This window comes from Cydia splendana, chromosome 20 (assembly GCF_910591565.1).
Source record: "Cydia splendana chromosome 20, ilCydSple1.2, whole genome shotgun sequence".
In the NCBI taxonomy this organism is placed as follows: domain Eukaryota; kingdom Metazoa; phylum Arthropoda; class Insecta; order Lepidoptera; family Tortricidae; genus Cydia; species Cydia splendana.
The window spans coordinates 6,558,383-7,135,098 of record NC_085979.1 but is presented as its reverse complement, the minus strand read 5'-3'; the positions used below and the strand labels follow the sequence as shown (position 1 = coordinate 7,135,098).

Below are 576,716 nucleotides of genomic sequence, written 5' to 3'. Positions count from 1 at the left end.
ATATACAATACTACCCACTTTTGTGTAGTCATTATTTATACTATAGAAGCATTGTTTGAGTAGCCAATTATTTAAACAGTATTTTTTTCAAAGGGCAACGGTGGCAATATTTTAAGGTCTGGATAATAAGATACAGATCTTAATAAGGATATCAATGTAAGTGAATGTTACCATGACTACCAAACAAACAAATGTGATAGAATTTGCCAGCTGGCATTGTAACATTCAGACAGTTACCTATGTACCTAATCTGAAATATGAATAAATTAGTAATATTTTAAACAGGAAAGTAAACCGAATTTTGGCCTTTTGCTGGACACAATCACAATAGTAATTTGTTTTACAAGAGGGCAAAGTTTATCGCCACCGGTTGATGCATTTGTAGCACCAATGGTAGAAAATGCAAGCTCATCATCAACTGCATAATCGACGTTTGATATGACTAGTGAATCCGAGCTTTTTGATCATGAATCATGATAAAACAAAATTTTAGAAGGTCGCAGAATAGTGGATTTAAAATATTTATTTTCTGTGATCTCAAATATCAGGCACGATCATACAAATTGTACATTTGCTGATCTTGCCTTTGTCATTGAAAGACGTAAGGGTTTACACAGAGAATATATATTTAAGTGTAATATGTGCAAAAAAAAGGAAACGATACACTCTGAAGACCCAAAAAGAAAATGTTAGTAAATACTGCTCCTCCCCATGGTTACTTGGTTCCTTATTCAACCTACCTGAAATTAAACGAGTAGGTTAGTAAATTATATCATTTTACATTATAAAGTTAAATGTTTAGGTATCTCAATCACTTACTCACTGGTGGACATGGACGCAAAATTTTTGCCCATCTACTTATACTATCTTATAAAAAATGAAATTTTGAAAGTTAGCACGCTTAAAGTTCGTTTTTTTGCATTAAGGTAACAGATTTTGACATGTCTTATTAAAAATTACCATTGAAAAATAAGTCATAGCAAATATGTTAGAATTATAAATCATATTAATCATATTAATGAGCAAGAGCACCCTAAACCGGCGAGCGTGTATGAGGAATGTTATGAATGTGAAGGAAGCGAAAGTGGTATGTCAGGATCGTAGCAAGTGGAAATCCGTGGTCTCTGCCTACCCCTCCGGGAAATAGGCGTGATTGTATGTATGTATGTATGTATGTATTAATCATATACTTTTTTATATTCTTTTGCTTTCATAAGTAATATAAACTAATTTTTGAAAGCGTTTTTCAATAATTATTAATAAAAAGACACGTCATGATTGTTTACCTTCTTTCTAATGCTAAAAAATAACGAACTATAATAACCGGGCCTTATTTGGTACAGAACCTTGATTTGATAGGTACATCGGATATTCTGGGCCCCTGAGTTTGTTACGTAAAGGACAAAATGGTGACATGTGGTTAGAGCTGATACTGTTAAACTAGTGGTTCTGTGCGCTAAGTATAAAAAATAAGCTTCAGCGAACTCATTAAGCCTAGAAAAAACCCTACACCCTACTGCCACTTAAGTCAGTCTTGAGTCTTTGAATCAATTTCCGTAGTAGTACTACTACTACTAAGGTACTAGGAGGTAATAAGGCCTATAGTAGGTATAATAAGGCCTACCTGAAAAATAATGTTCTTACAACAGTGTAACCGTGTTAGTTATTTGAGTAACATATATGTAAAGTGATACAATTAAAAGCTAACAGCAAACCAGTACATAAATTATATCTTATGTACTTCTTATGAATTACACTCTTATAAAGGTTTCGGCTAATTACGCTTAATTACTTGAATAAAGGTAGATGAATTGCATGCGGTCCAATAGGTAACCACAACTCACGGAGTCCAAAACAATAAGCTGATCAGCAAAGTCAAGTAAACAAAGCCAAGTCACAGTAGTAGAAAGATTATCGAGTTCCGTAAACGTAAGCCGGGTCAAAAAATTCAATCGCAACACAGTAAGTAATAAGTGAACGCCTCGTGGCAGTAACGCACGAAAAATAACATTGCAAATTAGACCAATAGTGGGACCGGATTTTTGCACTAAAAGTTTTGATAATTCTAAAGATGAAAAAGTGATACTTATCTGACATGGGACATATTTTTAAGCATATTTGTAAAATATGACGAAAAGTTAGAACGAGCGTTAGATATAAATTAGGTATTTATATATTTTTAGTAATGATTTTTTAATATTGAATTAAAGTGCAATGTTTAAGTTCCATCGTTTATAATATGTATGACGCTTTATAATGTAAAATTATTAGAAATTTTTTTAACGTGCTTCTTAGTCAAACTACAAATTAGCTTATTATTTTGTCGATATTGAATTAAAGTTTAATAAATCCACAACAACATATATAAATTCTTAAGTTAATAGGCAAGCTAAAAATTTAGAAGAATAAGATATATGCTTTAGAATTAATATGCGTTTTTTGTCCTATAATATCTAATATTGAATTAGAGTCTGTAAAAATAAGTCTATTACTATAAAATAATATACGCAGCCATATTATGGAAAATAAGAAATTTCGGTGTGTAGCTGCATTGTAATAGTAAAATATATTTAAAAAGGCGCGAAATTCATACATACGCCGCGCTGGTCCGTCAGTGTCGCCGGCGCGGCGCCCGAGACCCTATCATAGCCTACCTATACCTCGCCCCTCGCCTCGCCCTACCTGCCGCTCACAGCACTGTCTGTCTTTTCTTATCATTCATTTGTTTGTTTACTGTGGACATATATAAATTAGATGCGGACATTACGTGAAATTAAAGGGGTCCCTTTGTTTCCCATAAAGTTTTAAGTCATAATGTATTGTTTGTCATATAAGAACCTTCGGGCTCTCGAATTAAGGTTTATTTTTGAATGGCCTTAGTAGCAGTGTGATAGCGTTGACTCGGCTCGGAGAGTTGGCGGATTGGCGATTCATTCGCCGAGTTAGCGGATCGGATACCAAGTTATCAGTTAGTTTAGTGGCCGAGTTGATTAGGAAGAACATTTGAATTTCGAAATTGTAATAAAAATGTACATGATATTCACAACTATTTTTTACCATAGTTTGTCAAAGGACTGTCTCATTTCAAACATAGAGAGAATCATCATACTATCTTTGACTTACACTAGTACTAGCACCCAAAAGAAAAGGATGAATATAGTTTTTTGTTTTTATTTACTGACAAATTGGTTTGACCGACTATACCTATTTCTGGTTCCTATTGTCATGTCCTGTCCTATTCAACGTCAATATCATAATTATGTATATTATAAACCAACTGCTCAATATTACACGTATACATATTGAATATACAATAAGGTAAGTGACCTCACCTTATTGTATATTCCGTGTCGGCCGTATATGCCTATATACGGCCCACCTTAAATTAAAATGTTTTTTTTTTTTAATAAACAGGATATTAAGTATGAAAAACTCACTCAAATAGGTATCTTATTTATTGAAGTTTCTTCATTATACCAAAATAGTTATAAAAATATTACGATACTCTTGGAAAATATACCTTTTATAAAAGTCCTATTGTGGGCCTTATTGAACACTAGCAGGGTATTACTTAATCCCGCAAAAAATTATAATTTTGACAGTAGACAATAACAGATTTTATTGTTTTTAACTTAAGAGTTATACATATACAAATAACAATATTTGGTACTTCACAACAAGAGGATATTTATAATAAGTTAAAAATAATTCTTTTGGGCCTTATTAACTAAAGATATAAAAATTGTCTAGTTTACGCGAAAATAGTAGGTAACTAAAGTCACTAAACATAAAGCTTTATTATTATTATGTTTTAACATCTGGGGGCACGGCAGTGCCCCCGCCAAGACGAGCAAAGCGCAAGGGCACTATCTACCTTTTCTCGAAGCGCTTCGTCGTTTTTTGGAACCCTCATAACTTGGGGTTGGATTATACTAGATAAACAAAGTTCTCGGACTTATTAAGCATATCAATTGCATAGCTCTTATACTTTAGATTTTATTCATATCTAAAAACTTCGATTTCGTCACTGACTCACTCACTTGATGATTATCAATACCTTTAGGGTACTTCCTGAAGTCCTCTAAGAAGCTGAAATTTGATATGTAAGATAGTTTTAGTACACAAACAACAAATAAATTCAAAAACTTGAATTTTTTAATCCCCAAGGGGATGATGAGGGGGTTTAATCTTGTATGGGGAATCAATAATCGCTGAACCGATTTAGTTGAAATTTGGTATGTAGATAGGTATTGTTATGGGGAAGGATATAGAATAGATTTCAACCTCAATGTTTACCCTTACGGGCTGAAGGCAGATTTCAACCCCAAAGTTTACCCTTACGGGGTGAAGGGTTTATATGGGGAATCAGTAAGAAGTACATTGTGTAACAGATGCCCCCAGATACTTATTTCAGGATTTTTAATAGTAAATCACCCCCAACCCTTTAAATTAGGGGATGGAAGATTGTCATAAGCAACTTACAAAAAGAAGTGAAATCCCACCAAAAACATTTTGATGTAAAATGTTGCCCAGACGAAACCATAAGGCTCGCACTGTCAAAAAGTTATCAGATCTCTTGCCAAGCTTCTAACTCTACAAGCCCTAACTTCACTAGCTCTACACCTTAGTCAAAGTATGTAGCACGGCCGTTTCGTTTCGACAAGAACTATTGTATGTATAATAAAAAAACCGCCCAAGTGCAAGTCGGACTTGCGTTCCAAGGGTTCCGTACATTACACAATTTTTAACAATATGTTTTTTTAGTGAAAAGTGAGTAAAATGTCTTTTAAAAACCCGTAGGGATCGGATCAAAAACTAAGTACTTAAGTCCGACTCACGCCACAGATTATACAATAGTTCTTACGAACAGATACTTATCTCTCAAACAAAACGCAAGTACCTACCGTTTTGATACCTACACAAAAATACAATGGAGTGACCTTCAACGCGCCGCTCCCCGCACCGCGCGCACCGGCACAACGCTAGGGTTGCTGACGCTTAGAAATGATAAATAAATACCCACTTAAACAGAGGAGTGAAATAAAAGGAAAGCTAAATCTTAAATTATACCTAATATTCCGATTATGCTTTAGTGTTTGCGAAATAGTCATTTTAAAAGGTCATATGTCCCTGCAGTAACCGCAGTGTTTACGCCGTTGTATAAACCGCGCAATAATCCCAGCAAGAATTAGTTTTAAAACTTCGTGTAATTTAAAACCAGATAGAGATTAATGTTACATAGTAAAGAAAAATAATAGAAACCCCATGAATAAAGGTAATTAATTATAAGTTAACCAGAGCAAAAATGAGTAGGCACTTTCCGGTGTAAACTTACTGTCGTTAAAATAAACATTTACCGAAATAAATTAAAAATTTACTACCTATTTCAAATAGATAGATATCTAAATCTATACATTTGTCACACATATTAAACATTACATGTTTAATTAAAGAAATTCAATAGTAAGTAGGTACCTACTACCCGCGCGATTCGAACTTTAAGATATCGCGCCGTTAGACTTCACTAGATATGAAATAGTAAAGATATGTGACGTTCCACGGCAAAAGGTACCTTATGGCGGCTGGCGCTTACGCTTATTATTATCGCCACTCCAATATTCAGTCGGGGCAATGGTACCTTTTGCCGTGGAACGTCACATATCTTTACTATTTCTTATCTAGTGCATCTCTAATTCATTTCCCGAATCCCGCCGTCCGTGTAACTATCGTAAAAATTGACAGTGCGGCGCGCGGTGACATGCGTACGTGAGCGCGTGTGGCAACCAACTGGCTTGCTTTTCTACCGTGAACGGGAGCAGATTCGTAGGTATTAATCCGAGCTCGCGCAGAGAGTTCCATAGGCCTGCTCACGCTTAGCTCCACATTTCTAATAGGTTTTCCTGTCATCTATAGGTAAAGAGCTAATATGTGTATTTTTTTCATAATAAAAAGACCCAGTAGTTTCGGAGATAAGGGTAATGTTAATTTTTTGCCTGTTTTCTTAAATAACTTCTAAACTATTTATTTTAAAATTATGAAAAAAATATATTTGAGATTCTAATTCTAAAATGAGCCCCTTCATTTGATATATAACAAAGATATAGTTTTTTTTCTTCTATTTATCATTCATCTCAAAAGTGACCCCTTTATTTAAATTTATATTACATATTTACTTTACATGTATGTCTTTGGGTTATAGACAAGTTTCAACTTATTAGTCCAGTAGTTTCGGAGCAAATAGGCTGTGATAGACGGACAGCCAGACACACGAGTGATCCTATAAGGGTTCAGTTTTATTCCTTTTGAGGTACGGAACCCTAAAAATAATGATTATAATAAGTTTTTCACCTTATGCCCATGTGGCGGTAGCAAAACAGCCAAGCCACATATTTTGACTAAGGTGTAGAGTTAGTGAAGGGGCTTGTAGAGTTTGAAGCTTGGCTCGACAAGAGATCTGATAACTTTTTAACAGTGCGAGTCTTAGGCTTATGGTTTCGTCTTAGCAACATTTTACATGAAAATGTTTTTGGTGGGATAATTTTTTACAGTATAAATATTTATTCGTAACAGTTAGTATTATCTTTTAACATGATTTTTACTGTACATCTGGGCCCTATTTCACCAACGTGACAGGTGCGACATTTGTCGACATCACTGTTACTGACGTCACAGGCCTTTATAGGCTACGGTAACCGCTTACCATCAGACGAGCGGTGTGGTTGTTTGCCACCAACCAGTGTTGGGCGTAATTAATTACTCGTGTAATTTAATTACATGTAATTAATTACTCGTGAAATTTAATTACATGTAATTAATTACTCGTGTAATTTAATTACATGTAATTAATTACTCGTGTAATTTAATTACATGTAATTAATTACTCGTGTAATTTAATTACATGTAATTAATGTGTTTGTAATTTAATTACATAAAATTTAATTACATGTAATTAATTTTTCTGTGTAATTTGCAATTGTGATTACATTAATTAGTAATTAAATTACTCAATTACTTTTCATTTACCTTTTTAATAATATGCAAATATGAACAAATTTACTTGTAGTAATTATAAAGAAAAACTTTTATGAATTCCATTATACGCTGGATAACGTTGTAACATATTTTTTTATCCCTGGAATCATACCTTAACAGGGTACTATGTGACAAACCACGTTGAATATGGCGGTCGGCGCTTACGTCGCGTAGCACCGCATTAGTTTGCACGATGCACATCCCTGGTGCGCCGGGTGCGGGCCAGCCCCAACCCTATCCTGTGTGTGATAGCGGACAGACTTGACTGCCCGTATATGAGACACTGCTGCGAAATGCATGTTTCCAGCAGTGTATATATATTGTAATAGTTAATTAGGTACTAACATTAGGAACGTAAGTCTACTAACAAATCTGTATGAGTCCATAGTTGCTCGAAATAAATATTTTTCATTTCATTTTAATTTCATTAGTATTAGGGCGCCGGTAATGATGACGTAAGCGCCGAGCTAAGGTGCCTTTCGGGTTGGACTGTAGCAAAGGGGGGGGGCTGGGACTTGGACAATTGTCACAAGAAATACGACAGTTGCCACGAAATTCCGACACAGAACTCATTTACTGTCATGAATTACCGAAAGTTCTTTGAAATCTTGTGTCAATTGTCATCATTATCATCATAAACATCACAAGAAAGATACCTGTTTTTTGCCGATATAATAAAGTTTTTTTTAAATAATACAATGATAGTGACAAACAGGAATAAGGCCCGTCCGATGGTAAGCTATAACCGTAGCCCATGGATGCCTGTGACGTCAGCAACAATGTCACGTTGGTGAAATAGGGCCCTGGTGCTACATTACGACACCGGTGCTATAATAAGCACATTAAATCACTCCCTTTGGCCGTGTTTTAAAATTCGTCATTCGTTGCAAAATTTCAATTTTTCGCACTTCTATCGTAAATAACTACCTATGTATTAATAAAAAAAGTTACCTATATAAGTAAGTAGTTACTGCCTTTAAAAAGTATAAGTGTCTAAATGTTATTAGACTTTTTGATTCTTTAAAACGTCTTTAGGTCAATAAAGCAAGTGAAACATTATTAGAGTTAGACCAAGAAAAGTCTGCAGCGATTTGGACAGCCCACGCAGTGAAGGTGTTATTTATAAGTCATAATTTCATAGAAGTTTCTTCAAATCGGCCTTATTAATGAGAGATTAAAAATATTCAAAATTATCTAAAAATATTTTAATCTATTATTTCATCTCATACGTTCAATAAGGCCCGGGACTGGACCTTTTTACCTGCACTGACAGTGGATCTTCTTAGCAACAAGTACAAATTCAGAATAATAGGGAGCAACTGCTATTTTTGAATGCTGGGCCTTGTTACCCGCCGGGCCTCATATGCCTGCACCTCACCTACCTTATTTATTTGTTTTACAAGGGGAAAAATTGTTGATTAATCATGCTAATATTGATACCCAAACAAGCGAAACATTCTAAAATTGAACCACAAGCGTAGCGAGTGGTTCGTAAAGTTGAACCTCGAGCGTAGTGAAGGTTTCAAGGGACGTTTCAACGGACATAGGTATACTCGTAAAGCTCAGTTGGTTGGTAAAATTGACTTTAAAATGATAAATATTGAATAACGTTAGTTTGAAATTGATTTAAATGATAAGGTAAATATTATCGGAGATATATATATCGGATATCGCTCTTAAACAAAAAATATATGTCGCTGGTCATTTATAACCTAAAAGCGCCAAATTACGCAAAATTATATTGAAATGACACCTGTCTATTGAATTTGAGTAATACTTTAACAAGGGTGGTTATCTGTATGACAATGCACCTAAAATAATTTTCAAATGTATCTATTATTTCTATACTTAACACGATAACGAATTCTACGTAAACCAAACCGCGGGCAATCCCTAGTACATATAGAAATAAATAAGTGTAGGTAAGTTTCCATTAGTGTACCTACTATTAACAATATAACTATTTACCATTGATAATAATTTTATAAACGTTTTGCGTATTTTTTACGGGCACCGCGCTAATCGCTAGCCCGCCACCGTCGATCGCTGCCTCCTGCCACGGCGCACAGCGCGGCGCGCGAAAACGCCGCGCGTTTGAAATGTAACTCATTAAAAGCGCGGAATGTATACTTACGTATCAGTATTTAGTGTCGCCGTGGTTTTATATTTCTAATATTTTGTGTGGGAACTAAGATCTTTATTATGACCGTGTAATATTAACTCTACAAACTTTAATTCAATATTGGCTATACTGCTTAACCAGAAATCAATATCTAGACAAGCACATTGTCTACATTTCTAATTTTTTACAAGTATACTAAGTTGATAGATAATATTGTAATTTTACAATATCAGCTACTTTAATTCTTTATTGACAAAGTAATTCGTGTTTTTACGTTCACCAGAAAGCAGCTGTTCCAGATTTCTAAAAACCTAATATTGTGAATAAATTAAAGTGTTATTGAACATGTTACAGTTTTTTGTAACTTTAATTTTATATTTACATAGTTATTTAGCAAAATTGAAATATTTAAATATGGCCGAACGCTCCACCTATAATTTTCTAATATTTTACATAAATGTTATTTAACATGCATGCAATAACATATCAAAAAAGAAAAAACTTTAATGTTATCAAAACCCATTTTTGTTCCACCGCTGGTCTAAATTGTCGGCAATGAGGCGCGCGCGGGTGCAAGCGTACGCATCTGTGTGCGTGCATTACACACACAAATACAGTCTCTCACGCCCCGTCAGAGCGACGGGTATATTCAGCTTGAAATCTCAAAATTGACTTTTAGCTCAGCTCCCGTTTCGTCTTAACCGTTGAATAGAGTAGAGGTACAGTCACAGTATAATAAAGTAATTTTTTAAAGGTTTCACCGTCTTTCGGTGGGTTTGTTCTATGTTTTCTTGAGATCGGTGGTGCAATTTACTGCGAAAGTTTTAGTGCATTTATCGTTATGCAAGTGATTAAGAAATCCTCGAAAGTGCGTTAATCCATCATTATTACATCTCCTCTGTATCACAATATTGACATCGCTGGTGTTGATTTCCTTGGATTTGGTGGATTTTTTGACCACCGATATCAAAAAAGTGATCACTGAATTCAAATCCTGCTTTGTAAACTAGTTTGTTGTACTAATTTATCACACCTAAAAAGTGCAAGATACGTTGTATAAACGTAAAATTATGTTTGTAAGGAAATTAACTCATAATACATTGGTACAAAAACTCACTAGTTTACTATGAGTAGTTTTTTAAACCAGACGTGTATTTAAACTTGTAGACCCAATGTTTCTTTCTCTGTCTTGATATTCTCTTCAAACCAATGAAGTAAATTATGTTAATTGTCCTCTGTATCACCTGAGGCCCTACACCTCGATACCTTACGTGTCAGCCATCTTAAATGAATGAAGTTAATTAGATCCCACTTCTTTTATTACAATAACTTGTGTATGTAAGTACTATGCATGGTGCACCCAAGGGACAGGATGTTCAGAACAAGGGATTAAAAATAAAGTGGCCTTCTAATGTCGAGATCGCTTCAAAGGCACTGAGCGTACCTTGCTGATCGATATTTCTAAAGGATAGCCATAAACACAAATTGAACATAGCAAATGTTTTAACAATCCTCAATGTCTTATGTCTTTATGTCTAAATATAGGAGTTACAAATTAGCTCAAGTGTTTGAGGGTGCTGGAAATCCCCAGCACCCTCAAATAATTAACAGGTAATTAGATCTTCAAGCATTAGTGGACCACTTCAAATAGTTTTAAATTGATGGAGTTCACGCTTTAAAACTGTTATTCACAAATACTTTTTTTCCGTATTGCATCACATTGCTTTATAAGTGCATTAAATATTTTTTGAGCATTGAACACCACTCAAAAGTTTCTTGTTTATCGGGTGTAGGTATCATAAGTTTCTTTTTGATGCGTGTGCGGTCGGATTGTGTGAAACAAACATCTTCTCCTTTATGGCACTAATGTGCGAATTTGTGGTCGACAAGTCTGAAACTCATTCCAGGACCATACATCGCTCATCACCCTATTATATGAGGACAGTCAAATAGTGTGGGATATCTTCTAGAGATGTTGTTTTACAAGCCGTAATTAGGATATTTTAAAATCTTGGGTCTATATCTATTAAATTTATGTAAGCTTTCGAGATCATGAGCCTTGTTACATCGCTTATAATCAAATAAGAATGAAAAATATGATTAAAATGTAATATGATTGAGATATAAAATTGAAATAAGATTTTTGTGCATGCATTATTGAATTCGGTGACGCCAATTGATTTCAGTGCCTGCACATGATTTCGGTGATTTTTAAATCTCAAATATCTTAAAAACTATAAGGTTCTAATGGAGGCCTCCACTACCAATATTTTTTTATATTATGACTAGATTTTTAGGAAATAAAGTCGCATATCAAATAAGTTAAAAAAAAAAATTGGCACCGAAGTCAGGCACCGAAGGTCATCTCTGAGAAACGCCCGTAAATTCACTAAAATTCCTGACATTTTCGTATTCCGGCCGCAATCCTGACAAACGGCTAAAATTCCTGACATCTGGTAGCTACATATGTGATATTGATGTGAAGTGAAGGTATTACGCATTTCCAGTGATGCCATTTTAGTGCAATCGCAGTTTAGCTAATTTGACTCGATATTAAAGTAGCCTATTATGAGTTATCGGTAGGGCAATTTATGAATTATCGTCTAATAGTCATAAAACAGTGGTATTGCTGTAATAAGCCATAATTGTAATTGGTTGAGCAGCCATGGGGAAGGTAGGACCGGTGGTGGTTGCCGCGGTTTGCTGTCTCGCTGCTATTGACGCTTTGCTGGGTAAATAACGCATACGGCCCAGTGTTGGACACCGTAAGGTGGTGGTACTAGTGCTCGACATGCTAATGCCCAATAGATGACACCCTGCTGTCACCTCTATTGACAATGTCTTAAGTTTCAACTGTTTCAAGATGACATGCAGGTACTGGGACCGCGTCGAGTACCAGTACCGCCACCTTACTGATAATTGTCAATGTTAATGCAGCAATTAACGTATCAAATGGGCTGTTAATTGTCGGTTTATTAGGGTGTCAAACACTGGGACGTATTTAGATTTTTTATCAACTAATTACGTATGTAATACTCACAAAACTATTAATATATGTCATATACTACATGTTTGCCATTATTTTATTTATGACTCACTACTAGAGTTAGACCAAGAAAAGTCTTCAGCGATTTTGATAGCCCAAGCAGTGCAAGTGTTATTTATACGTCATAATTTCATAGAAGTTTGACGTTTAAAATAACACTTGCACTGTGGGGGCTATCAAAATCTCTGCAGACTTTTCTTGATCTAACTTTACTAACACAATCTAGTGAGATAAACTGTAAACATTCCGCCCGCCAAAAACAAAAATGGCGTCACATTAAACATGTGAAAAAACGAGATTGGTATTTGATATTCCAGCGCTCAACGTACAATTACGTTCTAAGAAAATTTCAGCTCAACGCAGGCAAGTCAGCATAAACACTACAAACAGCCAAGTCCTAGAAGAAGTGCAAAACAAATGCACACCGGGAAAGTTTTACAAGAGGGGCTGCAAGAGGTGCTTCTGCGATGGCAACCAGAGGCCCGTTTGTGGAAGGACTGGGGATTGCAAGTTGGCTAATAAGTGTACGTATAGTTTTAATAATTAAAGAGGAAGGACGTTCTTAATACTTCATGCATCACCCTGATAAGCAATATTGTTTGACCACTTTAGATGACTAAAAGAAATGTTTATTGTTAAGTAAATTTTGTGGAATATGTACCGAAATTAAATATACGTATATGTGGTATAAGGGGCAGTTTCTATGAAAAGAGACCATATATTGTCGATGGCGCTTACGCCGCACAGCGTCGCGCGGCATTGTATTTATATCGGAGGATCGTTAATAATGGCGTAAGCGCCATCGACAATAAGGTCCCTTTTCATAGATAGCGTCACATATAAGTATGGAACATGGGTACGTGGAGTGATGTGAATTGCATAGGTTCAGCAAGCACCAAGCAAAATTCTCGGCACTTTTTGCAGTGACTTATTTTTATTTACAGGGATTTGTCGTCCAGCCTATTAAACGTTTGCCACTGCAGCAAAAAATATGCCTTGGCTTTCAAATTACATCAATTTGCGGAATAGAACTGAATAGTTTAAAACAAATAATGTACTTACTTATTGTATATCACGGACCTTTTTAATCTAACAAAACTTTGCATTGAAAGCCAATCAATAATTTGTTTCGCAGACCCAACAAAACCCAGCTTCCTCCACTCGTACTCCTCCTCAGAGCTCCAGCAACTGCCATCACTACCACACCAATCATCAAACTGCACCCCTGGAGTCACTTATCGCGTCGACTGTGACGCATGCATTTGTCTCGCAAATAAGAATCTTATGTGTAACGATCTGCTGTGCCCAAGTTATGAGGATATTAATAGGATCCTGGCTAAAGAAATGACTGGTAAGAATGCAGATTTTATTTACCGAGAAAGCTCAGCCTTCCTCGCTCCAACACCTAAAGTTCTAGCAACTACCACAGCAGTCCTCAAACTGCTCGCCCGGTGTCACTTATCGAGTCGACTGTGACGCATGCATTTGCCTCGCAAATAAGAATCTTAGGTGTAACGATCTGCTGTGCCCACGTTATGAGGATATTAATAGGATCCTGGCTAAAGATATGACTGGTAAGAATGCAAATTTTATTTACCGAGAAAGCCCAGCCTTTCTCGCTCAAACACAGAGTTCTTGCAACTACCACACCAGTCCTAAAACTGCACGCCGTCACTTATCGACTCAACTGTGACGCATGCATTTGCCTAGCAAATAAGAATCTTATGTGTAACGATCTGCTGTGCCATAGTTATGAGGGATATTAATAGGATCCTCGCTAAGGATATGACTGGATGTTGCATTGCTTCTTCAGAACTTACTAGTTGTCACTTTGTATTTTTAAGTGAAGTTGTAATTGTCTGAATGTCCGATGATATGCCATTAATAATCATTAACAAAAACAAACATTTTACGCACATCATCAACAGCTCCGCTTCATCACATAGTGTTTTCAAAACAAGAGTTACTATGAAAACCCAAATCACTAAGTATTTAGGTGTGACTATAATATTTAAAAACTTCCCACGATTTCTCTTACATGGCATGCTTTGAAAACAAAGGATTTTCAAATCGATCTAGTTGAAATTGAGTGACAATTGAAACATAATACTTACGTATATGTATAAAAAATATTTCCCGACGTACAGTCGAAAGTTTCAATTTATGAGTAAATCATAAATCATTTATTTTGCTTAAAACATGGTACAATAGATGGTCAACAATTATAAGTGAAGCACACATTTCACCAGTAGCTGGCATGCAAAATTTATACCTACAATATTTGAAACTAACAAAGACCCATTTTGTAGCTTGTCACAGTGACAATAGTATGAGGTATCTAGCGACTTTCATATTAACTGTCACTGTGACAAGGTACGAAATGGGTCATAAATTAAGAGCCCATCAACGTGCACACTAGCGCCACTGCTAAATAATCGTGATTATTTAAATTTAACTACAGGTATTTCAAAAAGGGGGCCGCTACGTACTGTATTGTGTATTAAAGTACCTTTCGAATACATCAAACTAGTTTTTATGTTGCTGGATTCGTCGATCTATGAACTCAAAACAAAAACGGCCGTTTTAACTTTAGACGCATAACATAAAAACTAGTTTGATGTACCTATTCAAAAGGTACTTTAATACTCAATACTTACAGTAAATAACGGCCCCCTTTTTTAAATACCTGTGGTTAAATTTAAATAATCACGATTATTTAGCAGTGGCGCTAGTGGGCACGTTGATAGGCTCTTAATACTTTCGACCGTATTGAATTTTTCTTTTTGTTTAGGAAATAAATGTGCACTTGGTAGAAACAACACCGGGGAATGCATCTCATGTTCTTGTGTCAAAGGCATACTTAAGTGTGAAGCCCAGTCAAACTGCATTCCAAACGGGAGGAGAGACTTTCAGTATCAACCACCTCTGGACCTGGATGTGAAGGAGAACCGTCAGTGTTCGAAGGGAATGGTTTATAAGTAAGTCCATATGATGATGATACTTCTCCTCATTCTAGCGCAAAATCAGAGCCATCTACGTCCGCTGCACTATACAGTTCCGAGTAATGGCTACTTTTTCTATATACTGAAATCAAAACTATACATACTTATAGTTCCAGAGATATAAGCCATCGCACTTTTCGTTTCATCTGGTTATGGTCCGACCTTCTTCTAAGGGTTTTTAAAAACGTTCACCCAACGTTTCACATAAAAATAATTATTTTTTTGTATATTTTTTAGGGTTCCGTACCCAAAGGGTAAAACGGGACCCTATTACTAAGACTTCGCTGTCCGTCCGTCCGTCTGTCACCAGGCTGTATCTCACGAACCGTGATAGCTAGACAGTTGAAATTTTCACAGATGATGTATTTCTGTTGCCACTATAACAACAAATACTAAAAACAGAATAAAATAAAGATTTAAATGGGGCTCCCATACAACAAACGTGATTTTTGACCAAAGTTAAGCAACGTCGGGAGTGGTCAGTACTTGGATGGGTGACCGTTTTTTTTTGCTTTTTTATTGTTTTTTTTTTTATATGGTACGGAACCCTTCGTGCGCGAGTCCGACTCGCACTTGCCCGATTTTATTTAAATTCGACCGGCCCGGTCTATCATGAGTCTTCCTTTAGTGAGCTTACTGTGGGGCTAGACTACTCTGTGTCATGTAATAGCTTTTTATTAATTTGTCCATGGTAAATATAAAATATATCTATGAACATGGTGCAGACGCGACTGTAACCGCTGCTACTGCCAGAAGGACAACACCCTCCGCTGCACCCTGATGCGGTGCTTGAAGCACACCGAGGTGCAACGGCTGAAGATGCTGCGCATGCAACTCGAGAGGGACGGCCTTTGAACGCAACGAAACAATCTTAACTATAACTTATTCATTATTAAACCGATTAAAATTAATGTAAAAGCCTCAAATTGTATTTTATTGAAAGAAAAAATTTTTTTGATACAAGCTTTTATGGCTGACTGTACTTTTCTTTCAACAAGCAAATAATACTCATCGAGGTATTCTAACAAACCCAAACTAAATTTGGTTGCGTAGTTTTATCACAGAGTTCCTAGGAGGCCACCTCCTGTGTCCATCATCAGATCAGCTCGATGGTACCATAATAGAAAGTCGGTCTAATTTAGCTTGCAAGATTTCGCTGGCCCAATATTCAGGGTTCTAGGTTATATATTTTCATGACTGAATGTCACTATGACAATGTTCAAATTTCAGTTCGATAAAAGTGAAACATAGAACCCTGTAATATTGGGCCAGCGATTTGACCCGACTTGGATACTTACATACATTGCAAAGTTAAATAAAACTTTTAATAAATCATCATACTTGATGATGTTTTTTAAAACAGGGTTCTCCAAATGAAGATAAACGAGCTAGCTTAACGGAGATGGCGCATCCATCGTAAATGTCGTACGATCTGATTATTTGATCCGAAGTCACGGCCTGGCCTCGTTTCGCGGGCGGATTGTATGTAAACATCTGAATTAAAAATAAATAGTATAACTAAGGTCAACGTACGACGGGGTCCCAGTACATATCATCTTGAAACTTAAGTTATTGTTAATAGAGGTGACAGCAAAGTATCATCTATTGGGCATTAGCATGTCGAGCACTAGTACGTTTACCCTATTAAGATTTATTTTCATACCCCACAGCCCACAGTGGTGGTACAAGGCGTATTAGTATTTTTTTTACCTATTTGGTAACTTTGGTAATTAGTTATAGAGGAAAACATTTGGGTCATTTATTCATTGAGCTCGTAGGAGATAACCTCCAGAGTAATCATGTCAACTTTGTCCTAAATATTGCGCTGGACACCTTGACAGACCAACAAATAATTAACTAAACGGCCGACCGGTCATTAAGCCCATCGTAAGAAACGAGAACCTAAAAACAAGGGAATTAGGGGTTAAATTTGTATGCCAAAGAGAATATACCTACCAAACCTTTTGCAATTTTTTGGAAACAGCGGTCGCATGGCTAATTAAATTTCCTTATTCAACTTGTAATTGTCAATTTTGGTTCATAATCAAAAGCCTTAATTAAAAATTCCACAAACTTAATGTAGCGGGTAAGATTGAAAACAAAAATTTTAGTACCTTTTTATTAGCTTACATGGTGCGTGAAATTTCCTAATTAACTTAACATTTAACAGTCTGAAATTTTAGAAGTATTTAGTTAGAAATGTTCAGGGTCGTGACATTTCTAACTTTACTGTGTCTTCTTCGGCTCGCAAGATGCAATTTCCGTAAGTGTCTTTCCTTATTCCATTATTTGATTGTCTATTTTCCGTTAATCCTCCATTTTTCTGAAGGCACGTGCGTTCCGAACACGCAGTTTTTTCTGAATGACCGCATATGCTACTGCGACGGGAAAGGCCAGTGGACTGAAGCCAGCTGCCACAAACTCTGCACGCCTGGCCAAACGGTATGGCACGGCTGCAGCCAATGCGTCTGCCAGGACAACGGCCAACTCCTTTGCAACAATATCAACTGTTCGGAGGACCAAAAAACAGAAACCACGAAAGCCATTCATTCTATAGGACACTGGTGTACTCCGCTAAGAATATACTACGTCGACTGCAATGTCTGCGTCTGTCCAGAGTCAGGCAGAACCGCTAATGTACACTGCGTCAAAGATAGTTCTTGTACAGCCTTGAGAACTCCCTCTATATCTGACCTGTTGGCATCTAACAAAAACACATGCAAACCTAGTGTATTGTACGTTTTCCACTGTCTCCAATGCTTATGTTCTGACGAAGGAGTCTTCAGCCTTAACAATTGTATAGAAACTTGTCCATCCAAACCAAAGCCAAGTCTATCACGAACATGCACGCCTCACTCGTTCTACAGAAATGATTGTAACGTATGTCTGTGTCCAAGTAACGGGATACATAGTGACTCTTCCTGCACTCAAGAAGTGTGTGATGGCACATTTAGATTTAAAGTACTCCAAGCCTTAACATCAGAAACAAAAATGTGTATTCCTCACCAATTCACTTCGCCTCAATGTCTGTACTGCCATTGTAATGCAGACGGAACGATTAACCAACAAACTTGCTTAGAACTTAACTGCCTAAAATCATATTTCTACGAATATAGCGTAAGGAGCACTTGCAGTCCAGGAGAAATGGTACCGTTCTGCACGGAATGCTTCTGCCTTCGCAACGGTTCCACGCATCACGATTACTGCACAAGGGGTTGTTCATATCGAAACAAAATTCTGGCTCTGGAAAAAGTTTTTAGAGACTCTAAAAATCATCAACTACTAGAGTGGCATGCCTTTGATACAACCTCTAATGCATTGACATGCGAACAGAATTCAATATACGTAGAAAACGGTAAACACTGCCTCTGCCCCGATAGCCAAACTAAAGAGAAATCTTGCTTAGTAGCCGTTACGAAATCATTCAATCTTGAAGATCCTGTGTTAAAGTTTGATTTTAAAAAGAGTAAAATTAATATAGACTTCAATAAACCTTGTATGCCAAGCACGTTCGTAGAATTTGACTGTAACACTTGCTTTTGCTCAAAAAATGGAAGTATTGATCCCGATTGGTGCACCTATGACGACTGCGAAGCCATACGGATAATTCAAGAAGCTCAAAAAGCTCATGGTGCCGTGGCTAAAGAACTACCAACATGCACCCCTGGATCTTTAACCGAAATCAGTTGTAATTTCTGCATCTGTCCCGATAATGGTCTGTCGAAGGACAGAGCATGTACAAAAAACCATTGCGGTGACGTGGAACCGGTGACTGCAACAGACAACTTCGACTGCGATCCGTTAGAATATTACGAGGTCGACTGCAACATTTGCTTATGTCCTAGTGACGGCATTAAGAACGTGGCAAAGTGCACCAAGAATATCTGCGAAGACAATTTCCTTCGATCCGGTGCGTGTGTGCCTGGGAAACTGTTCAGCGAAGAATGCAACATCTGCATATGTCCTCCTGATGGCTCGAAAAGTGACAGAGTTTGTACGAAACACGATTGTAAAAAGGCCGATACAACATGGAAGAAGATATACCAGTATTCCAACAGCATTATAGAAGAACTGCCAGATAACGGAGATGTCAGTGAAAAGAAGTTGGACCATTGTTTCCCCGGCGAGCAGTTTACAGTCGACGGGCACTTTTGCGTGTGTCCTGAGATGGGTTTCAGAATGTATGCCACATGTTCGTACTCCGTTCGCGAAGAAGATGAATATAAACTGGATAAAAAGGATCGCATTGTAAGTACTTTTGTAATTTGTAAATGTTTGAGATTTATTTCGGCAAACGCTTACGTTAAGTATGAATCTGTAAAATGTTCGGATATCTTTTTCGGATAAAGTATGTAATAATCAATACAACATTAAGATTTAAAACACAAAAAAGGGAAGCAATGATGCATCACAGATAATTGTCACTGAGTTGACATACCAAACAATTAAATTATCGCAAAATTACAACCTGTACCACGCGACCAAAATGTTGTAAGCGCCGTAAAATTCATGCATTAACGCGTTTAGAACGCAAGCAGTACCGTCTTTACCATAAGGGCACACGGGGCCCGTGCCCAGGGCCCCCATCCTCAGGGGTCCCCGAGATCAGACAGTAACAGTATATTTGATTACCCATAATAAATAGAAGGTCATAGTAGAAAAAAGTTAGTTCAATGTTGCTATTTATTTATTTTCCAAAAGGGCCCCAAATTATGATGTGGCCCTGGTCGCGAGATTCACGCTCCGCTTCTATGGTTTGATGCCAAAACGGTACTTAGTAATTCATAACGCAAAATACCTATACACATACTACATACGTAAATAAATATATCATTTTCAGGATACCCCAACAAACACGAGTTCCGATATCGCTGACTCTTTCCCGAGTACGCAAAAGTCTGAACCTGGAGACAAGTGCTTCGTTTACAACAATATGTCATCACCAGCGAATGCAACGGGTACAATATGTACACCAGGGTCACTGTATATTAAGGGGTACGCTTAATACACAGTTGATATCACTACACCTTATAAAATAAAATAGATGACGTTTTTATTAATATTTAACAATATCAGTGAAAGAATCAGAATTAATGTTCTAACAGTTTTAATCTACTGTCGAAAGATGGCAGTAAATTTACAGTGGCTACATAATTTACTTTGACAGTCTGCCTCTATACACTCTATTCTCTTTGCTACCATCCTACCGACTGCGCCATGTTAAAGTACTTGGGGAGCGACGATCAAACACCAGTTTCAGATCGAGACTAAACCATATTTATTGTACGCTTACCCACAACAATTTATAATCCAATTAAGAAGATGACCACGTTCTTTCATTAACTACGTAAATCTAAGTTGGCTCCGTTCCGTACCAAACTATAGCAGTTTTTAGTTTTAGTTACGACAATAACTTAAATTGTCAGTGCGACCAGTTTTGACCCCATGTGTGTCGATTATTATTTACTGATAGATTTAGATAATTTGGTGAGTTTGATCCCAATTTGGGACAAAAAATGTATATAAATTACTGTTCAGTTAGGAAAATTCCATACGTTTTCTTAACTCACTAGAAAATTTTGTAGGACATTCGGTGAAATTGCACTTATGTTGTCAGAATAGGGAACTCTATCTATCCGCTAAATTTTATCAAAATCTGTCGAAAAAAAAATATCGACAGCATAATAAAAATTAGTCCCAATACAAAATGTAAACGAATTTGTTCGCAACTTTATAGCACGGAATAATATTACCCAATGGGGTTGGCCGGAGAATTTAGCAGATAGCTTGCCTTGTCAATCCCTAGAATCGTGAAAATTCTTGTTTTTTAAATAGAATTTTGCCCTGAATGCCAGCCTTTTAAGCCAAATCTCATAGCACTCAACTAGAGAAAGGGGCAAGCTATGATGGTGCCATGTATGCAACCCTTTGTCACAAAACTTCCGTGAGACACAGACATATTAAATACATTCAAGCGTGTATTTTCTCGAGCGTTTTTCGACTTAAAATACGTGAGAGACCCGTTCTCAGTGGCGTAGCGTGAACTAATCTAGCCGTGGGCGAAGTCGCATCTGCGTGGTCTTTTTCTTTCACTGTGCCCGAAGGGGTCTCGCGCGAGGCCTCCTTTGGGCCGCGAGGCCGTGGGCGACGGCCCACTTCGCCCACGCCTAGCTACGCCACTGCCCGTTTTTAATATATTTAATAAATTGTCAGTTGCCAACCCCATTCGTAACCAGTTACTTACAAAGTTTGAGTTGTGTTTTGTTTTCAGGTGCCAACAATGCCTGTGCCCCGTCGTGGGTGACAACACAGAATACTGCCGCTCTTTGAACACGACGCAATGTAATGCTACTGGGCTCTCATACATGAGAACAGTTAGAAGCAGTGGAGGTGAGCTTACTTTTTAACAACCGGTCTGGCCTAGTGGGTAGTGACCCCGCCTGTGAAGCCGACGGTCCTGGGTTCGAATCCCGGTAAGGGCATTTATTTGTGTGATGAACACAAATATTTGTTCCTGAGTCATGGGTGTTTTCTATGTATATAAGTATGCATTTATCTATACCGGGTGTGGCCTGTAACACGAGCAAATAATTAAAACATAGATTGTACTCATCAAACGGTGACACTTTTGTTCAACAACTTTTAAAAATTATGTACTATTTAGACTCCCTATTTTTCATACAAAATTAATATTATCTTCAATGGACGCCATAGCCACGCCATATCATTGTGATTGACGTTGCTTGTCATGCCTTAAACATAACAAAATTCGCAATACATTGCGTCTTAGAATAAACTTTAAGGTGTAAAAAAAATCAAACCACAAGTTATTTTTAAAAGTCGCTGAACAAATGTTGGTCAGTATGAGGAGTACAGCCTACAGTTTAATTTTTTGCTCATGTTACAGGCCACACCCGGTATAAGTATGTATATCGTCGCTTAGCACCCATAGTACAAGCTTTGCTTAGTTTGGGGCTAGGTTGATCTGTGTAAGATGTCCCCAGATATTTATTTATTATTTCTTCTTAATATGGCCGTTGTCTACATTTGGGGCATTATCTATGAAAAGGGACTTTTTTGTCGATGGCGCTTACGCCGCACAACGTCGCGCGGCATTGTATTTATATCGCAGCATCGTTAATAATGGCGTAAGCGCCATCAGCAATAAGGTCCCTTTTCATAGATAGCGTCACATTTATATTTAATATTTCGTGATTTGTAAATATTTCGTGCACCTCTTACTGCGATCTCTGTTTGGACCGAGGGTTAGATGGTAGAGACTGCCTTCTGGCATTAATTTCGCCTGTACCATTTTTACTGTGCAATAAAGTTAAAACAAAATAAATAAAGGCTTGGCCACATACAGAGCGCGACGCAGCGCCGCGTCCACGCCGCGCGACCGCGGCACATGCTAACAGGTTACCGACGTCAAACAGACTGCGTCCCGCCGGTATCACGCCCCGCTTCTGTCGCGCCCCGCGCCGCGCGGCCCATTGCGTCCGCGCGGCGCGTGCGCAGCGCTGCGCCGAGCGAACGCGGCGGCCCGCCGCGTCGCGCAAGGTCACGTCAGTAGGATCGGACGTAGGCAGCGAGCGGTGCGCCGCGTTCCCGCGCGGCCGCGCCGCGTTCACGCGCGCCTTGAGGGCGTGTTGAGAGCGTGAGGCCGGCGCGATCGGCGCGCGCCCTGTTTGACCAGGCTTCGCGTCGGCATCACGCGGCGCGGACGCGGCGCTGCGTCGCGCTCTGTGTGTGGCCAAGCCTTAAATGCGTCTATCTGCCGAATTCTCTGAAAAGGCACTTCATTCACATTCATAATGAAAGTACGATGTCTGGGAAAATTAGTTCTAAATGTTGCTTACGTATTTTAACAATTTTTAACACTTTATCTCTTAGCCCGCACCACAATCAACAAGACAGTCGAAAAAATAGCCCTCGCGCCGCACCAGCACACTCGCTACAAGTGCGCGAACGGGACAGCGAGGGACGTATGCCACGTCTGCGAGTGCGAGCAGGACATCATGATTCGCGAGCATTGCTTCAGCAGCACCGCAACAGCTTGCGCAGGAGTTGAACCAACGTTTTTGAGAGAAAGAATTTAAAATTACGATTGTTTTTTACTGTATCATACTTATCGTAGTAATTATCACAAAGGCAAATGGTATCTTTATCCAACACAAAATATATATGTGACGTTATCTATGTAAAGGGACCTTACTGTCGATGGCGCTTACACCATTATTAACGATGCTCCGATATAAATATAATGCCGCGCGACGCTGTGCGGCGTATGCGCCATCGATAATAAGGTCCCTTTTCATAGATAATACCCCATATAGTAGGTAGGCCTTTATCATCTGTGTCAGATGTTTAAGTAGCATCCCGGTTACTTGCGTTCGTGGCTGTAAAGCCCTATACGAGAGAGGATCCCTCGGCCAACACAATAGAATATGTATTCATACTTGTCAAATATTATTTATTTATAAGGTAGATACAAACATTAAAAAGAAAAGTAGTAGTTAATAATTTGTTTTGTTCCCTAATGGTTGTAGTAGTAGAAGATCCCCCATATAGCCGACCTTCACCAATCTGTCTGACGGATGAAACTATGAAAATATGAAAGAAAATATGTTCCAGAACATAAATAAATAGGGTTGCCTAAAGAAATATGGTCAAGGCTATTTTTAATAAATTTTTGAAAAAAAAAATTTTTCTGCAAATTTCACCGATTGGTCTGACGATCGAAATGAGTTTCAATGGAAAGTATACAACTTGTACAACATAAATCATCTAGGTTGCCTATCTTTTTCCGGTCACTATTATGTGGTTGCCGTGTTTAAAGAGGTGATTTTATATCGATAATTGCACTCATCTGTCTGACGCTTGAATTATACATCAAAATGATGGTAATTTTATTGCAAATACAATGGTATAGGGTTGCCTGCGAAAATCCGGTCACAAATGAGGGTTGCCAGGCTTTTAATTAAAATAAGAAGCGAAGACTTTTAGCAATAACTCATAAACGGCTAAACTGATCAAATTTGTTTTAATTTTATTTGATTGAGTTTTTTAAGCACTATTTTCATGATCTTTTTTTCATATTTTTCAAAAGTTTGAAGGAAAAACTTGTTTTTTTTCTTTCTAAACGATTATTTCCGAAATGATTCACTTTATCAAGAAATGTTGTTTAAATACCCCTATTCATTTTGAAAGGCCTATCCAACGACACCCCACACTATGAGGTTGAAAACATAAAAAATTGTCACACACATTTTGTTTCTTTCAAAGCGATTATTTCCGAAAATATTCACTTTATCAAAAAATGTTCTTCTAAAACCCGTATTCATTTTGAAAGAGCTTTCCAACAACATCCCACACCATAGGGTTGACACGAAAAAAAAATCCTCACGTACATTTTGTTTCTTTCGAGGCGATTATTTCCTAAAATATTAACTTTATCAAAAAATGTTGTTTAAAGACCCCTATTTATTTTGAAAGACCTATCCAACAACACCCCACACTATAAGGTTGGAACGATAAAAAAATTGTCCCACACATTTTGATTTTTTCGAGGCGATTATTTCCGAAAATATTCACTTGATCAAAAAATATTCTTCTAAAGCCCCTATTTATTTTGAAAGACCTTTCCAACTATATCCCACCCCATAGGGTTGCCACGAAAAAAAAATCCTCACGTACATTTTGTTTCTTTCGAGGTGATTATTTCCGAAAATATTCACTTGATCATAAAATATTCTTCTAAAGCCCCTATTTATTTTGAAAGACCTTTCCAACTATATCCCACACCATAGGGTTGCCACGAAAAAAAAATCCTCACGTACATTTTGTTTCTTTCGAGGCGATTATTTCCTAAAATATTCACTTCACCAAAAAATGATTTTTAAAAAACCGCACTTATTTCAAAAGATCTATCCAACGACATATCACATTATAGGGTTGAAGCGAAAAAAATGGTCACATACATTTATTTCTTTTTTTTTTTCGTTTGATACCTATGTTGTAAGATGTCATTTGATATGAATTTTAAAATAAATAGGGTTCTTTAAAAGAACATTTTTTGATAAAGTGAATATTTTAGGAAATAGTCGCCTCGAAAGAAACAAAATGTATGTGAGAATTTTTTTTTCGTGTCAACCCTATGGTGTGGGATGTTGTTGGAAAGGTCTTTCAAAATGAATAGGGATTTTAGAAGAACATTTTTTTATAAAGTGAAAATTTTCGGAAATAATCGCTTTGAAAGAAACAAAATGTGTGTGACAATTTTTTTATCTTTTCAACCTCATAGTGTGGGGTGACGTATGATAGGCTTTTCAAAATGAATAGGGGTCTTTAAACAACATTTCTTGATAAAGTGAATCATTTCGGAAATAATCGTTTAGAAAAAAAAAAAGGTTTTTCCTTTTGAAATATCTGTCCAAAAAATATAAAAAAAAACATGAAAATAGTGCTTAAAAAACTCAATCAAATAAAATTAAAACAAACTTGATCAGTTCAGCCGTTTATGAGTTATCGCTAAAAGTCTTCGCTTCTTATTTTAATTAAAAGCCTGGCAACCCTCATTTGTGACCGGATTTTCGCAGGCAACCCTATGCCATTGTATTTGCAATAAAATTACCATCATTTTGATGTATAATTCAAGCGTCAGACAGATGGGTACAATTATCGATATAAAATCACCTGCAACCTAGATGATTTATGTTGTACAAGTTGTATACTTTCCATTGAAACTTATTTCGATCGTCAGACAAATCGGTGAAATTTGCCGAAAAAAATTTTTTTTTTAATTTATTTAAAATAGCCTTGACCATATTTCTTTAGGCAACCCTATTTATTTATGTCCTGGAACATATTTTCTTTCATATTTCCATAGTTTCAGCCGTCAGACAGATTGGTGAAGGTCGACCATATATGTGGGATCTTAGACCATAGGTATTTGGTTATTTTTAATTAGCAACTATCGTAGGTGAGTGCACGGAGGCATGAACCGTCTCATTCTCTAATTGGATTTGAATAAAACACGAATTCAAATGTTGGAGTCTTTTGTAAATATGCTTTATTGTATACTCACACTTATATTTGTATTAGAGAATGTGTTTTCAACACATTCACAAAGTTCTGGTAAGACAGCCATTACACAATTCTTAAGTAAGGTAAACGTACTGGTGCTCGACGCGGTCCCAGTACATGTCATCTTGAAACTTAAGTCATTGTCAATAGAGGTGACAGCAAGGTGTCATCTATTGGGCATTAGCATGTCGAGCACTAGTAGGTACGTTTACCTTAAATGCGGTTTTTGAATTTTGATTCTAACCCGCAAAAAATAGTGGTGAAAGCGTTTAATTTATTTAATTATTAATTGAATAAAAACTGAATTGTAAAGTTTATGATTTTCGCAGTTAATTGGCTGAATTTGGAATCATGCGACTATGGAGATACAGTCGAAAATTTATGTAACAAGTGTGTATGTACAGCGAAAGGGGTGTACCATTGCAAGGCCAAAGGATGTGATAGAGGTCTGTAGTTTTACTCAAAACCATTTTTTTTTAATTCTGATCAATCTTTATTTTAATCAACACCGTTTTTCCCCAGTCCCAGTAATCTACTTAAAGAAACCAACAGCATGTCAACCCAACGTAGTATACAATCAGCTCTTCACAAGTTGTATATGCTCAGCAGAAGGTCAATGGCCTCACAAAGTCTGTTACGATGTCTTCGGTCATCTGCCAATGGAGTCAATCAAGAAAAAGACATGTGAACCCCAAGGATACGTCCAAGTTGAGTGCAATATATGCAGATGTAATGACAATGGGGAAGTAGATTCTACGCGTTGCACTATCAATGAATGTGACGTAAAAATGCCTCATTTCAGGAAGAATACCGAAGGTGAAGCAAAAAAAAATTTATTCGGACAGTGCATAGTGAAGAACTGGTATTCTTTGGCGCCATGCCAGTTTTGTTACTGCGTCGACACCAACAAGCTAATGTGCAGCACCAGTGTTACACAATCTAATAGACAAGGTCAAATGAATTTAGGGCCGACTACCTTAGTACACTGCGGACCTGGACTTTTGAAGGAGATTGCTGCCTTGGTCCCAAATCAGAAGAAGTTCAGAAGTCTACTATCATCCAACGAAGATGGAGTTTGGTCGAATGGTGTGGACGTTAAAACTAGTCAAAATAGTCAAATAACGGAGGCAACTACACAATACGACCTAAAGGTTGAGAAGATAAATAAAGGACCAGATGATCAGCTGGCTTTGCTGGCTCAGATGGCTTATTATGAGGTTGCTGATGCAGACGGTAAAGAAAACAAAATGAACGCAGATGATATGACAATAGATTTCAGGGCTCGCTTTGATGCTAACAGTCCGAGAATTAGAAAACAAAACGGAGGACTGCCCATGACCTTTAATTATGATCCTTTGGATGCAGTGAGACGATCGCTGAAATTAGTTAAAGCCGGGGAGTGTGAACCGGGGACTGCTATTAATGTTAAATGTAATTTATGTCATTGCTTGAAGAATGGAAAAATGCTTTGTACTGACAAGAAATGTCATTGATAAGCGCCTTATGTTTTTACTAATATACAATCAGATGACAACCAAAACTCACTAATTACTAAATAGCACAAGTTCAGTAAATTACTAAAGTTTTCGCAATTTATTTAATTAATAAGTAGTTTTGGTTGTCATCTGACGATACATACTCTCTTTATTTTTATTTCCATGGCATATTTCTTGGTCCCACAGAATGATTCTGGTAGACGGTTATGAACCAGTTTCGAAACAGGAATTAAGGGCTTATTTAGACGGCGTGCGAACTCGCATGCGATTTTAGTTACATTGTGGACTATTGGTTACGTCCAATTCAACCGACCGATAAAAAACCGCAATGTAATTAAACTCGTATGCGAGTTCTCGCATCGTCTAAATGAGCCCTGTAATAATTGCCACTCGTAAAGTAACTAGAAATATTCTTTAATAGAAAAAAACCGACTTCTCAAAATAGTTAGAAATGCCATATAAATTATTGGCTATTTAACTGATCACCAGATATAGTAATCCACTTCGTCACCTTTTTCTGGTAGCATATTTCGTTTCTGTAAGGGTCGCAGTTCTAGCCTAACCTAACCTTAGGTACCCACTTTTCTAGTGGCATTTCGTTTCTCTAAGGGTCGCAGTTCTATCCTAACCTAACCCACAAAATCAAAATCGCCAAACTATGTGTCGTTGAAGAGTTCTGTTCTGATCATCATCAGCAGTTCCACTTAATCAAATGCGACAGTTTTTAATGAAAATGCTTAAAATTTTCTGATGAAAATACAAAAATCTCTATACGCATGCCTTTAAGATTTGAGGAGTTCCCTCGATTCCTCATGGATCCCATTATCAGAACTCGAGCTTGACAAAAATTAGGTTAGGTTTGAACTGCGATCCTCACAGAACCGAACAAGGGTTAGGTTAGGTTAGAACTGCGAGCCTTACAGAAACGAAATGCTACTTGAAAAGTGGGTTTGATTAGGTTCGAACTGCGATCCTCACAGAACCGAACTGCTATCAGAGGAGTGGATTGGGTTAGGCTAGAACTACGACCCTTACAGAAGCGAAATCCTAGTAGAAAAGTGGGTGGTTTTACCTCCTTTTCTACATAGTGCACCATCTACAATAATCTTTCACCGGCCCCCATAGAAGTCGGTTTTTTTTTCTTAAAAATTATAGATTTGGAAGTCGGTTAATAAACGATGCACCCTTCTTAAAACGAAAGTAGAGTTACTTGTAAGTAGGTAAATAATGCCCAGCAAGAATCCAAAATAACCTCTAGCCCAGTTAAATTAAGGGTTTCACCTAGGGTTACCAGATGTCAGGAATTTTGGACGTTTGTCAGGAATGCGGCCGGAATACGAAAATGTCAGGAATTTTAGTGAATTAACAGACTTTTCTATTATGTACCTAGAAAGGTACATTATTCAAATTTAAACAATGTATCGAGCATACGGTTATTAGCCCCGTCCCGCCGTCACCGATATGAGCGTCAGGAAAAATATTCGCAAATCAGGAATTTGGTCAGGAAATCCGTAATTTGGATCTGGTAACCCTAGTTTCAGGAATGAGAGATAATAAGGAAACTGGAAACTCGTATACACCTTTGTTACGACGTATTAAAGGTTCTCTTAAAAGTCAACGGATATATCGTGTGCGCGTCGGAAGTTATTCAAGGTCAAAGGTCTTAATAATCGGTTTTTCGAGGATATCAAAATTTCTCTAGCTCCAGTTATGTTTACATGGCCTTAGGTAAGAATTGTAGAGCATAAATAGGCCTCCTTTCGAAATCATGAAGTCGGTTTTAATAAGGCGGCAATGTTAAAGAGTGTATGCACGAGAATTGACTCCTCACAGAAAATTTTAATTTCGCGCCTTTTTAGGGTTTCGTAGTCACCTAGAAACAATTATAGTTTCGCTAAGTTCGTCTTTCTGTCCGTGGCTTTGCTCCTTGATCGTTAGTGCTAGAAATTAAGTTGCAATTTGGCATGGATATGTATGCATTGCGATAGAACGGTAAAATATAAACTATTAAAAAAAATAAGGTAGGTACCTCCCGAACAAAATGTTTTATTTTTATTTTTTGCTTTGACCCAATAGTGTAGGATATCGTTGGATAAGTCTTCTAAAAAAATCGTGAATCATAAGCTTAATAAATACTTTCAATGAAAACTATAGCAAATATGATCGGTCCAGTCGTTTTTGAGTTATTGCAATAAATCTTCTCTTCTTAGTAAAAATACGTACATAGCGCTGCAAACGTACTCCCTCGTGCTTGTAATGTACATGATACTTACTAATAGCCCCCGTTTGGCCTATTTTGACAGAATGGTAACTACGAAACTCTACACTGACCATGGCCCGACATGCTCTTGAAGTTTTGACCGATTTTTCTACTTGACAAATTTGGTGTGTTTTAGTATATTTTATGCTGGATTACATAAAAACTGTGTTGGTATAATGTTTTGACTCACGATAGCAAAATTCAATTCTGTTATCACGGCATATGTATTATCAAAACCAATTAAAATTCTAATTAGTGATTAAATTTCAGGGTATTCAATTTCATCCAATGACATCGAAATTAATTACTATTTTAATGCATGGATGGATGCGTTGCTAACTTGACATTCATGTAAAGAAATTGCCAGTTGATATTTCAAGATGGCGACCACAGTTTTGTGGTTAATTCCTCTGGCTTTTAGAATTGTTATTAGTGTAAATGTTGGTAAGTATAACCACTCTTATTAACTATAATGATCTCTTCATACCCGACACATAATATTCGTCTTATAACAGCAATGAATGCGCAAAAACAACGTATTTAGTTATGTGCGGTTTTATGGTTTTCGTTTTTTATATTGGATATTTTAAATTAATCCTAATAATACTTACTTCAGTTAAAATGAGGCACCAGCGCAGATACTGTAACTTGTAATACTTGTAATACAGAATAAAATATTTTTATTTTATTTAAATGTAGGTATATTTTTTTATTCTCGAATATGACTTACCACGTTTAGTCCATATTTGTCCTCGTCACACAATGTTTTCCGAATTTCATGTCTGAACATGAAATTCAATCACTAATTAGGACTGATCCTACTTACGGACAATTACTTTAATTTATTAGATATTGAACCATTAAACAAATAAATACAAATATTGTATAAAAACTTATAAACTAAAAATATCTAACTATTCTAAATTAATAAAAATAAAACATCCCTAAACCTAAACTACTTACGCAGATTTTAATTTCAATTCACGTCGCGGTTTAAATATTAATAATACCTATTATAGTTTTCGGTTGAATACATCTCGTTTTTTTTTGATCCGGTGACCAGTTCAATTCAGTCTCTTTCAGAATTTTGCGCACCAGTCTCTTTCAGAATTTAGCTCCACCGCATATACCTACGCTAAAATAATAGGTAGTATGTATGAGCAGTACGTATACATTGTCGGTACATCTTTTTCTTCTTTATATTTAAGAGCTGTGCTCTTATCGGTGGAGCAATCTCCAACTCGTCCAGTCCTCTGCCAACTCCTTAACCTTCTGGTATGACACAACCTGAACCTTTTCTTTTATTTGGTTGAAATAATTTATTCTCGGTCTTCCTCTTCTGTCGGTACATAAAATAAAAATAATTTTGTTAATAATCAAGACTTTCTGCAGAGCAAAGTGAGGTGATACATCGCCAGCGCTGCTCCAAGGGAGACAAAATCCTGAACGATTGCAATTGGTGCCGTTGTAAAAACAGCGCGTACAACTGTGAGGCCCGGAGCTGTAATCAAGTCGACGTGTTTGGACATTTCAACGGTAAATTATTTCTTCTTCCTCGCGTTGTCCTGGCAATTTGCCACGGCTCATGGGAGCCTGGGGTTCGCTTGACAACTAATCCCAATCTGACCTTCCAACCCAGAGGGGAAACTAGGCCTTATTAGGATTAGTCCGGTTTCCTCACGATGTTTTCCTTCACCGAAAAGCGACTGGTAAATATTAAATGATATTTCATACATAAGTTCCGAAAAACTCACGAGTACGAGCCGGGGTTTGAACCCGCGACCCCAGGGTTGAAAGTCGCACGCTCTTACCCCTAGGCCACCAGCGCTCTCAACGGTAAATTATTTGTTAATTTTTTTTTACTTGTATTCTTAAGTTTGCTGGTAGAATTGAAATTAAATTTGTTAAAATTGAATTTCTTGATCATATTACTTGACGTCACTTATACTCGCTTATTTTATTATATTACATCTGACCCGCAATCCTCTATTTCCTAACCGTGAATTTGACTCCTACATACAGAGTGTCGATTCGCTTCAACATCCACACAGCAATATATCACTGATTATTTATTACAGTAATATTTTTACGTAATTTAGTTTCTCTTGATAATGACTTAAACCAATTTCTCTGTAGATGCCATACAAGACATCAACGTAGGCATGCAAGGTCACGGCGCTTGGCGCTCAACCCCCACGGCCTGCGAGCCCCACGTGCACTACCGCCGAGGCTCCGTGCTCTGCGTCTGCGGCGAGGACGGCGTCTGGCCAAACCCCGTCTGCCGAGACATCTTCCAAGTACTCCATGCCGTTGAAGTCGCCAGCGGAAAAACCTGCGACCCCATGAAACTGTATCTCCAAGAATGCAACGTCTGTTTCTGTCCCAGCACGGGACAGTTAGATCCCGAGCTATGCACCAAAAAGGAATGCGATGAAAACGACCCAGTAATGAAAGAACGGTCGACAGAATTAAAGGAGCCTGTAGATGTTTACGCGGAGTGTACGGTGGATCAGAAATACCAACTAGACTGCCAAACCTGCACTTGTCTGAGAAATAACAGACTCCTGTGCGGAAATTGTACGGACACGAAAGTAGAAGACCGTTATTACTGCCATTCCGAGCCTCCTAATAAAATATTCAATGTCGATTGCAATTTGTGCTTCTGCGATAGTGAAGGTCGAATGGTATGCTCGGCAAAGCGCTGTCTTGGGAATGTAAGCCCGTCAACAAGAAGGCGTCTATTGGACATAGATGAGCGCTATTTCGAGTTAGTAGAACGCCCAGTAGCTCTCCACACTTGTAAGATCGGGACCAAGTATAGAAAAGGCTGCAACACTTGCGTGTGCTTGAAACATGAATCTGGAAAAACCATGTTCGCGTGCACGGTGAGACCTTGCAAGGAAGAGTCTTTACTGAGAACTATAAGGGAAGGCTGCGTTCTGTCGACATCTTACGAATTGAATTGTTTAAAATGTTCCTGCGTTACGGCTAATGACGAGAAATGGCAATGGTGCGAGACTGAAAGCATATGCTCGAACGTGAAAAGTGAGAGTGTCGAGTTGAGCAGCATGCACGGTTACTGCGAGCCGTTGCATAATTACGTTAATGATTGCAATAATTGCCAATGCCTCTCTGACAGTCAGACAGTAATATGTTCCGACTTGAAATGCGACAAGGCGAGCATATCTGTGGAGGTAATACCGATGCTGCAACACGGTATCGACTGCCCGAAAGGAACCGCTTACAAGGTCGACTGTAATATTTGTTACTGTTTGCTCAACGGGAATTCTTTGTGTACAACGCTTGATTGTAAGAAGCAATAAAAAGGTAAGAAGGAATATTTAAAACTTATTTTTAAGAATAAAGTTTCCAATTATATGTCTTTTTCTTTACCTTACTTTTATACAAATAATGCGAATACCTACTAACGTATAAAATAAATTAATATGATCTTAGGGATATTCTTACACAAATTGACTAAGTCCCACCATAAGATTATTTGTTTAGCAAATCAACGACGTAGGTAAGAGTATATGTATGACCAGTCAGCTAAATTATTAGCTTATACAGTGGAACCTGGATAATTGCAATCTCAAGGGACCGGCCATTTTTTGTCAATTAACCAGGTTTTTCATTTAAGCAGGTCGTGTCAATTAACGAGGTTCAAAAAATCGTTGTGTCAATTATAGAGGTTTTCATTAATAGAGGTTGCGTTCTGACAAATTTCTTTTATGGAGGTGCAAATAACCATTGAAAGTAGATTTACACGCTTACGTTCTGGGTTTCTGGTCTATATATAGCTTCTGTCTATACTTGCACTTTTACACTACATTGTAGAAGAAAGTTTTATTGGAATGTAAAAAGCATACTTTGTTTTTGATTTAATCAAAAATATTTCACCTACTACAGGCTGTGATAGATACCCAATAAATAAATTGAATTCTGGATGAAGATATAAATAAAATGATCATTGCTATTAAAATATTGTTTCTGCTGTCTACAACTACATTATTTCAATTACAGAGGTAATAAGTAAGACTCGTTTCAATAATAGAGGTAAAAAGGAGAGCAAAAATAACGGATTTTTTTAGCAGAGTGTCAATTATAGAGGTCTTAGTTGCGACGTGGTCAATTACAGAGGCAAAATTACGAAAAGCCCTAAAATCTAAATTGCAATTATAGAGGTTCCAAAATTTCAATTATAGAGGCCTTTTGGTCTCAAGGGACCGGGACCGGACTTTTGGTTGCAATTATTGAGGTTTTCCATTTATCCAGGTGCCAATTAACCAGGTTTCACTGTACAAATATGTATGTAGTTTAGCTGACTGTACATAGAATAATAAAACTCGCCTATAAGTGTAACAACTATATTTAAAGAAAACATCGACGTGGTTATGCTAAACGATTATTAGGAATATAAATATTTATAATTATATATCGCTTAAAACAACCACGCCGCATCTTATCCATCTTCTCATTACAATTAACTTTAAAAATAAAACATAAGTCAAAAGTAATATTAGCTTAAAAAAATCTATTGTAACTTGTACTCGGTATATAAATATTTAATTTGTATATTGTGCATTCCTTTTATAAGCAACATAAGTATTAATACAAGTAATACAGCATACACATAAAGATATATATTACTCAAATGTCATTTCAAAAATAAATTCTAGCTTTTTCTGTCATAGGAAATTAAAGATAAAACAACATTTATACTAATTTATGTTACAACCAGTTTGACTTAATTTAAAACTATGAAGGTATCGAGAGATTTTGCCTATGGAAAGGGTAAGTACATTTATATAAATTTGACTATTAAAATTACACTTCCTTACACATATTAACCTGAACATAATGTAGGTATAGTGTAAATAACATTATTTGCGGTATTTGACACATTATGACTGACGTATATAGAGATGTAGCTAACGCAAATCGATTGTCACAGCAAGCGATTACGATTGGATAGCACGTAGACTGTGGTATCGAATTGTGACGTATAATGAATTTTTATTTAAGATTTAAATAAAGCTAGAATTATATGATTTTCCCGCAAGCTAAATGCATTTAATACACCGACCGAGTAGTTCGCACCCATTGTCAAAATTGAAACTAACTGGGGATCTATTTTAAAGTTTATTTATGTTATTTCTGTGTCAAATTTGTTGTCTGTTAAGTGACGATAAATATATCCATATTTACAGTTAATTATTAGTGTCCGACCGAAACATGTTTTTTTGCCGAAACCGAAACCGAATGTTCGGCTTTGGCTGTAGTTTCGGCCGAAACCGAAACCGAACCTTTTGTAGATTTGTTAAAATCGTTGAAAAAATGTCATAAAACCGCTTTTACACACATATTATGGGGCTGTCAACACCCAATGTCCTTGAAATTGATGTTACTTAAGCAGTTTTTTAAGAAAATTACTAGAGTTAGACCAAGATAATTCTGCATCGATTTTGATAACACACGCAGTGCAAGTGTTATTTTAAACGTCAAAACTTTTATGAAATTATGACGTATAAATAACATTTGCACTAGTTGCATTGCTATCAAAATCATTGTAGAATTTTCTTGATCTAACTCTATTCATTCACCAGTCAAGCTAACATGTAGATATAGGGTCAACTAAAAAACCAACCATAAATGCGAGCGCAGCGAGCGCGAAATTTTTTGTTGACAAATATCGCAAAGCCGGGTACCGATCTTCAACTGGGCATAAACGTCCGAAGTTCCCCAGTGAGGTGAACTTTCATGCGAAGTTAAAGCCGTGCTTCAGGCTTCAGGATAAGTAGTTGAGCACAGACTCCAACCAATGTCCATTGTATTAAAAAGCGAGACCGCAGGCCGAGCATGGCGCAGCGAGGCCAAAGGCTAAGCTGATGTAGAGCTAGAGGACATGTGGAACACAAACCAATGGTAAATTGAGGTAAAAAGTGAGGCTAAGGTCGAGCATTCGTATGATAAACTGTACTGGGGACACTTTTAAGAGTTTTTTCTTCGTTTTAATCAATTATCAGCTGTTCAGCCTCGCTAAATATAAACTATTGAGAAAATCAACTTTGCGGCACTAGTTGAGCGTAGCCTTTAGCCTCGCTTAAAATTTGCCATTAGAGGTATGTAGGAAAATAACTGAATAAGTGAATGAATAAGAGCGAAAAAGACATCGTTCCACTCGGGCCGACCTGATACTGGGGGCCCCGACATGCTTAATCCGGCCCTGCTTAAAATCACCATTAAACGGTTCTAATGTCGTGAGGAAGCCGGACTATTCCCGATAAGGCCTAGTTTACTCTCTGGGTTAGAATATCAATCTGATGGCAGTCGCTTTCGTAAAAACTAGTGCTTACGCCAATTCTTGGGATTAGTTGTCAATTGGACCCCAGGCTCCCATTCCCATTGCCACGGCTCGGCAAAAATTCCGGTATCACGCGAGGAAGATGATGAGTTTTCTTATTATTCTCTTGCCCAGGGCCCAGTAACATGCGACAGTGCTATCTCATTCACTCCGATACAATTAGACAGTGTGCGCGTTATAGGTATTGACAGCCTCTTAAGACTGCGTCGACCGTCCAGTGGCGCCCTCATTAGTGGAATTGTATTTTATAATAAACCAATTAATTTCTGTATCTATACATGAATCAGTATCAGTATATGTATGGTATTAATATTGTCATACTTATTCCCCAACTTTTGATCTTTGTCCGAAGTACCATTTCGTAGGTTCGGCCCGGCCGAAAGGTTCGGCCGGTTTTTGGCCGAAACCGAAACTCCAGCCGAAACATGTTTTATTGGCCGAAACTGGCCGAAACCGAAACCGAACCTTCGGTCGGACACTATTAATTATCCACCTTTTCCTTATTTTTATTAAAAGAAAAATGAAAAATTCATATCGATTTACTTAGACGACTACCGATTCATAATGGTGGTGTCCGGCCAACCCTACAATAAAAAAAAAAGACGTAGAACGTAAACGTTCGCAGTGCAGTTGTTTTCCTTTGTGATTTCGATGTGCAAAACATTTTACGTAGTATTGCTGTTGTGAGTAACAGACGTCAAATACCGCAAATAATGTTATTTACACTATAGTAGGTATCTTCACCTCACCCACGCAAACATGTAAACTTTTGACAGTTACTGTTACTGATGACTTCATATCATTAAATTGGAGGTCGTGAGATGCAATGTATCATTGTCGGCAAGTCACATATACGCACTAGAGATGCAACGGATAGTTGTTGGGGCGGATACCGGATACCGGATATTCGGCCTGACCATCGGCCGAATATTCGGTATCCGGCCGCCGAATATACGGCCGGCGGAATTATACCTACATTTCGGTTTTTCAGGTGCGCATTATGCAGGTTTTGACCTGTTTCGTAGTGAATGTTCACGCGAAATAATTTCTAGTTTCGAAATGAGTGCGCGTGCAAGTGAGTGGAATGTTTAAATTGTTTTAAAATAATAAACGAGTACGATTATTAACGTGACTGTTTCTAATTCCAATTTTGTTTACTCCGAAATCAAGCAATGTTACTATCCAGTATCCGGCCGGATAGTAGGCCACTATCCGGTATCCGGCCGGATGTTAGAATAATGGCCGGATAGGCCGGATACTGGATAGTAACCGAATATCCGGTGCATCTCTAATACGCACGCACGCTACGCAGTTTCGTAACTAGCTCGTAACGTGTTACGAAACTGGGAAAACGGGATAAGCTAAGCAAAACCAACTCATCAGTTATGAATCGGAAAATATTGTTCTTAGTAATATTTATAATTATAAAATTGAATTATGTTAAAAGTGCCAGACTAATTGACTTCTTGTTCTGGATATAATACATTAAACATGTAGGATTACACTGACAGTTTATTGTTAATGTAGGATATATTTGAGAATAATAAAGTCTGTAGTGTTAGATTACTTAGTTTAATAAACTAGCAAACGCTTTTGGACTTTTTGCCTCCAGAAATTTTAACCCCACCATATCCTAGGTATCATTATTTTTTCCACACCTGGGGATATTTTCTGCCTGTGCTCGGTAAATGCTACTAAAGTCACAAATTTTGAAACATTTAGAAAAATTTGGAATCGGATCGTACACTATTGGTATTTTTAACCAGAAAACATACATTTTATGGATCAATATGCCACTAATATTTACAGATATTTCATAAATTATGAAATACATAACCTACAAATACAGATTAAAGCAAGTGCACTTCATTTGTTTCTAGGCTATTTGATTTGTTCTAGTTAGCGAAAATGTTTAGCGATCGCAGAAAGAGTATAATAGATTAAGAGATTATAGATTATAGTAAACTAGTGTGAAAATCCACTATGGCGCACATAGCGTACAAATCTCTACGCGTTACGGAATAGGTATTGCCACCATGCTGAATCGGGACCATTTCGTGGTTGTGTTACGTGTTGTTTTCTTCTTTTATTTTGCCACGAACGCTCCCTATTTTCTATTCTATTCTCTAAGTAACACACGAATTTTGCAATTAGTTACTATTATTTTTTGTGTGTGCAATCAACCATTCATCTAAAATCTCCTGCCGACATCTAGGTATAGTAGTAATTAACTAATTAGAAGTATTTCAGATCAAATTTTCCACTGCGTACTTCTATTTAAATCTCCAATCTCTTTGCGCCAATTGTAGATATGTGTCGCTGTTTGGTATATATATTTGTGCAATAAAGTTGAAGAAATAGCCCATGTGTCATAGCGGATTCCCACATTATAGTTATAGTAAGATTACCCTAGCGCAAGTCCCACTGTTGGGCAAGGCCGCTCAAATAAATTCAAGTATTAGCACCAGTGGAACAGTAAAAAAATATTTAACTACGGAACCCTAAAAAACAATCGGAACAGACCTTTTCCAAACACGTACAACACTTAATTTGTATGAGAAATAACTTTAAGCTACACAGCTGTAATCATACAATACTGTAATTATAAATTTTAAATACTGTTAGCATTTATGTATATTAAAACAGATTATAACGAAGTACTTATAACCAGAGATATATTTAATGTACTTACTTTTGTTTGCAATTGTGTGATATAGCAATTAGATTGGTTTTCTATCAGAACCAGCTTTAATATATAAAATCGGCCAAGCTAACCTAAAAGCTTAGCGCAGCTTAGCTTTAATGAAAAACCTTACCACATGTACAAAGAAGTAACATAATTAACTTACTAGGTTTAAAATTAAAATTGTCTATTCCCATGCCAAATTCAGTTAAGTTTCATAGCCTGTTTTTATTATACATAATGCTTGTACCACCGTCCACACTGTTAAGTGTTAATTCGTACCTAACTGTAAATACAAGATCCACCGATGGTCAGATAAGAGTGTTTCGGTTACTACCTATAACACGTAACGTAACGTAGTAACTTTAAGCATATGCGCAGAGAAAATTTCTACTCCCATTTCGTAACCAGTTACGAAATGAGAATGTGTTTTTTATTTTTATCCAAAAACTGAATTTAGCAAAGAACGAGTACCAGGGCTTATGAGTTACGAGAAGGTGTCGTTGACCTGCCGGCTGCATCGTATGAAGGTAGCGCGGCGCGACAGCTCGCGCAGCTTGGCGGCGCCGACGTACGTGCACGCCGAGCGCAGCCCGCCGAGGATGTCCTTCACGGTGACGCCCACGTCGCCCCGGTATGATACTTCTACGGTTTTACCTGGAAAGACGGTGTATATGTTTTAGATAGCTGATGGTATTATATTTAATTAGCTAGCTGGCCAATATTGGCTAACCTCTGCCTGTAATTTTTTTCTGTGAGACCTGGCCGCGGAAAATGGTTAACGATATCTAGAGCAACATAATCTGTCTATTCAGTTACTATCCTTTATTACTGGATCCAGGCATCTGGCAAATGTTTATTAGTGGTTTATATTTTTTATAAAAGTCTAGTAGTTTCTCAGAATGCGACCTATAAAGTCCACTACTTGGTCAGAATAGCGAGTTAAAGCGTGCAGGGTTGACAAAAGCCCAGGATAGATCAATTAATCCTTCAGATGGCCTATAGTCCGCCACGCCTCCTGTATGTTCCGTCATAGCATTTGCAGAACCCATGCCGTGGAACAACTTTATAAACTTTTTGTCCATCAGGCCCAGGGCCCAGTAACTAGGTCCCACATCTATAACGCTAAGATTCTTACCTTCAGAGGACCTATAATCCGCCACGCCCCCCGAATGCTTCTCCATAGCTGTAGCAGAAGCCATGCCGTAGAATAGCTTCACCTTCTTCCCATCAGGTTTGGTAACAACATCCCCCCCACACTGGTCGTGGCCGGCGAACATTCCGCCCGCCATCACGAAGTCGGCGCCCGCGCCGAAAGCTTTAGCCACGTCGCCGGGGCAGGTGCACCCGCCGTCCTGGTAAAAACATAAGCTTTACTGTAAGGTTTCTCCAAACTTTTTAACATTTAGCCATACTTTTACTATGGCAAATGCCACCAATCCCATCATTGTAAAAAAATACGGTCCCACGTGGTTATTACACTTAGTCTGCTAGATATTCGTTAAAAATGGGGGCCGAAAAAGTCTCCCATACGTACAAAGATAGACGGAAAACCCAAAAGTAGGACGTAGACGGAAAACCCATACAATTTATAGAACAGTGTATCATCTTTTATTACACAATCTTTATTAATTGATTCAGGCGCTTGGGAGCTATTTATCCTCAGAGATCAGACCAGCAACGGTTGTAAAATTATTGTTTTGTATGCTAGTTATAGCGCCCTGGGGCTTGGTGCTACAATAGAGGAAAAGTAGCGCGTATTATTTATATGTTAGACTTACTGAAATGATGTGTCCTTTGAGACCATGCGCGGCGTCAGCACATTCTATGACGGCGGAGAGTTGCGGGTAGCCCACGCCAGTTTTGATGCGGGTCGTGCACACTGAACCTGGACCGATGCCGACCTGGACAGAAATTAACTTTTGAAGACTGGGAGCACTGTCGGCGCGGCTGGTTGACACCACAGGGGACACCAGGGCTGGCGGCGCGTACCTCTCTCAACGTATTTCCCTTGCGATACAGAGAGGTAACGCCGCCAGTGTCATGGGGTCCATGCCGTAGTCCGACGCGGTTGCCGGGATAGACGGGGTATTCTTTTTGTAATTGGTTTGGTTTTTGTAGGTAAGTGTATTTTATACTTAGTATTTTTATTTTATTTCTAGTTTAACTTTACTTTTAATATTGTATTAATATGATTATTCTTTTAAAATACAACGATATAGAAAAAAAACTTATGAAGACTAAATCATACCCGCACCAAATAATTAATCCTTTGCATTGGCAGGGTTTTTTTTGGGTTTTCTCGCTCAGAGGTAAAGCAATGGTTGAGAGGTATCATGGTTGACTGCGGTTCAAACAATGATATATTTCTTGTTGGAAATTTTCCTCAACTTTCACATTTGTTAAAAACTACAATTTGGAAAAAAATTGGCAAATATCGGGTCCGTCGTCGTGGAATCGAATATTTGGCTTTCAGGAGAATTAGGACCCTTCTTTGATGGAAAACCACATTTGAACATTATGAGCAGTATTTTATGAAAATAAAAATACCTTAATGATATCTGCTCCAGATAAAATTAATTCTTCTACCATCTCTCCAGTTACTACATTGCCGGCCTGAAATAGAATAAAATACATTGTTACTACCATGCCTTGACCCCTACATAGAAACATGATACTAATTAATATATCGCATGGTACCTAACAAAATATTTAATGCATTGTTACTACCATGCCTATGTAGGGGTCACCTACATAGAAACATGATACTAATTAATATATTCTAAGGTGTACATAGAAGTGTGTAAATGCCATAAACACAATAATGGTATGTTTCGGGTTACACTTTCCTCACATACTCGACGAAATGTTGTGAATTGGCAACGCTGAACGCTCAGACAAATGAATGTTATATCCTTTATTGTGTCCAGGATTTCAGCGAGTTAGTTTAAAAATACTTTTTAGTAAAAATATGTTTTGATACGGCACCCGCTCTTTCGGCTCTTTCCACACATAACTCGACGAAATGATGCGAATACCCGTTGGCGAAGTCCAGACAAAAATAATATTTTGATATCCTTTATTGTGTCCAAGCGGTATCATGGTCGCATTTTTATCACCTGACATGCCATGCATCACTTTCGCACTTACATATTGGTTAGAACGTGACATCAGGCATGGACGAATGATAAAGAGCCGACCAAGAAGCCCTACCGGATTCCAGCGAGTCATTTTTAAAGACAAACAGAAATATGCCTTAAACACTTACAATAATGGTGTGTTTCGGGTACGCCGCTCGCACTTTCCTCACATACTCGACGAAATGTTGCGAATATCCGTTGGCGACGTCCAGACAAATGAATTTGAGGTCTTTGATTGTGTCCAGGATTTCGGTGAGACGGGTGTAGTCCGCCTCGGCAGTGCCCGAGCTGGCGGCTGGACAAGGAAAACAAAATTTTATATTAAAGGAAAATGGGAAGATTCACCGCTTCGGACAAGACTTGCGACCTTTCGGACCGCTGTTCCGGTCCAAAAGCGGTGAATTTTATTTTTTTCTATAATAAAAAGGTATCTCGCTCGCAAATGTATCTGCTTGAGACAAGTTAGTTTGGACAAAAAATCTTTCAGGATTTCGTTAAAAAATGCAAGGTTTCGGCGTCATGTCTAACTATTTAATTGGAGATGACGTAGAATTACGGAAAATTCGCTTCTAATCGTCTCCAATTGCTTTAAATTGGCAATTGAACAGCTATTCAACTCAATATTGAGTAAATTACGAATAGCTGAACTTATAGGTACTAGGCGTTTCTTTTACAAGCTGAGTATGGTGGTACATACACAGAGCAACATTTACACAGGGTGGTTCCTGGACCACAAAGTCGTGATAAAATGATTGGCCATCACATCCCATCCTGGTACAGAGCATATTCTACTACATAAACCAACCCCCCGAAAAAAAATTTGGCCGCCCCATAGCAAACATCGACATTCCACCCTAAAAAATCCATACAATACAATTTTGCCAACGTTTTAACAGTGACAGACGGGTTTAGCCGCCCCTTTTTTTTACGAGGATAGCCAATTAGAATTGGAATTAGCAAAGGCGATGGAAAGAAAAGCGTAATGCCATTAACGTCGCACAAAAAACTTAGAAATTAATATTTCAAAAGCGAAAGTCATTTTAACGGTTAAATCCCCAATTTGGATTCTGATCTTTTTAATTTTGATCGGGCACAAGATAAGGAAGATAACAAAGGGATCTTTTCAGAGTTCAGTACTGGAAGGGTCCCAAAGTTATTAAAATATTACATAAGGGCGAAATTTACGTGTATTTTTTAATTTGTAAGTTTGCTGTCAGCGCGTCCTTAAAAGGCAATTGACAATGTGGTACCTCTTGCTTGAAAAGGACACAGTTACTAATCTTTCGCTGTTCGACTATATCATATCGTCAATCGCAGAGTTGTTATTCAGTTGCACTAGACTAGATATAAGGACTAAATGTCCATCCTAAAAAAATGTATGTAATTTTTTTTGGTATTGTTCTTTAGACTTACAATTAATAAAAATAATCAAAACGCTATAAAAAAAAACGCTACTGAACCCTTCGTGAGCGCCGACTTGAACTTAACCAAATTTTTTACTCCTCGTTTTTGTAAGAATAAAAATACTTATTGAATCGTGAAAGGGAGGATTAAGAATTAAGTTACTAATAACTCACTCTGTAAGAAAAAAAGATAAGTAGATTGTGAGATGGATACAACGCTATTCAACTATTAGTCTATTTTAATTTTACTGTCGTTTTTTTTCGTAAGATTACGATAAAATTTCGATTAGTAGGTATGACAAAGGCAGTAGGACCACGTGGCCAGAGCGGAATAGAATATATATTCTTGTGGGTCTGTAAATTTGTAAGTGTTAATTTCATTCGATAGCGTGACGGCGTTTGCGTTAAGTCTCATTTTATATGGGTTTTTGAACAGTTTGCAAAACAGTTTTGGAAACTCAAAATCCCAGAAATTTAGGGGTTCTGCACCTTAGTTGGGAGTTTTTAGGACTATAGTTGGCTGAATTTATGGTGCCCGTTTTTGGGGCATAAGCTCACCCTGTAAAAGTACTTCAAATATTTACCCATGTGTTCCAAGCATTCTGTGTGTTCCTCTGAGAATTTCTTCCAGTCATCTATCGAGTAATATTTGTGTATACATGTGAAGAGGCCGTGCTGAAAAAAAAATACAGTATACATTGAATTAAACTGATTTATATTGATACGAAACAATTACATCTTGCTTTCCTATTAAAGCAAATGACTCCAAACTAATCATTATTTTTTGGTGTTTAGTATATTTTTTTGTGTTTAGTATATTTTTTTGGTAAAAGAGCTTAGTGTATGAAAGTAGTTTTCGGTGGTTGTTCGTGACAAGTCTGAACATAGCATAAAATATTGTACGTTTAACTTTAGTGTTAATATTTGTTGCTTGCAATATTTTAGGATAAGTTTTGTCTATGGCGCGCTTTCAGCGCTCTCCTCATTCTGTGCCATAACCACAGAATAAATAATAGTACTACCGTAAAGAAAGGAAACTTCCTACAAAACCGAAGTTTGACAGCGGTTCAGGGTCGAATCATGCTGTCCCTTTCTAATATATGGCACTATCCCTTTCGGCTGTTTAGGGTTGTCAAAGTTCAAGCCATTATCTTATCTATGGTCGTGCACATAAAGGGACGTCAAGTTGTGTCAACCCTAATAATTGCTCGCAGCAATGCTGACCCGAACGAAGCCGAGTTTGCCCGAAGGGAGGAGTTTCGCACCCCTGCCATAACCGATTGTAGTAGCCTAATTAATTTAGCTTTCAATAAAATTATTTTTTATATAAATCAAATCGCATTGTGATTCATACATGCGATTGTTGGTCCTTCGAACCGGATAATAATAAAATTATAATTGTTGCCAATACAAAATATATATAGTTAATCAAATAATTTCAATCATAGACAGAGAGAATCATACTATAAAGATAGTATGATTCTCTCTTACACTAGTACTAGCACCCAAAAGATGATATAGTTTTCCTGGTTCTTACTGACTTTGTTTGACCAACTATACTTAACTATCTCACCTTTGACAGTTCCCTTGCCATTTCAAAAGTCCCAACGGTGTCCATGTTGCTGGCCATGACCGGGACTCCCCGGTACGTCTGTCCGGAATTCCGGAACGTGATCTCTCGGTGGAGATCCACCTGGAAAACGGGGTCAACATGTTACTCCACTTATACCCACAAACTATTAAAATGATACTACGTTTATTATACCATTGGCGCTTTCGGTTATTACGGTTCCGTACCAAAAAGGTGCAAAAGGAACTCTTATGGTGCAACTCTGTCCGTCCGTCCGTCTGTCACATCGCTAAATATCTCGAGAACTACTAAAGCTATCGATTTGAAATTTGGAATAGTCATGAAACTTATGAAGAACGCTAAACCAGACATTGAAAGTTTTATTTTTGGTATTTGATTAAATATGAAAAATGCCCCATGTGAAGAGGGGGCAAAATTTCAAAGTACAAATTGTACATTCCAAAACAATTTTTATATTTATTTCATAGTGAAAAATTGAATTGTGAAGGAAAATGTAAAAAAAAACCATTATGCCAACCATCTAAGTCTCTAAGTGAAGTTTTCTTGAAAATAACACCAAGTTTATTTAAACTAAAATCGTCAAAACCTAGGATTTTTTTTGTGGATTTAAATCAGTTGTAGGGATACTTAGTAGGAACTTAACCTATTCCGTTTGTATATACCTACCTACATATTATGTCTAGATATGGAAGGTATCTCCTGTGTCCAACCTGTGTTTACTTTGTACGAGCTTGTTTATAACGATACAGCACATTCTAGGAAGGCTAACACATTTTTGTAGATGAAGGAAGTCTGATAATACTATGCTACGTGGACAAAATGTTACTTTGTAACAAAGCGACAATGTTTCAGATTTAATTAGAGTATGAATAATTCACGCTAGGCTAGAACATTTCAAAACAGGAGTGAATTGAAATGTTCCATTTCCAAAATGAAGGTTTCCTTTGTTTGCTGTAAAATTTTCGGAACCTTCCGAGTTTTTTCGAAACTTGCACATGTGTACCTTAAAGTAGAAAAAAAATCAGAAACCATACACATTCATCTTAAGCCGACCACTGACTAACAGTCCGCCGGATGATATCGGCCGGTCAGTTGTTCGGAACTGTCAAGGCCGATATCGTCCGGCGGCCTGTTAGTTAGTGGTCGGCTTTATACCTTTAAAGGAGCAATTCTTGTTGATTTATTTATATATATATTTCGGGGATCTCGGAAACGGCTCTAACGATATCGATGCTATATGGGGGCTTTCGGGGGCAAAAAATCGATCTAGCTAGGTCTTATCTCTGGGAAACGCGCATTTTTGAGTTTTTATATGTTTTCCGAGCAAAGCTCGGTCTCCCAGATATTATTATTCTTAAAGTTCGTGTCTTTGTGTAATTTTTATCCATTATTTAAAAGAAGATTCCAATAAAGGAATTTATGAGCGATTTAATTTTTTGGTTATTTTATTTTATTTTTACTGTATTTCTTTTTTACCTTTTAAGTTTATTGTATTTGTAATTTTAGAATGATATACTGGGTCTATTGCCTGAATAAAGAAACATCCAATTCAATTCAATCTTTATGTACCTAATGCGATGAAATCAGTATTCTTATCCTGCAAAAACTAAAATCCGTCGCACACTACGTAAAGAAACTTATGAAATATAGCAAGCTCTTTCATTCGAAATTTCCTGTAAATGGGCCGATTCTTGTTTAATTTTGTTCATAGATAGAGTTCCCTATTCTGTACAATTCAATATTTTAAGCGCAATTTCAACCTATGTTCTAAAAAAGATACGAAAACGTACCTAATGGTATTTTCGTAAGGTCACTGTGGGCAAGTCCGTCTACAAGGCAAGTCCGTCAACACGTTATAACTTTTGAATTTATTGAAGGCGTATGCCGCTTTGGAGTCCAGTCGATTAACCAGTTGTTCGCGCTAGTTCCGTCACTGTAAAACAGATGGCGCTGTGACAACCAACTTCAGAGCAATCCGCCTAAACAAGTCATTTCGTGTTTTGAACTCGAAGTAATAGTGCGACAGCCGTTCGAAAAAAAATTGTTAAAAATAGTTTTTGAAAAGATTGTGCATCAGAAAGTAACTACGTAAGTAGCATAAGAACCAGCTGTCTTTATTCTATGTTTAAAATATCAGAAATTGGCTTAGTTTTGTAATTATACGTTCCACCATTTATCACATTAAAATTTGACCAAGTTGGAAAGTCCGACTATTACAAGGCAAGTCCGTCATCGACTTTCGTTAAATCAGAAATTACCAACTGTTTTTGCGACTTTAATATTATAACGATTTGATAAGGTATCAAATGACTTTGCGCATGATGTTACTTTATTAAATTTTGATCTCAGTAAATTAAAAGAAACGATTAAAATACATTTTAAAATTACTATTGATCTTTTATTTCGGAAATCAAAAAAATAATTACGTGTAATTATTTGCCAAAAAAGGTTTACCACCCCATTTCCGTAGTATATCGGCATATACTTACAAGTCCGGCGACTTGCCTTTGTTTTAGAAAAATGCTGTTTATTTCGAATCTGAACCGTATATTAACAAGTTGAAAGTACACTTTTCATTGTCTTGATTCGTTCTTTTTAGGAATTCGACTACGAACATATACGCACCCATAGATTGGCTGATATCATAACTAGACGGACTTCCCTTAAACTGCACGGCAAGTCCGTCTACTCGCCGAATTTAAAAAAATACTATTGTTTTTGCTTAATTTGTGTTTGAAATTATCTGTCACTAAGGCTTAACTATTAATGATTAGATTCTTCATCGTATGCGATTACAAGCAGTAACGTAGGTGAACAATTAACGGAACTAGATCACTCCAAAGTGAAAAAAAAAAGTATGCCGGATTTCGCCACAGTGACCTTAACTAAAATTAAAATTTCGTATTTATTCCCATTTTATTCCGCTCATAATGAGGAGCTTTTCAAACCAGCCAAATTTTATCCTCATCTAACAAAAAAACCGGGCAAGTGTGAGTCGGACTCACGCACGAAGGGTTGCGTACCATAATGCAAAAAACGGCAAAAAAAAAACGGTCACCCATCCAAGTACTGACCCCACCCGACGTTGCTTAACTTTGGTCAAAAATCACGTTTGTTGTATGGGAGCCCCATTTAAATCTTTATTTTATTCTGTTTTTAGTATTTGTTGTTATAGCGGCAACAGAAATACATCATCTGTGAAAATTTCAACTGTCTAGCTATCACGGTTCGTGAGATACAGCCTGGTGACAGACGGACGGACGGACGGACGGACGGACGGACGGACGGACGGATGGACGGACGGACAGCGAAGTCTTAGTAATAGGGTCCCGTTTTACCCTTTGGGTACGGAACCCTAAAAACGACAAAATAAAAATCGTATCGGAATCGTAAATACCAGCTACACACTATCAACAGTATGTGGGAGGCAACAGTCGTTGCACACCTGCCGATCGATGCTAACTGTTCTTCGACGTAAACACCATTACGTCCATTACCTACAGTACCGTATAATGGGGTGAGTAGGGAAAAAAACTGACATTCAAACCTCGATAACATTTTATTTTTACATTTTATGCAAACTTAATTTTATTAATAAATGTTCCGGCCGTTTGTATTTTAGTTTTTTTTTTTATGATTTTAGGTAGTTCATAACTTTAACGATAAACACAAAATCCCTCCTCACCCCGTAGTCCCTCGTAGTTGGGGTGATATGGGATTTCATACGAAAGGTGATTTTGAAACGTTGAATCGATTTTTTTTATTATGAATATTGCTATAGCTCCATTTGTAATAGGAATACGTTATTTAGGTAGCAGTAGCCTTTAAAAACCATCTAACCCCCCAGTCATCCCTTCACTCCCCATTCATAACCCGACTCTCCTCGCAATCCCTACTCACCCCATTTTATGGTATTGCTACTGCTACTCCCTACATCTAGGTACAAGTACGGAGAGTTTCCTCGCAAAATCACTCTCACTGAGCTTAAGCGAGATGGAAGTGCGTGCCCGGGAGCGCGGATATCAAGTTTTTTTTTATTGTACGTTTTAAAAGCGGTGGTGGCCGAGTGGATCTGACGCCCGACTTTCAATCCGGTGTTTTTCGGAACTTATGTACCTACGAAATACCATTTGATACTCGTATTTACCACTAGCTTTTCGGTGAAGGAAAACACCGTAAGGAAACCTGAATAAGTACATCTGCGAAGAAATTCAAAGGTGTATGTGAAGTCCACAATCCGCATTGGGCTAGCGTGGGAACTATAGCCCAAACCCTCTCGTGCTTAAGAGGAGGTCTGTGCCCAGAAGTGGGACGTACATAGGCTAAATTATTATTATTATGTATTATTTTTTATTAAATAAAAAAAAGTTATCAACACGTTCCCTCAAACGTCATATTACCGAATTTAGAAGCAATTTTCATATTTTTAGCTTTTGTGCATAATTTCTTACAATTTTTTCAAGTGCAATATTATTTAGACCTATGTTCGTGATTTTTTTCTATCGAACGAAAGTCAAACACTCAGGATTCCAGTAGATACAGTCCCTCGAGAAAGGTCTCAAGATTGCTAATTAAATTGAAGGCAGCCCTATTGTGATCCAAAAAAGTGCTACTGACTGACTTTAAATATGTAGTAAATTATTTTTTGCTGAAACCTGCCGACATCGAAATCGAAACTTCGTCCAGACATTACCAAAAATACAGTTTCGACGAGGCCGAAAGGTTTGGCCATTTTTGGCCAAAACCAATCCTTCGGCCGAAAAATGATTTTTATGCCGAAATCGAAACTTCGGTTTGACAATTTTTTTACGTACCAACACACACTACGTACAAGTGTTAATAACTAGTTCAGTGTGTCATGAATTCGACAATGTTGACCGAGCGACCGCCAGTCTGGCTCCGTCTAAGGCTGACGTCACACTTGATTGATGTTTAGATGAGATTAAATAGTGGAATAAGTATCTCATTTCCGTTTGTCTACAGGGTGCCTAGCCAAGGTGACAATCGCTTGGGCTACGACAAGAAGACGCTTTGTGTCTCTCTTCCATATTAGTGCGACAGTGACAGTTGCGTTTCGTTCGCTACGGAGCACGTTGGTATGTTGGTTACGCACCCTGATCTAGTTACTTAATGCCCCAATTTCACCACGGTGACAGGTGCGACAATTGTAAAATCACTGTTGCTGACGTCACAGGCATATGGGCTACGGTTACCACTTACCATCGGGCGGGCCGTATTCCTGTTTGCCACCATCGTTGTATTATTTAAAAAAACTTTATTATATCGGAAAAAAACAGATATTTCTTTTGCGAAGTTTCTGACAATTGTCAAGATTTAGAAGAATTGTAGGTAATTCTTGACAGGTAATGAGTTATATGTCGGAATTTCGTGACAATTGTAGTGTTTCTTGTGACAATTGTCATAAACTTAGCAAGAGAAATATCTGTTTTTTTCCGATATAATAAAGTTTTTTTTAATAAAACAATGATGGTGGCAAACAGGCATACGGCCCGCCCGATGGTAAGCGGTAACCGTAGCCCTTGGATGCCTGTGACGTCAGCAACAGTGATGTTTTACAATTGTCGCACCTGTCACCGTGGTGAAATTGGAGCCTAAAACATTCACTTTCTTAAGAATAAACTGTAGTCTGTAGGGCCCAAATACAGTTAATTAATTAATTTGTGTAAATCGAACAAATTTCCATATATCTTTTTGTAAGCTCTACGCTATGACAGAGTCAGAATTATAATGGGGTTGGCCGGTTAAAGTATTTTACAGATGGCGCCAGCATAGGTTTTACCTGTCAATCCTACGGACTACGAATAATGTCAAAATATTGTTTTTTTTTTGGAAACTTATAGCCTGGATCGTTTAAGCTAAATCTCATAGAATAAAACTAGAGACGACCGACCGGATCGGTCTGGCCTAGTGGGTAGTGACCTTATCTATGAAGCCGATGGTCCCGGCCGTACCGGATTCAAATCATGGTAGAGTCGGTTCGGAAAGAGAAGAGTCGTGGACTGTATTGGGCCGCATACATTTCACGACTTTTCTCTTTCCGCACAGACTCTAAGGGCATTCATACGTGTGATGAGCACGTCCTTAGTCGTGGTTGTTTTCTATGCATTTAAAAAGTATTTATATTATTATATACGTCGTTGTCTAAGTACCCTCACCACAAGCCCTCTTGAGCTTACCGTGGGGTTTTGTCAATTTGTGTAAAATGTATCCTATAATATTTATTTATTTACATGTAAAACCAACCGCCACCTATAAAAACCTTTGACAGTTGCCAACCGCGTTGTATATAAAGGATTCCCAATGATTACGGCTGTTACGATATAGGATATAACCGTAGATTCCTAAGGTCCGATGACATTGTCCCAGCGCTGGCAGCGAGCCCGTAGGAAGCGCACAGCGGATAAATAAAGACATCTATTTATATTACGTACGAGGCTAAGATACTTTCTCTGTAATGTTATGTTTTCCAATGTGAAGTCAAATTTTGTTGAGGCCTATTCGACACGGCAGAGTGAACGGTCAGGACATGACCCCTATATCTAAGATATACCATATAGAAAATTGTTGATGTATATTTATTATTTTTGCTTGTATGTAAATTCAATGTTGACGTGTAAAGTGCCCTTGTGGCCTATTTGCTGAATAAATGTTGAAGTTGAAGTATCCACTTTTCTTATAAAGTTATTCAACAAGTATTAGTCATGTATAGATAGATGTATTAGGGTTATTCGGACTAGCCCGTGACACACAAAAATATTGTAATTACCTATTCTTACTACGTACAACCTGTAGAAGAGAAAGCTTAACCCTTTACCAGGCTGATATTTCAAAAATGACAATCGAATGTCAGTCTTACTCATCGAAAATAGAACACATGTTTGAAGTGCCGTATGTGGGAAATATATATCCCTTAGCCTGGTAAAGGGTTAAATGGAAACTGCGTGCTCCAGCATAAGACTCCGGGAAAAAAACAAAATAATAAAATTTGCCGGGGTTTTGGCGATGTTTTTGACTAATTTTTTCACGTGGAAAATTTTCGATGGCACAGCAGTATCAGCACTTAAATATATAATATCCGACATCAACTTTAAGATGGATCATGCCCATACAACCATTTCCAGTCGCCGTTACGACGCGGTGTTGACACATCTTGTGTCGACACCGTCTGTTTCGGTCACAATTCCAGTCGCAGAGTCGTCGCCGTGTCGACACAGTTACCAGAAATGGGGAAGGGTCGACACATGACACAAAGTGACATAACGTGTGGTCGCCGTGTGCACACATTGTTTCGAGTTTGCGACTACTTTATGCCAAAATCATTCGTTCATTCGTTCATTTTGTTCCTGTCAAATGGAAACTGTCAGATGGAAAAATACTTAAATAAAAATAAGTGACATTAATACGCCATCTCTAAAACGGATTACAAGACCTAATTATATATTGTTTGCATTTATATTACAATAGGACTTAAATTATTATGGGGAATTAAACTGCTCGAGTGATTTGATAAACTAAGTGTAATATAATCAACGCGCCACCACATTGTTTTAGTTTAGCCGGAAATGAAATTGTTTACTTCTCAGTGCCTGTGTTCATAACTATATTATTTGAAGCATTTTTAGTACTTCGATGCGTATACTATACTTAAATAACAGAAATAACGCTTTACATACTACGAAACTTGTTAATTATGATGTATAAATATGGTTTAAGGCTGAGAAATATTGCAGTCACAAAGTAGTTGCAATGTTTCGACTTTGTGTCGACTCTGTGTTGACACATGACACGCGCTGTCAAAAGTAATAACAAAGTTACTGGTATGTTACTGGATTTGCAAAATGGCTCCTTGTGTTGATTTGTTTTCAGATATTCTCAAAGTGTAAAAATGCCGTGGTCAGAGATGGGCATTAATCGATTAACTGTTTATTCGACTAATTAATGGAATAAAAAAAGTTAATTCTCAAATTTTAATCGCGATTAGTTTAGTCGACCTAACATAGATTGAAATTGAATTAATCTGAATATTAATCGAATAAATTATCGATTAAATCTCGATTGAAAGTTGACAGGGAGCCATTTTTGTACGTAAAAATAATAGAAATGTCTTGCATGCAGATGGTAGCAAAACACTTTGTTATAAAAGTCGAGATGGGTGTCGATATATAGGTTTTAGGGAGTGCCAATTTCGAAAATAATGACCATTTTGGAATCCGAAATGGCGGCCATGCACTGTGTCATAAAAGTCGTCATGGATGTCGTTTTATAGGTTTTAGGGGGCCCCGATTTAGAAAATGATGACCATTTTGAAATCCAAAATGGCGGCCATGCACTATGTCATAAAAGTCGTCATGGGTGTCGTTTTATAGGTTTTAGGGGGCGCAGATTTCGAAAATGATGACCATTTTGGATTCCAAGATGGCGGCCATGCACTATGTCATAAAAGTCGTCATGTATGTCGTTTTATAGGTTTTAGGGGGCCCCGCTTTCGAAAGTGATGACCATTTTGGAATCCAAAATGGCGGCCAAGCACTATGTCATAAAAGTCGTCATGGGTGTCGTTTTAAAGGTTTTGGGGGGCGCAGATTTCGAAAATGATAACATTTTCAATTTAAAAATGGCGGCAATGCACTATGTCATAAAAGTCGTCATGGATATCGTTTTATAGGTTTTAGGGGGCGCAGATTTCGAAAATGATGACTATTTTGGATTCCAAGATGGCGGCCATGCACTATGTCATAAAAGTCGTCATGGATGTCGTTTTATAGGTTTTAGGGGGCGCAGATTTCGAAAATGATAACATTTTCAATTTCAAAATGGCGGCAATGCACTATGTCATAAAAGTCGTCATGGATATCGTTTTATAGGTTTTAGGGGGCGCAGATTTCGAAAATGATGACTATTTTGGATTCTACTTTTATGACAAAATACGTAGCCGCCATCTTGGATTATAAAATGATCATCGTTTTCGAATTCTGCACTCCCTAAAACCTATAAATCGACATCCGTGACGACGCAAGTTATCTTTATTTTCAGATCTAATAAATTGCTACAGAATACAAAGGACAAAAAAGAAGCGAGGAGGTAATGAAACAAGCAAAAATACAGATGATTCCTCGACGCAATTGGGTGATTCTTAAATTGTGTCCAGATTTTTTTTGTCATAAAAGTTTTAGATTTTTTTTTGTGTTTTGTATCTGTATTTTTTATGTAATTCGACATTAAGAGACCATATACATCTCTTAGTAATTGTAATAAGTTAGATTGAATTGTTAGTTTTATTTTATAAAATTGTTGATGTTATTATTTTTGCTTGTATGTAAATTCAATGATGACGTGTAAAAGTGCCCTTGTGGCTTATTTGCTGAATAAATGTTGATGTTTGATGTTTTATTTTTCACATATTACTCTCATAAGTTCCGTGACATTTCGACCTTGTAATTTTTTAAGTAAATGTTTTTGTTTATCTATGAGGATCTCACTAGAATAGTATAATCAAGGTATGTTTATATTTGATGAATGAAATAGTAACGCAAAAAAAATATATATTTGTGTCTTATATTCCTGCCGAAGACTTTTATTTTACCTTTTCCTTCTACACAAGTTTGGCCAAGTAATAAGAATTTAGGGCTCTCAATTTTATTTTGACTTCTACAACAGTAAAGCTACGAGGCCATGTTTGGTATCGTTTTCGTATAAATTCGCAGTACCAAATTTAGTTAAGGTATCACATTGACACCATTCCGAAGTAAAAACATATAAACTTATTAAAATACTTTCTTTTAAACTCCTCTTCACGCTTAAACTGCTGAACAGTTTTAATTTAAATTTGGAACACATATATTTTGAGTCCCGAGACAGGATATAATAAGTTATCTCAAAAATCATCCTTTAAAGGTGTGAAATGAGGTGTAGGGGGGAATTCAGAATTGACTTCTTGAAGTTAATACTGTTTAAGTTTAGGTTTGAAGTCATGTTTTTTCATCATTTTTAACTAAATCAAAGATGTAGACCATCCCAAATTTCATATAAATCGGTTCAGCGGTTATTGATTTCCCGTACAAATTTCCACGCCACTTTTCACACCTTCAAAAGATGATTTTGGTTATAAGATCTATCCTATGTCCTGTTCCGGGACGCAAACTATTTCTATACCAAATTTCAACGAAATCGGTTCAGCGGTTAAGCGTCAAGAAGAGTTTCAAAAAAACCGGCCATGTGCGAGTCGGACTCGCGTATTAAGGGTTCCGTACATTAAGTCCGACTCGCGCTTGACTGCACATTTCTAATAGGTTTTCCTGTCATCTATAGGTAAAGAACTATTTTGTGTATTCAGACGGACATACATACAGACGCACGAGTGATCCTATAAGGGTTCCGTTTTTTCCTTTTGAGGTACGGAACCCTAAAAAGATTTATTTTTATTTTGTGGAATGGTGTCAATGTGATATCTTAAATGGATTCAGCACCCCAGATTTATACGAAAACGATACCAAACACGGCCTAGCACCTTCACTGATATAGATATATCAAGATAAAATTGAGAGCCCTAAATAAACTTTCAAGAGCGGATATCTCAAAAACTATTCAACATATCGAAAAAAATGACTGAATAAACTTGTAACAAATTAAATTAACTTTCATTTTGTATAAGTGGCCATGTCGCTGAGATGCATAGTTTCCGAGATATAATCGAAAAACGGGAAAATGGGACCTTCAAACCCCCTCTCTCCCCCCCGCTCAAGGGCTACGACCGGGGACTTTTGATATGTTCACCTCCTAACTTGTCAAACCGAGTTACGGAGTCAAAAATTGTGTTCCGAGCATTTCCCTCTACAACTTTTGGAGCATTCGTTGCCTGACCTAAGTAGCTTATTGAATTTCTTTAAAAACTTTTCTGTAAAAGGTTGACGGGTGTTGGGTGTTTATATGGTTTCGGTCGATTATTATCATTTGCATTGCCCATGATGACTTACTAGAATTACGAGCACACGAGACACTAATAGTAGTTTGACAAACCTTGGTTTTCAAGAGGTATTTTATATTGACATTTGCTGTCACAAATTTGCTGTCAGATTTAGTCGCAAACCGCACGCAAAGTGCACACAAATGTGTCGACACCTTGTTACGGAAAAGTGTAGACACGGCGACGACACTTTGTTTCGAAACAATTCTAGACACATTGTGTGGACTCTGTTACGACACATCTGACATTTAGTTACCACTTTGTGATTCTGCGACTGGAATGGTTATATGGGATGGATGAGAAGATTTAATTTTTTTAGGATAGAATAGAACATAGAATTTAAATTTCTTGGTCTAACTCTATGTCTTTAATCACAAGACCGTTTACTTCTTTGTATAGGTACTATTATTACACTGTCCATCACACATCACACATGTTTACAGAACTTTAACCCTGCAACTGGATCTAACCGGCGCGTGCGACGACTCGCCGTCTAATTAATGTTCATATCTAACATTTTTACACAATTGTGGGTGGGGGTGCTGCTGACTCCCGACCCGTAGCAAAGATATACATACATGTTTATATCTGATATACACAGGGCCGGATTAAGCATGTCGGGGCCCCTAGGCAGTGCGAAGCTCGGGGCCCCCTACAGTAAATTCTGCACACAGCACATTCAGTACAGGGAAAAAAAGTTTGCGTTTTTAATTTCAATCTTCAGGCGTCGGCCGAGCCGATCCAAATCGAACGATGTCTGTTTCGCGCTTATTGCGTGGACATAAAGCTTTATTCTATCGGTTTTTGCCGATTCCGCGTCGCGTCAAGTGTGGGGAGAGCCGTTTAGGCTTAAGGCCAATTCCCAGTGGAATACCAAAGATGAGAGCTTCAGCGTCACTTTCTTATCTACCTCTAATAGCCAATTTTAAGCGAGGCTAAAAGCTAAGCTCAGCTAGTGCCGCTAAGTTGATTTTCTCAATAGTTAATATTTTGAGAGGCTGAACAGCCATTGTCCGACCATAAGACCAAACGCCGAGCCACATGATTAGAATCAACCTAATAATAAAGAATTTCCATATATTAAAATTACTTAATTTACTAGAGTTAGACCAAGATAAGCCTGTAACAATATTGATAGCAATCGCAGTGCAAGTGTTATTTTAAACGTCAAAACTTCTACGAAATTATGACGTATAAATAACACTTGCACTGCGTATGCTATCAAAATCATTGTAGACTTTTCATGGTCTAGGTACCTCTATTAATTCACCAGTCAAGCTAACATGTAGATACAGGGTCTATTAAAGAAGCAAAAATAAACGCGAGCGCAGCGAGCGCGAAATTTTTTGACAATATCGCAAATTGTGAAACCGTGTTAAAAGGCTCGATCGGTATCGATCTTCATCTGGTTCTAAAAGTCCGGAGTGCATGAGGCGAGCTTTCATGCAAAGTCAAAGCCGTGCTTCATCAGGCTTCAGAATAAATAGTTCAGCACAGACACGAACCAATGTCCTTTGTATTAAAAAGTGAGACCGCAGACCGAGCTTGGCGCAGCGACGCCAAAGGCTAAGCTGAAGTAGATGAGATGTGGAACACAATAAACCAATGGTAAATTGAGGCTGAAGGTCGAGCATTCCTTTGAAAAACTGGGAACACTTTCGTCTCTTTCTTTTTCTTTGTTTTAATCAATCTAGTCCTCGTGATTCTGAGTCGAAATAACCCAAAAGTTGTTGGTTGTTCGAAATTTTTTTCGAACCATTTTCCCTGAAAACCTCAAATTACAACTTTACAACAGGTACCTACGCAGAATGCGCCTCGTAAACTTTTACGTATTGCTTCAATTTTATTACAGTATTTCATTAATTTAAAGAATGAAAAAAAAAACAATAATTTGTTATTCATTATTATAAGAATAAAAAATTTACTCATGAATTTTGAGCCTATGGAACAAAATTTTATTTGGTGCGCGCTGAGCCACCAGGGCCCCCTAGCCGAGGCGGGGCCCCCAAGCCGAGGCGGGGCCCCTAGGCAGTTGCCTACTTTGACTTAGGGTTAATCCGGCCCTGGATATACACGGTCATTCACGAAGACACGAGCACAACACGCATTATACCTATCTAAAATGTATTAGTAAGGCATAAATAAAAATGACGAATCTGTATTTAAGAAATGAAGTAACGGAATCCTCCATTATGCGTGGTCCGACACACACGGTACGTGACCGATTTTTTAAAGTCCGGATCTATACATATAAAGAGTGACTTTAACCCTATGAAACCAAACTCCAAAATCTTTGGTAGAAGCATTAACGTATATATCTATGGACTGGCCTTAATACGGGCACTAAAATGGTACTAGTTTAGCGGTGTGACTCACGAATTCCAGCCAATCGTGCAGTCTATCGCAACTAGTTGAGACCAATAGCGCGCGTGATGCGAACTCATCAACCAATCGCGCGCGTGATGCGAATTCATCAACCAATCGCGCGCGTGATGCGAACTCATCAACCAATCGCGTTTAGTCCAGTCATTATATCCAAGCGGCTTAGCACGGTCGCGTTTTTATCCCTTGTCACCATGCCTGTCACGTTCTAACAAGTATGTAAGTGCGAAAGGGACGCGCATAGTGATAGTCGATAAAAATGGAACCGTGCTGAGCCCGCAAAAAACCGACCCTACCCGTGAATAATCAGTTCTTGGATTTTTTTTCGTAGGTCCGTCGGGGGGGTCACTGGGAGTGTAAATTCAAAAAGTAGACTGAATCAGGCTCCTGTGTATATTCGAAAAACGGTTTTTCTTGATTAACTCGGCCATTTTTGATTTTACAGTAAAACCGTAAGGACATAAATTTTAGGAAATTTGATTCTCTACAAGTTTGGTCCTTACAATTTTTCTTCTAGGATCAATATTTTGGAAATTAAATTTGAAAATGCGCCAAATTCAAAATTTGATTCTCTACAAGTTTAGTCCTCTTCATTTATGCCGTAAAGTTGAAAATAAACGAGATGATGAAAATATTTTGAATGTGGCGCTTTTTTCAAATTTAATTTCCAAAATATCGATGCTAGAAGAATAATTGTGAGGACCAAACTTGTAGAGAATTAAATTTCCTACAATTTTTGTCCTCACGGTTTTACTGTAAAATCAAAAATGCCCGAGTTATTCAAGAAAAACCGTTTTTCGAATATACACAGGAGCCTGATTCAGTCTACTTTTTGAATTTACACTCCCAGTGACCCCCCCGAGGGACCTACGAAAAAAAATCCAAGAACTGATTATTGACAGGTCAAAATCTATAATGACTGAACTAGTTGTACCGGGGTCACACCGCTGTACTGGCCCCTGTCATGTCTCATTATTATTGTCCGTAAAGCCAGTCCCTAGATATCTATGTCAATGGGTAGAAGCTATCGATATGTCTATGCTTATTTTGACAGCCAGCCATTACACTTAGAGTTAGACCAAGAAAAGTCTGCAACGATTTTAATAGCACACGCAGTGCAAGTATTATTTATACGTCATAATTTCATAGAAGTTTGACGTTTAAAATAACACTTGCACTGCGTGGGCTATCAAAATCGTTGCAGAATTTTCTCGGTCTAACTCTAGCCGTTCTTGGTGCTATGGGCACGACAACTCACGACATTTACGACGCTATTAGGGGTTTTTGTCGTTCAAGCGGCTGCAGGTTCATGGCGTACTTACAAAGGGTCGTAAAATTACTGAGGCGTACCTAACCTTACCTTTACCTACTACCTACTACTGCCTTGAATAAAGGACATCTTGAAGGGTACTGGATAGGGCGGAAAATCTTAAGGTACCTCTATTTCTACACAATACTGATCAATAATTATGCACTAGGTACATCTGTATTATTATTTTTAGCGGCTCTGTAGACATTTGAATTAGTTTTTCTAATGACTGTTATAAAGGTAAATTCATAAAAGCTGGCGCGAGATTTGTACTGAATTGCCAATATTTGCATAGAAAATACGCGCCGGCTTTCGTTAAACGACCTATAAGGTGTATTCGGTTAATTCCGAATGTCGAAAACCGTCGGGTAATTTTGAAAAAGGACTCTTATTGGGTGGTTTATTGAATTTATTCAACATGCGAAATTACCCGAATACACCCTACGGTACGGTTGTATACTCGTGCTAGCTCGTGCCCATGTTTTTATGATCAACCTTTCATCTTGTGTAATGAGATGATTAAGTTCGCATGAATGACATACACGTGCTATTTATCTGATTTATCTTACGTTAATGGCGTTTCAAATCGTAAACGTAGTCATATAGCGTTGTATACCTACCTACCAATGTATAAGGTATATGTGTGTATAAGGTGACCATACTCTGAGGGGAACTTCTAACTTCTGAACAACTTTTATTATGGAGCTAATCCCGAAATCGCGAAAACAAATCTACTGAAAAATGTATATATATGTATATGATTCGCCGAAATGCATAAGCAGATTTCTTTTGCGTTTCGGGGTTGGCCCCATGGTAAAAGTTGTTCAGTATGACCTACTAAGCCATGGCTATAGTTTGTCAAAGGACTGTCTCATTTCAATCATAGACAGAGAGAATCATACTATCTTTGTCTACTACTAGCACCCAAAAGAAAAGGATGAGTATAGTTTTCCTGGTTCTTACTGACTGACAAATTGGCTTTACCAACTATAGTTCGTTTTTTTTAGCATTAGAAATAAGGTAAACAATCTTGATGTGTCTTTTAATTGAAAAACACATTTTAAAAATAAGTTACAGCAAATATGTAACAATTATGAATCTAATACGATCATTTATATTCTTCTGCTTTCATAAGTAATAATTATTGATTTTTAAATTAAAAGACATGTCAAGATCGCTTACCTTCTTTCAAGTTCTTTCTAATGCTAAAAAAAACGAACTATATATATATATATATATGGACTTGGGACAATTGTCCCTAGTCTAGCCGTGGCTTTATAGGTACATATAGGGACACGTATGTCACAGGGATGATAGGAGGTAGAGTCGTGTCCTAGCGTGGAGGTTCAAATATTGCAACTATATCATCATACCCACAAAACATACATGCTTTTGGCAACTGTACATATATTTATAGTTACCAGCTGGCACCCTTATTTTATTATAAAAATAAAGGTCACAGAAAAATATCAATCATGTCAGTGGATATTAGAGATACCCCAAATCTCGAAGAGTTGAGTATTCAATAAAACTCCACAGTGCCCCATAGGCCCATATTCGTCAATTGATGATTTTGACAAATCGTCACCTCAATTGACGACCGCGGAAAACCAGTTATTTTCGGTTCCTTCCGGCCTCGCGGCCTTCCTCAAGGCGAGACGAGATAAATTCGATGTGACGTTATAGATATGACACGTCACTCGAACTGTCTGACTCGTCCAACTGAGTTGAAGATGATGAAGATAAGATTGATTCAAAACCAACGTTCAAAGCCCTTATCTACGGCTCATTTTAACCCCTGACGCAAAAAGGGGTATTATGTGTTTGACGTCAATGTCTGTCTGTCTGTGGCATCGTAGCTCTCCAACGGATAGACATATTAGACATAGACCGATTTCGATGCATTTTTTTTCGTGAATGCGAGTTTCCTTGCGGTGGTTCTTGGCTATGTTTGATAGAAATCGATCCAGCAGTTTGAGGAGTATCAACTCTTTTTCAAAATGATGCAAGGCATTTTAACACTTTAAACTCTCGCGTTTTGTACACATATTTAATTACACAAACGGGTCTACCGCGATATAATTTTATTGTTTTTACCTTTAATTCCGACGTTTCAGCTGAGTTGCACCAGCTGTGGTCACGGAAAGACTGACGTCCCAACAAATGTCAACAGAGATATTAATAAAACACCACTAAACTACCCGAAATTAGTTTATAAAAATGTTTGGGGTAGACAAAGAAATTGCAGCTACCCGTTAAAGTTTAATGTTTATTGTCCACGGCACGACACGCAACACTCACAGTATCCGCACACTGGTCCGAAGATATATCCGCTGGTTTCAACATTTGAATCACTGGTCCCCGTAGTAGACGATAATTTGGACCCGTCCTCTCGGTTGAAATTTTTATGTTGTATTTTTAGGTTGTTGGGACGTCAGTCTTTCCGTGACCACAGCTGGTGCAACTCAGCTGAAACGTCGGAATTAAAGGCAAGGCATTTTGTCATGAAATTGATTTTTTTGACATTTTAACGTAGGTTTTTACAAATTTAATAGTATAGTTTAGCAAATTTGAAAATTAAATTTTTATACCTCTATGTGTGTTGTGGTCAAAAAATGTGGGTTTATATCTCGGTTGTGCTGTACCTATGCTACGTAAAAATTGTTCTTGAAAAAAAAATTTAAAGTATCACTAAAAATTCGCTCAGGATCTGTATCAGATACAGTAAGTATTTCTTTTTATCTTCAGATAAATTGACACTATAACTTGCAACATAAATAAATAAATGCATTTAACCGATCTGCAAGACCGAAGTGATCCCACAAGTTCTCTGAACAAACTTTCTACGGAGCACTAAAAATCTTAGTGCTGACCCAAGTACCTAACTATTTTCGTAGGACATTATTTCAACAGTAATTTCATAACATTTGCACCAGTATCTACTGGAAAATTGTCAAGGCCACAGCAGATCGAAAGTTGGGCAAATGTACGTGACCGTTGCATTGGAAACGATAATCAGATCACGCAATATTTTGATACTCCGGTACTTTGATTTTGCACCCGACTTACGACAAGATATTTTTTAAATGTAGGTAAAAAGTGATTTTGTTATATCTGACAATACTCGGAGGATTGAATATGTAACTTTTACTATAAGTAGGGCCAACCCTTAAGACGCAAAAAATCTGTTGTCTCATACATTTCGGCGAATCACATTATTCACATGTCAATGTTTTCTATGGCACAGCAGATGTTTATCGCGATTTCGGGTTTGGCCTTGTAGTAAATATCGTTCAGTATGATCTATATAATTATTTACCCCTCAGAGTATGGTCAGATATAACAATATATGACTATTCAATTTAAAATTAATAAAAACCTATAACTAGAACGCTATATTCAATAAAATATCAATATTTGCCAAAAATTTGGAAAAGAAAAGAGCTGATACTCTTCAAACTGCTGGATCGATTTCTATCAAACATAATTACGAACCACCGCAAGGAAACTCGTTTTCACGAAAAAAACTGCATGGAAATCGGTCCATCCGTTGGAGAGCTATGATGCCACAGACAGACAGACATTGGTGTCAAACATATAACAGCCCCTTTTTTGCGTCTAGTATTAAAAAAGGGTTGGAAGGCAAGGGAGCAATTTTGTTATTTATCTTTCGTGCTTAAGTATATTGAGAAATGTTTGCCTCTCGTGTTTTGAAGAAACCCTGGCAACGCTCACAATTCTACTTTGTGGCATCTTAACCCTTATCTTGGCAAGTCTCAAAATATATTAAATATAAACATTTTTTTAGTTTTTTGTCACCTTTTGAGCATACTAGACTATTAAAAAATAAGCGAAAAAATCCAGGATTTTCCAGTTTCGGAAAATCATATGTATCATATTTGATACAATGCCAATCCCTCGACAAAATAGTTACCTACTTTTTAGAAGAAACATGTGGATTTTAATAAAAATAAAACATGTAATGCAACAGAAATTATAATTTATTGCTAATTAAACGCAATCTAAAGCATCAGATTACTATTACACCTGTAAAAATTAATTATATCTACGAATACCTGATCACATGGGCGGAAAATTTGATCCCGTAAAGTTTCAAAAAAGTCGTCAGCAAAAAGTTCAGTAAAATATGAAAAGTAAACAAATAAATTAAAAGTTTACGGCGTAGCAATAATGCTACAGCGTACGAATATATAGTTAAATAACATCTAGTACTTAAAAAAAAAACAAAGTTCAATAATTAAATAATACGACAACTAATATTAAATACTTAAAACATGTTTTGTACCCCACAAATATAAAAAAATATAAAAAAAATATGTAAAACTATTTAGACGACAACTTGGTAATGTATTAAATGTAATACAATCCTTTCGATATGTACATTTCTGAGTTCTTGGCAATGTATCAAATATAATACATAACAGTTTTTCGTAAGTTTCTGTGTATTAAATGATTTTAAATTCGAACGCATTGTAAATATTTATGCACTAACAGATTGTAAATGCATCAAAACGTAGATTATGGAAAAATATAGACTAATCTAAGAAATAAATGCAAAACTTCCAGTGCGAACCGAAATCTGTTGTTTCCGTGGCGCCATGTTGATAATTACTAATTAATTTACAATGACACTTGTGTTCATTTTTTTTTCTATAAGAAAGGAGGGTAGCTCGACATATTGATGGCAGAATTATTTTGTTAGGTAATAAAGTGAACCTGCTAGATTTTTTAAAGTTCCATGTATCACGGGTGTTACAATGCCAAGATAAGGGTTAAGGGCACGTTCACCTTAGGTGAAATATTATGAAAATAAAAATAAAAACGTATATAAATATAAGACTGCTGCAGGTAAAACACAAAGATGCACTTTATAGAGCGTATTCTGATTATTAAATACAAAAAATATGAGAATAAAATAAAAAGAATTTCAATAACTGTTTTGAATGAGTCACGGTTAGTTTCATTAGACTTATATCGACCGGGATATGGACCGTGATTACCTTTTGTACTGTTTTCGAGCTCCCGATATTTCGACACAGTTACATATGCATCTTGTTCACGGGTAACTGAAGATAGCGAAGAATTTCAATTTCGTTTTTCTCTCAGAGCATCCCTTTCGCAATGTTATAAAACTTATAAATTATAAAAGTGTAAAAAAATTTGCACCCAATGACATAAGTTTACTGTAGGTACAGTCAACTGTAAATGGGTGTATTGGGTGTAGACAACACTCAAAAATATGTCCCATAGTTCTTAATTCACTGACATAAGAGTTATGGGACATATTTTTGAGATGATTTGAACACCCATATTTATACACTTGACTGTAGGTACAATGCAATAATAGCGGTATAAATAAACAATGAAAATCTTTACATAATTCAATGGGCATGAAAATACATTACGCTCTAATATGACTTGCATGAGCATCAATAAAATCGAAGAAATACAACTGCAAATAACAAATATAAACAATGGTTAAAGATGTAAATCTAGAGGAAAAACTTGGCTAAATGCGGAATTTTCACGCTAAAAAAAGTTACATCACAGAATAGACACTGAAAACTCTAACCTTGATCTTACAGACGCTAATTAGAAAATAAATAAAAAAAAAACAAACTTACATCGTTTCTGCTTCTGAGGGTGCTTCGCTTAGGCCTGAGGAGTACATCCTTAAAGTCTAACTTAACCTCGTTGATAATGTTGGGCATATTGAGTGTTTAACCGATATTTGTGCGATAAGTTATTTTGCCGCGAACGCGCGTCCCCTCTCGCGCGCGGTATCGACTGACGGTTTCATGCGGTGAGGGTTACCAGGGTTCTTAGTGAAATTTCTATAACATTTGCAATGGTTTCTTGTGGTAGAGTTAGACCAAGGTAAGTCTGCAACGATTTTGATAGCATACGCAGTGCAAGTGTTATTTATACGTCACAATTTCATAGAAGTTTCATAGAACTTGCACTGCGTGTGCTATCAAAATCGTTGCAGACTTTTCTTGGTCTAACTCTAGCATCTAGCACATAATTGAAAATCGCCAATAAGTTATTAAATTTATAACTTGTAACATGACAATAAACTCAATAAGGTTATAGGTTTAGTGTTATTACTGTTATTAGGTTCTTTTATATAATGTTACTACATCAAAAGACAGTAGGTAGGTATTAAAATAATATCGTTAATACACGGAAGGAGATAAACACGCAAGCCAACTTTGTCAGTTGGAAAACATGCAAAATTTCAATTTGTATGGGAGGTCGACCGTCGCGTCACCGTTGGTGCCTATATTTTTGAAAAAAAAAGCCGCCCTTTTTGGATTTTTTTTTTTATTTTGACGACGTATCTAATAATGATGTTGAATAACAATATAGTAGCGTTAGACCAAGAAAAGTCTGCAGCGATTTTGATAGCCCACGCACTGCAAGTGGTATTATAAACGTCAAACTTTTATGAAATTATGACGTATAAATAACACTTGCACTGCGTGGGCTATTAAAATCGCTGCAGACTTTTCTTGGTCTAACTCTACCTCATATAGTTAGAAAAAAAAATGTTTCCCATTTTTCCATAACATGGCAACATTACTAAAGCGAACAGCGTGACGTAACAAGGGCGCAGCGCCAGAAATATGCTTTCAGCGCTAGGTGAAGGTTGCCCATCGGCACAGAAAAAACCGGAATCACTTTTCACGTCACTATTAAAAAGTTTAATTTTTTTTGCAGAGATGCAATTTTATTCATGCGGTCAGCTGCAGCGCTGCGTCGGTAAATTTGTATTACTTGATGTTATTCTCGCCGGCAAAGTAAAGTTTGTCAAGCTATTGATATAACAGTCAGCTGTTTTACCAGTGCGCAGGCGTAAATTAGCGGGTGGATCATGGAAAATTTGATCTTAGTGCTACTGTCAATATTGATATTGTGTAAATAGTAGATTGTTAACCAAGGGATGAAATGATGCGTTTCACCCGAGTTAAACACTCTACTTTTCATTTCGAATACGAGGAAAGTAAAATGCATGTGTTTTTGTAAAAACATGACTAAGTATAATTTTTTATAGTATTTTTTTAGGGTACTTTCAATTAACAATTTAGGCAAAAGTATAGTTATTTATGGAATGGGGAGTCAAATATCAGAGTGGAAATTGAATAATAAATCATTTATACCCAAATTTCAACTGCTTAACGTAAAATAAAAATCGTACTTGGAACCTAAAATGCTCTAGTGCAGAAACGTATCATTTTCTGCACACCTTTTAGAACAACAATGAACCTCTTTCGGAGCATGAGAAATGAAAAGATTCATTGAGTTTATTTATCAATAAAAATTTGTAGAATACCCAGAATCTCCACCAAATCTTTTAAAGTACCTGTAAATAGGTAGTATCTCTTGAATATTATCTACAGATATTGTGATTACATATACATGAGTACAGTCTGCATCAAAAATAACGGGTAGACTACTAAGGCTCTTTTGAGCGTTGTTTTATTAGTTACCTACCTACTTTTCTAGGCGTCTCTAGGTGAGATAACGACTCCATAGAGCGACTGGTCGTACAAGGAAGAGTGGAGGGAATCAGATCGCGCGGCAGATCACTTATACGCTGGACTGACGAAATAAAATCCTCAGTGGGAAACCGCGTATCTGACTGTGCCAGACAGTCTGCCAACAGGGAGAGATGGCGGGAGATCGTGCGAGACAGCCTACTCGAGAATTCCAAGAAGGAGATTTAGTTCTAATAAAGGACCAGAGGCTACCTCCTGGTCGTTGGCCTATGGGACGAATTATAAAGAAGTACCCGGGAAAAGACCTACTTACCAGAATATATGACCTGCGAACCTCGTCAGGAGTGTTACAACGTTCAATTTCAAAATTATGTCCTTTATTATGTGATGTAGAAAAATAGTTTGCGTCCGTAATAAGCTATTATTTTATGTTTGATTATGTGCAAGATTGAACTTTAATTTATTTTATTATTTTCTAATGACTTCACGTCATTAAAGGCGGGAGTATGTTAAGTTTGATGTCCTAATTTCCTAAAAGATAGCGCTGTTACAAACGCAAACTAGGTAACGGCAGTTCATCGTACAATATACATATAGAACTGTCAAATATGAGAATAAATGATTGGTATTGGTAACTTAGCAACTTATTCAAACAAAGTGGAAAAACTAACTACCGATGCGAACGCCTCAACGTGACCACGACCGTCAAGAGCGATACGACAAAGAAGAAGACCTACCTTTTATGCCGAATGTGCATAATGGGCATTTTCACTTACCTACCTACTCACCATTTACTTTTTTAGAAAATCCATCAACTTTTGGGTTATTTCTACTCAGAATCACGAGGACTATCGATTTAAAAAGAAAAAAATGTGTCCCAAAAAAAGTCAGTTTGTAACGCATTTTCACAAACATTTTATAAGGACCGTTACAAAACTGACACCCAAAATTTGTATGAAAAACTGGGGACACTTTTTTTCTTTGTCTCATTCAATAGTTCTCGTGATTTTCTGAGTCTAAATAACCCAAAAGTTATTAAATTTACCATTTTTTTGTGAAAATATAAAATAAATAAATTAAATTAACGAAATAAACGCAAATATTAAATGGTTTTAGTATTTAATAAATTTATCAATAAAAATATATCTAAACAACATTTTCAATTTGTATGGTGGCACAATCTAAATAACATGCTCGTCTTCATCACTTACATTTACAAGTTTGATACCAACCGCAGTGTCATTGTCAATCTGCTTTTGCTGAAGTGTCTTCATCTATAACAATAGAGGTAATATTAGTAATTTAATTATTCTTTTTACTTTTAGGGTTCCGTAACTCAAAAGGAAAAATCGGAACCCTTAATAGGATCACTTTGTTGTCCGTCCGTCCGTCCGTCTGTCTGTCTGTCTGTCGGGAACGCGTAAAAGCGTGCGACTTTCAATCCTAAGGTCGCGGGTTCAAACGCCGGCTCGTACCAATTAGTACTTCGGAACTTATATACGAAATATCATTTGATATTTACCAGTCGATTTTCGGTGAAGGGAAAAATCGCGAGGAAACCGAGCTAATCCCAACAAGGTCTAGTTTCCCCTCTGGGTTGGAAGGTCGAATGGCAGTCGCTTTCGTAAAAACTAGTCCTACGTCAATTCTCGCGATTAGTTGCCAAGCGGACCCCAGGCTCCTATGAGCCGTGGCAAAAAGCTGGGATAGCTATAGTGATGGGTAGGACTCGAGTCCTTCGAGTGCCCTGCTTCACGACTCGACTCAGTTTTTCAGACTAAACTTTTGACTAAACTCGAGTTGTTATCAACTTGATAGAGACCCGAGTCTCTTGTAGAGACTCGAGTTCTTTTCAAAGAACTCTCCATTTTTTTACAAACTATTTCGAAATGCATTGTTTTTATGTATATTTTACAGGTACGTACATACATAAATCATACAATAACACCTAATATCTTTACTGTTATTTACGTAAAACCTATAAAATTGTTCACTGAGTCTTTATTCGGAGGCTCGAGTCCTTTTCAGTTGCTCTTAAAAAAGACTCAATAAAGGACTCGACTCGGGTCTTAAAATACTCAGATTTTTTTAAAGCGCAGAGTCTCGTAAAATCGAGCTGATTTCTTCAAACTCAGACTCAAAGGACTCGAGTTCCTACCAACATTAGGGATAACGCGAGGAAGATGACTAAGCGCCACTAGCACCATTCCACTAACCCGGGGTCAACCGGTTAAACCTGGAGTTACAGAATCAGAATCAGAATCAGAAAAATATTTATTGCCACAAAAAATACCTTATCAACTAAGTACAATATATAAAACTTAAATACTAAAATAGGTACAAATTAATTAGAAAGATAGGTAATTACAATATTATACGAATGATTGGGCAATGGGCTCCAATCTCAGCATATGCCAAGGACTCCAAGCAGAGGGCCTAGCGCTGGTTTTCAGACTGGACCCTTGAGATCGGTCGGCCGCAGTTTAACAAATTACCGTGCTTTGCTAGGCTTAACAATTATAATAAAATCAACAAGAGTAGAAACGAATAAAATATATATATATATAAAACTTGTCGTGCGTGTGTCTGTGTGTGTGTTGTGTGTGTCTGTGTCAGTGTGGTTTCGTGTCTTTAGGAGGGAGAAAAAAATTTGCTCTGCATGTCAAGTAAATATATTTTGACTAACCGCCTATATTTTAACAGTCCCATCGGTTCACGTATAGGTGGCGGCAGGTCATTCCAAATCTTTGCAGCAACAAATTTAAAGCTCCCTTTAAAGAATGTCGTCTTGTGTGTAGGTATCGCAAGTTTCGTGCATCTCCTTAGCGATTTGCTGCGTGTATCATTGACCCATTTTAGTTTTTCAAACAGGTATTAGCAAGGTCTCTGAAACTCCAATACTTTCCGAACCGCGCAGGCTAGGTGCAATTTTCTCCTGTTGTCCATATTTAGCTGCTTTCTTTCGTTTAAGAACGGGGTGATATGCGCTCTTTTGGGAACTTCGTAGCAAAATCGAACACACGCATTTTGTACACGCTGTATGGACTTTTTCGTCTGTACCAGGAGTCTCGGCCCATATACTATGTCCGCGTAATTGAATTGGAAAAGTATTAGAGATTCAACCAGAATTTCCCTGACTTTTATTGAAAGATACAACTTACGAATCCCATATAGTATTTTAAGCCGATAGAAAGCATTTCTAATTTTTAAGTTAACGTGCTCTATGTACCGAAGCTGTCCATCCATTACTAAGCCTAAATTCTGTGCTTTCTCCACACGAGGTATTGTTTCGGTTCCGATTGCAATCTTCGGACTTTGTTCCTTGATTTTTAAACATTGCCATTTGTTCCCCACTACTAGAAACTGCGATTTAGTAGGATTTAAAACGAGATTGTTTTTATGCGACCAGTCAGCTACTGTTTCCAAGTCTTCATTTTTTATTAAATCGGCTGTATACAAAATAAAAAGTAATGGGCTTAAAATTGATCCCTGGGGAGTGCCACGGTCGATTACGCGCGTTTTTGATCTCATCACCTCTCCTTGATCTCCCTCTATTTCAATATATTGCTTACGGCCCGTGAGAAATGATTGGAACCATTTGCAGGACGATGGAGATACGCCATAATATGCCATCTTAGATATGAGTAATGTTGGGTTGAGGCAGTCGAAAGCTCGCGAGAAGTCCAATAACACCAGAATAGAACCCATTCCCTTATCAGACGCAGCAATAATGTCATCTGTGGCCTTTGCCATAGCTGTAGCCGTTCCATATTTACTGCGGAAACCTGATTGTATGTGTGGTAGTAGGTTATTTTCCTCCAGGTACTTGGATAGTTGCTCGCATACAATTCTTTCTATAACTTTAGAGAGTACAGGGAGAATACTTATTGGCCGTAGATCCTTATATACTTCAATCCTACTTGATTTAGGGATCGGCTTAACCCTGGCAAGTTTCCAAGGTTACCAGTACTTTTTGAAGCTGGGTTAACGGTTTAACCGGTTGACCCCGGGCAGGCGTGGCTCACTCCGCGATTTCGTCGCTTTGCTACAGGTAGCTAAAAGTACATCCGTTCCGCCCCAATTTTGGGGAAAGCCATAAGCCGCGCGTGGCGCTGTCGCCACCTAGCGGCCATATCTATACTGATCGTAACAGACGCGTTTTGTTAGAGAGTGAGTCTTCTGAACTTAGTACTATTATTTATTCTGTGCCCCGGGTTAGTTGGATGGTGCAATAACGCGAGGAAGATGACTTACTGTCGTCGTCGTTGTCAGCGTCGCTCCACTCGTCGACGTGCGGGGTGAACATGGCCTCCTTGTAGTTGCCGAAGCCGTCGCATTCCACGTTCGTGTCTAGGCGGCACCGTTCTCGAGCACAATCTGCACGATTTTTTTTTTAATAATTAACAATAATTATGCACTAACACGGGACTTAATCGCGTAAAATTTACGTCACATACCATCGGATGAGTGTTGTGTGTAGGCAAAGTGTACAAGTGAATAATCAAGATCAAGTGCGGGTAGTTCGCAAAACCCGCGCACCAAGAAGATGTTGATACGATTCCTCGCCAGTCTGCCTGTTACCACGAACGTGTTAGATAAATGAATAAATTTTTAAAATATTAAATATATTACAAACACAAAATTGATTGTCGATAATTACTTTCAAAGCAAAACTTGTCAGGAAGTTATTTATTTACTTTGATTCATAATTATGTTAAACTGCTTAATCATTAACTGGATACTATTTAAGTTTTAAGTAAGATAAATAAAATAATAAACTGATGTAATTGAAAATAAAACTGTTTTATTCAAGTAAATATTCCAATTTATTAACATTATCATCAACAACTTATAAACACAATCACTATTAGTTTATAATTCAGTAAAAGATGATTTAATTAATTAATCTATCTAATTAATCAAGTAAGTACATAATTATTACAATAATTACCAACATAGTATTTACTTAACTTTCAATATTCCTTTGGCGATGATTAACTCAGTGCTGCAGGGCAAAGCAGAATGCAGAATGCTCAAAGCAGAATGAAGAATGATCAATAATGGATCGGCCGGTCTCTTATACCCATTTCTACCTGGCAACTGGTTGATCATGCCACCTGTCATTCGATAAGTGACGTCACAGAAGTAGTTTCTCATGTACCTCGTCCAATTATCGAATTATGCAGAATAAAACTATTAGAAGATCTTTTCAATAAACTCCGTTATACATAATTATTAATCAGTAATATTAATACGAAATATAATTACTTCAAAGTAGTTTACAAATCTTAGTAGTAGGTTAACGTACTGTTTCTCTTGTCAACCGTGATTTCGTATCGTACCCACATAAATAACAATTTCAGTAAAATTCACGTGATGTTGTGTTAAGTGTTTAAATAGTGTAATATATTATCAACATTGGACGTCAAAGAGTAACAGGTCAGTTTCATACGTAATACAATTTGTACATAGAATAACAATATTCTAACACGGCCATACTGACGTGTACTTCGTTCTCGAAGTACACAATTAATCAATAATCTTAATAATAATAAAAAAAACACCATAGCATAATCATAGGATAGTGATTGATTAAAATAATATTAACTTTGACCACTTGCCAGATATCTAGACATGTTTGTCCCATTCACCCGCTGCTAATGAAATGAACAAACACCAAACAAATGGCCGACCAGCGGAGTGCTTTAACTAACCCAACACTTTGCCAATCATCTCGACATGTCAATCTCATTCACTCGCTGCTAGTGAGACAGAAAAACACCAAATGAAAGGCCGACCAGCGAAAGTGTTCAACTACATCGCTACAAATCCAATAAAAAAATATTCAATCATTGAATAACTTTAATCAATCACTTTCAAGTGATTTTGACCAATAAATATTAATTATACGTATAATCCTTGCATGATCACTATTCGAATATAGAGTAACATATATTATATATTTACCTACATAACATAAAGATCGTTCGGCCAATCTGACGAATCATTGCACATTGTGTTAAACATATTAATTACAGTTGCTACACATCTTTCTACTTGACCATAGCTTCGTGGTACACCAGGACTCTGCTCCACTGTCGCTTGTAGCGGGTTAAAGGTGGGCAAAGCGATGTCCTTGTCTCTTCTGCGAGCACCGGAGACAGCTTTCAGAAGAATCCGCATCCGTGCTGCTGTGAAAAGCCACAGGTTCCATATTCGTCTGAAATTATAAAAGTATATATGTAGTGTAGCTGGATACAATCCCACTTCTGATGTTAGATAAATGAATAAATTTTTAAAATATTAAATATATTACAAACACAAAATTGATAGTCGATAATTACTTTCAAAGCAAAACTTGTCAGGAAGTTATTTATTTACTTTGATTCATAATTATGTTAAACTGCTTAATCAATAACTGGATACTATTTAAGTTTTAAGTAAGATAAATAAAATAATAAACTGATGTAATTGAAAATAAAACTGTTTTATTCAAGTAAATATTCCAATTTATTAACATTATCATCAACAACTTATAAACACAATCACTATTAGTTTATAATTCAGTAAAAGATGATTTAATTAATTAATCTATCTAATTAATCAAGTAAGTACATAATTATTACAATAATTACCAACATAGTATTTACTTAACTTTCAATATTCCTTTGGCGATGATTAACTCAGTGCTGCAGGGCAAAGCAGAATGCAGAATGCTCAAAGCAGAATGAAGAATGATCAATAATGGATCGGCCGGTCTCTTATACCCATTTCTACCTGGCAACTGGTTGATCATGCCACCTGTCATTCGATAAGTGACGTCACAGAAGTAGTTTCTCATGTACCTCGTCCAATTATCGAATTATGCAGAATAAAACTATTAGAAGATCTTTTCAATAAACTCCGTTATACATAATTATTAATCAGTAATATTAATACGAAATATAATTACTTCAAAGTAGTTTACAAATCTTAGTAGTAGGTTAACGTACTGTTTCTCTTGTCAACCGTGATTTCGTATCGTACCCACATAAATAACAATTTCAGTAAAATTCACGTGATGTTGTGTTAAGTGTTTAAATAGTGTAATATATTATCAACATTGGACGTCAAAGAGTAACAGGTCAGTTTCATACGTAATACAATTTGTACATAGAATAACAATATTCTAACAAACGTAACGTCTAGTTCGAAACGGCCATAAATAAACGTAAGGTTTACGCGATTAAGTCCCGGGTTAGTTATAAAAGTATGTGTGAAAATCGTGTTAGTTTAAATCAATATAATAATACACTGCATCTCTAATCTCCAGCAGTTTCTATATTGTTTTGGCAACATTAATACTTGCCACAGTTCATGTTGGAGACCTCGACCCTGGGTACCTTGATGCCTTCGATGGGGGTTCCGTCTTCCATGGCGCAGTAGCACAGGAAACGACGACACTGACAAAACAGGGCAATTAAATATAAAATACATAGTTATTTACGATACAAGTGTGGAAAGTAGGAAATTAGCAACGAGTGTTGATAAATTAAAATACGACCAAAGGGAGTGTTTTAAATCGACACGAATTGCGAATTACCTATTCGCACGTCTAATGTTTTATGGCATGGAAAGTGCTTATTCTCGTACTAGTGCGGGAAAGTAGAGCCATATGTAATTACCTAATGTAAAGAAATAATATAATATATCGCGAAAACGACCGCAGTTTCAGGGATTTCAAGGAGCCACTAATATTGGTTTTATCAGCGAACGTAAAAAATATAGAAGACCAGTGCCCTGTTTATCAAAAGCTTAATTGTAACTTGTATTACAAGTGGAAGTCCCTTTTCGACAGCTTTTGTTAGAAAGGGACTTCCACTTGTATTACAAGTTACAAGCTTTTGATAAACAGGACACAGCTGTTTAGTCTGTAAATTCTGTTATCTTAGAAAGCAAATTATATTTCTATTTCGGATGAAACTGTTAACATCTGAGAGTAATTCAAAGGTAGGTGTGAAGATCCCTAACCGAATTGGCAAAGCCTAAACTCTGTACAATGAGAGGACCAGGGCTATAACCGCGAAAATCGAAGTTTGCAAATTGCGGGCATTTTTCTCTGTCACTCTAATTACGCCTTCATTGGAGTAAAAGAGAAAGATCCCCGCAATTTGCGAATTTCGGTTTTGGCGGTAGCCCCTCTGAACGTAGCAGTAGGACGTTACATGTATAAAGACAAAAAATATTTTAGTCTAGACTTAATATCCTTCTAAGGCCCAGCCATACAAATGATTAATCCAAAATTTGTCACTGAAATTTGAACCTATAGTGTATGAAATGAAATGAAATAAAGTTGATTTTCCGGTGTTGGAAAATTGAAGGAAACAAAGCAAAAGCACCTCTGTTCCAATTCAATAGGATTTAAATGTCATCCAACTGGAGACGTATTATAGGTAGGACCTTGGGCCTTACGAGGATATACCTGGACGGGTGCATAAAGCCACAGTGGCGTGCACTGCGGCGCTTCGTAGTGCAAATGTCCATCTTCGCCATATTTCTTCTTGAATAGCTTCATTTCGCGTTTGCAGGGCTCTGCAACAATATTAGGCTGCATTTCATGTAGGCCCCAACCCAACAGGAAGCATACAAACCCTCTCCTGTTCCCAATAAGATGTAAACAGCCTTATATTTACATCAATGTAGTGCCTCGTAATTGTTTTCCACCGTATTTTCTCGGAAACGTTCGTATTTGTCAAGCTACTTCAGTCAATCTCAGTACCTACTTTTTGTACAGAGACTGACTGAAATGGCAAGACACGTTCGTGCGTTTCCGTGAAAATACGATGGAAAATAATTATGCACTACGTCTGTAAGCGTAAATCGGTAATAAGATTTATCCTTTTCATGACCCTTTCTGAAAAAAGAGGGACAGATGAATGTATCACGCTACTTCCCGGTCGCTTAAAGCAGCTATATTTCCCCCTTTTGTTATAGGAGGCAAACGAGGAGCCGAATCGTTTAATGGTAAGCGATTACCGACGCCCCAGGACACCTACCACACCAGAGGATTTGTAAGTGCGTTGCTGGCATTCAGGATGGGAGTGCGCTCTTTTCTGATCTACGGTATTTCCGGTACCGTAGATAGCAAAGTGTCCGGCGGTCGGATACATCTAATTACTCCTTTCCAAAGGTGCCACTGCCACATACGTATATAGTAGAGCGCAATATGCACTAATGAAAACGCCACCTTTCACCGCTCCTCTACTGCGCTCTTCATCACTATCAGAACCCACACAGCAATAGTCTCCAACTCTCCTACTGTAAGGTTCATCTGTTTCCTGGCTAATTCATCTTACGGATGTTCGCGATGTGTACCGTGTAGATATCCTGGCAGAACCCCGCCTGCAGACCCTGGCTCCAAGAGACCTTCACACACAACACAGTCTTCAACTCTCCTACCGTAGGGCTCATCTGGTTCTTGGCTGCTCCTCTTGCGGCTGCGTGCCGTGTGCACCGTGTGGATATCCTGGCAGAACCCCTGCCTGCAGACCAGCCCATCACACCGTGGCACCAAGAGACCTTTACACACAACACAGTCTTGAACTCTCCTACCGTAGGGCTCATCTGGTTCTTGGCTGCTCCTCTTGCGGCTGTGTGCGGTGTGTACCGTGTAGATATCCTGGCAGAACCCCGCCTGCAGACTAGCCCATCACACCCCGGCTCCAAGAGACATTTTGGTACACACAACACAGTCTTCAACTCTCCTACCGTAGGGCTCATCTGGTTCTTGGCTGCTCCTCTTACGGTTGTGTGCGCTGTGCACCGTGTGGATGTCCTGGCAGAACCCCTGCCGGCAGACCAGCCCGTCGTCACACCCTGGCTCCAAGAGTTCCTCTTCCACCTGTAAAGAGCAACAAAGATGACAAATGATCAGTTGTCTTTGTCGTCGACAAGGCCCGCAGTCTTGTTAAACTGAAAGCGTAATACCTAGTCATCTTTACTACAGTTAGACCAAGATAAGTCTGCAAAGAACCAGCGCTTCGTGAACGTTTCTGTCTCCAATTTCAATACCCAAATGTCAAAATACATGAGATAGAAACCGTGTGCTCTATCTTTTAATAAGTAGGTAGGTAGGTATACTAAATCTATGGTCGACGATGAAGAGTCGTTTCAATCTGGTTTCAACTTTTTGTTAAGTAGTTCTTAACACGTTGGCTGCCATGAGCATCACTGGTGGGATCAACGGCTCACTTAAATGTCTATTAGGCGTGGGAGCAATACTGTAGTTGTAGTATGGTGGGCAGCTAACCTGTTAATCAGCGCCTACGAGAATAGAATACAAGAATATTGTGCCTTAAGGTAAATACTCTATTGGCCAAACGTACTAAACTGCCTAAAGTCTACTATAGTAAGAGAAGACACAACATACATTTCTTATACTTACATGCATTTTGTTTTGTCTTTACTCTGTGGCTTACCCTCTAAATATAAAGGGATATAAAGAGAAATTAGTAAGGAATCCCCAGCATATATATGCATTTCTTACGAAAGCATGTTCTTTCTTACCTCTATTTCACTGCCACCATTTTCAACGGACTCTTTGAATTCAGCACATTTTTGGTTCAATTCTGTAAAAAAAGTCATAGCGTAGGTACATGAACCCAGAAATTGATTTGCTATTTTAGCAACGGAACCCTTGCAGTAATAGTCATTAATATCTTTGGAAGTCCGAGTAAAGGCAAAGGGCTTTTAAAATAATTTGAAGGAGATCATTTATATTTTATATGGTTCGAAAAGTGGAATCTTGAGCGTTGCGAGACTCTCAAGATACGAGGGTTAACAAACTTTGCTCCCGAGGGAAATAAAAAATCAGTCGGAGTCCACAGGCTCGTAACTATGCCCCTATGTTTGTAGCTGGTATATACTGACGGAAGTAGGCGCTGCACTGGCCGCAGCAGTTGCACTGCCCCCTGTCGGGCACGAACGCACCCGGGGGATAGTCTGGCTCGTGTTTCACGGAGGGGGGGCAGGTGTAGCCGCGGCAGGAGGGACAGTCGGAGTCCACAGGCTCGTAGCTATGCCCCTGTGTTTGTAGCTAGTATATACTGACGGAAGTAGGCGCTGCAGTGGCCGCAACAGTTGCACTGTCCCCTGTCGGGCAAAAACGCGCCCGGGGGGCAGTCTGGCTCGTGTTTCATGGAGGGGGGGCAGGTGTAGCCGCGGCAGGAGGGACAGTCGGAGCTCACAGGCTGGTAGCGGTAGCTTCGGTGGCTGGACACACAAATATGAAAGAAACGTGTTTTAGGAACGATTTTAAGCTAAAAGACGGAGATCTAGTTCTGGAAAGTGGTTCATGATAATTGCGGTGGCCTGCGTTCTCTGACCTCCACCGATGAACAGCTGCCAGACGCATTGATCTAGCAATAAGAATAGTACAGCAAACTGTCTGTTTCGTTGCTCTCATTGTCATTAACCATTTTCCGAGGGTAATACAATACAATCCAATACAATACATTACAATACAATACAATACAATACAATACAATACAATACAATACAATACAAATACTCTTTATTGCACACCTCATTACAGAAAACAATACAAATAATACATTCCTGTATTATTTGTACAAGAGGTTAAACAACAGGCGGCGGTCTTATTGCTAATTAGCGATCTCTTCCAGACTACCTTTAGGTAGCGGAAATTAATAAACTTATGTCATGTAGGGTACCTTTTTAAATGAATTCGGTTAATTAATTTTAAAGACATACATGTACGAGTTGTACGCGTAGCTGTATTCATGTAGCAATAAAGAAAAAAAAGGTCAAAAGTAACTTAAGCATACCTGAATTAGTAGCTTTAGATACTCTAGGTACTTACACACCAAATGAGCTTTTCGGTAGAGTTCGAACCGTCATTGGAACACCTAAAATGAAAACAAACATTAGATTTTAAACCAGAGTTCAATATACAATAGGTTAAAAATATATAATAATTATCCAGTACATCTGTAAATGTGCGCTTTAAAGTCAATTAGCTTACATCTGCGAAGGGTCTTCTCACACCGAAGAGCCCGGGACTCCTGCTCCGGATGCCCCAAGTAAGGATTGCAGCCAGCTCTTAAATCTGCACATTATGATTCAAATATAACACTATTATGGTGAATCGAAATAAATGTCAATATCTGGGAGACCGAGCTATGCTCGGACGGAAAACATATATAAACTCAAAAATGCTTCCGCACCACGATTTGATCGGACAATTTAATCAGATTGGCGAAAAATTGTCCCCGTCTGGACAGGCCTTATATCGAATACTATAGTGACAGCAAAATTTGTATGGCATCTATCAAAGTTGTTCACACAGCGTCTATGCGGGAAAGCCGTCTAGCAGTGTGAACGATTTGATACAACTTGGCCGGTTTTTTCGGTTTGTCAGCGCTTAGACTCCTTGTCAAAATAACTCTTCTTCCGTCCAATAGGTGGCGCTGAATATTGGAGGTACCAAGGCCCCAACGCTGTCTGTTCTCTTTGACGGCGCAGCAACTAGTATCATTTCGCTCTCCTTGCTCTTTTAAAAATGCCGTTTGTCAAAAAAGGACAACCATACTGTTGACAAGATGGACTTCAAATCCAGGTGTCCCCTTTTTAGGTAGACCCAGGTTGTGTATGTGTGCGTGAAAACGTATATGTGTGCTCTTTTAGGGATGTGAAAAGTCGATTTTAATCATGTTATATATCGATAAACGCTACACAGCGGAACGAAATAGCGATTAATTGAAGCTTCAATATCTTCGTTAAACATAAACATAATTGAAATGCTAATGAATAATGAATATATTATAATATAATAAAATAATTCAATTATTGCGGAACACCTATTTTAGTAGGTATGTATGTATTTTAATTAAATATCTGAACTTTCCCTTGGTTCCCTGCTGGGGCGTGACTATAAAATTGTGATCTGATAACCACAATAAAGAATAAAAGCGTTTTTGTTCATTTTAGGTATCGTTAAACCTTACCGTAAAATTTAAATTGCAAGAAATGTCGATAGTTTATCGATATGACTTTATCGACATGGCTACAGCAAGGTGGGCCACATTGTTAATCGTACACTAAACAAAAGTGGTCCCACTGACAGCTCGCTTGGAGGGTATCTCTGTTATTATATCTATGGGAGGTACGCACAAACTAAACTAGGGCTATGTCCAGCAGTGGACTAATATAGCCTAATGATGATGATGATGACAAACTACTAAGAAGATACTACGTATGAGGTACGTGACTTTGTATACAAAGATAGAGAACTTACCTATAGTGCTCACTGGGAGAAACTCCTCCGAATCGAAGTCGAACTCGTCACGTACACAGGATTCGTCTAATTCTGTCAAAAATATATTTATTAGAAAAGTTGTTTGATAAGTGAAATTCGGACAGTAAAAATTCGACAAGCGAGGTTCGATGGGAGGAGGGCGGTTCAGGAAAAAATCACGCCAGATCACGTTGGGGGAGGGGGCCATCTTACGAAATGAAACTTCATCAATAGAATTTTCCTATAGGGACCATCCGCGTTGGAGGGTCTGCCATCTTGTGGCCTGAATCGAAAACATAAACATGTAAGTACATTGCCAAACCCATACAACCATTTTCAGTCGCCGTTACGACACGGTGTAGACACATCTTGTGTCGACACCGTCTGTTTCGGTCACAATTCCAGTCGCAGAATCGTCGCCGTGTCGACACAGTTACCAGAAATGGGGAAGGGTCGACACATACATATTTACACACAAAGTGTCGTCGCCGTGTGCACACATTGTTACCAGTTTGCGACTACTTTATCCCAAAATCATTCGTTCGTTCGTTCATTTTGTTCCTGTCAAATGGAAACTGTCAGATGGAAAAATACTTAAATAAAAATAAGTGACATTAATACGCCATCTCTAAAACGGATTACAAGACGTAAGTATTTATTGTTTGCATTTATATTACAATAGGACTTAAATTACTATGGCGATTTAAACTGCTCGAGTGATTTGATAAACTAAGTGTAATATAATCAACGCGCCACCACATTGTTTTAGTTTAGCCGGCAATTAAATTGTTTACTTCTCCGTGCCTGTGTTCATAACTATATTATTTGCTGCGTTTTTAGTACTTCGATGCGTATACTATACTTAAATAACAGAAATAACGCTTTACATACTACTAAACTTGTTAATTATGATGTAAAAATATGGTTTAAGGCTGAGAAATATTCCAGTCACAAAGTAGTCGCAATATTTCGACTTTGTGTAGACTCTGTGTAGACACATGACACTTCTTCTCTTCTTCTTCTTCTTCTTCCTAGCCTTATCCCATTTACTTGGGGTCGGCTCTCCTTATATGGCGTCGCCAGGAGCGTCTGTCCTGGGTCGTCTCTGGTGGTATTCTTTTTTCTTTAAGGTTCTTTTTTACAAGACCTATCCATGTTATCTTGGGCCTCCCGCGACCCCTAGGCTTCTCACTCATCTCTAGCACCTTTCTCGTCATGTGGTCTGGTGGGCGCCTCATGACGTGGCCATACACACATGTAGACACATGACACGCGCTGCCAAAAGTAGTAACAAAGTTACTGGATTTGCAAAATGGCTCCTTGTGTTCATTCGTTTTCAGATATTCTCAAAACCATGTCGTGGTCAGAGATGGGCATTAATCGATTAACTGTTTATTCGACTAATTAATGGAATAAAAAAAGTTAATCCTCAATTTTTTATCACGATTAATTTAGTCGACCTATTCTCAGTCTCTCAGCGGTAAGGTTACGAACCCTCAATATATGGTCTAACACCACAGGAGCTCTTCACACAGCATGCCTGGAAAAAGTATACAGCGAATTTCCAGTGCTCATGGCGGGCACGGATCGAATTCACAAACAAGCCATCTTTGACAAAAGGTACAAAATACAATTATTTGAGGACGACAACTACGAAGGACTCAATCCCCGGGAGCTGAGAATCTTCACTGATGGGTCCAAAACAGACAGCGGATCAGGCTCTGGAACCTTTTCAGAAGACCTGAACATGTCAATCACCACTCCGCTAGGAGCCCATAACTCGGTATTCCAGGCTGAGTGCATGGGCATCATTAACGCGGCGGCTGCCATCACTGCAAGGAAGGTAGTAGGATCCTCCATCCGCATACTCTCCGACAGTAGAGCAGTCTTAATGGCCCTAAAAAGCCATATAGTCACATCCAAACTTATACACGAATGCCACGAACGACTAATGGAGGTATGTCAGAACAATAAGATCACCTTACAATGGATCAAAGGACACAGTGGATCCCGAGGTAACGACGCCGCGGACGAGCTCGCCAGACAAGGATCGGGTGCGGGGGCGATTGGCCCGGAACCGATCCTCCCGATACCGTTTAGTAAGGTACGCTCAATGCTGCTGGCACGTACAGGGAAACTACACACAGAACACTGGCTAAACCAAACTGGATGCAGACAGGCCAAGCAAGCCATGCCGAGCATGAACGGTAAGCTCACAAGGGCGCTCCTTCAACTAGGAAAGGTTCGACTGAGTATGGTAACCAGTGTCATAACAGGTCATGGACTTTTTAACAAACATCTTTTTATAACAGGTGTCACAGACAGTCCCCTATGCCGTGGATGCATGGAGGAAGAAGAAACAGCCTCTCACGTGGTGTTGGAATGCAGCGGATTGGCCCCATACAGGGCAAAACATCTCGGATCCCCGAGTGACCTCCCCGAGGTCCTACTCAACATCAAAGGTCTGATAGGATTCCTCGAGGAGCTGGGCTGGCAAGACTAGTCCACCCCCTATCACGCAAAATAGGCGCAAGACGTCGAGTTGCGGAAAATCGCCCGAACTACAATACAATACAATTAGTCGACCTAACATATATTGAAATTGAATTAATCTGAATATTAATCGAATAAATTATCGATTAAATCTCGATTGAAAGTTGACAGGGGGTCATTTTTGTACGTAAAAATAATAGAAATGTCTTGCGTGCAGATGGTAGCCAAACACATAAAAGTCGAGATGGGTGTCGACGTGTCATGACGACCTTTATGACAAAGTGTACGGTAGACATCTTGGTTTCCAAAATGGTCATCATTTTCGAATTCTGCACACCCTAAAACCTATAAAGCGACATCCATATCGACTTTTGTGAAAAAATGCGTAGCCGCCATCTTGGATTCCAAAATGGTCATCATTTTCGAATTCTGCACTCCTTAAACCCTATAAAGCGACATCCGTGACGACGCAAGTTATCTTTATTTTCAGATCTAACCAATTGCTACAGAATACAAAGTACAAAAAAAGAAGCAATTAGGAGGTAATGAAACAAGCAAAAATACAGATGATTTCTCGACGCAATTGGGTGATTCTTAAATTGTGTCCAAATTTTTTTGTCATAAAAGTTCCGTGAGTCGCTCACTAGAGTAATATAATCAAGGTATGTTTATGTTTGATGATTGAAATAGTAACTCAAAACAATTATATTTGTGTCTTATATTCCTGCCGAAGACTTATATTTTTCCTTTTCCTTCTACACAAGTTAGGCCAAGTAATAAGAATTTAGGGCTCTCAATTTTATTTCTACATCAGTAAAGCTTCGAGGCCATGTTTGGTATCGTTTTCGTATAAATTCGCAGTACCAAATTTAGTTATGGTATCACATTGACACCATTCCGAAGTAAAAACATAAACTTATTAAAATACTTTCTTTTAAACTCCTCTTCACGCTTAACTGCTGAACAGATTTAATTTAAATTTGGTACACAAATATTTTGAGTCCCGAGACAGGACATAATAAGTTATCTCAAAAATCATCCTTTTAAGGTGTGAAATGTGGTGTAGGAGGGAAATCAGAATTGAATTCTTGAAGTTAATACTGTTTAAGTTTAGGTTTGAAGTCATGTTTTTTATAATTTTCAACTAAATCAAAGATGTAGACCATCCCAAATTTCATATAAATCGGTTCAGCGGTTATTGATTTCCCGTACAAATTTCCACGCCACTTTTCACACCTTCAAAAGATGATTTTGGTTATAAGAACTATCCTATGTCCTGTTCCGGGACGCAAACTATGTATTTCTATACCAAATTTCAACAAAATCGGTTCAGCGGTTAAGCGTCAAGAGGAGTTTAAAAAAAACCGGCCAAGTGCGAGTCGGACTCGCGTATTAAGGGTTCCGTACATTAAGTCCGACTCGCGCTTGACTGCACATTTCTAATAGGTTTTCCTGTCATCTATAGGTAAAGAACTATTTTGTGTATTTTTTTCAAAATTTAAGACCTAGTAGTTTCGGAGATAAAGGGGAGGGGGGATGGTCATTTTATGGGTATAAAATTAATTTGTTTACGTTACATGTCCGTCTTTGGGTCCCTAATTTACATATATGTACCAAATTTCAACTTAATTGGTCCAGTAGTGTCCGAGAAAATAGGCTGTGACAGACGGATAGACATACAGACGCACGAGTGATCCTATAAGGGTTCCGTTTTTTCCTTTTGAGGTACGGAACCCTAAAAATATTTTTTTTTTAATTTTGTGGAATGGTGTCAATGTGATACCATAAATGGATTCAGCACCCCAGATTTATACGGAAACGATACCAAACACGGCCTAATAGCACCTTCACTGATGTAGATATTTCATGAAAGGTTGACGGGTGTTGGGGGTTTATATGGTTTTGGTCGATTATTATCATTTGCATCGCCCATGATGACTTACTAGAATTACGAGCACACGAGACACTAATAGTAGTTTGACAAACCTTGGTTTTCAAGAGGTATTTTATATTGACATTTGCTGTCACAAATTTGCTGTCAGATTTGGTCACAAACCGCACGCAAAGTGCACACAATGTGTCGACACCTTGTTACGTAAAAGTGTACACACGGCGACGGCACTTAGTTACGGAACAATTATAGACACATTGTGTGCACTCTGTTACGACACATCTGACATTTAGTTACCACTTTGATGATTCTGCGACCGGAATGGTTATATGGGGGGGTACAAGGAGACCTCACTTGTATTTTTCTACAGTGAGCGAATCTAAGAAATAATACATACCACATGAGTAGATACTTTTTTTCTCGGTTACGTTAACCTTTTGGACGCCAATGACCGATATATCCGCACCGTAGGTCCAACGCCAAAGACCGATTAATCCGTCACAGACCACAGAGCAACACAGACCTACGTCGCATATGCATAAAGTTCAATTTCAGTTTCGACACTTCGGTGACGTGGCGTCCGAGTGACAGCTTTCGTGTTTGACACGGCTTCGAAAAGGTTAAACGTTGCTACCAACCTCTATAGAACACGCACTCGTCGCAACAGCGGCACTGCGAATAGTCCGCCGGTATGAAGATCGACCGCCATTTCCCGTACTTTCGGTCGCAGTATGTAGGGTAATCCGATTTCGGGACTCTTTTCTCCCTGAGAATAATGAGACGTTTCTCCAATATGTTCGGAAATTATAGGCCTTTGTAACAAAAATACTTAGTACCTAAAGGAGATCTTCTTTTAAAACTAACACGCGACTTAATCCCTTGTCCCGTGCCCGAGTGGCGTGTTCGTTTTAAAATTATGAGTGAAAATCGTGTTAGTTTAAATCAAATTATTGAAAATTCAATATCAATTCTTCTTCTTCTTTATCAATAAAGTCAAAAAACAAATGTGCAATTTTAATCAATGATCGATCAAATGCCGTGATGTTATGCGGCGTGCAAACCAGACCAACGAATAGGTTTTGCCGGTCTTTGTTAGTCCTGTCTGGACGGCTCGGCTTAGCGAAAGCTAACAATCGTTCATTGACATTAGGCGATGCCAATGACGATACGGATCGTGGCGGTAGCATAAAGGAAACAAACGTTTCTAACGATTTCAGTGTGGACTGTCGCCAAATACCAATGAAAGGGTGCGGTAATTCCACCTGGTAATTTTGTTTATTTTGTATTCAATATCTACAGTTAATTATTCTGCGTATTACCTGCTTAAAAATGAATGAATTTAGGTATAATATCGTACTTGCAGGATTCCCGGAATAGTTCGCATTCTGAAGTGTTGCTGAAATGGGCGCATTGCGGACACAACTGGAAATCTGCACAAAACAAATGTATTAAATTTTGAACGCACACACACGTACTTTTGAAAATACTGTCTACCATAGCTGTAGGCGAGGGCATGGTATAATAATATACTCCGCCTGGTACTCTATTCCCGTCTTTTCTAGGTCACCTAACTGACACAAGCCTACGTCATCATGCGACAGCGCTATATGACAATATGCGATAGCGCTATATATAGCGGCCATGTTATTGTGACGTAGGCCTGTGTCACTCTGGGAATAGAAGACCATGTTTTATTAGACCATGGGCGAGGGCCTACCGCGAATCACGTTCGTCGTGTTGCCTCCCAAGTACCTACGCACCAATACTGCCCCGGTGCCCCGGCACAGCGCCAGGGGTAGGAAACTCCTGCCTTCGGGCAAACTCGGCTCCATTCGGCTCAGCATTGCACCGAGCAATTATTAGGGTTGACACAACTTGATGTCCCTTGACGTGCACGACCACAGATAAGATAATGGCTTGAATTTTGACAACCCTAAATAGCCGAAAGGGATAGTGCCATATATTAGAAAGGGACAGCATGATTCGACCCTGACCCGATGTCAAACTTCGGTTTTGTAGGAAGTTTCCTCTCTGTACGGTTGTACTATTATTTATTCTGTAACAACGCGCGCACGTTCCGAGCGCTGCTATAGTGTAAATAACATTATTTGCGGTATTTGACACATTATGACTGACGTATATAGAGATGTAACTAACGCAAATCGATTGTCACAGCAAGCGATTACGATTGGATGGCACGTAGACTGAGGTATCGAATTGTGACGTATAATGAATTTTTATTTGAGATTTAAATAAAGCTAGAATTATATGGTTTTCCCGCAAGCTACCGGTCGGTCGGTGTATTTAATACACCGACCAAGTAGGTCGCACCCATTGTCAAAATTGAAACTAACTGGGGATCTATTTTAAAGTTTATTTATGTTATTTCTGTGTCAAATTTGTTGTCTGTTAAGTGACGATAAATATATCCATATTTACAGTTAATTATCCACCTTTTCCTTATTTTTATTAAAAGAAAAATGAAAAATTCATATCGATTTACTTAGACGACTACCGATTCATAACGGTGGTGTCCGGCCAACCCTAAAATTAAAAAAAAAAAGACGTAGAACGTAAACGTTCGCAGTGCAGATGTTTTCCTTTGTGATTTCGATGTGCAAAACATTTTACGTAGTATTGCTGTTGTGAGTGACAGACGTCAAATACCGCAAATAATGTTATTTACACTATAAAGCGCACGGGGTCCGCGGGGGCGAGAAATTTGCATCAATTGCATCGTGAATAGTCCACGTCTGAGAGAGAGAGAGAGAGAGAGATAGATACCCGGTATCTATGTCTACCACCGTTAGAGAGTTTTCACATTGTCCGATGCGATATCGGATGTCGGAAGGAAGTAAAATGTAAGTTATACCTACCTATATGTTTCTCTGTAATTATTTATGCATTTAATAATTCATTATTACTAAGAACTTCTAAATAACGAAAAAAGGCCGACTTAATGTCAATGGCACTGTCCCGCAGCTGTTTTTGTCATAGGCGCCTTCCGACATCCGATATCGGTGCGGCGCTTCCGATAAATTCAGCCATGTCGGAGCCCCCCGTCAGCTGTCGGACCTATAATATTTGTTTGTTTGCGTATGTGTAGGCATAATGCTTGTTGTAGTGTGCGTGGCCGCTAAAGACGGCGCCCGGCCGCGCCCCGCGGCCTGACTACGCTGATGCCGATCCTACATCCGATATCGGATCGGACAATGTGAAAAACGCTCTTATATGTTAGTTTGTACCAGTACTGCCTCGGCACAGCGCATGCACGTTCCGAGCACTGCTAAACCGCACGGTGTCCGTGGGGGCGGGGACCTTGCATCGGGTATAGTCCAAGAGGTCTTCTCGACTCCGTATGAGGGATAGCAGCTCGGTGGCGCGCCAGTACTCGCTGGTGTCGTGCTCTTTGTCTATCAACGCTATGAACGGCAGATACTGGAAGAGATTAGGGATTCTAAGAAAAGGTGGACACAAATCCATACTCCATGCGAGTGTGTGTCTGTCTGTCTGTCTGTCTGTTACTTCTTCACGCTTAAACCGCTGAACCGATTTAGTTGAAATTTGGCATAGAGATATTTTGAGTCACGGGGAAGGACATATGATAGTTTTTATGTCGGTAATCATCCCTAAAGAGGGTGAAAAGGGGGGGTGGAATTGAGAGAGTTAATGATTTGCCTGATCACTGATTGAAACTTATGCTCAAATTGAATGATTGCTATTACACTATATTCAGGCGCTATGCTTACACTAGCTGCTGTTACTGATTCCACGCAGACGAAGTCGCGGGCAAAAACTAGTATATAAGCACACTTTTTATGACGCCAGAAATAATCATACCAAAAGCCCGCTCCACACTCGTACGCGAATCGCGGCGCGAAGCCGCGAACGTGAGTGTGGAGTCGATTTCGCAGATCCGCGAACTCGACTCCACGGCCACACCCGCTCCACACTCGCCGCGATTCACGCACGAGTGTGGAGCGGGTTAAACGGCAACCGCTGCCATTTTCTTTTGATAGCGAATTCATGAAAAAATTTGTGATAACCTAATTCATGACAAGGGGCTATTCATAAATTACGTCATTTCAAATTAGGGGGGGGGGGGGTCTGGACATCGGATGACGGTAGCATGAAGTAGGAGGAAAGGGGGTCATTTGAAGCATGATTTTTGGATGATTATAGGGGGGGGGGTCCAAAATCGTCAAAAATCGATGACGTAATTTATGGACAGCCCCCAAGGCGTAAACTTATCGCACGTCATGACGTCATCGTGAACACTGTCGGAATGCATGAAGGTTGATATTAGGCTGTAGCCGCGCGCGTCTGTTGACGATTTTGGCAGTCAAAAGGTTAAATGGCCATTTTATGACACTCTTTTTGCCGACTAATTTAGTTAGGTATTCTATGAGTATAAGGGGTTGTGCACAAATCACGCGAGGTGTTTTCGGCTACTTTTTGACCCCCCCTCCCCCGTGGTGATATTTGACTACCCCGCTCCCGTCACACAACCTCACGTGTATATTTTTGAAATTTTTTCATTCGACCTAATTTTAAGATACATAGTATTACTAGACGGGCCCGCAGCTCCGCTCGCGTAAATGAAATAAAGAGTTCGTCTTATGTTTAGTTAAATAGCGACATTATTATGTATTCAACCCTGCCATGGTTTAAAACTGTGATAGGGATTTCTTATTTGTAGCCGTTATTTGGATAACTCAATTCGCAAATTAGTCAAAAAATGATATGATTTGATAAAAGGCAAGTTTGTATTTTTTCATCTACACGTATTTATTTAAAACTTGTTTCAAGATAAAATTATTACTTGTAGTTGCAAAAACGTTCATTAGATTAATTTTCGCCTTAAGACGAATATGGACGACCACCGCCCTTAAATCGCCTTTTTATACAAACATAGGTAGTCTAGTCCTCTCGGTCTTGCGATAGCTCTCGCCAGTCGCCATGGCCGAGGTTGAGCAGGTCTTGAGCAACTACGTCGTTTCAGCGGTACCTAGGACGTCCACTCGGGCGTCTCCCATTTTGTTGTCCCAAATACCTGCGCTCTCAAAAATAAAATTAAAACAACAAAATACAAATTGATAATAATAATATAGTAATTACTTTGATTGATAAGAATGATAAGTCATATATGACATAAATCACTCGTATGGGCTTTATAGACTAAGGTTGAGGTTGACAGCACTTTTTATTTTACTTCGTGTAAAAAAACTCAGAAATTCCTGTATACCAACATGACAAACATAATTTAGTTTACTTTAACTTACGGATTATTTGGTCTAATCTGTAGCACCGCCAAACGAAAGCAACCGAGAGTTGCCGAGAAATGGCCGATGTCGTAAAATGAAGATTGTTATGAAATTTTATTTTCCTTATTGTAAATTAAATACGCATTGGAAGCGATAGTTTTTATGCTCTAGTTCTATTCCCATGTGTAGATAATTGATTTGAACAGGTTTTTCTTATCATATGTGCGTCGTATTCGAGAAACGTGTCAAAAACTTTTTTAGAAATTTGTAAGGCGCCATCTCGCTTCTTCCCTCGTTTTTTATCCCGTTCTGGTTTTTCAATTTTATTATATATACCTACATGATATGTATATAGAAAATCTTGTTTATTTTTCTATTTTCGTTAAATAGACTCGCTATTTTGAAGTGCAGAGTGAAGATTTATGTTTAACGAAACCGAGAAAAAGTATCTACTCATGTGGTAGATCTTTTTTTCTTAGTTTCGTTCACTGTAGAAAAATACACGTGAGGTTTCCTTATACCCCCCTCCCCCAACGTGATCGTGATTTTTTGTGACCCCCCCCTACCCCTATCGAACCTCGCGTGATTTGTGCACAAGCCCTAACAGACGTCGCAAAGATGAAAATTCTGGCTTTTAGCTTAAAGTATGGTATGGGAAAAAGTATTGAATTTGGCATGCATGTAGCCATAAGTATGTAGCTTAATATCCAGGGAGGAAAATAAATACTCAAGTGGAAATAAATTGTCAAAAGATTGCTTTATGTCGAATCAGACTATGCTTTTGAAATTTCTTAGGGTCGGAGTTATACTAAATTGGAAAATACCTGAAGAATATACTGACCTTTAGATTGGTCTTAGTTTTGTTGGCAGCAAGAACCCTCTTTCTAGGGTCCAAGGTGAGCACGGGTACCACGCCCTTCCGAACTATGGGTTGACTCGCCAACACGACGGTCAAAAATAGGAGGAACCAGATTGATTTCATTTTGTGTTTTTATACAATTTTGGTTATGGTGATCGCTGACGTGTGTCAGCATTGGTTCTTCTTGATTTTTATTGCACTGGCAGATGTCAGAGGTCAAAATCAAAACGCCAGTCTGTAGCCGGCCAGATACGAGATGAAAGTTAGACCAAGAAAAGTCTGCAGCGATTTTGATAGCATACGCAGTGCAAGTGTTATTTATTAATACGTCATAATTTCATAAAAGTTTGACGTTTAAAATAACACTTGCACTGCGTGTCCTAGTCCTTGGTCCTAACACATCGTTGCAGACTTTTCTTGGTCTGTTAAAAAGTTTTTGTCTTATGAATAATTTATGGTAGGTAGAGTCTGTGCGGAAAGAGAAGAGTCGTGGCAGAAACGGGAACTAACATTTTAAATTTTATATGGCAATCAAACCTTTGACACCTGTCTTGTAAAAAGTAAATAAACTTTTATGTATAAAATATTTTCAAAACACGATAAAACCGTACATAAAACCACAAGGAAAATTATATTTAACATTGTTCGGTTTTGTCAGCGGGAAGAAAACGGCTAAAAGCCAACTATGGACTTAGAAAAAGTCGCGGAACGTGTTTCCGCTATTCACGGGCATTGATGTTGTATTTAATATTAAATAATTACCTATATTAAGCCCCCTAAGTAACTTGTCTCCGGTACATAATCGGTAAGTATATTCATTCAAAATATATTAATTTTCATAAATATGCATTCTAAATTAAACTGGACACAAGAGCTGGATGGTATTGAGAACGCAGTTAGTTCAGCATGCTATGCCCTGAGAACGCTCAGAGATGAAATTAATATAGAACATCTTAAAATAGTTTATCATGCTCTGATTGAGTCCAAGTTGAGGTACAGTATTATGTTATGGGGAAACAGCTTCCAATACAACATCAATAGAGCTCTAATCGCTCAAAAAAGAGCGATTAGAATCATGTTTCGCATCCCACAAAGGACGTCTTGCAGGCAGTATTTTGAAAAACTTGGCATCCTTACGGTGCCTAGTCTGTATGTGCTCTTATTACTCACGGATCTCGTTAAACATAGCTCAAAATTTGAAACTGATGAGGAACAGGAGTTGCGTAAAGTGTCGCGCACCAAAAATATAAAAGTTAATTTCCGTCCATCATCAAAAATAGAGGAACACTGTGTAAGACACCAGGCCGTGAAATTGTTTAACAAACTTCCTGTAGAACTTAAAACAATATCAGAAAGTAATATCTTTAAACACAAATTAAAACTGTTTTTATTGAGAGGGTGTTTTTATACTATAGATGAAGTGTTCGATATTGTTTAGTCTCAAGTGTTGATTTACTTGTTTTTGTTTAGTTATAAGTGTATGTGTAAAATGTATTTTCAAACACAATCCTGTATTGTTTATGAATAAAATACTATGAACTATGACTATGACTATGACTATTCATGATCTTTAAAATAACTGACAAATAGTCTTGATACTGCCCATTTTATGCATATTTATATGTAAATTTTTTTTCAGGATTGTGTAAAAGTACCTACGGTATATCGAATAAGAGACCGCTAAGTAGGTGATATGCAAGAATTCGTAATCTACGTGCCGGATTCAAGCACATCCAGTTCAGATGAAGATAGTTCTATGTGTGTCCCTGGTTGTTCTGAAGCTAGCTCAAACATGACATTGAATATTTTAATTCAGACTTCGATTACAAAGAATTAAACTTTTTTTAATAAAATATTTCTTTATTTGTAAGTTCGTTTACTAGGTTCTGTTAGTTACGAAATTATATTTCATATTTAGCAGTGACTTTTCGGCGAAGTAAAATATCGTGAGATGAGAGAACCGTACATATCCCAATAAGGCCTACCTACTTATGCACTATTTTTATTCATATTCATATTTATTATTAATAATGTACCTACACATAACTACATTACAAGTCAAGTTTATAATGGGTGAAATATATCCCAGATAGTAAAATTACAGTTCTATTGACCAATTTCTACCCGATCTACCCGATTTTGTATTAAAATAACTGTTGGACTGCACAGATTAGGCAGTACATAAATGAGACTCTTCTTTCTTCTTCTTGTTTGGTACTAAGATTACAGTTGTATTGGGCAGATTCTTAACTAGTTTTAGCAGTTTTGTCAATCGCACTGTCACTTTTTAGTATCTGAGACATAAAAACAAGTGTGTTTTAAAAATAAAACTAGTGCCTGCGCTAAATCAGAGGATTGAGTTGATGAGCCGACACCACCACCAGGCTCCGTTTAGTAAGCCGTGGTAAAAAACCGGAACAAAAAGGATTCAAGTATCAGGACCTTTAGTGTCGTACTATAATCACGTGACCAGTGTTGTCAGCATAGCAAAAACCATAAATACCATAATAGCACTGGCGCGCCCTCAAATCCCACGACTCTTCTCTTTCCGCACAGACTCTACAAGTAGCAGCTGTGTGATCTAATCAGCCATCTACACACCTCCTACACACCAAGATTCTAAAAGCTGCTGCAAAGGCGGAGATGAGAACAAAACGCACGCGACGTCCCCCTATTCCAGGGGTCGGCAAACCGCAGCTCTTTGGAGGACGCGGCTCTTTGACAATTGCGGATCTTTACATCACCCACTTCGAGCAACACGGAAGGGAGGCGGCATTCGCACTATTTCCCCTCTGCCGAGGTACAAGATTAACGCGTCAATCTAATCTAGCGCGGGTAATAAAACTAGTTGCACTTGGATTTTTCACTAGACCGAGTCCAGACGCGCGCGTGAACACTGCTGCACAAAAATGCCTGTTTGCTCGGTTTTTTGTTATAAAAAGAGGTCGGGGACATCAAATTTACAAAAAGAAAGTGTTACATTTCACATGTAATATTTTTTTTTACATATCATACGTTTAATTACATTCAAACACAATTATTATATTTTAGTCTCATGTAATTGTTGGATTTATCGATTTTCCTCGCTCAGTACAAATTGCGGATCGGTCGAGCGACAAATCCGACTTCTCATCTCTCAGAATACAATAACATACTTCAACGAAAATGTGTTAGTGTGCGTGTTGTGACACTTGTCACTCGTCCGTACACAAAAAGAGATCGAGGTTTGCAAGATTTGTCTTTGACGTGTGTCATTTTCTATGTATTTGTGTCGTCATTACAGATTGGATTTTGTATCTAAGTGTGTGAGAAGTGCGACTGTGTGCACCTTTCCCCCCGCGAAAAATGGCAGAAAGATTTGTACGGTGAGATATCGCTTGGGCCCCTCCCTTCCGATGTGTCGGAAGCCGGTGTTGCTCGAAGTTCCGATGTGTCGGAAGCCGGTGTTGCTCGAAGGTCACCCATCACCACTGACAACATTTGTGTCGGTTAACTTCAAACTCGGGTAAATCCATTCGACCCTCTCAGCAAATATCTACCCTATTACCTAATTTTCTTAATACCAAAATCGCATAATCTCAGTTACCCGAGTTTTGCGGCTCTTTAAGGTTCCTTAAACTGGTGATTTGATCCGATTGAAATAAAACAATAAGCTAATAAGTTCGATCATTTATTTTATCATACATGTAAATACATACAAAATCGTCATCGCAAAGTTACAAATAAGTTACAAGTTACTTAATTGAAAGCCTCCACAACTTACTCAATGTTAGCAAGATATTTTTGGAGTCTTACGAAATGAAACTTCATCAATAGAATTTTCCTATAGGGACCGTCCGCGTTGGAGGGTCTGCCATCTTGTGGCCTGAATCGGAAACATAAACATGTGAGTACATTGCCAAAGCTAGTACTACCATCTACCGTTCTCGTGCGTTTTCTTGTGGTTCTGCCACCTTGTGGGCTACACCAGAAGCTTAAACTTCACATTTACGCGTCGCGCCAAAAACCTGACGGCTCCTGTGCTGCCCCCTATCATAGTTTATGCACGCTCCTTATAAGAGACGCCCAAAGCGCCAGGGGCACAGACCAACCCCTAGGCGGTTTTCAATGGCCTAGATACAATTCTAGCTAAACAAACTACAATTAATGGAGTTTAGTTTAGAATAGAGGCTCTCAAGAGACAGAGGCAGAGGTAATATCATCAAAATCTAACAGCTGTGCCTACGGATCTGTCCGCGTGGGATTCAGTTTGTCATATCGGGGAATGAGCGGTCAAACCCTGTAGGTTGAACAAATGGGTTTTTTCAAATTGGAATTATACTGTACCAGCGACCTGCCCCGTCTTCGCACGGGTTAACAATTTATACACCTAAACCTTCCTCAAAAATCACTCTATTGATAGGTGAAAACCGCATGAAAATCCGTTCAGTAGTTTTTGAGTTTATCGCGAACATACAAACACACAAACAGACAGACGCGGCGGGGGACTTTCTTTTATAAGGTGGAGTGAAAAAAATATCTCGACTTATCGGCTTTGCTCGAGAGACAATTCAATTAAGGTTACATTAAAATACAAAGATACCTCCAATATTTTAAATTTTACGTTAAGTTGTAGATTGAGCGTTTGTGTATATCAATGCTTATTGCACAGGCCTAAACAGAAGGAGCTGCCTCGCGAGGCATCGTGGCCGAGCGTCCGCCTCGGGTGAAGCAAGTCTTCAGAAACTAAGTTGCCTCGCACGGCAATTTCCTTCCGAAACTGCTCTTTCTGTGCGGACCCGCTTGATATAATCACGTGACAATTTAAATTGAGCATGTGTGTAAAAGAAAACTGGCGGTTCAACAAAGTATTATACCTAAGGTCAATGTGGCTAATTCCGTCATAGGGTCTATTCCGTCTTCTAGCGTTTTTCTCGACCGACGAACATTGATAATTTCGTCGAAAAGCAGCGATTGCTTTTAGTTTCAACAATCAAAAGCAAATGGGTTTTTTTCGTACGATTGAAAATAAAAGAAATATACGCTCGTGGACGGAATAGTGCCTATGACGGAATTAGCCACATTGACCTTAATTAGATTTACTTTTGTGTTTACACACCATTTGTCAAAATATAGATAGTTAAGTATACATATAATTTATTACTAAAGAATTTAGCTATTTTTTAGCCTACATGAATATAGGTACTCTTGGCAGTAGGTATGGTATTTAGCGCTTCCCTAAAAATCACGAATAACTTAAAATGTAATTTTTAGTATTGGGTTGGATATATATATATACACCGTGTTTTTATTGAATTCCGTTAACTTCGGGGTATGGTTAAGTACGTTTAAGAAAACTAAATGGCATATTTAATTTTGAAAAAAAAAAATATTTTTTTGCTTTTTTTTTCAGAAAAATTAATATTAAAAAGTAATTAAATGTAGCATATAGCGTTGTTGTAACACGGGCATTACATTTAACTAAACCAAACAATTGAAATCTGTGACATATCAATGTCAATTCGAACATCGATCGACCGAGATTTTACTTAAGTTTAGTAGCAAATGTATGAACTCATTCTAAACACTAATCAATATGTAAACCGGCCTTAAGGCAAGTGTACAAGCTTGTAGAGGCCTTATAGGAAAAAAATAAAATATTTATTATCTTCGAAATGGAGTTAATTAGAATATCGGTGTCTTTGGGAAAGTTACTTGATTTAAGCTCAGGTATGCATCCTTGAAATTAACGGAAATCAAAAAAAACACGGTGTATATATATATATATATATATATATATATATATATATATATATATATATATATATATATGTGTCTGATAATAAAAGCCTGATCATTGTCAAGAGGGCGCTGTTATTCTCATTGTACAGGGTGACAGTTCAGTTTAGTATTAAAAAAATAGTTCCAGTGAAATTCGCCAAAATGGCGCGTGATCATATTTTCCTGGTCAGGGGGCCGATTTTTGAATTTCGATCGTTCGATTTCGTCACTCAAAAATCTGTGGGAAACGGCGAAATGCTAATTTTTGAAATACGAGCGATAGAAATTGGGAATCTAGTGGTATTGAACACTCGTTTTCAATTCTATTAGTAGAATTTAAATGCCTAGTAGTGGAGATATTATTGAACGAAATACAATAAATCGAGCGGTCGAATTTAAAAAATCGGCCCCCAGGCTTTTACATAAAAATGGTGTGAAAGCCATTCTTTATCAATACAATTTAGAATAATAGAGGTATAAATGGTATTCCTATGCCTAGACGTCCCGTTCTGTAGAAAACCGCCAGTATTTCCTTTTATTCCAAATGTATGCATATTTTGCCATGAAAAATTACAAATATTAAACGTTACGTACGATGCACATTGAGTCCTATTTATACATATCTAAGGTGTTTTAAACTAGATTGCAATAATGTTATGGACAAATTATTATAAGTTGATTTTGTGCTTTCATAGATCTAGTTTTAATATCGAAATTATGACTAGAAATTATCACATCTGAAAGAATATTCGGTACATAACTTCAATAAATTAAATTAAAACAATAATTCATGCAACAAGTAATAAAATTAATTACATAAATATTCGATGTATAAATGAGATTTCATAGGAACATTATGTGTACCTAGTACTACTTTGGAAGGACTTAGGTTTTGACCCATAGCATAGTAGTTGAACAATGATAGGTACCTTTCTACCTACAAAATCATAAATATGACTTCTTATAGTCTGTATATTCAGGTATTTAAATAAAAGTAAACAAAATCTACCCTCAAATGGCTCCTGAAGCCAATTGAGGGTACATGAAAACATTATCAAAATTAAATAATGTAGGTTAAAGTCAGGTCGTTCAGTGACAGATCCAGGTGGTTTTGTATTTGGTTGGTTAACCAATGAATGTTATAACTACCCGAAAACGTACAAATTATTTGTTTACTTTTATTTAAATACCTAAAGATACAGAGTATAGACAGGAACAACTGTGCGTTAATTATCCAGAAATTCCATAATATAAATCAAAAGAGTAACCAAAATAACATTCACTTCAACGTCAACGACATGCGAAGATTTTTTATTAGTTATTACCTATAAAGTTGAATGTTACACTTCAGGCCATATGCCATTAAATATCAGAACAAGATTTCAAAATTCTCCTACGTTTACAAAATCAATTAACATTTACATAACCATGTAAATACCGGAAAAAGTTATCCAAACTCTTCGAAAGCGTCACTTATCGTATGCTGGTACGTAAATCCATCAGCGCACTAGCAGTTATGACTCCATGTCGTTGATTGACCGTCTTACCATACCCGTAGTCCATATCACCTCCTATAGTGACCGTTGAGAACGATGTGGAATTCCTCCTATGAACCATGGAGGGCTTTTTACCGCCACTTAAATATCCGGTTTCTGAAGGGCTTAGACGAGTCACTGGTTGGAAATAATCTCCATGACACATGGAGGAATCCATCCAGTTGCTTTGACTTTCGAATAACTTGGTAGCACGCAAAGGTCGTGATATAGTCTGATCGGAGCGATGCTCTTTGAGAGGACGTTCCTTGGGCTTCGGTCTGGTCTTCTGGTCTGCGGATATACTGTGTTTGAGGGTGGATTTGGTGGTCGGGTAAGATTTGGAGAGTTCTGAAGTGTCGTGGTAGCTTTTACTTGGTTTCGTTGTGTTGGGGGATAGCGGATGAGTCTTGTTGCTGAAAAAATAAATCATTCTTTAAGTGTTAAAATTCCAGCAAATCTCAATTATGTGCTGCAATTTTTTTTAAAGAGGATTTGTGGCACGGCGAGAAATACTCTTAGGTTAGTTCGTTCTATCCAATGACTACTCGAAGTAAATTATTTATGTTAGTAAAGGACACCCCAGATCTGACTAATAGATATTGTACTAATAGCTACGCGCACGCAAGTAGCGACATATACGCAAAAGAAGGCTCGGGTTTTAAAATACCTATTTAAAAGTTACCTTGAGTGTTTCTTGGCAGCGGCATGCCCGTTGCCCTTAGCCATGATGCTGTACAGCTTGTTCCTGTAATCGTCCACAGAGAGCTGCTAGTCGTCTCGGAGAGGGAGGAGCACGTCCGAGGGCAGCGTGGGTTCGTCTCGCTCTGACGTGGAACACTTACCTTGAGTGTTTCTTGGCAGCGGCATGCCCGTTGCCCTTTGCCATGATGCTGTACAGCTTGTTCCTGTAATCGTCCACAGAGAGCTGCTTGTCGTCTCGGAGAGGGAGGAGCACGTCCGAGGGCAGCGTGGGTTGGTCTCGCTCTGACGTGGAACACTTACCTTGAGTGTTTCTTGGCAGCGGCATGCCCGTTGCCCTTTGCCATGATGCTGTACAGCTTGTTCCTGTAATCGTCCACAGAGAGCTGCTTGTCGTCTCGGAGAGGGAGGAGCACGTCCGAGGGCAGCGTGGGTTCGTCTCGCTCTGACGTGGAACATTTACCTTGAGTGTTTCTTGGCAGCGGCATGCCCGTTGCCCTTAGCCATGATGCTGTACAGCTTATTCCTGTAATCGTCCACAGAGAGCTGCTTGTCGTCTCGGAGAGGGAGGAGCACGGCCGAGGGCAGCGTGGGTTCGTCTCGCTCTGACGTGGAACACTTACCTTGAGTGTTTCTTGGCAGCGGCATACCCGTTGCCCTTTGCCATGATGCTATTGATGCTGTTCAGCTTGTTCCTGTAATCGTCCACAGAGAGCTGCTTGTCGTCTCGGAGAGGGAGGAGCACGTCCGAGGGCAGCGTGGGTTTGTCTCGCTCTGACGTGGAACATTTACCTTGAGTGTTTCTTGGCAGCGGCATGCCCGTTGCCCTTAGCCATGATGCTGTACAGCTTGTTCCTGTAATCGTCCACAGAGAGCTGCTTGTCGTCTCGGAGAGGGAGGAGCATGTCCGAGGGCAGCGTGGGTTCGTCTCGCTCTGACGTGGAACACTTACCTTGAGTGTTTCTTGGCAGCGGCATGCCCATTGCCCTTAGCCATGATGCTGTACAGCTTGTTCCTGTAATCGTCCACAGAGAGCTGCTTGTCGTCTCGGAGAGGGAGGAGCACGTCCGAGGGCAGCGTGGGTTGGTCTCGCTCTGACGTGGAACACTTACCTTGAGTGTTTCTTGGCAGCGGCATGCCCGTTGCCCTTTGCCATGATGCTGTACAGCTTGTTCCTGTAATCGTCCACAGAGAGCTGCTTGTCGTCTCGGAGAGGGAGGAGCACGTCCGAGGGCAGCGTGGGTTCGTCTCGCTCTGACGTGGAACATTTACCTTGAGTGTTTCTTGGCAGCGGCATGCCCGTTGCCCTTAGCCATGATGCTGTACAGCTTATTCCTGTAATCGTCCACAGAGAGCTGCTTGTCGTCTCGGAGAGGGAGGAGCACGGCCGAGGGCAGCGTGGGTTCGTCTCGCTCTGACGTGGAACACTTACCTTGAGTGTTTCTTGGCAGCGGCATACCCGTTGCCCTTTGCCATGATGCTATTGATGCTGTTCAGCTTGTTCCTGTAATCGTCCACAGAGAGCTGCTTGTCGTCTCGGAGAGGGAGGAGCACGTCCGAGGGCAGCGTGGGTTTGTCTCGCTCTGACGTGGAACATTTACCTTGAGTGTTTCTTGGCAGCGGCATGCCCGTTGCCCTTAGCCATGATGCTGTACAGCTTGTTCCTGTAATCGTCCACAGAGAGCTGCTTGTCGTCTCGGAGAGGGAGGAGCACGGCCGAGGGCAGCGTGGGTTCGTCTCGCTCTGACGTGGAACACTTACCTTGAGTGTTTCTTGGCAGCGGCATGCCCGTTGCCCTTAGCCATGATGCTGTACAGCTTGTTCCTGTAATCGTCCACAGAGAGCTGCTTGTCGTCTCGGAGAGGGAGGAGCACGTCCGAAGGCAGCGTGGGTTCGTCTCGCTCGCGATGGAATCTGATACGGAATCCAGTTATGTAGATACAGTTTTGGAGGAATTCATAGGAGTTTCAGAACATTAAGTAATATAGCAGCATTTCCCATTGGTGGGTCACGAGCGAATATTGAGTGGGCCCTGAAACTACGAGGAAGTCTGAGGGTCACCAATACTTTATACCCCCTTTTTATGGCGGGCCCCAAAAATGGCAGTTTTTGTTAGGTGGAGCCCAGTCAACTTTGGGAACCCCTGCATATAACAGGATAACAGTGCATATGTCGTAGGCCGATCGTACGTTCAGGCAGATCGTAATGTTCCTGTGTAATGTTTTGACGATAGTCACATCAAACCAATATATAGGTAGGATAGGTTCATTAGGTTGCTTCAGATGCCTGAAGGGCAAACTGCCCAGAAATAGGAGCCCCGCGTAGCGGGGCTCCGTCGACTCAGGGAACGACTCAAAGATTTTCACGTTTCACGATATGCCTGATCTTACGATCGGCCGCCGACACATATGCAGTGAAAGCATAAGCCAGTATATTTTATAAATGTTTCAATTCGAGCTAGCCATTGACGTATATATCTAAAGGACTGGCCACTACGGGCACTAATAATGGTACTAGTTCAGCGGTGTCACTCACGAATTCCAGCCAATCGTGCAGTCTAACGCAACTAGATGCGAACTCGTCAACAAATCGCGCGCGTGATGCGAACTCATCAACCAATCGCGTTGTAGCGGTGTCACACCGCTGTACTGGCCCCTGTCATGCCTCATTATTATTGCCCGTAAGGCCAGTCCCTAGATATCTATCAATGTCAATGGACCATCAAGAAAATCCTGCCATTCTCGACAAAGTTAAGCAATCTATGGATTCCACCCATTCATACCCCTGGCTGGTATTTTTCAGCATTACCTTTTCCCAGCGGTATCTCGAACTAATATAACTTACTTGGCAACGTATTCGTGGTCCAAAGCCTTCTCCGCGCTCAGTCTCTTCGTCGGATTGAACAGCAAGAGCCTCTGCACCATGTCGGCCGCGTCTTTGGGAGCGCAGGAGAGTAGGTTGGTGAGCGTGGGGCCGCTGCTGCTGGAGGCTTGCTCGCGGATGAGGGCGGAGCCGTAGCCGTTGCAAATGGAAGCGATATCTGGATAAAATATATATTAAAGGAAAAAATGGAAAAATTTACGCTTTCGGCAGGACTTGAACCCGCTTGTAGTATCGCTCGCAGACGTATTCTGCTTGTTAAAAAAATAATATCTGGATAGTTAGTCAATCAATAGGGAATATTACGCAAAACTCTGCGTAGAGGGCATCACTAGGTCAATCACATGGCCTACCGTGAAACACGACAATCGAAAGTTCGGTTTCTGCCTCTCTATCACTCTTGCCTATTTAATCGATAGAGAGGCAGATAAAGAAATTTCGATTTTCGCGTTTATCGGTAGGCCACCTGTAAACAAACCGCCTTAGTGCATCAATGTCATCGTGAAAACTTGACAAAAAAATGTTTAAGGCCTACTATTTATAACCCATATAACCATTCCAGTCGCAGAATCACAAAGTGGTAACTAAATGTCAGATGTGTCGTAACAGAGTCCACACAATGTGTCTAGAATTGTTTCGAAACAAAGTGTCGTCGCCGTGTCTACACTTTTCCGTAACAAGGTGTCGACACATTTGTGTGCACTTTGCGTGCGGTTTGCGACTAAATCTGACAGCAAATTTGTGACAGCAAATGTCAATATAAAATACCTCTTGAAAACCAAGGTTTGTCAAACTACTATTAGTGTCTCGTGTGCTCGTAATTCTAGTAAGTCATCATGGGCAATGCAAATGATAATAATCGACCGAAACCATATAAACACCCAACACCCGTCAACCTTTTACAGAAAAGTTTTTAAAGAAATTCAATAAGCTACTTAGGTCAGGCAACGAATGCTCTAAAAGTTGTAGAGGGAAATGCTCGGAACACAATTTTTGACTCCGTAACTCGGTTTGACAAGTTAGGAGGTGAACATATCAAAAGTCCCCGGCCGTAGCCCTTGAGCGGGGGGAGAGAGGGGGCTTTGAAGGTCCCATTTTCCCGTTTTTCGATTATATCTCGGAAACTATGCATCTCAGCGACATGGCCACTTATACAAAATGAAAGTTAATTTAATTTGTTACAAGTTTATTCAGTCAATTTTTTCGATATGTTGAATAGTTTTTGAGATATCCACTCTTGAAAGTTTATTTAGGGCTCTCAATTTTATCTTGATATATCTATATCAGTGAAGGTGCTAGGCCGTGTTTGGTATCGTTTTCGTATAAATCTGGGGTGCTGAATCCATTTAAGATATCACATTGACACCATTCCACAAAATAAAAATAAATCTTTTTAGGGTTCCGTACCTCAAAAGGAAAAAACGGAACCCTTATAGGATCACTCGTGCGTCTGTAATGTATGTCCGTCTGAATACACAAAATAGTTCTTTACCTATAGACGACAGGAAAACCTATTAGAAATGTGCAGTCAAGCGCGAGTCGGACTTAATGTACGGAACCCTTAATACGCGAGTCCGACTCGCACTTGGCCGGTTTTTTGAAACTCTTCTTGACGCTTAACCGCTGAACCGATTTCGTTGAAATTTGGTATAGAAATAGTTTGCGTCCCGGAACAGGACATAGGATAGATCTTATAACCAAAATCATCTTTTGAAGGTGTGAAAAGTGGCGTGGAAATTTGTACGGGAAATCAATAACCGCTGAACCGATTTATATGAAATTTGGGATGGTCTACATCTTTGATTTAGTTAAAAATGATGAAAAAACATGACTTCAAACCTAAACTTAAACAGTATTAACTTCAAGAAGTCAATTCTGAACTCCCCCCTACACCTCATTTCACACCTTTAAAGGATGATTTTTGAGATAACTTATTATATCCTGTCTCGGGACTCAAAATATATGTGTACCAAATTTAAATTAAAACTGTTCAGCAGTTTAAGCGTGAAGAGGAGTTTAAAAGAAAGTATTTTAATAAGTTTATATGTTTTTACTTCGGAATGGTGTCAATGTGATACCTTAACTAAATTTGGTACTGCGAATTTATACGAAAACGATACCAATGAACATGGCCTCGTAGCTTTACTGTTGTAGAAGTCAAAATAAAATTGAGAGCCCTAAATTCTTATTACTTGGCCAAACTTGTGTAGAAGGAAAAGGTAAAATAAAAGTCTTCGGCAGGAATATAAGACACAAATATATTTTTTTTTGCGTTACTATTTCATTCATCAAATATGAACATACCTTGATTATACTATTCTAGTGAGATCCTCATAGATAAACAAAAACATTTACTTAAAAAATTACAAGGTCGAAATGTCACGGAACTTGTGAGAGTAATATGTGAAAAATAAAAACTTTTATGACAAAAAAAATCTGGACACAATTTAAGAATCACCCAATTGCGTCGAGGAATCATCTGTATTTTTGCTTGTTTCATTACCTCCTCGCTTCTTTTTTGTCCTTTGTATTCTGTAGCAATTTGTTAGATCTGAAAATAAAGATAACTTGCGTCGTCACGGATGTCGATTTATAGGTTTTAGGGAGTGCAGAATTCGAAAACGATGATCATTTTATAATCCAAGATGGCGGCTACGTATTTTGTCATAAAAGTGGAATCCAAAATGGTTATCATTTTCTAAATCTGCGCCCCCCAAAACCTATAAAACGACACCCATGACGACTTTTATGACATAGTGCATGGCCGCCATTTTGGATTTCAAAATGGTCATCATTTTCGAAATCTGCGCCCCCTAAAACCTATAAAACGACATCCATGACGACTTTTATGACATAGTGCATGGCCGCCATCTTGGAATCCAAAATGGTCATCATTTTCGAAATCTGCGCCCCCTAAAACCTATAAAACGACACCCATGACGACTTTTATGGCATAGTGCATGGCCGCCATTTTGGATTTCAAAATGGTCATCATTTTCTAAATCGGGGCCCCCTAAAACCTATAAAACGACATCCATGACGACTTTTATGACATAGTGCATGGCCGCCATCTTGGAATCCAAAATGGTCATCATTTTCGAAATCGGGGCCCCCTAAAACCTATAAAACGACACCCATCTCGACTTTTATGACAAAGTGTTTTGCTACCATCTGCATGCAAGACATTTCTATTATTTTTACGTACAAAAATGGCCCCCTGTCAACTTTCAATCGAGATTTAATCGATAATTTATTCGATTAATATTCAGATTAATTCAATTTCAATCTATGTTAGGTCGACTAAACTAATCGCGATTAAAATTTGAGAATTAACTTTTTTTATTCCATTAATTAGTCGAATAAACAGTTAATCGATTAATGCCCATCTCTGACCACGGAATTTTTACACTTTGAGAATATCTGAAAACAAATCAACACAAGGAGCCATTTTGCAAATCCAGTAACATACCAGTAACTTTGTTATTACTTTTGACAGCGCGTGTCATGTGTCAACACAGAGTCGACACAAAGTCGAAACATTGCAACTACTTTGTGACTGCAATATTTCTCAGCCTTAAACCATATTTATACACCATAATTAACAAGTTTCGTAGTATGTAAAGCGTTATTTCTGTTATTTAAGTATAGTATACGCATCGAAGTACTAAAAATGCTTCAAATAATATAGTTATGAACACAGGCACTGAGAAGTAAACAATTTCATTTCCGGCTAAACTAAAACAATGTGGTGGCGCGTTGATTATATTACACTTAGTTTATCAAATCACTCGAGCAGTTTAATTCCCCATAATAATTTAAGTCCTATTGTAATATAAATGCAAACAATATATAATTACGTCTTGTAATCCGTTTTAGAGATGGCGTATTAATGTCACTTATTTTTATTTAAGTATTTTTCTATCTGACACTTTCCATTTGACAGGAACAAAATGAACGAATGAAATTTTGGCATAAAGTAGTCGCAAACCCGAAACAATGTGTGCACACGGCGACCACACTTTATGTCACTTTGTGTCATGTGTCGACCCTTCCCCATTTCTGGTAACTGTGTCGACACGGCGACGACTCTGCGACTGGAATTGTGACCGAAACAGACGGTGTCGACACAAGATGTGTCAACACCGCGTCGTAACGGCGACTGGAAATGGTTGTATGGGAAGTTACTCTATGGTTTACTAAACAAATTAGTGCTGCACTCTGGCGGCAGAACATTGCAGTAATACTCCCTAGTGATCAAAAGAAACAACAATATAATTAAACTATAATTATAAACAACGACAGACAGCGGGCCGAGCGGGCGGTCGTTAAGAAGAGATCTCTTTCAAGCAATCTATCACTTTCTTTTGTAAAGGCTTCAAGGGACAGTCAGTATCAAAAGTAGCGAATCAGACTACGCGCCAAGAGTATCTACCACTGCAGGTTACCTTCTTGTGAAGGCCGTGGCAGGGCCGCCATGATACGCTCCACCTGGTTGACGGTGGACGTGCCCGGGAACAATGCGTGGCCTGTCAGCATCTCCCCGAGGATACAGCCGAGGGACCACATGTCGATGCCTTTGGTGTAGCTGTAAACATATTAAATAAGTATCTACCACTGTAGGTTACCTTCTGGTGAAGGCCGTGGCAGGGCCGCCATGATACGCTCCACCTGGTTGACGGTGGACGTGCCCGGGAACAATGCGTGGCCTGTCAGCATCTCCCCGAGGATACAGCCGAGGGACCACATGTCGATGCCTTTGGTGTAGCTGTAAACATATTAAATAAGTATCTACCACTGTAGGTTACCTTCTGGTGAAGGCCGTGGCAGGGCCGCCATGATACGCTCCACCTGGTTGACGGTGGACGTGCCCGGGAACAATGCGTGGCCTGTCAGCATCTCCCCGAGGATACAGCCGAGGGACCACATGTCGATGCCTTTGGTGTAACTGTAAACATTACATTACATACAAAGTCATTAACACATTCAGTGCCGAAACCCCGACTATCGGGTATTTTATGATTTCGTTCCCAGGCCGGACGACCCGATAGTTGGGATCGTAGTACTACAGCTTTATATGATGAAATTGTTGTGGCCTGGCGCGGATGTCTTGTTTGGCTGGGTGGCAATGAATGTGTTAAATGTCTTTCACATGCCAATATCAGAGTGGCGAAAGCCAATGAAAACTTTATGTGAAATCATTAAGGTCACATTTATATCGTTCGCTATTGCATATTACATTTTTATAAGCGTTTTTGGCGCTGTGGCCTGACGACTTTTAGACACTCTTGGCTTCCAAAGGAATGAAAGAGTTAGAGTTAGATACTGACAAACTTTTGCTACTAAGTCAAAGGCCAACACCATTTAAATGGTTTCAGGTGTCCCATACGCTGTGGTGGATGCTTAAAAACGTCAGGAGAGCCGCACATTCGTTTTCTAACGTCGTGTTACAATAAAAAAAACCGAACAAGTGCGAGTCGGACTCGCGTTCCAAGGGTTCCGTACACTATCCAATTTTTAACAATGTGTTTTTAGGGTTCCGTACCTCAAAAGGAAAAAAACGGAACCCTTATAGGATCACTCGTGCGTCTGTCTGTCTGTCTGTCCGTCTGTCACAGCCTATTTTCTCGGAAACTACTGGACCAATTAAGTTTAAATTTGGTATAGATATATATGTAAATTATTAAAATTAGTGACCCAAAGAGATGGACATGTTTTTTTTATAATTTTAAAATACATAGGTTCGAAGTTATTTAAGAAAACAGCCAAAAAATGAGCATTCCCCCCCCCCCCCCCCCCCCCTCTTTATCTCCGAAACTACTGGGTCTAATATTTTGAAAAAAATACGCAAAATAGTTCTTTACCTATAGATGACAGGAAAACCTATTAGAAATGTGCAGTCAAGCGTGAGTCGGACTTATGTACGGAACCCTAGAAACGCGAGTCCGACTCGCACTTGGCCGGTTTTTTTATATGTGAAACGGATCAAAAACTAAGTAATTAGTCCGACTCACGCTTGACTGCACATTTCTAACAGGTTTTGCTGTTATCTATAGTGAAATAACTATTTTGTATATTTTTTTCAATTTTAGACCCAGTACTTTCGGAGATAAAGGGGGGGGAGGGGGGTCGCAAGACGATATCGTTTAAAAAACATTATTTTTTAATTCTCTCATTTACCCCCAAAAGTCTTTGGATCACGAATTTACATATGTGTACCAAATTGCAACTTAATGGGTCCAGTACTTTTGGAGAAAATGGGCAGTGACAGACGGACAGACAGACAGACGCACGAGTGATGCTATAAGGGTTCCGTTTTTTCCTTTTGAGGTACGGAACCATAACAACGAAGCTCTATACATTCTACACTCACTTCCGGCTAGCTATAAGTATCTCAGGCGCCCTGTACCAGCGCGTAGCTACGTAGTCGGTCAGACAGGGGTCTGCGCTCTCGCCACCCGAGTACAGGCTCGATACTGAGCGCGCCAGCCCGAAGTCTGCTAGTTTGACTCTGCGAAAAAAATAAGTCGGGTCTTAGGTCGAACACAAGACACGAATAAATACTGTAATTTTATATCTAATCAATAACTGTAGACTGACTGATAATTTGCCTCGCGAGGCAGGGCGCGGTTTCTGCGAGGCGGCTGATTTATTAGTCGGCCTTCACAATGGATAAAGATCCACACGTCGCTCCAGTTTGCGAGCGGGACGTGAAAGTCTTGAGAATTGGACCGTAACTCAAAAATCTAAATTTCGTTATCTGCAATAGAGATGCTCGAATATGCAAGAGTGATAGAGAGGCAGATACAAAAATATCGAATTTCTTTCACGGTAGGCCCTCTGGTACCGTTTGTTGGGGTTGCCCTGTGTATGCTTCTCGTACGTGTACGTACTGTACCATCGCCCATACTGTTAAGTATCAATGTGCACCTTAATTCATGGATATAAGGTTCACCGATAGTCAGTTAAAAGTGTTAATCTTAGTAGACCGAACGCAGCTAATTTCTGCGTTTCAGACGGCCTACCGCGAACCACGTTCGAAGTCTTGCCTCTCTGTCGCACTTGTAAATTCGTACGTAAGTGTAACAAGGAGGGAACACGTCGAACGTGGTTCGCGGTAGGCCCTCAGCTTGGGCAAAAATGCTTTCGTATGCCCCAATGCCCCTATGTTCTCAACTACAGATACCATTTCTCAACCGATTCTCGTGAGCAGGTTCGGCTCACGAGAGCCCAGAGTTACCTAGATAAAAAAAACAATGGGTTGCACTCCGGGAGTGCCGGCAGAAGTGAAAACTCAACGACATTGTAACTCAAAATATTAATAACAGCGCCATCTAGTGCCAAATGTCTGCAGCACTGTGTATAATTGAGGCTAACGCCATCTAGCGTTATTTCGTCGCATTACCGGAAACCCCTAAGCACATCACTGTGAGTACTACAGTTATATATTAATACCAGTTTGAGGGAAATTCACTAGATGGCATTTAAATAAAAAAACAATGGCATTGTCCGTCACACATAACGTCACGCAAGCGCCCTGCGCCGCCTAAACGAAACAGCAGGCTCAGGCATACATTTTCGCCGCGCGGTAGAAAGAGAGGGTTACGCCTTACGTCTTACGCTGTCTCGAGTTTAACATTTTTTCCCCACCTCAAAAAGTAGCACAGCGCCGCTAAAGAAGTTTTCACTTCAAAATTTTGTGTCGTTTTGTTTATTGGGAAAAGTTCAATCAAAATGGCGGTAATTGTCATAAAGGACTTAAGCGCCAGTAGGGTCTATGGCACATAAGACCATTGTGAGTTTGCTGTGATAATGACTCAACGAAGTATTTAAATTTTTTTTTTTAAAGTTGTTGCAAGATCTACAGCTCACTGAGCCACTCGTATATGACTTGACTCACCTACAAGCGCTGTCAATAAGCACGTTGCTGGGTTTCTGGTCCCTGTGTATGACGTTCCCTGAGTGTATGTACTTGGTCGCCTTCAACATCTGGTACATAATGTACCGTTTGTGTATGTCCTTGAGTATATTGCCTCGTTTTATCACGTTGTGGAGATCCGTTTCCATGTATTCGAAGCCGAGGTAAATGTCACGGTTGTTTAGAGCTCTGAAAATATTATTTTTAATGAATCGACTTGGAAAAATACTCTTTTCCGAAAAATAATGTTCTTTCATATCTATACACTTGCAATATCAAGCGTAAATGTTATCTTGATATTTGGGCGACTGGGCCACTGTTTCCGTTGAGCCACTGTTCTCGCCTTGACCCGAGCATTGTGGAGAACCCCTGCAATTCCTTGTGTACTATCTTAAAAATTAACACCAACCTGTGTATACTATGTAGTTTCACAATATTGGGGTGATTCCTAAATGACTGTAAAAAAATAATTTCTCTAAAAGTCCTTTGGGCATCCGTCTGGTTGCGAAAGGCATCGAAAATCTTCTTGATTGCCACCACATCCTTACTTTTTTTATCTATGGCTTTCCATACTATACCATACGCGCCTTTGCCAAGTCTTTTTTTTATTTCAAACCTCTTTAGTATATGCTCGTCTATTTCAGACATGTTTTTATCTGGACTCTTCTTTTGCACCGGTTTTTGTATAGTGCCATCCTTTTTCTTGTCATCTTTTTTTTTAATTTGCGTTTGGTTCATTGGGATGTAATTTGTAAAGTTTGTAAATTCTGCTACGTTTGTACTGCGAGTTTCTGATCTATAATCGAAATGGAATGTGAACGTCTGGTTAAAGTTACGATTTGGCGATTGTGCAAGACAGGCATAAAATATTCAAATTGGTTTGACGATATCCTAATTTGCATATGGAAAGCACGAGGACCATCAATTTATGTTTATTGATCACAATACACTAAGCAACCGGAAAGGATCGATAAAATTTTCGCCGATCTAAATTTGTAATTCGAAAATGTAACGGATAACAATTCAGAATACTTACAAGATAAAGCTTCTTAATTTACTTTACGCATCTTATCTCACACTTTCACAATAAAACTTGGTTTTTACTAGATACGTAAATAATAGTGAATTTTTGGTTTGAAATTCTGGCAGCCGAGTTTCATTTGTTTACGGCGCCCAAACAACTGTGTGTTACCATGGCAACCAGTTGTCAACTAACGCTAGTAATGAGGTAAATTATGTGTAATCGATAATTTCCCACAATCGAAATCGATTGTACCATGATTAATTGACGTGTTTTATGTCAAGAGTATTGTTATGTTATTTGTTCGGAATTAGGACACGAAAGGTCGCATATTTGGACGATGACCTTCGTGCTGTACAAAGTTTTCTTGGCAATCAACTCTAGCAAGGTACATTAATATCGGAATTGCGAAATATTTATCATCCTTGCCTAGAACTTTAGCGTTTTAGGTAAACACATAATATATTTGAATAAGAGTAAACATTATATTTCCCTTTTATAATACTGTTACAGTGTTTTAATGCTTTTTATATTTAGTATAGTCTCATTTATATTTTAATGTGAATATAAGAAGCTGAATTTCTTATTTTATGACCTACAATTTTAGTTTTGTACTAAGCAAAGCTGTCTGACAACTAAGTATATTGCAATTTGAAATACAAGAAAAAATTGAAAATTTCACTGCCTCAGATCATGCCAACGGAACTAGAGCGCAATTTGCGAACTTCGATTTTCGCGGTTATAGCCCAGTTATAAAATTTGAGTTTAAGGACTCGTAAATGTTTAACAATATCAATAAATATAAACAACATATAATGAGTGAATGTATATTTATTAGTAAACGTTTACTTACAAGAATATGTACTTATAATTAGGTATTTGTCGTTGAATACTTTATGTTAATTGAGTATCTACTATAAAAGTTTTTGTCTTAAGACTGTGTTGTATTGCACTATGCACTATAACAGACATATAAAATTATTAACTACATAAACAAAGCAAACACCAAAACACAACTGATAAAACTTAACAAAACAAGTTGTAAAATATAAATGTAACTACCTACAATAATTAATATAAACAATATCGTTTGAACTAAACCCCAATCTGTCTGCGTAACTTATGGTATCTATTTAATTGTAGTTTGACTGCTACATAATGCTTCATTATATATAGTTACATACACTGCTTTATCTACACACATTTTATGAGCTTTCTATGATGTGTTCAGGGACCGTATGTTACAACTATCATTGCGGCATTGATCACACTGTTTGTCAAAATGTCATCTCGACTGATATTAGAATTGAGGTCAAATCAAATTCCATTTAATTTCAGAGACGTTAGAAACTTGAATATGTGATATGTGTGTCGATAAAGCTATTTTAAGTTATTGTATACTTAACTTTAATATGTAAGTAGTTCTTTTTTTTTCGTTTTGGTGGGAGCACCGTGCCCCCAGATTTGAGCTACACTAAAACGCTAAAAATGTATAAATATAAAAAATGTATAACCTCTGTGTAAAAAAACATATACTAAGCTGCTAACAATAATAAACTCGTGTCGCAATGTTTTCAAATGACTAGGTGAATTCTATTTACAAACTACAAAGTAAAAAAACACAATTCGTAGTTAGGTAGGTATCTAACGCACGCATTGGCACGAAATATGAATGCAATTTAAGACCAGTCTATTTTTCACCTCTAGTTTAATATACAATGAATGGCTTGTGGCTCTGGCTAGCAATGTGCAAGCTATCATTATAATTTATAGCTTTGAGAACTAATTACCTACCCCTACCCCTTAAGATAAAGTAAGCCACATTAACTTAAGACCCTAATATTAAGTCACAATACCAATCACTGGACCGATTACCTTTCAAATCCATTGTCTTAAATCTCATCATCATCATCGCATTGTCTTAAATACCGACCTTAAAAACTTGTTCAAATATTAATTTACATGGAATATAATGCAGGTACCTATTATTAGACAAAAGACGAGCTGAGATGTTCCATTTTGGAATTATGCTATCGTAACCTGCTTCCTAATAATATCACAAACATATTATTGTACCTACTCTGAGAAATTCCAGTTCAGATTACAAATAGGAATGTGATACAATTTTCTGGGCTTAAGTACCTTATATTCTTACTAGAGAAACCTTTCAGATCTTTTGAGAAATTTATATACCTACTTCAGGGAATAATATCCAAAGTCAAATTCAAATATTAGTCGCAAAATCCTTAAATTTGCGTTTAGTTAAAGTTGTCCATATATAGATATATTACAAGTTTTTATCATGAATATAACATTCAACGATTATTTTCTATAAATGGTATAGTTTTGAAATGGTTTCGCTCATGAAAGTAATTAGCTACGTAATTTTTCCTAAACACGGGTATTGATTTAATTTTAAACGCTTTTTGAACTACAAAGCTAAAGGCACATGCCTGAACATTGAGATTGTTGATGAACAGTTTACAGAAGTGGCGGATGGATTCGTTTTTTCTCCTCCTCGTCCTCGCGCCCTATGTCGATGGAAGAAGGAGATGGAAGACCGCACGGCCACTCTAGGGATTCTGCTTCATGGGTCATGATGTGTTCAGCTTCCACTGTGATAGAAAACATAAAAATAATGTTTACACATTTTACCCTCTAAAGGGATGATTCCCGGGATAAAAAATATGTTATAACATTATCCAGGTTATAATGGAATTAAAAAAAATCTTTATAATTACTCAAAGTAAATTTGTTCATATATTTGCAAATTATTAAAAAGGTTATCAAAAAGTAATTGAGTAATTTAATTACCAATTCATGTAATTGCATATGCAAATTATTCAGCAAATTGAATTACATGTTATTAAATGACAGCCAATTTAATTACATGTAATTCAATTAGTAATTAAATCACACAAGTAATTAATTATGCCAAACACTGCCACATAAAAAAACACTCTCAAATATAAAAAAATATTTCTAAACCCATTGCGTCCGAGAAAATCCGTAATACCCAAAAAATTGAGTAGGTACTTCTTGGATTGTACTTGAAAATGTAATTAGTTTATGTTTAGTATTTTTAGACTCAGCGGATTTAAGTATAAACAAACATATCAAATGAAATTCAAACAGTTAATATTTTCAATGGCTTGGTGAAACTATTCCAAAGAAAACACTATCAAATGTAGTCCAACCTGTCCAACTTCAAATGAACCACTACGTAAACTATAATTACATTAGTAGGTAGAGTTAGACCAAGAAAAGTCTGCAGCGAGTTTGATAGCCCACGCAGTGCAAGTGTTATTTATCTAAGAGATATTACATCACTGACCCTGAGGTTCGTGTTACTTAATTTGAACTATAATATTAATAACACGTAACATAATATTCTTTGATTTAGCTGTGACAGTCTTAAATTTAATTTCATAAATAATTAAATAAATAAAAATAAAATTCATTTCTTTCGGACCATAGAATCCATAGGTAGAATAGAATATAGAATTATGTTTTATATCAAAACTGAACCCAATAACTTTGTGAGATAACAAGGCAAATGTTTTATTTATACTAATTGCTGAGTCATTGTAAATGCTAATTATTCAAATAAATAAATAGGATAGCTCAGTAAATCAGGGAAGGTAACTTTGATATAACAATAAAACATATAACAAGATAGATCGTCGACGAAATAGCCCCTATGACGGAATTAGCCACATAGACCTTAGAAACATGTGCACAATAAAAACAATAGTTTCAATGTTTTAGATAAATAAAAAAGACCTAATTCTAATAATACATTGTTTTAGGTTACAAAGGAAAGCTACTTACTTCTAATCCTATGGACTTTGTTTCCATAGGCAAGGTCCCAATAATAAAGGGTCACAAATGTTAAGGGTATTAGTGGCATCAGTAGGTAGGGCCTCTTTGTCCTCCTGAAACTGTTTGGGACGTAAATATGATTGAGGAATTGGAAAAAATGAATGTAATTGGAAAAATGAAAGGTAAATGTATTTATTAATCACTAGGTATGACATCACTGGAGGTAAAACATTTTTCCTACCCGTAATGTTATTATGAATTAGATATATATGTATTTTAATATTGATAGAAAAAACCATATATAAGACAAATAATGAAACATGCACATGAGCAGTAGAAGTATTAGTAAAATGTTAAGGAATTACATTATCGAATACCTCCTTAGTCTGCAAAAAAATTGAATTATAAATCAGTATATTTTTTTACTTATTAAGTATCTAGTTAGAATAGTTAGATAAACGTAAATCAACTATATATGCACACAGCCTACTCAACGTTGGTAAATTTTAAAATAGGTACATACCCTGTGAATAAGCCAGTGGCAGCAGTAATGTAAAAAGTTGTCATCCAAAGACAGGTATCTCTATTTTTAGCAATTTGCAACGCCATTTGTCGCTCTTGCATTTGATATTGTAATTGAATCTGTCTTTCCATCTGAAAATTGTAAGTCGCATAATTTGTCATTAGGTCATTACCAAAAAATACCGTATGTATGTACCGTACCGTATGTATGTAATACCTTATGATTTGGCCTAGATTATGCAAAATAAACAAAATCATAAAACTGACCTTGATTTTATTAATTGTCTGAATAAATTCTTGATTCTTTTTAAAATTTTCTTCCATGTTTACTGTAAAATTATTCCCCATTCTGGCAACGGTGAACTTAATTTATTTTAATAGTTAATTAATAAAACAAGATACGACGCAACGCCCTACTTTTACGATCACTACTGACACTGAATCTTATCAGCTGATTGTTGTCAAAACAAGCGCGTCGGTATTGATTCCCTTTCGTCTCGTTAGTTTTACTGTTAGAGTTAAAATGACAATTAACGACTTATCTATATCAAAAATTTAAATAAATGAAACAATTGAATTCGTCACAAATATTGACTTTATAAAACTAAATTACCCATTTTATCGATTTAGACTTCAACCATCCAACGTTTGGTAGCAACACTACTGCAATCCTGTCAAACGAAACGTCAAAATTATTCCCGCCAAATTTACCAGTTTCATAGCGTATTTTAGCGAACCAGCATTGCATTGTTTTGTATAAATAATTAAGATAAATAAAAGCCAAAATGGGTATTCAGGGCTTAACAAAACTTATAGCGGATATAGCCCCGCAGGCCGTAAAGGAAATGGAGATCAAAAACTACTTCGGTACGCTTGCTAATTCGTTGTGAATATAACCTTAATTTGTACACAAAAAAACTGACGAAAAACTTCGATTTCAGGACGCAAAATCGCTATCGACGCTTCTATGAGTCTTTATCAGTTTCTAATAGCAGTAAGAAGCGAAGGTAAGTTACATTTCTCACCGAAATTTAACCAAGATATTTTGACGAATACATTCAATGTCCTCGTGAATTTCACGCTTTGAAATGCCATTCAGTGGATGTTTTTGTGTAATAGGGGCTCAACTGACGTCAGTAGACGGCGAGACAACGTCTCACCTGATGGGTACATTCTACCGTACCATCCGGTTGGTAGAAAATGGTATTAAACCCGTGTATGTGTTTGACGGAAAGCCGCCGGAATTGAAATCTCATCAGTTGAACAAGCGAGCTGAGCGCCGGGAGGAGGCTGAGAAAGAGCTTCAGAAGGCTACAGAAGCAGGTAATAAACATTCACTTTTTATTTCAAAACATTATTTGCCAATATAATTTTTTTGTAGACAAAACCTTCTGCATTTAATATTTTGACTTTTTAGGGTTCCGTACCCAAAGACTAAAAACGGGACCCTATTACTAAGACTCCGCTGTCCATTTCTCTGTCACCAGGCTGTATCTCATGAACCGTGATAGCTAGACAGTTGCAATATTCACAGATGATGTATTTCTGTTGCCGCTATAACAACATATACTAAAAAGTATGGTACCCTCGGCAGGCCAGTCTGACTCGCACTTGTCCAGTTTTGTCAATCTACATAATAGGACTCGTTACCTTAAATTTGGCTACAAAAACTACTAATTTGAAATATGCTTCTTCTTCTTCCTCTTGTTATTCCGGCATTTTGCCATGGCTCATGGGAGCCTGGGCTCCGCTTGACAACTAATCCCATGATTTGAAATATGCTTATATCCTTTTAAACATTTTCTTCTCCAGGTGACCAAGCATCCATCGAGAAGTTTAACCGTCGGCTGGTGAAGGTGACGAAGCAGCATGGAGAGGAAGCTCGCTCCCTCCTGAAGCTCATGGGCATCCCGGTGGTGGAGGCTCCATGTGAGGCGGAGGCCCAGTGTGCGGCACTTGTAAGTTTAATGATTGATGACTGTGTTACTCTGTATTCATTCAACATTAATTTTTTTTTAATTATAGCTTCAGTACAGGTCTATTTCGCCAGTATCAAGGTATTAGGAGCAAGGTAATACAACTAAAATTGTATGGTTAGTACAAGACAGTGATTTTATTAGCTCTTGTAAAGCGATAGAATGGACTTTATAAGTAGCATGTGGACTACCGGCCGTTGACACCAAAATGGTGGTTAAACGATTTTCAAGATTAATTCTCCATTCACTGCACACTACTACATTAGTTTACTGTAAAATAAGCTATGGATATTAGACTCAAAGATTCAAAGATTCAAAGATTTATCTGTTCGACTAAACAATATTAATGAGCAAAAAACAAAGGAATTAATCACGACGCGTGACTATCAAGATGGCGCTCGAACCGCAAGTCCACTCTGTATCTTTAGGTATTTAAATAAAAGTAAACAAAATCTACCCTCAAATGGCTCCTTAAGCTAGTTGTGGGTAGATGAAAACATTACACAATCAAATAATGTAGGTTAAAGTCAGGTCGTTCAGTTACAGATCCAGGCGATATTGTAATTGGTTGGTTAACCAATAAATGTTATAACTACCCGAAAATGTACCAATTGATTATATACTTTTATTTAATTACCTAAAGATACAGACTAGGTCAAGTAAGAGTAGGATGTATTGGGGATGTGGGAGAAGGTTATGCAAACTATCCAGGACCGGACCGGACCCAGTGGAAGAATATGTTTTGAGCCCTACATCTCAACAGGATGCAAAGAAAGAAGAGAAATGGATCCAAGCAGCGTTTATGAATGGTGGTTGCCTAAAAAAGCTATTACTTTAGAGCAGCGGTCGGCAACCTTTTTGCAGCCATAAGGGCCACATAGCAGTTAACGAAGTGGACGCGGGCCGCACTTTGTTAATATTTATGACTTTATCAGACATTGTCATTTGTCAATATTACATACAAAATAGCAAGGGAGGCTCGCGGGCCGCAAGTGAGAGGTTCTGCGGCCCGCGGGCCGCTTGTTGCCGACCGCTGCTTTAGAGAGTCAAAAAGGAACAGAAATCCAATGTAACTGCGACATCTGTGGATCAGTAGAAGATGTCTATCACATACTCGTAGAGTGTAGTAGAAATCGAACCCTCAACTGGCTTAACCCTTGGGACGCCTAGTGCCATATCCGTACCAGTCCTGTCAACTGCCGGAGGGTCTTCAATTTTTGTACCCGTCAACTGCCTAGTCCCAGATCTGTACAAAGTGTCTCAACTGCCTTGTGCCTTATCAGTCACCAAATTTATTGTATTATATTTTTACAATTTTGAGATCTAAACACTTACAAATAGAGTTTTATATCATTTGCACTATAGCACTTTTTTTTTTTCGCGGCAGTTGACGGGTGCACGTACGCGAGCCTATCCGGCATTTAAGGGGGATGGGACGGATCCGGCACTAGGCATCTGACGGGTACAAGTACGTTTGTCGGTTCGGCGTTCCAGGGGTTAAGGAGCCATTTGAGGGTAGATTTTGTTTACTTTTATTTAAATACCTAAAGATACAGAGGACAGATATACGTCATTGGTTTTTCAGGTAAAAGCCGGCAAAGTGTTCGCAACGGCCACAGAGGATATGGACGCGCTCACGTTCGGTGCCAACGTGTTGCTCCGCCATCTTACCTTCTCCGAAGCCAGGAAAATGCCCGTCCAGGAGATACATCTAGACCGGGTCTTAGACGGGCTGGAGCTTAAACATAATGAGGTAACTTTTATACTACATCAGTGGCTAACTGGCATACCGGATGGTAAGCGGTTACCGTGCCTATGCACGCGTATAGCTCCAGAAGTGTCACATTGACCCTTAAGAAAAATTCGGACGCATATTAATATTCATATTTCACAAGTTAACACATATCAGTGAAAGAATAAGGATCAAAGTGAAATGGCGTTCGAACAGTAAAACTGATCTGTTGAAAGATGGCAGTAAATTTACTTCTTCTTCTTAGTCGGTTCCTCAAGGCTGAGAGTAAATTTACAGTGGCTACATAATTTACTTTGACAATCCGCCTCTATACACTCTATTCTCTTTGGCATAGGTTAATCTTTAAAAAAACTCCGAAATAATGATTGCCCACAGTTCATCGATCTCTGCATCCTGTTGGGCTGCGACTACTGCGGGTCTATCCGCGGCGTGGGGCCCAAGCGTGCCATCGAGTTGATCAGACAACACCGCACACTGGACGAGGTATAAATTATTTATTATTATTCAGAGCCCACTGTGTCCCACTGCTGGGCAAAGGCCTCCTCCCTCTTCAACTCGTCTCTGTTTAGTGCTATATCTGGCCAGCCTCTCAAGGAGTCCAAGTTGTCCCGCCATCGCCGACGAGGCCTGCCGGCTCCCGGTTAGACTCGTGGGCAGGGACAGGAACCGGTTACCTTAACCGGGGTTTTTCATAGGGTTATTTTAGAGGTGTTTATAAAAACCCCTACCATAACGGTAACCGCTTAATAAGGTAACACTTTGATTCGGTAACCGTATCAGATCGAGTTAACCTCTGTTACCGGTAACCGAAATAAAAACCCAGTCTATTCAGTTACCTCATTATGAGGTTTTTGACCAGTTCAAACGATTGTAATCTTTACGCACACTTAAATTCAACTTATTATTGAATAACCGAGGTTGGCATGGGCGGTCTATGAAGCCTCCAGCACAAACAAGTTTTTTTGCCTTTCCTTTGTTTATCTTTATACCTACCTGTGTGGTGTGTTCTTATTATAAATATTATTATATTATAACTAAAATATTTAAAATAAATAAATTAAATAAATTGAATAAATTAAATAAATTAAATAAATTAAATAAATTAAATAAATTAAATAAATTAAATAAATTAAATAAATTAAATAAATAAAATAAAATAAATAAATTAATTAAATTAAATAAATTAAACAAATTAAACTAATTAAATAAATTAAATAAATGAAATAAATTAATTAAATTAAATAAATTCAAAAAAATAAATAAATTCATAAATTAAATAAAGGTAACCGAATCGATTGGGTTACCGAATTGATAGGATTAAGCGTAAAGAGGGGTTTTCCGGTCCTTGCTCGTGGGGCTCCCACTCTGTGGTTAACTTGGCCAACAAGTCCGGCATTCGGCAGACTAAATAACTAATTTAAAATAGTATTATACAATCGTGATATAGTTGAATTTCTATCTCGTACCTTACTTAGGCCACTCAGCAAATCATAAAATGCATACTTTTTAAAACAATTCGAAAGTCTAAAATTATTAAAATGCAATTATATACTTCATATTGTCATAGGAATTTATCGGTTATAGTGACTCTTCCACACTCTGTGCAGAAGCTGGGTCTAACAATTAAAATAAAACTATTGGAACGGATTATATCACGTATATTGAATTCATACTACATCCCGACTGGCCTTAAAATGTATAGTTTATGATGGTTCATTATTTTGTAAGTGGGTAGTTTTTCCTCAGTCACCTGTTGAACACGAACGCTGTAAAGGGTTCGAAACGTCGGGATGTAGTATGAATTCAATATACGCGATATAATCCGTTTCAGTCGTTTTATTTCATGAGTAACTATCGCGGTAACCGAAGACAATATTAATTACAATTAACTTATGAATTATGATATGACAGGTTTTGAAAAATATCGACACTACCAAGTACCCTCCTCCAGAGAACTGGGACTACGCGGACGCGAGGAGGCTGTTTTTGGAGCCCGAGATCACGGACCCTAAGGATATTGAGGTTAGTATTTTACTATAAATATGTACCACTAACACCAGTTTTGACATTGATACATTCACTCACGTCTACGTAACTTACTTTCTATGCATCTCGCTCGTACTCACATATTAGTGCAAGCGAGATGTATAGAAAGTAATTTACGTAGATGCGAGCTAATATGTCAATGTCAAAGCTGGTGGTAGCCGTAAAGTATCCCATTTTTTTTTTCAGAATAGAAATTTTTAATAAATTCAAAAGTAGTGCTAACTTTTTTCCTCCGAAATGGAATCTGAGTAACTATGCACTGAATTATAGTTTGCGGTTTTCACCTATCAATAGAGTGATTCTTGATGAACGTTTAGGTGTAAAATTTGTTAAGGTTTACGCGTGCGAAGCCGGGCGGGTCACTAGTCTTAAAAAAACGGAGTACCTTAAAATCCGAAAATCTATTGGTTGTAGACCTTGTTTGCCCAAATTTTATTAAATCTTCCTTGTTTACCCACTTCCCGATTTGCATATAATGTATACAGGTAGTCCCAGAACTACCACGTCACAGTGACACCGGAGGTAGATCAACTCAAGAGGAACCTAAACAGCCTAACACGATCCCAGTAAAAGTTGCACGGTTTTCTTGTTATTACCGAAACAAAATTTGAATTTTCCCCTTTGTACTAAAAATATTAAAACAAAGCGGAAAATTCTGCAATAACTCGAAAAGCATGCAACTTTTACTGGGGTTATGTTTGGCTGGTTATGTTCCTCTTGAGTTGACCTACCTCTGGTGTCACTGTGACGTGGTAGTTCTGGGTCACCCTGTATGTAAGTCGGGTGACAATGCAATATTATGGTACCATCGAGCTGATCTGATGATGGAGACAGGGGGTAGCCATTAGGCACTCTGTGATAAAGTGATAAAACAACGCAACCTAATGTTATTGTGCTTAGGCTTTTTAGAATTACTATTAGAAGTATTAGAACAAATTAAATCTCACACCTGCCACCTGCAGGCACCTGCCGCGATAGCAGAGGACGCTGGTTCGATTCCAGCCTGGGGCACTGGAGGCCCAGGTCACTTTTTCTTAGTATATGACATTTATTTCAGTTTCACTTTTTAGAATTGTCTCGATGAGTATTAGTGCCCGTGGAAAGAAAAGTACAGTTTGCGATAAAAGTTTGTACAGTCAGCAGCAGAAGTTGCTAAGCGGGCAAGGTGTTCAAAACTACCTTGACACGCTCTTATTCTATTAACAAGAAAGTAGCTTCAAGATAATTTTGAACACCTAGCCCGCTTAGCAACTTCTGCTGCTGATCGACTGTACCTAAAATGATTTTTTTGCCAAAAAGTTTTTCGTAATGTGCGCCTTCTACTTGTAGATAAAATGGACAGACCCTGACGAGGAAGGGCTAGTGAAATTCCTCTGTGGAGACAAGCAGTTCAACGAGGAACGAGTCAGGAACGGAGCCAAGAAGCTGATGAAGGCGCGCTCCACCACCACGCAGGGCCGGTTAGATGGGTTCTTCAAGGTACCGTTTACGTTAAAAAAACCGACCAAGTGCGGGTCGGACTCGCGTTCCAAGGGTTCCGTACATTAAGTCCGAATGAGCTCTTTCATTTGACATAGTTTGAAAAACTTTATTTTTTTAACTTTCTACCCCCCAAAAGTGGCCCCCATGTTTCAAATTCATAAGTAACGTTACATGTCCGTATTTGGGTCACTAATTGTATGTACTGTTGTACTGTATTGCTAGATTTCATAATTATCACTCTGACCAAAAGCAAACTTCACTACACCTTATAAAACAAAGTCCCCGCCGCGTCTGTCTGTTTGTGTGTATGTATATTGGCGATAAACTCAAAAACTCCTGAACGGATTTTCACCTATCAATAGTGTTTCTGATGAAGGTTAGGTGTATGATTTGTTAAGGTTTTGTGTAACCCGTGCGAAGCCCGGGCGGGTCGATTAGGGATATTAGGCAAAGCTCTGCGTAGGTGGCGTAACTAGTACACATACAGTAAACAAACATCAATGACACATCATACGTCACTACGTCAATCACATGGTCTACCGTGAAACACGACAATCGAAAGCTCGGTTTCTGCCTCCCTATCACTCTTGCATATTCGAGCGATAAAGAGGCAGATAACTAAATTTAGATTTTCGCGTTTACCGGTAGGCCCTTGTTAACAAACCGCCTTGATGCATCAATGTCATATTTTATCGTCTGTGAAAACATGTCAAAAAACAGTTTAAGGCCCAGTATGTATAAGTTAGTCTATGAGTTTACTAGAGTACTACTGCTGCACTCTGGCGGCAGAACATTGCAGTAATATCCCCTATAAATGAAATAAATTTCCAGGTGTCGACAACGCCGAATCCCAAACGCAAGGCTGAAGAGGAAAAAAAGAACGCAGCCAACAAGAAAGCAAAGACGGGAGTGAGAGGACGAAAGCCGAAATAAACACCAAGATTTATTTAAGTATTGTTTAGTATTGCTAGATGTTACCTTGGACCGCCAGAGGCGTCATATCACGTCAATGAATAATAAAATTGTGCAACGTAATTTGATGTCAGGTTATAACCCTTTAGTCCAGTCCAGAAACACGTAACTTTTCAGGATTGCCATAAAACAAACCTAACCTATCTATAGGATAACCTTACGAAAATCCTGAAAAGATAACGGTTTCAGATTTAGAAACAATACATTATGACTTACAATTTTATGTCAAACAAAGGGACCCCGATGTAAACAACTGTACCCGTAAGAGTATACTTGTCTTAATTATTTTTCGCTATACTCCATATGACACAGCGACACTAAGAAGTTTCAGACCATGACAGAGTTATGCCATAGAAATTTGAATTTGATAAAATGTTTTTTGTAGTTAATTTGTTTTTCACTTCTCATGCTCAAAAAGTGCACCTTTATGTCGTGCGTAGACGACATAAAATCGTATTTTATGCTCTAGAAGTCTAGAGCATAAAAGTAAAATTTTCTTCTAAGACTAAGGTAATCGGTCTCAACAGCCAAACAGTTAAAACATATTGCACAATTTTATTGAGCAATAAAATTGTGTAGATGACAAAACTTGTTATATTTTTTTTTTTGCTACAATTTATTAGAAATCCGTATTTTCTGTCATTAAATTTATTAAATCACATAAAATAGGAGTCTATTATCGTTCAAAAATGCTCCGAAATGTTTGACTTGGCAGAAAACCAAGCGTCTGAAACTCTGATCACATGTTGAAAATTAAAAAGTTAGTTGGCGGGAATTGGTTATGTATTATGTTCTTTCGCTTTACGACAATTTCGTGGTGTAAATTGCAGTGAAAAATATAATTTTATTTTTCTCGCAATCGAAGTGAAAAGCAGAGTGTACAACAAGGGCATAAATGTCCATTTTTACCCTCGTCTACTATTTTGGTCTTCGCTTCGCTCAGACCATAAAATTGCCTCAGGTAAAAAATGGGTCACTTTAAGCCCTAGTTGTACAATCTACTATTGCATGTTGGTTTTTGGCCTCCGTCAAATAATTCTTTCATATTGTTTAGTTATATAATCAGTCTGGTACTGTTACCTCTTGCATTTAATTTGTATCTTTAATGATAAACCATAAATAATTAACTCACTTTTTTATATGTTTACTTAATTAAGGTACTTTTGAACCAGAATATCAATAAAATTACAAAGTTTTAGATAACACTTTTAGTTGGATAATAAAAGCAAATAAAAGATTTTAAAACAGTGATTTATTTTTATATAAACATCAACATACATACATCAAACTAAGCAACATTAAAATATATTTTAGATCTGATATAGTGACATACACACAGTTATACTTAAGATAAGAGCTACTACGTAATACTTCATTGAAGCGATAAAAGAAACAAAAATATATGTAGTAAAGACATTCACAAAAATAAATAAAGCTTATAAACAAAAATAAATATTTTTTTGGAAAAGCAAAATGGCAGTAAGTGCAAAATATTGAATGCAACACCTACTCAACGAGAATGCATAGATAATAAAAATATAATTGCTGTTTGTACCATAACAAGCTATAAGTACATATTTATTCCATAGTAAGTAACACCAGGGACTTGTTTCACAAAACTTCTAACACAGCACTAGCAGAATAGTTTTTCTTTGAGAAAGGGACTTCCAGTAATTTTTATGTTACAAATTTTCGTGAAACAAGACCAGCCAGAAGTGTATCTATTTGAGACAATAGATAAATAGCTCTATTACATTTAGCTAGAGTATTTTAACCTCTCGTGTGCCGTGATTATTTTTTTCTAATATTTTCCTTTCCTTAATTACTGTCTATAAATCATGTTATAGACATTTTATTGACCCTTTGAAAGCTTTAAGTCATAAACAAAAACGTCTCTCACACGCCAAGGTCCCGGGCGCAAGCGAGCTAATGTAAACCTTACTTGAAAGTGTGAAAGTTGAGGTTACTTTGACAGCGTACGCCATAACACTTAAAGTTGTCCATGGCGCTGTAGGCACGACTAGCTAAGGCGTCTTTAGGTGTTCTTGGCGTTCAAAAGGTTAAGGAGCGCTGAAGCTGATATTAACCGCTAAGTCTCAGGAGTCTAAAATTGCCAGCCAAAACACGACCTTGAGCTTTAAAAGAATAGCATTCCGATTGTTATACCTGCGAGAGACGGGACTTTTCAAATGTCAAGGTTTTTTCTGTCTGATGTAGATAGACATAGTAAGTTTCGATGTAAATACTTCTAAGCGAAGTTCTGCTTCAAGAAGTTGATAAGTCCGTTGGTGGAGGCGTCATGTGACGTCACAGGCTTGGAGTCGGCCAGTTCTGGCTCGATGGCCTTGGCCAGTTGCTTGCCAAGCTCCACGCCCCACTGGTCGAAGGAGTTGATGTCCCAGATCACGCCTTGGGTGAAGATCTTGTGTTCGTACATGGCTGGAAGGTGAAGAGAAAATTAACGTGGGTCTGTGGGAGTCTATATTGCGCGCGTTTTGAAGGGTTAACTTCTTAACTGAGACACAGAATAAGTAATAGAAAGTACACTTCTTACAAAACCGAAGTTTGACAGCGATTCAGGGTCGAATCATGCTGTCCCTTTCTAATTTATGGCACTATCCCTTTCGGCTATTTAGGGTTGTCAAAATTCAAATTATTATCTTATCTATGGTCGTGCACGCAAAGGGACGATCTTAAAAATGCAATATCTTCATTTATTTATTAATCGATTTTTACCAAAAACGCATATTAGCAGTTTATAGAGACTCCTCATTATTTCGTGATAAGTCACAAGCTACAAGTATAAAGTACAGCTTTTGAGAAACGAAATTACTATTTTTAACCGACTTCAATTTCATAGAAGGAGGAGGTTCTGTATTCGGTTGTGGCTATTTTTTTTTTTTTTTTTTTTAGTATATAATATCTACTAGTGTTTGTCAACTTGTGAAACAACAACACTTGAGAAAACTCTTTTATCCCCGCTCTTGTAACAATTATACATTTACGTGAAACGGAAACTTATAAAAAATATTGAAATACAAGCGTTACCATAGATACACACTTGTATTACAAGACTTCTAACGTACGAGAAATAGGCCCCAGTTGTGTCAACCTTTTACTGAGAATTTACTGGACTTTACTGACTTTACCAACAAGAGATTTTACTGAGAATCTTTTTCACAGCATTTACCACTGTGGGAATAACTGAGAAAAAAAGTCAAGTTTCAAAAGTTTCCTTTCTGTACGGCAGTACTATTATTTATTCTGTAGTACTGCGCCCTACACTACAGCACTTTAATATTAGACTCACCAATAAGAGCTCCGAGAACGAAGGGCGTGACCTTCTTCACGACGATGGAGTTGGTGGGGCGGTTGCCCTTGAACACCTTGTGGGGGAGAATCTTGGCTACTGCCTCTGGTGCCATGCCGGACTTCTCTAACTCTGCCTTAGCCTGTGAACAATATAATTATTTCAGATTCGTGTCAAGGGGCCTCTCGGATCCTCAGACATCGATTTTTGTCAAGATCGGGTCGGAAATAAAGAAATTCAAGATTGCGACCGTTCCCTTCAATTTTGACTTCAGATTCGTGTTAAGGGGCTTCTCGGATACTCAGATATCGATTTTCATTAAAATCGGGTTGAAAATAAAGAAAATCAAAATGACGATCGTTCCGTTCAATTTCAACTTCAGATTCGTGTTAACAACATTCAGCGCGCTCCAACATACAGGGCGCCAGGCGCCCTTCACACTAACAGGTAGAGCGAAGCCCGACATTCTATACAGGGCGCCTGCTTCACACTAACAGGCGGGTGGGTCGCTAGTTTATTAATATAAAGTTTGATGGTAGGTACCTCTTCCGCTGTCTTGCCCTTCATGAGCGCCTCGGTTTGGGCCAAGAAGTTTGCCAGCAAGATCTTGTGGTGCTGCCCGCCGGCGATCGGGTTGTGGGTCTGCGCTGGGGCGATGAAGTCGCAGGGGATCAATCTGATCAAATATCCAATGTTTATATATTTTGTTATTCATAATAAGGGGTATTGCGGCAAGTTTTCGCCGCCAGAGTGCAGCACTAAGCTAGCTAGTAAACCATAGAGTATACATACTGTGCTTTAAACTGTTTTTTGACAAGTTTTCACAGACAATAAAATATGACATTGATGCATCAAGGCGGTTTGTTAATAAGGGCCTACCGGGAAACGCGAAAATCGAAATTTAGTTATCTGTCTCTTTATCGTTCTAATATGCAAGAGTGATAGAGAGTTTAGATAACGAAATTTCGGTCCGTGGCTCGAACCACACGATGAGGCCGGTGTAGTTAACTTGTAGTAAAATTAGGAGTGCCTCGGGGTTCTATATTGGGTCCATTCTTATATCTTACCTAGAGGAGTGCCTCAGGGTTCTATATTTGGTCCATTCTTATATCTTACCTAGAGGAGTGCCTCAGGGTTCTATATTGGGTCCATTCTTATATCTTACCTAGAGGAGTGCTTCAGGGTTCTATTTTGGGTCCATTCTTATATCTTACCTAGAGGAGTGCCTCAGGGTTCTATATTCGGTCCATTCTTATATCTTACCTAGGGGAGTGCCTCAGGGTTCTGTATTGGGTCCATTCTTATATCTTACCTAGAGGAGTGCCTCAGGGTTCTATATTCGGTCCATTCTTATATCTTACCTAGAGGAGTGCCTCAGGGTTCTATATTGGGTCCATTCTTATATCTTACCTAGAGGAGTGCTTCAGGGTTCTATTTTGGGTCCATTCTTATATCTTACCTAGAGGAGTGCCTCAGGGTTCTATATTCGGTCCATTCTTATATCTTACCTAGAGGAGTGCCTCAAGGTTCTATATTCGGTCCATTCTTATATCTTACCTAGAGGAGTGCTTCAGGGTTCTATTTTGGGTCCATTCTTATATCTTACCTAGAGGAGTGCCTCAGGGTTCTATATTGGGTCCATTCGTATATCTTACAGGAGTGTCTCAGGGTTCTATATCAGGCCCATTTTCGTATCTTACCTAGTCCCCTGGTGTATGAGCTGGTAGAACGCGTGCTGTCCATTTGTCCCCGGTTCTCCCCACACGATGGGGCCGGTGGAGTAGTTGACTTGTTGCCCGCTCCGTGTTACGTATTTGCCGTTACTCTCCATGTCACCTTGTTGGAAGTAGGCAGCGAATCTAATGGGAAATTAGTTTTTATTTATTTATTATGAACATAATGTGAATCACGGGCGATATTAGGTACATTGTAAATTCGAATAATAAAACTCGGATCTCTACATATTGATTCTCGTTAATAATTTTACACGCGTCAGCCATGTTATACAACGAATGATCTTATTAATGAAATAGCATAGTGACAAAAAACAAAATCTGTCTGTTCTGATTTCATTACAACCAAAATTGAATCTGCACCAAAATTGTGATCATCTGTTTCACTAATGAATAGGGTCAAGGAGGGAACAGTGGCTCGGTAGAAAAAAGTTGGGTACAATGGCTCACTCAACCTAATTTCAACACGAGAGAGGCGATATTTGGGTGATTGAGCCACTGTATAATCCGCCTTGACCCTACCTGCTGCTACTGTTGGAAGAGATCCCTTAAAGGGATAGGTTCGCCTTTGTACACATTTACTGTATTCTCTCTGAGTTATGTATGTAGTTGTTTTGTATCAACTTCGGGATCAAAAGTCAAATTAAAACCTAAATCTACGTATCTTATACTTTTAAACGAGCAATTCCTGTTTGTATATGTTACTGTAAAAGCCCGAAGTACGGCAAAACCTAGGTTTTACCGATGCCGATCGGTAAGAGCCCGAAATGTTAAATCTTACTAGTTTACTTCGGGCTTTTACCAACACTGATTTGGTAAATCCTAGGTCTTACCACGGCGACCGGTAAAGTTTGAATCATGCACTGATTCTTGAGATTATTAGATGATAATTTTAAAGAAAAAAAAACCGACTTCTATGGGGCCCGGTGAAAGATTATGGTAGATGGTGCACTATGTACAAAAGGAGGTAAAACAACCCATTTTTCTAGTAGCATTTCGTTTCTGTAAGGCTCGCAGTTCTAACCTAACCCACTTTTGTTCGGTTCTGTGAGGATCGCAGTTCAAACCTAACCTAACCCACCTAACGGCGCATGCGGTGCGGTGTACGGGGGTTTGAGCGGGAGGGGTTGAGAATCAGTGCATGATTCAAACTTTACCGGCCGCCGTGGTAAGACCTAGGATTTACCATATCGGTGTTGGTAAAAGCCCGAAGTAAACTAGTAAGATTTAACATTTCGGGCTTTTACCGATCGGCATCGGTAAAACCTAGGTTTTACCGGTAAATCCTAGGTTTTGCCGTACTTCGGGCTTTTACAGTAACATATATACATTTCGGGGATCTCGGAAACGGCTCTAACGATTTCGATGAAATTTGCTATATGGGGGTTTTCGGAGGCGATACATCGGTCTAGCTATGTCTTATCTCTGGGAAAACGCGTATTTTTTAGTTTTAATATGTTTTCCGAGCAAAGCTCGGTCTCCCAGATATTAACCTTAATACTAGTTAAATAGTAGTTACCTGTGTAAATACTGGTCGTAGGGCAGCAGGGCGTGGGTCTCCGCGCCGTGGAAGTTGCTGTACCATACACCCAGCAGCGCTAGGATAACGGGTGCCTGTACACAATAACAGAAATCATAATTTCTACTCTTTCTAAGAGCGGCTAACGTAAAATCGCAGTTTTTAGGGTTCCGTACCCAAAGGGTAAAAATGGGACCCTATTACTAAAACTTCGCTGTCCGTCTGTCCTTCTGTCTGTCCGTCTGTCTGTCACCAGGCTGTAACTCATGAACCGTGATAGCGAGACAGTTGAAATTTTCACAAATGATGTATTTCTGTTGCCGCTATAACAACAAATACTAAAAACAAAATAAAATAAATATTTAAGTGGGGCTCCCATACAACAAACGTGATTTTTCTTGCCGTCTTTTTTCGTAATGGTACGGAACCCTTCGTGCGCGAGTCGGACTCGCACTTGGCCGGTTTTTAAATTGAATCTTTACACGATTAATAAAAACTGTCAGTATACTGTAAACGTGTAGGTAATATGTGTATTGCTAAAAAATCTTGGCTAAAAAGGCCTAAAGTAAATGAATAAAAAATGGGAAAAATAACTTACATTCTTATCCAAAGGCGCGGTACAGAAATGGTCGTCCATGTAGCTGGCTCCGTCTAGAAGCTTCTCGAAGTTGTCGTAGCCCACGTAGAGGGAGATGGATAGACCGATCGCCGACCACAGTGAGTACCTGAATAATTCATCAAAATTACTACAAATAAAGGTAATTGAATAAATTTCGCGTTAGACCCGTCTATAAATGTGAGTTAATAAATGACTACAAATTCTACAAATTGGTGTGGAAAGATCATCGTCATCATCTTCCTCGCATTATCCTTCCTTTGCCACGGCTCATGGGAGCCTGGGGTCCGCTTGACAACTAATCCCAAGAATTGGCGTAGTTTTTACGAAAGCGACTGCCATCTGACCTTCCAACCCAGAGGGGAAACTAAGCCTTATTGGGATTAGTGCGGTTTCCTCACATTAAAATTATAGAGTATTTTTTACAAATTGGTGTAGATATACGAGATCTGTGACTCGCTAATAAAATATATAATAATTACTATCTTATCAGATTTTTTAGTAATTTGTTCATGTATCAAATTTGAGTTTTGAAAATTATAGTCTATTTTTTAGGGTTCCGTAACCAAAGGGTAAAAACGGGACCCTATTACTAAGACTCCACTGTCCGTCTGTCTGTCTGTCACCAGGCTGTATCTCATGAACCGTGATAGCTAGACAGTTCAAATTTTCACAGATGAATATATATTTGTTACCGCTATAACAACAAATTCTAAAAATAGTGGCCCGTCCAACGAAAGAAAAGTCTTCTAGAAATCGATTTTCGCTCATGTCGTCTTGGATATGGATGAATATGGTATCGACGCATTCAGTGTAATGCCCTGAATACAAATATATGAGATGACAAGCGCGAAAGTGGTGGGGGTAGTTGCTGTGACGTCATAAAGTCGGCAGTACAAACTTTTATTTTATTTTCTTTTAAACATACCATGTGGGATACCCAATGAAAGGGCTTTGTGAGTAGATTACAAATATATAACATACTATAATATTAACAATACTTGGTTTAACTAATTATTAGAAAACGTTCAAAAAATTCACAATCCACAGTTGACTTCTAACTGCTCTAAATTGAAAATGGCTGAATGGATTCGTCCAAAATGCGTACCAAGTGACTGCGAATATCCAGGGTTGGGCAAAATACTGGCTTCCACGTATTTCAAATACAAATTACAAAATACATTTTTAAAAGTATTTGAAATACCAAATACAAACTACTTTGGTGACTGGTATTTGAAATACAAAATACAAATTACAGTGTTTAAAATAATGTATTTCAAATACAAAATACTTTTAATTTTTTTTTGTTTAATCATTTAGTTTTTAGGGTTCCGTACCCAAAGGGTAAAACGGGACCCTATTACTAAGACTCCGCTGTCCGTCCGTCCGTCCGTCCGTCCGTCCGTCCGTCTGTCACCAGGCTGTATCTCAAAAACCGTGATAGTTAGACAGTTGAAATTTTCACAGATGATGTATTTCTATTGCCGCTATAACAACAAATATTAAAAATAGAATAAAATAAAGATTTAAGTGGGGCTCCCATACAACAAACGTGATTTTTGACCGAAATTAAGCAACGTCGGGCGGGGTCAGTACTTGGATGCATGGGTGACCGTTTTTTTTTGCCGTTTTTTGACGGAACCCTTCGTGCGCGAGTCCGACTCGCACTTGCCCGGTTTTTTTAGGGTTCCGTACCCAAAGGGTAAAACGGGACCCTATTACTAAGACCCCGCTGTCCGTCCGTCCGTCCGTCTGTCACCGGGCTGTATCTCACGAACCGTGATAGCTAGACAGTTGAAATTTTCACAGATGATGTATTTCTGTTGCCGCTATAACAACAAATACTAAAAACAGAATAAAATAAAGATTTAAGTGGGGCTCCCATACAACAAACGTGATTTTTGACCGAAGTTAAGCAACGACCGTCTTTTTTTGCCGTTTTTTGCATTATGGTACGGAACCCTTCGTGCGCGAGTCCGACTCGCACTTGGCCGGTTTTTAACGATTATCCTTTCCTAAAAACTTATAGGGTCATTGTGCTTGTTTTCGTCCAGCTCTAGTTTTCTTCCACTTGACGAAATTTGAATAGGTATAAACCTACATTGCTGCACAAATTTGGACTGATTTCAATCCTTAGCTAAACAATATATCTGTCTACATATAAAAATTATATTTGGCAAATAGTGAATTAAAAATGAAATATATTATTTGCTAATCTGTCAACTGGTCGAAAACTAGAGCATGGACGGAAACTACTGCAATGACCATATCGCCTGGCTGTTGACGAAAAGTTCGGCGCAGAATAGCTCGCGCATTGTACCTACATATTTGCACCTCGTACAAGTCGTACATTAGGTATATTTAAAAAAACGTTCCATTTTAGGATCAAAGAATTTAATAAAAAAATGTATTTTGTAGAAATGTATTTTGAAGCTTAAAGTATTTGAAATACAAAATACATGTGAGTGCAGTATTTGAAATACCAAATACAAAATACTTTTCCAGGTAGTATTTGAAATACAAATACAAAATACTAAAATGTATTTCAAATACATGTAATTGAAATACTGCCCAACCCTGTGAATATCTTCTATATAATGTTAAAAAATAATTAACCAGATATATCAAAAAATAAGAAAAGTACATCAAGTTGAAAAAAATATAATTTTCTGTTACATTAAACTGCAACTATTATTAAAACAAACAAAAGACCCGACAGTTTGACATATATTTTTGAAATGGTATTTTTACTAGCTTTCATTTGGTACCCATATTGCTATAGTAGTAAGGAAAAAAAACAATCCCCCCCCTCCATTTTTATATTAGCGGGCGCCATTCTCAAAATATATGTAGCCTATGTCACTACCACAATTCTGACGAATTCAACCACACCTCATATGTCAAAAATGGCGCCGTCTAAATAAAAAAATGGAGGGGGGGGGGGGGGGTATTGTTTTTTTTCTTACTATAGCAATATGGGTACCAAATGAAAGCTAGTGCAAAGACCATTTCAAAAATATATGTAAACAGTCGGGTTTTTTGTTTGTTTTAATAATAGTTGCAGTTTAATGTAACAGATAATTATACTTTTTCAACTTGATGTACTTTTCTTATTTTTTGATATATCTGGTTAATTATTTTTTAACGTTATATAGAGAATATTCACAGTCATTTGGTATGTATTTTAGACTAATCCACTCAGCCATTTTCAATTTAGAGCACTTGAAATCAACAGTGGATTGTGAAATTTTTGATCGTATTCTAATAATTTGTTAGACCAAGCATTGAAAATGTTACAGTATGTTATATATTTGTGATCAACTCACAAAGCCCTTTCATTTGGTACCCCACATGGTATGTTTAAAAGAAACTAAAAAAAAATTTGTACTGCAGACTTTATGACGCCACAGCAACTACCCCCACCACTTTCGCGCTTGTCATCTCATATATTTGTGTTAAGGGCATTACACTGAATGCATCGATACCATATTCACCCATATCCGAGACGACATGAACGAAACCTAACCTAAAACCTGAAATTACGGCCCGCTAAAAGTACGGAGCCCTCGGTGGGCGAGTCCGACTCGCACTTGTCCGGTCTTTTATTACCTGCCGCCGACCCAGTCCCAGAATCCGAACATGTTCTTAGGGTCGATGCCGAAAGCGGTCACTTTCTCGCCGTTGGTTGACAGCGCCACGAAGTGCTTGGCCACCGCTGACGGCTGTGGACAAATTATGTATAAATTAGGGTTCCGTACCCAAATTCGACGAGCGGTCTGGCCTATACTCTGTATCTTTAGGTATTTAAATAAAAGTAAACAAAATCTACCCTCAAATGGCTGCTTAAGCCAGTTGAGGGTAGATGAAAACATTACATGATCAAATAATGTAGGTTAAAGCCAGGCCGTTCAGTGATTGATCCAGGCGGTTTTGTATTTGGTTGGTTAACCAATAAATGTTATACGAAATGAGTCATAAATTGATACTTTCGACCGTACTTACATCCTAATGTGGCTCGCAAAACCAAACTTTGTCTTGAAGACATGATATTATACTTACATCCTTGGCTGCCTCGAGGAACCAGTTCTTGGCGGAGGTGGCGTTGGTGATGGTCTCCTGCGTGGTGAAGGTCTTGGATGCCACGATGAAGAGCGCCGTTTCAGGGTTGAGGCGCTTGAGCACCTCGGCGAGGTGGGTGCCATCGATGTTGGACACGAAGTGGACCTGTTGGAAATGTAAGATACAGATGTAGTGCGTAATTGTTTTCCTTCGTATTTTCTCGGAAACATTCGTATTTGTCATGCTACTTCAGTCAACCTCAGTACCTTTTGTACGGAGACGGGCTGAAATAGCAAGAGACGTTCGTACGTTTCCGTGAAAATACGATGGAAAATAATTATGCACTACATCTGTAATACAATAATGGATTATAACAAAGAGCGGTGTGTTCATAATAATAATCACAGATGAAATCAAAAGGGAAGTTGTCTGGTTGTTAATATTATTTGGATTATTAATAGCTTTCCGGAGCTTATTATTTCTCCGGAACAGTATGTAAATAATACAAAAGCGCTCTAGGAATGGAAAGTTCAAAAAAAACTCTTTTCAAAATTGAAAAAGTTTTGCTGTTTCTTCAATTTGCTGACAAATGGGCAGATATTTATGACAAAAAAGGTTCATGTTTTAGCTTTACCATAAACATACTTTCGTATACCTACCCACAAAGCAATCACAAAAAGCAATAAGACCGCCTGTTATGTTTCTGTTTAGTATGTATTATAAACTGGGTGAGGTGTGCAAAGACTATTGTATTGTACAGTCACTTGTAATATGTTACTCTTCGAAGGCCGCAAAAATATGTGACTCGATCTTATGGCTCTACAAATAAGATCGTATCAGACATTTTTGCGGCCTTCGTTGTGTAACATATTACCTATTGCAGGTGACTATAAATAAAATGACATAATGTAAATACAATTGTTGGAATTCTAAATAATATATGTATGTACATATATAGGTAATCTTAAAAATGATAAATGCTATATTGTAAGTAAAATTTGCATGCCTACACTCTCGGCGAGATGTGATATCCGATCTAAAATGCATGTTACCACCTAATTTATGTACCACATTTCTGGCAAATAAAAGATAATTCCAAAAATGCCCAAAATTTTGTAATTTCTGTCATGGAATTTTCCTTCAGTACAGTGCTTGTGTGGTTCTACTTTGAAACTAACTACTAACCTTAAGATGGTTGGCGTAGGGCTTCAGGGCTTCGGTGACCATGAGAGGGCCGAGGTCCGAGCCGCCGATACCAATGTTGACCACGTCGGTGATCGCCTTGCCAGTGTATCTGTTATATATTAATATAGATTCAGGCCAAGATAAGTCTGCAACGATTTCTATGAAATTATGACGTATAACACTTGCACTGCGTGTGCTATCAAAATCGTTGCAAGTGTGCTAACCACCTAAATAACACTTAAAACTTAATAAGCAATATTTTTCAATGTGATTTTGATATTCGTAGTAGTTAAGTTCCCTAACGGCCCGGCCACGACTTTGCGTGAACGGCGGCGGCAACCATAGGAGACGAAAGGTCCGATCGCTGTGTCTCGCTCCAACCTATGGCCGCCGCGCAGTTCCGTGGCCGGGCCGTAAGGAAGTCATGGAAAGATCTACTACCTATATTGATGGTCGCGTCAACCATTCAACCTGCCAGCAAAAATCCTTCGTACATGTAAGTTCATTATGTCTGACCATATTCAGAGGGGCGAATATATAGGTCATACCAGTCATATGGAACAACATTTACTATGTAGCCAACTCCAAAATCGCGAAAAAAAATCAACTGTTCCATAGAAATCATTGACATTTGATTCGTCGAAATGTATGAGACAGCAGTTCTTTTTATTTTCGAAGTTGGCTCCATAGTAAAAGTTGTTCAGTATGACCCACATATTCACCGCTCAGAGTATGGTCACATACGTCAGACATAACAAAATCACTGTGTATTGTGCCAAGACTGCATTAACGTGTAGAGTGACATCGGTGCCGTCAACTAAAATGGGTCGAGTCTGTTCTGGCACTTAGGGCCGATACAGACGGACTGCAACCCGACTGCATTTTGTATAACAACTGCACGCCAACTGCAACCTGTCCAGAGGACTCAATTCATATGTGCCAAGACCGCATTGACGCACTTCACTGTACCTAGTCGGGTACAAATACAATCATCAATTTTTTTTTAACATGTTTATCAGAGTCGACCGGACAAATCTATCACTCTTTATATTAGGCCGGATTTGTCTGGTCGACTCTGATTTCCATGTTACTAAAAATAATGGCAACCTTTTAGCAGCGAAGGGCCACTTAGTAATTACTAGTTAACGAAGTTGACGCGGGCCGCACTTTGTTAACCTTATCAGACATTGTCGTTTGTCGATATTACATACAACATAGCCAGGGAGACTCGCGGGCCGCATGGGGCTGCGGGCCGCCTGTTGCCGACCGCTGCCCTAATACAATAGGTTGCAATAGGTTACAATCATCAAACTATTCAAACTCTTCACTTCACCTTATATTGGCCTGTTGAAAAATCTTAATAGTGCGATGCAGCCGACGGAACCGCTGTTCCGTCATCTACCATGAAATAACTTACCCCTTCCACTGGCCACTGATGACTTGTCCCGAGAACTCCTTCATATGCGCCAGGACTGCGTTGACGTCTGGCGTGACATCGGCTCCGTCGACTAGGATGGGCCTGTTCTTGCGGTTACGAAGGGCGATGTGCAGAACGGCACGGTTTTCGGCGAAGTTGATCTTTTCACCTAAAATTAACAATCTCTTTAGTTTTAGTTAAACTCTGGTTTCATAGGAAAGCGGTGCCCGTCTTTACGGTGACGATGTGTGGAAAGTTACACTATTATTTTATTTAGCCATAAAATTATCTTGACATTTTAAATTAACAATTGAATATTGATATCATTTCGGACGCGTGGTCACGTCAGCGCGACGCAAAGCGGTTAAATTACGTTAATTTGTTTGATATGCATTTTATGTTTTTTTTTAACTCAAGATGGTTCTTTGATTTCTTTGGTAAGAATATGTTAGGTTTTTTTTACTTTAATTTGTAGGTACCTACATCTGGTGAATCAGTGCCTTGAGAAATATCAACTCATAAATAAAAATTAAAACACGCCAAATGGTAACTTATGTTACTCTTGTCACGGGTTAACAAAAACAGCAGTGGCTGTCGTAATAAACAGTAACTCCTGGGCTCCTTTAGGATGGAACCAGGTACTGTCTATGATGAATGGTATACCTGCAAACATGGCATCTCGAGCCTTCTCCACGCCGCGGGTGCGGGCCAGGTTCAGGAGGAGCGCCATGACAGCGTTGTCCACTCGGTTCTTGGAATAGTCGAGCAGGATCTCGCCATCATTGGGTGTGGGCAGGCGGAGACTGGTAATCATCATATATGTTCATTATTATCATGAATCTAGTATAACTGGATCAGGCATGAGGGGTGGGTGGAAATGACCAAACGGTATAGTCGATGTATATTTCAGTAAGAGTAGCAGCGAAAGCGCTATTATTGTTTGTCCTTGTCACAGTCTCACTTTTTTTTAATTCCCTACCGTAGCTTTAGTATGGATTATGGTGGGCAACAAATAAATTCGACCAATTACAGTGTCCAATTGCATATGTTTTGTCCCTCGTGGACTCACGCGTATACCACATCTATAAGATCCTACCATCTATGATTATTATGTAGCTGTACTTATGTAGCTTAACTCATCAATTAACCATACTTGTATGGGATCAAATGGACCCCATACCATAGTAATTATGTTAACTACCGTAGGATTTGGTTTTGGTTCTATGGCACCATCATTATTTGTTACCCATTTACCAAAATTCCTAGATTGGAAAACAGAATATTGAAATGCCTGAATTTCATAATACCCAATATTGTCCTTTTTTAGTCTTTAACACAATGAAATAAAACTATGTAAATGTAAACAGATATAATAAGATTGAAATATTCCCTCAAAGTATAAATGACATTAAATTATTAATTAAATTTACATTCCTCTCAATAAAAAAAAAACAATTATTAATAACATGTAACATGACTGTGATTTATATTGTTGTAGAAATAAACATAACTTTTATTTGGCTATATTTTATAAACCATAAATTTGTAAGTTAAAACCCAATTATTAGCATTTAAGTTCAATAGTTACAGTTCTCTTTTAACTGATATTAATATCTAATAGCATGTAATAAAATAGACCTCATAGAGTCAGTACAAAGTACATTGCACCATGTTTAGCCATTTTAACAATTCAGTTTCATTGAGGGCAACGAAGGTCAATTTTGAGGTACGAAAAGCTTGTCATTGACTTGAAAGCTATGACCTTCGAAGTTGAAGGAACTTATATCTAATTTTGTATAAGAATATAGCTGTTCTAATAATTGCTGTTATACAACTTTACATAAGTATGAAGGTTAAACAAGAGGATGATCAAAAAACAAATATTTGTCAGGGACATTCAGGGCAAATCATGCATGACTCCTTACCTAACTTTTTAAAATAAATAACATTAATTTACCTGAATTTTTCAAACCGCTGTGGGTCCTGTTGGAATAGCTGTTGAATGTTAATTTTATCATGGTTCAGACAGTAAAAACTTTGTAGAGTTTGATACGCCGGGTCATCCTTGAGGCTAATTTTCGGTTCCATGGTGGCAAGAGAAAGTACACGGGCGGTCAGAGAGCGGCGCGGCCTAAACTGTTGTCCTATCAGTGATAACGTAAGTCGTGTTGACATGTCAATGACGTATGAAGGTTAATTGCGTTTCGTTGCTGCTATTTTCAATGCAAAGAAATTTTGTTTTCGTCGACTAGCACATGTCAAGGAAAACAAAAGCATTGAAAATTATGTAACAATCTCTTTAAAGTTAATGGCTAGTAGATCTTACTCTATTAAATGCTTTAAAGCATTTAGTAGTGGCGTTTTATTTTTATGTAAAAGTGACAAAAATATATCGGTTTTTGGTACATCACTGCGTTGTTAACAACATTAACAAATAGTTCGTTCCGTTCTTTTGATGAATCATTTTCAATCCGTTCTTTCATTCAATGACATAGTTTTGTTTGACAGCTAGTTCGTCGTATTTGTTTCGATACTACCTATCCAACGAAAAGTACCTTTGTTTTGTGCAAATACACATTGAATCCGATGCAGGATTGCAATTAGCAATGACGCTGGGTCAATTTGAGAACGTTGGAGCTTTTATACGGAGTTGCAATGGGACTACGTTGCGTTACGACCAAGCATGTTTGGAAATCATTACAACGGAGCCCATAAGTTTTATGAGCCAGTATGAAGAATGCCAGGACTGCATGTTGCTGCCGACTGAGCCGCTCGCAAACTCGTCATCTTACTTATTGAAGACCTTAAGTCCCGTGCGCTACGCTATCGAGAATGGGCATGGCCAGATATGCAATGGTAAGTACTGTAATGAGATCAGGTTACGTAGGGGGCAGCTAACCAGCTATTGTTCTGAAATGCATGTTGTTGCAATAACGCGGTCAATGCGGCCTTTGTAAACATCTTTCAACACTAATTTAAGTTCCACCTAAATTTATGTACTTTTATTTACAATTTGAAATTGTAAATTGTTCTTTGTTGTGTTGGCTATACATGGTTTATCTATATCTATGTAAATCAGCTGGTGACTATTAAATATCTTATTTGCTAGAAAGCTAACAAGACAAGATATATACATACATATTAGTAATGGTTGTATTGGTTGTTACAAATCCTAAACTTAACAAATAACATACAACCATGTTTACGTTTTTTTAGGGTCCTGTACCCAAAGGGTAAAACCAGAGCCCTACTACTAAGACTCCACTGTCCGTCTGTCTGTCACCAGGCTGTATCTCATGAACCGTGATAGCAGTTAAAATTTTCACAGATGATGTATTTCTGATATTTTTGTGCCAATTGCACAGTACAGATGTCCACTGTCTCCAATTCTCCCTCAATTGTTCAAATGTTAACTGGAAGATATCCATTAAAGGGATAATTTCGCCTTTGTACTAATGACAAATGTTTTTTTCCTGTTTTGTTTTCATTTTTGTACAATAAACTATTTTACTACTACTACTAATATTTTGGCAAGTAAGGAGAAGTGTATAGTGTGTAGTGTGTGTGTGTGTGTGTGTGTGTGTGTGTATTGCCACCAATAAACTTGCACATTTGTTGCTATATTGGATTACATACCAGGAATAGCATGCTTGCCATAATTCAATTATGAACTTGTTTATCTTATAACCTCTGGGTCATGACTCATATACATTTACATATAAGCATCCCTGTTAATGACATATCTACCATATACTAATTAATATGTACCCTACATTTTAAATAACTAAATAAGTATGTTCCTTGTATGATAGTCATAAAGACTATCATACAATGGTTTAGTTTAAATGTTATTTAGTGCTTAGAAGTTTTATTATAATATAATATAAACCACTTAATACAAAATCAAATACATTTCAACACATTGATAGATCTAAAATTCACGTTATACAATAAATTACAATTAAATAAAAACTAAATGACAACTAATACAAATAGTCCCCCAGATCCGATCCCTGCGGAAGGGTGCCCATAATGTTGGCTACATTTCCCCGCTGAATGTTATTTTACTATTATATAGTAATGTTTAGAGATGCACCGGATATTCGGTTACTATGATTCCCACGGAACCGCCGAAATATCACACCCTTCGGTCAGAAGTCCGCGCTCGCGATGGCTTCCAGCAGCGGCCGCGGCACGCGCACCACAAACGAGCTGAAGTGCACGTAATGACGCGATCGCAGCTGGAACACTTTCAACTCGTAATGGGTCATCTTGCGAAGAAATTCCATCACATCGTCTGCCGTGGCGGAAACATGCAGGCGCGATACATATAAGTAGGTCAGACCTTAAAGACCTTAGAGAAAAAGTTCCTGCTTTTAAAGATATCTTATTGCTCTTTGTATTGTAGTCTAGTCACAGTCACATGATAGGATGAGTCATAAATAACATGTAAACATTGCATATCAACTGAATAGTTTATTTGAGGTTATATGCATATTCATACATAAATAAGTACACCACATGTCTTGAAGTTTCCGTAGTTTTTAGGCTATTTTACTAACAAGTCTAATAAATCGGCTACTTAGCCGATTTCGATGTGGTTTTTACGCATTTTTTTACGTGTAAACGAGTCTCGTTGCGGCGGTTCTTAACTACGTTTGATAGATCGATCGATCGATTTGAATCGATCTAGCAGTTTGAAGAGTATTAGCTCTTTTTCAAAATGTTGTACTTAAGGCGTTTTTGGCATAACATGGATTTTTATAGCATATATAGCTTAGGGGATTTTTTTAAACATTTTGTTACTATAGAGTTAGTAAGAGCGACGTATTATGTGATGTCAAAATATATTGTTATGAATCCACATCAATTCACTTCATTAACATAAGTTGTTCCTGTTTTAAAATCATTAAATATATATTTACGGCATTTTTTTAATGTTATTAAACTACACAACGGGACTTAATCGCGTATTTAATGATCGATAATGTTTAATAATCGTGAAAGTTTAAATCAGTATTTTATTAATGTGTTTTTATATTTTATTTTTATATGCATATTGTAAAAAACCTACTTGAAATGAATAAAGAGATAATAATAATTCAGCCTATATATGTCCAACTGCTGGGCACATGCCTCTAATGCGCGAGAGGAGAGGATGGGTACTGATATAATAAACTATCTAAATATATTTGCTCCAGGTTCCTACCAGTTTCTTGAGTTTGGACAGTACAGCATCAACCTCACCGAGGTGACCAAGCAGCAATGCCAGCCCCGGATGACAGCGGAGCCGGATGCCGCCTCACTTCCCATCCTGACCGCTGTACTGATCCTTCTGTCCATGGCCACGCTGTGGTATGTGGTCAAGGGCATCGGCAAGAGGATCATCGCTGGGAGACTGTATGCCAGATACTTTGCTAGGTAGGGCATGCTTGTGTTAATTTTTTTACTGCCTCGACAAAGCCGCAAACTGTATAGCAATAAAAGTAACGAATCAGACTACGCGTCTAAAGTATCGACCATTCGCGAATAACTTAACAAAAAGATATGTCTCTATACCTAGTTTGTTTATCATTAGAAAACGTGTCTTTAAATTGAAAAACGCTTTTTAAAAATCAGTGTTTTTCAATAAAAAGTCACGTCAAGATTGTTTACCTGTTTTCTAATGCTAAAAAAAGGGCGCGAGTACACGGTGCGGAGGCGGTGCGGAGGCGGCACCGTGTACACGAGCACTTAGACTCATTAGACTGATATTTTTGAACGCGAACTGTATTTTGGAAAAGTATTCCAGCGTGGCAGATACTTTACTATGATGCTGACTTGATCGCCTACCGCCAATATCGAAAATAGTTACCTTCCTCTATCTCTCTTTTATTAGGGTACTTTTATTTTTTTAGGGTGCCTCCCATACAAAATGTTTTTTTTTTGCTTTGTCCCAATAGTGTGGGGTATCGTTGGATAGGTCTTTCAAAACAAATACGGGTCTCCAACAATCATTTATTGATAAAGTTAATATTTACAAAAATATTTACTCCAAAAGAAAAAAAATGTGTACCCCCCCTCTAACTTTTGAAACATGGGTCCAAAAAATATGAAAAAAACGTGAAACAAAAGCTTAGTAAATACTTTCAATGACAACTATCCCATATAACCATTCCAGTCGCAGAATCACAAAGTGGTAACTAAATGTCAGATGTGTCGTAACAGAGTCCACACAATGTGTCTAGAATTGTTTCGAAACAAAGTGTCGTCGCCGTGTCTACACTTTTCCGTAACAAGGTGTCGACACATTTGTGTGCACTTTGCGTGCGGTTTGCGACTAAATCTGACAGCAAATTTGTGACAGCAAATGTCAATATAAAATACCTCTTGAAAACCAAGGTTTGTCAAACTACTATTAGTGTCTCGTGTGCTCGTAATTCTAGTAAGTCATCATGGGCAATGCAAATGATAATAATCGACCGAAACCATATAAACACCCAACACCCGTCAACCTTTTACAGAAAAGTTTTTAAAGAAATTCAATAAGCTACTTAGGTCAGGCAACGAATGCTCTAAAAGTTGTAGAGGGAAATGCTCGGAACACAATTTTTGACTCCGTAACTCGGTTTGACAAGTTAGGAGGTGAACATATCAAAAGTCCCCGGCCGTAGCCCTTGAGCGGGGGGGAGAGAGGGGGCTTTGAAGGTCCCATTTTCCCGTTTTTCGATTATATCTCGGAAACTATGCATCTCAGCGACATGGCCACTTATACAAAATGAAAGTTAATTTAATTCGTTACAAGTTTATTCAGTCAATTTTTTCGATATGTTGAATAGTTTTTGAGATATCCGCTCTTGAAAGTTTATTTAGGGCTCTCAATTTTATCTTGATATATCTATATCAGTGAAGGTGCTAGGCCGTGTTTGGTATCGTTTTCGTATAAATCTGGGGTGCTGAATCCATTTAAGATATCACATTGACACCATTCCACAAAATAAAAATAAATCTTTTTAGGGTTCCGTACCTCAAAAGGAAAAAAACGGAACCCTTATAGGATCACTCGTGCGTCTGTATGTATGTCCGTCTGAATACACAAAATAGTTCTTTACCTATAGACGACAGGAAAACCTATTAGAAATGTGCAGTCAAGCGCGAGTCGGACTTAATGTACGGAACCCTTAATACGCGAGTCCGACTCGCACTTGGCCGGTTTTTTGAAACTCTTCTTGACGCTTAACCGCTGAACCGATTTCGTTGAAATTTGGTATAGAATAGTTTGCGTCCCGGAACAGGACATAGGATAGATCTTATAACCAAAATCATCTTTTGAAGGTGTGAAAAGTGGCGTGGAAATTTGTACGGGAAATCAATAACCGCTGAACCGATTTATATGAAATTTGGGATGGTCTACATCTTTGATTTAGTTAAAAATGATGAAAAAACATGACTTCAAACCTAAACTTAAACAGTATTAACTTCAAGAAGTCAATTCTGAATTCCCCCCTACACCTCATTTCACACCTTTAAAGGATGATTTTTGAGATAACTTATTATATCCTGTCTCGGGACTCAAAATATATGTGTACCAAATTTAAATTAAAACTGTTCAGCAGTTTAAGCGTGAAGAGGAGTTTAAAAGAAAGTGTTTTATAAGTTTATATGTTTTACTTCGGAATGGTGTCAATGTGATACCTTAACTAAATTTGGTACTGCGAATTTATACGAAAACGATACCAAACATGGCCTCGTAGCTTTACTGTTGTAGAAGTCAAAATAAAATTGAGAGCCCTAAATTCTTATTACTTGGCCAAACTTGTGTAGAAGGAAAAGGTAAAATAAAAGTCTTCGGCAGGAATATAATATAAGACACAAATATATTTTTTTTTTGCGTTACTATTTCATTCATCAAATATAAACATACCTTGATTATACTATTCTAGTGAGATCCTCATAGATAAACAAAAACATTTACTTAAAAAATTACAAGGTCGAAATGTCACGGAACTTGTGAGAGTAATATGTGAAAAATAAAAACTTTTATGACAAAAAAAATCTGGACACAATTTAAGAATCACCCAATTGCGTCGAGGAATCATCTGTATATTTGCTTGTTTCATTACCTCCTCGCTTCTTTTTTGTCCTTTGTATTCTGTAGCAATTTGTTAGATCTGAAAATAAAGATAACTTGCGTCGCCACGGATGTCGATTTATAGGTTTTAGGGAGTGCAGAATTCGAAAACGATGATCATTTTATAATCCAAGATGGCGGCTACGTATTTTGTCATAAAAGTGGAATCCAAAATGGTTATCATTTTCTAAATCTGCGCCCCCCAAAACCTATAAAACGACACCCATGACGACTTTTATGACATAGTGCATGGCCGCCATTTTGGATTTCAAAATGGTCATCATTTTCGAAATCTGCGCCCCCTAAAACCTATAAAACGACATCCATGACGACTTTTATGACATAGTGCATGGCCGCCATCTTGGAATCCAAAATGGTCATCATTTTCGAAATCTGCGCCCCCTAAAACCTATAAAACGACACCCATGACGACTTTTATGGCATAGTGCATGGCCGCCATTTTGGATTTCAAAATGGTCATCATTTTCTAAATCGGGGCCCCCTAAAACCTATAAAACGACATCCATGACGACTTTTATGACATAGTGCATAGCCGCCATCTTGGAATCCAAAATGGTCATCATTTTCGAAATCTGCGCCCCCTAAAACCTATAAAACGACACCCATGACGACTTTTATGGCATAGTGCATGGCCGCCATTTTGGATTCCAAAATGGTCATCATTTTCAAAATTGGGGCCCCCTAAAACGTATAAAACGACATCCATGACGACTTTTATGATAGCAGGAGATCTAAGGTCCACCACCTTGCATTTTGGAGACAAAGCAAACCGCTTGGAACAGGTGTTCCTGGGGGTGATCTGAGCTGATTAAGCCCGGTTGCCAAGAGGTTCCCCCCAGCAGGTGGGCAGGGGAGGGGGGGTAAAAGTGCCTCCGGCGCGCCTCACTCTAAGCTTTATATCTGCATACATCTCGCAACTATATCAAGTTTGGTGTCTTTTTCGTGTAATTCGAGGATGAAGAATTCAGTTCTGTGACTAAATTTTCACTCACCCATACAAAAAATTCGAGAAATTCAAAATTAAAAAAAAAACTTTTAATTTTTTTTTTCGTAAATCCTCTAAAAAATTTTAACTATGAGGATTTGCTCTAGAAAAAAAATACCTGTGAATAGCCCAGTTATCCTACTATACAGAATAGTAAACTTGTCAAACATTTTTTTTCATAACTCTGTTAAAAAAAAATGTTTTGTGTCGCGCGGCGTACCTGCATTGTAAGAGCGGTATGCAGCGTTTAGGATTTTTAAGTATGTTTAGATGATTTCTGATAAGTTGTTATTCTTCTGGTTGTAGATTACATTAATAAATTTCTTCTGGAAGTGATATATATACAAATATAAATTAAATATATCAATAAAGATGTTGGGAAAACTTTCGCCAACAGAGTTAAGTATTATAAATGATTTAGATTTAGATTTAGATTCATTTATTTCTCAATAAGTATTACATGTTTTTATTACAACCGAATATAAAGATGAATACATATTAAGATCGTCAAAAATGTGATAAAATTAACATTATTATTTGCATGTCTTTTCCATATCTCGGGACCATGGGGTCCCGGACCTTTGGGAGGCGTACGTGGGGACGAAGCCAACAGCGCAGAGGCCCTTTAAGGCACGTTCATCTAAAAGCAAGGGATACATGTGGTGGATACTATCCCCGAACGCACAATGTGATACATCCGGAGATGGTCCCCGCCAGGTGCAAAGACTATTACAGTGCAGCACTTTTGTGCTGCGATGGGAACTAAGGTCATGGGCTATAGATTTGAAAGTTGGATGGACTGGATAATGGGTTATGGGAGAGACTAGCGGACACCTGCCGTGACAATCAGTCTCAAAATTGTAAATGACAGGTGGTGACTCGCCAACTCATTGAGTGGGCCCCGCAATGGCCGCACGCACAGTGCGACAACAGGGCAACACTTTGGAGTGGCTGTGTGGTTGAGGTTGGTCCGCGGTGTCGCCACTCACCGTCAGCTCGCCACAAGCTGCCCCCGCGGGACATTATTATTATTGTTGTGGTGTTGTGGGCCTTTGAGTGTCGCATTGACCAGCATTGATCTATTGTGACGGCCCTTTAAGTTCATTACTAATGCCCGTTGCATCCAGAAAGTTCCAGATTCTTTGGGCCGTAATGTTTTGTACCTCATAGGGTTGCACTACGTGTAGCCCTAGGTAGGTACTTCTTTTTGACATTAGTAGTCCACAAGAACAAAGAATGTGCATTGCAGTCTCCTCTGACTCCTGACAGAGCCTGCATGTCGCATCTTGTTTCTTGCCAATTTGAAACATATATGTTTGTTCAACTTGCAGTGTCCAGTCAGTATTCTGGTCACCGCGCAGGTTTTGTGCCTTTTGAGTCTTAAAAGCTCCTTAGCAGTTTTGCTGTTGAACCCTTTGATCAGAGCTTTCGAGTGTTCTTGTCCTTTAACGAACTTCCACCAATCGATTACTCTCGTTTTTTCTAAGTTGCTGAGCAGAGAATATGCATCTCGTTTTGTGCTTCCACAGAAGGGTTCTGGGCCGACCAGGGGTGTGTCTGCGCCCTTTCTAGCAAGTTCGTCCGCTTCTTCGTTTCCGTTAATGTCGGAGTGCCCTGGTACCCATCTAAGTGTAACTTTGTTGGAGTAAACCAGTGCATTTAGGTTTGTTTTACAGTTCTGGACTAGTTTAGAGTTTGACTCAAGGGATTCTAGTGCCAGCGGAGCAGCCTGGCTGTCTGAGTTGATGTAGATAAGCTGGTGTCTTAGGTTTCTATCCAGGTTGATCTCCGCACATTTGTTGACGGCGAAGACTTCTGCCTGGAAGATTGAGGCCAATGTGCCCATGCTGACGCTAGCTTTGAGCTTAGATCTCTCACCATAGATCCCACATCCTACATCATTGCCTTTCTTGGAAGCATCTGTATACCAGATGTGGCTTCCCTCTTCGACGTACATTTGGTTGTTGATCCATTTGTCTCTAGGAGGTATTTCTACTGTGTACAGTTTGGTGAGATGACATTCGGTGTGAGCGTCATCAGTGGGCATGCTAAGGGCTCTATTCGCAAAAACCCAGGCCTTTAGATTGGTTAATGCCTGAGAGCGCCATTTTGGCCTGTTTAGCGTGCATATTCTGTAGACGCACTGCTTGGCCTCCTTTTGCACCTGCAAGTGGAGTGGTATGATGTCCAGCAGTGCATCTAGGGCCGCTCCCGATGTCGAGGAGTAGGCGCCTGTTACTGTTAAACAAGCCGTGCGTTGCAGGCTGTTTAGAGTGTCTATTGCTGTCTTTTGGCTGGTTTTGTTACACCAGACTGCGGAGGCCGCTGTGTATAACCACATAGCAATTTGGATCTTAAGCCCCATCTTGCTCCTGCCATTCGACAGCATGACCACATGGCCATTTTCACTTTTTGTATAATGTTTCTCAGGTGAGGGTTCCAAGTTAACTTTTGGTCAAAGGTGACCCCTAGATACTTGACCTCTGCCGAGAACGGTATTATTTGTCCATTAAGTCTTGGTTTTGTGAGTTTATCGAGCTTCCGTTTCCTTGTGAATGGTTAAATGGCTATTACAGTCTTGCTCGGATTAATGGACAAGTCATTTTCTCTACACCATTTGAATATTGTGTTTAGAGCTCCTTGCATTAGGTTGGATATTGTGTTGAGGCAAGGGCCTTTGACGATGACTACAAGGTCGTCGGCATATCCTTGTGTATCAAAGTCTTGGCCTGACATGATTGCAAGAAGTTGGTCCACTGCTAGGGTCCATAATAGTGGGGATAAAACGCCTCCTTGTAGGCACCCTTTAGTGGTATAAAATTCATGCTCTATATATAGTATTGATGGTCAGAGTGGCTACTCTGTTTGAGAGCATGCTATGTACCCATCTGGTGGTTTCGTCTACTCCCTTTGATTTCATACCATTGAGTATGGTTTCTGTGGGCGTATTGTCGAAAGCACCTTCAACATCAAGGAACGCACATAGAGCGGTTTGCTTTGCCTCTAGGGTTTTCTGCACCTTGTTAACCTGGTTGAAAATTATTTCGGCGACACGGCGGTTTTTGGCGCACGGCGCGATTTGGTCTATGTTTGGGGACAGATTATAGCCCCTCAGCAACAGCCACCATGCCCTGCTGACTGGGGCTGGTCCAAACAACAAGGTTATTGGGAGCCCATATGGACAAGCCTACCTGCGGCGGCTGCTGCTTGTTTAGAGCTTATTCGTTGCCGCTGCAAAACAAAATGCGCAGGGAGGTGCAACTGCGTTAAAAAAAAACCTAAAATTCACAGTCCCATGGGCATGTAATGGCAATTACGAACAATATAATATCTTATTTTAACCCGCATTTTTTGTCAAACATCTCCTATGTTAATTTTATCACATTTATAATACTTAACTCTATTAGCGAAAGTTTTCCCAACATCTTTATTTATATATTTCATTTATATTTGTATATATATCACGTCCAGAAGTAATTTATTAATGTAATCTACCACCAGAAGAATAACAACTTATCAGAAATCATCACTCTTACAATGCAAGTACGCCGCGCGACACAAAACATTTTTATTAACAGAGTTATGAAAAAAAATGTTTGACAAGTTTACTATTCTGTATAGTAGGAGAACTGGGCTATTCACAGGTATTTTTTTTTCTAGAGCAAATCCTCATAGAGATTTGTAGAGGATTTTCGAAAAATTTTTGTATGGGTGAGTGAAAATTTAGTCACAGAAATGAATTCTTCATCCTCGAATTATACGAAAATGACACCAAACTTGATTTAGTTGCGAGATGTATGCAGATATAAAGCTTAGAGTGAGGCGCGCCGGAGGCACTTTTACCCCCCCTCCCCTGCCCACCTACTGGGGGGAACCTCTTGGCAACCGGGCTTAATCAGCTCAGGTCACCCCCAGGAACACCTGTTCCAAGCGGTTTGCTTTGTCTCCAAAATGCAAGGTCCCCTTAGAAAACGGGACCTTAGATCTCCTGCTATGACACAGTGCATGGCCGCCATTTCGGATTCCAAAATGGTCATTATTTTCGAAATCGGCACTCCCTAAAACCTATATATCGACACCCATCTCGACTTTTATGACAAAGTGTTTTGCTACCATCTGCATGCAAGACATTTCTATTATTTTTACGTATAAAAATGGCCCCCTGTCAACTTTCAATCGAGATTTAATCGATAATTTATTCGATTAATATTCAGATCAATTCAATTTCAATCTATGTTAGGTCGACTAAACTAATCGCGATTAAAATTTGAGAATTAACTTTTTTTATTCCATTAATTAGTCGAATAAACAGTTAATCGATTAATGCCCATCTCTGACCACGGAATTTTTACACTTTGAGAATATCTGAAAACAAATCAACACAAGGAGCCATTTTGCAAATCCAGTAACATACCAGTAACTTTGTTATTACTTTTGACAGCGCGTGTCATGTGTCAACACAGAGTCGACACAAAGTCGAAACATTGCAACTACTTTGTGACTGCAATATTTCTCAGCCTTAAACCATATTTATAGATCATAATTAACAAGTTTCGTACATACGTAAAGCGTTATTTCTGTTATTTAAGTATAGTATACGCATCGAAGTACTAAAAATGCTTCAAATAATATAGTTATGAACACAGGCACTGAGAAGTAAACAATTTCATTTCCGGCTAAACTAAAACAATGTGGTGGCGCGTTGATTATATTACACTTAGTTTATCAAATCACTCGAGCAGTTTAATTCCCCATAATAATTTAAGTCCTATTGTAATATAAATGCAAACAATATATAATTACGTCTTGTAATCCGTTTTAGAGATGGCGTATTAATGTCACTTATTTTTATTTAAGTATTTTTCCATCTGACAGTTTCCATTTGACAGGAACAAAATGAACGAATGAACGAATGATTTTGGCATAAAGTAGTCGCAAACCCGAAACAATGTGTGCACACGGCGACCACACTTTATGTCACTTTGTGTCATGTGTCGACCCTTCCCCATTTCTGGTAACTGTGTCGACACGGCGACGACTCTGCGACTGGAATTGTGACCGAAACAGACGGTGTCGACACAAGATGTGTCAACACCGCGTCGTAACGGCGACTGGAAATGGTTGTATGGGATAGCGAACATGATCGGTCCAGTCGTTTTTGAGTAATTGCAAAAAATCTTCTTTTCTTAGTAAAAAGACGTACAAAGCGCTGCAAAGGTACTCCCTTATGCTTGTAATGTTCATGATACGTACTAGTAGCCCCCGTTTGCCCTATTTTGACAGAATGGTAACTACGGAACCCTACACTGAGCATGGCCCGACATGCTCGAATATTTTAATGTTGGCGGTACACTAAACAGAATATTGATTAAATTATTGCTTTGCACAGAAAAGTCACCATTCTTTCTTCTCGCCCCATCGGACAGAGATCAGAGTACCAAATGGGCAGCGCAGGGTAGGGAGGCATGACATCTGTTTTTTTAGTCATGACTCCATATAATAGAGATGGGCCGAACATTCGGTAATTATTCGGTATTCGGCATATTATTCAATTCGGCCGAATAGTTCGGTTCGAACTGCGGAATATTTACCGAATAAACAAATTCTTTTTTAAGGGCATCCGCTAGCTGGCACGGGTGCACTTCGCGGCCAGGCAGGTTTCTTTTCATAAACATTCCCGGCCGGTCCAGAGGGGAAGGGTAAAAAACACGCGCGGAGTGCAGATCGCAGACCCGTATGAACTTGTTTTCAGCGTTTTAGGCAGTTTTAACTTTTAGCCTAACGGAATATTCGTATTCGGCAAAGTCCATCCATATTCGGCCCATCTCTACTCCATAATGCTACCTCGCTAAACTGTGCTCAAAAATATCACATACATATGCTGAAAGTGGCTTTTATGTATGCATGGATGTCATCTCACCAACGCTTATTCAAATTTATAAACTGTGGGCACCATAAACGCCATTAAAATTAATATAAATGAATATATTTTTTTAAGCTTTAATAATAATCCATTGAAAACAAACTCATATCTCGACACTGAATGATATAGGGAATATTACGCAAAACTCTGCTTAAGGGGCGTCACTAGTACAAACCGCAAATAAACCGCCATCAATGCGTAACAAATAATCTGTATAAACTTGTCAAAAAACTGTTTCAGGCATAATATACACGGTGGCTAATAAATAACGTTGCTCAGTATAATCCCAAAACCTCCCTGGCAACGGGAATGCAGTTATTTTTTAGCCACCCTGTATAAGTTACTCTATGGTTCAGTTTGTGCTAGTGCTGCCTCTGGCGGCAGAACATTGCGGTTTTACTACCTACTGTAAACGACTCTACCATACAAGTATTTATTCCAGGGAGGACAACGAGTTGGGGTCCGAAACGCGCGTTCTTACTACAGAGGCGAGCGTGCCTCGCTCCCCGACCCGCTCGCGACTGCGATCCCTAGACATCTTCCGCGGCGCTGCCATCGCTCTGATGGTAAGTCATACATTACACAACTACACATACATACATATAACCACGCCTATTTCCCGGAGGGAAATTTATTTCAGTCTATTTTAAGTCTGAAGTTTTCTGAGATGATGGATGAAAGGCTTTCCAGCACTTGCATTTGACTTTTAATGTTTACCTGTATTTTACTTTATAATATATATATTTATTGTATTTGTAATACGTAATTAGTTTAATTATGCGGTGTATTTGCATATGCTGTAATGCCGTGTAAATGTATATAAATAATAAATAAATAAAATAATAATAAATTTATTTTCTGGCAACTATTGGCCCATAAAAAACATATATCTTAAAACTATAAACACACAATTATGGATGCGATGCATTTCGCAACCCCGCAGTGGTAGGGAGTGGGAGGGAGGAGGGAGGGGGAGTGTAGGGGGGTATGTAACGCATAGTCGTAATCTTTAAACATTGCATGTATCTAGTATAACTGGTTCTGAGCGGTGGGGGGAAATGACCGAACGGGGTAGTCTTTATGTCTCTTTCAGTAGGAGTAGCAGAGAAAGCGTTATTATTGTTTGTCTTTGTCACAGTCTCACTTTTTTTTATTCCCAACCATACATTTAGTATGGTTTATGGTGGGTAACAATTAACCCGACCAAATTAGTTCAAATTACGTAGGTTATGTTTGGTATGTTGTCAGGAATCTTAAAACGTGTTTTTAATTTAATCGCATTGCGTATGTTCCGTCCTTGACGGGTGCACGCGTGTGGCCCATCTATAGAAAATACTAGGTCTATGAAATATTGAGATGCACGAAGGTTAATTTTAAACTGCCACCGTGCGCGTCTTTGGTCTTCTTCGGCGGTCAAAGCGTTAAGATCCCATCAACGTCTAGCACACACTAAACACACACTAACACACTAGCGCCACTGCTAAATCATCGTGATTATTGAAATTTAACGAAAGATATTTAAAATAGGGGGCCGCTACATACTGTATTTTGTATTTAAGTACCTTTTGAATACATCAAACTAGTTTTTATGTTGCTGGATTCGTCGTCTTACGTTCTGTTCAATTTCGACTTTAGTTTCGTGTTAGGAGCCTCTCGGATCCTCAGATATCGATTTTCATCAAGATCGGGTCAAAAATAATGAAAATCAAGATGGCGGCCGTTCTTTTCGATTTCGACTTCAGATTCGTGTTAAGGGGCCTCTCGGATCCTCAGATATCGATTTTCATCAAGATCGGGTCGAAAATAAAGAAAATGAAGATGGCGACCGTTCCGTTCAATTTCGACTTCAGATTCGTGTTAAGGGGCCTCTCGGATCCTATGATATCGATTTTCAGCAAGATCGGGTCGAAAATAAAGAAAATGAAGATGGCGACCGTTCCGTTCAATTTCGACTTCAGATTCGTATTAAGGGGCCTCTCGGATCCTCAGATATCGATTTTCATCAAGATCGGGTCGAAAATAAAGAAAATGAAGATGGCGACCGTTCCGTTCAATTTCGACTTCAGATTCGTGTTAAGGGGCCTCTCGGATTCACAGATATCGATTTTCATCAAGATAAAGAAAATCAAGATGGCTACCGTTCCTATCAATTTCGACTTGAGATGCGTGATAAGGCCTGCGAGAGGCCCCTCGAGTCCTTAGATATCGCTTTCAGAAAAAAAAAATATGGCCATTTTCCAATTTATCACTTCTATACAAACACGTAGGCAGCATAAGCTTAGTGTCATAGAAATCATAGAATCTTTTTACCGTCAGTATATTTTCGAAATTAGAATGTTCTACATCGCGCTATCGAAATTTTTCCTGTCGTGTATATATGTCACCGTTAAATTGTAAAAAGCGTTAGTTTATAATCTAACTAGGGAGATTGTAAACTGTCGAAATATTGTGTACCATAACATACTGCTTACAATTTAACGCTTTATTTTTCGGTAGATTATAATCTATCGAAGTGAAACCGTCATATTGTGAACTGGCGTACGAAGGAACGCGCCTCGAACGCTGATTGGTTGAACGTCGTGAGCCGCGCGCCGCCATATTTTAGTGTTAATAAATACATAGATCTGTTGTCGAATGTAAACAGTGTTTTGATTACTTTAAATTGATTTCGTGTTGGAAATTACTAAATACCAACTTTAAAATTAGTTACATGATATGTTGCAGAACTAAAATTAATCTCTGATTAACCAAAGAAGTGCAGTTTAAATGACAATAAAGAGGGGAAATATTGCTGCGTTTCTGATTTTTTATTTTACGTATTGTTACGTTTATGAGTCCATATAGTCTTGTTGTAGCGGTGGTGGTTAAGTGGAAATGACGTCCGACTTACAATCTGGAGGTCGGGGGTTCAAATCCTGGCTCGTACGAATGAGTTTTTCAGAACTTATGTACGAGTACTAAATATCATTTGATATTTACCACTAGCTTTTCGGTGAAGGAAAACATCGCGAGGAAATGGTAGGTATATGTTAAGTCACCAATCCGCATTGGGCTAGCGTGGGGACTATAGCCATAAGAGGAGGCCTGTGCCCCGCAGTGGGACGTTTATTCATCATCCTTCGTAGGCTAGGTGATTTATAATATGAATATAAGTAAAAGTAAAATATAAAAACACTTACAAAACAATAAAAAATACATATAATCACATTATAAAAACCTAACCTAGGATGCCGCCAGCAGCGGGGCAAGGCCCAAACTGCCGGTGGTCAGGGCTGCAGAGAGAGGAACCGGCGGACTATCCGCGCCGTGTCCAAGATCATCGCCTTCTGCATCTGACCCTTGATCCAACCACCTAGTGAGGGTCTCTCAAGATTTTCGTCGAGACTCTTCGCTATTAGACCGTTCACTGACGTTCTCTTTCGAGCTCGGTCAGCCATTTATAAGGTGTGCGTGGGGATATAGATCCAACACGTAGAGGCCATTTGGAGAGGTTTGAAGTCATGTAGAACGCCTGCTGAAACCCATTCACGGGTACATCAATAGATACCCTTGAACCGGTTTCAGCAGGCATTTGAAGCTATTGTAGAGAATATGGACATAGTACTGGTCTATGGTTTAAGGTTGGGTGGAAAAAAGACTGGGCTATTGCAAAGGAGCCCGGACACCTGCCATAACATTGCTCGCACAAGTTATCGAGGCAGGGGATGACTCGCCACTCGTTAGATGGAAACCTGATGCGCCGTCGTAAAGACGGCCAGGCGCAACACCGGCGTGAGTGGCTCAGGGGTGTCGTGAGGTGTGCTGCGCTTTTCCGAAGTTACTCGGGGCGTTATGCCCTTTAGCACTTCCACCCCTGGAGCATATAGCTCTGACGACTCCCCTCTGGACGGCTAATGAAGGCAAGCCAGAGCTGAGAGTCCTGGTCCTGGGTCCCCTTGAGGTCCACTCCGACCGACGAAGACACGCCGGAGACGGAGACCCTGACCGACTCTCTTATTATTATTGTATAATTTTTTCCTTTCACGAGAAATTGACGTTTCTGATTTTATTATTTTGTTACTATTTTTTCTTACATAGTGTCAGAATTATTGATTCTCTACTTAATAATAAATACATACTTGATAACACAATATTTGAAGCGTATTTGATTTATATGACTGATACCCGTGTTTGATTCTTAACTCTATGGACACAGAACAGCCTACCGTAAGACCGACCAATCAGCGCACGAGGTGCGTTTCGTCGTGTGTCGGTTCACAATTTTACGGTTTCTCATCGATAGATTATAATCCGAAAAACAATCCGTTAAATTGTAATCACTAAGTTACGGTACACAATCTTTCGACAGTTTACAATCTCGCTAGGTAGATTATAATCTAACGACTTTTACAATTTTACGGTGACATATATACCTCCGAGTCACTTATAGGGAGGATGGTCGGGACGGTGGAAGGTCTCCAGCCGAAGGCCGCTGGTACATAAACATTCCACTAAAACTAATACCACTAAAAGGTCGGGCAAAGCCGGACATTCAGCGCGCTACGCGCGCTCTTTTATACAGGGCGCCTGCGGCGCCCATCACACTAAAAGGTCGGGCGAAGCCCGACATTCGGCGCGCTTCGCGCGCTCTTACATAGAGGGCGCCTGCGGCGCCCATCACACTCAAAAGGTCGGGCGAAGCCCGACATTCAGCGTCTTATTCGGCGCCCTTCACACTAAAAGGTCGGGCGAAGCCCGACATTCGGCGCGCTTCGCTCGCTGTTACATAGAGGGCGCCTGCGTCGCCCATCACACTCAAAAGGTCGGGCGAAGCCCGACATTCAGCGTCTTATTATACAGGGCGCCTGCAGCGCCCATCACATTAAAAGCGACATTCAGCGCGCTACGCGCGCTCTTTTATACAGGGCGCCTGCGGCGCCCTTCACACTAAAAGGTCGGGCGAAGCCCGACATTCGGCGCGCTTCGCGCGCTCTTACATAGAGGGCGCCTGCGTCACCCATCACACTCAAAAGGTCGGACGAAGCCCGACATTCAGCGTCTTATTATACAGGGCGCCTGTGGCGCCCTTCACACTAAAAGGTCGGGCGAAGCCGACATTCAGCGCGCTACGCGCGCTCTTTTAAGGCCAAGCCACACCGGATGCGTGTGCGTAGACGTGCACGTGCACGTACGCGTCCCGCTGCGTTGTATAATACGAAAACTCATACGAGAGGACACACCGCTTGCGTGACGTGCGCGAACGCGTGATTTGCACGCAACGCAGCTCCGACGAGACAAACCGGCTGCGTGCTGCGTGCACGCGTCTACGCAGCGGAGCGGCAACGTCGCTTCGTTGCGTGCAGTGATGACGTTGTGTTTAACTGCGTTCCCTATGAGAGGGCGAACCGAGCAGGTTCGGACACGCACAGCTCGGTGCTGCATAGGTGCTGTGCGTGTACACGCACAGCTCGCTTGTATTTATTTACAACTCGGCCGGTGCGCGTGCTGGTTTTTAATATGGATATTTACAACATAGCACAAAGATTACAAAAAATACGTCTTATAAAAATTTAATTTGGCCCGTGGGAACAAATCGATGTTAGGTATTAACGATACTATTGGAAAACAAGGTTGTTGTATTGTGAACTATTGTGCGTCGGTGAATAATATTATGTACTCTCAATTATCTCGATTCAAGTATGAGACATTTTTTTCCTCTAATTGCAATGGCGGCATTAGGTGAGCTGCTTCAATTTGCAACGGGAGTTATAATAACATGATGTAGGTAGGTACTGTCGCAGGAGTATTTTATTTTACTGCACGCATGACTGAGCTGCAGCGTGCGCCTGCGTGGCACACGCAGCCGGTGTGGCTCGGCCTTTATACAGGGCGCCTACGGCGCCCGTCTCACTAAAAGGTCGGGCGAAGCCCGACATACGGCGCGCTTCGCGCGCTCTTACATAGAGGGCGCCTGCGTCGCCCATCACACTCAAAAGGTCGGGCGAAGCCCGACATTCAGCATCTTATCATGCAGGGCGCCGCCCGGCGCCCATCACAATAAAAGAAAGCCCGACATTCGGCGCGCTTCGCGCGCTCTTTCATAGAGCGGCGCCCGTCACACTAAAAGGTCGGGCAACGCCCGACATTCATCGCGCTACGCGCGCTCTTAAAGGTCACGATTATTTAGCAGTGGCGCTAGTGTGCACTTTGATGGGCTCTTAATTTTTTTTTCGTCTACAGATCTTCGTGAACGCCGGCGGCGGCGGTTACGCCATTTTCTCTCACTCGGTGTGGAACGGTCTGACGGTGGCCGACGTCGTGTTCCCCTGGTTCGCCTTCGCCATGGGACAGGCTCTGGTGCTGTCCCTAAACGCGAGGCTCAGGACCTCTCTACCAAGAATCACAGCTTTACAACAGGTATAGTTATGTGGTCTCTCAGGGATGATATACGGATCCAAGTTACATCATGTACAGATCCCAACTTCTGATAGGTACCTACGGGAGATTGTTTAGTTACTTTATTTCAGGCAACTAGTGTCCATAGATACTATGCGATGCGAAACTAGCATACCTACTTATTACAAAAGATTCATATATTTTAAAACTAAAAACTACAAAACACATCATGTTTGTGATGTATTACGCAACCACGCAGTGTCAGGGAGCCGGCTGCGGAACCGCCAGAACTTGACACCCTTCAGCCACAACTCGTTGAAGGTCGCTAAGAACGCTCACCTCGAGAATGAATGATTTAAAACTCGCATGAGTAAAATATTGTTGTTTAAAGTTTAAAGTAATCGAAAACGCAAAAAAATTAAGGCTCGAAGGGTTTTTAGGCTCATACCCAAAAAGGGTAAAAACTGGACCCTATTAATAAGACTCCGCTGTCCGTCCATCTGTCCGTGTGTCTGTCTGTCACCAGGCTGTAACTCACGAACCGTGATAGCTAGACAGTTCAAATTTTCACAGATGATGTATTTTATAACAACAAATACTAGAAACAAAATGAAATAAATATTTAAGTGGGGCTCCCATATAACAAACGTATTTTTTGCCGTTTTTTGCGTAATGGTACGGAACCCTTCGTGTGCGAATCCGACTCGCACTTGGCTGGTTTTTTTAATGTTTTCCGTAAAGACCATGAACCACTGTTCACACTGAATTATCTATAGGAAACTAAATATGACATGTTTTCTCAGGTGGCCCTCCGATCCCTTCTAATGGCGATGGCTGGCGTGGTGCTCGGCTCCGTCAACACCTCGTGGGCCGGGGTTCGACTCCCGGGCGTGCTGCAACGCCTGGCTGCCATGTACCTCATCGTGGGGGCTCTGGAGTGCGCTTTCATGAGGACCAGCCAGAATATTACACCTGGTGAGTAACATCGTATTAACTTCTGTAGAATAGGTTTCATACAAAGATATTTACCGAATGTCACGCGAGATGGCGCTGTACCGGGAGCGGCAATTTCTACATCGCGCTATTGAAATGTTTATGGAAATTGTATATAAGGGTTTGGAATTATTTTTAATGTATTGACTTTATTTGTGACTGGTTTTCGAGCAACACCGGCTTCCGACACATCGGAAGGGAGGGGCCCAAGCGATATCTTACCCTACAAATCTTTCTGCCATTTTTTATGGGGGGAAAGGTGCACACAGTCGCACTTCTCACACACTTGCATACAAAATCCGATCTGTAATGACGACACAAATACATAAAAAATGACACACGTCAAAGACAAATCTTGCAAACCTCGATCTCTTTTTGTGTACGGACGAGTGACAAGTGTCACAACACGCACACTAACACATTTTCATCGAAGTATTTTATTGTATTCTGAGAGATGAGAAGTCGGATTTGTCGCTCGACCGATCCGCAATTTGTACTGGGCGAGCAAAATCGATAAATCCAACAATTACATGAGACTAAAATATAATAATTGTGTTTAAATGTAATTAAACGTATGATACGTAAAAAAAATATTACATGTGAAATGTAACACCTTCTTTTTACGACAAAAAACCGAGCAATTAGGCATTTTTTCTGCTGCTGTGTTCACGCGCGCGTCTGGACTGGGTCTAGTGAAAAATCCGAGCGCAACTAGTTTTATTACCCGCGCTAGATTAGTTGATCTTGTACCTAGGCAGAGGGGAAATAGTGCGAATGCCGCCTCCCTTCCGTGTTGCTCGAAGTGACTGGTTGTTTATTTTCATAGTCAATCCTTCATTGATAACGAACACCCTTTTTGGTAAAGTTAGGAGTAGGAGTACATACATTAACATTGATCTAAAATTAGATATTTCTCTAAAGATATATACAGTGGTACTACTAAACGAAATTAATAACTAACTCTAAAATAGGCCCCTGAGGAATTGTACCAAGGATGCTGGCGGCATTTCGTCGCTGTATCGCAATGATACATTGTGCGAGGTAGCCGGTATTTCTCTAATAAGATTGATATTTTCTCTTCTTGATCAGTAAATTTGTTTCATCAAAAATCTTTTTCCGAGAGCAAATGCTTGAGGTAGTGTAAAAAAATACTCAAATCTTTATAGGTGCTTAAAATACTAATTTTATATGTTTTTTATAAGTAGTTCCACACTAGGTAAATAGTGCTCTGTGAATCACAAATAGTCAAATCTCAAAAATTCAAAGGAGGAGCAAATTTCATGTATTTTATCTACTGTACCTAAATAAGTTATAAATGATATTTTATCTAATATAATATATTTGTGTACAGGTCGTTCTCTGTTCCGTGACATCGCGGCCGGTTGGCAGCAGTGGCTCGCTACTCTCTCGCTAGTAGCGGTGCAGGTATGTTATACCAAAAAGAATAGATAGTATAGAGGGGTCCTGTCATTGTAAATTTTGTAGTCACTGTAAATTTACTGCCATCTATCGACACACTACTAAAACTCAAAATGAAATCGTATAAAGTTATCAAAAAATTGTTAAATATGAAACGGTGTCGTCACGCCATCTAGCCGAGGATAGGCTAAAGGCGTGTGCGCCATCTATTCGAGAATGACTTTTGCTTGAATTCCGAGGCACGTTTTTTCCTTAGACTTTATTCGTCTTATACGAAGTTACATATGTCTTTGGTTATACATAATTATCTAACCCAGTGGCTCCCAAAGTTGATTGGGCTCCGACCCACTTAACAACTTAACATAAAAAATAACGTTATTTAAAGCCTATTGCCAGGTTTTCTACACGTGCAGCCTCTGGACTAGTTATACGCAGAAGACTATCAGTTCCCTGCGCGTCCAATATAATAATGGCTTCAGGATGTTGTTGGGGCTGTCCCGTTTCTGCAGCGCATCGGGCATGTTCGCACAAGCTCGCACGGATGACTACTATGCCATAATACGCAAGAGAACTGCCTCGTTGCTCTGCAGAGTGCGGGCCAGCTCCAACCCCATCCTGGCTACTGTAGCGGGCCGATACGACTCACCCATAATGCGGCATTTTGAACGTGTCTTAACCGCTACTAGGTGATGATAACTTATTATTGTTATTGCTGTCTGTGTGTGTTTGTCGATTTATAATTTTGTTCCACTAACACTTAGTTTTTAATCATAATTGTTACTAAACATTTTGGCCCATTGTTGTCTTTAAATAAATAAATTTAATTTAATTTAACAAAAACTGCCAAATTCGGGACCCACCTCTTGGCCGTCTTAAAAAGGGGCATACAATATTATTGGTAACGCTCAGGTGTCCTAGTAGTTTCAGGGCCCACTCCATATTCGCAACCCATAGTTTGGGAAATGCTGACCTCACCTTTTGACTGGCCAAGACGTCCACCAACGCGTACGGTTTTGAAATTTAGTCAGTGTAATTTAGACCTATACATTTTAATAACAAAACTTCTGTGAGACACAGGCTTATTAAATATATAAAAAACGGGTCACTCACGTATTTTAAGTCGATCAACGCTCGACATGTTTCACTCCGTACCGAGGAGTGTCATCAGGAGTGTTGCGAACGCAACCTTTATTTGTATAAACCTAATGCAGTAGCTAAACGCAGCCGTCGGGCTCGGCTAGTATTTGGAAGCTTTATCTAAAGCACCAATAGGAGCGCTCCACATACCCTGTATCCCGGCCAATTAGAGGCACCTTAATCTAAACCACCATTTTGTACTGCATTTTAACTAGGGCTCCCGGTATCCGTGTTACACGCCGAAACGAATACCCGTGTTCTTAAGACCGGCGGTGCTAAGAACACGGTTTACACGGAACCGCCGGGATCCGGATACGTATCCAAGAACCGTTCCCAAGAAACGTTTCTCAGATACGTATCTCCGTTTACACGGGTACTTAAGACCGGCCCGAACGGATCCGAAACAGTTTGAGCCAATCAATGCTCTAGCTCTGGGTATGCAAGGTCTAGTATTGAATGTTGACTTCAGATGAACTCGTTTAGCGTACGAATTTTTTTTTTAATTATTTATAACAGTTTTAACACATGTGTTAATATAACATATTTAACCAACTATACAATACAGGGTCATTTTTGGACCGTTAGCCATATTGTGCGAGGTGATTAGGTAGGCCATACTGAACAACTTTTTGTATGGGACCAACTCCGAAATCACAAAATTTTTTTTGGCCGTTTCATACATTTTGGTCGAGTGGATGTCGACGTTTTCTATGGGAAGGCCAAATTTTTTTAAGGGATTTCGAGGTTGGTTGAAAAAGTTGTTCAGTATGACCTACCTAAAAATCACCTCGCACAATATGGCTAACGGTCCAAAAATGACTCTGTATATGAATGGAAGTAGGTGTCCCTATTCTATATAGTCTACTATTTTTAATTTTGAACTTACTCGTCCCTAGTTTAGAACCTTTTTTTTTTCTATTATTGTTTTTAAGCTAATTTCATTACCTACATCAATCGAAGAAACACATTTTATATATAATGATGTAATAGTTTCGTGAGGAATAGGTATGCAGACAAATACTACCACCTATATTAGTTAAAAATAACAGTTTAGAAAATACATATTTATGAATTACATCGTCATTATTTTTATCAATTTAATGTTGCGCGAAAACATCAAATCTGCCAACGACTCAAAAAAAGTACACACAAGCGGCATTCAAAACGTAGGATTTCACACGACAGCCTTAAAAATAAAAACCCATGCTACCTTGGTTACCTTGTGATTATACGACTAGAAGTTTTTAAGTCTTCTGCACAAAATGTACACGTGGATAGCTATGTCATAGCACAAATATGGCCGTGCTGGTGTCGTGCCGTGTGACGTGGCCATGGCGTGGCGGCCAGCTGTCATTTGGCTGTCAGGCCTGTTCCAGATACGGCAATTGCCGCAATGTTGAAGTTGTATATTAAATAGTTTTAGTTTCAATTTTATGTTTTAGGTATAGTTCTAGTTTTTAATTAGTTTAGTAAATTATAGCATAACCGCCTCGTCGTCGAACGGCGTAAGCCTGGGTTACAACGGAAGAACAGCGCTGGCTTTGCCAGCAACATGCTGAGTTGTGACCCTTTTATGGCATTTTTCACTAAATGTTATACATTGTATATTTGTCAACATGTTTTTGTCATCTGTGTTTGTTTGTCATAAATAAATGTATTTCTATTCTATTCTATTCTATTCTATTATATTGTTAAATACATTGAGATAGATCTCAAAATTGGTAATCATTCATGTTCACTTGGGTCACTTTCACACTAGTGCTCAGGTAATAAATGCCGGCCGGTGGTGTTCTATTCATTAGATTAGAACGTGTTGTTTTCCAATACCCTTTCGTCTGATATCGCCTAAAACAAGTAGGTTCCCAAACCACTATCAGAACTGTCACAACCAATTATAAGCTTTATGTCGTTGTAATAAGGTGAACACGTCTGCACATGAAATTGCAACAAATGCAGCGGCAAAATTTTAAGAAGTTTCCCATTGTTTTGTAGTCGCAGTTTTAACTAGGGCTCGCGGTCGGGTCCGTGTTTCGTTTACACGTTCCGAATACCCGTTTCCGAATAACACGTACACGGTTTTCTGGCCCGTTCCGCACGTGTAATTAAGAAACGTGTAATTAGTATCCGTCTCCACGGATAAACGGGTATTCGAAGAAACGGGTCTTATTTACCCGTGGCTCCGGACACGTCCTTGACAAGTAGCGAAGGAACGGACCGGCGTACTTAAGAGGACGAGTTTCTGTCATACTTAACCTTATTCCGTGGTTCATAGAGTCGAAATTCATTAACGGTTTACAAAACCCTTATCTGTGCAGGTAGTTTTTGCTTGCAATGTTGCAATACGAATAGAAAATTAGAAATACAGTATACCTATGCTACTTATCGAAGTAGTATTTTATATAAGACTTAAAATACTAACACTTTATTGTTTAGTTAACGAAAAAATGCTGCTTTAAAGTAAACATTCATTTAAAAGATTTACCATATCATACATGGCCAGATTTTATTGTGTACCGTCTTTAGCAGATGGTAGACATATTTACCTACGTCGTGGGAGTAATTTGAATCCTAAACGAAACGAAGGATTTTACAGTAAAACCCCAAGTCTAGCGAGGGACTCTAAAATTTCTATTTTTCCCGTGTAAACGGAGAATCCTAAGCAGAAAAATGCTTGTTAAAACTGCGACTACAAAACAATGGGAAACTTCTTAAAATTTTGCCGCTGCATTTGTTGCAATTTCATGTGCAGACGTGTTCACCTTATTACAACGACATAAAGCTTATAATTGGTTGTGACAGTTCTGATAGTGGTTTGGGAACCTACTTGTTTTAGGCGATATCAGACAAAAGGGTATTGGAAAACAACACGTTCTAATCTAATGAATAGAACACCACCGGCCGGCATTTATTACCTGAGCACTAGTGTGAAAGTGACCCAAGTGAACATGAATGATTACCAATTTTGAGATCTATCTCAATGTATTTAACAATATAATCACAAGGTAACCAAGGTAGCATGGGTTTTTATTTTTAAGGCTGTCGTGTGAAATCCTACGTTTTGAATGCCGCTTGTGTGTACTTTTTTTGAGTCGTTGGCAGATTTGATGTTTTCGCGCAACATTAAATTGATAAAAATAATGACGATGTAATTCATAAATATGTATTTTCTAAACTGTTATTTTTAACTAATATAGGTGGTAGTATTTGTCTGCATACCTATTCCTCACGAAACTATTACATCATTATATATAAAATGTGTTTCTTCGATTGATGTAGGTAATGAAATTAGCTTAAAAACAATAATAGTAAAAAAAAAGGTTCTAAACTAGGGACGAGTAAGTTCAAAATTAAAAATAGTAGACTATATAGAATAGGGACACCTACTTCCATTCATATACAGAGTCATTTTTGGACCGTTAGCCATATTGTGCGAGGTGATTTTTAGGTAGGTCATACTGAACAACTTTTTCAACCAACCTCGAAATCCCTTAAAAAAATTTGGCCTTCCCATAGAAAACGTCGACATCCACTCGACCAAAATGTATGAAACGGCCAAAAAAAATTTTGTGATTTCGGAGTTGGTCCCATACAAAAAGTTGTTCAGTATGGCCTACCTAATCACCTCGCACAATATGGCTAACGGTCCAAAAATGACCCTGTATTGTATAGTTGGTTAAATATGTTATATTAACACATGTGTTAAAACTGTTATAAATAATTAAAAAAAAAATTCGTACGCTAAACGAGTTCATCTGAAGTCAACATTCAATACTAGACCTTGCATACCCAGAGCTAGAGCATTGATTGGCTCAAACTGTTTCGGATCCGTTCGGGCCGGTCTTAAGTACCCGTGTAAACGGAGATACGTATCTGAGAAACGTTTCTTGGGAACGGTTCTTGGATACGTATCCGGATCCCGGCGGTTCCGTGTAAACCGTGTTCTTAGCACCGCCGGTCTTAAGAACACGGGTATTCGTTTCGGCGTGTAACACGGATACCGGGAGCCCTAGTTTTAACAAGCATTTTTCTGCTTAGGATTCTCCGTTTACACGGGAAAAATAGAAATTTTAGAGTCCCTCGCTAGACTTGGGGTTTTACTGTAAAATCCTTCGTTTCGTTTAGGATTCAAATTACTCCCACGACGTAGGTAAATATGTCTACCATCTGCTAAAGACGGTACACAATAAAATCTGGCCATGTATGATATGGTAAATCTTTTAAATGAATGTTTACTTTAAAGCAGCATTTTTTCGTTAACTAAACAATAAAGTGTTAGTATTTTAAGTCTTATATAAAATACTACTTCGATAAGTAGCATAGGTATACTGTATTTCTAATTTTCTATTCGTATTGCAACATTGCAAGCAAAAACTACCTGCACAGATAAGGGTTTTGTAAACCGTTAATGAATTTCGACTCTATGAACCACGGAATAAGGTTAAGTATGACAGAAACTCGTCCTCTTAAGTACGCCGGTCCGTTCCTTCGCTACTTGTCAAGGACGTGTCCGGAGCCACGGGTAAATAAGACCCGTTTCTTCGAATACCCGTTTATCCGTGGAGACGGATACTAATTACACGTTTCTTAATTACACGTGCGGAACGGGCCAGAAAACCGTGTACGTGTTATTCGGAAACGGGTATTCGGAACGTGTAAACGAAACACGGACCCGACCGCGAGCCCTAATTTTAACCTGATAAGGTTTACGATGGCGCGTTATCTTCTGGTTGTCCAAATGTTAAAACTAGCCCAGACAATTGCAATTATGATTAAATGAAGATTTAAAGGAACGAGAGACCCTTTTTACGGTTCCGTACCCAAAGGGTAAAAACGGGACCCTTTTATTAAGTCTCCGCTGTCCGTCTGTCTGTCTGTCTGTCACCAGGCTGTAACTCAAGAACCGTGATAGCTGGACAGCTGAAATTTTCACAGATGATATATTTCTGTTGCCGCTATAACAACAAATACTAAAAACAGAATAAAATAAATATTTAAGTGGGGCTCCCATACAACAAACGTGATTTTTTGCCGTTTTTTGGGTAATGGTACGGAACTCATCGTGCGCGAGTCCGACTAGCACTTGGCCAGTTTTTTTTTAGGTTAGTGCCGCTAGGCTAGGATGTAATAAGCATGGTGTTCAAGGAGTTAGACGTATAACTTATTGCAGATCTGCGTGACGCTGACCATCGCCGCCCCGGGCTGCCCGCGCGGCTACGCGGGCCCCGGCGGCCTGCACCTGTCCGCCGAAGGCAGGAACCTCACCAACTGCACCGGGGGCATCGCCGGATACATTGACCGGTATGCTTCAGAATATAAGTGTTTACCAAAAATTTAATTTTTGGTCCAAGCTTTTATCGCTGCCTGTACTTTTCTTTCTACAGGCACCTAATACTCATCGAGAGAATCCTAACAACCCCTAACGTTAGTTAGGTTACATTGTTTTATCACCTATGGCCACCTCCTGTCTCCGTCATCAGATCGGCTCGATGGTACCATAATATTGCATTGTCACCCGACTTACATATGTATGTAAAGTTTCACCTTCAGCGGAAACCGGGAAGTGGGTCAAATTTTACTTGCAATATTTGACCCGTGCTAAAATAGGTTGGTATTCCACCTGTCCCATTTTTTAGCCCAATATGCATTGCGTCTCAGTCTCTGACTGTCTCTGACTGAGCAAAATGTCAGACGCAAATACACAATGGATAAAGAAATTAGACAGGTAGAATACCACCCAGAGATAGTTACATACATTTCAAGTTATTAAAAAGCTTGTAGAATATATTCACTCATTGTTGTTCACAGAATGGTGTTCGGGGAAGCCCACCTCCACAAATACGGTACCTTCCGCGACATATACCACACCACGGTCCGCCACGACCCTGAGGGCCTCCTGGGCATCTTATCCGGTCTGCTGGTGGTCCAAGCCGGTGCCCACGCCACTAGGATCATGCTGGCTTACAACCATGCCAGGTCAGTTACATAAGTACGGTACCTTCCGCGACATGTACCACACCACCGTCCGCCACGACCCTGAGGGCCTGCTGGGCATCTTATCCGGTCTGCTGGTGGTCCAAGCCGGTGCCCACGCCACTAGGATCATGCTGGCTTACAACCATGCCAGGTCAGTTACATAAGTACGGTACCTTCCGCGACATGTACCACACCACCGTCCGCCACGACCCTGAGGGCCTGCTGGGCATCTTATCCGGTCTGCTGGTGGTCCAAGCCGGTGCCCACGCCACTAGGATCATGCTGGCTTACAGCCACGCCAGGTCAGTTATTTATTGTATTTGAAGTGTTCCCCCGGATTCTTCAGGATACCAATATTAGATCCTGGGGTGATGGCAATGGGTAAGGGCCTTTAAAAAGACCGGGACGGGACTAGACTTTTTTCAAAACCAAGCATTTTGGAAAGTGCTATTTGGTAAAATGATGGCGTCGTTACAACTGTTTTGAGAAGTGGGGTTTTTTTTCTATTAAATATTATTATTTAGAATATATATTATATTAAATCGCTAATTTTCTTTTTATGTTATTAACATAAAATGTAGTAAATCAAATATCTACTCCCTTTTTTTCATTTTGGAATTTAGAAATTTTTAGATCTTGTGTTCTTTTCCATCCCGATTGCGTTCTTTTATAGACAATGCATCACAATGAACTGTTTTCCAGGGCCCGCATAATGCGCTGGGTATTCTGGTCCCTGGTCTTCGGAGCTACCGGCGGCGCCCTCTGCATGTTCTCCAAGAACGATGGCCCGATCCCGATCAACAAGAACCTATGGAGCGTCTCGTACTGCCTGGTGACGGCCGCCATGGCGTTCATGGCTCAGGCCGTGCTGTATTACATAGTGGATCTGAAGATGAAGTGGGGGGGTCGTCCGCTGTATTACGCCGGTGAGTTTTACTAACCTGTGGAGCGTCTACTGCCTGGTGACGGCCGCCATGGCGTTCATGGCTCAGGCCGTGCTGTATTACATAGTGGATCTGAAGATGAAGTGGGGGGGTCGTCCGCTGTATTACGCTGGTGAGTTTTACTAACCTGTGGAGCGTCTACTGCCTGGTGACGGCCGCCATGGCGTTCATGGCGCAGGCCGCGCTGTATTACATAGTGGATCTGAAGATGAAGTGGGGGGGTCGTCCGCTGTATTACGCCGGTGAGTTTTACTAACCTATGGAGCGTCTACTGCCTGGTGACAGCCGCCATGGCGTTCATGGCTCAGGCCGTGCTGTATTACATAGTGGATCTGAAGATGAAGTGGGGGGGTCGTCCGCTGTATTACGCCGGTGAGTTTTACTAACCTGTGGAGCGTCTACTGCCTGGTGACAGCCGCCATGGCGTTCATGGCTCAGGCCGTGCTGTATTACATAGTGGATCTGAAGATGAAGTGGGGGGGTCGTCCGCTGTATTACGCCGGTGAGTTTTACTAACCTGTGGAGCGTCTACTGCCTGGTGACAGCCGCCATGGCGTTCATGGCTCAGGCCGTGCTGTATTACATAGTGGATCTGAAGATGAAGTGGGGGGGTCGTCCGCTGTATTACGCCGGTGAGTTTTACTAACCTGTGGAGCGTCTACTGCCTGGAGACGGCCGCCATGGCGTTCATGGCGCAGGCCGTGCTGTATTACATAGTGGATCTGAAGATGAAGTGGGGGGGTCGTCCGCTGTATTACGCCGGTGAGTTTTACTAACCTGTGGAGCGTCTACTGCCTGGTGACGGCCGCCATGGCGTTCATGGCGCAGGCCGTGCTGTATTACATAGTGGATCTGAAGATGAAGTGGGGGGGGTCGTCCGCTGTATTACGCCAGTGAGTTTCACCATAGAGAAATATTTTTATTTGATTTTATTTTATTTATTAGGCACACAAAACATAACATTTACTACATGTAATAATTATTTTTAGTACAGGTTTTGGTTGGGAATGCCATCCAAAGCATGTATGCACATCATGAAATATATATTTATAGAGCGAAAACTACAACTATACAAACTAACTTAATTACACAATAATACAATTTTAGACACAAAACATAATAATTCACATAATGAAAAGAGGGAAATTAAAGAGATTAATGAAACTTAAAGTAATGATCGATGGCAAAGAACTTCCAAAACCTGTTTCCGAAATATTGCAAATCTCGAGTTGAATATATCAAATATATGGATAGAGTCTTCGAGCAACACCGGCTTCCGACACATCGGAAGGGAGGGGCCCAAGCGATATCTCACAGTACAAATCTTTCTGCCATTTTTCGCAGGGGGAAAGGTGCACACAGTCGCACTTCTTACACACTTACATACAAAATCCAATCTGTAATGACGACACAAATACATAGAAAATGACACACGTCAAAGACAAATCTTGCAAACCTCGATCTCTTTTTGTGTACGGACGAGTGACAAGTGTCACAACACGCACACTAACACATTTTCGTTGAAGTATGTTATTGTATTCTGAGAGATGAGAAGTCGGATTTGTCGCTCGACCGATCCGCAATTTGTACTGAGCGAGCAAAATCGATAAATCCAACAATTACATGAGACTAAAATATAATAATTGTGTTTGAATGTAATTAAACGTATGATATGTAAAAAAAATATTACATGTGAAATGTAACACTTTCTTTTTGTAAATTTGATGTCCCCGACCTCTTTTTATAACAAAAAACCGAGCAAACAGGCATTTTTGTGCAGCAGTGTTCACGCGCGCGTCTGGACTCGGTCTAGTGAAAAATCCATTTGCAACTAGTTTTATTACCCGCGCTAGATTAGATTGACGCGCTAATCTTGTACCTCGGCAGAGGGGAAATAGTGCGAATGCCGCCTCCCTTCCGTGTTGCTCGAAGGATAGAGTGGTAAATCCATACTTCACTTAGGTTTTCTTACCAATACGCGGGTTATTTTCGTAGTCGACATCTAGCGTCATGTAGCGGAATTTAGCAGTACTGCTAGTTGACAATAGATGTCGCACAATTTACATATTATGTATTCTACGCTTAAACGGACTCTAGCCAACGTAGAACTTAACTCAGAAGGTTAATATGATAGTTTATTATTCGACGGTTAATATGATAGCTGTTATTTGTATGTTAATTTAATTTTAATTTATTTATAACTTACTTTGACGATGCAAAAGAGATTGTAAAATCCTACTTGATTTAAATGAGTTTCTATTCTATTTGATAACTGGATTAAATACGAAATGTATGTAATATGTTAATTAATTAAATAATGAATCGGTACTGCTCTTTAAAAATCACTGCGCAAGTATCTCACCGACCGTCTGAGATAAGTAATTAACACATTCACTGCCCCCGACGCACATGTGCGTCCACCGTCATACAAGTTTGTTCCTAGGCCACGCCCCCTGGCAGTGAATGCGTTCATAATTAATCTGTTAAAACCACCACGTAACTAGAAATAGACCAATTTCTCATTTGCTTCAACAACTATTCACATTTTTAATATGTTGAAAAACTTTTGTAACGTATAAGGAGCGAAATCTGGACAAAATTCAATGTCGTATTAAATAAAAACAGCACGGTTATTTTTTATAAATTTTCATGTTCTTTATAATGTATTTAACAATGTTACCTGCTAGATAAAGTTTACTCAAATGCGAACTTTTTAACGGCAGTTATGGTACTTTAAAACCATCGGTGTCGAAAACAAATGTTGCCATTTTTTTTAGTTACAATTTTATCTTCCTTAGGAAAACTTTTTTAGGAAACATCGTAAGCTTGACATATTTCACATTCTCGTCGTTGGACCATTGGTGTTCTCAAAGTAGTAGTTACCTTGCCATAAATTTCCATTTTGAGTCATATGATTAGTCCCCCATAAATCCCTTAATGCAACAAGTGTAAGGTAAACGTACTAGTGGTCGACATGCTAACGCCCAATAGATGACACCTTGCTGTCACCTCTATTGAGAATGACTTAAGTTTCAAAATGATATGTACTGGGACCGCGTCGAGCACCAGTAAGTTTACCTTTACCAAAAAGGGCGTTCTTTATCAATGAAGGATTGACCATGAAAATAAACAACCTGTCACAAATAAAGCCAATACATTCAAAATAATTCCAAACTGGTGATGTACCGACTATTGATTTGGCCGACTAGCCGACTAATCGGCGCTCGAATGGCCGATTAGTCCGGCTAGTCGGCCAGATCATTAGTTTCGTATAAGTTCAGGTGAAAAACAATAGTTTTGCTCCTTTGGTTGCGCTATTCATCATAATTTAGCTTGGCTAAAACGTGTTCTCTACAGGCTCAAAGACCTATCACAAGAATCCTCGTTCAATTTCTGTCTTTAGTTCTTTTATTTTGCAATCCTGAGCAGACCGTCAGTACAGCTTGTAGGAGGTATTTCCAAGGATCTTTTTCCCGTACGTAGTCGCCAGTTAAGAACCTATCCCCTGTGGTCAGCGTCTTTACGAGCAACGTGCCCTGACTGTCTCTAAATTTTGCAATAACATTAATAGTTCCTCATGGCTTCACCATTAAAAAAAAACAAAACTGAATAATAATATAAAAAAAAAATATCGAACTTGCACATGAAATTACACGAGAATCAGTTGAGATCGACCTGTAGAGGAAAACACCAGCCCACCAAAATATGATAACGATCAAACGGTCAATTATATTATGAACAAAAGTTTTCGTATGTACCCTGAATAGGTATTTTAGTAAAATAAACATAAGACAATTATGGTAAATATTGACTGTTGATTTCTTTTTTTTCTGTTGTTCTTTCACAAATAAAGTGCCGACTAATCGCCGACTACAAATGTGGCCGGATAGTCGGCTTTCCCGACTAGTCGGCGACTAGTCGGTACATCCCTATTCCAAACCCTTATATACAATCCCCATAAACATTTCAATAGCGCGATGTAGAAATCGCCGCTCCCGGTACAGCGCCATCTCGCGTGATATTCGGTAAATATCTTTGTATGAAACCTATTCTATATAGTTAGGGAGGCGAGGTAGCTAAATGGCGTAATTCAACGGCGCCGTCGAGACCTATCAAAATCGAAAGATAAAATAATTTCGAAAAGAAAAGCTCGTATGGCAAAAACCATTTTAGCGGTGGGTTTGGCGTGTACGGTTTTTCAAAAATGTTAAAAAAAACAGTTACTTGGGCATTCTCGAGCGCGTCAGATATTCATACTACGTATGCCCCGAGTGCCTCTGATAACAACGGTATACTAATCTGCCGGTTTGCGTGGTGGGGGTAGGCATATAAAGTAGTCAAAAATGCAAAAAAAAAAAATTTACTCGAGCGCGTCAGATTTTCGGAAGGGGTGTTAAGTAGGCCCCAAGGAAGCTTCCTTTAAAAAAACTGACGATTTCGGCGTGACGATAAGTTACGATGAATTTTTGAAAATGCAAAAAAATAAAGTTTTTTTGAAATACTCGAGCGCGTCAGATTTTCATAGGGGAGGTTTATCTCGGTATCCTGAAAGCATATTTTTTTAATCTGACAAAAATGTTGGTGGGTTCTCTTAATCTGACCGAAAAAGGTTTTTTGGTTTCTTTTTTTTCCTTTCTTTCTCCTTGATAAAACGGGGAATTTAAGAATGACAATAAAATTACCTTTTTTGTTTATTTAAACTTTTTTTTTGTAAAATGTATCGTTCGCGACTTATATGCCGCAACGCGTTCTTAGGAAGACGAAATGGCTCCTCCACACTTCCGGTCATGCGGAAACCGGCAGATTTTGTATTTTTAGTAAGTTTTAGATTATATTCTTCAAAATAAAAAATAAAAAAATCGCGCTCGAGAATGCCGGATTAACGTTTTTTTTTTACAAGTTCGCGACCCTATAACTCGGCGGCGTCAAGGACTTATCGTCAGATTAGTTAAATTTAGTCTTTAAACACTAAAATCAACCCCCAATATCTTAATCTGAGGCGCTCGAGTATTTCAGACTATCCATTTTTTTTTACTAATCTGATCGTCTATCCTAGGCGCGCGTCACTACATATAGAGCTAAATACTTTACAAGGTTGTTCTATTAGGTCTAAGGTATCTCTCATATCTTAAACTGCCACGCTCGAGTATTGCCGAAAATTCCCCTATTCGCCTCCCTAACCAATAGAAGTACGGACGCGAACAAGAAGTTAATATATCAATTAATAAGTGTAAAAATCAGTAGATATATTAATATTGTAGTCCCACGTATCGTATTCCCCTACTTTTGGTCTTTGTCACATAGTTTCTACGGCATTAGTTAGGAGATAAAATCCCTTGATTTTATTCAGATCATGCCCATTTTGATCATGTGATATAGTTTTATATTACTTATCCTTATAAGTAATATAAAACTATATCACATGATCAAAATGGGGGATTAAGTAGGACAAGAATAATAATATACTGATCTATACCAGTGGGGACACTCCTGACACATGTATCTATTATCTATGCCTATTTTGTAAAAACATGCCATACGATAAAATAGATAGAAATAGGTATTCCTTATTTGTACGTAGTTTCTATTTATACAGAAACTAGTTTATTTGACCGCGACTTTAGTAATTTGGATAGCTTATTTTTTATAGTGTCCGACCGAAGGTTCGGTTTCGGTTTCGGTTTCGGCCAGGTTCGGCCAAAAAATCATGTTTCGGCTGTAGTTTCGGTTTCGGCCAAAAAACGGCCGAACCTTTCGGCCGGGCCGAAACTTACGAAATGGTACTTCGTACTATGAAACTAAACTATGTGACAAAGACCAAAAGTTGGGGAATAAGTAGGACAACAATATTAATATGTACCTACATATACTGATTCATGTATAGGTACAGAAATGAATTGGTTTATTATAAAACACAATTCCACTAATGAGGGCGCCACTATATAGACGGTCGATGCAGTCTTAAGAGGCGGCCTATAACGCGCACACTGTCTAATTAGACACTCATCTACTCAGATACAATTGTATCGGAGTAAATGAGATAGCACTGTCGTATGTTACTGGGTCTGGGGAAAAGAATGATAAGAAAACTCATCATCTTCCTCGCGTAATCCCGGAATTTGACATTGGTTGGAGTCTGTGCTCAACTACTTATCCTGCAGCCTGAAGCACGGCTTTGACTTCGCATGAAAGTTCGCCTCACTGGGGCACTTCGGACGTTTAGGCCCAGGTGAAGATCGGTACCCGGCCTTGCGATATTGTCAACAAAAAATTCGCGCTCGCTGCGCTCGCGTTTTTGGTTGACCCTGTATCTACATATTGGCTTGACTGGTGAATGAATAGAGTTAGACCAAGAAAGTTCTACAATTATTTTGATAGCATATGCAGTGCAACTAGTGTTATCTATACGTCACAATTTCACAGAAGTTTTGACGTTTAAAATAACAATTGCACTGCGTGTGTTATCAAAATCGTTGCAGAATTATCTTGGTCTAACTCTAGTAATTTTCTTAAAAAACTGCTTAAGTAACATCAATTTCAAGGACATTGGGTGTTGACAGCCCCATAATATGTGTGTAAAAGCGGTTTTATGACATTTTTTCGACGATTTTAACAAGTCTACAAAAGGTTCGGTTTCGGTTTCGGTTTCGGCCGAAATTAGAGCCAAGCCGAACATTCGGTTTCGGTTTCGGTTTCGGCAAAAAAACATGTTTCGGTCGGACACTAATTTTTTATTAAATCTGCTTTTTATATATTCCCCTTAAAGCGTGATTTCTGGGATAAATACTACCCTATGTCCTTCCCCGGGACTCAAACGATCTCCATACCACCAAAAGTGGCAAAAAAGGTCACAATATATAAAATATATAAGAAACGCTCACTTATTTAGTTTCAGCTGACCGTTGTCTGTCTGTCTGTAATCAAATCTTGCAAGTTAAATTTGATCCACTTCCCGGTTTCCGATTGAGCTGAAATTTTGCATGCATGTATAAATCGGATGACAATGCAATATTATGGTACCATCGAGCTGATCTGATGATGGAGACAGGAGGTGGCCATAGGAACTCTGTGATGAAACAATGCAACCTAATTGTGTTAGGGGTTTTTAGAATTGTCTCGATGAATATTAGTTGTCCGTCGTAAGAAAGGTACAGTCAGCGATAAAAGCTTGTACCAAGAATTAAATTTATTGACAATTTTTTTTTATGTAAATTATGTATTACTCTATGCTTAGACGGACTCTAGCCAACGAGTATGCGTTAACGACCGAGGCGCAGCGAGGCCGTATAAATTTACTATTTTAAAACTTTTTTTCAGGTCAAAACGCGCTGTTCCTCTACCTAGGCTCCGAGTTACTCAAGAAGCACTTCCCCCTCCACATCCACGTGCCCGCCGCCACGCACGCGCAGCTGCTGGCCACACACGCCTTCGCCATGCTAGTGTGGATCGCGGTCGCCATAGCGTTGCACAGGAAACGGATCTTTATCACGCTGTAATAAGGTTGGAAGTTGATTGGCAATGTTGGTTTTCAGTTTAATCCTTTAGCCCAGCGGTCGGCAACCTTTTAGCAGCCAAGGGCCAAGAGAAATGCAATTTCGATTTGTCAAAACAAAGATTCAAATTAGAATGGAATAGGAGACCTTTTTATAGGTCCCTGAGCGGCTAGAGGGTACGATATCGATAGGATAATGGCGCGATTGTGTTGCTCATAGAAAGTTGATTTATATCGAGATTTAATAATAATATTGGAAATGGATTGAAAAAGATTATTTAGCCGGCCTCATGAATATTTTCATTTTTATTTTAATAAATATTTTGTTATAAAATGTAATGATTTCTTGTATGAAATTGCAAAAACAATCAGTGAAAATATTGATTATACTGAGAACCATATTTTTAAAGTAAACGTCCCAATATTTGACACACTATTCCAATGAAAACTAATTTGTTACTCCCTATTGATTCACGGAAGATGTCAACAAATGCGACAGTCAGTCGACCATTGGGACATTATAGGGAGGTTAAAACTATATATACCAACTTAATGCCCACTTGCACCACCACACTAACCCAGGGTTAATTGTTTAACCCGTTAACCTAGTCTCAAACTGTACTGGTAACCATGGTACTCCAGGTTTAACCGGTTAACTCAGGGTAAGAGGAATGGTGCAAGTGGGCCTAAGTCATTTTGAATCTTAAATAATAGTCATTAAACACCTCTATTCGATTTTCTCACAAAATAGCCTGGGTATATTAGATATCGCCTACGAAATTAGTCTTTATTTAACTGTAATAAGATGCATTATTACTTGTATATAAACTGTATAAGTTAAATGTTTGGTTTACCGGACGGTCAGATATTTCTTTAAATATTTTAGGACTAGTACAGTCAGCATCTATGGTAGCGGGTGAAACAACGCGCCAAAACTATCTGTCATTCTAGAATACTTTTCTATTAGGGAGTACAATATTCTGCCGCCAGAGTGCAGCACTAGCACAACCCGTAAACCATAGAGTAACTTATATACAGGGTGGCTAAAAAATAAGTGCATTCCCGTTGCCAGGGAGGTTTTGGGATTATACTATGAGACCAACCCTGATTCCGCGAAAAAAATTTGGCTGTTTCATACATTTTGGCTGGTCCAGTTTCTATGGGAGGGTAAATTTTTTTTTCGCGTATTCGTGGTTGGTCCCATAGTAAAAGTTGCTCAGTATAATCCCAAAACCTCCCTGGCAACGGGAATGCAGCTAGTTTTTTAGCCACCTTGTATATAAAACAGTTTTTGACATGTTTTCACAGATTATTTGTTACGAATAAATATGACATTGATGCATCGTGGCGGCTTGTTTACATGCTAGTGGCGCCCCCTTTGCAGAGTTTTCCGTAATATTCCATATAAGAGATATATCTCTGCAGTTCAGGTTGAAAAGTATCTGTCAGAGTCTAATTGTTTTTCATATAGAACCATATCTGTTTTTTAAGTCGTTAGAGAAGGGTAGATACTTTTGACGCTTAGTCTGATCCTCTACTTTTGATGCAGACAGTACCATGTTGCATATATGGACATCAAATTAAATGAAACGTTATTTTGAGTATCCAATAGTTGACAGTTTACAAAAGCGACAGAAACTTATTTACATGCCCATATGTGCAACTGTATGTATAACCAAAGAGAATTTGAAATAGAGAGTTACTGTCATGGTAAATTATGTAGCTACAGTACATTTTCTGCCATCTTTCGACAGACGATTAAAACTGTTAGAACGCCATTTGACTTTGATCATTATTCTTTCACTGATATGTGTTAACTTGTTAAATATTAATATTAACGCCATCTACTCGAGAGTGGGCTGAAGGTTATGGCGCCATCGCTCGAAAAGATTGCACCATACCTTTGGCCTATAGACGAGTAGATGGCGTTAATATTAATATTTAATAAGTTAACACATATCAGTGAAAGAATAAGGATCAAACTCAAATAGCGTTCTAACAGTTTTATATTCTATCGAAAGATGGCAGTATATTTACAGTGGCTTACATAATTTACTTTGACCATCCGTCTCTGTGCACTCTATTCTCTTTGGTATAACTATTAAAGCATACTAACCTATAATATAACCATATCAATCTATGAATTATAATGACTTAGTGTTTATATTATGATTTGCATCTTTTCACCAAATAATGTATTTTAGAAAATATGGAATTTGTGATATTGATATGTAACTCAATTATTATTAATTATTGTTACTGTAGAAGCCAAAATTATCTTCTTAATATATATTAATCATTGTAGTCCTTTTAAAAAATAAACACATTTTTAACAACATTTGCATTTAAAACTTATCCTGTGACCGATATTTTTTTAACTTACATAGAATGATTGTGCTTAAAATTCTAAAATTTAATGAAGCTGCATGCATAACTGCATGCTGCATGCATGTAAATTTTCTAATGATTATTTAAATATAATAAAATTATAAATGAATATAATGTAAACATGTATTTGGCCTCCAATAGAAATGATGTTAAAAAACATTAGTTGACTTGACAAGATGCCTTGACTTTACGAATATCGTTCTAAACAAATTTGATTTTATATGAAATATGTGACGTCCCACGGGTAAAGGTACCTTATGGCGGTTGGCGCTAACGCTATTATTAACGCCGCTCCAATATTATTGCGGCGCTATGCGACGTAAGCGCCAGCCGCCATAAGGTACCTTTTGCCGTGGAACGTCACATATATCATTTCGATAGCAGACGTATGAAAATATGTTTTCACTTAACAAAACATTACTTATCTAGTTTAAAGAAAAGTAACACTATAATTATTTGGATACTAAAATCTTAAGCTGTATATAGTAGGGTGTTTCATTTTTCCGAATTTTCGATTTTCATCTGACTTTGCTTGAATTCTTGTTCTAACTGATAAAATAATATTATACGTTAAAAAAAATTAAAATCGGTCAACATTTAGAGGTTGCACAACATCAACAAAGATTTTTCAAATAACCAACGACTCTACATCGGAGGGTAGAAAATGGTTTAAGCGGGTACCATCCAAGCGGAGAGTAGTGTGATACTGAACCTTCTACATATAAATAAATTTTAAAATTAGTAGTAAACTTGGATTTTGGTTACTCGATAAATGTTCTAATTAAGATTATTCAGTTTTTCCACCTGTTTCCAAAGGAAAAGTGCTTTTATCGTGTTTTAGACGCAAAATTCAGTTTTCTCATTCGATTTTAGTATCAGTTCATTATATTTTGTCATTTTAGAACATAGTTCATTTTCATGCAATGTATGGGGTTCTTACTCTACCTTTTCAACTTGTGCAACCTCTAAACGTTATTCGATTCTTTCGAAAATTGAAATAGATAGTTTTTAGTGTGGGGAGACTCCATTGGTGAGCAAAGTCAGGAAAAATATTACAACTTTTTTTTCTCCATACAAAAGTGAATCACCCTAGTATATAGGCGTGTATATTGCCTAGACGTTAAAGCCGGGTATTCATTAGGCAACTTTTGTTAATAAACACTGTTTAATGACTGTTTATAAACAGTGTTGCACGATGTTTCATCACCTCTGTAAACATGTTTATAAACAAGGATGATGAAATATTGTTGCATAAACATGTTGCTGTGTTCCCCACTCTAGGTGGAGAACAAGACGAAACATTCAGTTTATAAACGTTTATAAACAGATGTCATCGAGTGTGGACGTGTGTGACGCAAGTTTAGAAACATGGAAATAGTACTACCTCCTCGGGCGATATCCTAGCAACAACTAAACTAGTGTGGACTGCTAAGTTTCAGAAACAGTGTTTACGGTAAACTTGTTGCAAAACATGGTGATCAAATTCAACAGTTTATTAACAAATGTTGCCTAATGAATACCCGGCTTAATAATTCCCTTATTGTTCCCGAATCTACTACCTTTGTCCATGATAGTAATTAGCCACTCCTAATAATAAGGCTTCAATTGGCTTGTTTATTTCTGACTTGTTAGGAGTGGCCAATTACTATGTAGTGGCTATTACCATAGTAGTCACCCTACACTTTTTTTAGTGAGTTCATTATAATTTTATATTATTTTGCCATTTTATGTATCCGCTCACATTGCTCGCATGTGTGCGTAGTATACGCCGCAGTGGATAACAAGATAAACATGCATAGTAGGTAGAGTGAATTCGGGTAACTTTGAAAACGGGATAGTTTCGGAAATTAAACTCGCAATGAGACAAACATAAAAAAGTCATACACTTATTTTTCATAAATGTTCGCACTTTGGCAATATATGCCTATTTACACATTAGGATGTATTGGTAAACGTTACACGTGTACATAGTGCTTTTAATTTAGTATATATTCCGATTTTCGAAATTACCGCAATGCACCACGTCGTCGGGGTCACATGAGTTACATAAGAGGTAAACGTCATTGTTAAGAATTGCTCATATTTAGGATAGCGGTACACAATCCAGTCATAAAAAAAAACAATTTATACATGTATGTAATCTGTATAAACTCCAGTCGTAAATAGATTCCAAAAAAAGTAAGACAATGTTGCCACTGCAATAATTTGTTTGTAAAATAGTAAATTTCTTTTTATAAATAAACACGCTAAGATAATTTATTTATTGTTAATTTTACTCCTACGATTTAAATAAGTACTTTTATTTACTTATTTTTACATAAATACAAGACGCGCTAGTAAAAAGTGGCAACACTGTCTTACTTTTTATGGAATCTATTATGATTTTCAGTTTAGAGAAAGTTAAATGTAAATATAGTAGCATAAAATTAACCCGTTGCACTTCAATTTAACGTGGTTATCAGTACGTCTACCACCAGTTTTACACTGACATATTCGCTAACGTCTGCGTAAACTTACTTTCTTACTTTACTTTTGGCATCTCGCTCGCACTAATATGCCAGTACGAGCGAGATGCATAGAAAGTAAGCTACGCAGGCGTTAGCAAATATGTCGTCAAGCTCGTGGTAAGGCCTCACCGCCAATGACCACCATAGTTGTAAGTACAATGGAAAACCATCCTATTGTACTATGGAATAAGGTTTATTTTGCAAATGATATACGCGTGGCGTTTATTATGGTTTACTAGTTTTGCGCCATCATATTGGTGAAAGAGAAGATATATATTATTATTTTATGTTTTATGTATTTTTTCCATGTTAGTTTTTTATACTTCTAATATAAAATAGGTATGTTCATTTAGGTACTTATAGCTAATATAAAAATAAAACTATAAACATCCTGACATATAAATAATCTATTATATAGTTTAATACCTAAATGGACAGACTAGTTTAGGACAAAATATTTTTTTTTTATTATTATTTTCAATTAATGAGAAAGATTGAGTTAACATTAATCTTAGAACTTAATTAATTGTAATAAAATGTTTATTTTCCATTTACTTTCAATAAATGAATTAATTTGTATTGTTGTTTTAATATAATAAATTAATAATTTAATTTCTAGTTGGTGACACTGACGCATACTCATTCAGTCCTACTAGGGTGACTGATATAGTTACTGGCCACAATATAGTAATTAATTGGCCACTCCATAGTGAGGCAGAAAGAAACAAGCCAAAAGGAGTCCTATTGTTAATAGTGGCCAATTACTATGTAGTGCCACAGAATGTGCACAGAATAAATAATAGTACTACCGTACAGAAAGGACACTTCCTAGAAAACCGAAGTTTGACAGCGATTCAGGGACGAATCATGCTGTCCCTTTCTAATGTATGGCACTAACCCTTTCGGCTATTTATGGTTGTCAAAATTCAAGTCATTAATCTTATCTGTGGTCGTGCACGCAAAAGGACGTCAAGTGGTGCCAACCCTAATAATTGCTCGGAGCAATGCTGAGCCGAACGGAGCAGAGTTCGACCGAAGTGAGGAGTATCTCCTCACTGTCGGAGCAATGCTAAGCCGAACGGAGCAGAGTTTGCCCGAAAGGAGGAGTGTCTTCCCACTGGTAGTCGCCAATATCAGCTTAGTCACCTGACTTGTAACATTATAAATGCGAAAGTAATCATGCCTACATATTGTTTCATCACGATTAAACCGCTGAACCGATTTAGATAAAATTTGACATGGGATAGTTCATCATCATCATCATCCCGCGCAAACGAAGTTGCAGGCAGAAGCTAATAGTTTCATATTTTCACCAAGAAGTTACCGTTACAGCTTGGACGAAAATGCTTTCGTATGTCCGGATGTTCTCGTCTACAGGTCACATTTCTCAATCGATTCTCGCGAAATTTTGTGAGCAGGTTCAAGAAGTAAATAAAGACTTAGTTTTTAGGGTTCCGTACCCAAAGGGTAAAAACGGGACCCTATTACTAAGACTCCGCTGTCCGTCTGTCACCAGGCTGTATATCATGAACCGTGATAGCTAGGCAGTTGAAATTTCCACAGATGATGTATTTCTGTTGCCGCCATAACAACAAATACTAAAAAGTACGGAACCCTCGGTGGGCGAGTCCGACTCGCACTTGTCCGGTACTTTTTTGTCGAGTCGGTTTTCGGAATTTTTCAAAATGGCGGATGGGGGTTCGTGAAGTCTACAGCTCACAGAGCCACTAGTTTGTAAGAATGGAAGGGGAGTTAAGAAAGTTTTGTTGATTAGCTATCTTTATTATTAACTTGTCTTTCGAAACTTGTTTGCTTAAACTGGAAAACTAATAAACATGGTCAACAAATGAAAGAGAGCGTTATAAAACTCGCCGCTCACATCTTTAGGAACATCGACGTACGGTCCGATTGAGTCTTGTTGAACTTCGTGATCTTCGTAAAACCATTCGGGGAAGAGAGAGGGAGGGCCGATGATGTAGTGCCACTGTCTCCGTTCCGCACGGACTACTAGTGAAGTGTGGGCGCCTTTGAAGTATAGCTGAAATGAAAATTTAGTTACTCTATGGTTTACTAAAGGCGCTAGTGATGCACTCTGGCGGCAAAACATTGCAGTAGTATTGGATGGAGATGACAGCCGTCACCGTACCCAAGTTATCTGACGGAAAAAAACCTATAAGCAGAGATATATATAACTCCGTATAAGATAAATAAAGTCTAAGAAAAAAACGTGCCTCGGACGGCCAAGGAAAAGTCATTCTCGAATAGATGGCGCCATTACCTTTGGCCCATTCTCGGCTAGATGGCGTTAACGACACCGTTTGGTATTTAACAATTTTAACACATACCAGTGAAAGAACATGGGTCAGTATGGAACAATAAAAATTAAGAATCATTTATCCGTAAACATATTTTGATTATTTTATACATTTTCAATTTTATTGATGGCAGTAAATGTACCGTGATATAAAATTGACAATGACAGGACCCCTCTATACTATCTATTCTTTTTGCTATAAGTAAGTACCTTTATTGAAGGGAGCCCCCTATCAGCATCGTCTATGTTTACTTCTGCTTCATCTTGGGTAGTCAGACTGTAATAAAAAATGTTAATTAGGGCGCTGCCACACTGGCGATTTGCGAGCGAGTTGAAAGCGAGGCGAGCGCCAGTGTGGCAGCGCCCTTATAGTGTCTTTTATTAGAGTTATCGCAAGACCGAGAGGCATGGCGATGGCGTGATCTGGCGTTGGGCCCGAGGACTCACTTTGGGTCGTTGCGTCACTGTAGTAAGTATACCTAAGTCACAGTCAGTTTTCGGCAATGAATGTGTTAATGTCCTCGACTGTACTTACGCGAATTTGTTAATAACTCTCATAATTTCAGCAAGCATAGTTTTTTCATCCACTACAGGCATAGCTCGTCTAGACGGTTTTTTAGATTCTTTGTTCTTCCTGGGCTGACGATAACTGGGATCACTGGGACTGAAAGCAGAACTTTAATTATAACTGAAGAAAAATTTGTTGTATAATTATTTTAAAGTCTAAGAAAGAAGTGCCCGAGTTTGGCCACTGAAGTAGGTAAGATGTATGTCCATCGGAACCATGGTTTTTGAAGCGGATTGTCAAACGTATCTTAATCTCAACAGCGCCATCTAACAAATCCGAAGCACCAATTACTCCAATTAGTATTTTCTGTAAGTTTACAAACTCTTCTATAATCAATGTATGCCTTAACTTAAGGTGTGTCTCAGTGGATGTTTTTAAAATCGATATCGTGGTGCCGATAATCGACACATAAGAAATAACGGCCAAATTTATGAACAGAGTAACAGCTACCCCACAACGGTTATATTATACATGATAGCTTTGTTTGGGTCATTGGTGATGGAACTCGCAGTGATCACGGATACGAAAACCTCAATAAGTTCCAAAAACAGGTCATGTGCGAGTCGGACTCGCGCACGACGGGTTCCGTACCATTACGCAAAAAACGGCAAAAATCACGTTTGTTCTATGATTGGGAGCCCCACTTAAATATTTATTTTATTTTGTTTTTAGTATCTGAGGAAATTTCAACTGCCTAAGCTATCACGGTTCATGAGTTACAGCCTGGCGACAGACAGACTGACGGACAGTGGAGTTTTAGTAATAGGGTCCCGTTTTTATCCTTTGGGTACGGAACCCTCAAAATTGTGCTGGCTTGTTGGCATCAGTCTAGGTTTCCGTATGCCCTCCACAGTCGCGTATGCACGCAAACGGACTACGGAACCCAAATAAATATAAAGACACTCACCCATCATTTAACTGAGCACCAAACACCTCCCGCACCTCATCCCCCGACACTTGCCTCAACCTCAACGAATCCACGTCTCTATTCAAGCTCAAAACCCAAGCATTAACCGGCGGCAAAGTAACTCTAAATCTAGGAATCTCTTGCAAACTGTTAAACAGCTCGTGAAATATATAGTCATGTTTTGGATTGTCTAATTTCGCGAAAACCGTTGAAAAGAAGAGAAATACGATTTTGTACATATCTGGACGGCGGTAGAATGAGTAATGATACATATGGACAACAGACTGATAACAACTAAATCAATAGATTGTTTTTCTTTTTATGCGACGATTCGTTGTGGTGTATTAGATACGCTGTATGTCTTGATTACTAATTGAAATGTATGACGCATTCAGGGTGTTGCTTCCTAGTAAGTTCTTTACGTGCTTTGACCCTTGAAAGCCCACTGCGGCGCATGGATCGTTTCGGCAGTATTACCTATATCCAGATACTAGTTTCTGCCCTCTCTGCATGAAAGGATGATGATGATGATTGGTAAAACCTATCCTGTCCTTCCTCGGTCCTCAAACTTTCTCCGTACCAAATTTTATCGAAACGGGTTAAGCGGTGTAAGCGTGAATAGATGGCAGAGAGACTAAGGGCGTACACTAGCGTTTTTGCTCGACGCACCGTTGGCGCAACTGCGCAGCGACGCCATTTTCCATAGCGCTAGACGCCGACGCTCAAAAGACACTAGTGTGGGGTTGCCCTTATGGCTCCTCTACACGATGGGCCAGCGCCGGCCATTCCAAGGGTACGCATTTATGCGTTAGAGGGAGCAAGTGATATTGCTATCTTATTCTACCGCATGGCTGCGTCCCTTGGAGTGGCCGGCGCTGGCCCATCGTGTAATAGAGGAGTCATTACATTGGCATTTTCAAGATGAACCATCATTTTGCTAATATTTGCGTTCGTGTGTACCTTCCCTCCTTTTTTTACACGATATAAATTTTATGACGCTAACGAAATAAACTTAAATAACTAAAACAAAGGGAATGATAAATATATCTACACAATATTTCGATTAAAAATACACCCTTAATATAGTAACAAAATCTTTATTTATATACTTCTATATCTATGTACATTATGATAATTTTTTAATAATAATAAAAAACGCTCGTTCGCCCGCTGCACGCTCCGCTCACCGCTCGCCCGTCGGCCGTGGCCTTAGCTTATGGAATGTGAATAACGTCACCGACCCAATTATATTTAAAATTATGCACATAAATTATTTCATCGTACACAAGATTGCTTATTTTCATGTTTCTAGAACACTTGATTTAAGTACATGTTTCAGTTTCACATGTTTTGGACCATATGTAGATGTATGTTGCAGGTATGGTATGTACCTATAATCTGTATCTTTAGGTATTTAAATAAAAGTAAACAAACAATTTGTACATTTTCGGGTTATAACATTTATTGGTTAACCAGCCAAATACAAAACCGCCTGGATCAGTCACTGAACGCCCTGACTTTAACCTACACTCGCGTGCAAAAGTATTGCATCACTTTGCATTTTTTCGTCCGCACCCAATATCTTTGTAATTCTATACCCGATTCTGACAATTTTGGTATCAACTGAAAACTTATAATGTAACGCATTAGAAAAATGGAAAATTAATTGAAATTTCGAATCTGAAGACTTAAAAAAATCCGAAAACTGAAAGTAGTCGCATAATGCTCCAAAAATAAATCAGGAAAGTTGAGAATAAAAGTCATTTTTTTAATACAATATAAATAATTATTATTAAATTAATACTTGGTATTACCACCCATAGCCCTCCTTACACAAATCAGGCGGTTTTTCATAGACCAATTAATTTTTTAATGTGATGATGAGCAATAGCGTCCCACTCCTCCAGCAAGGCGGCCTTCAGTTCCTCAACATTTACCAGGGCACGACTCCGCTTCCGAACCCTCCTTTTCAGGTAGTCCCACACGTGTTTAATGGGGTTAAGGTCCGGGCTCATCGCTGGCCAGTCCATGGTGTCGATGCCCACTTCGAGAAGGTAGGCTGCGGTGGCCCTAGCGGTGTGACACGGGGCATTATCCTGCATTAGGATGAACCCCTCATCTAAAATACCGGCATAAGGATGTTCCTCCAGGATGTCAGTGATATACTTGGCAGCGGTCAATCCACTGTCACGGCCCCCGCCAGGCACGAAAACCAGCTCTGTGCTCGCTGTCCGCCCGTCGTAGAAAATGCCGCCCCAGAACATTACGGATCCACCGCCATAGGCGACCCTTTCGGAAAAGAAACATGAAGCGAACCGTTCTTCTGGCCTTCTGTAGACTCTTCCTCTTCGGTCGCGTCCATCTAAGCACATTCTGCACTCGTTCAAGGAGAGAACTGGGGTTCATTGTTCAATGGTCGAGTCGTTACGATTTTCAGCAAACTCTCTTTAGGCTGTACGGTGTCGCGCCAGCAATCTGGGCCCCGCTGCGGGCCTCCTGGGTGTCAAGTTCGCTTTCTTAAGTCTTCTTCTTACTGTCCACTTACTTGCAGCCACTCCTGGTACCTCACGCAGACGCTGCTGGATGGCAATGCTTGTCTGGTGTTGATCTCGGAGAGATATTGTGACAAAGAAGCGGTCGTCCCTCTCTGATGTACACTTTCTACGGCCCGTTCTTGGTCTTGAAGTAAAGGATCCAGTCCCCTGGAACCTCTGATAAACTCTGCAAATTGCAGATTGGCTTAAATTCAGCTCGGCAGCTACTGAACGTTGGCTACGCTCCGCTTGCAGGGGCTGGACGATTTGGCGGACTTCAGCTTCAGTGGTTTCCATTTTTCCAGGTCTTCTTCACGGAAAAATATGCGGAGATATTTAACGATCAACTTCTGATAAGTGACTGATAACAACCCCTTCTTTATCCCCCGTTTTATAGGGGTCAAGGGTAACGCAACTCGTGCGCGTGATAACGTGAAACCGCTCACAAATCGGGAAAGAGCCGATAATTTGAAAAATACTGGCCCGGTTTCCATGTTTTTTTACTTTTCATAAAGCTTAAACTTCAAGAAACATGATCACATTAAAATAATTTAGCTAAATTAACCAGTTTACAAATATATTGGGTGCAGTTGAAAAAATGCAAAGTGATGCAATACTTTTGCACGCGAGTGTACATTATTTGATCATGTAATGTTTTCGTCTACCCTCAACTGGCTTAAGGAGCCATTTGAGGGTAGGTTTTGTTTACTTTTATTTAAATACCTGAAGATACAGAGTTATGTGCCTGTGGCACTGGAAAATTTCCGAAGTTGCGAAATTTTTACAAAGGCAAAGAACTTGCTCATACTTGTGGTCGTTAGAATTGTCTCGGTGTGTATTAGTTGCCCGTGGAAAGAAAAGTACAGCAAGCGATAAAAGCTTGTACTAAATATGAAATGATTGCCAAAAAACTTATTACAAAATAATTTAGCGAACGTATTGACGGTGACAGACGTTTTGGTGCAACGTGCAACCTACCCTAAGTTGTTTATACCCAGGGATCGGAACCGGTTTTTTGCAAAAACGTCGAAATAACCATATTTTTAGAATTATTTTATTCTCGAAATGTAGGACTCAGTTGTGTTTTAGGTAACAACTTCGTAATTAGAAATGAAGTAATTAGCAATGAACAATTTTTTACCGGTATTTTTATACCGTTTTCGTACCCATACGAAATACCGGTATCCGATCCCTGTTGATAACTATTAGTTTTGTTCCAAACGAACACCCTCGCTTCCCCTCCCTTCCCCCCACAGCAAGATCACGTGGTAGCGAACAGGTAAAGTAGAGCCTTAGCAAACTGCACTATTTCGGAGCCTCCGAGCTTCGACTCTCCATACACGCGGTCCACGAACGTTATGGGCACCTCGCCGATGGTGTAGTCTAGTTGGCGTGCTCTGTGGACAAGTTGATATAACTTTAATTCTTTTTTGGGGTTCCGTACCCAAAGGATAAAAACGGGACTCTATTACTAAGAGAATAAATGTTTGCAAACCCCTGGTCTAACCAGGGGCGCGAAACTCCTGACTTCGGCCAAACTCGGCTCCGCTCGGCTCAGCATTGCTCTTAGGGCATGCTCCCGGGAATTCCCGGTTCTCAAATTCCCGGGAATTCCCGGGAATTTCATTGTGTCGAAAGAACCGGTACTGAAGACCCGGTACCGGTACTTCCCGGTTCTCATCAATATCCGTATTTATTCCCATTTTAATACTAGTACTTTAGCTCGGGACATTAAATCACATTTAATAATGTTGCTATGAAACGGGGGACCCAAATAACCCGACAAATTAACCTGGTAAAGTAGGTATTCCAATCGATATTACGTTTTGGCTCGAGTAAGTAGGATATTAGGTATATTCGAATATTCATCTTTCTTTCTAGGAAGTTGGTTTTATATGAAAAAAATCCGTGGTCGGGTCATAGTGCTGAGTGCATCGACTACGGGGCCTCCCGTGTAACTCGTAATGCCATGCCCATCAGCCGGAGGTAAACCAGCGATTCGCAGGGCTGGTGGCTCTAGCCTATAGCCAAGGTTTTGCGATGAAAGCGCGTGCAATAATATTGACTTGTAGTGATTAGGTATTGGGAATTTCCAAAGGGGCGTAGCGGAAGATTTACAAAAATGTGAGCGAGCATAGGCAAAGTCTCAAACTGTAGAGGGCCGTGTGCAGGTTGGTTTCGTAAAATAGGTTGGAACGCTAGATTTTTTGATAAAATAAGTCATTTATCAATACGCATGTAATAATTTATATGAAAATAAGTCATTCATAAAGATTGTACACTAACACAAACAATTTCTTAAGTATAATCTTAATATGCCTTGAGAACCGGGAAGAACCGGGAATCCCGGTTCCAGCCATGCCCAGAACCGGGAAATCAAATTCTTGGTACCGGAACCGGTACTGCATGCCCTAATTGCTCTGAGCAATTATTAGGGTTGACACAACTTGACGTCCCTTTGCGTGCACGACCACAGATAAGATAATAGCTTGAATTTTGACAACCCTAATTAGCCGAAAGGGATAGTGCCATATATTAGAAAGGGACAGCACGATTCGACCCTGAACCGCTGTCAAACTTCGGTTTTGTAGGAAGTTTCCTTTCTGTACAGTAGTACTATTATTTAATATTTTAAGGGTGTAAGTAAAAATTATTTTACAGTTATGTACCTACCTGATAATCATTTCCATTTGGAACACATAGCCCTTAGACACACAGCTGTCTATGAGCTTCTGCAAGATGTCCTTTTTGTACAATCTGCAATAAAAACATTTCATTTAGATTTTTATATGATGCAACTAGAATACCTTTTATACCACAACATGGTATTTTTGACACAAAGTGGTATTTTTGACTGAAGATGTCACAAATATTTGCTATTAGTATGTATCCAGCATGTGCTATAACCCTGCAAGTGGTGGGAACTGTCTCCCAGACAATTCCGTCAATGAAATCTGAAATTTGATTAATTAAAATAAAATTGAAGTTCCAACAACTCAAAAATGAAGTATGGCATGCCACTTATTTATTATCTTTATTGCACAAAAGAAAATACAATCGTACAAAAGGGGGACTTAATGATATGAGGCATTCTCTACCAGTCAGCCACTTGAAGGGTTAAGTAGTAGGCTTACTCTTAGGAAAACATTATTTTGTATTTAGAATAATTAACATTAAACATGGAATGTGACCGGAGGGCTAGCAGCTACTTCGGCCAGAGGATAAGCCTGGCCATCCAAAAAGGTAATGCTGCCTTCTGGGCACCTTAACGCATGGTGACCTGGGGAGCATTAATTACTTATAAGTTTAGTTTAAGATTTGTTATATTTTAGTTTTAATTTTAATGTTTAGTTTATTGTTTTCATTTTGTTTGTTATTAATTAACATAGAATTGATTGGTTAATTTCAAGCTGATGGTGTTACCTAAACGACCCTGTCAAGTCAGAAGCCCCAGGTCGCAGCAGCATCTGTGTGACAAAGTTGGCACCGCGGGAGATGAGCTTGCGCTTGAAGTCCCAGCCGTAGACTCCACCACCGTCCTTGTAACGAGTTCCGGAAACCACATCAAAGTCCTGCTTCCATTGGAGTTCTATCATCTTGGGAATGAATTTAGGCTGCAAAGTGATTTATTCACATGTAGCAAAAATGTTTTGTAGAGGCAAAAAGACAATGTGTCATGATCAGCACTGACTGGGTTAAGGGGACATTAGAAAAGGTAATTATAATTTCACACTAAAGTAATGTCTATATTAGAGATGGGCCAAATATTCGGTATTTATTAGGTATATCTTTCAATGTTCGTATTTGGCCGAATAGTTCGGTTGGAACTGCCGAATATTTACTGAATAAACAATTTTTTTTAAGGGTGTCCGCTAGTTAGCGCGGTCATCAGGTATGAGACATTTCCGTTTCGTTTCATAAACATTCAAATTCAAATTCGGTCAAAAACACGTTATGAGTACAGAGCGCAGACCTGAATGAACTTGCCTTCTGCGTTTTAGGCAGTTTTAGCCCAACCGAATATTCGGTTCGGTATGAGCTGAACCGAATATTCGTATTCGGTAAAGTCCATATTCGGCCCATCTCTAGTCTATATACAAGGCAAAGGCACTACAGCCTGCTTGAAATTTTTATTTACAAAAATACTTACGTGGTGACTAAGGTCAGCGTCCATAATGATGATAAAGTTGCCCGTGGCGTGTTTTATTCCGTGCATGTACGCTGTGCCTAAACCTAGTTTCTTCTCCCGCGGGCGCAAAACAATTTTACTGGATCCATACAGCTTTTGAAGCTGTTTCGCCACGTCCAGTGTACCGTCGGGACTTCCATCATCAATTATTATCACTTCAAAATCGTAGCCACTGCAATAAAACGGTAAAAAACAATGGTAAATAAACGAAAGCTTTTGCGACGTATTTTGACGGTCTTTTATAGATGTGCTTTTCAGTTTTGGTACTTACCTTTTCTCCAGATATTTCATAATAAGCCATATTATTATGGGCAAGTTTTCTCTCTCATTGTATGTGGGCAATAATATCGAATATTTATCACTTTTCATGATTTCGGAATCCAAAGCCGTGGCAGCCATGCTGTCAAATGTCATTCGTAAACATAGAGGAACAATAACATAGAGATGACACGGGGGAGGGGCCAAACGACCGAACGAGATGCACTTATGGAAATTTCAGTAGGAGTAGCAGAGAAAGCGGTATTATTGCTTGTCCTTGTCACAGTCTCACTTTTTATTTGTTCCCCACCAAAAATTTAGTATGGTTAAATGGTGGGCAACAAATAACCCGACCGAATTACGTAGATTGTTTTTGGTATGTTGTCAGGAATGTGAAAACGTGTTTTTAATATTGTCGCTTTGCTTATGTTTTGTCCCTCACGGAGGCACGCGTATAGCTCATCTATGTAATACTAGGTCTATGTTCATAAATGTATTTTCGTTCAGGACAAGGTGAACCAAAAGGAGAAAATATTGAAATCAGTACGTCGTTTTTAACATGACCTTAAATAGAGTAGTCTTGAGAAAGCTTATAAAAACCGGTGTTTAGACGGTTTTTGTCAGTCACTGCTTGAATCTTGCCAGTCAGCTGTCTGTCACTGTCAAAGTCGGTGAAGTCGGCAGTCAGCTTAAAAAACAACAAAAATATAAATAAAAGCGTAATTATTTACAAATCTGAAAGCCGTTTATTATAAAAATTAGTGGTATAAAATTGTACAAGTATTTTTATAGCAAGATGTCGCAAGCCCGGTTTACATCGTGCATTCCTTTGCCGTTGGAACAAAAGACGTTGGTAGGAGTTATAGAGAAGGCCAAGGACTGGGCTCTGATGCATGGAGTAGGCATGAGAGACAGGAAGAACTTCACCAAGGATGCTATCCAGGTAATAAAACTTAATTGTCTCATATAAGTGGAAATATACAAACTTTATGCTACCTTAATTATAGGCTAGTTTAGTTTTTATTTACTCTGATAAAATATAAAAATACCACGGTATTAAGAACTTAACCTTTCCATGCTTGTTTCCTTATGCTCACAAGAGCACTGGTTATAGATGGCTATAAAATATAGTGTAAAAATAAAAATATACAATGCTATGCATTTCCTTTGTAAATTTTGTAAACATTTAATGTTGCAAATTTCTGCACAAATATGAAGAAAAAATAATACTTACTAATATTTATAATTTATTTTATACTTTAAGACCTTCTTGTCTTCATGGCAATAAAACTATGTCCATCACTTTCAATCATGGGGTGTTAAAAAGTTACGGTTACTTTATCACATACATAAAGTCATCCATAATACGTCTGCTGGACACATATTGCATTTAAACTGTATTAGAGTAGTGTATTAGAGTGACTAAAATACATGTGTTAAACTGTTAAATTATTTTGATTTTACATGATGAACAAGCTATTCACTTGGTCTCCTTTTCCAGATTGCACCCTTCGTATTGCTGCCTTCTCCATTCCCTCGGACAGAGTTCAACAAGGCTGTAGAGCTACAGCAGGTTTTAAACGAGCTCATGCATAAGGTAAGCATGAATACATTTCTCTCTCTCTCTCTCTCTCTGTCAGCTTAATGTTTATCCTGGATACATTCTCAATTACTGATCGGCGCAAAAGGTGACAGTTCCGAACAACTGACAGGCTGATATCGTCTGGCGAACTGGTAATCTGTGGGCACCTTCACTGATCTGTAACCTTCAGTCACTGAAAATGATGATGATGAATTTGTTACGGAAAAATGGGATGTGGAATATAAAAAACTTAATAGATGCTGATCCCACTTGTTAATTTTTTTTTTCTAATTGTTTTAAACCAGAAATAAAACATCACATCATAAATAAACATTCTTGAACTACTTAGTTAATTGGTGATTAATTTTGTCAATCATGATTGACAACCATAATAAAACATACAATGGGAAAACACGCAAATGACGCCTTTCAGTAAAAAGGCATTTATTAATTAATCAATTCAACTCCTGATTTATTAATGACTCCAGGAAAACCCATTGTGTCTTAATGACCAGTAACTCATAAAATTATTACCTATTTACTCATCATGCATGTATTGTGACTGTTAACTAATTACCTACGTTTTTACTATTACCTCGTATGAATAATATGTATGTGTCCGCGGCAGAACATCCCACTTTGCCGCTTGCCATAAAGACGCTTTGACAGGTTATTTGTATGAAGATACAAGCGATTCTCGTCCTTATGGTAAGCGACAAAGTGCGTCGTTTTGCCGGCCGCGGACACATATGAGAGGTTGTCGTTATCACTACACCCATTGATGTATTATATCTATGGACTGGCCTTACGGGCACTAAAAATGGTACTAGTTCAGCAGTGTGACTCACCAATTCGAACCAATCGCGCAGCCTAACGCAGCTAGTTGCGACCAATCGCGCGCGTGATGCGAACTCATCAACCAATCGCGTGCGTCATGCGAACTCATCAACCAATCGCGTTGTAGCGGTGTCACACCGCTGTACTGGCCCCGTAAGGCCAGTCCTGAGATTTTATACGTCAATGACTACACCTTATACAACAAAGTCCCCTGCCGCGTCTGTCTGTTTGTATGTTTGTTCGCGATAAACTCAAAAACTACTGAACGGATTTCCATGGGGTTTTCACGTATCAATAGAGTGATTCTTAAGGAAAGTTTAGGTGTATAATTTGTTAACGCGTGCGAAGCCGGGGCGGGTGGCTTGTGAATAATATGAGGAGTTGTCGTTATAATACATAAAGGTAATATTCATTAGTAAATGAATAAGTATACCCAAGACCAAGACCCACTTTGGGTCGCTGCGCCAGAGGAGTAAGTAAGGAAGTAGTAGTAGTAAATGAATTAGTATAATGTCTTATGTTTGCATATGACTCGGCAGAACACCTCTCCGGAAATTCCTATGAGTACCTACTAGGACTTGCCATTCCTCATGGTATAGTTAACCCCCGGCGCAAAAATAGGGATGTTATAAGTTTTATTTATATAGTTTATAAGTGTTATAAGTTGTTATTTATGAGTATCTATGTACCCTATATGGGTCTTTTAGCTCTTACACGTATGAGCCGGTTGATATGCGTTTTTAGAGCACCGTACAAAACTTTGTTCACGGTGCTCTTATGGGATCACTTCGGTCTTGCAAATCGGTTGAATGCGTTTTTCTCAAAGACCGTTTGATGTAGGTACATAAAATTTGGAATAGTTATGGCAAGTACCATCACTAACACTGTGAATAAGTCAAAACTGCTTATTTCTGATTTTATGGGGAAATTTAGGGGGTTGAGAGGGGTAGCCTGATTTTTTTTTTATTTGTAAGAATCGTGTGGGGTACCATTAGAAAGCTTGCAAAAAATTGAGTCGATGGACTGATTTTGACTTCATTTTAGAGTGCAATAGTTTCGATAAAAAATGCATTTAAAGTTGCAAGTTTTCATACAAAAATTTTCATCTCTGTCCTGGCGATTTTCGCGAAAACTATAGCTAACAGGCAGCTAACCAGTCAATACCCAACTTAAAGAAGCATGGAGACGGCGGGAAAATTATCAGCTTAACTTTATCTTTATTAGTTTTTCAACTGCAGCCTGATCTTTGGTTGCTTAGGGCTAGCTAACTGATGCTTACACTGGTCATTTCATATTAGGAAGTAGTTTTAGCGAGAAAGATCCTTAGTTAAAACTTTGGCATTGAAATTTATGACTTATGTCTTTGATACAAAGTTTAATTCTGCTTGCTTATTTTTGTGGGATATTTTATTTTTCTGAATAGCCTACTATAAGTATGAGAGAGATCTACAAAATACAACCTTATTATTATATTTCAAATAAGTTTAAATTTCGAACGGGCTTTCCAACCAATTGACTATCTCAATGTGCTCAGTAAGAATCATATTTATTATTGCAGTTTATCTGAAAAAAATCAAATTAAGAATTCCGTTCTTCACTGTCGTTGTGTTTTTTTTTTCACAATAGAGCAAATAGATTTAGTAAGGCGTATAGAGAAAGGGAACGGTGCTCTGAACACCGTAGTCTTGACTTCGTGCTTGGCCAATTTTTTTATTACATTATTATGTCATCTGCCACGATCACTATCAGACTGACCGTCTAGCATGACTTGCGTTCTCGCGCGCGACTCCATACCTATACATATATAATTATATATCGGCGCCATCGGCGGCCTTGCTCTTGCTCTCATCGATCTGCCGAGGCAGATCGTGATATTCCTGGTCAAATCTTAAGGTGGCCACTGACGAGCCTTCCAACAGTCCAAATAGCGTGGCTGCAATCCAAAATCGGTTCGTGAATGGCAAAAACGTACAATGTTTATTATTAGGATGCCGTCCATTTGGATGAATCCATTGTAACGGCAATTTGGAAGGCTCGTCAGTGGCCTGCTTCAGTCATATCATGAAATGGCGCGTTCCATGATATGCCAAGGAATTTCATAGATGGCGATCTATGCAAACCTTTGACAGTTGCCAACTCCATTCATAATCATTTATTATTATCACCTAGGTTGCCCATAATGACGATTTCCTGGAGCACACGCTGCAAAACGCTCTGCAAGTGGACGAGTTCACGGCCAACCTCTACGAGATATGGGTCAAAGTGCGGAAGGAGGGCATCGCTCAGGTATGTGATTAGTATTTATAGTCTACTCGTATTAGGTTCCGACGTGGTTACAAACCTATCCATACTATAATCTGTATCTTTAGGTATTTAAATAAAAGTAAACAAAATCTACACTCAAATGGCTTCTTACTAGTCCTTATGCGATTTGAGGGTAGAAGAAAACATTACACGATCAAATAATGTAGGTTAAAGTCAGGTCGTACAGTGACTAATCCAGGCGGTTTTGTAATTGGTCGGTTAACCAATAAATGTTATAACTACCTGAAAATGTACAAATTGTTTGTTTACTTTTATTTAAATACCTAAAGATACAGAGTATAATACGAAAAGTATTCAAAACTCATAAATTTAACTTTGAACGTTCTTCTGTTCTTATTAATATCATTTAAAAGGAAACACTAATGAGTATTGTGATAATACGCAAGGTCATATCAATATAAAGCGCTAAGTATGACTTTTATATTGACAAATGCTTAAGAACTCCCTGTATGTATGTGTATCTTAGAGCATTTAGTAACTGGAGACGCCTTGGCTATCATTTTCTGTACAAACCAGTCTGCCGATTTTTGCGGGGGAGGGGCACGTCAAATGTATTACTATTTCTACATGATTTGTACGTCCCGTACAAATAGCCATGTCAGTCCATACAGCAGTTTGCCCTCATTTTCCAAGGTAAAAAAATACCTACCTAATCATATTTTTTTGTTATTTGAAGAACAACACCTACAATCTAACATATCTTTACTGTTAACGTAAAAGCCGTATTTGTATTAGAGTTAGACCAAGATAAGTTTGCAACGATTTTGATAGCACACGCAGTGCAAGTGTTATTTATACCTCATCATGGTATAATAATATACTCCGCCTGGTACTCTCTTCCCGTCTTTTCGTGGTCACGTGACTGACACAAGCCTACGTCATCATGCGACAGAGAGAGAATATTAGAGTCTAATAAAACATGGTCTTCTCTTCCCAACATGACGTATCATAGTCTAATAATTAGACATAATTTCTTAGAAGTTTGACGTTCAAAATAACACTTGCACTGCGTGTGCTATCAAAATCGTTGCAGATTTCTCTTGGTCTCATTTCTATTTAGATTTTCTGCCAGTAAGGTACCTATTCAAATTAATTCACATGTAACTAAATACATACAGGGGGTTTTTAAACACCAGTCTTACTATAATATCGATAATAATATCACTTCATTTAATTTTAAAGTTCACCGCACACTTCCACTCGTCTGTGTTACTAAAAGTGTTACAGGTTTTGTTTAAATGAATTTATAATATTTTTTTTATCGTAACAATTGGCATAATTATTCCAAATTATATTTATAAGATAATTGTAGTCTTAACTCTGTGAAATAAATAATTAAGTACCAACATTACGATGTATTTCAAGATGGATAAATCCAACCGATGCGCGACGCTTAAGGTGACTGGTATAGTTATTGGCCACTCCATAGTAATTGGCCACTCCATAGTAATTGACCACTCCTAAGAATAAAACTTCTATTGCCTTGTTTCTTTCTGATTTATTGAGTGGCCAATTGCTATGGAGGGGCCAATTACTATAGCAGTCACCCAAGAGAAATATAAAACGAATCACATTATAGAAAGATACATAAGTACAAAGTGAACCTTATTGCTTTGAGATACGGTATACCAATATACATTTGGGTGAAATTTTTATTTTCTGTCGTTTTTTACGTCAGATTTCGATAAAATTTGGTGGACAGATTGAGTTTCCTGAATAGGTATTGTTCTATATTCTGTATGTCCTAAAATTTCCCTTAAAAATGGTATTTTACACAACGGAAAACTAGCTATTATAATTATAACATACCTAACCAAATTTTATCCATCTTTGTTAAAAAATAAGAAAAAAAAAGTTGGTTAGTTAAGTTTATATTGGGCGTTAATCAATTTTTTCGTTATGTAATCCCTAAGTGGATGTCTGCCATTTTGAAATATATCTACACTATTATAAGTTGTATTATGAATGTGCAATGCAGTGGAACAATTTCCAATAGTTTTTATACCAACTTAGATTACTAGTTACGTAAATCGTGTTTTATTTAAATATAATTTATAGCTTCGTAAGATCAACTTTATAACAACGCTACAGGGCTCAAATTTCATTGACCTGGTAACTTGAGATATAAGGTTATTCTGATATCTCGTGACATTTTTTTACTTGAATGCCGCTGTTAATTTTTTGCGGTTTTCTGTGAAATTATTGCAAATGAAGTCATAGCTATTGTCATATTCAATTGTGACTGATTTTGCCGTATATTTTCTATTGTACCGAATGTCCCGCGTTCTGTCATACATGTCTAATTCAATTATTTCAGACCAATATCGCCAGTTAAATGTCTCACCTTTTCGGATTTCTTATATTTTTATTTATGTTTGGTTTATAACTCCTCCGGCTTAGCATTTCCGGTTGCATCCAAAAGAACCCATTGTTTTCTCATGACCATCGTACGCACTGTCCCAGGTCGACATCAACAGATTATTCTGATCTTCTAGATTTGAGGACCATGTTCATGTGACACTGTCACTGTCATTGATAGATTGGCATTTGTCGGTTAACTGACAAATGATGAGTTGGCATTGTCATTGAGAGATCGGCAATTGTCATTTGACACTTGACTGATACTAATGATAGTTATTGTCATTGCTTCATAATTCGTCGTGCTATTTACTCGTAATCCTTACCATTTTAAGGTGGAATAAAAAAACCGTGGTTGGCCAATTTAATATAAAAAAAATCCTTAGGCGTCCCGTATTTGTTAGATTGTCTCCTATTTCCGCCTTTAATACGAGAATGACCGACGCATTTTTATGACTCCTTTAAGCGACCAATGATTGATTTTTGATTTGAGGTATATAATATCAGGTCAGACTACACGTCAATATATGTACCTTGCGCAGCCGGTATCGCTAGTCATGCTGCGCTCCGTCATCATGCTGAGTATGACAGACGCATTTATATGACTCCTTTAAGCGACCAAATTCAGTTCTTATCTATCTGTAAGTTTATATCCGTCTGATCCGTCATATCAGGAATAGACGTCAATATATGTACCTTGCGCAGCCGGTATCGCTAGGCATGCTGCGCTCCGACATCATGCTGGAGTCGCGCTGCCCGCACACTGAGAACCAGTGCGCGAAGCACACGCCCTACTGCTCCTGGAAGCAGGTGGAGATCAACAGCATCGCGTCCGGTTTCGGCCATCTTGGGCCCGTGTCCAGGGAGATTCAGAGGTGATTACGGGTGTACGCAGTGTCGCATAGATTCTTGTAGCGTTTGAAACGAGGAGTTTTAGTTACTTTGCAATTTAGAATAAGAATGTTATCAGAGTTAGACAAAGAAAAGTCTGCAACGATTGTGATAGCATACGCAGTGCAACTGTTATTTATACGTCATAATTTCATAGAAGTTTGACGTTTAAAATCACATTTGTGCTGCGTGTGCTATCAAAATTGTTGCAGACTTATCTTGGTCTAACTCTACATAAATCTGCGAGATAAGTCTTTATAATGCAAATAATTGTGCACCTATGCTTGACTATTGTCACCTGACAATTTCCTGCACATTTCTGGTTCTGTATTGATACGTAGCGTTTTCTTTATGAACTAGCAATGTCAATGAATTTTCATTTGTCAAGTGACAATTGTCAGCGTGGTGGTGACAGCATGCTGCTCAGGAATAAGGAGTTATAAACGCTCTGAGAATTATCCTCAAAAGTTTTTTGTGCTCCCGAAAATAAGATGTCAATAAAATATCATGATATTCATAATATGCATAGAGATCGCCTGACCCAATCACTTTTTTCACCAAGTGGCGCCCTCTACGCATAATATTGCGTAATATTCCCTATTGTCAAATTTGTGTAAATAGGGAAAGCCAAATATTCAATGGTTTCAATTGTGGGTTCTAAATTATGTTCAGCACAATTCTCCTGGTTTATGTGATTTTAAATAATTATCAAATTTATAATATCCAATCAGCTAGTAAATACCCTAAAGTTAATAAAAAAATCTGATGATCGACGTAATTTATGTTATAATACCTACCTAGCGGTTCTATGTTAAATCTTATTGTCGGGAACAGAAAATACATAAGAATATGACTGCGTATCGTCCAAATGCGACATTGCCAACCTGTAAACCATATGTACCTATTTCTGTACTTCCAAAGTGATCCAAGTCCAGTTTTTCACCCGTGATTTGACTTGTTACTGCTTAAAACTTTTAAATTCCTGAATATCGTGTTATGGATTTAGGTCACTTATGATCTACTACAACAATGTTCAAACGGGAAAAGCGAAAGGAGACTGTGACAATTCACCATACCGTGAGCAATTTTTTTTTATGGCATTTATTGTTAATTATTATTTAATTGGATTATTGTATTGCTGTCACCTGTCGTTAGTCACGTTAGTAGAAGTGACGTACAGTGAACTGTTACATGGTTTCGATATACATACTCGTAGACTGATCAAGATTATGATGTAAGTTTTGTAAATAACTATAGACAATATTCGTTTAAATATTAAAGTTGGTTAATGAGGTGTACCCACTGATTACTTTTATGTGTGAGTTTATACATATACTACTAAACGCAAAGCAAATGTATGAACTCGCACTTAACGTTAATCAATGTCAGAATCGGCCCTAAATTACAAAAGCACACTCATTAATAGGTCATTATGACGTACCTATTTAAAGAGTAACATTTTTAATATTATAGAGTCCCTTTAAGCTAAGTTTGCATTGCATTGGCACTCGTGGAAAATTATGACAGTGCCACTATAAACGTTAGATTCATCCGAGACCACGGGGACAACGCCGTCCTCGAAACTTCGGAGGTAAATCTTAAAACTTAAATGCGCGATTAAGTCCCGTTGTACAATTTAATACTGTATAAACGTTATGTTCCATTCTGTCGCGTGTCAAATCAGTGCAGACTTAAGCGCTACGCACAGTTAACTGATGACAGGGTCGCACCTATACATTATCAGACACTGTATACAGAATTCTATAGAAATATCTGCATCTCACTTTTAAGTATTACTGTGTCCCGGTCGCCAGTCACTTGAATTGATAATTAAGTAAGGCGTGTGAAATGCTTTAGCTTATACGAACTCTAGCTATTTCTTATCTCCATACAACTAACTAATCAACTCTAATATTTACTCGTAATGTTATCTGTTAATATTTAAAGATGACTCGCATAATATACTCGTACTTACTTGAGATGAGTAATACACTGGAAATTACCTTATGACTTACGCTACGATCAGGGACAACTCTATTTTAGAACGTTAGCGTCAGTCGTAAAGCAAATTCAAGTGAATTTCTAACATTTTAATTTGCTTTGATAATGTAACTGTACATAATGATTGTAGATTATACTATGTGTAGACTAAATTATAGATAAGACAAATGTAGAAACTAATTGTATATGTCCCTGTAACAGAATGACTAATATTTAACAACTTTAACAAAGAACAAACTGAAATGAAAATACTGACCCCTATTTTTCCAACATGACAGTTGTCGTTTGACATTGATTCGTACTTTTCTAAATTTAGCTAACGACAACTACGTATGTCTGATCATAATTGTCAAGTTGTTGAAAAAGTTGACATTTGACAATTTGACCATTTTTTTTTGACAATTGTCATGTGACAATGTCGATTCGCAGTTAATTTCTGAGTCGACGTTGTATGACGAATTGTTACTGTGTTTTGACAATTGTCTTGTTGGTGAAATACGTAGGTGCCTTATAGGATAACGGTCAAATACGTAGGTGGCGTATAAGATAACTGTTGACGGTAGATGATTTTGCGGTCTTGGATGTAAGTATTAGTTGGTAAAAGGTTACAAGCAATGCTTCCAATGTAAAATGGTAATAGGAGTGTTAAGTAATTATTGATGAGTGTTTATATAATTATTGGTTTAGGGTTTTAGGTGCGGACGCTGATTTTTTATATTATTTGTAATAAGTAGACACCAAACACACAACTAAGGCGCTTTAATGTTACTGCACATACACTAGTTATATTTTTACACAATATTTCACATTGGTGTACTGTGTAATACTAAGCTAAAATATTTATGTATTTTTTTTTTTCAGTACCTACGACCATATATTTTATGAGTAAAATATATTTATTATATTATTAATATTTACTTGCGGTATTATAACTTTGAAACTCGACACAGCAAACCTAGCGAAGACTGGACAATGATGACGTTCAACATTTCAGACCCTCAGCCTGGGGCTGTTCCGCTCCGACTACCTGATGCAGCAGCCGGACGGCAATAAGATAAAACAAGTGGAGTTTAACACGATCGCGTCGAGTTTCGGCGCCATCTCCTCGAACCTTCCCGCCATGAATCGGTACAGATGCGCTAGTGGTCGCTGCTTGACCGGTTGGCCAACTTTGAAAAACTAAACTTTATACAATATTGTCTTCGGTTACCGCGATAGTTACTCATGAAATAAAACTATTGAAACGGATTATATCGCGTATATTGAATTCATACTACATCGCGACGTTTCGAACCCTTTACAGCGTCCGTGTCACCCGTTGACCACGAACGCTGTAAAGGGTTCGAAACGTCGGGATGTAGTATGAATTCAATATACGCGATATAATTCGTTTCAATAGTTTTATTTCATAAATTTTAGACGCCAAGTTTTTCAGCCAGAAAGTAACTGGTTCATTAATATGCGCGATCATAAAATTAAACAGTGAGTTTTATTAATTCGAATTGTCGCTTGAAAAAACAAAAGAGTCTCTATTTTTTGTCTACACAATTTAAACACTAAGTTTGATTTTCAAAGTTGGCTAAAATACAGGGAAGCTGGATACTTTAATGTGTTAACTGGGTGATACAACTATTTCGCGTTTTATGTATTTGCTAGTGGTGAAGCCAGGACACAGCTAAAATCATAATGTTGAATGTTATTTTGTTCTTCCTTTTTTCTAAGGGCCGTAACAGGTGAACTGCGATCCTATTCCTATTAAATATAGACTTCAAAACTTCCCTAAATTTGTGTAGACTGTGAAATTTGTGTGTCCGGAAGTTACCGAGAACCTTCCCGATTTTATTAAAGGTTCTGAAACTTGCTGCTGCTTTTCCAAAAGCAGTCTACGCCGTTGAAATCATTAAATCATTAGTCTACTGTCTCGGCTCTGAGAAATGTTTTATTTATGTGTACATATGTCTTTTTCAGCTATCACTTCATCATTCTCATCTGACTGGCTACACCACACGCCCATGAATATTGTCTTGTCTATGTTCACTATATGCGTTCACAATTTTCTTTGAGCACAAAGCAATGTTTTCGAAATTATATGTTAATTTTTTCCCCATCATCAATACAGCGCTGAAATGATAAAGGGCTTGGGTATCGCAACATTACAACGATCAATTTAGTATTAACAGTAAAAACTGCATGATCGGAGCATCTCGGGAATCATCTATGAGGATTTTATTATTAAATTTGTTTGGGTGCAAACGTTGGAACCAAAAATGCCTGCAGTTTACTATATGGCATGTGACAGACGAGATAATATCTCGTCGATAATGGGAATTGGGATTGATAAGTTCTAATCTAACACATTAATGTATCCACGCCTTTATACGTTTAAGCAGCGAATAGTCGACATCTCTCACGTGGCTGTCTCTTTCTCTCTTCAATGCACGCTATCCATTCATTTCACTCTGGAGCTCGCTTGTGTTCATGCCTTTATTTTGGTACCGTTCGCTTGGCTTGGAAGTGTTTTTTTTATTTGTGTATTCTTTTGTAGATTAAGTTATAGTTGTTATGTTTGCGTGCATGTATTTTAGTGCTTTGTTGAGTTGGCAACACTTGAGAGATGTTACCTGCCACGCCCGCACTGTCCGTGACGTGCAATAACATGTACACACATAACGTCTCTTTTAACGGGCAATATACAACCTACTTTGTACGGGAAGCTCTTGTGGCAATGAACTACAATTTTGCCGATTGTACGTTTAATTTTACAGATCAGGCGGTTTGCATGCATCACACATTGTTAAACTTTCCAAGCAAATTTAACGAATTACAAACTGTTTGGTGCAATCGACCCATCTTGGAGAAATGTCCACACTTTAGAATAGATTCAATTTCTATATTTTACTTAATTATACATGTGTGTATGAGATATTAAAAGACTTCGAAGATATTTGGCATGAACGTGATTCCACCCTGACGATTCCTATTCCACTAACTTGACATTCTTGACAATTGCGGTAACACAGTGACAATTCGCCACACTTTTCTGGCTGGCAAATAACGACACCTAACGATATATCGTGTTAGAAATATAGAGCAAATTGTCATTGTTATATGTATGATAATTGTCAAGTTGGTGAAATAAACGTTTAGTAACGCCACGCGTCAAAATTTTAATAGTTACAGACTACAAAATGGACGACATTCAGGTACGACTGAATGTCTTCGAAAATCCTATTAAAAACAAATAATTTAGCCATAAAACTGATTTTATGTCTTACAAATTAGCATTCCCGCAATATACATGTTTTATTATACCTTAAGCAACATCCGATCAACAATAACACCTGAAAAAACTATTGTAAAATTATTATCGCATAATTTACAATGTACATGTTATTGCATGACAATGAATTACCCTATTGTCAGTGACAATTTGTCACTTTTACGTTGTCCAGTCGTTGCCGGGTTGGTTAGGGTACACATCTTTCAATAATCCATTTAACCGACTTCAAAAGTGAAAGATAGATCGTTGCAACCAAGTACATAAACCAAAAGCCAAATCACAGAATCTGTTAACAGAGCGAGTTTGATTTGCATTTAGAGGGATAATTTACCGAAGCGAAGCGAAGGTCTACGTTTTGACTCGGGCATTTTGCTTTCGTATGTCCGGATGTTCTCCTCTACAGGTCGCAATTCTTAACCGATTCTCGTGAAATTTTGTGACCGAATTTTATGACTAAGTAAATAAAATTTTTTTGTCAATCCGGTTTTTGGAAATTTTTAAAAATGGCGGAGTCGTGATACCTGGCGCCTAAACAAATAGTCGTATCGATATCATAAGACTTTTTTCTTTTTGAAACATGTTTACAGAGTTAATAGCAAAAAATGCAGAAAAAAATTATCGCTGGTTTAGGCGGTATTTAGATATTTAATTTTAACTAATTTTAATTTGAGAAGGAGTAGCTAAATTTCGTCAACCCATCTAAGAACTATTTGGCTCAGTTTGTAAACGTTCGCTTTTTCTGTTTGCACAGAGGGTCTGGGTTCGATCCCCAGTAATTGTATGCTGGGATATTATAACTTTTTGTATTTTTTTACACATAAATTTCGTATTGTTTTTCTTTAATTTACTATACACCGTGTTTTTATTGAATTCCGTTAACTTCGGGGTATAGTTAAGTACGTTTATAAGAACTAAATGGCATAGTTAATTTTCAAAAAAAAAAAATATTTTGTTTTCTTTTTTGTTTTTTTTTGTTTAAAAAGTAATTAAATGTAGCATATAGCGTTGTTGTAACACGGGCATTACATTTAACTCAACCAAACAATTGAAATCTGTGACATATCAATGTCATTTCGTACATCAATCGACCGAGATTGTACTTAAGTTTAGTAGCAAATGTATGAACTCATTCTAAACACTAATCAATATGTAAGCCGGCCCTAAGGCAAGTGTACACGCTTGTAGAGGCCTTATAGTAAAAAAATAAATTATGGATTATCTCCGAAATGGACTTAATTAGAACATCGGTGTCTTTGAGAAAGTTACTTGATTTAAGCTCAGGAATGCACCCTTGAAATTAACGGAAATAAAAAAAAACACGGTGTATTTAAAGCTCTTAGCACCATGTTATTTCAAGCTCTGCTCGCGAGGTCTACAGCTCACAGAGCCACTAGTTATTAAGACAAAACTTGATCAGAACATAATTCAGGCTGTAAAATACTGATTAAGTGTTTACTACTGTTTCTTAAAAGAAGCAGCAGGAAATATTATATAATTATTATATTTACTTAAGGGAAGGGAATAACTACAAAACAAAACAACAATTGTATTATGGAACGATGTAAATAAACTTTGATGTGAGTAGGTACCTACCGAATAATTTAATAATTAAAATGCCATGCAGCTCTTCGTTAACATTTAAAAATCGAATTGAAATGAAGAGTTCTTCTCATTTTGAAGTCGGTTAAATATCCCCATTACATGCGCCGACCTAAATATTACGAGTATCATTTCATACAGACTGTTTCAGGTTTCCTTAGCAGTTTTGGATTTCTCTGACGTACCAATCACTTGATGTCACGTATGTATTTGTGTATATATGTATGTATATTGAAAAAAAGTCAGGACTAAAAAAGACAAAGGCGTATTAAAAACACAATTGCTACGAATGCCTATACAACTCAAAACGAAAAGAAGTCCGTAGCAGGAACCATGGGAGTACGTAATCTTCAAGTAACTGTTTTGCCACGCTGATAATTGTCGCTTTACAATGACAGAATATTTTCAGTGTCAAGTGACAATTGTCAAGTTGGTGAAATAGGCGCCATGAAAATTAATTGTCACCTGTCATTGTCACTTTATCGCACATCTGGGTCGTCGACTGAGGATTGCTGTTAAAGTGAAATTAGATTACTCTTCTATCTAGACATGGTGAATAGTCTTTGTCAGATGACAATTCTCAATTTAGTGACAATTCCAAAACAAAGAATTCTCTTCACGGTTTCAGTTTTTAAATGTATAAAAATAAGAAGTCAATTAACAGTTACAACTAGTAGGAACACAACAATAAATTATTACAATTATTTTAAATTAAAAGAAGTAAACATCCAAGACTTTGAAATAGATACTTAAAATATTTAAGATAAAAGATAGGCAATTCGAATACGCATTATGACAGACATTAGACTAAACTGACTTATACATTAAATGCATGCATGGGACGTAGACTAGTCTGCATCTTCGCTTTTAGAATTTCAACCTTGTAGCAAATGAAATAGAGTTTAATTTAGCATTTAGTGTCAGAATAGCATTTATTTTGTAAACATAGGATATTGTCACAGGCATGTTCACATAAATCGAGCAAAAACATAACGGCTTAACTCAAGTAAGATTAATGCAGTTATCAACCTTGGCACTTTAGATTTAAGGTTCATAATTCAGTACATTTTAGTGATCATTATTTTTGTTTTGAAAATGTAGTTAGTAAATTGTATCGTGGTTGCTATGTTTACTTTACTATCCATTGTGAACTGACACAATGATACGTAGAGACCAGTATATAATCAACTATGTACTTATATCTAGAATTTCATTCTACTTTTTGTTGTACATAATTTTTAACACTGTTTCGCACAATGTATATTTTAGAATACTTGGCAATTACTTTCATTTTCTGTTTTGTGATGGAGAAAGAGGCTTTAGGCTATAAATCCCGATAGCTTTGTTCAATAAATAACTACTTTTAATATTATATTTTTAATCACAGTAACTCAGTGTTACACATCGCCCACACTGTTAACTGTATAAGGTCCACCGATGTACAGTTAGGAATGTTGCTATTTGTACTGGATTGTCTCCCGATTTGTATGAAAATACTACCACCGCGTTACCATCCTTTTATATTAATTTTAACAAACTTTTTAAACAAATTCCTATCAAGTATTTGGTTCAGGTACAATTTTTGAATACTAATTTCATACACGAATTCAATATCACGAAAAAGTAGAATGACCCATACAGATTTTTTTCTGAAATAATGCATTTTTTATTGTTACTCGTACCTATTGCCATTTCTGTAAACTGCTGTTATTATAAATACATTGCCTAATTAAATAGGTATTGTGAACATGCTTGGTACAATATCAAATATTAATTTTAGATGTAGATGTTGTTTCTATGTAATTATCTACATTAATTTTATGTAGAATATCTTTAGATTAAACACTGCATAAATTTGATCATTTTATCTCTTGATTTTACTTTCTCTCATTGTGAAGCTATTTGGCTTATCTGTTTGATTCTTATTGTACCTATTTTTCTTTTTTCCTATTGTGTGTTTTTGTCATCTCTATTATTATTTCTTTAATTTTCATTGTAGATGCAGGTTTTTGTTTTGCACGATTTTTTTTTAGTGTTTGTATTTGTCGCATGAATTTCTAACATTAGTATTTACCTACTATTAATACATTATTATTAATTATTACACTTTTCTTTTCATAACAACCGTTAATGACATTCGAAACCTCATCAATTTTTATAAAGTTAGACCAAGAAAAGTCTATAACGATTTTGATAGCATACGCAGTGCAAGTGTTATTTTATACGTAATAATTTCATAGAAGTTTGACGTTTTAATTAACACTTTCACTGCGTGTGCTATCAAAATAGTTGCAGGCTTATCTTGGTCTAACTCTATTTACCTTATTTTCTCAGAAGTCCTATTTCAAGCTGATTTTCCAATGTCATGGTTGTACGTATAGTGAGGCAGCATTGTGTACCTGTACGTACATCTCCGAGTAAGGTCCAAATATTCAAAATAAATCGAATAAAACATTTTCCATAAATGTTTACATTAAAAATTCAATGTAAGGTCAACCGGGGTAATTGCGTCTCTTGTGGTAAATGCTTCTTTTGAAGATATCTTCCAAATGCAACATATTATAACTATTATAGCCGTCTACACTAAAAGTTCAGTGACCACACTTCGAACAGGGATAGGGATAGGCAATAGTTCTAAAATGTTAGATTTAGAAGAAACGTTTCAAAGACGCATTTACCTCAAGTGACGCATTTATCCCGGTTGACCCTATATGACATAATAGTTTGCTCGGAATACGTACCTTCACAAAGTGTCTTTTTAAAAATGCTTTTTCGTAAATTATTTCCTTTTTTAATAATTCTTTACTTACAGCTACATATTGCGGCAGTTGGGATGCGGGGATCTAATAAAGAACGTAAGTCATTATTTATTATTGCTAATTCTACCATTTCTACCGTCCTAACCTAAACCACGTACCTATCTCGAGGGACTCGAGGACAAAATCATTTTTAAATTTGATTATCAGATGAATTTAAGGTACAGACGACGTCAAAGATATGTTTACACTTTTCGCCTTATTACAAAGGATTAAGGTGCAAAAGTGTAAACATATCTTTGACGTCGACTGTACATGTTCGTAGAGTCGGACCAGTATATATTTGCAGCAAGTTTGATAGCACAGAGCTTGGAAGTGTTATTTTAAACGTCCAAGCATAGGTAAATGAATTTCGTGTGCGGTTATATTTTTTTCCTTGACACTGCTTTCAAATATATAATCAGTGACCTGACTTTCCAAGTTTTTTCCTAAGCAGCATATAGACAGCGTCATCTGACGGGCCTCACGCTAAACTTTACCTTCCTAGATGCCAGAAAACAAGGCCCTCTCCGGCCTCTGCTCCGGCATCATAGAGGCCTACGACCTATTCGGGGTGCCCGGTTCAGTGGCCTTGTTTGTGGTCGAAGAAGTTTCCTACAACATCTGCGACCAACGCTTCCATGAGTTCGAAATATCGGAGACACGGCCCGACATTATAGTGAGTTAATAATTTAAGTATCTACCCAGCATTATAGAGGCTTGCGACCTGTTGGTAGAGATGTCATACATCTGCGACCAACGCTTCCATGAGTTCGAGATATCGGAGACACGGCCCGACATTATAGTGAGTTAATAGTAATTCAAGTATCTACCCGGCATTATAGACGCTTGCGACCTGTTGGTCGAGATGTCATACATCTGCGACCAACGCTTCCATGAGTTCGAGATATCGGAGACACGGCCCGACATTATAGTGAGTTAGTAGTAATTTAAGTACTTATCTACCCGGCTTTATAGAGGCTTGCGACCTGTTTGGTCGACACTTGACATGTCATACAACATCTGCGTGCAACTCCATGAGTTCGAGATATCAGATACACGGTAGAATAAATAATTGTTTTATTTTTCTAATTCAAATCTAGGTACTCTGTATCGTTTTACGAATTTCTCTTAGACACATCTAACAAAATCTACGAATATTTTGTGTTAAGTAAATGTCTGGAAATGGGAGGACAAACCAACTGTTCGAAATAGTTCATTATCCAAAGAACATAACCCGATTGTGGTACAGTCACGACTAAAAATACCGATACGAACAAAGTCCCAAAAATATGTATACACGACCTTATTGTCCATACATTAAGGTGTATACAGATTACTGGCATTTTGTCGTCCGTATATATTTTTTCAGACGTGACCGTAGAACGATACTTCAGTAGAAAAATAATGAAGCATTTTGTTGTTTTCAGATATACAGAAAAACATTGAATGAAATATTCGAAGAGGCGTCACTTAACGACAAAAAACAATTAATGCTGTAAGTACTGTTTACGAGTGTGATAATAATTTTCGTTTGTCCCACTGGTGTGAAACCCTCCTCATTTTATATATATAACCCTTCTCAGCTTAGTTTCACCCCTAAATCTTAATTTTTAGGGTTCCGTACCCAAAGGGTAAAAACGGGACCCTATTATTAAGACTCCGCTGTCCGTCTGTCTGTCTGTCACCAGGCTGTATCTCACGAACCGTGATAGCTTAGACAGTTGAAATTTTCACAGATGATGTATTTCTGTAGCCGATATAATAACAAATACTAAAAGCCCGACTCGCAATTGTCCGGTTATACCTTATTATGGGCGCAAGTGAACATAATCGGTCGCGCTCCGATACTAAATTTGTTCAGGAGCGCCTATGTACTATGTGTATGAATGTTGCAACCAGCATCGCTAGAGACCGCTGGTGGTTTACGAGATTTCACCATGTTGCGGTTGGCCCCACAGCGCACACTGGAACCCGCCCATACATTGCAGTGCTCAAAACTCAACTTTGCAATTGTGGGTATTTTGTACTCAAATTGAAATATATGCATAAACAGGGAGATATTGCACCTCACTGCAGAAAAATACCTTCATTATCAGTTGTCATTACATAGTTGCATTATGTCAAAGGTCTAGGATTTTATATGTCACATCTCAGTGGTAATTTGTATTGATTAACAAAATAGTTATTTCAAGTAATTGTAGTTGGTATGAATAACTCAAAATCCGCAATGACTTATCTTGAGCAAGGTATGTAGATTATATTTTACGTATTTTATGTTCTAAAACAATTTTGGGTTTGTGGTATTCCGACAAATAGTAACATATATTGTAATTTAATAAAAATGGTCATATTTCCGATAATGGACAACATCTTTTGATAATTTTTAGGCATGATAGCTAAAAAAGTTGTCGTTATTAAGATTCTTTATTCGAAAGTAAAAGATGTTGTCCAGTTTTCGAAATGGGCCAAATTTTTTGCTCCGACTATTTGATCAGGCGTTTTTACTTTAGCGAAAATATAACTTTTTCTCACTAAAACAATGTTTTAGTGCGTAATATTTTACCTTAAGGTTATTTCTATGCATTTCGACTGTTTCAGATGAAAAAAGTGATACAATTTTACTTAATAATAACTTAATAACTTCCTTAATAATAGATCAACCAAAACCAGGTTTTGGCAATATTAATAACGGTAATGTGGCTCGAAAATTTTTCCAAAACTACGAAATATCAGCCGAAATTACTAAAATAGATGAAGAACTCATACGTCGCTTTTACATAATTTTACAAACAATTTCCAGTGGCTACAAGATCGATACGTGTAAATTCAAAAAATACTGTCTAGAGACAGCAAAGTTATATGTAAAACTGTACCGGTGGTGTCGCATGACACCTACTGTTCATAAAATCCTTATTCAAGGAGTCGCAATAATATCTGAGCACCTGATCCCAATAGGCAATTTAAGTGAAGAGGCCCAGGAAGCGAGGAATAAGGATTTTAAAAACTATCGAGAGAGATTTAGTCGTAAAACTTGTAGATTCGACAACATGACAGATGTTTTTAATAGGCTCTTGGTTTCTTCTGATCCCATCATCACCTGCACACGACCTCTGCCAATTATTAATTCAAAAATATTTCACCCGGAAGCTGTCAACATGTTTATCGGTGAATATGTAACGTCATCATAGGAATATTTTATTTTTTAATATAAATATAATGTAAATAATTATTATTATAAGCACTACTTGACATTACGAATGTAGAATAGTATTTTTTTTGCTTAATTTTACTTATTGTAGTTTTGAGCACAGCAATGTATGGGCGGGTTCCAGTGTGCAGCGGCGGTACCATGGTCGCATTTTTATCGCTTGTCATCATGCCTGTCACGTTCTAACAAGTATGTAAGTGCGAAGATGACGGGCATAGTGACAGGCGTAAAAATGGAACCACGCTGCGCCCGCTGTAGTAATTAGAGAATATTACGCGAAACTCTGCGTAGGGGGCTCCACTACCACATTCCATCACAATCTGGGAGTCTACCGCGAAACAAGAAAATCGAAATTTCGTTATCTAACCTCTATCACTCTAACATATTCGAGCGATAAAGAGGCAGATAACTAAATTTCGATTTTCGCGTTTCCCGGTAAGCCCTTGTTAACACACCGCCTTGATGCATTCATGTCATATTTTATTGTCTGTGATAACTTGGCAAAAAACAGTTTAAGGCACAGTATGTATAAGTTACTCTATCGTTTACTAGCTAGCTTAGTGCTGCACTCTGGCGGCAGAACATTGCAGTAATACCCCCTATTGAGATGGTATCTGCTTATGGACCAATTTGTTTCAGAGACGATAAAGTGGTCGCCGTTGTATACTACAGATCTGGGTATGAGCCGGCGCAGTATCCATCTCAAAGGGAGTGGGATGCGCGACTCAGGGTAGAACAATCCACGTAAGTATTTCTAAACCTGGCGGCTTAGCACGGTCGCGTTTTTATCCCTTGTCACCATGCCTGCCACGTTCTAACGAGTATGTAAGTGCGAAAGGGACGCGCATAGTGATAGTCGATAAAAATGGAACCGTGCTGAGCCCGCTGGACTTAGGTATTTGAAATTCATTATTATCTATCTAATATCTTTAAACGAGCAATTCTTGTTTATTTATATATATATTTCAGGGATCTCGGAAACGGTTCTAACGATTTCGATGATATTTGCTATATGGGGGTTTTCGGGGGCGGAAAATCGATCTAGCTAGGTCTTATCTCTGGGAAAACGCGCATTTTTGAGTTTTTATATGTCTCCCAGATATTAAAATTTATACTTATATATAAATGTATTACTCTTACAGATGTAGCGCATAATCGTATTTTCTCGGAAACGTTCGTATTTGTCATGTTACTTCAGTCAAGCTCAGTAATTTTTGTACCGAGACTGACTGATACAGCAAGACACGTTCGTACGTTTCCGTGAAAATACGATGGAAAATAATTATGCACTACTTTATTATTAGTGTCCGACACAGAAGTTAAGGTTTCGGTTTCGGAAGGTTGTGACATAAAAAAATATGTTTCGGCCGAAGCTTCGGTTTCGCCCGAAAAATGCTGAGCGTTTCGGCAAGATTCTGTTTTCGATAGTCTTACCGAAGTTTTGGTTAGGGCAGATATCGGCATAAATATCATTCGGCAGAAATTAGAGTTAAGTTTCGGTTTTGGAAAATAAACCCTATTTCGGTCGGACACTAATGATTAAACATAATATATATATATTTCTGGCTGCCTAGCCAAGGTGTCAATCGCTATCGCTTCGACAACGAAACGCTTTAAATTGTGTCTCTCTATCACTCTTCCATATTAATGCGACAGTGACAGTTGCGTTTCGATCGCTACGCGGCCTGGTCGGTATTAGTCGACAAGTTAGCTTCTCTTGTCCCCAGAGCAATCAAATGTCCGTCCATACACTACCAGCTGGCTGGTACGAAGAAGGTACAGCAGGCGCTAGCGGCTCCCGGCGCGCTCGAACAATTCTTAGGTAAACACTTTTTATACTCTATGATCAAAGCCCGGATTGACGGGAGAAATTATGTGCTGACGTCTCAATAGTGCGAGGACACATATTTTATAAGTTGAAGTCGATAAAAAAGCACGATGAGTGTACCACCGTTACGATATTCAGAAATATTATAGTTGTACACAAAATTAAAATGAACTGTTTGTGTTTTTTTAATATTTTATATAATTTTTCGTAATATACAATTATATTTTTTTCAAAACTTTCCGATTTTAAACACTTAAGCCTTGGCGATAAAATCCATTTTCACGTCAGCAGCTCGAACAAGGGTACTTTGCTTCTTGAAAACAGTGAGCAAAATGCGATTTTGCTCACTGAGTAAGACAAAATGAGTGAGCAAAATCGCACTTTGCTCACTGAGTGAGACAAAATGTCATTCAAGTGACCTTTATAGTCAAATGTCATTTCAACATGCGGGGTCTAATACAAGTTCGATATACTTGGGTTCTATTATCTCTGTCCCTCTAGGTATGTTCTCACTGCTTAGGGTGAAAAATTTTGTGTACTACACGAGATCAAAGTTATTTACATCTCGTGCGCTTTTGAATCCCTTACTACGCTCAAGATTCTAAATTAGATTCACGAGCGTAGCGACGGGAATCTATTATAGAATCTTTCGCTTGCACGGGACTCAAAATAAGCACTCGAAGAAATATCAAACTTTGATCTCTTGTTGTACAAATAACTATTCTTCGTATGGATGTCGATAGAATAGTCGATATTTAATTAAGCCTAGGAAAAGTGCATTTTTGCTCCCGTCAAACCGGGCTTTGTCTATGAAACATTTCATGGTACATCCGAGTATGTTAGGTTGGTATTCCACCTGTCCAACCTCTTTGTCCAATGTGTATTTGCGTCTCACATTTTGCTTAATGAGAGTGATGGCCAGGTGGAACACAATCCTTATACAGGTACGGGCGAGCGAGGCAGTTTAGTAACAAAAGGCAGGTATAGGTACGGGAAGTAAGTGCACAAATGTATGGAGCAGTATGCACTTTTGTCTCAGGCGATGCCGCTTGGCACGATTGTGTCTTGGATCGTACTGAGCTGATCAAATACCCTAGCCACGAGATTCATTCTTGGCTAACCCCAAAAAAGGGAGGTAAAAGTGGCTCCAACGGTCACGTCACTGTATTTCTACCTATTTAGCTTTAGCACTTAAGTAGCAATGCAATACTATACTGCCCTCCTAAGCCGAAAAGCGCTATCTCAAAAACTAATGATTTTGTAAATGGAATTCTCAGTTATAGAAACTAAAGTATAAATTAGCAATGCATTTTCTTTTGAGATAGCGCCACTCGGCTTAGCAGGGCAGTATAGGGATCAGAGATGAGGAATTTATTTATGTATGAATACGTACTTGTACCTAATCATACAAAAAAATGATTTTTTGCACAAAACATGTAAATTAAATGTATTTTTTTGTAGGCGCTGGCGCTATATCGGGCCGAGTGCGCGATATATTCACCGGGCTGTACTCGTTGGACTTCGACGACAGCGGCGAGCGAGCGGTCGAGATGGCCCTGGCAGACGCTGAACGGTTTGTTAACAATCATATCCATCCATTATTCCATCTTCCATCATTTAATTGTCAAAACCAATGATCTGAGACAATCTAAGGACAGTGATGACCAGACATCGTAAATGTTATAGCATTTTTGGTGCAGCGGAGTGGTGTTAACGGAATTGGTTTATCTATACCAACTGAAATGGTAAATTAAGGTTAATATTAACGCTAATGAATCATTAGGGTTGAAATTGTTTATACCAATTCCGTTAACACCACTCCGCTGCACCGAAAATGCTATAATTTTTACGATGTCGTGATGATAGATGTCATACTTATACTACAACATTCAATCCGTTTCTTTGCAGTTACTTTTTACAGGCGTTAGGATTTATTAAATTAGTCAATAACCAATGATATTATATAACTGTAGATAGGCTATACTCATATTACTCATACATAAGGAGCAAAAAAAAAAGCTTTCATATTTATTTCTATACCCATTAAGAAATTTGTTTTTTTTTTTTATTATTATTTTCGCATGCCATTCATCTTTGTCATACTCGATGTTAATTATAAGCTTGCCTCTTTTTCTTTCGATGAGCGGGAGCTCGGTAGCACGTGCTCATTTCTCGCTTGCCCAGGCGCGACTAAAGACAACTTGTCCAATTTGTACACGGAAAGCGCTTCAATTTTAGAACGTCTATAGCCTATCTTGAGTTACAATATCATTGTCAATAACCCTATAATGGCTGTCTATATTTAATATTATCTTCGGTTACCGCGATAGTTACTCATGAAATAAAACTATTGAAACGGATTATATCGCGTATATTGAATTCATACTACATCCCGACGTTTCGAAGCCTGTACAGCGCTTTATTTTGTAAGTGGGTAGTTTTTGCACATTGTAGTTTTTCCTCAGTCACCCGTTGACCACGAACGCTGTAAAGGGTTCGAAACGTCGGGATGTAGTATGAATTCAATATACGCGATATAATCCCGTTTCAATAGTTTTATTTCGGTCTATATTTGTGCACAGGTTCGTGCTAAAACCTCAGCGAGAGGGCGGCGGTAACAACTTATATGGAGCGGACATCCGCGAAGCGTTGCTACGGATGAGACACAGTCGCGAGCGAGCCGCATACATCCTCATGGAAAGGATATTACCTCCGCTGGTTAGTTTACACATTTTACAGGTTGCATCATATTTATGCCCTTTTACCATTGTAAAACAAACCATACCATTTCCCATTCCATTTACCGTTTCTTTTTCAAAACTATAAAAAAATATGGTATCATATCAATTTGGCCACCAAAGTCGACATCTGACGCGCGCGGCTACAGCTCAGTATAAACCTTCGTGCATTCAGACAATGTTCACAATGACGCGGCGCACACGATAGGCGTGGCGTTCAAAGGGCTATCACAAAAATTCCTGTCACTTCCTCACGTCTCACGTGTGTATATTAGCTACGTCCTGGGCCATGTTGCATAATAAACTACAACTAATATTACAAGCGGAACTCCTTTTTTAATTAGTGAAATTAGAAAAGGAGTTCCGGTTGTAATATTAGTTGTAGTTTATTATGCAACATGGCCCTGGTATTTTATAGGCGTCAAATAGTTAATGTATTTTGGCTATTTTGGCAGGGCTGTAAAACTGAATTGTAATGTTGTCACTAGTTCCTAAGAGCGTTTTCACATTGTCCGATCCGATATCGGATGTCGGAAGGAAGTAAACTGTAAGTCAAAAGTGTTTCTCTGTATTTATTTATGCATTTAATAAATCATTATTATTAAAAAATTATAAATAATGCAAAAGGACGGACTTGATACCAATGACGCTCTCCTGCAGCTGTTGTCATAGGTGCCTTACGATATCCGATATCGGAAAGGCGCTTCCGATAAATTCAGCCATGTCGGAGCCCCCCGTCAGCTGTCGGACCGAGAATATTTGTTTGTGTGCTGCCTATGTGTAGGCAATTATGCCTACACATACGCACACAAACATTAGCTTGTTGTAGTGTGCGTGACCGCTGGCGCCCGGGCGCGCCCCCGCGGCCTGACTACGCGGGTGTAGGATCCTACATCCGATATCGGATCGGACAATGTGAAAACGCTCTAACTCTAGAACTGTAAAACGGCGTGTTATTGCAGGTATCCGGTTACGTGGTCCGGCCGGGCGGCCAGGTGCCGCCGCCGCTCACTGACCTGGTGTCCGAATTGGGGATTTTCGGCGTCATCATCGGGTAACTATATACTAGACATACCGTCACGAACGGGTCGCTGGTTGCAAAATAAGAAAACGGATTAATTAAAAAAAAAACAATATTCCACCAGATATTAGCCTTCATTATAACCTCGATCAATTTGATTTTATACTTGTTTAGAACTTTTTTTTAACTTTAGTATTTTTTAAAATAAATAATTGGTTAAGAGCAACGCACGGATTGCGGTGGTTGCGAGTATGGAAATTTCCTCTACAAATAAATTCTTTCACACCGTACACGAAATAAAGCACCAGATAATTATTAGAAAAAAACATAAAAAGCAGTTAAAGTTTTTGCCAAAAATTTCATTTTTGGTACTAGCTTTTATCGCTGACTGTACTTTTCTTACGACAGACAACTAATACTCATCGAGAGAATTCTAAAAACCCCTAACACAATTAGGTTGCGTTATTTCATCACAGAGTTCCTATGGCCACCTCCTGTCTCCATCATCAGATCAGCTCGATGGTACCATAATATTGCATTGTCATCCGATTTAGACATGCATGCAAAATTTCAGCTCAATCAGAAACCGGAACGTGAATCAAATTTAACTTGCAAGATTTGATTACAGACAACGGGACAGGTGAAAGTAAATAAAAGCTTGTAATAAATCGGATTGAAATATAAAAATAAATAAAGTAGATGAGTTGACCGTGACGTCACTATACTCGTTTTCATATACATAAATTCCATATAAGCATATCGTTTTGACAGTTCTAAAAAAGAAGCTGTTTTGACCCACACACAAGTTAAAATGTTTTCATTAATACAATTTAATTTGTGTCCTCTAGTCTTTTTATGTATTTTTATCAATTTTTTTTTGTCAATTTTACTTTTACTTTAACATTTTTTCCAGATCAAAGGACAAAATCTACAGCAACCGGCAAGTGGGCCACATGCTGCGCACGAAGCTCGCGGACGCGAACGAGGGCGGAGTCGCCGCCGGCCTCGGGGCTCTCGACTCGCCGTACCTACTCGACTTGTAACTTAGCTACTCGACTTGTAACTTAGCTACTCGACTTGTAACTTAGCTACTCGACTTGTAACTTAGCTACTCGACTTGTAACTTAGCTACTCGACTTGTAACTTAGCTAGACTTGTTTGTCGAGACATTTCTTACCCTACACTCTGTATCTTTAGGTCACAGACAAGACATTCTCCAGACTGAGTATAGTAGCGCTACCCCCTCTGCCACAAATATACGGTAGTTTTACTCCATTTTCGAGTCAATGTGTCTTTGTGTGACCCTGTGTCTTTGAACGGACCAATCACGGCACGGGACTCGCTCACCTCGTCCCCCGCACCCCTGTATTTTTGGCAGCATCGGTTTTATGAAATAATTGCTCTAAGTTCCGTCTAGAGGATTCCTAGTCTATGCTTTAGGTACTTAAATAAAACTAAACAAGTAATTTGTACATTTACGGGTAGTTATAACATTTATTGATTAACCAACCAAATACAAAACCACCTGGATCTGTCACTGAACGACCTAACTTTAACCTACATTATTTGATCATGTAATGTTTTCATCTACCCTCAACTGGCTTAAGGAGCCATTTGAGGGTAGATTTTGTTTATTTTTTTTTAAATATCTAAAGATACAGAGTATAGGTAATTGAGTTAGGCAAGATAAGTCTGCAACGATTTTGATAGCCCACGCAGTGCAAGTGTTATTTTAACCGTCAAACCTCTATGAAATTATGACGCATAAATAACACTTGCACTGCGTGTGCTATCAAAATCGTTGAGGACTTTTCTTGGTCTAACTATACTGTTGTCAGGTGACTACCACAATTCACTATACTCTAAACTAAATCATAATTAGATTCCAAAAAAAGTAAGACAATGTTGCCACTTTTTACTAGCGCGTCTTGTATTTATGTAAAAATAAGTAAATAAAAGTACTTTTTTTAAATCGTAGGAGTAAAATTACCAATAAATAAATTATCTTAGCGTATTTATTTATAAAAAGGAATTTACTATTTTACAAACAAATTATTGCAGTGGCAACATTGACTTACTTTTTTTGGAATCTAATTATGATTTAGAGTTTAATAGAGTAGAGTAATAACTAAATAAAAATCAACCTTATTTTGATACTTGTACGGTTCACGATGGCTCTGAACTTGTAAGTTTTGCTTGTCATCTGGCGACTTATAACCGAATTAAGAAAGAAGTGACCATCAATAACCCCACGCTAAATTATATGTTTGAAATAAATTTACTTATTCAAAACTTATTGTAGGTACTTTTTAAAATGTGTGTAGATCATTTTGAACGATTTGTTCGCGTGAATACTTCTGCTGCACAGTGAAAACATAATTAACCCTTTGAACGCTTTACGTCATAAACAAAAACGTCACTCACACGCCAACGTCACGGGCGCAAGCAACCTAATATAAACCTTACTTGAAAGTGTGAAGTTTACTGTGACAGCGTACGCCATAACACCTATGTGTTCATGGCGCTGTGGGCACGACTAGTTGTGACGCTTTTAGGTGTTTTTGGCGTTCAAAATCTTAAGAATAAATGAGTCATATAGAAGCAAAGTTGCGATATGCTGTTGATGATGTGCATTGCATAATATACATAGATGATCGCCGTTAGACGTTTATATATTTTATCAAATCTAAGTATTGAAACTAGTATTTATTAACTATTTTGCAGGCCTTTATATATAACCTAATGTATATACACTCGATGGCAAACTAAAACGGGTCACATCGTGTGGTAACTTGTTGGTAAGTATGTGTATGTATATTATATAAATATTATGTATATTATATAAATAAGTAGTTTGCTAAACTCAAAGATAAAATCGTGCACATACCAGTTTTGCCAGGACTTTGGGAAGGGAATAAACATATGTCATTGTGGCGAATACCGTCTATAAGGGAAGACCGGCTACAAGCTCTTTCGTCGCTTTAAACTTTTGCGTTTGAACACATACTCCACTTACAAAAGGTCGGTAGAGCAGGAGAGAAGCTCTTCTTTTCTGACTGTGTATGAGCGATGTTCGTATACAAATAAGAGCGTTCTTGGCGGTCTTCCCTGCAATAAATTTTATATGCCGATCTTTTCCACTTTGACCTATTTCCCTACAATTTATCGATGTCAAAATACTTCTTTCAGATTCCGCATTTTTTAAAGTATTTCTTTGACTTGAGCATGCTATTATATTTTTAATCTTTACTAGAATTACATTCCAAAGAATTTTTTTATTACTATTTTCATTAAATAATTGGGTTTGTACAGTAAACTTAGTGTAAATAACTAAATGAACAAATCAAAAAACTTTTACTGGTCCTTTTGTTTCTTCAAAAATAATAAATAATTTATTGAAATTCTTGAAACTTGAGTTAAGTATATGAAGTATATTGAAACATACAGAAGTATTTTGATTTGTTCTTTGATTGGTGCTGTATAGGCTATGATATAAAATATAAACGTATGTAATAAAATATGTTTTTTACGATTTTGACTACCGAATAAACACAATAAATTAAATGGATATATTTTATTCTGCATCTTTTTCGTACATATTTTTTATGAACAATCCGTACAAACAGTCCGTAGTGACAATAGCTGCGGCCGTTTATTACAACTTCTACTACGGTATTGTTAAGCCGGGTATTCATTAGGCAACTTTTGTTAATAAACACTGTTTAATGACTGTTTATAAATAGTGTTGCACGATGTTTCATCACCTCTGTAAACATGTATAAACAAGGATGATGAAATATTGTTGCATAAACATGTTGCTGTGTTCCCCACTCTAGGTGGAGAACAAGACGAAACATTCAGTTTATAAACGTTTATAAACAGATGTCATCGAGTGTGGACGTGTGTGACGCAAGTTTAGAAACATGGAAATAGTACTACCTCCTCGGGCGACATCCTAGCAACAACTAAACTAGTGTGGACTGCTAAGTTTCAGAAACAGTGTTTATGGTAAACTTGTTGCAAAACATGGTGATCAAATTCAACAGTTTATTAACAAATGTTGCCTAATGAATACCCGGCTTTAGAGCCTTGTAGGATTAGATGGGGTAAGATAAACTATGGGATAAGAGAAACACTTGGAGGGAGAATAAACAGTTACTTAAAGATTTTAAAATCTAAATTAAATGATAATAGTACAAATAAAAGTAATGCATTAATAAAATTTACTTCAAATACCTACTTACGTAAAAGGACATTCCCCATACAGTTTCTCTTACCTTGAGCAAAATAAACTGTTTCTCTTGCCCCACCTCACCTTAATAATTTCATTATGATATTTATGAAAACAAAGTACAGAGATATAAGAAAGTGCTAGTAAGCCATGTCAATGAACGCAAACCCCGTCGATACGCATATCGAGTTACTGTGGGCTATTTAACATACGTGCCGAGGGCGTCGCCACTAGCAAACCATAGTAGCTCGGTCTTCGGAATGTTGTTATCGTGTTTTGTTTTTATTTTTGACCCATCCACTTAACAGCGTACTTAGGAAAACAAAACAATTGTTAGGTTAGCGCAAAACACGGCAGTAAAAAGTCGTTATAGAACTTCTTAACATTAATCCAGTGAAATTGTAGAATTTTGTATCGTGGCTCTTCTGCGTCAAATCCGGTAGTTCGCGACATGGTGGAGGTGCTGGGATTCAAACCAAAGTGAGTAAGGCACTTGTTGGCACCAAGAGCGAGTAAGCGATAACTATCGGCGATTTTCTCGTCCAAGAAACGAACAAATATTAGGATCCTGTGTTAATAAAAGAGACACATATATTAATAGTTCATCGCTGGCTGTTCACACTGCCGGCGAGAACACACGCTCTCTTAGTTATTGCCGCGATAAGATAAAACTAGCTCAGCGGTACTCGCTCGGCGATGCTCGGTTCGTAGTTAGAACTCAAGCTGCGAGACCAATCAGTCCGCGTGTTCGGCTACGCTGCACGAACACTCGCCTATAGCCGAGCGACAAAACTATTGGAGCTAACACTCGCTTCTCGCCGCTCGCCCACTCGTTTCTAGTTTATCGTTCTACTCGCTTATCGCTCATCGTCAGCGGTGGGACAAGTGCCTGAAACGAAGAGAAGTATGAAATTTTAAAGTGTGTTTTTATTCGTGAAATATAGTTTGAGCTAAAATAACAAAACACGTATCCCATTTATTTTTCATGTTGTCCAACATATAATCAAACCAGTAATTAACTAGCAATTTGCTTGAACAAAACTCTCTATGTCACTGAATGCGCTAGGAAAAAGCTGCCTATCACTCCTACAGAAATAATAATAATAATAAAAACTGAATGGTGAATGGTCTAATAGCGAAGAGTCTCGACCAACACCTTGAGAGACTCTCGCTAGGTGGTTGGATCAAGGGTCAGATGCAGAAGGCGGTGATCTTGGACACGGCGCGGATAGTCCGCCGGTTCCTCTCTCTGCAGCCCTGACCACCGGTAGCTTGGGCCTTGCCCCGCTGCTGGCGGCACCCTAGGTTAGGTTTTTTATAATGTGTTTATATTATTTTTTATTGTTTTGTAAGTGTTTTTATATTTTACTTTTATATTCATATTATAAATAACCTAACTTAAGATGAGAAATGAATAAAGAGAATAAAAACTGATAATTATTTAAATTAAAAGTAGCTTTATATTCTAGTAATCCTAAAATCCAAAAATCCTTATCAATTGCATCAATTTTTCATTTGAAGATTACAGTTTTTTTTTCGTTACACCCTTTATGTGGTAGAGAATGCCTTAGGTTAGAGCATTAAGTCCGCCATTTGTGCTTAATTTTATTGTGCAATAAAATTAAATAAATAAATATATGTACCTATGACATATATAAAAATAAATCAAATCGGAGCCGGACAGTTGGGTACCTTTCCTGTTGTAAGTGGTAGGGAACGTACCTGCAGCTTAAAAGCTAATACATTTTCCTTTTGGCTGTACCATTACAGTTACAGAGCTCAACTTATAATGGCCATAACGACAAGTACAAAGTGGATTATGATTAGTTAGACAATACATAGGTTGACCTTAGAGTGCTAAAAGGGCATAAGTATACTGCATTTCAAACGGTTGTATGTTCTTTCGGATTCAGACAATAGCTGGATAGAAAGTACACTTACGTAGAAAATGTGTTCTAGTCTCTTAAGGACGGGACTTGCATTTATTAAAAACATACAAGCTCCTTCGGCGTGTGACCGAGACGACGCTACAGCGATGTCCCGCTCGCACTCCGGAGCGGGGTGCGGATCTGATGCCAAAGAGAAGACAGCCTACCGCCAACCGTGACGTCCGTCTATTTGCCTCTTTATCGTTGAAATATGCAAGAGCGAAAGAGGGGTAAATAACGAAATTTGATTGTCAATGTTCGCGGTAGACCCTCAGGATAATGCGGTGGAATGAGACAGACGTATGATGTTCGGCGTAGCTCGTCGCGCATTACGCACCTATAAATGCCCTCAACCTATTACAGTATAAGATCTAAAGATATGATTACATAATAGGCACCGCAGACGAGACGTCACCGATAATTACATTGCGATACACCGCCGACTACTGAGGAGCAACGAATTCGCTCGATCGATCAAACGCCGCAATCTATCAAAAATCGCTTGCGATTTCGTTGAGGTTTGTGGAGCGCCGTTCGATATTCAAAGAAGCCTTGTGTGTGCGAGTGTGCTGCACAGTGGAGTAGAATGAACTAATTAGGGTACGTTACATATAATCCGCGGGACGGCGGCCAGCGTCGCCGTCTGCCAAAACTCTCTGCCTTATAAAGACTGAATTAAAAAAGTTCCTATTAAAATTTAAAAAAGTTTTGCGCGGTATAGTTATTGAAACGACGAATTTGATAAATTGTTGTGATACTAATAATAAATAAATAAAATCGTAGGTAATGTTTAAAGTTTTAGCATTACCTAAAGGTAATCGGTGAATATATTTTTAGTTTCCCATTGTTTTAAACCAAATATTCGAATTAAAATAATGAATGCGTATCAAATGTTTTTGTATGCTAAAAGTTAATGTTGATGTTTATTATCAGAACTAAAAAAAAAACACTTGTTTGTGGCAGAGAGGAAACAGAGTAGGTAAGTTTTGTTTCTTTTTTACCTACGTTTAATGAGTTTACAAATTAGTTTTTTGAGGTGAAATGGATCCTGGCGGCCGTGGTCCTGATGGCTGCTAGCCTTTTAAGCCTTGGAGACTTGTTTCATAGAACAATACTATACTTTGTATCTTTAGGTACCGTAAAATGGGGTGAGTAGGGACAAAACGGACATTCAAACCTCGATAACATTTTATTTTTATATTTTATACAAACTTAATTTTATTAATAAATGTTCCGGCCGTTTGTATTTTAGTTTTTGTATGATTTTAGGCACTTAGTTCCATTTCATAACTTTAACGATAAACACAAAATCCCTCGTCACCCCGTAGTACCTCGTAGTTGGGGTGAGATGGGATTTCATACAAAAGTTGATTTTGAAACGTTGTTGAATCGATTTTTTTTATGAATATTACTATAGCTCAATTTGTAATAGGAATACATTATTTAGGTATTAGCAGTAGCCTTTAAAAACCATCTCACCCCCCTGTAATCCCTTCCCAACTAGCAAAATAGTCGTATAAGAATTGATTTACTCAGCCTGTAATCGTATAACAGCCGAGTTACGGTTGTTGAAACACCAATATATCGTATAATAGCGGTTAACTCGACTATTTAGCAATTTTCGCTAATTAGTGCTATAATCATGTCGTATAAACGTTTATAGCACTATCTTTTAGCACTTTTATTCCACCTTTTAATAAATGCTGAGTTAGCGCTACTAAATCACTTTTATTCAGCATAATTGTTCTATTAAAATCATATAACAGCTATAGAATAGCTAATTGTCTGAATAAGGCGCTTTAATACAACTGTTACTCAATTCTCTTCTCTGTTGCTATAAAAGCTTATTAAAAGCAATCCAATAACCATTTGGCAACAATGCTGCTGTAACAGCGCGCTTATATCATAATTCGGGTAATGGGGTTCAAACCGCTGTTATAGGAGCTGAAGTGTATTTACAGGTTTTATTCAAAATGTATTCAGCTTAGAGTACTTTTAAAGAGTTTTGAACTACATTAACAGCACAAGTCAGCCATGTTGTCGTTTCAATATAGTCCGGTGGCCAACTGCATGAAACCCTACCTGATAAAAAAATAGAAAAATCCTACTCTGTAGGGGTAGCTGACTTTTAGTAGCATCAACTGCTCTTGGTCGGCCGCGGCTTAAATTGGCAAATTTTGCGCAAATGGCAAAATAGTGGCACAAAAATTCATCAAAAAAAAACCCCATCGTATAATAGAATTGAGGACAGCAAAACAAAAGTGGTCAGCTACATCCTGTGTTGGCAGGTTCCTGTGTCCTACCGAATTTGTGGTACAACGTGACAGCTACAATTTACCTCATCGAAAAATAGAATGAAAAAAACTGATTGTAATACCTACATTAAATTTGTTGACGTATGTCTTGGTCGGTCTCACCTTAGCCTGGCAGCTTTTGCAGTCCGTCCGCATTAAAAAAAATGTCAATGGCAGCTATCCTACCATACAAGTGACATTCTATTTTTCGATGAGGTAAATTGTAGCTCACTTGGTACCACAAATTCGGTCGGACACAGGAACCAGCCAACACAGGATGTAGCTGACCACTTTTGTTTTTTGATGAATATTTGTACCACTTTTTTGCCACTTGCGCAAAATTTGTCAAGTTAAGCCACGGCCGTCCAAGAGCAGTTGAAGCTGCTAAAAGTCAGCTACCCCTACAGAGTAGGATTTTTCTATTTTTTTATCAGGTAGGGTTTCATGCAGTCGGCCACCGGACTATAAATCCATAAACATGGCGACATCATGTGCTATAAGTGTAGCAGTAAACGCAGTTACTCGACTTATAGTCGAATTAATGAGATATAAGAGAAAGTGCCTTTGGTTTTATCAATAAAGTATTTTTCGCGCTAGGTTTTACTGTATTACGTGTACTTACAGACAGTAAAAACTTATGTACACAATCACGGTAAAAATAAATGTCATGGATGACAGCAGTAAAAAAATACTTAAGTACCTTTTTGTTTTATTAGACACGTGAAGACGATTAGGCCTCAAACATAATAAAATAATTGTAATATAATCGCTTACCTGAGATCGTTTTTAGCACATATTAGTTGAATAAAAGCATTTACTGCACTCTTACACATTTAAAATGCCGAGTAAAAGCAATTTGGCTACTTTCCGAAACATTTTTGCTGAGAAAAAGCAGTGCGGCTGCTTTTATAGAACACTTTCACTGAGTAATAGTAAATTGCTAATGTTTATAGAACAAATAGTCGAATAAAAGCACTATCGTTGCTATTAAAACACTAGAAGCGCTTTTATCCACTTTTACTCAACTCTTGCAGCATCGATTTGCTTCTTATACAGCGCTTACTCGATTTTTATAACACTTTTAGTCTGTATAAGTGCGCCTTTTCGCGTTGAGTAAACGCTTACAGGACTTTTATTCGACTGTTTTTACACCTTTTATAGCACCAAAAAGCGAAAATAAAAACGTGCTCTCAACTTTTATAGCACATAGATTTGCTAGTTGGGTTCTCTCTCCATTCATAACCCGACTCTCCTCGCAATCCCTACTCACCCCATTTTACGGTACTTAAATAAAAGTAAACAAATGTGACATCCCACGGTAAACGTACCTTATGGTGGTTGGCACTTACGCTATTATTAACGCCGCTCCAATAATATTGCGGCGCTATGCGACGTAAGCGCCAGCCACCATACGTGCCGCGGAACGTCACAAATAATTTGTGAATTTAAGTATAACACATGGTATAATAATATACTCCGCCTGGTACTCCATTCCGAGATTCGCGTATGACCTAACTGACACGCGCCTACGTCATCATGCTGTTTACAGGTTCTCAAACTTTGAAATGTGGGAGAATTTTAACCAACGGTGAAAATTATTTTAACGGCATTAATTTTAAGTTATTCATGTAGATACATAGTAAAATAAAACAAATCTAATGTATTAAATTAAACTTTATTTATCTATACAAGACAAACGTTTAAAAAACTAATTCACAGTTACACATTAATTACCAAGCTTACGACGTGAAAAGTTTGGAAAACACTGCGACTGCTGACACTGAGCGAGAAGGAAATAACAATTAACACGCGTTCGACAAGGATGACGGTCAGGGCATGAAGTTATCTAGATCCGAATTGTCAAATGTGCACAGCGCTATCCTGCGTTGCCAGTAGTATAAACAGAATTACCCGAAAGTCTGAAATTTCTTTCGTGAATCGGAAGATATTGCTAACGAGTAATTAAAAATGACGTGTTATTGTAAAATTTAAGCTAAAATACATATAAATGAAAATTATAAAATTATAAAGAAATATTTTAACTTATTAACCATAGGTATAATGTACCCATGTAACATGTTATGTTGAAATAAAGTGGCAATGTTATTGTGACGTAGGCCCGTGTCACTCTGGGAATGGAAGACCATGTTTTATTAGACCATGGTATAACATTTATTGATTAACCAACCAAATACAAAACCACCTGGATCTGTCTGATGTCACTGAACGACCTGGCTTTAACCTACATTATTTGATCGTGTAATGTTTTTATCTACCCGCAACTGGCTTAAGAAGACATTTGAGCGTAGATATTGTTTACTCTTCTTTAAATACCTAAAGATCTGTATCTTACATACACACGGGTAAAACCTATGCAAGCGCCATCTTTAAAAACCTTTGACAGTTGCCAACCCCATTGTACTTACACGGTATCCAGACGGGACTGATCAAATCGGTCGATTTGATCAGAAATGAAATTGGCGTCAATCTCCAATTTTAGATTTATGGTGATATTAGAGCAGCCCTCTAAATTGAAAAAATGCCCTAGAACGAAAATACTGGCGTCACAAATTGGTATTCTTACCTCAAAAGGAAAAAACGGAACCCTTATAGGATCACTCATGCGTCTGTCTGTCTGTCCGTCTGTCACAACCCATTTTCTCCAAAAGTACCAACCAATAAGTTGAAATTTGGTACATATGTAAATATGTGACCCAAAGACGGACATCTTACGTAAACAAACGAATTTTAAACATGGAGGCCACTTTTGGGGGGTATCAGAGAAAATAAAAAAAAATGCTTTTTTAACTATATCGTGTTACATATCAAATGAAAGAGCTTATTTTGAGAATCTCGAATAGTTTTTTTTTTGTAATTTTAAAATAAATAGATTAGAAGTTATTTAACAAAATAGCCAAAAAATGACCATTCGGCACTTTATCTCCGAAACTACTGGGTCTAAAATTTTGAAAAAAATATACAAAATAGTTCTTTACAGAAAAAAAAATTACAGGAAAACCTTTTAGAAATATGCAGGTAAGCGTGAGTCAGACTAATTACTTAGTTTTTGATCCGACTCCTATGGGTTTTTTAAAGGCAATGCACTCGCGTTTCACATATAAAAAATACATTTTTAAAAATTGGGTAATGTACGGAACCTTGGAACGCGAGTCCGACTCGCACTTGGCCGGTTTTTTTCTTTCGGAGCGCATATTTCCGAAAATATCAACCATATAAAAAATGGTTTTAGGGGACCCTTATTCGTTTTGAAAGACCTATGCAACGATACCCGACACTTTTGGGACAAAGCAAAAAAATAAATAATCCAAAGATAGCATTTTGTATGGGAGGTGTACCTACCCTAAAAAAAATTCTTATAGTTTTTAGTTTACTGCTCTACATGCCATGCCAACTGCAATTGCAGCTAATTCTAGCGCTAACGATCACGGAGCAAAGCCTCGGACAGACAGACAGACAGACATGGCGAAACTATAAGGGTTTCTAGATGACTACGAAATCCTAAAAAACAATAACTAATTAAAACTGCAGAGGCGCCAATAATTAGCACTTTAACATGTAAACCTGTTTAAGTTTAAGTTTTAAATGTTTCCAAATGTGTTAAGTGTAAAAACATTACCTTTATTATAATCTCTATTATTTACCTATCGATAATTATGAACCATTTTATTTAAGTTAATTAATGCCACTTAAAAACTTGATTAATTAATTGATCAAATTATTAAAGGAGATGAATTTCTGAGAACGCTTATTGTTTTTATTATTATTACTTTTTTATGTATGAGGGTCTATGCTATGGTAAGGTTTGTAATGTACCGTAAAATGGGGTGAGTAGGGACGAAATCGAAGTTCATACTTGGATAAAAGTTTATTTTTATATGTGGCACATTGATTTATATACAAAAAAAGAATGTATGAAGGTAAAGAACTATCTTGTATACTTTTTCAAAATTTTAGATCCAGTAGTTTCGAAGATAAAGGGGAAGGGGGGAGGGTAATTTTTTGGCTATTTTCTTAAATAACTTCTAAACTATTACAAAAAATACATATTTGAGATTCTCAAAATGAGCTCTTCCAGTTGATATGTAACACGATATATATAGTCTAAAAAATATTATTTTTTAATTTTCTCGTTTACCCCCCAAAAGTGGCCTTACGTAAGATGTCCGTCGGGTCACGAATTTACATATGTGTACCAAACTTCAACTTACTTGGTCCAGTACTTTTGGAGAAAATGGGCAACAGGGCAATGGGTGACAGACGGACAGACAGACAGACAGACAGACGCACGAGTGATCCTATAAGGGTTCCGTTTTTTCCTTTTGAGGTACGGAACCCTAAAAAATATGTGTCCGGCCCTCTCACTTTTGAACCACGAGTCCAAATTGAAAAAAATCTTCATTTCTTAGTAAAAAGACGTAAGTACAAAGCGCTGCAAAGGTAGTCCCTTATGATACTTACTAATAGCCTCCGTTTGGCCTATTTTGACAGAATGGTAACTACGAAACCCTACACTCAGCATGGCCCCACATGCTCTTGGCCGATTATTTTATATAGGTAAAGTACATTATCGGTCCCTGCTGAATTCCCATGTTGTGTAGGTACAGGTACAAGGTATACCTTGTTTCGGGCTTCTTTAATATTATGCTAAGTTGCATAAGTAGTTCGGATACTAACGCGCCTGCTGTACATATATTTACACTCAGAGTAAGTGACAGTACTCTGAGTTTACCTCTATTATGAATACCACGGAATACATTCCGTTTAGTGTACGCAAATAATAATAATAATGGCTTGCCTTATCCGGCCGGCCAGAGTGGAGTCGTTAGAGCTATAAGCTCCAGGGGTGGAAGTGAAATATGCATAAGACGCGAGTTGGCACAATGGCTGTTAACAGCCACTGGGTAGAAAGCGGCGCACACCTCTCGACACCCCTGAGCCGCTCACACCGGTGTTGCCCTTGAGCCATCCTAGATGTCGCTTTTTGTGGGGGCCCATTTTGTGAGGGCGAGTCACCGTCTGCCGGAAATAAAATTGCATACCGTTTTATTAGGCAGGCCTGCGTCCGGTTTTTTTACCCCATAGCTCAGTACCTAGTCCATCGCTTTCACCCAATAACCTAGTTCATTTTAGATACCATCAACTCTCAATAGCCCTTACACCCTGGCGGGTGCTGCCTCTACGTGCGTCTCATGACACGGGTAAGGGTAGCATCCGCTCGGTGTACCCCTTACATTCCATTAAAGTGTCAAAATGGCCTCTACGTGTTGGCTTCGGCTCCGCGCACGCCTCCCAAAGGTCCGGAACACCATTGTTCCGTGATGGGAAAGACATACAATAATAATAAAAATATCTTTATTTCAAAGAACACAGGCTTCATAGTTGTTAGTAACAGACAGTAAAATTAAAACAAATAAATTAAACTTAAAGCTAAAGGTTAGTATTAGGTATTTTAAGTACATATTTACTTATCAATAAGGGCTAGTTGCCACCCCTTTAATTTGTCCAATCCAATAGGCGAGAATTGGGCTATCATATTTTCACCTCAGCAGCTCGAACAAGGGTACTTTGTTTCTTAAAAACAGTGAGCAAAATGCGATTTTGCTCACTGAGTCATTTTGTCTCACTCAGTGAGCAAACTCGCATTTTGCTCACTGATTGTGGGTCAATCAGTGAGCAAAATGCGATTTTGCTCACTGAGTGAGACAAAATGACATTCAAGTGACCTTTATGGTCATTTCAACATGCGGGGTCTAATACAAGTTCGATATACTTGGGTTCTATTATCTCTGTCCCTCTAGGTATGTTCTCACTGCTTAGGGTGAAAAATTTTGTGTACTACACGAGATCAAAGTTATTTACATCTCGTGCGCTTTTGAATCCCTTACTACGCTCAAGATTCTAAATTAGATTCACTCGCTACGCTCGTGAATCTATTATAGAATCTTTCGCTTGCACGGGACTCAAAATAAGCACTCGAAGAAATATCAAACTTTGATCTCTTGTTGTACAAATAACTATTGTCAGCAATAGCATTCAGAATACTGTTGGGACCTTGGGACTGCTTCTAACTCGACCTAGTAGAGATACTATTTTCTTGCGCAAAAACAGTACCGGAATCAAAAATTCTCGGTATTCGCAATATAAATTTAGTACCGGAAACATTTCCTACATGTCATCTTGCAATTGCAATTCACCGCATCCATCATCTATCGTAATAATTGAATGCCAGACTCAATTGTGCTTCTCGTAACGTAGGTACCTAGGTAATTGCTAATATTGCTATCCCGTTAGCCTAGATGCGGACTACTGTTTGTTAATATCGTACTATATTAAGGATGACTCACGTTATACCGAGCCGTGTCCGGGCCGGAGCTTCCGGAGCTTACTTTTCTGTGACATGACAGGCGATCAGGTGATGCATCCATAGAAAACGATAAGCTGGAAGCTCCGGCCCGGACACGGGCCGGTCTAACGTGAGTCATCCTTTATGGTGTGGGGTATCGTAAAAACGAATAGGGGTCTTCAACAATATTTTATTCAATGAATATTTGAATAATTCCCGAAATAATTCAAAATAAATCAGTTAATAAAAAAATATGAATAAAATCGTGATAGTAAGGCAACACAGACTTTCAAAACATGATCGGTTAAGCCATTTTATCTCGGTACTCCCTTTATCAAGGAAGGTACTCCCTTTTGCTTGTTATAAATGTAGGTACATGATACTTAATATAATAGTCCCCGTTCAAGGCAGCCTATTGTGTCCTGACGGGTAAGTACAGTGCCGTCTTTACCATATAAAGGGCACACGGGGCCCGTGCTCAGGGCCCCCATTCTTAGGGGGCCCCGAAGGATAGACAGTAACAGTATATTTGTTTACCCATAATAAATAGAAGATCATAGTAGAAAAATGTTAGTTTAATTCGCTTTCTTCACTTTCCAAAAGGGCCCCAAATTCTTATGTGTCCAAGGGCTCCAGCATAGTTTAAGACGGCCCTGGGTAAGTACCTATATGGAACCCCACACTGAGCATAGCCCGTCTTTTATTATGTATTTATTTAGTATTCCTAAGCGCTAATTAACAAGTTACTTGTTTTTAAACGAGTTTCGTGGTTGATATTTTGCTCTAGACTAAATGACTCGAGCGCAAATGTCAATGAGTACTGCATTAAATTAAAATTAGCATTAAATGTAGAAGAAACTGCATTTCATTCAACATAATAATAATTATATAACTGGCCAACTCATAATTAACTAATAATAATTATATAACCTTGAATCTCAACTAGACTATTTGGTTTTTATAAAGGTTGAATAGCAATTTTAATGGCCCTCTTATTCATTAAAGTACCTACAGGTTGTAACACTTATGTATTGTAACAAACTGTTAAGTGTTGTTAAAGTAATTAATTAATGTACACGTATTGGTAACTACTTACTTATATAGTGGTATTTTTATAAGTTTCACGCAGAAGGTACCTACGGAACAGAGGACCAGATTCAAATCAGAAATCAGATTCCCTGTGGGAGCGTAGGTTCGGATCCTACCGACTGCGCCATCTAATATTAAGATTTGAAATAAACAACAACCATATCTAGTTTGGTCTAAGAAGAATGATTTATTCTTTTGTTCAATCATAGACACAAAAACATAAAAATCAAAGACAAACTAAACATATATACTCTACACCTACCTATCAAAATTTCGTTAATCTGCATCTCTATCGCTCGAATTATAAGCAAAAATATCCAACAACACAGGTACACAACCAGCAACAAGAGAGAGACGCAGACAATTTCGATTTTTGTTTTTTGCGGTAGGCCCTCAGAGCGGCCTGCTGCCTATGGGACTGGCTTACGTACTTTGTAAAAATGGGTCCAATCACATGGCGATTGCCCGACGCTCCACTAGACGCTCGCCACACGCCGTACACTTTTATGAACTCCTTCTTGATGCATTCTTTTCTAGTCTTGAACCATGAAGTACCCCCCTGCGATGCAACGTCTGGGCTCCCCCAAGCCGCAGCTGGTTTCCCACCACTCGGACTACACCGCCGGCGAGACGGTGGGCGGGCTCAGCGTGCTGTTCACCGTGCTGTGCATCGTTGACCTGTTCGGTGTGTTCCCGGTCATCGCGCTACCCAAGAGCGTCATCGCGTGCGGTGAGTTTTCTAAGTTGTAAAGCGATTGTCACCACTCCGACTACACCGCGGGCGAGACGGTGGGCGGGCTCAGCGTGCTGTTCACCGTGCTGTGCATCGTTGACCTGTTCGGTGTGTTCCCTGTCATCGCGCTACCCAAGAGCGTCATCGCGTGCGGTGAGTGTTCTAAGCTGTAAAGCGATTGTCATCACTCCGACTACACCGCGGGCGAGACGGTGGGCGGGCTCAGCGTGCTGTTCACCGTGCTGTGCATCGTTGACCTGTTCGGTGTGTTCCCTGTCATCGCGCTACCCAAGAGCATCATCGCGTGCGGTGAGTTTTCTAAGTTGTAAAGCGATTGTCACCACTCCGACTACACCGCGGGCGAGACGGTGGGCGGGCTCAGCGTGCTGTTCACCGTGCTGTGCATCGTTGACCTGTTCGGTGTGTTCCCTGTCATCGCGCTACCCAAGAGCGTCATCGCGTGCGGTGAGTGTTCTAAGCTGTAAAGCGATTGTCATCACTCCGACTACACCGCGGGCGAGACGGTGGGCGGGCTCAGCGTGCTGTTCACCGTGCTGTGCATCTTTGACCTGTTCGGTGTGTTCCCTGTCATCGCGCTACCCAAGAGCATCATCGCGTGCGGTGAGTTTTCTAAGTTGTAAAGCGATTGTCACCACTCCGACTACACTGCGGGCGATACGGTGGGCGGGCTCAGCGTGCTGTTCACCGTGCTGTGCATCGTTGACCTGTTCGGTGTGTTCCCGGTCATCGCGCTGCCTAAGAGCGTCATCGCGTGCGATGAGAAGTTTTCTAAGTTGTAAAGCAGTTGTCACCACTCCGACTACACCGCGGGCGAGACGGTGGGCGGGCTCAGCGTGCTGTTCACCGTGCTGTGCATCGTTGACCTGTTCGGTGTGTTCCCAGTCATCGCGCTACCTAAGAGCGTCATCGCTTGTGGTGAGTATTCCAGTACACATGTTGCAGCGATTCAGTCGCGCGTTTCGTAGACGCGTCTCCTACCACTGCGACTACACCGCCGGCGAGACGGTGGACGGGCTCAGCGTGCTGTTCACCTTGCTGTGCATCGTTGACCTGTTCGGTGTGTTCCCGGTCATCGCGCTGCCTAAGAGCGTCATCGCGTGCGGTGAGAAGTTTTCTAAGTTGTAAAGCAGTTGTCACCACTCCGACTACACCGCGGGCGAGACGGTGGGCGGGCTCAGCGTGCTGTTCACCGTCTGTGCATCGTTGACCTGTTCGGTACGTGGGGACACCGACCGGGAGGTCATCGCGCTGCTTAGGCTCTTAGGAGCGTCATCGCGTGCAGTGAGTTTTCTAAGTTGTAAGAGAGACCCCACAGTGTCTTTTGAGCGTCGGCGTCTAGTCAGCACTTTGGAAATTGGTATCGCTGCGCAGCACGTTGCTATAATGGCCTACCGCGAACCACGTTCGACGTGTTGCCGTGTCGCACTTGTAAATTCGTTCGTAAGTGTGACAGGGAGGCAAAATGCATCGAATGTGGTTCGCGGTGGGCCCTCTGGTCTCTGCTGATAATGGGGACAGGACAGGGGCCATAGGAACTTTGTGATAATACAACAGAACCTAATTGTGTTTGGATTTGTTAGAATTGTCTCGATGAGTAACTAGTTAAATTGCCTGTTGAGAAAGTACAATCAGCGAAAAAATTTTAATTTTTGATTTTGATAGCACACGCAGTGCAAGTGTTATTTTAATCGTCAAACTTCTATGCAATTATGACGTATAAATAAAGGATGACTCACGTTAGACCGGCCGTGCCCGGGCCGAGGCGTCCGACATGTCATTTTCTATGACGGCTGATAAATAATCACGTGGTGCTTTCCATATAGAATCGCCAGAAGCTCCGGTCCGGCCGCGGCCCGGTCTAGCGTGAGTCATCCTTAACACTTGCACTGCGTATGCTATCAAAATCGTTGCAGACTTGTCTTGGTGTAGCTCTAACTTATTTCGGTACAGGTTACTTCGGTATTCCGCTGGTGCTGGCCGTGTTTGGGCTGCAGATATACACGGCGATGCTGCTCGGTCGGTGCTGGATCCTGGCGCGGCAGATCACGCCTGACATCCGGGAGAAGAACAGGTTGGTTACTTGGTTATGATTTATGATAAATCAATCATATGTTAAGGATGTCTGATGTGATAAAATAAAATAGTGGTAGAATCCTTCCTTACACGTAAAGTGGGGATGAAATTGTGGCCACAGTTAGTGTAATCCAGCTGGAACATCGGATATATAAGGAAAAAATGGGCCAAGTGCGATTCGGACACGGACACAACGGGTTCCACATCATTACGCAAAAAACGGCAAAAAAAATCACGTTTGTTGTATGGGAGCCCCACTTAAATATTTATTATATTTTGTTTTTAGTATTTGTTGTTATAGCGGCAACAAAAATACATTATCTGTGATTTTTTCAACTGTCTAGCTATCACGGTTCATGAGTTACAGCCTGGCGCCAGACAGACGGACGGACAGACGAACAGTAGAGTCTTAGTAATAGGGTCCCGTTTTTACGCTTAGGGTACGGAAGCCTAAAAATGATGTAATTGTATTCTGTTAGACCCGTTATAGCCACTATACTCTGTATCTTTAGGTATTTAAATAAAAGTAAACAAAATCTACCCTCAAATGGCTCGTTAAGCCAGTTGAGGGTAGATGAAAACATTACAAGATCAAATAATGTAGGTTAAAGTCAGGTCGTTCAGTGACTGATCCAGGCGGTTTTGTAATTGGTCGGTTAACCAATAGATGTTATAACTACCCGAAAATTTACAAATTGTTTGTTTAGGTACTTTTATTGAAATACCTAAAGATACAGACAATAAATATGGGATGGCAATGTTTGCAGGTATCCGTACGCCGCCGTGGCGGAGCTGGCGTTCGGGCAGCACGCCAGGCGGCTGGTGACGTTCCTCATTGACGCCACGGTCTTCAGCGCTGGCGTGCCCAACTTTATAGTCGGTAAGTTATAGCCACTACATATGGGATGGCAATGTTTGCAGGTATCCGTACGCCGCCGTGGCGGAGCTGGCGTTCGGGCAGCACGCCAGGCGGCTGGTGACGTTCCTCATTGACGCCACGGTCTTCAGCGCTGGCGTGCCCAACTTTATAGTCGGTAAGTTATAGCCACTACATATGGGATGGCAATGTTTGCAGGTATCCGTACGCCGCCGTGGCGGAACTGGCGTTCGGACAGCACGCCAGGCGGCTGGTGACGTTCCTCATTGACGCCATGGTCTTCAGCGCTGGCGTGCCCAACTTTATTGTCGGTAAGTTCTAACTGCCAAACTAGTCGGTAGCGACTCTGCCTACGAAGCTGGAGGATCAGGGTTCGAATCATGGTAAGGGCATTTATTTGTGTGTTTATCACATATATTTATTCCTGAGTAATGGATGGATGGATGTTTTATGGATGTTTTCTAGCTATAAGTATTTATATGTGACGTTATCTATGAAAAGGGACCTTATTGTCGATGGCGCTCACGCCATTATTAACGATGCTCCGATATAAATACAATGCCGCGCGACGCTGTGCGGCGTAAGCGCCATCTACAATAAGGTCCCTTTTCATAGATAATGCCCCATATATTACCTACTTATGTATTAAGTATTCTATATATCGTCGTCTAGTACCCTCAATACAAGCCTTATTGAGCTTTCTGTGAGAGTAAATCGATTTATGTAAGTATGTTATTTATTTACCTCATTTTAATGTTTCGGGGGTCCTTGCGAATTGCACCGCCAAGAATTACGTTTGTCTCCTCAAGAGCTTGCTCGACCATCTCCATATGTTGGATGATAGAGCTCAAAGGTAAAGCTTCGAACTATCACGGTTTCATTTAGCCTTCTCTAAAGTCCTACATTCCCTGGCTGGCTAGAGCGTGAGGGCGTTTTCACATTGTCCGATCCGATATCGGATATCGGAAAGAAGTAAAATGTAAGAAATATACTGTGTTTCTCTGTATTTATTTATACATTTAAGAAATCATTACTAAAAAACGATAGACAACACAAAAAGGCGGACTTAATGCCAATCCTGCAGCTGTTTTTGTCATAATAGGCGCCTTCCGACATCCGATATCGGAAAGGCGCTTCCGATAAATTCTGATGCCATGTCGGAGCCCCCCGTCAGCTGTCGGACCGATAATGTTTGTTTGTGTGCGTATGTGTACTATGTGTAGGCATAATGTTTATTGTAGTGTGCGTGGGCGCGCCCCCGCGGCCTGACTACGCGGATGTAGGATCCTACATCCGATATCGGATCGGACAGTGTGAAAACGCTCTGACATTGCCACATTATGGCGGGTATACTATAAAAATAATGGATATTTTCTTCCAGCATCCCAAAGTATGCAGCTCTTCTGGTGGAAGATCACCGGGGGCGAGATCGGCATCTCCTACTGCGTGTGGATGATCATCATAGGGCTCCTGCTCTGCCCAGTCATGTGGCTCGGCTCTCCTAAGGACATGAAGTAAGTGTAATAGTATTGATTGGCAGCGCCATCTCTCTCGCTAACTCGGTATCGCAGTTAGAAGGTCCGAACCATACTGTTCTTCCTTAGGGATGGCCAGGGGGCGCCATAAGCCTTCAGTAAGAAGTGCATATACTTGGAAAAATTTGACCTATGCCGCTGTGGCCCGGTGGCCGAATGGCACAGGCACCTGCCGCGATAGCAGAGGACGCTGGTTCGATTCCAGCCTGGGGCACTGGAGGCCTTAGTCACTTTTTCTTAGTATATGACATTTATTTCAGTTTATGAAGTAAGTGGCCTGAAGAAAGGACGTTGGGCCATTAAAGTCCAAAACTGCCGACCGAGGATGGAAGCCATTGACGTATATCTCAGGACTGGCCTTACGGGCAATAAGAATGGGGCACGAACGGAGCTAGTACAGCGGTGTGACACCGCTACAACGCGATTGGTTGATGAGTTCGCATCACGCGCGCGATTGGCCGTAACTAGTTGCGTTAGACTGCACGATGGCTCGAATTCGTGAGTGACACCGCTGAACATTTTTAGTGCCCTTAAGGCCCGTCCTATGATGGAAGCCCATCGTCTCAACTCCATCGTAATAAAATTAACTCACCGTCCTCAAAATAGTAAATAAGTAAGGTCAGACATACTACATTTAAAACAATGGTTGCCGCTCCTGTGAGCGGAAATAGTTCATCAGTTTCTGTGCTTAATAATAATTGTATTTAGGTATCACATAGTTCCGACGGCTACCTCCGGCCTCCATCAGCAGATCTTCTCCGTGGTACCACTATGTCGCATTATCACCCTACTACATTAAGTATGTGAAGTTTCAGGTCAATCGAATAAAGGATGACTCACGTTAGACCGGGCCGTGTCCAGGCCGGAGCTTCCGGCGCATCGTTTTCTATGGAAAGCATCACGTGATCGCCTGTCATTGTTATAGAAAAGAAAGCGCCGGAAGCTCCGGCCTGGTCTAGCCTAGCTTACAAGCAATTTGATTACATACCGACAACGAGAGGTGAAACTAAATAGAAGCATGTAATAAACGGGCGCCTGTCTGCAGATCGCTAGCTGTCACATCCGTGGGCATCGTGTCGACGGTCGCCCTCTGCGTGTGGACCTGCATCTTGCTGGACAACTCGTCGCCGCCCAGCGCTGGTCTGCTGGACCAGCCCCAGCTCCAAGACCTGGTTGTTGCTTATGGCATCATAGCTTTTCAGGTAGGTACCATGTACCATACCAACCAACAGTCCAGTGCAGCTTATTAACCAATTGCTTCTGGATCCTTAATAGGGGGTATTACTGCAATGTTCTGCCGCCAGAGTGCAGCACGAAGCTAGCTAGTAAACCATAGAGTATAACTTATACATACTGTGCCTTAAACTGTTTTTTGACAAGTTTTCACAGACAACAAAATATGAATTGATCCATCAAGGCGGTTTGTTAACAAGAGTCTACCGGGAAACGCGAACATCGCAATTTAGTTATCTGCCTCTTTATCGCTCGAATATGCAAGAGTGATAGAGAGGTTAGATAACGAAATTTCGATTTTCTTGTTTCGCGGTAGACCCCCAGATTGTGATGGATTGTGGTAGTAGCGCCCCCTACGCAGAGTTTGGCGTAATATTCCCTATTACTACTTATGTAGTGGGTATTAGTGGCCAATAACTAGGTATAGCACTGCCGTGTCACGCCCAACTCCGTTAACTCGAGTTATATTACATGAGTTACGGATTTAGTCTAAATCGTCTTAAAAACCATTAAATATATATCTTCCAAAAGAAAATTTTGAAAATCTTCATTATTTACTGAGAAAAGCATATATGACTAACTCATGTAACTTCATTTTTTTGCCGATGGCGTCAGGCACAACTCAGTTAACTTCCCATACAACCATTTCCAGTCGCCGTTACGACGCGGTGTTGACACATCTTGTGTCGACACCGTCTGTTTCGGTCACAATTCCAGTCGCAGAGTCGTCGCCGTGTCGACACAGTTACCAGAAATGGGGAAGGGTCGACACATGACACAAAGTGACATAAAGTGTGGTCGCCGTGTGCACACATTGTTTCGGGTTTTGCGACTACTTTATGCCAAAATCATTCGTTCATTCGTTCATTTTGTTCCTGTCAAATGGAAACTGTCAGATGGAAAAATACTTAAATAAAAATAAGTGACATTAATACGCCATCTCTAAAACGGATTACAAGACGTAATTATATATTGTTTGCATTTATATTACAATAGGACTTAAATTATTATGGGGAATTAAACTGCTCGAGTGATTTGATAAACTAAGTGTAATATAATCAACGCGCCACCACATTGTTTTAGTTTAGCCGGAAATGAAATTGTTTACTTCTCAGTGCCTGTGTTCATAACTATATTATTTGAAGCATTTTTAGTACTTCGATGCGTATACTATACTTAAATAACAGAAATAACGCTTTACATACTACGAAACTTGTTAATTATGATGTATAAATATGGTTTAAGGCTGAGAAATATTGCAGTCACAAAGTAGTTGCAATGTTTCGACTTTGTGTCGACTCTGTGTTGACACATGACACGCGCTGTCAAAAGTAATAACAAAGTTACTGGTATGTTACTGGATTTGCAAAATGGCTCCTTGTGTTAATTTGTTTTCAGATATTCTCAAAGTGTAAAAATGCCGTGGTCAGAGATGGGCATTAATCGATTAACTGTTTATTCGACTAATTAATGGAATAAAAAAAGTTAATTCTTAAATTTTAATCGCGATTAGTTTAGTCGACCTAACATAGATTGAAATTGAATTAATCTGAATATTAATCGAATAAATTATCGATTAAATCTCGATTGAAAGTTGACAGGGGGCCATTTTTGTACGTAAAAATAATAGAAATGTCTTGCATGCAGATGGTAGCAAAACACTTTGTCATAAAAGTCGAGATGGGTGTCGATATATAGGTTTTAGGGAGTGCCGATTTCGAAAATAATGACCATTTTGGAATCCGAAATGGCGGCCATGCACTGTGTCATAAAAGTCGTCATGGATGTCGTTTTATACGTTTTAGGGGGCCCCAATTTTGAAAATGATAACCATTTTGGAATCCAAAATGGCGGCCATGCACTATGCTATAAAAGTCGTCATGGGTGTCGTTTTATAGGTTTTAGGGGGCGCAGATTTCGAAAATGATAACCATTTTGGATTCCAAGATGGCGGCCATGCACTATGTCATAAAAGTCGTCATGGATGTCGTTTTATAGGTTTTAGGGGGCCCCGATTTAGAAAATGATGACCATTTTGAAATCCAAAACGGCGGCCATGCACTATGTCATAAAAGTCGTCATGGGTGTCGTTTTATAGGTTTTGGGGGGCGCAGATTTAGAAAATGATAACCATTTTGGATTCCAAAATGGCGGCCATGCACTATGTCATAAAAGTCGTCATGGGTGTCGTTTTATAGGTTTTAGGGGGCGCAGATTTCGAAAATGATGACCATTTTGGATTCCAAGATGGCGGCCATGCACTATGTCATAAAAGTCGTCATGTATGTCGTTTTATAGGTATTAGGGGGCCCCGCTTTCGAAAATGATGACCATTTTGGAATCCAAAATGGCGGCCATGCACTATGTCATAAAAGTCGTCATGGGTGTCGTTTTATAGGTTTTGGGGGGCGCAGATTTCGAAAATGATAACATTTTCAATTTAAAAATGGCGGCAATGCACTATGTCATAAAAGTCGTCATGGATATCGTTTTATAGGTTTTAGGGGGCGCAGATTTCTAAAATGATGACTATTTTGGATTCCAAGATGGCGGCCATGCACTATGTCATAAAAGTCGTCATGGATGTCGTTTTATAGGTTTTAGGGGGCGCAGATTTCGAAAATGATGACTATTTTGGATTCCACTTTTATGACAAAATACGTAGCCGCCATCTTGGATTATAAAATGATCATCGTTTTCGAATTCTGCACTCCCTAAAACCTATAAATCGACATCCGTGACGTGACGACGCAAGTTATCTTTATTTTCAGATCTAACAAATTGCTACAGAATACAAAGGACAAAAAAGAAGCGAGGAGGTAATGAAACAAGCAAAAATACAGATGATTCCTCGACGCAATTGGGTGATTCTTAAATTGTGTCCAGATTTTTTTTGTCATAAAAGTTTATATTTTTCACATATTACTCTCACAAGTTCCGTGACATTTCGACCTTGTAATTTTTTAAGTAAATGTTTTTGTTTATCTATGAGGATCTCACTAGAATAGTATAATCAAGGTATGTTTATATTTGATGAATAAAATAGTAACGCAAAAAAAAAAAATATTTGTGTCTTATATTCTTGCCGAAGACTTTTATTTTACCTTTTCCTTCTACACAAGTTTGGCCAAGTAATAAGAATTTAGGGCTCTCAATTTTATTTTGACTTCTACAACAGTAAAGCTACGAGGCCATGTTTGGTATCGTATATCGTTTTCGTATAAATTCGCAGTACCAAATTTAGTTAAGGTATCACATTGACACCATTCCGAAGTAAAAACATATAAACTTATTAAAATACTTTCTTTTAAACTCCTCTTCACGCTTAAACTGCTGAACAGTTTTAATTTAAATTTGGTACACATATATTTTGAGTCCCGAGACAGGATATAATAAGTTATCTCAAAAATCATCCTTTAAAGGTGTGAAATGAGGTGTAGGGGGGAATTCAGAATTGACTTCTTGAAGTTAATACTGTTTAAGTTTAGGTTTGAAGTCATGTTTTTTCATCATTTTTAACTAAATCAAAGATGTAGACCATCCCAAATTTCATATAAATCGGTTCAGCGGTTATTGATTTCCCATACAAATTTCCACGCCACTTTTCAAACACACACCTTTAAAAGATGATTTTGGTTATAAGATCTATCCTATGTCCTGTTCCGGGACGCAAACTATTTCTATACCAAATTTCAACGAAATCGGTTCAGCGGTTAAGCGTCAAGAAGAGTTTCAAAAAAACCGGCCAAGTGCGAGTCGGACTCGCGTATTAAGGGTTCCGTACATTAAGTCCGACTCGCGCTTGACTGCACATTTCTAATAGGTTTTCCTGTCATCTACAGGTAAAGAACTATTTTGTGTATTCAGACGGACATACATACAGACGCACGAGTGATCCTATAAGGGTTCCGTTTTTTCCTTTTGAGGTACGGAACCCTAAAAAGATTTATTTTTATTTTGTGGAATGATGTCAATGTGATATCTTAAATGGATTCAGCACCCCAGATTTATACGAAAACGATACAAAACACGGCCTAGCACCTTCATATATCAAGATAAAATTGAGAGCCCTAAATAAACTTTCAAGAGCGGATATCTCAAAAACTATTCAACATATCGAAAAAAAAGACTGAATAAACTTGTAACAAATTAAATTAACTTTCATTTTGTATAAGTGGCCATGTCGCTGAGATGCATAGTTTCCGAGATATAATCGAAAAACGGGAAAATGGGACCTTCAAAGCCCCCTCTCTCCCCCCCGCTCAAGGGCTACGGCCGGGGACTTTTGATATGTTCACCTCCTAACTTGACAAACCGAGTTACGGAGTCAAAAATTGTGTTCCGAGCATTTCCCTCTACAACTTTTGGAGCATTCGTTGCCTGACCTAAGTAGCTTATTGAATTTCTTTAAAAACTTTTCTGTAAAAGGTTGACGGGTGTTGGGTGTTTATATGGTTTCGGTCGATTATTATCATTTGCATTGCCCATGATGACTTACTAGAATTACGAGCACACGAGACACTAATAGTAAACTGAAATAAATGTCATATACTAAGAAAAAGTGACCAAGGCCCCCAGTGCCCCAGGCTGGAATCGAACCAGCGTCCTCTGCTATCGCGGCAGGTGCCTGAACCTACACCTACACTAATAGTAGTTTGACAAACCTTGGTTTTCAAGTGGTATTTTATATTGACATTTGCTGTCACAAATTTGCTGTCAGATTTAGTCGCAAACCGCACGCAAAGTGCACACAAATGTGTCGACACCTTGTTACGGAAAAGTGTAGACACGGCGACGACACTTTGTTTCGAAACAATTCTAGACACATTGTGTGGACTCTGTTACGACACATCTGACATTTAGTTACCACTTTGTGATTCTGCGACTGGAATGGTTATATGGGTTGAGTTGTATGACTGACACAACCAAAATATCACCATCTTTTCTTAAGTTACTGGAGTTAGGCATGACTGGCCGAGCGCTTGGATTATACGACAACAATATTGGTAAAGTAATATGTGCCACGTCTGATCACGCGTATGTCATGTAACTTGACTTACTTACATGACTTCGTGTGACCACTATAGTATGGAAGAGTTGATCATGCGGAATCATTTAATTCGAATAAAATGAAAACTATTCAATTATGCGAAAAAGAATTAAAGGGCGTAATCTGTGACCATATTTCCTACATGTAGATTAGAAAAAATAAAAAAAAAAACGATGAACCGTCAACGATAACGGCATTTGAATCTTTAAACGTAATTATCTCGAAACTCAACTTTTAAAGTTACATGAGATGCGCGTGACACGGCAGAGCAGTCACCCTATTCCTATATCTTTTTTTTAAGCTATTAGAGAATAGATATTCTTAGATATTTTATTAGATGCTGACTGTACAGCTTGATTATTTTCCAGTTCGACATCCACCCGATGCTGCTGACCATCCAAGTGGACATGAAAGACAGCCGTAAGATCAACCGCGCGGTGCTCTGCGGGTTCGCCTTCACCGGAGCCCTGTTCGCGGTCACGTCCGCGCTCGCCGCGTACCGTTACGGGAGTGCCGTGGAGAGCAACATACTGCAAGGTACGGGAATATTTGGGGGGGTTTTCCACGAAATAATCAGTAGCCGGGGGTATCCGGGTTACAGTTTTTCAAACGTTTTGCTGGTTTCATTATTGATGTACAGAGTGCCGCTTCAGCGTCAGGGTGACTCTACTATTACGTATATATATATAGTACGTATAGGTATATAGGTACATCAATTTCGGACATACATACTTTCGTTTTTATTAGGGTTCCGTACCCAAAGAGTAAAAACGGGACCCTATTACTAAGACTCTGCTGTCCGTCTGTCTGTCTGTCAACAGGCTGTATCTCATGAACCGTGATAGCTATAGGCAGTTGAAATTTTCACAGATGATGTATTTCTGTTGCCGCTATAACAACAAATACTAAAAAGTACGCAACCCTCGGTGGGACCGACTCGCACTTGTCCGGTTTTTTATTTATAGGTAGTTGGTTCCGTAATAACTTTATTTGTACTATTTAATTTAAATGAAGCTAATGAACTGTAATTTGGAATATTTGGATATTGCATTGGTTCAGGGATCCCGCCATCCATAGCCCTGTTCGTGGTCGCGCTGCTAGTGACGCTCCAACTCTGTCTCTCCAGCGCCGTCGGCAACTCCGCGCTCTTCCAGCACGTCGAGGATCTGCTGCACATACCCAGAGGTTGGAACTATACACAATTAGAGCTACTGTCTAACCCTTTTATCGCCAAAAACGTCAAATGAGGCGCACGGCTATAGTCCATTATCAACCTTCGTGCATTCCGACTAGAGATGCGCAAAACGCTTCAGTGAATTGATTCATATCACTCATTTCCCTCAGTGGATCTGTAGACTATATTGTTCACGAGTGAGTAGAAAGAGATGTCAATAAATCAGATACACACAGCCATAAGTGCGACCTAGATGGCGAATCACGCGATACAATCCCGCCATGTTGTCCCGACACCCTACGAATTCTTCCGAACCGCTCCGAAACCTATTCACATCGTTGCACTCGCTCACTCGCTCCTCACGCTCGGCCAGCTCATTCGAATCATGAGTGGGAAAGAACGAGCAAGGAACACTGAGCGACTGAGTTACGAGCGAATTAAATCATCAGTGAGTGGAAGAGTGAGCGTTCAATCAAAAGATATAGTTCATTTAAATCACACACTCGAGAACGACACATGTCTAATTCCGAGTAATTCCGACACGGTTTAAGATGACGCGCCCGATACGCACACGATAGGCTTGGTCAAAGAGCTCATACTCGCAAATCCTGGTCATTAGCATCACTTTCACAACTACATATTTTAAGTTTGCCTCTTCTTGGTTATTGTTTGCCAGACTATAATAAAACGTTGCTTCTTCAGATTTCAGCTGCCAACGCTGTATCCTCCGCTCCAGCATCGTCGCACTGGCCGTTTTCCTCGGCGAGAGCGTGCCGCGCTTCGATGTAGTCATGGGACTAGTTGGATCCACGCTAACCGGCCCGCTAATGTTCATATTCCCACCTCTCTTCTTCTTGAAGCTGTGCCACGCGAAATCTAACCTCAAAGATCTCAAAGAACAAAATGGCGGAATCAAAAATGGCGACGCTTTCCCGCTCATCATCCACAACGCTTTAGAAACTCAGTACAAAACCTTTGTTGAGTCGCATGACGAGTTTTATTCCAAAGTGGAACAGTATCAGATTAAGTGGTACGATATATTTCTGGCTGTGCTAGTAATGTCGATGGGGTTGGTGGCGACAGTGGTCTCGACATATTCGAGCTGGTCGGACGCTGTGAGATCCGCGACGTTTTCGACGCCATGCTTGTATAACGCGACTGCGGCCGCGAGAAGCTTTTTCGAGGCGACTACGAAAATATAAGGAGTGATCTTAGTAAAGGATGACTGACGTTAGACTGGGCCGTGTCCGACCCGGAGCTTACGGCGCATCGTTTTCGATTGAAAGCATCAAGTGATCGCCTGTCATGTTATAGAAAAGTAAGCGCCGGAAGCTCCGGCCCGGACACGGCCCGGTCTACAGTGAGTCGTCCTTAATACAAAAACTTTTGATTTGAGAGTGCTTGGTTTATTACAATTTAAAATGATTTGAATGATTGAAGCTCTTTAGGATATAGCGTACCTTTTAATTAGGTACATACGAATAGGTACCTCTGATTTATTAAGCTTCGCTCTATATACTTTGGTATAGACAACAACAAATAGACGGCTGAAGTGGCCAAATAAATCGAAACACATCCTTTTTTCTAAGGAAACAAACTATATAAGCATACCGCATACCTATCCTCCTAAGGCCCAGACATACAAATGCAAAATGTAAAAATTGCCACAGAAATTTGAACCTACAATGTAGGAAATAGAGTTTATTTTGCATTGTTCAAAAACTGAACGAAACAAAACAAAAGCAACTCTGTCCCAAATGTTCCAATCGAATATGATTTTAATTTAATTGAACTGAATAAGTACCTAATATAGGTATATAAGTAAGTATAAGTACCTATTATAAGTTTATTGTTAAGAACCAGTTCAAAAGAGATTGTTGAGACTATTGTTATTAAAATTTTACACAAATAATTGTATTTCTTTTTCATTTATTTCCTATTGAACTTATATAACAAGTTATTTATTTTTATATTACATTTCTGAAAACTTTTCCTATTTTGGCAACTTCGGTAACTTCTCCTTTACATATACCTAAATATATCATGTGTGTCAAATAAAATAATATGTAAGTATGGAATATAAAACTAAAACTAACTACAATTAAAATAACTAAAACGTGCTAAAACTAAAAATTTAAAATACCTATCAAAATTTGGTGCGCTCGGGAGGGTGCCCAACACGCAGGCAGCGTTCCCGCGCTGGATTGCGATTGAAATTCTCTGCGCGAGAAAGCTGCCCGCGCGGGGGTCGCCCGTTGCCTCCCTCAACCGTTTGCTGAGCGCCTTGTGGAGCATCTGTGCGCCTCTGCCCCACGAATTGTAAGTAAGAATAACGTGCATGAATTATTTATACTGATATGATGGTTGCTTTCTATCGTGTCATGCATCACTCTCGTAAAATTAGATACCGTAAAATGGGGTGAGTAGGGATAACGAGGGCAGTTGGGTTATGAATGGGGTGAGAAGGGGTGGTAGGGGGGTGAGATGGTAATATTTTTTGACCGTATATAAATCGACGTGCCACATATAAAAATAAACTTCTATTTAGGTTTGACTTCGGATTTGTCCCAACTCACCCCATTTTACAGTACGAATATATTTCAGAGAGCTTATTAGATTACGCAGCATTTAAAAGGGTTTTGGTACTAGCTAGAATAAATGAGACTGTTTTGAGGACATGAATTTAATGTGAAGTAATATCAGCTCGCTTGGTTCCCGCCACGTCGGCCATTGCTTCGGCGACTTGGTCGGCCACGGCGGCGCTCGCGTTGACGCCCATCAGCCCGACCCGCACCGCCGCGCCCGCCGTCGGCCCCAGCCCGGGGGTTATCATGATGTTGTGCCTGTCAATATTCATAATATTTTGAACAACACTACAAGAGTGTGAGGTTAGCAGTAAAGAGCACCTACTGTATTGTACTGTACCTAGAGTGACGAATATGAGACCAAGTGTGACAATGGGGGGGAGGGGTCAAAAAACCTAGAAATTAATGGATGACCTCTTAAGAACCAGGAATACTAGACAGTAACCCTAAAAAAAAAGAAAAAAAAATGTAAGTACGTATAACTTACGTGTCCCTCAACTGAGCCACGAACTTATTGTGCCCCAGCCCCTCGGGCAGCAGCACGGTGGTGACCGCCGCCATGCGGTCCTCCGGCCTCCGCACGAGGAACTCGAAACCGTGCGCGCGCAGGCGAGCGTGAAAGCGCGCGGCGACGGCGCCGTGGCGCGCCCACGCGCGGGGCAGCGACTCGCGCGCAAGCTGCGAGAGGCAGGCGCGCAGGGCCCACAGGAGGGGGAAGCTCAGTGTGTGGTGGTAGCTGGTGAAATGAAAACCGGCCAAGGGCGAGTTGGACTCGCGCACGAAGGGTTCCGTACCATTACGCACACAACGGCAAAAAAAGCGTTTGTTGTATGGTAGCCCCTTTTAAATATTTATTTTATTTTGATTTTAGTATTCTTATAGGGCCACATCTGAGACTTGATCCTAGGGGAGACTTGGTCACCTAAATTATAAAACCATAAATAAGAAGTATTTGTCAATAAATGAAAAAAAAAACTGTCCTAAAAGGAACCAATCGCTATAATTCTAATTTTGACAACGTAGTATTAGTAAGTTGGGAATGTAGCCAGCCTTATGGGCACCCTTCCGCAGGGGACAGATCTCTATGGGCCTAAGATAGGTGGGTAAGTTTTGTTTATTTATTTATTTTATCAGGTTTAATTTATTAAGTGTATAATACTTTATTTTAATAATAGTTTATAAGTTTTGTTATTGTGATCTTAAATAAATTCCTACGAGTAGAGTTAGATTTGCTACTTTAGGTCTAGGTATTTTAAATTTAATGTAACTTTATAATTTAGGGGACCAAGTCGCCCCAATCTCCCCTACTGTGTCGGCAAGTCGGCACGTTAGTTTGATTATGTAATATGCTGAGTGAGAATGTGAACAGTTTAATGCGTTTTCCAATGGCTGTTGCGATTGCTATGGGGTGCTTGGGGCGGGGTAGGTACCTACTAGAGTACTATAGGTAGTATAAGATATAAGTTTTCGGTGGACGCCGTAAACAACGTATAGGTACCATCACACTGTATGGGAGTACAGCAAGCAGCACTCCTTCAAAACTTTACGCCCTACGTAGCGTAGGTACAATAATGAGCAGCCGGTGTTGTAATCTAACCCGCGGTTTACATTCGCGTACGAGCCACGAGCCCAGCCGCGAGCCGAGCCACGGGTGTAAGCGGTGTGTTCCTGGCTCGTCTCGCGGCTCGGCTCGCTTGGAGGAGCGGTTTTTTGGGCACGAGTCAAAGGGGCTCGCGCGGGACGCGCGCTTGCGCTTACACTCGCGTTCGGCTTGTCATTCGGTTACAAACCTTATACAGTGCCGTTAGTGTTTAAAATCGATTAGCTCGACGAGCTTACGAGACACGAGACGAGCGACGAGCCGAGCCACGAGGCGAGAGTGTAATCATTAGCTCGACGGGCTTACGCGCTCGGGGCGAGCCACGAGACGAGCCTCGGAACCGAGCCACGAGCCGCGAATGTGAAACGGCCTTAAAAATACTTACAAGAACGTGTCGTCGTAACAGTTCCACTGCTGAGCCAACAGCTTCATGTCGAAGTAAAATGGCGGCTCGTGCTTTCGGTTATTTATTTTTGCCCTGAAAATCGATTAAAATATTTTCTGACAAAATTAAATACGTAACTCCGATAAATATAAAGAACCGTGAAACAGTAGGGGCTCTTCGTGATGTAACTCATTTAATAGCGCTTAGTTTCACCTCAACTAACTACAAGATGGAGCATATGTGTACAGCAAATAATAGAGTACTACCGTACAGAAAGGAAACTTCGTACAAAACCGAAGTTTGACAGCGGTTCAGGGTTGAATCATGCTGGCCCTTTCTAATATATGGCACTTTCGGCTATGTAGGGTTGTCAAAATTCAAGCCATTATCTTATCTGTGGTCGTGCACGCAAAGGGACGTCAAGTTGTGTCAACCCTAATAATTGCTCAATGCTAAGCCGAACGGAGCCGAGTTTGCCCGAGGGGAGGAGTTTCGCACCCCTGGTATTAACTCACTCTGCACGGGAGCTGAAAGCCACAGGGGCTACACCAGCCGGCCCGCTCAGCGCTTTCTGGCACGCGGCGTAGGCGCCGTCCACGCCCCATGAGTCCATCAGGAACGGCTCCGCTCCCAGAGACACCACTGTGTCTACTAGCAACAGAGCTCCGTATCTAAAAAACAGAAAAGCATACAGATAGTCAGCAGTCCTAGCACCCGTGCATACACACATATTTGAATATAATAAGGTACCTACTAGAGATGGGCCGAATATGGACTTTGCCGAATACGAATATTCGGTTCAGATCATACCGAATACGAATATTCGGCCGAATATTCGTTTGGGCTAAAAAACTGGCTAAAACGCTGAAAACAAGTTCATACGGGTCTGCGATCTGCACTCCTCGTGTTTTTGACCTTTCCCCTCTGGACCGGCCGGGAATTTTTAAGAAAAGTAACGGAATCGTCTCATGCCTGACCGCGAAGTGCACCTGCGCCAGCTAGCGGACACCCTTAAAAAATAATATGTTTATTCGGTAAACATTCCGCAGTTCGAACCGAACTATTTGGCCGAATACGAACATTGAAAAACATGCCGAATACTCGGCCCATCTCTAGTACCTACAGTATACATACTCGGACAATCTAACTCCTGCCTGCCAAAAAATAAAGTACCTGACAACGAATTATAGCTGAAGAGAGATGAAAATGGACGATACACAAAACTTACATATTTCAGGAGTTTCACACGCGTGAGTAGTCAAAATTGCTGTCTTTGCAGGCCTCTGAACACAACACTATTAAAGTGGAAGTACCTCCACGGTCCTAACGATTGGGTCCACCGACCCTATTCTGGAATAAATAATACATAATCACCTATGGCAGAGGTCTCCCAGTCCCTCCATGCTCTGCAGCGTGCCGGTGGAGGAGTCGCCATGGGTGATGAACAGGCCGGCGGGGCGGTGCCGCTCCAGGGCCGACTCCAGCTCTTCAAGGGAGAAAGTCGTGAAAGGCTCCGAGGTTCTGATTGTCTCCACTTTGATGCCTGAGCATGAAAATAGATTGAATGATTGCAATTAACTACATGGTGCTTTAGAGGCCGGGTATAGCGAATCGTCACTAAAATCACTGGTGACAATATTCATTCAATTTCAATGAGGAGAAACAATGCTTTTGGCGACTCGCGTTCCTAAGTAATTAAGTCCGACTCACGCTTGACTGCACATTTCTTAATAGGTTTTCCTGTCATCTATATGTTTTAGACCCAGTAGTTTCGGAGATAAAGGAGGGGGGAATAGTCGGACAGACAGACAGACGCACGAGTGATCCTACAAGGGTTCCGTTTTTTTCCTCTTGAGGTACGGAACCCTAAAAAACAATGGATGCCCAGCAATCGGTGCTGATAGCCCGGACCACACGTTTCTCAGGTCAAATTATGAGTACCAATGGGTATTAAGCCCGCGCCTACTAGTTTTTTGTACCGTCGGTGGATAGCGATGCATATCCGTAGCGAGGGGAGTTCCATAGTCCTTCCATGGTACTTGGTACTGACTCACCATATCTCCCGGCCATGTCCTTAGCTCTCTCGTCCCAGATCCCGCGGCTGGGCACGAGCAGCAGCTCCCCCGGCGCGAGCAGGTTGCTGATGACGGTCTCCATGCCCGCGTGCCCGGACCCGCTGACGGCTAACACCAGCTTGCTTCGTGTTTGGAAGGCGTATTGGATGCCGGCGCGGATGTCGGCCATTACCTGAAAATGCAGAGAGAAACACAGTGAGCGCGCAGGCCCGTGACAGTCAGGAATTGGTTCGACGTTAGCGTTTTCACATTGTCCGACTCGATATCGGATAGAACTGGTAGATGTAAAATGTATGCCATCAAAAACATATGTTCAATATTAAGAATAGGTATGCGTCGTTGTTGACTTCGCCGGCAAAAGAATTGAGATGTATATTCGTTACCTTACCAATCGTGAATTAAGTCGGCAATAGCCCATCATCATCATCTTCCTGGCGTTGTCCCGGCATTTTTGCCACGGCTCATGGGAGCCTGGGTCCGCTTGGCAACTAATCCCAAGAATTGACGTAGGCACTAGTTTTTACAAAAGCGACTGATGCCATCTAACCTTCCAACCCAGAGGGTAACTAGGCCTTATTGGGATTAGTCCGGTTTCCTTACGATGTTTTCCTTCACCGAAAAGCGACTGGTAAATATCAAATGATATTTCGTGCATAAGTTCCGAAAAACTCATTGGTACGAGCCGGGGTTTGAACTCGCGACCTCCGGATTGCAAGTCGCACGCTCTTACCGCTAGCCCATCGTTGAAGCCTATTATTGAATTACTTCTCAGATGAAATAGGAAAGTAATTATCCATTTAACAACTATAAAGCCATTATCCCACCCCGAATGGTCATTCTCATTACTTATTACCAGAGTGATTACTTCATTTACACCCCTAAATGACCTAGAAAGCTAAGTCAAGGCAAGTATTTATCTCATTAAGCAATTAGAAGTGTTATATCCTTTTATGAAATTATGAGGAAATCCCAATTAGTGCTGTTTAGGCATTCATTGTAAGAGGTTTGCACGCGAGGGCAGATAACTTATCGGTTTGGTAATAAAATTGGCCACTTATATATACGTTACACCATGAAGATATGCCACCTTTTTCAGTGTTATACTGAGTGATCTTGTTACGTAGGTATCTAGGCGTAGATCATACTGAACAACTTTCCTATGTGGCAGCCACGAATATTTACTACCTACTTACTAATAGTTTGGCGCGATGACCCAAAATGAGTCTTGGCCTCCAACACAAGAACACGCCATTTTACTCGGTCCTGCGCGGATTCACGCCAGTTTTCACTGACGCCGAGCTCCTAGAGATCTGCCTCCACTCGATCCGCCCACCGATACTTAGGACGACCTACGGGACGGCGTCCAGTCGGTCGAACCAAGTATGCTCTCTTTACAGCACAATCTGCGCCCATTCTTTCGAGGTGGCCCAGCCAACGGAGACGATGTCTCACCCATTATATTTGGTTCGGCTACGAGTTCTTCGATTTCGACATTTTTCCGAATCTGCAGCCACGCAAACGCAAAAAAAAATAGTTACCTATCTTATCAATTTCAGCGAATATTGGCACCACAGTAAAACTTGTCATTGTTCAGTGTAACTACATAATATATATTCACCCGAGGCCAGTAAGCAGGCACGTTTAGTACTCGGCGCAGGCTGACGATACAACAGGGGCAGTTAGGGCCTCTGCCACACAGGGCCACACCTCGCTTGGCCCCCGGGCCAATAAACACTCACTTTATAGTTCTCGGCGCAGGCTGGCGATATAACAGGAGCAGCTAGGGCCTCTGCCACACAGGGCCACACCTCGCTTGGCCCCCGGGCCAATAAACACTCACTTTATAGTACTCGGCGCAGGCTGGCGATATAACAAGCGCCGTTAGGGCCTCTGCCACACAGGGCCACACCTCGCTTGGCCCCCTGGCCAATAAACACTCACTTTATAGTACTCGGCGCAGGCTGGCGATATAACAGGCGCCGTTAGGGCCTCTGCCACACAGGGTCACAGGTCGCTTGGCCCCCGGGCTAATAAATACTCACTTTATAGTACTCGGCGCAGGCTGGCGATAAAACAGGAGCCGTTAGGGCCTCTGCCACACAGGGCCACAGGTCGCTTGGCCCCGGGCCACACATCATCGGCTTCAAGAACTGCCTTTCAGAAGTCACGGGCGCTGCGACTGTCAGCTCGTAGGACGCCATTGCTGAAAATCGAATTACAAATAAATAGAACTGAAAAAAAGATATACCTTGATATGTTTAAGTAATATTTGTTTACTTCAGGGATGAGTCACATTTGTTATTATTATTTAAAAATCAGTTTAGGTATCTCAAGAACCGGTTATAGGTAGACGTTAACATTTTGTGTTCATTTTTTAGGGTTCCGTACCCAAAGGGTAGAACGGGACCCTATTACTAAGACTTCGCTGTCCGTCCGTCCGTCCGTCCGTCCGTCCGTCCGTCCGTCCGTCCGTCCGTCTGTCACCAGGCTGTATCTCACGAACCGTGATAGCTAGACAGTTGAAATTTTCACAGATGATGTATTTCTGTTGCCGCTATAACAACAAATACTAAAAACAGAATAAAATAAAGATTTAAATGGGGCTCCCATACAACAAACGTGATTTTTGACCAAAGTTAAGCAACGTCGGGAGTGGTCAGTATTTGGATGGGTGACCGTTTTTTTTTGCTTTTTTTTGTTTTTTTTTTTGCATTATGGTACGGAACCCTTCGTGCGCGAGTCCGACTCGCACTTGCCCGGTTTTTATTTCTATATTTTCTATAGTCTTATGACTGATTGATATCCATCAGTATGCACAGGATTGCAGTGACAGAGTGTGAAAGTGTCACCATAAACGTACCTAATTTTTTTTTGTAAAGTATGATTAGTAGTAATTATAAAAAAATATGCTCGTTTTAATTCTCGGGATAGGTACCTACTTGTACAAGTAACAAATTAAATTCTAGTTTTGAAATAAACAAATATTTAACACTATGTGACATTTCATATTTAACTCTATGTTCTCTTGACAAAGTTTTTCCTGAAAAGTAGAGTGGCTCTTACAAATATTTTCACCATGTAACAAAACTTGCAAATATGCATTTAAGGATATATTTTAGTTGGAGGACAATCTTAAAATTTGTCAAATTACTATGGACTTTATGGAATAATTTATAAGAACCTTAACAACATTTTAATTTTTTTTGTAACTATATAAATATTTTGGTATCGCGGTTTAACGTTTTTATTTTATTCATTCGGTTTGTTTACGTTTTCCTATTTTTGTTATAAGTGTTATAAGATAATTATATTACCTACACGCACTTTCATTTAAACTAAAAGATCAATTTAAAGAAATAAACAAAAAAAACTCGTACCTATAAATAGAGTCAGACCGTGAAAAGTCTGCAGCGATTTTGATAGCCCACGCAGTGCAAAGTGTCATTTTAAACGTATGAAATTATGACGTATAAATAACACTTACACTGCGTGGGCTATCAAATCCGCTGCAGACTTTTCTTGGTGCGACTCTAACCAGTTTAGGTATATTATCTTATCTGCGTCTAAAATACTTACCCTTGTTTTTTTTTCTTTTATTGAATATATTTGTATACACAAATATTTAAAAGTTCTACAAGCCGCACACTACGAGAGATGACAAAGATCGAATGGAAGACGGTTATTTATCGGCGGGAAACTCGGCCACAAATCAATCTAAATACAAATTAACCTAGATTACCTACAAATTAAAGCAAGGAAACCTTACAGCACGCTTAAGAAGGTTTCACTTTGTCCGATCCGATATCGGGTATCGGATCGAAGTAAAATGTATCAATGTTTTTTCTGTAAGCGGGACAATTTCGACGGATAGTTGTTTGGCCGGATACCGGATATTCGGCCTGATCATCTGCCGGATATCCGGTATCCGGCCGACGTATATTCGGCCGGCGAAATTATACCTACATTTCGGTTTTTCAGGTGCGCATTGTGCAGGCTTTGATCTGTTTCGTAGTGAAAGTTCGCGTGGAATCATTTCTAGGTTCGAAAAAGAGTGCGCGCCGTGCAATAGCGGAATGATTAAAATGTTTTAAAATAATAATTAATAATAAACATTATGACCGTCACTGTTTCTTAAATCCAATTTGTTGACTCCAAAATCAAGCAAAATTACTATCCGGTATCCGGCCGGATAGTAGTTCACTATCCGGTATCCGGCCGGATAGTAGTTCACTATCCGGTATCCGGCCGGAGGTAAAAAGAGTGCGGGATATGCCGGATACCGGATAGTAACCGGATATCCGGTGCATCTCTAGTATTTTTCATGTTTTACATATTAACTATTAGAGTGCCATATACGTTCAGGGGGCCGATTTTTTAATTTCGATCGCTCGATTTCGTCACTCGAAAATCGGTGGAAAACGGCGAAATGCTAATTTTTGAAATACGAGCACTCGAAATTTGGAATCTATTGGTATTGACCACTCGATTTCCATTATATTAGAAAAATTTAAATGCCTTAGTAGTGGAGATATTATTTAATGAAATACACGAAATCGAGTGGTCGAAATTCAAAAATCGGCCCCCTGATAGCGAAAAATATGTGTTGTGTGACTCTAGTTAATAATGTAAAACATGGATGATATTTCATGGATTAGTTGAAATTATCCCGCAGTCGAAATTGCCCCGCTGCACCTTATATATCTTTTTTCATTTAAAAAATCTGCATGGCAAAAAAAAAACATTAACCCAAGAAAGGTGGACTTCATGCCAGGGCCTCTCTAAAATCTGTCTTTCCCATAAGGGCCACCCGACATCGGTGGTAGCAGTCTCTGTAACCTATGAACGACTGCAAATCCAAATGTGTTACATGCGCGTTGCCGAGCCTATATATATAGTATGTATCTTTAGGTATTTAAATAAAAGTAAACAAACAATTTGTACATTTTCGGGTAGTTATAACATTTATTGGTTAACCAACCAAATACAATACCGCCTGTATCTATCACTGAACGACCTGACTTTAACCTACATTATTTGATCGTGTAATGTTTGCATCTACCCTCAACTGGCTTAAGGAGCCTTTTGAGGGTAGATTTTGTTTACTTTTATTTAAATACCTAAAGATACAGAGTATAACACTTCGCTCGTTTAACGAGGGTCGTTGAGCTCTGGCAACCTTACTCACCGGCAGGACCACAACACTATATGAGTTGGGTCTAGTGTTATTGGGCTGCGGTTTTCTGTAAGGTACTTCCTACTTCTTTACCAGTTGGGCTCTGCTCTAGATCTGGAATGAAATCCGCTGAGCTGTGCCCTACCACACACAAAGCGAGATGACATTCACAGTGCCCATACCTCTCTTTTGGACGTAGTTTCTAAGGGCATACCCGGGTCCGAGTATTTTCCTCGCGTTGGTGTGGTGAATAATGTCGTGTTTCACTCGGTGGCAAAGTTTGTTTAACCCTCGCAACGCTTAAGATTTCACTTCCGAACCACTAGCTATGCTCGTGGTTTCATTTTGGTAATCTTTCGCTTACCCTGTTATCAATATTAGCAATAGGGGTTAAACAACGTAAAACAAATAACTACCTAACTATTACATAATTACAAGCTATGCACTAGTAATTAACACGACAACAATAACTAGTGCATAAGTGCACTTGACCTGTGATTGTGACTGAATGTTAACAAACATTCAAGCTAAACTGAACCTTATATCACTCTATTGTAGTATGTTTTCATTTTTACATGTCGTTGGCAATTTTTATGTCAAATTAAAATCGTTTTTTTAACAGGATAATACCCAGTTTTCTGTGTAGTTGTATTTGTTAGTGATTTTCCTAAATGAAATCAGAATGTGTGGCATCAGGTAGGTATATATATGTCTACTATTTAAACTAATATTATAATAAAGCTTACCTATCTGACTGGAGTCAGGCCGCATTGGAGCGCATTTTCAATGTACCGTACATTATATATGTCCGAGCCGTCCGCGTCCGCGTGGAGCCGACCCGCTTGCGGCCGTTTTAATGTGAAATGTGCGCCGACTCCTCCCGTTCGGTGGGAATCGTACATAACAATATTAAGACTATTATTGAGGCAGCAACTATAGAAGCTAAACAAACTGTAATCCCAGTTCGCTTCGAGTTGGCCGTTGGTGACTGTTACATACCTACTAAAATATTTAAATTTTAAATTTAAATTTTTATTGTATTTAAATTTTTGTGATTGTATTAAATCTAATACCTTTAAACGAGCAATTCTTGTTTATTTATTTATTTATATATATATATATATATATATATATATATTTCGGGGATCACGGAAACAGCTCTAACGATTTTGATGAAATTTGCTATATGGGGGGTTTTCGGGGGCGAAAAATCGATCTAGCTAGGTCTTATTTCTGCGGGAAAACGCGCATTTTTGAGTAAATATGTTTTCCGAGCAAAGTTCCCAGATATTTAAACGTTAAACCGGTACATGAAATAAAATGCCATTTCTAATTTAAATAAGTTTATTACCTACTAAACGTATCATTTAGATGTAATCCGTGTATTTGGGCATCTTGTTCTTCATGAGGGTGCTGCCGTCGTCCTTGTTGTACCCCACCTCGTACTCGAACGAGGGGTGGTTGTAGATGATCTAAACAAAACAATTGCTCTTTATAGACCGACCGCTTAAACGAGTCCTCGCCTGCGCGGTGCGGGGGCGGGGCGGGGGAGGGGCGGGCGAGCGCTCGTACCGTACCGCGCCGGCGAGGACTCATTTAAGCGGTCAGACTATAATTAAAGATTTTATTAAGTTTTTTGGTTACTATTATAGTAATAAGTACCTTTAATATGTAAGTACCTCGTTTTTATAGCAGAAAAATGGTAAACAATATTGACGTGTCTTTTTATAGAAAAATAAGTCACATCAAATAATTATGTAACAATTATTTAGCAAGGATATTTAAAATTCTTTCGGTTTCGTAAGTAAGTAGGTACTCGTATTTTATTAAAGCGTTCTCAATAAAAAGGAGTGTCAAGAATGTTTACCATTTTTCTCTAATGCTTAAAAAACGGCAAGTTACCTAAATAAAATCTTGTAAAAAACGCTCTTAGGGTTCTAAGGTAACTTTGCACCAATTTGAATAGAACAAAGCGTGGTAGTCTCATAAACGTCATACTTACGTAGAAATACGACATTAATGAAGACATTGCCACACTCTGTCATCGCAAATGCTACGCAGAGTTAGCTTGGTCTAACTCAAGTTTTGTTCCATGAGATTTGGCTTAACCCGTCGAACGCCCACCATATAACAAATTAATGCAAAGCAATTTGACCCAGGATATTGATTTGTAGTAACACACGTCTGATACTAAGTCGCTACGATCCAAATTGAGTTAGCATCACATGTGTGATGCTAGGGCGCTCCACGTGTTAAAAGGGTAGCACCCAGGTCAATAAAATTGTCACTATCAGTAGGGATATTAGCAAAACCTATACTGCCCTCCGCAAAAACCTTCGACCAGCCAACTTTCTCAAGATTCTGACCTTTTCCCTCTCATAAGCATCATCAGGGTTGGTGACCAGCTCGGGCACGTCCAGCCGCGGGATGCTGAACAGGTTCATGAGGTAGTGCTTCTGGTTGGTGTACAGCATCCGCTGGTCGGCCCATTCCACCTCGCGGGGTAAACGCCAGTCCTTCATCTTGGGCTCCTCGCGCTCTGTGTATTGCTCGAAGTTGAGACGCTCGATATCTTCGACAACCTGGAAAATAGAAAAAATATTGAAAACTATAGATAATCTTGCAGCATCCAGATTCTGTATTTCTGCAAGAATTTCTGCCTAACTGTAGACTAACTTTATACAACTACACTGCCGCACCTGCCGTAACAATCTTCCTGTCAACAGCCTTTAAAAAACTACTCGGACCCGCCCACCGAGGGTTCCGTACTTTTTAGTATTTGTTGTTAAGCGGCAACAGAAATACATCATCTGTGAAAATTTCAACTGCCGAGCTATCACGGTTCATGAGTTAGAGCCTGGTGACAGACAGACAGCGGAGTCTTAGCAATAGGGTCCTGTTTTTACCCTTTGGGTACAGAACCCTAAAAACCATACTCTTGCCACTATTGTGGTATTAAAATAGAAATCCCAGCTGTACTAACCACTTCGACCTCGCCGCCGCCGCTCCAGTCATACACCAGCAGCTCAGCGTGGGTGGAAATGTCGCGTAAGTACTTGTTCTTGTACTGGCGCTCCATCTCGGTGAGGAAGGCGGGCGTGAGCGCCTTGCCGCTCTTTTCGTAGTCGAGACCTCGCTTCTGGATCGCCGATTGGACCTGTAAATATAAATACTGGCTGTATTTTCGATTCTGAGATTACATACGCACTTGCAGTTGCAATAGGGACCGTGCGCGTTGGAGGGTCTGCCATCTTGTGGCCTGAATCGAAAACATATGTGCAAATGTAGGTACATTGCCAAAGCAAGTGCTACCATCTACCGCTCTCGTCGGTACGTTTCCTTGTGCATAGTAGGTTCTGCCATCTTGTGGGCTACATTGGAAGCATAAACGACACATTTACGCCTCGCGCCAAAAATCTGACGGCTCCTATGCTGCCCCCTATAGTTCATGCACAGTTTGTACGCCCAGGGGGCCGATTTTTGAATTTCGACCGCTCAATTTCGTGTATTACGTTCAATAATATCTCCACTACTAGGCATTTAAATTCTACTAATAAAATTGAAAACGAGTGGTCAATACCACTCGATTCCAAATTTCTATCGCTCGTATTTCAAAAATTAGCATTTCGCCGTTTCCACCGATTTTAGAGTGACGAAATCGAGCGATCGAAATTCAAAAATCGCCCGCCAGTATGTATGCATGTATGTCACTTTATTGCACATAAACAAGTTTACACAAAACAGAAATAACAGAGTAAAAGATGTAAGTATATGTACAAAGGCGAACTTATCCATAATACAGATCTCTTCCAGCTAACATCTGAGAAAATGAGTTTGAGTTGAGTACTTCCAGTTGTATACTAAAATCAAAATCGTGGTCTCTCTTGCGGCCCACTGTCTTAAAAAAACCGGCCAAGTGCGAGTCGGACTCGCACACGAAGGGTTCCGTACCATTACCTATAAAAACGGTCACCCATCCAAGTACTGACCCCGCCCGACGTTGCTTAACTTCGGTCAAAAATCACGTTTGTTGTATGGGAGCCCCACTTAAATCTTTATTTTATCGTTTTTAGTATTGGTTGTTATAGCGGCAACAGAAATACATCATCTGTGAAAATTTCAGCTGTCTAGCTATCACGGTTCATGAGATACAGCCTGGTGACAGACGGACGGACAGCGGAGTGTTAGTAATAGGGTCCCGTTTTACCCTTAGGGAACCCTAAAAACTTTATTTCTTTATTTCTTTATTTCTTTATTGCACCATGGTAATTACAAGATGTTAAAACATAAAACGTATCTCATGGACCCGGAACGGGTATGGCAGTTAAAACTTAAAACTAGGACTAGTGCTATTAAATATCATATTAATAAAAATTATAATTATTTACATTGTTGGTTGGTACAAAGTTACAAACATCGGAATCATTTAAAAAATCGTCAACTTTATAATAGTTTTTATTAATAAGAAATGCCTTCAACTTTCTTGCAAACGTTTCGTCCTTCTCTTCTGACCTAATGTAGTTTGGAAGATTATTGTAATATTTTGCAGAGGAATATAGGGGGCTGCTTCGGAATAGTTCTAGTTTTGGTGCAGGTAGTTGAAGTTTGTTTTTTAACCTTTCATTTTGCTGTTTTTGGAACAGGTGCATATTTTTCCTCACATACATGGCTAGTTCATAAATATAAATGCATGGTAATGTTAGTATACCGTGCTCAGAAAAATGAGGCTGGCAACTTTCTCTGTTATGTTTGTTTAGCAATATGCGTATACACCTTTTCTGCATTACAAACAAGTCGTGTGCATCAGTACTATCACCCCACATCACGATACCGTATCGCAACCAGGAATGGGCATAGGCATAATAGGCAGAGAGTGCTGCAGCGAAATTTGTATTTTTACGTAGTGTAAATAACGCATATTGGAATTGGGATAGTTTTGTTTTAGTATTTAAAACGTGGGCTTTCCAATTCAGATGACTATCGATAGTAATACCTAAGAGTTTGAACTTATTTACCTCTTCAATTTCTTTGTTGTTAAGCATTAGTTTTAATTCCAAAGGCGTTCTTTGGTAAGGATAAAATTGGATTAGTTTTGTTTTATCAGTGTTTATGCTAAGATTGTGGTCGAGCATCCAATGGTTTACGTTGTTTAAGGTTTGGGATAGCTTTGCGTTAATATCGTCATTGTTATTGAATTCAAAGAGGAGGGATACATCGTCTGCAAATAGGGTACATTTTACATCAATTTCTTTCGGGAGGTCATTTATATATAACAAGAACAGTAGGCAACCCAGTACACTTCCTTGAGGAATAGATCATCATGTTATACAAAACACGTCTATATAGATCAGAGGTGGGCAAAGTACGGCCCGCAGATCAGCTCCGGCCCGCTCAAGAACTTTACCCTCGAAATAATTAGTATATGGCTCCTGACTTAACGGTTTCAAATCAAAATGCATTTTTTCTGCAGTTTTACCCGCCTCAAATTTTCTTTAGGTAAGAAAAGAAAGAAGAAAGAAAAAGATTTTTTTTCCATGAAAGAAGTTTCCTCACTACTGATTTAAATTAATGAGAAATAAAATTTTGTGATAGTGATAAATTTAGTCATTGCGCTAGTTTTCGTCCACTTGACGAAATATGAAAATAAACCTTCATTGCTGCTGCACAAATTTGGACTTATTGCAATCCTTAATATCTAAACAATTTATCATCTACATATAAGTATATTTCGTAAGTAGCAAATTAAAAATGAAATGTATAATTTGCTAATCCGTCAAGTGACGGACAACTGACGCCATTACCCTATCTGCTCATGATAAATCATTTTCTTTATTTTTCAATGTATTACTACTTTATTGTGTAGTTACTACCAATGTAGTTTACTTATTAATTATAACCATAATATACTAACCTGGCCCACTCCAAGATCCAAGTAGACTACCAGATGGGGCCTCATCAGTTCCTCAATAGTGTTATTCTTCAGTTCGTAGTACACCGAGCGGACACCCTTGCTGATGTACTTAGAGGCATACATGGCCTCCAGGAACACAAAGTCAGAGTATGGAGACCTTTCCAATACCACTCCTTGCCCCGTGTTGAGAAGATGAGCCAAAGCGTCAATGTATTGGCTATAGCGAGCAATGTATGTCATAATCTGGAAGTTTCCAGCCAAACGGTGATTCGGGCACTCATTGAAATTCTTATGATCAAAGGTCCTAGTGTCCTCGGGAACCAAGGGGTCGAACTGTCTTAAATCACACCCATTTGGTCTAATGTAGTGATGGTCCATGTTAGCCTCAGGGAAATGCTTCATTCCCAGGTCCTCGGCGAGGCTCGCGGCGAATTTAGTCTTTCCGACCGCCACGGGGCCCTCCACAACTATCACTTTAGAGTTCTCATCGAAGCGGTGCGTGGTCCTGTCGAACAGACTGCGGAACCAGGTGTAATCCTTGTTCTCATAGTCGAAAGGGGCCTTTTTCGGAGGCCTTGGGGGCAGGGAGTCACGGAGCGTCTTGCCAGAGATGTTGCGGTGCTGTACGAAGGCGCAAGCAGCTATTTTACCCCCATGACTTGGGCTGATGAACTTGATTACCGAGGTTTTTATTAGACCAGACATACTGGTTTTTGAGGTATCGTCCTGTGATACCTGTAATAGGGACTACTGTAGTTAAATAATGTCATTAAATATCAATTAAAAATAATAAACGTGATTCTTACCTCAAATAATCATAATAAAAATCTATTCGTCGGGTTGAAACTGTGACATAACACAGTCAAAGTTGTTTTTTTCTTGGCTATCGCCACGAACTATTCCAGTCTTTAGCATAAACGCTACTGAAAGTACTTTTATGTATACTGGAAGAGTACGGTTTTTACATCACTAGCCCTTTTGACAGACCCTGTCACTTGAGAACCATGTGAGATCGTGGCTGAAAAATAAATAAATAAAATATTAACTTTATCTCTCTGAATATATATTTTTGGGAGCTGCTGTCTATAAATAATCAAAAATGGAGACTGAGAATATAAGTGTCGACGAGTTTCTGCCCGCAAAGAATCCAATCAAGCTCAAAAATGTGAAGCGAAGAGCCGTGTCCGAATCAGGAGATGTTATGGAGATTGAAGAGCACAATGGTATCCAAGGGAAAGCTAAACACACAAGGCCTAAAGCAAAGAAGTCGAAGAAAAACCAGGAACCTAACGAGACCAAAGTTAACATGAGAAAAATCCCAGTCCCCGCTCACAGGTATAACCTCTAAAAATAACTCTTGGTCACTTGTATCGCACCAAAAACATTTTCATGTAAAATGTTGCCAAGACAAAACCGTAAGGCTCGCACTGACAATAAGTCATCCGATCTCTAGTAGAGCGAAGCTTCTAACTCTACAAACCCTAACTTCACATCACAGACCTCGTGCACACTATTCACTAATCCCTTGTAATAGAGTACATGCGGCGGCATGCCGCGGCATCCCCCGGCCTGCGTCGAAGTGCTCCCTGGTGCGCCGGCTGCCAGCGCTCGGGCTGGCGGGCGCTCGCAGTATCGCGGGGGATTTTACGCTGCGCTGGGCGGCGTAAATCCTCCTCGGTGATCTGCGCTGCGCTCCGCCGGTTTGCGCTGGACTTTATTGTTAGTTAAAGTGAAGTCCGATGCCTTTGTCGTATCATAATGGTATTTTTTTTATACAAAATTAAGGTGCTCAGAATCTTGAAAGCTTATTAAATATGCTTCTTTTATATCAACTATTATTTACACCAGGGATGTTGCGAACTAATGTTATCAGAATTACTCAATCAACAATTATTGAACTCTTTTTCCATTGCTCCACAGATACACGCCACTCAAAGAAGCCTGGCTGAAGATCTTCACACCGATCGTGGAGCACCTGTTCCTGCAAGTGCGGTTCAACACCAAGACTCGGAATGTCGAGATCAAGGTCGGCCCGGAGACTAAAGATGTTGCCAACCTGCAGAAGGCTGCTGACTTCGTTAAGGTATACATAGTCTCCAGTCTTAAAGCTATCTTTACACTTGTAACTTGACTTATTATGACAAGTCTTTGTGTGATCTAAGGTTGAGTCTAAATATTTTCTTACAAGTCAAATCCACACATGTGAGAAATCTTCAAAAATCATCTTAGACCGCCAGTACCGTATACCATAAGGGCACACGGGGATGTGCCCAGGGGCCCCGAAGGACAGACAGTAACAGTATATTTGATTACCCATAATAAATAGAAGATCATAGTAGAAAAATGTTAGTTCAATTCGCTTTCTTTACTTTCCGAAAGGGCCCGAAATTCTTATGTGCCCAAGGGCCCCGGCCCCAGCATAGTTTAAGACGGCCCCATAGACCGCGGATTGGACGCACGACGCGACGAGCAGGGCTGCAAGCCGCTGTTGCAAACTGGGTTCATTCAAGTCAATGAATTTTGATTGTGCCACACTGAACCGGGCGGCGCGAGTAGTGGTAGCACTTTCATAGGGTTAACCTTTTCGACGCCGTGTCAAACACAAAAGTTGTCACTCGGACGCCACGTCACAGAAGTGTCAAAACTGAAATTGAACTTTATGTATATGCACGTAGGTCTATGTTGCTCTGTGGTCTGTGACCGATTAATCGGTCTTTGGCGTTGGATCTGCGGTGCGGATATATTGGTCATTGGCATCCGAAAGGTTAATAGACATTTCCTTTTCCAGGCTTTCATCTACGGCTTCGAAGTAGAAGACGCGCTCGCGCTCCTCCGACTGGACGACTTATTCGTCGAATCGTTCGAAATCAAAGACGTCAAGACCTTACAAGGCGACCACTTGGGCCGCGCCATCGGCCGTCTCGCCGGCAAAGCTGGACGGACAAAATTCACCATCGAAAATGTCACCAAAACCAGAATAGTACTAGCAGACTCTAAGATACATATACTGGGTAGCTACCAGAATATTGCGCTGGCTAGGAGAGCTATATGCAACCTGATTATGGGATCGCCTCCTTCTAAGGTGTATGGCAATTTGAGGAATGTAGCAAATAGGGTAGCGCAGAGGATGTAGTTAATAAAATTATATTTATGAGTAAATTTGTTTTATTTTATTATTTATGGAGGTCTGTGCGGAAAGAGAAGAGTCGTGGAATATAAGGGAACCGATGCATTCTGTGCCTCTTCTGTTTGCGCACAGACTATTCTAAATTACTAACCGTCAAGATGACAATTCGACCAACGCCAAACGAAAGGTAAAAATGTATCGTGATGATGAAGAGATGCTACGAGAAGTCACGTGACCATTACCAAATATGTATTATATATATATATTAATATTAATGGGGTTGGCATCTGTCAACGGTTTGCATAGATGGCGCCATCATAGCTTGCCCCTTTTTCTATGAGATTTGGCTTAACCCATGGTATAATAATATACTCCGCCTGGTACTCTCTTCCGACCACGTGACTGACACAAGCCTACGTCATCATGCGACAGCGATATAAAATATATGCAATAGCGCTATATAAAGTGGTAATGGTATTGTGACGTAGGCTTGTGTCACTCTGGGAAGAGAATACCATGTTTTATTAGACTGGCTTAAAGGGCTGGCATCCAGAGCATAAAAACAAAAATTTGACACAATTCTAGGGATTGACAGGGCAAGCTATGATGGCGCCATCTGCTAAATACTTCGACCGGCCAACCCCATTAAGTTGCCCATTGACATCTTGGCTAGCACCCCAGGTGACGCAGCAAAAAATTGTGTTGCCAAAGTGATTATACTACTACCTAGGTATATCAATCAGTTAGGATGGTATTCCATCTGTCCAATGTGTATTTGCGTCTCACATTTTGCTTACTGAGAGAGAGAGAGAGAGAGAGAGAGAGACGCAATGCACAAAGAAATTGGACAGGTGGAATACCGCCCTAAGGCATGTACCTATGTAGGGTCTTATAGTTGGTCAAACCAAATTGTCAGTAAATAAGAACATAAAAAAATATACCCATCCTTTTCTTTTGGATGCTAGTACTAGTGTAAGACAAAGATAGTATGATTCTCTCTGTCTATGTTTGAAATAAGACAGGCCTTTGACAAACTATAGTTGTCTGACAATAAATTATTTTTGATTTTGATTTATCCGGATGGTTCTAGAAAAGCATAACAACAACAAATAAGTTCCAAACACTTTAATGATATATTTATATCCTTTCCATAAAATTAGACATCTTAGAATTACAAAACTACTTTAAGTTAAATAATTAATACAAGTTCGTGAAAAAATAGTTTAATAATAATTACAAAACACCTTTTTCGTATAACATTGCTGAAAAAAAGAATATCATAGGAATAGTTAGAAAGAAAGGTAATTTTTGAAAATATCTAAATTGCTGAACTACTACAAAAAAATATACCACTTTTTTCACTCGAACACATCAGGCAGAAGACTAGTATTTAATGCTTTCAACGCTATACGTCATATACAAAAAATGACACTCACACGCCAAAAACACAGGCGCAAGCAAGCCAATATAAACTTTATGTTAAAGTGTTAAGGTTACTTTCAACTGCGTATGCCATAACACATATAGGCGTTGTTAGCGCTGTGGGTACGACTACTAACAACTTCAAGGTGTTTTTTTCATCCAAAAGGTTGAATATATGTAAATCATCATAAAAAAAATATCGATTTTCGTACAGTATGAAGAAGTTTAGTAACGTAGTAGTACTAAATAATTAAAAAAAGTCACTTTGGTTTGAAGAGCAGAGGCGTGTACATTATTTATTTAAAATTATTAGACGAGCCCCGTCTATGTGAAAACAGTAATTTGAATCATTTTGATATAGAGATAGTCACGTAAATATGAACATGCATGAACTGTAGGGGGCAGCACAGGAGTCAAATTTAGGCTTCCAATGTAACCCACGAGATGGCAGAACCTACAATGCACAAGAAAACGTACGTTAACTGTAGAGGGCAACTTGCTTTGGCGCGAAATGTCAATGTACAGTTTATGTTTCCGATTCAGGCCACAAGATGGCAGACCCTCCAACCCACACGGTCCCTATTCGCCTAAACTTTAGGCCCTAAAGTAATAACTAATAAATAAATAATAAAAATAAAATATAAATATTTGGTGGTGTGTGTGAAAGCTCTTTAGTTAGACCATCTCTCTTTACAGTATTTTTTATCAGCAATGTCACCCGCAAAAGTGTAATAACAAAACGCCGTCTCCATTCCGTTAGCCACCCATACACCGCGTAGATCTCTGATCCCAACAATTAATCTAATATACAACAAATTAAACACTTTACTAGCATGCATAGGTATTTTCCGTTATGTTTGTTTTCACTAAATTAACAAATATCAGAAAATTACCACCGAACGGGCGGAGTCGGAGCGCATTTCACATTTGTACGGCCGCAAGCCGGTCGGCTGCTCGCGGACGCGGCCGGCTCCGGACGGACACCATCGCGTCGTCATAAGATATAGGGGCACATTGAACATGCGCTCCGGCGCGGCTCGACTCCAGCCGGTCGGTGGGAATCGCACAATAGATTAACATACGAAAATAGCAAATACGTGGTTTCAACCTTTTTGTCATGACCCGTTTCTCCAATAAATAGATTTGCCATTTAGTGCAAAACTCATATAAAACCAGATTGGATACATTGGGTAGGCATATCAAACTGTCATTTTAGTATAGATTTAGGTACAAGACATAAAAACAGATTTTAGCAGTAAAACTCTAAGGGGTGATGCAGACTGACTGCAATTTGTATGGGAACTGCACGCCGACGTTGCAGTCCGTCTGTACCGACCCTAAATAGATACAGTTCCTCTGAATCATACTCATAAAACACGTAGGAAAATGGGCATTTATAAATTGCAAGGTTTCTTTGAAATGGGATGACACCTTAAAAAAGAGGCAGGAATGAATATGAAAATACATACATAAGTACAATAATGTGAATGATAATTTGGTGAATTAGTACAAGTTGAATATTTGCAATAGTATACATAGTTGGACATATTTTTTATCAAGGTGGAATTATAGTTCAGTCTCTATGGTAAAAATAGTATTTGATATTAAACACGTAGTAAGGAATACTAAGACACGTAAATTAGTGCAGTGCAAATTTTCAATCAATATTTTGTATACATAACTCTTTATTTAACATACAAAATTCCATGAAAACAAAAATAAATGTGAACAATATTTTACAGTAATGCAAATTTTGAATAACAATAATCAAATTCAAACAGAAAGACTATAAATGCATCGTTAGGAAAAAAGGTAGATTTTTTTTATGTAAATGGAAAATGGAACAGTCAGCAATTAGCATCAAATACAGAAACGGCCAAATATAATCACTACACCTTATAAAACAAAGTCCCCCGTCGCGTCTGTCTGTTTGTATGTTCGCGATAAACTCAAAAATTACTGAACGGATTTTCATGCGGTTTTCACCTATCAATAGATAGAGTGATTCTTGAGGAAGGTTTAGGTGCGGGTCGCTAGTATATAGTAATACCATAGATATATTTGACTGCTTGGGCCGTCACTATCAATTCGATGGTAACTGTTGCACAGCTGAGTCAAAACTCGGATACCGGTTACATTTACATATTTCACGTAAAACCATCTCATTCCGGTTTCGTTCCTAATCCGTTTCGAATAACCGCTTAAAAACGGTTACAAACAATAAATGTCACCCAAGACCGGTTACGAAATGTTTATTTAACCCACCATCCGCCTTGGTGATCAAATAAACCGGTTCACAGTCCACAGGAAACATTTGATCAAAGTTACACATTGTTCTCCTAGTAGTAATTATCGTGACATACAACGCACCGCGCGTTGTATATGCCGTTCGAAGATTCATCTTGCTTTGAAGATATTGTACTTTGGTTATTACCATTGACTGAACTTGATCGTAATTACTAGCCTATGTCAAAATGTGCATTGGGGTCTTTTGGGAGTATCGAAATTATCAAATATGCAATAATAATGTTAATCTTCGAAGGCCGCAAAATATGTGACACGCTCTTATGGCTCTACTAATAAGATCGTGTCAGATATTATTGCAGCCTTCCTTTGTAACATATTATTGCAGGCGACTGTACTACACAGTAGCAATTACGAAGGCGTTAACCTTGAAAGGCTTGGTCCTACCTATAGTGCTTAGGGGTCATCCATTAATTACATCACACGTTTAGGGGGAGGGAGGGGGTCAAGAAAATGTGACATATTGTGACATGGGGGAGGGGGGAGACACAAACTTTGTGACGTCACTTTAAATTCATCAGTAACCGAAAATTTGTTTAAATTATTTTATTCGCTGTACATTTAAATAACAAGTTTTTAAAACGATAATCGTTTTTATTTGTATAATTTTCTTTCCTAAGCAGTTTTGGGTTATAAAATTACTAATATTTATATCGTCAAAAATATTTAGATAAAATATTAATAATACTTAGGTACTTACTTAATTCGATTTGGCGATTTCGTAGAAAAAATGTGACGTCACACTAGGGGGGAGGGGTTTGCCAAATGTGACCAAATGTGACAAGGGGGGGGAGGGGTCAAAAAACCTAGAAATTCGTGTGACGTAATTAATGGATGACCCCTTATTAAGATTGATAAAATTCAAATAATTAACAGTTGCATTTTGTATGTTTCGTACAACTTTCAAACAAAGAAAGTTCAACTCTAATTCCTACGTTATAAGTTTATATTTGGATTTTTTACATGGCTAGGCCTTATGAGATGAAGATAATATTGCCATAATATGAGAACTGGTTATACTTTAGTAACCACAGCCAGCAGCAGAAGTAACTAAGCGGACGACGTATTCAGAATGATCTGAACACAACAATTCATGTAAAGAAACGGCCAACATCTACAAAGCATGACAATGAATTCGACTACCGTCCAACTGAATATAGACAGACCAAACACAGGCGAATATATACGGCTACGTGGACACAAAAACTGGCAGCTAAGACCAATTGTCAATGTGAAACAATAATGCGGTTATTTTATTAAGCACTATATATGTCTTCATTTCGGATGTATGAAACTAGCTGTAAAGATTCCACAGAACAGATGTGAAATAATTTTTGCATATTTGTTTTTTGACTAGAAGGATATATCTGTCAAAAACCGGAACACGGTTGGTCAAAATTACAACTTAATGATCGCGGTTAAAGTCAAACGGCGAATTTCAACAAACTATCGCATCAACACTACCACAGTCCAGATTAATATTAGCAAACCAAACCTAGGCGAATATAGATACATCTAAGTGGACAGTGGAACCGGCTGCGAAGTCTATCTTGACCGTTGAATGCACATTGCATTGAAAACTAATGCGTTTTTTTAGAATGACTGTTTCTTGACGGGTAAAAGAACAGAATTTTCGGAAAATGTATATGTATTACAGCTGAGTGAACAGTAAAACTAGCTGTAAAGATTCTGTAACTGTAAAAGCGCCCATTGGAAAATAAGTTGAAGTGAAATAATTTTAAGATATATGTTTTTTGACTAGAAGGATATATCTGTCAAAAACCGAAACACGATTGGTACGAAGTGTCAATTATATTAATTCAATTCACGGTTAAATTAAATCGCGAATATAGTTTTTAAATGTTCGCCGTATCAATACGACCGTCCAGGTTAATGTAAAAAAACCAAGCATAGGTAAACATGGTTACACCCGTATGGACAGTAAAACTAGCTGTAAGAACTCGATTATTAAAGCGCGCATTGGAAAATAAGTTCAAGCTATTTCGTGCCTTAAAGGGAAGACCTGAAAAACCCGAAATACGATAAGTATAAATGTAATTTTTTTTTAATATAATTCACGGTAAAAGTTCAAACAGTCCAGGTTAATGTAAGCTAATCAAACATACATACCTACGGCTGAGGGGAGAGTGGAACCGGTTGCGACGTCTCTCTGTCAATTTCCATTGAAAAACATGCGCCTCTTCAAGCGCTGCCGTGTGTTCATGGAATGAATAGAATTTTCGAGAATACGTGTTCGAGTATATAGTTGTTATATACTGCGAGCATTGAAAAATCAGTTTAGGCGATTTCTTGAGTTAAAGGGAAAATATCTGAATTAATTTTCGAAAATATGTTTTTGACTAGAAGGATTTATCTGTCAAAAACGGAAACACGATAGGTAGTAATAAAATAAAAATTCGATAGAAAACAATCTACAGTTAGTTTCTTATTTATCTTAGCTTAAGTAAAGCAATATAAAATATAACCAACTGGGGGACAATTAGAATTATATTATAAGTTGTAAGTACTTATTCACATTACTATAATATAAAAAAAAGTATTAAAGTAAAATAAGTGTGATATAGTCAAGAAAAAGTGGCCAAGCCCTCAATTGGGCGAGGCCGGAATATAACCAAATTAAAAACATGGTGTTTTGATATATCTAAAAACTCACAGTGTTTTTTATTTAAATTGGTTGCCCTGAAAACCAGCGCCATGGCTAAGGACATTACTCATCGAGTGGCATCCATTTTGGTGTCTTGTATTAGAATAAGATATTTGTATTATAGGTTAAGCTTGTATTCAACACTACATAAACCATTTCTATATCTATATACAAATGGGAAAATGAAAGATTTGCTTATTTTACGTATTCAAAAAAAAACTTATTGGTGCATTCCACAAAAAGGTCTAGTTTGTCGGAGCCGTGACGCGCATGGCAGACCTTAATAATGCCCCTATTTTGAAAGCCCCTTTTCATCCCTTTATTTCGTAAACGACAGGCAATTAGCACGTATCTTATAGGCGTGGTTTGAACAAAACGAGGCATAGCCTTAAAAATTAAAAATAGATTGTCTAAAGACCCGCAATGTCCGTCAACTCGGCAAGGGTACATCATAAACTACATGAAAGGAAAGAATATTTCGTGCCGCACGGCGAGAAGTATCAGGTGTTTTGCAGCGGGCATGATGGTGCTAAGCCAGACCCGCAAATCCCGCAATGTCCGTCAAGTCACCAAGAGTACATCATAAAATTCATAAACTAGATGAAATGAAAGAATATTTCGTGTCTCACGGCGAGGAGTATCAGGTGTTTTGCAGCGGGCATGATGGTGCTAAGCCAGACCCGCAAATTCCGTAATGTCCGTCAAGTCACCAAGAGTACATCATAAAATTCATAAACTAGATGAAACGAAAGAATATTTCGTGCCGCACGGCGAGGACTATCAGGTGTTCTGCAGCAGGTATGGTGGTGCTTAGCCAGACCCGCAAATCCCGCAATGTCCGTCAACTCGCCGAGGGTTCATTATAAACTAGATGAAAGGAAAGAATATTTCGTGCCGCACGGCGAGAAGTATCAGGTGTTTTGCAGCGGGCATGATGGTGCTAAGCCAGACCCGCAAATCCCACAATGTCCATCAAGTCGGCAAGGGTACATCATAAAATTCATAAAGTAGATGAAAGGAAAGAATATTTCGTGCCGCACGGCGAGGACTATCAGGTGCTTTGCAGCAGGTATGATGGTGCTTAGCCAGACCCGCAAATACCGCAATGTCCGTCAAATCATCAAGGGTACATCATAAAATTCATAAACTAGATGAAAGGAAAGAATATTTCGTGTCTCACAGCGAGGAGTATCCGGTGTTTTGCAGCGGGTATGGTGGTGCTTAGCCAGACCCGCAAATACCGCAATGTCCGTCAAATCATCAAGGGTACATCATAAAATTCATAAACTAGATGAAATGAAAGAATATTTCGTGTCTCACGGCGAGGAGTATCAGGTGTTTTGCAGCGGGCATGATGGTGCTAAGCCAGACCCGCAAATCCCGCAATGTCCGTCAAGTCACCAAGAGTACATCATAAAATTCATAAACTAGATGAAATGAAAGAATATTTCGTGTCTCAAGGCGAGGAGTATCAGGTGTTTTGCAGCGGGCATGATGGTGCTAAGCCAGACCCGCAAATTCCGTAATGTCCGTCAAGTCACCAAGAGTACATCATAAAATTCATAAACTAGATGAAACGAAAGAATATTTCGTGTCTCAAGGCGAGGAGTATCAGGTGTTTTGCAGCGGGCATGATGGTGCTAAGCCAGACCCGCAAATTCCGTAATGTCCGTCAAGTCACCAAGAGTACATCATAAAATTCATAAACTAGATGAAACGAAAGAATATTTCGTGCCGCACGGCGAGGACTATCAGGTGTTCTGCAGCAGGTATGGTGGTGCTTAGCCAGACCCGCAAATCCCGCAATGTCCGTCAACTCGCCGAGGGTTCATAATAAACTAGATGAAAGGAAAGAATATTTCGTGCCGCACGGCGAGAAGTATCAGGTGTTTTGCAGCGGGCATGATGGTGCTAAGCCAGACCCGCAAATTCCGTAATGTCCGTCAAGTCACCAAGAGTACATCATAAAATTCATAAACTAGATGAAACGAAAGAATATTTCGTGCCGCACGGCGAGGACTATCAGGTGTTCTGCAGCAGGTATGGTGGTGCTTAGCCAGACCCGCAAATCCCGCAATGTCCGTCAACTCGCCGAGGGTTCATTATAAACTAGATGAAAGGAAAGAATATTTCGTGCCGCACGGCGAGAAGTATCAGGTGCTCTGCAGCAGGTATGATGGTGCTTAGCCAGACCCGCAAATCCCGCAATGTCCGTCAAATCATCAAGGGTACATCATAAAATTCATAAGCTAGATGAAAGGAAAGATTAATTCGTGTCGCAAGGCGAGGATTATCAGGTGCTTTGCAGCAGGTATGATGGTGCTTAGTCAGACCCGCAAATACCGCAATGTCCGTCAAATCATCAAGGGTACATCATAAAATTCATAAACTAGATGAAAGGAAAGAATATTTCGTGTCTCACAGCGAGGAGTATCCGGTGTTTTGCAGCGGGCATGGTGGTGCTTAGCCAGACCCGCAAACCCCGCAATGTCCGTCAAGTTATCAAGGGTACTTCATAAACTAGATGAAAGGAAAGAATATTTCGTGTCTCACAGCGAGGAGTATCCGGTGTTTTGCAGCGGGTATGGTGGTGCTTAGCCAGACCCGCAAACCCCGCAATGTCCGTCAAGTTATCAAGGGTACTTCATAAACTAGATGAAAGGAAAGAGTATTTCGTGCCGCACGGCGAGGAGTATCGGGTGCTTTGCAGTGGGCATGATGGTGCCAGACCCGCAATGTCGGTCAAGTCGCCAAGGGTAGGTACATCATAAAATTCATAAACTCGATAATAGAAAAGAACGAAAGAAAGGAAAGAGTATTTCGTGCCGCACGGCGAGGAGTATCAGGTGCTTTGCAGCGGGCATGATGGTACTTCTCTCCGGATTGAAGAGATAAGCAGCTACAAACAGACTTCGTCAACAGTACGATATAGATATAACAAGAAACGCGCAAAGCTTTACGCAGATAGCGCGGAAGGAGCATTCCATAAAATGACCGAGAAAGATAAACGAGAATTTTCAAAGGATTTTTAGGTACAGGAGTTTCTTTTTTTGTGACAACTGCCCAAAAATATGCTCATGAAATGAATTATCGGCTTTAAACGGCGAAAAAGCTTTAATACACGAAATAAAATGCGTTTCTACGGGACAGCACATGGAAAGCTTTAGAGCATAAAATGACATTAGTTCCGCCAAAGGGAAAAAGAAATAAACCACAGACGGGTTCCTGAAAATTGGAACCATTAATCTCAACATCAACATCATCATTCAACATCATTCGTCAAAGCATGATACAGTTTGGCCAACATAGTGACCAGCTTAGTAAATGAAAAGGTTGGTGTCGCGTCGCGGCCGAAAGGGCCGCATTAGCACCGAAGAGAAAAAGGAAAGGAAAATTATACAGAAATCGAATATCTTATTCATTTAGTTACTTCTGCTTTTAACTGTAGAACAGTCCGTTTTCATCGCTACGACGAATTCTTGATCATATTTTTGGTTTAAAAGTGTAGGGTCAGGTGGGGTAAATATGAGACACGGGTAAAAATAAGAGAAAGTTTTTAACACTCAACAACTTATTCTATTTCACTCCTATTCCAAAAAAAGCCTTGTGCGTAAACTTATTTTTAAATGGAATAGTACTGAAATATAATAGGTTTTTGAGGGTTAGAAACTTTGTCTTATTTTTACCCCACCTGGCGGAATGACATGCTACGAGAAGTCATGTGACTATTTCTATACATTATTTATGTTTCGATTGGAGTTTCCTATTAACGAGTATCATATTGACTAGGCCCCTAGGTCAGAAACGTGAACGCACCTGATATAAGCGATTGCGCTTCTATTCTTAAGAGCAGTATTCCACCTGTCCAATTTTGTCAGTGCCTCTCACTCTCTCATTAAAGCAAAATGTGAGACGCAATACACATTAGACAAAGAAATTGGACAGGTGGAATACCACCCTGAAGTACTTGTAGTTGAAGTGAAGTTACAAAATATATATTCGTTATCCCGTTTACGAAACCCAATGCATCTTATTGACCAATCAAATTACGTAAAAAGTAAGTTGACAATTACAACTTGTTCGTTTCGCAGTAAGGAAAGGAAAGTGCAGTTATAAGACATGTTCGACTAACCTATTATGGATTTTTGTGGTCCGAAATAAATTATTTTTTTAGGGCATACTGAAAATTCCTGGAACTGGCCACTTAGAAAAAAATAAGTCGTCTCATATATCAGAATCCAGAAACTTTCAGTATGGCCCACGTAGTAGAAGGCCTCCTAGCTCTTATGCTTCGTATTCATCGAGTAGGCGCAGTACGGTTGGTGCCCTAACTTATGGCTCCTCTTCACGTTGGGCCAACGCCAACGAGGGACGCATTTATGCGTTAGAGGGAGCAAGTGATATTGCTATCTCATTCTACCGCATGGCTTGGCGTTGGCCCAACGTGAAGAGGAGCCATTATGTATCCACTTTTCTATACAGCTGCCATACGATAGATAAACATACAGCTAGTATGGCTAGGTTTTTGCGGATCATATCAGACGATGCAGCACATGACAATGTGCCCTCTATGCCCTGTCATCTGCACTACCGATGATCTCCTTAAAGCAACTCCCCGAGGAATACAAGTGGCAAAACATTGGACGAATATAATTTAGGAAATTGGATCACCTTTACACGATAAGAAGAAGTATGGCGACGCTGGTACTTATACTCTGTATCTTTAGGTATTTAAAAAGTAAACAAAGGCTTAAGGAGCCATTTGAGGGTAGATGAAAACATTACATGATCAAATAATGTAGGTTAAAGTCAGGGCGTTCAGTGACGGATCCAGGCGGTTTTGTGTTTGGTTGGTTAACCAATAAATGTTATAACTACCCGAAAATGTACAAATTGATTGTTTACTTTTATTTAAATGCCTAAAGACACATACTATAGGCTAGTGCACTCACAATACCACAGGGAAATTTGACCCAACTATGCATAACGAATGTGAAATAATAAAAGTAATATTTTCGCAAATGTGGCAAATATTCTTCTGGAATTATAAATGTGTAAGATGAATTTAAATTTAACGTTTTAGCTTACATTAGTATCTAGAATAAGTTAGAGTAGATTGACGTTTGAACGGAATTAATAAGATAACCGTTTTATGGTATAGGTAAATGTCATACCTTAAATGTATAAAATAATAATGTGTGCTGTAATAGATATAATGTGTTGACATGTAAAATACCTACTTCTATTTTATCAATAAAAGTTTGATTGATTGATTGAAATACCATACTGGTAAAATTTTCAACACGTAAAATCTTTTAATCCGGTTTTTGTCAAAACCGGTTTACTGAGAAATTAAATTAAAATAGTTTATATACAACAAATGCAAAGTTTGTCGAATAAACCAAAATAATTCGGTAAGAAGTTACCGATTTGCAAGTATACTTTAACAAATTCTAGATACCGGTTGAAACCTCGAGTCTTAGCACATACATTTTGTATGAGACCAACGTTATCGAGTCCGTAGGATTTGTTCGTGCATAGAGCGTGCGTTTCGGGACCGACAGGTTACAAACTTTTATGCCCGAAATCGCGTCCTGGCCCTGTGAGTATGAGGGAATGTAAACCGGTTTTTATTTGTATGAAATTTCGGTAAAAATTAATAACCGGTTATTAACCTATTTTTCATCCCGGTTTACATTCCCTAGTAGGTATAGACTTGTGGGTTTAACCTCCAGCTGCCAGTCTCCTACCCCATTTGAATATTTATTTAGACAAATCAAACTTGTCTTTGTCTTGGCAAGTTTTGATGTCTGGGGGCTCAGAGAAAGCCGTTACCGGGAGTCTCAGGGTCAAACTAGCTGCAAGGTGGCGGTGTGGCTACACTATGAGGACAGAGAACGGCGGCTCGTAGATCATAACTGCGGCCGCGAGCGGAGCGCCGCCAGACCGCCGCAGTCGAGGCGCGGCCAGTCCACGAAGTCCTTGCCGTTCCTGTGAAAAAAAAAAAACAAAGGTCAAGTTGGACTCAATTCAATTAAAATCTAAATAATAATAGATTAAGAGTTTTGTTTGTAAACTTCCTAATTATTGTGTGAAATAAACAGTAAAAAAAAAGTACATTTTTACTATGACCAGGCGTAGCTCACTCCGCGATTTCGTCGCGTCCCTACAAGTACATGCCCACACCAATTTTGGTGTCTAGCAGTAGTAGTTGCCGCGCACCGCTACGGAACGGACGCCTGCTCGCGCTTGCGCCACCTAGCGTTCATATCTGTCGTAATAGACGCGTTTTGTTAGAGAGTGAACCTTCTGTACCTAGTACTATTTTATTCTAGGGATAACTTACTTGACTATATAGGCGAGGGTGGCTCCCATACACGCGCCCCAGAACATGAGGCTGAACAGCACCTCACTGGTGTACTTGGAGGGCAGCGCCACGCTCGCCATGAACATGGACATGGCCACAAGCAGCACCGACGGGAACTGAAACAAACATTTCAAATTAATATCAAGGCTCGAAACCGGTTTTCTCTTCATACAAAAAATACCGGTATTATTATGTTCTTTTTCGTTCTTTGGTTTATTATTTCATTTTTGATGGGTCAATCTAATAATACGAAGTTACCTAAATACATGATTCAGTCCTACGGAAAGAGCACAAATTTATTAAAAATATTGGGCTTTATCGGATTAAAAAAAAACGGTTCCGTAATCAGGGGATTAAAATTACTGTCATAAAAAGATTACCTAATTTTGTTTAGTTATTAGTTGACTCGTAGAAAAAATATTGTATATAATATTGATATAATCAAGCTTTTCAATCTCGTACCTTACTTAGGCCACTCAGCAATACGTTACTCGACTGAAAAGCTCTCTATTATGTCACGATTGTATAAAATTCTAGGTATTCGCTAGCAGTTTTTGTCGCTATTACAATTTTGTCTCGAGTCTTGTTTACCAGATGATTCTAACGAGCCTAAATGAGTCGCTTAACTTCAAACTCGGGTAAATCCATCTGTCAGATTATACGATTTTGTTATTAAGAAAAGGTAATAGGGTAGATATTTGCTGAGAGGGTCTAATGGATTTACCCAAGTTTGAAGCTAAGCGACACAAAGCAAACTCGAGTTGAGATGATAAAATATACTTACGGTGATGTACTTCCAGTCTCTGTCTCTTCGAAGAGGACAGAGCGCTGTGTTGCCTTCTCCGTCGCGCACCACGTACTTGCCCAGCAGCAAGTCAATGGAGTCCTGCGAACAAAGACATGTTTCAATGTTACAAGTTGCAATAAAGCCTAAGAAATTATGTTTTATCCCTTTCTTACAAATATGGAAGTCAAAATAACACATAAGGACAAACGATTATTAGCTAATTGAGGTTTGTAGCGCGTTTATGAATAAGGGGAATAGTTTTTAAGTAACTTTGAAGTATCACTGAGAATTTACACCGACCATTAAAAGGCATAATCTGGTACGTTTACAGTTCGAGTGAAGCTGGTCTTCAAAAGTGAACTCTATGCAAATAACTATAAGGTACATGTTCACAAGTTTGCTGGCGCAAGTATACCTACTTCAAGCCAAAGACCACTTTATGAAATCTTTATTCGCCAATTTGTTTGTTCGAAAATGAACTTTATTTTATAAACTTCAAGGTATATTCTCACCTGTCGGAACCCATCAGTAAAGTAGTTCTTGAAATATGTCCTGAGGGAATTGACACCGTCCCTTAGGAGGCCTAATCTGGTACGTTTGCCGGTGCGAGTGAACTCGATATTCAAAAATGGACTTTATACTATACACCCTAAGGTACTTTTTAGCTTATTAATGTCATATTTGTGTTCGCCCCTGCAGTTGAAGATTGCGCAACGGAAAATGAACTTTATTTTGTAAATCTTAAGTTATATTCTCACCTGTCGGAACCCATCAGTGAAATTGTTCTTGAAGTATCTCGTGAGGGAATTGACACCGTCCCTTAGCAGGCCTAATCTGGTACGTTTGCCGGACCGAGTGAAATCGGTCTTCAGGGCTCCAGTGCCGGAGTACTGCGTAGATATCATGTCCGCGTGGTCTGCCCACACCTACGAATATGTTAAATAAATAATTAGAAATACATGCAAATTTACGCGGCTGAAATCGCTAGTTTACAATTATTTGTTTGAAATTGAGACCATTTCCAGTCACGTAAAAATAGATACCTGGTTAGAAGAACCATTGTTTACAATGTTTATCAATAGGGGGTATTACTGCAATGTTCTGCTGCCAGAGAGCAGCACTATGTTGTTTAGTAAACCAGAGTAACTTATACATACTAGGCGTTAAACAGTTTTTGACAAGTTTTCACTATGACATTGATGCATCAAGGCGGTTTGTTTACAGGTGGCCTACCGCGAAACGCGAAAATCGAAATTTCGTTATCTGCCTCTCTATCGATTGAATCTTAGGCAAGAGTGATAGAGAGGCAGAAACCGAACTTTCGATTTGCGTGTTTCGCGGTAGGCCCTGTGTTTGCGTTTGTGACGCCCTCTACGCAGAGTTTTGCGTAATATTCCCTATTACCTTCCAATTGAGCTACCAAAGCTTGCCAGACCTATGCGAATTTTTCCAATCTTTCCTTTTCCGATGAGGTGAATTATTCCATTTTCCCATTAATTAAAAAAATGTACTTACGTTGTTAAAAAGCACATCGAGCTCCGGATAGTTGTCTGGCGGGGTCACGGCGAGCAGTTTCAGCGCCCCCGCCAACTGCCGCTTGGCTAGTAGACTCTATACACCAAAAATAAAATTTTAACCATCAAATAAGGTTATTGTCATGACTTTTACCTTTGCTTGCGTTTAAGTGTATTATTTATCCGCAAGGAAACGAGTGGTACCTCTTTTGATCAATGATGTTAACTCTTAAATGGTGTTATATATTTTTAACAATGTCTACCTATGCTAGTACAAAAACGCTTTCGTGTGTCCGGTCCTCCTCTACAGGTCACACTTCTTAACCGATCTTGTAAAATTTTGTGAGCAAGTCCGATAATTGTGGCGATTTTTTTGTCGATCCAGTTTTTGTTTTTTTTTAATCGCGTAGCCACTAGTTAAAAAAATAAAAAGAATAAACGATTTTACCTGCACAACGTTAGTACGGTCCAGACAGTCGACGCAGTTGGTCCGGAAGACTCCGCTCTGCCGCAAGAGGACGCTGCCGCCGCGCGACATGAAGTAGCCGAACTCCGTCTGCGAACATTGGTTAAGTTATATCGCGAAATAAATTAAAAAAACTCAAAAATGCGCGTTTTCCCAGATGTTTGACCTAGGCTAGAGCGATTTTTTGCCCCCGAAAATTTCATTGAAATCGTTAGAGCCGTTTCCGAGATACTCAAAATATTTACTTGGTATAACTTACTTGGTATAAGATTAAATGTTTTAACGCTTATAATCGTAGCTGGGTCACAATACTTAACAACGCTATTATCTGATGTCAAACTAAAGCATCGTGTCAAATAAGTCCAACATGTTTTATTTTTAGCAGGATTCTAACACTCCGTTTAGCAGTGGATGGCCCCGAGGGGACGCCGGATAGCGGTACATCACACTCGTAGTATTACGTAGCGCCTGTAAGTGTATGTAATGTACCTGGCCCCGTAGACAACTTGCCAATCGCTAACGCTCCGTAGCGAACGAAACGCAACTGTCACTGTCACACTAATATGGAAGAGTGATAGAGAGACAGAAAGTGATTCGATGGCGAAGCGCAAGCGATCGCCACCGTCGTCGTGGCTAGGCCGCCTGTTCGTGCGCTATCCGGTCTATGAGTACCTTCAGCCTGTCGTAACGCCTGCCGCGGCGGCACTCTGAGTAGAAGTCGAAAGATTCGTAGCGGACACCGAGCAATGCTACGCAATCGTAGCAGTTTATAGCACTGTTTGTGTATGTAATCTACTTTTTCGTGTGCTGTCTGGTCTATGAGTACATTCAGCCTGTCGTAGCGCATGCCGCGGCACTCCGTGTGGAAGTCGATGGGTTCGTAGCGAACGCCGAAAATATGCTACGCGGTCGTAGCAATTCATAGCGCTATTTGTGTATGTAATGTACCTGTTCGTGCGCTATCCGGTCTATGAGTACATTCAGCCTGTCGTAGCGCATGCCGCGGCACTCCGTGTGGAAGTCGATGGGTTCGTAGCGAACGCCGAAAATATGCTACGCGGTCGTAGCAGTTCATAGCGCTGTTTGTGTATGTAATGTACCTGTTCGTGCGCTATCCGGTCTATGAGTACATTCAGCCTGTCGTAGCGCATGCCGCGGCACTCCGTGTGGAAGCCGAAGGGCTCGTAGCGGACACAGCAATGCTACGCGATCGTAGCAGTTTATAGCGCTGTTTGTGTATGTACCTACTCGGCTGCTATCAGATGAAATCCGGTCTAAGAGTTCATTCAGCCGGTCGTAGCGCTTGCAGCGTCACTCTGTATGGAAGTCGAAGGGCTCGTAGCGGACACCAAGCAGTGCTACGCGGCACTCGCAGCACTTGTTAGTGTGTGTGTATTGTACCTGTTCGTGCGCTATCCGGTCTATGAGTACATTCAGCCTGTCGTAGCGCATGCCGCGTCACTCTGTATGGGAGTCGAAGGATTCGTACAGAACACCGAGCAGTGCTACTCAACACTCGTAACATTTGTTAAAATGTGTGTATTGTACCTGTTCGTGTGCTATCCGGTCTATGAGTACATTCAGCTTGTCGTAGCGCATGCCGTGGCACTCCGAGTGGATGACGAAGGGTTCGTAGCGAACACAGAGCAATGCTACGCGATCGTAGCACTTGTTTGTGTATGTAATGTACCTGTTCGTGCGCTATCCGGTCTATGAGTACATTCAGTCTGTCGTAGCGCATGCCGCGACACTCCGTGTGGAAGTCGAAAGGTTCGTAGCGAACGCCGGGCAACGCGGCCGCGGCGACGGCCGAGCGGAAACCACGCTCGAGCGCCTCCTCTTTGCCGCAATGGTCGATCTGTTGGTGTGATAAGGGTTTTATTTATGTAATAACAAATTGAACATTAAAGTCAAGTGTAAAAGGCAGACAATTTTGCCGTTGCTCTTTCACATGTTTAGTGTAAGCTGCTACATGGTCGTCATGGGCCAGGGTACAAGCTGACTTTTATTGATGCTAGGCTACTGGGACCGGATTACCCCAAGGTACAACATTAGGACCTATGATTTTCTTATAGTACAAGCGGAGTACCCCAAGGTAATCCTTTAAGACCTTTACTATTCCTAATGCAAACCATTATTACTCACCAAATTAATGAGAACTTGGCTTCCATACAGCTGTTGTTGCTCCTTCACGTGCTTAGTGTAAGCCGCCACATGGTCCTCATGGGCCAGGGTACAAGCTGGCTTGTACTTGATGTTAGGGTACTGGGACCAGAAGAGTGGGATGGAGCCACGGGTTTGCACGAAGGAGGACTTCTCGCCGTCTCGCTCTATTATTTGCTCGGTTTCGACGTAGTTCGCTACGTTGCCCTGGGAAAGGTTGCTGATTAATTTAATAAGTCAAAAGAAAGCTTGTTTGTTGCTATGAATGTTATAATGCTAGCGCTAGCGAAGGGCAAAAGCTATTCTATTTCTAGTAGGGTAATTCGCCAGTAACTGGCCACTTTTAGTAACTGGCCGCCATACTAAAAATGAATTCTATTCACCTATAAACAGAATTCATTTTAGTATAAGGTGGCCAGTTACTAAAAGTGGTCAGTTACTGTAGAATTACTCTACGATTCCTTTACCCCCCAGGCACACAGAACTTTAGGCCCCTACTGTTCCTTGCACATGGAGTACTTTAACTTCCTTTCTAGAATATACGAAGTACCTCAAGGCATAACTTTATGACCACAAATGTTCCTAGTACATACGGATACGGAGTACCACAAGACACAACTTTAGGACCCCTACCGTTCCTAGTACAAACGGAGTACCCCAAGGCATAGCTTTAGTTCCCTAACTGTTTAAGCCCAAGTTTGGTACAAGTTACTGATTGTACTTAACATTTATACATACCTCTACATCGACCCCCCGCATGAAGAGCCTGGTGCCGGCGCGGGCCACGCTGCGCCTCGAGACCACGGACCACGCGAGCCTGTGTCCGTTCACCGTCACCTTGTTTATACATACCTCTGCATCGACCCCTCGCATGAAGAGCCTGGTGCCGGCGCGGGCCACGCTGCGCCTCGAGACCACGGACCACGTGAGCCTGTGCCCGTTCACCGTCACCTTGTTTATACATACCTCTGCATCGACTCCTCGCATGAAGAGCCTGGTGCGGGCGCGGGCCACGCTGCGCCTCGAGACCACGGACCACGTGAGCCTGTGTCCGTTCACCGTCACCTTGTTTATACATACCTCTGCATCGACCCCTCGCATGAAGAGCCTGGTGCCGGCGCGGGCCACGCTGCGCCTCGAGACCACGGACCACGTGAGCCTGTGCCCGTTCACCGTCACCTTGTTTATACATACCTCTGCATCGACCCCTCGCATGAAGAGCCTGGTGCCGGCGCGGGCCACGCTGCGCCTCGAGACCACGGACCACGTGAGCCTGTGCCCGTTCACCGTCACCTTGTTTATACATACCTCTGCATCGACCCCTCGCATGAAGAGCCTGGTGCCGGCGCGGGCCACGCTGCGCCTCGAGACCACGGACCACGTGAGCCTGTGCCCGTTCACCGTCACCTTGTTTATACATACCTCTGCATCGACCCCTCGCATGAAGAGCCTGGTGCCGGCGCGGGCCACGCTGCGCCTCGAGACCACGGACCACGTGAGCCTGTGCCCGTTCACCGTCACCTTGTTTATACATACCTCTGCATCGACCCCTCGCATGAAGAGCCTGGTGCCGGCGCGGGCCACGCTGCGCCTCGAGACCACGGACCACGTGAGCCTGTGCCCGTTCACCGTCACCTTGTTTATACATACCTCTGCATCGACCCCTCGCATGAAGAGCCTGGTGCCGGCGCGGGCCACGCTGCGCCTCGAGACCACGGACCACGTGAGCCTGTGCCCGTTCACCGTCACCTTGTTTATACATACCTCTGCATCGACCCCTCGCATGAAGAGCCTGGTGCCGGCGCGGGCCACGCTGCGCCTCGAGACCACGGACCACGTGAGCCTGTGCCCGTTCACCGTCACCTTGTTTATACATACCTCTGCATCGACCCCTCGCATGAAGAGCCTGGTGCCGGCGCGGGCCACGCTGCGCCTCGAGACCACGGACCACGTGAGCCTGTGTCCGTTCACAGTCACCTTATTTATTGCCACGACTGGTTTGTGTTAAGGAATGTATTTGGATGGATCAAAATTGGCAAAGGGTGGCTTTGTAAAGATAAAAAAAAATACAGATAAAAAGCATAGAGCAGCAGAAGTTGCTAAGGGGCCCAGGTGTTCAAAATGATCTTGACGCGATTTTATTGTTAAGAGCGTGTCAAGGTAATTTTGAACACCTCGCCCGCTTAGCAACTTCTGCTTGCTGACTGTACCATTTTATTAGGGAGGATATTCAAACACGGTGCAACCGATTTAGTTTAAAATAAATTTCGTAAAGTGTATTTATGTATTTAATTAAACATACATTTCTTGATATGTTATAGTTTTTCTGCAAATTATTCTGAATTTAAAATTATTATTTTGGGGTAGTTCAGTAAAGGATACAGCCCTGTATGACGGGCAGGGCGAACCTGGCGAACTGTGAATGCGAGTAGTCGCGCAGTAAGTGCCCGTTCCAGAGGAACCGACTGTCAGCGCGGGACGCCATTGACATCTGCACACAAATAATACATAATTTTAACAAATAGGTATAGCGCTGGTGACCTAGCGGTAAGAGTGTGCGACTTTCAATCCGGAGGTAATGAGTTTTTCGAAACTTATGTACGAAATATCATTTGATATTTACTAGTTGCTTTTCGGTGAAGGAAAACATCGTGAAGAAACCGGACTAATCCCAATAAGGCCTAGTTTCCCTCTGGGTTAGAAGGTCAAATGGCAGTCGCTTTCGTAAAAACTAGTGCCTACGTCAATTCTTGGAATTAGTTGTCAAGCGGACCCCAGGTTACCATGAGCCGTGGCAAAAATAGATCAGTAGCTCTCGAGTACTATCGACTCCCAGGTTCAAACACATAGTCTTAGCACTTAGACTTAGAGTACAGCGACAGCTACCTATTTTAGAATTGGACCACAGTGGAGGCATTACGGTCATACACATTTTATTGTATGGTTAACTCGTTCGCGACTTTCCTGTACACATCGCAAAATTAAGAGAATATCAAGCTAATTCGATGCTGGACTTTTACAGGCGTGGTATATTTTTTCAGTAGTTGACTTGACCCGGGTCGTTAACATTTAGTGTATTGTCCACATAAGAGACCTTTTTGTAAATGTGTTTGACCCGCGGCCTCGCAATGAATAATTAACTATTGCGAGGCTCCAGGCCGGATTTTAAGCCCCTTGTCTTCTATTTTAAGTAAAAAAAGCGGGGTGTTGCAAGAGGTCCCGGGTTCACCACCTCCTAAGGTCGGTAGAATATAAATCATATATCTAAAAGCTTAAGGTCGCAGGAGTCCGCTGGATGCGGGTGGCGCAAGACCGGTCATTGTGGTACTCTTTGGGGGAGGCCTATGTCCAGCAGTGGACGTCCTCTGGCTGATATGATGATGATCATCATCATCATGATGATCTGAAAGCTTATACGCTTGGTTCGTGGGGCCTCTGCGCACAGATGCTCCACGCGGCGCTCGGCAAACGGCTGAGGGAGGCAACGGGCGAGCCCCGCACGGGCAGCTTTCTCTCGCAGATAATTTAAATCGCAATCCAGCGCGGGAACGCTGCCCGCGTGTTGGGCACCCTCCCGAGGGCACCAAATTTTGATAGGTATTTTTAATTTTAGTTATTTTAATTGTAGTTAGTTTTAGTTTTATATCTGAAAGTATATTTCCGTTTCTTTACCCGTTCAGACACTAGGCCGTTTGAAAATACGCATTATCTTTTTTTTTTCACTATAATTTTCTTGTCTATGGTGGTATCTTACCGAGTGGAAATCCGCGGCGACAGAGTGTAGCCGCTGCAGTGTGTGTGTGATGTCATATCCATACGAGAAATACATCCCTGGCGCGTCCAGCGCCGCGCGGACCATGCGCTCATATGTGGTGTTGTCTTCTATCTGAAATAGAAGTATAGAGGCGGATTGTCAAAGTAAATTAAGAAGGAAATTTGGAGTATTTGTGATATTTCCCTGATACATGTAAATGGTCTAACGCTTAGCGTGTTAAAAGATGAATGTCCTATCCGTCTTTCATGTTTCAGGCGTGTTGTATCAAAGATACTGTAATGAGTTTCCACATATTTAACAAATTATATGTTTTTTTTCTCCAGTCATGGACACCAAAGCTCCAGTAATGGAACCCCGGTCATGGACGTGGATCCAGTAATGGGCCCCCTATAATGGACATTGCTCTATCAGTATAAAATATTATTGAAATAGGGAATAAGTTATGGCAAAAAAATCATTTTTTGGTATAAGCTTTTATCGTTGAATGTATTTTTCTTTCCACAGCCAATTATTATTGTATTAGACCCATCGACACAATTCCAATATGTTACCTAAACACAATTAGTTAGCGTTTATCGCAGAGTTCCCATGGCCACCTCCTGTCTCCATCATCAGATCAGGTCCATGTTATCATAATATTGCATTATCATCCGATTTGCATACTTAATTACATATACAAAATTTCAACTCAATCGGAAATCGGAAAGTGGGTCGAATTCAGCTACCAAGATTTGACGCACACTAACAGGGCAAGTTAAATAAAAGTTTGGAAAAACGATATTAATAGTGATGTGCCGACTATTGATTTGGCCGACTAGCCGACTAGCCGACTAATCGGCGCTCGAATGGCCGATTAGTCGGCCGACTAGTCGGCTAGTCGGCCAGATCATTGGTTTCGTATCGTTCAGGTGAAAAAAAAATAGTTTTACTCCTTTGGTTGCGCTATTTCATCATATTAGCTTGGTGTTCTCTACAGCTTCAAGGACCTATCACAAGAATTCTCGTTCAATTCCTGTCTTTCTTTTATTTTGCGATCCTGAGCAGATCGTCAGTACAGCTTGTAGGAGGTATTTCCAAGGCTCTATTTCCCGTACGTAGTCGCCAGTTAAGAACCTATCCCCTGTGGTCAGCGTCTTTACGATCAACGTGCCCTGTCTAAGTCTCTAAATTTTGCAATAACATTAATAGTTCGCCATAGCTCCACCATAAAAAAAAACAAATCCATACTATCCATACTAATATTATGAAGGCGAAAGTGTGTCTGTCTGTCTGTTACCTCTTCACGCTTAAGCCGCTAAACCGATTTAGTTGAAATTTAGTATAGAGGCAGTTTTTATGTCGGAAATCATCCCTGAAGAGTGCAAAGGGGGGTGGAATTGAAAGAGTTAATGAAATGCCTAATAATTGAAGTAAGCAATGCGCGAATTGAATGATTGCTATTAGCATTATCCAGGCGCTATACCTACGAGTACTTTGGCTTTTGTCACTAATTCCACGCAGACAAAGTCGCGGGCTAAAGCTAGTACTGAATAATAATAAAATTATTTAACTATCGAACTTGCCCATGGAATTACACGAGAATCAGTAGAGATCGACCTGTAGAGGAAAACACCATCCCACCAACATACGATAACGATCAAACGGTCAATTATATGAACAAAAGTTTTCGTATGCACCCTGAATAGGTAAATATATATTTTAGTAAAATAGACGCACTAATAAAGTGCCGACTAATCGGCCATTTTTGCCGACTTGTCGCCGACTAATCGCCGACTACAAATGTGGCCGGATAGTCGGCTTTCCCGACTAGTCGGCGACTAGTCGGTACATCCCTAGATATTAATTTATCCGAAGTCCGAGCATACCTCCTGGTTGACATATTTCGTAACTACATTTTACTTCTGTATTGTTTAAACATGAAATTATGGCTTGGCAAGCATCATTATGTAAATTGTCCCATCATAGGAGGTATGCAGTTTTACAGCTCCTATAATGGGATTGGGATGGAATCAAGTATTAATTAATTAAAATTTAATAAATTAACTCACCTCTTTTAGCGAAGTTGTTAAGAATTCTTAGTGGTATTTTTTTTCAGTGACACGACAACTTTTGGGTTGACGCCTATTTCTTAAAATATAACCAAATTTAATAAAAATTCAAACTGAAACAGCTCTAGGACTCTTATTCATGATAAAATATAGCCAGTGTTTATAAATAGTAGATTGTACAACAAGGGCATAAAGTGACCCATTTTTACCCGAGGCAATTTTTTGGTCTGAGTGAAGCGAAGACCAAAATAGTAGACGAGGGTAAAAATTGACATTTATGCTCTTGTTGTACACTCTGCTTTTCACTTCGATTGCGAGGAAAATATACAAAAAATCAAATATTTTAGGTTATTTTAACGTATTTATTCAAGACTAAAGAAAATTGTGCTTGGGCCGGTCGGGGGCGCGCCGGCAGGGCTGGCAGTTTGTATGCCAGAATTTGGACTTTATTGCTAAGTCAATAAGGGTCGTAATAGATGATTTTACTTTATGCTCTAGAGCATAAAATGCGATTTTATGTCGTCTACGCACGACATAAAGGTGCACTTTTTGAGTATGAGAAGTGAAAACTACTTTTAGATACTTATATTAGAGGATTTGTGGTTTTTTGTCCCATTACCGGTTCCACGTCCATTATAGGGTATACTACGTTATATGAATTAGGAAAAGACAAGTGCAAATGCAAACACGAACTTATTATCATTTCAAAATATATAATTAATATATAAATTAAACGACATTTATTTTCCGTTTCATATAATTAGTAGTAGTACTACTACAGTACACTTTATTGTACAAAAATACATAAATTAAAAATAACATACAATTAGTAAGAAGTACAAAGGCGAACTTATCCGTTTGAGGGATCTCTTCCAGTTAACCTTTGAGTAGATGATAATTAAATGGATATAGGCAAATAAAATCCATTAAAATCATCGAACAAAATTTCACAAGACTCGGTTGAGAAATGTGACCTGTAGAGAACAGTCGGAATTACGAAATCTTCGCGCTCATTCGGTCGAGATCAATTAGTTAATTAGTTTTATTCGTTTTACGACATACATAATAACTATAATAAGTGTCAGATAAGGACAAGTAATTAATAGCTGGTTGCGCATTAATATTAACAATATTTACCTGTTTGTTGGTAAGATGGGTGGTTGACCTGGCGTAGGGAATGATATCCGTGCCGGCCAACTGGTAGATGTCGTGCCCATTTAGTTTACCGATCTGGAACATAACACATTTTAAATACTCACCCTACTGTAAATACTGTAAACGTATTAAGTTTTTGTAGGCATTGAATTGACGACCGGCCTGGCCTAGTGGGTTACTGGGTACTCAGACAACGATATATATAATATATAAATACTTAAATACATAGAAAACAACCATGACTCAGGAACAAATATCTGTATCATCATACAAATAAATGCCCTTACCAGGATTCGAACCCGGGACCGTCGGCTTCATAGGCAGGGTCACTACCCACTAGGCCAGACCGGTCAAGGTTAAGTTACATTTATTATTAGCCGACTGATCTAAAGGAGCCAAGGGAGCGGCAGCGTTATGATATACACGGTGACCTTAGCCATTGGACAAACCCTGAAATCCCACGTAGGGTTACTTTTCAGAAATGCTCTAACGGTAATATTTTTTTAATTAGAACAAAAGATAATAAAATAAATTTTCAAACATAAGTTATTTCCAATAATCGACAACAAAAAGAAACATACTGTTTTAATCATTGGCAGTGCTTTTGACAATTTGTTTGAAAATGTGCGGCAATGATGACATTTGTCAAAAGTCAGAATCTTATTAATGTCATAAATAAAAAAGATAATCAAAACGGTCGAAGAAGGTTTCATACTATTTATTACCTCAGGAGCTAGAGTCTGGCTAGCCAAATTTTGTTGACAGATATTTCCTTGTTGTATCACCAATTGTCTATGATTTAAAAAAAGTTAAAAAAGTCTGCTGTCAATTTATGTCATTAATTCAAATTGTTTACGGTTTATAAGGCGTTTATTTTAAATAATATTAATAATTACTATACCGAGTGAGGTCCGCAAACTATTATTTAAGCTCGTAAATAATTACGACAATGTGCGAAGTCGACGTGAAGCGTTGTATAACGAAAAACTGCAATGTTTACAAGTCGTATCCAATTTAGTAGGTTGGTGCACTATTAATATTTTGATACTTTAAGTACTTGTTCTAACATTTGCCTATTGCTTGGATAAAGTACGTGAATTTATTAATGCCTGAATCTCATAAACAGGACAAGTGTATAAAGAAACGGATAAACTAGAAGTTCTGGAAAATATCAATAAAATCTAAACATTTGAACGTAAACATATGTGTTTGTCGTTGACTGTATTTTAAATAGTGGTAGAAATTATGTGAGCTGACTTTGAGTGCACGTAAACGTATATTTAACTTATCTGCATAGGTACGTTACGTGTGCACAGAAAATCAAAAATATTTTCTAGTATCAAAACTATCATTCCTACTACACTGTGTGACCAGCCTAAGATTTTTTGAATTTCCCGCCAAGAATTTGTGTAATATTTCAGTAGCCAGACTCTACTTACACATACAGGTTGTCCCAAAGTAAAAAAATCGTAATTTGTTAATTTCTTCGTAACCGCTACACCGATTGTTATGATACTTTGTATACTGGTTCTAAATACCCTAATGCATATGTACATTTCGGCTTTGTCCAATGGCTAGGGACACCCTGTATACCTTCTTTATTAACTACATTTCAAACTATCTTTTAAGAGGAACGTGATAACCTGATAATAGAAATCTGTTGCTGACTTACAATACAATATATTAAAATCGGATAAAAAAATAAAGGAGTTTTTTTTTCATGATATAGGAGGCAAACGAGCAGACGGATCACCTGATGGTAAGCGATTACCGCCGGCCATGGACACACGCAACACCAGAAGGGTTGCAAGCGCGTTGCCGGCCTTTTAGATGGGAGTACGCTCTTTTCTGGAAGGTTTGAAGGTCGTATCGGTCCGGAAATACCGCAGGCGACAGTTCATTGTTCATTTAGGGTCAAAATGTATTTCTTACCAGTATCCTATATTTGGCAACGACCAGATATAATCCGGATATGAGTTTGATGGAGCCGAGGAAGCCGCAGACAGGTTTGTACGCATTCTCTGGGATCGGAATCTTCACAGTGCCGTAAGCTGTCAACAAAATAACATACTATGGTACCTAAACAAAATTTGGTAACTAAACCAGGTACAATATTTTAACCCCTGGAACGCCGAACCGACAAACGTACTTGTACCCGTCAGATGCCTAGTGCCGGATCCGTCCCATCCCCCTCAAATGCCGGATAGGCTCGCGTACGTGCACCCGTCAACTGCCGCGATAAATGCAAGTGCTATAGTGCAAATGATATAAAACTCTATTTGTAAGTGTTTAGATCTCAAAATTGTAAAAATATAATACAATAAATTTGGTGACTGATAAGGCACAAGGCAGTTGAGACAGTTTGTACAGATCTGGGACTAGGCAGTTGACGGGTACAAAAATTGAAGACCCTCCGGCAGTTGACAGGACTGGTACGGATATGGCACTAGGCGTCCCAAGGGTTAAATCAATTTATCTACACACACATCATAAACTCTCTATGACGCCTTCAAAATCCGTAAATAATGGCCCACATTACGATAAACTGTTTTGTTACAGCAAATTTCTTATCTGTGAAAATGTGGTAATAGCTTCATTACTATATCAAAATCGATTTGGTAATGCATTCAAATTTCGAACACCTCTGAAAAAAAAGCAATTTGATTTGACCCCTATTCTAATATCAGTCGAGAAGACGTTTTATTCGAAATCAAATGACAATTACATACAATATTGACAAAACCCGCATGTAAGTTGGTATCGGACGATATGGTAACCGACCCCGACTCTAGTTTGTCTCTGAATTTAAAAAAAACTACGGATGCGTGACATGCGTGAAAAAAGTTTTCTTTTGCCGCCATTTGACATACAGTTTATATTTTAATTAATTTGTAAGTAAAAAAATATTTGTTTTTGTTGTTTTTAAAGTAACTATAACAAAAGTTTCGTGTAAAATGTGCGATAAAGATATTTCGGTGACGCCAGCTCATATCCGCGAGTTCCGCCAGAGAGGAAATTGCCCCAATGCCGGCTGTAATATGAGGTTAGTGAATATATCATAGAAAGTTTATAATATGTGTGTAGATAAAGCAGTGTATGTAACTGTACATAATTAGGCATTAAAACACTCGTGTGATACTATTATGAAACTCATTTCATTCGTTTCATAAACCCACACTCGTATTTTAATGCCTTTCATTATGTAGCAGTCACATAAACTACTATTTTTAAACATGCAGATACGTCTGCGAGCGATATTCGAAATTTTATATTAAAGGAAAAAATTGAAAAATTACGCTTCCGGCAGGACTTGAACCCGCAACTTCCGCAATCCGTGCGTTAGCTCTCCCAATTGAGCTACGGAAGCCTACCAGACGCCAGAGCCTACGGATTGCGGAGGTTGCGGGTTCAAGTCCTGCCGGAACCGTAATTTTTCAATTTTTGCCTTTAACCTTTTAACCGCCAGCAATTTTTGATCGAGCGTGCTCGTGTCGCCACCGACAGAAATTGTACCACGCAGAGTAAGGTTGGCATAGTTACGGGAGTAATAAATGTGCTGTAAAAACCAAATCAGATCTTTGTCTTATTTATCAGACTGTGGCGAAATGAGATGGATATGTAATGTCTTATATATCAGACTCTGGCGGTTAAAGGGTTAATATAAAATTACAATATTTTAATTTATTTTATAGTTATCAGTAGGCCCCACTGATAACTGTCCATCGGTGGACTTTATTACAAAGGCAAGCCACCGATGGACAGTTAAGAGTGTCGCTGTTTGTACGAGCCGTGGCAGTATCTCGCGAGATAGACTACCAGACTCTTTCTAACTTGCACAGGTAAAGGTAAAAAGATGGGTAGTCAAAATCGCGCGCGAGGTACTGTCGCACACGCGTGCTAAGGCTTACTGGAAGAGACCGCTTATAGCGATAGACCTATTTACATGATGCATTAATAGTATTTTATACAATCGTGATATAATAGAGAGTTTTTCAGTCGAGTACCGTGTTTAGGCAACGAAGCTTGCTGAGTTGCCTAAGTAAGATACGAGATTGAAAAGCTTGATTATATCACTATTGTATACAATATTTTTTCTACTAGTCAACAAAAATAATACTTTTCTCAAAAATGGACGGCAAAGTCGACTTTGCCGTTTAAAAAATAGGTTGCGAAGCGCGTAGTTTATGGTCAGTCAAAGATTAAAAAGTTAAAAACATTGCAGTCTCGATTTTGGGCCTGCAATGTTGCATACAAATTCCATTATTTGTCGAGTTCCAAACTTTTTAAAAGTTGAAATGGCCATATCAAATGAAGGCACAGGCCCATTAAACAGCCAAACAGATGATTAGTACCGCGACTATTTAGCTGTCTCAAATAGGTTGGCGTATTTTCGGCAGAAAAATACACTTCTATTTTTTTATTAAAAAAATAAAAAGGCGGCAAAGCTAATTTTTAGGGTTCCGTACCCAAAGGGTAAAACGGGACCCTATTACTAAGACTTCGCTGTCCGTCCGTCCGTCCGTCCGTCCGTCCGTCCGTCCGTCCGTCCGTCTGTCACCAGGCTGTATCTCACGAACCGTGATAGCTAGACAGTTGAAATTTTCACAGATGATGTATTTCTGTTGCCGCTATAACAACAAATACTAAAAACAGAATAAAATAAAGATTTAAATGGGGCTCCCATACAACAAACGTGATTTTTGACCAAAGTTAAGCAACGTCGGGAGTGGTCAGTACTTGGATGGGTGACCGTTTTTTTTTTGCTTTTTTATCGTTTTTTTTTTTTTTTGCATTATGGTACGGAACCCTTCGTGCGCGAGTCCGACTCGCACTTGCCCGGTTTTTTCAATTGTTTCTACTTTTTTCTGTGAAAATATATACTTAAGAAAGTTGCTTTTGTAAAATATTTCTATGATATTTATATTTCTTGCACCATTTTTGAGAAAAGCACTATATATGACTCGGCTGGAAGGCTACTTGCTGGCTTCGGATTCAATTAAACGGACTCCCAAGGTCGTCCGTTTAAAACGAATCCTCAGCCTGCAAGTAGCTACTTCCGAGCCTCGACAATAATGTACTATTAAACTAGTAGAATCATACAAACAAACCAAACCAAAAGTATACAGCTAAGATTCGCGAACAGCCGCGATACCTTCATACTGGTACGCGCCCCGGCCGCCGCGCCCCGCGCCCCACGGCGGGCTGGTCAACGACACCTTCTCGTAACTCATGAGGCCCTGGGACTTGCTCCGCGCTAAATTCAATTTTTAGACAGTTGTTTTCTCGATTTTGGCCACCGTAGCCTATGGAGACTAACAAGCAACACTAAGTGGTTTTCGTAGTCTATGGATGTTGCTATATTAAGGGTGTCACATGCGCGTCTCTGACTTATGAACCAATTGTTTCTACTATACAACCTGAAATAATTAATTTGAGCTATGGTTTTGTTTCGTCCTCTTGATCGCGGCGAGCTGTGATTGGTCAATTTCATTATAGTTGACTAAACTGTATCGATATGAATATTATAGTTGAGTTGGGAGCCCATACATTAAAAATACCCAATTGCAGTTTGGTATAAGAAATCTTAATTCAAGAATTACAGTCGACTAGTAGAAAAAGAATATTTACTTGGTTAATATTTACTAAAGGTAATATATAATAAGTATAATATATTTTCACTTCTCATGCTCAAAAAGTGCACCTTTATGTCGTGCGTAGACGACATAAAATCGCATTTTATGCTCTAGAGCATAAAGTAAAATCATCTATTACGACCCATATTGACTTAGCAATAAAGTCCAAATTCTGCCATACAAACTGCCAACCCTGCCGGCGCGCCCCCGACCGGCGCTCTCCCGATCGGCGTGCCCCGCGCCTCCGACCGGCCCAAGAACAATTTTCTTTAGTCTTGAATAAATACGTTAAAATAACCTAAAATATTTGATTTTTTGTATATTTTCCTCGCAATCGAAGTGAAAAGCAGAGTGTACAACAAGGGCATAAATGTCCATTTTTACCCTCGTCTACTATTTTGGTCTTCGCTTCGCTCAGACAAAAAAATTGCCTCGGGTAAAAATGGGTCACTTTATGCCCTTGTTGTACAATCTACTATTGAACATTAGTCATGTTTGATGCAATAAATCTAACCACACCCTAGTTAAGCAACACACATTCAGAGCTTGAAGCTATACACATACTACTTATATATAGAAATAACAGGTAATTATGTTCAAGAGGTCTGGTGTTATCAGTGAGTTCAATGAATTTGAACTCTGTCCCATTTTCCTTGTTACTGTGACAAAGTATGAAGTAGAAATTAAACTCCTTGAATAACATTATGTACAGTCAGCAGCAGAAGTTGCTAAGCGGGAGAGATGTTCAAAATTACCTTGACACGCCCTTATTCTCTTAACAGTAAAGTCGCGTCGAGATCATTTTGAACACCTCCCCGCTTAGCAACTTCTGCTGCTGACTGTACCATTATTTGATGTTTGTTTGTCCATTGTACAGGCAGCAGAAGTAGCTGAGTAGTTGAAGTGTTTAAAATCATCTACACACTTTTATTCTCTTAACAATAAAGCTAGTAACACCTATGTCCTATGTGTGTCTTACAAAAAAATGCTTTAATAAAATAATATCTGTTAATTGGTATGAAAATAAATCTGGTATTTAATGCTAAATTATTACAGTTATAACATCTATGAAAATGATGAACCTACCTTTGACAGAGGCTTCCCCAGATACCCTGTCGATGACCAGTATCTCTGTAGGGTTTATGGTGGGCTCCAGGTAGAACTTGTCAGACGTTGTATATCTGAAACAAAACAATATGTTATATTTTTTGTACTACAATATGTTTTAACCCATGTGTAACAGGGTTGGCACATGCCGACAGGACATTTTATAAGACATATCTAATATATTATATTTTTTAAATTTCTTACACAGCAGAAAAAAAGAGTAAATAAGTAATATGAGGTAAAAAATTGTATTATATAGCAAGAAAAGTTGTGAAAAAAATCCTTACATATGGGTTGCATTGTAATAGAAGTTGAATAGCGCTCCTGTATTAAACCCATTTGAGTGACCTGGTAGACAGCCAGCGGTACACTGAGTATAACATTTGAAATATAATTAGTCAATTAATAGTTATTAATTGAGTGACTCATTAACTATGTACGTGGCCTTAACTTTATCCCTAAAGATTTTCCTTAACAGCTACACCATTCCTTGCCACATAACAAATACAGTTAAAACAGGATACGAGGAGGAAAATGACACAATAAATATGATTGTCACAGGCAGTTTTGCTAACATTTATTTCAGGGGCCCGTTTCTCAAAAGCTTGTAACTTGTAATACAAGTGGAAGCCTCTTTCTAACAAATGCAGTGGCGGATTTGCAGTTGTGGCCGCCCTAGGGCCCAAGCCCTGTAGTAACTACTAGCCGCCCCTTTCTCAGCACCCATCTATAAACTGCCGCGCCCTAAATATCTTGCCGCTCTAGGCCCGGGCCTACTGGACCTTAGGGCAAATCCGCCACTGAACAAAAGCTGTCAAAATGTGAGATCCGCTTTTATTACAAGTTACAAGCTTTTGAGAAACGGGCCGTAGATATAATATGTAAGACAAGGCAAGTTACATATTAAATTACAATTCAAATGAAATTGCTCTCATACAATTGGCTACTTTCCTACTAGTCAAATCAGCTTCTTTTTTAGAACTGTCAAAACGATTTGCTAATATGGAATTTATATGAAAACGTGTGTAGTGACGTCACAGTCAACTCACCTACGTTTTATACTTCCATCCGATTTATTAAATAGAAATTGTGTTTAAAAATAACTGCTATCTATGTTTTTCTAATAATGAGCTGGTGCTTTATTTCGTGCACGGAGTGAAATAATTTATTTTAAGTAAAGGAAAGTACCCAATTGAAGCAGTACTCTCATTTTGAATGACAAGCAGAAACATCATGAAACTTTGCATGGACATTCAAGTAACATACAGATGTAGTGCTTAATTATTTTCCATCATATTTTCTCGGAAACTTTCGTATCTGTAATGCTACTTCAGTCAACCTCAGTACTTTTTGTACCGAGACTGACTGAAATAGCAAGACACGTTCATATGATTCCGTGAAAATATGATGGAAAATAATTATGCACTACATCTGTCTCGTACTAATTTTTGTTGCTAAAATGTTGTAATACAAATAGTGTGTATAAGCTTTGTATACAAAATGTTAACTCATTCAACTTTTTTTGTATTGCAATTTCTAGCAATGAAAACTAGTACCCGGCCTAAGATACATGATACATGAATGTCCATACCAAGTTTCATGCCATTTCAGCAAGTTGTTTTAAAATGGGAGTGTAAGTACAATTGTATGGTGATGGCTAGGTTCTCTAAGAACAAATTAAATTACTAATTTTTTTATGAAAATATTTTTATTTGTTTTTATTATGTTGATAGCCAGGTTCTTTCAATCAATCAATCTTGGGACTCTTAAACATGAAACAAACACAAGTAGCTAAAAAAATCCATATGAGTAATTTATTTATTTATTTTTATTTATTTATTTAAAATTTAAATCAGGCAACAAGGCCCATATTACAAATACCTTACAGACTAACATACATCTATATATATTATAAACTTAAAAACTAAACACTATTTATGCGACAAAACTAACTAATAACTAATAATACTAATTAACTGAAAAGGTTGTAATATCTGCTAATTACTGGGAAAATCCTCACATTTTGGTTATTTGAGTCATCTATATTGTAACACTAACTGCAAATTTGTTGGCATGGAATGATGATGAATATTGTTAAAAACTAACCTATGTCCTTCCCGAGGTATCAAACTATCTACATACCAATTTCCATCTAAATTGGTTCAGCACTTTAAGTATGGAGAGGTAACAGACAAACAGATAGAGTAGATAGATACAGAGATATGGTTATAAATTCTCCTGTAAAGTATAAAAATAAACTAACCGCATTAAATTTTCATATTCATGTGTTTAGAGCATGTTTTACATGATGTTACGGGAATTCACATGTTAGTGAGGTTTACATTATAATTAATAAAAACCAATATTTGTCATTACATGGTTAGGTACAAGTCGATCTCTCGCAAAAATCTTTCGTTTTATACCGTCGATTACGACACTTAAATAAAAGACCTTTAAGAAACTGTACATGAGCAATACATTCCTGATATTAAAATAAGCCCTTAAATAAAGTAATCAGTCTGTACTTACGAAGAATAAACTACTGTTTAATATGGTATCAATGAAAACAAGATAAGTGTGACAGATGTGAATCAAATTTTAAAAAGTCCTATAAAATACGGTTATCCTCACTAAGGACATTATATTGTCTTTTTTAGAAATATTGTTTGTTACTTACAGTTTAATATCATCGTGAATTAGTAGCTGATCTGCCATTATTAACGATTTCTATTAAATTTTCCTTGCTGCAAACACATCACCCGTGACAAAGAGCATATAATCACTACGTTCTAAGAGGCGGAACTCCATAGTACGTTTTTGTCAAACGGTTCGTTTTGACAGGACTTGACTGACGTATGACTGATGAGCATCTATTCATACCAACATAAAGAAAATTGTTTATAGCACAGATAAAGAAATATATTATCTATATATTTATCTATGGTTTATAGAAAGCAGTGCTGTGAAAAATCGATAATAGTGAGTTCTCGAAACGATAATAACCGACATGATAGAAAGTAGTGCTGCGAAAAATCGATAATAGTGACTTCCTAAACCGATAAAAACCTAAACTCATTCAAAACTTTTTATCGTAGAAAATAAAACACCTGTGAGTTTATTACAAACTTTATTAATTTCTTAAGTTCATACTTGGTATATACAAAAACTCATTTATTATAAATAATAAGTGTTCTAAAATGAATATAAAACTAAAATTAACTACAATTAAGATAACTGAAGCTAAAAATTTTGCGCCCTTGGTAGGGTGCCCATCACGCAGGCAGCGTTCCCGCGCTGGATTGCTATGGCCAATCTTTGCGCGAGAAAGCTGCCTGCGCGAGGATCACCTGTGGCCTCCCTTAGGAATTTACTGAGCACCTTGTGGAGTCCCCGAGCCCCCCTACCCCATGGACCTAGTGTCTCGACGCCAAAGGCTACATATTCGTAGTATGCGCCGAGACAACTATATTTATTCGCCTTGAAGAGTTCTCGGACGTCAGCCGCCGCCCCGGCCTGTTTGCTGGTGGCTAAAATGTAGGACACCGCCAGCGTATCTGCGCAGGTGGCGTCCTACACCAGCGCCCGGCCCATCCGCCAGGGGATCAACGACATCCCGTCGGAGCGTTTGCCGTCATCCCTTGCGATCTGGGGCTCCAGAGCCGCAGGGACGTCGGCGCTGACGAGCGCTCTCCTCAGGATGTCGTTGAGCGCGGCGTGACGGGATAGGCGGCCGGCGCCCGAGGAGCAGGCGAGTCCGTGGTGGCCAAGGCGATCAACAGGGGCCCCACTAGAGGCACAGCTGTGGTCCACGCATACATCGGCCCCGACCCGGAATCCGATAGCAATTCTGAGTGTTTGGCTCGATGAAAGTGCCGTTGTTGGGTGATGGATAGGCATGCAGCCATAAAATTAGTAAAATAAAATAATTTATTTACCAATAAACTATGGTTTACATATTTACCAGGGACCCCCGCACTAGGTGAGACCTGCGGGCTCAGCACGGTTCCATTTTTATCGACTATCACTATGCGCGTCCCTTTCGCACTTACATACTTGTTAGAACGTGACAGGCATGGTGACAAGGGATAAAAACACGACCGTGCTAAGCCGCCTGGGCTACATATAACCGCGAAAATCGAAGTTCGCAAATTGCGGGCATTTTTCTCTGTCACTCTAATTACACCTTCATTGGAGTAAAAGAGAAAAATCCCCGCAATTTGCGAATTACGGTTTTCGCGGTAGCCCCTCTGTATCGTAGCCTATCTCATTCTACCGCATGGCTGCGTCCCTTGGACTGGCCGGCGCTGGCCCATTGTGTACAGGGGCCTTTAGATTTGTACAGTATCTGGATTTAGTTACTTAATAGGTATAGCATGCAAGTTACAAAATTACTAAAAATTACACTTAAATATTTGCGTACATTATAAAATATTACTTAGTATAGCTTCTAGCGGTTTCCACGTAGTTAAGTGATTGAAGAAGAGTGTAGGTAAGCTTTTTGGCCTCAATAACTGATCTGTCTTCGATTTGAGATAACAATGCTTTAGCATGACACTGTAGGTTGAAGCCTTAAGGTGGTCCTCAAATCGTTTACCGAAGGCGGAGAAGACTTTTGGAACAGGCAGGTTAAAGATTCGGTTTTTGAGAAGCGAGACGTAACAAGTCATGAGTGTAGACGATTTGTGTGTAAGCAAAACGATACTGTGCAAAAATAACTGCCGAACAGTCAGGCCATAGCTTCAGCGTAGAGTTCAGAAGTTGGAAATCGAAAGGGTCATTGTCCAGACTCTGGAATGGACACAGCTAGGAGCCTTGCGTGGTCCCTTCCCGACGAAGTGTCAATTGGGGATTTTAGAACGGCAGTGGGGGCTAAGTTGTCCCAGGCCCTTTGCCTCTCGGGTCTAGGTGGAACATCTGGCAGTTTAGCTAGCCAGGCTTTCTTGGCCTCATCCAAGCACGCGATCTCGCAGTTTGTTATTTTAAGGATTTTACCTGCGAGATCAGACGTGCTATGGATTGAGGACAAGAATGCCGGCAGAGCAATACTCGATATTTTGCGTGTTCCTAAACCGCCAAACCTAATGGGCAAAGAATCTTGGGTCCAAGCCGGTTCATTAAAACGGACATTCAAAATCGTTTCCAGTTGTGACTTAAGGAGACTATCGATAGGTTGGACTAAACTAGCGACTTTCCAGATAGGGCAGCAATGGAGCAAGTACGTAAATTTGGGAACCAACAAACAACATTTTAAAATAAATAAGGCCGAATGGCTACTAATTTTGACTAAACGATCTGAATTAACATAAAATTTAGAAATCGATTTGGCCAAAACAGACGGAATAGCTTCATCGAAAATGAGGGAGCCGAGAAGGTGGAGATTATCCTTTGATAAGATTTTAATGTTTGGGGCTAAACTCGAAAAACTTTGAAGTACCTGGGCTGCTAAAGAGGGTTCTAAGTTTTCGAAAATGTACAATTCACATTTGTCTAAGTTAATAGTAAAAGAGTAACAATAACGGGAAAAGTTGAAGGCACGACACCTCAGGGCCCTCCTCCTACTAGATTGGTGTGCTCAAATTACGGCACCTATATGCTATTAAAACTGCACGAGGCCATGCGCTTGGCGGGGAACAGAACCCTATGGAGGAACCTGGTCTTCAACAGAAGGATATGATGTCACGATCCTCAGTATTGAGGGACCGACTGAAGAGGAGGGATAAGTCTGCCAGGACCGTTTTTGAGTCTCCGCTGATGGTGCCGTCGTCCAGGTACCAAACATGCAGTATGAACGTGAGACTATGAATAGCTGAATTAATGGCCAGACTGAATATATGGTATATATATATGTATATATATATACATATTACATATTTGTTCTTATTGCACAATTTGAATACTGAATGTACAAATATGCTGTACCTATGTTTTTAAACACTGAACTGTACAAAATATATTCTGGTAGAATTTACAAACGGATACACTGTACTCGTTACAAAATCTAACATGTTTGTCTAAAGATTTTTCAAAAACTAATCTTAGAATTAATATATTTAAATAGGATAAGGTAAACACAAATATAACTGTAAAAAGGAAGTAGGAACTAACTGAATTACCGTCACACACTCAACTCAACAGTCGAAATTATATATACCTAGCTATAACTTTAAGCCGTATCAGCTGTGGGCTGTGTGTGATAGTGTGTGTGTTAATTATAACGCTATGAGCTGATCCTCATTAACCCCTGACGCAGAATGGCTACAGAATCACAATCTCCAAGTTAATACGCATAAAATAAAACTCATTCAGTTAAGACCCTACCAAAACGAACCCATAGATCTAACTTTAACCAAAATAATAAGTTTATGGCAAAAAAAAAAATTTAGCACAAGTTTTTATCGCTGACTGTACTTTTATTCCACGGGCAACTAATACTCATCGAGACAATTCTATAAACCCCAAACACAATTAGGTTTCGTTGTTTTATCACAGAGTTCCTATGGCCACCTCCTGTCTCGCCTTACTTATGTATACAAATTTCCAGCTTCATAGGAAGTCGGGAAGTGGGTCAAATTTAACTTGCAAGATTTGACCCGTACAAACATAGTTACATAGTCTGTACTAAATATAGTGTGCATTGATACCATCAATGAAAATAGAGTGTATTAGAGGCGGATTGTCAAAGTAAATTATGTAGCCACTGTAAATTTACTGCCAATATCTTTCGACAGAAAATTAAAACTGTTAGAACGCCATTTGACTTTGATCCATAAGGCTGATTAAGACGGCGCGCGAAGCGTATGCGATTTTAGCTACATTGCGGACTGTTGGTTAAGTCCAATTCAACCGACCGATCGAAAACCGCAATGTAATGAAACTCGCATGCGAGTTCTCGCATTGACTAAATGAGCCCTTTTATTCTTCACTGATATGTGTAAATTTGTTACATATTGAAATTAACGCCATCTACTCGACTGTAGGCCAAAGGTTATGGCGCCATCGCTAGAAAAGATTGCACCATACCTTTGGCCTACATTCGAGTAGATGGTGTTAATATTAATATTTAACAAGTTTACACATATCAAATACTATTACTTATTCTGTGATATCAGTGAAAGAATAATGATCAAAGTCAAATGGCGTTCTAACAGGTTTAATCTTCTGTCGAAAGATGGCAGTAAATGTAGAGTACTGTAGCTACTTACATAATTTACCATGACAGTAACTCTCTATTTAAAATTCTCTTAGATACCATGTTTTAAAGATGGATTTAAAAAACAATTTATTTGGTTAAAGTCCTAAGCTACCTATTAGGCAGATTCTTAATAAAGTAAACTCGATTTCACTTTCATGAGCTTCTTCAGCAATTCTTTCTTCGTTGTATTGTAATCTGTAACAAGTAAAATTAATTTAAATGTAACTCCGTAGAAATCTTTGGTCTCTTAAATGCATTCGTACAATGCAAACATAAGTACATCCGCGCAAAAATTAAAACATGTATGAGAACATTTTACCAAGTGGATGAAATTAGGCTTGTTTTAAGCAATGGTATGTATGCAGACAGAGATTAAAAAGTATTATTTGGTACTATTCCGCCGTATACCTACATCCTTTAAAACGAAGATGAGATAATAATATGCTGTGCGTAAATATTAACCAATAACTTTGGAATTAATTTTCAAACTGCTGAGAGATAAACATATTTTTTTAATACGAGTAACAATACCATATTCACTTACCTAGTCTTTTGATTTGCTCGCTGCGTTTTTCGATTATCAGAAGCAAGAACTAGAGTATCCCTAGACCCGCCAGGTTGTTTGTTAGCAAAGCGGGGGCGTTTCGCTGGTATTGACGCTGAAATCAAATAATCCGCATAATTATAGAGGTACTAGCTGCTCGCCTCTTTATTAGTAGTATTAGTACCTACCTACTTAAAAATGGAGACCTATAAGCTCTAGAAACCACGGACCGGAAGACGCAGCGTGGGAAGGCCCTCTACAAGATGGAGTTGTATGGGGTCGGCGCGTGACCGGCCGCTGTGGAGATCGTTGAGGGAGTTCTTTGGCCATCAGTGGACGTCTTTCGGCTGATATGATGGATATGATGATGATGAAGCTTTCGGAAACCCGTCGCGCGAGTGACTAAAAATACGTAAATGCTCTACCCATCCATGCAGTATCATACCATGCCCGTGCTGTCGTGAACGTATCAAGCATGGAATGTAAGTTAGTGATAAATAAGAGCTCGTCAACATAGGTAGAGTTTTTTTGATACTCCCACGTCAGCAGCAGATGTTGCTAAGCGGACGAGGTGTTCAAAATTACCTTGATACCATCTTGATACGCACTTATTCTCTTAACAATACAAGTCGCGTTAAGATCATTTTGAACACCTGGCCCTTATAGTAAATAACCTTATAATCGGTCAAGTCCTATAAATTAAATACCTTTGTACTTAAATTACATACTTCACTGCAGGCTTCACTTATACGGACTCTACTTATCTGGTCTAATGTATGGTTTTGAACCATAACTATTTCTTGTTCGGTGGACAAGTCGCATGCTCAATAGGCAATAGCATTAATTGAGCCAATAACATTTTTTTTCTCAATTCTAAGCTTACCTTTTTCCGGTCGAATGCTTATTCCAGATTTCAGACAAGCTTGGCCTGTACTCGTAGATGCAGTAGGTAGCTGAAGTTTGTGCTGGAACATTTCACACGTTAAAATAAGTTTTAAAAATAAATTACAAACATAGGTACCAACATAAAACATTAATAGTTAGTACCTTCACTTATTTTTATTTGTCAGTCGTAGTTAGCTGTTAACCAAGCAGGTAAGACTTAGACCGTTTAAATACCTTACTTTGAACTTCTTATCTGTTTTATACCGATCTATGTTTTACCTAGTAATAGCTGATACTAATGACCTGCTTGAAGACATGCATATCGGCGTCCGCGTGAGAGCAAATCTCGCATACTACCGAATACCTAGTAGGTAAAGAATCCTCAAGTAAACTATTAAAGAGCATGCGAAGACCATCTCCGTATAAATCTTTAAGCGGACGCACACATTTAACCGGTTTCGATGAAACTTGCATGGGGTATGAACTTTAAGATTTTTTGCCCCGTTTCTTAATTCCCAATGATACCACACTCGTAGTTCGTACCTATCAATAAGCGAGATTATCATACTAATACGTACACGTACATAGAACGTTATGGATAAACCGGTTTTGATAAAACTTCCACTGAATAACCTACTAAGTTGAGATAAATGTACCTATGCCAAAAATAATATTTAATAGAAAAAAACCGACTTCTCAAAACAGTCTGAAATGCCATATATGTAAATTATTGGCTGGCATTTAACTGATCACCATATATAGTAATCCACTTCGTCACCTTTTTCTAGTAGCATTTCGTTTCTGTAAGGGTCGCAGTTCTTACCTAACCTAATATTAACCTTACCCACTTTTATAGTAGCATTTCGTTTCTCTAAGAAGCGCTAGTCGCCTAGCGGTAAGAGCGTGCGACTTGCAATCCGGAGGTTCGCGGGTTCAAACTCGGCTCGTACCTACCAATGAGTTTTTCGGAACTTATGTACGAAATATCATTTGATATTGACCAGTCGCTTTTAGGTGAAGGAAAAAATCGTGAGGAATCCGAACTAATCCCAATAAGGCCTCGTTTACCCTCTGAGTTGGAAGATCAAATGGCAGTCGCTTTCGTAAAAACTAGTACCTACGCCAATTCTTGGGATTAGTTGCCAAGCGGACCCCAGGCTCCCATGAGCCGTGGCAAAATTCCGGGACAACGCGAGGAAGATGATGATGATGATGATATAATGATGATTTCGTTTCTCTAAGGGTCACAGTTTTATCCTACCTAACCTAACCCACAAAATCGAAATCGCCAAATGTGTACTATGCGTCGTTGAAGACTTCTGTTCTGATAATCATCAGCAGTTCCACTTCATCAAATGTGACAGTTTTTAATGTAAATGCTTGATTTTCTGATTAAAATACATAAATCTCTGTACGTATGCCTTTAAAATTTGAGGAGGTCTCTCGATTCCTCATGGATCCCATGTTCAGAACTCGAGCTTGACATAAATGTTGATTAAAAACGTGAGCTATGCATCGTTGAAGAGTTCCGTTCTTGACCATCATCAGCAGTTCTACTTCATCAATTGTCACTTTTTTCAATGTAAATGCTTGATTTGTTGATAAAAACTCAAAAATCCCTATATGTATGCCTTTAATTAAAGATTTGAGGAGTACCCTCGATTCCTCATGGATCCCATCATCAGTAGGTACTCGAGCTTAACAAAAATGTGGCTTAAAACCTTAACTTGCTTAATAGTAATTTTGAAGACCTATCGAATGATGTGCTTATGTTGATATTTCTCAAGAAAAAAACAATGTTAGTTTCATACGACGACGACCGGTCTGGCCTAGTAAGTAGTGTGACCCTGCCTGTGAAACCGATCGGATCCCGGTAAGGGCATTGTATGATGAACACAAATATTTGTTCCTGAGTCATGGGTGTTTTCTATGTATATAAGTATGTATTTATCTGTATAAGTATGTAATGTATATCGTCGCCTAGCACCCATAGTACAGTCAACGGTAAAAATATGGGTGTAGACAACTTACTCAAAAATATGTCCCATAGTTCTTAATTCACTGACATAAGAGTTATGGGACATATTTTTGAGATGATTTGTACACCCATATTTTTACCGTTGACTGTACAAGCTTTGCTTAGTTTTGGCCTAGGTTGATCTGGTGTAAGATGTCCCCTAATATTTATTATTTATTTATTTACCTACCCATGGAGTGTATTTTAAACTACGTACCGAAGCATAAAGTACATCAACGCCACTTAATTAACGTCCATTAATGGACGGCTGGCAGTCCTCAAGTATGAGTTTCTCCAGAAACTTCCTACCTCGCACAGACAAACTGTCGAATGAACTGCCGCGTGCGGTATTTCCGGTCCGTTTCGACCTTCAAACCTTCAAGAAAAGAGGCCAGCATCGAGATTACAACCCCTACGGTGTTGCGACTGTAATGTTGCGGGTATCCATGGGCGACGGTAATCTTTATCATCAGGTGATTCGTGTGCTCGTTTGCCTCCTATATCATATAAGTAGGTACATATAAAAAACACAATCTTATAGTTTTGGAGTAAAATTACTGTATAAGTGTTTCTTTTTTTGCTATTTTGGCTACGGAACCCTAAAAACGTTCACAAATCGGACTATCGGTTTCGAAGAGGAACGTGGATAAACTACTTGAGATCTGTGTGAAAACTAAAATACTTATACCGAAAAGCAAAACTAGCATAATTACCATTTTCACTGTTTGATGTTGACAGAGGTACTCTGGCATGTGTAGATCTGATCTGAATCTGGTTTGCAGCTGAAATTTAAATTATGTTAAAAGAAATAAGGTAGAAGTACTAGTGCTTGACGCTGCACTAGTATTCGACATGGGCACTTTATGTCAAAATAATATAGGTTAAATTTGAACGGCGAAGATTTTTCTGTATTCAAATTTAATCTTTGTCACTTTGGCATAAAGTGCCCATGTCGAATACTAGTGCAGCGTCGAGCACTAGTACTTCTGCCTTAAGTTAACATTTTTAGATTAAGTACTATTAGGTAACTCCATACGCCGTGCACCGCAATAACGCGGTTGGGAGCGGCAATTTATCCAGAAAAAAAAAGATCTTCATGGACTTTCCATGTGCGACGGTAATCGCTTATTTACCATAAGGTGATTCGTGTCCTCGTTTGCCTCCTATATAACTTATATAGAAAAGCCTATGTTTATTTTAATATCCTTATATCTTATAGTTCTTGAGTAAAATGGCTGTGATCTACGGACGGACGGACTGACCGACGGACATGACGAAACTATAACGGTTTCATTTTTGCCATTTTGGCTACGGACGGAACCCTGAAAACGATCACAATTCGGACTAACCAATTCGAAGAGAAACGTGGGTAAACTGAGGGCCTATCGCGAAACACGTTCGCCGTGTTACTTCTCTGTCGCACATACGTACGAATTTACAAGTGCGACAGAGAGGCAACACGTCGAACGTGGTTCGCGGTAGGCCCTCTGAAGTCTGTGTGAAAATACTATTAAAGATAACTACAGGCCTATTCGGATTTCGAGATAATCACAAGATCTTGAGACGATTTAGAGATCAACTAGATCTACATTAGATATCGACTAGATGTGACTTGGATATCTAATTCATAACTTGTCGATATCGTTCAAGAGGACCTCCAGAATCGCGGAAACGTCAAATTTGACATATCTATCTTACAAATATCTTTATAGTGTAAACAACGTTATTTACGGTATTTGACGTCTGTCACTCACAACAGCAATACTACGTAAAATGTTTTGCACATCGAAATCACAAAGGAAAACAACTGCACTGCGAACGTTTACGTTCTACGTCTTTTTTTTTTTAATTTTAGGGTTGGCCGGACACCACCGTTATGAATCGGTAGTCGTCTAAGTAAATCGATATGAATTTTTCATTTTTCTTTTAATAAAAATAAGGAAAAGGTGGATAATTAACTGTAAATATGGATATATTTATCGTCACTTAACAGACAACAAATTTGACACAGTAATAACATAAATAAACTTTAAAATAGATCCCCAGTTAGTTTCAATTTTGACAATGGGTGCGACCTACTCGGTCGGTGTATTAAATACACCGACCAACCGGTAGCTTGCGGGAAAACCATATAATTCTAGCTTTATTTAAATCTCAAATAAAAATTCATTATACGTCACAATTCGATACCTCAGTCTACGTGCCATCCAATCGTAATCGCTTGCTGTGACAATCGATTTGCGTTAGTTACATCTCTATATACGTCAGTCATAATGTGTCAAATACCGCAAATAACGTTGTTTACACTATAAATTATCCGTATCGTAACTTGTTGAAGTCTAGTAGAAATCTAATTCATTTTCCGAATCGAGCCGCTAGAATAATTACCATTTACCTTCACTGTTCGATGTCGATGGTCTGGCATGTAAAGATGCATGGATCTGGTTTGCAGCTGAAATTTAAAATTCTGGTGAAAAATTATGTTAATATTTTTAGATGATCTATTTTTTATGGGTAATCAAATATACCTACTGTTACTGTCTGTCTTTCGGGGCCCCCTGAGGATGGGGGCCCTGGGCACGAGCCCCGTGTGCCCTTATGGGAAAGACGTACTGACTTATATATTAAACCACTTATTCATAAAACTTAGCATCTACCTTAGTTAAATTTGTCCCTTTCTAACAAACACAAATGACAAAATGACGGATAAAGATAATCGATTATCAAGGGCTTAAAAGCGTTTATGAATAATGTCATAAGAATACTGTTGTTGAAATTGAAATAAGTACCTTCAATTCAATCTCTCATAGCATAGCATACTTAGTACCTATTGATTGAAGTTTCTTGTTAGATGGACATTGTTTCCATAAAAAAAAAGGTAGGTAATACTAATAAGTAATTAAAAATAATGAAATAGCTGTAAGTACCTACTCTGGACTGGAATAACCGTGATGTGCACAAAAACAGGCCAATTCGAACATACACTGAAATCAGAATAATAATTTATTTTAATCATCATTATGCATTCATTGTTAAATTTAGTCATCGTGCGTCTTGCCCGCACCAATACATGTACGGAAAAGTACGATATTATGATCCATCCTCACAAACACCCAATTATATGACAAATTGTTTACAGTACCTATATTAGGTACTTATTCAGTAAAATTCCTCCTCCTTAGAAGGTAGGTAGTGTATGCCGTTTATACATGTTTTAGGGTTCCGTACCCAAAGGGTAAAAGCGGGACCCTAATATTACTAAGACTCCGCTGTCCGTCCGTCTGTCTGTCAGTCTATCACCAGGCTGTAACTCATGAACCGTGATAGCTAGCTATATGGGGCATTATCTATGAAAAGGGACCTTATTGTCGATGGCGCTTACGACGCACAGCATCGCGCGGCATTGTATTTATATCGGGGCATCGTTGATAATGGCGTAAGCGCCATCGACAATAAGGTCCCTTTTCATAGATAATGTCACATATACAGTTGAAATTTTCAAAGATGATGTAAGTATTTCTGTTGCCGCTATAACAAGGAATACTAAAAACAAAATAAAATAAATATTTAGTGGGGCTCCGATATAACAAACGTGAATTTTTTTCCGTTTTTTGCATATGGGCACGGAACCCTACGTGCGCGAGTCCGACTTGCACTTGGCCGGTTTTTTAAATTATAATATTAGGTCTTGGTTCAAAGTTTGTTTGGGGTTAGCTGGATGAAGGGATAACTTCATCTTTATAATTTAAAATGTATCTGTTGCTGTGCTGGACTGTTTTAAACTTACCTACGATAAAATGTTTATTATTTACCTAATCACTTAGTGCCACTTGCACCATACCACTAACCCGGGGTTAACCGGTTAAACCATTAACCTAGTGTCAAATTGTACTGGTAACCATGGCTACTCTAGGTTGAATCAGTTAACCCCGGGTTAGTGAATGGTGCAAGTGGCCCTTAGTGGGCTACAACTAAGGCTAATTAAGTAATTACTAATTATGGCTAATAGAAAGTTACCTTGTCTACTTGCAGCATGTTGAGGAAATTCTCATAATAATTGGTATTCCGACAGTGGAGGTGCGGAAAGATTTAACTTTGAATAGGCTCTTTTTAGGGTTTTGTAGTCACCTAGCTAGAAACCCTTATAGTTTCGCCATGTCTGTCTGTCCGAGGCTTTGCTCCGTGATCGTTAGTGTTAGAAAGCTGCAATTTGGCATGGGTACATATATCATGCATTTGCGGCAGCAATAAAATAAAAACTATAAAAAATTTTTTTTGTTCCAATAGCGTGGGGTACCGTTGTATAGGTCTTTCAAAACGAATAAGGAGACCCTTTTTTGATATAGTTAATTTTTCGGAAATAATCGCTCCAAAAGAAAAAAAAATATGTGCACCCCTCTAACTTTTGAACCATGGGTCCAAAAAGTATGACAAAAATCGTGAAACAAAAGCTTAATAAATAATTTCAATGAAAACTATAGCAAACATGATCGGTCCAGTCGTTTTTGAGTTATTGCTAAAAATCTCCTTTTTCTTAGTAAAAAGACGTACAAAGCGCTGCAAATAGGTACTCCCTGTAATTTATAATGTACCTACATGATACTTACGAATATCCCCCGTTTGGCCTATTTTGACAGAATCGTAACTACGAAACTCTACACTGAGCAATTGAGCATGGCTCGACATGTAGCGTATTTTCCTGTCTTGCCAAAGTCTCTCCGTTCAAAATGATCGCCACAAACGTGACGAATCTCCTGCAACTTTTCTATGGGTAAATGAACGAGATCTTCTTTTCCAGTCTAGCTTGTCTAACCCAAGTTATATAGCAAAGTGGTTTTGGCTACCTTTTCATTGTGTACTGTAAACATAATATTGAGGGACACAAATGATGCAAATTAAATCAATAAGTATTGCAAACATAAGAGGAAGATAGTAGTAGTAAGTATGTGCTTTAAAGTGATTGCGACATTTGGGTTCATGCAGGACTACTTTCAGATAACTAAAATATGAAATTGAATAACACGTAAGCTTTTATAGTAATAAAAGGTCATATTTGAAAAAGAAATGGAGATTATAGAGATTCGATGATGATAAACAACGTGGGTTGTGTCGGTCTAATAAGTACCCTGTGCCCTAACTATTAGAAGAGACTTACAGGTAGCAAACATAGCAAATTCAAATAATACACCGCATAAGTAGCAAATAATATTTTTAGGAATTTATAAATTGAAATAGACGTCATCTTTGAATGCCTGGGCACTGGGAAGTATTTCACCAACAACTTTGATAACTAGAGACTGATGACCCCACAGTCAAACTCATTGTTGAGTTTTGCTGGGCTATGACTATTTTTAAGAATACCTCTGTATTTTATTAAATAAATAAATAAATAACATTTAGGGCGAGCAATACGTGCTTGTTCCTCCTATTACGGAGTGGCGGAGACCGGATTCGAACCGGCGTCTCGGTCGGTCTTTAGCTTGTTACGCGGCTGATAAATCAAAATGTTTAATAAAATAATTTGATTTGTTCCCTGGTAGTATTTCGGAACTTGTAGACTTACCGCTGTTCATCCTTGAGAAATCTGGCAAAGAATCCTCCTCGAGTGATTTCTCAGACACCGCATATTTCACAATATCGGTTTTTGCCGGCCATTGTACTATTTTACAACAGTACGGGTTTCTGTTTCAAGTCACCACAAAACTCAGGAGAAGCAAACTCAACTTTAGAAAACTGTTATTATTTTGCAAAATTTGCACACGAATTATGTCAATTTTGTATTTCAAAATGGTTGCCGCTCGTATACGCATAATGTCAAGTTGGCATTTCAACAGTGCTGCCGCCAATGCCACGCCGCTGAACTAATTGTGACAAATATCTTTGCTATACGTTTGTTCGTAGTAAGAGAGTTTCTCGCCACTGACCCGTGATGACTGAACTGACAGTCCTCAAAAATATTCAGTTCGGAAATGATATAATTATGATAAGATAATATGAAAATGCTACATTTAACGAAAGTACCACTTTACGTTAAAATCTATTAAATTTCAGTTGATTATTTACGTTTTGTATGTTATAAAATAACAAAAGTATAAATATCTTATTAACAATCCCAGAAAAAATATCAACAGTTCGCACAATTTCAGAACGTAATTTATCTGTCTATGCTGTCACATGTGAGTTTGATAGATAACCTCAAAAAAGCAGATGTGTTTTGGTGATAATTTAAAATGATTTTCATATATTCACTGCTATAGGTGTATAAACTGTTTATAATTTAAAATGGAAGTCGCCGGATTTCCAGGGTTTATAAAAACTATTAATGACGGTGAAGAAGTGGAGGATTTCTCGGAGGAATCCGACGTGGAAGTAGAGGTAGGACATGCCGTGTTATTTATTTATTTTTCTTTGATTAAGTTCACCTTATTTAACCCTCTGATTCTCCAATATTATGATTTTATTTCTAGTATCAACCCTCCAAGCAAAAAGTAAAGAAGAAAGCCGATTTCAATCCGAAGTTTCAGTTTGTTTCTTCAGTAAAAGAATATAACAAGGTATGTTATCATTACTTACAACAGCCATAACTACTACATGAACTACATACAGATGTAGTTAGGGCTGCCATTCGTCGGGGTTTCCCCGGATTTGTCCTAGTTTGGAGGCCGTCCGGGAAAGTTATCAAAAAGTGTCCGGACACTTTTTATGTGAGGAAACACCTTATTGAATTTAATTATTTACCGGCATCATTGTGTAGAAAGTAGGTAAAAACCGTATAAATACATGTTTGGGGAAAAAATGCGATTTAAGCCAAATGTCCAGGGTTTTTTAAGTCTTTGTACAGGTTCGGCGAATTTAGAGATGGCAGCCCTAGATGTAGTGCATAATTGTTTTCCTTCGTATTTTCTCGGAAACGTTCGTATTTCTCATGCTACTTCTGTCAATCTCAATAATTTTTATACCGAGACTGACTGAAATCGCAAGACACGTTCGTACATTTCCATGACAATACAAAGGAAAATAATTCTGCACTACATCTGTAACAATGTATGTTACATACATATATATTTCATATTTATCCAATATTTGTAGAACACTTGGGACGACTTACAAAAGTATGTTCGCCGAAATGTGAAGCGCACCATAGATGAGAAGATAGAGAGGCGGCGAGCGCAGGCCAAGGTGACGGGATCAGCGGGTGACATTGACACCGATGAGGATGACAACAAAGGTTTGTATAAGTCAATCCTTCTTATGTTTATTTAAATATTCTTTAAATTTTTCCCTACTCAAAACTCTTTAAAAATTACTAGTTTATTTTCTGGGCAGTGAGAAATTACATTACCAAGCACAGTAATATTATTTAAATCACCACATTGTTTCATTACTAGATTCCTAATATACCAGAGTCTCACTATAACAGTGTAGAACATTGATAAGAAAGTTTTAGTATTTTAGAACTGTGATTTTTAATAATTTAAATGGTTGGGTGTGACTGAATGCATCTATCTAAAGGTGCGTCCAGATGTCGCCCAATCTGTCATGAGTGTATGCATGTTTGCTTCAAATATGTGCCTTATTAGTGCAATTAAATCATGCATAAAGCAAGCATACTTCAGCAAATACGCATGTTTGCTTTGCACACTTCTGGCATATTTGCTTGGTCTGAATGCACCTAAATATAATATAAATATTTCAGATAGTGATGTGGACGAACTAGAAATATCGGATGATGAACTCAAGAAGGATGAGATCAAGACCAAGGAAAAGAAACTAACTAAAAAGCAGAAGCTAAAACAGGTATTTATTTCATATCATATCGTATAATGTTAATTTTTAATGAATTAAGGTTACTCGGGTCCAATAAAAGATAAAAGATAAAAAATAGTTTATTCAAGTAGGCATATTACAATGCGCTTATGAACGTCAAATAAAGCTATGCCGGCTCCAACCCTACGCCTCTGCCTCGAGAAGAATCTTCCCAATCATATTTTCAGGGTTCCATACCCAAATGGTAAAAACGGGACCCTATTACTAAGACTCTGCTGTCCATCCGTCTGGACGTCTGTCTGTCTGTCACCAGGCTGTAGCTCATGAACTGTGATAGCTGAAATTTTCACAGATAATGTATTTCTGTTGCCACTAAACTAAAACAAAATATAATAAATATTGAAGTGGGGCTTTTTTGCCGTTTTTTTGTGAAATGGTAGGTATGGAACCCTTCATGTGCGAGTCCGACTCGCACTTAAATATGACTAATTCAAAAATATTTTTTTAAACTAATGTCATTTAATCTCTACTCATCTAGTACTTATAGTCCATTCTAAGTCCTCTGTAGTGCTTTTTACTATCAATCAAATCTAATTTAGTGCCTGAGAATTGCTAAGGTGCAGCGGGGCAATTACGACTGCGGGTTAATTTCAACTAATCGAAATATCTTCCATGTTTTATATTATTAACTAGAGTCAAAGACAACACATTTTTTTCGCTATCTGGAGATATAGGGCACTCTAGTTAATAATGTAAAACATGGAAGATATTTCGATTAGTTGAAATTACCCCGCAGTCGAAATTGTCCCTCTGTACCTTATTAATACTTTTTTTTATTCCAAAACTTTATTAAATCCTCATTAGGAACTCAAAGATGACGGAGAAGGCGCTCAGGTAGAATATGACTCTGATTTCTTTGAAGAACCACCACCATATGATGAGCAGGCGTCATTCTACATGATGAACCTCTCTCGGCCGCTGCTGAAGGCCATAGGAACACTTAACTATGTCCACCCTACACCCATCCAAGCAGCTACCATACCAGTGGCTTTACTAGGTAAGAGGTTAATTCATATTGCCCTTTAATGTAATCATTGGTTCATCCAAGAATCATGAGATCAAATTTTGCCTTAATTTTGACACTACACCTTATGCAAGAATTGCAAGATCATGTGTACTTTTTTAAAACTGAAGCAAAAGGATTTTAAAGGAGTTAACACATTATGAGCCATTAGGTACCAAGGTTTATCATATAAATATGGTGGTAATATACATAATTTTATGATAAAATTCACATGATTTATAGATGAACCCTTGCCAAACATTCACCCTATAAACAGGGTATTTGACTACTAGTCAAATCAGTTTCTTTTTTCGAACTATCAAAACGATTTTTCTACTATGAAAATTATATGAAACTCTAGCATGTGATGGCACGATCAAATTACCTACTCTTTATAGTTTTATTACGGGTTTTAAAATATAAATTGTGTCTAAAAATAACCGCGGTCTACGTTTCTCTATTAATTTTCTGGTGCTTTATATCATGCATGTTGTTAAATAATTTATTTTAAATACAGTCAAATACCCGACACTTGTCCCACCAAGAGCGAGTAAGCGATTAACTATCGGCGATTTTCTCGCCCAAGAAACGAACAAAAGATTAGGATCCTGTGTTAGTAAAAGAGACACATATATTAATAGTTCATCGCTGGCTGTTCACACTGCTGGCGAGAACACTCGCTCTACTAGTTTGTCGCCGCGATAAGATAAAACTAGCTCAGCGATACTCGCTCGGCGATGCTCGGTTCGTAGTTAGAATTCAAGCTGCGAGACCAATCAGTCTGCGTGTTCGGCTACGCTGCACCGCCCGAGCGAGTGACGCGAGTAATAGCCCGTCGGACTCGAACACTCGCCTATAGTCGAGCGACAAAACTATTGGAGCTAACACTCACTTCTCGCTATTCGCCCACTCGTTTCTAGTTTATCGTTCTACTCGCTTATCGCTCATCGTCGGCGGTGGGACAAGTGCCTATTGTTTCTAGTATTGTTATATTAACTACATTTTTCTCCTCGTCTAGGAAAGGACATATGCGCTTGCGCCGCGACGGGCACAGGCAAAACGGCGGCGTACATGCTGCCCATACTGGAGCGGCTGCTATACAAGACAGTCGGCGGCCGAGTCACTAGAGTGCTGGTGCTTGTGCCTACGAGAGAATTAGGCGCTCAGGTAACACAGGATATACAGTACAATCTCACTAATCCGGCACTAATGCAGACACAAGAGAGCCGCATTACTGGAAAATTCGTTTTATTGGAAGTTAGAGCAAATCTGCATATTATTGATGTATATTGAATATGTCGTAGAGTACATTTTACTAAAATACTAAATTTAACAAAAAAATATTCTTATCTGGAACTTAGCCTTTTATAGAGATTGAAGAGCGAAAATGTTAGCGCACATAGTAAATTAATTAAGGACATAGAATGATCATTTGTATCTTGTATCCCAATTTTGTGCCGGATTACTGGGTATACCGGACCATCGAGATGTCAGATTATCGAGATTTCACTGTAATAGTATAGGTTTACCATTGATAGTCTGGCAAGACAATTTTGTTCGTAGAAAAATGCAGCAAATTAAAAAAATGTAGATGCTAAGGATCAAACTCCCATGCCAATTTTAAATGGCGATCACTCCATCGACAAGAACCAGGCTCTTAAAATTGGGATGCTTCCTCTACTTAAAATAAATTATTTCCCACTGTGCACGAAATAAAACAACAGATAATTATTAGAAAAACATAGATAGCTATCAGATCGGATCGGAGCGCTGGTGGCCTAGCGGTAAGAGCGTGCGACTTTCAATCCGGAGGTCGCGGGTTCAAACCCCGGCTCGTACTAATGAGTTTTTCGGAACTTATGTACGAAATATCATTTGATATACCAGTTGCTTTTCGGTGAAGGAAAACATCGTGAGGAAACCGGACTATTCCCAATAAGGCCTAGTTTCCCCTCTGGGTTGGAAGGTCAGATGGCAGTCGCTTTCGTAAAAACTAGTGCCTACGTCAAATCATGGGATTAGTTGTCAAGCGGACCCCAGGTTTCCATGAGCCGTGGCAGAATGCCGGGATAACGCAAGGAAGAAGAAGATATAGCTATCAGATATTAATAAACACAATTTCTATTTAATAAATCGGATTGAAATACAAAAAGTAGGCGAGTTGACCGTGACGTTTTCATATAAATTCCATATTAGCAAATCGTTTTGACAGTTCTAAAAAAGAAGCTGATTTGACTATTAGGAAAGTAGCCTATTATGATGTAATTTAAATTGTATGCCCTGGATGTCAGCCCTTTGAGCCAAATTTCATAGAAGAAGGAGTAAGCTATGATGGCGCCATCTATGCAAACCTTTGACAGTTGCCAACCCCATTGTAACTGTCTTACTTACTTTCAGGTTCACACCGTAACCCGCCAGCTCTCCCAGTTCACCACCGTGACGGTGGGCCTGTCTGTGGGTGGTCTCGACGTGAAATACCAAGAGAGCGTGCTGCGTAGGAACCCTGACGTGGTCATAGCGACGCCGGGCCGGCTTATAGACCATATTAGGAACACACCCTCTTTCAGTCTGCACTCTATTGAAGTACTAGTACTGGATGAAGCCGACAGGTATTTATTAATCATATGTGGCTTTCCATCACAGAAGGGTCCTGATGCTTTAAGTACAAAAAGGATGTTTCCATCTGAAATTCTAATAGAAACATCCTTATTCACTCCTTTTTGGACGATAACTCATACAGTAAGTGCCCCAATTTAATTACTGACGTCGCTCTACTAGCTTTATAAAAAAGTGGATACATACTTATATTAAGCCACCGACTATATAAAGTCCCGTACACGTCAGCTGCCTCTCCGTGTCTTAATTAACCATTTAAACACAAAATGTCATCAAGTTAGACCAAGCTAAGTTCGCAGCGATTTTGATAGCAAGAACTGTGCAAGTGTTATTTAAAACGTCATAATTACATAGAAGTTTGACGTTTAAAATAACACTTACACAGTCTGTGCTATCAAAATCGCTGCCAACTTAGCCTGGTGTAACCATAGCTTCTGGCTTGATTTTTTTTTCAAATTGCAGCTTTGGATGGTATTCCACGTCACCTATCCAATTTATATGTCCAATGTGCATTGCGTCCGCTTTCTCATTAAGCAAAATGTGAGACGCAAATACACATTGGACCAATATACTGGACAGATGGAATACCACCCTTACCCAATATCGCTGCCCCAATATTACAGGGTTCTATGTTACATTTTCAAGATAGTTGAAATTCGACTTAATGTCACTACGACAATATTCAAATTTCAGTTCGATAAAAGTGAAACATACTTCTATGTTCCCTGTAATATTGGGCCAGCGATATCTTAAAGGAAAAAAAACCCTGTTTGCGTTGTAATACGTCATCGTTTTCAGGATGTTAGACGAATACTTCGCGGAACAGATGAAGGAGATCATCAGGCAGTGCTCCCCCAAACGTCAGACCATGCTGTTCTCGGCCACCATGAGCGAGGAGGTTAAGGACCTCGCCGCGGTGTCGCTGCAGAAGCCGGTCAAGCTGTTCCTGGACTCCAATAAGGCTGTGGCTTTCAACCTGCGTCAGGAGTTCGTCAGGTAAGCACATATGTCGAAAAACTTCAAGAATCAATTTTGTAGCATGACCAGGATATACTGTAATCTATATAGGACTTAAACGGCGATCTGTGTTACGCGAGTGAAGATAAGTCTGGCAACCGTTATACTTTGAATGAGCACTAGATGGCGCTATTACCACCTGAAACGCGATATCGAAGTTTGTATTAAAATTTCTTTTTAATTTCGAATATACAAGATGTTGGTGGAGCGACGATCTGAGTAGCTTACAACCGGTTGTTTGAGAGGTCCTGTGATGTTGATGATAAAGGTACTAGAACTTCTCGCTCGCCTGAGTGCTCTCCCAGACGTCAGACCGTGCTGTTCTCGGCTACCATGAGTGAAGAGGTGAAGGACCTCGCCGCAGTCTCTCTGCAAAAACCGGTTAAATTGTTCCTTGTCCTCCAATAAGGCTGTGGCTTTTAACCTGCGTCAGGAGTTCGTAAGGTTAGCGAATACATACAGTTTGATGTTTGGTGGATTTTTTAGAGGGCTCTGAGAGCAGCTACCAGATGCCGTCCCCCCCTAACTTTTTGAGTGATGATTGACATTTACAGTTTTTATACTTTCACGTTTTTTACTCTTTATTATTCACAACGACGGGATTATTAACAGATATTGGAAAAAAACAGCCTGATTCAAAATCGTCAATTTAAGATAGACAATTCGCCAGTAACTAGCCACCTGTTAAGTAGTAATTGGCCACCCTAAACTAAAAATTAATTCTATTCACCTATAAACAGAATTCATTTTAGTATAAGGTGGCTAGTTATTGAAGGCTGGCCAGTTATTGAATCCTTATACTAAAATGAATTCTGTTTATAGGTGAATAGAATTCATTTTTAGTTTAGGGTGGCCAGTTATTGGCCGGTGGCCACTTACTGGCGAATTACCCTAATAGTTGGTTTGAATTGCAGGATCCGCGCAGGTCGTGAGGCAGACCGCGAAGCGCTGCTGTGCGCTCTAGTGTGCCGTACTTTCCGCGACCGTGCCGTCGTGTTCGTGCAGACGAAGAAACAGGCTCACAGGCTGCATGTCGCGCTCGGCCTGCTCGGTGTCAAGGTATGAGGACACTCCTACATACATACACACATACATACAGGTTTATACACTTTCCGCGACCGTGCCGTCGTGTTCGTACAGACGAAGAAACAGGCTCACAGGCTGCATGTCGCGCTCGGCTTGCTCGGTGTCAAGGTATGAGGACACTCCTACATACATACATAACCGTGTAACCGTGGCCCTTGAGTTGATCATCAGTCGTACAGCATGCTGCAAAACTGCATGGCCACTTATTGAATGAGTTCCATTCATTCTTGTAGTACAGCGTGCTGCAAAATGGCATGGAATGGACAAATTATTAGTGGAAATTATTCATAAAGTGGCCATGGACTTTTGCAGCTGGGTGTACATGCTAAGGACATAAAAACATATGCGAGCAGCTCTAGTGCACACTAGACAGAGCATTACACACGTTTTCGCCCGAATTTCACTCGTGAAAACGCTTACATGTTCTTACGACAAAAATATTTTGTTTTTATTATTCTATTTTTATAATACATAAAACATAAAAATTCGTATAATTTTCAGGTAGCAGAACTCCACGGAGCCCTAAACCAGCCTCAACGTCTCGACTCCCTAAAACGCTTCAAAGATGAACTGGTTGACGTGCTAGTTGCTACAGACGTAGCAGCGAGAGGGTTAGATATACCCGGCGTGAAGACAGTACTCAACTTCACACTGCCAGCGACGTTAGAACATTATATTCACAGGGTAAGTTGACTTGTATTTTCATAGATTATTCTTATACCTATAAACGAGCAATTCTTGTATATTTATTTATTTATATATTTCGGAGATCTCGGAAACTGCTCTAACGATTTCGTTGATATTTGCCATATGGGGGTTTTCGGGGGCGAAAAATCGATCTAGCTAGGTGTTAGCTCTGGGAAAACGCGCATTTTTGAGTTTTTATACGTTTTCCGAGCAAAGCTCGGTCTTCCAGATATTATTTGTTAAACGGGACTTAGTCGCTTAAGGTTGGTATTCCACCTGTCCAATATTTTGGTTCAATGTGCATTGCGTCTCACTCTCTCACTAAACAAAATGTGAGATGCAAATACACATTGGACAAAGAAATTGGACAGGTGGAATGGACCACCCTTATTCGCGTAACGTAAGTAACTTCGATTAGAGGGTTTGATATAGGTCTCTCGACTATGTATGCTACGTCTCCACAGTGTGCGATCATAGGCCATAATGGGTCACGCACTGCATATTGCCGCCAACCACCCTCTTCACAACATCAGACCATCTCGTGGGTGCTTTTCCTCGCGCTCGCTTGCCCCCTATTTGGCCCAAGATAATCTGCCTTTCTAGGTCGTGCTTTTTAGACCGCATGATATGACCAAAGAAGCTGAGTGCGCTTTCTTGACATATTGTAGAGAGCCGTGTGGTGATTTTCAGCTCCTCTAGGATAGACTTATTGGTTCTCATAGCCGTCCAGGGTATGCGTAGGAGTCTTCGCGAACACCACCGCTCAAAAGCGTCAATTTTTTTGCCCTGTCGCGACTCTTCAGGCTCCTTGTCTCGGCACCGTAAACGAAGATCGAGAATACCAGAGATCGGGTCAAGCGCACCTTGGTTGAACGACGAATACCTACTTCCAGATCTTGTCGAGGTGAGGTTGATATAGGTACCCGGCGCGAAAAGCTTTATAACTAAACTAGTTGATCTGGTTGCGACTGGCGTGGTTATTTATATATAGCTTGTAATCTTGGATACTTTTTACATCACGTTTGACAATCCCTTATTTTTTTTATTTATTTACAGATACTTCAATCAAAAAACATTTCGCCAAACTAATATATCATAGCCAAACTGCATGACATCTTTATGATAATGATAATTTTACAATAGGGAATATTACGCAAAACTTTGCGTAGGGGGCGCCTCTTGCTCGTACTGAGGGCCTACCGCGAAACACGTTCTTATTCGAGCGATAAAGAGGCAGATAACGAAATTTCGACACATTTTTTATGCTTATACATCTTCCTTTACAGGTAGGCCGAACAGCTCGCGCGGGCCGCGCCGGAGTGTCCGTGTCTCTAGCGGGCGAGGCGGAGCGCCAGCTGGTCAAGCTCATAGTGAAGCGCGCTAAACGACCCGTCAAGTCCCGCCAGGTCCCGCCCGAGATCATCGCCAAGTATAGGGAGAGGTTGACGCGGCTGGAGCCAGAGATCGGTGAGTGGACTTGCTCATAGTGAAGTGAAACAAGTATGTTAAGTCCCGTCGGGTCCCGCCCGAGATTGTAGCCAAGTCTATACTTGGAGAGCGCCAAGTATAAAGAGAGATTAAGACGGTTGGAACCAGAGATAGGTGAGTGCACTATCTCATAGTGAAGTGAAGCAGGTTAAATCCCGTCAAGTCCCGCCCGAGATCGTGGCCAAGTACAGAAATCACTTCTATTGATAATCGATCCAAATCTACCCCCCAAAGTTTGCCTAGAAAAGATCGCTTATTAGTGATAAGACCACCTGTTATTTACTTCTAATCTTATGAAACTTTATCCCTCTGTATCTGATGTTGATGTTTAATTTTGTAATAAAGAGGTAAGTATTATTTTATAAGTGACAATAACATCTCCAACGACGTATTTTGATAGGAATTTGATGTTATGGTAGGGCTTCCACACTCTCTTGCCAAGACTGAATTCATCATAATCCAAGAATATATATTAACCATATTTCCTTTTCTCCAGCCGCCATTTTGGACGAAGAATACGCCGAGCGCCAGCTAAACAAGATGGAGAAACAGACAGCCAAGCTCGAGGGGTCCTTGAAGAAGGAGAAACAGGAGCCGACACGGCAGCACGAGTGGTTCCAGACCCCCAAGGAGAAGAGAGAAGAGAAGGAACGGCTGGCACTCACGGCTCATGCTGGGAAAGGTGACTTTAGATATAGAAGCAGGAGCCGACACGGCGGCACGAGTGGTCCCAGACCCCCAAGGAGAAGAGAGAGCAGAAGGAACGGCTGGCACTCACGGCTCATGCTGGGAAAGGTGACTTTAGATATAGAAACAGGAGCCGACACGGCGGCACGAGTGGTTCCAGACCCCGAGGAGAAGATAAGAGAAGGAACGGCTAGCACTCACGGCTCATGTTGGGAAAGGTGACTTTAGATATAGAAACAGGAGCCGACACGGCGGCACGAGTGGTCCCAGACCCCCAAGGAGAAGAGAGAAGAGAAGGAACGGCTGGCACTCACGGCTCATGCTGGGAAAGGTGACTTTAGATATAGAAGCAGGAGCCGACACGGCGGCACGAGTGGTTCCAGACCCCCAAGGAGAAGAGAGAGGAGAAGGAACGGCTGGCACTCACGGCTCATGCTGGGAAAGGTGACTTTAGATATAGAAGCAGGAGCCGACACGGCGGCACGAGTGGTCCCAGACCCCCAAGGAGAAGAGAGAGGAGAAGGAACGGCTGGCACTCACGGCTCATGCTGGGAAAGGTGACTTTAGATATAGAAACAGGAGCCGACACGGCGGCACGAGTGGTCCCAGACCCCCAAGGAGAAGAGAGAAGAGAAGGAACGGCTGGCACTCACGGCTCATGCTGGGAAAGGTGACTTTAGATATAGAAGCAGGAGCCGACACGGCGGCACGAGTGGTCCCAGATCCCCAAGGAGAAGAGAGAAGAGAAGGAACGGCTGGCACTCACGGCTCATGCTGGGAAAGGTGACTTTAGATATAGAAACAGGAGCCGACACGGCGGCACGAGTGGTTCCAGACCCCGAGGAGAAGATAAGAGAAGGAACGGCTAGCACTCACGGCTCATGTTGGGAAAGGTGACTTTAGATATAGAAACAGGAGCCGACACGGCGGCACGAGTGGTCCCAGACCCCCAAGGAGAAGAGAGAAGAGAAGGAACGGCTGGCACTCACGGCTCATGCTGGGAAAGGTGACTTTAGATATAGAAGCAGGAGCCGACACGGCGGCACGAGTGGTCCCAGACCCCCAAGGAGAAGAGAGAAGAGAAGGAACGGCTGGCACTCACGGCTCATGCTGGGAAAGGTGACTTTAGATATAGAAGCAGGAGCCGACACGGCGGCACGAGTGGTCCCAGACCCCCAAGGAGAAGAGAGAGGAGAAGGAACGGCTGGCACTCACGGCTCATGCTGGGAAAGGTGACTTTAGATATAGAAGCAGGAGCCGACACGGCGGCACGAGTGGTCCCAGATCCCCAAGGAGAAGAGAGAAGAGAAGGAACGGCTGGCACTCACGGCTCATGCTGGGAAAGGTGACTTTAGATATAGAAACAGGAGCCGACACGGCGGCACGAGTGGTTCCAGACCCCGAGGAGAAGATAAGAGAAGGAACGGCTGGCACTCACGGCTCATGCTGGGAAAGGTGACTTTAGATATAGAAGCAGGAGCCGATGCTTTTGGCCCTTCAGTAATCGCTCTTTGATGTGGACTGTAGACCCCTGGAACCCCCATGGCTCCGCTATTTAGTAGAAGTTCCAAAAACTGAATTCGTCTCACTTCTTTCTCGCCAAATTTCAAGTTGGTTGGTTGAAAAAATACATGAGAAAAAATACAACTTGAAAATTCAAATCAAAATAACTAAAGCTATAAAGGCGCAACGAGCAACCCCGGCTGCCGACATGTCGGAAGGGAGGAGCCCAAGCGATATCTTACCGTACAAATCTTTCTGCCATTTTTTGCCGGGGGAAACATGCACACAGTCACACTTTTCACTCACTACAATACAAAAACCAATCTGTAATGACGACAAAAATACATAGAAAATGACACACGTCAAAGACAAATCTTGCAAACCTCGATCTCTTTTTGTGTTCGGATGAGTCACTACACGCATCGCCATAGATACAGTTGTACAGTCAGCAGCAGAAGTTGCTAAGCGGGCCAGGTGGTCAAAATGATCTTGACGCGACTTTATTGTTAAGAGAATAAGAGCGTGTCAATGTAATTTTGAACACCTCGCCCGCTTAGCAACTTCTGCTGCTGACTGTACCTATGCTTCAGCAAAGGGGAAATAGTACGAATACCGTCTCCGTTCCCGGTGTTGCTCGATGTATGAAGGTGTTAAATTCGAGTTTTTAATATTTCTCCTTGTTTCACAGATAAACAAAAGGTCAAACCGAAGAAACGCAAACGTGACTCGGACGACGAGTCGGACTACGAGTCAGGCAGGAAGCGGGTTAGGAGGGATGCGGGGGGGAAGGGGAAAGAGAAGGGCAAACCGAGGCCCAAGGACTCGGCCGAGGAGCGAGTGCAGAGAGAGATGGAGAAGGTACGTTATAGCGAGGAGTCAATTGATAGTATTTTTCGGTGACCGATTTTGTAAACAAATAAATCGGTACACTTTTACTTATATGATAATAAAGGTGTGATATATTTGCCCACCTTGGCTGTCACAATCTTTTTGATGCTGACAGTGCATACAATAATAGCGCAGTCAATTTTTCTTTCACGGTCGTTAATTATTTTTGTAATGTCTTGTGTAAACTGCATAAAACTCGCTTTGCTTGGGACAGACACATTGCCTATGATAAAACTGGTTGTTTTCTGCTCTTGTCTGTACAATCTACTGTTTTATTAACTTGATTACCAGGTGGCGCTCCTACAGTCCCGCATGGCCAAACGCAACAAGAAGCAGAACCGCATCCGCGCGGTCGAAGACAACGAGGAGCGCCCGCGCGTCCACAAACAGAAAACCAAACGCAAACAGTCCAACTTCGCCAGCGACCTAACCGACACCTCCAGAGCAGCGACCAAACGCTTGCGCTACGACGCCAATAGAGTCCAGAAGGGCAAACCGGTGGGCCCCAAAGGCAAAGGCAAGCCGGTGGGCCCCAAAGGCAAAGGCAAGCCGGTGGGCCCCAAAGGCAAAGGCAAGCCTATGGGCAAAGGGAACCCGGCTAAAGGAGGCGCCAAGGGTAAAGGCAATCCGCAGAAGGGCAAAGCGTTTGGGAAACCTCAGGCGGCAAAGCAGGGTGGGCGTAGGAAAAAATAAATTGTTGTTTTGGAAATCTGTGGTTTATTTTTAATTTATTAGTTTTTTGGATTAATGGTATTCCCACACTAGCTATTATACAACATTGTGCGACAAGGACAACATAATAAAGCACTATCGATTGTATATCACATCACACCTGTCGAAACGAGGTTATTTATTTATTACTCAAATAAGTGACACAGCATTACAGATTGAGTTTTAAAATGTTACTTTTCGTACTGACAGTTTTGTTTGCACGTAACTTCCTTATTTCGTCGAAACGTCGGGGAAGTGGTAGTGCTGAATGTGCTTGACAGTGATCTTTTGAGCTGTTAGTAACTCGGCCACTGTTAAGAGCGCTCTTACAAGAAAAGTCGAAATAATGCAAAATTGATGATACTAGTCGACGAAATTCAGGACTTTGCGCTCATTATTAGAAACAATGAGTACTTGTTCCAGTAAAAGCGTCTTCTTATCTTTATAAATATCGTTGTAAATATTAGAAAAAGGACTTATTAAATTAGTAATGATTTTTTTTCTGATGGTCGTTTCCGAAAAACCCCGTGAAGCACTGAATGGCGAGCTCTTATTTGGAAATGTTGAGAATTTTACTCTGCTAAACCTGGCTATTTTGTATTACTAATACCCTGTACTTTAGGCATATCAAACTATATTTTTCCTACATACCTTTGAGAAAGAGAAAATCAAAGTAAAACGAACTCGATTTTCTCTCCGAAACAAGTGTCAATTCCTACGAAAATCTACTTAATATCGAAGTCATTTTCATACTCAAGCAATCTGCAACGTTTGCTTATACTGTTGGTATACATTAGTGTTTATGAAATTCTACTATAATTTTTTGGCAATTTTTTGAAAACTACTCTATATTACCGATGACGCGCGCTGCGCCAGCTCAGTGCCGCGGCAGAGCTTGTAGAGGCAGGACGTGTGTCGGTCGACTCCGCACATTTTCAACGGCGACGACGAGGTTTTTTATCATTGTGTGCGGCGGGCGCCGTGTAAAACGCTATACTGTGTGCGTGTAAACCGCAACGAGAGACTTTGATCCTAGCACTGTTTTTATAGTATTATAATTTATAATGGTACAGTTTAATAAACTACCGGACAGGATTAAAAATATTTGAAACGACCTGACATTCTATATGTATTTATTTGACTCAAGATAGTACTCAGGGTCTGATGATGGAGCCGGAAGGTGGTCACCGGTACCAATCAACCATGCAACTAAACCACTTCGTGTTTAGGCTCGTTTTATTCATCTCAACAAGATCTTTGACACAAGATAGTACTCAGGGTCTGATGATGGAGCCGGAAGGTGGTCACCGGTACCAATCAACCATGCAACTAAACCACTTCGTGTTTGGGCTCGTTTGATTCGGCTCAACAAGATCTTTGACTTAAGATAGTACTCAGGGTCTGATGATGGAGCCGGAAGGTGGTCACCAGTACCAATCAACAATGCAACTAAACCACTTCGTGTTTAGGCTCGTTTTATTCGTCTCAACAAGATCTTTGACTTAAGATAGTACTCAGGGTCTGATGATGGAGCCGGAAGGTGGTCACCGGTACCAATCAACCATGCAACTAAACCACTTCGTGTTTGGGCTCGTTTGATTCGTCTCAACAAGATCTTTGACACAAGATAGTACTCAGGGTCTGATGATGGAGCCGGCAGGTGGTCACCGGTACCAATCAACCATGCCACTAAACCACTTCGTGTTTAGGCTCGTTTGATTCGTCTCAACAAGATCTTTGACACAAGATAGTACTCAGGGTCTGATGATGGAGCCGGCAGGTGGTCACCGGTACCAATCAACCATGCCACTAAACCACTTCGTGTTTAGGCTCGTTTTATTCGTTTCTATAAGATCTTTGACACAAGATAGTACTCAGGGTCTGATGTTGGAGCCGGAAGGTGGTCACCGGTACCAATCAACCATGCAACTACACCACTTCGTGTTTAGGCTCGTTTGATTCGTCTCAACAAGACCTTAGACACAAGATAGTACTCAGGATCTGATGATGGAGCTGGAAGGTGGCCACGGGTAACAGTCTACCATGTAACTGAACCACTTCGTGTTTGGGCTCGTTTGATTTGTCGCAACAAGATCTTTGACACAAGGTAGTACTGAGGGTCTGATGATGGATCCGGAAGGTGGTGACCGGTACCAATCAACCATGCAACTAAACCACTTCGTGTTTGGCTTCGTTCGATTCGTCGCAACAAAATCTTTGACACAAGTTAGTACTCAGGGTCTGATGATGGAGCTGGACTGTGGCCACGGGTACCAGTCTACCATGTAACTGAACCACTTCGTGTTTGGGCTCGTTTGATTTGTCGCAACAAGATCTTTGACACAAGGTAGTACTGAGGGTCTGATGATGGATCCGGAAGGTGGTCACCGGTACCAATCAACCATGCAACTAAACCACTTCGTGTTTGGCTTCGTTCGATTCGTCGCAACAAGATCTTTGACACAAGTTAGTACTCAGGGTCTGATGATGGAGCTGGACTGTGGCCACGGGTACCAGTCTACCATGTAACTGAACCACTTCGTGTTTGGGCTCGTTTGATTCCTCGCAATAAGATGTTTGAGACAAGATACTACTCAGGGTCTGATGATGGAGCTGATGATGATTGACAGGTACCCGTCGCCACCTTCGCGCTCCATCATCAGACCCTGAGTACTACCTTGTGTCAAAGATCTTGTTGAGATGAATAAAACGTGCCTAAACACGAAATGGTTTAGTTGCATGGTTGATTGGTACCGGTGACCACCTTCCGGCTCCAACATCAGACCCTGAGTACTATCTTGTGTCAAAGATCTTGTTGAAACGAATAAAACGAGCCTAAACACGAAGTGGTTTAGTTGCATGGTTGATTGGTACCGGTGACCACCTTCCAGCTCCATCATCAGACTCTGAGTATCACCTAGTGTCAAAGATCTTGTTGAGACGAATCAAACGATCCTAAACACGATGTTGTTTAGTTGCATGGTTGATTGGTAATGGTACCTTCCAGCTCCATCATCAGACCCTGAGTACTGTCTTGTGTCAAAGATCTTGTTGAGACGAATCAAACGAGCCCAAACACGAAGTTGTTTAGTTACATGATAGACTGGTACCCGTGGCCACCTTCCAGCTCCATCATCAGACCCTGTGTATCTTCAGTGTCAAAGATCTTGTTGAGACGAATCAAACGAGCCTAATCATGTTACTACATGGTTGATTGGTATCCGTGACCACCTTAATCATCATCAGATCCTCAGTACCAGTTCGTTTTTAAACCCTCGTTGATACAAACTTTACAACCTATAGGTACCAAATGCAATGACGAAACATGTAAATAAGCGAGTAGGTACCTATAATTTCTTTCGAGTAATATACCTTCATAAGTACGAGTATGGGGCTATTCATAAATTACGTCGTTTCAAATGGGAGGAGTGGGGGGGGGGGGGGGTCTGGACATCGGATGATGGTAACATGACGTAGGAGGAAACAGATTCATCCGAAGCTTGATTTTTGGATGATTTGAGGGGTGGGGGGGGGTCAAAAATCGTCAAAAATAGATGACGTAATTTATGAACAGCCCCTATGTACATTTGCACTGCATTTAGTATTTTCGTACTTACCAAATAACAGTTTTAGAACTTTAAAAGTTAAGTACAGTTAGTGTTGTTATGGTTGATTTCAATATGCTTCGCGAAGGATCAAGAATGTTTAATCCATCATTGTAGTGCGAGTGTGGTAGAAGGGATCGGCGTACTGAGCTCGCACGGCCTGCCGCAGCGCGTAAAATACCTAAACTCGCTCAACGCCGAAATGTAATAGCGCTCTTAAGTAGAATAGCTTAGTTTGCATTGTCAGGTGCGTTATATCTACACCACACTAAAACTAGTTAGCATTGCAATCATAATGTTATCTTTTATCTACCTTATATTAATTTTCACATCTGTAGAGACACTACAGCGAATAGAATTAGGCTTAAAGTACTTCGGAGGTTCCTTATCCGGAAACAAATCATCAGTAAAAATATTTTCACCTCAGCAGCTCGAACAAGGGTACTTTGCTTCTTAAAAACAGTGAGCAAAATGCGATTTTGCTCACTGAGTCATTTTGTCTCACTCAGTGAGCAAAATCGCATTTTGCTCACTGATTGTGTCTCACTCAGTGAGCAAAATGCGATTTTGTCTCACTGAGTGAGACAAAATGACATTCAAGTGACCTTTTTTATAGTCATTTCAACATGCGGGGTCTAATACAAGTTCGATATACTTGGGTTCTATTATCTCTGTCCCTCTAGGTATGTTCTCACTGCTTAGGGTGAAAAATTTTGTGTACTACACGAGATCAAAGTTATTTACATCTCGTGCGCTTTTGAATCCCTTACTACGCTCAAGATTCTAAATTAGATTCACTCGCTACGCTCGTGAATCTATTATAGAATCTTTCGCTTGCACGGGACTCAAAATAAGCACTCGAAGAAATATCAAACTTTGATCTCTTGTTGTACAAATAACTATACCGTGTTTATCGAACTTCCAGTCTCTAATCCCGGAGAGATGTCGCTCGTACGCACCGACTTCCTTCATCTGTTTTGTTGCAGAGTTAATATGGTATATACGGCGGGAGTTAATGTCATCTGAAAGTAAATATAACTCTCCGTCTGCCCCCAACGTAGGAATTCTATATTCGGTACTGCTTTCAGTACTAACATTTAAAATGGCCTTCACAGCGTTAGCCTCTACTCTGTAGATTTCCGAGCGAGTTTGCACATAAATAACTCCAGTTTTATCACACACAAAGTCCATAATGTGAAGGTTTTGGAGGCCTGGGACATCTTCAACAGATCCGTATTTTAAATAAAATAGCGGTGACTTTCCGTTGATTCCGTAAACTGTTCCGTTGCAAAAATATATTGAAGTCGGCCGACGATTACTGTCAAATACAATGTCTGGCTTTGATGTTGTGTTGGTTTTCGGATCATACTTATAAATTAGGGGATATTTATAATTAAAAAAAAAGTTATAAGAATATACTTCACCAGTGTTCTGGTCGACGGTTAAAAATACCTGCCTCTTCGGATTCGCGATTCGTTTTTTGTAAATCATCGTATTGTTATCCAATTCGATTGCATTCAAATAATCACGCGTACTGAAGTACAAGATGTTGTAGTTGTGGTCGATGGCAGCGTAATAAAGTATGAAATTATTGTGTTTGAAATTAGATTCAGAGTAACATCGCTCGTGCAAGCAAATAGTGCAGTTTGTGGCGGCGGCAGCGCGCAGCACCGCACATAGCCACAGTATTCGCAGCATAGCCCCACACTATTGTAAAGCGTAGCTTGAAAGGAAGCGTTGCAATAGGCTTCTTTTTTTTCTCACTAGATGGCAGTATTAACCCGACAATATCGAATTTCAATATTACGCTTATTATACTCTTTATTTATTTTTCATCTCAAGTTATTTATGTATTTATAATATGAATATAAAAACACTTACAAAACGATAAAAAATACATATAAACACATTATAAAAAACCTAACCTAGGGTGCCGCCAGCAGCGGGGCAAGGCCCAAGCTACCGGTGGTCAGGGCCGCAGAGAGAGGAACCGGCGGACTATCCGCGCCGTGTCCAAGATCACCGCCTTCTGCATCTGACCCTTGATCCAACCACCTAGCGAGAGTCTCTCAAGATGTTGGTCGACTCTTCGCTATTAGACCGTTCACTGAAACGACTATCGGGACAATGATCGTCAAATCAACATCCCACATGGCGGTTATCTCGTGAGCCAAGTCTAGGTACTTACTGGACTTGTCCTTCTCGGCCTTCACGAGATTCTCATCATGGGGGATGGTGATGTCAACGAGCACAGCCCGACGTTGCGATCGATCTATTATCACTATGTGTTGCATATGTATGTGTGCTCACGCACACACCCACCGCGCTAACTTACGAATACACGTCAGTACGCTAACAGCAAGCAGTTGTTTCACTTGTCTCACCCCCACGTATCTATCACTGGCGACGACTACCCACATAGCAAAAAAGATAAAATAACGGAAAATGTCTGGTGCTACGAGTACTTTCGGCTTATTGTCTTCGTTCGACCACACTACCCAGTCTTGGGAGACGTACAAAGGACGTATTGCGCAGTGGTTCATCGCGAACGATATCGACGACACCAAAGATGCCGGGGGACAAAAGAGACGAGCGATCCTCCTTAGCGCACTCAGTGACGGCACGTACAAGCTCGCGGCGGACCTTGCGTTACCGAAGGAGCTGCAGACCGTGCCATACGAAGATATCGTCAAGCTGCTGGACGGCCACTTCACTCCGAAACGCTGTGGATTCGGCGAACGATACAAATTTTACGCGGCTACGCAGCAGTCGGGGGAGACATTTCCACAATGGGCGGCACGGTTGCGCGGGTTATCGGCGCACTGTGGTTTTTAAAATGTGGAAGAATCTCTTCGCGACAAGTTCGTCATGGGAATGTTATCCGGGCCGGAGAAGGAGAAGCTCTTTGCGCGGGACCTTACGGTGCTCACTCTCGCCAAGGCCGTGGAGGTGGCCGAAAGTGTACGGTGTGCGCGCGCGGGGGCAGCGACCTCAGAAACGGTACAAACATCCCAGGATCAGCTGTTCAAGGTGGAACAAACGCGACCGCGAGGAAGTACGCCCGGGAGTAGCGGCGGCGGTAACGGTAAAAAAGAGTAGTGTCAAGTGTGCGGTTACTATAATCACAAAACATTGCAGTGTCGTTTCGCGAAATCCAAGTGTAAAAAGTGCAATTCTACAGGGCATCTGAAAAAGATGTGTAAAAATGTAAATTTCATGGCAGTGAACGCTGTGGATGAGGGCGATGACGATGACGGTGAGTGCTATAAAGTTTTTAACATCCGTTCAAATAAAGGGGAACCGATGATTGAAACCGTTTTAATGTTAAACCGTCCAATAAATCTTGAAATAGATACCGGGGCAGCCGTATCTGCGTTGCATGTAAATACTTACAAAAAACATTTTAGCGATGTACCATTGTTAGCTACTAAGACTCGGCTAATCACATTTACTGGTGATAACATTCCATGTCTGGGGGCAGTGCGCCTACCCGTCACTTACGCAAACCAAACTCATTCACTTAAAGTTTATGTTGTGCGAAAGGCAGGCGCGGATGTCCTAGGTCGTGATTTTACTTCGCGTTTCAATTTAGAGCTCGCGGTAATTTCACCGGTTCGTTATTGTGGCCAAGACCATGAAACTGGCTATACATTAAAAGAATTGGAAAAACGTTACTCATCGGTATTTTCAGATGAATTAGGACGATTTAATAAATATAAAGTCAGTTTACAGTTAAAAGACAACGCTAAACCAGTGTTTATTCGCGCGAGACCAATAGCATTCGCCCTACGGGACAAGGTCGATAAGGAAATGGATCGATTATTATCATTAGGAGTTTTAAAACCGGTCGATCACTCGCAGTATGCGTCACCCATTGTGCCGGTGTTAAAACGTAACGGGGCGATAAGGATTTGTGCTGATTATTCGACGGGCGTAAACAAACAGCTGGTGGTTGACCAGTACCCCTTACCTACTGTATCTGAACTTTTTGCAAAGTTATATGGCGGGAAACAGTTTACGAAATTAGACTTATCTAATGCGTATAACCAGTTTGAGTTAGATGAAAAGTCGCAGGAAATAACTTGTGTAAATACTCATCGCGGGTTGTTTACGTATACTCGCATGGTTTTCGGACTCTCATCGGCGCCCGCCGTGTTCCAGCGCGCCATGGAGGGGGTCCTGGCGGGGGTCCCGGGCACGCTGTGCCTACTCGATGACGTGCTCGTCACGGGCGAAAACACTGAGCAGCACCTAACCAGGCTGAACGAGGTACTTAAAAGGTTACAAGACGCGCGAATTTTTTAAAGATGAAGTAAATTACTTAGGATACGTGATAGACAAGCATGGCTTACATAAATCACCGCTTAAAGTCAAAGCCATGGTAGACGCTCCTGTACCGCAAAATGAAAAACAGTTAAAACAATCTTTTTTAGGATTAGTAAATTACTATAGGAGTTTCGTGCCGAATGCGTCGGCCATACTGAGTCCGTTATATGACTTGTTAAAAAAAGGGGTAAAATGGTGCTGGACACAAGAGCATGATAAAGCATTTGTGGCTATTAAACAATGTTTAGCATCTGAACAAGTGTTGGCGCATTTTAACCCTGCGGCCGACATAGTGCTGACAGTTGATGCTGGACCTTGTGGCTTAGGTGCCATTTTATCCCAAATTGAGTCTGATGGTACCGAGCGGCCTATTTCGTTCGCATCGCGCACCCTTAATGCTGCGGAGAAGCGTTACTCACAGCTTCAAAAAGAAGCTACTAGCATTATATTCGGGATACGCAGGTACCACCAGTACTTATATGGCAGGGCGATACCGTTCACCCTTCGTACGGATCACAAGCCCTTGTTGTCGATTTTTGGGCCCTACCGTGGCATACCGGAAGTGTCAGCAAACAGGCTTCAACGTTATGCAATGTTTTTAAGCGGTTACAATTATAAAATCGAATATGTACGAAGCGCGGATAACAATGCAGATTTCTTATCTCGAGCCTGTCTTCCCGGCCCGGCGGGGGCGCGGGGGGCGGCCACGCGCAGCGCAAACGCCACAACTGATATTCCCGATCGAGCCTCGTACATTAATTTTGTTGTGGATGGTAATTTACCGGTAACAGTAACCGAGTTGCGCGAGCAGACGGAGAGGGATACTGTTTTGCAAAAAGTGATCCATTTCATTTTAAACGGTTGGCCTAAAAAGGTATCAGACGAGGCCCTGAAACCTTATTATTTATGTCGGTTACAGCTTTCTTATGAAAACGGTTGCGTCATGAGAGGTCACAAAGTGGTTGTTCCAGCGAAATTACAAAATATAATTTTAGCGGAAGTGCACCAATCCCATTTAGGCATTGTAAAAACAAAAGCTGAAGTTCGGTCTAGGTTTTAGGCATTAGAAAGGTTGATAAGTGCGTGCACCATATGTATTCAACAACGCCCCTCCCCCGCGCGTGCGCCGCTCGCGCAATGGGAGTACCCACCGTGCGCGTTCCACAGGATACACTGTGATTTTTTAGGACCTATTAACGGAAGCTCATATTTAGTAATAGTAGATGCATATACTAAATGGGTAGAAGTATATAATATGAAAACCACTATTTCATCTTTAGCGACTATAGAAAAAAATTGTGAATTCATGTCACGGTTTGGAATTCCACATATATTGGTAACCGACAATGGTACGTCGTTCACGTCGCGCGAGTTTGAGGCTTTTTGTATGTTAAACGGCATTTCACATGTTACATCACCGGCATATAACCCGGCTAGCAACGGACAGGCGGAATCCTACGTTAAAATAATTAAAAAGGGCATTAAAACCAGTTTACTGAGTGGCAATGGGGTACAGGATTCGTGGAAACGACTATTAAAATACTTATTTGATTACAGAAATTCTGTACACACTACAACGGGGGTTTCGCCTGCTCAGTTGGTATATGGACGGAAGTTAAGGACTCGGTTAGATTTAATTAACCCTATAATACCGTCACCCTCATCCCCGGCGCTCGCTGATACAGTACGAAAAAATCAGTGTTTGCAGAATAAACCTTCAATGTTCCGTAAGGGGCAATGTTTCTCTCGAGGAAATTTAGTATTATTTAAGGCCTTTGAGGCAAATGGTAAATTTAAGTGGTGCCGAGGCACAATTGTCAAAAAAGTTGGTAAAGTTGTTTATATAGTAAAAGACAATATAACTTCAAAAACATTTAAAAAGCACAAAAACCAAATTGTGTTAGATAAAGGGCACGTTTGCGCTTACCCTAGTTATTGGGATGAAGACATAGAATTCCGGGACGATGACACATCATCGCCCCGCCCGCCTACGCCGAGCGAGGAACTGCAGCCTAGCACGGGGGAGGAAGGAGAACGGACAGTGGTTGTAGATCCACACCCTGCATCATCAGAGCCTCCCGAGCCAATCAGCACGCCACAGGGGTCCATACCTGGAGGTCAGTCCGAAGAAGATGACGAATTCCTGGAGGCCCTGCCTGGTCCGGTTACTGAACCCGATACCCGAGACTCTGACGTCCCAGCCGATAACGGTTCCGTGCCTGCCACTCCTCGAACAAAGCGCAATCGACCCAAGATTAATTACAAACCATTCTTTTAGCAATAAGTACTCACTTGTAATCTTTTGTTATTCTTAGTTAAGGTTTAGACGTGTATGTAAGCTAAGGGGAGGAATGTTGCATATGTATGTGTGCTCACGCACACACCCACCGCGCTAACTTACGAATACACGTCAGTACGCTAACAGCAAGCAGTTGTTTCACTTGTCTCACCCCCACGTATCTATCACTATGTCAGGCTTATTGGCTACAATAGTCCTGTCAGTGATGATAGATCGATCCCAATAGAGCGTGGCACGACCATTATCGAGAACAGGCGCAGGTAAGTACTTGTAGTACGGTACTTCGCGGTCCACAAGGCCATATAGAAGAGCAAGTTGCTGGTGAATAATCCTGGCTACGAGATTATGTCTGTGCAAGTACTCGCCGTTAGCAAGATGAGAACACCCGGAAATGAATAATGATATGCCTGAGTGACTCTCCGGGACGGCATGCCCGACAAATTATTATTATTATGAGTTGTTATGAGCCTGTTGTGTCCCACTGCTGGGCAAAGGCCTCCCCCCTCTTCTTCCACTTCTATTACGCTTACGATAACTTAATTTCGCTCACGCACAATCGAACCTTCAATATATGTGACAGCATTCCTTTTATCTGTCAGTCAAGTTCAAGTCTTCAGCTTGGTGGCGAGCCTGGGATATCCACAGATTTAGATTATAAGCGAAGTTTATTGGTTACCCTTCTTTCCAGTAACAATATCACGATTACTAACCGCTAAAATTGTATTTAAGCCGGTCGCTTTTCACTGATATTATAATATAATTTCAGAAATAATTTATTGCACGAACACAAGTAGTCGAAATAGTCGAATGAAGGAGCGACGCTACATTCTGGCCGGTTATAGGACTTATAGGACAATCTAAACATATGTTAGTAAGGGCACAGTAAAGACAATGACAGTAATCTGTTTATCATACGGATCATACCTACCTAACTGCGGGCAAGTTGTAGAAAGTTTCTAAGTTGGAAAATGTCAGGATTATTTCATCGGAAATTAAGGAAACATTCATTTTGGTAACGGAACATTTCGATCCACATACAAAAATACGAGAATTTCCTAAATGTTTCGATGTCAAATTTCGCGACTTTGAAAACTTTCCGTCATATCAGTAGGGTTAGATCACTTGTTTGAAGATGGATTACTCTATAAAAATCTACTCTACAAGAGGATTTTGTTCAATTGAATAATCGATGTTGAACACGTAGGTATTTTTCTTTGTAATAAAGTGACATCCATACATTGTGTAAACACGCCGCTGCAAAAATAGGTACCTAGAGTTAGACCAAGAAAAGTCTGCAACGATTTTGATAGCACTCGCAGTGTGTTATTTTAAACGTCACACTTCTGAGATTATGACGTACCTATAATTAACACTTACACTGCGTATGATATCAAAATCGCTGCAGACTTTTCTTGGTCTAGCTCTAGCGTAGTAATAAAATTGTGTGGAATGTGGAAGGGTAGTCAAATAAAACATTATTACACGGCAACCATTTATTTATCAGTCACCCATGCTTACGCAAAGTCGTCTTTACACTACGATAACCTACATACAAGGACGCCGCCGCTGCGGGCCCAAGATTTACACACGCCCAGTGATCTGTCAACCAAAGTCTCGACCTTGTATCTCAGTCAAAACTGACAAAGCAAAAGTTATGATTGAATAGTATACAGGGTGGCTAAAAAATAACTGCATTTCCGTTGCCAGGGAGGTTTTGGGATTATACTGAGCAACTTTTACTATGGGACCAACCACGAAATCGTGAAAATAAATTTCACTGTTTCATACATTTTGGCCGGTCCATTTTCTATGGGAGGGTAAATTTTTTTATTGGGATTTCGGGGTTGGTCCCATAGTAAAAGTTGCTCAGTATAATCCCAAAACCTCCCTGGCAACGGGAATGCAGTTATTTTTTAGCCACCGTGTATAACGCCTATGAGGCCCCCCACACTCTCGGCGTCTAGCCAACTCTATGGCTGCTACTCGACGCAACGTTGGCGCATCTGCGCTCCGACGCTATTTTCCATAGCGCTGACTAGACGCCGACGCTCAAAAGACGCTAGTGTGGGGTCTCTCTCTAAGCATTCTAAGCTGTGGTTTATACACTTTTTATACCAATATGACAGATCGGTTGGACAAATTGAAACAATCGAAGTGTCGTTTTTTGCTACGCCAAAATCGACGTTTTAGTTAATTAATTGCTACATCGACACGAGGCCGAGACAGTACAACTCCATACAAGCCATTAAAAGAGATTATAAAATAAACAAATAGACTTTACAGCCTAAAATTAAATTACAATTTGAAAAGCTATGCTTTTTGGGTCATGATGAAGTCGAAAAACATATTTATTCTATATTTATTGGTCTACATTTGATATTAACATAACCGATCGTGTGACACGCATATACAATTTGCAATTTTTAGTATGACGTGTAGTTCATATTCAAGGGAATGCAAGGTACAGGCATATTATTGAATTTTGTGTTCATACCACGCATTATGATCCAAACAATGTACTATACAAGCGCTGTTTTACAATTCCACTCGAAAACAAGCTATAAGTATTGACACAAATTTTACTGTTCCAATACATATTTAAAAAACACTCAACCGCCCAAAATGTGGTACAGTCAACTGTAAAAATATGGGTGTACAAATCATCTCAAAAATATGTCCCATAACTCTTATGTCAGTGAATTAAGAACTATGGGACATATTTTTGAGAAAGTTGTCTACACCCATATTTTTACAGTTGACTGTACTTCTGACATTTATTTCTTTCGTCAAATGAAATCGTGTTACCATTTTGTGTGGACTTGAGCAATTTTAATATGTATCATCACAAGTATAATTATATCAGTGGCGGAGCGTCAACAGAACTAAATTCCCACCAGATCATTTTGGGACAATGTTATATTATCTTAATTTACATTCCTTAGGAAAAATCAAGCTAAATATTTTATTTTTTATTTAACACATTCGACACCGCGTACCCGACTCTCGGGCACTCGTAAACTTTACTCAGATGCCGGCATACCCGCTAGTCGGGCAAGAGCTATAAACCTACACGCGACGCCGAAGTGCCCGACAGGCGGGCAAGCATTGCATCTTCACTACCTCAGGGCTGCCACTGCCACTAACAGAAAAAATTGTAAGTCTTCTGATTATTATGTGGTCGAAAAGTTGGTACAGTTGATTATTATATTTTATTACTTCACTTTGTATTTTTATTTACTTTACCTAATGCGATTACAAAATAAAAATTCTTATTAGTTGGTTACGTGAAATTGCATACACGGGTATGTATCAATAGGAGTTAGAATTTTCGTAAATCGTACAACCTAATTTGTGTTTACGAATATTTAGTAAGTATAGGTATACATCTATTTCATGAGTACTCATAGGATGATTTTTGTGAAACAAAATTCGGAGAAAAATAAACCAAGAAATTCAATTAAGTACCTAACAACATTCTAACTTCTAAGCGGCAGTTCTCAGAAAAAGACAATAGGTCAGTCATCATAAAACAGCACTGCACTGCAACTGCGTGGAAGCAAAACGTAACAAGTAGCTTTGAATAGTTACGATAATTAGTACGTTCGTACACATACAATAAAGTCGCAACTTCTTTGACAAAAGAATGTAGTTACTGTGATCATACACTTAACCCTGGAGATGTTGTTTACCATCCCTTATCTATTTGAAGTTTGCGACCCGGGTTTTTTTCAACCCGGTCTCGGTGTAAAATTGCAATCGGAGCCATTCCGTAATGGTTTGTGATGTGCTTCGGACGTTGTTGTGTTGTGTTAATTTTCATTTTGACGACTCGGCTTGTTTTTTGGACAACTGTGATTTCTGCTTTCTTACTGGACTTTGTGGTTTTGCCTGTTGATGATTTGGCTTTGTGTGATTTTATTCATTTCCTACTGCCCCACTGAATGCATTGTGATAATTGATAAAACGGGGAGCCTAAACAGATGAGACAGCAGATTTAATTTTATCCACGTACTTATACGAAAGTTACTTGGCACAGCCCTGAGCGTCCGCCGCTTGCCCGACTAGCGGGTTCGCGGCGTGCGGCATTGAGTTGCACGTCGTTGCCCGACTAGCGAGTACTGTCGGTTTCTGGGGTATTGTTTGAAATTTTGCCTGGTTGCGAAAGTGTTAAAACGACAAAGGCCCACTCTCCGCCACTGTTACTAATGTATAAAACATAATTTTTACACCAGACGATTTTGTTTACTAATATACTATAGACAAAGACCGAAATAGGTTTATTTTAATTTTGCGCGCGCAAATTCAAATTGAAATGCCTATTCCATTATTTAAAACAGAAAATAAGTAAATGAGCGTACAGTCAAGTTCATAAGTATGTATACATCTCTTCACCTTACTCCATTGCAATAAGGTGAAAAAAAGTATAGATATTTATGAACACGCGCAGCAAATGAGCTCATCTTCCGTTGCATGCACAGTCGCCATCAGATATATCGGAGCGGCCGAGGTCCTCAAAATTATCTGAACACGCACTTTAACGCCTTGACATAGGTGCGTGTTCATATATTTGTGAGCACCTTGGCCGCTCCTATATATCTGACGGCGACAGTACCTATACAAAAATATGTGACATCCGATCACGGCATCTTGTACTTTCCATACATGATATATAATATAATAAAATATGTTATAACATAATCTTTCCAAATTATACCTACCAACTATTTATATATCATCAAGGCCTATATTAAAATATTTTTGAAATTAATATTAAACACAAAATATCGATACACTATCCGTCTTTGATTGGCCAAGAACCAAGTGTAGGCACTGAACGTTATCTAATACCTACTGTTATATTTACATTCCTTATATGAACAAACCATTAAACGCTATCAAACATTATTCCATTAAAATGTATCGATCAACCATTTTTGATTGAAATTATAACTATTTTTTCTATGGGTGGTATTCCATCTGTCCAATATATTAGTCCAATGTGTATTGCGTCTCACATTTTGCTTTAATGAGAGAGTGAGAATGAGATTGAAAAAAGAAATTGGGCAGGTGGAATACCACCCTAAGAAACCCTTAATTTTAAAGGGTGTTCATACTATATCGTCTTAAACCACATTTTAGAAATGAGATCCAAATAGTAGTAAAATTTTGACATCGATAAAATTGACGCAAATTTATTAGTGATATTAGTCCATTTTTAATTTAGTAAATACTGAATCTAGTCAGCTATTCAGAAGTCAAGCTATCTAAGTGCCACTTGTACCATTTCTCTAACCCGGGGTTAACCGGTTAGACCTGGAGTAACCATGGTTACCAGTACAATTTGACACTTGGTTAACAATTTAACCGCTTAACCCTGGGTAAGTCCGACGGTGCAAGTGGCGCTAAGTGGGTTAGTTTCCTGAATTATTTACTTTACGGCGAAGTTAATATTTAATTATGCTAATAAATCTTCTTGAAAATAATAACATTCAACTATCAATTGAATCTAGTTATTGCTTTATACAGGAAAATGCCTAAAGCAGTTGTACAGTTGGTGTTATATTTATTACCACTATTACATATCAGAAAATGATATTGTAGATTAATAGGGACCGTGCGCGTTGGAGGGTCTGCCATCTTGTGGCCTGAATCGGAAACGTATGTGCACATGTACATTGCCAAAGCAAGTGCTACAATCTTCCGTTCTCGTCGGTACGTTTCCTTGTGCATAGTAGGTTCTGCCGTCTTGTGGGCTACATCGGAAGCATAAACGACACATTTACGCCTCGCGCCAAAAATCGTGACGGCTCCTATGCTGCCCCCTATAGTTCAGGCAAAGGAAGTATTTAATGGATCGATAAATTTAAAAGTTTAATTAGCCTCAATAGGTCTTTTGTATTGCTACATTTTGGCATGTGGAATTTGTAGATTTTTTAGGGTAAACTAGCCGATGCTTGGCCAATTAATATCATTGGCCTATATTTTTGTAGGAAAATCACCACGGCTGATTTAACATAAAGTTTAATAGGCCAATCATTGGATGGGGGCGAGATTAGTATAGTTTACCCTATCCTTAACAGTACAGATATGTTGGTGATAATCTGTTTGCTGTATCTGTCTCGCACATTAGAGCATTTGTGCATTGTACTATTTTTAGTTGGAATTCAAACTGATTATATGCGTCAAGAAATATAATAGAATGTCAAACCATATATACAACGAGATTTTCAATGTCAATAGAAAGAAACACAAGATTTCTTAAAAAATGTGTAACACTTTCATTTGAAGGTGATTATAATATTTAAAATGCAATTAAAGGAGTGTTCCTGATGTGTTATAGACCTTTCAAATTCAGTGAACAAGGTAAGAAACGAACGGTTTTACCTTAGATCTAGAAATACAATTTAAACTCGTCCTCTCATTGGTTTCGTATTTTGGTTTGGCGCTTTAAAAAATGCATTATCCGCGCCATACGCTTGAAAAACTCAGTAGTTAGAAGAGTTGAAAATGTGAGCGTATTGTAAGATTGTAACGTACCTTAGTATCGATTTACAGATTCGTCTTAGGGAATTTTATTAACCCTGTATAAGGCATAAGGGTATAACACTTTAAACTCTCGCGTTCTGTACACATATTTAATTACACAAACGGGTCTACCGCGATATACTTTCATTGTTTTTACCTTAAATTCCGACGTTTCAACTGAGTTGCACCAGCTGTGGTCACGGAAAGACTGACGTCCCAGTAAATGTCAACGGAAATATAACTAAAACACAACTAAACTACCCGAAATGAGTTTATAAAAATGTTCGGGGTAGGCAAACAAACAATGAAATTATATCGCGGTAGACCCGTTTGTGTAATTAAATAAGGCATAAGGATGTCAGAAATTATGCAAAAATGAGCCCTATCAATATGAAATAAAGTTCAAAATCCGATGGGAAATATATTCCCTCTGCCTTATAAAGTGGCTTATTCCGCGTAGCTAACTCTGCGTCAACATAGAAAGCGACATAGTGGAACCAACAACACCAAATTCCACAGAAAATATGAAATATATAAGGTGTAGATTTTGTCGATTATACCAAGTTGGTACACATATACCTTATGCTACATTTACACGCTTGCCGAGACTTGGCAAACGCCTACAAGCTCCAAGCCTGTACAAACGCTCGAAAGCCATTTGCATGCTTGCAAGTACGTTATTGTATTCCGGACAGGCAATTTCGGCTTTTGCGTTTGGTTTGACATATTTTTATTAAAAATATAATCAAAAACCGCCCACGTGTACAGTCAGCAATAAAGTCGCGTACATCATTTTGGACACCTCGCCCGCTTAGCTACTTATGCTGCTGACTGTACATACGTCGCAAGCGCTTGCCGCAAAATTCCTTTTATCTGTGTACAAAAACCGACACTGCAATGGATCGGCTACAAGGTCACGCAAGCCAAGCTAAACACTGTAAAAAAATATAGAGGGCGCCACTTCCTACGCAACTGTCACATTTTTGACGTTACTGCTTAAACATGGCAACAATTTATAGTCTGTATCTTTAGGTATTTAAAAAAGAGTAAACAAATTCTACCCTCAAATGGCTTCATAAGTCATAAGCCAGTTTAGGGTAGATGAAAACATTACATGATCAAATAATGTAAGTTAAAGTTGATTCAGGCGGTTTTGTATTTGGTTGACTAACCAATTTAATGTTCTAACTACCCGAAAATGTACAAATTGTTTGTGTACTTTTATATAAATACCTAAAGATACAGACCATAGTTCCATTTTATTTTATTTCTACTATTTTATGTCGCATGATACACGCTTGCGATTATGGGTGCTTGTCGAGATTTCCGCAGCGTGTAAACGTAGCATTAGACGTACTCTAGTGTTAGTATTCCACGTCGCCGCGTCGGCTACTGGAAGTCGGCGAGGGACTGGCGCCACGTGGCGTGGAACGGTATGCGGAGCAGCTTTAGCTTGGTGTTGGGCAGCTGCGCCGACAGCAGCCGCTGCAGCGTCGGCAGCGGGAGGATCTCCACCTGCGGAACAAAAGTATTGATTAACCTTCAAGTAGCATACGTAATTTTTAAATTGCTGGAATGAGAACTTCATGTCAATTAAATAATTTTATGTTTGATTGACTTAATCGGCCATTTTTCTACATCTTGCCACACTAAATAAATAAATAAATCATTTATTCCGGTGAAATAAACCCCATTTGTACAATTTCTTCTTCTGCCAAACTGCAGGACAGTTTGTTGGCAGAGAGAACTCCCTTTAAACATAGATGGGTAGACTTAGCTAATTGCCTAGTTAATTGTTAAGTAAATACATCTTATTGCTAACGATGGTAACTTCAATTTAATTTTGTTTAATATAAACATTTTCATTTATTTAACTTGCCCTATTAAGCTGTATTATTACATCGCTTGCTTGCTTACACAGGCGACGTATTTATGTTATGACGCGCTTACAAAGAGGTCACTACACGTAGGCGTAATTTTACTGGTAGAATGGCAAGATTCGAGCATCACGAATACTACTACGATACTAAATTAGTACGCGAGCCTCTGTGTGGTGACCGCGAGCTGCCTATATGCTCCGGTTAGCAGTTGAGGTGGTGTATACCCCCCTCCTTTTTGAGCGCTTGAGAGTCACGGGTGTGGTGTAGACCCTCCTCCCCTCTGAGCGCTTGAGGGCTACTATAACAGTGTGGTTACCTGTGGCGGTGTGCGGGGCTCCTGCTTGGTGTGGTCGGGGGGCAGCCTGCAGCCGGGCACGGGCTTGAGCACGGGGATGCACTCGCCGACGTCGCGGCGCCGCTCGGCCCCTGCTCGCACTGTGTATACCTGCGGCGGTGTGCGGGGCTCCTGCTTGGTGTGGTCGGGGGGCAGCCTGCAGCCGGGCACGGGCTTGAGCACGGGGATGCACTCGCCGACGTCGCGGCGCCGCTCGGCCCCTGCTCGCACTGTGTATACCTGCGGCGGTGTGCGGGGCTCCTGCTTGGTGTGGTCGGGGGGCAGCCTGCAGCCGGGCACGGGCTTGAGCACGGGGATGCACTCGCCGACGTCGCGGCGCCGCTCGGCCCCTGCTCGCACTGTGTATACCTGCGGCGGTGTGCGGGGCTCCTGCTTGGTGTGGTCGGGGGGCAGCCTGCAGCCGGGCACGGGCTTGAGCACGGGGATGCACTCGCCGACGTCGCGGCGCCGCTCGGCCCCTGCTCGCACTGTGTATACCTGCGGCGGTGTGCGGGGCTCCTGCTTGGTGTGGTCGGGGGGCAGCCTGCAGCCGGGCACGGGCTTGAGCACGGGGATGCACTCGCCGACGTCGCGGCGCCGCTCGGCCCCTGCTCGCACTGTGTATACCTGCGGCGGTGTGCGGGGCTCCTGCTTGGTGTGGTCGGGGGGCAGCCTGCAGCCGGGCACGGGCTTGAGCACGGGGATGCACTCGCCGACGTCGCGGCGCCGCTCGGCCCCTGCTCGCACTGTGTATACCTGCGGCGGTGTGCGGGGCTCCTGCTTGGTGTGGTCGGGGGGCAGCCTGCAGCCGGGCACGGGCTTGAGCACGGGGATGCACTCGCCGACGTCGCGGCGCCGCTCGGCCCCTGCTCGCACTGTGTATACCTGCGGCGGTGTGCGGGGCTCCTGCTTGGTGTGGTCGGGGGGCAGCCTGCAGCCGGGCACGGGCTTGAGCACGGGGATGCACTCGCCGACGTCGCGGCGCCGCTCGGCCCCTGCTCGCACTGTGTATACCTGCGGCGGTGTGCGGGGCTCCTGCTTGGTGTGGTCGGGGGGCAGCCTGCAGCCGGGCACGGGCTTGAGCACGGGGATGCACTCGCCGACGTCGCGGCGCCGCTCGGCCCCTGCTCGCACTGTGTATACCTGCGGCGGTGTGCGGGGCTCCTGCTTGGTGTGGTCGGGGGGCAGCCTGCAGCCGGGCACGGGCTTGAGCACGGGGATGCACTCGCCGACGTCGCGGCGCCGCTCGGCCCCTGCTCGCACTGTGTATACCTGCGGCGGTGTGCGGGGCTCCTGCTTGGTGTGGTCGGGGGGCAGCCTGCAGCCGGGCACGGGCTTGAGCACGGGGATGCACTCGCCGACGTCGCGGCGCCGCTCGGACCCTGCTCGCACTGTGTATACCTGCGGCGGTGTGCGGGGCTCCTGCTTGGTGTGGTCGGGGGGCAGCCTGCAGCCGGGCACGGGCTTGAGCACGGGGATGCACTCGCCGACGTCGCGGCGCCGCTCGGCCCCTGCTCGCACTGTGTATACCTGCGGCGGTGTGCGGGGCTCCTGCTTGGTGTGGTCGGGGGGCAGCCTGCAGCCGGGCACGGGCTTGAGCACGGGGATGCACTCGCCGACGTCGCGGCGCCGCTCGGCCCCTGCTCGCACTGTGTATACCTGCGGCGGTGTGCGGGGCTCCTGCTTGGTGTGGTCGGGGGGCAGCCTGCAGCCGGGCACGGGCTTGAGCACGGGGATGCACTCGCCGACGTCGCGGCGCCGCTCGGCCCCTGCTCGCACTGTGTATACCTGCGGCGGTGTGCGGGGCTCCTGCTTGGTGTGGTCGGGGGGCAGCCTGCAGCCGGGCACGGGCTTGAGCACGGGGATGCACTCGCCGACGTCGCGGCGCCGCTCGGCCCCTGCTCGCACTGTGTATACCTGCGGCGGTGTGCGGGGCTCCTGCTTGGTGTGGTCGGGGGGCAGCCTGCAGCCGGGCACGGGCTTGAGCACGGGGATGCACTCGCCGACGTCGCGGCGCCGCTCGGCCCCTGCTCGCACTGTGTATACCTGCGGCGGTGTGCGGGGCTCCTGCTTGGTGTGGTCGGGGGGCAGCCTGCAGCCGGGCACGGGCTTGAGCACGGGGATGCACTCGCCGACGTCGCGGCGCCGCTCGGCCCCTGCTCGCACTGTGTATACCTGCGGCGGTGTGCGGGGCTCCTGCTTGGTGTGGTCGGGGGGCAGCCTGCAGCCGGGCACGGGCTTGAGCACGGGGATGCACTCGCCGACGTCGCGGCGCCGCTCGGCCCCTGCTCGCACTGTGTATACCTGCGGCGGTGTGCGGGGCTCCTGCTTGGTGTGGTCGGGGGGCAGCCTGCAGCCGGGCACGGGCTTGAGCACGGGGATGCACTCGCCGACGTCGCGGCGCCGCTCGGCCCCTGCTCGCACTGTGTATACCTGCGGCGGTGTGCGGGGCTCCTGCTTGGTGTGGTCGGGGGGCAGCCTGCAGCCGGGCACGGGCTTGAGCACGGGGATGCACTCGCCGACGTCGCGGCGCCGCTCGGCCCCTGCTCGCACTGTGTATACCTGCGGCGGTGTGCGGGGCTCCTGCTTGGTGTGGTCGGGGGGCAGCCTGCAGCCGGGCACGGGCTTGAGCACGGGGATGCACTCGCCGACGTCGCGGCGCCGCTCGGCCCCTGCTCGCACTGTGTATACCTGCGGCGGTGTGCGGGGCTCCTGCTTGGTGTGGTCGGGGGGCAGCCTGCAGCCGGGCACGGGCTTGAGCACGGGGATGCACTCGCCGACGTCGCGGCGCCGCTCGGCCCCTGCTCGCACTGTGTATACCTGCGGCGGTGTGCGGGGCTCCTGCTTGGTGTGGTCGGGGGGCAGCCTGCAGCCGGGCACGGGCTTGAGCACGGGGATGCACTCGCCGACGTCGCGGCGCCGCTCGGCCCCTGCTCGCACTGTGTATACCTGCGGCGGTGTGCGGGGCTCCTGCTTGGTGTGGTCGGGGGGCAGCCTGCAGCCGGGCACGGGCTTGAGCACGGGGATGCACTCGCCGACGTCGCGGCGCCGCTCGGCCCCTGCTCGCACTGTGTATACCTGCGGCGGTGTGCGGGGCTCCTGCTTGGTGTGGTCGGGGGGCAGCCTGCAGCCGGGCACGGGCTTGAGCACGGGGATGCACTCGCCGACGTCGCGGCGCCGCTCGGCGCCCTGCTCGCACTGGTCGATGAACAGCTCCGTCACGCGCAGCAGCTCGATGGTCACGCCCCACATTAGGTGGGTTAGCGTGTCTTTCAGACTCAGCACGCCGCTTAGCACCTGAACAAAATAGTTCACTTATGATCTCATTGAGTTTCGATATTAAAGGTAAGGACTAATGTTAACTATCCGTGCGCCGTAAGTATATGGTTCACGACAAGGCTCTATTATAAAACAGCAAGGTTAACGATTCAGATTTAGTCAGCAGTCATTTTATTCCTTTTTCTCTCATAGATATTAAGAGGGGTGTTAAGCCAAGAAATTTGAAGAGCACATAAAATATGGCACGCCTCGCGAAAGTTGCGATAGAAGATAAGGATATCACGCGGGTTTAATTTTATTACCTCGTTTAGTCTGTAACTATAATTCTGTTCAAAATGTTGCTCTTGACGACGCTTGGCTATATCACTAATTTATAAAAATTATAAAATTATACTGCTATGCAAGGTACAATAAACAACTGAATTCAAACATGTTTTTGAATTTTTTTACTATTGTATACCCGACTTTGACCCAGTAAAGTGAGGTTTTGGCTGGAGTCTGCCCTTGCAAATATAATTTAGTGTCCGTGTGATTCTTTTCATGGCATTTCAACATGTAACAGTTCAATATTAAAAACGCACTTAACTGATTTGCAAGACCGAAGTGATTCCATAAGAGCTCCGTGTACAGTTTTGTGCGGAGCTCTAAAAACTAAAATTTTGCGTTACCTATATTTTGAATGTTTTAAAAAGCTGTGGTATTGTTGTAAGAAATATCATACCTGTTTATTAGTGGTGGCGGACTGCGAGACGTACGTGGGTATGATGAGCAGCCTCTGTATGTTTTTACATTCGGCCAGCGCGTCGTCAAAACCGACCTGTAACAAATATAGAGGTATATTTAGTTTTCATTGGGCACGTCAGTTTGCTAAGATCATTTATTGTGTTACAGCTCATGATAAAGCGACATCTAGCGGACATTAGACTCACCTTGACAACGAAATTAACAAGTTCCAAGCTAGTAAGATTGGGCAGTAGCGCCACCGCTCGCAGTAAGGCCGGGGCCGCACATTGAGCGGTGCCACGCTCTAGCCGCAGCCGCTAGCTTTCTAAGAGCATTTCAATAGTATTACAGATGTTAAAGCGACATCTAGCGAACATTAGACTCACCTTGACGTCAAAATTGACAAGTTCCAAGCTAGTAAGATTGGGCAGTAGCGCCACCGCTCGCAATAAGGCCGGGGCCGCACATTGAGCGGTTCCGCGTTCTAAACGCAGCCGCTTTAGACGCGTCAGCTTGCCGAGCACGAGCGCGAACTCGGCGCGAAAACTGCACTCGCCGAGCTCGAGCGACTCGAGTTGTGGAAGTTGGCCTACTACGTCGCACGCGCACCAACCTAGTTCCTGTGGAATTATATTTTAACTTAGTAATTTGATTTTTTTAGCGTTTCAAGTGTGCGGCGTCATTAAACAAGGAAATTAGAACTTAACTGAAATTAAAACAACAAGGAACAAAAAAATATATGGTTTTGTGTTCTTAATAACTTACAATATATTTTTTTATGAAATTCTGTTTTAAAATATCAAATACATACAACTTGAATTTTAAATAACTAATAATATCTTCCAATTATTTTAACGTTGACTCAGTAAAATGCATGACGCAAAACTGCCAAACTGAGATAGATACAAAATTGACGATATGTCATCATCTTTTCAAATTACGTTCGCAAAGTTCATGTTAGTCGTTTTCTAGGTTTCCGTGCCCTCGAGACTAACCTTGATGGAGGTGAGCGAAAGATGCGTGAGCCTCGTCAGCGCCGCCAACGGCTGTAAATCCCTCGTGAGCGACAAGCCCGCCATGCTCTTGAGCCTGAGTTCGCGCAGCTGCGGCAGGGCCCCCAGAGGCGCGGGGTCGAGCAGCGCGGAGCGGATGGCGAGCGCGGACAGCGCGCGCAGGTGCGAGGCGCCGCGGCACACCGCCTCCACCGCGCTGGCGGGGCAGCGGCACATCTCTATCCTGGGGGGGAGGTTTGAGGTGAGCCAGAGATAAGCCAGGCCCCGCGGGACTAACATAAAAATAGAGTTAGACCAAGAAAAATCTGCAACGATTTTGATAGCATACGCATTGCAAGTGTTATTTATGGGCATTTTTATTTTAACTTGTACTTTAAAGCGCGACTTAAGTCGTGGTTCAGTAACGTCTAACGGTCACATTCCTGACAAAATGTATGGGATTTGACATTGACCGTCAGTTTTGTGACGATTACTAACCGGCCGTTAATGGTGAGTACACGGTTAAGTGAAAATGCCCATATACTCATAATTTCATAGAAGTTTGACGTTTAAAATAACACTTGCCGAGCCCCGTATAGTCTTCCAACCGGACATGCGGTCCTTCAAACGTGTTGTATTGTTAGACAAGACAAGGAGCCTACAAACCCCGGATTTTGGGGCTCAGGACCCGGACATGTCAACAATGAATGTACCTAATAAAAAAAATTACACACTGCGAAAAGTATGCTTTGTCAATTCGTCAGAATCCTGTATTTTTCCTGGGAGTGCTAGAATCTTGACTCTCAATGTCCCGAAATTCAGGAGTCCTATGCCCGTAAAGCTTGTAACTTGTAATACAAGTAGAAGTCCCTTTCTAACAAAAGCTGTCAAAAAGGGACTTCCACTTGTATTACAAGTTAGAAGTTTTTGATAAACAGGGCACTGGAGTCCCAGTACAGTACTGACATACCTCTCTAGCTCGTCCAATTGTTTGACATGCTCTCCGAACTGCTCCCAGAACACGGCGTCGTTCTGCGGTAACAGCATCTTGCGTAAGTCCAGCCTTTTCGTGCCGTGCCGCCGTAGGGCCGCGAATAACCCTCCCCAGTCGCTCACCTACATACAAATATAAATAATTTATTGTACGATATTAGAAATTATCATTATGTTAATAAAGTGTGAGCCAGTGTTTGGCGTACAATATCGTGTTTCTAATGCATGTCATTGAATATCTAATGCGCCTGCTCGTCAACATCATATGACATTATTAAAATTAAGACGAATATTTAAATAATGATTATAATTAATCCTAATTGATTAATTAATTACGTTATTGTAGTGATAAGCACAAAATGCTCTTTATTTGAGCGGAACTTCATACGAGAGGGTGAAATATCGTAAACTTTCCTAATATGAATGTCTAAGGGTATGAGTACTGATGTAGTACGGACCCGTACGAACGTGTCATGCTATTTCAGTCAGTCAGTACAACAAGTACAGAGGTTTACTGAAGTAGCATGACAAATACGAACGTTTCCGAGAAAAGCCTTAACCCGTGGTTAACGTGGTTACAAGGACAGACCCAGTACTCCCTTCTGCGCTCTATTTCTGTCCTAACTAGTAGCTAAGAGGTGTTAGACCAGCTTACTTTGACCCAAAGAACAATCTTGGCAAACGGCATCGCTTGAGAGAAAGTGCAGGCTGCTATATGCCACACATTAAAATACTTACGTGTGAATTTTTCATCCTGACGTGCCGCCAGAGCTGTGGCGTGGCGGCCAGATCCCGCCACAGTCGGCACACGCGCGCACAATGCGCCAAATCACGCATGCCTAGGTACTGGAATATCTGGAACAATGACACTTCGATTAGCTAAGAAGTTCGGAAACGTTCGGTTTTGTCATGCTACTTCAGTCAACCTCAGCACTTTTTGTATTGAGACTGACTGAAATAGCATAACACGTTCGTGCGTTTCCGTGAGAATACGATGGTAAAAAATTGTATAGCGTGGCGTCAAACATATCTACAAATGGTAGTAATGAAGACATATGAGTAAATATCACAGGTGTTTCGATAGCCTAATTTCTTTGGAATTTTTTTAACGATATTTCTCTATCAGGCATCCAAAAATAGCATAAGAATATGTTCAATGACATGAGGGAGACATTTACGCTCTGATACTGATGCTATGTATCAGAGCGTAAATGTCTCCAAATATATAACAAATACTTAGTAGGTCATAGGCCACTACATTGGGTATTTCCTTAGTTCTGTTTTGCAGACTTTTTGTCCTCGACTACTCGGCATAGCAACGCGGGTCTCGTTTCACCTTTTTCATTTATTTCCGGAAATCACTATTTGGAGTATTTGGTGATGTGAAACTGCCGATGAAACCCACAAACAAATGAGTCGAACTCTGTATTCCATTGTATCCGAGTGGGCCAGTTGTACTTGTTATAGCAATTGTTTTTACGTCCGTTTTATTTATTAAGGTTTACCGGCAAAGATAATGCGCTTCTTACCTGTACAGCCACATTATAGTTGTGTTCCTTGGCCTTCTGACAGAAGGCAGTAAAGTAGTCTGTATTTTGCTCCAGCCTGGGTCTTCCTCTTCGCCACGGCGAGTCGGTGGCAGCGTCGGCGCGGCATCATTAGCCACTCGACTCAGCACCGGCAGAGTCACTGGTGGAACAACACTTATATCCTATTTGTACAGCCACATTATAGTTGTGTTCCTTCGCCTTCTGGCAGAAGCCAGTGAAGTGGTCGATGCTCTCGTCCAGCCTGGGTCTTCCTCTTCGCCACGGCGAGTCTGTGGCAGGCGTCGGCGCGGCATCATTAGCCACTCGACTCCGCACCGGCCGAGTCACTGGTGAAACAACACTTATATCCTACCTGTACAGCCACATTATAGTTGTGTTCCTTCGCCTTCTGGCAGAAGCCAGTGAAGTGGTCGATGTTTTCGTCCAGCCTGGGTCTTCCTCTTCGCCGCGGCGAGTCGGTGGTGGGCGACGGCGCGGCGCCATTCGCCACTCGACCTCGCACTGGCTTTGAGTCACTGGTGGAACAATACTCCTGTTAGTTGATGGTAAATACTTTCTTTAATAGAAATCGTTCTCAATTCTAACCCTTTAAGACGCGAGTTGACATGCGCGCATATCAAAGTAACTCTAATCATTTTAAATAATATTTTTGTTGAAACGATATTGGCATGAGAATGATAAAGGGTTAAAGAAAGATCGAATTGTATATTCGCAACGGCACACGAACTCGAATTGCATGTATTAAAGTGAACAATCCATGTATGATTTCCCCAAATTATCGCGCCGTATCATTTTACAGATTGAACATACATAAAGTACCACACCAAAAAAAACCCGTACCAATTATAATACTTAATTATAACTGCGTCAATTCTCGAAATGTTAGCCTGAAAACTACTAAGGATTATTCACACCTAATACATAAATTCTTAAACGCCATCTGTGAATGAAACCTATAATATCTTGTACTGAACGTAAAATACCTTACCTTTTATATCTTGTAAAAGGTCGCTATAGCAAACAAAAACGATATTGGCTACAAGATTTATTAGTTCGATACATTTCCTCTACAGTAACACAAGTAAGAATATATATATATACACAATAAATAAGTGACCTGTAAGAGAATCATTTTTAACGGTTCAAAAATCCTGCAAAAAAACAAATAGAATTACATTTTGGATTTGTTACTCAAAAATAAAAAATGTACAGTCAGAAGCAAAAGTTGCTAAGTGGCCGAGGTGATCAAAATGAACTGAACACATCTTTATTATTTAGTTTAGAGAATAAGAGCGTGTGAAGGTCATTTGAACACCTCATCCGCTTAGCTACTTCTGCTGCTGACTGTATCTATGTACTCAACATCGAATGTTGGGTTATTTACTAGACATGCGCTCAAAGCTGTTAAACATTACCGAATAATACATTTTCAGTATAGTCACTAAAGTAAATATGTACATTCAACCAATTTAGAACAGTGTCATAATGAATCAATTTGTTCATCTTTTACGATAATGCTTATTGAGCGATGTATGTAATATATCTAGCAGTTAGAGCAACAAGGTTGTATCGTGGCCTAGAAATCAAATTGGTTGACTTTACAGAAATTAAGGGTTTACTTTAATTACCAAATAAATAAATTGTAAACAAAAGACTAACGCCGACTTAAATTCAGCAATATTTCTGTTTAAAATATCGTGAGTTTTAATGAATATGTATGTACACTAGTAGTTTTATATGTAAACAACAATTGCTTATCTACACGATATTTAACTTGGATTTGCTAAGTACGTTTTTTTCTGTTTTCAGTTAGATCCATTTTGACAAAAAAAAAATCACCACAAACCCCTAAGTTTTACATCAATAAAATTCACTTAATACAATAAATATTGCCAAATTGTTTAAAAGGGATCAACGCAACAATGAAATTCCCTTAAATCAAGTTAACAATTAGGAAAATATTAACTATAATATTGGTTGTTACCTACACACTAATTTGTATAAAATTTTAATACCTTACAAACACATGCATGGAAAATTTATTTATAAAATAGGCGTGTTATTTATTTATAGATTACTGAGATATTATGGTAATGGTAAAGTAACAATTAACCTCATATAATTCTTAATTATAGTTTCTTAATTAAATTAAAATGGTGGTGGATGGTGGTAATTTAAATATTAACTTATTTTATATTTTGCCGTAACAGATACAATATCATCAATTCATCACTACCTACATAATGGGTCTAAGGTTACATCATAATTTTTTTACACGATTTTAATATCAGAGTTTCTTGAAAATGTAACTAGCTTTTATGAGGATTGATAAAGTTTGTTTTAGGGTTCCGTGATCCGTACCCAAAGGGTAAAAATGGGACCTATAATAGAATAACATTTATTTTAAAAAACCTTGTTAACAATAAATATCAAAATCCTGTGGCCCCACACTAGGCTATTGTGACGTGATGAAATTTTCAAAAAGTTTTATATCTGTTGCCGCTATAACAACAAATACTAAAAAGTACTGAACCCTCAGTGACCGAGTCCGACTCGCACTTGTCCGGTTTTTTTACACATACGAACGTGACAGAAAGAGATCATGGATTTAGTATAATTACCCTCTTTTATAGGCAAACTACACAATGTTTGGCACTGAAAAGTACCCGTCTATAGCTCCTATATTTGTAGGAGTCATCAAATAAGGTTGAAGGTGCCAATGTTAGATATAGACAATGGGGTAATTTACCCCACGATAGGACAATTTTCTAGAAAATTGATACCAACAACAGCTATGTTATCTAGTGTTGTGCTCAAAATTACTTAATAAGCTTAGGTCACTATAGCGGCCTCTGTTTTTTCTGTGTACCTCGCCAAATCGTTCATGAAAATCGGCTCAATAGTTTAGGTTCCACAGTGAGAGCCCAATACAAAAACATACAATTCATAGTCTGCTATAACCATAATGTCCATAATCCTTCTAATAGGTAAAAACAAATGACCTATGTTAATTCACCTAGTTTCTACCTAGACAAATCGATCGGTCGACGTCGACGATCGATTGGTGTGGTAACACTCTAAAGGGTCCAAGCCCTGGCGTTGATGTAGTCCATTAAATCCTGCATCCAACGATATCATCTTAATCGATCTTAGTGTTAAGTTAATTGTGATTATACAGATCGCAGCGTGACGCTGCCCGTCTCATTGACGCCCTGTTGTTATCTGAAACAAAATACATGTATTAATTACTAGTACTAGCGCAAAGGGCGCTCATTATAGTGATCGGCCGGCGGTAGCATTTTATGTCATTTTGACGTCCAACGTAATGACTAATTGTTAAAAATAAAACCACGTTTTATTCGTTCGATAGATAATTTATAAGTGGCCTGTACTTCACAATCATAATAGAAATGTTAAAACCTCGATAAAAAAAATTTTAGGTATATAAATTCTGTACAAAATTAAATAAAATGATATGCATGTAATACTTTCGTCGGAAAAATGCAACCGGTGTCCGATCATGCTCACCCTTTTATCCCCCTAGAGAATAAATTAGGGTTTAAAAACGAGTTATGCTCTGTTGCCATTTTTTTACAAGTATCGATGCATAAGTACAGATTTTCAAAGTTATGCCCGTAAAATAGGTAATGAATAGTCAATTACATAATATTTGCATGTGTGTGTTGGGGGGGGGGGGGGGGGGGGGGGGGGGGGGGTAAACTCCATGACGTGTAGTTTAGATCATTCGCAGACACAGACAAAACATCCTCCAGACTGAGCATAGTCGCGCTACCCCCTCTGCCACGCATACGGTAGTTTTACTCCATGTTCGAGTCGAAAGTGTATTTGTGTGACGTCCGTGTCTTTGAACGGACCAATCACGGCACGGGACTTCGCTCACCTCGTCCCGCGCACCCCCGCATTTTTGGCATCATCGGTTGCATGAAAAAATTGCTCTAAACTCGGTCTAGAGGATTCCTAGTCTATGTTCACAGATAAGTAAACCAGCCGTCAGTAACGAATTTAGTCACTACACGGAAAATATTAGGGTCCCTCCCTAAAAATACCCTTCTTGGATTCATACCCCTTTCAAACCAAAATCCTAAGTCAACCCATTCCAAATCTAAATACTGGATCCTGGAGCCACTGACCAGCGTAGTACCTATTTGCTTATTTACTACTAACAAATTAAACCTGCCAAGCTTGTGGTCGTGAATGCCTCTCTTGAATTGGCTTACAAATACATAGCCCCAAGGGCGTCGCCAGCTGATCGGGGCAGGGGGGATGGGCAGTTGCCATGGCCGAAGGCGGAGGGGAGGGGCAGGGGTGTTTAGTTACAGGTTTTATATAAGAGTGATGCCCTTCCATAGCCGTGAAAAACGGTGTCACTGTAGGTGACAGTGCTTGTATATTTTGTAATAGATTCAAAGGCAATTGATAAATGTGTGTGCGTGTGTGTGTGTGTGTGTGTGTACGCACGGTGCAGGCTGCACTATAGCGCGCGGCACCACGATGAAGCGGCGGCCGTTGAGCACGGCCAGCGACTGCGGCAGCGAGCCACGCGCAGGTGACACCGCCCACACACGAGCGCCGTCCGGCCCGCCTGCCATCTGCAACATTACATGTATAAAATCATCATTGAAATATTTTTACTCGTCTACTTTGCTTCAATTACGCTTTCGTAGCCCAAACTATAAACGCATACTTTTCTCTATGTAGATCCCAACTCAACTGAAATGAATTCATTATACAACACTTCAGTAAACTATAATGACTTTGACCACTCCAATCATGTCTCGCCGTGTCTAGTCATAAGGCCTTCACGTAAAATTTTCAATACTTGCAATTATTTTGTATTGATTCGTAGAAAAAAACTATGCATAATTTTATATATTTTTGTATACTTTCGGGCGGAAAACGTCCGTCTGGGCGTCCCAGATACCGCTGGAATGACGAAGCTCTAAAAGACCTGTCTGCCCTGTGTCAGTGGCGATCTCTTGTGTCAGAGGCCAAGATCCTTTTTGGGTCACTGAGCCAGTGAAGATACTTTCAAATATTGTATTAAATTTAAACTGAACTTTATTATTTATCACTATATAATTAAGTTTTTAAAGTGTAATAACATCCAATGGCGTCTTAAGGTAGACGTCCACAGGGCCGCATCGCACGGTGCGGATCAGTGGACGCACTTGTGTGACTTTCTTTACAAATATTAGGTCCTTACCTATGAAATTGGCGTTTTTGTTCATAGATATAAGTCTGATCCTAGATTTTTTTTTTTACAAAAGTACATACACAATTACAATAAAACTACAGTGCACTCAATAAACAACGATTTTACATACAATTAATTGTTATTTTTTATTGTTAAGTGTTCAGAATTAAGCCTTGAAAATAGGTCTTTTCATGTGCTGTCGGTTCGAGTATTAAAATTACTTATATTTTTCTAATGGTACCAATTTTCAAGAAATGGAGATATTGAAAACATACCTTAAAGGTGTCAAAAATTACTGGAAAAATTTTGTTTGGTTTGAATTAGCCATCAAAAAAATATCCGCAAAATTAATTGTATGGAAATTCGTGTTTCGTTGAAATTCTCCGAACAAAACGCCAATTTCATAGGTAATGACCTAATACTAAAATCCGTTGCGTGCGATGCGGCCCTGTGGACGTCTACCTTTAAGTTGTTAAGGTTCATTTAGACGGTGCGAGAACTCGCATGCGAGTTTCATTACGTTGCGGTATTTGATTGGTCGGCTGAATTGGACGTAAGTAATAGTCCTCAATGTAACTAAAATCGCATACGAGTTCGCGCGCCGTCTAAGGGCCAGTTGCACCAACCACATTTGACAGACTGATCAACGTCAGCCGGCGCGCCCCGGCGGTTTACTATGAAACTTTCCATACATAAAAATTTAGGGAATCTTTAACGATACGAACAGTTTGGTGCAACCGACCCTTAATCAGCGCTTAGTATTGTACCTTCATTCTCAGCGTGACTCGTTTGTCCGCCGGCTGCGCGGCGGCGGCGGCGGCGGCGGCGGCGGCGGGGCGCGGCCGCGGCACCAGCGCGGGCGTGGGGAGGGGGAGGGGGAGGGGGAGGGGGGCGGCGCGGCGCGCGCACGGCGCCACTAGAGAAGTCAGACCAGACTTGTGGGTCAGCGGCGGAGGGGATGACGACGGCGAACTGGACTTACGGCAGTTCTGAAACAGATTATACTTGGTCAAACAGATTTGTCAGTCAGTAAGAACCAGGAAAACTATACTCCATCCTTTTCTTTTGGGTGCTAATACTAGTGAGTAAGACAAAGATAGTATGATTCTCTGTCTATGATTGAAATGAGACAGTCCTTTGACAAACTGTATTCCAAATTGAGGCCTTGCACGCACTTGTAGTTTGAACCGCGGCGGCGCTACAATTCCATACTGTCACAGAGTAAATACACTCGCGTGCAAAAGTATTGCATCACTTTGCATTTTTTCGTCCGCATCCAATATATTTGTAAACTGGTTAATTTCACCAAATTATTTTAATGTAATCATGTTCCTTGAAGTTTTAGCTTTACGAAAAGTAAAAAAACATGGAAATCGACCCAGTATTTTTTCAAATTATCGGCATTTTCCCGATTTGTGAGCGGTTTCACGTTATCACGCGCACGAGTTGCGCTACCCTTGACCCCTATAAAACGGTGGGCAGAAAGGGGTTGTTATCAGTTACTTATCAGAAGTCGATCGTTACATATCTCCGCGTATTTTCCCGTGAAAAACATCTGGAACAATGGAAACCACTGAAGCTGAAGTCCGCCAAATCGTCCAGCCCCTGCAAGCGGGGCGTAGCCAACGTTCAGTAGCTGCCGAGCTGAATTTAAGCCAATCTGCAATTTGTAGAGTTTACCAGAGGTTCCAGGGGACTCGATCCTTTACTTCAAGACCAAGAAGCGGCCGCAGAAAGTGTACATCAGAGAGGGACGACCCCTTATTTGTCACAACATCTCTCCGAGATCGACACCAGACAAGCATTGCCATCCAGCAGCGTCTGCGTGAGGTACGAGGAGTGGCTGCCAGTGAGTGGACAATAAGAAGAAGACTTAAGAAAGCGAACCTGATACCCAGGAAGCCCGCAGCGGGGCCCAGATTGCTGGCGCGACACCGTACAGCCTAAAGAGAGTTTGCTGAAAATCACAAGGACTGGAGCATTGAGCAATGGACCCCAGTTCTCTTCTTGAAAGAGTGCAGAATGTGCTTGAATGGATGTGACCGAAAAGAAAGAGTCTACAGAAGGCCAGAAGAACAGTTCGCTCAATGTTACTTCTCCGAAAGGGTCGCCAATGGCGGTGGATCCGCAATGTTCTGGGGCGGCATTTCCTACGACGGGCGGACAGAGCTGGTTTTCGTGCCTGGCGAGGGCCGTGCGAGTGGATTGACAGCTGCCAAGTACATCACTGATATCCTGGAGGAACATGTTGTTCCTTATGCCGGTATTTTTGATGAGGGGTTCATCCTACTGCAGGATAATGTCCCGTGTCATACCCCTAGGGCCACCGCAGCCTACCTTCTCGAAGTGGGCATCGACACCATGAACTGGCCAGCGATGAGCCCGGACCTTAACCCCATTGAACACGTGTGGGACTACCTAAAAAGTAGGGTTTGGAAGCGGAATCCTGCCCTGGTCAATGTTGAGGAGCTGAAGTGAGCGTTGCTGGAGGAGTGGGACGCTATTCCTCATCATCACATTAAAAAAATAATTAGGTCTATGAAAAACCACTTGGTTTGTGAAGGGAAGGCCGTGGGTGGCAATACCAAGTATTAATTAAATAATAATAATCGATATTGTATTAAAAAAATAACTTTTATTCTTAAGTTTGCAGATTTATTTTTGGAACATTATGCGACTACTTTCTGTTTTCAGATTTATGTAGTCTTCAGATTCGAAATTTCATTGTATTTGCCATTTTTCTAATGCGTTACATTATAAGCTTTCAGTTGATACCAAAATTTTCAAAATCGGGTATAGAATTACAAAGATATTGGGTGCAGACGAAAAAATGCAGAGTGATGCAATACTTTTGCACGCGAGTGTAATAGTACTACCGTACAGAAAGGACACTTCCTACAAAACCGAAATTTGACAGCGATTCAGGGCCGAATCATGCTGTCCCTTTCTAGTATATGGCACTAATCCTTTCCGCTATTTAGGGTAGTCAAAATTCAAGTCCTTATCTGTGGTCGTGCACGCAAAGGGACGTCAAGTTGTGCCGACCCTAATAATTGCTCGAAGCAATGCTGAGCCGAACGGAGCCGAGAATGGCCGAAAAGAGGAGTGTCACCCCATTGATACTGTTAGTTAACGGTTAAAAACGCGGTTCACATGCGTTTGCATACAAAAAACACACGCCATCAAAATTACAAATAGGTAGTGCGTATGTGCTGCGTGGGGCACTCCGCGACAACAGGTCATAGAGCCTACACCAACTGTCGCGGTGAAATAAAAAGATAAGTATATAGTGTACCTTGCAGAAGAAGGTCCCCTCTGGTCTAGGGGCCGTGAGGCCGGCGCAGGCGGGGTGGTAGAGGCACAGACACAGCCCGCAGGCCAGCGTGGGCACTCCGCGACCACATGTCATGGAGCAAGGTTGCACCAACTGTCTATTATATTTACCTTGCAGAAGAAGGTCCCCTCTGGTCTAGGGGCCGTGAGGCCGGCGCAGGCGGGGTGGTAGAGGCACAGACACAGCCCGCAGGCCAGCGTGGGCACTCCGCGACCACATGTCATGGAGCAAGGTTGCACTAACTGTCGGGGTGAGGTCTGGACAAAAATAATCGTCGTTTAAAATGCTCTTTTAAATTCTATCGTGTCTCAGTGCTGCTGCTGTATATTAAGAATGATGTAAAATATTGCAAATAGTATTACAGATTTTGGAATTAAAAAAAAAAATATGACATTACCTAAAACTCTCCAAGATAAGACAGTAGGTACTATCCGGGTGTTAATTAAGAGTAAAATTTAGATCTAAAAATTAAGAGTCTGGCTTCCGACCGATGTCTACTAAATATAACGAATAATAAGAGTAACTATTCTAGTTCAAAATTTTAGCAAATCCGTTATATCACTTATATCATTTTAGAAAATCCGTTATAGTATTCTATACATCAAGAGTTTTGTAAAATAACTATGTTCAATTTTTTTACGGCATTCAATAGAAAAATCGCTTACCAAGTCATGCTGTTCAATCTTGGCATCAACCGGCGACACGGGCGGGCGGCTCTGCAGCGGCGGCGGCGCCGGGGCCACCGGCACAGGCACCGGTACCGGGACCGGCACCGGGACCGGGATGACCGGTACCGGTACCGGCACCGCGACCGGGACTGGAGCGGCCGGCACCGACACGGGCGCGGCCGGGACGGCGGGGGCAGGCGGCGCCGTTCTGCCCGAGGTTACTACACTCGCGCGCATTCAGTACCCGCCGGGGAGGGCTCATTGCACTGTGTCAATCAACCCTCCGGACAATACAGTGGTCGTGCGATCCATTTGATTCACGTAGGTTTAAAGAATATCATCTCATAATATAGGACACCGAAATCAGAAAACTGTAAGCGTAGCACGGGAGCGAGGGACGGTATCACGCCCGTGAGATAGAGTACCCGTCTCGCATTAATAGTTAGAAAAAGACGGGTGGTATATCTCGCGGGCGAGATACTGTCGCGCCGTTCCTGTGCTAGGCCTACTGTTAGTACAAAATATTCAATAATCAAATGGATCGCATTTCTAGATATATCATATATGTACAGTCACCTGCAATAATATGTTACAGAACAAAGGCCGCAAAAATATCTGACACGGTCTTATTTGTAGAGCCATAAGAGTGTCTTACATATTTTTGCGGCCTTCGAAGAGTAACATATTATTGCAGGTGACTGTACATTGAATTACTTCAATCATCCATATAGCGGACGATTGGTTATTGAGAACGTGGTTGGAAATGTGTCAAACCGTGAAATAGTTTTATATCAAGAAACAAATGTAAATTATTTTAACCTCCTAAGTCCCTGCGTACAATTTGTTGTACATATTCCAAAATCTATTTTGGACTTTTATTGTGTAACTAAGGGTTCCAATTTAAAAAAAACAAAACAATTGCTTCTGGGTCTCAGGAGGTTAAAATATACAAGTATGGTTTCAGTTGCCGATGTTCAGTACAAGATATTATAATAGATAGTTATAAAATGGCTATGAGAATAATATTTGATCAAGATTTTTTATTTACAGCATATAAACTATATTTCATGTAACAAAACGAAACAAATCTAATCCCTTTCTCGATTTTCCATATTTAATAATAATGGAAAACTAAAAGGGATTTAGTTTTGTTTCCATCTGACAACGGAGAAGGCTATTACCAAAAAAATCTGTTCAACAACAGCAGTAAGTACAAATGTAGTGCATAATTGTTTTCCATCGTGTTTTCTCGGAAACGTTCGTATTTGTCATGCTACTTCAGTCAACCTCAGTACTTTTTGTACTGAGACTGACTGAAATAGCAAGACACGTTCGAACGTTTTCATGAAAATACAATGGAAAATAATTATGCACTACATCTGTAATAAACATTAGTTCATTTCAGTATGATGTGACGTGACATTATGTACGATTTACTTCAAACGCTTGCAGCATCAATCAAAGCAATTTGAACTTTATATATAAATTATACAATAGTTAAATTCAAATGATAGCGCCAATAGTCGCGCGCCAATGTAGGTGGTTATCACACTAGATGCGATTCGCATGTCGCTCCGATGTGCAGCGGGATATCGCTATAATACGCGCATTGTCTCGTTCAAACATCGGAGCGACGTGCGAATCGCAACCAGTGCGATAACGATAAACGCCATTGAATGTAACTTCTGTAGGTATAGGGAGCGTGCATAAACTGTAGGGGGCACAGGAACCCAAGTTTATGCTTCCAATGTAGCCCACAAGATGGCAGGATCTATAATGCAACGTACGTGAATTGTAGAGGGCAACACTTGCTTTGGCGTGAAGTGTCAATGTACAGTTTACGTTTCCGATTCAGGCCACAAGATGGCAGACCCTCCAACGCGCACGGCCCCTATACAAATTATACAATTGTTATATTCATGGTATAATAATATACTCCGCCTGGTACTCTATTCCCGTCTTTTCTAGGTCACCTAACTGACACAAGCCTACGTCATCATGCGACAGCGCTATATGATAATATGCGATAGCGCTATATATAGCGGCCATGTTATTGTGACGTAGGGTTGTGTCACTCTGGGAATAGAAGACCATGTTTTATTAGACCATGGTTATATTCACAACTCTAATGACAGCGTTAATAGCCGCCAGCGGCAATTAGAACGTGACTTCTGTAATTCTGTACAGAAGGTTCAAATTCCTTTGACACGCGCGTTTGATGTGAACCATGTAGCCTTCCCCGTGTGGCCGCTAGCTTTTAAATACCTGTTCTTCTTGATGGCCTGCGTGTTGTTGTTGTCGGCGGCGGCGGCGGGGGTGGCGGCGGGCTTCTTGGCGGGCGCGGCCGGCGTGCGGTTCAGGCGCGGCTGCATTGACTTCACCTATAGAACATCGATATTTTTAACATAGTAAAACAATAATTTACTCATACAAACAGTAACACTCTTTACTGTCCATCGGTGGACTTTATGCCATTTATAATAAGGTTTACCGATGAACAGTTAACGTGGGGGATGGTACCTGAACCTCTGAAGAAAGTTCAAGTCTACAAATTATTAAAGAATGGAGTGATTTCTTAATGTATGGAATCAAATGGAACTATCATTTCAGTGTCTAAGGGTGGTATTCCATTTGTCCAATGCAATGACATTGGACAAATACGCAATGGCGTCTCACTCTCTCATTAAGCAAAATGTGAGACAAAATACACATTGGAAAAAGAAACTTGGAACTTCAATAAGTTGACTTGGGATTGGAACTTCAATAAGTTGTGTTTTAATAAATAAAACGCAACTTATTGAAGTACAGTCAAGTGTAAAAATATGGGTGCACACATCATACTCAAAAATAAGTCCCATAGCTCTTATGTCAGCGAATTAAGAACTATGGGACATATTTTTGAGTAAGTTGTATGCACCCATATTTTTACACTAGACTGTGCAACGAATTAAATCCAACAAACACTACTAGCAAGTGAATTCTCGTACCTAAATTAGCATTTAAGTTGAAAGCAAAAAGAATTTGAAGATAAGCAGAGTGGGTAAGAAGCGCTGGTGGCCTAGCGGTAAGAGCGTGCGACTTTCAATCCAGAGGTCGCGGGTTCAAACCCCGGCTCGTACAAATGAGTTTTTCAGAACTTATGTACGAAATATCATTTGATATTTACCAGTCGCTTTTCGGTGAGGGAAAACATCGTGAGGAAACCGGACTAATCCCAATAAGGTCTAGTTTACCCTCTGGGTTGGAAGGTCAGATGGCAGTCGCTTTCGTAAAAACTAGTGCCTACGCGAATTCCGGGGATTAGTTGTCAAGCGAACTTCAGGCTCCCATGAGCCGTGGCAAAATGCCGGGACAACGCGAGGAAGATGATAAGCAGAGTGGGTACCTTGATCTTGGCCGGCGGCGACTTGGGGGTGGTGGGCTCGGGGCTGGCGCCCTTGGGCGGCTTGGGCTTGGGCGTGCGCTTGCCCTCCGCCAGGGGAGGCGCCGTCGCCGCCACGGGGGACTCCGCCTTCCGCATCAGTTTCGCATCACTGTTGGTTAACAACAGTAGGGTATTTGACTGTATATAAATAGTAGATTGTTAACCAAGGGTTGAAAGGCACCCATTTCTGTCGAGGTAGCCAATAGTCCGAGACGGAAATGGTGCCTTTCTCCCGAGTTAAACACTCTACTTTTCATATCGAATGCGAGGAAACCAAACAAGACAAGACAATTTTGCAAAATCAGTAATTCAACTACCTACCTAAAATAGACTTACAGCCATTTTTCCTTAGGACTTACTTGCAACCGGAGGCTTTACATGTGTGAAGATAAATAACTCCTAGCGAAAAACATTTAGATTGCAATATTTACGAAAAAACACATATTTTAACAAACTGCAGTATTTTAAAATGATTTGTTCATTATTAGTATGAAAATCAGCGGGATTGCCTCTTACTTTTTCGTTCTAAAAGCCGTAATAGACTACCGCGCCGCACCGCGATCTTGGTGCGCCGCACCACGTAATAACATAATAAAAATATTTTAAGAATTTACTATGACTATACTAGCATGAGATATGAAAACAAATTATTCTACACCATGCATGAAAGCACCAGAAGATTAATAGAGAAACGTAGACAGCAGTTATTTTTAGACACAATTTCTATTTTAAAACCCCTATAAAACTATAAAGAGTAGGTAATTTGATCGTGACGTCACATGCTAGTGTTTCATATAAATTCCATAATAGCAAAATCGTTTTGACAGTTCGAAAAAAGAGACTGATTTGACTAGTAGTCAAATACCCTATTGTGAACTTACCGAATGATTTCTTTTTCGGGGTCATCTACACCCAGTGGTTCCTTGAAGAATGAGAAGTTGTCTAACGTCAGTCCGGTCCCAGAGAGGTGTTCCGCCACCTGTCAAACAAATTATAAAATAAAGTTTGCTACAATACAAAATGTCTGGAGTCTGGAGACAGTGAACCTAGTGTTTGGCCATTTCAGACAAATATTTTCGTGTTGAATCTTTTTCTTCTTGGTCGTGACCTCATATCTAAGGGACGTGACTCCTATGCGGTATTCTTCCTATCACTGCTCTCCAGGCCTCTCGATTTTCGGCCATCTGCATCGTTGCCTGGAGCGAAGTCTGGGTAATATTTTGGACCACATCTGACCATCTACTGGGTGCACGCCCACTACTACTTCGTCCGTCGACACTCCCGGTAATAATGCGCCTTTCTAGCGCTTTCGTGTTAATTCACATTGTGAAATTAATTGAAATAACCATCCCACACACATTAAATGCATGGTGTACAGTAGAAGGCTATAGATCATATAGATATACCGTCTGTTAAAGTTACAGACATCTCGGTGGTGGCAAATATGTAAGCTAATAGTGTTGCAAACTGTACTGTAGACTCACCTCTCTAGTGGAGCGCAGCAGTATATGTCTGCGTTGCGCCGCGAGTGCTGATCCAACGCGGCTCGGTACACCAGCTCGCGCTTCCAGCCCTTCTCGAGAGGCACCCGGAGCAGTGGCGACATCTATGTAAGCTAATAGTGTTGCAAACTGTACTGTAGACTCACCTCTCTAGTGGAGCGCAGCAGTATATGTCTGCGTTGCGCCGCGAGTGCTGATCCAACGCGGCTCGGTACACCAGCTCGCGCTTCCAGCCCTTCTCGAGAGGCACCCGGAGCAGGGGCGACATCTATGTAAGCTAATAGTGTTGCAAACTGTACTGTAGACTCACCTCTCTAGTGGAGCGCAGCAGTATATGTCTGCGTTGCGCCGCGAGTGCTGATCCAACGCAGCTCGGTACACCAGCTCGCGCTTCCAGCCCTTCTCGAGAGGCACCCGGAGCAGGGGCGACATCTATGTAAGCTAATAGTGTTGCAAACTGTACTGTAGACTCACCTCTCTAGTGGAGCGCAGCAGTATATGTCTGCGTTGCGCCGCGAGTGCTGATCCAACGCGGCTCGGTACACCAGCTCGCGCTTCCAGCCCTTCTCGAGAGGCACCCGGAGCAGTGGCGACATCTATGTAAGCTAATAGTGTTGCAAACTGTACTGTAGACTCACCTCTCTAGTGGAGCGCAGCAGTATATGTCTGCGTTGCGCCGCGAGTGCTGATCCAACGCGGCTCGGTACACCAGCTCGCGCTTCCAGCCCTTCTCGAGAGGCACCCGGAGCAGGGGCGACATCTATGTAAGCTAATAGTGTTGCAAACTGTACTGTAGACTCACCTCTCTAGTGGAGCGCAGCAGTATATGTCTGCGTTGCGCCGCGAGTGCTGATCCAACGCAGCTCGGTACACCAGCTCGCGCTTCCAGCCCTTCTCGAGAGGCACCCGGAGCAGGGGCGACATCTATGTAAGCTAATAGTGTTGCAAACTGTACTGTAGACTCACCTCTCTAGTGGAGCGCAGCAGTATATGTCTGCGTTGCGCCGCGAGTGCTGATCCAACGCGGCTCGGTACACCAGCTCGCGCTTCCAGCCCTTCTCGAGAGGCACCCGGAGCAGGGGCGACATCTATGTAAGCTAATAGTGTTGCAAACTGTACTGTAGACTCACCTCTCTAGTGGAGCGCAGCAGTATATGTCTGCGTTGCGCCGCGAGTGCTGATCCAACGCGGCTCGGTACACCAGCTCGCGCTTCCAGCCCTTCTCGAGAGGCACCCGGAGCAGGGGCGACATCTATGTAAGCTAATAGTGTTGCAAACTGTACTGTAGACTCACCTCTCTAGTGGAGCGCAGCAGTATATGTCTGCGTTGCGCCGCGAGTGCTGATCCAACGCGGCTCGGTACACCAGCTCGCGCTTCCAGCCCTTCTCGAGAGGCACCCGGAGCAGGGGCGACATCTATGTAAGCTAATAGTGTTGCAAACTGTACTGTAGACTCACCTCTCTAGTGGAGCGCAGCAGTATATGTCTGCGTTGCGCCGCGAGTGCTGATCCAACGCAGCTCGGTACACCAGCTCGCGCTTCCAGCCCTTCTCGAGAGGCACCCGGAGCAGGGGCGACATCTATGTAAGCTAATAGTGTTGCAAACTGTACTGTAGACTCACCTCTCTAGTGGAGCGCAGCAGTATATGTCTGCGTTGCGCCGCGAGTGCTGATCCAACGCGGCTCGGTACACCAGCTCGCGCTTCCAGCCCTTCTCGAGAGGCACCCGGAGCAGGGGCGACATCTATGTAAGCTAATAGTGTTGCAAACTGTACTGTAGACTCACCTCTCTAGTGGAGCGCAGCAGTATATGTCTGCGTTGCGCCGCGAGTGCTGATCCAACGCGGCTCGGTACACCAGCTCGCGCTTCCAGCCCTTCTCGAGAGGCACCCGGAGCAGTGGCGACATCTATGTAAGCTAATAGTGTAGCAAACTGTACTGTAGACTCACCTCTCTAGTGGAGCGCAGCAGTATATGTCTGCGTTGCGCCGCGAGTGCTGATCCAACGCGGCTCGGTACACCAGCTCGCGCTTCCAGCCCTTCTCGAGAGGCACCCGGAGCAGGGGCGACATCTATGTAAGCTAATAGTGTTGCAAACTGTACTGTAGACTCACCTCTCTAGTGGAGCGCAGCAGTATATGTCTGCGTTGCGCCGCGAGTGCTGATCCAACGCGGCTCGGTACACCAGCTCGCGCTTCCAGCCCTTCTCGAGAGGCACCCGGAGCAGGGGCGACATCTATGTAAGCTAATAGTGTTGCAAACTGTACTGTAGACTCACCTCTCTAGTGGAGCGCAGCAGTATATGTCTGCGTTGCGCCGCGAGTGCTGATCCAACGCGGCTCGGTACACCAGCTCGCGCTTCCAGCCCTTCTCGAGAGGCACCCGGAGCAGTGGCGACATCTATGTAAGCTAATAGTGTTGCAAACTGTACTGTAGACTCACCTCTCTAGTGGAGCGCAGCAGTATATGTCTGCGTTGCGCCGCGAGTGCTGATCCAACGCGGCTCGGTACACCAGCTCGCGCTTCCAGCCCTTCTCGAGAGGCACCCGGAGCAGGGGCGACATCTATGTAAGCTAATAGTGTTGCAAACTGTACTGTAGACTCACCTCTCTAGTGGAGCGCAGCAGTATATGTCTGCGTTGCGCCGCGAGTGCTGATCCAACGCAGCTCGGTACACCAGCTCGCGCTTCCAGCCCTTCTCGAGAGGCACCCGGAGCAGGGGCGACATCTATGTAAGCTAATAGTGTTGCAAACTGTACTGTAGACTCACCTCTCTAGTGGAGCGCAGCAGTATATGTCTGCGTTGCGCCGCGAGTGCTGATCCAACGCGGCTCGGTACACCAGCTCGCGCTTCCAGCCCTTCTCGAGAGGCACCCGGAGCAGGGGCGACATCTATGTAAGCTAATAGTGTTGCAAACTGTACTGTAGACTCACCTCTCTAGTGGAGCGCAGCAGTATATGTCTGCGTTGCGCCGCGAGTGCTGATCCAACGCGGCTCGGTACACCAGCTCGCGCTTCCAGCCCTTCTCGAGAGGCACCCGGAGCAGGGGCGACATCTATGTAAGCTAATAGTGTTGCAAACTGTACTGTAGACTCACCTCTCTAGTGGAGCGCAGCAGTATATGTCTGCGTTGCGCCGCGAGTGCTGATCCAACGCGGCTCGGTACACCAGCTCGCGCTTCCAGCCCTTCTCGAGAGGCACCCGGAGCAGGGGCGACATCTATGTAAGCTAATAGTGTTGCAAACTGTACTGTAGACTCACCTCTCTAGTGGAGCGCAGCAGTATATGTCTGCGTTGCGCCGCGAGTGCTGATCCAACGCGGCTCGGTACACCAGCTCGCGCTTCCAGCCCTTCTCGAGAGGCACCCGGAGCAGGGGCGACATCTATGTAAGCTAATAGTGTTGCAAACTGTACTGTAGACTCACCTCTCTAGTGGAGCGCAGCAGTATATGTCTGCGTTGCGCCGCGAGTGCTGATCCAACGCGGCTCGGTACACCAGCTCGCGCTTCCAGCCCTTCTCGAGAGGCACCCGGAGCAGGGGCGACATCTATGTAAGCTAATAGTGTTGCAAACTGTACTGTAGACTCACCTCTCTAGTGGAGCGCAGCAGTATATGTCTGCGTTGCGCCGCGAGTGCTGATCCAACGCGGCTCGGTACACCAGCTCGCGCTTCCAGCCCTTCTCGAGAGGCACCCGGAGCAGGGGCGACATCTATGTAAGCTAATAGTGTTGCAAACTGTACTGTAGACTCACCTCTCTAGTGGAGCGCAGCAGTATATGTCTGCGTTGCGCCGCGAGTGCTGATCCAACGCGGCTCGGTACACCAGCTCGCGCTTCCAGCCCTTCTCGAGAGGCACCCGGAGCAGGGGCGACATCTATGTAAGCTAATAGTGTTGCAAACTGTACTGTAGACTCACCTCTCTAGTGGAGCGCAGCAGTATATGTCTGCGTTGCGCCGCGAGTGCTGATCCAACGCGGCTCGGTACACCAGCTCGCGCTTCCAGCCCTTCTCGAGAGGCACCCGGAGCAGTGGCGACATCTATGTAAGCTAATAGTGTTGCAAACTGTACTGTAGACTCACCTCTCTAGTGGAGCGCAGCAGTATATGTCTGCGTTGCGCCGCGAGTGCTGATCCAACGCGGCTCGGTACACCAGCTCGCGCTTCCAGCCCTTCTCGAGAGGCACCCGGAGCAGGGGCGACATCTATGTAAGCTAATAGTGTTGCAAACTGTACTGTAGACTCACCTCTCTAGTGGAGCGCAGCAGTATATGTCTGCGTTGCGCCGCGAGTGCTGATCCAACGCGGCTCGGTACACCAGCTCGCGCTTCCAGCCCTTCTCGAGAGGCACCCGGAGCAGGGGCGACATCTATGTAAGCTAATAGTGTTGCAAACTGTACTGTAGACTCACCTCTCTAGTGGAGCGCAGCAGTATATGTCTGCGTTGCGCCGCGAGTGCTGATCCAACGCGGCTCGGTACACCAGCTCGCGCTTCCAGCCCTTCTCGAGAGGCACCCGGAGCAGGGGCGACATCTATGTAAGCTAATAGTGTTGCAAACTGTACTGTAGACTCACCTCTCTAGTGGAGCGCAGCAGTATATGTCTGCGTTGCGCCGCGAGTGCTGATCCAACGCGGCTCGGTACACCAGCTCGCGCTTCCAGCCCTTCTCGAGAGGCACCCGGAGCAGGGGCGACATCTATGTAAGCTAATAGTGTTGCAAACTGTACTGTAGACTCACCTCTCTAGTGGAGCGCAGCAGTATATGTCTGCGTTGCGCCGCGAGTGCTGATCCAACGCGGCTCGGTACACCAGCTCGCGCTTCCAGCCCTTCTCGAGAGGCACCCGGAGCAGGGGCGACATCTATGTAAGCTAATAGTGTTGCAAACTGTACTGTAGACTCACCTCTCTAGTGGAGCGTAGTTTCTTGCCCTGCGGCGAGTAATAGTATATGTCTGCGTTGCGCCGCGAGTGTTGATCCAACGCGGCTCGGTACACCAGCTCGCGCTTCCAGCCCTTCTCGAGAGGCACCCGGAGCAGGGGCGACGACATCTCGGTGGTGGCGCGGCGGCCGCGGACCGCGGGGGAGGATACCTGGCGGATAACCAATAGCGACTGTAAGCAAAATAAATTAATCTTATTATACATTATTTTTATCCCTTAAGAGGCCCACAGATTACCAGTTCGCCGGACGATAATAGCCTGTCAGTTCAACGCAAAAGGAGACAATTTCGAACAACTGACAGGCTAATATCGTCCGGTGAACTGGTAATCTGTGGGCCCCTTCAGATTCAAAATGACAACTAGTACAATTGCCCTGATTTGTCCTACTGCACAAAATTGTAACAAAAGCAGTATGATTGCACTGTCGAATAGCCATTCAGAATCTGGGACACGAAAACATATCTACAAAAACATAGCTTAAATTTGAAAGCAAGCCATGTTTGTCCTTATTCATCACAAGCGACCCGCCCTGGTTTCGCACAAAGTGTGTAAGTCGTATAAATACGGGGGCAAATAATTTAGCAGCAATTATTTGATTATTCCGTTACTAAGCCTAAAGCTGAAATGAATATTCTAAAACGTAAACTTATTTTATTGTTCATACCTCAGTGGACGAAACACCGTCTTCTGACCTAGAGGACAGGGCAGATGACGGTCTCGATCCGTCTGTAAAAAAAAAGAAGATTTAAACATGCAATTGTATTCCAGGATAATTTAATTTACAATTGTGCCTTACAATGTCAATAACTAAGACAGATAATTTTGAACCTTGGGCGGATCTAAAAATAGAAATGTAAAAATGAGTGCCTGAACTGAAAAATTGGAAAAAATTGCGCGGTTTCTTAACATAAAATACCTACTTGAAAATTTGTCAAATAGTAAAAAATCTGCTGTGTCTAATTTATATTCCCATGGTAGCTGAACACTAAAATTCAATTTTAATTACAAATCTACCATTATAATATAATAATATAGCCTTTATTCACTGACATCATAATAAAGTAATACAGTTAAAATATTTGTTTTATTCTGTCAGGCTGCCATTGGCATAGGCCTCCTCCATATTTCGCCATACCTGGCGGTTTTTGGATATTCTCCTCCAGTTTTTGGGAAAGTCGTCCTCCCATCTTTTGTGTGGTCCACCATGAGAACATAATAAATATGTAATGTATAAAGGAATCTCTCATCTCGAAACTGGGGAAAAAAACCGGCTAAATGCGAGTCGGACTCGCGCACGAAGGGTTCCGTAACATTACGCAATAAACGGAAAAAAAATCACGTTTGTTGTATGGGAGACCCACTTAAATATTCATTTTAGTATTTGTTGTTATAGCGGCAACAGAAATACATCATCTGTGAAAATTTCAACTGTCTAGCTATCACGGTTCGTGAGATACAGCCTGAACCTGATGACAGACAGACAGAGAGACAGACAGCGGAGTCCTAGTAATAGGGTCCCATTTTTACCCTTTGGGTATGAAACCCTAAAAATCGAACTTTTAGGAAGTAAATCGTTATAAAGAGTAATGTAATATATATCAACTTTTTCAGGCATCTAATCTATGTCAGCTGCCGCATGTCTATATATATCTTACCTGTATCCTGCCTCGCTCGCTTGCTGGCCCTGGCCGGAGCTGTTGGTGTCCCCATCACGGTCCTGAGAGGCACCACGGTTTTGCTGGCCAATGCCACGTCTGCCTCCAAGTTGTCTAATCATAGAAAATGTGTTATTGTATTATATTGTTATATTGAAAAGGTGGATAAACTTTTCCTTTGTGCCTTGGATAATTTTCCCTAAAATTAAAATTCTAGCTTGAAAACCATATTAACCGTAGTAACCGTATTGTAACCATCAGCATAACGGTAAAAAATTCTTCCCATCTCAAACTTAACCTTTTCTTTTAATACCATAACACACTACCACTGCACCAAGGTCACGGTACGGTGCCGTAGTGTGTTACGCCTATTAATTTGCATCATGGTTCTATATATATATTCATAGTTTTTATTTGCTAGACTTATGGAAGTTACATTAAAAGACAGATGTAATATAGGACATAATTATATTAATATAGAACAACACTACTATACTGGCATACAAATATTTACAACTTAAAATATCTTTAGCCCATTACTCATTTCTATAACAACTAAACTTGATATAGACGTAGTGTAGGAACGCCCTGGGAAACCGATCTTAGTAAACTTACCTAAAACTTTCTTGTATTCCACAATAGAGTCATCCAGGTCCATCTTCACAAAGCCCTTGAAGGGCTTGTCTTCACCGGCAGCTTTGCTGAAAGCCTCCGACGCCCTGCGTTTGACACCCCGTTTGTCATCTGTGTCTTCTGCGGGCTCTGGAGCTTCTTCTGGATTCCATTCAAGTTCTGTGGAACATAAAAATATTTTGAAACAAAAAAATTGTTGACACAGCCTTTAGTTAGAGGCTCAAGTCCGTTTGAGTTGTTTAAAAAACCGGGCAAGTGCGAGTCGGACTCGCGCACGAAGGGTTAAAAAAGCAAAAAAGAAACGGTCACCCATCCAAGTACTGACCACTCCCGACGTTGCTTAACTTTGGTCAAAAATCACGTGTGTTGTATGGGAGCCCCACTTAAATCTTTATTTTATTCTGTTTTTAGTATTTGTTGTTATAGCGGCAACAGAAATACATCATCTGTGAAAATTTCAACTGTCTAGCTATCACGGTTCGTGAGATACAGCCTGGTGACAGACGGACGGACGGACGGACAGACGGACGGACGGACTGACGGACAGCGAAGTCTTAGTAATAGGGTCCCGTTTTACCCTTTGGGTACGGAACCCTAAAAAGACACGAGAAGTTTTTTTAGGGATTCAGGATTTCTTACTATTTGTTTCCGAAATGTTCCATAACAGGAAAACCATTTAATTGCACTGCATATACCCTATGACCCTAAACCAGTGCCTAAACTGGAACTGATTCTACATAGATTTGGTCTTTCAGATACTACTATATTCAGGGCTCGGAACCGGTTTTTTTTTAAATCCCAAAATAGCCCAATATTTTTAATTATTTTATACTCTTTACGTGGGACTGAATCATGTATTTAGGTAACAACCTCGTATTATTAGATTGTCCCATTCAACATGAAATAATAAACCAAAGAACGTAATAATACCGGTATTTTTTGTACGAAGAAAAAACCGGTCCCGAGCCTTGACTATATTATTATTATTATTGCCTTTTCTTCCATATCAATTTTAGTTTGGCTATGTATTTTTGAGCAAGTTGTTTTATTTGTTTATATGGATCCCTCTCTGGGTGAAGGCCTCCTCCAGTTTTTTTCCAACCTTCTCTGTCTTCTCCTGTCTCCATCCAATGTTTTCCAGCTATTTGGGTAATGTCTTCAGACCAGCGTTTCTTCGGCCTGCCGGGGGGGCGTTTTCCGTGTCCATTTTGTGGTTTGTATGGTCCATCTTTTGTCTGTCATGCAGGCTACATGGCCAGTCCAGTTCCACTTAAGCTTGAGAGTATGGGTAAAAGCGTTGGTTACCTTGGTTTTTTCTCTGATTCTTGTGTCTTATTTTGTATATTTTCTGCAGCCCCGTCATACTTCTCTCCATAGGTTCTTATAAAACTACGCAGAGAGATACTACTATATAGAAAAATAGATTGTTGAAGAACCACACTTGTATCTTGAAAGAAAAATAGTAATTCAAAAAACTGCATGTGGTTTCCGAGCCCTGGTTAGCCAACAATTGCACTAAATCATATATATGCATGTTATTTTATGTTCTTCCCTAGATTACAAGGCATTAACATTCTAGACTCACTTGACTTTCTATTGCTAAATACATTTCTATAATGTCACAATCTAAAATTTCTTAAAAGCATACTTCACTATATTGCCAATTTCACCATAAATGTCTTCATTCTAAAGAAATATATGTGAAAAGCCCACTTTAAGTTTCCAAAAGAAGCAAATCTGAGTAATAATCAAGAAACATACATATATTGAAGATGATTTAGTACTATACAACTAAAAGCGATGGACCAAATTAGCAAGTTGATTAATATCCCGAAGTTATAATTAATTCATGTATGATTGTATTGGACTATAATCTAAGACTAGTCTGTACAAACGCGACTCAATACTGCAGTTGTGCAACCTAACAATGAATGTTATACTGTTCTATAGTCACAGCTTTCACCGCCACAGTCCAGCATAAAATATGTCAATAACTTCATAATTTATGCTCAAGATTTACAATTATCCATCTGTGATCAATAAAAATAGGTCGTAGTACCTTTAAATGCTCCATTAGAGTACAATTTTGGTTTGCAAATAGCAAAAATACGTCATCAAAAATGTGAGATAGGTTATGTGAAAGTGTAGAGTTACCTGGTTTAATTGGCTTGGTTTCTTCTGGCTCCGGGTCCGCGGGCGCACTGGGCGCCTCGAGGGCCTCCGGCGCCGCGTCCTCGGCACTCGCTGCCAACGCTTCAGGTCCATTAACGACTGCTTCTTCCCCACTCTGGTTATCACTAACCGCCATTTCGTCAGACATTGTCAATCGCTACTTTACAAGACACGGAACCACTGTCAAAGTGTAAATGACCACATAACAAGCTGTTGAATATATTCAAAGTCTCCACAGGGATTCTTAATGTTAGTGCGCGTCACGACACAGAGATTTCCCGCTATATTGGTCGAGGGAGAATTCACAAGCGTCCCTTGCACTAAACATTTGTAAAAACTTTCACTAAGTTTTTTTTAACATATAATCATAGTTCGGTGATTATTCACTATCGTGTATCACGATATAAATGAAAACATTATAATCAAAGTAATTTCGACCACAAAATTATTTTGCAAAGGAAAATGTCGAGTGATCATAAACAATATCCGCTCGACAAAGACGCCACAGTGATTTGTTTATGGTTCTTCAAGCTGGCTATGCGTTAAGGCCCCAGTACACAATGGGCCATCGCCGGCCACTCCAAGGGACGCAGCCTTGCGGTAGAATGAGATAGCAACATCACTTGCTCCCTCTAACGCATAAATGCGTCCCTTGGAGTGGCCGGCGATGGCCCATTGTGTACTAGGGCCTTTATGTAGCTATAGTATTTTTGAAACATTAATAAATAGTTTTTCAATATGTCTATGATTTTATAAATTATAAATAATTGAAAATGTACGTATACTTATTACTAAAGAACTATGCAATGTTTTCAAAACAAGTAATTATAATTCCACATGCCATATAAAGAGCACCCCTACACGATCAATTATTTTTAACCGACTTCAATAAAAGGAGGTTATCAAATTTTTAGGGTTCCGTACCAAAAAGGTGCAAAAGGAACCCTTAAGCCTCATTCACACGAACGCTTTTTCAACGCGCGTTAATTAATAAGCGTTTGAATCAAATCTACTCGATAGAGTTTTTGGCGAGCCGCAACCGCAAGTTGTCAGTTCGGGGCAAACTGCTAGTTTTTAAATCTAAAAAAAGTAGAACGCTTGGACCCCGCAGCCCGAGAGTTTCGAGTTTCAACCAGAGTTTCGATCGAAGTATTGCGCAATGAAACTGAACGTCTGAGGGTTAACACGACCCGCATCATTATTTTTGTAATGTATAGTCTGTGGTAGAAATGAAATTTCACGTCGTCGATTTGACAGGTCAGGTCAGAGTCCAACTTTTATGAAGTTTATAGCAACTTTTAGGGCATTATTATAGTATTTTTAGTTACTTTACATCGTTCCAGAGTCATCCCAAGTTAGCTGTGATATCCCGTAGGAGTCCACTCAGCCATGGCATCCCACATAGCGAAAACTTTGTTGAAAACTTCACATGCCAGCTCGACGATCAAATTTGGTAATTTATCTCAATTATTTTCAATTAATATATCGTTAGTTTTCAATAAAATCTACCGTGCATTATTAGGTAACATCGTGTTGCATAAAATTAATTTTCAAAGGTTATATTATGAAGGTAGTGAATATTTTTATTTAGACATAAACTTTGGACCTTTCATGGTTGGCACTACGACAATTATTTATAAGTAATATTTCATATGAAGCTGTAGTCAGCCTCCGTATTCGCGTAGGGCAGTAACATAGGTCACATTTTAGCAATTAAAAAATGCAAAACAATCAGGGTTATATGTTTATGTGTTTTAATGTGGATTGGATACAAATAAAACAACCATCCAGTTATGAAATTAAAGTTCATCTGGAATTGGGCTCTTATCAGAAAGATCTGTATTACTATTACCATATTTAGTTAAAGATGCGCTTAGTAAATATCTCATATTTATAATTTTCTGTTGTTTATGGATGTAGTTTAATATTAGTTATATTTATGGCTTGGGAGATAGTGTCTTGTTTCAAATATATTAATTAAGTACAAGTAGTCATGATGGCATTAACTAAGTGTAAGTTGTTTTTATTTATTGTCTAAACCCTATAATTTATCACTGAAACATGTTGTCCCTACTAATATTATGAATGTGAAAATTTGGAAGTTACTCTGTATGTAAATTTGGTATGGAGATAGATTGAGGCCCAAGGAGGGACATAGGAGAGTTTTTATCAACAATCATCGTCATCATACTACAGTACTTACTATGGTAAAAAACCGGTCAAGTGCGATTCGGACTCGCGCACGAAGAGTTCTGTACCATTACGTAAAAAACGGCAATAATATCACGTTAGTTGTATGGGAGCCCCACTTTAATATTAATTTTATTCTGTTTTTAGTATTTGTTGCCCTAGTGGCAACAGAAATAAATCATCTGTGAAATTTTCAACTGTGTCACAATCATGATTCATGAGATACAGCCTGGTGAGAGACAGACGGACAGTGGAGTCTTAGTAATAGGGTCCCATTTTTACCTTTTGGGTACGGAACCCTAAAAATACTAATCTAATATTGTTTATTATGAAACATTTGACTTAATGTTAATAGTATATTGCCAATTCATCGAATTTGGTTTTCGTAGATACTGCCAGGCGTGCCCTGAGTGTTGGAGCAGCGTTACAGCAAAAGAAGACTCTCAAAGACCGCACGGGCAAAAATGTTGTGCTTGTGGATGGCGTCCGCACCCCCTTCCTCGTCTCCTTCACCGACTACTCCAAGATGATGCCCCATGAGCTTGCAAGACATGCCCTCTTGTAAGTATTGATGCTATTCGTACGAATATATATATAATAAAACAGTACATATTTATTTATTTAAAATTTAAATCAGGCAATAAGGCCCATATTATGTACAAAATAGCTTACAGACCAAGGGATCAAAAAATTACCCTCCCATAGAAAATGGACCAGCCAAAATGTATGAAACAGCCAAATTTTTTTATCGAGATTACGGGGTTGGTTCCATAGTAAAAGTTGCTAAGTATAATATTTCCCAAAACCTCCCTACAACGCGAATGCACTAATTTTTTGACCACAACACAATTGCACAGAAAATATCATTCACTGTTTTATAATAAATAAAAATAAATAAAATAAAAATAAAAAAGCCTTTATTGCCATGTAACTACATAGTTAATACATAATTAAACACATGAAATAAATACAATTTAAACAAGTAAACAGTTATAACAATGTTTTATAATAATTATGTTATTTTAACTTTTTATATTTCTTCCTCAAAAAATTTGGCCATCACCAATCAATCCTACATTTTACCTTTAATCTCCTTAGGGGTCTCTTGCAAAAGACCGGCATAGACAAGGAGTTGATTGACTACATCATCTACGGCACGGTCATCCAGGAGGTGAAGACATCCAACATTGGCCGCGAGGCGGCGCTAGCGGCAGGCTTCAGCGACCGCACGCCCGCCCACACCGTCACCATGGCCTGTATCTCCTCCAACCAGGCTATCACTACTGGTGAGTCGCTAACAAGGTAGATCTAGTGTCAAAGACTGGTCTACATCACGGCACGGTGATCCAGGAAGTGAAGACATCCAACATTGGCCGCGAGGCGGCGCTAGCGGCAGGCTTCAGCGACCGCACGCCCGCCCACACTGTCACCATGGCCTGTATCTCCTCCAACCAGGCTATCACTACTGGTGAGTCGCTAACAAGGTAGATCTAGCGTAAAGGACTGGTCTACATCAAGGCACGGTCATCCAGGAGGTGAAGACATCCAACATAGGTCGCGAGGCGGCGCTAGCGGCAGGCTTCAGCGACCGCACGCCCGCCCACACTGTCACCATGGCCTGTATATCCTCCAACCAGGCTATCACTACTGGTGAGTAGCTAACAAGGTAGATCTAGCGTCAAAGACTGGTCTACATCAAGGCACGGTCATCCAGGAAGTGAAGACATCGAACATTGGCCGCGAGGCGGCGCTAGCGGCAGGCTTCAGCGACCGCACGCCCGCCCACACTGTCACCATGGCCTGTATCTCCTCCAACCAGGCTATCACTACTGGTGAGTCGCTAACAAGGTAGATCTAGCGTCAAAGACTGGTCTGCATCAAGGCACGGTCATTCAGGAGGTGAAGACATCCAACATTGGCCGCGGCGCTAGCGGGAGGTTTCAGCGACCGCACGCCCGCCCACACTGTCACCATGGCCTGTATATCCTCCAACCAGGCTATCACTACTGGTGAGTAGCTAACAAGGTAGATCTAGCGTAAAGGACTGGTCTACATCAAGGCACGGTCATCCAGGAGGTGAAGACATCCAACATAGGTCGCGAGGCGGCGCTAGCGGCAGGCTTCAGCGACCGCACGCCCGCCCACACTGTCACCATGGCCTGTATATCCTCCAACCAGGCTATAACTACTGGTGAGTAGCTAACAAGGTAGATCTAGCGTAAAGGACTGGTCTACATCAAGGCACGGTCATCCAGGAGGTGAAGACATCCAACATAGGTCGCGAGGCGGCGCTAGCGGCAGGCTTCAGCGACCGCACGCCCGCCCACACTGTCACCATGGCCTGTATATCCTCCAACCAGGCTATCACTACTGGTGAGTAGCTAACAAGGTAGATCTAGCGTCAAAGACTGGTCTGCATCAAGGCACGGTCATTCAGGAGGTGAAGACATCCAACATTGGCCGCGGCGCTAGCGGCAGGCTTCAGCGACCGCACGCCCGCCCACACTGTCACCATGGCCTGTATCTCCTCCAACCAGGCTATCACTACTGGTGAGTAGTTAATAGCCGGATCTACACAGAGCGAGCATACGCGCGAGGCAATTTCCTCGCGTACAAAACAGCATCGGCCGAGGCGGCGCGCGCGAGGCACGTCTACACTGGCCGTTTTGTGCGCGAGGAAATTGCCTCGCGCGTATGCTTGCTCTGTGTGGACCCGGCTAATAAGGTAGATTTTTTTTGTATGAAATATTGTTTGTTTGTATCAAACACGTTATTGAATTACACACTTGACCGTATTTGATCAAATATTCGTGTTTTATATGCATTACTAGAAAACAACACGAAGAACATATTGTTTTACTAGACAATTACCCAGAATAACTAGCTAATAATACTTATTGAACTTTGTTCTCATAGTTGCGATTAATTCATAACATTCATACTCGATAAAGATTCTTACTGTACAGTATTTGGCTCGAACATATGGAAATAGTTTAGGTACATAATTGAAATGGAGCCAATCTAGTGTTCCTAGGTGTTTGAACAGGTCATGGTCGAGGTACGGATGTTCTAAATATAGACTTCTGGCTGACTGACTTATCAATGTAGAATCATATCTATAGATAAAAGATATAATCTATAGATGTAGTAGATGTTAGCTCAAAGTACAGTCCCAACCGGAAAAAACCGGCCAAGTGGGAGTCGGACTCGCGCACGGAGGGTTCCGTACCATTACGCAAAAAAACAGCAAAAAAAATTACGTTTGTTGTATGGGAGCCCCACTTAAATATTTATTTTATTTTATTTTTAGTATTTGCTGTTATAGCAAATATCATATAACATATAACAGAAATACATTATCTGTGAAAATTTCAACTGTCTAGCTATCACAGTTCATGAGTAAATAAAGCCTGGTGACAGACAGATGGACGGACGGACAGCGGAGTCTTAGTAATAGGGTCCCGTTTTTACCCTTTGGGTACGGAACCCTAAAAAGCAGGATAATTGGCATGCATGTAACTTATGTGGGTTAGGGATAAGAAATAAAATGTATAAAACAGAAATGGAAACAACTTGTTAAGTCGGTATTTCTCCTTCGCCCCCCATTTATGTGTGCCATATCATATCACAGGTAAAAGTACAGTCAGAGATAAAAGCTTGTATCAAAATTTACATATCAACATTTTTTTTTAGGTATCGGTATGATCGCGGCCGGCGCCTATGACATCATCGTCGCCGGCGGCGTCGAGTTCATGTCGGACGTGCCCATCCGGCACTCGCGCAAGATGCGCTCCCTGCTGCTGCGCGTCAACCGGGCCAAGACCCCCGCGCAGCGCCTGTCGCTGCTCGCCTCCATCCGGCCGGACTTCTTCGCGCCCGAGGTATGTTTAGTTTAGTTTAGTTTATTTATCTCAATATACAATTTTCATACAGGTAAAATATACATACATTTCAGCTTGTACTACTTGTCGTATGATGATCGTTATTCAGAATAATAATAAGAATTAGAACCGAACATCAAAACATAAAAACATAATAATATGATGATGATGAACACCGTATGTACCCCTAACACCTTCGAAAGTTCCAAGATGAGCGTGCATGAACTATAGGGGGCAGCATAGGAACCGTCAGATTTTTGGCGAGAGGCGTAAATGTGAAGTTTATGCTTCAGACGTAGCCCACAAGATGGCAGATCCTACTATGCACAATAAAACTTACGAGAACGGTAGATGGTAGCATTTGCTTTGCCAATGTACATTGTTTCCGATCCAGGCCACAAGATGGCAGATCCTCAACACGCACCGTTGAATTATTAAAAATTTCGTTAGCGCGATGTAGTAATCGCCGCGCTCGATTCCAGCTCCCCGCCGTGGCCGAGTTCTCGTCCGGAGAGACCATGGGTCACAGCGCGGACCGGCTGGCGGCCGCATTCGGCGCCACCCGCCAGGAGCAAGACGACTACGCCCTGCGGTCCCACAAGGCCGCCGCCGACGCGCAGGCCAAGGGATACTTCACCGATCTCATCCCTGTGAAGGGTGAGTTACAGAATCCCTATAGTTCGTTTGTTTACCATTAGAAAGAAGGTAAGCGATCTTGACATGTCTTTTAATTGAAAAACGCTTTTTGAAAGTCAGTAACTATTACTTATGAAAGCAGAAGAATATAAATGATCGTATTAGATTCATAATTGTTACATATTTGCCGTGACTTATTTTTAAAACGTGTTTTTCAATTAAAAGACATGTCAAGATTGTTTACCTTTTTTCTAATGCTAAAAAAACGAACTATAGTGTATCATTCGATAGCGTGACGGGCGTTCGCGTTGTCTATTTTTATATGGGATTTTGAACAGCGCGCCAAGCGGGACGTTTTGGAAACTCAAAATCCCATACAAAATAACACTTAGCGCAAACGAAAATTAACTAGGGAATGGGAAGGGGAATGAAATTTGCACTAGGGATACAGTATAGCCTAATCAGTTACCCTCTCTTGCGTCGCGTTGTTGAACTGTAATATTACCTTTAAAAACCGGCCAAGCCAAGTCAGACTCGCGCACGAAGGGTTCCTTACCATTACGCAAAAAAACGGCAAAAAATCACGTTTGTTGTATGGGAGCCCCACTTAAATATTTTATTTTGTTTTTGTGTTTGTTGTTATAGCGGCAACAGAAATACATCGTGTGTAAAAATTTCAATTGTCTAGCTATCACGGTTCATGAGTTACACCCTGGTGACAGACAGACGGACGGACTGCGGAGTCTTAGTAATAGGGTCCCGTTTTTACCCTTTGGGACGGAACCCTAAAATTGAATAGGGGGTATTACTGCAATGTTCTGCCGCCAGAGTGCAGCACTAAGCTAGCTAGTAAACCATAGAGTAACTTATACATACTGTGGTCTTAAAGTGTTTTTTTGAAAAGTTTTCACAGACAATAAAATATGACATTGATGCATCAAGGCGGTTTGTTAACAAGGGCCTACCGGAAAACGCGACAATCGAAATTTGGTTATCTGACTCTTTATCTCTCGAATATGCAAGAGTGATAGAGAGGTTAGATTTTCTTGTTTCGCGGTAGACCCCCAGATTGTGATGGATCGTGGTAGTAGCGCCCCCTACGCAGAGTTTCGCGTAACATTCCCTATTAAGAACTATTTTGAGGTTATAATATGTTGTTCCAGTGGACGGTAAGGACGGCCTGGTAGACAAGGACAACGGTATCCGCGTGTCCACTCCCGAGCAGCTCGCCAAGCTGAAGCCGGCCTTCATCAAGCCGCACGGCACCGTCACCGCCGCCAACGCCTCCTTCCTGGTCAGTATGCTAGACAAGGACGGCCCGGTAGACAAGGACAGCTCGCCAAGCTGAAGCCGGCCTTCATCAAGCCGCACGGCACCGTCACCGCCGCCAACGCCTCCTTCCTGGTCAGTATGCTAGACAAGGACGGCCCGGTAGACAAGGACAGCTCGCCAAGCTGAAGCCGGCCTTCATCAAGCCGCACGGCACCGTCACCGCCGCCAACGCCTCCTTCCTGGTCAGTATGCTAGACAAGGACAGCCCGGTAGACAAGGACAGCTCGCCAAGCTGAAGCCGGCCTTCATCAAGCCGCACGGCACCGTCACCGCCGCCAACGCCTCCTTCCTGGTCAGTATGCTAGACAAGGACGGCCCGGGAGACAAGGACAGCTCGCCAAGCTGAAGCCGGCCTTCATCAAGCCGCACGGCACCGTCACCGCCGCCAACGCCTCCTTCCTGGTCAGTATGCTAGACAAGGACGGCCCGGTAGACAAGGACAGCTCGCCAAGCTGAAGCCGGCCTTCATCAAGCCGCACGGCACCGTCACCGCCGCCAACGCCTCCTTCCTGGTCAGTATGCTAGACAAGGACGGCCCGGTAGACAAGGACAGCTCGCCAAGTTGAAGCCGGCCTTCATCAAGCCGCACGGCACCGTCACCGCCGCCAACGCCTCCTTCCTGGTCAGTATGCTAGACAAGGACCGCCCGGTAGACAAGGACAGCTCGCCAAGCTGAAGCCGGCCTTCATCAAGCCGCACGGCACCGTCACCGCCGCCAACGCCTCCTTCCTGGTCAGTATGCTAGACAAGGACGGCCCGGTAGACAAGGACAGCTCGCCAAGCTGAAGCCGGCCTTCATCAAGCCGCACGGCACCGTCACCGCCGCCAACGCCTCCTTCCTGGTCAGTATGCTAGACAAGGACGGCCCGGTAGACAAGGACAGCTCGCCAAGCTGAAGCCGGCCTTCATCAAGCCGCACGGCACCGTCACCGCCGCCAACGCCTCCTTCCTGGTCAGTATGCTAGACAAGGACGGCCCGGTAGACAAGGACAGCTCGCCAAGCTGAAGCCGGCCTTCATCAAGCCGCACGGCACCGTCACCGTCGCCAACGCCTCCTTCCTGGTCAGTATGCTAGACAAGGACGGCCCGGGAGACAAGGACAGCTCGCCAAGCTGAAGCCGGCCTTCATCAAGCCGCACGGCACCGTCACCGCCGCCAACGCCTCCTTCCTGGTCAGTATACTAGACAAGGACGGCCCGGTAGACAAGGACAGCTCGCCAAGCTGAAGCCGGCCTTCATCAAGCCGCACGGCACCGTCACCGCCGCCAACGCCTCCTTCCTGGTCAGTATGCTAGACAAGGACGGCCCGGGAGACAAGGACAGCTCGCCACGCTGACGCCGGCCTTCCTCAAGCCGCACGGCACCGTCACCGCCGCCAACGCCTCCTTCCTGGTCAGTATGCTAGACAAGGACGGCCCGGGAGACAAGGACAGCTCGCCAAGCTGAAGCCGGCCTTCATCAAGCCGCACGGCACCGTCACCGCCGCCAACGCCTCCTTCCTGGTCAGTATGCTAGACAAGGACCGCCCGGTAGACAAGGACAGCTCGCCAAACTGAAGCCGGCCTTCATCAAGCCGCACGGCACCGTCACCGCCGCCAACGCCTCCTTCCTGGTCAGTATGCTAGACAAGGACGGCCCGGTAGACAAGGACAGCTCGCCAAACTGAAGCCGGCCTTCATCAAGCCGCACGGCACCGTCACCGCCGCCAACGCCTCCTTCCTGGTCAGTATGCTAGACAAGGACGGCCCGGTAGACAAGGACAGCTCGCCAAGCTGAAGCCGGCCTTCATCAAGCCGCACGGCACCGTCACCGCCGCCAACGCCTCCTTCCTGGTCAGTATGCTAGACAAGGACCGCCCGGTAGACAAGGACAGCTCGCCAAGCTGATGCCGGCTTTCAATACTTTACACATGTCGTCACCGTCACACTTTACACAAGACGGCCGTCTTTTTGCGTCCGTAATATTACGGCCGCTATATGACGGCACCGCTAAACTAGAAAACCAGAGCTATACTGTTATAGTCTGTATCTTTAGGTTTTAGGTATTTAAATAAAAGTCAACAAACAATTTGTAAATATTCAGGTAGTTATAACATTTATTGGTTATCCAACCAAATACAAAATCGTCTGGACCAGTCACTGAACGACTTGACATTAACCTACATTATTTGTTTATTGTTTATTGTCATTTATTGCATACATGTACATTGATGCATTGATTGGTACATTGATGCATTTGATCATGTAATGTTTCTGATCTGAATGATCGTCTACCCTCAACTAGCTTAAGGAGCCATTTGAGGGTAGATTTTGTTTACTTTTATTTAAATACCTAAAGATTAGAGATGCCCCGAATAGTGAATTTGGCCGAATACCGAATACCGAATATTCGGCCCCTCTCTCGGCCGAATACCGAATATTCGGCATGACATGCGAACATTTTGAGTCACAATTATTATGAAAACTGTTCGCCAACAAAGCACAACCCTTGCTAAAGGGGCCCACGGATTAACAGTCCGCCGGACGGTATCAGCCTGTCAGTTAGAACAAAATTTTGACAGTTCCGAACAACTGACAGGCCGATACCGTCCGGCGGACTGTTAATCAGTGGGCCCCTTAAGATATATTTTATGTTGAACAGAATTAATAAATGTGGTTAGAGTCAATCAAATCAGACCCATGATAAAAATAAAATATTTTGTAATCAACAAATGCTTAAAAACGTGCCTTCGTATTTAACTACTTTCCAAGAATACATTTTAAATATTAAATATGCCTAGTTTTTGGTATTTTTTTTGTGTATTTTTTCTTTTTAGGTAGGCGCAACAGATATTCGTATTCGGCCGAATAGTAGACAACATTCAGCCGAATACCGAATATTCGGCAAAGTGGCCTAATAGGCCGAATACCGAATAGTTGCCGAATATTCGTGGCATCTCTACTAAAGATACAGAGTATAAACGCAGTCGAATTTTGAAATTTCTTTCATTAGACCAGGCGTGACTCACTCCGCGATTTCGTCGCGTCGCTACAAGTACATGCGGCCCACACCAATTTTGGTGTCTAGCCATAGTAGCCGCGTACCGCTACGGAACGGACGCCTGCTCGCGCTTGCGCCACCTAGCGGTCATATCTGTCGTAATAGACGCGTTTTGTTAGAGAGTGAACCTTCTGTACCTAGTACTATTTCTTATTCTGTGATAAGACTTATTTTGTATGTGTGTTTGTAGACTGACGGCGCCTCGGCGTGCCTGGTGATGCCGGAGGCCAAGGCCAAGGAGCTCGGCTTTAAGCCCAAGGCTTATCTGAGGGACTTCACTTACGTCGCTCAGGTATGTATGAAAATAGAGAAGCAAATTAATAGACCACTTCTTAGGGTGGTATTCCATCTGTCCAAAATCATGGTCGAATGTCATTGCGTCTCACTCTCTCATTGAGCAAAAATGTGAGTCAAAATACCACCCTTAGGTTCACCCATAAATCACGTGCTCAAATTTTGCCTTTAATTTCGCGTCATGACAAAATGTAAAAATTCGATTCTAAATTTAACCGGTTTAGCAGGCAAATTTAGACTCTGTGTTATTGAAAATATAAAACATTATAATTTTAATTATAATTTAATTTAATTAATAATTTTAATAAAAAAAATATTATTTTGTTCTTTAAACTTCTATTGACATATTTGTTGGATGGAAATTAAATCTTGGAAGTTAAATATGACCCACTTCCCGAAATCCGATGCAGCTGAACATTTGCATACATACGTAAGTCGGGTGACAATGCAATATTATGGTACCATCGAGATGATATGATGATGGAGACAGGAGGTGGCCATAGGAACTCTGTGATAAAACAACGCAACCTAATTGTGTTTGGGGTTTTTAGACTCGTCTCGATGAGTATTAGTTGTATGTGGAAAGGAAAGAAAAGTACAGTCAGCGATAAAAGCTTGTACCAAAAAATTTTTTTTGCCAAAAACTTTTTTTTTTCATTTATTTCTACTATCTAATGATTTTCCGTAGGATCCCGTGGACCAGCTGCTCCTGGGGCCCGCGTACGGCATCCCCAAGATCCTGGAAAAAGCCGGCCTCACCATGAAGGACGTAGACTCCTGGGAGATCCACGAGGCATTCGCTGTAAGTCCAAAAGCTTATAAAACACTGGAGACACAGAATAAATAATAGTACTACCGTACAGAAAGGAAACTTCCTACAAAACCGAAGTTTGACATAGGATCAGGGACGAATCATGCTGCCCCTTTCTAATATATGCCACTATCTCTTTCGGCTATCACATTGCCCGTAGAACCGATGGCCGTTGGGGCGGAAAGGTTCTCGAGTGGCGACCACGTACCGGAAGGCGCAGCGTGGGTGGACTCCCCACAAGGTGGACTGACGACCTGGTAAAGATCGCGGGAGTCAGCTGGATGCAGGTGGCGCAAGACCGGTCATTGTGGCACTCTTTGGGGGAGGCCTATGTCCAGCAGTGGACGTCCTCTGGCTGATATGATGATGATGATGATCTATTTCGGCTAATTATGGTTGTCAAAATACAAGTAATTATCTGTGGTTATGCACGCAAAGGGACGTCATAATTATTGCTCGGAGCAATGATGAGCCGACCGGAGCCGAGAATGCCCGAACGCTCTAGTTTCCTACCCCTGCTGGAGATTGCATATAGAACTTGAATTGTCTGTCCACCTTGAACATTCTCTTTCACTACTTGCCGTTTCTTTCTGCAGAATGAATATTTTAAAATTAGAGTTTATTTTAAAATTTCTCACGCAGTGCAAGTATTATTTTAAACGTCAAACTTCTATGAAATTATGACGTACCTATCAATAACACTTGCACTGCGTGGGCTTTCAAGATCGCTGCAGACTTTTCTTGGTCTAACTCTAGCTATGAGTTTTATTCACTTGAAAGCTTTCTGTCCGGAAGTCCAATATTTTCTCTATAGGTTCTGAGGGAATATACTTCCCACAATGATTTTGAATCTTATAGGGTTACCCGTTAATGGGTTAAAGTAACTAAGGCCCACGTGCACTATTCCACTAACCCGGGGTTAGCCGGTTAAACCTGGAGTTACCATGGTTACCAGTACAATTTGACACTGGGTTAACGGTTTAACAGCTCAACTCCGGGTTAGTGGGATGGTGCAAGTGGGCCTAAGACGTATATTTTTAATATTACATACTCTTCGACTTTATCAAAAGTTTTTGCAGTGTACTTGTAACGCGATGTATTATTTCAGGGTCAAATCTTGGCCAACTTGAAGGCGATGGACTCTGACTGGTTCGGTCAGACCTATCTGAAGAGGCAGGGCAAGGTATTTATCAATAAATAATTATCACTCATGCTTACACTCACAATTCTCCGTACACTTAGGTACAGGTCGATAAGTTAGGACAGTACCTATACTCTGTATCTAGGTATATAAATAAAAGTAAACAAAATCTACCCTCAAATGGCCCCTCAAGCCTGTTGAGGGTAGATGAAAACATTACACGATCAAATCATGTAGTTGAAAGTCAGGTCGTTCAGTGACAGATCCAGGCGGTTTTGTAATTGGTCGGTTAACCAATAAATGTTATAACTACCCGAAAATGTACAAATTGTTTGTGTACTTTTATTTAAATACCTAAAGATACAGAGTATACGTAGCGCGTAGCGTCAATATGTATTTACTTGTTGGTCCAGCTATCTGTGACGAATAGGGTATTCTCCTACAATCTTTTTTAAAACTGTCAATACGATTTGCTAATATGGAATTTATATGAAACATTACACAATGACGTCACGGTCAACTCACTTACTTTTTATATTTCTATCCGATTTATTAAATAACTTGTGTTTAAAAATAACTCCTATCTGTGTTTTTCTAATAATTATCTGGTGCTTTATTTCATGCATGGTGTGACTGCCTGTTGTCGCAGTGATGGATGAAACAGGGTCCTGTTTTAACAGTGCCGTTACATAAAAAGGCAGAAAATTTACAGCCATAGAATAAATAATAGTACTACCGTACATAAAGGAACTTCCTACAGAACCGAAGTTTAATAGCGGTTCAGGGTCGAATCATTCTGTCCCTTTCTAGAGTTTCTAGTGTATGGCACTATCCCTTTCGGTCATTTGGGGTTGTCAAAATTCAAGCCATTATCTTATCTGTGGTCGTGCACGCAAAGGGACGTCAAGTTGTGTGAACCCTAATAATTGCTCGGAGCAATGCTGAGCCGAACGGAGCCGAGTTTGGCCGAAGGGAGGAGTTTCGCACCCCTGGTACAGCCTAAATAGGACCTTATATTTTTTAACATACCTGTTATACTCGTTTTGTTGTCTTGATCCCTTTCTACTAAGTCTGTAACGACAGGGATGCACTGATTATATGTTCTGGTTTCAGGTGGGCTCGCCTGACATGTCCAAGTGGAACAGCTGGGGAGGCTCTCTGTCCATCGGACACCCCTTCGCTGCCACCGGTGTAAGTAACATATGTACCTAAAACCATTGCATAAGTTATACATAGTATTTAGGTATTTATTATATATTCCCCATACTAACTTCCGACCCCTTAAAGGGTGATTTCTGGGATATACTACCTGTAGCCGCCGTGCAGGTCAGGATCTCGACGACTCAAATAAAACGCTTCGATTTGAAGTAAACTATTATAATTTCAATAGGTACTGGTTTTACAAGGGTTCCTTGACTAAACGGTTAAATGTAAAAGTGGTGTGGTAATCGTATGGAGGCTGATGAAAGAGTGATTTGCATAATTTGAATATCCGAAAATAGTGGTTAAGATTTGGGTGCCTCTAATTGGCTGCGATACATAATATGTGGAGCGCTCCTATTGGTGCTTTAGAAAAAGCTTCCAAATACTAGCCGAGCCCGACGGCTGCGTTTAGTTACTGTATTATACAAATAAAGGTTGCGTTCGCAACACTACCCTATGTCCTTCCCCGGGACTCAAACGATCTCCATACCACCAAAAGTGGCAAAAAAGGTCACAATATATACAATGGCAAAATATAAAAGAACGGCTCACTTAGGAGGTCATGGAGGTATCGATGTGTGCCCCTACTGGTATTAATAGGGACACTTTTAAAAATTTAGTACAGCCTCCATCTTAATTCTTCAATCTTCAGCAGTTTTAATTTTAACTGGCGTGTTATATAAATAAGTAAATAACATATAATTTAGAAAAAATCTTAACAGCGCCATGTAGAAATTCCGCTCTGAGGGATAAGCGACATCTAGTGAGCATTTCAGGCACTATTTTTGCACTTATTATAAGTGCAATAGTAGTCTAAAAAGTCACTATTTACTGTAATAGTAAGTAGTCTAAAGTCACTATTTACTGCAAAATTTTAGCTGTACCTCGCCTTTTAGACTACATGAGAACTACAGTGAAATCAGATGGGGCTGTCCATAAATTACGTCATCGATTTTTGACACCCCCCCCAAATCATTCAAAAATCATGCTTCGAATGATCTTGTTTCCTCCTACGTCATGCTACCATCATCCGATGCCCAGACCCCCCCCCCCCTAATTTGAAATTACGTAATTTATGAATAGCCCCGAAGATACGCATTATGCCGATTTCTACGCTATCAATTTGAAAGACAACCTTTGATAATTATTAGATTATTTCTTAAGAGTCCATTGACGTGCACACTAGCGCCACTGCTAAATAATCGTGATTATTTAAATTTAACGAAAGATGTTTAAAAAAGGGGGCCGCTACGTACTTATTTAAGTACCTCTTGAATACATCAAAATAGTTTTTATGTTGCTTCGTCAATCTATGCGTCCAAAGTTAAAACGGCCGTTTTTGTTTTGAGTTCATAGATCGACGATACGATACGATCCAGCAACATAAAAACCAGTTTGATGTATTCAAGAGGTGCTTAAATACAAAATACAGTACGGGCTTGTGCACAAATCACGCGAGGTTCGATAGGGGGAGGGGGGGGTCACGAAAAAATCACGATAGATCACATTGGGGGAGGGGGGTATAAGGAAACCTCACGTGTATTTTTCTACAGTGAACGAAACTAAGAAAAAAAACCTACCACATGAGTAGATACTCTTTCTCGGTTTCGTTAAACATTAAATCTTGACTCTGCACTTCAAAATAGCGAGTCTATTTAACGAAAATATAAAAATAAACAAGATTTTGTATATACAATACTATTTATCTTAAAATTAGGTCGAATAAAAAAATTCAAAAAAATACACGTGAGGTTGTGTGTAGGGAGGGGGGTAGCCAAAAACTCACCAAGGGGGAGGAGGGGGTCAAAAAGTAGCCGAAAACACCTCGCGTGATTTGTGCACAACCCCTACGTAGCGGCCCCCTTTATAAATACCTGTCGTTAAATTTAAATAATCACGATTATTTAGCAGTGGCGCTAGTGTGCACGTCAATGGACTCTTAAACAATAGTAGTTTGTGTTACAAGGGATCAAAATTATATATTTCCGTCAAGGGTGTACATTGAATCCTGAATGAAGCGATGGATTCTAAAGTAGAATCCTGAGCGTAATGAGGGATTCAAGTGTTAACGCCCAAGACGGAATAATTTTGATACCGTGTGACACATACTGCTTTTCACATCAACTATGAGGAAATTGTTATGTTGCAAATATGTATTATTTGACCAAAAAAAATAGTATGCAAGAAAGAAAAAATCGTGTCCTAGAACAGAAAAGTACAACTTTGATCCCTCCTAGCCAGGGAAGAAAAAGCCCTTTTCCGAATAGGTGATGTGAAATAGTTATTTGTTTTACAAGGGGGCAAAGTTGTTGTTTAACTGCTCGTGCTAATATTGATACCCGAGCAAGCGAAAGATTCCAAAATTGAACCACGAGCATAGCGAGTGGTTCGAGAAATGGAATCTTGAGCGTTGCGAGGGTTTCAAAGCACGAGGATTAAACAAAATTTGCCCCCGAGTGAAACACAAAATTTTTCACCACACCAACCTGAAGCAAATATTAAATGTAAAATATCAAACAAAATCAAACCAAATCAAATCCAAATGAATGTAATTAAAAATTTATCATCCAAAATCATCATTTAAAAGTCATTTCTACCAGCAAACATAAGAAACCAACTCAAAATTTGCATTTGATTACTTTGTCTCACATGTGAATAAAATGCAACTTTGCTATCAGTTTTTAAAGTGCAAAGTAAGCCTTTCCGAGCTGGTGTGGTGAAAACGTATTTCCCGTCAGGTCCGCTTGGCGATGCACACAGCCAACCGGCTGGTGCGCGAGGACGGGCAGATCGGCGTCATCAGCGCGTGCGCCGCCGGCGGCCAGGGCGTCGCCATGATCCTCGAGAGGCACCCCGACGCCACCGCCGACTAGGCGACCCCACTCCGCGCCACACGCAGCGTCACATTGCACCAACATGGGCCCGTTTATCAAAAGCATGGTATAATAATATACTCCGCCTGGTGCTCTCTTCCGACCACGTGACTGACACAAGCCTACGTCAATATATAAAGTGGCAATGTTATTGTGACGTAGGCTTGTGTCACTCTGGGAAGAGAAGACCATGTTTTATTAGTATTAGACTATGCATTGTAATACAAGTGGAAGTCCCTTTCTAACAAAAGCTGTCAAAAAGTGGCATCCGCTTGTATTACTAGTTACAAGCTTTTGAGAAACGTGTCCCAGGTCTATTCACAAGAACTGCCGCGAATGGAACGAATCAGTGAATGAAAATATCTGTACGTATCACGTTAACCAATAAAATGGCGGCTCTGACTGTATACCGATACGTGTCACTCGCACAATGAAAGTTTCGTTCATTCCATTCGTGAAAGGATCTGTACGTGACGCTGTACGACGCGTCCAGAGGACTGACAACTGTTGCGATTACAAATATGTAGGCTGAAAATAACCATGTTGTGAAACAACGGGAAAACTGCGGTTGATATACAAATATGGTATCACCAAGTATCACTACAATGTCTAATAGAAGACTTAGTTTAGCAAAAAGGATACATCCTCAAAACTTTGGTATTTAAATGAATGACTGGGTTATTCGCGGACGGTCTAGAACGCAAAATGACTAGTGTAACATTTTGCCTATATCGCTCTTAGTCTACATCGCGAACGGTCCAGTACGCAAAATGCCTACATCATTTTCCGTCGTTTTATCTTTACGTTAGCGATGTCGACGGAGCCCCGCTGCCGCGGGGCTCCTATTCTGTGCGGTTTGGCCTTCGGCCATTTGAAGATAACTAACGAACCTAACCTACCTGTGAGATATAAAAAAGTGGTCATTTTGCGTTCTAGAGTCTAGAACGCAAAATGACAATCTAGACCGTTCGCGATGTAGACTAAAAGCGATATAGGCACAATGTTACACTAGTCATTTTGCGTTATGTACGTTATGACAGACAGTTAAAATTTAATTGATAAACTTTTATGGGTTGGATCGTTTTCCCTAAATTATGTCTAATTATTATGATACGTTATGAACTGTTAGAAATGAACGAAGGTCACGTTACCCAGTGTTTTTTTTACTGAATACTAAGTCGACATCCATTATGCAACGTTTTACATGAAAATAGACACATACTCCACGTGTGTTATGACTTAACCGTAGCGCGAAGTAACAATTACAAATGCCTATAAAATGTAATACCGATGTCAGTCCTTTAAAAGAAATATGGACATAATCCATGGCCTTAGAAATAGTTTTCTTTTCTGACTGTTCTGCAAATAATAAAAATCTCTTCCGGCTTAGGAAAAACCACTGCCTAAAAGAACGTGTCATTTTATTTAGGCAAGTAAATAATTTCAATCTTAAGCGTTGTGCGGCGTTAAGCTAATAGTCCCAAAAATAAGCCTAAAATATAGAAAAGCTACGAGTATGACGGTTACGTATGTAATCTTCGTCACTCTCTGAATATATTTTATTTCAAAAGAAACTCAATCATTGAGACCTATTGGTTTGTAATCATTATTTTACAAAAAACAATAAAATACGCCTTTCAATTTCATAAAGTCACGTCAAAACTAAGAAGTATGTGCATGTTTGTGTAGTTATTCTTAATAAGAACAGAATTGTAATCTAAATTAATATTTTGTAAGATTTACCTATTTATTACATGATAGGGTAAGTGTAATACAATGACAAAGAGATGTTCTAAGCATGTCCTACATTTAATTGGTTGGTAAGAAATGTGTATGTAATCAATTATTTTATTAAAGAATGTTAGTAAAACTGACGTGTATTTTTTAACAGAGCCAAAAAATTCCCGCGTTCGCGTACATCCGGCGGATACTGATATCACATTAGACAATATCAAGCTGCCCCAAGTTAACAAATTTAAGTATCTTGGATCTGTGATATCAGACGATGGCACGACAGATGCGGATGCTACGCACAGAGTCACAGCAGGGTGGAACAAATGGCGCCAACTTACTGGAGTTATGTGTGATACAAAGATGCCAGTAAGAACCAAAGGCAAAGTGTATAAGACTGCAATAAGACCGACAATACTATATGGCACTGAAACATGGGCTGCGAAAAACACACACACACAGAAGCTCCACACCGCCGAAATGCGAATGCTGAGATGGTCGAGTGGTGTCACGTTAAAAGACAAAGTTCGCAATGAGTACATTCGAGGTAGTCTGAAGGTGGCCCCGATTGCTGATAAACTTGCAGAGACCAGACTCAGGTGGTATGGCCATGTGATGCGTAGACCAGACGATTATGTCGTGAAAAAGTGCCTTTCCATCGCAACAGACAAAAGGGGAAGAGGTAGGCCGCTAGCTACATGGCTAACGACTGTCCAAAGGGACATGAAAACTCACTCATTGGAATCTAATGACGTGTATGACCGCAATAAATGGCGTGACATGGTTAGGAAAGCCGACCCCGTGTAGCGGGACAAAGGCGAGGACAAAGAAGAAGCGACGGCAGTTTCAGGGGCCCATCTAGTCAGCGGCAAGTCACCGCCTGCCTCGATAACTTGTGAAAACATTGTTATGGCAGGTGTCCGACCTCTCTACAATAGCCCAGTCTCATTGTCCACCCAAACTTCAATCCATAGACCGGTATACTGTTCACTTTTTCTACAATAGTCCCAATGCCTGCTGAGACCGGTTCATGGGTGTCTATTGTTGCACTTGTGAACGGGTTCCAGCAGGCGTTCTACATGACATTAAAGCTCTCCAAGCCTATCAAAAGACCGGGATTTATAGGCCCGTGAAATCCAAAATAGGAGGCCAGAAGTCCGCCAGATTCATGTCGCGGCCAGTCGCGGGGCGAGGTAATGCAAGTCGGGGCGGGGCGGTGCGTGGCCGTTCTGTATGATAATATTGATAATACTATTACTTATTCTGTGCTTAGGGTCACCCGTGGTTACAAATAGTCTTTTTAGGCCCTGAAAAAGATCCTGAACGTCACGACTCCACGGCCCCAGGGTCTCTACCTTTTTACTTAAGAGTAATTTAACTGTGTAATCATTGTTATTGAGGATTTTTGCGACCTTCACAGAAACCAACTCCTACTAGAAAAATGGGTTAGGTTAGGTTAGGACTGCGACCTTCACAGAAACCAACTGCTACCAGAAAAGTGGGTTAGGTTGGGTTAGAACTGCGTCCTTCACAGAAACCAACTGCTACTAGAAAAGTGGGTTAGGTTAGAACTGCAATCTTTACAGAAACCAACTTCTACTAGAAAAGTGGGTTAGGTGAGGTTAGAACTGCGACCTTCACAGAAACCAACTGCTACTAGAAAAGTGGGTTAGGTTAGGTTAGAACTGCGACCTTTACAGAAACCAACTGCTACTAGAAAAGTGGGTTAGGTTAGGTTAGAACTGCGACCTTCACAGAAGCCAACTGCTACTAGAAAAGTAGGTTAGGTTAGAACTGCGACCTTCACAGAAGCCAACTGCTACTAGAAAAGTAGGTTAGGTTAGAACTGCGACCTTTACAGAAACCAACTGCTACTAGCGAAGTGGGTTAGGTTGGTTAGAACTGCGACCTTCACAGAAAGCAACTGCTACTAGAAGAGTGGGTTAGGTTAGAACTGCGATCTTTACAGAAACCAACTGCTACTAGAAAAGTGGGTTAGGTTAGGTTAGAACTGCGACCTTTACAGAAACCAACTGCTACTAGAAAAGTGGGTTAGGTTAGGTTAGAACTGCGACCTTCACAGAAGCCAACTGCTACTAGAAAAGTGGCTTAAGTTAGAACTGCGACCTTTACGGAAACCAACTGCTACTAGAAAAGTGGGTTAAGTTAGGTTAGAACTGCGACCTTCACAGAAACTAACTCCTACTAGAAAAATGGGTTAGGTTAGGTTAGAACTGCGACCTTCACAGAAACCAACTGCTACCAGAAAAGTGGGTTAGGTTAGGTTAGAACTGCGACCTTTACATAAACCAACTGCTACTAGAAAAGTGGGTTAGGTTAGGTTAGAACTGTGACCTTCACAGAAGCCAACTGCTACTAGAAAAGTAGGTTAGGTTAGGTGAGAACTGCGACCTTTACAGAAACCAACTGCTACTAGAAAAGTGGGTTAGGTTAGAACGGCGACCTTCACAGAAACCAACTGCTACTAGAAAAGTAGGTGTAGGTTAGGTTAGAACTGCGACCCCTACAGTAAATAACTGTTTTTAAAAAAGTAGGTTTAGGTTACGTTAGAACTGCTACCCCCCGTAGAAACGTAGGTACCTTTATTTATTAACAACAAATTCGGAATATCATTATTCGGAATTTAAAAAATAGGAATCACGTCAAATCCGAATTCAAAATTTCGGAATTATGACAATTCGGAATTCGTGATATCAAAAATCGTAAATGTTAAATTCGGTGTTTCTCCCTATCGGAATTGTTATATTCGGAATTATAGAAATCGTCGGTTTTACTATTCGGAAATATAAAACTTCGTGATTTTCATCGTTCGGTAATTACGACAATCGGAATTTTGATGGGTCGAGCATTTAAAAATCGGAATAATAAAATTCGATATTTTAAAATTCGGCATAAAATATTTCGGAATTATGTAGTGTACCCACTTAGAGCGGGTAGCCGGGTAATGTATTAATATTGTAGACGGCTGAGATTAACCGGTATTATATCGTTCCTCGAGAACGAAAACATTTCGTTCTCTCAACTAACCGGTTAGAAGAGAGAACTAAATTTTAAAGTTCGCGTTCCATCAATTAACCGGTTTATTAATGAATGAATTAATATAACGGTTTATGAACGATATTAACCGGTATATCAATACCGGTTCCGAGCCCTGTTGTCACCAAATTGTATCTAATGAACATCTAAAGTAGCTAACACACTATCGCACCGCACCAAGGTCATTGTGGGACGCGGCCATAAGTAAGAGGGAGAAAGAGATATCGCTGTCTCCCTCTTACTTATGGGTGCGTCCCACAATGACCTTGGTGCGGTGCGATAGTGTGTTAGCTACTTTAGAATGAACATGATACAGTTGACATTTTCACAGATGATGTATTTCTGTTGCCGCTATAACAACAAATAAGTACTAAAAACAATAAAACTAGTAGTTCGCCCCGAACTGAGAACTCGCAGTTAACCAAAAATTATTATAGAGCTATTGACTTTGTTGCACCTACTTAGGTAAGACTCGTATAGTGCGACATAAAATATAGTTGGTCAAGCAAATGTTGTCAGTAGAAAAAGGCGCAAAATTCAAATTTTCCATGGGACGATATTCCTTCGCGCCTACGGTTTTCAAATGTGCCGCCTTTTTCGACTGACAAGATCTGCTTGACCAACTATAGTAGAAAATAAATGAGGGCACCACTTTCTACGTAACTGTCACATTTTTAAACTGAAATAAATGTCATATACTAAGAAAAAGTGACCAAGGCCTCCAGTGCCCCAGGCTGGAATCGAACCAGCGTCCTCTGCTATCGCGGCAGGTGCCTGAACCACTCGGCCACCGGGCCACAGCGACATTAGTCAAATTTTCCAAGTATATGCACTTCCTACTGAAGGCTTGTGGCGCCCCCTAGCCATCTCTAAGGTAGAACAGTATGGTTCGAACCTTCTATCTGGATCATTCTCATGATGATACCGAGCTAGCGAGAGAGATGGCGCTGCCAATCAATACTATGAAGTATTTGAACAAATTAAATTATTTTTCAGTAAATATTTTAATTTGTTTTTATCAAGTAGACTATATACTAAGAAAAAGTGACCAAGGCCTCCAGTGCCCCAGGCTGGAATCGAACCAGCGTCCTCTGCTATCGCGGCAGGTGCCTGAACCACTCGGCCACCGGGCCACACACACACATCACACACATCACACATGTCACATTTTTGACGTAAAATGCATGTAAAATGCTTATACATGGCAACAATTTAGTATGGACATTTTTGAGTTCCATTTTATTTAATTTCTACTATTTTATTATATCGCACTATAGGCGGCAATGGATTGAATGGATCAAAAATCGCCTGGATTTATTACATGGTCTGTGGAGCCCTTGACTGATAGATTTAAAGCCCCCCATTCACACTCCTACCTTGTAGTCCGCCTCGTTGGGTAGGATTGTGTATGGGGGTTGCGGACTACGAGCCGTCCTACCGTTTAGCCGTTTGTAGGACAGCTCGTAGTCCGCAACCCCCATACACAATAGGCGGACTACAAGGTAGGAGTGTGAATGGGGGGCTTAGCAAAGAGTAGTATGTATAATATATAGGACAAAGAGAGCCCTCTCGTGGAACTTTTTTGCATCCATTTTGAAATGCCATCTGTAATTCTTAACCAGAAATATCAACGTCAATATCAGGGGGGGGGAGGGTCATACATAGCGTCTAGGTATGTTGCGAACGTAAAAAACTTTGACTTTGAAGAAAGGCCTTCAGGATATTTACTAATACACGAAAACAGATTAGGTACTTTTAACTTGACTGTTGATGTAAATAAATTACCTATCATACACGGCTGCAATAACACACAATTGACCACGAAACACAATTACACGCAGCAGGTTGTGAATCTACCCGCAAAATATTTTTTTTTTAATATTTTGGTAATGAAGTTCTGTGATGGTGTGTATGAAAACTTTGTTTCTTTTGACATTGTAAATCGTAGTACAGACAATAAATGGGGTGTTATAATATTTTGAGTTTTATTTGACAAAGTTGTTTTTTTTGTGACATTCGCCTCCATGGCAACGATGGCCATAAATTTAATAATCTGTTCAACAGATATTTTTTTGTTTGATCCATGCCCTGGATACTTTTAAGACGTTCTGACGAAATAAAGTGAAGCCATATTAAAAAAAAAGTTTAGCGTTAAGTAATATAGATGTCGCTATTTTTTCGAATAAAGTGCCCTCCCCTGGATTAAGTCATCATAGAAATCATAGAGATTAAAATAAACTGTATCTGTGCTAAGCCGAAATATTTCCTGTCAAATGTCAAATACCTGTATTATGTTTATATTATTTTATTTTTATCTTGCTAATTATTTAAAAATGGTAAATTTAAAATCGATATTATAAAAGTGCAAACCGAGCACTTTCATTTGATACTAAATTCAACCATGTTTTTTGCAAATAAAATGACCATAATAGCAAGACCTCTCACAAACAGCTTTTTGGCCTTCTAAGCTCTTCTACCTCAATAATCCCTTGATCGAGCCCCTGCTCATAATTTAATGACTAAAATATAATGCCCTCAACTACACGTTTACCCAATTTCATTTAAATTAGAACAAATTTACTTAAGTTCTTGAGTATCAAACTATTTTCTGACAGTTCAGCTTAAAAACATCGAAATGCCGGGACGTGCCCCTAGCCAGCCGCGTGATCCAAGTCGAATGTAAAGCCCCCTCCAGACTATGTGCGTGAATCGCGGCGCGACGTCGCGGAGCGAAAATCGCGAAGTTGACGTATGACTCCACACTCGCACGCTTCACGGCGATTTCGCAGTTTGGTTTGCGGCAATATGGCGGAAAAGCATAAGCTTATCGAGTTTAACTGTTAGTTATCTATGGCATCATACGTGATTTAGCTGTTTTTCCATTTTGTTTTATTGTAAAACTGTATAAATTAATATTATTAATATAATATATCATAATATAATTAATATTTATCTTGCCACAGAGGAGCCAAAATATTGTGTAATGTGGAGTCTTGCAAGTTCGCGCTTCGCGTCTCCTTTGACGCGGGCCGAAATACCGACAAAAAACGGAGAACAAGGCGCGAAGGCGTGAACCAAAGAGTAAAGTAAGTATATAGGTACAATCTGCGAAATCGACGCCACACTCGCGTTCGCGGCTTCGCCCGCGATTCACGCGCATAGTCTGGAGGGCGCTTAAGAACTTCGCTTCGCTTCATTGCTCGTTCGATAAATATTTAACTGGGGCTCCCATACAACAAACGAGATTTTATATGCCGTTTCTTGCGTATTGGTACGGAACCATTCGTACGCGAGTTCGACTCGCACTGGACCCGTTTTTTGTTAAAAATGTGTACCTACGTCCCTTTCCCATTAAATAAACGGTTTAAGGGAAAGTATTATTTTTACCATTGCCGGTTATTTTGTGTCCACATTTGTCGCTAGATGTCTCTGCCTGTAGTTTAGATGGCGCTAACGTTGTGTTGACGTGGTTTACATATAAGGGGCACGTAAATTTAATACGTAAGCATGAGCAGAGTTCATTCGAAGTATTGAGCAGTTTTTGTAATGGAGTTGCCATGGTTACCAGTACAATTTAACACTGGTTAAATGGCAACTCCTTGTAACGGTTTGCTATAATAGTCGTAACAGACTATCGCACCGCACCAAGGTCATTGTGCGACGCACCCATAAGTAAGAGCGAGAAAGCGATATCTCTTTCTCCCTCTTACTTATGGGTGCGTCCCACAATGACCTTGGTGCGGTGCGATAGTGTGTTAGCTACTTAATTAGTGGTAGCGCTAAGCGTTTTGTGCTGGCCGGTTGTAAAAATTTAAAAACAAAATAAAATAGTTTTCGGAAATCTGTCACATGAAGAAAATTGATGAACATCTACATTTTTTTGCAAATAAGATATTAAATATCTCTAATACATTATAATTACTTAACTTGATACTATTTGGATCGTGCCTTATTGTTAAGGCTCCGTCACACATGAGCGTTTTCAAAGCGCGGCGTGAGCGGGGCGCGATGCGAGCGTGACGCGAGCGCGTCGCGCGCGCGATCTGCGCTTGGACGCAGCGGCACGCCGGCGCGCCGCGCGCGCGACCCGCTTTGATCACGGCCGCGCAGACACAACACAGCGCGTGTTGCGAGCGGTCACTCGATTACTGAACGTTGGCCCCATTTTTTAACAAGCAGATACGTCTGCGAGCGATATTCCAAATTTTATATTAAAGGAAAAAATGGAAAAATTTACGCTTCCGGCAGGACTTGAACCCGCATCCTCCACAATCCGTGTGTTGCTCTTAACCAATTGAGCTACGGAATATCACTCGCAGACGTATCTGCTTGTTAAAAAAATGATTTAGTATGGGTTAGCACATTGTTACTGGTGAACATCTTGATGAGCACTTGGACGAGCAGTACCCAAGAACCCAAGATAGAGCTGATGCTGAACCCTGGCTGTACCTAGTGGAACCCAGGTTTGGTGCAACATAGGCCCACGCTATTTTGGTCATCCGTCCCATATTGATGAGCACTTGGGAGAGCAGTACCCAAGATAGAGCTGATGCTGAACTCTGGCTACCTAGTGGAACTCAGGTTTGGTGCAACATAGGCCCACGCTGTTTTGGTCATCCGACGCATCTTGATGAGCACTTGGAAGAGCAGTACCCAAGATAGAGCTGATGCTGAACCCTGGCTGTACCTAGTGGAACTCAGGTTTGGTGCAACATAGGCCCACGCTGTTGTAGTCACCCGACACGCCTTGATGAGCACTTGGGAGAGCAGTACCCAAGATAGAGCTGATGCTGAACCCTGGATGTACCTAGTGGAACTCAGGTTTGGTGCAACATAGGCCCACGCTATTTTGGTCATCCGTCACATCTTGATGAGCACTTGGGAGAGCAGTACCTGAAATAGAGCTGATGCTGAACCCTGACTGTACCTAGTGGAACTCAGGTTTGGTGCAACATAGGCCCACGCTATTTTGGTCATCCGTCACATCTTGATGAGCACTTGGGAGAGCAGTACCCAAGACAGAGCTGATGCTGAACCCTGGCTGTACCTAGTGGAACTCAGGTTCGGTGCAACATAGGCCCTCGCTATTTTGGTCACCCGTCACATCTTGACGAGCACTTGGGAGAGCAGTATCTGAAATAGAGCTGATGCTGAACCCTGGCTGTACCTAATGGAACTCAGGTTTGGTGCAACATAGGCCCACGCTATTTTGGTTATCCGTCACATCTTGATGAGCACTTGGGAGAGCAGTACCCAAGACAGAGCTGATGCTGTACCCTGACTGTACCTAGTTGAACTCAACTCTGGATCAAAAGGATCTGCTCTCCCAAGTAGAGCAGATCCTTTAGGTACAGCGAGGGTTCAGCATCAGCTCTATTTCAGGTACTGCTCTCCCAAGTGCTCGTCCAGATGTGACGGATGACCAAAATAGAGTGGGCCTATGTTGCATCAAACCTGAGTTCAACTAGGCACAGCCAGGGCTCAGCATCAGCTTTATCTTGGGTACTGCTCTCCCAAGGGCTCATCAAGATGTGACGGATGACCAAAATAGCGTGAGCCTATGTTGCACCAAACCTGAGTTCCACTAGGTACAGCCAGGGTTCAGCATCAGCTCTATCTTGGGTACTGCTCTCCCAAGTGCTCATCAAGATGTGACGGATGACCAAAATATCGTGGGCCTATGTTGCAGCAAACCTGAGTTCCACTAGGTACAGCCAGGGTTCAGCATCAGCTCTATATTGGGTACTGCTCTCCCAAGTGCTCATCAAGATGTGACGGATGACCAAAATAGCGTGGGCCTATGTTGCACCAAACCTGAGTTCCACTAGGTACAGCCAGGGTTCAGCATCAGCTCTATCTTGGGTACTGCTCTCCTAAGTGCTCATCAAGATGTGATGGATGACCAAAATAGCGTGGACCTATGTTGCACCAAACCTGGGTTCCACTAGGTACAGCCGGGGTTCAGCATCAGCTCTATCTTGGGTACTGTTCTCCCGAGTGCTCATCAAGATGTGACGGATGACCAAAATAGCGTGGGCCTATGTTGCACCAAACCTGAGTTCCACTAGGTAGCCAGAGTTCAGCATCAGCTCTATCTTGTGTACTGCTCTCCCAAGTGCTCATCAATATGTGACGGATGACCAAAATAGCGTGGGCCTATGTTGCACCAAACCTGGGTTCCACTAGGTACAGCCAGGGTTCAGCATCAGCTCTATCTTGGGTACTGCTCGTCCAAGTGCTCATCAAGATGTGACGGATGACCAAAATATCGTAGGCCTATGTTGCACCAAACCTGAGTTCCACTAGGTACAGCCTGGGTTCTGCGTCAGCTCTATCTTGGGTACTGCTCTCCCAAGTGCTCATCAAGATGTGACGGATGACCAAAATAGCGTGGGCCTATGTTGCACCAAACCTGAGTTCCACTAGGTACAGCCAGAGTTCAGCGTCAGCTCTATCTTGGGTACTGCTCTCCCAAGTGCTCATCAAGATATGACGGATGATCAAAATAGCGTTGGCCTATGTTGCACCAAACCTGAGTTCCACTAGGTACAGCCAGGGTTCAGCATCAGCTCTATCTTGGGTACTGCTCTCCCAAGTGCTCATCAAGATGTGACGTATGACCAAAATAGCGTGGGCCTATGTTGCACCAAACCTGAGTTCCACTAGGTACCTACATCCAGAGTTCAGCATCAGCTCCATCTTGGATACTGTTCTCCCAAGTGCTCATCAAAGCGTGTCGGATGACGAAAACAGAGTGTGTCTATGTTGCACCAAACCTGAGTTCCACTAGGTACAGCCAAGGTTCAGCATCAGCTCTATCTTAGGTAATGCTCTCCCAAGTGCTCATCAATACGCGTCGGATGACCAAAATAGCGTGTGCGTATGTTGCACCAAACCTGAGTTCCACTAGGTACAGCCAAGGTTCAGCATCAGCTCTATCTTGGGTAATGCTCTCCCAAGTGCTCATCAATACGCTTCGGATGACCAAAACAGCGTGTGCGTATGTTGCACCAAACCTGAGTTCCACTAGGTACATCCAGGGTTCAGCATCAGCTCTATTTTAGGTACTGCTCTCTCAAGTGCTCATCAAGACGCGTCGGATGACCAAAACAGCGTGTGCGTATGTTGCACTAAACCTGAGTTCCACTAGGTACATCCAGGGTTCAGCATCAGCTCTATCTTGGGTACTGCTCTCCCAAGTGCTCATCAAGGCGTGTCGGATGACCAAAACAGCGTGGGCCTATGTTGCACCAAACCTGAGTTCCACTAGGTACAGCCAGGGTTCAGCATCAGCTCAGATGTATGTATACTAAAACCTTCTCCAGAATGTAACATACACTTTTCTGAAAACCGCATCAAAATCGGTTCAGCCAAACGCGAGATAATCGCGAACAAATATACATACATACGGGTCAAACTGAGAACCTCCTTTTTTTGAAGTCGGTTAAAAATAAGTTACAGCAAATATGTAAAGCCCCCTCCAGACTATGCGCGTGAATCGCGAGCGAAGCCGCGAACGCCGAGTGTGGAGTCTATTTCGCTGTCTGCGAAAATCGACTCCACACTCGCGTTCGCGGCTTCGCGCCGCGATTCACGCATGAGTGTGGAGCGGGCCTAACAATTATGAATCTAAAGCCCCCCATTCACACTCCTACCTTGTAGTCCGCCTCGTTGGGTAGGATCGTGTATGGGGGTTGCGGACTACGAGCCGTCCTACCGTTTAGCCGTTTGTAGGACGGCTCGTAGTCCGCAACCCCCATACACAATCCTACCCAACGAGGCGGACTACGAGGCGGACTACAAGGTAGGAGTGTGAATGGGGGGCTTAATACGATCATTTAATATTCTTCTGCTTTCATAAGTAAGTAATAGTTACTGATTTTTAAAAAGCGTTTTTCAATTAAAAGACATGTCAAGATCGCTTTCCTTCTTTCAAGTTCTTTCTAATGCTAAAAAAACGAACTATAGGGCATGAGCAGGATGGCATTCACAGTATGCCCCTGATCACTTATTGCCCTGCCGTCAAGAGCCTACTGTAAACGACGCATCATATATTTTCAATTAATATTTTTCCCCGATTTGTTTTAAATTAAGAATTTATTTAAATTGTACCTATGATGAAACTGGCACTTAATTATTTATTGCATTTGATAGCGATTGATATTGTATTCGTCAGTATCTATTCTATCCTGTTACAATAATTTATTGGTACCTACCTATTTTTTATACATTAATAGGTAAAGCAAGTTATGCTTAAAACTAAAGGTGGCCACTGACGAGCCTTCCAACAGTCCAAATAGCGTGACTGCAATCCAAAATCGGTCCGTGAATATCAAAAACGTACAATGTTTAATACCTATTAGGATGCCGTCCATTTGGATGAATCCGTTGTAACGTAATCCATTTGGAAGGCTCGTCAGTGGCCTGCTTAAGACATATCGCTGGCCCAATATTACAGTGTTCTAAGGACCGTATCGTTTATTATGGGTACAGATAAAACCTGGTCTAACTGTTGACGTGTGTATTATTTTGTATTACTATGTTCTTAAGGTATAATCTGGGGGTATTTTTAAGCCACATCTGATATAAGAAGGTTTTACATTTATTTTATTTTAGGGACTTTATGATGATTTTAATACCGTCTAGCAAATATAATTAGGACAAGCCTATCGAGCTTAATTTGAGACTATTTTACCGATTCCTTGGTACGATTTGAAGAAACAAAAGGTTAATATGCTATCTAAGTGTCCTTTTCATGATTGGTCAATTGAACATCCACAGAATAAATGTGGTGAATTTTTATCTTTACATGAAAACGACTTTTTATGCAACATTTTGGATTCCCGTCAATTTATGACGCAAGCGAAATGAGGGAAACAGCTAAAATAATCTACCGAAATCCAAAGCCTAACGGACATGAATTCATGTCGTTGAACCATGGCTAGAGCTGGGGCCGATTGCATAACAAACTACAACTAATATTACAAGCGAAACTCCTTTTCTAATTTCACGTATTAAATAAGGAGTTCCGCTTGTAATATTAGTTGTAGTTTGTTATGCAATCGGCCCCAGGTCGATAGAAACGCTCCATGATGGTTATATTGTATACCAAAGTCGGGGTTGTCGTAAGTAACATGCCATATTCTCTAAAAGGCCACCATGCACAGATCCAAAACTTTTTTTCCAACTAAAAGAAATGATTAGACTATGCCCAGATGTTTCGCTTTACGAATCATATATAATTGCTGTTTACATAGTACGATTTTTTTTGTGTAATATCTCGTCTTTTTCGCAAACCGCAAATTTTCTTGTAGTATTTGTCCAAAATCGTTGTAGTTACTCGGGAGGATTAGGTAAATATTGTCCAAACCATATGCTTTACGTGATCTCCCAGGACGAAATGTTACTTATTATAAGCACAAATTAAACTATATGTGTAATTTTTTTATGGGCTAAGTAAAGTTGTACCCATAATAAACGATACAGTCCTTATTATGTGACATTTTCAAGATACCTAGTTGAAATATTAAAGAAAACAATGTTTGCACATATACTTTTGGCGTTGGGTGCACCATTATACCTTTATCATGTAGCGACCAATAATAATTATACCTAAAGCTATATTCGACAAATTTTATCGACTTGCCGATCATTAAATAACTATTTTGTGGTAAATTGTAAAAAAATTTCAATTACCCAGAAATTACCTTTTTCTTAACTGACCGATTAAATGTCTTTATAAACCAAGAAGTAAGTATGGGTCTATTAATGGTGAATTAGTATTTTTTAAACTGGATATTGATTATATTATAAGTATCTATAATTCCAGGGTTTTTTGGGAGCAGCTACTTAGTAAGTTTTTTTCGCCAATAATTGCATTATTTGCAACACGTCTTGACATAATTTTTTTTTAAGGCTATCGTAAAAACGCTATATGCGTGTGCCATACGGGGTAAATGTGGCTGGAAGCAGAGGGCTTACCGCGAACCACGTTCGACGTGTTGCCTCCCTGTCACACTTACGTACGAATTTACAAGTGCGACAGAGAGGCAACACGTCGAACGTGGATCGCGGTAGGCCCTCAGGCCCCAATGTGAAGCCCTGCCACACTTACCCTTACCCTTACTGACTTTAATTTCTAGGTAAAATGAACTTCAGTATGTTACTAATCCTTATTCTGGCATTTGCATCTGCAAAACCCGAGATGAAAGGATTTATAGTGGGAGGGCAAGAGGTGTCCATAAACCGTTGGCCTTTCATAACTTTCATACAAACAACCAGTAGCCATATGATGGTTGCGGTGTGCGGGGGGTCTCTTCTTAGCTCCCAGACTGTTTTGACAGCTGCCCACTGTTTGGACGATGTCACGGACAACAAAGGGGAAATGAACGAGTGAGTCTTTCTATTTTGCAGTTGTGGAATTACTGGAAATCCGAAGGAATTCACTGCAATTCAGATACTGCCTCCAGAATAGGTTTTAGGCGTATAATTATACCAAGATTGAAACGCTTAAAATGTACAAATTGTAGGTATAAAGTATAAACAGCAAAACTCTTAGCTGTACATCGGTGGACCTTATTATAAAAGGTATGGTCCACCGATGTACAGTACACAATGTGGGCGATGGTGTACTTGCTCTTTGCTTCATCGCACCTAGGCAAGCGAGAAATGTGCTAACGAACGAAAGAGAAAGAGACAAACTTATGTTCAACAATAAGTGTAACAAATATGGCATCCAATAAACGAAACCAACAGCCAGCATTCTAATTTACAATTTTCAGATATAGCTTCACAATATATATGGGTCACTCCTCATACAACAGAGCCTCCATGGCTCGCAGAGTAATAGACTACGAGACCCCAAGAGAATACGACCCTAACAACGAAGACGTGATAGCAGACTTAGGCGTCATGTTCCTCCATACTCCGGTCAAGTTTCTGCCCAACGTGAAGAAGGTTATACTGTTTAATCGAAGGTTCAGTCTAATGAGGGATAGGCGTTTGGTGGTGGCCGGTTGGGGTAAGGTAAGCATCATTTATGATACCTCTCGTGTCGAAAGATGGTCTCTTTGCTCATTTTGTCAAGAAGGTTATACTTATACTGTTATATCGGAGGTTCAGTCTAAGGAGGGGTAAGAGTTTGGTGGTGGTCACTTGGGGTAAGCTTCATTTATGATACCTCTCCCGTCGAAAGATGCTCTCTTTGCTCATTTTGTCAAGAAGGTTATACTTATACTGCAGTTAAGTATATCGGAGGTTCAGTCTAAGGAGGGGTAAGAGTTTGGTGGTGGTCGCTTGGGGTAAGCTTCATTTATGATACCTCTCGCGTCGTAAGATGGTCTCGGAAAGTTTTCATATATAAAACTGTTGGAGCACATTTACCCATTGTGGAGCAAAGTAGGCAACTTAACGGTGCTTTGGGTTTCAGACCGGTCCCTCTATGAATAGCCCAACAAGTCTCAAACTTAAGGCCGCAAAACTGGAAGCTATATCTGCCAAAGATTGCAGTCGCCAGATCTCATTTATAAATGTCAAATCGGTGGTGTGTACTGCGCCATCCAAGGAATATGCTTACAGGTAACCATAATAATAATTAATAATTGAGCCTACGATAACGTGTAAAACATCGTTATGGCAGGTGTCCGACCTCTCTACAATACCATCCCCAGTCTCATATGGTCCACCCAAACTTCAATCTATAGACCGGTTCATGGGTGTCTATTGTTGCGCCTGTAAACGGGTTCCAGCAGGCGTTCTACATGACATTAAAGCTCTCCAAGAGGGGCCTCTACGTGTTGGATCTATTATCCCCACGCAAGCCTCTCAAAAGACCGGGATTTATAGGCATGTGAAATCCAAGGAGATACAAATATTCAGCCTATATACGTCCCACTGCTGGGCACGGGAATCCTCTCAGAATGCGCGAAGGAGTGGGCTATAGTCAGATACAGGCCCAAGGCGTGTTAAAAACATACATCTTTCAATTTCTTCGCAGATATATGCAGGTTTCCTCACGATGTTTTTTCCTTCACCGAAAATATCAAATGATAATCCGTACTCTAGTTCCGAATAACTCATTATCATAATACCAAGCGTAATAACACTTAAAACGGAGATTTGCAGTCTCAAATAATGACAATGAGTATGAAAACCCGAAAAATAAAAAAAACTTAGTATCATAACAGAAGGTTCTTTTGTTTAAAACTATCAAGATGTCTCAATTCATAATGGCCCAGTTAAATTAAGGGTTTCACCTCGGAATGAGAGATAATAAGCTGGAAACTCGTATACACCTTCGTTATGACATTTTAAAGGTTCTCTTAAAAGTCGACGCATATATCGTGTGCGCGTCGGAAGTTATTCCAGGTCAAAGGTCATAAAGATCGGTATTTCGCGGATATCAAATTTTCTATAGCTCCAATGTTGTTTACATGTAGGTAAGAATTGTAGGGCATAAAATTTGCGACGAGTTAGGTATCAAACATTGTTTCATGCCATTAGCCGTTTTCAAGATATACTTACGGCATAGAAGGCGCAGCGGCACGGAAAACGCACTAATATATGACTATGTAAGGCGAGCTGGTAATCTGTGAATAATACGTTCTATAAAGTTTTTTAATCGTTAAAATCTGACGCGCACACGATATATGCGTCGACTTTTAAGAGAACCTTTAAAATGTCATAACGAAGGTGTATACGAGTTTCCAGCTTATTATCTCTCATTCCGAGGTTGACCCCCTTTTTAGGCTTAAGATGACTGGGCCATATAGAAGCGCGCGGAGCGCGGTGAATGTCGGGCTTCGCCCGACCTGTAAGTGTGAACAACGCTGTATAAGAGCGAGGCTTTTTAAACCAGCGGCTCGCGACCGATAAAATAAATAATATATCGTTGAAAGTCGACATAAAAATTCAATACGTATTTATAATAAATAACACAATGAGGGCCCATTACTCAGCGGCAAGTCACCGCCTGCCTCGGTAACGTGTACTGTACAGACATTGTTATGGCAGGTGTTGCGAAAGAGTACTTCGGCGTTCCTGGCGCAGTGCAGCAGTGAGGCGGCAACAGAAGGGTTTTAGAGGGTAAACCATGGGTCCCATTAGCCTGTATGGGAGTCCCACATAACCATCTCAGGCCCGTCCCCGCGCCTGGGTGGTGTGCGTAATGCATTCCCGCTCTCGGCTCGATTCGGGAAATGAATTAGAGACTCACTAGATATGAAAATAGTAAAGATATGTGACGTTCCATTGCAAATGTACCTTTTGGCGGCAAGCGCCGCGATTCGAGAAATGAATTAGAAATTCACTACATGTGAAATAGTGAAGATATGTGACGTTCTACTGAAAAAGGTACCTTATGGCGGTATGGTTGGCGCTTACGTCGCATAACGCCGCAATAATATTGGAGCGGCGTTAATAATAGCGTAAGCGCCAACCGCCATAAGGTACCTTTACCCATAGGACGTCACATATCTTTACTGAGGACTAATGAGAGGAGTTCTGTGCCCAGCAGTGGGACGTCATAGCCTGAATTAAGGTCAAGATTTCCGCCTTCTGTATCTGATCCTTGAGCCAGCTACCTACCTAGCGAGAGTCTCTCAAGGTTTTCGGAACTATCTAACAAGGACTATCGGAACAATGATCGTCGAATCAACATTCCACATTCCTCGTGAGGTAAGTCTGAGGCACTGGACTTGTCCTCGGCTTTCACAAGGTATGGTGACGTTACCGAGCTATATTAATATCATTATTATATTTTTCAGTGGCGACTCCGGCGGGCCATTGGTGAAACGTGCTAGCCACTACCAGCTGGGCATAGTGTCCTTCCGACACGAGGACAGCGGGGTCACAGTATTCACCAGCGTGCCCGATTACTTCGACTGGATAAACGAAACGCAGCTCGCGCTTTACCAGACACATTGCAAGAAATAAAAAATAAAAAGTTGTTTTATAACCTAGACGCCGATTCTGTTCTAACCTATTCTAACCTAATAACCGAATTGACAACCCAATCCACTGTAAATTAAGAATTTATATCACTAGTATCACTACCTACACCCTATAAACCAAAGTCCCCCGCCGCGTCTGTCTGTTTGTGTGTATGTATGTTCGCGATAAACTCAAAAACTTCAGAACGAATTTTCATGCGGTTTTCACCTATCAATAGAGTGATTCTTGAGGGAGGTTTAGGTGTATAGTTTGTTAAGGTTTTTGTAAACCGTGCGAAGCCGGGGCGGGTCGCTAGTCGCTAGTAGTCTTAATATCAAGAGAACTCGGTTGGCACTTATTGTGTCTTGTTTCAGGATTAATATTGTTATGTCCTGCATTTAAGGGTTAATTTCTTTGAAACTGTTAAGGATTTGATCTTATATATCCTACACAAATTTCAATCTTATATCCTATTACTGTCTCTCTCTCTCTCTTCTCCCGGCCCGGATTTCGGCCACAGCGACTGCATTATATTATGCCTAGGAGCGGGAACTGAGCTGGTCCGCTCGCTCGTGCGCCCTCACAGTGTTGCCAACTCGGATTTTGAAAAAATGCTAGACTAATGTCTAATTATGCCAAAATTATGCCAAAGATTTTTGAAACACCTATGCTAAAAAAAATGCTAAAATATCACTTGAAATTAGACACTTAAAACACATACATTTTTCAAATTTATCGCCTTTTTCTACTGACAAGATCTGCTTGACCAACTTTATATAGTCCGTTGACGTCCATCCGTCCACAAAAGTCAAAATTCATATGAAAATATAGCTGGTCAAGCAGATCTTGTCAGTAGAAAAAGGCGGCAAATTCGAAAAAAGTAGACGCGAAGGGATATCGTCTCATAGAAAATTTGAATTTCGCGCCTTTTCCTACTTTTTTTTTTTTTTTTTTTTTTTACTATTATTATAGTTGTAGGTCCTCGCTTTCAATACGGGCGGCCTATAACTATTATTACTTCGTTTCATTAGTTTTTATGAATGTATTATTATGCAGTTTATTTGGATATATAAAATATTATAAATATAATTATATATTCATATATATTAGGCACTTTATTTACGTATATAACATATTATAGTATATAGCATGTTTATGTGTTATGAAATTTTTTAAGTGTGTTTATTATTTTACTTATGAATTTTTCGAACGATGTTTTTGTTATTTCTTTTTCTATTATTTTAGATATATCATATGGGTCTATTTGATGTAGTTCACAGAGAAACTCGTGGTCACAGCGGAAGTATGAATATTTGGGACAGTGTTTGAGGAGATGGTCGATAGTTTGTGGAGTTGTGTCATCGCATGGGCAGGTATCAGTGTCGGTGATGTGGAAGCGTGCTAGATAGGCTTTGTGATATCCATGACCGGTAAGTATTTGAGTGAGTTCGAAGGTGAGTGACATATGCTTGCGAAGTGTTGTTACATGTGTAAGTGTAGGCAGATGTTGCTTTGTGTGGGTTCCTGTTGTACTGTTTGTGTACATTTGTTCATGTTTTCCTACTATTGTTTTATGTAGGTTCTTTTTATGAAAGGATAGGGGAAATCTGCAGAAATCAGGACTTCTGTGTAATGATGCCGCGTGTTTGGCGGCTGTGTCTGCTGCCTCATTGCCGTGAAGGCCGGCGTGGGCTTTAATCCAACAAAAATGGATTTCTCCTGCTTGTTGGATTTGGCGGATTAATTTATGGATACTGTTTATTGTTCTGTTTGTGCTGCTGCGATTTGCAACTTCTTGCAGCGCAGACTTCGAGTCCGAGAAAATTGTGATTTTTTCAAGGCCCAGTATGATGCATTCATGACACGCTCCTTCTATAGCCACACATTCAGCCTGAAAAACTGTACAGCTCTTATGTAGCTTAAATTTTTTAGTTCTGTCACTTCCATCAGGGTAGTGTATAACGAATGCCGCTCCTACTCCTGCATCGTGCTTGCTTCCATCAGTGTAGATTCTGTGCATATCTGACGTATAATAAGGTTCTAAGTCGTTTTCAGTAAGTATGTCGGTTATATTTATAGTAATTCTGTCTGCGGGGTGTAATAAGCCAGTCACTGGTACTCTTTTGTCATATGTTATGTCGTCTGGTAGGTATTCTGTCAGTCTGGTTCGTTTAACAGTTTCGATGGAAGCAATTTCTTGCACTTTCAGCGGAAGGGGCGTGAGTCCAGCTAGTGCTATCGATTGTATGGTTGGGAGAGTTCGAAAGCCATGTATAATTTTGATAGCGAACCCGCGTTGCAGGCTTAGAAGTGCTTTGTTCACTTTTTTATATTTAATAGCGTGATGCCATACCTCAGCCGCGTATGTTATTGTGGGTTCAATGACTTGTCGGTAGATTGTGCTAACATTTTCAGAATGGACCCCCCATGTAGGTCTTACATACATACACATTTTTTTGTAAATATTTTGTGCCTTATTAATTATGTATTCTACATGTTGAATAAATGTTAAACGCTGGTCTATAATTACTCCGAGTAGTTTGAAATGTTTATTAAATGGGATTTGGATATTGTTAAAAAATATTTTGGCGTTTTTGGCTTTCGGCGTTGGTGAGATCATTTGTGTTTTCGCAGGTCCGAATTTTAACTTATTGTTTTCCCCCCACGTATATACCATCTCTAGGATGCTATTTGTGTTTAACTCCAGTTCAATTAAATCTTTTCCGTGACAAATTAATAGAATGTCGTCCGCATACGCTTGTATGTGGGTGTTGGTTCGTGATATTTGTTCCAGCAAGGTGTCGGTTATAGTGTTCCAGAAGATAGGTCCAAGGACAGATCCTTGGACACATCCTCTGGTTTGCGTTTTTGTTACGGTGGCGTCGGAATAGTTTAAAGTGATTGTTCGTTCTGTGAAGTAGCTACGTATGAGATTTAATATATTATTCGGGCAGTTTATGTTACTAAGCCGGTTAATCAAGGCTGGCCACCATGCGTGGTCGAAAGCTCCTTGTATATCTAAGGATATTACTATAATTAATTTTTTGTTAAGTTTTAGTTCCTTCATGGTATCAATAGCGGTAATTAGTGCATCTGTTGTTGTTTGCTGTTCTTTAAAACCAAATTGCTTGGAGTTGCAGGCGTATCTTGTATGCATGTAGTACGTTAATCTCCTCGCAATAAGCTTTTCTAGAACTTTCCCTAAAATATTTATTAATCCTATAGGTCTATATGAGGCGAGCTCGCCATAACCTGACTTATTTTGCGTATTAGAGTTCATTGTATTTTGTGTGTTGTCTTTTTCTACTGACAAGATCTGCTTGACCAGCTATATGAACCACATAAGGCAATGGCGCATATTGTTGCTGCCAAGTTGGTGCAAACTTGGCTTAGACTAAATTATGCTAAAAAATATGCCAGATGCTAAATGGAAAATTTTGGTGCCAAAGCGAGTGAAAATATGCCAGATCTGGCATCATTTATGCCAAGTTGGCAACACTGCGCCCTCATGTGACTGCAGTACCCAATCTTCGTCTGCAGCGCTCGTTCACACCGAGGGCATATCAGGACTTCGTCAACGTAATGATAGGTGAAGGCTGTAGGTGGTCGGGCCTTATAGAGCATCTCGTTTATTGTCAAGGCCTACCCTCCTCCGCTCTTCAAAATCATCAACCTTTAGATGCACCAACCGTCTCCACTCCGGACGCTTCGCCGCTTGCGCTTCCCACTCAGAGGGGTCATCGCCTCATGTGCCTTTTCTGAATTCCTTCCCATATAACCATTCCAGTCGCAGAATCACAAAGTGGTAACTAAATGTCAGATGTGTCGTAACAGAGTCCACACAATGTGTCTAGAATTGTTTCGAAACAAAGTGTCGTCGCCGTGTCTACACTTTTCCGTAACAAGGTGTCGACACATTTGTGTGCACTTTGCGTGCGGTTTGCGACTAAATCTGACAGCAAATTTGTGACAGCAAATGTCAATATAAAATACCTCTTGAAAACCAAGGTTTGTCAAACTACTATTAGTGTCTCGTGTGCTCGTAATTCTAGTAAGTCATCATGGGCAATGCAAATGATAATAATCGACCGAAACCATATAAACACCGAACACCCGTCAACCTTTTACAGAAAAGTTTTTAAAGAAATTCTATAAGCTACTTAGGTCAGGCAACGAATGCTCCAAAAGTTGTAGAGGGAAATGCTCGGAACACAATTTTTAACTCCGTAACTCGGTTTGACAAGTTAGGAGGTGAACATATCAAAAGTCCCCGGCCGTAGCCCTTGAGCGGGGGGGAGAGAGGGGGCTTTGAAGGTCCCATTTTCCCGTTTTTCGATTATATCTCGGAAACTATGCATCTCAGCGACATGGCCACTTATACAAAATGAAAGTTAATTTAATTTGTTACAAGTTTATTCAGTCAATTTTTTCGATATGTTGAATAGTTTTTGAGATATCCGCTCTTGAAAGTTTATTTAGGGCTCTAAATTTTATCTTGATATATCTATATCAGTGAAGGTGCTAGGCCGTGTTTGGTATCGTTTTCGTCTAAATCTGGGGTGCTGAATCCATTTAAGATATCACATTGACACCATTCCACAAAATAAAAATAAATCTTTTTAGGGTTCCGTACCTCAAAAGGAAAAAACGGAACCCTTATAGGATCACTCGTGCGTCTGTATGTATGTCCGTCTGAATACACAAAATAGTTCTTTACCTATAGATGACAGGAAAACCTATTAGAAATGTGCAGTCAAGCGCGAGTCCGACTCGCACTTGGCCGGTTTTTTTGAAACTCTTCTTGACGCTTAACCGCTGAACCGATTTCGTTGAAATTTGGTATAGAAATAGTTTGCGTCCCGGAACAGGACATAGGATAGATCTTATAACCAAAGTCATCTTTTGAAGGTGTGAAATGTGGCGTGGAAATTTGTACGGGAAATCAATAACCGCTGAACCGATTTATATGAAATTTGGGATGGTCTACATCTTTGATTTAGTTAAAAATGATGAAAAAACATGACTTCAAACCTAAACTTAAACAGTATTAACTTCAAGAAGTCAATTCTGAATTCCCCCCTACACCTCATTTCACACCTTTAAAGGATGATTTTTGAGATAACTTATTATATCCTGTCTCGGGACTCAAAATATATGTGTACCAAATTTAAATTAAAACTGTTCAGCAGTTTAAGCGTGAAGAGGAGTTTAAAAGAAAGTATTTTAATAAGTTTATATGTTTTTACTTCGGAATGGTATACCTTAACTAAATTTGGTACTGCGAATTTATACGAAAACGATACCAAAACATGGCCTCGTAGCTTTACTGTTGTAGAAGTCAAAATAAAATTGAGAGCCCTAAATTCTTATTACTTGGCCAAACTTGTGTAGAAGGAAAAGGTAAAATAAAAGTCTTCGGCAGGAATATAAGACACAAATATATTTTTTTTTTGCGTTACTATTTCATTCATCAAATATAAACATACCTTGATTATACTATTCTAGTGAGATCCTCATAGATAAACAAAAACATTTACTTAAAAAATTACAAGGTCGAAATGTCACGGAACTTGTGAGAGTAATATGTGAAAAATATAAACTTTTATGACAAAAAAAATCTGGACACAATTTAAGAATCACCCAATTGCGTCGAGGAATCATCTGTATTTTTGCTTGTTTCATTACCTCCTCGCTTCTTTTTTGTCCTTTGTATTCTGTAGCAATTTGTTAGATCTGAAAATAAAGATAACTTGCGTCGTCACGGATGTGGATTTATAGGTTTTAGGGAGTGCAGAATTCGAAAACGATGATCATTTTATAATCCAAGATGGCGGCTACGTATTTTGTCATAAAAGTGGAATCCAAAATAGTCATCATTTTCGAAATCTGCGCCCCCTAAAACCTATAAAACGACATCCATGACGACTTTTATGACATAGTGCATGGCCGCCATCTTGGAATCCAAAATAGTCATCATTTTCGAAATCTGCGCCCCCTAAAACCTATAAAACGATATCCATGACGACTTTTATGACATAGTGCATTGCCGCCATTTTTAAATTGAAAATGTTATCATTTTCGAAATCTGCGCCCCCCAAAACCTATAAAACGACACCCATGACGACTTTTATGACATAGTGCATGGCCGCCATTTTGGATTCCAAAATGGTCATCACTTTCGAAAGCGGGGCCCCCTAAAACCTATAAAACGACATACATGACGACTTTTATGACATAGTGCATGGCCGCCATCTTGGAATCCAAAATAGTCATCATTTTCGAAATCTGCGCCCCCTAAAACCTATAAAACGACACCCATGACGACTTTTATGACATAGTGCATGGCCGCCATTTTGGAATCCAAAATGGTTATCATTTTCTAAATCTGCGCCCCCCAAAACCTATAAAACGATATCCATGACGACTTTTATGACATAGTGCATTGCCGCCATTTTTAAATTGAAAATGTTATCATTTTCGAAATCTGCGCCCCCCAAAACCTATAAAACGACACCCATGACGACTTTTATGACATAGTGCATGGCCGCCATTTTGGATTCCAAAATGGTCATCACTTTCGAAAGCGGGGCCCCCTAAAACCTATAAAACGACATACATGACGACTTTTATGACATAGTGCATGGCCGCCATCTTGGAATCCAAAATAGTCATCATTTTCGAAATCTGCGCCCCCTAAAACCTATAAAACGACACCCATGACGACTTTTATGACATAGTGCATGGCCGCCATTTTGGAATCCAAAATGGTTATCATTTTCTAAATCTGCGCCCCCCAAAACCTATAAAACGACACCCATGACGACTTTTATGACATAGTGCATGGCCGCCATTTTGGATTTCAAAATGGTCATCATTTTCTAAATCGGGGCCCCCTAAAACCTATAAAACGACATCCATGACGACTTTTATGACGTAGTGCATGGCCGCCATCTTGGAATCCAAAATGGTTATCATTTTCGAAATCTGCGCCCCCTAAAACCTATAAAACGACACCCATGACGACTTTTATGGCATAGTGCATGGCCGCCATTTTGGATTCCAAAATGGTCATCATTTTCAAAATTGGGGCCCCCTAAAACGTATAAAACGACATCCATGACGACTTTTATGACACAGTGCATGGCCGCTATTTCGGATTCCAAAATGGTCATTATTTTCGAAATCGGCACTCCCTAAAACCTATATATCGACACCCATCTCGACTTTTATGACAAAGTGTTTTGCTACCATCTGCATGCAAGACATTTCTATTATTTTTACGTACAAAAATGGCCCCCTGTCAACTTTCAATAAAGATTTAATCGATAATTTATTCGATTAATATTCAGATTAATTCAATTTCAATCTATGTTAGGTCGACTAAACTAATCGCGATTAAAATTTGAGAATTAACTTTTTTTATTCCATTAATTAGTCGAATAAACAGTTAATCGATTAATGCCCATCTCTGACCACGGTATTTTTACACTTTGAGAATATCTGAAAACAAATCAACACAAGGAGCCATTTTGCAAATCCAGTAACATACCAGTAACTTTGTTATTACTTTTGACAGCGCGTGTCATGTGTCAACACAGAGTCGACACAAAGTCGAAACATTGCAACTACTTTGTGACTGCAATATTTCTCAGCCTTAAACCATATTTATACATCATAATTAACAAGTTTCGTAGTATGTAAAGCGTTATTTCTGTTATTTAAGTATAGTATACGCATCGAAGTACTAAAAATGCTTCAAATAATATAGTTATGAACACAGGCACTGAGAAGTAAACAATTTCATTTCCGGCTAAACTAAAACAATGTGGTGGCGCGTTGATTATATTACACTTAGTTTATCAAATCACTCGAGCAGTTTAATTCCCCATAATAATTTAAGTCATATTGTAATATAAATGCAAACAATATATAATTACGTCTTGTAATCCGTTTTAGAGATGGCGTATTAATGTCACTTATTTTTATTTAAGTATTTTTCCATCTGACAGTTTCCATTTGACAGGAACAAAATGAACGAATGAACGAATGATTTTGGCATAAAGTAGTCGCAAACCCGAAACAATGTGTGCACACGGCGACCACACTTTATGTCACTTTGTGTCATGTGTCGACCCTTCCCCATTTCTGGTAATTGTGTCGACACGGCGACGACTCTGCGACTGGAATTGTGACCGAAACAGACGGTGTCGACACAAGATGTGTCAACACCGCGTCGTAACGGCGACTGGAAATGGTTGTATGGGTTATAACGGAGCAATTAAGATAGAAATGGGCTATGTTACACTAGTGCTCGTTAACTAAAAGATGTTTAAATTATATACATTATTGTGGCCATAGAAATTATTATTGTGGCCACGGAAATTAGATAAAAATTGTCGCCCTACCCGTTTTCATTGTTCTGTCGTAAATTTCTAGAAACTTCAGTGACTTGTCAAAATCGTACCTATATTATCTGTTAGAAGACACACGAAAGAACAAGAAAAGGGAAGTGCAGTGCAAGTCAAGGCTTCATGCGCGATGTTGATTGGCTTTGAAAATTTTCAATAAAATAATACTCTCGAGCTCGGACAACATTTAATCATCGATCACGAGTTATTTACCACAAAGAAGTTAATGTTTTATATGCTTAGTGAAAGTAAATATCATGTAGTTTAAGTATTTAATATTCAACAAGTGATACTAATGTACAGTTTTTAGTAGGAATTTTCATTGTACTAAAAAACAGATTCCGGACAGGACACGGGAGTAGTAATTTAAGGCTACCTCATCTCGGACACAAAAAAAAATCACGTTCAGAAAATGACCCATAAATAATTAGCATATTTTAAACTGTAGAAGGACGTGCATCCATCTTCTCACAAAACCTCAAACATTGATCAGGCACAACCACCAGTCTGCTTGCACACAAATCACACTGGAGGCTGATGCGAGGAGCGCATTCAGAAGGAGCAAAGAACGAACCAGAGGGGAATTCCTACGTGATACAGTACGCGAAGCCGGGACTGCCAGGAGACAACGGTCTCGAGGTGAACTCGATTCTGGTCCGTGAAGGAACGTACACTGGGACACTTTTTTTCTCCTATTAGGATAGAAAGAGCTCGTAATTCTGAGTAGAAATAACATAAAATTTCACAAATTAAAAAAAAAGTGTAGGGAACATCTTTAAAAACCGGACAAGTGCGAGTCGGACTCGCCCACCGAGGGTTCCGTACTTTTTAGTATTTGTTGTTATAGCGGCAACAGAAATACCTACATCATCTGTGAAAATTTCAACTGTCTAGCTATCACGGTTCGTGAGATACAGCCTGGTGACAGACGGACGGACGGACCGACAGCGGAGTCTTAGTAATAGGGTCCCGTTTTACCCTTTGGGTACGGACGGAACCCTAATAAAATGGCCCACGACGTACTAGTTGCCCCACGATTGCTGATGATTGAGTGACATACTACGCAGCTATTATTATTTTATTGCTCGTCTGAGTCATCGATACATGGAATCTCAACAAACAAATATAATCCAGCTAAATTCAAAATACGTTTGAAATTTTGCACCTTTGCGAGTGTTTATTATACTTTAAATTTCTAGAAAATTACAATTATTGTTGAAATCGGGTACCGCGGTGGCGCGAAAATTAATTAGCAGAGTTGCCGATAGATGGCGCTGTACATAAATTTGCTAAGTATTCTTCTGGTCAAAAGTGTTTTGTGTACCTATAGTTACATGAGATAATTGAAAGTTTGTACGGAATCCTCGGTGCGCGAGTTAAGCGAACTCGCACTTGACCGTTTTTTTGTATGGTGATCCTTAGGAGGATTTAATATAAGGGTCAATTCATAATAGTCAAATATCTATTCTAGCGCTACTATACTATACACTACACTACTATACTATGGCTAGGTATTCTTACGTTACCACAGAATAAGTAATAGTACTACAAACACTTCCTACAAACCCGAAGTTTGACAGCGGTTCAGGGTCGAATTATGCTATCCCTTTCTAATATATGCCACTATCCCTCTCAGCTATTTAGGGTTGTTAAAATTCAAGCCATTGTCTTATCTGTGGTCGTGGACGCAAAGGGACGTCACGTTCTGTCAACCCTAATAATTGCTCGGAGCAATGCTGAGCAGTAGGGCTACCGCCAATACCGAAAATCGTCAATTGCGGGCATTTTTCTCTGTCACTCTAATTACGCCTTCATTGGAGTAAAAGAGTAAGATCCCCGCAATTTGCGAATTTCGGTTTTCGCGGTAGCCCCTCAGGCCGCGTAGCCAAAATGCCAATCGCTTACGCTCCGTAGCGATCGAAACGCCACTGTCACTGTCGCACTAATATGGAAGAGTGATAGAGAGACACAAAGCGTTTCGTTGTCGAAGCGATAGCGACTGTAACCTTGGCTAGGCCGGAACGGAGCCGATTTTAGGTACTACACTGTCTACACTACACACACTACACTACTATATTATGGCTAGGTATTCTTATGTTCGACTACGGTTTGTACACTTAGTACAACAGTGTCAAGGAACCAGCTACATTCTCTATTTGGTCCGGTTCTCGTAGGGGACAAATTCGAGGAATTCTTTAATTGTCTTCTAACAGGAAATTATATATTTACTGAGAAGACAGGAAAAGGAAGCTTGCTAAAAACAACTGCTAATATTTAGGGTTCCGTTCCCCTAATAATAAAAATATAAACTTTTAAATTAATACTCTCATTTCTAGTAAATATTGTTTACGATGCATGCTTCTTTATACAGCACCTCAACATGCGCTAGTTATAACTAGCTGCGTCGTGTGCAAGAGACTGAGGTTTAAAGGATGACTCACGCTAGACCGGGCCGTGTCCAGGCCGGAGCTTCCGGCGCATCGTTTTCTATGGAAAGCATCACGCGATCACCTGTCATGTCATAGAAAAGTAAGCCCCGGAAGCTCCGGCCCGGACACGGCCCGGTATAACGTTGGTCATCCATCCTTAAACCAGCACGCCACGCTTATCGTGTGCGGCATGCCATCGTGAACTTTGTCGGAATGCACGAAGGTTGATATTGGATTGTAGCCGCGCGCGTCAGTTGACGTCTTTGGTGGTCAAAAGGTTAAGGGCTTATTACATTCCGCTAGCCTGACGCATTCTGCTATCTTGCGGCTTGGAGAGACAGGGAAACAACATTACTATCTATCTCTCTCAGCAGAAAATATCCTGAATTCCTGAAATAACACTTTTGAGTCTCTGATGAGTCTTTGGTATCTTTGGTATAGTCAGTTATGGTACCTATGTAAAACCTATATCACCGCAAAGTATACTTAAAATTCCAAGGTCCTAACTTAGGTAATAGGTATTCAACTTTTTAGACAAAGATGGGTTGATAACATTTCATTTCTCATCTAAAATAGACACACAGAACCCTAAATCTATTCATCGGACATACGTCCGTGCCATCTGACCTCTGATAACTCGCCGACCTTGTTCGCATTACTAGTTCAAACTTAGCGAATAACACACGTCTCAGTGACCAACCAACAATAATTTATTCCACGATCAGTGCTTACCATTTTGACGTTTAAACTTTTTTTAAATCTGAGAAACACAGGCCTAAACAAACAGCCATGAAGACGATTACGATTCTTGCTTTGGTGGTCGTTGTGTGCAAAGTAGAGGCATCACATTTCGTGGTAGGGAATATTGCGGACCGAGTGCAGTTGTTCCACCACGAGAGGGTACAATATAACGCCATACCCTTTATAAAGAGGGTGAAGGAATTGTTCAAAACTGTTCCGGAACATAAGAGGATTCAGGTAAGATACTGTGACTTTATTTATTTGTGACGAAGTTAAGCAAAAGTCTTGCAACCTGGGGCCTAACCATGATATCCTTCTTGCGATTCTGTTTAGAACCTAAACTGAATTGCTAAGGGACGGAGTTATGCAACTTATATAGGTCCGTCCTTTAGCAATTCAGTTCAGGACTCAGGTCCTAAACAGAATCGCAATAAGGACATCATGGTAAGGCCCCAGATTGCTGGTTTTAATTGTTTAAAAAGTTGAACTCGCAAAAGTTCGCCATGTTCGAATTTCGAACATTCTTTATCTACACACATATCATAAACTCTCTATGATACCTTCAAAATCCGTAAATAATGGCCCACATTACGATAAACTGTTTTGTTACAGCAAATTTCTTATCTGTGAAAATGTGGTAATAGCTTCATTACTATATCAAAATCGATTTGGTAATGACATTCAACTTTCGAACATCTCTGGAAAAAAAGGCAATTTGATTTGACCCCTATTCTAATATCAGTCGAGATGACGTTTTATTCGAAATCAAATGACAATTGCATACAATATTGACAAATCTCGCTTGTAAGTTGGTATCGGACGATATGGTAATCGACCCCGACTCTAGTTTGTCTTTGAATTAAAAAAAAAACTACGGATGCGTGACATGCGTGAAAAAAGTTTTCATTTGCCGCCATTTGACGTACAGTTTATCTTTTAATTAGTTTGTAAGTAAAAAATAATTTGTTTTGTTGTTTTTAAAGTAACTATAACAAAAGTTTCGTGTAAAATGTGCGATAAAGATATTTCGGAGACGCCATCTCATATCCGCGAGTTCCGCCAGAGAGGAAAGTGCCCCAATGTCGGCTGTAATATGAGGTTAGTGAATATATCATAGAAAGGTTATAATATGTGTGTAGATAAAGCAGTGTATGTAACTGTACATAATTAGGCATTAAAACACTCGTGTGATACTATTATGAAACTCATTTCATTCGTTTCATAAACCCACACTCGTATTTTAATGCCTTTCATTATGTAGCAGTCACATAAACTACTATTACAGTCATAGAATTTAATTTCCTACCCATTTTGAACCTTGTCAGAGAATTTGACAATAGTATGGGGTCTCTAACGACTTTCATATTGATTGTCACTGTGGCAAGGTACGAAATTAAATTCTTTGACTGTACCACAGTCTATAAAACAATACAGTCATTCGACGAAGCCGTCTAGACAGGGCAGGCGTGCGGGGTGCGAGGGGTGGGTCGCGCGCACCCGAGCTGCATACATCGCCATTATTAGTAGCTCGGCACTACTTACAGGGCTATTAGCGTGTCTTATAGTAAGTCAAGTGTAAGTCTGACAACCCTACTGTGTTCCTGTGCGGTGTCGACATTTACGCAAACATCACAAAGACGTCGGTCACTGTTACTTTTTACACTGTGACTGTACATACCTACTCTTCAGGTTAACCAAGAGATCGAGGAATCAAAGTAGGTATGAGGTTGCTAGGCAACCGACATAGACACAAGGCCTCGTGCATGAACTTAAGGGGGGCAGCATAGGAGCCGTCAGATTTTTGGCGCGAGGCGTAAATGTGTCGTTTACGTTGTAGCCCACAAGATGGTAGAACCTACTATAAGCACAAGAAAACGTACCGACGAGAACAGTACATGGTAGCACTGTTTGCTTTGGCAATGTACATGTGCACATATGTTTCCGATTCAGGCCACAAGATGGCAAACCCTCCAACGCGCACGGTCCCTTAATCAGGGTCAAGGGCCATAAGATAAGGTCAGCATTACTGAGAAATCATTTGTTTATTGCCGACGTAAATTACTTGTGATAAGAAAGAGAACACGAGCATGAGAACTGAGAAGTAAATCGTACATATTTACCCCTGATTGTCATCAACAGACATCGTATTATTTTGTTAAGGAGACGGCCGCTATATACGACGGCACCGCTATCCTAGGAAAACAGAGCTTTATAAGAAACGTACTTGTAAGAGTTGTAAGTTGTAGTTACGATGTGAATAAAATAAATGTACGCAAATATTTGGGTCAAACAGATCACTGTGTTATGTCTTTCCTGTAGACATACACAAGAGTTAAGGGCTATAAAGGTTAATTTTCTTATTTAACCCTTATCCACGTGAAAAGGTCCTCCTTTTATTTAAAGAACTATGATAAAATCATTACTTACATGCCCACAAGCTGTTAACTATTGCCCACAGGAGAGAAAACTAGCGTGTTATCGCGAACAGCACATTTTTCTCTCCTATGGGCAATAGTTAACAGCTTGTGGGCATGTAAGCAATGATTTTATCATAGTTCTCTAAATAAAAGGAGGACCTTTTCACGTGGGTTAAATAAGAAAATTAACCTCTATAGCCCTTAACTCTTGTGTATGTCTACAGGAAAGACATAACACAGTGATCTGTTTGATCCATTTACACAATGCAAGCGAGAACCTTTTCTAAAATAAATTGTCGGTAAAAAATATCGCTGTCAATTTGATAGACTAAAGGCCGATACAGACGGACTGCGATGGTATCTGCCAGATACCATCTGGGAACCGCACGCTGACTGCACAGTTTCCGTACAAATTGCAATCGGGTTGCAGTCCGTCTGTATCGGCCCTAAGGCACTAGTCCCATCAAGGGCGAGTAAGCGATAAGCTATCGACTATTTTCTCGCTCAAGAAACAAACAAAAGATAGAGATTCCGTGTCGGTAAAAGAGAGAGGTATGTATCCCAAGTAACATTTTAGTCCTATAATTTTAGTTTTTATCGCTAAAAGCTTGTATAGACGTCGTATTAAGGTTTCAGAGATGACCACCTGTCGTATAAAAGCGCTTGGCAACACCTTTTTGCTCTATAGGCTTATACAGCTAATATATTCTATAAGCAATTGATGTAAAGGTTTACATCATCATTTTATAGAGCCGTTACAGGCGTGTACTATAACAGGTTCAAATATAATCACTATACAGCAATATTACTGTATAATAGTATTTGGAATCACTTTTATGCAACTAATTTGCGCTATTAAGGTTCCCTGCCAAGCCGCTATAGTTTTGTGTTTTAATAGTGACAAAAACCCAACTATACAACGATTTTAGGATATAGTGGCTTTAGAGATGACTGCTATAGTACATAATACTTTAGTAGTTTGCGCTATTAAGGTTCCCTGCAAGCCGCTATAGTTTTGTGTTTTAACAGTGAGAAAAACCCAACTATACAACGATTTTAGGATATAGTGGCTTTAGAGATCACTGCTATAGTACATAATACTTTAGTAGTTTGCGCTATTAAGGTTCCCTGCAAGCCGCTATAGTTTTGTGTTTAAACAGTGACAAAAACCCAACTATACAACGATTATAGGATATAGTGGCTTTAGAGATCACTGCTATAGTACATAATACTTTAGTAGTCATATGAACACTATTATAGAACTGTTTTGCTCTATAGTAGCGTTTTTGGGACATATTTATAGCGTTAAAAAGCGCTTTAGTAGTTTTTAAATCCCTATTATATCTCATCGCTGTAAACGTCACAATGACTCTTTTATATCACAAAACTGTTGTATAGTGGTTTTGTTTTTTCTTTTAAAAGACAACAGCGTTATAGCTGAGTTTTTATGTCTTTTATAAACCGAGTTAGATACATAAAGGTAGAAAACGACTACTTGTAAATGATCAATTTGATCTGTAATGGCTACTTATATCTTGCTTATATAAGTTCAGGCCTAAGCCACATAATGTGGTTCCGTACAAAATATTTTTATATTTTAATGAATTGATAAAAAAGACCCCAGTGATATTAGTGATTGTAGGTGAGATTTATCATCAATGATTTAATACAAGCATAAAATCGTGACGGTTTAGATATTTATCGACATCCATTATTAGCACATTTTTTTTACCAATCTCATTGAAAAAGGAAACAACAGTAATGACTACATCTAAATTAAAAAAAAATCCTATATCTTTCTAAAGAGTTTGTAGGTGCAACTGGGTCACAGCAAAATTCTTTTGGAACCCTAATTTTAATCATGATGGCGGTGAATATTTCGTCCTAAGTTCTATAGTTAGCCTATAAAAGCGTCGGATTTACTTCTTGGCTGTATAGTAGTAACTATGGTGAATATCATAATATTTTATTAAATTATTTTATTAAAAACATAAATAAATCGAGGGGGCATTTAAAATTCCTCATTAACCTAATACTATTCTAACGGTAAAACTTCCGTCCCATATACTTTTTGCACTAAAGACCGAATTATTCGACATCTAAATGGCGCATATTAATATAACGTCTTTATTTATCACCATTTTACTTAGTACCGTTTTTGTGAAGTAAACACACAACAAGTAGTAAAGGAACTATGAATTCTACAATAGTATAAAAAAGCACTATAATGGAATCTCAAATGCTACTATAGTATAAATTAACACTATAATGGCGTTTCTGACAACAAATTAGCACAAGAGTCATGCATTACATCACTTTTATAGACCTAAAACGTCACGGCTGACACTGCTACAGGTCTACTATATCACTGAATGGCACTAAAGATGCGCCATTTCGGCTTTATACAACCTTCTTAGGTCTTTTATAGGACCTTAGGTGGTATTTAGGAAACGTTCTATTGACCACTATAGTACCACAAATTGTTACTTGGGATGTGTCTCAAGGTCTCTGTATAGGCTAACTACTAGTCTCATGTTCTTTGTTCCAGGGTATCCAAGCTCTGGACATGCTGCAGAGCAAAGCCTCCATCAACATCACCGCCGGCGGAGTGGGGCACAGCTTCGTCAACCTCCGGTTCAAGAGCGAGAGGGGGTTCGGCCTCGACTACGACATTGGGATATATGTCAACCCTGACTATTTATAATCCATAGTGATAGCATAGTTTTTAAGCATTTACACATTATTAATAAGTACATATTATTAAACAAAGATTTACATAGTGTGATCGTTTCATTTAAACGCAGCCGTCCTAAAGAGCTGGCAAGGCCATCAGGGGTCGACAAACTTTCGAGAAGAAGAGACAACCGCAGTAAAACTAGGAATCGCCAGGTTTAGGAATTTTAAATAACCGCAAATTTGTTTTTAAGAATTCTAAATCTGATTTTTTAGCCCGTTGAAGTGCCACAATCGTACCTCCAAACAGCCGCTTGCGGCTCGCGAGGAGCGGTTTGCCGACCTCTGCCGGGCTTGCACATGATAGGCGCGACAGTATCTCGCGGCGAGATAGACTAGCCGTCTTTCTTTATGTTAATAAAAGAGGGACGGATAGTCTATCTCGCCGTGAGATACTGTCGCGCCAATCACGTGCTAGGCCGCTAGGCCTGGGCTAGGCGATGACCGACGACCAACAAGCTTCCGATGCCCCAAGGTCACCCTGATCTTGGTTGGGGCACAATGAAATATGGCAAACCGTCTTACACGGTTCATGGTTGGAAACTGGTAAGCCACCTTGGCCGAAAGTTTAGTTGCCGGTCGTGGGGCCTCCCCTTAAGGCACCTGGCTGACCTGTGGGACTGGGAATAAAACGGAGTAGGTAGGTACCAAACGATTAATTAGCTTTATCTTCCAAGAACGGTAGGTAGATTCTGTGAAATAAACAGTTTTGAAATAGAAAAGACAACAACAAGAAAACCGGACAAGTGCGAGTCGGACTCGCCCACCGAGGGTTCCGTACTTTTTAGTATTTGTTGTTATAGCGGCCACAGAAATACATCATCTGTGAAAATTTAACTGTCTATCATGGTTCATGAGATACAGATAGACAGACGGACAGAGGGACAGACAGACGGACAGTGGAGTCTGAGTAATAGCGTCCCGTTTTTACCCTTTGGGAACGGAACCCTAAAAAGCAAAATAAGACAATTATTTTTGTTGAATCCTTTAATTCATTGCTTGCTTACGCTAATAGTTTCTATTCTCTTTTAATTAAATCGTTCTGTATGCACATCGTCGTTAAAAAAACCATAACGCGGTACTACGTCAATACATATTTGTATACCAGTATATGTCAGTAGCGGCGCAGCTAAATCAGACAAAAAGGTAGATCTACCGTACACCGTATAAAACTAGATTAGTCTAGTCTAGATTAGTTAGAAGCTTTAGAGCTTGCCTAATTTTAGAAACTTGCATCTTATCTGACAGGTAATAAAGGCTAAATTGCTCTGCCTTGGTTAACGGGTATCTATATTTAACGTGCCGCCATTATAGGTACGTGTCGTCTTAATCTTCCGGGTCCTCCTTGTCGAGTTTCAAGCGGAGTTTCTTCAATTTCTCCACCTCTGCGTGGTTCAGGCATGTTTTCTGTGTGCAACGGAGAGAGCCGTCATCCTGGCAGTAGCATTTGTTGCAGTGGACCCTGATCAATAAACAAAGTAGGTACTTACTTAACCTTTTGACCGCTACAGTCGGCTGTGGTCGTCATCGGAGTCTTGCCAAGGACGCCAACGACGGCTACAGCCAACAGCTTCGACAACGAAATAGGGACTTTCGCGGGACTCCGTAAAGTTCAATATTCCTTCGCCGTCTGGCGTTCAAAAGGTGAATCTCAACTGAAATAGATGTAATACGAAAGAAAAAGTGACCATCAAGGCCTCTAGTACCCAGGGCTTGGATCGAACCAGTAACTTCTGCATTCGCAGCATAATATGGTGTCTGCCGCGAATGCAGAAGTCGCTGGCTCGATCCGATTTTAATTTTGTCTTCATTTCAAATATTGTGGTTTCAGTCGCCATCAGATATATCGAAGGGAGCGGAGAAGGCGTTTATAAATATCTAAACACAGCCTCTATTTTCAGGCCGTTAAAGTGCATGTTCAGATGTTTTTGAGCTCCTATTGAATATATTATGTTGATAACCGTAATAGAAATACCTACTACATGCTGGTAGTGCTTACGCCAAGTCTCGGGATTAGATGCCAAGCGGACCTCAGACTCCCATAAGCCGTGGAAAAATGCCGGGATAACGCGAGGAAAATGATAAACCGTGCTGGAAATACGATGTGGTTTATCTAAGTAGGTCTTAGAGCATTTTAACAACCGGAGTCGCCTTTAAGAGCTTACCCCTCTGCCGAAAACTTTGCACAATTGTGCAAACTTTTGTATGGACTGACATGGCTACTAGTACGTTACGTACAAATCATGTAGAAATAGCAATACATACGACGTCACCTCCCGCGCAAAAATCGGCAGACTGTTTTGTACCAGATAATGACAGCCAAGCAGTTGCTAAATGCTCTAAGAAGTAGGTATATAATATTGTCGACTTACTTATACACCATGCCAGATTGACACTTCTCCTTCATGCGGTCTGGATCTATAAAGTTCCTGTCGTGTTTGGACGGATATTCCCCGTGTAGCATCCTCCGTCCGTCCGTGTGCCTGCAATTGGGCTTGGGCTCGCATTTATATTTGCCGGCCTTGCATTCGCATTCGAGGCAGTCTGTAGTTGTAGTGTTGGCTTCGCAAGGTTTTCCTGGACGAAAAGATTTGTTCTATTAATAGTTGTAGAGGGTTCCTTCAAGTAAACGCTAGGGCTATGGGATGTACTTACTACCAAGGTTTCCTAAAAAGGCTATAAGAATGGCGTTTTTCAAAAAAGAAGTATCTATAACCAACAAATGGCGCAGCAGGGCATAACTAAAACCAACGCCAAGACTTAAGGCATTATAGAACAGCTGATGGGCTACAAGATTAAGCCAATTTACCTTAATGAAAATCTCATAGATTAACCGCCGTAAAAGTGGCAATGGTGTATGTGCCAATAACCCATAAAAGCTTATAACGCCTTCATGAACGCTTATATAGGCGTTCGTCAAATCTCACCCGTCATCTCCTTAGCCTTCAACTTGTACACATCGTCATAGCTCGGACACAGCAGGTGTTGACACATGAGGTTGGCGCTCTCCAGACAGAAACAGCTGTTGCAGTCGATGCGGTACATCACGCCGGGGGTGCACGCCATCCCCGTGTGGGGGAGGGAGGGGAGCTTGTAGAACTCCGCCGTGGTGTGAGGCTTTATGTGTTCAGGGTTGGTATACGCTGGAAATTAAATATATTTTGCAAAACTCGCAGTTTTACTATGGGTAGGATTCTGATTCTGATTACTTACTATTAAATATATATATAGTACTAATAACTGATAGTACTATTAAAACCACAGAATAACTATTAGTTACTATCAGGTACTTATTCTGTGGTTTTTATTCAAAATCTGTAAACTCTATTTTAAATATACTTAAAGGGTCTTTTTCCACAAAAGAAGAAAACGACTCACGTTTATCAGCCAACTTGCAATCCTTCATGCTACACTTCACCTTCCCTTTATCCGTACAGAAGCATTTCTGGCAATCTTTCTTATACAGCTTTCCCGGGATACACCCTTTTTGCTCCGCCCTCCGTCCGTCAGTTTTCAAAAGGCAACCCATTTTAGTGCAGAGTAGGGTTGATCGTTCACCGCACTGGCAGGTGTTACAATCCATCCTGTATATTTGCCCTTTAACGCATTTTTGGCCGGGTTTTATTTCTGGGAACCTTCTAGTTCCGTTCAGATATTGGTCAGCTATAAATTTCAAAATTTTCAAAAACATGTGTGTAAAAAATGCATCTGTGTTCGCATCTTTCCTATCCAAAAGTTAAGGGCTATTAAGGTTAATTTTCTTATTTCACCCTTATCCGCATGAAAAGGTACTCCTTATATTTGGATAAATATGATAAAATCATTACCTAAATGCCCACAAGCTGTTAACTATTGTCCACAGGAGAGAAAACTTGTGTACATATATTTAATTACCTACACAAACGGGTGTACTACCTTACCTACCTTAAATTCCGACGTAAAAACAATGAAATTATATCGCGGTAGACCCGCTTGTGTAATTAAATATGTGTACAAAACGCGAGAGTTTAAAGTATTATATAGAAAATTTGTGTGTTAACTGTTGGGTATGTAAAGGAAAAACGCGAACAGCTTTGTGCCAGATATGAAAACTATACTTACACAAAGTTGCTCCAACAGCTGAGGAGACAACCAGAATTATGCACCCTGAGAACACAGGCCGCATGTTTCTCATCGATATTTAGGTACTTAAGTATACGGGAATGCTATATCCTTCTGACTTATGTAGTCACTAAACCACCGTTATAATGACTGAAATAAATTGCCACCACAAAATTGTGGTTTTTCTCTTCCAAGGAGTCAGTGAGTAAATAGACGATTCCCTTTTCTTAATTAAACATTAATTAAGTTCATGCCTTTATCGATTAAATGGGTTTAATGGTACATATCGGGCAAATTAAACTCGTAAAGTTTAAAGCATAAAAAAACCAGTAAAGTGAATTGAAAACTTTTATTTCCTAGCGATTCAAAACTAAGTATTATGTAATTATTCTAATACATATCGGGTACGAATTGTACGAAGTCAGCGCCTTTTAAAACGAATTTGACCACCTTACATAACCACAGATATCGAATGAATTGATACACAGATTAGGTACTAGCATAGGTTTAAACCAGACGTCTTCAAAACTTTTTACTTGTGGGCTACCTACACCCAGGCCTCCGTTTCCTTTCCGCGGGATAAGTATATTAGCAGTCTACGTCGAACATCGAAATATTGTTATATATAGTTATCTCCTTATCGCTTTTGAATATTCGACCGATACAGGCTGGATTAAACCCGCGGGCCATAGTTTAGACTCCACGTTTATACCAACATTAGTAACTCATTTACAATAATAGCAAAAGCAGGAATATATACATACAGAGTTATGTATTACAAAACTTGATTGTCGAATGTCGTGGCGTTTGAACCGTTATTTGCCGTAGACGTGATATAACGTCTTCGGCGGATACTAAAAATTGTATATTTCTCACATAGAAAGTATTATTCTAACGGAATAAAAAAAACTGATATATTTAGTATTATTTATGTTTGTTAACTAGTTCTGATTGATTGAGTATTTCTGTCACGGTAAAGCTAGAACAAAAATAATCATACCTATGCAGGTTGGCCAAAAAATAAGTCCATTCCCGGAGGTTTTGGGAGTATACTGAGCAACTTTTACTATAGACCAACCCCGAACACGCGATAAAAAATTTACCCTCCCATAGAAAATGGACCAGCCAAAATGTATGAAACAACCAAATTTTTTTTCGCGATTTCGGGTTTGGTCAAATAGTAAAAGTTGCTCAGTATAATCCCAAAACCTCCCTGGCAACGGGAATGCACTTATTTTTTGGCCACCCTGTATATTAAGGTGTCTATTAAGATAAATGTATGTATTACATATTCGTATTTAGTATTCATTCTCAATCCAGGCCTTTACATAACGTTCTACTGAGTAACTCTTTAACAACTTTCAGACATATTTGAAAATGTCATTCACGTATGACCAGTAGGTACCTATACTCGTATGCAGCATACGTAAGGAATAACAAATATGGCGTCAAGGTTTATATTTGGATTGTAAGCGCAACGCCAAGAACGACTGTACGCCATTAAAATATATCTAGTATGAAATAACCCTTGTTACTTGAGTAAGGTTTGTATTAACTCGTCTAGGTACCAAGGTTGGCGTGTGAGTGGCATTTTTGCTTATGTCCACTAGCGATAAAGGGATTATTGGCGTTTTTAAGGTTCTTAATCTCAGAATCATTGGATATTTTTACATAAGTAATTTAATGTTATATAATCACATTAATGAAAATAATGATACATGCACACATTAACAGAATCGGTTATCACGAAACAAAGGACGTCAATTTAATCATTAATACTGACTTAAGTTGGTTACCGAAATACCGATTCCATACATTCTACCTATGTAGACAGTAAATATTTCAGAAATAACCTCTAAAATCACTTATAAATCACTACTTAAGTGTAACACAGTACAATTACAATAGTTAAATTAAAACAAAACAAATGTATACTAACGAGCTGCAGTATCTGACGTACCTTTATTAGATAAGTACTTACTAGTTAATATACTATATAGAAACATGGGGGTTATATATAACATTCTACTGGAGTGGATAAAAGATTAACCTTTTCGACGCCGTGTCAAACACAGAAGCTGTCACTCCAACGCCACGTCACCGAAGTGTCAAAACACTCAAAACTGCAGTTGAACTTTTATACTGTATATGCACGTAGGTCGATATTGCTCTGTGGTATGTGACGGATTTATCAGTCTTTGGCGTTGGACCTGCGGTGTATTGGCGTCCAAAAAGTTAATTTACAACAATGTCCTCTTCATCATATGACGTAGTCAGCTCTAAACTTTTAATCGCAAAAGTAATTTGAAGTCAAATGACGTCTTGGACTTTTTGTTTTTCTTTCCATAACGTCTCTAGCGATCAAAGTGGTAAAGAGATGTGAATTGCCGTGTTGAAAAAAATGTATTAAAAACAAATTTAATTATTGTATTCAATTGTTTTCTAAACTAATAACAATAGCAATCGGTGTGCTAAAATACTCTATACATATGGGCTGTAAAATAATATAAAAAACCACGTTCCGTACATGAAGTCAATTTTTATTAATTGGCATTGGCACTATATGGTATTAATCGGTCAATTCTTGTTTTATTTCTACATATTTGCTGAAAATCGACATGTATTTTATAGGAATTCGGCGTAGCTAGTCTTTTAACCTTCTGAACGCCAAACGCAACATTCACATTGAAACTGAAATACATTTAAAATCAAGACACAGGAATAAAACAACAATAAAAGTATAGAAACACTGTCCAGTCATTTATTTCAGATAGTAAATTGACGTCATCGAGAAAATTATCGCGGCGTCACATTCTATAGATGTAGTGCATAATTGTTTTCCAACGTATTTTCTCAGAAACGTTCGTATTTGTCATGCTACTTCAGTTAACCTCAGTACCTACTTTTTGTACCGAGACTGACTGAAATAGCAAGACAAGTACGTACGTTTCCGTGAAAATACGATGGAAAATAATGCACTACTTACATCTGTAACAATAAATGATTTGTAAATATTTGTGTTTTGTATGACGTGATATGACGTCGCCGGCGTTCCAAGGGCCTACACACTAGAGTAGGTAATACTATTAGGGCGAGAGCTCGTCGTCGCAGACGAGCAGCGTGCAGAACACGCTCTTGCCGTCGGCGGAGCAGCTGCAGTCGTTGCAGGACTGCTTGAACTGCTCGCCGGGGTTGCAGCGGAAGCTCGACTCGGTCGCTGGAAAGAGACACGTCAGATTTTACAGTACAGTTCGTTTTTTTAGCATTAGAAAAAGACTACGCGATCTTGACGTGTCTTTTAAATGAAAAACGCTTTTTAAAAAACAGTAAGTAACTATTACTTCGTTCATAATTGTTACATATTTGCCGTGACTTATTTTTCAAAAGTGTTTTTCAATAAAAATACACATCGAGATTGTTTACCTTTTTTCTAATGCTAAAAAAACGAACTATAGTGTCTAACTTAATTGTGTCTCCGGCACATTTGATCGTACCATTTGAAAAGAAGTACTATGTGGATATCATTAAAGCCTCGAGTTTTACATACTCCGGTATTTTAATAAAGATTCTCTAACTAAACGATCGAGTTAAATAGAAAGGTTCTTAATTGCTGTGTCATCTTTTCATAGTTTAATTTTCCGCTATGAAGTCTGCCGATCGTCTTTACAAGACTCAAACGCGAAGTCAAACGCAGATGCAGATTGTCACAATACGGACAGTTAGACGCTTCGAGCAACACCGGCTTCCGACACGTTAGACGTGACTTAAACAGAACTTAACTTAAAAAGTAAAAGTAAGTAAGTAAGTAAGTTACAAAGACATTTTCCAATGAGAATGCCCCGTTGTACTTGTATTCTCACCGGTGAGCGTGGAGTTCTCCTTGCTCGGGCAACGTTTGAGCGTGCATGTGGCGTGCCCGCCGTCCTCAGTGCAGCGGCACACGTTGCAGCCCTGTTCGAACATGTACTCATATCACACACTCACCGCTGAGCGTGGAGTTCTCCTTGCTCTGGCAACGTTTGAGCGTGCAGGTGGCGTGCCCGCCGTCCTCAGTGCAGCGGCACACGTTGCAGCCCTGTTCGAACATGTACTCATATCACACACTCACCGCTGAGCGTGGAGTTCTCCTTGCTCGGGCAACGTTTGAGCGTGCAGGTGGCGTGCCCGCCGTCCTCGGTGCAGCGGCACAAGTTGCAGCCCTGCTCGAACATGTACTCATATCACACACTCACCGGTGAGCGTGGAGTTCTCCTTGCTCGGGCAACGTTTGAGCGTGCATGTGGCGTGTCCGCCGTCTTCGGTGCAGCGGCACACTTTGCAGCCCTGCTCGAACATGTACTAATATCACACATTCACCGGTGAGCGTGGAGTTCTCCTTGCTCGGGCAACGTTTGAGCGTGCAGGTGGCGTGCCCGCCGTCCTCGGTGCAGCGGCACAAGTTGCAGCCCTGCTCGAACATGTACTCATATCACACACTCACCGGTGAGCGTGGAGTTCTCCTTGCTCGGGCAACGTTTGAGCGTGCATGTGGCGTGCCCGCCGTCTTCGGTGCAGCGGCACACTTTACAGCCCTGCTCGAACATGTACTAATATCACACATTCACCGGTGAGCGTGGAGTTCTCCTTGCTCGGGCAACGTTTGAGCGTGCAGGTGGCGTGCCCGCCGTCCTCGGTGCAGCGGCACACGTTGCAGCCCTGCTCGAACATGTACTCATATCACACACTCACCGGTGAGCGTGGAGTTCTCCTTGCTCGGGCAACGTTTGAGCGTGCATGTGGCGTGCCCGCCGTCCTCGGTGCAGCGGCACACGTTGCAGCCCTGCTCGAACATGGACTCATATCACACACTCACCGGTGAGCGTGGAGTTCTCCTTACTCGGGCAACGTTTGAGCGTGCATGTGGCGTGCCCGCCGTCCTCTGTGCAGCGGCACACGTTGCAGCCCTGCTCGAACATGGACTCATATCACACACTCACCGGTGAGCGTGGAGTTCTCCTTGCTCGGGCAACGTTTGAGCGTGCAGGTGGCGTGGCCGCCGTCCTCAGTGCAGCGGCACACGTTGCAGCCCTGCTCGAACACGCTGCCCGGCACGCAGTCCGCTGACACCTTCTGCGACGCGTCTGCAACAAATTATATGTTTTCAACTCTGCATCGTTGCTTTTCACAGCTTTAAGAGATGATTATATAAAGATTAAGATTACCCTTTCCAGCTCTTAAGAATTACTTAAAAAAGTCATTGATGTTGAAGGCTTATTACAGAGTCGAGGACTACTTGACAGACAAACATGCATGGTCCAAACCAGAAACTCTAATAACGACAAGTAGCAATTAAAAGCATTGTATTATGTGTAGAGTTAAAGGTGACTCAGCTCAGGTAAGAAAGCACATCAAATTGTATGAAAGCATCTCATAACAATCAGTCAGATTCATATAATATGTATTCTCATTTCTTTTATTGATTTTATTTTCTTTTCCTTTTGTAAGAATTTGATATGTATTCTGAAAGAGCTACGTATTTGTATAAAGTTATGTACTCACTGAGTATAATTGCATGAATTCTATAGTAATTTAAATTGTATTTTTCTTAATTACTCGTAATGCATGTTAATTATAAGATGTAATAATGTTTTGAAAAGATGTGTCCCGCCGAGTTTGTTGCCGGTCCCATATTGGGATACCCTGCTCCAATTGAGGGGGGATTTAAATCTTCTCGGGGCAGAGGTGTACGGTTGGAGCCGGTAAAGGTTTATTTGACGTTCATAAGCGCATTGTAATATGCCTACTTGAATAAACTATTTTTTATCTTTTTATCTTATCTTTTACAGCGATCGCGCGGCTGTCAAAAAGTCGCAGTACCTGAAGGCGAGTAGGCCAATGTTTGGATTCGAAAGATTTAAACCAAACTACCGTCCTGGATGAGTGAAATTAGCATCTCACGTAGGGTAAACGTGAACAAATACAGATATCAAAATCAAATACAGATATCAGTCAAATCGTCTATTTTGTAATATTAAACAAAGTTTTTCTTAGTAAATCAATAAATGGGTATTCAACTAGGTACTTTGAATGTGAAATCACTGAGGAGCGCTGGTGGCCTAGCGGTAAGAGCGTGCGACGTTCAATCCGGAGGTTGCGCGGGTTCGAACCCCGGCTGGTACCAATGAGTTCTTCGGAACTTATGTACGAAATATCATTTGATATTTACCAATCGCTTTTCGGTAAAGGAAAACATCGTCGAAACCGGTCAATAAGGCCTAGTTTACCCTCTGGGTTGGAAGGTCAGATGGCAGTCGCTTTCATAAAAACTAGTGCCTAAGCCAATTCTTGGGATTATTTGTCAAGCTGACCCCAGGCTCCCATGAGCCGTGGCAAAATGCCGGGCAACGCGAGGAAGATGATGACTTTGAATGTGAAATCACTCTCTACTTCATACCCCACACATATGGTTTCAAATATTCTATTAACCACTGGCACTGAACTGACCTCTCTTTCTCCTGTTGCAGTCCATGCGGAACTCCTGCCCCGGCTGGCACTGTACTGACCTCTCTTTCTCCTGTTGCCGTTGTTGTTGTTGTTGTTGAGCGCCGTACAGTCGATGCGGGTGCAGGAGAAGTTCTGCCCCTCGTTGTCGCAGACACTTGTTGCAGTCCATGCGGAACTCCTGCCCCGGCTGACACTGAACTGACCTCTCTTTCTCCTGTTGCCGTTGTTGTTGTTGTTGTTGTTGAGCGCCGTACAGTCGATGCGAGTGCAGGAGAAGTTCTGCCCCTCGTTGTCGCAGAGGCACTTGTTGCAGTCCAAGCGGAACTCCTGCCCCGGCTGGCACTGAACTGACCTCTCTTTCTCCTATTCCCATTGTTGTTGTTGTTGTTGTTGAGCGCCGTACAGTCGATGCGGGTGCAGGAGAAGTTCTGCCCCTCGTTGTCGCAGAGGCACTTGTTGCAGTCCATGCGGAACTCCTGCCCCGGCTGGCACTGAACTGACCTCTCTTTCTCCTATTCCCATTGTTGTTGTTGTTGTTGAGCGCCGTACAGTCGATGCGGGTGCAGGAGAAGTTCTGCCCCTCGTTGTCGCAGAGGCACTTGTTGCAGTCCATGCGGAACTCCTGCCCCGGCTGGCACTGAACTGACCTCTCTTTCTCCTATTCCCATTGTTGTTGTTGTTGTTGAGCGCCGTACAGTCGATGCGGGTGCAGGAGAAGTTCTGCCCCTCGTTGTCGCAGAGACACTTGTTGCAGTCCATGCGGAACTCCTGCCCCGGCTGGCAGTTCTTTGGCGCCTCCTGCAGAAAACAAGATATTGAAAGATATCACTCGGACGCCACGTCACCGAAGTGTCAAAACTGAAATTGAACTCTATGACCTACGCGCAGGTCAGTGACGGATTAATCCGTCGTCGGCGTTGGAACTACGATGCAGATTTGCGGATATATCCGTCATTGGCGTCCAAAAGGTTAAGGAAAAGAACGTACGTTCTACGTCGGAGGCGCGGCGCCGTGTGTCCGGTCTAGGCAGATTACCTACACCGGGATACAAAAATTCCACGCCACGCCTCCGCCGTTCCGCGCGTATGCCATATGCACCTTAGATAAAGAACAATAAAATAATTTACCTGCGGCGTGGCTCTGGTCTTTCTGATAAGTGTCTGGTTCTGTAATGAATGAAAATATCTTCAATAAAAACATAAAACAATAAAAAAAAATCTCTTGACTTAGACAAATGTGTTAATCCTTCACGGACCTACCTATTATGTGTACCTATATAAACACATTTGTCTACGTCGGAAAGGGGGATTATTACCACCACCATAAGTCAGTGTCAAGGAAAATAAGTAGCAACAGGGAAATGACCACAATGTTGGATAGGTGGATTTAGGGTCGCTAAGACTAAAATGGAATTTCATTATCATAACACGCCGATTTCCTCGTGTTTACGCGCGACACGTTCACAACTCCAAGTTGAGCGGTTGACAGCTCAAACCCCATAAGTGAATAGCTCGTGCGCGGCGGCGTGTCTACTCGAAACTTGTTGGAATGCACGTTTGACGTTAATCATACTTTAAATTATACATTAAATGCACGAAGGTTGATATTGGGCTGCAGCCGCGCGCGTCAGTTGACGTCTCTTGGCAGCAGTGTTGGCCGAACGTTAATTGCAATTGACCATTAACCAGTACAAATTGAACCGTAAACGGTAACGGACGGTTGCAGTTGACGGTTCAATTTGTGCTGGTTAATGGTCAAGAATGTTCAATTGCATTAACGTTTCGGCCAACACTGCTTGGCAGCCAAAGGGTTAAGCGACTATCTATTCGTCTACTCGGTAGTAACTGCAGGAAAGCAAGTCTCTAAAGGTAACTATGTAAAATAAAGTAAAACACATAAATTAAATCATATATTTACTTGTTTATATTCATAACCATACACCATCACCGCTTTTAGCACAACATTATTCATAAAATTCATCCACCATTTTGGAGGTGTCATTCTATCTGAATAACACATAGTGATTATTATTAACCCGAGACAGCCACTACTATAGATGGTCAAGCTAATCTTGTCAGTAGAATAAGGCGCGAAATTCAAATTTTCTATGGGACGATATCCTTTCACGCCTACATTTTTCAAATTTGCCGCCGTTTTCTACTGACAAGATCTGCTTGACCCAGTATATTTCATAAAACACAGAATAGTACCTACATTCTTTTTCAACAGCACGATTAATTTTAGCACATTCAGCGCCGAAAACCCGACTATCGGGTATTTTATGATTTCGTTCCCAGGCCGGACAACCCGATAGTCGGAATCGTGGTACTACAGCTTTATATGACGACATGTTTGTTGCCTGGCGCGGATGTCTTGTTTGGCTGGGTGGCAATGAATGTGTTAAACTGCACCCATTATCGTGTATAGGCGACAGTGGGAGCAAACCGTATTCACCGCAGTAAAACCAACACCCTACAAGCCCCACCACCATAACCCAGAGCAGTCAAACCTTCTCCCCGTCGAAGCAGGCCCGACGCGTGCAGGAGAACGACTTCCCGTCGGGGTTGCAGTGGCACATGTTACACTCGATCTCGAACACTTCGCCTGGACGGCATTCTTTCTTTATGACCCCGAGTTTCTGCTGAGGCATAGACTGCTTAAAAACCATAAGAGTAATCTTATATTACTCTATGGTAAAACCAACACCCTGCAAGCACCGCCACCGTGACAACCCAAAGCAGTCAAACCTTCTCCCCGTCGAAGCAGGCCCGACGCGTGCAAGAGAACGACTTCCCATCGGGGTTGCAGTGGCACATGTTACACTCGATCTCGAACACTTCGCCTGGACGGCATTCCTTCTTTATGACCCCGAGTTTCTGCTGTGGCACAGACTGCTTAAAAACCATAAGAGTAATCTTATAATTACTCTATGGTAAAACCAACACCCTGCAAGCACCGCCACCGTAACAACCCAGAGCAGTCAAACCTTCTCCCCGTCGAAGCAGGCCCGACGCGTGCAGGAGAACGACTTCCCATCGGGGTTGCAGTGGCACATGTTACAATCGATCTCGAACACTTCGCCTGGACGGCATTCCTTCTTTACGATCCGGAGTTTCTGCTGAAAGAGAGACTGTTTAAAAAACATTATGGTGATCATATAACTCGTGTTAACCTTTTAACCGCCATAGAATTTTTCATCGAGCGTGCTTGTGTCGCCGGCAGTACGAAGTTATAGTCGTTCGATTCGTAACTGGCCCCGAACGGCAAATCCTTTGTCTATTGATAAGTGAAACGGCGCGTGCTACTAACGTTTGCTTTTTTTTTCTTTTTTTTTGCATCATGGTACGGAACCCTTCGTGCGCGAGTCCGACTCGCACTTGCCCGGTTTTTTTTTGCTGATAATAGCACGTGCGGTTTTACTTAACAATAGACAAAGGATTAGCCGTTCTGGGCCAGTTACGAATCGAACGACTATACACGAAGTAGTCTTATGAGATACCGCAATGTAATGAAAATTGCATGCAAGTTCTTGCTAGTCTAAATCTTGCTTTAGATTCACGTCAAGTACCTCGTAAAAATGTACTACTAAAACAATTTACAACTACCTAAAAGTATAAGCAGAAGGGGTTGAAAATAGACTTCCAGTTAATCCGGTTATAATATTAGCTGAAAATTACTGAGCATTAAAGTTTTCGTTCGCCGAGACATCTATTGTACAACTAGCAGTACTGATAAATTCCGCTACATGACGCTAGATGTCGACTACGAAATAACGCGCGTTTTAGTAAGAAACCTGATGTATGGAGTTACCACTTTTTCTTTACTTATATTACTCTATGCTCTTAACTGTCTATCGGTGGACCTTATGCCTTGTTTAATAAGGTCCACCGATGGACAGTGAACAGTGTGGTCGATGGTACCTCAGTTCCCTCGTCACCGACCGGCTCATCTGTGTTGGGCAAGCACACTTTCCGCGTACAGAAGTAACTGGTCCCGTCCTCGTTGCACCAGCAGGTGTTACAGTCCATTATGAACATTCGGTTCGCCACGCAAACCTTCTTTGTCGCGTTTTTTGAGGATTTAGAGGCCTGATGTAGAAAAAATGATGATAATGAAATGGATAAGTGGATGACTCATTATGACTAAATTATGAATCAAATACATATTTTTAACGGTGAAAAATGATGGTCTATGGTTGTTTGTTAAACAAAAATAGTGAACTCGTGACAATGAAGAAACGAAATCGCAAATAAAAAAATATATACTACCTACAGTTAACAGAGTTCTCAATATTATTAATAAGACTCCTGAAAAAAAAATTGGGAAATAAAAGAATATAATTATTTTAAATGTTAATAATTTATCACGCTTAAGCTATTGTATCTTAGTTAAGTTTATATCTATTTAGTTGGTTTATTTTTGTTTTTGGCATCTTCTCCTTTTAAGGGCACAATTGGCTTCATTTCCTGTAACAAATATATTCATATTTATTATCAGATTAAATGTATTAAATATTTTGTGAAACAAACAGGGACAGACTATTATCAACTGTTTGTTATTAGAGTTTTCAAACGTTTATAAATAACTTTTCAACTCCGTACCGAGAAGCATCATCGGGAGCTCGCATTGGCAGACCGGTACCGGTGAGTGACCGGTTTTAATATAATTTACAGTACATATGGTGCTACTTTACGCCCTAGTGCGGTAATTAGCACAATATGTGCCTATGTCGAAAATTTAAAGGGCCATCTGTACTGTAAAACGTTGTACGATACACGTGCGAATAGGTATTTCGCCACTCGTTGCGGATTTCCTATTTTTCGCACTTGTATCGTAAATAACTATTACATGTCTGTGAGAGACGGCAGTTTTTTTATTATAATCGCCTGTGATAAGTGGTGGGCCTAGTCTACAATAAACAATAATAAACATGAATTTTAAGTCGCTATTGGCGACATGTTTCGGGCCCGTCGGGGGTCCTTCTTCAGGTTCGAGTGCTCGCGGCGGCTGCACTTCGTCAGCTGTTGTCGTCTAAACTGTTTAAAATATGTCTCACGAAAGTTTAATTTCGAATAATAAACATACGTGAAGTTCATGGAACACCTCGACATCTTCAGGCAGAGGACAAGGCTTGTTGGTGCAGCTGAAGTCGGTGCCATCCGAGTTGCAGTGGCAGGGGTTGCAGCCGACGTAGAACGTCGTGCTCGGCTTGCACACCGAGTGGCGCTCTATGTGATCTACACCCTGAAAATATGTGTTTTTTGGCAAAATTTTCATTTTTAGGGTTCCTTACCCAAAGGGTTAAACCGACCAAGTGCGAGTCGGACTCGCGCACAAAGGATTCCGTACCATTACGAAAAAATCGTAAAAATTACGTTTGTTGTATGGTAGCCCCACTTAAATATTTATTTTATTTTGTAAAATTTTAACTGTGTAGCTATCACGATTCATGAGATAGCCAGGCTAGCACCTGCTGAGTCGGGACCATTATGTTATTGTGTTACTTGTTGTTTTATTCTTTGTCACGAATTAACGCTCTCTATTATATTCTTAGATACAGCCTGGTGACCGACAGACAGACGGACGGACGGACGGACAGACGGACAGCGAAATCTTAGTAATAGAGTCCCGTTTTTACCCTAAAAACGGGACCCTATTACTAGACTCCGCTGTTCGTCCGTCCGTCTGTCTGTCTGTCACCAGGCTGTAACTCATAACAGTGAAATGTTCACAGATGATGTATTTCTGTTGCCGCTATAACAACAAATACTAAAAAGAGTGCGGAATCCTCGGTGGGCGAGTCCGACTCGCACTTGTCCGGTTTTAATACAAGCTTATATCGCTAACCTGTACTTTACTTTCAACAGGCAACTATTTCATCGAGACAATTCTAACAAATCCAAACTCAATTAGGTTGTGTTGTTTGTCACAAAGTTCCTATTGCCGTGTCTTGTGTCCATCATCAGATCGACTCGGTGGTAACATAATATTGCATTGTCACCCAAACTACATATGTATGTGGAGTTTCAGCTCAAACGAACAAAGGGAAGTGGGGCTAATTTAGCTTGCAAGAAGTGACCCGGAAATACATAGAGTTAGACCAAGATAAGTCTGCAACGATTTTGATAGTACACGCAGTCAGTAGGGAGACACTCCTGACTTCGGGGAAACTCGGCTCCGTTCGGCTCAGCATTGGTCCAAGCAATTATTAGGGTTGACACAGCTTGTTCTTGACAACCCTAAATAGTTGAAAGGGATAGTGCCATAAGTTAGAAAGGGATATCATGTTTCGACCCTGAATCGCTCTCAATCTTCGGTTTTGTAGAAAGTGTCCTTTCTGTACTGTAGTACTATTACTTATTCTGTGACGCAGTGCAAGTGTTATTTATGTCATAATTTAAAATAACACTTGCACTGCGTGTGCTATCTAAATCGTTGCAGACTTATCTTGGTATACAAACATTGCAAGTTAAATAAAAGCTTGTATAATAAATAAACATACCTCATTTTCCATAAAAACTTCAACTTCCTTATCCACATCTTTGCCCCCGTCTTTGCCATCTTTATCCATACATTCATTCTGCGTGCAACTATAACTTTGCCCGTTTTCCGAGCATTTGCAAGTGTTACAATCATCCAAGAACTCTTCATTTGGTTTACACGCCGATCTCTTGACACGGTGATCTGTTTCACTTTGATTAATATAAGAATCGTCCAATATTTCAACGTCTTTATTCGCTCTTAAAATATCAGATGCCGCTTTTTCTTCTTCAGTAATTTCATCGACTTTAACTTTTGAATTATCAGACGTTTGCTCTTCAGTTTTATCTTTTAATAAAGCTTCTAATAATTCTAAATCTTCATCGAGAACGTTTGTACTGTTATTCGCAGCAAAATCAGTCATAACTTGATCTGGTACTTGTATTGGCGTGTCGACGTCATTATCATCGAAATCTTCTAATTCTTTAAGATTAACTCCAGTAAGATCTTTATTTAGATCAGTATTTGTATCCAGATCCTCTAAATTTTCGCTTATATGTTTTTGATCTTTTGCATCAGATTCAAGTATATCATTACTGTTAATATCTGGTACTTCAGGCAATTCGTTCTGAAAAAGTTACAAAACAGTTTAGTTTTATGAAATGAAGGACAGATTGTCCTTCTCTAACGAGAGTTGGACTTGCATTTCTGGGATACCGGTTTAACGCTCTACCAACGAAGCTATCGAGGCTTACGCGACGAAGGTGAATATTTCCATCATATACTAATAGCTGTATAATTCTAAACACTTTTTAGAATTTATAGGGATATCTGAAAAAAATACCAGAAATACGGAAAATCCTGGTTTAGAAATGGAATGTTTGTATCTCCATGAGTTTTACTTTTTTTTATAACTTTCCTAAGATGTAAATTAAATGCGCCGTAAATATGACGTAAATTTAATTTATTAAATAATATCACATACCTGGTACATAGAGTTTCAAATCCTGGACTGATTTCCATACACCAACGTTGTTTATCACAAAAAACAGGTGCAATTTAAATGAATGTGGTAGTTAAACCGTTTATGAAAGTGTCAATCATTCACCAGATACAGTCAATCGCAGAAGTAGCTACGCGGGCTTGGTGTTAAAAATGATCTACACACGCTGTTTATAAAAGAAGGTGTCCAGATAATTTTGATTACTACGTATGTTTAGCTACTTCTGCTGATGACTGACAGTCCACACATCTCGAAGGAATCAGGGCGATTTTAAAGGTATCTTCATTGTATGATTCACATCAAATAACTGATAATGAGATCTGTTATAAGCTCGGAGTAATTAACAATGGAGCCGCCATGTCTAAAATTTTCGGTACAAAATAGTCTGCCGTTTTTTGCGGGGGAGGGGCACATCAAATGTATAGGTACGTCATGTCAGATAAACGTCAGTCCATACATATGGTTGACATGTCGTTGACCATTGGCCGCCTTTTTTCGACAGAGGGGAACGCCTGTTAATGGCGGCTCCATTGTTAATTACTCCGAGGTTATAAGTAATATACAATTATACATACATATACGTTTTTAGCCTCTATAAGTTAATCTCCCTGATTCCTTGGAGCTAGCGTGGACTATAAGTGTTTTTAAATGATGACAAGTGTATGTTGTTTTTCCTTTTGACCGCCACAACTATTTTATATAACACGTAATAGTAAACTTTATTAGATTGTATTAAGGTTCATTTTATACTGTAACCTTCGTCGGCTATGACCTTCTGTGGCGTGAAAGGTTTAAAGATCACAGGAGTATTATATGTCACTGAAGGCCTAACTAAAGCATTATTTTTTTTAAACATAAATCGGTGCACACCGGATGAAAACCCAGTGCAAATTAAGATATTACCTAAAATTATCGCTAGACTTACCGGTTCTGGGATGTCTACTATCTCTGGATATCCTTTTCTGTCGTCGAAATGCATCTCACCTGAAATGGGTAAAAGTCGTACTAACTTATGTGTTTTAAATAAATAAATATATTTATTTATTTAATTTAATATTCTATGGCATTTGTTATTACAAATGTTTATGCCAAAATTATGGCAACCTTATAGAAATAGAAATAGAAATGTATTTGCTAGAAATGTGGTAGGTACAGAAATTTGGTGTTAACATGCAATTTTGCGAGTTCAGCACATTTCGCCAATAATCTAGGCATGCAAATTATGTTTTGTTTTAACCTATATTATACTATACATTATTTACAAACTATTTACATAATCTGGTGACACGGCCGTGCCCAGACGAGACATATCATATTACTCACCATCGCATTAGACTGGCAAATATAAATCATTAATTTAAATCTACAGCTCTTGATAAAAATATTTCAAATTAAGCAAAACATAATAAAATAAGAAATAAATATAAAAATAGTTCTAAATGTCTAAAAATAACTCCTGTACTGAATAAAAAGCTTTTTCCAGTAACCACTTAGTCTGTATCTTTAGGTATTTAAATAAGAGTAAACAAACAATTTGTATATTTTTTATTGGTTAACCAACCAAATACAAAACCGCCTGGACCAGTCACGTAATAATAAAGATGGCGTTAATATTAATATTTAACAAGTTAACACATATCAGTGAAAGAATAAGGATCAAAGTCAAATGGCGTTCTAACAAGTTTTATGGTCTAACAGGTCTAACATCTTCTGTCGAGAGATGGCAGTAAATTCATAGTGGCTACATAATTTACTTTGACAATCCGCCTCTATATACTCTATTCTCTTTGGTGTGGGTCACTTCCCGATTTCGCGATTGAGCTGAATATTTGCATACACGTGTAAGTCGGGTGACAATGCAATATTATGGTACCATCGAGCTGATCTGGTGATGGAGACAGGAGGCCATAGGAACTCTGTGATGAAACAACGCAACCTAATTCTGTTAGGGGCTTTTAGAATTGTCTTGATGAGTATTAGCTGCCTGTGGTAAGAAAAGTACAGTCAGCGACAAAAGCCTGTACCAAAAATGAAATTTATGCCAAAAACTTATTTTATTACTATATGCACGGTGGCCAAGAAATAACTGCATTATCGTTGCCAGGGAGGTTTTGGGATTAAACTGAGCCACTTTTACTATGGGACCAACCATAAATCGCGAAAAAAAAAATTACCCTCCCATAGAAAATGGACCAGCCAAAATGTATGAAACCTCCCTGGCAACGGGAATGCAGTTATATGTAGCCACCCTGTATAAACATGATGTATAAAAAGAGTGTTACTAGGAATGCCCACGCAGCCCATCTTCGTGCACATAGCCCGGCCGGAGTTGCACCAGCACATGTTACAGTCGTTCTTCCACTGACTCTGCGGCGCGCAGCGCAGGAGGGGTTCTGGAATATGATCAATGTAGGTTTACGTCTTGGGAATAGATTCTAGAATGGTTTAATAAGTTCTAAGCTGAGTACCACCGCCCACACTGTTAACCCTTTTCCAGGCATAGTACGATATATCGTCCACATACGCGCCAAAAGAATTTCAACTTTAGCATTCCGATTTAAGGTTCAAATTAGATTGCACTTTCGGGAAATGTGACTTGCCTTCAAATTAATCATCAAAGCTGGATTAATTGGAATATATGTATTTGGATTTTTTGGGAAAACCTTGTAGATTGGTGCGGCCTGGAAAAGGGTTAACTGTACATCGGTGGACCTTATGAATTTTGTGATAAGGTCCACCGATGCACAGTTAGGAGTGTTGCTGTTTGTACTCCAAAGACTATACTATCCGCAAACTGCTAATCAAACTCTCGATTGGGGTATTAGATCTTCTCATTCACTCTCCTTGGTTTGTTTGCGGGTACTAGAGTAGTTAACAACACTGATCCATGACTACCTAAAGGTTCCGAGGCATTTTGTTGTGAGCCCTCTCGGTGAAAGAAAACGTTATCGTGACCGTTCCTTTGACCAATTGAATGAATGGAATCAAATGAATGAATGAATGAAATTTAAATTTATTTATAACAATTTTTATAACACGCAAGTTTAATTTTAATCTGTAATCTTTATCGGGTATTGCCGGCTGTGGCAGAAAAGGATTCATCTTTGTGTGTTCCGATTACTTCCGATCTATCGACCAGCAGGATGTTTTGAAAGGCCGAAAGTAAATACATTTATTAAAGTTTACACAATTCAATATACTCAAACTAAATCGAACAAGTGACGTTAGAAATGACCTCCACTCAGCATAGTGCCGCGGCTAGTCGCCGATGTGCTGGTTTTCGGCGAGGACTTGGCTATTCACATAAGTATTTCACTATTTTCACTCAACAGTCCGGGTACGCTCGGCTCACTTAAACTACTGCTGCGAGCACAGTCCACAAGAGAACGGGAAAAAGAACTAACTGTGACCTTTCGCTGTCAAATATCGATTAGATTTGGAGTGCTAATAGCACTAGTTTAATTTAGAATACTTTGTAACTACCTGTGAGTTTCTGTAATTGGCTTCCTGTTTAATCTTGTTGTCTTTGTAAGTTTAAAGCTGTTCGTTCTCCCTAACATAAATAAATAAATAAAATTGAAACTGAGAATTACGGCCTGGCCATGACATTGCTCGACGGCCTTCGGCCTCGAGGGCGACAACCATAGGTTAGAGCGAGACATAGCGATCAGACCTTTCGTTCCCACCTATGGTTTTCGCCTTAGCCGAAACCAGTCGCGCAACGTCATGGCCAGGCCGTTAAGCTCCGAACTATTAGCTTATCCACCTGTTTTCTAACCAGGACATCATTGTCCGTGCAGTACCGCCAGGCCTCTGGTGAACAGACGCAGTGACACTGGCTCTGCCAGGTTGTGTATGATTGTCGACTGCTACTATCTTATTTTACCTGTCTCCTGTCCGGGACAAGCCCTGTCCGTGCAGTACCGCCGGCCCTCTGGAGAGCAGACGCACTCGTTACACTGGCTCTGCCAAGTTGTCCCCGGAGCGCAGTCCACGCCCTTCGGTATAATCGGCTTCGACGGTGCTGCTTCTGCTGAAATCAGAAACGTTTGTGACGTAAGAATCAAATCAAAATTCCCATGAAATGCTCTTGGTATTTTGTTCCGCACGTGTATTTATATCTGTGTATGTCGTCGGTACTAGATACTTACTAGTTACACTCGCACATTCCATGATAGTGCAAATACCGAGTCCGTTTTCCAAGCAGCGACAAGTGTTGCAGTCGCGCTCGAATGTGGTGTTAGGTTTGCAGCGGACCGGCTCCTCTGTAATACAGTTAATTACTTGAATTTAAACTGTTGTGAGACATACCTAACATTGAATAATTTTACGGTTTAGACTCACTTGTTTTGTTTTTAGTCACTCGCGCGACATGTTTCGGAGAGCCTAGGTCTCCTTTCTCAAGCACTAACAGTGCGAGCAGCGTTCACGACGGCCGTGTATCGCGTACTCGTCGCACTAACAGTGCGAGCAGCGTGCACGACGGCCGTGTATCGCGTACTCGTCGCACTAACAGTGCGAGCAGCGTGCACGACGGCCGTGTATCGCGTACTCGTCGCACTAACAGTGCGAGCAGCGTGCACGACGGCCGTGTATCGCGTACTCGTCGCACTAACAGTGCGAGCAGCGTGCACGACGGCCGTGTATCGCGTACTCGTCGCAATAACAGTGCGAGCAGCGTGCACGACGGCCGTGTATCGCGTACTCGTCGCAATAACAGTGCGAGCAGCGTGCACGACGGCCGTGTATCGCGTACTCGTCGCACTAACAGTGCGAGCAGCGTGCACGACGGCCGTGTATCGCGTACTCGTCGCACTAACAGTGCGAGCAGCGTGCACGACGGCCGTGTATCGCGTACTCGTCGCACTAACAGTGCGAGCAGCGTTCACGACGGCCGTGTATCGCGTACTCGTCGCACTAACAGTGCGAGCAGCGTGCACGACGGCCGTGTATCGCGTACTCGGCGTGCGGATACTGCTCGCACTGTTAGTGCTTGAGAAAGGAGACCTAGGCTCTCCGAAACATGTCGCGCCAGTGACTACAAACAAGTGAGTCAGTTAATTAGTGTCAGATGCCAAGCATACGCCGCGTAAAACGGACAAAGTTGAAGTTCATGTCCAAAAAGTCCAAGTCGTTAGAGATACAACTTGTTTAGTTCTTATTTTCCTTAAACAACATTGGTTTTCGTTGTTTATTATAAATTTTAATTAGACGATTGAATTTGGTCGGGTTATCATGGTCAGTTAACTTTGGTCAGCTAACTTCACACCGGTAAGTGTCAATGGGCATAACACCGCGAGTAACCACGGAGAAACTGCAACACACTTCTGGACTCAACACCCTGGAGCCGCTCACAGGCTGCCCGCGCACTGCGCCTGCCACCTAGTGGCAGTGGCTGTCCTAAGTAACAATAACTGGTTTACCTTCTCCTCCAGGGAGTTGTTAATGTTAGAGTAGAAAGCACAGCACACCTCTCGATACCTCTGAGCCGCTCGCATCGATGTTGTTTCTATTTACTTTTCACGACTGTATATTTATAGGCTCACTGAGTGAATAGGCCCCGTGCATGAACTATAGGGGGCAGCATAGGAGCCGTCAGATTTTTGCCGCGAGGCGTAAATATGTCGTTTATGCTTCCGATGTAGCCCACAAGATGGCAGAACCTACTATGCACAAGGAAACGTACCGACGTGAACGGTAGATGGTAGCACTTGCTTTGGCAATGTACATAATTTGTTTTTGATAATGGAATTCTCAGTAATAGAAACTAAAGTATAAGTTAGCAATAAATTTTGTTTTGAGATAGCGCTCTTTGGCTTAGCAGGGCAAATTATGTGCACATATGTTTCCGACTCAGGCCACAAGATGGCAGACCCTCCAACGCGCACGGTCCCTATAGCTTGAGAATCGAGCGTGGACCAAGGCAGTAAGCTTGTCGAATGCTTACCTACTTACCGATAGAATCGCACCCGGACCGCCGCACGCACTGCGCCCCGCCCGCCACGCAGCGGCATGTGTGGCAGTTACTCTCCCATTCGCTGCCGGACAAGCACTCGGCAGGCGCGTCGGCTGGACTCGGCCGGCGGATATCTGAAAAGGGAATTTGAATTTTAACATCGTAAAAACCGGACAAGTGCGAGTCGGACTCGCGCACGAAGTACCATTACGCAAAAAACGGCAATAAATCACGTTCTGTTTGTATTTGTTGTTATAACGGCAACAGAAATACATCATCAGTGAAAATTTCAACTGTTTAGCTGTCACGGTTCATGAGATACATCCTGGTGACAGACAGACGGATAGAGGAGTCTTAGTAATAGCAAAGACATATGTAACTTCGTATAAGACGAATAAAGTCTAAGGAAAAAACGTGCCTCGGAATTCAAGAAAAAGTCATTCTCGAATAGATGCCGCACACACCTTTAGCCTATCCTCGGCTAGATGGCGTGACGACACCGTTTCATATTTAACAATTTTAACACATAGATATCAGTGAATGAACATGGATCAAAATGATATAAAAATAATAAAATCATTTATCCATATATATAAATTTTTTGATAACTTTATACGTTTTCATTTTGAGTTTTAGTCGTGTGTCGATAGATGGCAGTAAATTTACAGTGACTACAAAATTTACAATGACAGGACCCCTCTTGGTAATAGGGTCCCGTTTTTTATCTTCACATGACAACTGACGTTTGCGAGGCTTCGTGTAAGGGTGCGGCCACACATATTGGGAATCGGCGAATATGCGTCTCTCGCTACCCAAGGAAACATCACGAATATTCGCCGAACGAATCCCTGCACGTCTGGCGGCACCATAACTTTAATAGTTATTTACGATACAAGTGCAGAAAAGGGGAAATTCGTAACGAGTGGCGATAAATTAAAACACGACCGAAGGGAATGTTTTAAATCGACACAAGTTGCGAATTACCTATTCGCACGTGTTTCGTACAACGTTTTACAGTACATATGGCCCTTTAAACTTTTGACATCGCGCGAAAAGTGCTATTTTACGCACTAGTGCGGGAAAATAGGACCATATGTACTGTAAAAGTATTTTTTGGGCACTATTGCTCGTTTACCCTGCCTTTCTCCCCTTGATTTACGTGCTCTAACTCCATTTACACCGCCCTATTAAATAAAGCTCACCTTAAATAAGCCCCGAGAAATAGTGTAGTCTAAAACGGGTTTAAAATCAATTCTATTTGTGAGCAGTTTTATCTTTGACATACGCAAAAGCCTATTAGCAAGCAGGCATTATTTTAGAGAGAAATTATTTATGTTAGCGATAAAGTGCTATTAATAATGAGGTATTAATAGTACACCTTCAACAATTGGACCGATAAATGGCCTATTTGTAAACAATAATAAATTTAGATAATACTTATCAATAACTTGCTGATACATACCGATTTCTTGTTGTTCTACTTCTTTTGATAGTTGCGAAGAGCACGCATCGTCTTCTGGTAAACATTTGAGCGCTGGAAAATATAAAAAAAAATTTTTTTATCAATTTATATGAGCCTAGTGTCCCACTGCTGGGCAAAGGCCTCCCTCCTCCCTTTCCACGTATCCCGGTCTCCTCCCTTTCCACGCAAAAAAAAACATACTACTATACAGGTTGGCCAAAAAATAAGTGCATTCCCGCGTTGCCAGGGAGGTTTTGAGATTAGGTATACTGAGCAACTTTTACTATGGGACCAACCCCGAAATTGGACCTATTGGATTGGAAATATTGGACCAGCCAAAATGTATGAAACAGCCAAATTTATTTTCGCAATTTCGGGGTTGGTCCCATAGTAAAAGTTGCTGTATAAATAGATACATTTAAACCTAACAGAAAACCATTCAATAAGTCATAGAGCGTACGCTACTCGTAGCTCGCGCGGTTAGGCGGTTACACGGAGCGGGTGAGCGGATTAACAAAAAAAATGTATGAGGAACGCTAAACTGGCGCGGATACGTGCTACGGATTTTACCTATAGTCTATATCTTTAGGTATTTAAATAAAAGTAAACAACAATTTGTACATTTTCACAAATATTAAATGTAAAATATCAAACAAAATCAAACCAAATCAAATTCCAATGAATGTTGTTAAATATTTATGATCCAAAATCATCATTTAATAGTCAATTCTACCAGCAAACATAAGAAAACAACTCAAAATTTGCATTTGATTACTTTGCCTCACATGTGAATTACTGATAGCAAAGTGCAACTTGAAGTGCAAAGTAAGCCTTTCCGAGCTGGTGTGGTGAAAAGAGTATTGTATTATATTGTATTGTATAATTCGTAGTATATCTATGGCACATAATAAAAAATGAATACCTAAAATGGTCACCGTTGTCAAACAATGTTGTAAAAACAGTCCGTACACCGGGTATCGGTTAGTTATGCGAAAATTCATCTTAATACATTGTATGACATGATCTGTATGTAATCGTTTTGTTTTAGTATTATTTATAATTGAACTTAGGTATAAGAAATGTAATGACTTAGGCTAGTCCTGTAAAATTGCATTTTGCGTTAATAAATTGAAAATTGAATTGAATTGAATTGAATTGAATTAATCCTTCAGAATAAGATCCTCAATTAATACCGTGCAGTGATTAGTATTAGTACGCCACAACTGTCAAACTCGCCAGGGTGACCAAGCTTGTTAACCAAGGAATGAAAGGCACTCATTTCTGCCGAGGTATTTTGGCGCTCGAACGCAGTGACCAGTTCACCCGAGTTAAACACTCTACTTTTCATTTTGAATACGAGGAAAGTAAAATGCATGTGTTTTTTTATTATATATCTATAGTATTGTGTATGTTTTAAATCTGTCTCATCTTCTTCTTTCTCCATCTTTATCTTAGCAAGGCTTATGTAGAGTCCTTTCGTTATCTCAGCTGGGGTACATTTTACAAAGTTACAAGTTACAATTTTACAAATCTAAAGCATCACTGACTAAACCAAACTCCCGAAAACGCCCCTCGAAAATAGTCAAGCGCGCGTCAAGCGCAGTTTTATGCAACTTTAATTTAATTTGTAACTTTATAAAATTGGGTCTTAACACTCTTAACTGTTGTAACTGCGTCGAAATGGGTTATTCCCACTAGTTACCACCAAGTTGTTACCAGTGGTAACTACTGGGAATTTTTTTCCCACCTTTTACCACTGGTAACTACTGGGAATAAAAATTCCCAGTAGTTACCACCATCTCGGTTTAGTGGTAACTACTGTGAATTTTTATTCCCAGTAGTTACCACCAAAACTTTGTTAGTGTTAAATACTAATAAAAACAGTAGGTATGAATAGTATAAATAGAGTTATTTTGAATTACCTAATAAAATCACTTGAAAAATCATCTTATTATTATTAAATTTATCCTTAAGTACATATATCATAGTTTTTGTACTAGTACCGGTTAAACTGTTTCAATATTTTTGGTCACTTTTAAGGGAGTTTACTAAAACACTAATCGACTTATAATTATTTATTAAATTACTCTATATATTTATACTACACTATTTATAGTGTTTTTATTAGTATTTAACTCTAACAAAATTTTGGTGGTAACTACTGGGAATAAAAATTCCCAGTAGTTACCACTAAACCGAGATGGTGGTAACTACTGGGAATTTTTATTCCCAGTAGTTACCAGTGGTAAAAGGTGGGAAAAAAATTCCCAGTAGTTACCACTGGTAACAACTTGGTGGTAACTAGTGGGAATAACCCGTCGAAATATCAGGTAGACATGTGTCGTTCACGAGTGAGTGATTTAAATGAACTAAGTATATCTTTTGATTGAACTCACTCTCTCTTGAACTCACTGATGACTTAACTCGCTCAGTCGCTCAGTAACTCATCTATCTCAGTGTTCCTTGCTCGCTCTTTCCCACTCATGATTAGAATGAGCCGGCCGAGCATGACGAGCGAGTGAGACGATGTTAATAGGTTTTGGAGCGGTTCGGAAGAATTCGGAGGGAGTCGGGAAAACATGGCGGAGTCTTATCACGTGATTCGCCATCTTGGTCGCACTTATGTTGTGTTCATATTTCTCTCAATGAGCAAATGGAGTGATATATATCACCGTGAGCGAAAGATATGAATCAATCTTTTCAACTCAGTGAAGCGTTTTGCGCATCTTTAATATCAGTATCTCGAAAACAACGGTCCATATCCTGGTCGATATTAATCTAGTGAAACTAACCGTGAATCATTCAAAACTCTTGGGGTCCAGGAATTCGGAAAGACTTATCCCGCCACGGCCGGAGGGCTGGCCACCGCACGGCCACACTTGCCCTTTAGCCTCGGCAATTATTGCAGTTCTATTATTAGACGGGCACAATTGTCCGAGTGATCGGGCGCCTTTGGGAGAATGTAGGAAACGGTATCGTTTTCCAATCATACTTAGGGCATACTGAATTCAGTATATTATAGGTATGTAGCAGTAAATAGTAAGAAATAGTAGATTGTTAACCAAGGGATGAAATGATGCCTTCCACCCGAGTTAAACACTCTACTTTTCATTTCGAATACGAGGAATGTAAAATGCATTTTTTTTTAAATATGACTAAGTATACATTTTTATAGTATTTTTTTAGGGTACTTTCAAGTAGCAATTTAGGCATTTATGGAATGGGGAGTCAAATATCAGAATGGAAATTGTATAACAAACCCATATAAATGGATATTTGGGTAAAAAACCCAAATTTCAGTTGCATATCGTAAAAAAATAATTAAATCGTACTTGGAACCTAAAATGCTCTAGTGCAGAAAAGTATCACTTTCTGCATACCTTTTAGAACAACAATGACCCTCTTTCAGAGCATGAGAAATGAAAAACTTTTTATTAAAAGAAACGTCACTTTTGACACTGGCAGATCCGATCCATGTCGTATTGAGATCTAATTAATGACATTTATTGAAATTAGAATCAGGCCGTCATATCACATGGAATTGTCGGCCGAGAAGCCGACGCGAGGTGTACAGTCCACTGCAATAATATGTTAAACAACGAAGGCCGCAAAAATATCTGACACGATCTTATTTGTAGAGCCATAAGAGCGTGTCACATATTTTTGCGGCCTTCGAAGAGTAACATATTATTGCAGGTGACTGTACAAAGACATCTGAGGCTCTCTTATTGACTTGCCTACATACTACGTAAACTCAGCTAAAGTCCCTTTATTTAATGATCCACAGGAACCTTAACATATAATATAAAAAGTTTTCGACCCTTAAACAATTAAGGTATCTGTTTGTGTTTAGAGTACCTATCAACTTAGAACAAGCTAATACTGTGCCCTTATCGGTAAGTCTTCTTAGAAACTGTCGCTTGCACTTGTATCACTAATTGTACTCGTAATTCTAAGCATCCGTTTTCCTCAAAGACTTAGTCCAAAAGAGTTGTTCATAAAGGCAAAGATCGCAGGCTGAAATCTAAATATATACCTAAAACCATTGACTTAAATAAATAAATATTATAGGACACTCTTACACAGGTTGACCAAGTCCTACAGGAAGCTCAAAAAGGCTTGTGTTGTGGGTACTCAGACAACGATATATATAATATATAAATACTTAAATACATAGAAAACAACCATGACTCAGGAACAAATATCTATGTCATCACACAAATAAATGCCCTTACAGGGATTCGAACCCAGGACCATCGGCTTCACAGGCAGGGTCACTACCGACGTCGAAACTGACTTATATGTATATATGTTAAAAGATTCCAAGTTTTATTTGTATAGGTAAGTTACAAGATGTTAAATAAATATTTCAGTATCACTATGCCGTGCCTATTGGGATACAAATTCAATAAAAATACAAAGAAAATAACTCGCCGAGAAAACATACTACTCACACACACTACATACTATATAACAGATTTTTTGACTGATATGTAAATTAAAATGATGTATTGAATTGACAATGGAGCCTAAGTACTGTTATCACATAATACTTATATTCTCGGTACGAAACGCTTTTGTTCCCTTTCAATTTTCAAAACATTATGTTACTTCGTAAAGACTGGCCCTCTAAGGGCACTAAGAATAGTGCCAGTACGGTGTCATTTTGGATTTAGCGATGTGACAGACAGACGGACGGACAGAGTCGACCATTTTATATTTTTGGTACGGAATCCTAAAAACACAAAAGCGTGGCCCTATGGCCACGTTCCTTGTAGGGCTGTGTGTAGATGGTGCTGTACGAGGCTGTACGGCGTTATCTACTTCAGCTGTCTAATTCGAGGCACGAATTTTTATTAACACCGCTCTTACTATTAACAAAGAGAATAAAGTCTATAGAGACGGATTGTCAAAGTAAATTATGTAGCCACTGTAAATTTACTGCCATCTTTCGACAGAACATAAAACTGTTAGAACGCCATTTGACTTTGGTCCTTATTCTTTCAGTGATATGTGTTAACTTATTAAATATTAATATTCACGCCATCTACTCGACCATAGGCCAAAGGTATGGTTCCATGTTTTCGAGCGATGGCGCCACAACCTTCAGCCTATGCTCGAGTAGATGGCGTGAATATTAATATTTAAAAAGTTAACACATATCAGTTAAAGAATAAGGATCAAAATCAAATGGCGTTCAAACAGGTTTAATCTTCTGTCGAAAGATGGCAGTAAATGAACTGTAGCTACATAATTTACCATGACAGTAACTCTCTTCTTCAAATCCTCTTTGCTATTAATAACTCTTTGGTATTACGCATTGAACTATTATTACTACGTATCGAAACGGCATAGAGAACCAGTATTTTGCGTCATGAGTTGTTGTTTTGACAACAAACCATAGAAGCGGAGCGTGAATCTCGCGACCTAAACGCGTAAGCGCCATGAACTTTACGGCGCTTACGACGTTTTGGTCGCGCGGTACAGGTTGCGATTGCGAAAATTTCATTGTGTGGTATGGCTTCTCTATAGTAATAATAACTCTTTGGTATTAGGCGATATCTGTACGATACGACACGCGACATGGTAATCGCTTCCTAGTAACGCACAGTGGTTCTTGTTTACGCGTTATCTTACTACGCTGACCTCCGATGAACCGTTATTATTTATTCGTTTCAAATTTTAATTAATTATTCAAAGTTAGTTATGATAGCAGAGAATGCAGAGGACCGCCAAGCATAGGAATTGCTCCACCGACAAGAGTCTTACTCTTAAATATATGATGATGACGAACCGAGGGTTGAATGTAATGACCGGTCGGGCCTAGTGGGTTAGTGACCCATGCCTGTGAAACCGATGGTCCTGAATTCGAATCCCGGTAAGGTCATTTATTTGTGTGATAAACACAAATATTTGTTCCTGAGGGTGTTTATCTTTATAAGTATGTATATCGTCGCCTAGCAAGTACAAGTTTTGCTTAGTTTGGGGCTACGTTGATTTGTGTAAGATGTCGCCGACCGAACCCATTTAACCCTCGAACTATTGTCGTTCTCTCTACGTTCGAGCGTCAAAGTGTATCGGATTCGGCTGCAAACGATTTTTGGCGCTTTTACTCGAGTTAAGAGTAACACGAGTGTGAAAGCACCCATTGCATATGTGAATCATAGTTAATCAATCATATGAATTTAGTAGCAGGTCTGTAAAGTATCGCAATGTTATCCGCTATATGTATGATGTTACATCTATTTGTGCGAGACCGGGTTTTCGCAACTCGTCGTACCTAACTGTCATCTCATATTTTTCAATCAATCAATCAATCAAATTCTTTATTTCAGGCAAAAAAAAAATATATCCATACATAATTACAAACAATAATAACATCATAATAAAATTAAAAATAAACTTAAAAATACATGTCAACACAATTACATTAAAATTAAATTAAAAAAATTTTTGAAGTGAAAATTTCTTTAGCGGCGCTGTGCACTTTTTGAGGTGGGGAAAAAATGATAAACTCGAGACAGCGTAAGGCGTAACGCGTAAGGCGTCTCTCCTCTCTTTCTACCGCACGGCGAAAATGTATGCCTGAGCCTGCTGTTTCATGTAGACGGCGCAGGGCGCTTGCGTGACTTATGTTATGTGTGACGGACAATGCCATTGTTTTTTGATTTATATGCTATCTAGTGACCTTCCCTCAAACTGGTATTAATATTAGTAGTTCGCCCCGAACAGTGCTTAGGGGTTTCAAGTAATGCGACGATACAACGCTAGATGGCGTTAACCTCAATTATACATAGTGCTGCAGACATTTTGCAGTATATGGCCCTATTATTAATATTTTGAGTTACAATGTCGTTGAGTTTTCACTTCTGCCGGCATTCCCGGAGTGCAACCCGTTGTTTTTTTTTTGTTTGACGTTTGTCGGTGTAAGATTGCATGTCATATTGGCTCCACCTCCTGGGCATTTAAGAATAACGTGGGCCGTATCTTATCGCACAGACAGTGGAGAGACACTCCTGACTTCGGGCAAACTCGCCTCCGTTCGGCTCAGCATTGCTCCGAGCAATTATTAGGGTTGACAACTTGACGTCCCTTTGCGTGCACGACCACAGATAATTACTTGAATTTTGACAACCCTAAATAGTCGAAAGGGATAGTGCTATACATTAGAAAGGGATATCACGATTCGACCCTGAATCGCTGTTAAACTTCGGTTTTGTAGGAAGTGTCTTTTCTGTACGGTTGTACGGTTGACTTATTCTGTGGCACAGACGTAAAATTGAACATGTGGCAACCACCCTAATCAAATACGTTACAACAGTGACCAAAGGGTCAGAACGTAGAATGAGTCATTGTTGATATGACCGTCACGGGGTCAATAGGTCTTCTATGAACTGGATAGACCTTGTTTTGATGACGACTTTAAGGAATATAAACATCAATAATTAACGTCATCGTATACCTACAGAAGCATGCTTAATACTTTTTTTTTTTTTATTAATGGCTTTCCCCTCTTGTGTGTATTGGCAGGAGGGATTTTGCCAATGACGACGTTTTAAGACGTACCACGCACGATAAGAATGTTCGGTGAATAATTTTGATTTGGTGATATGCTTAATACTAGCAAAGAGAATAGAGTGCATAGAGACGGATTGTCAAAGTAAATTATGTAGCCACTGTAAATTTACTGCCATCTTTCGCCAGATGATAAAACTGTTAGAACGCCATTTGACTTTGATCCTTATTCTGTCACTGATGTGTTAACTTATTAAATATAAGTAATAAGGCGAAAAATGTAATCATATCTTTGACGTCGACTGTACAACGAGAACAGGCTAATTTCAAAACCCAGCATTTGCTCATCGTCAACAACAATTAAACGCTTAGCAATTAGTGCTCACAATTGTATTGTGGGAAACGGGCATGGGCGGTAATAGACTATAAATATCGCTTCCTTGTCGCTGACGATATGTGGTCACGGAGGTTTTGAAAGATGGTGATGAAATGATTATTTTTACACCCGGATAGATGTGTATATAGCTTAGATAGTGTAGCATTGTATTATTGTATAACTACATCTTATAAAACATAAGTCCCCCGCCGCGTCTGTCTGTTTGTGTGTTTGTTCGCAACACAGACTTAAATCCTTGCTTAGCCGGAGTGCCTAGTTAATAATAATTCAGCATATATACGACATATAGGTCCCACATCTGGACCCTGTCAGAAGGTTTGACAATAAACTTGCAGAAAAAAATACAGAGGACATTTCATGGGAACTTTGCAATTTCTGATAGTTCTCTTTGGTATATGTATAGGTGTACAATGCTACATCTGTAGCCTGTAGGGTCACGATGGCTCTGGCTCTAAGGCGTGGGGAGTTGCGAAACTGCAGTAAAACAAGTAGAAAAGGATACCTAGAATATATAAGGTGGTGGTACTGGTGTTCGACGCGGTCCCAATACATATATGTCATCTTGAAACTTAAGCCATTGTCAATAGAGGTGACAGTAGGGTGTCATCTATTGCGCATTACCATGTCGAGCACTAGTACCACCACCACCAGGCCCCAATTTCACCACGGTGACAGGTGCGACAATTGTAAAATCACTGTTGCTGACGTCACAGGCATCCATGGGCTACGGTTACCACTTACCATCGGGCGGGCCGTATTCCTGTTTGCCACCATCATTGTATTATTTAAAAAAACTTTATTATATCGGAAAAAAACAGATATTTCTTTAGCGAAGTTTCTGACAATTGTCAAGATTTAGAAGAATTGTAGGTAATTCTTGACAGGTAATGAGTTATGTGTCGGAATTTCGTGACAATTGTAGTGTTTCTTGTGACAATTGTCATAAACTTAGCAAGAGAAATATCTGTTTTTTTCCGATATAATAAAGTTTTTTTAATAAAACAATGATGGTGGCAAACAGGAATACGGCCCGCCCGATGGTGAGCGGTAACCGTAGCCCATGGATGCCTGTGACGTCAGCAACAGTGATGTTTTACAATTGTCGCACCTGTCACCGTGGTGAAATTGGAGCCAGACCACCACCATAAGTATTATAGTTGTTTTGAGTTGTAAAGAAAAAATACTTAATTTATTTCGGTTTGACTAGGATTTCGTGGCATCGAGGCTCAAGTTATCGATGTGCCTCTGTACAATCAAACTATATTAACTATAACAGTTCGAGGTCCTTCACCGATGTTTCATTATAACCGTATTTCCCACACAACTTATCAGCAGGAGCGCCACAAAAGTCTCTTCCACGTCACATATCAAAGGTCGGGCTTCATTCATTCAAAACCAACTTATCTCGACCGCCGCCGAGGCCGCCCCGAACCCATTTTAATACGCATTTTATGCATGTTTACTTTATTTCAGGGTTCCGCCGGCGGTAAAGTTATTTTTGTTTTCATTAGGTTATCATTAGGATGATGTCATGTCAGATGCCTTTACGTCTACGTCGGATGTTCCTAAATAATCTTTTACTACTTTCTATTGACGCGTGCGAACCTGAGATTGACGAACTGAGATTAGAATTAGATTGAGATTGCGTTGAAACCTTTGCTCTAGCTTTATTTAATTAAGAAGTGGCTTAAAGTTAAGACATTAGTAGGAGCAAAATATATTTTCAAAAACCGGCCAAGTGCGAGTCGGACTCGCGTTCCAAGGGTTCCGTACATTAAGTCCGACTCACGCTTGACTGCACATTTCCAATAGGTTTTCCTGTCATCTATAGGTAAAGAACTATTTTGTGTATTTTTTTCAAAATTTTAGACCCAGTAGTTTCGGAGATAAAGGGGGGGAATGGTCATTTTTTGGCTATTTTATTAAATAACTTCTAACCTACGTATTTTAAAATTATAAAAAAAAAATATATTTCAAATTCATTTGTTTACGTTACATGTCCACCTTTGGGTCACTAATTTACATATGTGTACCAAATTTCAACTTAATTGGTCCAGTAGTTTCCGAGAAAATAGGCTGTGACAGACGGACAGACAGACAAATGATATATTTCGATTTTAAAAAGAGGTATCGACACGTCCATGTTTGTCCATATCTAGTATTATATGTGCTATGTTCATTTTTGCTTATTTTTTTAAAGTTTATCAAAACTAGCTCTCCTTTGAGAGAATAGGGGATATTACTGCAATGTTCTGGCGCCAGAGTGTAGCACTACCGACTCAGTAAATACATAGACTAACTTATACATACTGTGCCTTAAACTGTTTTTTGACAAGTTTTCACAGACAATAAAATATGACATTGATGCATCAAGGCGGTTTGTTAACAAGGGCGTACCGGTAAACGCGAAAATCGAAATGTAGTTATCTGCCTCTTTATCGCTCGAATATGCAAGAGTGATAGAGAGATTAGATGACGAAATTTCGATTTTCTTGTTTCGCGGTAGGCCATGTGATTGACGTGACGTGTGATGTGTCAATGTGGTTTGTTTACTGTATGTGCCACAAAGGTGCCACCTACGCAGAGCTTTGCCTAATATTCCCTATTGAGAGCATTTGGGTAAAACTTAGTGCATTGGCAAACACCAAGCATCGAACGATATATTAGCCTTAGAAAGCGTGTTTTGAAGTTGCAAGGAATAGAGAACAGCTTTCTAAGACGGGTTGTGGTTGTGGTTGTGGCGTCAAAACAAAGGCATTAGGAGTGCGGTCCCGTTACTGTGCAGACGGGTTGTGGTTGTGGTTGTGGCGTCAAAACAAAGGCATTAGGAGTGCGGTCCCGTTACTGTGCTTGGCAACAGTTCGCATGTGAAAGGGCTAGTACACTGCCGGACATGGAAACGGGCCAACTAATTAATAGTACACTGATTTTATTGATCTAGTTCGTCTAGTAGTTCGCCCTGAGCTCGTGACACATACATACATTTTTAGCGGACTTAAAAAATGGAGGAGGTTATCAATTCGACGGTTTTTTTGTATGTATACCTCAAAATATCGTCATTTGTGAGCCGATTTGGCTTTTCTTTTCTTAACATATGTAGTTCCTGATTGGTCCTATTTTCACCAAAATTTATTTCTCATGATGAATTCTATTATGAGGAATTGAGGGAACTCCTCCTATAGGCTTACATATACCAATTTTTGTATTTTCATAAACAAAATCATACAAAAAGGTGTCATTTGATGAAATGGGACAGCTGATGAAAGCCAGCTCGGAACTCCTTCATGATGCGTATTTCACGTTTGTCTTCTTCGTTGAGTTTGTTAAGCAATATGCGCTAGCGACTGATATGTTTGAAGGCATGCCAAGCCAAATGGCTACAAACCGTTTTTTAACCAAGAAATTGTGTTTTAAAGAAGAATGCTATACATTCTAATATTTCTAATCAATTTTGCAACATCTTGGCTTGGTATGGTATTATTTATTTTGATGTAAATAGTGGCAAAAAAAACATTACCAGACGTTTTAACAATAATGTAGAAAATTAACTACTTATATAATGTGGCTTCGTTGCTCTCATTTCCTCTCTGTATTTCCAGAGCTCTTAGACCTGAGAACTCTTAGAAAATCTAGCCACATGTAGAGTCATCCCCAAATATAGAGTCTGTGCGGAAAGAGAAGAGTCGTAGATTGTATTGGATCCCATAACTTTCACTACTCTTCTCTTTCCGCACAGACTCTACTAAGATAGTTTAGGATCGACTCGTTTAAATATCCGCCAGTGTAGTGGATACTCGCCGGACAGGTCGAGGGCAATACCCGCGCGTGTCCTTAGCCGTCATCTATGGCACCACATCACTGTCGTAAGTGTAATTTTACACTGCTTGACGTAACAGCCTAACAGGGGCGGAATTCTGTACATTTTGAACGCTCGTCAACTCGTAACATCATTAAAGGGGGGTTTTTCAGTAGAGATTTTTTTCAAGTAGGTACGAGAAGTACTATTATGATTGGATTATTCCCATTAGTTACCACCAAGTTGTTACCAGCGGTAACTACAGGGAATTTTTTCCCACATTTTACCAAAATTATTCCCAGTTAGTTACCACCAAATCGGTTTAGTGCTAACTAATGACTTATGACTCAACGAAGCAAGTATTTTTTTTTTTAAGCTGCAGCTCATAGAGCCACTAGTACCTACAATAATAGGCGTGGCGATGGCGGTCAAAAGGTGTAGTGTGACGTCTATTTCAGTTTATAATAATTAAATTCAATGTTAGTAAACAGGCCCAATATTTTCCACACGACATTGACCCAATGTAGTGTAATCACGAATATGATTATTGATTACATACAATGATCTCACTGCTGTAATCACGGGTCCGTCTTGTTTACTATTTAAGTACGGTCAGACTTGAGTAGATGACGTTTCAGGACCTTGTCACGGGCCGACGAAGATACCGTCGTAATCAGAGGGCCTACCGCGAAAACCGAAATTCGCAAATTGTGGGAATCTTTCTCTTTTACTCCAATGAAGGTGTAATTAGAGTGACAGAGAAAGATGCCCGCGAATTGCGAACTTCGATTTTCGCGGTTATAGCCCTAGATCGTAACCAAGATGGCGATTGTTTAAATGTTTACAATTGCCAAACGTCTGACGCTTTAGACTCAGTCTAATTACTAAATGCTCTAAGGCTTAGAGCATTTAGTAACTGGAGATGTCATCGCTGTCATTTTCTTTACGAAATAGTCTGCCGATTTTTGCGGGGGAGGGGACGTCAAATGTATAGCTATTTCTACAAGATTTGTACGTAACGTACAAATATCCATGTCAGTTCATACAAAAGTTAGCACAATTGTGCAAGCTTTTCGGTAGAGGGGTAATAAGCTGCTCTAAGCCTGACGCCAATCGAAAAGTACTAGTAAACGAAAAAGAATTAGGACCAAAATTTTGCGTTAAGTGTCATTTACAATGGGATTTTGAGTTTCAAAAACGTCCCGCTTGGCGCGCTGATCAAAATCCCATACAAAAATAGATAACGCGAACGCTCGTCATGCTATCGAATGAAATTAACAGTAGGGGCACAGAATAAATAATAGTACTACCGTACAGAAAGGACACTTCCTACAAAGCCGAAGTTTGACAGCGATTCATGGACGAATCATGCTGCCCCTTTCTAATATATGACACTATCCCTTTCGGCTATTTAGGGTTGTGAAAATTCTAGTGTTTATCTTATATGTAGGACTCGTGCACGCAAAAGGACGTCAAGTGGTGCCAACCCTAATAATTGCTCGGAGCAATGCTGAGCCGAACGGAGCCGAGTTTGCCCGAAGTCAGGAGTGTCTTCCCACTGCTAGGGGTTCAGTAAGATCCGACTATTTCCAGATGGACTCAGGTTGAATCGATGGCAGTCGGTTGCCAAATAATGTATATTTAGTGATCAATCGAATCAATCACGTATCCTTTCTAAATATCACCAATGCGTTCAATATCACCCAATTGGTTTCAATTTGGCCATTTTACTGGGTATTTAACCCCCGACGAAAAAAGAAGGGTGTTATACGTTTGACGCCATTGTCTGCCTGTGGCACAGTAGCTCTCAAACAAATGTACCGAGTTTGATGTAAAAACGACCAAAGGGTAAAAAGGGGACCCTATTACTAAGACTCCGCTGTCCATCTGTCCGTCTGTCTGTCTGTCACCAGGCTGTATCTCATGAATCGTGATAGCTGGGCAGTTGAAATTTTCACAGATGATGTATTTCTGTTGCTGCTATACCAACAAATACTAAAAACAGAATATAATAAATATTTAAGTGTGGCTCCACAAAACACAAGTTATTTATTTTTTGACGTTTTTTGCGTAATGGCACGGAACCCTTCGTGCGCGAGTCTGTTACGGTTTTTTACGTGAAAGCGAGTTTCCTTGCGTTGGTTCTTAGCTATGATTGATAGAAATCGATCCAGCAGTTTGAAGAGTATCAGCTCTTTTCCAAAATTTTGTAAAGCATTTTTTGGCATAATTGCGTAGGGGGTTTAAAGGGTCTAGCAACTCTAGCAGGCTAAGCGAACAAGAAGTGCCCCCAACGACGGATTTGGTCATTCTTTCAGGTGGTGTACTGGCAGGTCCTAAGAACACTCTATGCTTAATATCAGTCCTCGATCTTCTTTTGTTTTCGAGTTATTCAGGATAATGTAAAATCATCAGTGTATCATTGAAAGTGTCATATTTTGTAAACCGTTCAAGTTAGATTAACCAAACAAAATTATATTTGACAACAATAAAATAGACTACAAAATGAATATGTTTAACCTGCATCATGTCCTTATACTTCATTATAAAAAAAAACATTTAATTTTTCTTCTCATTATTTTTTATACTATTCGCGGAGGTACACCTACAAAAAAAATATGCATGAGTAGCCACTAATACCCACTATATACACATATAAAAATATTTGCATAAATCTTCGTGCGTCATGTCAAAAAAAAAACATTATCGAACAAGGATCTCGAAAACGGCTCTAACGATTTCGATGAAATTTGCTATATGGGTGTTTTCGGGGGCGATAAATTGATTTAGCTAGGTCTTATCTCTGGGAAAACGCGCATTGTTGAGTTTTTTTATGTTTAGATAATGTTTTTTTTTTGACATGCCTCACGAAGATTTATGCAAATATTTTTATATGTGTAAATAGTGGGTATTAGTGGCTACTCATGCATATTTTTTTTGTAGGTGTACCTCCGCGAATAGTATAAAAAATAATAAGAAGAAAAATAAAATTATTTTTTTTATAATGAAGTATAAGGACATGATGCAGGTCAAACATATTCATTTTGTAGTCTATTTTATTGTTGTCAAATATAATTTTGTTTGGTTAATCTAACTTGAACGGTTTACAAAATATGACACTTTCAATGATACACTGATGATTTTACATTATCCTGAATAACTCGAAAACAAAAGAAGATCGAGGACTGATATTAAGCATAGAGTGTTCTTAGGACCTGCCAGTACACCACCTGAAAGAATTACCAAATCCGTCGTTGGGGGCACTTCTTGTTCGCTTAGCCTGCTAGACCCTTTTACTAATTTCATAGTTATTCATTTTATCAATATCAGGATATAGGTAGGTAATAGTATGTTAATGTCAAAATATATAAGCATATATTTTTATAGATTTACCTAACTACTTGAGAACATAAATAAAAATAATACTCAAATCAAAAAAGTCCGGGATACGGCTGCAAAATGTGTATACCCATCACCCATCCCTTATTCTTTCATTGTATCTTTACCATCAGCTACGAGTATTATCAATTTGAACAAGTAGAAAAACAAGAGTTGCTATAACACAGTGAGGCTAGGTGGATCTGTGTAAGATTGTCCCATAAACAATTTTTTTTATCTCTACAATTCGAGACGTATCTCTTTCTGTAAAGCTAGTAGAGCATGTTTCATTATTTTAGGGTCATTTCCTGAGATATGTCTGCGGTTGCGTCTAATTGCTACGACTCTTTTCATACATTTTGTATGGGTCGTGGCAATTAGACAGCAGACATCTTTTTTGAGAATGACCTTTTAAACGTAGTCTTATGAGACACAATACATGCTGACTGTACTACTGTTTGATGCCTACGCCATGATTTCAGACGGCGCCGGGATATTTATCAGCGAGCGACAACCAATTGCTTTTAATTATTTGGTGTCTCCACAAGCTAAATATAGGCTGAAATTGTTGTCAAGGTCGGCTGGCTGAAGCTTGGGTGGTTGTGCACTACACGAATTAACAACATAAAATAAAATTATAAATAAAATATAAACAAATCTTTGACACTACATATTTTTTATTATTGGCAAACGATTTTTTTTCATTATTAATTGTCCTGAAAAAATGTTTTTCCCTCTCGTCTTAACCTAGAACCAAATTTAAAGAAATAATGTGAATAGTGTAAGGTTCCGTTTCTCTAAAACTATGTATTTTGAACATTTAAGTTATGGCAAAAAGTAACCCTTCGTAGTAAAAGGACGTAAATGTCACAAAATACTTTCTTTTGCTTGCTTTTTACCCGACTACGGCAACGCAAAAGGAGGGTTATGTTATTTTTATCAGTAGCATTGTATAAAAACTCCATTTTAAGTCCAGCTTTTGTGACATCTTAGCAACCAGAAACCCTAAGAAATTGATCATTTGAGCATGGCTCGAGATTATCTTTTCATATTAGCCGGTTTTAGTACATTAGAGAGGTGGTGGCAAACAATGATAGCAAGATGTCGCCGTTGCTTATGGACTTACATGTACTGTAGAGGTGCCACATGCATTAGTTAACGACCCTTTTACAATATTTCGAGAAAACCTCCCTTGATTATTCATCAGTTAGTTAATCGGTGGTGGCCGAGTGGATATGTCGTCCGACTTCCGATCCGGAGGTCGCGGGTTCAGATCCTGGCTCGTACCAATGAGTTTTTCGAAACTTATGTACGAAATATCATTTGATTTTACCACTAGCTTTTCCGTGAAGGAAAACATCGTGAGGAAACCTGCATACATCTGCGAAGAAATTCAAAGGTCTATGTGAAGTCCCCAATCCGCATTGGGCTAGCGTGGGGACTATAGCCCAAGCCCTCTCGCGCATGAGAGGAGGCCTGTGCCCAGAAGTGAGACGTATATAGGCTGAAATTATTATTATTAAATTATAGTAAGAGCATTCGCGGAAACATATTATTATAGATATTCATACAAATGCCTGGGAATCACCTGTTACTTCAACAGGATGTATTTGTTCAATTTGTTGTTCCTTAATCGTGAGTAAATAAATGTAGGTGGTTATTGTAAAGGTGGTTTTCCAATGAGTCATTTTTTATGCACAAATCAGTAGCTAGTAAATAAAAATACCGTCAACCTTCATACAACTTTGAATTATCCGCGTGCCTCATCATTTTTTTAGATGGCTCTATTTACTGTTTTTCTATTTAAGCTAATTTAGCTTTGCGCGTATAAAAATTGTCACCTTACTTCAAATTTATTTTTCTGTGAGCGATTTTGATTTAAGAAACATGGCGTATGATGTACGAGGAGGTATATAAGTACAGTCAAGTGTTAAAATATGGGTGCATACAACTTACTCAAAAATATGTCCTATAGTTTTTAATTCGTTGACATAAGAGCTATGAGACATATTTTTGAGTATGACGAGTGCACCCATATTTTTACACTTGACTGTACCTTGTGGTCTCCGTTCTAGCTCTGTACGTACCTACTCGTTTAACTTAGAACGTGACTAGAATATAACGAACATACTTGCGACTATTTTGAGAACTTACTGCAATGTTATATATTATATGTAACTTCTCTGTGTACGAGGAAAACTAAAAACTATGATTTAATTATATGAATGATGTTTTTACCTGACCTGCCGATTTTTGTATATAACGGATATTTATTACAAATAGACAAATAAAAAACTAATTTAATCCTTAATTTGTTGGTATATTTATATTATTTAGGTACTATTTACTTTAAATTCATAGTCAAAAGCACATTAACCATGAGTCTAGCCCTTATGAGAAAAGGCGACGGAAATGGAAAACAACTAATCCCGGTACAACTAATAGTAGGTACATTATATGTCACATTATGTCAGTACACTGTATGTCATTCATGGGTTATAGTCATACATATTGAGGATCCTTTATTAATTGATTGACCTGATTTTCTTCCACTTGATTTAAATTTAATTGACTCGCAGTAACGGTTTTTTAAAGTTAATTATGAATTGTGAATTACTAATAATTGTGAGGAGTGTGGGGGTCCATAGATCAAGTAACTTATGACTGATTTTTTTGCAAAAAGCGGGTAGGTAGCAATTAAGTTTGACTTTAGATGAACCAAAACAAAGGCGATAAAATTCATAATGACATTAATGACTACAGACGAAATAGATCCTTATTTTAATTTAAAACCGAAATTGTTTGAAAATCATATACATATGTATATATGTTATGTTACTTTTATAAAATATAGGAATGGACGGTGGTATTCATATCTCAAAGCACCGGAGAAAAATAGGTTACATTCGTTATAATTAAAATACATAGTTTGCAAATTAAAGATAATTAAGTAGGTAATTTACTAAATTATTCATTATTTTATGAAGATTAAGACTTATCCCATGAACCGTAAAACTACAAATAAATACAGTAAAAAAAACAATAAAATACAAAAACTCACCACCCCCTTCCCCATGCCTCGCCCACATTAGAAAACACGACAGAACCAACCACCTCATCACTGTATCCTGTACTATACACCGGTACACCCGCGACCGACCGTGCGCGCAACCCACAAACAACTGCCCATCTCGCCACGCCGCGTCTCATATACTCGGGCAAACCTAACAGTACACTCGAAAAACAACATTTATTAAACAATTAACTGGCAAATTAATTCCAGCGACAGCAAAATTAACTTTGCGGGAATTTGCTAATTTGAAATGCAGATTTCTAATAGGATTCCCTTGGCGCTTAAGCTGTTTTGGTTGTTAAGTTTTCTAGAGTCGTAAATGAATTTAGCCGGACGTCGGGAGGCGCTAAAGTGATAAGAGATAAGGGTTTTGGACCAGTACGTAAGTTGACCTTATCAGTGGTAGTGACACTAGTGACGAAATAAATATCTGGGGGTCAATTCTCGCATGGATCAAATCAATGGTATTGGAATTAAATTGGTTTAGGGTGGTTTTGGATGCAATATAATATAAAAAGGCGGTCACACAGGCCACTATAGGTATACCGTCTAAAGCTTGACTGTATGAAATTGATTTGTATTATGTTAATTAAGTTAAATTGTAGGTAATAATAAGTTTTTGCGGTAGACTGACTAGACTGCATTCGTGAGTGACACCTCTGAACTAGCACCATTATTATCTCTGTATCTTTAGGTATTTAAAAAAAGTAAACAAAATCTACCCTCAAATGGCTCCTTAAACCAGTTGACGGTAGATGAAATTGAAAACATTACACGATCAAATAATGTTGGTTGTAATGTCAGGTCGTTCAGTAACAGATCCAGGCGGTTTTGTATTTCGTTGGTTAGGTAACCAATAAATGTTATAACTACCCGAAAATTTACAAATTATTTGTTTACTTTTATTTAAATACCTAAAGATACATAGTATAGATATAAGTAAGTCAATGACGTCTACCCTTTTACCAGAGGCGGCTTTCAAGAAACTAACTGTAAGAAGTTATTTAAAACACGTGTTGTGGTATCTGTGATTTTGTGATCGAGTAACAAACGTAAAAAAATATGGCCTCTGTAAAAAAAGTACGGCGACCATTTTGACCATTTTTAAAAGAAAGTCGATACCGTCGTAACTCTTGGTCATTGTTGAGTTCAAAAACGAGCAAAACTAAGTCCAAATATAGTTCAGAATGGCATTCCTGTGTTAAAATTCGCCGTGTGGGGCTCGGCAAAACGACCAAAAGTGCCCTTAGCAACAAGCGGTCAGTCTGCGATGGCAGGCCGGAGGCGGAAAGGTAACTGGGCATTTTTATCCCCATTTTTTTTTTCTTGCGTTTAGTCATGATCGCCGCCATATTTTTGCTTTGCAATCCACGCCGACCAAGAATGAAATTGAGGTTATAATGGTTTCTTTATATCTATGGGTTTTTTTTTGTAACGGTAAGTGGACGCGTGCGTCTGTTGCCGTGCACGAAAAAATAATGAGGATCATGGTATAATAATATACTCCGCCTGGTACTCCATTCCGAGATTCGCGTATGACCTAACTGACACGCGCCTACGTCATCATGCTGTTTACAGGTTCTCAAACTTTGAAATGTGGGAGAATTTTAACCAACGGTGAAAATTATTTTAACGGCATTAATTTTAAGTTATTCATGTAGAAACATAGTAAAATAAAACAAATCTAATGTATTAAATTAAACTTTATTTATCTATACAAGACAAACGTTTGAAAAACTAATTCACAGTTACACATTAATTACCAAGCTTACGGCGTGAAAAGTTTGGAAAACACTGCGACTGCTGACACTGAGCGAGAAGGAAATAACAATTAACATGCGTTCGACAAGGATGACGGTCAGGGCATGAAGTTATCTAGATCCGAATTGTCAAATGTGCACAGCGCTATCCTGTGTTGCCAGTAGTATAAACAGAATTACCCGAAAGTCTGAAATTTCTTTCGTGAATCGGAAGATATTGCTAACGAGTAATTAAAAATGACGTGTTATTGTAAAATTTAAGCTAAAATACATATAAATGAAAATTATAAAATTATAAAGAAATATTTTAACTTATTAACCATAGGTATAATGTACCCATGTAACATGTTATGTTGAAATAAAGTGGCAATGTTATTGTGACGTAGGCCCGTGTCACTCTGGGAATGGAAGACCATGTTTTATTAGACCATGATGAGGATTGCTTCTAGCGACCCCACCAAGATGGGTTGAGGTGGGGAAGGTTTTTTAGTCAATAGAAATACTTATTTTTCAAAATCTCTAAATATAAGCGTGCAATATGTTGCCAGTAGATTAAATAAACTACAATAATGTAAACTTAATTATATCGAACAATGAAGCGAGGAAATATTACATTGGAACAAAACATTAAAGTCTACCGAAAGGTTGTCTGGAAGAGATCGCTTCTTAGCGATAAGCCCGCTTGTTGTTGCCTAGCTCTTAACAGTATTTCATTTTCTGTATACTTTTTACTTGCTTACTTAAAGTCTCTTCGTCAATTGACGATGTGGAAGTGCTGAGGAAGACCAGAACGGAACTCCTCTACGACATATACCTATACAATGTCACGTAATATCAGTTGAGAGACACTCCTGACTTCGTGCAAACTCGGCTCCATTCGGCTCAGCATTGCTCCGAGCAATTATTAGGGTTGACACAACTTGACGTCCCTTTGCGTGCACGACCACAGATAAGATAATTACTTGAATTTTGACAACCCTAAATAGTCGAAAGGGATAGTGCCATAAGTTAGAAAGGGATCATGATTCGACCCTGGATCGCTGTCAAATTTCGGTTTTGTAGGAAGTGTCCTTTCTGTACGGTAGTTACTACCGTAATAATAAAGTAATAGTACCTACTGTAGGTACTATTACTTATTCTGTGGTAATATATTCTTCCTTGTGTTTGTCAAGCAAATAAAAGATTTATGATTATTCTGATATATCTTTAAAAAGGGTGTCCTATATATGAATGAAATGAATGAAATGAAATGAATAGAATTTATTTGACACAACAATCTTAAGATTAACAGATATTAAATACCTATAAGATATGGTTTTGTAACTTGTCTCAAAGAGGATACCACTCAGCATGTGTCGGAGCACATAGTGCAACGACGCTGATTTTCAGTGGTTCCTTAAACTTAAAACTTAATCCTTAAATTTAGAAATAAAAATATTAAGAACAATATAAAACACAATGCGGAGCAAGTAGTCTTAAAATTAATATCCAGCATAAAACACAATTATTCTAAAAACATGTGAACAAGCGATGAATGGAAAGTTTAATTACCTACGCAACATAAACTAACTTTTTTAAATAATAGACACAGGTGACTAGGAGTGGGAATTTTGGTTAGTGAGAAGATGAAGTTTTAATTTGCTTTTAAATGAAAAAAGTGAACCAGCATTTCTTATTGGCGGAGGAATGTTGTTCCAGCATCGCGTGGCAGCATACCGGAAGCTGCCACGAAAGCTAGTCAAACTGTGTCGCGGGCAGATGAGACGGGAAGCTTGTCTTTCGTGCATTCTAGAAAATGTGAGCTTGTCAAAGAGATAAGAGGGTTTTTTGCTGTTTATAATTCCAAACAATAAGGAAGCAAGGTGTAGCGTTCTGCGTGCGTCCATTTTAAGCAGTTTACTATTGTTTAAGAATGGTGTAACATGGGCACGCTTTGGTATCGAAAAGCAAAATCTGGCGCAGGCATTTTGTAGTCTCTGTATTTGCATTTTTGTACGCGACAATAGACACCCTCCTATTACTGTGTCAGCATAATTGAGCTTTGACACGATAAGTGAATCACAAAGCTTAATACGCATATCTATGTTAAGGTGATCACGGATCTTATATAAAACTGTAAGGCGATAAAACAATTTCTGATATTCTCTAGGACGTATTTTTCGAATTGAAGCCTTTCGTCTATTAGTACCCCAAGATTCCGAGCTTCAGATACACGAGTTATGATCTCATTTAAAATATGGACCTGCGGATTTTGAGATATTGTATTCATTATTTGAAGTTTTGTACCGATTACTATGAACTTTGATTTTAGGGGATTTATAACTAAACTATTTTTTTCAGACCAGAGTGCAATCTGACTGAGATCTTGGTTAATCTTGGTTGGTTTTTCCTAAGTGTGTGTGCCAAGTGTCCTAAAGTGAAATAATTTTTGGGTTGTGTAATTCCTCCCCTAAAATAAAATCGAAATTGCAGACAGAATGTCAACCTTACTTACTTCGCTGGCTCAGCAACCCGAAGTGGATCTTGGCCTCCGACACTAGATTTCGCCATTCGTTCCTGTCCTGTGCGATCCGACGCCATTCAGCCGCTTGGATGTCACACAGGTCTTTCTGGATTTCATCGATCCATCGGTACCTAGGCCAACCATCACATTAAAATTCCACGCCAACCAAGTAACTACGGGAAACTATTACGGAAAACCCTGAGCAAGAACTACCGAAACCTAAACAGCGTTTTTACTTAATATATAGGTACACTAGCGACCCGGCCCGGCTCCGCACGGGTTACACAAAACCTTAACAAATTATACACCTAAACCTTCCTCAAGAATCACCCTATTGATAAGTGAAAACCGCATAAAAATCCGTTCAGTAGTTTTTGAGTTTATCGCGAACATACAAACAGACAGACGCGGCGGGAGACTTTGTTTTATAGGGTGTAATTTTTATAGGTGTGTGATAAAAGATAAGATAAAAAGATAAAACAATAGTTTATTCAAGTAGGCATATTACAATGCGCTTATGAACGTCAAATAAAGCTATACCGGCTCCAACCGGTAAAATTCCTAATGATAGGTATAGGGCCGTCTTAAACTATGCTGGGGCCCCTCGGCACATAAGAATTGGGGCCCTTTTGGAAAGTAAAGCAAGCTAATTAAACTAACATTTTTCTATTATGATCTTCTATTTATTATGGGTAATCAAATATACTATTACTGTCTGTCCTTCGGGGTACCCTGAGGATGGGGGCCCTGGGCACGGGCCCCGTGTGCCCTTATGGTAAAGACGGTACTGGATAGGCAGTACTTTCCGACACGTATAATATCTACCAACGAAATCCATTTAAAACCTCAAAGTCTAAGTTTAGAGCGAACATTCCAGCGGGCCCGTAAAAACCGCGGCCCGCGGTGAAACCTTTTAGTCGCGCCGCCGCCGCCGCCATGCCAATAATAATATAGGTAACCATTAAATAAACCGACTTCACGAAATATTACTTATGCCATAATTTTATGGTCTTCATTGGAATATCACTCTTCTTCCTCGCGTTATCCCGGCATTTTGTCACGGTTCATGTGAGCCTGGGGTCCGCTTGACAACTAATCCCATGATTTGACGTAGGCACTAGTTTTTACGAAAGCGACTGCCATCTGACCTTCCAACCTAGAGGGGAAACTAGGCCTTATTGGGATTAGTCCGGTTTCCTAACGATGTTTTCCTTCACCGAAAAGCAACTGGTAAATATCAAATGATACTTCGTACATATAAGTTCCGAAAAACTCATTGGTACGAGCCGAGGTTTGAACCCGCGACCTCCAGATTGAAAGTCGCACGCTTTTACCGCTAGGCCACCATATCACTATACACCTATATAAAACAAAGTCCCCCGACGCCGCGTCTGTCTGTTTGTGTGTTTGTTAGTATGTTCGCGATGAACTAAAAACTACTGAACCGATTTTCATGCGGTTTTCACCTATCAATTAAGTGATTCTTGAGGAATGTTTAGGTGTATAATTTGTTAACCCGTGCGAAGCCGAGGCGGATCGCTAGTGGAATTATAAAAACTACCTAAATCACTAGGTTACAGTACTTTACTTACAGTCAGCAGCAGAAGTTGCTAAGCGGGCGAGGTGTTCAAAATTACCTTGACACGCTCTTATTCACTTTGATAATAAAGTCGCTCCAAGATCATTTTGAACACCTCGCCCGCTTAGCAACTTCTACTGCTGACTGTACCTTACAACCCATGTGCAATTCCCTCACCTCAACTTGTGTCACCCGTTGCCATGGTTACGTTCTCCTGGGAGTCCCGGGTCACTCTTGAAAGATTATAAGTTATATGCCCTTTCCTTAAAGGGCATAGGTAGGATCCTATAGAAGTGATATACGCGTGCCTCCGTGAGGGACAAAACATACGCAATGCGACACTATGATTGGTCGAATTTATTTGTTGCCCACCATAATATTCACAAAATTTACGGTGGGGAATAAAAAAATGTGAGACTGTGACAAGGACAAACAATAATAGCGCTTCGCTGCTACTCCTACTGAAATATACATAAGACTATCCCGTTCGGTCATTTCCCCCCACCCCTCATGCCTGAGCCTCTACCATCAGTTTTGACATTGACATAACGCTCACGTCTACGTAATTTACTTTCTGTACATCTCGCTTGCACTAATATGCGAGTACGAGCGAGATGCATAGAAAGTAAGTTACGTAAACGTGAGCGTATATGTCAATGTTAAAACTGATGGTAGACGTACTGATCCAGTTATATAGGTACTAGATTCATTTCATGTTATAGGGTCATCTTCTAGCTCTGCCAACTCTACTTTGTATCCTGGCTGACTGGACAAACTGTCATTGCGGTCACTTTATACTTAGAAATAATGATCTAAACAATGATTTAATTAATTACCTACATAAATAATGACGTTATACCTGGTGTAAGACTTCAGAAAAGGGGAGTTACCGGATACCGTCGTCGGTATAGAACGCTGTTTACCCGCCTGCGCGGCGCAATGAGGGTAATGATTTCACTAGAACAGCATTTCCCATACTATGGGTCGCGACCCATTGGTGGGTCGCGAGTGAATATTGAGTGGGCCCTGGAACTACTAGGACATCTGAGCGTTACGTACAAATAATATTTTATGCCCCTTTTTAAGTCGGCCAAGAGGTGGGTCCCGAATTTGGCAGTTTTTGTTAGGTGGGTCGGAGCCCAGTCGTTTATCCCAGCACTTTGGGAACCACTGCACTTGAAGGTTGTGAGATATTACAGGGGCTTTTCATTGACGGAAAAGCGCTAGTGGCCTAGCGGTAAGGCATGGTTCCAAAGCGCTTGTGGGTGTGGGAACTTCGAACCCATGCACGAATACCATAATACGGAATTAATACCTTATTGATTTATTTAGAAAAACGTCCGGAAGACACAGCGTAGTCCCCAGACTAGATGGACCGGCGATCTGGTTAAAGTCGCGGGAAACCGTTGGTTGAGGGCAGCGAATGACCGTTCGTTGTGGAAATCCTTGGGGGAGGCCTTTGTCCAGCAGTGAACGTTTTTCGGCTGAGATGATGATGATTTATTTAGAAAAACGTCGAATGAAAACAAAAATTTGCTCACCCGTATGTTCGTTCTCTGGCTTTTTCACCCGACTTCCAAACGAGGATTGTTTGATCAATTTTATTAATAGGTATAGGTAGGTAGGTATAGCCGCGTGAATAGTTATTCATCTCAACTCCTCAGCCGACGCCTAAAGCATCTTCGAGATGTCGCAGCAACCCTGAAATACGCCACAGATAAGTTTTCGTGTAAATGGACCTAGAATTACTTATCTCTGCCAAATAAAAAATAATGCGTCGTATGAGGAAATTAAAAGATGGCACCAGAAAGAAATGATTGGCGATTACTCCACCGACAAGAGCAAAGCTCTTAAGTTATGATACAGGGCGGACACGCCATACATCAAAAATCATTTGCGTTTATATGTGTGCGAGGCACGTCTGTACACGCATCATTGTGTATGTGTGGGTAAGTCGCTTTACTGAGAGGACGCCAGAAGTCCGCCAGATTCATGTCGCGGCCAGTCGCGGGGCGAGGTAATGCGAGTCGGGGCGGGGGGGTGCGAGGCCGTTCTATATGATAATACTATTACTTATTCTGTGGTTATGATGATGATGATGTAAATGTAAGTTGCGATTGTCCGAGCGGATTTCCTGCCGGAACTGTAGGCCGATAGCCGTGGGAACGTCCGTGGAGATATCAGCTAAGGATACTATGGACATGTGCTCGTACACACACAATACGTACATTATCGTGTGTAGCGAGTAGAGTATATTGTAAACTGAAATATACTGGTAATTCGCCCCGAAATGAGAACTCGCGGTTCGCCAAAAACTCTATAGAGTAGATTCATAGACATCTTTTTTTTAATTATTAGCCTATGTGTGTGTCCCACTGCTGGGCAAAGGCCTCCCCTCTCCCTTTCCCATCCTCCCTATGCTCATACTGAGCAAGATCCCGCCAATCCTACTGGAATGCATCAAATTTATAGACGTCTATTAAATCTATTTCACTTTGCATAAAAAATTTGGAAATTGAAGAAGTCGCCTTGAGCCTAAGTAGTTGGGTCAGTCGCTTTTTCTTTTTCACACCACCTATTCGGAAAAGAGCTTTTTTTTTCTTTCCTCCCTGCTATAGTTCGTTTTTTTAGCATTCTGTGGCCCTCGTGAAAAAGGGTACAAGTCTTCCGCGGCTTAGGTGTAAAAGGGCATAAGTGTTACGTGGGACTTACACCCTTTTACACCTGCGCTGCCCAAAACTTATACCCTTTTTCACTAGAGCCACAGCATTAGAAATAAGGTAAACAATCTTGATGTCTTTTAATTGAAAAACACATTTTAAAAATAAGTTACGGCAAATATGTAACTATTATGCATCTAATACGATCATTTATATTCTTCTGCTTTCATAACTAAAAGACATGTCAAGATCGCTTACCTTCTTTGAAGTTCTTTCTAATGCTAAAAAAACGAACTATAGGAGGGATCAAAGTAACACTTTTCTGTTCTAGCACACTATTTTTAATTTTGTTTTTGCACATTATTTTTTTAGCTTAAATAATCTGTTGTGTCAACACTAAGGTTTTTTTATTTTCCTCATAGTTGATGTGAAAAGCAGTATGTGTCACACGGTATCAAAATTATTTCGTCTTGGGCGTTAACACTTGAATCCCTCATTACGCTCGGGATTCTACTTTAGAATCCCTCACTACGTTCGGGATTCTATTGTAGAATCCATCGCTTCGTTCAGGATTCAATGTACGCCCTTGACGGAAATATATCATTTTGATCCCTTGTAACACAAACTACTATAGTATGAATGTACCTACTAACCCCTATGTCCTACCCCATCACCCTACTATTTGTACCAAGATGAAGAAATGTCCCACCGCTACTGAGCAACATCGTGGCACGCGAAGCGAGGCGTTTGCGTGGTCTACTTAAATATATCTCTGTGGCAATATTTTGAAAACGGATTTAAGGAAAACCGGTAGCTAATTTTATAATAGGATGTGTGCAATAAACAGGTGTTGTCTAAGTGTTGATTTATCAGTATTTTCCGCATTGACGGGATTAATAATGAAACAATGCAATATAATTAATTCGAACAGGTTTTTATTGTTATTTTTGTGAATGTACAATATTTACACATATCATTATATTATATTAATTGAATAGTTCCTTCAATTTCTCTAGGATCCCATGATAAGACCATGGGTGACATCTTTTTAATGACAATGGAATCATCTTTGAAACATAATAAAATTGCATTGTACCTCTGGAAATCGGGGAACACACATATCTAAACAGAAATAAACAAAAAGATTCCATCCAATTGAGAACCTCTATTTTGAAATGGGTTTAAAAAAGCATGAAATTTTTAGCGATTTCGACTCGGCGTGGCCGAAAGCTAGACATTTAAGAGGCAACAGAAGTGGTCATTTCTCCATACAAACGTACTCGACTGTTTCCTCCGTGGTTTTTGATGCTGAGCAATGATTTTTCAACACAGATTAGGATTATTAATATCTGTGTCGGATTGTTTAACTTTTTTGATATTATTGTTTTATAAGGCCCTAGAGCACCTCTAACATTCGTATAAGAACGGCCTAAAATACTAGGCCGCAAAGAGGAGCATGGTATTCAAAACTGACATTAATTAGCGTACAAAGCAAAACAGTCCGACACAGATAATTTCATTACCATTTAGATCTCAAAATTTCGTTACATTTGGTTAAGTTTTAGAGGAAACAGTCGAGTACGAAACCTCGTGCTTTGAGATTCTTACGCAGGATTTTTCGCCTAACCTGGCTCCTTATCGCACTATTTTTTGGAGCCGCTTCCGTTAGCGAGACGGATATATTCACCTAAAATATTTAAATTTCAGCTCCCGTATCCTCTTAATATTTACATTAAAGCTTACCCGTTACGATGGTCTCCTCATTTTCTTGACAATCCAATCTGACTCCATTATTTCAGCCCATAGAAAGTTTAGAAGCAATATCATCCCTCTTCCTCACACCCTTCGGACAAGCGACTGACGTCTCTTTCATTTCCAAAGCTATCCCATTCGCACTCCAAATATCACCCTTCAATATACATATATTATGTAACACACAGCACGCATTTACATGCCGTTGATTCGATTTCTCGTTCAAAGTTAACCCACGATTCAAAGATTCGAATCGTCCTAATAAAGAACCTAAACAGTAATGAATAACAAAAGACGAACGAATTTCCTCGTTAAAAATCCTCTGTGTCTCAATATTTTCTTCATGATAAGGCACCATGAGGTTTTCTTGTAGTGAGTAAGAATTGTTAGCTATCAAATGGGTGTTTTTTGGGATGTTTTGGTCGTTGAGGTATTGTGCGAGCACGGATTGGTGGTTAGTTCCGGCTGGTGCGATGTTGCAGTGGATTATTCTATTTTTGGAGTCACATATTACCTGAAACAACCACAAATTTCATATTCGGTGCTTGTAACCACTGTTAGACTGCGGGCCAGGCGCTAATCAATCAATCAAAGCATTTTTTAATGTTCTGAAATAAAGATATTTTTTTTTTTTTTTTTTTTATTTTTTTTTTTTTTTTCAGGCTATTAAGGCCCATAGATACATACCTTACAAACTAACATATACACCGTGTTTTTATTGAATTCCGTTAACTTCGGGGTATATATAGTTAAGTACGTTTATAAGAACTAAATGGCATAGTTAATTTTCAAAAAAAAAATTTTTTTTTGTTTTCTTTTTTGTTTTTTTTTTTTTTGTTTAAAAAGTAATTAAATGTAGCATATAGCGTTGTTGTAACACGGGCATTACATTTAACTCAACCAAACAATTGAAATCTGTGACATATCAATGTCATTTCGTACATCAATCGACCGAGATACACGCTTGTAGAGGCCTTATAGGAAAAAAATAAATTATGGATTATCTCCGAAATGGAGTTAATTAGAACATCGGTGTCTTTGAGAAAGTTACTTGATTTAAGCTCAGGAATGCACCCTTGAAATTAACGGAAATCAAAAAAAACACGGTGTATATACAATTATAAAAAACTTAAATACTAAAAAATCATTTTCGTGACGCAGTTTTCTGTTGCGGCGTCACTTGCTCTGGTGTAGGATTCGGCAGATTCCCACGGAACCGCCGAAATATCACACCCTTCGGCCAAAAGGCCGTGCTCGCGATGGCTTCCAGCAGCGGCCGCGGCACGCGCACCACAAACGAGCTAATTTCGTTGGTCATAGCATCCCGGGCGATAACTCGTCGTATACTGGTTAAGGGCGATGCGTAACCAACCATCGTGGACGTCAGCTGCCGCTCCGTTGATGGATTGATAGACACGGCAGCCACCCAAACACGTAAAAAAACAACGGGTTGCACTCCGGGAGTGCCGACAGAAGTCAAGAAAAAACTCAATGACTAGTCCAAAATGTCTGCAGCACTATGTATAATTGAGCCATCCTCCTTTCTATTGAAAAACTTTAGTTCCGAAATTGCTGGCCAGTGAGCTTAAATTTGTAGCGTTAATTGTTTAAAATTCGAATAGAAATTGTAAAGTAACCTTGCAGACCTCGCATCTAAATATATTTGGTGATGATATTTTGAATTTTATTCACCAGTACTAGAGTTCACTTTTATTAGCCATTTCATCAAGATGTAGCTTTATTCATGGTCTAATAAAACATGGTCTTCCATTCCCAGAGTGACACGCGATTACGTCACAATAACATTGCCACTTTATTTCAACATAACATGTTACATGGGTACATTATACCTATGGTTAATAAGTTAAAATATTTCTTTATAATTTTATAATTTTCATTTATATGTATTTTAGCTTAAATTTTACAATAACACGTCATTTTTAATTACTCGTTAGCAATATCTTCCGATTCACGAAAGAAATTTCAGACTTTCGGGTAATTCTGTTTATACTACTGGTACCACAGGATAGCGCTGTGGACATTTGACAATTCGGATCTAGATAACTTCATGCCCTGACCGTCATCCTTGTCGAACACGTGTTAATTGTTATTTCCTTCTCGCTCAGTGTCAGCAGTCGCAGTGTTTTCCAAACTTTTCACGTCGTAAGCTTGGTAATTAATGTGTAACTGTGAATTAGTTTTTTAAACGTTTGTCTTGTATAGATAAATACAGTTTAATTTAATACATTAGATTTGTTTTATTTTACTATGTTTCTACATGAATAACTTAAAATTAATGCCGTTAAAATAATTTTCACCGTTGGTTAAAATTCTCCCACATTTCAAAGTTTGAGAACCTGTAAACAGCATGATGACGTAGGCGCGTGTCAGTTAGGTCATACGCGAATCTCGGAATGGAGTACCAGGCGGAGTATATTATTATACCATGGCTTTATTGAATTATATTGGAGTGATATAAAGTTAGAATGTAACTGTGAGATCCTCGTATTTCAGCCCGTACAAGATTAGAACATTGAGCTTTATTGCTTAATATAAAAGTCCAGTTTTAAATAATTGACCTGATTATGATACGTTATGACTAAAGTTCTTTGGTGAATAACATTGTCCGTCACACATGACGTCACCGCGTTACGCTGTCTCGAGTTTATCATTTTTTCCCCACCTCAAAAAGTGCTCAGCGCCGCTAAAGAAGTTTTCACTTCAAAATACCCACTGTATGTAATTGCATGAATTCCATAGTAATTTAAATTGTATTTTTTCTTACTTACTCGTAATGCATGTTAATTATAAGATGTAATGTTTTGAAAAGATGTGTCCCGCCGAGTTTGTTGCCGGTCCCATATTGGGATACCCTCCTCAGTCCAATTGAGGGGGGACTTAAATCTTCTCGAGGCAGGCGTGTAGGGTTGGAGTAGACGTGTGCGCCGATTAAAAAATGATCGGCGGCGGCGTTTGCCAAAAAATCGGCGGCGGCGGCGTGTTTTCGGCGTGAAATCGGCGTGACCTTGACTTTCAGGTTTCTTAAGAAAAATCATTAAATTGTTGTTTTTCTTGAAAATTTTATCAATCCAGGTTGCTGGTCAGAGAACTATACGTTACTACGTATAGTTTTGAATAGGCTGTGAGTAAAATAGGGTTTGTAAATCAATATAGGATATGTATAATAACTTGCATTAAGGGGTAAACTGGTCAATGACATTCGATCCGATCGGTAACCCTCCATTTTCTCATGATTTCCATGGCTTATCGTATTATTTAAAAACGTCGTACTTTAACACACTCCATAATATCCTTAAAATTTGGCATAGTGACACATGACATAGTGACACACTGCTATGGCTTCCTTTTACCGGATAGTGACATTGCTTGATTTCGGAGTAAACAATTTGTATTTAAGAAACAGTCACGGTCATAATCGTATTCGTTTATTATTTTAAAGCAATTTAAACATTCAACTGACTTGCACGCGCACTCATTTCGAACCTAGAAATGAGTCCGCGCGAACGTTTACTAGGAAACAGGTCAAACCTGCATAATGCGCACCTGAAAAACCAAAATGAAGATATAGTTCCGCCGGCCGAATATTCGGCGGCCGGATACCGAATATTCGGCCGATGGTCAGGCTGAACATCCAGTATTCGGTATCCGGCCAAACAACCATCCGTTGCATCTCTAGTATCTTCTTTCTCGTTTTCTTATTACTAAGGATCGCGACCACAAGTAATTTGTCTCCATTTCGTGCGGTCATGTCATAGGACGTGTGGACTGCACGGTGCAGACTGCCGCAAGCTGACCGACCTCTTCATAACGTTCGTCCATCTCACAGATGCTCCAACTCGAGCACGTTTGCCATTCATTCGGTCTAAATTCATGTGTTTCTCCACATCATGCGTTGGATAATATGTCCAATGAATCTAAAGGTTCTCCCATAGCATGTTGTGATGAGTGTCGATATTGAGCTCTCTGAGAATGGAGGAATTTGTTCTTCTAACTGTAGCTTTTAGGTATTAATTGCATGTAAAAATACGCAAGTAAGTATAACGGGTTAGCACTGATTGACTAGCACGTTATCTTTTCGCGGATTAGCAAAATAATATTTTGGTTTTAATTTGTAGCTTCTAGCGCCAACCTTTGCCAGTTCACACTTTTTGAGGCTCCATGATTCGGCAACCATACTGGAATATTGAAAAGACGACATCTCGTACCAAGCGCACTTTAGTTGCACGTCGAATACCTGTGTTCTTCCAGATCTTGTCGAGGTTAGCCATGCCAGCTCTGCGGCGTATCTAGGCGATGCAACCACCGGCATTGTTTATTAAACCAAGATACTTATACAAATTAGCTCGCTTTTTCGTAATCGCCGAGTGCGTCGGTAACTGGCAGTATGTTTGCCCTGTCTACTACCATTACGTTGGTCTTGGAATGGTTGATCTTTTAAGACCTCTCTAAAACTTTCATCTTGAATTTTCTTCAGAAGAGCCGCCATTTCGATGAATTTCTTGTTGCCATTTCCAGCTTGCACATTTCTGCGGGGCAAGCATTTGCGCTAATCGCCAGATTGATAGTGAATCTGCAGCGTTGTCACTCTTTCTCTCTTTTTCTATTTCGCGACATTATTGGCACACGACTTTTTTAGGAAACTCAGGGTCTCTAGAGTTTTCGTACATGAATGTTCTCAGATGTTTGCTGGACTCCACTACATGAGCCCTGTGTTTTCGTTGCCTAGTTAATTGTAAGTGTTTTCATGACGGAGCATTCTGCCTTCATATATGGAAACAATCCTTCTTTTCATATTATCGCTCTCTCATCTTTCTTGACGGTGAATACTTAGGATTACACAGTCTCTTTAATTGGTGTGTCAAATAACTTGTGCAACTGGCTATTCTGTTTCATTTAATTAATAATTGATGTATATTTGACAACTGTAACATATACAATACAAAAAGAAACATATTGTAATCCAAATACCAACTTGGAATAGCTAATTAACAACACTCAAGGTCACGCCGATTTCACGCCGATTATTTATCGGCGGCGGCGGCGTGGCAAAAAAGCCCGGCGGCGGCGGCGCGCCGGCGCGGCGCACACGTCTAGGTTGGAGCCGGTGTAGCTTTATTTGACGTTCATAAGCGGATTGTAATATGCCTACTTGAATAATAAACTATTTTTAACCGACTTCCATTTCATAGAAGGAGGAGGTTCTGTATTCGGTTGTGGCTGTTTTTTTTTTTATGTATGTTCATCGATTACTCCGAGACCCGTGGGCCGATTTGAGTACTTAATTCTTTTTTTGTTCGACAGGAGGTACTTCCAAGGTGGTCCCACATTAATCTGGTGCTGTTCTGATGATGGGATCCATGAGAATTGAGGGAACTCCTCAATTTTTAAATGCACATGTAGGGTGATTTGGGTGTTTTCTTAAGCAACTCGAGCATTTTCTCTCGAAAACCACCAATTTGATGAAGTGGACCTGATGATGATGATTGTTTTGATGATAATCATGACGATTTCTTAAAATGTACGACGTTCAGCGATTATTCCGAGACCCGTGGTCCGATTTGAGCAATTCTTTTTTTGTTTGAAGGGAACTGCCTCCAAGAGCGTCCCACATTAATCTGGTGCTGTTCTGATGATGGGATCCGTGAAGAATTGAGGGAACTCCTCAATTTTTAAAGGCACATGTATGGTGATTTGGGTATTGTCTTAAGCAAATCAAGCATTTCCTCTTAAAAACCACTAATTTGATGGAGTGGACCTGATGATGATGATTGTTGATGATAAATGATGATGATTTTATAAGTGTAGATTACTCCGGAACCCGTGGTCCGATTTGAGTAATTATTTTTTTGTTTGAACGAAGTTACCTCCAAGGTGTTCCCATAATATTGTTGGTTATAATCTGGTGACGGAATTCATAAGGAAATGAGGGAACTCCTCAATTTTTACAGGTACGAGTATGGCGACATCGTTGTTTTTTATAGTAACTCAAACATTTCCTCCCGTTAATAACCCATTTGATGAAGTACAACTGTAGCCTTACCACGAGTTTGACACTACATCTTCGCTATCGTCTTCGTAACTTACTTTCTATACATCTCGCTCGCACTAATAGGATGCCAGTACGAGCGAGACGCATAGAAAGTAAGTTACGCACTCGCTAAGCTAATATGTCAGTGTTAGACTTATGGTAAGGCTACTGAGGAGTCGGGAAATGGCGGTTGAAGGGTTGGTGGTTCAGGCTTCAGGGTCGAGGGGTTCCGTGATCAGGGGTTGATGTGCTGTGAGGTTGAGTGATCTGGGGGTTGAGGGATTGGGTCAGTGGCGGGGCGGAGGATGGATTTTGTGTTTGTGCACTGTAGTGACAGGAATGATTACGAATTTAGTGATACGCATCATTATTATTTTCATTCATGCGTCACGCGTCACTCATAAGCTGTTAACAATGCCTTACAATTAAAAATGGAAAAATAAAAACTTTTACAAAAAAAAAGAAAACCGACGTCAAAAAGGATAAAATAAAATATAATCCGTTTTTAAGTATATGCGTTACTAACTGATATGTTTGAAGTCGGTGCCAAGACAAATAGTAACAATACCGGTCAAAAATAATTAGCTTTATGTCTATAAATCACATTACAACTGTACTAATAGGTATTATAATAGTGAAAGTAATTCTGTCTGTCTCTTTGTCACCTTTTCAGCTAAACAACTGCCATGTAAACTGGTGAAATTTGCCATGCAGATAAAAAGTTAAAGCCCTGTAGATGGTTCTTGAATTGTTTTATATTTTGAAATCAAGTTCTGTGGATAAGAGGCGGGAAATAACTCAGTCCCAATCCCACACCTGAGTACTATGGACAGTTCGAAAATTAGTAAAAATTGCTGTTTAAAAAACATATCGGCAATCGCATTGGTTTTATACTAGTACCAACAAACATGGTACGGACTGCGCCAAGGTGGATTGACAGTGGGTTCTTAGGTATCTACAGAAAGTATGATAATTGCTGTCGTGTAAGGCAATCCTTGTTATGGCAAACATTGTTACCGGATCGCCCTAAAATCATGGTTTGTTTCAAATTTAGCTTGGCACCGACTTCAAACATATCAGTTAGTAATGCATATATACTTAAAAACGGATTATATTTTATTTTATCCTTTTTGAAGTCGGTTTTCTTTTTTTTTGTAAAAGTTTTTATTATCTTTATTTAATAAAAAAAAACAGTTGGTTGTATCGCGGTGGAAAGACATTAACTACTTACTACTAGTACTATGTACGTAAATCCTTACTTGAAGCAACACGCCTTCCTTAGCCTCCTTATCCAAAAAGTTCAGCCGACAATAGCCAACATTGCCCACAATCCCTGGAAAGCCGGCAATAGACTCAAAATCCTTGGCTATGGTATTGGCTTGGGCTATGGACGGCCACTGTAAGAAGCCCGGTGCGAGGGTATGGAGCAGATTGATCACTCGGTTGGTGCAGTTGTACCCTGTAGACTTCTTCATATTGAAGGTGGCGCTCGCGTCTCTATAATTTAAAAAGATTGGTTAGAATCGGAAACTTAAACTTGACTTTTCGCGTCAAGAAAAAGCTTTAGACGGGGTAAAATTGTCTCTTCTTCCACAAATGGTGCGCCCCACGAAACTTGCGACAGAACACATGGTCATCGCGTGGGTTTATTTCTTATGTTTCAATACTTTTTTACCTAGCTCAGAAGACAGGGACTTTACCACCACCAACACCATATGTACCTACTGGTATTTCTCAATAAAAATATTCATTTTTTTTTTCTCAAACAAACGAAAATCATCCTAATTTACTATACAACAAGAATTAAAACCAAAATATTATTTTGCTAATCCGCGAAAAGATAACGTGCTAGTCAATCAGTGCTAACCCGTTATACTTACTTGCGTATTTTTACATGCAATTAATATTCCCACCCTCCCACCGCAAAAATAAATACGCAAATAAATATAACAAACCACCACCAAAAGAATAAACCTCGACACGTGTTTCGCCTCTCTACGAGGCATCCTCAGGAGTTGTTGACGGTCTGACGCCCGGCAACGGAATGACCTGTCTAGAATGGTCGGCCATATTTATACCTTGACCACTCCCCCTACCGTGCAAGTGTGAGTGAGATGGAAAAATTCGTAATAACGGCGATGACGCAACATTCAATTGTTCGTTAAGAATCATGCCCCTATTGTTGTACCTAATTATTTCCAGTTGTTCCAGAACACCCAAACGCAATCCCTTTTCGCAAACATGTAAAATATCAAAAGAATGATTCTCAGATAAAGTGTGACCTGTATCTAATAAGTGCTTTGCAAAATTGGACTTCTCTGGATGGTTATGTCTATATGACGCAACATGCTCTTTATACCTAGTAGTGAAACTACGGCCCGTTTGCCCCACATACACTTTATTGCAATCGTCACAGGTAAGCTTATAAACTCCAGACTTTTTCCCCATTCTCGATCTTATCTTTGCCATTGCAAAGCTTTGAGTGCAAAGTATTATTTGTCTTAAAGGCCACAGGAATGTCGTTAGACTTCAAAATTTTGTAAATTGCATCAGACAACTTGCCAACATAAGTTATGCTCGCTTTATATTTTTTTATCGGTTCAGAGGATCGTGCCGCATACAACATAGTGTTGACCATACTATTCCGCTTTTTCCTGATGATACCATCCACAACAGACTTATCGTAACCATTCGAAACTGCTAAGTGATAAATATTATTTAATTCAATCTGATAGTGTTCATCAGAAAGAGGCACAGTCAACATTATGTTACATTATTATTAGTTAATGTTGACTGTGCCTCTTTCTGATGAACACTATCAGATTGAATTAAATAATATTTATCACTTAGCAGTTTCGAATGGTTACGATAAGTCTGTTGTGGATGGTATCATCAGGAAAAAGCGGAATAGTATGGTCAACACTATGTTGTATGCGGCACGATCCTCTGAACCGATAAAAAAATATAAAGCGAGCATAACTTATGTTGGCAAGTTGTCTGATGCAATTTACAAAATTTTGAAGTCTAACGACATTCCTGTGGCCTTTAAGACAAATAATACTTTGCACTCAAAGCTTTGCAATGGCAAAGATAAGATCGAGAATGGGAAAAAGTCTGGAGTTTATAAGCTTACCTGTGACGATTGCAATAAAGTGTATGTGGGGCAAACGGGCCGTAGTTTCACTACTAGGTATAAAGAGCATGTTGCGTCATATAGACATAACCATCCAGAGAAGTCCAATTTTGCAAAGCACTTGTTAGATACAGGTCACACTTTATCTGAGAATCATTCTTTTGATATTTTACATGTTTGCGAAAAGGGATTGCGTTTGGGTGTTCTGGAACAACTGGAAATAATTAGGTACAACAATAGGGGCATGATTCTTAACGAACAATTGAATGTTGCGTCATCGCCGTTATTACGAATTTTTCCATCTCACTCACACTTGCACGGTAGGGGGAGTGGTCAAGGTATAAATATGGCCGACCATTCTAGACAGGTCATTCCGTTGCCGGGCGTCAGACCGTCAACAACTCCTGAGGATGCCTCGTAGAGAGGCGAAACACGTGTCGAGGTTTATTCTTTTGGTGGTGGTTTGTTATATTTATTTGCGTATTTATTTTTGCGGTGGGAGGGTGGGAATATTAATTGCATGTAAAAATACGCAAGTAAGTATAACGGGTTAGCACTGATTGACTAGCACGTTATCTTTTCGCGGATTAGCAAAATAATATTTTGGTTTTAATTAGTATGGATTTCCGCAAAGTAACGCCTGATTCTATTCACTATACAACAAGATACAAATTATAAATAGGACATTGACAGACGTATTTTTATCAAAATATACCTAATTGTGATATTATACACCGTGTTTTTTTTTATTTCCGTTAATTTCAAGGGTGCATTCCTGAGCTTAAATCAAGTAACTTTCTCAAAGACACCGATATTCTAATTAACTCCATTTCGGAAATAATCAATAATTTATTTTTTTCCTATAAGGCCTCTACAAGCGTGACCACTTGCCTTAGGGCAGGTTTACATATTGATTAGTGTTTAGAATGAGTTCATACATTTGCTACTAAACTTACGAACAATCTCGGTCGATCGATGTTCGACATGACATTGATATGTCACAGATTTGAATTGTTTGGTAGAGTTAAATGTAATGCCCGTGTTACAACAACGCTATATGCTACATTTAATTACTTTTTTTTAACAAAAACCAAACTTTTAAACCAAATTTTTTTAACAAAAAAAGAACAAAAAAAATATTGTTTTTTGAAAATTAACTATGCCATTTAGTTATCTTAAAGGTACTTAACCATACCCCGAAGTTAACGGAATTCAATAAAAACACGGTGTAGAGTAGGTAAACCGGTCAAGTGCGTGTCGGGCCACGCATACTGGAGGATTCTGTATTCAGTCACCTGCAATAATTTGTAACACAACGAAGGCCGCAAAATTATCTGACACGATCTTATTCATTATTAATATTATTATTAATCTATAATCTCGCCGCTCTAGGCCCGGGCCTACTTGGCCTTAGGGTAAATCCGCCACTGAGGGTCCCGTTTTTACGCTTTGGGTACGGAACCCTAAAAAGTATTGTATTAATGTATTGAATTAGAAAATTTCACTTGGCTTTAGAGTAGGGTTGCCGGTACGCCGGGACATGTCCCGGTTTGAAGCACAGTGTCCCGGCGTCCCGGCCGATAAGAAAATTGTCCCGGTTTAAAAATCATAGTTATTTAGTAGGGGGCTGGACTTGGTAAATAATAATATACCTACATTTCTACGTTTCATATGGCCAAAATAAAAAAAAAATGTTTTATGGTACCTACTTTTACCTAATGTCCAATATCAGTTTCTCAGACACACAATAATTAGATGATTATGTAAATTATGTTATTTTATAGCTTTTAAAGTCTGTAATGTAGAGCTCGAATTTCAGGCTCCCAAGGGCCTAAAACCTCATCAATGGAACTTCGGCCCTCCGAGTAACTCTTGTACATATGACACATATTAGGTCCTTACCTATGAAATTGGCGTTTTTGTTCATAGATATAAGTCTGATCCTAGTTTTTTTTTTTTTTACAAAAGTACATACACAATTACAATAAAACTACAATATGATTTCGCCAAACTGCTTGACAGCAATTAATTGTTATTTTTTATTGTTAAGTGTTCAGAATTAAGCCTTGAAAATAGGTCTTTTCATGTGCTGTCGGTTCGAGTATTAAAATTACTTATATTTTTCTAATGGTACCAATTTTCAAGAAATGGAGATATTGAAAACATACCTTAAAGGTGTCAAAAATTACTGGAAAAATTTTGTTTGGTTTGAATTAGCCATCAAAAAAATATCCGCAAAATTAATTGTATGGAAATTCGTGTTTCGTTGAAATTCTCCGAACAAAACGCCAATTTCATAGGTAATGACCTAATATTATTGTTGAGTAACACTAGCGCTGCTTTCTTACAGCTCGACCTTCAGTGTCGCTTAATTTTTAACAAATATAAAAATTTGATTTGAGAAGCTTGGCCTTTTGCCTCGCATGAAAGCTCACCGCGCTGGTTATAAGTACGCTTCGGGCTTATTAAGTAATGTGGAGATTTCTGAGCTCGACCTTCAGCCTCACATTTTACCTAAATTTTTGGTTTGTCTTCCAAATCTCGTCTTCTTCAGCTTAGCCTTTGACCTCGCTGCGCCAAGCTCGGCCTACGGTTTCGCTTTTTAATACAATGGACATTGGTTGGCGTCTATGCTCTAGCTGAGCTTATCCTGAAGCACGGCTTCGACCTCGCATGAAAGCTAGCCTCACTGGGGAACTTCGGATTTTTAGGCCCGGCCCAGCCTTTTTAACACGCTTTCACAATTTTGTCAAAAAAATTTCGCGCTCGCTTCGCTCGCGTTTTTTGCTGGTTGACCCTGAATTCCCTGAATCTACATGGTAGCTTGACTGGTCAATGAATAATAATTTAAACACATGGAAAATTTATCTCCGAAACTACTGTGCTAAAATTTTGAAAAAAAAAACAAAATAATTATTTACCTATCTATAGGAAAACCTATTAGAAATGTGCAGTCAAGCGTGAGTCGGACTTAATTATAGACATTTCACTCACGTTTCACATGAAAAAATACATTGTTACAAATTGTGTAACCCTTTAAACGCGACGCGAGTCCGACTCGCACTTGGCCGGTTTTCTTTAAATGTCCCGGTTTGAGTCCCCACACTTATGGCAACCCTACTTTAGAGGGGTGTAAAGTCAGGAAATTGGAAGACAATTGGAAGAAATTTATTTTATTTAACAAATAAAGTAAATGCCTTTCTTAAACAAATAAAGTAGCATTTCTTTTGTCTCATTTTCTCAAACAAACTTAGGAAAAAATGTATCCTAATAATCCTAATAATAATCCTAGTAATATATCCTATAAGCAGTTGTCAATATATTAAAGGTAGGCGCACTAGCTTACATGGCAGGCGCACTTTGCGCCCCTCAACTTAGGCCTTTCGAATGAAGTGCCACATATTGATTCAGTAATTAATTCAGTTCACATTTTTAATTCTGGATACAAGTGTACCGTATCATACCTGTAAGTATTAGAAGAGGTCAACTTGTGTACGGCAACCATGATCTGCAGACGAGCATCGACCATCGGCATCCCATAGCACTGTCGACGTAGCCCTGGAGCGAGAAGCTGGTACACAAACTCCAAGGTTTCTGCTGACATCCTGTAACACCAGTAGTATTTCAGTCAGCTGTTTCGGTGCTCAGCTTATAACTGCTCTGAGAAGGCGTTAGGATATTGGACAACCGCTTCTCCGTACAATCATACATTGCTTAAGTGGGTCCTGTGATATCCATGGGCGACAATGACCGCTTCCCATCAGGCGGCTCGTTTGCTGACTATCACATAAAAAAAAACAATCATAGTCCCCACAGGCAACTAATACTCACTCAATATTGCATTGTCATCTGATTCAGAGAAATCAGGAAGCGGGTCAAATTTAGCTTCCAAGATTTGACCCACACTGACTAATAAACATACAGGGTGAGTTAAATAAAGGCCTGTAAAAATCAAACTAAGCGGCATAGTTTTATAAAATTCAGAGAGGAAAAAGAAGACTATATTTATATGAAAAGAAGGTCACAGGATGTTATCCCCTTTCGTCTTAAAGGCACAGTCACAGAATAAATAATAGTACTACCGTACAGAAAGGACACTTCCTACAAAACCAAAGTTTGACAGCGATTCAGGGTCAAATCATGATATCCCTTTCTAACTTATGGCACTATCCCTTTCGGCTAATTAGGGTTGTCAAAATTCAAGTCATTATCTTATCTGTGGCTGTGCATACAAAGGTACGTCAAGTGGTGCCAACCCTAATAATTGCTCGGAGCAATGCTGTAGGCTTGTGTCGGTCATGAACTAAGAACTGTTAAGAATGAAATCCCATAAAGGACCGAAAGGAACTAAATCTTTTTACACACTCTTAATCGGTCTTTAGGTCCTTTAGTTCAGTGGGATGGGTGAGCGCTTGACATGAGTGAAACAGAAAATAGACTGAACAAAATGGTTCACAATGACGCTCGCATGAGTGTGAACGCGATAAAAGAGTGACAAACAGTCCTAAACCCGAAAAGTATGAAGAAAAATCAAATAGTTTTTCTATATTTTTTATTTTATTTTATTGTGTCTAGCTTTTTGATGTTTTCCCGTCATAAAGTATCATAGAAGTTGAATCGTAATTCAGTTGCCAAAGATTTAGAAAAAAACTACTGTAAAATCGATTCGTAAATTCCCAGCTCTCAAAAACTGAACTGAACTAAAGGAACTAAAGACCAAACTAGTTTGTTTGACCGATTGACCGAGAGCGGAGCGCTCTCTGTAGTGACCGAGCAGGCCCAAGCCTACAATGCTGAGCCGATCGGAGCCAAGTTTGCCTGAAGTCGGGAGTGTCTCCCCACTGGCACAGTCTTAGAGAGCAATATGGAGAAAGCATCATTGGAGTCATGCATTAGGGAGGCACAACATCAGGTTTGTTGGACAGTGACAATTCTGTTGGTTAATTACTGTCTACATATGATAATTTAGGCATTTTTTAGTTTACAAGAAAGTAAAAGGTTATGGTGAATAAATTTTATAGAAAAGGTAACTCACTTTAAGAACATGCTGTATTCATCCCCACTCCACTTTGGTATAGACAAGGCAGTAACCATAGTTCTATCTCTATCCTTCGAATGACTATCATTAGTATCATTACTATCAATATCATATTCATTTAAAAGAACATCCATATCGTCATCACTTGAGTCCATGTCCATTTCTAAATACGCATTAGTGCATAGAATCAAGGCTTTGGCTATTTCTTCTTTATACCGTTCTTTTGAATTCATTTTGCAAAACTGCAACTTTTTTTTAAAACTTTAAACACAACCGCCTGTATCAGGCGTTTAAGCTAAATAATAAGCGTTTAAATAGATAGACTAAAGTGCAATAACGAAAGTTATATAACACAGTAATTTAACAAATCATAACTTAAATGATATTTTCTATAAATTTCATGTTTTTATTTTACATAAACAAAAACAAAATACCGGTGCATTGACAGCTGTCACCATTTTAATGTGTAGTGATGTAGTCTGATTACAGTGAAATTATATCGATTTTGAGCGATTATCACGATCAGTGACCTATTTTATAAAGCTACAAGTTACAATTTACAAGCGGAAGTCTCTTTCTAACCCTATGTGTTAGAACGAGACTTCCGCTTGTAAATTGTAACTTGTAGCTTTATAAAATAGGCCACAGGTGGTCTAAGAATATATTTTTCGCGTCCATAGAAGGTAGGATCGTATAGAAGTGGTATACGCGTGCCTCCGTGAGGGACAAAACATACGCAAATGCGACACTGTGATTGGTCGAATTCGTTTGTTGCCCACCATAATCCATACTAAAAAAACGGTGGGGAACAAATAAAATGTGAGACTGTGACAAAGACAAACAATAATAACTCTTTCGCTGCTACTCCTACTGAAAGATACATAAGACTATACATAAGACCGTCTGATCTTGGTCTGTCCTTGGTTTGTGGGTCCGTCTGAATTGTCTGGCTAGACGGTGGCAGGCCACAGTGTGTTTAGAACTCACGGACGGACAACACGTATTGCATGCGCACAAAATGGCCCCTAACCTATCAAAATTTCAGAAAGTTGGCGTGGCATTAGGCACACTTTCTTATACTTAAGTGCAATGACAATAAGTTTTTGGCAAAAATTTCATTTTTGGTACAAGCTTTTATTGCTGACTGTACGTTTCTTTCCACAGGCAATTAATACTCATCGAGACAATTCTAAAAACCCCAAACACAATTAGATTGCGTTGTTTTATCACAGCGTTCCTATGGCCACTTCCTGTCTCCATCATCAGATCAGCTCGATGGTACCATAATATTGCATTGTCACCCGACTTACATTATGTATCCAAATTTTCAACTTCATTGAAAGTGGAGAAGTGGATCAAATTAAATTTGCAAGATTTGACCCGTACAAACATATACTTAATAGTTACATAACTATAATACATACTTACATCAGGTGTATTGCAAGTTAAATTAAAGCTTGTAAAATAAAGAAAAGGGTATGGATGAAACGCTGGGCTAAAAAACGGCATTTGTTGAGTCATTTCAACTTAATGAATTTGCTGGACTACGCTACGGGGACATACATAACTTTCTGAGAATGAAGAGGAAAGTATTTGATGAATTATTAGAAATGCTACTGAGTACCCATGGCTATAAACCACACGAGCGCACACGGCGCGTCCTCCAAGCGAAACAGCCTAGTGCGGTCGGCGACGGGCGGAAACACGGACCGGCAGCTCAGACCGCGGTCGCTGGCGCGGTCGCATGCCAAGGGCGTCCGGAGGTCAAACGATATTTTGTTGGAAACAACTGTCTACACGGTCCGTCCTGACCAAGGCCACGCGGTCTGAGGGGCTTGTCGGCGACCGTGTAGCAAGGGCTTTAATACTAGATTCATGTTCGCGTCAATCGAAATGACTTGCTCGAAGGTACGATTGATACGATTTGATCAGTAGCAAAATCGATGGTTTCTGTTCGATTATTGCTGGACATCCCTACTAGAATCTACACGTTCCGTTTTGCTGGAAAAATAAACAGAAAGGTCATTTATATTTAAACAGCCTTTTATATAAAATAATAATAAGATCTTTTTTTTATAAAATATAAACAATTAGATATTTATTTTGCGAAATAATTATATTCTCATTTATATAAAAAGCAAACATACATACATCATTTTCTTTATTATAATAATTTTCTTGCGTGGAATGCAAAAAAATTCTATGTCAATGTCACCTGTGAATGTCAACGTCAAAGGACGTCTCGACTCATCGATTTGCGACAAATTTAACAAATAAATAATGTTTTTATAAATGACTACCTATTAAACCTAATTTTGTAGATAATACATTGAACATGGATGAAGGGAATTCTATCATATACGGTCTAGAACACCAGGTAAGGATTCCTTATCATTTAAATTGACCATTAGGGGCATTAGTTAGGTACTTATTTTTCAGTACCAACACTTCGAATTTGTCCTCTTTCAAATTAACCTGGATATTCCTCGTTTTAGTGACTTTCTTTTACAGCTTGACGTTTTTATTACCTGTTTTAGTAACCACAGAATAAATAATAGTACTACCGTACAGAAAGGACACTTTCTACAAAACTGAAGTTTGTCAGCGATTGAGGGTAGGCTTGAGTCGGTCCTGAACTAAGAACTATTAAGAATGAAATCCCATCAAGGACCGAAAGGAACTAAATCTTTTTGCACGCTCTTAATCGGTCTTTAGGTCCTTTAGTTCAGTAGGATTCGAGAGCGCTTGACTGAGTGAAACGTAAAATGGACGGAACGAAACGGTTGTCAATGTCGCTGGCACGAGTGTGAACGAGATGAAAGAACGACGTGACACTCCTAAGCCCGTAAAATATGAAGGAAAATCAAATATATTTCGACATATTTGATATTTTATTAATTATGTTAAGGTGTTTTAATGTTTAATACCGACACATCGTATCGTACAAGTTGAATTGGATTCAGTTACCAAAGATTGGAAAGAAACCAATGAAAAATCGACTCCTATTCATTCCCGGCTCTCAACGACCGAACTGAACTAAAGGAACTAAAAGACCGAACTAGTTCGTTTGACCGATTGACCGAGAGCGGAGCGCTCTCTGTAGTGACCGAGCAGGCACAAGCCTAATTGAGGGACGAATCATGCTATCCCTTTCTAATGTATGCCACCATCCCTTTCGGCTATTTAGGGTTGTCACTATTCAAGTCATTACCTTGTGCCAACCCTAATAATTGCTTGGAGCAATGCTGAGCCGAACGGAGCCGAGTTGCCCCGAAGTCGAGTGTCTGCCTACTTCTTTAACCTGTTATAACTTAATTTAAATAGTGGGTGATATTTTGGTCAGACACGGGCGCTGTCGCCGCAGTACGGGGAGAACGATGCGATTCGTTTCCTCATCGGTACACAAAGCCTGAAGCCGGGGACGAACCAGGTGCACGTCGTCGAGCTGGAAGAGGACACGGGCGCTCTACATACTAAGGTATGAACTGTAAGAAAAAATACATTTCTTGGACAAAAGTGTTATGAACCCTATATTATCACATATAGATTGTGTGTTCAATTTTCTGCAGAGTATGTCATAGACATTTCTGTTATTTTGGGTGCTGTCAAAAAGTCATCATCACATTTTGCTCAGCAATCTAACCTAACCTAACCAGCTCAGGAGTTGGCAAAGGCACTAATTTTTACTGAAGCAACTCCCATCTGACCAAGCTAGGCCTTATTGGGATTAGTACAGTTTCATCACAATGTTTCCTTCACCAAAAAACTACTCGTATAATGGTGGACAAACTTTTTTGATGGGGGGCCAGAAAGCTTAAGATATTTCTGAGGAGGACCAGAATTCATAATATAATTATTGTAAGCTATATATACTAACTGTTTCATAGGACCGGTGATGGGCCTGATAAAATTATGGGCACGCCACTGATCTAGCATATAAAGAAGTATGAGTCGGACTAGCCCACCGAGGGTTCCGTACTTTTTAGTATTTGTTGTTATAGCAGCAACAGAAATACATCATCTGTGAAAATTTCAGCTGTCTAGCTCTCATGGTTCATGTGGAGTCTTAGTAATAGCAGAAAGTATATAGGGAGTTATATATATCTTTGGTAATAGGGTCCCGTTTTTACCCTTTTGGGTATGGAACCCTAAAAACAAGATTAAACTTCCTGTTGCTGATTATTTTTCAGGTGTTCAAGCATGAGATCGGAGAGATCTGGCAACTACGCTGCTCTCCTCACGATGCTGCCACGTTGCTGACGGTACACAACGCGTATGACCCGGTGGCGACCCAGTGCGCTATGGGAGTCTCGGTTTACAAGCTGCCCACAGTTGAGGTAACTCCATAACCACAGCCTGTATTTGAGTGACTTATCATCACTTCTTGTCATAGTTATGTCTCATGAATGTTAATATGTATTTTAAGATATGTGTGTGTCTCACAGAAGTTTTATAGTTAAAAATGTATAGTCTTTGTATACTGACATTGCATTGAAGCGATGGTGGCCAAGTAGTAAGAGTGTGTGACTTTCAATCGGGAGGTCGCGGGTCCAAACCCTGGCTCGTACCAATGTGTTTTTCGGAACTTATCTATGATATATCATTTGATATTTACCAGTCGTTTTTCGGTGAAGGAAAACATCGTCAAAACCGGACTAATCCCAATAAGGCCTAGTTTCCCCTCTGGGTTGAAAGGTCAGATGGCAGTCGCTTTCTTAAAAACTAGTGCCTACGCCAATTCTCGGGATTCGTTGCCAAGCGGACGCCAGGCTCCTATGAGCCGTGGCAAAAAGCTGGGATAACGCGAGGAAGATGATGACATACTGGCATAGCGTGAACTAATCTAGCTGTGGGTGGAGTCGCATCTGCGAGGCCCTTTTCTTCCCGCGGAGCCCCTTTAAGTGCGATGCCGGTTCGCCCACGGCTAGCCACGCCAATTATTTCTATTGTTATTTATATTTCTTGTTTTATATTACAGGTTATACCAAAGGACTTGGACGATCTGAGCGCACTGCAGAGCAGGAATGCTGAGGATTTGGTGCAATTACAGACCATTACACCAGAGGTGAACAAGTGTCATATTTCTGACAAGTTTTATATCTATTGCAGAACTATAGTTTCTTATTGATTATACAGTGCAGTAAAGATATTCCTGTACAGTCACCAGTAATATGTTACACAATGAAGGCCGCAAAAATATCTGACACGATCTTATTTGTTGAGCCATAAGAGCGTGCCACATATTTTTGCGGCTTTCGAAGAGTAAAATATTATTGCAAGTGATTGTACTTTGAGTAGAATTTTTTACATTGTCATGTAAATCCGCAAATGAATTCTATGTTAGAATTATGGTAGATTTTTAAAAACTCATGCAATCTTCTTTTCTTTCAATAAGTTCTTTATTTAAAAGTAGGGCAAGTACTGCACAAACGATAAGCAGGGCAGCTCTATACTCCACGTATTCCCCCACAGAAGCCGGAAGAGGAAGTCCGGTGCGCCGAATGGCACTCCACGGACGCCAACCGCATCGGGGTGGTGTACGAGTCCCGCGTGAGCGTGCGCGACCTCGCGGCCGGCGCCGAGGCGGCGCGCGCGGCGCCCGACGCGCGCGCCCGGCCCAAGCTCAGCGGCGGCAAGTGGAACCCGCACCAACACGCTCAGGTGCACACTTTAACGCTAGATGGCGTTGTGATCAGTAGGGAAAATTCTACATCGCGCTAGTAAGATATTTCTTTGACCCCGTTTTTGTATAGTTACTGAGTAGCATGCTAGATGACGTTGTTCCGTTTACGAAATATTCTACATCGCGCTAGTAAGATGTTTCTTGGAATAATGACCGGGTGGTAAGAGTGGCAAGTGGAATCTGCACCGGCTCGCACAGGTTACCTAATTGAATACTAGATGGCGCTGTTCCGTGCATCGAATATCGAATACCCTGAATCGCGCTATTAAGATTTTTAGGATACTTGGATCCTTGTAGCAAGTCGGTTGAATATGCCACCTTAAGTCAAATAGATTGACACCCCGACTCATCTAAATAGGATCTGTGTTTTTTGACACTACAATGTTACCCACTAACATACGTACAGTGTAGCTGTAGTGTATGTGTGTGCAATGGAATATTTCAATACCCCTTCCTTTTCGCGTTGCCGTAGTCAGTTAAAATAGGAGAATTATTGAATTTTAACGTAATAAATCCCGTCAGTAACTGGCAGGAAGTTGCGCAGGATCGGAACAGGTGGCATGCTCTCGTTTCGGAGGCCTGGTTTCTCTTTGGAACGCTGAGCCAAAATAGTTAGTTAGTTAACGTAATAAATCAATATTGTTTCAGTTCGCGCTACTACAAGACACGCATATAAAATGTTTCGACACGCGAACCGACGGTGGCAAGCCCGCTTGGAGTATAGAGAACGCGCACAGACAACTGACAAGAGATCTCGATTTCAACCCTAACAGGTAACATTTCAACCCCTATCAGGTAACATTTCAACCCCATCAGGTAACATTGACGACCGGTCTGGCCTAGTGGGTAGTGACCCTGCCTGTGAAGCCGATGGTCCTGGGTTCGAATCCCAGTAAGGGCATTTATTTGTGTGATGACACAGATATTTGTTCCTGAGTCATGGTTGTTTTCTATGTATTTAAGTATTTATATATTATATATATATCGTTGTCTGAGTACCCTCAACACAAGCCTTCTTGAGCTTACTGGGGGACTTGGTCAATCTGTGTAAGAATGTCCTATAATATTTATTTATTAAAAAAAAAAACATTTCAACCCCGTCAGGTAACATTTCAACCGGGTTCCCCTCTTCTGGCATAATAATGTTTATCAGAAATACACTTCGCAAAACATGTATCGCAGAAACACTTTTAGTAGAATGATAATTAGTATTATATATATTAATTGCATTATTATTACTAAGCATACTATACATTTTGCAGCATATTATTTAGCAGAAGATTACTTTTGCAGACTTTGGTTTAGCATAATTTTATGTACCATAATCATCCTGCAGCATACTTTCATTATGGCATAATGTTTTTCTACTTGCAGATAAGTGGATTACGTTAAGTAAGAACTGTGACCCCCAAACAAAATTGAACCTGTGCCAGATAAGAAGATTATGTTAGGTTGGAAATGCGGCCTCCTGTATAAAACGAACGGCTCCCAGAAAAGTGGGTTAGGTTAGGTTAGAACTGCGACCTCGTACAAAACGAACGGCCACCAGAAAAGTGGGTTAGGTTAGGTTAGAACTGCGACCTCACACAAAACGAACGGCCACCAGAAAAGTGGGTTAGGTTAGGTTAGGTTAAATTATGCAATACATTTATCTGCGAAATTAATACTCGTTTAAAAGACTATTATGATCATCAACAGTATGCCAAAATATGGTTCTGGATTTTAAAACTCTGCGAAATGATTGTATGCTAAATGATATATGGGAAAGGTAATTCTGCCAAACGACATTTCTGCCAAGTAACATTATGCAATACAAAAATATGTCAAAAATCTTTCTGCAACACATTAGTAAACCATCAGGTAACATTTCAACCCTATTAAAAGTATCAAAATACTCTAGATATTTTCTACATTACATTACATCTGACTATATCTCTGCTACTAATTAATTCTTCTGTCCGATTATCGCAGACAATTCCACGTCGCTAGCGCGGGCGACGACGGCGCTCTCAACATATGGGACTACCGGAACGGCAAGGAGCCCATATTCAGCCGCCAGGACCACTCCCACTGGTAATATAATATTTTTTTATATAATTTACCTTCCAGACGTTTTTAGGTTCGGCAGTTTTTTAGCGAAACCACAAAACCGAACCTTTCGGCCGCACCGAAACTGTATTTACGGTAGTGTCCGAAGTTTATACAGTTACACACTGAACCTTCGTCGGTTTTAGCAAAAAATCCGGACTAGTTTGTTCGCGATAACCTCAAAAACTATTGAACGGATTTTCATGCGGTTTTCACTTATCAATGGAGTGATTCTTGAGGAAGGTTTAGGTGTATGATTTGTTAACCCGTGCGAAGCCGGGGCGGGTCGGTAGTTTGTTTACATTGGTTTTGTGGCAGGGTGTGGACGGTGCGCTACAACTCGTACCACGAGCAGCTGCTCCTGACGGGCAGCTCGGACGCGCGCGCGCTGCTCACGGCCGCCGCCAGCGTGTGCCGCGACCCCGCCGACACCGACAAGCCTGTGTAAGTCTACCATCTATCGTTCTCGTAGGTACGATTCCTTGTCCATAGTAGGTTCTGCCATCTTGTGGGCTACATCGGAAGCATAATCGTCACCTTTACGCCTCGCGCCAAATATCTGACGGCTCCTATGCTGCCCCCTATAGTTCATGCACGCTCCCTATAGCGGAAATCACAAAATATTTTTATACGATTTTGACATTGTTTATCCAGGTTAGAAGACGGGGTCCTCCAGTCATATGAGCAGCATGAAGACTCGGTGTACTGCTGCGAATGGAGTTCAGCGGAGCCCTGGACCTTCGCCAGCCTGAGCTGCGACGCGCGCCTAGTGCTCAGCCGCGTGCCGAGACACTTCAAATATAAATTACTCTTGTAAAATCAATTAAATACCTATTTATATTACAGTTGTTCCGTTTATTGACACAAGCCTTCTTGAGCTTACTGTGGGACTTACTCAATCTGTGTTAGAATACTAAGAATGTCCTATAATGTCTTATTGAAAAATTAACAAAAAAATACACTTTTAGATCCTTAAAAAAATTGGAAGTGAGCTAAATTTTTATATCCCAGAATATATGTTCGATAATTCTATTTTGTTCGACCAATCCCTTTTTAGTAGAAAATTGGTACAAAATCAGAATGATTAGGTAGTGTGTATTAATATTGGCCAATCAAGCTGTCATCTTAGTATTCATAATATAAATAAAAATCACAGGTCTAGAATGTCCATAAGCGTAAGCGGCATTCTAATAAGTGGCTTACATTTTTATACAAATTCGGAGCCTGAAAATTTGCTATAAAATTGCTACAAGTATAGACCCCTTGGGCTCTACAGACGGTTGCGATTTATAAACAAAAAGAGCGAAATGGAAGTAGTTATTCTGGTAAATGGAGTATTACTGCGATGTTCTGCCGCCAGAGTGCAGTACTAATTTGTTTAGTAAACCAGAGTACAGTCACCAGCAATAATATGTTACACAACATAGGCCGCAAAAATATCTGACACCATCTTATTTGTAGAGCCATAAGAGCGTGTCACATATTTTTGCGGCCTTCGAATCGAAGAGTAACATATTATTGCTGGTGACTGTACCTAACTTAAACATACTAGGCTCGGAGTTTTTTGACAAGTTTTCACTATGACATTACCGCTTACATACCGCTAAAAACGAAAATCGAAATTTCTTTATCTGCCTCTCTATTGATCGAATAAGCAAGAGTGATAGAGAGGCAGAAACCGAACTTTCGATTGTCGTATTTCACGGTAGGCCATGTAATTGACCTAGAGTGGCGCATGATGTGTCATTCAAGTATTCAAGTAGTTTATTTGCATTCATGTTGTATATTGATGATGTCATCATGATGTCATTGAGGTTTGTTTACTGTATGTGCTAGTGGTGCCACCTACGCAGAGCTTTGCCTAATATTCCCTCATAAAATCGAACGAAATTGTCACATCTATAGAGCCTTGCCTTTTGCATTGCTTTAGCGTGAAAAAAATGCCTAGACGCAGACCCAGAAGCAAGAAGTCTACGTCTAAAAAGTGAACGCCGAACAGTACGGTCGTACATTACTGGGTCGTGTATTAACCGACTCGGCCGCTGCTGTGCTTTCGTAAAATATCACTTTATGCAAAAACAAAACGCACCGCATTGACATTATTGACATTTCAATTTTCATTTTGACAGCCATAATCACTCGTCTGTAGATAAACGTTCGCGATTTTATCACGACGCAGACAGTGTCTAGTGTTTTTTCTTTATAATATGTCTAATGAATTGGACAAAGTGATCAAACATACTAATTAAATTCTACCGAATAAGACCGTACTCTAGTCCTCTAGCATATACTCGTGTAGTGATGGTGTGAACAGTTTTTTTTGCAAGAAGTGACGGCGCCAGAATGTCTGACGAACCTGAAGCTAGGATGTGGGACGAGGGCAGCTCCAGATACGACCCGGGAGACCACGGAGTATATTTCGAATCAGCCTTTGCCTCCTCTGAGCACTTGGACAGAGCTCCTTTGCTCTCCGAGGTAAGTCTTCTTAAAATTTTTATTTTTTTTAATTAAGTTGTGTTCCCGAAATCCCAATAGTTGTAAAATGTTGATGTTTTATTATATAAAGGTTAAATCGTAAATTTATGATAGTTATTGTTGTTACACTTTTAGTCATAAGTATCCTAACATTGTTTTTATCAAAACTGTAAAACCTTATCTTGTTTTAATATCCGTTTTCGCAAGGTTTTCGTTAACTTGATGTATGTGCTATTTTTCTATGTTGATTCTAGTTATTTTATTAATTCATAAGGTCTTATAATAACACAGACTACCAAATAAAATATTTCACTAACATTATAAATTACAGTCAGCTATTAGCTTATTAGCACTAGCTCCTGCGTGCAAATAAAGGTATGTTGCTGACTGTACATTACCAGTATATTTTTCAAACAAACTAACCGGTATTGAATTTCGGTATCTCGGATTTTTATGTATATTTTTGCATTTAATTTAGCTAATCTGATCAATCATTATCCTTACCTAAATACTATTCTAGAATAGCAAATTAATTGAATTGGTTGTTAATGCTATGTGATATTTTGATATTTAGTTATACTGGTAACGGTCCCTGACATTTACAAACATACATTACATATACATTATTACATTTTCTGTACATTTATACCGAATACTTTTTCTATATTGACTGTGCTAACTAAAACCTGGACTTAAGTTAACCTTTAGTACCTACACCCAAATCGTGATTTTCATCAGCAAAATATTAGTTAAAAGTTTTTAATTTAGATATGAATTTTGAGGCTATGGCAGCAGCTTAGCTTAGAAACTGAAAAACACAGACAAAATTATCATAATATTTAAAGTATTTATGATTGATAAGAGATAACAGCCACATTTATCACAAAAGTCATATAATATATCATTTAACCTGATCTAAATAGTCACCAAGATAAACCTGATAAAAAATATTTCTGTTTTTTTTTCTATAACATGCTGTAGGTACTTAGTCAACAACTAAATAGGTTAACAATTTCTTTGTGCATGAAGTTGCTGGCGGATAAGCCCTAAGGCCCAATAGGCCCAGGCCAAAGAGAATTTAGACTAGGAATATTGTCAAAGTAAATTATGTATTCAGTACCTTTACTGCCAAATTTCGACACAAATGATTAACACTTTTAGAACGCCATTTGACTTTGATCCTCATTTTTTCACTGATATGTGTTAAATTTGATAAATGTCTAAAAGTAAAGTGTTATTTGGAACTTGCTAACTATGTAAACAAAAGTCACTAGTAAATTCATCATTCAGAGACAATTTCAATATGGCGGTTTGTTTACATAGTTGGCAAGTTCCATAGACTGACACTTTATTGCCATCTAGTCGAGAGTAGGCCGAAGGTATGGCGCCATGGCTCGAAAAGATGGCACCATCATACCTTTCGCTCGTAACTTTCAATGTGGCATTAAGATAATAAGTTTCAGCAGTTTTTTGGCCGAAATTGAACCTTCGGCCAAAATATGATTTTTATGTCAAAACCTGCTGATGCTGAAACTGAAACTATCGGATACTAATTAATATTTCTCTTTGGAGGATGGCACACTGCGTCCGATTCGCACGAAGGGGATGTCGCTATAATACGCTTATAGCGTTGTCTCGCTCAAACTTTGGAGCGAACATGCGAATAGGACGCAGTGTGCCATGCCCCTTTGGGTGCTTTTTGGGAAGCAACAAGCACAAAAAAAGAAGTGTGAAATATGTCTACGGCTCGGCTGAGCTACGGTCGTAGCGCTACGTCGTAACCGATAACATGGGTTTCCCGGTATGTAGCGGAAATGCTTCGTAGTGGCAAAACGACAACGTGTCGTGATGGCTGAATGGGTTAAAATGTACCTTATAGTTTCTGAGTAAAATGCCTGTGACATACATACAGACCGACATGACAAAACTATAAGGGTTTCGTTTTTAGGGTTCCGTACCCAAAGGGTAAAACGGGACCCTATTACTAAGACTTCGCTGTCCGTCCGTCCGTCCGTCCGTCCTTCCGTCCGTCCGTCCGTCCTTCCGTCCGTCCTTCCGTCCGTCCTTCCGTCCGTCCTTCCGTCCGTCCGTCCGTCCGTCCTTCCGTCCGCCCGTCCGTCCGTCCGTCCGTCCGTCTGTCTGTCACCAGGCTGTATCTCACGAACCGTGATAGCTAGACAGTTGAAATTTTCACAGATGATGTATTTCTGTTGCCGCTATAACAACAAATACTAAAAACAGAATAAAATAAAGATTTAAATGGGGCTCCCATACAACAAACGTGATTTTTGACCAAAGTTGACGTTGCTTACGTCGGGAGTGGTCAGTACTTGGATGGGTGACCGTTTTTTTTTTGCTTTTTTTTTTTCGTTTTTTTTTTGCATTATGGTACGGAACCCTTCGTGCGCGAGTCCGACTAGCACTTGCCCGGTTTTGTATTAACTATAAGGGTACGTATAGTAATAGAACGACTTGGCAATCACACAACACAATAATCTATTACACTAATGTATTTATGATGTTAACAAATAATATATTACCATTTATCAACTATATTAACTAGGCCGCATAATGTAATTTACTTATCTATTTATCTACACAGAACATACTTGCATTTGGAAGAATAAATTTTAATGATGTACCAACGGCCGCCGTCAGATATATCGGAGCGGCCAAGCTGTTCATAAATATCTGAACAAAACCTGTGTTATCAAGACGTTTAAGCATAGAATAAGTAATAGTACTACCGTACAGAAAGGACACTTCCTCCAAAACCGAAGTTTGGCAGCGATTCAGGGTTGAATCATAATTTCCCTTTCTAACTTATGGCACTATCCCTTTCGACAATTTAGGGTTGTCAAAATTCAATTATATATCTTATCTGTGGTCGTGCACGCAAAGGGACGTTACGTTGTGTCAACGCCCTAATAATTGCTCGGAGCAATGGTGAGCCGAACAGAGCCGAGTTTGCCCGAAGGAAGGAGAGTCTCCCCACCGGTTTAAGTGCATGCTCAGATATTATTGAGCACCTTGGTCGCTCCGCTTTATCCGATGGCGACTGCAACTACTTATCTGCCGATGTAATTACAATGATTTCGCTACCTTTATCGAGAACACGATCTATTGTCGGCGTCGGTATTGAGTTTTATCATTTATTAATTTCAATCAATAAGCACTAACAGCTAAACCTGACGTGCTAATTGGCATTATTAGGGTTCCGTACCCAAAGGTTAAAAACGGGACCCTATTACTAAGACTCCGCTGTCCGTCCGTCTATCTGTCTGTCACCAGGCTGTATCTTATGAACCGTGATAGCTAGGCAGTTGAAATTTTCACAGATGATGTATTTGCCGCTATAACAACAAATACTAAAAACTAGAGATGCCACGAATATTCGGCAACTATTCGGTATTCGGCCACTTTGCCGACTATTCGGTATTCGGCCGAATGTTGCATACTATTCGGCCGAATACCGAATACCTATTGCACCTAGGGTTACCAGATACAATTTTGGAATTTCCTGACAAAATTCCTGATTTCCGAATATTTTTCCTGACATTCTTGGGGGTCTAGCCATTAGCGATGGCCACCCGATTGAGCTGATAGCCGCGTTTTATTAAATTTATTATTTGTATTAATTTAAGTAAATCGACCGTCCCGATTCCTGAAAAAAGGCCAAAATTCCGGACATGTCAGGAAAATTCCTGTCATCTGGTAACCCTAATTGCACCTACCTAAAAAGAAAAAAATAACCAAAAACTAGGTATATTTAATATTTAAAATGTATTCTTGGAAAGGGCTTACTTACGAAGGCACGTTTTTGAGCATTTGTTGATTAGAAAATATTTTATTTTTATCATGGGTCTGATTTGATTGACTCTAACTACATTAATTAATTATGTTTAACATAAAAATATATCTTAGCAAACGTTTGTGCTTTGTTGGCGAACAGTTTTCGTAATAAATGTTCACATCTCATGCCGAATATTCGGTATTCGGCCGAGAGGGGGCCGAATATTCGGTATTCGGCCTAATTCACTATTCGGGGCATCTCTACTAAAAACAGAATATGATAAATATTTAAGTGGGGCTCCCATACAACAAACGTGACGTTTTTTGGCCGTTTTTTGCGTAATGGTACGGAGCCCTTCGTGTTCGTGTGACACTTTAGTGTCCATGCATTAATCACTTTAAGTAGAAAAAAAAATACAATACATAATTGGAATGAAAGAAGCCATTAATTGCAATGAATAAAATAAAATAAAATTGGATTGAATCAAGGGCTAGTTGCACTAACCCGGGGTTAACCGGTTAAACCTGGAGTTACCATGGTTACCAGTACAATTTGACACTGGGTTAACGATTTAACCGGTTAACCCCGGGATAGTGGGATGGTGCAAGTGGCGCTTAGATAGACAAGCTTGGTAGGTATGTGTAACGGTGCGTATAACGAAACGTTACACTATCAACCTTCGTACTAATTCTGGCACCATACAAATTCTAAATTCCCTTTTGAAATTCAAATCCTATTCCAAATTCCATTCAATGATTTTTATTTTCAGTTCGATCACACACGTCGATCAATAAACATCATATTTTATTAAACCGACTGTACTTCATAAGTTCGTAAAATACGGCCTAAAGCCTATCTACTCGTAGTATCATTTTATTTAGTGAAAGTGCTGTGCTGTGTGCATAAGTTTGGGGTACTATAGTGCTCGTCTAGTGGCCCTGCACACTGCTGCTGCTTCCAGATATATATCTACATCATCACCAAGGCACATATTGTAAGTTATTTGATTTCTAACCTTCTAAGTGAATTACGAAAGTGTTTTTATACATACCTATCTGTTAACACGTAACCTGTATTGTTACAGGTGCCTTTTTGTTTAATTAAGAAACACCCTACGTCGTCCCTGGTATCCTGCCTTTTCATTCCCATCATCCCCGTGAGGCTCCTCTACCTGCCCCCTTACAGTATAGGTATCTACTCCAGGTCCTAGGTAGGTGTTGTTATGTCTTTTGCCTACCCATACCCATCGTTCGAGGAAAAAAAAACGAACAACTCTTTATAGGTAGATTCTAAGAATTTTTTGGTGATTCCCATTTTGTAACCGGTTACAGTCAGCGTCATATAGTAGGTAGCATCCAAAGTATTCAAATAGATCGGTACACCATACAAATTATATGGTGTACCGAACTATTTGAATACGCGGTTTAAATAAAAACCGGGCAAGTGCGAGTCGGACTCGCCCACCAAGGGCTCCGTACTTTTTAGTATTTGTTGTTATAGCGGCAACAGAAATACATCATCTGTGAAAATTTCAACTGTCTAGCTATCACGGTTCATGAGATACAGCCTGGTGATGGACAAACGGACGGACGGACGGACAGACAGAGGACGGACAGCGGAGTCAGTAATAGGGTCCCGTTTTTACCCTTTGGGTACGGAACCCTAAAAAGGCCTGTGACGGCTGTGTCTCTTTTTAACAAAATATGTATAGTTGTAGCCTCGCGGTGGGGGGTACGTTCGACTTTCAATTCGGAGCGGAGGTCGCAGGTCGCAGGTTCAAACCCCGGCTTGTACCAATGAGTATGTCGGAACTTATGTACCCACCCACCTACGATAAATCTTTCGATATTTACCAGTCGTTTTTGGTGAAGGAAAACATCGTGAGGAAACAGGACTAATCCCAATAAGGCCCAGTTTCCCCTCTAGATAAGAGTCGCCTTCGTAAAAACTAGCGTCTACGCCAATTCTTGGGATTGGATGCCGAGCGGACCCCAGGATGCCAGGAAGATTATAAACTACATAAAAACTTTTTACAAAAAAAGAAAACCGACTTCAAAAAGGATGAAATAAAATATTATCTTTTTTTAAGTCTATGCCCTATGCAATACCAACTCAACCAACTGATATGTTTGACGTCGTTGGATCCGTAGATCCGTAGATCCGTACTGAACGCGAAACCCTGTTAGGTATTTACCTAAACCTTAGAGGGCATAACCAAACGGAGCAGCCATTAACAGGCGTTTCCCTCTCTCAAAATTAGGCACATTGTATGGACTGACGTTTATCTAACATGGCTATTTTTACGTTACGTATACATTTGAAGTGCCCCTCCCCCGCAAAAATCGACAGTCTGTTTAGTACCGAAAATTACAGACAAGGCGTCTCCGTTTGGTTATATCCTCTAAGACCTAAAATGATGTGAGCCCATTATGAGCATTAGCCTAACAATAACCAGCCCCGCATAACAAAACTGATAACATTAAATTCTGCCTACACAAAGCCATGCCATTTATAGAGTTTATACCGTTTTTGTTGAAGCGCTGCGCTGGTGGCCTAGCGGTAAGAGCGTGCGACTTGCAATCCGGAGGTCGCGGGTTCAAACCCCGGCTCGTACCAATGAGTTTTCCGGAACTTATGTACGAAATATCATTTGATATTTACCAGTCGCTGTTCGGTGAAGGAGTGAGGAAACCGGACTAATCCCAATAAGGCCTAGTTTCCCCTCTGGGTTGGAAGGTAGGCAGTCGCTTTCGTAAAAACTAGTGCTTACGTCAATTCTTGGGATTTGTTGTCAAGCGGATCCCAGGCTCCCATGAGCCGTGGCAAAATGCCGGGATAACGCGAGGAAGAAGAAGACAGTTTTTGTTCAGAGCCGTATTCTGATTTTTAATTCTGTTAAGGTTTTGATATTGATATACGATAGCTTTGGTGCGTGCAGTCGCGGCGCGCGGGCACAGAATAAATAATAGTACCAGGTATTAGGTACAGAAGGTTCACTGTCTAACAAAACGCGTCAATTACGACGGATATGACCGCAAGGTGGCGTCAGCGCGAGCAGGCGTCCGTTCCTAAGCGGTGCGCGACAACTACTACTGCTATACATAGGGTTGCCATAATTAGTCGGAACTGATAACACACAGTGATAACTGACAGTGGCTGCTAGGATTCGAACCCGGGACCATCGGTTTCATACTCTTCATAGGCAGGGTCACTACCCACTAGGCCAGAACGGTCGACAAAATACGGGACAAAAACGGGACCAGTAAAAATACGGGACGTGATACTTAAATACGGTGACAGTCCCGTATATACGGGACTTATGGCAACCCTAGCTAGACACCAAAATTGGTGTGGGCCGCATGTACTTGTTAGCGACGCGACGAAATCGCGAAGTGAGCCACGCCTGACGCGGGTAAAGCTCCGGGCACAGCTAGTCATTTTACCAAAAACCCTATAATCGTTGGTATTATGTAAATAAGTACCATTAAGGCCTTTCTAAAGTAACGACACAGTCTGTTCATAAAGGTCGTATGTGCTATGGAAATTCCAGTATTTTAAGACGTTTTCACAGTTATTTAGCTGTGGCGACGTAGGCGGGCTTATTCAGTTGGATAATTTAATGGCGCCGTTCAGGACAATGCTTTCAGACAACTTTCAGGGTAAGGAGATTACCTATTTATTAAAGTATGATAACGATAACGAAGAATTTCGTGCATTGGCACAGAATAAGTAATAGTACTACCGTACAGAAAGGACGCTTCCTACAAAACCGAAGTTTGACAACGATTCAGGGTCGAATCATGGTATTTCTTTCTAACTTATCACTATCCCTATCCCTATCTACACAGGCACTATCCCTTTCGGCTATTTAGGGTTGTCAAAATTCAAGTAATTATCTTATCCGTGGTCGTGCACGCAAACGGTGCCAACCCTATGGTCCCAGGTTCGAATCCCGGTAAGGGCAATTTATTTGTGTGATGACACAGATATTTGTTCCTGAGTCATGGTTGTATCTATGAAAAGGGACCTTATTGTCGATGGCGCTTATGCTATTATTAACGATGATCCGATATAAATACTATGCCGCGCGACGCTGTGCGGCGTAAGCGCCATCGAAAGGTCCCTTTACATAGATAATGCCCCATATATTATATATATCGTTGTCTGAGTACCCACAACACATGAGATTACCGTGGGGCTTAGTCAATTCGAGTAAAAATGTCCTATAATATTTATAGCGCTGTCTCGCTCACACACCGTTACGTGATCCGCCTTTGATATAGTATACGTGACCTCTGTTTCCGATACCTATGTATGTACTATGTACTCTGTTTTCATAAGTTAGCTAAGTTTAATTTGAGGGCAAACAAATGGAGCCAAATAAATGTTATCAGCGACGAGCATATCAGTCCGTTATATATTGTTGATATTGTTAATGAAGCTTCTAGCTAGATTTGATTCGATTGTATATAGACTGGGACTTAAATTTAAACTGTCTGGAGACACACTGACATTAAACTAATTTTACGGTTTAAGGCTCCGTCACACAGGCGCGTTTTGCGGGCGGCGCGTGACCGAGGCGCGCCGCTTTTACATATTAAACGCTCACGCCCCGCCCGGAAAACGCGCCTGTGTGACGGAACCTTTAAACTCACCTGTTTTTTAGGGTTCCGTACTTAAAGGGTAAAAACGGGACCCTATTACTAAGACTCCACTGTCCATCTGTCTGTCTGTCACCAGGCTGTATCTCATGAACCGTGATAGCTAGACAGTTGAAATTTTCACAGATGATGTATTTCTGTTGCCGCTATAACAACAAATACTAAAAAGTACTGAATCCTCGGTGGGCGAGTCCGACTCGCACTTGTCCGGTTTTTTTAGTCACTCGCGCGACATGTTTCGGAGAACTTAGGTCTCCTTTCTCAAGCACTAACAACTACACTAACTAGACTGGAAATTAATACAGTACCTATGGAAAGTTAACGGATACTGTAATTAAAGGAAACAATACCTTATCTCATTCATGGTATAATAATATACTCCGCCTGGTACTCCATTCCCGTCTTTTCTAGGTCACCTAACTGACACGGGCTTACGTCATCATGCGACAGCGCTATATGATAATATGCGATAGCGCTATATATAGCGGCCATGTTGTTGTGACGTAGCCCCGTGTCACTCTGGGAATGGAAGACCATGTTTTATTAGACTATGATCTCATTTAATTTTTAGACCGACGTCTATATGTTGATTTAGCTATTCGATTTTGTAAGTACTTGATCAAGTAACTGTGCGAACAGCAGTCTGGACCTCCAGACCGCTGTTCGCACAGTTCCTACCTACTAAAGACCATGGTATAATAATATACTCCGCCTGGTACTCTCTTCCCGTCTTTTCTAGGTCACCTAACTGACACAAGCCTACGTCATCATTAGCGCTATATGATAATATGCGATAGCGCTATACAAAGTGGCAATGTTATTGTGACGTAGGCTTGTGTCACTCTGGGAAGAGAAGACCATGTTTTATTAGACTATGATCGCGATCGACGTGGCAAAAATTTAGCCGCTAGACAGACGTCACTGTAGGGTACACATTTACACAGATAAACTTTTGACGTCACAAAGATTGATTGGTTTTGAAGTTGTTCAGATTTGTTAAGGCATTTAGAGGGCTCTAATATCACCATAAATCTAAAATTGGAGATTGACGCCAATTTCATTTCTGATCAAATCCATCGATTTGATCAGTCCCGTCTGGATACCGCTTAAGGAACAACAAATTCAATCGATCGATCAAATGCCGCAAATCGCATGCGATTATCTGTGAGGTTTGTAGAGGCAATTACGAAACAATCCAATTCAATTTACCGAAGAACAATTTTGAAACTACCCTCAAAAACAAAATACTGCACCAACGTTCTTTATTTGAAACTTGCCTTACAACGAATACACAACATTCACACTCTAATGTGCACTCTACGACGTTCGCCATAAAGATGAAATTTCTTCGATATCCTGCTGTAGTTACAACTTTTCAAGGAACAGGCTTAGCCGCCATTTTGGTTTATTGCTTACCTACCGAATCTTGCTCCTAAGTTCTAATGCACCAATGCAAGTGCGTCCTTTGATTATTCAGTTATATTGTAACGGATTTCTAGATCAAATTGTACTAAAAATCTGTTCATAATTGTTGTGTTTTGTGAAAGAACTAGATCGAATTTGTTATATTAATTACATGAAAAGTGCTGTAGATCTCGTGCCAAAATGAAACTAATATCTGTAAGTATTTAATTATATAAGCATTCTAATCTTATACAAGATGTATAATAATGTCTACAGTACACTTTCTGATAGTTGATACAGTTGATACAAAATTTTGACACACAAAAATTATAGGTTATGTTGGTCGTAATTTACGCGTAGGGCTCATTTAGACGGTGCGAGTTTCATTACATGGCGGGTTTTGATCGGTCGGTTGAATTGGTCGTAACCAACAGTCCGCAATGTAGCTAAAATCCCATATATGCGAGTTCGCGCGCCGTCTAAATCAGCCCTTACTTTTAAACAGGCTTTAAAATGTCTTGGTTTTAGGGCTTTAGATTTAAGAACTGGGTTTATTTTTAATTGCTCTATTTAATTAAACAAAGAGACTGCTTTCTCGACAATTGGCATAAAAAATAACGTCTCTAATTTAAACGTAGAATGGAACAGATAGACAAAATTTAGATCCTGGGGCCTATTGCATAACAAACTACAACTAACATTACAAATAAGTGAAATTAAAATAAGGAGTTCCGCTTGTAATATTAGTTGTAGTTTGTTATGCAATAGGCCCCTGATCTTTGGACCAAATTAGTTTTTTTTTTTTTCGTTTTTCTCGAGAACGATTTTTTTATGCTCTATACGCCACGATTGCCACGAACGATGTTTAAACCCACGATTTTTGTCCACCACACATATTACGAACAATGGAACACGAACAGTGATAAGAACTATGTTTTATCAAATGATTATGCCTACCGAATTATAGTACTAAAACGTCACGTTTTTCGCAATCGCAGATTAAAATATAGTCATCGTCGGATATCGGACGGGCTATAACTGGAGTAGGGAAAACAATTACTATAACCCTAAACAAGAACTAAAAATCAATAGAAGAAACAGTTTTCTAAAACCCAAACCATTCCACGCGTACTAATTGAAGCGGAGCGACCCGCGCCCGGCGCCGGCCGAAAAAACAACCCCCAAATATAAACCCCGCTTAATTAAGCTTTTGCATAAACAAACAGACCGTATGTTCGCGTTATTGAAGTGTGTGGGAGTCGAATCTTACGGGGAACCAGGGTAAAATGATCTTCACTTCTTTAAAGCCACACAATTTGAAACGAACAAAATAATGGCGCGCCGCGCGAAGCTTGCGATGGAAGATATTCGAGTCTTGACCGGCTTTTTACTTTAAAAAAGGGAAAGTTATATCCCTTTATATGGCACACTTAGATATTATATCGCAAAAATGACCATCCTGTTACAATTACATCAACCTATCGTATTTTTTCTTAAACATAATTTTTTAGTATTTTAAAGAGGCCATGAGGCTTGTTTCGTGTTTTTTAGGGTTCCGTACCTCCAAAGGAAAAACGTAACCCTTATAGGATCACTCGTGCGTCTGTCTGTCTGTCTGTCCGACCTTCTCCCTCCTTTATCTCCGAAACTACTGGTCCTAAAATTTTTAAAAACAATACACAAAATAGTTCTTTACCTAGACAGGAAAACTTATTAGAAATGTGCAGTCAAGCGTGAGTCGGACTTAATGTACGGAACCCTTGGAACGCGAGTCCGACTCGCACTTGGGCCGGTTTTTTTTACATCTGGTCCATTAGAGGGTTAAAGCTAAAGGGTAGTTGACCGATCAACTCTGCAAGCAAACGGAATGCTACTTCAGTGTGATTTAACCTTAAGTTTCTAAGCCGATTTTGTTAGTTAGGCTGTGTGTACATTTGTTTTGTACATTGAATTTTGTAAACTATACCTTTTAGTAAATAAACTTAGTTTATACCCGAGGCATTAAAGCAAAAAATCGTTTGCAGCAATTTGTCCGGCCGATCTGTCGTTTTAGTACAAAATTGGCAAAGCTCATTCCTACCTCTTAGAATTGTTAGATACATGGCACACCAAGAATAAGCGGGCATCTCGCTCGTTTCTACCCAGAACGTTTCAGCTTCAAGAAATCGATAAATATGTTGTTTACTTCAAACTCGTAGATAAACTAGGTTAGAGACCTAACTCAATTTGACTAAGTTCTGCGTCTAGCTAGACTTGTATAGGGTATTTGACTGTATTTAAAATAAATTCTTTACACCATGCAAGAAATAAAGCACCAAAAGATTAATAGACAAATGTAGACAGTAGTTATTTTTAGACACAATTTCTATTTATAAACCCGTATAAAACTGTAAAAAGTAGGTAATTTGATCGTGACGTTACATGCTAGTGTTTCATATAAATTCCATAGTAGCAAATTCGTTTTGACAGTTCGAAAAAGAAACTGCATGATTTGACATTTAGTCAAATACCCTATTGTCTTATAATGTAATAGGAACGAATATTTAATACAGACTTATTGTCATGTTTTTTAGGGTTCCGTACCCAAAGGGTACAAACGGGACCCTATTACTAAGACTTCACTGTCCGTCTGTCTGTCACCAGGCTGAATCTCATGAACCGTGATAGCTAGACATAGACAGTTGAAATTTTCACATATGATGTACATATTTTTGTTGCCGCTATAACAACAAATACTAAAAACAGAATAAAATAAATATTTAAGTGGGGCTCCCATACAACAAACGTGATTTTGTTGCCTTTTTTTGCGTAATGGTACGGAACCTTTCGTGAGCGAGTTCGACTCGCACTTGGAAGGTTTTTTTGTGTCCGACCGAAACCGAATGTTATGTCGAAACCAAACCGAAGGTACGGTTTTACTTTTATTTATATACCTAATGATACATACTATAGTTTCGGCCAAAACCGAACCTCCGGATGGAACATGATTTTTGTGCCGAATGCAAATGCGCGACCGAGAGGTTCGGCAGCTTTTCTACCGAAACCGAACCTTCCGTTGAAACAAATGTTTTGTAATAACCGAAACCAAAACTTCGGTCAGACACTACTTTTTTGCCCGCGAATCGTTCATTTAGTTTTGTTAGAAGTTTAAGATAAGTTAGGAAACTATAATATTTAGGTTTCATTGAAAAATATCCAAAATATAACAATCATAATACACTAAAATAGTACTTAAATATTGTAAATATAGTTTGACTGGATACTCATTGTAAATGGGTATCTTCTGTTAGTACAGTCAGCAGCAAAAGTTGCTAATCGGGCGAGGTGTTCAAAATTATCTTGACGCGACTTTATTGTTAAGAGAAAAGGAGCGTGTCAAAATAATTTTGAACACGTCGCCCGCTTAGCAACTTCTGCTGCTGACTGGACCTACAGTAAAAGTAGTATTTGTAATTTATTGGCAAAGTCTAGACAATTTAGAGTGGAGATGTTTGGCGCCGGCGTTACATATATTTTGTATACTCGACCAAATTAGGTGGGTCGGTTGGCGCCATTTGCGGTATTAAGATGTGATATGATGTATCTATCTCTCTTAGCCGATTTAAATAAAAGATTGACTTCGGTATTTAGCCTATTTAATTCTGCCTTGCATTAAATAAGGATCACTGGGTTTATTTTGTATGTTAATAGTGATATAATACTCTTCTTAAATTCAAGTGTCTGACCCTGAAAGCCCATCGGGTCATTGTCAAATACTTGAAAATCCACATGAAATTTCGGACCAATTTGGTCTACAATAGACCTTATAGATCTTGAGATACAGACCTTTTCAATGCCAATAGTATACGATACTAGATTAAACTAAGCTTAGGCATACTAAGCTATGGTTTAAATATACAAATTGCGTAAAATCCATACTAAAAGTCTGTCTTTCTGTCTGTCTGTTACCTCTTCACGCTTAAACCGCTGAAGGGATTTAGTTTAAATTTGGCATATAGATAGTTTGAGTCCCGGGAAAGGACGTAGGATAGTTTTTATGTCGGAAGTCATCCCTAAAGAGGGTGAAATTGAAAGAGTTCATGAATTGCCTTATGTAAGCTTAAGCTTATGGGGCTATTCATAAATTACGTCATTTCAAATTAGGGGGGGGGGGGGGTCTGGACATCGGATGACGGTAGCATGAAGTAGGAGGAAATGGGGTCATTTGAAGCATGATTTTTGGATGATTATAGGGGGGGGGGGGGGGGTCCAAAATCGTCAAAAATCGATGACGTAATTTATGGACAGCCCCTATGCTCAAAATATATTATTGCCATTACACTTTATCGAGGCGCTATACTTAAACTAGCTGCTGTTACTGATTCCACGCAGACGAAGTCGCGGGCAAAAGCTAGTATTTTCCATAATGTCCATATCCAGGGAAATATTCATGTGGAGAAGTGTTCATCCACTATTCTACAAAATTACAAATTAAACTGTTCTTACTTTTACGCGAGATACTTAACTAAATATATTGTCTTTTCCAGGAGACGTACACAGACATCCCGGTGGGGCGGAGCCCTACTGCCACCCACTGCCATTGGAAGTCGCATTCGGAGCCCCGGAGCGCCGTGCGACAACTATTACTAGCGCTCGTACTATGTGGACTGTTCATGGTTAGTACATACTACTATTATATTATCATCATCATCATCAATCCCGGCTGTGCCCCCGCGCGGGGCGCGAGGACGCGGGGTCCGCCTTCCGAGTCCTTCGTGTCCACTTTGCCCGATCTTCGGCGTCCCTGGTGGTACTACTATTATGTAGGTGCTAATTCATACAATACATTTTTTATGATATAGGTGGCAAACGAGCAGACCAATCGCCTGATGGTAAGCGATTGCTGCCGCCCATTTACATCTGCAACGCTAGTTGCAGGAAATAAATACTCTTTTCAGTACATATGGTGCTACTTTACCGCCCTAGTGCGGTAATTGGCACAATACGTGCATGTCGAAAATTTATAGGGCCATATGTACTGTAAGGGGTCATCCATTAATTACGTCACACGTTTAGGGGGAGGGAGGGGGTCAAGAAAATGTGACATATTGTGACATGGGGGAGGGGGGAGACACAAACTTTGTGACGTCACTTTAACTTCATCAGTAACCGAATTTTTTTTTAAATTATTTTATTCGCTGTACATTTAGATAACAAGTTTTTAAAACGATAATCGTTTTTATTCTTTTAATTTTCTTTCCTAAGCAGTTTTGGGTTATAAAATTACTAATATTTATATCGTCAAAAATATTTTGATAAAATATTAATAATACTTAGGTACTTACTTAATTCGATTTGGCGATTTCGTAGAAAAAATGTGACGTCACACTAGGGGGGAGGGGTTTGCCAAATGTGACCAAATGTGACAAGGGGGGGGGAGGGGTCAAAAAACCTAGAAATTCGTGTGACGTAATTAATGGATGACCCCTAAGACGTTGTACAATACACGTGCGAAAAGGTAACTCGCAACTCGTGTCGATTTAAAAAGCACGTCGTTCGGTCGTGTTTCAATTTATCGCCACTCGTTGCGAATTTTTCTACTTTTCGCACTTGTATCGTAATGTACTATTATCACCTCAATACAAGAAAATAATACAGACTACAGAAACTGAAGTAGAGGTATACAGGAGGCGGTATTATGGCTAAAAAGCGATCTCTTCCAGACAACCTTTAGGTACCTACTAGTGCCTCCGCCAAGTCGAGCAAAATTTTTTTTTCTAAAACTTATTAATCGTCCCTTGCTTGTCGCAGATAGCAGAAGTGATCGGCGGGTTCCTAGCGGGCAGCCTCTCCGTGATGTGCGACGCGGCCCACATGCTGAGCGACTGCGGGGGCTTCGCCCTCGCTCTACTCGCCTTCCACTGCGCCAAGCGGCAGCCAGACTTAACCATGTCCTATGGGTATAAAAGGGCTGGTGAGTAGTGAGACAGACTTGCTGTGCTCTGTCTTTTTCAAAAATTGTTGCGCCATTTCGGGTCCTAGCTAAGTTAGTTGTTTAATACTAACGCTATAGAATTTCCAATTTAGCAAGAATCCTAAAGGCATAACAATCCCGTGTGGTGACTGTACCTACTATTAGCAGGCGTGGCCCACTCCGCGATTTCGTCGCGTCGCTACAAGTACATGCTGCCCGCACCAATTTTGGTGTCTAGCACCTGTCGCACCTGCTCGCGCTTGCGCCACCTAGCGGTCATATCTGTCGTAATAGACGCGTTTTGTTAGAGAGTAAACCTTCTGTACCTAGAACCAAAAAGAATAGATAGTATAGAGGGGTCCTGTCATTGTAAATTGTGTAGTCACTGTAAATTTACTGCCATCTATCGACACGCGACTGAAACTCAAAATGAAAACGTATAAAGTTATCAAAAAATGTATATATATGGATAAATTATTTTATTATTTTTATATCAATTTGATCCATGTTCATTCACTGATATCTATGTTAAAATTGTTAAATATGAAACGGTGTCGTCACGCCATCTAGCCGAGGATAGGCTAAAGGTGTGTGCGGCATCTATTCGAGAATGACTTTTACTTGAATTCCGAGGCACGTTTTTTCCTTAGACTTTATTCGTCTTATACGAAGTTACATATGTCTTTGCTAGAACTATTATTCTGTGCTATTAGTTTATCTACCATACCGTTTTTGATTAATGGGACATTCTGTAAGATACGTTTAAACAAACTTTTGTTCCGCAGAGGTCCTCGGCGCAATGGTGTCCGTCCTCCTAATCTGGATCTTGACCGGCATCTTCGTGTACGTGGCTGCCATCCGGATACACTCGCGCGACTTCGATATAGAGCCGGACGCCATGATGGTCGTGTCCGGTTGCGGGGTCATCTTTAACATCATACTTGCCGTTGTACTTCATGGATGCTCCGGTATTGGTAAGTCAAAGCCTAAGTCTTAACAATTCGTATGCCTCGTCCCGTATACGCGTATACGTCACACACAATTTGGACTGTAATTTACAAGGTTATAAATTCAGTAGCAAATTTTTGACAAGGGCATACGAAGGGTTAAGTCTACTGATAGAGTTAGACCAAGAAAAGTCTGCAGCCTGAAGTGTGTGAAAAGTGCTGAAATCGCTGCAGACTTTTCTTGGTCTAACTCTAGTCAGAAGCCCCCATACTCTGACAAGCGTCACTAAGGAACGATATTCAGGACTCGCCACTGTCGTGACAGCGCCATCTAACAATCAATTTGGAAAACATAGACCATTAGGACCTACCTAAGTACTTATACAGGGTGATTTCGGGGTCGTGGAGCAAGAGAGCCAGACATCATACAGGATCCAATGATGAGCCTAATGATGTTGTTAATTATTGTTTATCACCAATAATGATGATTATTTTCCAGATGACAAGTAGGAAAAAACATTTTTGCATACAATTTGGTGACCCTACTCAATGTGACATCTTGTCGCTTTCCATACAGCGTATGTCAAAAGTCATAGGGTGACCATAATTACTTAGTATAACATTAATTTTACTTGAAAAATAAGAATAATTAAAGTAATTATGTTTTAATCAAATACTACCATATGTTAATGTGGATCATTTACCGAGTCAGAAAAAGTGGTTCTGGATCACGACCTAAATATCGGCAACTAATAAGGTAGCACCTTATATAATATTTGATTTGTTATGCAAATAAAAAAAATCAAAATATAGTCTGGCTAACACAACTTGTCAGTCAGTCAGTATGAACCAGGAACACTATGCTAATCCCTTTCTTTTGGGTGCTAGTACTAGCGTAAGGCACAAGACAGTATGATTCTCTGTCTATGTTTGAAATGAGACAGTCCTGGTCCAAACTATAGCTTTTGTTATTCAGCGCACCACCACACGCACGGCGGCGCGGCGTGCACACACGGGCACACGCACGCACACACGCACGCACACACGCCCCGCTCCCGCTTCGGCGTGTTCCGTCGCGACAAGGAGAACGGCGCCGTAGCCAATGGAGACTACTCCGTTAATGGCGATTATTCTATGAAGGAGTTGGGAGAGACGAGGGTGGAAGGGGGCGGCGACAGGTGATTATCTCCCTCTCACTATAACAATCTCTTTGGCGGGATAAGCAGACAAACATTATGTCCTGCCTTCTCTTTATAGAATTATCGCAAAGATTCGTTCGTTTGAAAGTGGTGTGACTACTAACGCCATCTATTGATGAGTAGTTTTAAAATGTGACGTGCAATAATAAAATTACCATTGTATAGGGACCGTGCGTGTTGTAGGGTCAGCCATCTTGTGGCCTGAATTGGAAACATAAATATGTACATTGCCAAAGCAAGAGCTGCCATCTACTGTTCTCGTACGTTTTGTTGTGCATAGTAGGTTCTGCCATCTTGTGAGCTACATCGGAAGCATAAACTTCACATTTACGCTCCTGGGCTGCCCCCTATAGTTCATACACGCGCCCTATAAATAACAGATGTGTTACATCAGAAGAGCCAGTGTTTTGACTTTTATATTTTCGATTTAGTTATTAATTCTGTGTGTATTTTATTTTCTAACCCTATTTCGAACATAAATCGAAAGTTGAGATATCAGTAAATGTTTCCAGGAATATAAATCTGCGAGCAGCCCTCATCCACGTGCTCGGCGACTTGATCCAGAGTTGCGGAGTCCTCTTAGCTTCGGTGCTCATCAAGTTTTACGTGAGTTGTCCAAGCGATACCAGTACTGATGAAGTGATGTATGCTGATGATTCGTTGTGACTCTCATCAATTTTATATGTAAATTCTAGTCATATTTTTGAGTCTAGTCAAAGCGTTGAAACTTGAGTTCTTTTTAACTTGTTATAGTTCGTTTTTTTAGCATTAGCAATAAGGTAAACAATCTTGATGTGTCTTTTAATTGAAAAACACATTTTAAAAATAAGTTACGGCAAATATGTAACAGTTATGAATCGAATACGATCATTTATATTCTACTCCTTTATAAGTAATAGTTACTGATTTTTAAAAAGCGTTTTTCAATTAAAAGACATGTCAAGATCGCTTACCTTCTTTCAAGTTCTTTCTAATGCTAAAAAAAAAGAACTATAGAGATGGGAGTCTCCTGTAAAAACTCGACTCCTTTCTTGAGATTTTTTATTTATTCAAAACAAATTTTAAGTATACCTTCGGGGGTCGAATTAGAGTCTGAAGACTCAAACGACTGAAGTATTTTTATGACAGTCTCTACTGAGTTCAGATTTTATAAATAAGACTCGTAATTTGAGACTCCAGTTCTTTTCAGCTCCAACTACTGCGTGGAAAAAAGAAAATCTAAATTTCTTGATCTGCGTCTCTATCGCTCAAATATGCAAAAGCTATAGAGAGGTAGACAACGACATTTATTTTTCCATTTTTCGCGGTAGGCAGAGATTGTGAACCGCCAGCGCTTGGCAATCTAGGTACCGCATAACGTTCGGGCTCGGACAGCGCCATCTAGTTTACATGTTATAAAGTTAATAAAATATGGTTTCCACAGCCAGAAGCGAAGATTGTGGACCCGATCTGCACGTTCGTGTTCTCCGTGCTAGTGCTGCTGACGTCGGCGCGCGTCGTGCGCGACGCACTCGCGATGCTCATGCAGGCCGTGCCCAGGGACTTCCGGTTAGTTGCCTTATCAGTCCTGCCAAAATACAGGAAAATGCTAAGTTTTAAGCTACTCGCCCAAAGATGGCGCTAGTAGTCTTTGAATAAAACTGCAATAGTAAACATTATTTGTATGTTAGGATGGTATTCCACCTATCCAATTTCTTTGCCCAATGTGCATTGCGTCTCACTCTCTTATTAGTCAAAATGTGAGAAGCAAATACACATTGGACCAAGAAATTGGACAGGTGGAATACCACCCTTTTACAAAAAAGAAAAACACATCGCAAAGAAGGCGCGTTTAATGTTATAAGGCATTCTCTACTAGTAACCTTGGGCAAAGCACATAAATGGGAAAAGGTGTTACATTATGTTGTGTTAACGAAATAAGGTTTTTTTTATAAGCATTGATTTGTGAAATAAGTACTGTGTCGCAAAATTGCATGACTACTTTATAAATTAATTCATTCATAATGTGTCCATGGAATTTTACAACTCACTGTACCTTTTTTACTTACAAGTATTGTACATTCAAAAATAAATATATTTTGGTTCAGGCGCTGCCCAACTGGTACACCTACTGACCAACAGATGGCGCTAGTAGTCTCACCATTCTCATACATTGTTGCAGCTACCGCGAGTTCGTGCAGGCCCTGTCCGCCGTGAGCGGCGTGCGGCACGTGCACTCCGTGCACGCGTGGGCGCTCTCCACGCACCACGTCGTCGTGTCCGCACACGTCGCTATAGGTATGTCGCATTTTCGATAGGCATGTGACAGGAATGATATATGAACGTATACGTACGTACGTAGTCAAACTCGAAGCTACATATAAAATAGTTTACATTTAATGAATATTACTAAATAGAAAATATCCATGAATTTGAAATCATATTGTTATGAAACCTGCAAAAAATTAAGTATCTTTTACAAATTCAATGCTCGAAAAATTCATTACCCTATGTAACCCTATGTATAGTATGCTAAGTATGTACATAGGGGAAATTTTACCGCGTCACTTGTGTAAGTATTCAATAGATGGCGCTAGCAGTATCAACATTGTGTAATTTCTTTAGATGTGTTTTATCTTAGTCTTAGGGTGGTATTCCATGTGTCCAATATCTTTGTCCAATGTGTATTGCGTCTCACATTTTACTTTAATGAGAGAGTGAGGCGCAAAGACATTGGTCAAAGATATTGGATAGGTGGTATACCACCCTTCGTACATTGTATAATATTTCAAGTTGTATTTTTTTTAATGTAATAGTCAGCAAACAAGCAGACGAGCCGCCTGATGGCAAGCGGTCATCGTCGCGCACATAACATATGCCCATGCCCATGGACATATGTTTGGTAGTCTATCAAACTTTCCATAAGATTTATCCACATGAAAATTACGTCAACGTAAATGTATGTTATTCCACAATATTCATACTGCTAGTGTAGTTACACGGTAAAGCTTCGGCTATCCCCCGATGGATGGCGCCACGGGTCATAAAAACTCTGATATTGACCCCTTGTAAACTTTCCAGATGAACTGACAGACTCTGAAGCGGTGCTACACGCGTGTCAACAGCTGGCCCAGGAGTACAACGCTAGGGCTGGGACGTTCCAGGTTAGATAAATATCGATACCGATATTATTAATCGTTTATTTTGATTAGGTAACACATATCAGTGAAAGAATAATGATCAAAGTCAAATGGCGTTCTAACAATTTTAATCTTCTGTCGAAAGATGGCAGTAAAGTGGCTACTTTACTTTGACAATCCGCCTTTATACACTCTATTCTCTTTGACGGAACAAATTTAAGAACACTCTTTTACTATGCAACTAGTATTAAATCTACTCACCACCAGATGGCGCTAGTAGTCTCACCAGTTCGTGCAGTATTCAGCTGTATTAGATGATTGATCGATTCTCGTGGGTGTTGCAGGTGGAGAGGTATTCGAGCGCGATGCCGGCGTGCGGCGACTGCAGGCAGCCCGGACACGTGCCATGACATCTGACTACGCTCACACACTAGCCCAGTCAGGTCTGCTGCTTTTCTATATGAAGTTTCTCTAAAAAACTACATCTTGGATACACACATTTATTGCCGAATGTACTTGACATCCCCAAAGTAATTGTACTCATTAAATGAATAATATAATATTAGTTCATACTCGAGGGTTTTGCTAGTAGATTTCAAACTGCGGGAGAGTTTTGATATCCATCTCCTAAATTCATCAACAAATCCATGGTACTAAATTCTTGTATTGTCATCTGGATTATATTACATTTGTAATAGCGATACAACTAATAGAAGTTGGTTAAAATCGACTTATTTTATGTTTTTGGCAAACGGTGCAATAATTAACACAGACTAAATAAAAATTTCTTAGCATTTATTCTTATAAATGCTAACAAATTTTTATTTAGTCAAAACTACGATAGCGTTTTTTTATTTTAGTTCAGGAAAAATATATATGGATTTTTAATATATATATAAAAGAATGTTTTATATTTCAGGAATCAACGGACAGCTCAAGTACTGAAACACCTGAAGTATAAAAGGCATAGAAACGTAGGATAAGTATAAAAATTTTGTTAAATTTTGCCAATGGTATGGACAATTAGCAAATTCGCAAAAATGGCGCTGGCGTCGCATGATATTTATATTTAATTGACATGAAAATAATATAAACAAGACGAAAATGTTATAATAATTACATAATTATAAGTATTGTTATGATTTAAGTTATTTTTGTATGTAAAAGTGTTTCATAGGATGTTTAAATTAGTTAACCAATTTGCTGGTAGATGGCGCTAAGATGCAAGATAGATCGCGCTGTTAAGATTTTTCCTGAGTTGATGGGGTCGCCGCCATACTAGTTCATCGTTACTCTGGTTTCCCTTCAAAACGTATAAATCTTTCGCCTTTTACTAAAGATTTCCGTGGAGGGGGACACTCAAATGAGTCTTACTCTATTTTTTGATGCCTTGCTTTTAGCAGGGCTTATTAATTTGTAAAAATTTAAAAATCGGATAGTGTTATAGTTGGTCAAACCAATTTGTCAATCAGTAGGAACCAGGAATACTATACTCATTAGGCTTGTGCCTGCTCGGTCACTACAGAGAGCGCTCCGCTCTCGGTCAATCGGTCAAACGAACTAGTTCGGTCTTTTAGTTCCTTTAGTTCAGTTCGGTCGTTGAGAGCCGGGAATGAATAGGAGTCGATTTTTCATTGGTTTCTTTCCAATCTTTGGTAACTGAATACAATTCAACTTGTACGATACGATGTGTCGGTATTAAACATTTTACCTTAACATAATTTAAAAATGTGAAATATGTCGAAATATATTTGATTTTCCTTCATATTTTACGGGCTTAGGAGTGTCACGTCGTTCTTTCATCTCGTTCACACTCGTGCCAGCGACATTGACAACCGTTTCGTTCCGTCTATTTTACGTTTCACTCAGTCAAGCGCTCTCGAATCCCACTGAACTAAAGGACCTAAAGACCGATTAAGAGCGCGCAAAAAGATTTAGTTCCTTTCGGTCCTTGATGGGATTTCATTCTTGATAGTTCTTAGTTCAGGACCGACTCAAGCCTAATACTCATTACTCATCCTTTTCTTTTGGGTGTTAGTACTAGTGTAAGACAAAGATAGTATGATTCTCTCTGTCTATGATTGAAATGAGAAAGTCCTTGACAAACTATATCATGAATTTACAGTATTTTAGAGGAAGCGGGACGAGGTTTATTTCATTTCGTGTGCAAACTATTCCAACTAACCAATTTCTTTGTCCAATGTGTATTGCGTCTCTCATTTTGCTTTAATGAGAGAGTGAGAGACAGACAATGACATAAGAAAAAAGTTGATTTATTGACCCAAAAAAAACATAATAATAACAGCATAGGTACCTTCAGATACATTGGAAAAAGAAATTGAACAGGAATACCACCCTCACACGCGTTTTTATTTTTTTCCATAGAATGTAGCATTATAACATTTTATCATCACAATTACTTTAGCATAATAATTTGATCTCAAATTAGTATCTAATCGGGTTCTATCACAGATGGCGGTGGCTCTAATCCTAGTTACCTATTATAAGTCTAGTGCCAACTTTAGCGCTTCATTAGATGCATTTTTATAATCATTGTCTTTATAGAAATAGAGACTACTCAAAGTGCCAAAAGTGAGTTTCCATTTCATTTCGTGGAACATGTGTGGAGTACAGTAGACGGTCGCCAATCCGGCGCGCCTAGTAATTCGACAATTATGGCTCATTTAGACGATGCGAGTTTCATTACATTGCGGTTTTTTTGCGGTCGGTTGAATTGGACGTAACCAACAGTCCGCAATGTAACTAAAATCGCATGCGAGTTCACAGCCGTCTACATCAGCCTTTAGTGACCCGTTCTATATCCCGGCAGTTTACAGTCGAACGCGGGGTTGCATTTGATATTTAGAAATAATTTTCTATACAAACCCCCTTATTCATAAAACTTTACGGGCCTGATTTGGTTAAATTATGTTTTATCACCTTCTTACAAATACATAAGTCAAAATGACAGATAAGGACAAATGATTAGTAGCTAATTGAGGTTTGTAGTGCGTTAATGAATAAGGGGGGAAAGCTTTTATTTCCCATATAAATCCAATATCCGGGCAGTTCTAACAATCGGGAATAGAAGGAAAATTTCAGGTCCGTTTTACCGAGCGCCTACTGTACTCACAAGAGAAAGTGACAAAAAAATAAATTTCAGCATAAGGGGTCATCCATTATTTGTTTAATTTTCTTTCCTATCAGTTTTGGGTTATAAAATTACTAATATTTTTTTTTCAAACATATTTTGATAAAATTATTAATAATACGTTTATAACCTACAGACTTAATTTGATTTGCCGATTTCGTTGAAATTTTTGAAAAAATGTGGCGTCACACCAGGGGGGGAGGGGTTTGCCAAATGTGACCAAGTCTGACAATGGTCAAAAAACTTAGAATTTCGTGTGATATAATTAACGGATGACCCCTAAGTTATGTGAGCATGTGACATTTTCAAGCAAGGTTCACAGTCACACATCTGCAAAAGTCCATACTCACTTTATAAATGGCATTCATTCATAGAGTTTGTACATTGTTGGTTATCGACACGGACTATGTACATCTTTATGATATTAACTTAACCTTAATGACAACCTATAATAAATTACTATTTGCTTGAAAATGTAACATTTGTTAAATAAATGTTGAAACTCTTCGGCAGATATAGTATGTAGCTAAAGTATTATTTAATAAATATTATCGCTTTCGTGGGTTAAAGACCAGTTGTTGTTAGTATTAAATTGTATATGGGCCATTATCTATGAAAAGGGACCTGATTGTCGATGGCGCTTACGCCGCACAGCGTCGCGCGGCATTGTATTTATATCGGAGCATCGTTAATAATGGCGTAAGCGCCATCGACAATAAGGTCCCTTTTTATAGATAACGTCACATATTTTGTTCGACAAGAGATATAAACGTAATATATATTAAAATAAGGCATGTACATTTGTTGATTTAAAAGCGTTTTCAAACTTAATATAAACTATGAAATAAGATACAAGTGTATAGACAAGGACTACAAGTATGAATATATTTTTTATATATAATTGTGGCTTTCCATTATAGTGGGGTCCTTATGCTTCAAGTGCAATAAGGACGTTCCCATCAGACATTCTGACAGCCTAACAGCCGTGGCTCACTCCGCGATTTCGTCGCGTCGCTACAAGTACATGCGGCCAACACCAATTTTGGTGTCTAGCAGTAGTAGTTGCCGCGTACCGCTACGGAACGGACGCCTGCTCGCGCTTGTGCCACCTTCGGTCATATCTGTCGTAATAGACGCGTTTTGTTAGAGAGTGAACCTTCTGTACCTAGTGCTATTATTTTATTCTGTGATTCTGGTAGAAAGGTCCTTATTGCAGATGAAGCATAAGGACCCTTCTCTGTTGGAAAGCCACGTATGTTTTGTATTTCCATGCATCTCAGTCAATGACAATATTAGGCCAATCTTTCCGAAAGTCGTGAAAGCAGTCGGACACAATAAATAATTTTGTATTTCACTAATTTTGATGTTGAAAAATCTAATATTTCTTAACTTTCTAACCAGCAAGATTGTTTTAAAGTTCAGACCAATACTTACTTTGACATCGCAGTACAATTGCCATCAAAAATTATGTATTATGTCGAAAACAAAATAAGATAAAAAATAGGAAACTATTTACATTGTAAATTAGTAATTTTCATCTTAAATTTGTAATATTCCTTAAATATCCGTACTAAATAAGAATATAATGAGCTTCTTGTAAGATAACCTGGAATATAATCGTAGAAATAAATAGATGTATTGTATTAGATTCTAGATGGCGTTAGTGATATCGAGAAATGATACAATTTTAGTTAAGTTATTTAGAATGTTAAACGTTGATTTTCGGTTGTGTGTGTATTCATTTACAAATAAATATGATGATTTTGGTACAAATATGAATAAAATATTATTATTATTCAGGCAATCAACAGTTTCATTTCATATTACTGCGACTTTCTCAAGACTACTAGCGCCATCTAGTTTCGTGTTAGTTAATTAAATTATTAAATACATTCTATTTATTTTACCGACTCTATATTGACGCGGTAATTTTATCAAACTTGATATAGCGTCGATAAAATATATACTATTGATTTGTGCTACTTTGAAAAGGGCTAGTTACGATATTTCTTAGAATTTTCAGTACTTTAGTATTAGATCACTAGTTAAATAATGCAATTGTAATATTTTTGTAAACTCGTAGTCCGCCCTTATGGTGTTAGGTATTCACCTGTCCAATTTCGTTGTCCAATGTCATTGTGTCTCACTCTCTAATTAAACAAAATGTGAGACGCAATACACAATAAGGACAGTAATGACAGTATTTTGACAATTATTGGAATTTTATGCTCAAATAGCTAATGTACATATTATATGTAAAAGTAGATGTCGTAGTGTAGATATTTTGTATCCGTCAGTTTTGGTGCATGCCCGTTACAAATATATTTAATGAGGAATGTTTTTAAAAGGAATTACTTGCGGTAAAGAAAGAACGCGTAGGACGAGTAATTTCGTACATTGAACCGCCTGTTCCTATCTCTGTCGCTAGCGCCTAATTATATAGCTATCCCACTCGCATAGTGCCGTTGGCCGCCGTCATCATACACACACACACATACACATACACAGCGTACACACAAAACTAAAATATTAACCTCTTCAGTTCGAAGAAATTTAAATCCTATTCAATTGAAACAGAGTCGCTTTTGCTTTGTTTCGTTCAATTTTCCAACAACGCAAAATGAACTCTATTTCGTACATTATTCAAAGGTTCAAATTTCTGTAGCAAATTTTGGATTTTTCATTCGTATGGCTGGGCATTAGGAGGTTATATGGCGCCATCTACAACAATGATGCGGCGTTGTAGGGCGATTGTCAGTCTTATACACCTTGTTTTTATTGAATTCCGTTAACTTCGGGGTATAGTTAAGTACGTTTATAAGAACTAAATGGCATAGTTCATTTAAAAAAAAAAATTTTTTTTTGTTTTCTTTTTTGTTTTTTTTTTGTTTAAAAAGTAATTAAATGTAGCATATAGCGTTGTTGTAACACGGGCATTACATTTAACTCAACCAAACAATTGAAATCTGTGACATATCAATGTGATTTCGTACATCAATCGACCGAGATTGTACTTAAGTTTAGTAGCAAATGTATGAACTCATTCTAAACACTAATCAATATGTAAGCCGGCCCTAAGGCAAGTGTACACGCTTGTAGAGGCCTTATAGGAAAAAAATAAATTATGGATTATCTCCGAAATGGACTTAATTAGAACATCGGTGTCTTTGAGAAAGTTACTTGATTTAAGCTCAGGAATGCACCCTTGAAATTAACGGAAATCAAAAAAAACACGGTGTATACTTGTTTTTCTCTGGAAGTAACACCTTTTAAATATACACAGTGGACAAAAAATAAGTGCATTCCCGTTGCCAGGGAGGTTTTGGGATTATACTGAGCAACTTTTACGATGAGACCAACCCCGAATCGCGAGAAAAAAATGTACCCTCCCATAGAAAATCGATCAGCCAAAATGTATGAAACAGCCAAATTTTTTTTTCGCGATTTAGGGGTTGTTTCCATAGTAAAAGTTGTTCAGTATAATCCCAAAACCTCCCTGGCAACGGACTTATTTTTTGGCCATCCTGTATATCCTCAAATAGGTAAGTTTTGCAAAGTTGTTAATTAAAAAAAAAGGTAGAGGTCTTAAGAAAGATAAGTGCTTTGAATTTGTCAGCTGATGTTGATGTCGCTGTCCGGCTCGGTACATTATGGCAGTAATGTTGACTGTCAAAAATTGACGTTTACAAATTCAGTTACCGCAGTTACGATTTTTTTTTTGACTTTACACCTCTGCTAAAATTAATAACTCTTTGGTTAAGCAACATAGGAGTTTTTGTAGCGCTCTGTTTTTGACTAGTTTTCCCCAGATTTAGTTAAATGATGTTGACGTATGTTTAAATTTCAAATAATATAATTATGCAGTTGTGAAATATGGTGTAAGTTTCTGGTAGTTGCTAGTCGATGTATAACTTGAAGCGTATTTTGTATTGTCATATCATATTCTAAATGAATTCAAATAATAGTTTTGGATGTTTTAGTTTAGACAAAAGAGTAAATAAAAATTTTATGATTTTTTTCTTTTAACTGTCGCGTTTAGTAGGAATGAAATATTTTTTTACATTCAACTATTTGTTTTTTATTCAAATTAAATTATTCTGAACGTTCCGTCTAGAATTTGAACTGTTAAAAAACACTTTGTTGATACAATAAATAAATAAATAGATTATAATCTGACAATCTACAGTTTAAGGCCACCATATTTAATACACCATTTCTTCAACTTTGACAGAAACGAATGGACAAAATATATAACTCGTTGAAATGTTTTTAATATGTAGTATAAGTTAGTGACTAAAAAGCAGACTACGTAAATTGTATAGCATTTTCGGTGCAGCGGAGTGGTGTTAACGGAATTGGTATAAACAATTTCAACCCTAATGATTAATTAGCGTTAATTACGTTAATATTAACCTTAATTTACCATTTCAGTTGGAATTATCTATGCCGATTCCGTTAACACCACCCCGCTTCCAAAAATGCTATAAAATAAATTTTATAGCATTTTTGGTGAATCGTAAACGATGTCTGCTAATAAACTATATTTCAACCACCAATGTAAAAACAATTATTAATATTTAAGACTTATTCTCAAAAATCATTCACAGAAATGTGTCGTTCCTTAAACTAGGGAGTGTTTGATGATTATTATTAACTAGCGACCCGCCCCGGCTTCGCACGAGTTACACAAAACCTTAACAAATGATACACCTAAACCTTCTTCAAGTACCATTATTGATAGGTGAAAACCGCATGAAAACCCATCCAGTAGTTTTTGAGTTAATCGCGAACATAATTATATACACACAAAAAGACAGACGCGGCGGGGGAATTTGTTTTATAAGGTGTAGTGATTAAGTACGATGCTTTGTATTTTAAGTGTACAATCGTTCTGGGGTCCCTTTCCATGAGGAAAGACACAAGTAAGGGTCTAGATAAAAATCGGAGCTATATTTGACCGTGATTACCTTTTATATTGTTTTCGAGCTCTCGATATTCCGCTATCATCAGTTACCCGTGAACAAGATGCATGTAACTGCGTCGAAATATCGGGAGCTCGAAAACAATACAAAAGGTAATCACGGTCCATATCCCGGTCGATATAAGTTAGTGAAACTAACCGTGAATCATTCAAAACTTACTTGTTAGGTTGTTTTCAATTTCCGACATGAAGTTTAGAAGTAGCATGTAGACCCTGTTTTCTGTGATTTGATCGCGTACTGTACAGTCAACCCAATTTAAAAACAGACTTTAATTGCCGATGACTGTACCCCGAACTCGAGTTGCCAAATTGTAACCAAAAAATGTATTTTTATAAATGATTTTGTGGATAAATATATGTATGAGCGTTGATTTAATTTATAATATTATTTTTGTTATTACATTTTCCGTCCCGGTGCGAACCGTTATTTCTGTTGTATTATTGTATTTGGAACGGTGAAAATAAATTATTATTGTAAAATGTTTGGTTTATAATTTCTCCCCGACATCACACGTACATTTAGCACCAAAATTATTGTATTTGGAACGGTGAAAATAAATTATTATTGTAAAATGTTTGGTTTATAATTTCTCCCCGACATCACACGTACATTTAGCACCAAAATAGCTAAGCGGCCGAGGTGCTCAAAACGATCTGAATGCATCAGCGTTAAGACACCTAAGAGCATGTGCACATCACTTTGAACGCATGGCCTGCTTACTTGCTTAGTCACTTCAGCTATTGATTATACTCGTTCGTCTCACTAGAAGCACAGAATAAGTATAGTACTACCGTACAGAAAGGACACTTCCTATACAAAACTGAAGTTTGACAGCGATTCAGGGTCGAATCATGTGGCACTATCCCTTTCGGACTATTTAGGGTTGTCTACATTCCAAGTAATTATCTTTGGTCGTGCACGCAAAGGGACGTCAAGTTGTGTCAACCCTAATAATTGCTCGGAGCAATGCTGAGCCGAACGGAGCCGAGTTTGCCCGAGGTCAGGAGTGCTAGAAGTTAAGTTTCAGGCCGCCATTTGTCATATCCAAAATTGTCACGCACACGCCAGCATCATTCTTACAAGCTGCAAAAATATTTTTTGGAAGATCTAAGGATTCTAAGGTCTGATCTGGAAGATAGAAGGAATTGGACGGAGACAAAATGAAGAAATAAAAAACCAAATAGTTTAACTACATACTTGTATTATTCTTCAGAAGGCAAGTTATTTCAACATGTACATAAGTTAACATATATATCTTATCGTATGTATATCTACAGTAACTAACGTTTGTACAGTTTAATATCACAACAGCAAAATAATATCATTTTAAAGCTATCCTTAGTGCGGGTTCTTCCTTGATTATGGCAGCCGATTTTTAAAGAATGATTTTATATAATAAATAAGAAAATGTCCATAAATGCCTTAGATACTTAATATTATGCAAAATAACATTGTACTCGTTAAGAAATGGGATGTAACATTGCATGCACCTATGCACAGGGCCGTCTTAAACTATGCTGGGGCCCTTGGGCACATAAGAATTTGGGGCCCTTTTAGAAAGTAAAGAAAGCGAATTAAACTAAATTTTTTCTACTAGGCTCTTCTATTTATTATGAGTAAGTAAATATACTGTTACTGTCTGTTCGGGGCCCCCTGAGGATGGGTGCCCTGGGCACGGAGCCCGTGTGCCCTTATGGTAAAGACGGTACTGCCTATGCATGGAATAGTTATTTACGATACAAGTGCGAAATTCGCACATGTATCGTACAACGTTTTACAGTACATATGACCCTTTAAATTTTCGACGTAGTGCGCTTATTATAGCACAAGGTGTCGTAATGGAACATGTACTGTAAAAATCTATATATTTTTTTAAATTCTAACCGAACCGAACGTCTAGATTTAATAACCGCTTAACTCAAAGAACGAACAAAACGAAAAAAAAAAATTCAACAGATATATTAAAATCGGCTCATGGATGTATAATTTGAATTATTCTTCAAGCATTTCCTGTTCAGTAATTAAAGAGGGAAAAGTCTACTATTTCTGAAAAAAAAAATCCTATTCTTAAATTGTTATAGCACACGAATGGATGAATTGATTTGAGTGAGATTTTACAGTACAATCGAGGATTTTTAAGAAATGTTAAATGGAATCTACCTTCAACGGCGCATTTTCATATTATGCTATAATTGCAATATATTATTTTAACTACTTAAAACTAATTATTTCACCTAACGATATAATATAGGGTAATTCGCCAGTAACTGAAAATGAATTATGTATATAGGTGAATAGAATTCATTATTAGTTTAGGGTGGCCAGTTATTGGCCGGTGGCCAGTTACTGGCGAATTACACTAGTTGCATATCACTCTCACAAAATAATGATAAGAAATACTGGCTGTTTATAAATATTTGTCACTGTTTTTTGTTTTATCTTTCATCTGTCGTTTATCTGTCATTTTAATTCAAAGTGTTTAATAAAATAAATATGGTTTATAAAAACTAATAATCCGTAATGTTGTCATATTCTGGAGTATTTTCTACTTAACCTATTCAAAAAAATGGAATGGTTAATTTGTTATAGTCGAAAATACATAAGATTATCATTTTTTACAAAACTATACAAGCAAATATACACCTCATTTCCGACGCGATAGGATTGAATTTGCATTAAATGTTTGTAAATTACGTTCGTCCCAAATATTTTCGACTATAATTTACTATTTTTAATCTCAACATAAAGTCTACTTACAAATTGTACTATGAATAATAATTATCACACATTAACATTATAGACCAAGAGTTAGCTACATAATGCAACATCTGATCGTATTGAAGACAGTGCAAGCATTGAAGAATCTTGAAGCCAAATATGATATAGGAAACTCACACAAGTAAGTTTTCTAGATACTAGCTCCTGGTCTATAACTATAAGTTCATATCACGATATTTCTCTTTTATAAACACAATTCAATTGGCAGCTAAATAAAATTGACATTATATAATTGTGCATTTAAAAATATGTAATTTTATTTATTTTACGAAGTATCTTTAATGTGTAAGTTACATAGCACTGAACGAAACAAATACATATATATTTGTGACAATGTCTATGTTGAGCTCTCAACTATTTCTAAGAGATCTTGTTTAAATCTAAAATAATAATAAATAATAATACCTTTCTCGTAAATAATACATTACTATAATAGCAATATTATTAAGCATTATGCAACATCGCTTTTTTTAAATGCCGAATTCCTGAAATGTCAGCACTCAATTGCCAATTTCAAAACAAAAAATAATTATTTAATTAATCTACATATTCAGTCAGATTATAGTATGTATATTTATAATTGGTTATTTTAACTATTCAACAGAATACAAACAACTTAAACCATTCGACCAATTCGATAGATACAAAATTTAATGATATAACGCGGTTTTGTTTTACATTATTTTAAATACTTAAAAGAACATATGATGGTGGAATAAAACATTGATTAAGCTAGTGTTTCGGGAAAAAAGAATCTTAAAAAAATACTGACCGTACAAAGCGTGTAAAACGCAAACATAGAAAAAAAGAATTTTGTATAAAAGTAATTGTGTAATGTGTATATAATTTTTAATAATATATTATAAGCATACACCGGGGTTTTTGGTGCGCTAACGACATAGATGACACCTTGCTGTCACCTCTATTGACAATGACTTAAGTTTCAAGATGACATGTACTGGGACCGCGTCGAGCACCAGTACGTTTACCTTATTTATAACTTTGTTTATTCTAATATTATTACCAAACTAAGGATTAAAAATAATTAGTAAGCTCCAAATGTGCTTAGAAATGTTAAAATAGTATCGGTTTTTACAGTTTTTACCGGTTTTTTGGGTATCAAAACCCCCGATGTATGTTTATAAAATTTAATAATATTAAAAATTATATACACAATTACTTTTATACATATTATAAGTTACCTACGAACAGGCAAGAATGTTAGGCATCTTCTTATATTACGTTAATTAGTACAACACACTTATATTATGTTATTGCATTTAAATTGATTTCTATTAGCCTAAAGCAGATCTAGATTTACTTTATCACCATTCGACACTAAATAGTCCTAAAAGTATTGATAATATTTTTTGTTACAAAAGCGTCTATGCGTGCATAATATTCCCACCATTTTGTTTTAAAACACATGTACAATTGTACATATTAAAAAAAATACTAATAAGAAAGCTTTTGAGTATTAAATTTGAGAATCAATTCGTTTTCCTGCTAAAAAAATAATAAGGAACAATATAATCAATTTTTCATTTGATTTTTATTGAAAGTATAAATTCCATGAACATTAGGAAATAAAATTAAGACTATTTTTTAGGTAGTCGAGTTAGTGAGTCTTAAATTCAAAATATTACATATCGCATAGGTACATTACACATACGTGGGCCATACTGAAAGAGTCTAAATTCTGATATATGACACTACTTATTTTTTCTAAGTGGCCAGTTCCAGGAATTTTCAGTATGCCCTAAGAATAATAAAATCCGGACAAACATATTTACATTTTAAATATTATTTGGACTGTGCAAGTTCTTGCCTACTTCGATACTTCAGATAAACATTGCCCATACTGATATGTCCACTAATGGAAACAAAATTTGTAAATAATATTTAACCCTTTATAAGGCATAAGGGTGTCAGAATGTATGCAAAATTAAACCCTATCCATTTGAATTAAAGTTCAAAACCAGGTGGGAAATGTATTCCCTCTACCTTATAAAGACTTAAGCGTCGTTATGTGCCAAAATTGTAGCTTTATGGCATTCGTAAAACTATTAATTATTTATCCCCCTAAGTCCCTGCGTACAATTTTTTGTACATATTCCAAAATCTATTTTCAACTTTTATTGTGTAAATTTATTGTTTTTTTATGGCATGTGGCGGCACGGACCCCGACCCCATAAAGGTAGAAGACGATTATGTCGTGAAAACGAATAAATTAAAATACCTTGGGTCCGTGCTGCACGAATCGGGTGAAATCGATCACGACGTCCAAGCCCGAATTAGCGCTGCTTGGGCAAAATGGCGAGAAGTAACCGGTGTCCTCTGCGACCCCAGGATACCGGTGAAGCTAAAGGGCCTTGTGTACAAGAGCATCATCCGACCAGTCCTACTATATGGTAGCGAGACCTGGCCTGTCCTCGGAAGGCATATCCAGCAGCTTCACGTCACGGAGATGAAGATGTTGCGATGGATGTGTGGCGTTACGCGACTAGATCGCATACGTAACGAACACATCCGTGGCAGCCTCGGAATCCGTGATGTAGCGGATAAGCTGCAGGAAAGTCGCCTCCGATGGTATGGCCATATACGCCGCAGACCGGTAGACTACGTCGGAAATAGATGCCTCAATCTCACTGTCCAAGGCCCTAGATCACGCGGTAGGCCTAAGAAACGCTGGCTGGACGTCGTGACAGCGGACATGGGGGAGAACAATCTCACACCCGAGGATGCCGAAGACCGGGCAAAGTGGAGGAGACTGAGCAGGAAAGCGGACCCTGGCGCCAGGCCGGGAAAACGCTAGGTCGAAGAAGAAGAAGAAGATTGTGTAACTAAGGGTTCCAATTTCAAAAACAAAACAATTGCTTCTGGGTCTCAGGAGGTTAAGATGCACACTATATGTTAATTAGAAGGCAAATGATACATGAAATGGAACTGTTCTGAATGTAAACCTACCTACGGCGGGTAAGGGTCTCCCCTGATATATCGACGCGCATTCGGCAAAAGCCGATAGGAAAAAGCTTTATGTCCACGCAATAAGAGCGAAAAAATCGTCGTTCGGCTCGGCTCGCATCGGCCGGCGCCTGCCGACGCGTCGACGGCTTTTTCGCTCTTATTGCGTGACCGTATAAAGCTTTTTCCTATCGGCTTTTGCCGAATGCGCGTCGATATATCAGGGGAGACCCTAAGTGTGACAGAGCACAACTATAGGCGCCATAAAAGCATGCGCCCAGCCACTTCCATTGCGTTTTGTACCTTATTGCTACAAGAGTAGAGTTGAGTTTTTCTAGCCAATCCCAAACGTTAAGCATTTCATACCGTATTGCTATACATGTAGGGTTCAAAACCGTGGCGAGCGTGGTTGCCGGGTGGCGACGCCGGCGAGTCGTCCGCAGACATCTTGGAGTTGCTTGTCGTATTACATACCGTATTGCTATCGACGTAGGGTTCAAAGCCGTGCCTCCGGAGATTGTGGCGAGCGTGGTTGCCAGGTGGCGACGCCGGCTACGTGTTCGCAGATAACTTGGAATTGCTTGTCGTATTTGATACCGTATTACTATAGACGTAGGGTTCAAAACCGTGCCTCAGGTGATTGTGGCGAGCGTGGTTGCCGGGTGGCGACCCCGGCGAGGCGTTCGCAGACGTCTTGGAGTTGCTTATCCAGCATTAGGGACGCGATCTGCTCGTCCGTTAGCATGTCCATACTGAAAATATGAATAAATGACAAAATTAAAAATAAAAAGTTTTCTCGCTAACTCTGAGCTTATAACGATCTCTGTCCTCGTAAGACCCAAGCCCATTTTTGCGCTATTGAATTTGGAACTTTTTTTATTTCTATAACAGATAAAAACTCGAGTTTACTTGTAGGGTAATTCGCCAGTATCTGGTCACTTTTAGTAACTGGCCGCCCTAAATTAAAAAGGAATTCTATTCAACAACATAATTCATTTTAGTATAAGGTTTCAATAACTGGCCACCTTAAACTAAAATGAATACTATTTATAGGTGAATAGAATTCATTTTTAGTTTGCGGTGGCCAGTTACTTAAAGTGGCCAGTTACTGGCGAATTACCCTATACAAATTCTATCTATCAAATTATGCTCTTTTCACAGAGCGACCTTTTTCAATTCCCTCAGTAGATGTAAATCGACTTTCAAATAGTCTGCATCAAATATATATTGTATACCGATATATGTGGCCACTTTGGTCGTCACTATCTATTGGATGCTGACTGTAGGTACCAGGCACGCATGATGCGGTAACATACCTGGCTAAGCTGTCGGTATCGGAGTTCCCGTCCGCTGAGCTACGAGAGGGACGCGGCGGGGGGAAGTGCGGCATGTGAGCGTGACGACGCCATGCCGTATATAGCATGGATGCTGACTGATGTACCAGGCACGCATGATGCGGTAACATACCTGGCTAAGCTGTCGGTGTCGGAGTTCCCGTCCGCTGAGCTGCGAGAGGGACGCGGCGGGGGGAAGTGCGGCATGTGAGCGTGACGACGCCATGCCGTATATAGCATGGATGCTGACTGATGTACCAGGCACGCATGATGCGGTAACATACCTGGCTAAGCTGTCGGTATCGGAGTTCCCGTCCGCTGAGCTACGAGAGGGACGCGGCGGGGGGAGGTGCGGGGTGTGAGCGTGACGACGCCATGCCGTATATAGCATGGATGCCGACTGATGTACCAGGCACGCATGAGTCGGTAACATACCTGGCTAAGCTGTCGGTATCGGAGTTCCCGTCCGCTGAGCTACGAGAGGGACGCGGCGGGGGGAGGTGCGGGGTGTGAGCGTGACGACGCCATGCCGTATATAGCATGGATGCCGACTGATGTACCAGGCACCCATGAGTCGGTAACATACCTGGCTAAGCTGTCGGTGTCGGAGTTCCCGTCCGCTGAGCTGCGCGAGGAGCGCGCGCGCGAGGGGGAGGTGCGGCGCGGCGTGCGGGGGGCGGAGTGGGAGCCGCGCTCGCCGAACAACGATAGACCTGGGGAAAGTGGGGTACAACATTCAGTGACAGGCGATTCGGTTACCACTTACCACTAGTGGCGAAAGACTTTACTAGTACGGAAAATTCCGAACGTGTGCGGCCAGGCTAAGTCGAGCAAAACAAAGAGGCACGGCCGTACAGTCACCTGCAATAATATGTTACTCTTCGAAGGCCGCAAAAATATGTGACACGCTCTTATGGCTCTACAAATAAGATATTTGTCAGATATTTTTGCGTCCTTCGTTGTGTAACATTACACAACTGTACGCAGGTGACTGTACCATCCTTTTCTCGAAGCTATTCAGGCCATTTTCAACCTCCTGTAAAAGCCGTAACAGATAGTAACCTGTCCAATGTCAGAGCGTCTCACTCTCTCATTAACGCAAAATGTGAGACGCAATATGTTGGACACAGAAATTGGATAGGTGGAATACCACCCAAGGTGGTCGTCGTGCGTGCGTTAAGGACGCAGCTATAAGTTAGAGCGAGAAAGAGATGTTTTGACCGCAGCAAGGACGCGGTGCGATTACGGTTATAATTTTGTGCTGGAGTTTCATTTGAAAGTTTACAAAATACCTCTCTAGATGGCGCTGTCACTGGTGGAAACTAGCGAACGCTCGGTCAACGCAGTTATAAGGGGTTGCATCCTATATTAAGGTCTGTATAATAATAATAATAATAATCATTTTTTGGAAGCCCCTGGACTAGCTAGCCACGGGCCATTTTTATTTACTAAAACAGTATACATTGGATATACAGATGTAGTGAATAATCCTTTTCACCACACCAGCTCGGAAAGGCTTACTTTGCACTTCAAAAACTGATAGCAAAGTTGCATTTTATACACATGTGAGGCAAAGTAATCAAATGCAAACTTTGAGTTGTTTTCTTATGTTTGATGGTAGAATTGACTTTTAAATGATGATTTTGGATGATAAATATTTAATAACATTCATTTGGATTTAATTTTGTTTGATATTTTACATTTAATATTTGCTTCGGGTTGGTGTGGTGAAAAATTTTGTGTTTCACAAGATTCCATTTTACGAACGAATCACTACGCTCGTGGTTCAATTTTGTAATCTTTTGCTTCCTCGGGTATCAATATTAGCACGAGAGGTTAAACAACAACTTTGCCCCCGAGTGAAACAAATAACCATTTCCTTTCTTTCTAATAGGGATTAGGGATAGGTCGAATATTCGGTATTCGGCAAGTTGTACAATGGTCATATTCGGCCGAATTATTCGGGTAAAGTGCCGAATATACGGTAAATATTTCCTATTAGGGTAATTCGCCAGTAACTGGCCACCCCAAAGCAAATGTGAATTCTATTCACCTATAAATAGAATTCATTTTAGGTGGCCAGTTATTGAAACCATATACTAAAAATATTTCTGTTTATAGGTGAATATAATTTATTTTTAATGTAGTGCTGCCAGTTACTGGCAAAATACCCTACATCCACTTTCGCTCGTTTTTAGGGTTCCGTACCCAAAGGGTAAAACGGGACCCTATTACTAAGACGCCGCTGTCCGTCCGTCTGTCACCAGGCTGTATCTCACGAACCGTGATAGCTAGACAGTTGAAATTTTCACAGATGATGTATTTCTGTTGCCGCTATAACAACAAATACTAAAAAGTACGGAACCCTCGGTGGGCGAGTCCGACTCGCACTTGTCCGGTTTTTTTAAGCTTTAATCTGAGCCAGATAGATGGCCACAAAAATTCTATACGATCTCCGACGTATAGGAAACATAATACACCGACCAAACAAGGGAGCACTTACTTACATAACGCTGTCGACCTAGCGTTCGCTAGTTTGCACTCGCTACAGCGCCATCTACGGAGGCATTTAGTAACTAAAGTCTTGGTACTGACAGTGGGGAGACACTCCTCACTTCGGTCGAACTCGGCTCCGCTCGGCTCAGCATTGCTCCGAGCAATTATTAGGGTTGGCACCACTTGACTTCCTTTTGCGTGCACGACCACAGATAAGATAATCACTTGATTTTTTGACAGCCCTAAATAGCCGAAAGGGATAGTGCCATATATTGGAAAGGGACAGCATGATTCGACCCTGAACCGCTGTCAAACTTCGGTTTTGTAGGAAGTTTCCTTTCTATAGTTCGTTTTTTTAGCATTAGAAATAAGGTAAACAATCTTGATGTGTCTTTTAATTGAAAAACATATTTTAAAAATAAGTTACGGCAAATATGTCACAATTATGAATCTAATACGTTTATTTATATTCTTCTGCTTTCATAAGTAATAGGTAATAGTTACTGATTTTTAAAAAGCGTTTTTCAATTAAAATACATGTCAAGATCGCTTACCTTCTTTCAAGTTCTTTCTATTGCAAAAAACACGAACTATAGCGAAAGCCGTTTTAACTAATTTTACTCCTTACGATTTTACGCTTCGAGCAACACCGGCTTCCGACACATCGGAAGGGAGGGGCCCAAGCGATATCTCACCGTACAAATCTTTCTGCCATTTTTCGCGGGGGGAAAGGTGCACACAGTCGCACTTCTCACACACTTACATAATAATAAAATCCAATCTGTAATGACGACACAAATACATAGAAAATGACACACGTCAAAGACAAATCTTGCAAACCTCGATCTCTTTTTGTGTACGGACGAGTGACAAGTGTCACAACACGCACACTAACACATTTTCGTTGAAGTATGTTATTGTATTCTGAGAGATGACGAGAAGTCGGATTTGTCGCTCGACCGATCCGCAATTTGTACTGAGCGAGCAAAATCGATAAATCCAACAATTACATGAGACTAAAATATAATAATTGTGTTTGAATGTAATTAAACGTATGATATGTAAAAAAAATATTACATGTGAAATGTAACACTTTCTTTTTGTAAATTTGATATCCCCGACCCCTTTTTACAACAAAAAACCGAGCAAACAAGCATTTTTGTGCAGCAGTGTTCACGCGCGCGTCTAGACTCGGTCTAGTGAAAAATCCAAGTGCAACTAGTTTTATTACCCGCGCTAGATTAGATTGACGCGCTAATCTTGTACCTCGGCAGAGGGGAAATAGTGCGAATGCCGCCTCCCTTCCGTGTTGCTCGAAGATTTTACGTGAAAATGGCTAATTTAAACAGCGCGAATAGGTGATTCGCAACTCGTATCGATATAAAACACTTTTATTTATACTCGTGCGAATTACCTTTATTTTGCACTTGTGGCGCACCGCAATGCTGGCTGCCCACAAACCGTCTACGTCAACGAGACAACGAGTCAATGTCATACACAACTAAATTTTCCTTCGTACGATACGGAAGCTAAAATCTTATTTGCAAATCAATTGTAAATTAATCATTGTAAATATTCTCTCATTATATGTAAATATTCATCCTCTCTATCTCCGCGTATTATTTCATAGAAATAGTGCTCTAGACAAGAACACTAAATTGGTGACCCGCGACTTTCAAAATTTTCAAAATGACCGACGAATTCGAAGATTCCGTTTGTGAGAAAATAGAGCCCGAGCGATCAGGCGCCGCGGTTGATCGTCTGACCATGAGATTACCACCATTTTGGGCAGAAGATGCGGAAGTTTGGTTCGCCCAGGTCGAGGCGCAGTTCGCCGTTTGGGGCGTGAAAGCGGATTCAACGAAATATTTCCAGGTTATCAGAGAGCTAGATCCCAAAACGGCTCGAGAAGTACGGGATATCATAACGAAGCCCCCAGAAACAGATAAATACGAAAAGTTGAAAAAACAATTGATCGACCGACTGTCAACGTCGCAAGAAAACAAAAGACGTCAGTTGCTGCAATTTGAAGAACTTGGAGACAGGAAACCAAGCCAATTCCTTCGTCACCTTAGAGGATTAGCTGGCGATAGTGTCACTGACGATTTTCTCCGAAGTTTGTGGTCCACTCGCTTACCTACTCAAGTGCAAGCGATCGTCGCGTCTCAGAAGACGGCTTCTTTAGACGACATCGCCACCCTTGCAGACCAAATCATAGACGTGACACCTTGTTCTTCTTTTAAGCAGGTTGCAAGCATGACTTCGTTTGAAGGCATGTTTAAGAAGATGGAGCAATCTATAACGGCGCGCATCCAGAGCGAAATGACGCAACAAATTGCTCAGCTAAGCACCGGTAACAGCAGCGGTCAGCGACGTTCGCGTTGTAACAACAGCAGGTCGCGCAGTCACAGCAGATTGAAGTCACACGGTCGGTATCGAGCTGTCAAATCAGGTATGTGCTTGTATCATAGTCACTTTAGTACCAACGCACGGAATTGCATTCCGCCGTGCAACTTTAACGCGGAAAACTAGCAAGACAGTCTACCGTGGCGGCTGCCGACTGTCCTCCTACTACAACCTGCCGCCTATTTATCACGGACAGAGTAACTAAAATTCAATACCTCATTGATACCGGATCTGACCTTTGCGTTCTGCCACGCAATTTTATGCCTAATTGCAAGTCGCCTGACAACTACTCGCTTACTGCCGCTAATGGTTCGCTCATACATACATACGGCATAATCAAGCAAAAGTTAGACATAGGATTACGCAGAGACTTTATTTGGAACTTTGTCGTAGCAAACGTAAACAAACCTATACTTGGCGCTGATTTTCTTGCACATTATGGTATTCTTATCGATTGCAGAAATAGAAGACTGCTTATTGACAGTTTAACAACTTTGTCGACTACGGGACAGCTTAAGCACTGCAACCAACCCAGCGTTAAGGCAATTTCGGGTGACAGTGAGTACCACCGCTTGCTAGCAGAGTATCCCAGCTTAACGAAACCATCTGGACTGCCGCGAGAGGTAAAGCATTCCACTGTTCACTACATCCGAACTACTCCAGGTCCTCCTACCTTCTGTAGACCACGCCGCTTAGCTCCAGATCGCCTGAAGATTGCTAAGGAGCAGTTTGAAGAGATGCTTCGCGACGGTGTAGCACAACCGTCTGATTCACCGTGGGCATCAGCGCTACATATGGTGCCAAAGAAAGGCAATGGTTGGCGGCCGTGCGGGGATTACCGCGCGCTGAACGCACGCACTATCCCTGACAGATACCCTGTCCGCCACATAGAGGACTACGCACATCGACTCGCTGGTAGTAAAATATTTTCAAAAATAGATTTAGTTAAAGCTTACAACCAAATTCCCGTTTACAAAGATGATATCTGCAAAACTTCCATTACAACACCATTTGGATTGTTCTCCTTCCCATTCATGCCATTTGGACTCCGAAACGCTGCCCAAACCTTTCAACGGTTCCTGGATGAGGTGCTCAGAGATCTGGACTTCGTGTACTCCTACATCGATGACGTGCTCATCTATTCTAAAGATGCCAAGCAGCACTTAGATCATCTACGGCAAGTGTTCGATAGGTTCCATGAGTACGGTATGCTCATCAATGAATCCAAATGTTCTTTTGGTCAGAAAGAAGTCACATTCCTAGGATTTACTGTCTCTGAAGAAGGCACGCGTCCCATCGACGAGAAGGTAAGGATTATGCAGGAATTTCCTTTTCCAAAGACCGTCGGTGGCTTACGCAGGTTTCTCGGCATGCTGAACTTTTATAGAAGATTCGTTCCTCACGCTGCCGAACACCAAGCCCCTCTTCACGACATGCTAACTGGACCTAAACTGAAAAGTTCGTCTCCACTAACTTGGACAGATCAACAGTTAGAGGCATTTCGGAACTGTAAGTCTAGTCTTGCAAACTCTACATTACTGGCTCATCCCATTATGGACGCAGAACTCGCTCTAGTTACTGATGCTTCAAGCACGGCCTTGGCCGGCGTTTTACAACAGTTGGTGCAAGGACAGTGGCAACCACTTGCTTTCTTCTCAAAGAAGATGACACGGCAACAGACGCAATACAGCGCGTATGATCGGGAGTTGCTCGCTATATATGAAAGTGTCAAACATTTCCGCTACATGGTCGAAGGCAGACATTTCGTCATTTATACGGATCATAAACCTATCACCTTCGCCTTTCAGCAAAAAGACAGGAAATGTTCCCCGAGACAATTCAATTACCTTGATTTCATTTCGCAGTTCACAAGCGACATCAGACACATTTCCGGGAAAGACAACATCACCGCTGACACGCTCTCCCGTATCGAGACCATTGCCGTGCCACCAGACTTCGAAGCCATCGCGCAAGCTCAGCAGGAAGACCCAGAACTACAAGAACTTCTTGCCAATCGATCTTCGTCACTGAAGCTTGAGAAAGTACCCATACCAGGTACCAATGTTTATTTATATTGTGACACGTCTCAAGCAAAGCCACGTCCGTTTATCGTCAAGCAGCATCGCCAGAAGATATTTAACACCATCCATGGCATGAGTCATCCAGGTACGAGATCCACAATCAAACTTGTTACTCAGAGATTCGTGTGGCCATCTGTACGCAAAGATTGCGGTACCTGGGTACGTGCATGCGAATCGCGTCAACGTGCTAAAGTGCAACGTCATACCTCCTCTTCTCTTGGAAATTTCAAATTACCAGAAGAAAGGTTTAGTCATGTTCACATTGATCTGGTCGGCCCATTGCCACCTTCATCAGGATTCCGTTACCTTTTCACAGCCATTGACAGGTACACACGGTGGCCGGAGGCAAAGCCACTGTCTGATATCACGGCTGAAACGGTAGCCCATGCGTTCTACGATACTTGGATATCGCGTTTTGGTTGTCCTCAAACCGTAACTACTGACCAAGGACGTCAATTTACCTCACGTATGTTTAAGGTCTTGGCAGAGCTTTGTGGTGCACAGCTGCGTCACACGACGGCTTATCATCCTCAAGCCAATTCGATGGTGGAGCGTCTTCACCGCTCCCTGAAAGCTGCAATCATGGCCCACAACAGCACGAGGTGGACTGAGGTGTTGCCGATCGTCCTACTCGGCATAAGAAGTGCGTGGAAGGAAGACATCAAATGCTCAGCTGCAGAGATGGTGTACGGTGAGCCTTTACGCATCCCGGGTGAGTTCTTTCATTCTCATACCTCAAACACCCTGCAGCCTGATGATTTTGTCACTCAGTTGAAACGCCAGATGTCACACCTCAGACCTGTCCCCGCATCAAGGCACGGAAACAAGTCAGTCTTTGTTCACAAGGACCTAAGTTCATGCAGCCATGTTTTCCTTAGACAGGATGCACTGCGTGGATCACTAGAACCGCCATACACAGGCCCATATCGCGTTCTAAAGAGAACGGACAAGACCGTCACACTGGACTTACTACGAGGACCAGTGACAGTCTCCATTGACCGCGTCAAACCAGCTTACATGCAGAGCGACACAGCTTCACCTACAGGCATAAGTGCTAGGCCTGCTCAAGCTGTTGTCCCGGTGAGAACCACTCGGTCTGGCCGGAAAGTAACCTTTCCTTCTCATTTACAGGCAGGACTCTGATTCTCCCAGGGGGGTCCTGTGGCGCACCGCAATGCTGGCTGCCCACAAACCGTCTACGTCAACGAGACAACGAGTCAATGTCATACACAACTAAATTTTCCTTCGTACGATACGGAAGCTAAAATCTTATTTGCAAATCAATTGTAAATTAATCATTGTAAATATTCTCTCATTATATGTAAATATTCATCCTCTCTATCTCCGCGTATTATTTCATAGAAATAGTGCTCTAGACAAGAACACTAAACACTTATATCGTAATGTTATATAGCCTGAATGGCTTACAAAAATTGTCATATATAAATGTCAATCAGATTAAAAAATTACAGAATAGAATGGAACACTTAGTACTAAATAACTCTGTTAACCTAGCGTTCGCCAGTTCCCACTGGTTACAGCGACATCTACCAAGGCATTTAGTAAACTGTATAAGCTTGTAAATAACTTGTACACTTTTCGCACGCACTCGTATCGTAATGTACTATTAAAGCACAGTCGTGAGTTCCGTAAAAGTACTGAGGTTGACTGAAGTAGCATGACTCTGCCTTAATGACTCCTTTGTTGCACTTGTACAACCTTTCATTAAATCAATCCAGATACCCAAATTGTTGGAAAACCACCAGAGTTACGCCAGTCCCTAAGGGAGGTCCGGACACTGATGTTACCTCTTTTAGACCCATAGCAGTTCTACCAGTGTTCGGAAAAGTCTTCGAAATGGTACTTAACCGCCACATAAGTCGTCAGATGGCTGATTGTCTGCACCCAAGCCAGCAAGGTTTCCGTTAATCCCGGTCACAGAGAAATATAGTTATACAATAGTGCTCACTCCATACATCAGTTTTGGTCCCAGAAATATTAGTATTTCCATAGCAACTTTCATAGTCGACATCTAGCATCGAGTAGCGGAATTATCAGTACTTCAAGTAGTAGTAGTAGTACTGTCAAGTGACAATAGATACTCGATGCTAGATGTCGACATTGTCGACTATGAAAGTTGCTATGGAAATTGTCGTGTATAGCTAGTTTTTAATCATACATGTTTAGTTTTAATCGTTCTTCTATGTTAATCTATTTTTGTGTGTCTATTTTTACCATGTAACTTGTGTTTTATTTTTTACAATTTTATTATGTCACGTGTCTAGTTATAAGTCTTTATTGTTCCCCAATTAAATATATTACCTTTTTCCCTAATTTTGTAAACATTTGTAATGCTCTACTGTGATTGGTTCAATAAATAAAATACTTACTCTGCACGTAACACCCACGCCTTGAGTAGGCGTGGCCTAAAGTACCTACGGTGGGGATCGCGCCGAGCGCGCCTATATATACGCGCCCACCCTGGGTGCTTGTCACTCACTCATCAATAGCCACAGAGGCACCAGCCTCCCAACACTCTCCAGAGTTTTCTTATAACATACATATGTGTTTTTATTAAACTCCAACTACACTCCCGGTAATGGTGGTAGCGGTATCAAGAAGGTAATCTGCAGCAGCCAGCCAGCGCGTTCCAGCCGTCGTGTACGGGTTCCTGACTTCGGAATCTGCGAGCCCCACAGTAACTACGCTCGACATTATGGTCCTTCGTTTGCCGAATGAAGAAAGAAACAAGTACGCGCTGAATTTTAAGTAGAACTATACTTAATTCAGGAGAACAAAGAAATAAGAAAAACGAACGCGCTGAGCCCCCGAAGTTCGCTTCGGCTCAGACCTTATCTACCAACCTTTTCCGTAACCCACCATTACCGGCTTGCCGGTGGACCGTGCAGTGTTGTAGGTTCGCCTCCACTCACGTGTCCTGGCAACTTTCGTTGCATGTGTCACATGCAGGGACAGGAACCGGTTACCTTAACCGGGGTTTTTCATAGGGTTATTTTAGAGGTGTTTATAAAAACCCCTACCATAACGGTAACCGCTTAATAAGGTAACACTTTGATTCGGTAACCCTATCAGATCGAGTTAACCTCTGTTACCGGTAACCGAAATAAAAACCCAGTCTATTCAGTTACCTCATTATGAGGTTTTTGACCAGTTCAAACGATTGTAATCTTTACGCACACTTAAATTCAACTTATTATTGAATAACCGAGGTTGGCATGGGCGGTCTATGAAGCCTCCAGCACAGCAAACCGCAACCGCGATTTTTAGAGGTACCACACGGTACCTACCCGCCAATGTATCACAAGCCGCCTGAGTTACCCCCGTTCGGCGGAGATATCACCGAATGGATATCGTTTAGAGCGGAGTTCGAGGACACGTCGCCCATGTTTAGTGCCGTCAATAACGTCAGTAGAATCAGACGCGCGCTTAAAGGCGAGGCCCGGACGGCCGTAAAATCGATCATGTACACTGTTCAGGATCCATACGAAATTATGGAAGCGCTAGAACGGCAATTTGGCGACCCCGAGGAAATTGTGCTTACGGAGCTGCATAATATCAAACGCATGCCGCGTTTGTCGGAAGACAATGCTAATATCTCGTCGTTTGCCGCGCATATCGCGAACGCCGTCGCCACCGTAAAATCATTGCGTCAAGAAAAATATTTGCACGCGCCTGAACTAGTGAACAAAATAGTGGACAAATTAAATTTGATAGTGCGTTACGAATGGGCCAAATATAGGCAGACTAATTCGGAAACTCCCGGCTTAGCCGCTTTATCTGAGTTTCTCAACGATATTAGTACTGCAGCCAAACGCGTAAACCGCAGACCGGCTACTAGATCGCGAGCTGTAGTGAACACGGTATCTTTTGAACACGAACCTAGGCGGTCGAGCAACGCTCCCTCTAGATCTCGCGTCCCCGCATTCTCCCGCGACTGTAGCACGGGCTCGGAGTCAGATTTCCACGAAGATTACCCACGCGAAACGGAGAGTAGGTCGCGTAGTAAACATACTGTCGCACAAGTAAAACCGCGCGAAAATAACAATAAAAAAAAACCCGCGTCAACCGGAGCTAGACCCAAACAGCAGGTATCGTCCGTCCCTGTCTCGCGCAGTACGTGCGCCATTTGTAAGAGCGGGAACGAGCACAAAGTCAGTGCGTGCTCAAAGTTTTTAGCCGCGACGATATCTGAGCGATGGGAGCTGGTGAAGGGTGCTAGATTGTGCTACAGATGTTTGGACGTGAATCACCGTAGGCCGTTTAAGTGTAAATACGTCGCGTGCGGTGTAAATCAGTGCGAAGCCGGACACAGTAAGCTGTTACACGGGCTGAACGCGGCCGCGCCCGCGAACGGTAACAGTACGCCGGCCGTATCTGTAAACAATATTAGACTCCCGCAAACGTATCTCAAAGTCATGCCTGTGGAGGTGTCGGGACCTTTAGGTACCGTACAAACCCTCGCGCTACTCGATGAAGGCGCGGCAATGACTTTAATGCTGCACGAGACAGCTGACAAAATCGCGCCTCGTGTACGCGGAGAGACGCTAGAAATTGAAGGAATAGGCGGCAGAGTCACAGACCCTGATTCGTATTCACTACAGGTCGCGATTAGGGGTTTTTGTAGCCGACATTTGGAGTTAATGGAGGTGCTCACGATAGGCGATATAGGTATAGGTTCGCAAGGCGTACCACGTGACTTAGTCGACAAGTGCGAACATTTGTCGAAAATAGCGGACGAGTTAAGTTACCCGACGTCAGTACCTACTATCGTGATAGGCCAAGATAACTGGCACCTCATCATTTCGCGGCAAGTCATAGACGGCCCGCCTAACCTTCCCGTCGCGAGTCTAACTAGATTAGGATGGGTCCTACACGGCCCAGACCGAACGCGTCGCGCCGCGGTAAATTTTGTTGGGCACGCACGGCCTAAAACCGCGGACGACGAAGCTCTAGAGCTTATGAAACAGCATTTCGACATAGAATCGTTAGGCGTTTCGCAAAAGTTGTCTCGGGCCGATCCCGACCAACGCGCGCTAGACTTATTAAAAGCCACGTGTAATAAGATACCGGGGGAGAATCGATATCGAGCGGGCTTATTATGGCGAACTGACGACGAAAAACTCCCCGATAACCGAGCGCAAGCGTTAAAGCGGCTATTCAGTCTAGAACGTAAACTAGACCGCGACGTAAAGTTGAAAGCCGAATATGCGAAACATATGAACAACTTGCTCAATAAAGGTTACGCGGAGAAAATGAACTCGCCCCCGCCCCCCGACTCACCTCGGACGTGGTACCTAGCTCATTTCCCCACATTTCACCCACAGCGCGGTAAAATGCGGTTAGTTTGGGACGCGGCTGCTACAGCATACGGACGTTCGCTCAACAGCGCGCTGTTAGCCGGCCCCGACCTGTTAGAATCACTTTTTGGCGTATTAGTGCGATTCCGCGAAGGTAAAATCGCGGTAATAGCCGACGTCAAAGAGATGTTTTTACAGATCGAAATAGTAGAGCGAGATCGGGACGCGTTACGTTTCGTTTGGAGGGGAGAAGACCGTACATCTCCTCCACAAGAGTACAGAATGAAGCGGCTTATATTTGGATCGGCAGCGTCGCCGACAACCGCGTTATATGTCAAAAACGAAAACGCAAAAACGCATAGTACTGAGTTTCCGATCGCAGCTGAAAAAACAATTAAAAATACGTACATGGACGACATGTTGATCGCCCTCGACACGTCAGAGGAGCACGCCAGACGCGTAGTAAACGATATTTACGAGCTAAACATGCGCGCGTCCTTCGAACTCCGCGGGTTCGCTTCGAACCACCCTGCGGTAATTTCTGACGTAGTTAATAGCAAAGAGGAAACGTCTTTGTTAGGCGCGAGCGAGAGCGAACGTACCTTAGGTTTGAAATGGAATCACAAGCGTGACACCTTAGGTTTCAACGTGAACTTTCGTAATACGCCCGAAGACGTACTTAACGGTCAGAAATTGCCAACGAAGCGACAGGTAACGAGTAGCGCGATGTCAATATTCGATCCGATCGGTTACGTAAGCCCCATATCCGTCTTAGGCAAGGCGTTAATGCAGGAAATATGGAGGACAGGAATCGGTTGGGACTCGCCTATACCCGTCTCACTCGCACCCGCCTGGCGATCATTCATCGATAACGTACAACAATTACGAGACTTAGAGATTCCGCGACACGTGACCGCATTTAATAGGGAGGCATATATGCATGTTTTTTGCGACGCGAGCGAAAAAATATATGCCGCGGCCGTGTATTTAGTTAGCATCAACCCCGAGGGGACTAGAACTTCCGCGTTAGTAGCCGCTAAGGCCCGCGTTTCGCCTCTCCGGGTAGTTAGCATTCCGAGGATGGAATTGCAGAGCTGCGTACTAGCTACTAGATTAGCGGAAACCATAGTCAAGGAGTCAGATTACGTAACAAAGGACAAGTATTTTTGGTCTGACTCCAAAACGGCGCTCACGTGGATACGTTCGGACCCACGTAGGTATAAAACATTCGTAGCACATAGGTTAGCAGAAATCGAGAACACTACCACCCCCGCCAACTGGCGCTGGGTGCCTAGTGCAGCTAACGTGGCTGACGACGCGACTCGCGGTATACCTGCGCAATTCGGAGTGAACCACCGGTGGTTCATAGGGCCCGATTTTATACGTAAACCCGAAGAGCATTGGCCGACCGAAAAAGCGCCAACGCCCGTCGCCGATACGGGCGAAGAGCGCGTCAACAAACTCGTATGCTCAGTAGGTGTCGCGAAAAATAAGTTTGAGTACCTGCCGGAGGTAAGTAGGTTCTCAAAGTTCGTACGACTAGTTCGCGCCACCGCTAGGGTTCTGGTTGCCGCCGAGGTATTTAAAGCCTCACTGCTATCTAAGAAAACAGATACAGAAATGAATAAGGGGCATTTAAATTTAGCAGAGATATTGCTAATTCGCCGGAGTCAACATGCTGCCTTTCCAGAGGAGATTAAGCTATTGGAAACTGGGCGGCCTCTACCGAAGAAGTCTCCGCTGCATAAGATAGCAATACAACTTGATAAGAACGGAGTCATAGTGCTAAACGCTAGAATTGACAAAGACGTGCACATACCCGTTCTACACGCGAAAGAAGATTTCGTCAAGCTGCTAATACATCATTTTCATGCGCTCTTCGACCACGGCAACCACGCAACCGTCATCAACGAGTTGAAGCAGAGATATTTTATTATCGGGCTGCGCGGTAATATTCGCTATATAGCGAACAAGTGCCAATGGTGTCGGACCTATAAAGGAACCACACTCAAGGTTCCTGTAGGCGACCTCCCGCCAGAGAGGCTCCAGGCGAATCAACCGCCATTTACCGCTGCAGCCGTAGACCTGTTTGGCCCTATGCAAATCACAATAGGCCGCCGCCGCGAAAAGAGATGGGGTGTACTATACACATGCCTCACGACACGCGCTGTGCACTTAGAGCTTGCCGCCTCACTTTCGGCATCCTCTATGATACTTTCCTTGCGCAGAATGATAGCGCGACGCGGCACGCCTACAGTTCTTTACTCTGACAACGCCACCAACTTTTACGGCGCAGAGCGAGAACTGGCAGAGGCCAAGAAGACGCTGCCCGACACTTTAAAGCCATTTTTGATCGAGCGAGCCATAACCTGGAAAAAGATACCGCCCGGCAACCCTTCCGCCGGCGGTGCATGGGAACGGCTCGTAGGCAGCGTGAAAAGGTCACTAAAGGTAACACTCAAAGAGAGAGCACCTCACGAAGAAGTTCTGCATACATTACTGCTGGAAGCCGAGCACATAGTCAACTCTCGACCGTTGACACCAGTGAATCCAGACCTAGACAGCGAAGCCCTGACGCCGAACCATTTTCTCATCGGTCGATCGAGCTCCATGTCACTACTGGGCGTCTTCACAGACGCGACTATGTCACTCTCGTCATGGAAGACAGCGCAGACCTTAGCCGACCATTTTTGGAGGCGCTGGCAGCGAGAATACCGACCCAGCCTCCTCCCTCGGCCCGGTGCTCATCAGAACGTGAAGAAACTACATGTAGGCGACGTAGTCATCGTAGCGGACAGCTCCATGCCACGAGGAACATGGCCTAGAGGCGTAATCGCACAACTCTTTCCCGGCCCTGATGGCCACGTAAGAGTAGCCATTGTTCGCACCCACGCAGGTGACGTCCGTCGCCCAGTTTCCCGGCTTATACCTATATACTCCTCGCAATCAGACGGTGTTGACACACGTGGGGGAGATTGTCGTGTATAGCTAGTTTTTAATCATACATGTTTAGTTTTAATCGTTCTTCTATGTTAATCTATTTTTGTGTGTCTATTTTTACCATGTAACTTGTGTTTTATTTTTTACCATTTTATTATGTCACGTGTCTAGTTATAAGTCTTTATTGTTCCCCAATTAAATATATTACCTTTTTCCCTAATTTTGTAAACATTTGTAATGCTCTACTGTGATTGGTTCAATAAATAAAATACTTACTCTGCACGTAACACCCACGCCTTGAGTAGGCGTGGCCTAAAGTACCTACGGTGGGGATCGCGCCGAGCGCGCCTATATATACGCGCCCACCCTGGGTGCTTGTCACTCACTCATCAATAGCCACAGAGGCACCAGCCTCCCAACACTCTCCAGAGTTTTCTTATAACATACATATGTGTTTTTATTAAACTCCAACTACACTCCCGGTAATGGTGGTAGCGGTATCAAGAAGGTAATCTGCAGCAGCCAGCCAGCGCGTTCCAGCCGTCGTGTACGGGTTCCTGACTTCGGAATCTGCGAGCCCCACAGTAACTACGCTCGACAGAAATACTAATATTTCTGGGACCAAAACTGATGTATGGAGTGGACTATATTTATCTATGTCCCGGTCTACAACAACTAATCTCGTAGCTCCCGCTGACTATGTCTGCAAAGAGATGGATGAGGGAGCCAGGTTGATGCTGCGTACTTCGATTTCAGGAAGGCCTTCGACCTGGTCGATAACGACATTCTGTTGGGGAAACTAGCGCTAGGGTTCTACGCCGAAACTTTTAAAATTCTTCGCGAGTTACATGTCCAACCGGCAACAGTATGTCAGGGTGAGCGGGTTTGAATCAAACGATTACTACACCCGGTCTGGAGTAAGTCAGGGCAGTACTCTGGGGCCTGCGCTGTTTCTCCTTATGGTGAATGATTTGCCTGACGTAGCTCGCACTGCTAAGTGCCTCCTTTTTGCTGATGACCTGAAGCTGTTCCGAGGTATCAGTAGTGTGGTTGACAGTGTGGCATTGCAGGCTGATATTGATGCTGCAGCTGCAGGAGTGGTGTGTTAAATCGGCTACCTTTTAATGTATTTAAGTGTAAAGTGATAACTTTCTCACGCAAACGTTCGCCACTCCTAACTCATTACTCAATACAGTTTAGCTGATGTCACCCTGGAGAGAGTTAGCGAAATCCGCGACTTAGGCTTATTTCTTGTGGATAAATTTGACTTTCACACACATGTCGTTAATATTAGCAAACAGGCTAGTAAAATTTTAGGATTTGTTATGCGGATATGTAAACAATTTCATTTTGGAGTGGCTCAAGTTATATATATTATAACGCATATGTGCGCAGCAAATTAGAGTACGGTGCTATTGTCTGGGATCCTTACGAAGACAAGTGCTCTCTAATGTTGGAGAGAATACAGTGCAAATTTGCTCGCTGGTTATATAAAAAAGCCTATGGGTACTATCCGTACCTCTATCCCTCCATCTTTGTCTCGCGGATGGTCGGGCAGGATACGCTTGAACTGAGGAGGAAATTCTTACTCTTATTTCACTATCTCTCGGTCGTTCATCATCGAGTCGACAGCCCAGAGGTGTTGGGGAGGATGGGATTGGTAGTTCCTAAGAGGGTACCCCAAGATGTGGACGGGGCGGTAGCGACGCGCCGCTGGTCATGCCTGTTGCAGCGGCCTTCCGCTCGCACATGCTACGCGAGGCACGCTCCTACCTCTCGCCATGCCTGTTGCAGCGGCCTTCCGCTCGCACATGCTACGCGAGGCACGCTCCTACCTCTCGCCATGCCTGTTGCAGCGGCCTTCCGCTCGCACATGCTACGCGAGGCACGCTCCTACCTCTCGCCATGCCTGTTGCAGCGGCCTTCCGCTCGCACATGCTACGCGAGGCACGCTCCTACCTCTCGCCATGCCTGTTGCAGCGGCCTTCCGCTCGCACATGCTACGCGAGGCACGCTCCTACCTCTCGCCATGCCTGTTACAGCGGCCTTCCGCTCGCACATGCTACGCGAGGCACGCTCCTACCTCTCGCCATGCCTGTTGCAGCGGCCTTCCGCTCGCACATGCTACGCGAGGCACGCTCCTACCTCTCGCCATGCGTGTTGCAGCGGCCTTCCGCTCGCACATGTTACGCGAGGCACGCTCCTACCTCTCGCCATGCCTGTTGCAGCGGCCTTCCGCTCGCACATGCTACGCGAGGCACGCTCCTACCTCTCGCGCTTTATGAAGCCTACATTCAATGCTCGCTCAGTACGCAGATGCCGACATGTTCGCTAGTAGTTTAGCTATGCAATACTGCTAGACTCTTTCTTAATTCTAAATATTGTAAGTTATTGACTGAATTGTGAAGTTTATCTTTGTCGACATTAAATAATTGTATGAATTTGTAAATTTTATCTTTCTTGACATTTTCTCTGTTTGCATGTTTTTTTCTGTAATTTTGTGTGTAAGTGAATTGGTGTAGTACTGTAAACTTGCACTTTATTAAATAAATAAATATAAATGACTGGCACAAGAAAGAAACGATTGGCGATTACTCCACCGACAAGAGCAAAGCTCTTAAATTATGATGATGATGATAAATGACAAATACGAACGTTTCCGAGAAAATACGATGGAAAACAATAATGCACTAAAACAGTACCAATATTTTAAAGCCTATATTAAAACTACAAAAGTAGAAATAGGCTGCAAAAATTCTATATAAGGTTACCTGGATAGCCTGTATTATTGGCTTTCGTGAGACCTTGGACGAACCCATACTCATCTAATTTGCACAACGTGTTAGTCAGTTTCCGCTGGGTACAGCGACATCTAACGGGAGATTGGGTAAACTTATTATTATATTAAATAAATAAATAAATATTATAGGACATTTTACACAGATCGACCTAGTAGTCCCACAGTAAGCTCAATAAGGCTATATATAGGGGTATATTAACACATTCATTGCCACTAAGTGCTACGGGTTACGCTTGTAGCGCGTAGCCACGTTTTCGCCGTATGTAGCGCGTAGTCGCTACGAACAGTGTACCCGACTGTCGGGTTCTTGGTCCTGAATGTGTTAATGCAGTGCCACGGAATACAGATGTAGCGCATAATTTTCCATCGTATTTTCACGGAAACGTACGAACGTGTCTTGCTATTTCAGTCAGTCTCGGTACAAAAAGTACAGAGGTTGACTGAAGTGGCATGACAAATACGAATGTTTCCGAGAAAATACGATGGAAAACAATTATGCTCTACATCAGTACCAATATTTAAGAACCTATATTATAGAGACGGATTGTCAAAGTAAATTATGTAGCCACTGTAAATTACTGCCATCTTTCGACAGAACATAAAACTGTTAGAACGCCATTTGACTTTGATCCTTATTCTTTCACTGATATGTGTTAACTTATTAAATATTAATATTCACGCCATCTACTCGACTATAGGCCAAAGGTATATATTCCATGTTTTCGAGCGATGGCGCCACAACCTTCAGCCTATGCTCGAGTAGATGGCGTGAATATAGGGCATGCAGTACCGGTCCCGGTACCAAGAATTTCATTTCCCGGTTCTGGGCATAACCGGAACCGGGATTCCCGGTTCTTCCCGGTTCTTAAGGAATCTTTTGATTACTTTTAAGAAATTGTTTCTGTTAGCGTACAATCTTTATGAATGACTTATTTTCATATAAATAATTGCATAAGAATTAATATATTACTTATTTTCTTATAAACAAACACTTAATTGGCGTTCCAACCTAGTTTACCAAATGAACCGGCACCCTTTTGCCTCCGCCTGGGCCGAGCCACACGGCCGTAGCGTAGTCGATACACTCAGCACTATGACGGCACGGCCTGCCTGCCTGAAAGCCTACTTTACTAGGTTAGTTTGTCGGGGTATTTGGGTCCCCCGTTTCATAGCACCATTATTAAATGTTGTATAATGTCCCGAGCTACAGCTTGGCAAAAAAGAGTAAAAATTAAAAAGTGGCAACACTGTAGTGTCGTCCCGTTTTCGTATACAATATACATATTGGTTTGAAAGCATGAATCTAGTATTAAACTGGATTGGGCATGAGTGGTGGGGATAACTGACAGAACGGGATAGTCTTACGTATCTTTCAGTAGGAGTAGCAGAGAAAGCGCTATTATTGTTTGTCCTTATCACAGTCTCACATATTTTTTGTTCCCCACCATTTTTTTAGTATGGATAATGGTGGGCAACAAATAAATTCGACCAATCACAGTGTCACATTTGCGTATGTTTTGTCCCTCACGGAGGCACACGTATACCACTTCTATACGATCCTACCTTCTATGTTTGAAAGGGACGACACTACAGTGTTGCCACTTTTTAATTTCTACTCTTTTTTCCAAGCTGTAAAGTACTGAAACATTATTACTACTATTGAAATGGGAATAAATAGTCATATGATGAGAACCGGGAAGTACCGGTAGCGGGTCTTCAGTACCGGTTCTTTTGACACCATAAAATTCCCGGGAATATGGGAGCGTGCCCTACGTGATTTAAAACGTCACGGAGGGTGACGTCACGGACGTTGACGAGTGCGGTTGCGCTGCCGGTTTGAAGTGTTATTAAATAAACAAAGTTACGTTTGATCTTAGTTTATTCATCGTAACTGGTGCTTTATTATACAACTATTATCGTGTAGTGTTATTGCAGTGAAATTACAAACATAAATTAACTTTTGGTCGTAAAACTTAAATGAAAGCTAGTTGTGATATACATACCTACCCACCTACGTGTACACTTAATGTGACAAAAGTTAGCAAGAGGATTTACAGTGCTCGGATTGTTTTTTTAAAAGTGTGTTACGCAGGACAGGCAAGTTAGTTTACTGGTTTCGTATGCGCAATTGATCAGTAATCTAATCTAATAATTTAAATCGACTTTTCCCTTGTTGCGAGTGGCGCCATCTAGTGGTAAGGTGCCGAACGAATTAGATGGTGTACTGAACTCTGCTACTAAACGTAGATATGGTTGTCTGCGCGGCTAATTGTGGTAGACCCCTCTTATCGACAGGTGTCGCTAGGTGCGCTGAATGCGAGTTGTCTTATCACAAGGTGTGTGTAAACATGACCCTCACCGCCCGCGTCGCGACCACATGGGCTTGCCCATCCTGCAAGTCGAAGTCAGCGCGGGACAACAGGGACAACACACCCATTAAAACCAGTGACTCGGGGAATGGGAGTGCAGACGTCCAGGCGCCGTCACCTGCTGAGCGGCAGCACGACAACGTCGCGGAGGAGTTGCGCCTGTTTCGCAGTGAGTTTAGGGCTGCCAGAGACGACATTGCAGGCCTCAGGCATGAAGTGGCGGAGCTGCGCGAGCTCATAACGGGATATCAGGCGCGCTTCGAGGCAGTGGAGGAGAGGGTGAAGGCACTGGAGGAGCAGTCGCAAGAACGCGCGTCGGGCGGGGCAGACTACAATGAGCTGGCGGGTACTGTGGCAGCGCTGAAGCAGGAGCTGTCCGATCGCGACCAGGATCTGCTCTTAAGTGACCTGGAGATAGCGGGAGTTCCTGAGCACCCAAATGAGAACCCTTCACATCTGACGAGTCTGATCGCGCAGAAACTTGGGGTCAGCCTGGACGAGCGCGACGTCGTATTTGCCGAGAGAGTCGGTCCGAGGAGGCTGGTGCCAGCGGCATCGGGGACCGGTGGTGAGGCGTCATCTGAGGCTGGGGCGGGGCGTGCGCGCCCGCGGCCGCTGGTGGTCCGGCTCGCGCGCCGCGGGATCCGCGGCGAGTTGCTGCGTGCCGCGCGGACGCGCCGCGGGGTCGACACGTCCGGTTTCGGCTTGCCGGGAGAAGCCAGGCGGTTCTACGTCAATGAGCGGTTGACGAGGCTAAACCGGTCCTTGTTGTATAGCGCTCGTCAGGAGTGCAAGCGATTGGAGTGGCGTTATTCCTGGACCAAGGATGGGCGCGTCTACGTACGTCGAAAGAGTGGGGACGCAGCGCACCGGATAAAATCTGAGGACGATATAGGAAAGGTTTTTGGGTAGAATTGGGTTTGTTGTACTATGATTCAATAAAAGTTGCGGCTATGTGTTTCTTAATTTTAATAACTATGTGTATTATATATAAGTTTGTGGTATATGTATATCTTAGCCAAGTATCACTTATCGATGTATCGCTACAAATGCAGTATATTTATTTTATTAGCCTTTATAATCATCGTCATAAATTTTCCTGTGTCGGCTGTTCATGCAAAGCTTATCATACAAGTATGGTTGTTAAATGTCAGAAAAATGAATTTAGAAATCACACACACTAAGAAACGCTTAAAAATAGGTTTATTTAACGCAGGTTCTCTAGGCACAAACCATGATAATATTGTTTCAGCATGTATCCGACAAGACTTTGATATTTTAGCTATAAATGAGACGTGGCTGAGAGAGGGTGAAGAAGGGCGAGCACCAGTAATACCCGACTATAAGCTGAGGCACAAACCGCGCCCGCCAGGGACTCGTTCTCGTGGCGGAGGCGTGGGTTTCTATATCAAACGAGGAGTCAGTGCTCGCACTTTATCTCACCCAGTTGACCCTAAACAAAGCTTAGTGGAACAAATGTGGGTTGCATTGACCCTTAACGGAAAGAAGCTAGTAGTGGGGACAGCGTATCGACCTCCATGGATGAACACCGACCTATTTTTTGATGCCATTTCCGACACAATTAGTTTTTTACACAATTATGATAATATTATTTTATTAGGAGATTTTAATATTAATTTATTTGTACATACTGACACAAAATTTCAAATATTTCATAACTTTTTAACAAGTTTCAGCCTGAACCAATTGATAACAGAGCCTACACACTTCACTGACAAGAGCCAGACACTGCTTGATGTTGTGTGCACAGATCTACAAGCTAGAAACATTAACATTGAGCACCTTGGATCTGTACACGGTCATTGTCTAATAACTTGCGAGTTTTTCATTAAACGTGACAAGCCCAAGCCATACACCACCACATATAGGCCCATAAAAAATATAGAACTTAATTTTTATGAAAAGGATTTGCAAGAAATGTGTTGGAATTTGCTGCCCATTATGAATGCAAATGAAATTGCAAATGCTTTCAGTAAAAACCTACAAATATTATTTGACTTACATGCACCTACCAAGTCTATTGTAATTAAGGCTCCCCGCCCACCGTGGATCACTGACACTATCCAGTTTATGATGAAACTGCGTGATGGAGCAGCAGCAGAGTATCATAAAAACAAGACAAGTGCTAAGCAAATGTACTATAAAGAGTTAAAATCTACAGTAAATAAAGCCCTATATAATGAGAAAGTAGCGTATTTTAAATATAATATTAATAATAAAATAAAAAACCCTAAAGTTTTATGGAAGAATCTTAAATCTACATTAATCCCTAAAAATGACCCTGATTTACCATCCTGCTTTAATGACCATGATGCAATAAATATACATTTTCTAAACCTGCCGTGTACTGCACAAACATCTATTTCACAGTTGACCTATTTTGAATTTGACAGATTTAATAATTCAGTATTTAAGCTGCAGCCGGTCAGCCCTGATATGGTTCTTACAATAATTAAAGGCTTGAAAACAAATGCTATGGGCTGTGATGGCATAAATCTAGATATGATCATGATGACATTACCTAACAGTTTGGACATAATAACAAAATTGATAAATGCTTCTATTCTAACTTCTTCTTTTCCTGACGCCTGGAAGCAAGCAGTTGTACGACCCCTCCCTAAGATTACAAATCCTACCCAGCTTAAAGATCTTAGACCAGTAAGTCTATTGCCCTGTCTGTCTAAGGTGTTGGAGAAGGTTGTGTGCTTGCAATTAACAGAATATATAGAGAAAAACAATATTTTACCGGATGTACAGTCGGGCTTTAGGAAGGGAAGGAGCACCATGACAGCTTTGCTCGACGTCACTGATCATATACTGTGTGCTCAGGATCAAGGAATGTGTACTATATTAGTGCTGCTAGACTTTTCCCGGGCATTCGATTGTATAGATACGGTATTATTGTTATCAAAATTGAGCTACTACGGGTTTGATTCTGGTGCACTTAAATGGTTTGATAGTTACCTTGCAAATCGTAGCCAGCATGTAAAATTAAGCTTGAGTGATGGCTCATCGCTCATCTCAGAGAGCATGAAACTAGCACGAGGAGTGCCTCAAGGCTCGATCCTCGGCCCGATCTTGTTTATTTTGTACTCTGCCGACATAATAAGGCATATAAAACATTGTAAATACCACATATATGCAGACGATGTGCAGGTGTATATCTCATTCAAGCAGTTGGACATTGACAATGCAATAGGCAAACTAAATGAGGATCTTTGTAGAATAGCGGACTGGGCTACCAGTAATGGCTTATTATTGAACCCTGCCAAAACAAAGTACCTAGCATTTGGCAGTAAACATCAGCTGGCTAGGCTTAATCCTACAATGGATGTAAAATTAATGGGAAATGCCATCGAGCGTGTCAGTGAAGCAAGAAACTTAGGCCTATTAATGGATTCGGAGCTCAGGTATGAGAAACATATTTCAAATTTAGTTAGGAGCTGTTTCTATAAGTTAAAAGTTTTGTACAAGATAAGACCTTTCTTGTGTGAAATTCTACGCATCCAATTAGTTGACTCACTTGTTCTGTCAAAATTAAATTATATGGATATAGTATATGGTCCACGACTACTCACTAAAACAAAGCGACTGGTGCAACGAGTTCAGAACGCTTGTGCCCGTTTTTGCTTCAATATTCCGTTAAGGGCACATGTAACCCCATTTTTAAACAAATGCAACATGCTTAAAATGCTACACCGACGTAAGCTTCATCTGGCAAGTCTTCTTTTTGAGGTAGTGCACCAGCGGTCTCCTGCGTATCTCTTTGAGAAACTTTCCTTCCGTAAGACTCGTGTAGCTCGACAATGTGGGTTGCAGTTGTTAACGCACCGTCACTGTTCGGCTGCATTCCGTGGAAGTTTTAGATATTTGGCAACAAAATGCTGGAACAATCTGTCTCCGCCTTTGAGGAACCTGAAAAGTGTGCATAGTTTCAAAGTTACGCTAAAAAAAGAGATATATGAACATCAGCAAAGACAGGAAAGTTTAAGATGTGATACTAGTTTTATCTAAGAAGCCTTTTTTTTTCACATACCTGTAGTTATTTCCCATGAGCCAACCATTTCTGCACTATTTTTTGTCACTTTATTTTAATTTGTTCGTCTTTTCCAAATAATTAATTTAGTGATATAGTTTTGGTTTGTTTAAAGCTTTTACGACTAGAAGTTTTTAAGTCTTCTGCACAAAATGTACACGTGGATAGCTATGTCATAGCACAAATATGGCCGTGCTGGTGTCGTGCCGTGTGACGTGGCCATGGCGTGGCGGCCAGCTGTCACTTGGCTGTCAGGCCTGTTCCAGATACGGCAATTGCCGCAATGTTGAAGTTGTATATTAAATAGTTTTAGTTTCAATTTTATGTTTTAGGTATAGTTTTTAGGTATAGTTCTAGTTTTTAATTAGTTTAGTAAATTATAGCATAACCGCCTCGTCGTCGAACGGCGTAAGCCTGGGTTACAACGGAAGAACAGCGCTGGCTTTGCCAGCAACATGCTGAGTTGTGACCCTTTTATGGCATTTTTCACTAAATGTTATACATTGTATATTTGTCAACATGTTTTTGTCATCTGTGTTTGTTTGTCATAAATAAATGTATTTCTATTCTATTCTATTCTATTCGATAAGATATTTATTATGCTTTTATAACCAATATTGTCAACAATGTTAAAATAATACTTACAAAATTAAGGATAAGGATATTCTATTCTAAAAGGTTAACACATATCACTTAAAGAATAAGGGTCAAAGTTAAATGGAGTTCAAACAGGTTTAATCGTCTGTCGGAAGATGGCAGTAATTGAACTGTAGCTACATAATTTACCATGACCAAAGAGTATAATAATATATGTATTGTAAAAGAGAGCCAACTCGCGAGTAAATGTCAAAAAACGTCGACACTAACGCTCCTAGCGGATTTTTATTACAAACCTTTACCTATGTGTGCGTGGCACACATGCATACTAATAAAAACTATGGCGCCTTTTTCCTTGACCGTTTACAGTGAACTACAATGAGGGTTCCATTCTTTCACCTTCTTGCAAAGCAATCACGTGAAAAATGAATACACCTCATTGTAGTGCATTGTACACGGTCAAGGAAAAGGGCGCCAAAATATTATGTACTATAATACCTATTCATTCAGTGACGATTTACTACCTAGACCAGTATTTTATAAATGTTCATACCAAAGAATATTTTAGTCGCAAAAGTAAAAACACGATGTGTAAAAATGTCATTTATTTTTAATTACTTACATGCGTAACAAAAACAAACCAAAAAAATATTTTCTAAGGGTTCCACTTATTATACCTATAGTGCGACCACAGAAACTTTGCAGCGCAATAATTAGACAGCGAATTAAAAAACTATATATGGCAATGTTTTCTAGCAGTCAGTAAACGTCATTCTCTATGGTATGTGTTTGTCAAAATCGTTTAAATTTTCGTTGTGTTTTGTGATGAACGGGAAAAACATGGTGAAACCTTACAAAATCGGCGTGTGGGAATTACTTTTCCGCATGACGAATAATTTTGCACTAGTAAAAAATCAGCACTAGGCGATTCAAGCTCAAAAACGACAATGTTTACAAAATTTTGAGTTGATGACGGGTAAGTGGAATGAAACATTTTAATACTTGCACCATATCTATAACATAAATAGATAATATATTATAATATTGGCTGGAAGATTGGTTTAGACTAAGGTTTCACAGCAAATTGAACACACCTAATAGGTATAGGCATACTATTACCTTATGAACTTCCTCTAACATTTCGAGAAACCCATTGGTTAGAGCTGGGTTTTGAGATCGAAGTCCTCTAACCCACAACCACCATGCTTAATGCTTACGGCATGGGTGCCTACTGGCTACTAGTTAAAGCTTAAATTTATTTTAAATGTAAGTATGTTTATTGTTTTAATGGTTTATTTCGTTTTTCCGAAATCCGAAGTTCGCGAATTACGGGAAATTTCTTTTTCAATATAATTACGCCTTAATGGGAGTAAAAGAGAAAGATGCTCGCAATTTGCGAACTCCGGTGTTTGCGGTAGGCTCTCTGTACCTATTTACCGCTAGGCCGTCGCGGATATTACAAAAGCTCAATAATTTTGATGAAGCCAAATGTCATATTCTCCCAAATCTCCCAATATTATTTATCAACATTTAATATATGTATACATAATAGTGACATATATTGTTGGAATTAAATTTATTTAACCTTAAATGCACAGCTTAAATTTTTCATAGACGGTAAATATGGTAGAAATTTCACAAGTATCAACACTCTTTAATCCATTTTCTGTGGTGTTGTCACATACTGATTTTTAAAAACTACTTTTTATCTAGCGCTGCAAAGTTTCTGTGGTCGAACTAGTAAATTAGTTCGAAATAATACAAATCCACTATTAAAACTTGGACGTAAATTTGACTAGCTAGCACGAGCCACGAAGCATTGATGCGTTTTGGAGTCATTTTGTTTTAATTCGCACAGCCGAAAAGGCAATGAAGTTTTTTTTTCCCAGGCGCACTCATTTTCATAAATTTATAGTGATTATACTTTAAATTATTAATTAAAATTACAAAAAAATTTAATTTTCTGTTTGAATTTTATACTTTGACGGTTACTATGTTTTTTGTTTTAACGTTTCCTTTCACGTAAGGCACTTGGCAAAACTATTTAGTTAGTTGTTGTTAATAAAAACGATTATATTATTTTAATATAAATAAAATTAAATTAAAACGATTAAAAAATGTGAGGTACCTAAATTACAGAAAATTTTAAACGTTTCATACTTGAAACGGAATTTGTGATAAAAATGCAAAGACAAAGTTCTTTTTCTTTTTAACAATTATGGCCTGGATGCATGTTTTTCTGCGGTGACGCCATCTAGTTGATTTATATGGAAGCATCATGTGAGCAAATTTTGTCATTAATGTGATACCGACGTCGCCTGTTTCTATGTAAAAAAGCCCCCCTTTTAAGTTTCGCCCCTGACCATGACAGTATCTCTCTTCTTCAATTCCTCTTTGCCTATATTAAAAAGCCAAAAATCGGCATAGGCTACAAAAATAAATTTATCATACAGAAAATCGAATGATAATAATATATGACATTATAACTTTCGTGAGACCTTTGACGAACCAATACTCAACTAATTTGCACAACGTTAGTCAGTTTCCGCTGAGTACAGCGACATTTAACGGGAGATTGGGTAAACTTATTATTATATTAACGCATTCATTGCCACTAAGTGCTACGGGTTACGCTCGTAGCGCGTAGCCACGTTTTCGCCGTATGTAGCGCGTAGCCGCTACGAAGTGTACCCGACTGTCGGGTTCTTGGCCCTGAATGTGTTAATGCAGTCCCACGGACTACAGATGTTGCGCATAATTTTCCATCGTATTTTCACGGAAACGTACGAACGTGTCTTGCTATTTCAGTCGGTCTCGGTACAAAAAGTACTGAGGTCGACTGAAGGCGGGCCGGATGCTTGTTTGCCACCGACGTAGTAAAAAAAAACGGTTTGCACTCCGGGAGTGCCGGCAGAAGTGAATACTCAATGACATTTTAACGGTTTTTCGATCAGGTCACGTGTCCGTCTTACGTCTTACGAATCTTACGGTCACGTGACCTGTCGCGAGTTTAAAATTTTTTCCCTATCACAAAAAGTGCGCCGCTAAAGAAGTTTTCACTTCAACAAAGGGATATAGAGGAAGGAATAGGAGAAGGGATAGGGATACCCGTGACCTCGACTGACCTTGGAACATTTCCTTGATCTCCTTGACCTTCTCCCCGGTGTCGTGCAGTATGGCGTCCAGGGACTGCCGCCTGCCCTTCTCAGCCTTCTCTAAGTCTGCTCGGAGCAGAGCTGTGCGGTCCATAGAACTTGTGGAAATTATGTCAATACGGGGTATTACCACACTCGACTGACCTTGGAACATCTCCTTGATCTCCTTGACCTTTTCCCCGGTGTCGTGCAGTATGGCGTCCAGGGACTGCCGTCTGCCCTTCTCAGCCTTCTCCAAGTCGGCTCGCAGCAGAGCTGTGCGGTCCATAGAACTTCTGGAAATTATGTCACAGAATTAAAAAAGTTTTGGCAAAAATGTCATTTTTGGTACAAGCTTTTATCGCTGACTGTACTTTTCTTACGACAGACAACTAATACTCATCGAGACAATTCTAAAAAGCCCTAACACGATTAGGTTGCGTTGTTTCAGCACAGAGTTCCTATGGCCACCTCCTGTCTCCATCATCAGATCAGCTCGATGGTACCATAATATTGCATTGTCATCCGATTTATGCATGCATGCAAAATTTCAGATCAATCGGAAACCGGGAAGTGGATCAAATTTAACTTGCAAGATTTGATTACAGACAGACAGACAGACAAAAAGCTTGTAATAGTACTAGGTACAGACGACTCACTCTCTAACAAAACGCGTCTGTTACGATCGGACAGATATGGCCGCTAGGTGGCGACAGCGCCACGCGCGGCTTATGGCTAGCCACCAAAATTGGTGTGGAACGGATGTACTTGTGTAATCGCGGAGCGAGCCACGCCTGGTATTACTGCAATGTTCTGCCGCCAGAGGGCAGCACTAAGCTAGCTAGTAAACCATAGAGTAACTTATACATACTGTGCCTTAAACTGCTTTTTGACAAGATTTCACAGACAATAAAATATGACATTGATGCATCAAGGCGGTTTGTTAACAAGGGCCTACCGGGAAACGCGAAAATCGATATTTAGTTGTCTTCCTCTTTATCGCTCGAATATGAT

At 40.2% G+C, this 576,716-nt stretch overlaps 30 protein-coding genes, 1 long non-coding RNA gene and 1 other non-coding gene across 41 annotated transcripts in view; 16 read left to right on the top strand and 16 right to left on the bottom strand.

Moving 5' to 3' along the window:
* Window positions 1–11,748: 11,748 nt before the first annotated feature.
* On the top strand, window positions 11,749–16,142 carry LOC134800794 (uncharacterized). Of its 2 annotated transcripts, none has more exons than XM_063773348.1 (5): window positions 11,749–11,886; window positions 12,554–12,724; window positions 13,336–13,551; window positions 14,992–15,178; window positions 15,928–16,141. In XM_063773348.1, exons 1-5 carry the CDS (start codon window positions 11,820–11,822, stop codon window positions 16,055–16,057), a joined length of 771 nt encoding a protein of 256 aa, XP_063629418.1. In that variant the 5' UTR covers window positions 11,749–11,819; the 3' UTR covers window positions 16,058–16,141. The 2 variants fall into 2 exon arrangements, with proteins under 2 accessions (XP_063629418.1, XP_063629417.1); XM_063773347.1 differs by having other exon boundaries at window positions 11,804–11,886; window positions 12,518–12,724; window positions 15,928–16,142.
* Window positions 16,143–17,190: 1,048 nt separating this feature from the next.
* On the top strand, window positions 17,191–23,306 carry LOC134800705 (uncharacterized). 2 transcript variants are annotated; one of them, XM_063773211.1, is made up of 5 exons: window positions 17,192–17,465; window positions 17,532–19,450; window positions 20,043–20,197; window positions 21,474–21,592; window positions 23,096–23,306. In XM_063773211.1, the coding sequence occupies exons 1-5, from the start codon at window positions 17,402–17,404 to the stop codon at window positions 23,299–23,301; spliced, it is 2,463 nt and encodes an 820-aa protein (XP_063629281.1). In that variant the 5' UTR covers window positions 17,192–17,401; the 3' UTR covers window positions 23,302–23,306. The 2 variants fall into 2 exon arrangements, with proteins under 2 accessions (XP_063629280.1, XP_063629281.1); XM_063773210.1 differs by having other exon boundaries at window positions 17,191–19,450.
* Window positions 23,307–26,119: 2,813 nt separating this feature from the next.
* Window positions 26,120–28,361, top strand: LOC134800475 (uncharacterized). Its single transcript, XM_063772941.1, has 3 exons — window positions 26,120–26,338; window positions 26,617–26,733; window positions 26,810–28,361. Exons 1-3 carry the CDS (start codon window positions 26,248–26,250, stop codon window positions 27,778–27,780), a joined length of 1,179 nt encoding a protein of 392 aa, XP_063629011.1. The 5' UTR covers window positions 26,120–26,247; the 3' UTR covers window positions 27,781–28,361.
* Window positions 28,362–30,329: 1,968 nt separating this feature from the next.
* LOC134800474 (uncharacterized) lies at window positions 30,330–33,417 on the top strand. Its single transcript, XM_063772940.1, has 3 exons — window positions 30,330–30,487; window positions 31,436–31,579; window positions 32,180–33,417. Exons 1-3 carry the CDS (start codon window positions 30,424–30,426, stop codon window positions 33,364–33,366), a joined length of 1,395 nt encoding a protein of 464 aa, XP_063629010.1. The 5' UTR covers window positions 30,330–30,423; the 3' UTR covers window positions 33,367–33,417.
* Window positions 33,418–37,284: 3,867 nt separating this feature from the next.
* LOC134800775 (GMP reductase 1-like) lies at window positions 37,285–65,711 on the bottom strand. The gene is made up of 8 exons (XM_063773326.1): window positions 65,545–65,711; window positions 45,207–45,326; window positions 44,218–44,308; window positions 42,359–42,525; window positions 41,641–41,706; window positions 40,872–40,994; window positions 40,229–40,445; window positions 37,285–39,747 (listed from the first exon to the last, which is right to left on the bottom strand). Exons 1-8 carry the CDS (start codon window positions 65,629–65,631, stop codon window positions 39,578–39,580), a joined length of 1,041 nt encoding a protein of 346 aa, XP_063629396.1. The 5' UTR covers window positions 65,632–65,711; the 3' UTR covers window positions 37,285–39,577.
* Window positions 65,712–68,664: 2,953 nt separating this feature from the next.
* LOC134800674 (uncharacterized) lies at window positions 68,665–91,343 on the bottom strand. The gene is made up of 14 exons (XM_063773156.1): window positions 91,203–91,343; window positions 88,343–88,535; window positions 86,455–86,527; window positions 85,736–85,863; window positions 80,714–80,785; window positions 79,442–79,525; window positions 79,280–79,325; window positions 78,509–78,669; window positions 77,965–78,026; window positions 77,167–77,299; window positions 75,881–75,990; window positions 74,768–74,861; window positions 71,674–71,796; window positions 68,665–68,693 (listed from the first exon to the last, which is right to left on the bottom strand). The coding sequence occupies exons 1-14, from the start codon at window positions 91,341–91,343 to the stop codon at window positions 68,665–68,667; spliced, it is 1,449 nt and encodes a 482-aa protein (XP_063629226.1).
* A 3,536-nt stretch (window positions 91,344–94,879) lies between these two features.
* LOC134800842 (extracellular signal-regulated kinase 2) lies at window positions 94,880–111,291 on the bottom strand. The gene is made up of 8 exons (XM_063773399.1): window positions 111,046–111,291; window positions 110,419–110,805; window positions 109,992–110,198; window positions 108,465–108,602; window positions 106,900–107,039; window positions 102,059–102,254; window positions 100,976–101,128; window positions 94,880–98,928 (listed from the first exon to the last, which is right to left on the bottom strand). The coding sequence occupies exons 2-8, from the start codon at window positions 110,745–110,747 to the stop codon at window positions 98,454–98,456; spliced, it is 1,638 nt and encodes a 545-aa protein (XP_063629469.1). The 5' UTR covers window positions 110,748–110,805; window positions 111,046–111,291; the 3' UTR covers window positions 94,880–98,453.
* A 554-nt stretch (window positions 111,292–111,845) lies between these two features.
* Window positions 111,846–115,827, bottom strand: LOC134800473 (plasminogen receptor (KT)). Of its 2 annotated transcripts, XM_063772938.1 has the most exons (5): window positions 115,642–115,827; window positions 115,376–115,506; window positions 115,218–115,238; window positions 114,862–114,971; window positions 111,846–113,645 (listed from the first exon to the last, which is right to left on the bottom strand). In XM_063772938.1, the coding sequence occupies exons 1-5, from the start codon at window positions 115,720–115,722 to the stop codon at window positions 113,512–113,514; spliced, it is 477 nt and encodes a 158-aa protein (XP_063629008.1). In that variant the 5' UTR covers window positions 115,723–115,827; the 3' UTR covers window positions 111,846–113,511. The 2 variants fall into 2 exon arrangements, with proteins under 2 accessions (XP_063629008.1, XP_063629009.1); XM_063772939.1 differs by lacking the exon at window positions 115,218–115,238 and having other exon boundaries at window positions 115,642–115,826.
* A 284-nt stretch (window positions 115,828–116,111) lies between these two features.
* Window positions 116,112–123,590, top strand: LOC134800915 (flap endonuclease 1). The gene is made up of 9 exons (XM_063773447.1): window positions 116,112–116,241; window positions 116,316–116,381; window positions 116,494–116,697; window positions 117,187–117,332; window positions 118,936–119,103; window positions 119,479–119,586; window positions 121,015–121,125; window positions 122,479–122,628; window positions 123,463–123,590. Exons 1-9 carry the CDS (start codon window positions 116,160–116,162, stop codon window positions 123,562–123,564), a joined length of 1,137 nt encoding a protein of 378 aa, XP_063629517.1. The 5' UTR covers window positions 116,112–116,159; the 3' UTR covers window positions 123,565–123,590.
* Window positions 123,591–124,835: 1,245 nt separating this feature from the next.
* On the bottom strand, window positions 124,836–139,629 carry LOC134800722 (glucose-6-phosphate isomerase). Its single transcript, XM_063773243.1, has 12 exons — window positions 139,400–139,629; window positions 138,106–138,245; window positions 137,443–137,611; window positions 136,026–136,134; window positions 134,841–135,005; window positions 134,391–134,503; window positions 130,764–130,890; window positions 130,166–130,260; window positions 128,614–128,772; window positions 127,457–127,589; window positions 126,914–127,055; window positions 124,836–126,042 (listed from the first exon to the last, which is right to left on the bottom strand). The coding sequence occupies exons 1-12, from the start codon at window positions 139,615–139,617 to the stop codon at window positions 125,852–125,854; spliced, it is 1,761 nt and encodes a 586-aa protein (XP_063629313.1). The 5' UTR covers window positions 139,618–139,629; the 3' UTR covers window positions 124,836–125,851.
* Window positions 139,630–139,910: 281 nt separating this feature from the next.
* Window positions 139,911–270,446, top strand: LOC134800841 (heparan-alpha-glucosaminide N-acetyltransferase-like). The gene is made up of 11 exons (XM_063773398.1): window positions 139,911–140,298; window positions 142,644–142,863; window positions 152,924–153,047; window positions 158,701–158,877; window positions 159,660–159,831; window positions 161,201–161,274; window positions 167,573–167,703; window positions 168,211–168,378; window positions 169,081–169,304; window positions 176,640–178,732; window positions 269,289–270,446. The coding sequence occupies exons 1-10, from the start codon at window positions 140,049–140,051 to the stop codon at window positions 176,816–176,818; spliced, it is 1,719 nt and encodes a 572-aa protein (XP_063629468.1). The 5' UTR covers window positions 139,911–140,048; the 3' UTR covers window positions 176,819–178,732; window positions 269,289–270,446.
* LOC134800914 (uncharacterized) lies at window positions 183,494–184,993 on the bottom strand. The gene is made up of 3 exons (XR_010145593.1): window positions 184,559–184,993; window positions 184,234–184,300; window positions 183,494–183,747 (listed from the first exon to the last, which is right to left on the bottom strand). It is a non-coding gene; the product is annotated as an uncharacterized LOC134800914 (long non-coding RNA).
* On the bottom strand, window positions 186,580–192,641 carry LOC134800472 (dolichol-phosphate mannosyltransferase subunit 1). The gene is made up of 5 exons (XM_063772937.1): window positions 192,493–192,641; window positions 192,183–192,393; window positions 191,456–191,646; window positions 190,706–190,789; window positions 186,580–189,429 (listed from the first exon to the last, which is right to left on the bottom strand). The coding sequence occupies exons 1-5, from the start codon at window positions 192,633–192,635 to the stop codon at window positions 189,294–189,296; spliced, it is 765 nt and encodes a 254-aa protein (XP_063629007.1). The 5' UTR covers window positions 192,636–192,641; the 3' UTR covers window positions 186,580–189,293.
* LOC134800736 (glutathione synthetase-like) lies at window positions 193,118–235,527 on the top strand. Of its 5 annotated transcripts, XM_063773268.1 has the most exons (14): window positions 193,118–193,422; window positions 193,981–194,076; window positions 197,068–197,184; window positions 200,287–200,436; window positions 203,468–203,601; window positions 210,165–210,207; window positions 210,656–210,826; window positions 211,578–211,645; window positions 213,998–214,102; window positions 215,086–215,180; window positions 216,648–216,759; window positions 217,769–217,904; window positions 218,887–218,978; window positions 219,859–220,613. In XM_063773268.1, exons 1-14 carry the CDS (start codon window positions 193,276–193,278, stop codon window positions 219,986–219,988), a joined length of 1,596 nt encoding a protein of 531 aa, XP_063629338.1. In that variant the 5' UTR covers window positions 193,118–193,275; the 3' UTR covers window positions 219,989–220,613. The 5 variants fall into 5 exon arrangements, with proteins under 5 accessions (XP_063629338.1, XP_063629336.1, XP_063629334.1 ...); XM_063773266.1 differs by lacking the exons at window positions 203,468–203,601; window positions 219,859–220,613 and adding an exon at window positions 235,389–235,527 and having other exon boundaries at window positions 200,287–200,456; XM_063773264.1 differs by lacking the exon at window positions 203,468–203,601 and having other exon boundaries at window positions 200,287–200,456.
* Window positions 238,599–248,759, top strand: LOC134800766 (neutral amino acid uniporter 4). Of its 2 annotated transcripts, none has more exons than XM_063773314.1 (6): window positions 238,599–238,712; window positions 239,937–240,069; window positions 241,136–241,292; window positions 246,742–246,910; window positions 247,433–247,558; window positions 248,250–248,759. In XM_063773314.1, the coding sequence occupies exons 2-6, from the start codon at window positions 239,948–239,950 to the stop codon at window positions 248,747–248,749; spliced, it is 1,074 nt and encodes a 357-aa protein (XP_063629384.1). In that variant the 5' UTR covers window positions 238,599–238,712; window positions 239,937–239,947; the 3' UTR covers window positions 248,750–248,759. The 2 variants fall into 2 exon arrangements, with proteins under 2 accessions (XP_063629384.1, XP_063629383.1); XM_063773313.1 differs by lacking the exon at window positions 238,599–238,712 and adding an exon at window positions 238,757–238,866.
* On the bottom strand, window positions 250,231–256,395 carry LOC134800759 (alanine--glyoxylate aminotransferase-like). Of its 2 annotated transcripts, none has more exons than XM_063773303.1 (7): window positions 256,235–256,395; window positions 254,172–254,364; window positions 253,492–253,660; window positions 252,633–252,788; window positions 252,118–252,210; window positions 250,620–250,868; window positions 250,231–250,390 (listed from the first exon to the last, which is right to left on the bottom strand). In XM_063773303.1, exons 1-7 carry the CDS (start codon window positions 256,391–256,393, stop codon window positions 250,231–250,233), a joined length of 1,179 nt encoding a protein of 392 aa, XP_063629373.1. In that variant the 5' UTR covers window positions 256,394–256,395. The 2 variants fall into 2 exon arrangements, with proteins under 2 accessions (XP_063629373.1, XP_063629374.1); XM_063773304.1 differs by lacking the exon at window positions 256,235–256,395 and adding an exon at window positions 256,134–256,213.
* Window positions 260,692–266,172, bottom strand: LOC134800756 (NADH dehydrogenase [ubiquinone] 1 alpha subcomplex subunit 10, mitochondrial). Its single transcript, XM_063773300.1, has 5 exons — window positions 266,083–266,172; window positions 265,277–266,011; window positions 262,349–262,522; window positions 261,732–261,947; window positions 260,692–260,837 (listed from the first exon to the last, which is right to left on the bottom strand). The coding sequence occupies exons 2-5, from the start codon at window positions 265,979–265,981 to the stop codon at window positions 260,733–260,735; spliced, it is 1,200 nt and encodes a 399-aa protein (XP_063629370.1). The 5' UTR covers window positions 265,982–266,011; window positions 266,083–266,172; the 3' UTR covers window positions 260,692–260,732.
* Window positions 266,244–268,429, top strand: LOC134800471 (RNA-binding protein pno1). Its single transcript, XM_063772936.1, has 3 exons — window positions 266,244–266,611; window positions 267,197–267,359; window positions 268,065–268,429. The coding sequence occupies exons 1-3, from the start codon at window positions 266,376–266,378 to the stop codon at window positions 268,407–268,409; spliced, it is 744 nt and encodes a 247-aa protein (XP_063629006.1). The 5' UTR covers window positions 266,244–266,375; the 3' UTR covers window positions 268,410–268,429.
* Window positions 270,447–280,612: 10,166 nt separating the features above from the next.
* Window positions 280,613–302,574, bottom strand: LOC134800840 (phosphatidylinositol-3-phosphatase SAC1). The gene is made up of 15 exons (XM_063773397.1): window positions 302,487–302,574; window positions 299,789–299,883; window positions 295,002–295,120; window positions 293,052–293,144; window positions 289,846–289,977; window positions 288,474–288,582; window positions 287,970–288,085; window positions 286,074–286,298; window positions 285,619–285,786; window positions 283,911–284,018; window positions 283,464–283,559; window positions 282,707–282,874; window positions 281,946–282,047; window positions 281,141–281,277; window positions 280,613–280,785 (listed from the first exon to the last, which is right to left on the bottom strand). The coding sequence occupies exons 1-15, from the start codon at window positions 302,522–302,524 to the stop codon at window positions 280,707–280,709; spliced, it is 1,785 nt and encodes a 594-aa protein (XP_063629467.1). The 5' UTR covers window positions 302,525–302,574; the 3' UTR covers window positions 280,613–280,706.
* Window positions 302,575–316,619: 14,045 nt separating this feature from the next.
* LOC134800470 (probable ATP-dependent RNA helicase DDX27) lies at window positions 316,620–329,952 on the top strand. The gene is made up of 16 exons (XM_063772935.1): window positions 316,620–316,822; window positions 316,915–317,001; window positions 317,537–317,675; window positions 318,144–318,244; window positions 319,079–319,271; window positions 320,296–320,444; window positions 321,675–321,886; window positions 322,692–322,889; window positions 323,825–323,969; window positions 324,498–324,680; window positions 325,970–326,150; window positions 326,668–326,853; window positions 328,470–328,472; window positions 329,050–329,219; window positions 329,541–329,766; window positions 329,821–329,952. Exons 1-16 carry the CDS (start codon window positions 316,730–316,732, stop codon window positions 329,940–329,942), a joined length of 2,388 nt encoding a protein of 795 aa, XP_063629005.1. The 5' UTR covers window positions 316,620–316,729; the 3' UTR covers window positions 329,943–329,952.
* A 14,405-nt stretch (window positions 329,953–344,357) lies between these two features.
* Window positions 344,358–380,519, bottom strand: LOC134800630 (uncharacterized). Its single transcript, XM_063773115.1, has 18 exons — window positions 379,993–380,519; window positions 377,821–377,997; window positions 377,206–377,319; window positions 376,215–376,276; window positions 375,512–375,700; window positions 369,989–370,086; window positions 369,069–369,216; window positions 367,949–368,064; window positions 365,681–365,891; window positions 365,126–365,272; window positions 356,819–356,998; window positions 355,655–355,771; window positions 354,894–355,039; window positions 353,927–354,167; window positions 353,318–353,551; window positions 352,930–353,025; window positions 349,041–352,226; window positions 344,358–348,230 (listed from the first exon to the last, which is right to left on the bottom strand). Exons 1-18 carry the CDS (start codon window positions 380,156–380,158, stop codon window positions 348,105–348,107), a joined length of 5,754 nt encoding a protein of 1,917 aa, XP_063629185.1. The 5' UTR covers window positions 380,159–380,519; the 3' UTR covers window positions 344,358–348,104.
* LOC134800804 (uncharacterized) lies at window positions 359,544–365,107 on the bottom strand. Its single transcript, XM_063773358.1, has 4 exons — window positions 364,977–365,107; window positions 362,449–362,670; window positions 360,946–361,076; window positions 359,544–359,688 (listed from the first exon to the last, which is right to left on the bottom strand). The coding sequence occupies exons 1-4, from the start codon at window positions 365,088–365,090 to the stop codon at window positions 359,685–359,687; spliced, it is 471 nt and encodes a 156-aa protein (XP_063629428.1). The 5' UTR covers window positions 365,091–365,107; the 3' UTR covers window positions 359,544–359,684.
* Window positions 380,520–381,249: 730 nt separating the features above from the next.
* On the top strand, window positions 381,250–399,280 carry LOC134800846 (trifunctional enzyme subunit beta, mitochondrial). The gene is made up of 11 exons (XM_063773403.1): window positions 381,250–381,463; window positions 382,590–382,761; window positions 383,299–383,486; window positions 385,894–386,081; window positions 386,564–386,738; window positions 387,881–388,011; window positions 391,279–391,380; window positions 392,071–392,184; window positions 393,302–393,376; window positions 394,448–394,525; window positions 397,276–399,280. The coding sequence occupies exons 1-11, from the start codon at window positions 381,400–381,402 to the stop codon at window positions 397,408–397,410; spliced, it is 1,422 nt and encodes a 473-aa protein (XP_063629473.1). The 5' UTR covers window positions 381,250–381,399; the 3' UTR covers window positions 397,411–399,280.
* Window positions 399,281–411,891: 12,611 nt separating this feature from the next.
* Window positions 411,892–416,143, top strand: LOC134800913 (chymotrypsin-1-like). Its single transcript, XM_063773446.1, has 6 exons — window positions 411,892–411,948; window positions 412,028–412,050; window positions 412,341–412,590; window positions 412,980–413,223; window positions 413,627–413,775; window positions 415,962–416,143. Exons 3-6 carry the CDS (start codon window positions 412,346–412,348, stop codon window positions 416,128–416,130), a joined length of 807 nt encoding a protein of 268 aa, XP_063629516.1. The 5' UTR covers window positions 411,892–411,948; window positions 412,028–412,050; window positions 412,341–412,345; the 3' UTR covers window positions 416,131–416,143.
* An 11,469-nt stretch (window positions 416,144–427,612) lies between these two features.
* Window positions 427,613–432,902, top strand: LOC134800814 (uncharacterized). The gene is made up of 2 exons (XM_063773371.1): window positions 427,613–427,942; window positions 432,671–432,902. Exons 1-2 carry the CDS (start codon window positions 427,754–427,756, stop codon window positions 432,824–432,826), a joined length of 345 nt encoding a protein of 114 aa, XP_063629441.1. The 5' UTR covers window positions 427,613–427,753; the 3' UTR covers window positions 432,827–432,902.
* Window positions 432,903–433,824: 922 nt separating this feature from the next.
* Window positions 433,825–437,169, bottom strand: LOC134800784 (uncharacterized). The gene is made up of 5 exons (XM_063773336.1): window positions 436,957–437,169; window positions 436,234–436,518; window positions 435,783–435,998; window positions 435,228–435,432; window positions 433,825–434,317 (listed from the first exon to the last, which is right to left on the bottom strand). Exons 1-5 carry the CDS (start codon window positions 437,027–437,029, stop codon window positions 434,182–434,184), a joined length of 915 nt encoding a protein of 304 aa, XP_063629406.1. The 5' UTR covers window positions 437,030–437,169; the 3' UTR covers window positions 433,825–434,181.
* A 121-nt stretch (window positions 437,170–437,290) lies between these two features.
* On the bottom strand, window positions 437,291–476,643 carry LOC134800673 (uncharacterized). The gene is made up of 16 exons (XM_063773154.1): window positions 476,488–476,643; window positions 458,341–458,412; window positions 456,878–457,012; window positions 455,074–455,187; window positions 454,809–454,955; window positions 453,205–453,315; window positions 451,848–451,906; window positions 449,942–450,547; window positions 448,525–448,683; window positions 447,360–447,527; window positions 446,187–446,315; window positions 444,567–444,605; window positions 444,078–444,237; window positions 443,643–443,795; window positions 441,933–442,076; window positions 437,291–440,173 (listed from the first exon to the last, which is right to left on the bottom strand). The coding sequence occupies exons 1-16, from the start codon at window positions 476,543–476,545 to the stop codon at window positions 440,043–440,045; spliced, it is 2,385 nt and encodes a 794-aa protein (XP_063629224.1). The 5' UTR covers window positions 476,546–476,643; the 3' UTR covers window positions 437,291–440,042.
* Window positions 476,644–480,752: 4,109 nt separating this feature from the next.
* LOC134800912 (putative nuclease HARBI1) lies at window positions 480,753–501,371 on the bottom strand. The gene is made up of 6 exons (XM_063773445.1): window positions 500,971–501,371; window positions 499,400–499,540; window positions 494,062–494,299; window positions 486,745–487,267; window positions 483,883–484,042; window positions 480,753–480,893 (listed from the first exon to the last, which is right to left on the bottom strand). The coding sequence occupies exons 1-4, from the start codon at window positions 501,204–501,206 to the stop codon at window positions 486,797–486,799; spliced, it is 1,086 nt and encodes a 361-aa protein (XP_063629515.1). The 5' UTR covers window positions 501,207–501,371; the 3' UTR covers window positions 480,753–480,893; window positions 483,883–484,042; window positions 486,745–486,796.
* Window positions 501,372–503,202: 1,831 nt separating this feature from the next.
* Window positions 503,203–509,589, top strand: LOC134800911 (EARP and GARP complex-interacting protein 1). Its single transcript, XM_063773444.1, has 9 exons — window positions 503,203–503,350; window positions 504,317–504,451; window positions 505,164–505,310; window positions 505,952–506,038; window positions 506,446–506,634; window positions 507,305–507,429; window positions 508,628–508,729; window positions 509,063–509,188; window positions 509,399–509,589. Exons 1-9 carry the CDS (start codon window positions 503,309–503,311, stop codon window positions 509,559–509,561), a joined length of 1,116 nt encoding a protein of 371 aa, XP_063629514.1. The 5' UTR covers window positions 503,203–503,308; the 3' UTR covers window positions 509,562–509,589.
* Window positions 509,590–510,873: 1,284 nt separating this feature from the next.
* LOC134800751 (proton-coupled zinc antiporter SLC30A2-like) lies at window positions 510,874–540,907 on the top strand. Its single transcript, XM_063773292.1, has 12 exons — window positions 510,874–511,219; window positions 525,604–525,732; window positions 526,868–527,030; window positions 527,816–528,004; window positions 528,954–529,155; window positions 529,689–529,782; window positions 530,600–530,724; window positions 531,338–531,453; window positions 532,237–532,319; window positions 532,640–532,738; window positions 533,215–533,758; window positions 534,340–540,907. The coding sequence occupies exons 1-10, from the start codon at window positions 511,088–511,090 to the stop codon at window positions 532,703–532,705; spliced, it is 1,299 nt and encodes a 432-aa protein (XP_063629362.1). The 5' UTR covers window positions 510,874–511,087; the 3' UTR covers window positions 532,706–532,738; window positions 533,215–533,758; window positions 534,340–540,907.
* On the top strand, window positions 533,585–533,702 carry LOC134800958 (U5 spliceosomal RNA). Its single transcript, XR_010145601.1, has one exon. It is a non-coding gene; the product is annotated as a U5 spliceosomal RNA (small nuclear RNA).
* A 5,665-nt stretch (window positions 540,908–546,572) lies between the features above and the next one.
* Window positions 546,573–576,716, bottom strand: part of LOC134800850 (SH3 domain-binding protein 5-like) — a 48,644-nt gene continuing 18,500 nt past the window's right edge. Inside the window, exons 8-10 of the mRNA XM_063773406.1 lie at window positions 575,868–575,995; window positions 548,091–548,217; window positions 546,573–546,922 (exon numbers count right to left, since the gene is read on the bottom strand). Coding sequence (XP_063629476.1) covers window positions 546,790–546,922; window positions 548,091–548,217; window positions 575,868–575,995 — 388 coding nt within the window. The 3' untranslated portion in view covers window positions 546,573–546,789. The remainder of the gene's footprint in view (window positions 546,923–548,090; window positions 548,218–575,867; window positions 575,996–576,716) is intronic.

Bases quoted from the DNA above. Each gene is read 5' to 3' on its own strand.
- LOC134800794 (XM_063773347.1), top strand. From the start codon at position 11,820: ATGGGGAAGGTAGGACCGGTGGTGGTTGCCGCGGTTTGCTGTCTCGCT. The intron at 11,887-12,517 runs GTAAATAACGCA...TTGATATTCCAG, and splicing joins TGCTATTGACGCTTTGCTGG to CGCTCAACGTACAATTACGT. The intron at 12,725-13,335 runs GTACGTATAGTT...TTTGTTTCGCAG, and splicing joins TTGCAAGTTGGCTAATAAGT to ACCCAACAAAACCCAGCTTC.
- LOC134800705 (XM_063773210.1), top strand. From the start codon at position 17,402: ATGTTCAGGGTCGTGACATTTCTAACTTTACTGTGTCTTCTTCGGCTC. The intron at 19,451-20,042 runs GTAAGTACTTTT...TATCATTTTCAG, and splicing joins TGGATAAAAAGGATCGCATT to GATACCCCAACAAACACGAG. The intron at 21,593-23,095 runs GTGAGCTTACTT...TTTATCTCTTAG, and splicing joins AACAGTTAGAAGCAGTGGAG to CCCGCACCACAATCAACAAG.
- LOC134800475 (XM_063772941.1), top strand. From the start codon at position 26,248: ATGTTGGAGTCTTTTGTAAATATGCTTTATTGTATACTCACACTTATA. The intron at 26,339-26,616 runs GTAAGACAGCCA...TGATTTTCGCAG, and splicing joins AACACATTCACAAAGTTCTG to TTAATTGGCTGAATTTGGAA. The intron at 26,734-26,809 runs GTCTGTAGTTTT...GTTTTTCCCCAG, and splicing joins GGCCAAAGGATGTGATAGAG to TCCCAGTAATCTACTTAAAG.
- LOC134800474 (XM_063772940.1), top strand. From the start codon at position 30,424: ATGGCGACCACAGTTTTGTGGTTAATTCCTCTGGCTTTTAGAATTGTT. The intron at 30,488-31,435 runs GTAAGTATAACC...GACTTTCTGCAG, and splicing joins TGTTATTAGTGTAAATGTTG to AGCAAAGTGAGGTGATACAT. The intron at 31,580-32,179 runs GTAAATTATTTC...ATTTCTCTGTAG, and splicing joins CGTGTTTGGACATTTCAACG to ATGCCATACAAGACATCAAC.
- LOC134800775 (XM_063773326.1), bottom strand. From the start codon at position 65,631: ATGCCCAACATTATCAACGAGGTTAAGTTAGACTTTAAGGATGTACTC. The intron at 40,446-40,871 runs GTAAGTCTAACA...TGTTTTTACCAG, and splicing joins TCAAAGGACACATCATTTCA to GACGGCGGGTGCACCTGCCC. The intron at 39,748-40,228 runs GTAAGAATCTTA...CCGTCTTTCCAG, and splicing joins GGATTATAGGTCCTCTGAAG to GTAAAACCGTAGAAGTATCA.
- LOC134800674 (XM_063773156.1), bottom strand. From the start codon at position 91,343: ATGAAATCAATCTGGTTCCTCCTATTTTTGACCGTCGTGTTGGCGAGT. The intron at 80,786-85,735 runs GTTGGTAGCAAC...TATTTTTGACAG, and splicing joins CGAGTGCGTGTTCTATAGAG to AATTAGACGAATCCTGTGTA. The intron at 79,526-80,713 runs GTAAGTTCTCTA...CATAATGTGCAG, and splicing joins TCTCCCAGTGAGCACTATAG to ATTTAAGAGCTGGCTGCAAT.
- LOC134800842 (XM_063773399.1), bottom strand. From the start codon at position 110,747: ATGAACCAAACGCAAATTAAAAAAAAAGATGACAAGAAAAAGGATGGC. The intron at 110,199-110,418 runs GTTGGTGTTAAT...TAATATTTTCAG, and splicing joins AAACTACATAGTATACACAG to AGCTCTAAACAACCGTGACA. The intron at 98,929-100,975 runs GTAAGTGTTCCA...TTATTTTTTCAG, and splicing joins GCTGCCAAGAAACACTCAAG to CAACAAGACTCATCCGCTAT.
- LOC134800473 (XM_063772938.1), bottom strand. From the start codon at position 115,722: ATGGGGAATAATTTTACAGTAAACATGGAAGAAAATTTTAAAAAGAAT. The intron at 114,972-115,217 runs GTAATTCCTTAA...CGTCCCAAACAG, and splicing joins CTAAGGAGGTATTCGATAAT to TTTCAGGAGGACAAAGAGGC. The intron at 113,646-114,861 runs GTAAGTAGCTTT...TTTCTATCACAG, and splicing joins CAAAGTCCATAGGATTAGAA to TGGAAGCTGAACACATCATG.
- LOC134800915 (XM_063773447.1), top strand. From the start codon at position 116,160: ATGGGTATTCAGGGCTTAACAAAACTTATAGCGGATATAGCCCCGCAG. The intron at 117,333-118,935 runs GTAAGTTTAATG...TTGGTTTTTCAG, and splicing joins AGGCCCAGTGTGCGGCACTT to GTAAAAGCCGGCAAAGTGTT. The intron at 119,587-121,014 runs GTATAAATTATT...ATGATATGACAG, and splicing joins AACACCGCACACTGGACGAG to GTTTTGAAAAATATCGACAC.
- LOC134800722 (XM_063773243.1), bottom strand. From the start codon at position 139,617: ATGTCAACACGACTTACGTTATCACTGATAGGACAACAGTTTAGGCCG. The intron at 130,891-134,390 runs GTAATAAAAGAC...TGAATTATTCAG, and splicing joins TGGGACTGGGTCGGCGGCAG to GTACTCACTGTGGTCGGCGA. The intron at 127,056-127,456 runs GTACCTACCATC...TATTGTTCACAG, and splicing joins AGGGCAAGACAGCGGAAGAG to GCTAAGGCAGAGTTAGAGAA.
- LOC134800841 (XM_063773398.1), top strand. From the start codon at position 140,049: ATGACGCTGGGTCAATTTGAGAACGTTGGAGCTTTTATACGGAGTTGC. The intron at 153,048-158,700 runs GTAAGTCATACA...TTTCGTCTACAG, and splicing joins GCGCTGCCATCGCTCTGATG to ATCTTCGTGAACGCCGGCGG. The intron at 159,832-161,200 runs GTGAGTAACATC...ATTTGTGTACAG, and splicing joins CAGCCAGAATATTACACCTG to GTCGTTCTCTGTTCCGTGAC.
- LOC134800472 (XM_063772937.1), bottom strand. From the start codon at position 192,635: ATGACATTTGACAGCATGGCTGCCACGGCTTTGGATTCCGAAATCATG. The intron at 190,790-191,455 runs GTAACACCATCA...TTTTTATTGCAG, and splicing joins GACTTGACAGGGTCGTTTAG to ATTGTACAAAAAGGACATCT. The intron at 189,430-190,705 runs GTAGGTACATAA...ACTTGTCCACAG, and splicing joins CAAATGGAAATGATTATCAG to AGCACGCCAACTAGACTACA.
- LOC134800736 (XM_063773268.1), top strand. From the start codon at position 193,276: ATGTCGCAAGCCCGGTTTACATCGTGCATTCCTTTGCCGTTGGAACAA. The intron at 193,423-193,980 runs GTAATAAAACTT...CTCCTTTTCCAG, and splicing joins TCACCAAGGATGCTATCCAG to ATTGCACCCTTCGTATTGCT. The intron at 215,181-216,647 runs GTAAACACTTTT...ATTTTTTTGTAG, and splicing joins CGCGCTCGAACAATTCTTAG to GCGCTGGCGCTATATCGGGC.
- LOC134800766 (XM_063773313.1), top strand. From the start codon at position 238,830: ATGGTCTTCAGCGCTGGCGTGCCCAACTTTATTGTCG. The intron at 238,867-239,936 runs GTAAGTTCTAAC...ATTTTCTTCCAG, and splicing joins CGTGCCCAACTTTATTGTCG to CATCCCAAAGTATGCAGCTC. The intron at 246,911-247,432 runs GTACGGGAATAT...GCATTGGTTCAG, and splicing joins GGAGAGCAACATACTGCAAG to GGATCCCGCCATCCATAGCC.
- LOC134800759 (XM_063773303.1), bottom strand. From the start codon at position 256,393: ATGGCGTCCTACGAGCTGACAGTCGCAGCGCCCGTGACTTCTGAAAGG. The intron at 254,365-256,234 runs GTGAGTATTTAT...CTGCATTTTCAG, and splicing joins CCTGCGCCGAGTACTATAAA to GTAATGGCCGACATCCGCGC. The intron at 250,869-252,117 runs GTAAGTATTTTT...TCATTTCACCAG, and splicing joins TGTTACGACGACACGTTCTT to CTACCACCACACACTGAGCT.
- LOC134800756 (XM_063773300.1), bottom strand. From the start codon at position 265,981: ATGTCTGGTCTAATAAAAACCTCGGTAATCAAGTTCATCAGCCCAAGT. The intron at 261,948-262,348 runs GTTAGTACAGCT...TCTATTTTCCAG, and splicing joins GCGGCGGCGAGGTCGAAGTG to GTTGTCGAAGATATCGAGCG. The intron at 260,838-261,731 runs GTCAGAATCTTG...TGTTTTGTTTAG, and splicing joins ATGCTTATGAGAGGGAAAAG to ATCATCTACAACCACCCCTC.
- LOC134800471 (XM_063772936.1), top strand. From the start codon at position 266,376: ATGGAGACTGAGAATATAAGTGTCGACGAGTTTCTGCCCGCAAAGAAT. The intron at 266,612-267,196 runs GTATAACCTCTA...ATTGCTCCACAG, and splicing joins ATCCCAGTCCCCGCTCACAG to ATACACGCCACTCAAAGAAG. The intron at 267,360-268,064 runs GTATACATAGTC...TTCCTTTTCCAG, and splicing joins AGGCTGCTGACTTCGTTAAG to GCTTTCATCTACGGCTTCGA.
- LOC134800840 (XM_063773397.1), bottom strand. From the start codon at position 302,524: ATGGCAGATCAGCTACTAATTCACGATGATATTAAACT. The intron at 289,978-293,051 runs GTAAATATTGTT...CTTCTATTTCAG, and splicing joins CCCATCTTACCAACAAACAG to ATAGAAGACAACACCACATA. The intron at 280,786-281,140 runs GTAAGTTATCCC...TTTTTTTCACAG, and splicing joins ACCCTCGCCTATATAGTCAA to GAACGGCAAGGACTTCGTGG.
- LOC134800470 (XM_063772935.1), top strand. From the start codon at position 316,730: ATGGAAGTCGCCGGATTTCCAGGGTTTATAAAAACTATTAATGACGGT. The intron at 321,887-322,691 runs GTATTTATTAAT...CATCGTTTTCAG, and splicing joins GTACTGGATGAAGCCGACAG to GATGTTAGACGAATACTTCG. The intron at 324,681-325,969 runs GTAAGTTGACTT...CTTCCTTTACAG, and splicing joins TAGAACATTATATTCACAGG to GTAGGCCGAACAGCTCGCGC.
- LOC134800804 (XM_063773358.1), bottom strand. From the start codon at position 365,090: ATGACATGTGGTCGCGGAGTGCCCACGCTGGCCTGCGGGCTGTGTCTG. The intron at 362,671-364,976 runs GTACACTATATA...AATCTGTTTCAG, and splicing joins AGGGGACCTTCTTCTGCAAG to AACTGCCGTAAGTCCAGTTC. The intron at 361,077-362,448 runs GTACAATACTAA...GTAATGTTGCAG, and splicing joins GAGTCACGCTGAGAATGAAG to ATGGCAGGCGGGCCGGACGG.
- LOC134800630 (XM_063773115.1), bottom strand. From the start codon at position 380,158: ATGTCTGACGAAATGGCGGTTAGTGATAACCAGAGTGGGGAAGAAGCA. The intron at 376,277-377,205 runs GTAAGATATATA...TTTTTTTTACAG, and splicing joins GCGAGCGAGGCAGGATACAG to ACGGATCGAGACCGTCATCT. The intron at 353,026-353,317 runs GTGAGTCTAATG...TATTTGTTACAG, and splicing joins TTGTCAATTTTGACGTCAAG to GTCGGTTTTGACGACGCGCT.
- LOC134800846 (XM_063773403.1), top strand. From the start codon at position 381,400: ATGGCATCCCACATAGCGAAAACTTTGTTGAAAACTTCACATGCCAGC. The intron at 383,487-385,893 runs GTGAGTCGCTAA...ATTTTTTTTTAG, and splicing joins CAACCAGGCTATCACTACTG to GTATCGGTATGATCGCGGCC. The intron at 386,739-387,880 runs GTGAGTTACAGA...ATGTTGTTCCAG, and splicing joins CGATCTCATCCCTGTGAAGG to TGGACGGTAAGGACGGCCTG.
- LOC134800913 (XM_063773446.1), top strand. From the start codon at position 412,346: ATGAACTTCAGTATGTTACTAATCCTTATTCTGGCATTTGCATCTGCA. The intron at 412,591-412,979 runs GTGAGTCTTTCT...TACAATTTTCAG, and splicing joins AACAAAGGGGAAATGAACGA to ATATAGCTTCACAATATATA. The intron at 413,224-413,626 runs GTAAGCATCATT...TTTGGGTTTCAG, and splicing joins TGGTGGCCGGTTGGGGTAAG to ACCGGTCCCTCTATGAATAG.
- LOC134800814 (XM_063773371.1), top strand. From the start codon at position 427,754: ATGAAGACGATTACGATTCTTGCTTTGGTGGTCGTTGTGTGCAAAGTA. The intron at 427,943-432,670 runs GTAAGATACTGT...TCTTTGTTCCAG, and splicing joins CGGAACATAAGAGGATTCAG to GGTATCCAAGCTCTGGACAT.
- LOC134800784 (XM_063773336.1), bottom strand. From the start codon at position 437,029: ATGAGAAACATGCGGCCTGTGTTCTCAGGGTGCATAATTCTGGTTGTC. The intron at 435,433-435,782 runs GTGAGATTTGAC...CTTTTCGTCCAG, and splicing joins GAAGGCTAAGGAGATGACGG to GAAAACCTTGCGAAGCCAAC. The intron at 434,318-435,227 runs GTAAGTCGACAA...TTTATTGATCAG, and splicing joins CAATCTGGCATGGTGTATAA to GGTCCACTGCAACAAATGCT.
- LOC134800673 (XM_063773154.1), bottom strand. From the start codon at position 476,545: ATGAGGTGGTTGGTTCTGTCGTGTTTTCTAATGTGGGCGAGGCATGGG. The intron at 444,606-446,186 runs GTTTGACTGCTT...CATTCATTACAG, and splicing joins CCTGCTTCGACGGGGAGAAG to AACCAGACACTTATCAGAAA. The intron at 444,238-444,566 runs GTAAATTATTTT...TGTTTTCTGCAG, and splicing joins AGACCAGAGCCACGCCGCAG to GAGGCGCCAAAGAACTGCCA.
- LOC134800912 (XM_063773445.1), bottom strand. From the start codon at position 501,206: ATGAATTCAAAAGAACGGTATAAAGAAGAAATAGCCAAAGCCTTGATT. The intron at 499,541-500,970 runs GTGAGTTACCTT...CTGGTGTTACAG, and splicing joins GAATACAGCATGTTCTTAAA to GATGTCAGCAGAAACCTTGG. The intron at 487,268-494,061 runs GTAAGGATTTAC...TGGTTGTTTCAG, and splicing joins AGGAAGGCGTGTTGCTTCAA to GTAATATGTGACTCCAAAAA.
- LOC134800911 (XM_063773444.1), top strand. From the start codon at position 503,309: ATGGATGAAGGGAATTCTATCATATACGGTCTAGAACACCAG. The intron at 505,311-505,951 runs GTAACTCCATAA...TTTATATTACAG, and splicing joins ACAAGCTGCCCACAGTTGAG to GTTATACCAAAGGACTTGGA. The intron at 506,039-506,445 runs GTGAACAAGTGT...ATTCCCCCACAG, and splicing joins TACAGACCATTACACCAGAG to AAGCCGGAAGAGGAAGTCCG.
- LOC134800751 (XM_063773292.1), top strand. From the start codon at position 511,088: ATGTCTGACGAACCTGAAGCTAGGATGTGGGACGAGGGCAGCTCCAGA. The intron at 529,783-530,599 runs GTGAGTTGTCCA...TGGTTTCCACAG, and splicing joins CGGTGCTCATCAAGTTTTAC to CCAGAAGCGAAGATTGTGGA. The intron at 532,320-532,639 runs GTTAGATAAATA...TGGGTGTTGCAG, and splicing joins CTAGGGCTGGGACGTTCCAG to GTGGAGAGGTATTCGAGCGC.